Source organism: Nyctibius grandis, chromosome 4 (assembly GCF_013368605.1).
Source record: "Nyctibius grandis isolate bNycGra1 chromosome 4, bNycGra1.pri, whole genome shotgun sequence".
Classification (NCBI taxonomy): Eukaryota; Metazoa; Chordata; class Aves; order Nyctibiiformes; family Nyctibiidae; genus Nyctibius; species Nyctibius grandis.
In genome coordinates this window covers 34,175,223-34,751,938 of record NC_090661.1, presented here as the reverse complement: position 1 = coordinate 34,751,938, position 576,716 = coordinate 34,175,223, and the positions used below count along the sequence as shown (strand labels likewise).

Genomic DNA, 576,716 nt, shown 5'->3' with positions numbered 1-576,716 from the left:
GGCAGCAGACTTCCCTGTGAGTTGGGTCTGGCCTGCATATGGGGCCCTCCGTTCCCCTTAGCAGGGAGTCGCCTATAACAATTACTTTTCTCCTTTTTGGAGCTGGTTGCAACCCTCTTACTTGGTTGCTTCTGTTTACGTAGCCCCGTAGAAGGTCTTTCACCTAGATTCGTGTCTTCCTGACGCTCAGGAAGACGCTCAGGCTCCAGCACCTCATACCTATTTTTCAGGGGGACGTGGGGAGGGGAGGAAGGTCGGGATGGGATTTGCCTGCCACCCCAAGCAGGGACCTGCCTCCATTCCCCCGCATCCCCTCGGTCTCCTCCTGCTCCTTGTGGAGGAGGAAGAGGATCCTCCACTACCCGGGGAGCATTAGGCCCGTCCGTTTTCCCCAGGACAGGCAGGGAACAGCACTGCCCGCCATCCTCTTCCTGGGATGCTCAAAGTTATTGTCCTTTAAGATCCAGAAACAGTTAGAGATTCTTGGTGTCCCATGCTATTGTGTGGTCCAGACATGACCTCAGTGTTCTCTTATTAACGTTCTGAACTCCATAGCTCTCCCCATTCCAGTGAAAACAAATAGGATGCCTTACAGAGACCCTTAGTGACATTCCAGCACTGCCACCATCCCATCCATTATGAAACTAAACCAGTGAGCCTGATATTGTTTCTTGTCTGAAATTCTCAAGCTTCTGCTTTCATTTCTAGAATCTAATTTTGCCTCTTGTTGATAGAATAAAAAGATTTCTACTAACAGAACATTTTTCCCACTTGTGTTTGCAAGGTGCAATTTGATTAAAAATCAACATTTTTTGATAAATCAGAATTTCTTCCATCTTTGACTGCAATAGCTGCCTCTAGACCTTGCCCACTATTGAAGCTCCTTCCGAATACCACCTTTCTCCTCCAAAATGCAGAAACTTCATCTACATTCCACCTGAGCATGCTGGCCTGGGGAAGTGACTTGAAACCCAGAGTATTCCAAAGACCTGATGCCTGACCTCCCCACTACACTTGGTCTGAGTAAGTTTAGACAGCTTACCAATCTATTTTGCCCTTGAAATAGGTGATAATTAGTTAAATGTAAAATGTAACTCAAATGGCAAAGTATTTTTTGTGTAAAATTCTAATGAGCTATTTCCATTTAGAACTAAGTTACTTAGCAACATATAAGAATACCTCATTCCTCATGTTATAAAGACCGCAGGGCAAAGCCTTTACTAGAGCTGAAACAGAAGCCCTGCTGTAGATGTAGCTCCTTCCTTCCACCAACTGAGAATGGAAGAGACTAAGAACTATCCATACTGGGAAACAGCTGCTCTTTTATAATGAGGACATCTGACAAGAGAGAACTATGCTAAAGGATTGCTGAAGTCTGGGAAAAGTCCCTTCCCAAGAAGCAGCACATGCCAAGTCAGAGATGGGCTACATAATGGTTTTGCAGAGCAATCTATTTGCTAGGAAGCCAGAGAAATACTGTGACCAGACTCTGGCATTACAATTTAGGGACTCAACACTAACATAAGGAAGTCCTTTAAGGACATTGACCAGTGTCCTATAACGAAGAGACAAGAGCTACTGAGGCTGAATAGATGCCTTTTCAGAAAAGAGAAAGGAAGGAGAGGATCTTGCACTGAGTGAGGCATCACTTTACAGCTGATCTGAAGGCAACTGAGAGGCTAATATGTAACGGAGACATAATCTGTACCTTTGAAAGATACATTAAAGAGTCCTTCCAACTCATGAAAGCTACAGGTCTCCCTGTAGAAAATATCTTTACCTGTTTTGCTAGCTGTGTCTCCAATCTGTTGATCAGATCTTCCTTTCCTTGCACTATGCCCATCAGCTCTTGGTATTTCCTGTGCAGAGTGCTGTCTGATTCACCAGTCTTCAGGTGGGCTAGTTTTATCTTCTCTTCCATAACTCTGACCTGTAACGACAATCAGAGGGAGATAAAAAAACAAAACAACACAAATGAAAGAGCTGCTTGTCTAGTGGTAAGACCCTAACTGAGAGTATTTCAGGTTTTCATATTTTTGAAGTCAGGAAACGAAGAAAAAAAAAAAAACAAAAACAAAACCCAAAAACCACACAAAACCTTCAACTCACACTTAGTTTATATCCACATATCTGAAAAGAACATTGTACATTCATTTGTAATGCTGAAGAAGTAACAGATGCAAACTGAACCATGAACAGATAAACACATTGTGGATTGTGAAATATTTGCACACTATCGGTCAAAGAGACCATACAGGCACTATAGTCTACATAGACATAGGGGCAAGGCACACCATATCTTCCTCCTTTGCAACACTGTGGTCAGCTTTTTACCCCCATTCACTACTAAGGTATACACCACAAAACCCTGGCCATTTGCTTCAGATCAAGATTTCTATAGAGAAATGTACTATGGAGTTCCTTCCTCCTCCTATCCCCAGCTTATACAATGTTTTGGCAATTTCTGGCTTTCTGACAAGTGTTGTCTCCTGCTAAGGAGTTACCATGTTAGATATTTCAGAAGCTTTGCCTATCTTTGAGCTCCTGCCAGTGCCAACACTTGTTCATCTCAGCAGAAGCAGCACCAATGTAACGTTCCTTCACTACAAAGTTTCAATGCACTAAAATCTAGCTGCTGATGAAGCCTTTCAGGTTTTTAGCAAATTTTTAAAACCTCTTTGCTTTCTTCAAAACCTATGTCTCTTGATATGCCAGTCCATTTTATTCCAACCTCATCCTATTTCAATGTATTATAGAATTTCATTTTTAAAGGTGAATAGAATTCCATCAACTTAACTCAAACCTGCTAATTGCAGCATTTGATGATGGGAAAATATCTGGCTCCAACACATCCCAGAGACTAAATCTGCAAAGAAACCAACTCCAGATGCCATTAATTTTTCATGAGTTTGGAATCAGGAAGGCAGAATGCAGGCAATGATCTGAGCACTTCACAGAGTCTGTGCAAGAGAATTATTCATGCTCTGATCATCCTACACTTCATACTTGCAGAAGCTGTGTTTTGTCCTCCTGTCTGCCTGCATTAGGCAGAGAAGTAAACTGCCTCTTCCTCATACTGAATTAGAAAGGTAGGCACCCAACATCCGAGCCAGAAAACTAAGCCTGCTGAGTCGGATGTGTTTTCATTAGAGTTTAGGGTGATTATAGTAAAAAGAAATGGCCGCCCCTTTCTGTCTGATGCCTAAATGCTGACTCTCTACTAGAGGCTCAGAGAGGGGACTGCAAACATGTGATTTCCTTAATTGAGGCTGGCAGCTACATAGGGCCCATTGAATTAACAAATCCAAGCCCCCAGACTCCTGGAGAGAAAGATAACAAGGGATTTTACACTTGATGTGGAGCCCTCTCATTTGTCAGCTGCTTCTCATTCATGGTGAATATACTTGTTAGTGGAATAGAATGGTCCTGCTCCTTACGCTGTCACTTCTTCAGGCTGTCAGGCAGCAATGAAGTATTTCTCTAGGAACACTTATCTCTGGATGTGGATAAGGCTGCTGGAAAGGCAGACCCTACAACTTTGAGGGTTGCTAGTCTTCAGGACCTGCTAACACATGGTTGCAGAACTTCTGGTGGTAGGTGAGTGAAAGCAACCCTTGTTTCTCCTACACCTTCCCAGACAAGTTGTACCTTTCTTGCCCATTCTCAGACCTGGATTTGACTCTTTCTCCATCTGTTCCCTCGCTGTGATTGCATCTTACCATATCACGGACACTCTACTCCTCTCATTGAGGTATCTGCTAGTATGAAACCTCCTTCATTGGCCTGTGGCAATAACTATATTTCCTGATGGTGCTGTCACAGTGACAATGTTACCTTTGCCTGTCTTGGTTGGATGTGGACTTACCGATACCACTCTCAAAAACAACTCTTGATCTTCGTTGGCAATTGCTGATCTAGCATAGAGGCCAACAGCATGGTGACTAGACATAGCATCTTTTCTATATTTAAGCTAGTCAGAAAAAAAAATCTTGACACCAATATAAAACTGGCATGGAATAGTACATTCTGCAGACAGAATACATTACCAGGTGCTTTAAGTTCTTGATTCCTAGGCAATATGTTTCCCAGTGCTTATAACACTGCCTATTCAGTTCTTCACTACTGAAGTCCTCTTTCACAGCCATTCTTGGCCATCTTGAATGGCTCTCAGTTCTGCACTTTAATCTGACTCAGTGCTCCCTCCTGCAGCTCTTGTCCAGCTGGAGGGAGCTGATTCACTTCTTCCCTTCAGCAGTAGTCTGCAGTGATGCAGGAGCTCAGACCATCTGGCCCTTCATGGCTCTTTTGTTTTTATAATACTCCTTAGAGCGCAGACTGTACAACAGTCTGCTTCCCAAACGTCCGTTATTCTTTATAGCCTGTTCACAAGCTGAAGTCTCTCTCTTTCCCCCCTTCTCCATTATTCAAGAAGCATAGAAGGACTAGCTTAGACAATATACCTAATTTTTAGATTGTTATAGTAATATGCAATGAATCCAGCTCTTACTGCTTTTCTCCATGGGCTCTCAAGCCAGAGCAATAACTACTAAAAAGAAAGTCCAAAACAACTGATAGATTCTTGCAGACACACCCTTACTTCTTTTGCAAAACCTTCTCTACTTGTAGACAAGTCCTTACCAGTACTCCTACGTATTTGTTTTCTGAGGACCTGCCAGGCAGCTCTATTACTGCATTTTAATCCTGAGGTACAACATCCCCTTTCCTTTTCCGTAAGCAAGCACGCCTATCATGGATGAAGGGGCAAAGGCTGTGAAGCTGAGATGCAGATATAAGGTGCTGATTTTCACTTCGGATTGAACCTATTCACGCACCTGTTCATAGCTCAGGCTCAAAGACTGGGAAGTAGGCCAGAAAATCCGTTCACCACTGTAAATCAATGTCTCCCTAGCAGAGCACAGCACTGTAGAGTGCTGTATGTATGCTAGACTGGAGGGAATTTAGAGTAAGTTCCTGCTTGGCTTGTACCAGAGCAACCATAAGAGAATCTCTTACCTGTTTCTCTGCATCCTCAGCTCTTTGCTCTGCTTCTATCACTCTCTGTTCCAATTCCTGCATCTTCAGAGCCAGAGGAGAAGGAGGGAAGAGGGGGAAAGAAAGAAAAGAAATTAACATCAACTGGAAATTCACCTATTTTACCCAGGAATTCCACTTCTTGTGCAGGTCTACAGATCTTTGGCATCCTTGGGGTTAACTGGACAGCTTTGATCAGGGAAAAAAAGCCTTTGACCTTTTCCAGTCTTCTGCCTTACTTTGAATTTACCGGAACTGTTTTCTCATTAGTGAGCTTCATCATTCATTACATGGGTCAAGGGAATAGTCCCAAAGTTTTGACCTTGTCTCTACAATTTACACACCATGGGCTGTCCCTGCAAGAAGCCTGTCTCCAGCGTGCCATTCTTTCCTGTTTTTATTTCAGCTAGGATCCATTCACAATGGTAAATAAAAGTGAATACATCTTGGAAAGCTCACAGCAGGTTCTCTGCAATGCCCTGTTATAACCAATGAATACTTTGCTTTGGCTTCAAAAGCATCACAGGCTCATAACTGACAAGATAAACAAGGATCTTAATTTTCCTATGCTTCTTTTCATTTTAAAGAGCTTTGCAAACTGACAGTTCTATGATTCTTTATCTGAGCATTACTGCTACAGAAGTCAAAGGACACTGAACAGAATTTTATTCTAAATGTATATAAATCACTTCATTCTCAGTGAAATGCAGATGTACCTGAGGTTCCTCTAACAACTTACAGCTAGAGCCCAACCTTTTTTTTTTTTTTTTTTTTAATAGCAACTTAGGATCTCATTCAGTGCTTCCAAGGTCCTCTTCCACCACCTGCCCTGCTTCGATGGGTCTCAGATTTAAGCCTGGTAATATGAAGTCAGTGACACTAAGTTTCATCCACTAAGCTGCAAAATTTGAGGAATGTTTCACAGAGTTTCCAGCATTTCCTTGTGTTTTACTAATGAAGGAATGACACAGAAGCAGCTTCAGAAGATTAAAAGAATTATGCTTCAAGCAGAAAAAAAACTATAAGGGGAACTGAGCTCCTTTTCTCTCCAATGCATTTTATGATTCTTGGTAAAGCATTGGCATCAAGTATTCAGGTTGGTCACTATGAGGATCAAACCAATACTTCTGAAAATGGGAGTTACTCCTCTTGGGTTGATCACCCAGAATGCAGTTGTCAGCATTCCCGTGTTTCCATTTCCTTCAGATGGCAGCAAGACAACTCTCCTTGTCATATATACACATTGGTCATAAAGGCAGACTGACACCTATTGACAAATATATCAGAAAGGTACATATATGTAGACACCTCAATGGTCATATAACTAAAAAAGCCATGCCATAACAAATTCAAACCACAACGATGAGAAAGTGCCACATTTAGCATGATACCTCTCAGGTTTGCTTTTTCAGTAGAGCAATTAAGGACATCACAGTTTACAGAGCTTAATAACCAAATCAAGGATATTTCTTCGGCAGAGGAACAGAGAGATGCCACAGAAGATTGCACAGACAGCCAAATGTCTTCTGACCAAACACCCAGTCTCTGAGAGTCTTGGTGGAGATTGAGCTCAAGGCAATCTAACACTGACAGCAGTGGTCTGAGTTACAACATGGGTCTGTGTCCATTAGGAACAGTGATCTACCCATGCATTTATCTGTTAGTCTCTGGACAGGCATCACCACAGATGGGTAGCAGCAAAATATATTGGTGAAAGACAGATGCTAACTGGAGACATAATATACCTTATGAAACAAAGACTGATGTTGACTTCAGAGTCAACATCCTCTGCTAGTTTTCTGATGAACTGACAGGGTCTATGGTCACAGCACAGACTTTAGATGAATCTCTGAGCCTTTTCCCAAAGGCTATCCTCTTAGACTAATATTCAATCCTCCACAAGGTGGGCAATCTCCAAGAAAGACTCAGGTTATTTTAAGAAGACAGTACTGTTCTGACTAAAAAAACTCCTTGTTGTCTCAGCCTCATGACAGTTTGCTTTGCATTGCTAGTAGTCCTGGTTCCTGCTCAGGAACATACAAAGAATGTATGTTGTGACCATTCCTGATCACTAAAGAGTTATGAAACTTCTTGTGCAAGCAGGGTGACTTGGCTAAGTTCCAGTCAAATCAATTACTTTTGTCATCCTAATTCCCTCCATAGCCTTAAATGAACTTGTACTTTTCTTAACTTCCTGTACTACATTGTTGGGTTGTCCTACTATGAACTGTTAAATAACTGCTGTGTTTCTCATGTACACAAAATGATTACTTCACCCATCCCCCGTGTCAGCTGTCTCACTGGAGTGCATTCAGATTTAATACATCCATGCTTGTAAGTCTCTTTCAAATCCCTCAATGAATTGATAATAATGCTTGGTATTTACATGGGTCCTTTCATTCAAAATGCTTTCTAATTTGACAAATGCTACTAAGCAACTTGACCCAGGTCACATAAAAAACTTAGTGACCAAGCCAAATTGGAGTAACTCTTCTCCCAAACATTAGCCCAGACATCTTCTATGGAGAGAAACAGGCCCAGTTGTATAGCCATGCTTGCATGAGACAAAAGAAGCTTTTTCCAAATGTTCATTGTTTATTGAAGTAAGACAGAAGCAGGTTAAAAGCTACCCAGATGGCCCTTCTAAAAGCTGCAAAAGATGCTCCTATCAACCATTCACACAGGCTTTCTCTCTCCTGATGGCTCAGGACACATTAAATAAAACTGAGTGAAAAAAGTTCCTGCATGTCTTAGCCTCATTTTCCTCCTGTTGTTCTCTTCCAGAGCTCACTCCTAACCAGGTCATCTTGCTGCCAAGGCAACGGCCTGATATGTCCCTCACCAACAGAGGACTATTCCTTTCTTTGTGTGTGTACAAGAAAGTCAGAGTGGCAACAACTGCCTGTTTCCAGAGAGACCAGATCCCTGCTGATGTTTACAGCAAGGCAGGACCCAGGGGTCTCCTGCTCTGTAGGGTCCAGCAAGATGGCAGAGCATTGTCTTGGAGGCCATGGGCTGGGGTTCCTCTGCCACGCTGAGCCACAGCCAGGCTCTGTGCAGCTTGGGCAGCGCTGCTCAATAGCTGAGACCAGGCTACCAATGTGGGAGTTCACACCATGTGAACTAGGGCACTGCCAGTTAAACTGTTGGGTTTTTAAATTCCTCGTGTTCTGAACAGCGATCTAGATTATTCAATCTAAGCGGATTTTAAAATTCTGAAGTATTTAAACTGTTAGCGCACATTGTACTACCATTGCCAGGCATGAGTGGTTGGGGTTTTTTTGTGAGTTAAAATAGTAAAATCTGCCTTAAAATCATAAAATTGGTTATAAAGATTGATTTAAAGTGTGGGGGGATCAGATTTTCAAGCCTTTCAATCAGTAGCTTCCAGATGCCTGAGACAACCTAGCTGGTGAGCAAGTATCACACTGTTAACACTATTCTTCACTTTCACTAGCAGAACCACTTTTTTTTTTTTGAATTAATTTTCCTGTTGCTGCAAATCAGATCAGAGGATCTCAGGGGCAATGCTCACCACAGGTTGGCAACACAGCTTCAAACTGTGCCTACTTCACATTTTTCAAGATCTTCTCCCCTGCCCCCCCCTGCCCCAAAAAAAGCCTTTTTGAAAATGCAGTACTCTCTCAAATAAGTTTGAATCTCTTCATTCTCACAGATGGAGCTGTAAGAAAAAAAAAAACATTTAAAAAAAATAATCACAGTTGCTATAAAATACATGATAAAAATCCCTGGAGGTGGCATCACTATGCATAAAGCATGCGCCTCCTTTGGTTCTGCATCGCTACCCATCTGAGGGGGAGAAGGATGCAGCATGGACAGGAGCCCCAGTTGCTGTGACTGCTAGGGAGCCCTGTAGTAACTGAGGAGGAGGGAAGGAGGGTCTCTGAGCAAGTCATTGCAGAGTTGTCAGGAACCTGAGGCACAGGACGCTTCCCAACAGCAGTGTTCAGCATGAGCCTTGTGTGCTGAGCATCTGCTCTGGTGCCTCAAGTCCACCTGCGTCAGGAGAACCTGCCAGAGCTGCGCCACAGTCCCTGAGGCTCTCCCCTTCCCACATGACATTCAGAGTAGGGAACTGCAAACCTGCTAGCTCTTTGACCCTTCAAGTAAGCCTATGAGGGTGCTGTACAAGTAGTTACAGAGTAACCTGATCACTGAACCAAGCTGCTCCTTAATCTTAACAAAGGGAACATCGCTTTGACTGAAAGGCTGGATTAATAGCAGTCAGGCCCTTTCCTTGAGGAGCCCCCTGAAGCAGATGAAAATTTCATTCTCTGCCATGGCCCACAAACCTCCCTACAGAGGGAGTCAAAAGATCTCTGGCAAGTCAGTTCTCCAAAAGGAAGTTCGATAGGCGGGTTTGTTTTGTGTGGGTGCAGTCAGGAAGTTTCTCAAAGCAGGAATTAATAAAGCACGACGCCACAGATTCCATAATGCAGCAGAGTATCGCACATGAGTACTGGTTGTCTTTACCCAACCTGCGCCACATCTATACATGATTTTTTTAATGTGCCTTTATCTAAATGGACTTTATGACCACTTTCAATGTTCTCCAAGGTAAGTAGTCATTAAGCTCCATTTCAGAAGCTACCTTGAAAAGATGAATAGGGCGCTCAGAATTGTATAATTTCTTAAAACATGAGGAGTAGAATGAATGTCTCATGCAGTATACAGCATTAGTAGAAACATAATTACAGTGAAAGCAAGAATGAAAATTGCTCCACTCTGAAGTAGATGTCATTTGGATGTAAAAACATTCAAAACCAACAAACAAGAATATACACATAAAAGTTACATAATGCAAAATGGAGCAAAAGCGAGTTTAGAACACATCTGTCATCAGGTACTGCTTAAAAGCATTTGGAGTAAACTGCAGTCAGTTGTAAAGATTTCAACTTCACTAGCAAACTGTGACTGAAAGAACTGTTCTCACTTTCCAGCAGTAATTGAATATCTGAGCAATCTTGGACTGGACTGTGATAATGTAAGCCACATTTTGAAACAAAGAAGGAAGCCCACAGCAACCTACAAACTTGGATTTTATGCAAATTAGAGGTTAGTGAAAAAGCTTTAATTCAAATCGAAAAATAACTCAATTTACAGTAAAGAAAAAACACCAGAAATCCACATCATGATGGAAACAAAAAAGCCAACCCCAACAAAACACTCAAATCTTTGTCAGTCCTCTCCCCTAGGGTTGCAAATGAGTTCACTTAGTGCACTTGAAAGAGATTAGTAAGAGATGTCTCTAAAACCAGAGATGTCATGCAAGTTTCTAACATCCAGATCTCAGTCCTGCTCTTCAGTATCCCCAGAACATTTTGACTGGATATGCGACCTTATCCTAACACTACGGCAGTACATGTAGCCTTGTCCAGCCTTTTAACATTACAGCATAATTTGCACTCCTGTAAGCTTTTCTATTGCCAGCCAAGTCCTCATCCGGCTGTTCTTATCCAAAATACCCATCTTTGCTCTGCAGCTGCCTCAGCCACTTTAGATATCCAGAATCTTGCTGGTACAATGTTTTCCAGTAGAGTCTGAATACCTGATGATTTTCTAGTAAACAAGGCCAAATTCTTATTTTCACTAATGCCACTTTACACCACTGTGACAGGCACATCTCTGTGTCTCAAGTGATAAGCTGAGTGCAATGGCATACTGTAATCAAGGAAGAGATCTCCACTGCAATTAACAGTTTTATTGGATAGCTCAGTGTTTAGCGACATTTTTCCTTTCATGCCATAACTCAGTGCAAAGTAGAAGCAGCCACCACTGCCTCACCTTCTCTGCTAACAGCTCTCGGATCTTGCTTGCCTGCAAGCGGAATTTGAAGAGCTGGGACTCCAATGCAAGGCATCGCTTTTGCCAGTCCATACAGCTGCCATTCTCCACTTTGAGTTCTGCCATTGTGAAGTTAATCATCCACTTGGGATGTCATCTGAGGTGCTCTAAAATTCCTACAGAAGAGAAGGGGAAAAAAAACAAACCATATTTTAGACGGGCAAACTTTTTGCCCCTTGTGCCTAGTCTTCCTCGGTCCCTCTTACAGGACTGGTAACAAAGGCCATTTCTTCTGCAAGCAGATGAAATGGTACTATCCCAAGTTATTGATACTGCCCTCTGCCAGAGGTCACTCTTTTAATGGACAACAGATAAATATTCAAATAAACTTTTATCTTTGAGTAAATAATTTACTAATGCATCATACATTCCACAAACAGCCTTATTGCTATTTTTACAGCCTTGCTCATCATCTACCTATAGACTAAGAATGTTTTTACTCCTGCCTCCTTTGTACCAGTATGGCTGTAAACTCTCAAGTCACTAAAATCTCTTAAACGTAACTCAGGTCACACACCCATTATTAACTTGGGGCATCAGTGCCTTATCTCATACAGACTGTGTTATGAGGATGTGACGTATGAACCAACAGTATTCCCAATCCTTAACTACTTGACACAGTCAGTCCACAAGAATAGTGGAAGAGTAGCTATACCACAGCACCTAAACAATCGCTCTGTGAAAACATAGAGATCCCAGCCAGGAATAAGCTAGGGCTGAAGACAAAACATGCAGGTCTGCTTAAGTCCTTGTAGGCATCACAAGATACACATAACTCGACAAAGTGGAAAAAGCTGTGGTTTTTGAAGTTGTTTTATTTTCTTACTCAGTAACTGTTTAGACATTTCAGATACTTTGTGCTCATTGTAAAAGACGTGGAAAATGTAGGTAAGAAGTGTCCTTAATCAAATTCAGGCATTTGTCAGCACTCACAAAAAGGTTTATAGTATCAACTCAGTGCATGCAGTCCAGCAGCCAGATGTATAACCCTACAGTAACAAATGTTTACAAAGCCAGAACAGTTATTAGTTCATTAGCTTCATCAAAACACTGAAATCCATACTTATTAAAGGAACTTCTCAGGCGCTCAGAGGCAAACTGGGTGCTTTCCTGAACTGGAGCCAAAGTAACAGGTAGAGACCAGTGAAGTCACTCAGCCTCTTGCCTTTAGATCTGCCTTTGCAGGGTGGGAAAGCTTAAGATGTCCCTCTAGATGTATCTACTCACCAAGACACCTGGCTCATATTTTGCATGTAAGAGACCTGAGATTCAAGTTACCCTAAGTATACATAATAGTGTAAAGTATACAAAACACAGCAAGACACTCTGTCCAGCTATATGAGGGCAACTGTACGAGCTTCAACAAGGCTAAGTGTTGGGTCCTGCACTTGGGACACAACAACCCCATGCACCGCTACAGGCTTGGGGAAGAGTGGCTGGAAAGCTGCCTGGCAGAAAACGACCTGGGGGTGTTGGTCAGTGGCTGGCTGAATATGAGCCAGCTGTGTGCCCAGGTGGCCAAGAAGGTCAACAGCATCCTGGCTTATATCAGAAATAGTGTGGCCAGCAGGACTAGGGAAGTGATCGTCCCCCTGTACTCAGCACTGGTGAGGCTGCACCTTGAAAACTGTTCAGTTCTGGGCCCCTCACTATAAGAAAGACATGGAGGTGCTGGTGCGAGACCAAAGAAGGGCAATGAAGCTGGTGAAGGGTCTAGAGCACAAGTCTTATGATGAGCAGCTGAGGGAACTGGGGTTGTTCAGTCTGAAGAAAAGGAGCCTCAGGGGAGACCTTATCGCTCTCTACAGCTACCTGAAAGGAGGTTGTATTGAGGCAGGTGTCAGTCTCTTCTCCCAAGTAAGAAGGGATAGGACGAGAGGAAACGGCCTCAAATTGCACTGGGGAGGTTTAGATTGGATATTAGGAAAAATTTCTTCACTGAAAGGGTTATCAAGCATTGGAACGGCTGCCCAGGGAAGTGGTGGAGTCACCATCCCTGGAGGTATTTAAAAGACGTGTAGACGAGGTGCTTAGGGACATGATTTAGCGGTGGCCTTGGCAGTGCTGGGTTAACGGTTGAACTTGATGATCTTAAAGGTCCTTTCCAACCAAAACAATTCTAGGATTCTATACCCCTGCTGTTCTGAGTTAAGGATGATACATTTCATACCCTTTAGCTACAAACATTACCTGTAACTTGTATATACAGGTTGCTTTGTTCAGTAATAGAAAGTTTTCCAGTCAGCAAGTTGCCTGCCTCTCCAACGATTTGGGAAGTCCTATTCCAGGTCAGAAGGTAGGTTTAAGTAAAACTAGGAAAAGGCACACTTGTGTTAGATACTGCATCACTGAAAACGCTCTGCAATAGGAAGGAAGACCAGTATTCTCTACAAGCAGCACGCCTCCAGCTTTAAAGAAATACAGAGGCTTTTCCACAGCACATCAATCTAATCTCTAGCCCAAGCTCCTTGCCAGGCATTTATCCAGGCTACTTTTGCCACACTTCACAACATTGTAGGGTGTCCCTCTAAGGTACTGCTATCAGTCCTTCTCAAGCCAAAAGAGTGCACTAAATCATGGAAGGATCCTACAACACCGTAAGTTTGTTTACAGCTAACTCTGTTCTGGACATAATAATTCAGCTCTCAAATGAAATTCTGTTCTCTTTCATAGAGGTATAAAGAGATCTTAGTTTTCATTCATAGAGTTTAAGTCCAAAGAGGACATATGAATGAATGGGATAAACTCTAATGGCACAAAGTAAAATGAATCTGATTTACCACACAGCTTATGCCAGAGCAAAAGTAATTTCCTCAGATAGTCCATAACTTCTGGTTAAACTAAAATACCCCGTTCTCAATAGGAAGCCTAAGACTGGGATAGATGTCCTGAATCATTAAGTCTCATTCCTTCTCACTGCAGACAACTGCATCATAAATGAACGCAGCCCTTCCCTAGAACTGTGCAGACAGTTTTGCTCCCACTATTCCTGTTGTTCTAGAACCTCACCCCTCTAATAAGCCACCTTCTAATTACCAGCATAAATGTAGTCATAACCAGCTTGTATCTGTTCATTCTTGTAGAACATTGCCCTTCAGCTTAGCTAGTTTTTTTCCTCCCTCATATTTACCCTTTGGTATATTTATAGATATCAAAAGCTTCTTAAAGACCTCATTTTGCAAGACTAGAGATAAGGTGCTCTTTTAGTCTCATAAGAAAAGCTCACCACTCTCCCTCTGCACCTGTTGCAGCTTTTAGTGCACATCACATAAGAGTTGGGTTTTATCTTTCTCACTCCCCTTCATAGACATGGATGACTACAATTGGCATTCAGTACTTTTCACTCTCCTAGGGAACACCTCAGCTGATTGGATTTGCCTTTTTTTTTTTTTTTTAACAACCACATTACACTGGTGATCGACCTGCACAGACAATTCAACACAACTGGAGCAGAGGAATCTCAGCTGGCTTTGCCTTTGCAAGTGCCAGACGTGGGAGTGGAGGGGGCCCATTACAATGATACTGGAACAGATTAATAAAGCACAGGTCTGTGCCAGATCCGCACAAGACCAAGGATCTCTGTACTACAGCCCATTGCAAAACTTAACAGGCCCATGGTTATCCTGTGATGATTAGTATATCCAGATCTCCTCCTCCTCCTCTTCTGCTGCTCTAAATGGTGATCTCCCAGGTTTTGTGCCCACTTTATTACTACTTCTAATGTGCGATTTTACTTTGTGTCATTAGAGTTTATCCCATCCTTACTAACCCTCTGGGTCAGTCAACTCTTCCAGTAAAATACCTACCTTCTAACAGCCCCCCTTCAGCACCGTGTTGCCACATTCTCTTTTGTCATTTCTTTGTCTATCATCTACCTTATTCTTCTATTGAAGAAACCTTACCCTTTTTCAGAGAAGGGTATTGTATCACAATGTCTCATATTTACCCCTAAATTACAACTTTATTTACAACTTCAAATTTATTCTGAATTATCACTTACTGTTAAATGAATCATTCTTTCTCCTCCATTCTCCTAAACATAAGCAGTTCATCTGTACTTTATGAATTACAATATCAACTTTATTTTGACAGACTAAGTCCTTGCTACTGGACCTGCCATTTCATATGTCCTTTTTTTGTAATTCTTAACCATCTTAATCCACTAAGTTCTTTGATTCCCCCAACACGCCCCCCCCCCCCCCCCCGGTACTTTTCATATCAGCTAAATAATTTATATCATTATATAAACCATAATTCTATGGTTATATAAAACTGCTCTGTTTTTTTCCCCCCTTTGGCATATGAAAAAGTTGGGAATCGGATACTTTCAGTTGCAGTATTCTTACTTTAGGAACTTGGAAAATAGGAGGCAGCCACTTTGTTCAAACACGCTGAGATTTTCCAAACTTCATTCCTAAATGCATACAGACACTTCTTAAAGAGCAGCTTCCTTTTCAGTGTTAAGTATCAAACAATGGGACCTACAAAGTCCTTCGAACATAGTGGCAGAAAAATGACCAAACCAATTGCTAAATGCAGACATGAGACTCCTAGTTTTGACTATATCTGTAAGTTTTGATTGACATCAGAGACAGTTCAGACAGTAAATGCCATATCCAAAATAAATATTAATATATTTAATTGGAGTGCCCATATCCAGTTGTAATTCTGATGCAGAGAAAATATCAGAACGTCATGTTTGGTGGGTTTTTTTGTTGGTTTGGTTTTTTTTTGGTTTTTTTTTTTTTAGACAAGAGTCAGCTGATGTCCCAGACTTCGATGGATCCAGACTACAATTCAAAACACTTCAGAGACTTTGTATATTTCCACCTGAAAAGCCTTCTGAGAATAAAAAGCAATTAATCAACATGAAGACTTTCAGGTGCAGATATAAATGCCTATAAAGTCTTTGCAGCTTTGTTCATTCAGTGTAAAAACAATGCAGACAAGTGAAACAGTATTTCCGTATTTCAAACGCGAGTGCCTCCTCAGCTCAGGAATCAGTTTACCCAGGCTGTTAGAGGGGATTCAGTCAGTGCAGGAGTGCAGGTCTTAGCACCTGCCAGTAAAACGCACCAGACCCTGCCTGAACACCAGAGCTGAATGCTGGTCGGACTTTCAGCTACCATCTTACTACAAAAGGAATAAGTAGAAATGTGATAAATGCAACACTTGAAGGGAGAGAGATTTCCTCCCACGTCACTGCATCAACACCACGAAGGTCAGCAGTATGGACGATGGTCAAAAGTCAGTGTGGAAACCCTGTACTACGAATCCACTCCCTGCCCCCAGTCACCTCATTTTCCACTTCACAACCAATTTCACCCGCTGGCTTTTTAACCCTGAGGCCATTGGAATTGTTCAGCCACACGGTCATTTCCCATTCACGAGTGCGGCCTGGGATGTGCAGAGCACGGGGAAAAAATAACCTGACAAGCTGTGGGAACAGCAAGGTTTGGTGAGGGCCAGGAGAAGGAAAAGAAGAAAATTTCCCTGCAGATCAATGCAGGTGGCTTGACCAGCAAAAGTGCCAGAAGGCAGGAATAAGGCTCCCGGTTCTGCCATTCTGCCTCCCGAGCTCTCACCCTGCACACCGAGACTTACCAGGAGCACACAGGAGACCGCAGGACTCACATGTATTCACTCTTGGGCTGCATTTTTCCCCTCCTGTCGCCGTTCCTCCCCCCATCTCCTCCATGCAGCTTAAGGGACCAAAGTCCCAGACCCGAAGGCGAGCCTACTTATTTCAAGCAGCAGACCTCAGCTAACAAGAGATCACACAACATCACCCCCAGAACGCTCCCATCAGTCCCCTGACCGTCACCTTGAAGAAAGATAAAAGGGGGTAGAAAGGCTACGACCGCACAGACCAGCCCCCCAAAGCCCCCGCCCGCCCTCTCCCCACACGAGGGCTCCCGGCCGGCGGACGCCTCCCCCGGCAGCGAGGAGAGGGCCCGGGCTGCCGGCCGCCACCCCGCCCGCGCTCACCTTGGCTGGCGCGGGGGTCTGGCCCGGCGGAGCAGGGCAGTGACAGCCGCAGCCGGCGGCGTCCGGAGGCTCCTGACCTCCGCGCGGCCGCGGGGAGCGCGGCGGTGCCGGCCCTGGCCGAGGGCGGCTGCGCGGCGCCGGGCTGCAGGCAGGTGCCCGGCGCGGCTTCTGTCCCATTCAGCACTTTCCCATTCTCTCTCCGTTCTCCTTCGAGCGGGAGGGCCCGGCTCAAATATCAGAGCCGGCCCTCCCGAGGAGCGCAGGAACTGACATCACCCGCCCCGGGCTTTTAACCCCTTCTCGAGCTCGGCGGCGAGGCAGGTGGGGCGGGCAGCGCCCTGCCCCCGGGTGCCGGGGCGGCCCGCGAGGAGAAGAGCCACAGCTGCGCTCTGCCTCTAGCGGAGACATCCCCCTCTCCGCCCACACCGGACTCTCAGGGGCTTCCACCGAGGCCGGGGGTGTGGAGAACGGGCCGGTGCTGACGGGACATCCCGGGCCGGGCTCCCCGCAGCCGCCCGGAGCGCCGGCACGCCGCCCCTCAAGCGGGAGCGCTCCGGCTGCCCCTGCGCCCAGCAGCCATCTTGTTCTGCCAAGCGCCTTTGGGCAAAAGCCGAACGGCGCTGGAGGCCCCCCTGGGCAGAGCTCCCGGCGGCCGCAGGCTTCTTCCTTGGGCCTGTCAAACGGGCACGCGTTGGTGTCAGGCCCTTGTCTCCTGAGATCCTGCTTGCAGTCATCTCCCAGCCTTCAGAGCTGATGGTTCCCAAACCGTCCCTGGCCCTGAGGCGCAGTGGTGTTTCCTGTGGAGCAGCCAGGTGGGGAGCTGGCATCCACACCGCCATGCTGCCCTCACCTCCCACCGCAGCCCTGAGGGGCCAGTGGAGCGTCCCAGGCTCCAGCTGGAGCACCGTGCACAGGTTGTAGGCAGCCTCAGGGCATGGGGTTGGTGCCAGGATAGAGATGAAAACCCAGTCAGTGTAATGATGGCTCTCCTGACCAGAGGACACCATCCTGCCCCACATACTTGGGCCATCTCTCACACAAAATGGCTCAAACAAACTGGTCTGGGGCTCCAAGCATTTGTAATGATAGCTGCCAGCACACAAAATATTTTATTCAGGGATAGGACCACCACTTACCGAGCTACTTTACATGCAGCAATCCCTTATATGGATATATATTGACTTGTATGAATATATATTACCTGTGTGACTCAAACAGAGCTGGCAATCTCGCTTCCAAGGAAGGCTGGCTGCTGGGAGCGAGTGTGGGCACACAGCCTTGTGCTGCTGCCTGCTGCTGTGGCCCTCAGCCACAGGCCGGTCACTGCCACCCCCGGGCTGGAGGAGCCGCGCTGCATCTCTTCACACTGAGCAGACCAGGGTGGGCACATGGAAGCAAAAGGGACTGGACACAGACGGGGGCTGCAGGACCAAATGCCCCGAGGGCTTTCAGCCTTAGACCAGCGTGTTTCAAAGCGAAAGTTCTTTCATTCTGGTTCAGGTTTAGCAACACTTGTTACTTACTCCGTCATCAGGCACATTACTTCCTTCAAAGATACTAAAAAAATTTCTCTATGAGGCTCTTCTCAGTGGGGTAACGACAGTCATGAGGACATGTATCTCTCTGGCTAATTTGCATGTGCCTTTCACACTACCTGCTTTGCCACCATGAAAGGTGGTCTCATCTCCTTGAGAAAGTGAGTGTGGCTTGTTGAGGAAGGACTGCACCAGAAGGATGATGTCTTGAGTGATATTGAGAGATCCATGCATGCTCTGAAACTGTGCTTTGGCTCTCGTTGAGACTACCCACGCAAAACAGGGCAGTCTGAAATAAACAGGCTTGCAGCAATCTGTGGAGGAAGCAGGCAGGAGAACTGAAAAAATTATCTCCTAGTACTGTAAGCAACACTATTCACAGATCTTAAACAAGATCTTAAGTGTGGTTACCTGGCTTGCAGATATTGCCTGGTCCAAGATCTGCTGTTTATTAAGTTTTTGTTGTAAACTCTTTCCTCACATTGATAGTGTGCTTTCACTGGTGCCTCAGCAGAGAAACAATGGGTAGCAAATCACTTACTATGCACAAATAAAAAGACTGATGGGATTAAGTGGTTAAAATATAGAAATATAACTAAAAACATAAGGTCAAGATTTAGACACTGGAGTGACTAAAGGCAGACTCTGAAATCTATACCTCATTATCCAAATAAGTAGTCAGTTTTCCAAAGACTCTCTGGACCTTGCAGTTCCCTAAAGATTGTTTCGCTTTAGATTTATCATCCGTTTCCAGTTTCATGGGAATTTGCCTGAATAAAGCTGCCTGTTCCCTTCTAGCTAAAAGACAAAGCATGCATTACGGAGCTGGTTCAGGCAGAGAGCAGGATAGCACTATACAGAGATGGCCAGAGAGCCAAGTGGAGGCAGGTGAAGAACTGGAAAGAAACAGGCATCTGACGAGGAGCTCTCCCATTCAGCCAGCTGAGCACGGACAGGCAGGAATACAGGCAGAGACGGAACTGGCTGTTGGACAGTGTCACCCAAAGACATTTCTCCAGCAATTCCCAGTGGAAGGGACTCCAGTTGCCTACAATCTGTATGTTGTGTGTGAGCCTGTATTAATCATTACTCCCAATGATCAAGGAATTGTAATAAATAACCATTTGTGGCTCCCTGTAGGTATTTCAGAGGGCAAAAGGTAGCTTCATGCTTTACAGAGTCCCCTCCTTAACTGAGGCTGGCCAAACACAAAATGGGAAAAGGAACTATTCCCTTCATGCTCCCCATCCTGCTCCGGACTCCTTTCAGTCACAGCATGCAACCACAATATTTCTTAATCTGAATTTTATGAGGTATTTTTATTCTTCCTTTAAAGGCACTGGTCAAGTTCTCTCATTTGCACCAGCAAAGCCAACAGGATTGTATCACTAACTGAAACGTCAATCTGGCCTTGTGTTTTTCCCAGGCAATGAAGCTTGACTGCCAGGACATTCCTCAGCCACTGAACTTCATACAAAGTACCTTCCCAAGAATTGCCTGCACACACCTTGCTTTAACCCCTGGAGGCCCAGAACCACACCAGCACTCACACAGCTATGTGCTGCCTTTTCTTTAATGCAATTATTCTACAAAGCTGTGCCTTCTTGTGCCTTCTGTATCTTCCGTTAAATTATTTAACAAAATTATTATTTAAAAAATTTAATTAAAAATGTGACTTCCATTAAATAATGCAAATAGAAAAATAGTTTTGACTTCAGAGGGAGAAGGTTGTGAGAAAAGCCCGTAGTATCTCACAGTTCCCAAGTGATTTTCCTTGGCAGTTATCTTTAATATGTCTGCTCAAACACCTATGTCAGGTCTTTAGAATTTGCAGACAAATCATTTGGCAAAAAATAAAATTTACTATAAACAGCAAATATCTTATTGACAAAACAAACTCTCTGGCAGACCCAAGAGAACTAGCTTGGCACTGTTAGACTATCATTATCAGAACACAAGCACAGGCTGCTTTGTTAAGAGCACCATATCCAAGACACCTAAATAGAAGGACAAAAAGATAAATGAGAACAAGGTGTCAGAAGATGAGAGCAGAAGAAACTCTTTCTCTGGTAAGCAAAGTTGTTATAGTTCTGCAGGCGGGAGAGAGCACTATGTTCCAGACATAGTGCTGCTGAAAACTTACCAAGGGGCAAGGACACCAGCCAGACCAAGTCCATGTGCCAGAGCCCCACTGAAGGCTCAATCCTGTATGGGAAAAAGCTTGCACAAAACCAAGACAGTACCTTGAAACACCTGCTTGAGGTACTTTCTCTCCACAGGGAACTTAGGCTTCATATCGTAGTTCTCTAAATTCCACCTATGTTAGAGGCTTAAAGATGTTGTGCCTAGTTCCCTTACTCTATTTCTCCCGGGCTTGCAGCGTGCCGACAGACAGAACACAGACCCGCAAACCCCTGCCTTGCTTCTCTTCTAATCAGCAATGACAAGTTCGTGCAGCAGAAAATAAGAGACTGGCAGCTGTGGATCACCTCACTGCATAAACCAGTCGCTCGTGGGAGGACCCAGTGGGAGGGCCAGGAAACCATTGCCCTCCAGTACTTTGTCACCTGGTTTTGATTGTGTTATGGTCATCTCGTCACACTTCACACACAGGACATAAAGACACTCGTGTGTACTATTCAAGCCAGAACTTGAGCGAGAGCATACGTTTTGTATAATCAGTCTTGACTGGCACAGAGCAAAACAATGGAGAATTCCCATTTTCCTTAAGGAGTCATCCCAGGCATAGCTCCAGTGTTATTCTCAGTATTAATAGCTCACGCCTTGTTTCGTCTCTGGTTTTCTCCAGTTTCAGGCTCCAAGTACCAGATTGTTTTAGCTCTTTTTCTGCTGGATTAAGAAGCTATCGACTACCTTTAAAGTAGTCTGTGACAAAAAACTTAACCTTCTCTTCTATAAAATACACAGATTTAACATCTCTCACAATAATTAATGTTTTTTAGTGCTTGTATTCTCATAGATTTGTCTAGATCATAGATTAGACAACTGGAGCTTAAAAAGTAAGTTTGGGGTTGTTATTAGCATGCCTGTGTCTGCCTGTTAAACTCCTGTTCCAGAGGGGAGAAGAAAGGAGGACAGCATGTGGGAGTCCTGAGGCTGAGGAGAAGGAAAACAGTCCTTGCAAGTGTATTTGTTTTGTGTGGTCTTTCCGTGTCTGGCATTGGCTGGTATGCAGCCCATAAGGTTCCCACATACCACAGCATGCTTTGAATCTTTTTCTGAGTCCACAGGCTACAGCGGTGACTGCTATGCAGGTGATGCCATACATGATGTATCTCACAGGTAAACTGTATCGAGGTCAGATGCTGCAACTATGCAGACAGAGCTGGCTCAACAGCACTTGTAAAATCAATCAATCAGGTTGGAAGAGACCCCTGAGGATGAAGGGCCTGGCTGCTCCTGCGGAGGAAAAGGAGGCACAGAAAGAGGCAAGGTGGAGCTGGGACGAGGTGCTGGAAGGAATCAGGGAGAGCCCTGGAGAGTTGGACCTGCTGCTCCTGCAGCCCCTGTGATGTGAGGGATGGCCACAGTTCTGATGCTGCAAGGGAGAGTCCATATCCCGTGGCCCCTCCTTGAACGGCAGCAGCAGGTCTGGCCTCCCAGGAGTGTAGTTCAGGCAAAGTAGGCAGCAGCCTCTGGTCATTTTGCTTCCCCAGGTTTCCTGTGAAATGCCAGGCAAATACCTACTTACAGAGCTGGTTCTGGAAGCACAGTGCAAAAAGCTGCACCAGGGAAAGAGACCCAAACCATGTGGGGAGCAGGGAACAGATTACAGATTATTGGTTTGAATTCAAGCCAAGTAACAGAAATAAAACCTGCTACCCGCTGACAAACGGCAGCAGTGACAGCTATATGGACAGACTGGTCATCTCAGCCCAGTTCTTAAACATCAGCTGTCTGAGGGACATGTTCACTAGGAGTGAGCACTGAGAAGGCAACACTGTGCTGGAGGTTGCCAGAGGAACTCCACGGTATAGCATAGACCTCTGTTACTGCTATTGTTGATTGTAGTTCTGCATCCACCCATTACTGCAAACAGCTTCTCAGCAAAAAAACTCAGACCTCAAGGGACCATGGGGCGTGAACTCATGTCTGATCCCCACTAGAGCTGTGAAAATAGTTGTTGGATGGGAGAGGTTTGAGTAGGCCAGGAGAAGGGGTTGTCCTTGTCCCTGCTGTACCCCTATGGCAGAGCTGGGGGAAATTTCATTTCCAAATTGTTAAATCAATACTTTCAGTAAAGAGTAAAGTAGGTCCCAGCTTGCCCTCTGTTTAGGTGCTGATCTGAGAACTTCGGCATGGGCACCTGGGGCAGCTCTGTGGTCAGAGCAGGAGAGGCTGCCCAAAACACCATGCAGTGATGGAGGATCCCTGCCTCTCAGCAACCAGTAGGGTAGCCTGTACTGGATGGGAGTGGGGGAGAGAAGACACTAGTAAGAGATGGGGCTAGTCTGTGGGAAGGGTTTTGGCTGCCTTCCCAGTCTTGCACTGAAGTCATGCCTACAGCTGCCAGATGTCAGGATGGGGTGTGGAGAAGAACACGGATCCCTGCTGTAGGACTCCCATTTGCAGAGCCTCTGTTGCTGGAAGCAGCAGGCAGGCTGTCCTCCATGGGAGTGCAGGAGGGAAGTTGTCCTCCATGGGAATGCAGGAGGGAGGCTACGTTAGCTGGAGAGGTTTTTGGCTCCTTTCCTGGTCTCACACCGGAGCCAGGCACACAGCTCCCAGATGTTTGTGATCTCTGCTCTGGGATCTTTCAGTCTTGTCAAGGCGTTGCATGAGGGGAGGAATTATTTCACTTCCACGTGGGGGGTGGAAATGTTGAGAGCCCCCATGGAGATCCCTCTGCCTGCTTCTCCCAGGAGGGGTCACCTGCAGGTGAGCAGCCTTGGAGAGGGCTCTATCTCTCCGCAGGCGAGATCCCCAAAGCACTCTGAGAACAGTGGTTGCTGAGCTGCCCTGGCATGGCTCTGTTCCTGCCAGTTTCCATGGTGATCCACAAAAACAGCAGAAAAGCACGGATCTCTTTTGGAAGACAAATAATAGGATGTGATAGTGTCTGTGGCTGGGGAGGGGGGCACAACTCCACTTTTATACTGTTACCTGAGTTCTGGGGTCAGTCCTTGGGCTTGCCCCCCCGAGTTGGCAAGGAAAGCATTGCTGTACCATTCCCAAAGGGCTAATAGCAGCTCAAAGCCAAAACTCCCGCTTGTAGGTGTTAAAGCTGCCACAAGGAGGTTCAAATTTTATTGTAAATTGGTTTTAATGGACAACACTGGCAAATGATGTAAGCAGGCAGCATAAGCAAGCGGTGTCTGATAGTACTTTGACTGGATGGGGTTAGTGTGAAGCACTGATGAGGAGCACAGGAGGTGCCTCCACATGGCCCAGCATGCAAGCACACACACAGAGATATGGCACACAGAGAAAACGTGCACACTGCCCTCTCTTCTGAAAAGCAGGTCATGTCTGAAAGCACATGGACAAAATCTCAAACCTTTCATCTTGGTCATAGAGGGAAACTATCCATGTGCAAGGAACAAATTCACAGTCTTACCACCACAGTATCACGTCACCAAGACTTCACCCACTGCCCTGAAGGTCTCACCCTGTCCTCTTCTCCATTACAAAAGTGGCAAGTGTTATTCTGCACACTCTTCCTTGTGCCGTTTGGAGGTTCCTGCCTGCCTGATACCCACCCACCCCCTTGCATGCAGCAACAATTGCCAAACAGCACAGCTGCCAGGATGAAAGAACATGGAGGGAATGGGTGGAGGGGTGGCTTTTCTGATCTGCTTCATTTTTGTGATGCAGTTTAAGATTTCCAGAAAATTCTGGAGGAGGGGAGGGGTAAAACTGATAAAGGAAAAGAAGGCTTTCAAACACAGCCAACAAGTATCTTAAAAAGGAAACCTAATTTTGTGTGCCTCCACCTTTGGGCAAAATGTTCTTGGCTTGGTTTCAAAGGTACTGGGAAATTCAAGGGTTAGGTATCTCTGAAAACCAGTCTCAGGGTGCCTGCATCAAGGTGACCAGCAAAAGGTGCCAATTTTGAAAATGTCATCTTAATTTTTTTTTTATGTTGTGATCTCCTATCAATGAGCACTCCCTGGGAGGCTCACAGATTGATCTAGAACTTGTCTTTCACTCTACGCACTGCCTGAGGCAAAAATCCTTGCAAGAGAAAACTGCCACCTTGGCTGTAGATTTCAATGGCACTTGGATTTCATTGTGCTGACTGGTGCCGTACAAGAGATTCCCACCCATTCCCTCACGCTGTGCTCCCTTGCCCAGAGTCCTGTGAGCTCGCAAAGGAGCTTGTGAAGCTGAGGTCAGTGATTACCTCCCCTGCCCTAGGGCAGCCCTGGGACCTCAGTGCTGGTGTGGAGATGTACTGTGTCTCCTTGCACCCTCAGAAACCCATGCCAGGATGCAGAACAGCACTAGACAGACAGCTAATTAGAATGGCTAGAGCAGCTCCAACACAAAACTGAGTTAGGACCTTCTGCAAAGGATGTCATGGGGTAATTTTTAATTATTTGTTTAATTAGTGTTAATTGTGCACAATAGGAGGCCAGAACTCAGCCTGCTCAGTCGTCTGTGAAGCACAAGTTCTCTAGCTGTTCTGAAAATCCCGGCTGAGAAGCAGGAGAAGGAGGGAGATTTGCACTTGGCATCACGATGGTGGGGACAGCAGGAGAATGAAACTCCGGGGATTTTTTCTGGAGCAGAGGGAGGAGGAGGACAAGAAGGATGGGAAGCTTGGCTGGGGAGCCACCGAGGGGGTGAGCGAGCGCCCCGGGGCCCCCTCTGCGCTGCAGAGACATCAGCACACCTTCCTGGCTGCACAGGCGCTCCCTAGGCAGTCATGTCCCCCCAGCAAGGGCTCTCTCTGGACATTTAAGTTGGGGTGTTTCGGTTCAACCTTTCCCTTTGGGGTTTTCTTTTGGTCCGAAGTGTCTTTACATTTGTAGTTATTATAAAATTTACTGATAATATTATATATTTATGTATGCATATATATGTAATAATGTACCTACCCATGCATACATATACATATCATCCGTATAACTGCATAACGTCTAATATGTTATAGCAATAAACGTATCATATAAAACCACAGCACTACGAAAGCACGCGGCGAGGCCCCGCCGCCGGCGGCCGTTGGTGCTCTGGCGCCACCTGGCGGCGCGGCGGGCGGGTTTCTCCTGAGGGTGTTTTGTTCGGGGCTTTGCGCTGCCGAGGAAACCCACCGAAAGCGGGTGTGGTGTTCTGGGAACGGGCGGTGCTTCTGTCCGCTTTAACCTTTCTGTGTGTACATTTCCCGAGGGGAAATTGGGCTGTGTGTAGGGACGACTGGGTGCAGAGTCTTCTGGCGGGGCGGTTGCCAGGCTCGGCCGTGCGTACCTGCGCCCGTAAACCGCTGTCATTCTTCTAAAACATAACATCACCAACTCACACTCTTTTAAATTGGTTTTCAAACTCCTACAAGCATGAAAGATTTATCTGGTAGTATTTTCAGGAAGATTTCACAGCATGAAGCTCTATGGAGGCCTCATTTTAACCAGAAAAGTTCCACTACACAAATTTAATTGCATCCAACAGAGCGTCCTCATAAGCCAGGAAACCCGAGGGGTCTTACAAAGGGAGGGATACACGAGGTGAGCCCTTGTGCTTCCTTGGCATTGCGTTCGGCCATGGGCCTGAAACACTCGGCAGCTCTCAATTTCTCTCTTTATAGTTCAGCAAGTTCTGCCTTACCAGGGAAACAAACCTCCCATTGGGAAAGTCAGTCATTGCCCTCTGGCAGGCACAAACACAACTGAGCATCTGCGTGTTTTAGGCTCTCTGCTAATTACAGCTAATAGAGATCTTTCTTCAGCTGAAATAAGCAGAAACCTTGGATCAGACAAATATGAGCTACTCCCATGCTGGGAGCATCCTGGTGGTACAGCTCTGAGGAGTCAGAGGACAAAGGGACTATGAATGGAGATAGATAGATTTGTTACGGGCTGTCTGTTGGAGGGGTGCTAACACTCAGCTCCAAAACATCTCTGAGACACAGGATGCACATGCTATCATATAATCCTGACTCAAGGGGCATCTGGGCAATTATTCCTAAAAAGGAGATAAACATTGGATTGTTTTACCAGAAAAACCACATGGGACTGTGCAGGGGAATAGGAAATGGTGTTCTTAGGCCAATGGTTGCATACCTTAGCTGTGTTCAGTTCAGGCATTAGTTCAAACCACCAGTTTTCTCTTTGTTGCAAATCCACTAAGCACCTTAAAACTTTTTTCTAATTTTGTTAAAGCTGGACCCACTCCCACCCTTACAACAGGTCAAAATTCAAGCCTGATGTTTCCGTACAAGATACTTGTCTCCTCTCAGCCTTGATTTTTTCTCATAAGGACAAATTAACATTAGAGTCATTATCATTTATGTTTGCCCCCAAATTATGTTGCTTCTCAGAAGACATCATAGAAATCAAAAGCCTTATATAAAACCTTTTAAAAATTAAAATTTTGACAAAATATTTTTCTGCTGGATCAAAATTATAATGTGATTCTTCTAATGAGCAAAAGTAATGCCACCATTACCGCAAGAAAGGGTTGCTCTTGCTTTTAAATCTAGGAGAGCTTTTGAGCCTGTACTGCTAGTTTTACATTCCCTCTGCAAAGCACTCTGCAGCCGTACAGAAAGGCAGAACACTGATTCCAGATTTCTGTAGTCTTGTCTGAAATCAGTGCCCATAGTTTACTATCTGGTCTCGGATTGACTAGATTTATATTTAAGGTAAGCCTGCTGTCATAAAAAATACTCTGTGAATTGTAGGCATGTAGGCATAAAAGGATAGAAGATTCAGGACATCTTCCGCCAATTTTCCTGTACAGGATCAGGCAAAATTCCCCTGCTTGCAAGCAGTGATGCTCACATGGGTTTGTGACTGGGTCATGTCTTTCAGCCTCTGCAGAAGAGACAGCAGGTTTTGGGTAGCAGCAGCTGAGCTACTCCTGCAAGCTCATATTCATTCCTCTCAGAGACCAAAATCTCTGGGAACTGCCCTGAATTTCCAGTAGCTGTTTACTCCATTATCACAAAATCGATCACAGAAGGTTGGAAAAAATAATCTCTTGGTTTATATCCTGAGCACATTTGATCTGGACTGACTGAGTGGAATCGTGACAGCCCGTCATCTTATCATTAGTATAGAAACACTTTCCTGACTGCAGCTAACGTTTGGGCAAGGATGAACATTTTCCTTTAAATAGCAAACTTCAGCCTTAAATAGTTGCACTTTGCCCTTGCTGTTTGGCTCTGTTGCATACCAAAGACTTAGCTCTTAGCAACATGAAATCCCACCCTAATTAGCTTCTGTTTAACAATACCACTTTGTACCAATCTCAGAATGCCAAACTCTTTCTATTCTGGGGCTATAGAGGAGGGGAACATTTAATATCAAGCCCAGTGCAGTTCAAGACTCTTTCTATGAAATGTGATTTTTGTTTTGAAGAGTAAACTAGTCTTATATGTTAAACCTGAGCCACTCTATATGAGTATAAGTCACACTTGAGAAATTAAAGACTATTAACCAAACATAGCCCAGCGTAAGCACACAAAACTAAGAAGTTCTGGAAAATTCATCAGTGACAGAAATTCAACATAAATGGTGCATGCTAGACATAAAACTTGGGTACAAGTGGTCAGGTGGTATAATTCATTCCAATTTGACACTCAGCTGGAGAGAAAAATGTGTATCATTTACTCACTGGGGAGTCAGTGAGCACGTGTGAAATAGAGCAATTCTCACACATACAAATAAGCCATCTTCTGCATTTGCATCAACACTTCCAAAACCTCCCAAAACTTCCAGGACCAAAAGTAGCTCTGTTTAAGACTATACAACTCTTCAAAAAGAAGTAAGATCTTGGTATACCCAACTCCATATCTCAAATAGCTGCAGTTTCATGTCTCATGGCAACATTAGTGTATTTTCTGATGATAAAACTTTCACCACCAGTTATAGGACTGCTTATTTGATCCATTGTTAGGAACTGTTCATGAACATACAGCCAGATGTGGGATTGGACTGGGCTGCTGGCGGCCCTGACCTTGAAGGAATTTAGCAAGAAAACAGGATGTGAGAAAAACAAGATACGGAGTGATATTCCAGCTGCCAACTATGGACTCGTGGCCAGCGCATGATGGCCAATCAGCGGTTGTGGTCAGGCGCGTGAACAGCGAGTGCAACCAATCATAAATCTAGCCAGCTAGAGGAGGGAAGATATAAAAAATGGAGTAAAATAAACACAGGCGCTCTTTTGCTCTTGCTCTTGCTTTGCTGCCTGCTTGAAACTATCATTCTGTCTCCTGTTTTTATTTGACCGCCGTGACAAATATAACGACAAATGGTGCCCCGTGTGAGGCACGACGGGGGTGTGTGAGGCACGACCGGGGCGTGTGAGGAACTGCTGGAGCATTTAGAGGTGCTAATTGACCGCAGACGACTAGCAGTGACGGCGGTGCCCAACAACGTATCTGAGACAGGCGGAGTTGAGCCTGAGGTCTGGACCACTGTAACAGACACCTGAAGAGGTGAGCCGTTGGGGACTAATTAACATGGGTGCTAAACTTTCAGCCCAGGAAAATTCCATACTAACGATACTGATAAGCATACTTGAAAGGAGGGGCATCAAATATGAGGAGAATGCCCTGAGAACATTGCTGGTGTGGTGTAAAAAGAATAATTTGCCAGCTACGCCGCAGGCTGCTTTCGAAGTTAGTACGTGGCAAAGTGCTGGAACTTCTCTCTTTGAGGCTGCCTCAAGGGGGGACAAGATTGCCACTGCGTCGTTGACGACGTGGAGATTAGTTATAAACTCACTGGAGCAAATGAAGGCGGACAGAGAGGCAAAGGCAGTGGCTGAGGCGGCTACAGCTCCTTTCACAGTGACTTTGTCCTCCGCGCTGCCAGAGCCCCCCCCCACACCGCCCTCCGCGCCGTCAAAGCCCCCCCCACTGCCCAGAGAACAGCAGCGAAACATTGATCCTTCTACCGTCCCGTTACCTGAATCTGAGACTGAGCCACGCTTAATAGACCTTTCTGAAGAGATGGAAGCGGGACATAGCTGCTGCAGAGCCCGAGGGTCGGGAAAGTTAGGCGGTAGCGTGGAGGAGTTATTCACGCTGCAGCCAGTCCAGGTTACTCTGTCTGGCCTCGACCCAGCCAGGTTCTGGAGAAAATTAAGAGAGCACGCACTTGTGGACAGTGATTTCGGGGCCACAGCTGCTGTGGGTGGCGGGCTATTAGCTTGCCCGGTATATCGAGGGGACGGGAACGGCCCACCCGAGTGGGAGCCATTTAATTGGGAAGTGATTAAGGATTTAAGAGCTACATGTATGCAACATGGTCTGGGCTCGCCCTATGCTCAATCGTTATTGCATAGTATTTTTATGGGAGACTTGACAGCCCACAACTGCCGTGCAATTGCTCAAGTGATACTGACCCCTATGCAAATGTTGCTTTTTGAGGCAAACTGGAGGCGATTGGCTAACGAACAGGCATTGGTGAATTTGGAATATCCACAAGATGATCCCCGTTTTGGGGCCGGGATACCGCAGTTGATGGGAGAACCTCCGATGAATTCTCCCCAATAGCAAGCTCGCTTGCATCCTTTAATCCTGCAACAGGGAAAAGAACTGGCCTTCCAGGCCCTGTTGCAGGTCCCAGATAACGGTGCTCCTCAACAATCTTGGACCACAATAAAACAAGGTCCAGGTGAGGGATACGTGTCGTTTTTAGATAGGTTGAGTGATGCCTTAGAAAAACAAATACTAAACGGGGCTGCTAAAGAAGCGTTGTTGTTACAGTTAGCGAAGGACAATGCAAATGAGGACTGCAGGAAAATTATTGCAGGGATGGCAAACAGTAACCCCACCTTAACCGAGCTAATGGATGCTTGCGGGAAAGTAGAAACCACCACATTTCAGATGGAGCATTTAGCAAAAACATTTGCGGCAGCAGTTAAGGTAGCTCATCGTTGTTATACATGTGGGCAAGAAGGTCACTTTAAGAAAAAGTGCCCTAAGAAGTCGAAGCTGAGTAGGGGAGGTAACTCTGTTGTGATGTGTCATCGCTGTGGGAAGCTGGGGCATTTTGTGAAGCTGTGCAGGTCTAAGTATAATGCTCAAGGTCAGCTGATAACAACCAGCTGCAGAGTGCAGGGAAACTGGAGAAAGAACGTGGGGGAGAACTGCGTGCTGACACAAAGGAAAAGGAGGGGAAAGAAAACCTACTTGAACTACCTGAAAGTAATTTTACATGTGAAGTGTTGAAAGACCTTGTTAATTTTATGCCCAGAAGGGGCCAGATGACAACTGAGATACTCTGAGAGGTTCACCAATTGCCAGAGAAGAAGTCCCTCAGGAAGAGATCAGCTGAGCAGTTTGTTCCTTAGGCCAGCCATAGAGCACAGAGTAAGAAGGAGAGACAGAGGGAGATCAGCCCCTTGCCCAGTTGTGGGTGTGAGCTCATGCTGATTCTGCTGGCAGTCGCAGTCTCTTCCACCTGGAAATATTAGCCATATTGCCTGGATTGATAACTTTGTTCATATCGTCATGTTCTTTTCACCTGGATGGAAGATCTAGTTCTCATGCAGTTTTGAGTCAACTTCGTGTTCCTTATTGTGCAGCTTGCAGTAAGAAAAGGAGAAGGTCAGGATTTTGCGAAGGGATGGGAAAAGGAGATTTCTGCCTTTCAATCAATGCAGTTAAAAACACTCAAACACTGTCTTTGTGCACTGCTTGCAACTCCCCACAGCATCTATACCACAGAGCACTCCAAGCTTTGGCATGATAAGTGAGAGTAAATACTGCAGTAATTCACATACAACCCCCAGGTTGAAAGTCCTGGGCACCAAGGAGGTGTTGGTGAGGCGACACGACAGGGTGTGAGGAAAGCCTGGGAAAGGGACACAAATCTGAATTTATGCACAAGCCATCCCGTGATTCCTGGGGTGAATATCCTGTTATGAGAAAACTCTGCTTGGAGCTTAGCTCTTCTCAATCTGAATTACAGCTAATGGAGAAACTAAGCAAGGAATTCATCAGCACTTATGCTCATCACAGAGAGCATTTTCCCAGCCAGTTCCAGGCCTATGCAGTCAACTCGCAGCCCGAACCACAGGGAGTGCCGGACTGGATGTTACCACAGCAACCGCGATCACAACAGAGAATAGCAGAGTGCATAAGGTTCCACTGAATGCCGTGGGACCCATTGGAAATGGGTTAAGTGCACTATTACTCGGACGTTCCAGTGTAACCTTGCAAGGTCTATTTGTTTTACCAGGAGTTATTGATGCAGAGTATATGGGTCAAATTTGTGCGATGGTATGGACCCCTACCCGCCCCGTGTCAATTTATGAAGGTAGCCGGATCGCGCAGTTGGTTCCTTTCCGAGCGCAAGTCACTTGTAAACAGGATAAGATCAGAGGGGAGCGGGGGTTCGGTTCGACAGGAACACCGCAGATCTTTTGGGCTCAGAGCATACAGAATACCCGCCCAACTTTAATTTGTATAATCACCTTCGCCAAAGGTACCCCCTCGACAATACAGGTGACCGGGATGATTGATACGGGAGCAGATGTGACTATCATATCTGCATGTATATGGCCTCGATCCTGGCCCACCTGCTCAGCTGGCTCCATGCTGGCAGGAGTAGGTGGTGCGACACAGAGTGTCCAGAGCTGATTTATGGTGCAAGTTCAGAGCCCTGAGGGTCAGATGGCAACAGTGCGACCCTACGTGATTGATGTTCCCTTGAATTTGTGGGAACGGGATGTTCTGGGACAATGGGGAGTGGTCATTGGTACACAAAAGGATTTTTAATAGGGGCCACTGTTGTGGAGGGTGCGCAGAGACCAACTCTGCCTCTAACTTGGCTAACAAACACCCCCATTTGGGTGGAGCAGTGGCCCCTTCCTGAAGAAAAGTGTGTAGCCCTCTGACAATTAGTGGAAGAACAAGTAGCACAAGGTCACTTAGAACCTTCCCATAGCCCCTGGAACATCCCTGTGTTTGTGATTAAGAAAATATCAGGTGAATGGTGACTACTGCAGGATCTGCAGAAAGTAAATGATGTGATGGAGGGGATGGGAGCCTTACAACCAGGCATGCCCTCTCCGACTATGATTCCATGAAACTGGGACATTTTGGTTATTGATCTGAAAGATTGTTTTTTCACCATCCCTTTACATGCTACTGACAAATGCTAATTTGCTTTTTCAATACCTAGTAGGAACAACATGGCGCCTTGTCAACGATATCAGTGGATGGTATTACCGCAAGGCATGAAAAACAGTCCCACAATATGTCAATGGTATGTAGCAAAGGCGTTGACACCAGTACGGGAGCAATTTCCACAGGTATACTGTTATCATTACATGGACGATATTCTTGTGTCAGCTGCAGTTAAAGCAGAACTTCAACAAGTATATCCAGTTCTGCAGCAATCATTGGCCACTTTCGGGCTGTGTATAGCACTGGAAAAAGTTCAGCAGCAGGCCCCATGGAAGTACTTGGGAGTTAAGGTCTTGGATCAGACAATTGAGCCACAATCCATCCAATTCCGAGTAAATGTAAAAACCCCGAATGATGTGCAAAAATTATTAGGGACCATCAATTGGGTAAGGCCGTACTTGGGTCTCCCGACTGCTCAATTGAAGCCGCTCTTTGACCTGTTGAAAGGAGACACTGATTTGATGTCTCCCCGATCATTGACAGTGGAAGCCACCTTGACTTTAGAGGAAGTAGCCAATGGTATGTGACAGAAAAAGATACATCGTGTGGATTTAGAGATACCAGTAAGTTTATATGTAGCCATTGCTAACTATCATCCCATGGGATTACTGGGCCAGTAGAATGAGCACTGGCAGGATCTGCTACACGTTCTAGAGTGGCTGTTTTTATCCGTTCAACCATGAAAAACAGTGAGCACTCAGATCGAGCTGATATCGAAAACAATCACAAAAGGATGCACACGATGCGTTCAACTCACAGGCCGAGACCCCGGTCAAGTGATAATTCCCATTGAACGCGATTATGTAAGCTGGTATATGGCAAACAGTTTACCGTTTCAATTGGCCCTGGAAGGATTTGAAGGGCAGGTATCTTATCATCTTCCCAGTCACAAATTATTACAAGCTCATTCAGAGTTACAAGTGATTCAAAAGCTGCTGGCAGCAGATAGCCCAGTACAAGGCCCCACGGTCTTTACTGACGGCTCTAGAAAATCAGGAAAAGCAGTAGTTACCTGGTATGATGGAAGGCAATGGCAGAAATTGGTGCATTTAGTACAGGGATCACCTCAATTGGTTGAACTTAGTGCTGCCATTGTTGCTTTTAAAACATTTTCGCATTGTGCTGTAAACATTGTTACGGACTCTGCTTATGTAGCAGATATTGCGCAGCGTGTTGATCGTGTGCTGCTCAAAGAGGTAAGCTCAGAACAATTATTTTCGTTGCTAAAAATGCTATGGACTGTAGTGAACCGACACATGCATAGGTATTATATCTTGCATATTCGCAGCCACACCGGTCTGCCAGGATTCATATGTGAAGGGAACGCGCGTGCCAACGCTCTCACAGCCCCCGCTTGGACCCCTCCAGTGCCAGACCTAGTTCATCAAGCGTTTCTGTCTCACCAGTTTTTTCACCAAGAGGCTCGGGCATTAGTCCATCAATTCAAGATCTCTTTTGCAGACGCAAAATCTATCACTGCCGCTTGTCCTGAGTGTCAACGCCTAGGACCCGGACTGGTGTTTCCACGTGGGGTTAACCTGCGCGGCTGCCAAGCCTTGGACCTGTGGCAAATGGACATAACACATATTCCCTCTTTTGGTCGCCTACAATATGTTCATGTCTCTGTGGATACTTTTTCTAAGGTCGTGTGGGCATCAGCCCATGCCGGCGAGAAAGCAATCGACGCCATCTCACATCTTCGTCAAGCCTGGGCTGCCCTTGGGATTCCGAAACGTATTAAGACGGACAACGGGCCGGTGTATGTATCTGCACGCATGGCCCGATTTCTCGCCTCTTGGGGGGTGGAACATGTTACTGGCATTCCTCATTCCCCGACCGGCCAGGCCATTGCGGAACGAGTGCACCACACTCTGAAGCAACTTCTCAAAAAACAAAAAGGGGGAATGAACTCTGAGACCCCGCATGCTCGCCTATGGAAGGCTGTGTACACATTGAATCATTTAACTGTGCCAGCCGGGAAAGAGTGTCCTGTAATTATCTCTCATTTTTTGTCTTTGCAAGGAGGCGATCCTCTTGTCAGGGCAAAGGTTTTAGCACGAGACCTGCAAATGGGAAAGTGGACAGGCCCATGGGATTTAATTACCTGGGGATGTGGGTATGCTTGTGTCTCCACAGATGCAGGGCCATGGTGGTTTCCCACCAGGTGTGTTAAGCCTGCTTTGGATCCTGGAGCTGACAAGAGGACATCAGCCGATAGTCCTTCTGCTGACACCTTGGGAGGGGAGTCACAATGTTTGGGTGACTCTGATGCGGAGCCTGAACCAGACACAGTTTTGTGCCTCCTTATCTCAGCCTGAACAACCCTTTCATATGTGTCTAGTGGGGGTCCCCTTAAACGGATCTGAAAGCAAAAATTACCAAAGGGTTTATTCCTAATTTGTGGGGATAGGGCTTGGCCAAGGTTGCCCAGTAAGAAGGTGGGAGGTCCGTGTACCATAATCAAATTAAGTCTACTAATGCCTATGCGAAAAGTCATACTAACCATACTAACCTACATAAGGCCAGGTAAAAAAGAAGTGTCACTAACGTAGGGATAGAATGTAACGATGCTGCCCAAGGGTTGACGCAACTGTCAAATTTAGCTTGCTGGGTTGCAAAAAGAGCTAACCACACTTCTAGAGTTTTAGAAGCATTAGCCAATGATGTAGATAGTATCCGACATGCTACCTTGCAAAATAGAGCTGCTACAGATTTTTAATATTAGCGCATGGTCATGGGTCATGGGTTCTTAGATGCCTGGCTGGATCACCTAGGATTTGGGGGATGGCTGACAGGATTGATAAAGATGGGACTTATGGGATTGTTTGTAGTTTGTATCATCATGCTCGTGTTACCGTGTTTGTTTTCTTGTTTGCAAAGGGCCCTGCAACGGATGATAAACACGGCCTTTTTGGTTGAACAACAAAAAGGGAGAATTGTGGGATTGGACTGGGCTGCTGGCGGCCCTGACCTTGAAGGAATTTAGCAAGAAAACAGGATGTGAGAAAAACAAGATACGGAGTGATATTCCAGCTGCCAACTATGGACTCGTGGCCAGCGCATGATGGCCAATCAGCGGTTGTGGTCGGGCGCGTGAACAGCGAGTGCAACCAATCATAAATCTAGCCAGCTAGAGGGGGGAAGATATAAAAAATGGAGTAAAATAAACGCAGGCGCTCTTTTGCTCTTGCTCTTGCTTTGCTGCCTGCTTGAAACTATCATTCTGTCTCCTGTTTTTATTTGACCGCCGTGACAAATATAACAACAGACAGACACACAAACGTCGAAGAGGGAGTAATAAGAGACCTTACACTGAAACGTTAAAAGCATTGGCATAACAGTGTGACCATCCAAATGCATGGGGCTGGCTTTTTTTTGTTATTTTAATGTGGGCTTGGAGAATCAGTTGCATAAAGCACCAAGACCCATGTACCTCCCTGGAATAAAAAATAAACAAGGTGACACATGCATCTCTGCCAACCAGAAACTCCAATGGCTAATGATGATCATTCATACATGTGGTTTTGCATTTGGTCCTTTTTTTTATGCTACTATAAATATTTTCCTCACCTTACAGGAAAGTCCCTGGATTTAAGGAAAGTTTCTTATCTGAAGCCGTCTGAAGATACATAGAGTGACAAGGCTAAGCTATTTTTCTTTTCAGCCTTTCAAGAAAACTTTTTACAATCTGTTCACTTACTATCCTTGAAACTTTGACCTAATTTATATCCCACAAATCTACTCCCCTAGACAACATCATTCACAATAATGAAGACTGTATGATGACCCCAAATAGGTCTATTTTCTTTGAGTTCCTGTGTTTTGTGATTATATACAATTCAATCATTTTCTGTACATTGTGAAGTTGTGCAAGCAACAGGTTCACTTTCTTTAAAAGAAGTCTTCGTATCTTTTAAAGTGAACAAAAGAACCCCTTCTTGAAATGAGTTTGGTGCCTATTTTAAAGGAAAAACTCCACTATTATATGACACATTCCAACCATTGTAGGTAAGTATAAAGCAACCTGAAAAAAAAAATTTGCTCAAAAAGCTTTGCTGAGATAAACCTAAGGCTGCAAGTTTGACTGGATAGTTGAGCCACTGTAAATTGGATTGGTCTTGGTCCTGAAATGTAATATCCAGCAAAGCTTCATTTTTCAGATCCCAGTGCCCATAAAGCCCTGGAGACAGGGAGATAATTCCAGTGTGTTTTGGTCTTTCACACTCAATGGCATACAGGGTGCAGGTTTGAAGCATACATCAGTGCATCCCGTGACCTCCTGCTCTGTGTGGATGACAGACAGCTCTGCATTTGCCTCAGATGATAGAGCTAAAAGACCATGTGCTTAGCCAGCTCTGGGGTCTGAATAAGGGCTAGCTGGTGGAGTTGCTTCCAGATAAGATTGTTCGAAATTATTCAGTGTCACAGGGAAACCTGTATTAGCTCCTGTCAGCGACAGAGTTTGTATTTGTAACTCAGCCTGGTAACCTGTACTTTTTCTCAAATTATTACCTTTGGATAGCCAGAGATCAGCATGGACAAGAGTCACACTGTTAAGAACTTTCTGCAAATTATTTTCTCTCCCTCTGTCATCCAGCAGGTGGGAGGAGTTCAACACAAACAGTGAAATTTAGGGCTAGTGGGTGGATTGTTCCCCGGGGATGCCTGATTTGCTTGTGCACAGCTCCTCAGGGCATATCCAGTTGCCCTGATTTTCATACAACTCTCCACCAGTCTCAGGGAACACGACAGCACCATTTTTTACTCTCTTGGAAAGAGAGGAGTTGGGTGTCACAGTGTCAATATTCATGGATCACAACAAAGGGACACAAGAGCTGCCCTGGAATGTCTGCACCTAGGAATTGCCAGCTGGGCTTACAGGATTGCTGTCAGCAGGTGGGCTCAGCATGGACATCTACTCACCTGCCTGCATCTTTTCACTAGTTGTTTGTGCATCGGTTTTAGACATTTCTAAACATATCTTCTTGGGACATCCAGAAGATGTTGTTCTGCTATGCCAAAAATGCCTAAAAAAAGATTATTAGCACAAGCCTAGTGAAGTTCCTCTGCCAGAAAGTGTTAACTTGACTGCTGAGCTGCCCACCTGGTAAAGAACATTGGTCATTTTTCCTTATACTGATCATGAGGCAAGGGCACTGAGAATGCAGGGAACGTAAAAACTGGGAGAGAGGGAAAGGTAATGGACCTGTTGTAGTGTAAGGGAGAAGTGAGGGACAACACAGCCTGACCATGGAAGCAGGCCTCTGAATTCCTAGTTTATCTGAGTTTTGTTTGTGCCGCAGTGATATTTGCGGGTAAGTAGCAGATAAATGTTCACAATTATGAGCACATAAATGTTTTACAGTCAGTGCAATATAGTTAGCAGTGGTGGTTCATGTCTGGCATCATGCTAGAGAAACAGCTTGTCTGGGGAAGATGTACTATTTCTTTGTCCTCTGGTCTTATTAGGGGGTTGAGAAGAACATCAATTGATGATTAAGTCTGTACCTCTGAGACTGGCTAATAAAGAACCCTTAATTTCTTGTATTAGTATAGATATCCCTTAAGAAAAAAGCCTGCTGAAAATGTAGCTGACTCCAAAGGGATTTTATAAGCTGATATCATCTTTGGCTCTGTTAAACCATGATAGAATATTTCTCCCTAATAGCATGCCCAATGTTACAACAAAATTTAAAATGGCTTTGAATCAGAAAGCAACTATGGCTTTTTTTCTGAAGAAGCAAAATTCAGTACTGGCACTTTTACTCTCAAATTCCCCTTCTATTGACTTGTATTTTTCCTTTGGAAGGATATAAAAGAGGGAATTTAGTTCCCATTTGCAAAGACAACTATGAAAAAAACTTCTGAAAGCATTTGATGGCATAGGTGTGATAGAGGTCAAATTATGAAAGAAGTGAGATTTACTTATGCATCAGAGCATAATTTGGGCTTCTTTATGACTCTTATTTGATCATTTACAGAATCACAGAATTGTCTTGGTTGGAAAGGACCTTTAAGATCATCAAATCCAACCATTAACCTAACACTACCTAGTCAACCACTAAACAATATCCCTAAGCACCACATCTACTCGTCTTGTCAATACCTCCAGGGATGGCGACTCCACCACTTCCCTGGGTAGCCTGTTCCAATGCTTGATACCCTTTCTGTGAAGAAATTTTTCCTAATATCCAATCTAAACCTCCCCTGGCGCAACTTGAGGCCGTTTCCTCTCGTTCTATCACTTATTACCTGGGAGAAGAGACTAACACCTGCCTTGCTACAACCTCCTTTCAGGCAGTTGTAGACAGTGATAAGGTCTCCCCTGAGCCTCCTTTTCTTCAGACTGAACAACCCCAGTTCCCTCAGCCGCTCATCATAAGACTTGTTCTCCAGACCCTTCACCAGCTTCGTTGCCCTTCTTTGGACTCGCTCCAGCACCTCAATGTCTTTCTTGTAGTGAGGGGCCCAGAACTGAACACAGTTTTCAAGGTGCAGCCTCACCAGTGCCGAGTACAAGGGGACGATCACTTCCTTAGTCCTGCTGGCCACACTATTTCTGATACAAGCCAGGATGCTGTTGGCCTTCTTGGCCACCTGGGCACACAGCTGGCTCATATTCAGCCAGCCACTGACGAACACCCCCAGGTCCTTTTCTGCCAGGCAGCTTTCCAGCCACTCTTCCCCAAGCCTGTAGCGGTGCATGGGGTTGTTGTGCCCCAAGTGCAGGACCCGACACTTAGCCTTGTTGAATCTCATACAGCTGGCCTCAGCCCATCGATCCAACCTGTCGAGATCCCTCTGCAGAGCCTTCCTACCCTCCAGGAGATCAACATTCCCGCCCAACTTACTGTCATCTGCAAACTTACTGAGGGTGCACTCGATCCCCTCATCCAGATCATTGATAAAGATGTTAAAGAGAACTGGCCCCAACACTGACCGCTGGGTAACACCGCTTGTGACCAGCCGCCAACTGGATTTAACTCCATTCACCACAACTCTTTGGGCCTGGCCATCCAGCCAATTTTTCACCCACCGAAGTTTAGGATCTGTCTCATGTAGTTAGTCAGGGTGTTATGAAACAGAAAGTACCTAGTTTGACCATCAGTCTAGTATTATTTTGCCTGACTTCAGCTTCCCAGAAGTCAAGAAACATGCCTGAACTATTCATCTGACTTCATCTATCATCAGTGGAGACAGAGGAACTTGTTCCATCTCCTTAGGATGGAGTGCATCATCATCCAGAAGTGTCCACCTCTCACGACTGAGTAAATAGGGAATTATGGCAGATGGAAAGCAAAGGATCACAATATTCTTGTAGGCAGAGAATGGATAACACAGAATGAAGTTACTGGGATGTAGATGTAAGTATATCACAATAAGAAATCAGGACAACCCTCCATGTTTGCAGCACTGTTAAGAACTGGATCAGTCCATAGATGAAGAGTTGCAACTAATTGTGCACATGACTTTCACAGCTGGGGAGCTGAAATGTGCATCAGGACTTTTGCTCAGGTTCCAGCCCACTTGATCTATTTTTGTGCTTTTATTTCTGAGGTTGATTTCTCATTACCAGCATTAGTTATATTAGTTGTAACTGGACGTTTTGCAGGATGACTGGGATTATTTGGTATCTGGAGCATCATTTTTGGTCTCCTCTAGAAAATAAAGTCCTATAAACTATGGTTTTAAAGTTCACTGGGCTGGATATTGCTAAGCTGCCATTTGTAGTCAGTGTAAAATATCTGATAAATATAGAATACAATATGAAAGAAAGTCTCATTTCTTTTGGACATGTCATGAACTAAATATTCTTCAGGGCTATGTACTTAATCCCATGAAATTATTTACAAAAAAGTCTCCTTAATAACTTTCCAAAATGAAAATTTACTCTTTAGACAATATCACGGCCATCCCTATACAGTCTGTGCTGGGGTGATGCCTACTGATGGGGAGCTTTGCTGTATAAGGTATAGATGAATATTTGATGAGGTAGTTATTTATTTAGCGTATCTGCAGAGACAGACAGTCTTTTTCATGTGACTCTTCTTAGTCATCAAAAAGGTTTGGGACCATTTGGCTCCTTCCCCACCTGACCTGCTGACATTTGTTGGGATCATGTGTTTGTTGTGGGACTTCTACCAGGACAGTGACAAGGTCCAAAAGGAAAGGAAGGAAAGGCAAAGGCTACTTTTTAAAAAAGTGCAGTGATCTCCTTGTGTATCACTTTGATGTGTTCTTCATCATATGCATGTAAATGGCAGCTGAAATAGATTATGAGGTTAGGTGGCTACTCGTCCAGGCTTCTGGATATTCTCTTCAGTCATAGAGTCACAGAATCATAGAATGGTTTTGGTTGGAAGGGACTGTAAAGATCAGCTAGTTCCAACCCCCCTGCCACAGGCAGGGACACCTTTCCACTAGACCACGTTGCTCAAAGCCTCATCCAACCTGGCCTTAAACACTGCCAGGGAGGGGGCATCCACATCTTCTCTGGGCAACCTGTGCCAGTGTCTCACTACCCTCACAGGAAAGAATTTCTTCGTGTGTGATGAACTTCAGACAAACTACTCTGTGCCTGAGGCTATCTGCTTGAATGAGAAAAATATTCACATGTAATGCAATCTGAAAGTGACATAACAAAAATAAGGTAACAGTGAAATATTAGCGAAGATATTCAATGAACAATACAAAAGGACCCTATTCTAGTGGAACTGTTGTGTAACTCAGCCTTGTGGACAAACTGAACCAATGTCACGAAGATCAAAGAAAGGAGGAATTCTTCAGCTGTTTATATACTGCTGCTAAGAGTGGAGGTAGCAGCACAAAATCAGAGATATTCATTGTTAAGAAGAAAATTAACTTAACTTAACCAGCATTCTGAAACCTCCTGCAATAATTTATACAGTAAAATCTCTTGTTTTAGTTTGCCTCCAACGAGACAGTGAGTAAAAGAGGACTACGAAGAGAGACAGTGTAAGGAGGATATGCTCGCTCTTAAGGACAACCACTGAGTATTTTGGAATTATTAGTAACTCAGATCCACAGGTGCTTTAATGCATAATGGCTCAATGTACTAAATAATAGCAAAGCATAAGATACCATTGGGGAAGAAGAGTCTCTCAGAGACCGCTGAATCAGATTAGAGAACAGGGCAAAACACGGCAAAGCTGAGGAAGAGAATCTCAGACAGAAAAATGTGGAAGATAACCAGAAGCTGTTTAAGAGTCATTGGATTAAAAAAAAAGTCTCAGTTTCATAAGCAAATAGAGAACAATTTTGCTTAAAATGCCATCCTGGGTCAATGTATGAAATGAAGGTATAGTTAGAAAATAAAAAGCCTACATAGCAAATGGATAAAATGGGAAATATATAGCAATCAATATAAATTAGAAGTTATATAATATAAAAATAGACAAAAAAAGACAACAGAAGAAAATCGCTTGGCTGCAAGCCTTCAGACAATAAAAAGAGTTAAGAGTATATTAAGAACAACAAAAGTCTTAACAAGGTACATGCTGCTGCTTGATGCAGATGCTGAAATGATAATGTTGCAGAAAAGAAAAATATTCAATAAATATTTCTGTTCTGCATTTAGAAAGAAGAAAGATGATGCACTTATATCACATGGGCTGATGAAAAATTTTCCACTCCATCAGTGAGCAGGAGGAATGTAAAGAATGTACTGGGGGTAACTATTTTAAAATCAGCAGGTCTGGATAGCTAACATGGGAATACTAATAGAGCTTATTTAACTGATCTCTAGCCTGCTGATACTGCTATTTCATAAATCCTGTAATAGTGAGGAAATACCAGAATACTAGAGAAGTGTCTGTTCTATGCCAATATTAAAAAATGGCAAAGTCAATAATCCCAATGGATGTGCACCAGCAAGGCTAACTGCAGTTCAGGGAAAAAAATATTAACTGTTAGAGAATCCTCTGACAAAGGATAAGAAAATGTAGGGATGTATTTTCCAGCATCAAAATAATCTTGGAAAGAAAAATGTCAAGAATAATTTAAGCATCCCTGCCATGAGCAGGAAGATGACCAGAGATGCTCTTGAAGTACTTTCTAGCGTTACCTTCTGTGGTTCCAGGAAGAGATAACATGGTTACCAACAGAGAGCCCTCACTGGACAGGAGTGAATATATGCACGGGATGTGAATTCTGCTTGACTTTTTTTCTTAAATTGTTTTCTCACTGAATGCTTCTTTGTGTATAGCATTCAGATCAGAGGCAGTGCTGGACCTTTGTACCTGGATGACTCCCATTCACTGAGAGAAATATAGGGGACAGAATGGTTGAAGATTAGGGAAAACTGTCCAGCCAAGTTTGTCTGCTGGACATAAAGCAGGACAGAAAAAAGCCATGACACCTGCGATTTGCAAAAGCCATGGAAGTAGTATTAGGAAGAATTTTGGATTCAGTGCTATTCAACATTTTCATCATTGCCCTAGAAGTAAATATAAACTCACTGCTGATAAAATACTCAAGTATTAGGAAGCCTGGTGGAATGGCAACGATGAGGGGAAAGCTTTTATATAGGGTAGGCTGGATCACCTAGCACATCAGACATGTTGAAGTAAAAAGCCTTTTAGTACAGCCAAATGCAAAGTTATGCATGTGGGAACCAGATAGGAGGTTAGGAGATGTCTAATCAGAAACTCTACCCTGGAAAATGGCACTCGGAAAAGGATCAGGGTCGTCAGAGTACGGAGCAGTTTCACTCCAGTGAGACACTGTGGCAAAAAGGGTGAAATCAATCCTTGAATGCATAAACATGGGAATAGTGAGTAGAAGTACCAGGTTGCTTTGTGGTACTCATGAGACTAATCATGTGCAGGATATTTATTTTCAAAGGTTGTTGAAAAGCTGGGGAAGGTGCAAAAGAAGCTGGATAATTATTCAAGATCTAAAGAAAATGCCTTATTGTAGAAGACTTACAGTGCTCAACCTGTCTGACTCACTGAAAAGGAGATGACTTGATTTATGGCTTGATTAATGAATTGTACTGTTGGAGGCATAAAACACTAGCAGGAAAGGGCTCTGAGCAGACTAAGTTGTACTGAGGACTGACTGCGGGAATTATAAAGCCAGACAAATTCAAGTGAAGAATGCGACACAGAAAATGATTAACCACTAGAACAAGCTAATGTGGGGAAATCTTCATCTCTTTATGTCTTCATGTCAAGACTAGACATTTTTCTTATCAGTCTACAGCCAACTACAAATTGTCAAGCATGAGTTATAGCATTTAATACTGGAATATATCAATGAAAATTAATGGTCTATAATATCTAAGAAGTCATTCTAGGTGATAGTGATCTCTGAGATCCATTGTGCTGTAGGAGAAAGATATTTATTAATTATTATGATTATGTCAATAAGCGGTAACTAAACATGCAACTTTCCCTCTGTTCTGCACTTTAAGTGCTGCCATTTAATGATAACAAGATGAATTAAGGTTGTCCAGATAACTAATGAAAGAAACTGGAGGACTGTAAAAGTACACGATTGATATTCTCTCTCCAGATATTCCAGTAGATGGTCATTTTACCAGTTGGACTGGCATAATACATGGGAAATATAAGTTGATGGGTGATTTCCTTTCCCCTTCTTTGTTCCTCTGTCTAGAAACTTCTTTCTTTGGCTGTGACACGCACCTACGGTAAGTAACCTGGCCTCATGCGCACATCGTATTAACAAAAACAGCTGAAGTATTTTTGGAAGACATGAATGGAAGTGGAGATGCCAAAACCAGGTTCTTACCCAGACAAGTAAAAAAAAACCCATAACGTTGCCATAGCAGGCAATGTTTGTAACATTATTTCGACGCTTGAATACGGGAACCTCCTTTGCCAAAGTGATACATGATGTTTGGATCACCAAAATGAATAGGCATGAATTGCTGCTAATTTGATTTTAAGAATCCCTGTAGTAGCAACCGGCACAGGTGGGTGCCTAAATGCTTTTAAGAATTGGGCCTGTGAGAACTTTCATCCTGTATAATCCCAAAGAACTTTGGAGGCCTCCATGGCATAGCTCTAGGACAAAGCATGTGCTACTGATAGTGCACAGCTTTTCAAAATAACAGTTTAAGAAATAAACTGAAGAATCTCATCACTAATGCAACTTCAGGGGAAATTCAGGGAATGAAGAATGGAGGAGGGCAAGGGTAGATAGCTTGTATTTATAGTAGGCAGCTTATCTGACAGATTTAGCCACTTCTCTTGCTGCTTCAGCACTGTTTGTGAATAGCTTTTGTTCCTCTCAGATATTTTTGTTATTCAAAAAGCTCTTGGCCTGTGGAATGTTCTCCAGCAGCTCATTGTGAATATTTGATACATGGAACTAGGGAGTCAAACCGTGATTTTTAGCTCTGAATAGCTTTTATGTATTCCTTTGACTCATCCACTTTCCACATAATTTCAAATCTCAGAGGAACACTTTTTCAATTTCATTCATACTATTTAATTGCTCCCAACCTTCTTAATTTATCTTTTTTTATATTGTAACCCTTGTCTTTTCCATCATTTCCCCTCATACATTCTCCTGCTAACTCCTGCCTCAGTCCCTTTGTGAATCAAGCACTTTGTCAGGAGTGATGAATATGGCATTAGTGTCTGAAACCGTAAGAAGAACCCAAGTGTATTTTGATAGAGCCTATACAGGGGAAAAAAAAGCCCCTGCTACAAGCAAAAGAAAAAAGAGAGGAACCCCTCAAACCATGGCATCTCCTCCAGCTTGAAGGAATCATGTTTGAAAATTTCCTTCACGTTTTCTTCAATAAACTCACTGAATGAGTGAAGGCAGTGAAAATCCATGGCTTGTATTTTTTCTACCCTCACGAAAAAGAGACAAAGGAAGCAATTTCCATGTTATTGCACAAAGACCCATGCAAGCTGATCTGAGACAGCATGTGATTCTTCAAAATGCACTTCCTACTTCAGGGATTTGAAGAACATTTGTCACCACAGTGACTGGGGGCCCCCTCAGAAAAAAAAAGAAATCAGTTCCTTCTTGTATTTCTTTGCAAGCTTCAGGATCGCTCTTTGTTCCTCAGTTTCCTGACAGAGAAGCCCATGTTTTGGATGTACATTTGTGAAGAGTTTATCAAATAAACACAGAGCATCTCCTCTCTATTCTATACACCCAGGGAGTTGAAATTCCCAATTCCAAGTTGCAGGACCTTCTCAGGCAAACAGTAGAGAAAAAGCCAAACCTCCTCAAGGAGGGGAAAACCCTGATTTGGGCTTGAGAGGTTTTAAAAAATTATGATCAATTTTTCCATGATAGGTGTCTCCTTCAATGCACTAGCTGGCTGGAGTCAGACTGAACCAGGGCTGGGTAGAGAACGGGGAGTGTTATAAGGTGAGATTCCCATTTCATTTGTCGCAGAATCCGTTAGCATGTAGAGAGTGTGGCAGGAAATTAGGGTAAGTGTGATTTAATGAGCCAGGTGGTTAAACCTTGCTTTGGAAAGCTGGATCCCAGTTCCTCATTGGCTCCTAAGCAATGTCAGACAAGTAACTTGGACTAAACTGGTAAGACTAATGGAGGTTCCTGATTTTCCAGGTGCTCTTTTTTTCTAGACTGGGGCTAGATTTACAGAAGAAATGAGCATCCACAACTGGAATGTAAATGAAAGGAGCCATATAAAACTAAATGCTCTGGGGAAAAAGAGATGCTACAAATCTCAAATTTATGATTCCTTTTGTCTGTAACATGTCTGAGCTTCAAACCCCAGCCTGCAGAGTGAGATCTTACCTCACTGGGAACGACTACACTGGCAGCAATATTTGTGATGCACTCAGATACCACTGTAATTACCACATTAAAGAGTTCCTGAAGAAATAAGTCATTCTTTTTTCAGTCTAACAATTGTGTCATAAATAAAACACATATTACGGTGAGGGAATAAGCTCTGCCAGACACAAGATGGATGAGTGAGGAACCAGCTTGGGTATTGCTGTGCTGCAATACACACTCTTTAGTGTGCCTAGATGCAAGTGTGTAGTAGCAAGCAAATATGATTATGTTCCCTTCCAAGATGTTTCCATACAGTCAGGTGTGATGCTGCACTCAAATGAATAAATCCTTCCAGAACCAGACAGGATGGTGCAGAAACATCTGAGCTAGCTTTGGGCACACGTATAGAGGCACTAGACCAGGTGTTACATATGACCTGTGTTATTCCATATAAAGGCAACACACACAGGATTATGAGATCATTAATAAGATCAGCTGCACCTTCTGTGCTTGTTTACAAGTGGCTGCAGTGGGGCTAGAGCATACTTAGGTCACTGAAAACTCTTTTCATCTTGGAGCCAGCTTCCTGCATACTAGCCTAGATGCTCTGCAGAGAAGGGTGTTTGCTCCCAGCACCAGGCCTTAGAGAGCTCAAGCCTCCTGGTGAATGCCTGGCAACAGGGCAGTCCTAGAAATCCTCTCTCCTTTATCCCCTAGGTTCATCCTACTCCCACTTTCACCATATTATAATCTGAACTCTATTGTTTTTTTCTCTTCCATTACTAGCTCAGGCTGGAAGAAACACGGCTGTACAGAGAAATAACAGCCTTTCTGGACAAGCTAATGCAGCTGGGGACAAGCTCTCAGGTGTACAGCACCACCAGGTGCTCACTCTGACATTTCTCCCTCCTGCCTGTCCCCTCAGTGGAGTACAGCGTTTGTCTTCATTCCCCTCACCCCTGCCTCACTGCTTCCTCCTTCTCATTCTGGGAGCCCTCTCCTGTCTCCTCACCTCCTCCTTCCTCTCTCTGCTTGCTGTGACTAGGGAGGAGAATACAGATTTATGTATTCCCTACGTGTGCTTCTCATTTTTTCCAGTCCGTCTCTGGCTGTTGATTTCTCCTATTTGTAGGTGAGTATCTCTTAGCTCTCTTCTTCCTTTCTCTTTGACCTTTCCTCTGCTCCTTGTAAGGCATTCTCTCCTCTCATGCTGTGAAATGTTCATGCTGCCTCATACTGTGAAATGATCTCTCTCACGCTCTCTCTCGAGCATGTCTCTAGCACGGTCCTTAGTGCTTTCTAAAGGATGCTATTTCACAATAAATACATAAGCACTGCATCAGACTGCTGTCCTCTGTAGCTGCCTCATCAGATATGGTATTTTAAAGGTGCTTCTTAGAACATCAAAGATGCCTTAGCTATCTTAGCATTTTCCTTCTCAGCTCTGTTGAAATGTATATAAACCAATTTTTTTTTTTCATCCAGCTTGAGGTCACCAGCACATGCAGCACTGTCCTAGCTTGCACAGCTCGGTTGCTGAGGTAGGGCTCACTGTGCATTATTCTCCATTTCCCCTTTAAAGTGCTCCATCTTTCTGATACTCCAGCTCTTGCAGTGAGATTGTGCAATCAGGTGACTCGGTGACAGGCTGGTTTGCTGCATTGTGGCATCCTTGGAGCTGCCACAGCGGTTTGTACACAGAGCTCCCCAGGTGAACGCTGATGGGAACACCAGCCAGTAACCCGGGCACTCCTGGGTTATGCAGAGCTGTGCAAAGCCACAGCGCTTTTCGAGTGTGCAGCATCTGCTGGCCCTGCAGTTTTGGGGCTGAAGGAACCATCTCTCAAGAGAATACCTGCCTTTGAGAGAGTCACTGTGGCCAGACATCTTGAGAATCCTTCCTTATAATTGCCTCGGGGCCTGCACAGATCCGATGTTGTCTCATCATTGGGACCACTGATTATTGATATCAGAAATGCTGAGTCATTAAACAGAGGTCATAAAAACATCCTTATCCTGATAAAAACATTAGCTCATCATTTCTGGTACTACAGAAGGCAGGAGAGACCAGTAAACCTGGTGCCTGTGAGAAAGAAAATGTGGACTGCATCAGAGGCCCGGGAAGACGGGAGAAGAGCCCAAAGTCGGTAGCTAATTAGGAAAGGCAGGGTGTTACTTAAACACAGGTCTCTGTGCTCAAGATCAGTCACCACTTCAGAGTTTGTGTCACTTGAGGTTACCATTTTACCCCACAGTACTTTGATTTCTCTCTCTGTAAAGGAACAAAACTAAAAATCTCCCTCACTTCTGTCTGAAGACTGTAAGGAAGGATAGTCTTCAGAGGCATTAATTAGCTAATCCTCACTGCAGAGAGCTGCTGTTACTTCCATTTTTCAGAGGGAAGCCAGAGGTACAGAGGGGTCATTTGTTTGCTCGTGAACTCTGGTTCAGGATTGCAAACTCCTGATTTCTAATCCTAGAGAAAAGCATTTCTTCCTGTGTTCTCATGCTGCTGAAGAGTTAATGCAGAAAGAGAAACGATTTTAATTGATTTTACTACCTATGCTTGAAATTTACTTTCTTACTCCTCTTCCTCAGGTAATTTTCTGAATCTGAAGAGGTCCTTTTGGGTGGAAAAACACTTCTTGTAGAGATTATGTTTCACTGTTTTAACAGTGAAGCTGCAGACAAATATTTCCTTTGATAGTTGTGTTTGATTTCCTGCACTGCAGGGACGTCCTGTCAGCGTCCAGGTTTAACAACAGGCGCATGGTGGTTACATCCCTCAGCTGCTCGGGTTTTTTATTTGTTTTTGTTGTGCATTTCTTTAGCAGACTAAATATGAAGAGCCCGTACCGCGGGCTCACCAGCCGAGAAGCCTTGCCACATCGTGCGCCCCGCCAGAGCGAACACTCCAGGCTTTTCGGGACCTTTTTGAGCAGGGTGTTCCCGCCACACACCTCAGCGCACACCCAGTGGGACACCGGCAGGGCCCAGTTCTCCGGGAGGGCCACGGGCCCTCCCATGGGCTCCCCCCCGCCGGGTTTGGGCTCTTTCTCTCCCCCGCGCGGGTCCCGGCAAGGCCTCCGGGGGACCCACCCGGCCGGGACCCCCCGGCTGCGGACCGAGCAAACCGGCTGCACCTCCGCGGGAGGGCACGGGGCCGGCGCCCTGGGGGGAGGCTGGCGGGGGCTCGGCCGCTGCCGCCGCCGCCTCCCCGTCGCTGGGGAGGCAGTGCGGGGCAGTAGGGAAAGAGTTAAGGGAAGGTGGCGGGGCAAGCCGGCTGTCGGAAGCGAGCATGTGCAGATTGCAACCGCATCCATACCACGGGCCAGTGTCACTGGCACACTTCACCTCCCGCCGCCGCCGGCCGCAGGGCACCCATGGACCCCGGTGAGGCGATGAGTCGCGGCGCGGCCGGGAGGGCGGGAGGGAGACGAGCCGCGGCACCGGCACCTGCCCGCGGCTCGCCGCCGCCCCCACACCCGCCCCGCCGGTAGGTGCGCGGCGCCCGCGGCGGCCTCCCCGCAAGCCGAGCGGTGGCAGGGGATGCGCTGCCCGGGGCGGAAGGCGCGGGCTGGCTCCCGGCGCCGATGGTTTCGCTTTCTGGCGGCAGGAGGGCCGTGCCGCCTCCGCCGGGCTGCGGCCGCGCTTCCCGCCGGCCGGGCATCACGCGGGGAAGCCGGGCGGGCGCGGGCCTCAGCGAGACAAAGGCGGCGGGGAGGGCGGCGGAGCGCCAGCCTCCCCGCCCGCCGGCGGGCCCCACTGGGGGCCCCGGGGAGGCGCGCCGGGGCTCGGGCCCGGGGTGTCGCCCCCTCCCGGGGAGCGGGCCGGGACGTGCGGCGCGGCCTGAGGGAGCGGCGTCCCCCGGGGCGCCGCCCGCACCGCCCCCCGCCGGCTGGGCCCCGCAGGGCCTCGCAGCCCCTCGGGGGAAGCGCCGGGGCGGGGGCGCGGGGGGTGTCGCGGGGGTTTTGCTCGGGAGCCCTCGGCCCGGGTGGAAGGTGCTCGGGGCTCTGGGGGAGCAGGGTAGCAGAGTTGTTGAAATTGGAACTGCTTTTCACTGAGAAGTGCTCCCTTTTTGGCAAAAACGAAGTGTTTTGAAACATTTTTTTGTATTAATTTAAGTAAAACTTTATTCCAGGAAAGGAAGAATAGATCTGAGGCAGCCCAGCGTTTGCAGAGCAGAAGTGGGAGGCGGGGGCTGGCTGTGGTCCTTTCAGTGACTTTTCTGCATCCGTGTGAATTACTGATATGTGTAAAGCCTAGAGGTCAGGGACCTGGATATTCTAATCAACTAAAAATGAGAGGTTTTTCTTTTTTTTTTTTTTTTTTAAAATTTAAATTAGTCTCAAGATGTTTGCGCTTGTTCCATTCTTGGTATGGAAAAATATTCAGAATAGCTGAATTTTGGCAAAATGGAAAATCTGATTCCTTCTGTCCCCCATCCTTTGCGCTAGGGTTTTAAAAATTGTCTCTAGGATTCTTAGGAGCAGGGATGCTGGTAGGCTGGCCCGTCCCTCTCATCTTCAGTTGGAGTGTTACGCTGGGACTTCCTAGAGAGCGTTTGCCATTGCTGGTCCAAAGCTACCAGGGAAGTACAAACTTGTTAAGACTCCTAATTACGTATCAGAAGCAGTAAAACTCTGTCAGATGAAATCTTTAGTATTGTTCTCTAACATCATTTATTTGACAGGTTTGTCCTGTTTCCCTCTTAATTCTGAGGAAAAAGCAGTCCATGCAGGAGCTGAAATTTTTTTGCGGGCAAGGTGGTAACAGCTCCCTGACTGCCAGAGCTGTGTGTGTTGCAGATTTGCAAGAACAGATAGCCCAAAGGGTTCTGTTCTGTGGTTTCCAGGAATGCAAATACATTAATATATGTACAGCATCAGTTAGAGATGGGGCTAGCTACTGTTTGGTGGTAAGTAGGAAGTCCTGAAAAGAAAAATTACTGTAAAATTATTAGGAAACAGAAAAGGAAGACTTATGACATGGAGTTGTTAATGCCTGTAGCCACTTTCGGCCAGCACTTAGGAAAGCCCTGTAGGAAGTCTGTAAGACGCTCTGATGTCCACGGCACATCCTGAAGGTCCTTCCTGCATCCCAGCACCTAGTCTTAGTGAGAAGGTGTGACCTCTTCCATGCAGGGATGTCAGTTTTTCTGTGTGTAGTGACAACAGCTCGCTACTGTGGGTAAACTAAGATTGTTCACTTTATTTGAAAGTAGGTATTTCCTTCCTGAGAAGCTTTGTGCATATGTCTGCAAATTTCATATTTCTGTGTTGAGGCTGCCACTGAAGAACATGGATGTCCCCCTGTTTGTAGAAGGCGAAACTGAGGCACAGAAAGGTGGCATTTCACAGGTAGATGTCAACTTGAACACAAGAGTTAACTCCAAATCATTTGGTTTCGCTAGTAGCAGCTTCCTAAACAAAGGTCAGCAGAAGTATTACAAGCAACTTATTCAGTGTCTGTGAAACATTTTGAGATCTGATCACAAGCATATCGAAAAAGGCAGTAGTATAGTCCGGTGGAAGGGAAATGGAGGAACAAGCAGGTGTTGAAGTAGTACTGCTTGCGACTGCATGACATCTTACTGAGGCTCTGGCAGCACATCCGTAGCCTTGGTCAGGCTTGCTGTTCCCACTCCACTGCGAGGTGACGGTGGAGGCAGAAAACCAGCTGCTTTGTCGGGAGAGTTCAGACCTTGGCATTCTTGTGGCAAGATCCCATGGCAGGTTACAGAAATGGTCAAGGGGGGCTAAAACAAGAGTTGTGCATAGCTTATAGACGTGTGGGTTGAGAGTAACCTGGATCTCTGCATACATATGGAAATGATAGCTGATAGTGGGGACTCTGTGGTTTTGGTGACAATGTCATAACGTGATGTGGTGCCAAGCAAAGCGAATTTAACCTTGAAGGGAGTTGCAGGTTCCTGACTTTGATTGTGAGACAGGAAGAGGTTTTTGGGTAAGGTGGTGGACTTGACAGCGTTTGAATTGAGATATCTTTTTACAATCTATGCTTTAATTCAGCATCTTGAAGAAGTCCTAAGGAGTGAAGATGTAGGGATCCCTTTGGCCTTGTAATTTGTGGATCTACTTATTCCCGCACATCAAGAGCTCTGGAGAGGAGGAGTTGTTTTGCAGTGTCCAAAATGTGCTTGTAATACCTGTCCATTGGGTTAGGACAATGACTGTACTCAGCTCACATGCTTCAGGGCTACTGGCAGTCACTGCATTGTGTACAGGAAGGGTATTTCCGCTCATGGCGTAGTTAGCCAGATGAATTTAGTTTTTGCCTTCCTCTGAAGCATTAGAAATGAGCCACAATCAGGGACTGAGCATGCCAGGAAGGAGGAGGTCTGTGGGGAGTGGGGGAGAGGGAGAGGAGGCTGTGCACTCTTCCCGGGGCGGGGGGAAACATCTTTTTGCTGTCATCACGTGTTTTGATTGCAAGTCTTGTTTGTATCCTCAGAATCGTATTTACTACAGAGTCTGGGGCCAGACTTTGTAGGTTTTCTCTTTCCTCTGCAGCATGGGATCGGTCACTAAGCGTCATCTGTGGGAGACTCGTTTGAACAGTCCTTTGCCAGTTTTGGAGTTGCCATGCTGGCTGTGGCGTGGTTTCTTGTGCTCTTTGCTCATGGTATGCAAATCCAATCTCCTTAGACTAAAGGACTTCTGTCCTTATCCAAGTTACTGAGCTCTGTTGCAAGAAACTTCATGAAATGCAGGAGGTTTGACTAGATTTTAGGCAAAGAGTCCTTTCTGTTCTTAAACTCCCTGACAGTGGGAAAGAAGTTTTTCCTCATGGAAGATGAAGGGAAAGTATCCTGAAAAAGCTCGAAAAAAAGATAAGCCTAATATGTTGAGGAGGCTTAAAGGGTAGTGGCGTGAAGGAGACCTGCTTGTTCTGATGATGAAATCGTAGAAGTAATGGGAAATTTTATTGTTGCCAATTGTACCTTAGGGTTCTTTGTTTCTGGATTGCCTTTAATAAATGCCATGTTTAAGAAAATGAAATCAAGTTATTGTGTTGTTTTGTGTCTTTTTTTTCAGTCTCGGGCAGCCTGCTATTACATGATAAGAGAAGAGAGGTAACAACATGACTAATTAAAGGGCAACAGTGCTTCATTCCCTAGGGCTAATTATTCTGTAGAAAATGGGTCAATTAGTTAGAGAAATTGTTTGCCGGCAGGAGAATAATCTCTTCCCACTCCTCCCCTTCCTTTTGTGGGAAGCACAGCCCACCTTCATAGGCAGTTGCAATACCTTGGTAAGCTTTCAGATGCCAGAGCCATGTCCTGCAGATGGGGAAATGGCACCTGAGCAAACATATATGTGGTCCCTTCTGTCCTGTGTGTTCCTATGTAGATGCAAATGAAGCAGAGTCCCAACAAAGGTGTTCATGTCTTTCACTCCAATCCAACCCAGGAAGTTGAACAATACAAGTGGGAGTTCTCTTTCAAAGTAAAATCTGCCTGTTGTGAAAGGTGAAGGATGGTATTTTTCCTTACTTGTTCTGAAAGAAGATTGATCGTCTACGTAGCTAATGGTTTCCGAAATAAAAGGTAGTATCTGCTTGTGGCTTGCTTGGTATGGGTTTGTAAATGATCCCCTTTTACTTCTCAGATCTGCTTCCTGTATGTATTTTAGTATTCTCTGGTGACTTTTATCACCTGATCGTGTTGCTTGCTCTTAGCTCTGTAGGGTCAGTACAGACTGGGTGGGGGAGCGGAGGGCTGGTTTGCCTCGTACGTCAGAAATAAACTGGTCTGCTTTTCACGTTTCAGTGACGGTATGTGAGGCAGGAGTATCCAGATGGTTTCTGAGCTCCTAGGTAAGGTGGTTGTGCAGGCAACCAGAAAGAGTCCTGAAAGAAAGCCAGACTGGGCAAAGGCTTTGGCTCTGCAGGAGCAGATTACCAACATCTGTGCCAATTGGGAACAATGTGCGCTTTCTGGTTAGTCAGAGCACTACATTCCTGGTTGTAAATGATACACCCAATAATTTCTAGTGTGAGCCAGAGCCTATGCACCTCACAGTCCAGCTAAAACAAGTGTAAAAGACATGTATTTGCAGGTGTGCGCTGCTCTTTAACATGTCCTTAGAGGCTAAATAAAAGCTAGACTGCTTTAGAGATTTGTTTGTAGGCATATGTGAATGAGAATACCTATTGGTTACTAGTTCAGAGGTGTCTAATCATTGTATAAAAGAGAGAAGCATTTTTTGTTACGCTTTCTTTTGTTCTGGATTTTTTTAGTGTCAGTGCACAAGAGTTCAGCACAGCCTTATTTCAAAGCTCCCCCGCCTTCACAGGCTTCTGTCAAAGCTGGATTAGATGACTGAGGGAGTCTTCCCTACCACAGATGCTTGCTGTCTTGCTTTCATTGCATAAGATACAAGCATTAGTAGTCATTAGATAAGTGTTGATAGCATAGAGTGGTGAAGCTGCTGTTTGACTCCTTCCTTGCTGCATCTTTGCTCTCAGATGCACTGTATATTGAAGGTAGCCTGTATGAAGGACTTCTGCAAAGCACCTTTCTGTCCCATTCTCCTTGACTCTGCCAGGAGCATGAAGGAGATAATGAAGTATTTCTGAAGGAGGAAGCTTTCTCTTTAGCATGGGTAGCTATGGCATAGTGCTGTGTGTGCTGCTAAGTGCCTCTGGGGATGGGGAGTCCGTTTCGTTTGGTGTTTTTTTCACCCTGAAGACAGTCAAACTTGTTCAGCTCCTCCAGCCTAATCTGGGCTGAGAAATCTTGGCCAGGGCTGTGTCTATACAGAATTCTAGGTAGAGTGGTTTCTCGCTGCTTACGACAGAGGGCCTGATGATAGTGGTATATGTGGCTGTTTCCTCTCCTGCTAACCCACCTAGTGAAGTCGGGCTTGCTTAATCCACGGGGCACTCTTTGGCCCACGTATTTTCTTTGTATTTTGTGTCAGTGGAGGTTTATGGTAAGGCTGCTTCCAGTAAGTTCTAGAGGAAGAGTTCTTTCTTTTTGTGATTTCTGGTGTTTTCAAGATGTGTATATAGTTTCCCCTAGTGGCATGATAGATGCCATGTGATTTGGTTTATTTTGATCCAGCAGTTCTTTCCAAGGCAGATCTTGCAGTTAAGCTTTTAATTGGAAGTGGACTTGCACAGGAGCTGCAGGATGTAGGGCACAGTTTATAAAAATGCTCTAATGTCTGCCAGGAAGAGAGGAGCTGCTGTGAAGGTAATGTCATGATTCCTTAGCAATATAGGGCTTGGCTATTGTTGCTTTCGGTTTTCCTTTTCTGGTTAATGCTTTACCATGGAGATGAGATACTGAGTTTTCAAAACATCAGGTTCAGTCACTTCAGCTGACAGAGGCTAGCATGGTATCAGGAGCGCCCCGGGCAGCTGAGCCGTTCCCATTCTGTGCAATGGAAAGTTCAGGTGCATATATAAAGTAGGCAGTTTATTTTATTTATTATATTATATTGGCATATAACTTGTGGACGTGCAAAAAGTCAACTTCTAGAATCTGAGTCTTCCTGTTAGAAAATTACATCCTTTTGGAAACAGTGCCTCAGTTTGGTGCTTGTATTGTGAGGTGTTACTGCTCACCGTAAAGGCAACTAAATGCTTAATTCTTTCATAGATTAGCTAGAGTGTAATTAGTCTTTCAAAGATCAGATCAATAAGCAGAGCATGTTGATTTCTAAAAATGTCATGTATGCACATGTTCTGATTCACCTCTGATTTTCATGGTACGAGCTCCAAGAGCTGCCATAAATCTTAGTGCTCCAATTTCAAGTTGGGGTACGCTACCTTGTGTGTGGGGTGCATGGGGGTTGTTTTTTTTTTTATTTTCTTTTTTCTTTTCCCAGCTACGTATTGGACATAGAAGACAGGAAAGTGTTGCATTCTGATGGCAGAAATGTAGTTTTTGTGGTTTGAGAAACAAGGACGGGACAATGTCATGATAATGATTAAAATTTGCTACACTTTGGACCAGAGCTTAGCAACATTTGGAGTACTAAAAAGCTGTAAGTGCTAACACCAGCACTTCACTGCATCTTTCATCTGACAATCTCTCTATTCCTAATAAATGTTCAGAGTGTCTCTGTGAGGCTGGTATTATTAGTGTCATTTTGCAGACAAGTAGATAAAATAAAATGCTTGTATAAGCACATTCAGCAAGCCAGAAAAAGGCAGGAATAAAATTTAGGAATACTAATGTTTCAACCTGTTCTTGAGCTACTATCTTGTACTTTTTCTTTTGCCAGAAAAGAGACTAAAGGCATTAATTTTGGTAGCTTTCCCCCCCCACTTTTTTTTCCCAATTGGGCTAGGCACATAAAAGTGAGACATTATTATGCAACATATCTAAGTGTGCATGTGATACTTGAAAAAATGGTAATCAGATAAGTTGCTAGGCAACAGTACCCTGCTTCAGTTACCAAAAAGCCAGAGAGTTTGCTTTCATGATGTAACATGTGTTCTGTACTTCTTTAGAAAGCAAGTGTAGGTGGAGTTTTGTAAGAGTTGCTCCTTTTTAACTCACCTCCTGCTTAACCTGCCATATTGCAAGGTCAGATTTAACCCCAGTTTTAGAGAAAAGTATTCACAGAACCCGAAATCAACAGAAAAAATGTTAGAGGAGCTCTTAAAGATAACAAAGCATATGTAAGTGTATATAGGTAAATAACTATTCCCTCCCATGGATGTGTTGGTCTTTGATGGTTCAACAGCTTATGGAAAGTAGTCCGTAGCTCATCCTTGGGACCATGAAAAATGGGTGAGAGATTTATGTTAAAAGGTAGATGGCAGGGATGTGTGGCAAGCTATGAGAAGTCTTAAAACACTCACAGTGGCACATTGGCTCAAAAATGTTGAGAGCTGCGGTAAGGCATGAAAGCCTGAATGTAAACCCAGCTGGTTCATTTTCATTGCCTTAGCAGGAACAGAATGGAAGGAACATAAGCAGGCATGAGTGTACACAGAGGAAGAAGTAAGTGAGAGTCTAATAATTTAAGACAGATCTAGCAGCAAGAGGGAATTTGCTTGTGTGTTTGTTTGAAACCCGAGTTTCATTTTTTTTTTTTTCTTTAAAGACAGATTGTAGGATAACAACAACAAAAAATAAAGCCTCTTGACAGTTATTCTAAATGCATTTCTGCTTTTGGTGATAAATAGCCACAGAAGCAATTGCAGATACTGTAGTTGTGTGGGGGTGCGGGCATCTGCCCAAGCCTCTTGAGCTATTGGGTGGCGGCGTGGCTTTTAAAAGAAATCTGAAACTCTGGATGTCTAATGTGCTTCTCAAGGCTTTGCCAGAAGTTTTCAATAGAAACAGGGGACCCATCTGGAGGTATCTGGAGAAGAATGCACCTAACCATGGAAATCACTTGTTTTCCTCAGATAACTGCAAGTTGTTGCTTTACAGAGTTGTTTTTCCAATTATTTTGTTGTTGTTGTTCCAGAAGGGAGGCATTTCCTTTTCAGGCGGTGGGGACCGTGTAGCAGTGCATGCCCTGGGTATCTCTCTGAGGTAATTCAGTCCTTTTGGGAAGGAAATTCAGCCAAAAGTACCATGTTTTGTGCTTTGTCTTCCAGTTAGGTTCAGAGATGTTCAGATCCTCGCTGGTCTGTGTGTAGGTTCAAAAGCCCTCATCAAAAGGCATGTTGGGACTTCAGATGAAAGTGAAATCTGCATTGCCCGCTGTGTAAGTCCTGTCAGAGCAGGGTGAATTTTTGAGAAGACAGATGCTTGCCTTCTATTTCCAAATTTGGCACTTTCTTCCCAGGAGAATCCCAGATAAGTCATGGAGCAGTGTTGTGACTTGGTTTCTCTGTTGGTAGGACAGCGTATCACCAGGTAATTGCATAGACCTGAGCTTTCTTTTTTGGAATACTTAAGAAATAATGAAGAAGTGTAAATACTAAAATATACAGTTGAAGGAACGTGCAAGTAACCACTTCCCAGTCAGGAATTTGCTTTCCTTTTTGTTGCTTGTATTCTCATTTGATGAGCACTACTGCTAAATTATGCTAATGTGCAGTCCCCAACCTGCTGACACCAGGAATGTTGGTGTTTGTGTCAGAGGAACAGGCACAGCTTGGGCAAGTGCTGTTTTGGGAAGCCTGAGTCTGGCCTAGTAGTGGATTTTAGATTCTAACTATTTCTGTATATGCAATCGAATGGTCACACCACTGTTGTTGGTTTTTTGTTTGTTTTTTTCCCCACTACGAACATTACACATTTTTAATCATTAGTGTTTCAACACAGAAAGTTCATTTATATCCAAAAGAAGAAACAAATGCCCTTTTCTGAACAGCTTAAGCACTGCATTAATCACGTGAGCTTTAAGGTCGAACCTTTATCTTCAGCTCTGCCTCTTTGCTTGTGTGTGTTATGACATAGTCTTTTCTAATGAAGAGTTTCTTCAATGATTGTTGTATTTCAAGTGCAGATACATGTGTAACTGAAGGTATGGTTTCTCCAGCACTTTTGAGTTCATAGAAAAGAAGTTTTTTGTGAAAAAGGAACTTCTTCCTGCTGGACCATGGCCTGTGACCCAGTTCTGAGAGGTGGTACAGCTGAGAACTAACATGCATGAGGGTAGCACTCACATGGCTGATGAGTTCCTTGATCTGGCTCCCAGTGAAGCCGCATGGGTGGCCTGAGTGCTGGTGCCAGGGAAGGGGCTGAATTGAGCAGGACTGTGTTGTCCTAAAGTTAGGTTGGCTTGAAGCCTTTTGTAATTTTCATATTTCTGCATTGAAGGAGTTGGGAGTGTGTTGCAGTTGCTTATTTTGTATGATTTTGTTCCTCACTCTTTTACAAATCGAATTATAGACAAATAGATATGACTATGTAAAAAGCATTCTCAGTGTTCTTGTGATTCTAGGGAAACACTTTTTAAAAATTTGTTTGCATGTGTCTGATAAATAGTTTAGTAGAAACCTATATCTGACTGTGACAAAATGCGTATTATGAAAATATAATATGTGCAAATAATTTTTAGGAGCATCAACTTTAGAACAATTTATACCAGAGCTAGCTAACAACCAAGTTCTTTCCCAATTTGATGTACAAATACCTAGCTGTTAAAATAGCAGCTATTTCTCACTATAAGAGAGATGCCAAAGTAGATGCAAGCCTCAGTGCATAGGCAGAAGGTGCTAAATGTGTCTCTATAATACCCATGTTACATTAATTTAGTTAGTGGTTTTATGCTATTAATCACTCTGTTAATCTTGGTGGGAAGGTTTTGTTGGGGGACGATTAGTTATTTAATCTGCATTTTTAATTGGAGTGTTTTTGTAGTTCAGTGTTACTTAAATAAAAACAGTGTAGGTTTTTGTTTTGTTGTTGTTTTGTGGGTTTTTTTTTTTTAAGGAAAACGTTTCTCTTTAGTTCCTGTTGGACTTTGGTGCTCAGAAACTCTGAGATTCATTAGGATGACATGAAGATCCCATTTGTTACACAGTCTGACACATAAATGTCCTTGCTCTAACTTCTTCACATGCAATTAATCCATAAAAATGCTATGTATAGATAAGCCCTTGGAGTGTAAAATCTGTGAGGCTGACGTGAGTACAACGTTAGATACTTGTGTGTTGGAGCTGACACCTTGAGGCGTAACTTCTGTGAAAATAGGAGCGTGGCATCCTAAATGTCAGCGCTTGGAGAGAAGAAGTACAGCCCCAGCTCATGGGCTCCGCCTGCTTGGATCATGCAGCCATGCTACCTGAGCCCAACACAGAAGTGAAAGGCAGTTGGTTCACCAGAGCGGGAGAAGAGGCAATGCCGATGCCCCCAGGAACAGGCTGGGGTGGCGGGTGGGTGGCAGTGGCAAGAGCCTGCCTACATGAAGGCCACGCTCTGTCCTGGAGCGGGGAAAGGAGAAGAAGAGAAATGTGATGATTAGAGAAGTGAGGAGGAGAGAAGTGGGTGAGATAAGGAGGCAATGTTAGGAGAGGGAGGATGGGGATGAAAAGGAGGTAGCAGTGAGGCTTGCTCCAAAAATTAGGGGATCAGCCAGGAAAATAGAGATAAAGCACTTTCTGGTAGACCCTTCAAGGGTTAACCAAGACCTTGGCTGAGGTGGTAGCAGTGAGGAACCTTCGGTCACTGGCTCCAATGAAGTTGCTCCATGTGTTTGCTGTGGCTGGGATCCAGAAGGACAGTGGAGAGTCGAAAGGCTCGGCCTCACCAGAGAAGAGGCAGCTGCCAGGGAGCTGCCCTGGGTGAGGGGCAGGTACAGGTGCCCGCCTGGGGCTCTGAAGAAGTCCGGTCTTCCAGGGCCCAGTGTACTGGAGCTAAGCTATCCACACACATAGCTCTTCCAGTGTTTAAAGCCTCTCTTGCACTGTGCTTCGTTAAGATTAAACTGTACTTCTTTGGTTTAGGAAGGCTGTCTGGTTGGTGTATTAGCTGTTGGTCACACGCACCTGGTCCAAAAACGGCTGGCATCTGAAACAGCTTGGACTTGCTGGAGGCAACCTGGTCGACCTGCGGATGCTGTGAACCAGGAGCTGACCAAACAGTGGGAGAGTTCAAGGATTCTTCCCCGGAAAAGGTAAGGGCCGGAGGATAAAACCGGTGGGAGTGCACTCATAGACCAGAAAACCAGATCAGTTCTCTGAGTACAGAGATGACTGCGTTGTAGATGGGACCTTTGAAATTTAAATATATAGAGTGCATAAAGGATGGTCAAGACATGAATTTATTTCCATCAGTTCAAACTGCAGGTTGCTTTCTGGAAGTGTAAGGAAGCACTGTTTGCACACATCACCCTTAATTTCTGTCTGCTTTGAGTCACATCATTCTGATTGCTCGTAATTTATATTGCCAAACTTATTCCAGTGCTATTGTCTCTTTAAAACCTCACACTTGGATAGCCTTAGGCAGTTAAAACAATCAGGACAGTGGAGCAGTGTCTCTGAGCTAAACCAGAACAGTAGGTAAAGAGAAGAGGGTTGCTCTCTCTGGAGGTAAAAGCACAGGTGTGAGTCAGATGATGAGGAATCTATTCCTGGCCCTAACAAGCCATGCAGTCTCTGCACCTGATTCACCAGTGTGTTACTCTACTAATCTTTTTAGGCTCATCTTGCCACTCTCCTGTATCTATGGCAGTCTGTTACACTTGCACAGAGTGGATGTAAAATGCTATCAAATTGGAAGGGTGATTCATATCCCGGAGCATAACTTCTATATTGATCCTGGTAGATGGGCTGGACATTGTGGGACCAGAACAACAATCTCCAGACCCTGCAGCATTTTCAGAGCACTCTGTGTGTCTGCAGTGTGCAGTGTGGTGCCCTAACAGTAGGTTAAGTGCAGGTGGTGTGGTACAGCTTGCAGCAGTTCAGGCTACAGTATTGTTTTCGCTGTTGTGGATGAGGTTTCATGGGTAGGTCGTGCACAGTACTTTATCTCTAACTGGGAACTTGCTTTGAATATGTAGGTGCTACATATATAAAACTCAGATTCATGTAGCACTTTCTTCCCTCAGCCTGTCCTGTCTCAGGGGTCTCATTACCCTCTCTAAGTGGTAGTGCCTAAGAGATCCTATGCTAGGGTATCTTTTTGTCCCACTGTTGTAGGTATTTTTGCTCTGATAGACCTCTGTCCCTCTCTGAGACTGGGGAGCAGACGCAGTCAGCTGCTGAAGAAAAGCAGTAGGCTTAATTGTGGCAATGCTAACACTGTGGATAAGCAGGGTCAGCTGCTGCGTCAGGCTCTGACTGCCCCGTGTGTATCTGAATACCAGCCTTCAGTTGGTCAAAAAGGGTCGTCTAGTGAGCAGTAAAGTCCAGACCAGTGCTGCAACGTTATAACAAAGCAAGTGTCAGGAGCTTCCTGGGAAGGCTGCTGGTGATGGACCGAGCCTTGGAATGAGTCCAGCCGTTTTGTCAATGATGCAGCGATGAGTACTTCTGAAGAAAGCTGTGTCTGGCAAGCGCTCTGGTGTATGGTACTATTGCTGTGAGTAGAGCAAATGCTGCTTATTGCCTGCCCTCAAGAACCATCAAAGGAAGCGCAGACGTCTCCTATTACTGTTAAAACAAAAACTGAGTGCCGTATGGGCACAAGAAAACATAGATCCATTGGCAGCAGAACAAGACTATGAATTATTCATTCCTTCAATGCCTCCTGTATGTTCCATCCACTCAGGCTGTTCAGGATGCTGTCTGCTGGAGATGCAGACAGATCTGCTTCCAAAGCCGCAGGGACACGACCCTGCAGACTGTGATCACCACTCTGCTCAGCTTGTCCTCCATGAAACTGGTTTGTGTGTTGTTGTGACATCCTTGAGGACACGGAAGTAACCTTTGATCATCCTGTGGGCAGTTGGTGGGAACTCTTGTAATACCAACGAAACTGGGATGCGTCTGGTAATGCCAGCCTGGAATTGGCTGTGAGGTGAGGGCAATGAGTTAGGACCAAGATGGAAGCACTAACTGCTCTGGCCCATTTTGCAAAAGGGAGGTGGGGGACTGCATCTTTTGTGTAGTATTGGTTTGTTTTTTTGTAAGAGAACTTGTACTATGTCAGTTTGTTCCTAGCTCTGTCATGCAGAGAAGCCAAAGTGTCATCTGCTAAAAGTTCCCTGAGCACAGGCAAGATTTTTCTGCCCATGCAGAGTGCTTTAATGGAGGGAAGTGTATTTAAATGGCTGTTTGGGAACATCTGTGAAATAAGTAGTTTTTCTCAACTCATTTACTAGTGGGCATTTGTTTATATAATGGTTGTCAATTGGCAGCTGAAGTTGAGAGGCACTGGGGACTTATGGTGCTGCAGAGACTAAATTCTCCTCTGATTCTTCCATGAACTTCTCTGAGCTCAGGTAGGAGGTGCCCAGTGTGAGAGAAGGTGTTGCTGAAGGTTTATTCAGAGGCTGTTTCTCAGCATAAAATACTCATACTCAGATGTGGAGGGGTTTTTACTCCTTTTTTGCTTTTTCCCTCCTGCTGGTTGGTATGAAGATTCCTTCAGCCATTTCACATGCCCAGGCTGCACCATGAATGCCATATTGCAGACTTTTGAGCATTTTTCCCCATTTTCCTTCTGCATCTTCCAGAATTGCTTCTGGCTATTAGACTTTTGCTGAGAGATATTCAGATTTTTAGTGCAGGAAAAGCTACCTGTAACTAGCAACTGCTGTAGAAATGATGGGCTTCTTAAAGCAAAAGTTTAACCCTTGTATTTACAGCTGTCTTGTAATGTGCCCTACCCCATTTTGAGAGCACTTCAAATGTTCTTAAAGAGCTTTGAGGAAAGGAAGTGAATGATACTTCAGTCAAAACAAGAAACTATAACTTGTGTCCAGCACAGTTTTCAGCTTCTCATTATGCCAGCTAGCTGGATTTGCCCTAGAGTGAGACACCTTTGGAGTTGTCCTAGTCCAGAAGCTGAGGGAAGCTGTGGAGGCTAAGATAAAATCCCAGACTACGTTTGAAGAGTCCTCACTGGAAGAAGTGGTGGAAGCATCCTGGGGGAAAGATTGCCCAGCTGGGTTGAGAGGTGGGGTAGGTTTCACAAAGAGGGCTCTCAAGGAAGAAAGGGTTGGTCCTGAAGCAGGCAAAACGTGTTTTTCCTCCTGTGGTCTTGACAGAAGTGAGAAGAAGATAGACTGGAAGAATACATTACTCTCTTTTTTTTTTTTTTTTTAAATCAGCGAAAGAAGTAGACAAACAGAGCAGGCGGTGGGTTTGTGGTTTCCATAGTGATGTAGCTGTGGAAGATTTTGTACGCCTGAGCTTCGCCCTCACTGCAATCACACTTGAAGGCTATGAGTATTCAGTTTTCCTGCCAGGAAAATATACATCAAATATGGAAATTGCTGAAAATGCAACTGCATGTTCATAATTTGTTGTTTGCTATGTCACCTGAATATGTGGATGTTGGGAAGCTCAGCTCCATCGTGGCTTATTTCTCCTTTATCTGTTGTCCTGCACTGAAACAGTGCATCAGACTGTCGTAATACCACAGTTCTTGCTGCACCAGGCAGTGATATGTTGACCTGTATCCTTTGCTTTCTCTCATCCTTACGTACACACACATCCCACAACACTGATGCCTGTGACTCTCTGCTCACCCACACTGATTTCAAACATGGACTGATCAAGAAACTTATTCCTAGCTCTTTCAGTGCATGCTAACTGCTCAGAGCACCACCCTGTGAAACTTGGAGAGGTGTACTTCATGCTGTTCGTAGCCATCACCTCACTTGCTCTTCTGGGCCACAGAAATGGGCTGCATACGATATTAAATCATGGTTTAATTTAATGGGCATTTTGAGAGCATTTTTAATAGTCAAAACATGTGACCTTCGGGGAATTTTTGCATAAGGAGGGAGCTGTTTGTGACTGTGAATGATTGAATTCGAGAGCCTTTAAACCTGGCTTTCAAAATAAGTTGCAGTGTGGAATTTTTCAGCATCTCAAGTGATGGATTATCAGTGGGTCATAGAGGTAGAGGAAAGAAAATGCTCAATGTGAATGCTGGATGCACACATCAGACAGTTAAGCACATCCCAGTCCTACACACTCACCTGCACAGTCCAGTCTTTGTGAGTCACGAGCATTTGTGCCCTGTCTTCTTCCTTTTTACTTGTACTGCTGCTGGATGCTTCTCTTGCTGGCTCCCTGAACAAATCTCCCTTACCTTTGTCATGTTTTGCTTGTTTGATGGATGTAATGGGTCATCTGTTCCTTTTATAGAAAGGAATGTTAATTATTTTCAGTAGGCTAATTAGGTTGCTAATGAGAAGCTCTACTGCAGTAATATTTCCTTTAATTACTCACTTTTAAGTGCTGTACAGAGAAGCTTATTGAATATGCTGTTAAATACAAATGCTTGTATCTGGCTCAGAGATGCACCTTCAGGCTCCCTGAAATAAATGCTTTGGTAAACTTGGGAATCCAAGTGATACAGATGACTGAGCAAATGAGACTGGTGCTGAGAACCGCCTAGTCGTGCAGCCTTTTGGACTCCATGTGAATTTGCTGCTTCTGCAAGTGACTGGCTGCGGTTGCTCTCTGTATTCCAGTTTTTCTTGACGGCTTTTGGCATTATCGGTAACCAATTGTGCTACCTGCCAAACTAATCTGTAGCTGGATGCAGCCTTCACACCTAATAGTTTAGTCTAATTAGCCAGATGTCAGCCAGGGGCACAGAGAAGTGGAGTGACTCATCCAAGGTCGTGTCGCAGATCATGGCAGACCTAGTAATAAAGCAGAGGTTTCATCAATCCTGTGTTAGTGCGCTGCACTGTTTGGCCCCTTGTGCCTCTCTTAGGGCCAGTGTAGTTCACTACAAGACTTGCACCAGTTTGCATGTTGCTTCGTGAGACAGCACAGCTGCTCAACAGCCCCATCCATGTATCCACCTTGGCACTGACTTAGGAAGGTCCTTTTGCTTCTCCATCTGAGTCCTGGCTGCTACTTGGTTCTCTCCTTTTTTCACCCTTTGTTGTAGAAATCTCAATGCCTTTTAGAATTGCTCTGAGAGCTACTGTATTCTAGGTGATATTTTAGTTTTAGTACTCCCAGAATGAGAGGTGTTGGGGTGGATCTCCAGCATCTTCTGCTTTTTAAGTGCTGAGCCTTCATGCAGCTCTGTAAAAGAGCTTCACTTTTTGGCAGCACCTTCTGATGTCCAGTCCAATTCCTGAGTCTGCTCATAGCCAGACTCCTGGAATTTTTTATACACCATAGCTCTACCAGAGAAGATGATGAGGGAAGGCTGCTGAATGGGGGCCACTTCCATGCATCAGAAGATGCTCCCTATGCTTATATACTGATCATCACAGACCCAACTGGAGAAGGAAGGAAGATATGTCAGGGTTTTGGATGCAGTGCAAAACTTTGTACGTTGTTCTGTGCTGTCAAAGTATCTAAGTGCAGGTGACTCCGAAGAGTGACTTAGGCATAAAGTGAGAAACACTCAAGAAAACTATTATCAGCATGAAATAGCAAAAGTCACCCTCCAGTTCTTTTCAGGAACAGATGTGCACTGCTAGAAGAACTTGTATCTGTGCTTCACCCAGGCCCGACTGCCTTGGCTGAGGCACATTCATTTAAAAGTTGACTTTGCATATCTTTACAGCTGTGGGAACTCTGAGAGACAATGAAGATACAGAGAAGCAAGTTGGGTTAGCTGCAGTGTACATATAGGTTCTAAGTTAGTACAAGCCTATGCATAAAGAGCACACTTGAAAAGTGTCAAGATACCTATTTTGAACACCTTGGCATTGCTATGAAATGTTGAGCAAAGTAGTGGAAATAGAGCTGTTTAACTTTACCTTTGCTGAGTGCCTGAAATTCATTAATGAATTGGGGCACGTGTGTGAAATGTTTATATGAAATTCAAAAGCTAGTGAAACTGTGTCATGCAAATAATTAATTTGTTAGAGTGGTATCATGTTGCAGTAATAGTGTAAGGCTGGAGGCTGAATCTCAAAGCACAAGTCTCTGTCAGAGGTGCGTTTCAGTCAATGAGAGCTCAGTGACCACACAAAGGACAGGTCAGCTCCTCACTGCTTAACTAACAGCTGTGCCTCCTAAAATAACGAGCAGTTGTTTAGAGTATATCTTTAAACTTTTATCCTCAGGAGATGGCAAAATAAAAGCTGAAAACATAAGTTGGGAGTTAAGGGCACCACAAATGAAGAGCTGGGCAGAAAGTCCCTAGCAGAAAATAGTGTGACCCTGGGAAAGCCCTGAGCTGTTTGGGAGCTCTGTGGCCAGTCATTAACAGGGCAGGACACTTGTCACCCCTGGCCAAGGCCATTCTGTCTAAATACAAAAGGACAGTTACGTGATAGCTGGGTAAAGTGTAAAAGGTTACCGTTCAATGGAAAGAAGCCAGTTCAATTGCCCTTTCATCAAAAGGCCTCTACTGCTGCGCGAGACTCCAGGTTGGCAGGCTTGCCTCTGTGCTGCAGAGGATGGCACAGCCGCGGTTGTTTTATTTTCTGGTTGTGCTTGCCAGGCCCCATGGAGAAACTGAGTCCTTCCGACCAGGTGCAGAGTGCAATAAGCTTCCTCTGACAAGTTGACAGAAATTAGTGGAGGCTTGGTACTTGACAGAAAGAGAAACTAATTACAGGAGGTGTTAAGAACAAACTGAACTTCATGGATGGGAAGTCATGGTCTTCCTACTTCCTCTTACATGTTCCTGTCTGGTGTAAATGGCTCTGTAGCAAATAGGCTGGTAGAGAGCATCTCTTCCAGTGTTGCAGCTGAGTGTCCTGCATTTCATAGGATTTGGCCACTAGACTGCCGTGAGACTTCAAAAATAAGCCTCTTCTGGGAACCAGGTGAAGTATGTTCAGCTCAATATTTCCTTCTCTTCAAAGATTAAGTGCAATATGGTTTTCTAAGGAGAGGTAATATGTTTTGCTGGGTCAGCTGATATTGCGGAGGCGTGGGGGGTGGTGCAATAAGTCTCAGATACTCAGGCCACCTTTGGGCTTGAAGCTGTTTGTTTGACGTTGAATATCAGGTTTCTGTCTCTAATCTGACCAAAGCAGTAAGATCAAGGTTACTCAAAACATAGTCTGGGTCTGCAGTAGCTAATTCTCCCTGGCGTGAGCATTTTGCTTGTGGAGCCCAGCAGTGGGGAAAGACCCTGTGCACATCACAACGCCAGCTAGACAGAACCACTGGGCCACAAACTCCTCCTTTGCACTTGTGTCCCCACATATTCCTGAGGCCCCTGTATGACCGTCAGAAACACTTTTGTACAGGGAATTCAGAGTTGGTGAAAGGTACTGTCCAGCGGGACATCTGTGCTTTTGTAAATGAAAGAGAAGCTCTGACAGTGAGAACATGAACTTCCTGTCTTGTGCATCAACGTGAGTTATCTGTTCTGGAAAGAGCAGCTTCCCGAGGCAAGTAAAAGAATCCAGAGTCAACTCGTGTCTGGTCTCTCTTCTGAGATGGCCAAGAATCTGGGCCGATTAGTGCCTCTGTTTGAATTATGAGGATGTTTTGTCAATCATTGGGAATTGAATGAGTATATAGGAGAAAAAACAAGAGCTATGTGTGTTCTGGAACATTTTCTTTTTGAAGCCTGAAGAACAGAATAAATAGGATTCTGGTTTCTAGATCTTACTTCTGTAGCAGCAGCAAATAAGAAAGATGACATGGTATGACACGTTCTTTGAGGCACAGGCTGTTTTTCCATGTGTATTTGTACAGACCTATGGTACCTTGATTTACTGACAGCAGGGCACTCCTGGTAGTAATATTAAGGGAATTATATGTCTTACTGTGAGGTATTCTGACACAGATGAAGATGCAAGAAATTCAGTTGTCTTAAACTTCTACTTTAGAAAGGTAGAATGTTCAGTTTCGTCTATAGTGTTACCATTTGGGACAGACGGATGCATTTGGAGCCTTCAGCTGGTGACATGTGCTGCTAGCCCAGGCCTGAGACTGCTGGAGATGATACACAAGAGCCTGTTCCTGCTGATGATCATTCTGTCCGGGTGCTAGTCAAATGATAGCCATGCCCCACTGCAGTGCCACATGAGTGGAGACAGGTTTTAAAATAGTTGTCTTCCCTTTTTGTAAGGGTAAAACAGGTTGGTGCAGATAGTCTGGCTATATGCAGTCATTTTCCCTTCTTTTTGCATGCAGCAGCTGCTTGGCTTCGGACAGAAGGGAGTGCTGAACTAGAGAAGCACAATGAACTTCCTGCCTGTAGAGCAGAGTAGAATTTACTTTTAGTAAAACAAAAATTGTGTTTTCTATCAAGGGAAGCTGTTACTAATGTAGCCTTCTAAGCAGAGTCATCTGAGACAAGAGACTGGTAGAGAAGCAGTCTTGATTTACCTTGGCATCTTTTACTGTTGGGGTTTTGTCAGCTGTCTGACAGCATACGCAGTCCAGAGTCATAATCTTAACTTTTCTCCCAGTGCTCTCAAGATTATTTTTCATACCAGAGCAGCCTTTTCATCCATATCCCACCGTCTTCCTCTCCCTCTCCCCATTCTTCTGTATTCCAGGAACTCAGCTTCCATGCAAGACTCGCAAAGAGCACGTCTCTCCTAAGCCAAGCACGGATCTGTACTGCCAGGTTAAGTTTGCCACTGAGCAAAACTCTGATTCTTTGTTCCAGCTGCACTGATTCTACAAGTGCTGGTGCGGGAAGATGATGTGGCTAAACTGCTCATAAGTCTTTTATCTGTGGCCCTGCTTGGCCACTGAGGGACTTTTTACGTGCCTTCCCCACGTCTTCTGACTTAGATGTCTTGTCCATACCTGAATGCTGCCTCTTCTCAGCGATTGCTCAGCAGCTCAACAATGAGAGGAAAACAGCCTCACTTTTCCAGGCCATTTTCCATCCCCATTAAGGTTCCCAGCCATGCTGGTTTGAAGGATACTGTTAACTTGGGGTTGGTAGTCAGAAGTAGGATGGAACATGTATCCAAATTTTATCTTGTCACTGTAGTAGCTGTGAAAATCTATGGATCTTCATTATTCTCTGCTTAGGTGAAGTTAATGATTAGGAAATGGTGATGAGTTTACTTCCGTGACATCTGCCCCCTGCAAAGCTTCAGCTACTAATACACTTACAGTTTTACTTGTGCGCTCTTCCTTGTGTCCTTCTATTCTACAAATACCCCAGGGCCTTTCCGTTCTAATTCTTTTAGATCCATCTTCTGTTCTCAAGGAAAGGTTCTTGCGAGGCTTTCCTCAAATAGATTCTTACCAGCTTTTCCTCTCTTTCTGTGCTTTGGCTCACTGGGTCCTAGAGGAGACAACACAAATACGGTAGTAATTTTAAGAACGAAGCAAGAAAATTTCTCTGCCTTCTACTGTGGCAGCTGTGTGCATCGACTCAAATTCAAGTCTCCTTTTGTCATTGTGCTTTGACCTTCTGCGACTGTGACATCTTTCTCCAGCTGAGAGTAGAAAATGTCTTCTGTGCAGATTGCCAGCTGATAGGAGTGAAGAGGTGAGTAGTATTTTTACTTCCTTGCTGAGTTTAGGATTAGAGTTAAGAGTTGTTAAGGATTTTCTTTTCTAAGGTGGAAGCTTAATTCCTTTTTCAGGTGTTTAGCAAGCAGGTGGTATGAACATGATGCAGTTAAATTCCATGAGTCCTGAAGCAGAGGCATGTTAGCTGCTATCCACAAGAGATGGTTTAGAATTTTTCAGAAGGCTGGATAGGTACAGTGGTTCTGGGAAAAGGGAAGAATGTGAGTAAGGTCTCAGCATGTACCACAGCCACAAACTGTGAGATCTGTAAAGCAGTCTGAAGCTGTGGTATTGCTTTGCTTCATGATCTGGGCTACCAAGTGCTATGAAAGGTGAATTCCTGGACTCTAGGCATTCAGAAGCATCTGAAGCACATACATATCCCTGTGCACATACATATAGACTCTTCTGTCTCAAGGAACTTAAGATCTTACACTTACGTTGACTAATAAATGTAGGCAAGTTTTGAAAATGCTTTTTTATATTGGAGCAATAAATCTGTTCATTGGTTTTATTGGGGAGACTGTTCAATAGAGCATGGTCATTTGGATGCGCTGCAGTCACAAAAGGAAACGTGGAAGAAAGGTACAGACATAATATTAAAAGGATCTGCTTTCAGTGGGTCTGTGTAAAGGCTGGAACTGAGCATGCCCTCTGGAGCTATGATAAATGATTGGCAGGCTGCAGGTAGGAATCCTGAATCCAATAGTAGTGTTTGTAAAAGGTCACCTCAACATCAAAATGAACACAGTCAGAAGCAGCAATTATAGGGAAAAAAGTCCATCCCCTTCAGGCTGGGGGGAAGAGGGGACAAATAAGCAAAACAATAAGGACAACGTATATAGGTGTCTATCTATCTTTATCTATCTACGGATCTGTAGACAGAATTAAAAATTATGTAGGCATAGTGGATTGATTTGCCTTTGTTAAAGCAGATCTCTCTGGTCCAGTCCAAATTAGAGCATGAGAGAACAGTCCAGTTCTGTGATTTGGGAGAGAGGCAGTAAGAAGCTCAAAAAGAGTTGGAAAAGAATGGAGGTGACATCAGCTGTAGTCAGAGGAGATGCAGGGCATCCTTACGACCCAGCTCCCTGGCTCTGATTTTCTTCATAGAAGCTAGTGTGGGGCTGTGTTTTGGATTTGTGCTGGAAACAGTGTTGATAGCACAGAGATGTTTTCATTATCGCTGAGCCGTGCTTACACAGAGTCAAGGCCTTTTCTGCTTCTCACACCACCCCACCAGTGAGGAGGCTGGGGGTGCACAAGAAGCTGGGAGGGGACACAGCTGGGACAGCTGACCCCAACTGACCAAAGGGATATTCCACACCATATGGTGTCATGCTCAGCATATAAAGGTGGGGGAAGAAGAAGGAAGGGGGGGACATTCAGAGTGATGGCGTTTGTCTTCCCAAGTAACTGTTAAGCATGATGGAGCCCTGCTGTCCTGGGGATGGCTGAACACCTGCCTGCCCATGGGAAGTAGTGAAGGAATTCCTTGTTTTGCTTTGCTCGTGTGTGCAGCTTTTGCTTTACCTGTTAAGCTGTCTTTATCTCAAGCCACGAGTTTTCTCACTTTTACTCTACCAGTTCTCTCCCCCATCCCACTGTGGGGGAGTAAGCGAGTGGCTGTGTGGGGCTTAGCTGCTGGCTGGGATTAAACTACGACGCAGTTGGAAGAACGATGCTGGGAAACATCCCTGGGACTGTACCTTCATAAGCTGACTGATTGGAAAAGGAGGGAGCTGTGGGGGACAGCAGTAAAAGCTTACGGACCAATGCTGAGTTAAGAAATTGATGTCTGAAGAGATAAGAGCCTTCCTTGAATGGCAGGCAGAAATAGCCTGGCAAATACCCAGTTTTGCATGGGGCAGAAATGTTGAGTTATTGCTGTATTTAAAAGAGCTCATGACTGTTCAGCTTACCACCTTCCAGGAGGCTGAAAGTTTCAGTCACGTTCCCCTGTGGGAAAGCTCTGGTGCTGCCTTCTTGGGACACACAGCACATAATCAGGTGAATGAGTCTGACTTGGCGGGGAGTCATAAACCGCTAAACATTAGAGGTTTACGGTGGATCTGATGCTTCAGGTTTACAAAAGAGAAAAATGTCAGGCGTGCATAAAACATGAAGATGGTGTGTTTGTAGTTGTAACCCGAAGGCTAAGCTTCCTGATACCTTGAGAAAGTAACCACTAAAAATGTAAGCCTTCTTTTGCAAAGATGTTAATAGTAACAAAGTATCCAACACAGTGGAGAAGTATGTCTGCTGTGTAGGAACTAGGCCCTAAAACCTAAGGTTTTGTTGACTTGTTATTCAGGACAGAGAAATTTGACTGGTCTACAAAGACAGATTTACCTGAGTGATGCGCTTACAGGCTACTTGTCGTTTTTTCTGAATTGAAATAAACCTGAACAGCAGAGTACAAAACTCACCACTAATTTATTTGCCCATATAATATATTTCCACTGCTGATTACGTACTTTGCAAGCCAGCTATGGCATGATTAATCCCCATGGAACGCTAATTGGTGGGCATTAGTGGGAGAAACTCTGTGAAACTGCTCAGAGGAGCTGCTTTTCCCCGCTGTGGGCATGGTTGCCTACTTGAGGATCTTATCAGACATGGTGAGGTGGTCAGGAAGATTCTGAAATTTATCCTCTACTACCCTTCCTTTCCAGGATGTTTGTACCTCTGAGGACCTGTGTGAACTTGAAATTAAGAAGATGAGGTAGCCACCATCTTGGAGGCTCCACAAGGATTCATTTGGTGAAAGAGAATAATTTGGCGATCTGAGACTGCTCAAGTTTTCTCCTTCAGGGGTGTTAGGAGGAAACAAGGAATCGCAGCCTGGCCGATAGCAGATAGCGCTTGGAAGACCTGGTTCTTTCACATCTCAGAAGTATTTAATGTCAGGATGGAAAATATACAGAGAGGAAGAAAAATGATTTTCTGTAGAATTGCCATCAAGAGACTTCTAAAAGGAGGAAGAGAGAAGAAAACTTATGCCAGTCTTGGGCTGTGTTTCTGAAGGTGCTTAGAAGTGTGCTCCCTCCTGTTTCATCTGTCTTTATGCAGTGCCTTCTGCTTGCAAGGTTTAAACCTAACTCAGCTTAGACCAAGATGCTAGGTTTCTTTATGTTCTGCAGCAGTTCTGTTCTTCCTAGATGAAGAGTGACTGTAGTTGCTAGCTGCAGGTGTTTACACTGTCCAGTTACCTACTATCAGTTGAATGCTGAGAATTTATAAAGGTTTGTGCACTGGTGAAGAGTGAAGGAGAGGGAAATATTTCTTTACAGCTGTGTATATGCAGCACGAATTTCCAGTAAAAGAAGCAGCTAACTTTCTGAAATGCTGCTTTGAGCTTTACCTGCAGCAAACTAGGAGAGACTGCCTTGGACCTGTCAACACTTCGAGTTTTTTTTTGTCTTTTTACACACATTGCTGTTCTTCACAGATTTCAGTGACTTGGATTGTGTCAGGGTATTAGCAGGCTAGGATTTTAGATACTCTTACTTCACGGCCTTGATCATAATATTCTTCTCTGCCAAGCTTCATTTTAAGTTTGAAATGTGTTTGGATTTTTTGTCATTTTTTTTTTTGCCAAACTTGTCTTTCCTCCATTGCATGCTGATTCTGGCTTGTTACTGCAGATTGTTCAGAAGAGCTGGGTTAAGCATATTTATTTGTTACTGTTACTGATATTATCCTCTGAGAGTTGTCCAAATCAATTTATTATTGTAGTGTTGGAGTGGACTGGTGTATTTGCTTTTCATTTTGCTTTGGAAAGAAGAGGGGGGCATTTGCTAAGAAGAAAAAGAAAAAAACCTTCTCAAAAAAGAACTGTCTGGATTTCCAAACAGCTTTAAGAAACCATGAAAGATGGGTGACACATAATGTCTTGACCTTCATGTTGTCTCTTCTTTACATCTGTTGGCTCTCTAGTGACAGTGGAAAGGATATTGGCTATGGCAAAATCTTGTAAACTCTCAGCATGTTCTCAGGATAAATTATCTCCATTCATCACTCTGTTTTGGGTTGCTTTTTCCTGGCAAGCCATGATGTGCATTCTGTTCTTTGGATGTCAGATTTGCTTCAGTCAGCTAATACAACATGTTAAGCTCAAGCTTTCAAAGACAGACATGGATTTTGGTTGCCACTGTACTCGAATGCACAGTTTGAAATGAAGGGACCCAGCCCCTGGGAGCTTACGAGTCAGGCAGTGAGTGCTCAGACGTAGGCCTGAAGTCATGGGCTGTAAACTTGTGGCAGCTTTTGAAAAATGGGTTCTAGGAACTCAATTCTGCTCTCGCTGCAGAGAATAAAGTCAACCTGGACTTACTGTCCAGGTTAAGATAATGGTGAATCTAGCAACTGAGCATGCAACACTGGAGGATGGGTGATATGGGTCCTCAGGACAGGTTGTGTCCCCCCAGACATGCCATCTCCTTGAGGGCAGACCCTCCATAGTGCTGGCCCCCTCCTCTGCAGTGTAAGTGGGAAGTTCTGCCTGCTCCTACAGCAGCGTCCTGGCTTCAAAGTCTTTGCTTGCTTGTTAGAGAGCTGTTGTGTCAGCAAATGCTGAGGACTCAGCAGGGCAGCTTTTCCAAACAGGGGAGGGCAGGAGTCTTCTAGCCACAGGCTTGGAGGACATCTCTTTCTTACCTGAAAGAGATGCTGGGGAGATTCAGGGATGATACTTCTATATGCCGAGTTTGGACTCAGTCATTTTTCACGGATTTGTCTTGCAAGTCTTCTGCTTCTTGACTCTTGAGGGGTCTTAACTCTTGAGGGGAACATAGGAAGCGTCCCTCTTGGTCCCTAAGTAAAGAGATGCTGCCTTAATTTGTTCTCAGATTGCAGTGGTCACTGTGGGCTAAGGTGTGTTCAAATAACATGATCCCATGCCGGAGGCAGGGCATGGGAAGTCAGGTTTCTGCACTGCTGCTGCCATTCATGAGATTGCATTAGTCAGAAACCTATTCTTTAAACTAACAATGTCTTCATGTTTTCTCTTTGTTCTCTGAAAAGCCCCCCCTCTACACTCCCTCCCAAGAAAACCCTACCTTTCTCCTTCCCATTGTGAAATGGTGCCTTCTGGGCAGCCCACACACAGGCATTACTTCTCCATCCCTTTGGCTTAGTCTGGTAATTGGATTCATTTAATCTCCTTTTGTCGTCATGCTTTTTTACTGTATCCCAATTCTCTTTGGAACAGATTTGAAAGACAGGCAGGGATCAGAGGCTGCCAGCAGGTACAGAGTGAACCAGGCAAGGGAACAAGGAGCGGCAGGGAAATGATGCACCTTGTAAGGGAAGGGAGCTAGAGACGAAAATGAGGGGAAGATGCAGATTGGAAATGGGCTGTGCTTTCTTACTCGCAATGCATGGCAGTATGGGTTGAACTCAGAGGAAGGGAGACAGCATGCATCCTGATGGAGGTGGAGTCCAGAGAGAGAAGCAGCAAGAACAGATGATTAATACATTCAGAACTGACCAAAATCCCAGGGCTCCAGATCCATCCTGAAAGCGCTCAGAGTAAGGAATGGACATCAAGTCTGTATTTGGAGACATCTGTCTGTGGCATGCTTTTAGCTTCATTGCAGGGCTTGATTAATCGATCTGCTGGAACTATTCCACACTTCAGTGCAGTCGAAATTCTATTTTCTGAGCCACAGTTAATTGAGGCTCTCAGTTACCTGAAGGATGAATATCTCCTCAGAGTTATGACTGGGAGAGACTTAGCACGTAAGTACCGCTAAGACTTTACTGCATAAATCTTTAAACACTGATGAAGTCATGTCTTGGGGCCAAATCCAGCACCAGTGTTCTGTAAATCTTTATTCCTAATGGTTTGTGTGAGATTATACATGAAAATGTTGAAGCCAGATTTGCAGCACATTCATACTGAATGTTGTCCGTGGTTGCAAAGGCATGCTCATTTGGTGTTTACTCACAGGGAAAATGCAAATAAGAGAAGAATTATTACATTTAAAAAGGTATTGCCCAAAAATGCATGTCGATTTTCATCGACACATCCTTGTATCTACTCTACTCTTAGTTAAAGCAGAAAAGCAGATACATGTCTGATTCTCCCAGTCTTAAGGAAGAACACATTAGCTACAATGATGTGCCAATGAAGTAATTCAAAAAGCCATGAAGGACAGTTGCTTTTACATAAGTATCGTTTGAGTAACAAGGGTCTGAGGAAGGAGAGTATCATAAGCAGTAGAGGTTACGGTCAGGGAGTGGCAGGTGCTCTCTACTTCAGAGCTGTCTGCTGCCCACAGTCCTGTTGTTTGGGGGGGCTGAAGTATCTTACTACATATGTGCCTCCTCTGTCTGCAGTTACTCTTTCAAATTAAAAAGTAATTATGACGTGTAACATAGGGTTATAGATGTATCTAAGGCATTTCTTAGAAATATGAACACACATGTTATAAAACTAGATCTTATTAGTAAATACTTCAAATATGAATTTGTAAAGTAACACTGTGCCCTAATTTTTTAACTGGCGGAAACAACTGGGCACTAAGAATAAGGAACTTCCTGCAGTATTTCAAGTTCATCTGCGGTGAATCAAGTAGCTGACAGAATTTATAGCCTCAGGCTATCACTAATCAGGGGAATTGTCTCATGGAAGTTTTTTTGTTTGTGTTTTTCTTTTGTTAGCACTTCAGAGTTAATTCAGAGTATCTTGATGAGGTCTCATTATACCTGTCCGGAGGCTGTGAATCTAAATAATTCTGCTGGAGTAGACAGAATAGAGACAATCTGGGAGAGACTTTTTGAAGCACGATTTGGCTTGGTAGCAGGGAAACAGGCAGAAAGCCACGGCAGAGGAGAGCTTTGGAAAAAACGAACCAGGCAGTGCTCAAGAACTTAATCAGGCACGGATACGACACGCACCGATGTCTCCCTTGCAGTGCTTGTGTGTGCCAAATCTGCATTATTTCTTGGTCTCCCATCAACCCATTTTTTGATCACTTGCCTCTTGCCTGCCTGGGCTGTGTCACCTGCAAAACCGAATGTGAGTATGAAAGTGCTCCTCTTGCGCAGAGGGGTCTCGCCTGTGAAGTGGGACAGTCTGGGATTTATGTCCTTTCTCCTTACTTGGCCTGGTGCATCAGGTTTATCTGTATCTTACCTCAACCTAGGGGATGATTAATATCCATTTCAGAGTTGATATTCTAAAATACAAAAGTATAATCTTTGTGTTGTTACAATATTATGTTCTTGCAGCCCTAAGCCAGAGTCCTGCCCCGATCCTCTGAACCAGATTTCTGTAGAGAAACACAACCCTTTGTACTCTCCCCCCTGTTAGGCCTGTGCTTGTTCGCTGTAGGTGGAGGGGCTCTTGGCCCCTGCGTTGTCAGCAGCGTTATCCGCACAGACAGGGCGGTCGGGGAAAGGACTGCGTGCTCCTCCGAGGTCCGTGTGTGGTTTCCATAGACTTGCCTTTTTTCTTCTATCAGCAAGCTGGAAAAAAAGGTCCTACTGAAGAAAGAGGGAAGACTTCTGTGCTGGCTTAGCACAGGCTTCCTAATAACATTGTATTAGAGGAACTATTTCTACTTTAGTTTCTTGAAACGTAATTTGCTGATGATGGAAAGCATTTTCATATCTTTGAATTCAGAAGCTCCCTGTTTTCCACAAAACAACACAGTGTGAGCAGCCTCAGTATGAGCATGGATATCCATGTGCAGCCTCCAGGACTTGTTTGCTGTCTGCTGAGACAATTGCATAGGTGGCAGCTGTGTTTCTGGTTTTCGGGAAGCTGCTGCCCATCCCACTGTAACTACCTCAGTGATGAATGTCATTTGTTTTCCTCAGGAGACTGAACAGCTATCGTACATTCAGAGCTTTTTGATCTGTATTACTATTACTCCATTAAAAGTCTTGCATCACCAAGTTCAATTATCTACTTGAGGCTTTTCACAAAGCTGCATCTCTTACTGAATCCAGTCTTTGCCTTCTGTTTGGATGCTTCTCCCACTAATGTCCTGCAACTACTTTTCAGCTTGATCCTTTTGTCATGAATTGCTGCCTGATAAAACAACACTTTTCTCCTTCATTTCCGTCTTGAGACCTTCTTGTGCTGTACTGCCTAGCAGGCACCAGCCAGTTCGGTATGGCTGGGAAATAAGATGCTTGGGAACAGCTGCAATTTTAATTGTTTTGTAAATGCTCAAGTGACTTGTAACCATTCCATTGTGCAGTCCCCAACTTGTGCAATGATGCACTGTAGCTTGTTGTAGTCTCCCTAGGTATCCTCCATTTCCTTCTGTGTCTTACTGTGTACTTTTTATTTTGAATGAAATATTTCACAGGAGGAGCTGTGATTTATGGATTTGCTTAGTGCCTAGGACAATGGAACCAGTGTCACGGTTTAAAGCTGGGCCAGTTATTAAACCTGTGGCAGATGCCCTCTGTTACCCCCCCCCTCCCCCCAAAGGGAAAGGGAAAGGGAAAAGGGAGAGAGACTTCCGGGTTGGAAAGTTAAAACAGTTTTAATAAACTATAATAATGAAAAAGAGTATAATAATAATAATAGAAATAATCAAATATATACAAATATATATACAAAACCAAGATTGAGCTCCCCTGAAGTCAGCCACGTCACCACCGGCACTGCAGGGCAGGCTCCGGGAAGGCCCAGGCTGGGCCTAGCAACGGTCGAGAGCTGTATTCAGGGATGCACGGATCGGGATCGGGGGCAGCAGGAAAACAGACGGAGTCCTCCTTGGACACCGGCCATAGCAGAAAAAAGCGAGACCCTCGTGATCCCCCCCCTTTATACCGAGAATGACGTGTGTGGGATGGAATACCCTCGTTGGTCAATTTTGGGTCACCTGCCCTGTCTGCTCCCCACTGCAGCTGCAACCCCCCTTCGGCTCTTCACTCGTAAGCAGTGAGGAATTCAGCAGTGACCTTGGTTTCTCTAAGAATAAGTACAGCAAGAGCCTTACTGCACAACATCCCTACCGGTGCCTCAGCGATAACTACAAACTTCGGGCGTTATCAGTCCTGGAGGCAGACACTGTCTGCAAACATGCAGTTAGTTTCAGAAAGTGCAGTTACTTAGAGGAGACTTAGCTGAAAGCAAAAATCGCTGAAAGGAAAATCGGCCTGGTTTAGGCCAAACCAGGACATTCCACCCCTTATTCCATACCATTCACGTCATACTCAGATCACCACTAACTTTTCATTTTAAAATATATACAGATAACATTAGTTTATGATTCATCTCTATACAGAAAAAAAAGTTTCTCAAGTTCATTTAGTTCAGGATTGTGGGTTTCCATCTGGCTAGGAGTCTCCCAGGGTAGGAAAGATGGTATGAGCTTTGTCACAGTTCGTGCCCATGGATTGCAGGTTAAAGATGTCAGTCTCGAGGAGGTTACTGGACGCCACTTGCAGCTAGCTCCGGTCTCATCACCACTGCTTCAACCTGAAAGACACTTATGAACACTGTTAGTATTATGCAGCAATTAACATCATGCAGTTCAGAATTAAGTATTCTCACCCAAGATCAGATCACCTTCAGGGACACATCGGACTCCACCATCCTGCAGCATCACCCACCAAGTACATCCAGGTCCTTGAGCAAAAGCAATCCCATGAATGGATTTACCTTTGCCCGTAGCAGGAAGAACCCAGACAGTTTTTCCCAACAGATTCCTTTCATGCACCACAGGGACTTTATCCCCTTCTACTGTATGTAAAAGGTCTGACTGAGCAGGGCCAGCTCGGTTGATAGATCCTCTGGTGTTGACTAGCCAGGTAGCTTGTGCCAAATGCTTATCCCAGTTTTTAAAGGTTCCACCCCCCATTGCTTTTAGGGTAGTTTTTAACAGCCCATTATACCGTTCAACTTTCCCAGATGCTGGTGCATGATAGGGGATGTGATATACCCATTCGATGCCATGCTCTTTGGCCCAGTTATCTATGAGACTGTTTTTGAAATGAGTCCCATTGTCCGACTCAATTCTCTCTGGCGTGCCGTGTCGCCACAAGATTTGTTTTTCAAGGCCCAGAATAGTGTTCCGGGCAGTGGCATGGGGCACAGAGTATGTTTCCAACCATCCGGTGGTCGCCTCCACCATGGTAAGCACATAACGTTTACCCTGGCGGGTTTGAGGGAGTGTGATGTAGTCAATTTGCCAGGCCTCCCCATATTTATATTTCAACCACCGTCCCCCATACCACAAAGGTTTTAACCGTTTGGCTTGCTTAATTGCGGCGCATGTTTCACAATCGTGGATAACCTGTGCAATAGAGTCCATGGTTAAGTCCACCCCTCGGTCACGAGCCCATCTGTATGTTGCATCTCTCCCTTGATGACCTGAAGTGTCATGAGCCCACCGAGCTAAAAATAGTTCACCTTTATGTTCCCAGTCCAAATCTATTTGGAACACTTTAGCAGCCTGATCTGCTTGTTGGTTGTTTTGATGTTCCTCAGTTGCCCGACTTTTAGGTACGTGAGCATCTACATGACGTACCTTCACGACTAGTTTCTCTAGCCGAGCAGCAATATCTTGCCACAGTTCAACAGCCCAAATAGGTTTACCTTTACACTGCCAGTTGCTTCGCTTCCACTGTTTTAACCACCCCCACAAGGCATTTGCCACCATCCATGAGTCAGTATAAAGATACAGCCTTGGCCACTTTTCTCGTTCAGCAATGTCTAAAGCCAGCTGGATGGCTTTTACCTCTGCGAATTGACTTGATTCACCTTGTCCTTCTGTGGCTTCTGTGACTTGTCGTATGGGACTCCATACAGCAGCTTTCCACTTCCGATGCTTTCCTACAAGACGGCAGGATCCATCGGTGAACAGGGCATACTGCTTCTCATCCTCTGGTAGTTCATTATATGGTGGGGCTTCTTCAGCACGTGTCACCTCCTTTTCTGGTGGCATTCCGAAGTCTTTGCCTTCTGGCCAGTCCATAATCACTTCTAAGATTCCTGGGCGATTAGGGTTTCCTATTCGAGCCCTCTGTGTAATTAATGCAATCCATTTACTCCATGTAGCATCAGTTGCATGATGAGTAGTAGGAACCTTACCCTTGAACATCCAGCCTAGTACTGGTAATCGGGGTGCCAGGAGAAGCTGTGCTTCAGTACCAATTACCTCTGAGGCAGCTCTATTGACAATGTATGGGTATGTGTTGGTGGAGCACTCTTCACAACCTTCCGGAACATGGATCGGTTGCATTCCACTTCATCAGGATTTACAGGATCTACAATGTCCTGAGGGTGTTTATAAATGATCTCTTGCACAGCCAGTTCTCTAAGGTAGTTAATACCTTTTTCTATAGTGGTCCATTTGCTTAGGTGGCTCATAACATCATCTTTATAGGGATACCTGCTCTTTACAGCTGACAAGAGTCGCCTCCAGAGACTGATACTGTTCGACCTTCTTGGAAGCATCTTATCAATACCACCATCTCTGGACAGGGATCCCAACTGTCTGGCTTCTCTACCATCCAATTCTATGCTATCTGCCCCATTATCCCAGCATCGGAGCAACCAGGTAATAATTGGCTCACCGTCATAACGACTAAAATCTTTTCTTATATTTCGCAGTTCTTTCAGGGATAAGGAGTGGTAGGTTATTTCTACTTCCGAGTCCGAGTCCTCCTGTGATTGTTCTGCTTTAGAAGGACCTTTCTTGTCCTTCTTGTGTAATGGGTCTGCTTTAAAAAGACGATCAAGGAAACCCCGCTCTGTGTCAGGCCCTGACTCTGACTGAGAAGGGCCCTCACCTGGGTCCTGTGCTGGCTCTGCCTTAGAAGGCTCTGAGTCATCATCCTTCACTTTACTAGCTGATTTCTTTCGGTGTTTTCTCCTGGTTACAGGGGCAGCATGATACCTCCCGCTGTTGCTGCACTGACATCTAATCACATACCACACCAGAAACACATTCAGGACAAACGAAAATAAAACCATGCCACCTAGACAGCACCATCCGAATTTCGCAAAATCTAGTGGAATCACCTTGGCAGAAAAGGAGAAGGTACTATTTCCCAAAGTAAAATTGGAAGTATAATCATTAACAGAATCAGCTAAAGGACTCCCAGAGTGCGCAGATAAAATCTCTGCTACCGAGGTCAGAGCAGTAACAACCCAGTTTATCACGACATAAATCCGTACGAAACGCCATAACAAAACAATGCATGTTGACCAGTACCCAGCAATGATAAACTGCACATAAACACTAACAAACAACGGCAAGTAAGGTATTATTACACTTAACTCTGTAAAAGGCTTAATAAAGAGACGAGATAGCACAGTGATCAAAAATGACATTACCATCTTCGCTATCTGTTTTAATTTCCAACCCCTCGTAAATCTCAAAGGAAGAACTCCGATACTCTCTCAGCTGAGCTCTCCGGGTCTCCTCCCACTGGAGCTGGGATTCGACTTATCAGAGCAACCTGTCGGAGCTTCTTTCGAGCCCCACGTTGGGCGCCAATAAATCTGTCACGGTTTAAAGCTGGGCCAGTTATTAAACCTGTGGCAGATGCCCTCTGTTACCCCTCCCCTCCCCCCAAAGGGAAAGGGAAAGGGAAAAGGGAGAGAGACTTCCGGGTTGGAAAGTTAAAACAGTTTTAATAAACTATAATAATGAAAAAGAGTATAATAATAATAATAGAAATAATCAAATATATACAAATATATATACAAAACCAAGATTGAGCTCCCCTGAAGTCAGCCACGTCACCACCGGCACTGCAGGGCAGGCTCCGGGAAGGCCCAGGCTGGGCCTAGCAACGGTCGAGAGCTGTATTCAGGGATGCACGGATCGGGATCGGGGGCAGCAGGAAAACAGACGGAGTCCTCCTTGGACACCGGCCATAGCAGAAAAAAGCGAGACCCTCGTGATCCCCCCCCTTTATACCGAGAATGACGTGTGTGGGATGGAATACCCTCGTTGGTCAATTTTGGGTCACCTGCCCTGTCTGCTCCCCACTGCAGCTGCAACCCCCCTTCGGCTCTTCACTTGTAAGCAGTGAGGAATTCAGCAGTGACCTTGGTTTCTCTAAGAATAAGTACAGCAAGAGCCTTACTGCACAACATCCCTACCGGTGCCTCAGCGATAACTACAAACTTCGGGCGTTATCAGTCCTGGAGGCAGACACTGTCTGCAAACATGCAGTTAGTTTCAGAAAGTGCAGTTACTTAGAGGAGACTTAGCTGAAAGCAAAAATCGCTGAAAGCAAAAATCACTGAAAGGAAAATCGGCCTGGTTTAGGCCAAACCAGGACAACCAGTTTGTGTTTGGGCTACCACAGTTTGGCATCTGCCCTGTCTTGGCATGCTCTTAATCAGCAGGCAGCCTCTGAGGACTCTTTCAAGCACATCCTAAGAAGGAAGTTCCCATCAAGGCTTGGCTGACTGGGCACATGACAGGAGAAGGCAAATATTGAGACTGTGTCAGCCTATTGATGTTTGCCCCCTTCCAGTTGTGGTGAAAAGGTTCAGGATTCAGAAGAAGTCAACAGCAGTCTTTGCGATGGGTTAACTTGTATTGTAGATGTTCTCCCAGACCTGATCTAGATTCAGTTATTAGACTTCCCGTGTAGTGATGAGATATTTTGCGAAGTGTAAAAAAGAAATAGAGAATAAATAGACAATTATTAAGTATGTGGTATAGAACCAGGAGAGGGAAATCTTCATTGCACAGAGGAAATAGTGTGGGGTAGAACAGGATGTGACTTGTTGGATATATTTCTGTGAGTCTTTAGCCTTGGTGGGCAGGTGTGAATGGGAATAATTGGTGAGGGATCCTTGGAATCAGAAGGGAGAAACTGAGAGGGAAGGACCTTCTGTGCATTTGCTCCAACTTTATGAAGAGATTTTCAAAATTACAAGGAAAACCTTGCAGATGGTACTGCATGCTGTGGATGCTCTCAGCTAACAGTTCAAACACATTTCATGTAAAGCTGTAGAGGGAAGTAGAAGGACTAAGGACCACAAGTGGAAAAGCTTAGAAAGGATTATTGAAAAGAGAGGAAAACCATACAATCCCTTGACAGCTTAGCAAAAACTTTACAATAACTTTCTTCCCTGGAGAATGTTGTTCTATATTTCCTCAGTGCCTTACCTAGCAGTAGGTATGACTTCTAAGGCCTCTGCATCTTTTGATGTCTGTCTCCTCAGATGTAAAAATACTTCTCCCTTCCTGCTGCAGCCCTATGTCCCCATTCTGACAAGATACCTGCAGTCAATTTCCTTCTTACTGCTTTCCCTTACTCCTGTAGCTCTGAGTATTGATTTGTTCTTGAAATTAATGTGAGAATGGAGGAACGATAGGAGGATTTGAACTCCTAAGCTTATCAACTGTGCTGGAAAACTAACCAAGTAACATTATGTTGACAAACTCTCATTCTCCTTAGAGAGAAAGTTTGTGGTGCCCTTATACACCAGCTTCTTGTGGACTGTGTGGAGATACACCCCATGCATATTTCTCATGTGCCACCTCGACTGCTGTCTTGCAGGGTCTCTTGGGACTGAACTGTTAAGAGATGTGAAGGAATTCCTAGCAACTCCTTAGTCTTTCGTTCACAAGTTCACAAGGTGCTGTTGGCCCAGATCTGTAGCATCTGGTGATAGTTCAGTGTCCTGTGTAAAATGGATTGTGCTATTAGGAAATGTCTCTTTGTTCAAGCACCCACATCATATGAACTGCCAAGACTGGTTGGTTGAGTGTCCATTTAAGAGAGGAGTGAATAGGTCATGGATACAGCTCTGTCCCACTTTCAGTATTCCCCTGTGAATATTCTGCATTATCTTCTTTGTGTTCATTATTATAGTTCCTTTTTCCTTATAAACTTTTATCTTCTCTCATCTGCTATCAGAATTTCAGTCATACTGCATGTTAATACTTTGTTCAGAGAGGCACCATGTTTACAGGGCAGGGCAGGAACAGTCTCTTTCCAGATGGCATTGGAATGACTGCACGTAGCATTAGCGTGGTCCTTTCCTAGCACCTTGTGCCACAGAGCTGACAAGTGCAGAACAAAGAAGTTAAATAGTGCCTGATGAAGGGTCAAGAGAAACCCAACTTGAAAGAGTAAGTTTCTAAGAGCGAAAGGTCAAATTCACCGTGTGGTGTAATTCTGTAGGGTTCAGTAAAATTGTGCTTAAAACAGCTTGGCCCAGTGACTGTAGGGTGGCAGAGCAAGGCTTAGGACCTTGTAAATCTCTACAAAAAGTGCAAAAACTAATTGTGCTGAAACAGTTCAGTGATAAGCAAATTGTGCCCTTTCAAAACCTCTTCACCAAGTTTCTTCCTGTAGAAACAATTAGCGTTTGTTCTCATTTCCTATTTATCATGACTAACCACCTCTCTCTATGCTCAGCTGTTCCTTTTTATGCTCCTCCTTTGTGTTTTGCTGTCCTGAAGCCAAATCTGAATGGATTTCAATGGCTCTCTTGTGCTTTTTGACTTGGTATCAGGCAGTCTGACAATGTAAGAAAATTATTTTCCAAATCCTAGCTGTACAATGCATGAGTTCTTTCACAGAAGAAATAACAGTTCAGCTGAACAATGGGTGCAAGGTGTGGTATCTGAAAGTGTAAAACCTCTGAAACTTTCTCTTCCAGTTCCCTTTCTGTAGCTCCCATCAAAGCTCAGTTTTTCACTACAGTAAACATTTGGGGTATAGAGACTGTAGGTGACAGCTGGAAGGGCCAAGCTTTTCAATGCTGTGTTCATCTAATCTATTCCATATTAGAATCAGAAAAGTAGGGGGGACGGTGCTGTTTCTTGAGAAGAGCAAAAAGGAGATGTGCGCTCCTTGTGAGATGACTGTATTTTTCTACTGACTTGCAACCAGGAAGTTCTTTGGCAGCCTCACCCCTTGCGAAGCCCGTGTACCTGTCAGCTCCCTCCTTATCACCAGTGCAATACCAGCTGCATCCCACAGCTCAGGCAGAGCAGTATATGTTGCCTGGGCCCATGCGGAGGCTCAGAGCCCAGTAAGGTGCCACCTTTCCCCAGGACTTAAAATTTGCTGCGGTAAAAATGAGATGATTTAAAATTCACTTCTTTCTCAGATTTGTGCTTTGTGGAATTTACTAGTTTGTGTGTGTTGCCATCTGGGGGGTAAGGACTTGTGCCATCCTCGTTGACTCCTCTCTCTCTCTCTTCATTTCAGAGTGCCTGCTGGGGTGTGTGCAGAATGGCTGCGGCAGAACCTCTGACCGCTTTCTCCCGATGGTACCTCTACGCCATTCATGGCTATTTCTGTGAGGTGATGTTCACAGCTGCCTGGGAGTTTGTGGTCAACTTTAACTGGAAGTTTCCAGGTGTTACCAGTGTGTGGGCACTCTTCATCTATGGCACCTCCATCCTCATTGTGGAGAAGATGTATCTATATCTCAAAGACAAGTGTAACATTTTAGTGCGCTGCTTCATTTACACACTTTGGACATACCTCTGGGAGTTCACCACTGGCCTTATTCTACGCCAGTTCAATGCCTGCCCGTGGGACTATTCCCAGTTTGATTTTGACTTCATGGGCCTGATCACCCTGGAGTATGCCATCCCATGGTTTTGTGCTTCTTTCATTATGGAGCAGCTGGTGATCAGAAACACCCTGCGCTTACGATTTGATGAGACTGCCGAGCCGGGCGCCCCCACTGTCCCCGTTGCCTTGGCCAATGGCCATGTGAAGACTGATTGAGCAGTGACTCAGAACCATACTTAGCAATTTGAGAGAGCCCAGACCTCGACCACAGACTGTCAGCTCTGGCTCTGAGGTACTGCTCCTTGCTGTATGATAAGATTTGTAAACCCCATTTTTCTAATGGGGGTGTGCATGGGATATACCAGAAAAAAAATGGAACCAATAGATTTTCTATGGATTTTGCTCTTTGGGCTCCAAGGACCGGTATCAGTTACTTGTTAGTTAGGTCATTTCTGATTTTAACTTATTACGGATGAAAGCAGTCCTTTTGCTTACACTTTTATGTGGAGAAAGAAGAAAAAGAAATGCTACGGTGGAAATGCATACAAAAAGAAAAAAAACTAATTAGCAGATGGACATGGACACACCAGCTAAGTTAGTGATTGGCTTACTCCATTAGGCAATATTCAGGTGCTTGCTTGCAACCAATACCTCCCGTGGGACCTGAGATGCTGCAGGAACAAGGGAAATCCATCTGCTGTTGAGAAGAACATAAGACTGGTAGTCTGCTGGGGAGGTAGATGGTGTTCCCCTCGCGAGGTCCCATTGGCCTCTTCCCAGGTTCTTTGTTGCACCACAAAATAATCTGGTGCTGGACATCTTGCTGAATTTATACAGATCTTGTACTTTTTGAAATCTCAGTCCCGATACTCACTAGAAATTTTTTCTTTTTTTTTTCTTTTTTGTTTTTTTTAATAAAGGCCTTTTTTGCCAAGTGAATTTTACCATAATCTGTGCAATCTGAATCTTGGCAAAAGGCACACGAAATAGCGTAAGTCTTCCCATCTCCTCTGTCTGCCCAAAGCAGACCTTGCCCGAGGGTCTGCTGCAGATTACAGCTCCCATCTCAGCTGTGCAAACCTTGCAGAGACCGTACAGGCCACAAGAGTTTTCTGCCTTCCTTCCCAGAGATTCCTCTGTTTCTGGTGATGCTGATGACTTAATCTGACTGTAACCCATTGTATCTGAAGGTCAAAACCTTCATGTGGCTAATATGATACCCAGGATTTGATACTCTGCCACTGACTCTCACCTTCCTTCAGCACTGGCAGGTCTTGGCTCACTTCTGCCCAGTGTTCTCCTTAGTGTATCAAGAGGATTTGCTTTTCCTTCCCAAATTCTGCTTTAAGTAACCACAGCCATATTGTCATGAAAATAATTGGAGGCAGCAAGAGATAGGCCATGCTGCCTGATACATTATTAACAAAAAAACCCCACAAAAGCAAAAATCCCTCTCTGAAGAGCACTTCCTCATGCTCTGTCTGAGTGAGGCTTCGAGTTAGGGTGCAAGAGCAGCAGGAGAGAGATGGAGCAGGAGGGAGTTCTGCGGCTCCATTGTAGAACTACCTGCACCGGGGACAGTTTGAAATTTAACCTATTGGGGACATTCAAGGAGTACAGGGAAAGTTGTAGTGCAGGCACAGTGCTTGATAGTGGCAGCCACAGGTTCATAATTCATTCTGGCAAGTCTTGGCTTTTGAAGTTAGCAACAAACATGGAGCTTCCTGCTCTAAGATGTATCTCACTTCTAACTGTTTTATGGGAGAGGTTTGCTGCAGTTGCCCTGCAGGGCCAGATTAATTTTAGGTGTTCTTCCACCATAGTCAACAGAGCTGCACCAGGGATCAATTTGGCTTGAATTGCAAACGTGTTGGTGTGGTTGTGGGATTCCACTCTTGTATTGGAAATAGCCAGGCTATTTCTGTGTGGATCACATGTCTCTGGTAGGGAGTCCTCAGCTGTGAACCTGCTCCTTGCCTTGGGGCATCCATTCCTGAGGACAAAAGCACTCCTGGCCCTGTGAGGAGGATTGCTTCTGCTCTTATGATGGCAGTGTTAATCCTTTTTGTATCACACAGAGTACAATTATTTTATTCCTTCCCCACTGCTCCTTCTCACATGTCATCCGTTGCTGGCAATGGACACATGAAAACACTAGTGGCAAGGAGTTAATCAAATCTGTGCTGGGGTATGCAGTGTCTCCTGAAGCACTCAGAATACTTAGGTGGGTATTTAGAGTTCCCTTTTTATAGTTCATTAAATTAAAAGAGAACAAACACTAAATAGATTTTTTTTTCCATGCTGTGATGCCAGTATCATGAAATCAGAGGAACAGTGTGTAGTTTATCAGCCTTGATGGTCTTGGGTGTGTAGACCCAGGCAAAATAGTCACCTGACACTGTATATGGGGAAAAAAAGAGATGAGATTTGTATGTGGGATAACGTAGATGAGCTTTACTGGACCAGAACAAGAATAGCATGGTGCAGTTGAGAGTTGGGATCTCCTCATTTTGGCCCTGGTTCTGTCAGGGTCACTAAACACAGCATCTAAAGCTGGGTCGTCCTCTCACAGCATAGCTTAAGTGTGGTGTCGTGCTACCTCCTACACCACCCCTGCATCGTCTGAAACCCTCAGCTTCAGAGAAACATCTTTAGCATCCCTGCTTTCGCCTTAGCTGTTAAAAACTCTTTGGAAAGGTTAAAAGGAGTTAGCAACATGGTTTGGTGGCTCCCAGCTGCAGCTGGGACTGGGGGAGGAGGGGGAGTGGCTGTCCACAGAGCTAACTTGGTGCACAATGGCAGTCATGTGTCTTGACTTAAGAAGGTCCCCACTAAATGACACTGGTTTTTCTCAGTGATGTAATATTTACATACTCAGACTATAGAGGGGTTTCCCAGCAGCACCTAGTATCTTCTTCCATTTTGCTTACTGCCTGTGCCATTGTAACAGCTATTGTAGACTGCTTTCCACTGACGTCTGACACATACCACCCAGCTATTGCATCCTCATAGAGTGGTAATTTACACCCAGAAGTGCACTTTACTTGCAGCTTGCACACCAGAAACACAAAGGGACCCGGCAAATTCTTAATTAAAATAGTTCTACATAATACCATGTACCTAATGCAGCAGGATTAGCCAGACTTTTCCTTTCTGAGCAACATGGCTACAGTCAGAGCTTTGTCTTTTCTGCGAAATCTCCCTTTTGAATACATGTGACGCTTCTTATAACGTCTTACAGAAGTGCCCAGAGCACATTCCTGGGGTCTCAGTGGCAGCTCAGCAGGAGCTCGGGAGCTGGACTGAAGTTGTAGAGACATTTACATTAAGAAGAAAAAAAACGCACAAGGCCTAACATTTGTTTGTATGTGTATCTTCCTCAGTAGATTAAAGTTGCCTGTTTTGAGTTCACCAGCAATAAAAAAACCTTGTGATTTATCTGCCTTGTCCTAACTGCAGCAAGGAGAGAGTGGCCCATAACTGCTTTTCTTTTCTGGGGGGTGGTGGGATATGGACTCCAATTACCCCGAGGTTCCAGTTTTGCCTCCCTTCTCTTGCTTATCTCTTGTATGGGCCACCCTAAAGCATCTCAGAGTACCTGATGAAATACAGAGTCTGGTGTCCTGCGCACAAGAGGCAGTTCAAGCATTACTGCGATGTCTGTTCGTACTCCGAAGATCTTGCCAGAGGGAAATGGTTGATTTACGGCAGGACCCGCCTGCCTTTTGGTCTTTGGTGTTATAATTGAGAGAAATGTGTACATATGTACCAGGTACTATTGCGCCTTTGGTCTGAGTGCATTTTGGAATTAAAGCAGAATAATCCAATCAAGGTTTTGCTTGACTAGTCCTGTGACTATAAAAGGTAAAAAAAGACTGCAGGGCTTTAACTGCTTTGAGAATTAGGAAGCGGGTGACTGAAGTCCTCCTGAGTTCAATAGCATTGCTCTGCTGCTGACTGGTTTTTGGAAACCTGCACAGAAAGAAAGGGGATTTCTTCGTTCATGGGAACTTCTGCCCTTTCTGTACTATGAATAAAACATGAGCCACCACTAAGTGTGAACTGAAACCAAATGTTTTTCTATTTTAGTGTTTCCTGGGCTCTGAATACATGCAATATGCCCTGTATTCAAGGGGGAGGCTTGCAGACCTGAGTTCATTGCTTCAGTTCTTCTGCTTGCCTTCCACCTGAGAAGGAAACTATTCTTTTCCTCTTCCTTCCTGCACATCAGCAGCTACCAAATCCCTCCGTGATCCATCCTGTTGTACAAGGAAATCTCTCTTCTAGTGCAGCCCCTACTAAACCAGAAGCTGTTCCCACTGTGCGTCCCCTCGCCCAGCTGCTTTGGCACCCAATGACCAGGTAGGGTCACAGGGCTGGTGAGACCTCAGGAGCATTGTCTTTGTTTGGCAAATGGCCTCCATTTGCACCTGTCTTCCCTTACTTCCCTTGAAGTGTCCTGAGCCAGCCCCTGGGGAAGGGACCTTCCCTTCCTTCCACCTGCCGCCCCAGGGAATGGAGCAAGCTCTGTTGCTGCCCCACGGCCTCAGCACCACTCAAGGTTTTAAGCTAACAGAGGTTGGTCTTGACGTGGGCAGGGGAACTTTGATTTTAGTAACTGGAAGGCTCTGGGCTTCAGCCTCATTATTAGCAAGTCATCCAGAGGCGTGATAGTGAATTTGTACCATGTGGCATGGCTTATTTCTTCCAGGATGGCAAGGGTTTGCTCCATTAAGGGTTTGGCCACTTGGTTCAGTGTTTTGTGAACAAGAGGGAAGTTACAGAAGCAGGTGGTGCTCCCAGTAGCTGTTCTGTTTTTGGCCCCTGGGCAGCTAGCACAGATGCCAAAGGAAAAAGTGCTGTCTTCACAGAAGTCCTAGGGAGGGTCTGGGGATGCACTGGTTAATTTGTGTCCAAAGGCACCACTGCTTCAAATACAAAGCTGCACCTTCCCGATGAGATCTTTACTACCTGCAGAAATGCAAAAGTTGTCCGCTTGCCCCAAAGTATATGATTGCCTGAACTTACTCTGAAGTAAAAGGGGTGTTCAAAATCTCTAGTCCTCTTTTTCTCTAGGTGATTCCTGACTTACATGTTTGTGGAAAAATACATCACCTAGAGATACGCAAGCTAGTGCTCATTAAGCGAGTATAGGTACTAAAAGGCATACAGTGCTGTGCTCCATCCTGCTGAGTTAATCATGCCAAGAAGCAGAATACCTTGGCCCACAGAGTGTGCTGCTATGTGCCTATACCACTTCCAGCACCTGAATTAGTACAAATGCCTACTCAGGAATGCATTTTGCCTTATAAAATTACTGTTAATTCCATGGGTTCCAGTGGAAATGTTTGTCAGGTTAAAGAGGGAGAAAGACTGAAATACTATATAAGCTTCATCACTGCTTATGATCTCACTTGAGAGCATCTTGGTTAAACTTTCAGCTACTTAACTGAGACCCTAGAGACCAAATGTGGAAGGTGACTTGTCCCAGCCTTGAAGAAGGTCACTAGCATCACGCAACTGCAGTCTGCATTGCACGTGGGGTGTGCTGTGCAGCTCCATGTACAGCCAGGGTGAGCTTCCACCATACAAGGACTGTGATGAGTAGAGAGGATGATATGAGCGCTGCTGGTAATGGTGGCAGAACAAAGACTGGTGGAGACATCTACATTCCCAAATCTTCAAGAGTTGGATGGGTTGGAAGCAGCTCTTACATGTTGTTCGTGTTTGGGACTTCTTGAAAATCTGGCAAGTTTTTCACTGAGAGAAGCAGACCCTTTCCTTGACTTCTTTACTCTGGAGTCTGGGCTGCTCACTCCTCCTTCTGTAGCAGCTGGATTTGCTGATGTGAATGGCCTTCTCAGAAAACAGAGATTTTTAAATGGTAATCCCAAATGCTTGACGTCAGTTTGTATTTATGCTTTAGTCAATTTAGGAGCTAAAGACCCTTAAGTATCTGGTGATGCTGTTTATACTGTTGTGTCATGCTGTCCTGCTTTGATGCTATAATGAAGAAGAAAGAGAAGGAAATACAAGCAATTTGCTCTTTAATAAAAATAAGCAAACATATGCAGTAGAGACAATATTTATTAAATATGTGAGTTGAGATACGCATAGTGCTTGTAGATCTCTGGCCTTTCAAACATGGAACACTTGCCAATGCAGAATTTCTCGCTCTTTTGTGGTTAACCCCCTTTGCAATGTATCTACATTGCTACTTCAGTATGGTTCTCTACCTAGTTTTTTTTGGGATGAGAATAACAGTATTTGCCTTTCTTTTTCAGTTTTCACTGAAGGATCTCTAAGTGCTTTTCACAAACCAATTTCTCACTTCAGGCCTTGAAGTAGTAGGTCAGGATTAACCCCAAATAGCACTGATGAGGAGCTGATGGAAATGTCCTGATGGCTCCCAGAAGGCCGTTTCAGACCTGGGAAAACAAGTTTAACATTTTACCTGTTCACCAAGTTTCCAGATTTGAGGAGTGAGTTAATAAAGTTCCAAGAAAGTTGGGGAACTGGAAAGTGCTACCCGGTTTCCACCATCTGAAGCTGTCCTAGAAACGGTTTTGTACATCACCACATTGCTCCGTCTGCCTGAGTCAAAGTCAGCACATGAAGGGACTGTCAGAGCTGATAGCATGGTTCTGTCTTGTACAAAATACGACTGATTTCCCTCTGCTACATAATCCCATTTCCATCAGTAGAGTACTTTTGGGTAAATATTGCTAGGGGCAACAAGCCATGTTAGAGGCTAAACTGAGGTGACCATCTGCTCTATCAGCTCGTGTTGCAATTACTGCAGAGCTTATCATCTATGTCACTGTTTCTGTTGTCATACCACTCATTTGATACTACAGCTCTTCCTATTGCTCCTGATTCTCCATCAGCTCCTTTGGCAACCTCTCCCTTTCTGTACCTTACCTCCACTGCAAGTCCATGCTGCAATCAGAGGTACCCTAAGCCTCCTGTCTGAACCCCACCTTTGGCAATTTAACACAGATGGGCTGATTGCTGATGATCTGTAGCTTCCATTAAAGCCCGCAGTAGCTGCAGTTGTCAGTGCTTTGGAAGGCAGAAAACATTTTACACACTTGCCTTCAGGCACAAGTATAGCAGCAAGTTTGCAATTATTGTTCAGTGCCTTTACTGTAACATCCACACAATGGTACATAATAGGCTTTCAGGGCTAAATTCAGCAAAAAGCTTCGCTGGTCAATCTCTTTGAATTTCAATGTATGTGGAATAATACATAACTTCTACTGATCCCTCATATAAATGCATATGCACATAGTGAGTGTGTGTGTTTAGATGCATAAACATAGCTGATGGCCTCCATGCTGCACCACTGACTGCATCGTAACTTCTACTGGCAAAGAGCCATCACCTGCTTAGCTGCCAACAACAGTGTGGGCCCACTCACTGCTACTTTCTTAAGCATATGAGATCCAGAGAAGATCCAAAATGAAGCTCTGCGTACAGATGAAGCAGGTTAAGATCTGAGTTGACTGCTCCTGACCTTGCAAGCTGCAGGTCTGCATGCTTTGTTACATGGGAAGGCCTCAGTTTGATCTGGCAGGGGGTTAAAGCCTCTTATCAATGAGCGCTCAGCTCAGAAGGGGGTTAGTCCCATGTTTTTCAAACATGTTTTACATAAGGTCTTAAAATCAGATTAATGTCTAAGGCAAACATGCCACACTATCCTGCTCCATCTTTTAAAAAAAGGGGAGTTATCACCGTAGGGACTTTCTGATGTCTTTGCTAGGGTTTGTCTTCCCCTCTGTGTTCACCCTCTTATTGCTACAAAGAGCAGTGTGTACCCAGCCTGAGTCAGACCCATCCACTCCTCTTCCTCAGCTAAGACATTGACCAAAAGTACTCCCTCCCACCCAGGCTGCCCTGCCCATCCCAGGCATCCTTCTGTTCTTCTGCTGCTCCATCTATTGGCCACTGTGCCTCTCTGCCATTTCTAATCTCAGTCACATTGCAAATTCTCCAGGCCAGGACTTGTCTTTTTGTTGTAACATTGATGTGAGCCTGACCCCAACAGGATCTGTAAGTGCTATGATATCATAGTAAGCATTAAAAAAAGTCTCTTGAAGTCTTTAAGGGTAAGAGTAAACATCCCAGCTCTGTTCTACTAATAAACCAGCTTGGCCAAAATGTCCATGAAGCACCTCTGTTGGCCCTTTCCATCCAGCCTTGTCTCACAGTGTCACGCGGGAAGGCAAATCCCTGCCAATGACCCGAATGTGCCAGTGGTGCCAGCGGAGGGGAGCGCAGCTGGTGGCACACAAGGAGCCTCCTCCCTGGGACTCCTCTGCAGATGACACATGGGTGTCCACATTAGCCAGATGCTGGCATGCTCTAGCAAGTCAGATTTTTAACATTATTGGACAGTCATCTGGCTCTTCAGCAGAGGCTGTTTGGAGTTAGCATGGTAATTATTTCCTGGTAGCATGGTAATTATTTCCTGACCTCGGTGCCAGGCAAGGTGATGGAACAGATTATCCTGAGTGCCATTACACGGCACATGCAGGACAATCGGGGCATCCGGGCCAGCCAACATGGATTCATGAAAGGCAGGTCCTGCTTGACCAACTTGATCTCCTTCTATGACCAAGTGACCTGCTTAGTAGATGAGGGCAGGGCTGTGGATGTAGTCTATCTAGACTTCAGTAAGGCATTCGACACTGTCTGCCACAGCATCTTCCTAGACAAACTGGCTGCCCGGGGCTTGGATGGGTGGACTCTTCGATGGGTTAAAAACTGGCTGGATGGCCGAGCCCAGAGAATGGTGGTGAATGGGGCAAAGTCCAACTGGTGGCCGGTCACTAGCGGTGTTCCCCAGGGCTCAGTTCTGGGGCCGGTGCTGTTCAATATCTTTATAGATGATCTAGATATAGGGATTGAGTGCACCCTCAGTAAATGTGCAGATGACACCAAGCTGGGTCAGAGTGTCGATCTGCTGGAGGGTAGGCAGGCCCTACAGAGGGATTTGGACAGGTTAGATAGATGGGCCGAGACCAACGGCATGAGGTTCAACAAGAACAAGTGCCGGGTCTTACACTTCGGCCACAACAACCCCATGCAGCGCTACAGGCTGGGGGAAGAGTGGTTAGAAAGCGGCCCGGTGGAAAGAGACCTGGGGGTGCTGATCGACAGCCGGCTAAACATGAGCCAGCAGTGTGGCCAGGTGGCCAAGAAGGCCAATGGCATCCTGGCCTCTATTAGGAATAGTGTAGCCAGCCAGTCTAGGGGAGTGATCGTCCCCCTGTACTCAGCACTGGTGAGGCCACACCTTGAATACTGTGTCCAGTTCTGGGCCCCGCACTTCAAGAAAGATGTAGAGGTGTTGGAGCGAGTCCAGAGGAGGGCGACCAAGCTGGTGAAGGGTCTGGAGGGTCTGACCTACAAGGAACGGCTGAGGGAACTGGGGTTGTTTAGCCTGGAGAAGAGGAGGCTCAGAGGTGACCTTATTGCAGTCTACAACTACCTGAAGGGAGGTTGTAGTGAAGTGGGAGTCGGCCTCTTCTCCCAGGCAACTAGTGATAGGACAAGAGGACATAGCCTCAAGCTTCGCCGGGGAGGTTCAGGTTGGACATTAGGAAGAATTTCTTCTCAGAAAGGGTCATTAGCCATTGGAATGGGCTGCCCAGGGAGGTGGTGGAGTCACCATCTCTGGATGTGTTTAAGAAAAGACTGGACACGGCACTCAGTGCCATGGTCTAGTTGACATGGTGGTGTCAGGGCAATGGTTGGACTTGATGATCCCAGAGGTCTCTTCCAACCTGATTGATTCTGTGATTCTGTGATTCTGTGATTCTGTAATTATAATTGTATTTTGGTTGACAAATGTGCTGACAAAGCACAGCTCCCCTTTGATCTTGCAGTAAAGGCAGCATGGCCCCTGGCAGCATGCTTATGGTGGGGCTTTGCGCTGCACGACTGCTGAAAGCAGCACGAACATCTCCAAATGCCCAGCATTGGCTACAGTTGTCCTGGCCACTGGTCTCTGGGCAAGAGGCAGGCGTGCACCAAGCATGGTGCTGGTGGTGAAGGTGGTGTTGCCATTAAACCCCATTTCTCTGCTTTATTTTCCATCGCCTTGGTCCTGCCCTTCCTCTCCACCTCACCAACTGCCTGCTGGCAAGGTGTTATTGAATGTTAGGGCTTTGGTGTTAGTCTCAGCTTCCTGGTTTGGATCTGGTGACTTAATCCTTGCCACTTGACAACTTTTCCTTGGCCAGGGCCTCACAGCACTGTCCTCTCCAGCTCTTCATTGTCACCTTCTCACGGCCTCTCTGTTGTCCCTCCTTCTCCTTGGGAATCCCTCCTCAGCCCAGCTGTCCCCCCTGTCTGGGTACTCCCATCCGGTTGCACAGCTTTTACTACCATCTCCTCCTCACGTCTCAGACCTCTGCCTCCTTCCTAGCTTGCCACTGTCTCTCCACACCTGCATTTTGCTCAGCTCCTCTGGCATCTCTTCCCGGATGACTTACCAGCAACTCAAACAGCCAGTAGCCAGAGCAGACTGCTGCTCCTTTTTGCTTCTCATGTCCCCTCATGTTATGTGACCTTTCTCCCTGGTGGACACGTAACAAATGGGAGAGGCAGAGACATCTTTGACCTTGTCTTCTGCGCTTCCTTATTTGCCTGGCCTTTATGTCTTACCTTCTCGTCCTCATCCCCTGAGGTCTCCCTGCTGGGCTGGTGTCACGGTTTAAGACTGGGCTGGCTATTAAACCGGTGGCAGACGCTCTCTATTAACCCCCCTCCCCGCTGTCCCAGAAGGGGAAGGGAAAGGGAAAAGGGAGAAAAGCTTATGGGTTGTAAAGTTAAAACAGTTTTAATGAACTATAATAATGAAAAAGAGTATAATAATAATAATGGAAATAATTAAATATATACAAATATATACAAAACCAAGATCGAGCTCCCCCGATGTTGGTCACATCGCCACCGGCACTGCAGGACAGGCTCCGGGAAGGCCCAGACTGGGCCCAGCAACGGACGGGAACTGTATTCAGGGATACATGGGTCGGGATCGGGGGCAGCAGGAAAACAGACAGAGTTCTCTTTGGACACTGGCCATAGCAGAAGGGGGTGAGACCCTCGTGATCCCCCCGCTTTATACTGACAATGATGTGTATGGGATGGAACACCTCGATGGTCAGTTTTGGGTCACCTCTCCTGCCTGCTGCTCCCTGGAGGTGCGACCCCCCTGCGGCTCTTCACTCGTAATCAGTGAGGAATTTAGCAGTGACCTTGGTTTCTCTAAGAACAAGTACAGCAAGAGCCTTTCTGCATAACATCCCTACCGGTGCCTCAGTGATAACTACAAACTTCGAGCATTATCAGCCCTAGAAGCAGACACTGTCTGCAAAACATGCAGTTAGTTTCAGAAAGTGCAGTTACTTAGAAGAGACTTAGCTGAAAGTAAAAATCACTGAAAGGAAAACTGGTGTGTTTTCGGCCAAACCAGAACAGCTGGTGTTGGTGTCCCATATGTCTGTTTCCCATTACTCATCCCATACACAAGATGTTTTCTTCAGCTGACCTGCTAGAACATACCCTTCTCCCCATGCCAGTCTGTCTCACCAGCCCTACAAAACCCAGCAAATTAAATCATCTGTGTATCTGTTTCACATATTTATGAGCTAGATACTAATCCCTGCATAGTGAAAAGGTCCTATGTACCAAAGGGCAAACGAGGACACCAGCACGAAAAGGGAAGTGGGGGAAGGGGAGATGGAGTGCAAGGGCAGATGTCAAGGAGGTGAGTTTACAGTGTTGAAAAAAATGCAGAAAACTGAAACAACAGCAGACCAGAGCATCACTGACAAGCCACATCAATGCTCTTTCCTTGCTAGTCCTGCTTTTAAGCTCTCACCTTATCCTGCTCCCTGCAGCTATGTCTTCAGAGCAGAGACCAATCCCTGCACCTGGCTCAAAAAAATGTATAGAGAAATAAAACAACCCAGCAGACACCCCTCTTCTCTGTGCCTTCTGTGATAACCCTTTCACCCCAGTGGGAAAGCTGATCTGTCAGACTGATCCATTTGCGAAGGCAGCCCTCCCAGGCCTCCTCGCTGAATGCTCTGTCTGATCTTCTGCCCCTGTGAGAGCAGGAAAGCTCTTTTCAGCTTCCTCAGCACAGCTCACATGCCATGCAGGTCCCAGTGGGTGATGGATTTGCATGTGATGCTGTTACAGTGACCTCCCGAAACTTGTCTCCGTTTCCCATCTGTTGTGTGCTATTACTTTCCCAGGACACAATAGCAGGTGAAATGTCTGTTGGATGCCACAGAAACCTCTCAGGGTGCAGCAGTGGTAAAATAACCCTCCTCAAAGCAATACAGAGAGATCCTTTTGTGTGCAAGAGCTCCTTTCAGATTGGGTCGGGTTTTTTATTGTCCTTTAAAGGATTCTGCAATGAGTGACCTGGAGATTTGACAGTTGCATCCCAGTCATATTTTAACACAATGCAGACAGCAGATGCTTCAAGAAGATTATATTTCTTCATGTACATTGGGTCTCCACGGAGATTACACATTCGGGGTCAAGGGCTGGCTCTATGGCCCTGCAGGATTGTTCTGTTTCCAGCAAAAAATATCTGTAAAGCACAGGGCGTTCTGCCAAGTCATCTATATGGAGTCGGCAGGAAATGCTGCTCCCAAGCGAGATTTTACCTACGGCTCTATCAGGGATAGCTTTTATTATAATAATAGCAGTTGATCAAATAGCCCTCAGTGCTGCAACACCTTGCAGCCTGAGTATTGCGGCTGAGCCTGAGCAGAGGAGCAGCGCTTACTCATTGGACTCTAAAAACGTTGTTCATGTGGGAGAAAACTGTCTGCCTCTGTAAAGGCAGGCAGACATGGGCACTTTGTAACAGCACCGTGTTTTTGAAATGCACGTATCTTGGCCAAGGCAATCATCAGCTGGCCAGCACAGAAGATCTTGCAAGGGAGAGAATTATGTCCAAAGACACAACAGAAGCCCTCAGGGGGTCCCCACTGAACACACTGACAAGCCAGAGATTATCTAAGTTTTAAAGAGGTTTTACAAAGAAGCTGCTTCCTCCTACCTCAGTCCTGTACAACAGTTAATTTATCTGCTTTGGATACTGAACGATTAAGACTGCGCAAGTGCTGCTAGGATGGGAATTTCCGATTCCACAAGACTTAGGAATCCAAACCTTGACACTAGTCCCTCTAAAGTCCACTCCTGAGAATATCAGTAACTATCAGTAAAATTCAAGTACAGATACAGGTGCTCCAGGGTGCCAGCACCTGGAGCACTCAGAAGCCATTGGAGCCCTCTCTAGCACCAGCCTGGCCCAGTGCAGGTGAGTGCTGCTCTCCCAGGCTCTGGTGGGTGGTGAGGCTGGACTATCCCAACAGGGAGCCCACCTGCTTGCAAGGCAAAAGCACACACCAGCACAGACGTGGGCCTTCCCATGCCAGTTCCTGAAAAAAAGGAAAAGGTAGCGTCCTTGGTCTGGACTAATTTCTCTGTTGTTTTGTGTCTCATGCAGTCACTCATAGCTTGCAGGCTCAGTGTAAAATGCTGCTAAATCACAAAGGGAATGTTTTATGCTCGCTGGGTGCGAGCATAAAGTAACAGCACCAGGGCGAACACAGACTTCAGTTATTAGTAAATCCTACCTCAGACAAAGCTGCTTCTGATTTCCATGAGTGTTTTCCTAAGGAAGGAGCAAACAGTAACAAAGGAAACCAGGATTTACCCTAAGTGCTGAAATCTGCACAAGAGAAAGGAGCTGTTTTTAGCAGGTGCTCTCCAAAGCCTGAAGAGCCATATGGGGCATCGGTTTGGCTTTGCACTGCAGCTGGCCTTCAAAAATGAACTACCCCACCATGTTCCCCCCACCCTCATGCAGAGGGTGTAATGGTGCCAGAAATGGTAAATGTCAGGAAGTGTTTCTGCAGTGGAATGCAGAAACTATGGTTAGATAAAGCAGTGATGACAAGAGAGGCTGCGTATATACTAAAGAGCCCTTAAATAGATGTCACAAATAGCCCTGATTTCTCTCTTCACCCTGCAAACAGCTGCCATGTGCTATAGTCCCTTTTTGGGGGAGTAAATTTAGCAATGAGAAAAGGATGGTTCAAGATGTCTGTCAGAATGTGCTTTCCTGGCACCCGGCCCACCTCCTTGCTAGAGATCAGCAGCACTGCAGTAGCCAGCCTCGGGGAATCGGGTGGTCAGGACATCCCTGTGACATCTCCTAGAGGAACAAGGAGCCTGTGGTCTTTCTGTGAGCTCCCCCAGTCAGCAAACCAGACAGAAACGCCACCTTTGGCCATGACGTTTGGATCCAGATCTAACCTTTTTCAGGCTTGGGAGTAAATGAGTTTCTGAGGGGTATGCCTGGAGCAGAGTTATTCAGAAGCAATGCGATAATAAATTTCATTTGACTCAAGTCATCGGTCCTCCCGCCTTGGTGTATATGAACAATGTCTTGCTCTTCTTGGATTCCTTCAATATCCATAATTTTGTGGCTGAAGTGGTAGCAGCAATTTCATTTTTTTCTCCACATTTGGAACAGGCAGAAGGAGGAACTGAGGCACTGGTAAGCAGGGGAAGTTAGCAGTGGGGAGGAGAGACTGAGGGAATTCATGCCCATCCCAACCTATTTTTTCAATTTCTTTAAAAGCATGTAGTTTTGATGTTATGTGTTGACTTCGGTTGTTGACAGACTGCATGAAAAGAGTCAATGTGTTACTCTAAGCATTTCTGGCAGATATGTAGGACAGCTATCCAGTTAAGATCAGCAGCTAACCCACAACAAAGCTTAATCTCCAGCCAAAAGCTTAATCCAACAGAAACCAAACATCTGCCCTCCTCAGGCACTCTGGGATGGAGACAGAGGTCTTGGCTTCTGGGCTGGCTCCAGAATTATTCTTCATCTTCTGACTCCTCCCAGCCAGCAAGGCAGGGCATGCGCACTCGCTCTGTGGTTTAGGTAAGAGACTGCAGTGTGGGGTGGCAGATGCCAGGCTCTCAGAATTACAGCTGCAAAACCTCAGACTGAACCATACGTAGTTCTAGTACAAATAACAGTATCCCTCCCTTGCCCTGTAAAACCTTCTGCTATTTCTGGCCTTTCTCTCCCAGCGTCTCTTTTCATACACAGCAGATTAAAACCATTATCCCTGGAATAAGAATGTGCACGCTGCTTTTTTTCACTGTATCTCGTTCCTGACCTCTGCTGCTTTTTTTTTTGCTATTCTGGTCCTGGTTTATAATAGGAATTGAAAGCCCAAAGATTTTCTTCACATCTGACATTAATTCATCCTCCGAGCTTCTTTATTTCCCTGTCAGATTAAAGGCAGAGAGAAAGAAACAGCCAAAACTGTGTGTTCATGGTCCATATTTTTAATACCCCAAAATCTGATTCTGTTCTTAGTCTTACTTTGTGTAACTTTATTCATTTCACCAACCTTATTCTGGATCCTCAGCAATGTAAGAAGGAAGTTAGCTGATATATTTGAAGAGTACTTGTTTTAAACATAACATTGAGAGTTAAGACAAACAAGTCTCATGCTCATCTGCCCATTTCCCAGCCGTGATGACTTGTCCACATTCCTGATCTTATCATTCAAGCCCAGATATTTGAAAAGTGACCACAGATTTAGAGTGACTCAAGTTTTACCAGTTTGAGACATCTCTATCCTGATTTTCTTCAGATGGCTCCAGTTAAAAGTATGGCAGCTGTGTGCCCCTGGGGCTGAAAGCATTTCAAGCTGGAAGCCCTAAAATCAAGCCAGCTCAAATCAGAGGCTTTTAAAAATCATTTGGCCTTCATATGTGAGTTGGTGAATCCCTGCTGAGAGGTGATGGAAACACACAGCTCCCAGTGGAAGCTGAATGAGAGCCAGTTGAATTAAATGTTTGGTACCATAAGGCTGTTGAGTCACAAAGCCCAGGAGACACCTGTTCCCACCGTTGCTACAACAGAACAGCTATCATGGAAGTCAAGTGACGAATGCAGGATGGCACCATCTTCTGTCAACTCAGAGGCACCTTTCCTTATGGTGCACTTTATTTGGCAAGGCTGGGAGTGTTCTCATTTCATGCCCTTTCCATTTTGGGTATGAAAACTCCTGAGGTTTGGGAAAAATATGCCTTCAATGACTGGATTGGATTGAATTGAACTGTGATGCTTCCTGCAGATTTATAAGCCTATATCCTAAAGACCACTGAAACAAAAGTTCAGTTATCAGGCAATTAATAGGACCCTGGTTCAGCAAAACAGCAGATCATGCATTCAGCTTCTTGCTGTACAAATGTCCTATTTTACTTCAATTAAGTATAGGCTTAATTTGCTGAATAGTTCATTTAATATAATATGCTGTAGTGATTTAAAAAATAGCTATGACTCTGTGAAATCAATTTGTCCTGGGTAGTCAATGTAGGGTGAGGATAATGTGATCATAGCTATGGCATCATGCCTGAAGAGTGAATGGCAGACATGCTTGCCTGGCTACTCTTTGTAGTAATTGAGTTTGTGGTTCTGGAGTCCTGGGGTGATATTTGAATATATTATTGCTGCGTGCTCATCCCAGTAAAATGGGTAAGAAACACATGCTTCAAGGTAAAAAATAATCACCACAGAATTAATTTGATGTCTTCTTTCCTCTGTGGGTAAATTCTTCTGTAACTATCCACTAAGAGATCTCTTGCATCTGTTCGCCAACGCTGCTAAGACACAGGACACTGCGTCTCTGGTCTGATCTTGTTTGAGGCTGTCAAGTTCCTTGTCGGTGGTGTGTGAGAGTAATGTTCAATTGCAGGGCATGAAGATGTCTCATTCTTTCAGGGCCAGGCAGAAAACTGTAAAGCACAAAGACTCTGGCAGTGGAGACCTTCCTCTGCTTTCTCTGCCCAGGTTTGGTGGTTTCTTCTCTTTTCCATGCCACTCAGCCACCCATGGAAACAGTTCAGCAACATCTTCTGGGGAGGATGGTGAGGATGTCTGGAGCAGTTTCCTTTGTAGTCTCAGCCATAGGGATCTCACTCATCATTTCAAAAAGAAGTAGAATGAGAAGCATGCAAGAGCCAAAGGCCTCAGACTGAAACGATTCATGGAATGAAATGTTCCAGGCTCTGTTTGCTTGCTGGTTTTTGTGTTTGTTGTTTGAAATAAGAGCTATTGGGCTCAGTACAGCTGCTGGGTTATCAGAGCAATTAATTTGTAATATCACAAAGTGAAGACTTCTTTTCCAAAAACCAAGGCACTTTCACTGCCATTACTGATTTGGAACGTGCTCGGGTGGTGAGCTGAACAAAAATAGTCACATCAGGGTTTTTTTTTGACATTTTAAGTGAATGAGTCTGTCTTTTTTCAAGGGCACCCCCATTTCTGGCAACTGCACCGAGATGAGTGTCTGGGATCTACCCTCCTCTGTTGGTGTTGTCCAAGTAAAAAAGCTCATCTCTCGGTAAAGTCCACTGGCTCCTGTTGTCTCTTTTCTCCACTGAAGAACTCTGCAGATGGAGTGGGGGCTGTACCTGAAAGCAACAGGTGTCATAATGTAGTCACTAAAACCAGGCACCATCAGTACCAATTTCACTGGTGTCTGACTGGTGTGTGATGACAAGGGGCACACAGTGCACTTTCTCAACTGGTCACTGCGAGGTGCTTGGATTTTTCCAGTCTAACTGCAGCTTCTCAATAGAGGCTGGCTGCTGTGAAGGATCACAGGGTGACATGCTGGATGTGCACATCCCCAGAGAACTGGGCTGATCAAAGGGGAACCACTGAACTACTGTGTTTGCTTCTATGGCTGGTCACAGTGAAACAGATCTTCTTCACAGGACAAAAGTCTACATATAGCTCGTTTCTGAGTAATAGGGTATGTTGCAGTTTTTCCATGCTTTAGCAACAATAAAGCTGCAGTGAGGACCTAAGGATTACATTAGTCAGATATGACCGATCTGCTTTGTGTAATACTCCTAAAGGCCTACTGCTGTGACATTTGTCATTTCTTGGTCTACCTCAGCATCCCCGGTAAAGCTGCAGGAAATTCTGTGTCAAGAGTGGCAAGGCCTGCTGATTGCAGACATCACTACTGGGATAACCCAGCATCTCAGTAAAGAGAAACTCAAGACAAGGCAGTAAAAAAGGCAGGAGGTCAGATTGGTTTTATGTAGGGTAAATTGGGTTTAGCATGTATGGGTAAAGATCTGCTCTGGTAACAACTCCACATTGATTACCGTGCTGCCGCTCTACCAGTTCACGGCCTTCTCAGCTAACAGAAACTTAACAGGGAAATATAAAAAACCCAAAGACTTGACCAACTCCTGCTGTCCCTTTAACCACAAAAAGCTAAATGAAGTAGGAAGCTGATCTTGGAGGGCAATCTGCTTAGATGAGTACAGGCTAAAAGTGGAATAATCCCTGAGGTCTCTCATTTTGTTTGCTACAATTTGGGCAGAAAGCAAATGCAGCTGAATTTGTCAAAGCTGTAATGTGCAGGTGGGTCTGTCCTTCTGCCTGCAATAGCAGCGAAGGTGGCCAGTCTGCTTTTCTGTAAAAAGGGTAGGAGGTACAGATGCTCTCTTTCAAAAACTCTACATTGCTGCTGAATATTTCTGAAATGGTTTTGGGGATGATGGGTAATTCTGAATCCACAGTGGCATGTGTGAAGAGGCAGAAAACAGAGAAATGCCTTCTGCCTGTCCTGAGAAAAAAGCTTATTTTTCCTGGGTGTAAATGTGTGTGGTCAGACAGGTCCTCACTAATACCTGAGCAGGATTCATTATAATTGGGTTTAATCCTTCCTGAGCAGGAGGAAAAAGGTTAATTGCCTGGGGAGAAGCATTTATCTGGTCCACAGACTGTTCAGAGGACCGGGGGAGGGAGACAGTCAGAATGAGAAGATGGGCTAATATTTCTCTGTCTGTTGTTCTTTATCTGTTTATTATAGCCAGTGGTAACAGTGGGGTTGTGCTGAGCAGCTTGTAGAAACAACAGAAAGATGGTTTCTTTTCCCTCTACTCCACCCCTGGAGCAGATGCAGCTGGGAAAGTCTCAAGTGAAGTGGCTTTGCTAAAGCTGTGCTGGTATGGGCAGCATGGAAAATAAAGCATTTTTAACCAGGGTGCAGGCCTCCTTGTGAGAGCCTTTAAATTCCCTTTTTGAGATGGGAGGAACCTCAAAGGGTTGGAAGTAAATCTCCATCTCCTTTGAGGATACAGCAACAGAGAGAATATTTCACTGGAGGTTCCATTGTATACTGTTATTGAGCAACCTCTTGGGACCTTAATCCCAGGAAAGCATGAGCTGGTCTATAATTGCTTTCCAGTCTCAGGAGCACATAGGTGTTTTTTTTTGAAGAATGTGGTAGGCATCAAGTAGATAACCCCAAGGAATAAGAATATACTAGATTAATTAGACGCTGGTCAGCAAGCATAAGGTGGGGAATTACTCTGAATATCTGGATTACCCTTGTGAGTCAGAGTTGTTGCTGTGTTCTCACAGAGTGAACTTTTTTGGGAAGACATGTTCCTTTCAGAGGGGTAGGGGAACACTGCTAATTTTAAGGCAAGAATTGATAGTTGGAAAATAGTAATAAACCTGAGGACTGTAGTCAGTATCAGTGAGCTGATGCTGTGTTAGTAATTAAGTGAATGATCTGAAATGTTCCAGAATGTGAAACTGTTATCTGAAGATGCTCACAAAAGGCTGTCTTGGGTTTGAGGGAGAAACTTTTCTGTGGATTCTGTTCCAGAAAGGAAGAATTTTGCCATTACCTTTTCAGTTCTGGAGGCTTGCAGAATTACTTAATTGCTAAGTATTTATTTGGATAAGAACTGGTAAGTATTTCATCCTGTGCCCTTCAAATCAGACTTGGTCCCTATTGGCTTGCCCCTGAGCAAGCTAATAACCATTCCCTTTTTTAATTGGTGTGTTTGATGTTAGAGCACTCTGCTTCTATGAGACTTCATTTGTTGTTGCTGTTATGCTTCGCCTTTTTGCAAGTTTTGTTCCAGTGTTGCCAGTTTAAAGGACCTTCTTAAATTAATGTGGTGAAGCTCAGTTCTTATAAAGTAATAATCTCTTAGCTTTATTAATCCCTTCTTATTATGAGTTTCAGGGGAAGCTAAAGGTTTAGACTAGAGCAGCTCTGCTGTGTCATGCCCAACACATAAATCTATTCATCCGACCCTGCTTACTCTGTTTACAGTCTAAATAGGTAAAACCAAAACTGAGAAGGAAAACAGATACCCTATCATTAAGGGGCTTGACTGAGGTCACAGAGCAGAGCTGTTCGCAGAGTGCCCTGATTCCCTAGTGACTACAGTCCTGGTCAAACATATGGAAGCTGTGGAGCTGCCTGCCGTGTTGCTGCTTGAGAATGTTGATGGTGACTAGTCGTATGGGAACACTTCTCTGATTATCCTCTGGATGTATAATATTAACTTTCTCAAGTTACAGGGAGAAGATGATGCATGATTATTTGCCAGTAGGTTTAAAGGTGTACCTGTGTATCTGAGAAGTAGTGAGTGGAACAGTCATGACTCCACTGAGAAATGAGATGCACAGAACTTGCAGGGGAGGCACCAGGTATATTGGTTTTGCTCACAAATCTTCTAAACTACCTGGCTGGTAAGAGTTGCTTGCCTCACTCAACATCCCAAAGCAGTTCTCTACTTTAATACAGGTATTCTGTTTTTGTAGAAGATGAGAAGGAAGCCTGTTGGCCTGGAGGTGAAGGGGAAGCCCTGCTGCATCTGTGGGAGGGAAAAAGTCATCAAGGCAATGTTACTTTTTCCTGCGCCTCTGGTGGGAAGGTAGAGCTCCTGCTACCCCTGTACCGAGCAGGAGATAGTAGTCCATGACAGAGTTATACTAGGGTCATACCCTGCTGTTTCCCCTGAAACTAAACTGCAGCAAGAGACATCTTTTCCCTTCCCTTAGATAGCTTTTCTCAATTGTGACTTACATTTTTCAAGTCAACTTTTAAAGGCCAACTACACTAGGAGGAGCTCTTCCTCCATTTCACCTCTTCTCTCCCTGTTCAGCTAGCTCTTCATTAAAGCTCTGAGTTGCTTTTGTATGGGTTGCTTACTCCCTGTCCAGCTTTTTCAATCCTCTGGACTTCTTTGGGCATGTAAGCTCCCTTCAGGGTATGAACGAAACACTAATTCCACTGACCCTTTTTGATACTACAGTTGTTGGGCATTTCATGATAGTCAGCTTCTTGCTATGTTTCTCCTGTTTGCCAGTTTGGAACAGTGGCTGAAGTGTTCTGTATTTTGCAGCTTCACTGTAGTGTTTCTTTTTCAGTACAGACAAAAACCCAGCCATGCAGTTCCCACTGCACTGGTCTTCAGTAAACATCCCAGGTAATATTGGTCCATTTTTTTTCTTCAATTAGGTTAATTTCTAGACCTGTAAAGATTATGCAGACAACATCTATACAATACTAACTTCAGTACTTTCTAGTATAAGCTAGAGTGAGTTGTAAAACTCACCCTACAGACATTAGTAAAGCCATGCCAGTCATGTTTGATGACTGATTCTCCCTGTTACATTCACATTACAGGGTAATAGCTTCTTCAGTCAGAAGGCATTTCTGCCAGAGCTGGCAGCAAACCAAACATTTGTAAGGCCTGAAGTTGAAGACAAGAATCAGCATTCCAATATTCTTTACTAACACATGAACGTATACACAGCACTCTTCATGCTTGAAGACTTTCAAGTTTTGTAGATGCTTTATGTGCAGAGGACGGTAGGAATTTCTAGGGCAAAGCATGGAAGCACTGTGAAAGGCAACCCCCGAGGCTGCCCACATCGAGGTTTCCGTGCCTGGAGCATACCTACTCCACCTCAACAGCCTAGCGCGGTGGCTCCCACCTCCGGGGAGGCACTCACGTTCACCATAAACACCGAGCACCCCCTTGGCCTCTCCTTCCCCGCAAAGCTGCGTCTCTTCTGATAGAGCAGGTGCAGGACGGGCGCTGCCCCGGGAGGCACACCGGCGGCGGAGGCGGCCGCAGGACCCTCACTAGACCGCAGACCCGGGCCCGAGCACAGCCACAGCCGCCGCCATCACAAGCCGCAAGGCGGCGCGCGCTCCCGCCTTCCCGCCTGTCCCCGGGAACCACCGCTACCGGCATGCCCTGCGCGCCGCCGGCGTCCAGGGGTGCGGGGGGATTGGTGGGAGCGGAGCCAATGGCGAGCGCAGGCCTTGCCCGGCGGGCCCGCCCCCTCGCGCCCGCCGCCGGGAGCCTTTGAAAAAGCTCTGAGGTGCGCGGGGCCTCTGCCCGCCCCTCCCTTGCCCGGGCGCGGCCCAGCGGGACACACCGGAGCCGCGGGGGCCAGGCTGGTGTGCGGCGGGAGCGAATCTTCGGGTGCTTGCGGCGCTGCCGGGGGCGAAGGGAGGCCAGGCCAGGCCAGGCCGGGCCGGGCCGGGCCACGCAGCCCCGGGTCCCGCAGCGATGGGGCGGGCGCGCGCCTGAGTCAGCTGGGTTGGGCGGCGGGAGGGGAGCCCCGCGCCGCCACTGCTCCCCTCCCGGTGCTGGGGTCGTAAGTTCATTTTCTCCTTGCAGGTGAGGCGGTACCGTCAGGCTCTCCCGCAGCACCTGTGTCACCGGGTGTAAGTCCGGGACGGTGTGCGTGTGTGTCTCCCCCTCGCAGGCGTCCTTACCCCCCTGCCCGCCCCACAGGGCACCGCCGAGAGGGCACAGGCCGCGCTCCTGCGGGCACCCGCTCTCAGCGCTTCAGTCGCAACGTCAGTCACTGGCGGCTGTGCCCGGGCTCGTGTTCAGCTGCGGCGATACGTGGTGTGTGGGCAAAACCAGAAACCACCGTAAAGCTTCAGGCAGAGTGTGCAGTTTTGTGTGGTCAATGGTTATTAATGCAGCTGGTAACTTGAAGGACACTGAGCTCTTCAAACGTGTGATTTTCCTCCTGTCGAAAGAGGATTTTGTAGAGGGGACAATAACGTTTCCATCTCGTGAAGATGTGGAGGCCTGTGCATCTGCAAAAGCTGTAGTGATTTCGCATTAGTTAAGAACCTTTTTATTTTGCGTAAACTTATGGCTAAAAAAATACTAGGAATATTGCCTAAATAATATGTGTGAAACAGCTCTGTGCTCGAACATACGTATAGGTTAGGAAAACACCTGTGCTTTAGGTTGTACTGAGCTGAGTACCATCCTGTGGAGTTTTGTTCAGTAGAATGGAGTGACAAAAAAAGAAAAGGGACAAATGCAAATAGCTGAGGGCTAAGGGCGGGAGGATTCGTAGTGGCAGCGTAATCTTATCTGCTACGTAAAATAGTCTTAAGGCTTATCCGAAATAATCGGATACTCTTTAAGCAGGAATCTCAATAAATACAATTTGCTTAAGTGACTGAATATGCCACAATTGTTGCTGCCTTGGTCCAATGGTTTTTTGTTCGTGTTTAGAATAAAATAATATTTACATTGTAGTTCTTGTCTTCATATGCTTAACTTTGGCCTCTGGTTTCTTTTACGCTGTTGGCTAAATTAAAGAACTCTTTCTTAACTGTGTATGTTTCATAAATTGTTACGTAGAACATTATGAGATGGGTTTGACTATTTTGGCCAGCTTGAGTCTTGCATGCTAAAGTATGTTTCCAGCCCTGCAGTCTTTCTGGTGTCTCCTTTCTGGGTCCTTCCTGTTTTTTTCAACATCTGTCACGAGTCCTGGGGTCACCAGAACTGAGTGTTGTGTTCTAACAGTATATGTTCTAGGGCTAAATGGTTACTGTGATTACTCTACTATTCGTGTTTAGGCATCCAAAGATAACCTTATTTCTTTCCAGTGCAGTATAGCATGAGGAGTTCTTGTTCAGTTCACCACTGAGTGATTTCCGGCTTTCTTATGTCCCAGAAACACCTGTCCTATAAACGTTGCTGACTTTTCTGTTCTGACTGGCATGATCTCATACATGGTCAAATATAAGGAGACATAATTTAACATAACCGCTTCAGAGCGGTAGTATCATTTAATGTGACATAGACTTATATGGTAAGTCTATATCACATTAAATTTTATATATATATATACACACACACATGTGCGCACACTTTCCTGTTCTTTGGCAAGGAGTGGGTGTAATTGTCCACACAGTCATATTCGAAGCATATTTCAATTTTTTTTTTGTTTGCTCTGTAGATTGGGGAGCATGGCTGCTAAGAAACTAAGAAGAGCAAGATTGTCTGAGGAGCTGTGTGAAAGGCTGAGTCGCCATCAGATCACTACCTGTCAGGTGAAAGGGTTGTTTTGTGCTTGTGGGGGTGTTTTTTCGGGGTTGCTTTTTGTTTATTTTTTTTTTGGAAGGTATATTTTAATGCATGTACTGCTTACTTTTTTGTAGTTTAATTTACAGGGAGCTTTACTTTCTATAAAATAGGGGGCATTTCAGCCTCCATCTGGCCTGCTCCTTTGTAAAAATACAGCTTTCAAATGATAGATGCCTAACTAAAACATCTAAACTTGTATGTACTTACTACCTTCACTTCTGAAGACCTGAAGATGCTTTATTTTAGCAGGGCTGTGCAGCTACTACTTGTATGGAGCAAGACATCCATTTGTGAATACTTCACAAAAACACGTGTACTACATAATCTAGTGTGTGAACGTGCTGTGATGTTACACTATCAGTTATGGGTTGATTCAGCGGTACATTCTGAAGTTGTTCTTATGAGTGTTCGCCTACAGAGGGCCAAGAGCCCATATATATTTCAGTAGTATGCATTGTAAATATGGGATCTAGCCCTAGGACTGCAGTCTAGAAGACATGATGTGTTTTGAATGTTTTTCAGGTAGATGGAGACGTTTGTGGGCAAAAAAAGATGCTATCTTGTTACAGTTCCATCACACAGTTCTTAAATGTTTGGCCCTTTGACTCCATGTCATTTAAAATATAAATGCAATTTCTTTTAGTATACTGGTATCAGAGAAAGGTAGGAGAGGTACAGCATAGTAGTATATAACATGGCACAGTTGGTAAACCTGTGGAATGTGTACTAGTTGTGTATAAATTGCATCAGTTTAGTCCCCAGTCTTGATTTCTAGGATGAGCTCTCTGAACTGTTCTATCATCTTTCAGGACTTCTTATGTCTTTCCCTCTTGGAGCTAATGAAAGTGACGGGACAGAGCTACTATGGTGTGCAGAAACTTCTTTGTAAAGTCAGCCGAGCTTGTGCTCCCAAAATGCAGACAGTAAGTATGCTTGTCTTGATTCTGGTTTTGATACAGTATCTGGGAAAAGCTAAACAGTGTCACTCATCTTTTTACCTGGGAGGTTTGTGATGGTTTATTATTATTGGTTTGATTGCACAATGAAATAATACTTTTATTTTTAAATTTAGATCTCTGAGGCACTTTAGTTTGATGCAGTGACTTTTATTAGGCATTATAGCCTCAAGAGATTGCTCAGGCTTGCAGAATCAGTTCTGAGTGCAATAGGAAAATATGGCATTCTCTCTCTTACAGTCCATCATATAAAAATGGCTTCTAGTTTGGACTCTGCAACTAAAAAAAAGCAAAGAATAAGAATTTCAGTATAAATTGGTTTTAGACGTAAAATTGCTGCCAAGAGGTGAAGTGATCCTGCAAATAACTCCTTTGAGGATTTGTTTTCCGTCCATGCAAATGACCTGTAGTGGTTTAGGCTACAGGTAGCCTAACTGGGGAGAGTGCAAGAGGGAAACAGATGTTAGCTGCAATGCAGTGGCTGGATTTTGTTTTCTTTTTTGAATTCAGGTGAAAAGATGTCAAAAATGGTGTCTTTTTAGAACAGAGAGGACATGGACAGTTCTGACCTGTGTCAATGCAGCCTGCTTTTTTTCCTGAAAAAAAAAAAGCCATGTTAAAGTTTATTATGTGTAATTGGCATAGTAATTGTAGCAGTAACTGTGAAACTTTAAGTTCACAAACATACTGCATTAAAGGTAGTGATATGCAGAATTAATATGACTTATACTAAATGGATTACAAGCTAGCTAATTACTAGCTTTCCATCAATAACTGTTAATAATAAATTGAAGACAGATGGAAGTTTTAAGTAAGAGTTCTAGAATTTGCTTTTGCCTGTCATCCACACATCACTATTCAATCAAATTTCTTTGCCGAGAAGCTTGGCAGATACTGAAGTTTGTCAGACAGCAGTTGTCAAGGACTGTTAATACAGAGCCAGCTGATAGATGATGAGCTATGTAAGTGCATACAATACAGAGCTGCGCTTCCAGAAACAGAGGATGATAGCTATTTTTAAGGGATGTGGATTGAATCTTTGCAAACACAGGATTTCAAATGGACTTCTGGTCAGTGACTGATATACCATTATGACTGATGTAGCAAGAAGGTTTCACGATATCTTTGAGTAAAAAAAATAAATAAATTAGATCATAGGAGTTATAAATAAGGGGAAAATACTCTCCAGATATAACATTGGAAGCACTGGCAGCAAAACTTGAGAGTATGCCAAGATATACAGTAAAACTCTAATTTCTGGAAAGTTTACTCGCAGTATGAAGTACAGAGTGAAGCCTACTGAGCTCCAGAGACTAAGTTAAGGAGTGACTTGATCACATTATATGCTGAGTAGAAGAAGATAATTATATTAGAGGTCTCTAGAGTCTAGCTGGACAAAAAGCTGAATAAGATCCAGTGGCTGGAAGATAAATTAAAAAATAAATCCCTGAAAAGGGAAGTTATAAGAAAATCTTTAGAAACTAACGTAAGTTACGATTGGAAAAGGTTGTCTAAGGATGTGGTAATTTTTCATTTACTTGGACTCCTGATTTAACAATTGAATTATTTTTTTTTTTTTTTTTTTTACTGAAAGATAGTCTGATTCAACCCTAATTTTGTGAGTTAAATACAGACATCACTGGGTAAAATTTAGAGTCCATGTTAGGCAGGAAACTAGACTAGAATAGTGTTTCCATGGTCTAGACGGTTTGTTTCCAGTCTGCAGGGTTTAAGTCCTGTCAGAGGTTAAAAAAAAATGATTAAATTAAAATACATTGCAAATCCTTCAACAGTACACGTATTCATTCCTAAAGTGAATCTGTGCATAAACTCTCATCCTATTTGAGTGAGGTAAAATTAATTGTTTTTTGTATTGGCCTGTTATGTGTCTTGAAAGTTAGTTTTTGTGTATTTCTCCTCAATAGAACTGAAGAACAGAGAAGGTCTGAATGAATTTCAAATATTATTCTAATATGCTACCTGTCATAACGTAGAGAAGAACTATAGCATAAAAAAAGGAAGGTACAAGCTGTCTTATCTTAGCCTGCTGTTGGAACTAGCTGGAAATTTTTCTGGTCAACTTCGGCAAAAAATGCTCACTTGTTGGCCCAACAAGTATGGACTAGAACATCTAGGATTCAATGGTGTGTGGTTATTTACTTAGTTATCGATGATTACTGTGGAGGTTCTTCCATAGTATGCCATATTCCCAGCAGACTGTCTTAAGACTGGGATAAATCTGATGCCTGCATTTCTCTCAGGCATAGAGAAATCAGGTTTTCTGGAGTGGTCAATCATGGCAGGCTATGGCGGTATGCTGAGACAGGGCTTTGTGAATCTCTGTTGTTGGGCCAGGAGTCTGAAACCTCTGGGAACTCTTAACTATAACTACAGCAAGAACTTCTGGATCTTGGACTGTTCCTTTTAAAAATCAGACTTCTGATGTTCAAGATGTTCAGTGGTTGAGGAATGTGTCAGTTTGAGCAGGTGTCTGCAAGGTGTGAGCAAGACCTGTTTCTTTTGGAAACACCACGTTTTGGTGTTTCCAGATCAGCATTTCTATTTTGTTATTTCTTCTTTAGTTTAAATTGATTCCCCAAATGAAAAAAAATTCTTACGAACTAGAATTCTGATCTTGGGCCAGTTCCTCTGGTCAGTGAAGGAACTAGGAATTCAACTATGTTCGGTTCTGTACCTGTCCTGTCTTCTTGACTAGTCTTCCTCACAAAAGTGGAAAATTATGAATGGCTACAGGATCAGCCCAAGCTTGTTCAAAGACTTGGGAATCGTTAGCAAACCTTTCCTTCAACCCAAGTAGCTTCAAATTGGTAAGGAACGTTGACCAAGGAGTTCTTGGTTTTAGGTTTCGTGTGAATGCTCTGCATTGGTCACTAACCATACATATAGCGTTCCATTATTTAAAAGCTGGAGTTTTATGGGTTAAAAGCAAGCCTTGTTGAGTAGGAGCAGAGACGACCTTTGACACATCATTATTAGAAACTTATTATTTAATATTGTGGTGAGGAAGATACAACCAACTTTTAAATTTGCTCTGTGAGCTATAAATGGGATATAAATGCGAGGAAGGGTGATGAGCTAAGAGAGAACTATAGCTGAAGATGGGAATAGTTGCTCATTGGCAAGTGTTAAGTCATTCCAGGCTGATGAAAGGAAATGCGAGAAGTTTTGCTATTTCCATTATTAAAAAAAAAAAGGCATTTTCTGATTTGTGTGTTTTCTTTTGCTTTTTTCCCCTCCTTTTGTAGGCTTATGAAATGAAACTGAGGAAGTCTGGCCATCCCTCTTCAGCCTTTTTATCCACCACACTGCATAGTTTGGATAAAGTCTTGCATGGTGGAGTGCCATGTGGATCCCTCACAGAGGTAACTTGTTTAATATATTTTACTGCAGTTGACATCACACGTAGAAGTCAAAAGTCAGAGATAGGTTAGACTGTCTTGTGTCAGGTGCTTTAAACACAAAATACACAAAAATTTTGGATGAGAAGTGCTTTTTGTTTAATTCGTAGAGGCTGCACTTTTTTTTTGGTGGTATGGTTTTTTTTCCCCCCAGCATGTCAGGTAAGTAAGAAAATGAAGGAATTAAAAAATTTGATGACCCTATTTTCCTTTAAAAAAGTGAAAATTTTCCCAGGAAATTCGGGAGAATTGTTGGCTGGATTTTACAGTGGGAGTGTTGCAGTGTGGTTTCGTGGTCAGAGCACAAAGTGCTGAATCAGGAGCCTGTCCTTTTAATACTGACTCACTCTGACTTTACCAAGTCATTAGTTTTTATGAAGGTACAATAAGCAATTAGGACAAAAGTGTGAAGCATATAGGCATGGGAATGACTTTACAGAGCTTTTATATGTAGATGTAACTAATTTATGCAATAAATATGTAATGCTTTCTTTTTAAAAAAGACAGAATTAAGGCCTGTATTATATGTGCATATATTGCAATACTACAAATTACATATCTATCTGTCACTCTCTGGACTTTGGATGCAATGCTATTTTTTTTTTTTTTTGCTTAGAATCTTCTTCTTTTAAGAACAAGGGAGCACTTCATCTTCTAGTACCTGGATTTCTCTATGGCCTTGCAGAAAGTGGTAATAACTTGCATAGTTTCTGTAATCTGGAAAGACAGGATTTGTGTAGATGCTCACAGGAGTCATTGAGTATTATAAAAATACAAAGATGCTATCTGTGGCTTAGGAATTTGCTAAGCTACAAATGGAGATGGAGAAACATATATATTGGAGGGAGTATCAATATATGTGTGCCCTGTGCTTATGTTACTCCCCTAGCCATCTGTTGTAGGCCCTTGGTAGAGACAGAATCCAGAGCTAGATCGACATTGGTTTTATGCAGTGTGGCCATACTTGCCACCTTAAAGTTCTGAACTCAGCTGTGCACTTGAAATAAGTGGAAAAATATGTATTGTGTGCCTCATGCTCTGAATTTAAGACAGATTGAAACAATTCTTTTCCTTAAACACTTTAACAGTCCTTACCAAGTGCTTTTCTTTGCTTACTGTGGCAAATTGCCACAGTAGAGGAGTAGAAGTAAGAAGTTATGAAAATCTTATTATGAGGAAAATACACTTTTTCCACACCTTATAATCAGACTATATTGGTTTTGATCTCAGATAGAAATCACTTGTGAAATCGGATAGTGACTTAAGACATACTAGTGTTCAAGCAACACTGAGTTTAGACTATAACAGTATAACAGTTTCTGCTCTAGTAAACTCATGTAATAAAGGCATATTACTTTTTAAAGATTCTGAGTATTTCTTTTTATATATGATGTACACCATTCAGGTCTTCATAAAAATGTTCAAGAACGCATCTATGAACTTAAATTGATCTGTCAGAATTAATGTTTTCTTCATATTTAGGCCTAGCTTTGTTACCAATTTACTGAAAGAAAATTGGATTGGAATAACTTAAGGTGAATACTGAAAGTCTTTAAATTCTGGGAGAAAAAATTTGCTAAATTCTGTTTCATTGAAGAAGAAAGAGCTGTTCTTAGAAGTAACAATGGGATATGCAGGGTTCTGAGATTGTAACTATGCTGCTGTTGAGAATAGTGCCTTCAGCAGGAGATGAGTTTTTGGTTCCTAAAAATATTTTTGTCAGCAAAGCGGTGGCCACACTAGGTGTAGCTTGACTCCTTTTATTTTGGATTATTGTTCATGCAGTCAGCTGATGAAATAGCACAGCCTGTGTTTGAAAAGAAATGATGCTTGCTTGTGGCTAGGATCTAGCTTTCTAGGATTTCTGTCTGGTTGACTGACTTTTCCTCGGTGGAGGCAGAGAATGGCTGTTCACGTGCTTATGCTGCTTAAACTTCTGAATTGTGCGTCTTTAGTTGAAACGTAGAGCCAGTGCTGCACAGGTATGAGAAAGAAGTGGAACAGAGATGTGTCTTTTCTGTGATATGCTGACTTGTCCTTGAGCCTGTGACTGGCTCATGAGTGGCACCCAAAACAAGGATGTTGCCCTTCTATAGGTCAACCCAGATAACCCAGTCTGTCTGGCCCTCCTTCCTGTGGCTTGGCAGTTTTGAGTAAAAGATGGCCAGAATATAAAAGTTTGCATTAAAGGATCCCATAATATTTTATTCCTAGTTGAAAAAATAAGTGAATGTGATCATTTTGGGTAGGAAGAGACAGGCATTTAATTTACAAGGCTGCTGATAACAATGTCGTGAATATTTGTCCTTTTTCTTAATCCTAAGCGTAGCTATCATTCAGCTATCAGTGCAGTCTATCTGACATGTTCTTGCCTGAACATCAGGTAGAATGGCTCTGGAGCACTGATAGACTTTAAGGTTGCTGGTTGCCATGTTCTTGGCGTTAGTCCAGAGGTAGATCCGGGAAAAGCAGTGGTTTGCATGCTGGGAGTTTTACTGGAGTTTAGCTAACCTTTGACGTCTTAAGTTTTGGTTGGTTGTTTTTTTTTTTTATGTGGTTTTTTAGCTTTTTTTTTTATTTGAAAGTTCTGCAAGCAGTTGATCTCAAAACATTGATGTTAAATATCACTTTTCTCAGATGGTATAAAATAATGCTCTTCAGGAAGTAAATGCAAATGCTGAATTTTCCAGAGCTATGTATTTTGTAATACTTCTCAGCTTGGTTGATTATCACAATACTCAATTTAAAAAATTTTTTTTTTCAGTGTTTCCCTAAAACATTGATCTCGTTAGATATGATGAAATCTGAGAAACTGCTGCTAAACTCTGTTTTAAGAATGATCATACTCTGTATGTGTCGATGTATTTAAAGGTAGTTGGGGGGAATGAATATGTTCAAAGATAGGCTGAACTTTTATCTGTTTGTAAATGAAAGGAAAGGTGTTGTATTTTAAGTTTTCTTCTGAAAAAAACTTTTGAATGTTAAGTTTTTTGTATTCTAACATATTTTGGTTGAAAATAGAGAGACCTGCCTAGTGCAGTTGTCTTCAATAGGTGATCTCATGAGGTGACTGAGATGTTGACGTATGTACAAGACATCTGGTGGATGAGACCAGAACTGCAAGCACTACATCTTTTCCCACAGCAGCTTGGTCTTGGTTGCACACTCGTGCCAGGTTGACAATACGGATGCATAATAACTATTTAGTCAGAAATATTATAGAGAGAACTAGGTAAACTCCAGAAATTATATGTCTAACTTAAGAGATTAGAGGTGTCTAAAAAAAAGTGTATTCCTTTTTAGCTGTCTTTTAGGTATTAAATGTAGAAAGTGATTAAGGGGCATAGTAGGGGTTTCTCAGCAAACAAAGGCAGAGAACTGTGCAGAAACTGAGTTTCTCATTTAAAGCCTGGTTGGGGATTTTTTTAAAAGCATTTCTGCAAGAGTCATGAGATCTGAAGTAATTTCAAAGGTTGGCAGCACTGCAAGTGTTCTTCAGCAAGATTGTTAGATGAAATTTTAGTAGAAAGCTATCAAGTGTCTGCTGCTGCTGCTTTGATGCTGTACTGCAGCTTGTGAACACTTTCAGGTCATGTTCTTTTTGGATTCAAGTGATTTTGGAACTTAATAATTTTAATTTGCTCTTTTGCAATTTACTGGAGCATAGCTGACCAGCAGATTGCCCTTCAGTATTTTTGTTATCAGGCAGATATTCTAAATCTGAGAGAAGTTCTCTTCGAAAGTATGTTGTGTGCAGCTTTTACTTCCTGACTGGTGTGGCTAAATCGTTGTCTTCCTGTTACTTTACCCAGCAGTGAGGGTGGTTGGAAACTTGGAATTTGAGTACATGAGCCACAGGGTTAAGATTTGCGGTGGTATCTTCTACAGCCAAAGCTGCTTGCTTTTTGAGTGCCAGAGGGATTTGATTTGCATTACAGTGTCTCGGACTATTTTTTTCCAAACCACTATTAGGTTTTAAGTTGGACATTAAATCATAGCTGAAATTTTGTGGTTAAATGTCAGAGCTTTTGGCCAACTCCTCTGAGGAAAAATTAAAGTAATGACTTTGTGAATATTGAAGAGTTTAATCCTCTGGTAGCTGAAGAATTAGTTCGTTGTGACTTCATCCAAACCCTACAGATGTGCCAGAGAAAATAATATATAGGTTATTGAAAAATAAAAGTATATTTTATTAGGCAGAGATAAGTTAAAAACTGTTGTGGTCTTCACATTTCTATCTGGGTGGACTTGTTTTTTTTTCAGAGCAAATTTAGAGTAAAACTAAGCAAACTTTTTGGAGACATGCGATTTAAATTATATTAGAGGAATTCTAGGTTTTTTTTTTACAGTAAGATTGTATTGTTCAAAACACTTGCTGAACCAGTGGTAACCACAATAAAATGTGGTAGTTCTTTAAAATTGTTCACTGTGGATTATTTAAAATCCCATTTTAATGCCCTTCAAAGGGATGCTGATAAAAGATGAAGTATTGTTGTCTTTGGGAAATAGAAATTCTCTCTTGCTGCAATGGCTTGCTTCCTTGTAATAGCTTATACTGCAAGATTCCGTGCCTTTCTCTGATATGATGCTCATATCCTCAGACATTTTTACAGCAGCTCTACTGAATTAGCTCCTACATCAGCCACTGAAATAGATGTTGATTCCAATGCACCTCCCAGGCAAGGCTGAAACTCCAAATGTTTTTATGAGGTCTCCTTGCAGTTGTCCAAACATTTTAATTTAACAACTGGATTGATGCCCTCCCCTCATTCATTTCAAGTCTTCTTTTTAACTAGAAACAGCTGGTGAGATTCCTTGGCTATCACAGTCTAAGGAATGTGTATTGCCTCTGCAATTTTTATATATACTTCGGGTTCATATTAAAATGTGGCAGCTATTGTTGAGAAGATAATTTGTAATTTAAGTACACTGGAGGGAGGACAGATAATTGCATAAATGTGACTGATTCCTGATCTGTATTTCACTAAATGCAGTGTGTGCTTCTGAACAAAAATCATCTAATGTTTCTCTTGCCTTAAAGCTTCAAGTAGATTGACTGATATGGCATGATTTTCAGGCCTTGTTTAAAGACAAAAGTGATTAAAGGGATTTTAACCAACTGTTAACAGTAGCTAATGTATAACTGTAGCTAAATGCTATCCCTCCGTGTTTCCCTGTAAATTTTCTGTGCTTCAAGTCATGCTGCTGCTGCTTAAAACAAAAGCATAGCAGTACTGTAGTATCTTGTGGTGAAAGGGTGTTTGTACTAAAACTATTGTGCATTTAGACTCAAAAATCAGTTTGATTTTGAGTGTCTGTGTAAGGTTTCTTTTTTTAGATTAAAACAACAGCTCTGTATTTAAGCCTTTGTTTTGGCAGTACCACTGGTGTTTTGAGGGGGGTATGCTTCGTTTTGCAGTGTAACTTCCCTGGAGGGGCTTGCTTTTATCTTGCATTATTATTTAGTCCCTACCAACATCAGAATGAACCCATCACTCTCTGTTTTTAGTGCCTGAAGTCATTTCAACTTTGTATTTGCTGTTTTTCAGCTCTCTTAGTATTTGAGATGTCATCATCTCCCTTCCCAGAAGCAGTGACAGTGTGATATTGTATTTAAAGACCCACTGTAGTAGTAATGAACATATGATTATCTGAACACAGAGCCCAGCATTCATTTACAATCTCTGCAAGATCTGCAGTGGATAAAGAACAGCATACTGCCATCTCTAGTAGAAAAATCTTGCTCTCAGAAACTGGGGATCTCATCAAACAATGTATTCTTTTGATCCTTGTGGTTTTTCTCTTGGATCAAAATCATACTGGAACCATTTCACACAAGTTGAGTGTGCTCTTTTTGAATACTGCTTAACCGCAGTAGGCTTTCAGTAAATGCAGGTGAAAGCTTAAAATTGGCAAGCTGCTCTGGATCATTAAATGGTGTTCATGTTGAAATATGGTAATAGGGAGTTAACATCAATGACAAAACACACTCTGCATAGCAGAGTGTAGTCTCTGGGGCAGATAAAGTCTGTCTTATGTATGTATGTGGTTCATATTGAACATTCAGTCTTTACAGGACATAAGCGATTATCCTTGTGATTTCCAAGGGAGACCTGGTTGTAACGAAGGAGATGATGATTCCTAAGCAGTCATTTATATCTGTGAACTCATTAGCTCTGGACTTTGTTTTCAGCTCTAAAGGCCATTGATGTCATGTGAATGTCAACTGTGAATCTTCTAATTATGCTCTACTTTAGAAGGTAGCACAGAGAAGGAGGTGGAAGAGAACTAGGTGTGGCTCTAGGGAAGATCTTGTAAGAGGAGAGGGAGAGTAGGGGACCTCAAATATGAGAGCTAATAAAGGGTGTCAAAGAAATAAATTACAAGCATAATACTGTGTCTGAAGAAGACCTGTTTATTCTTAAGTGGATGAGTTTGCAAGGCATAGATCCAAAAGTAACTGCAAGTTGCTTTTTGTGGGCTGCATTCTATCTTTTTGTGGCCGTCTCCCCCTTTGGTAACTGTAAAAGCAGAATTTGAGTTCTGGCTGATGGATCTTAATTAAAAGTAGAATTAGGGGGAAATGAATGTGACAACTTCTGTTAATGTTACTAATCTTTTTTCTTCCAGATAACTAGTCCACCAGGTTGTGGCAAAACTCAATTTTGTATTATGATGAGTGTTCTGGCTACACTGCCTGTAAGCATGGGAGGAGCAGATGGGGCTGTTATATACATTGACACAGAGTCTGCGTTCAGTGCTGAAAGGTAAGATGCAAAATTCTAAAATACACACTTGCAATTTCTTTAGCACCTTTTATCTTGCAGCCTTCAATTATTTTCTGAGCAATAATATAAAGTAAATACCTATGGTAGTTATTAAGCATTCATCTGATATATGGAGTTATTCCATAGATGATGAAATTAATTTAATAGAGTGGTTTTCTCACCTTCCTAATTTGTATGATGTTGCAGATTCCAGTTGTGGTATGACGAGGTGGATGGTGCACTCTCTGATTTATAAATGGTCTTAACAGTCCTGTACTGGAAATCTTTCTTTGCAGTTTAGTTTGTGAAGTTAGCTGGAAGGTTTTGAGGATGTAAAGGCCCAACATTTTGAGTACAAAGGAAATGGAGGTTTTTCTGTGAACGGTAGGACTGACATAGCCAGTTTTCCTTCAGATTTCTGTCCTTTTTCTGCTGAGCGGGGCCCCCTGCCCTTCTTTTGCACTTCCAATTTCCTTCTGCAGTAACTTCGCATCTCTCCTATATCCTTGGTGGCCATGCAGTAATATATTCCCTTGCCTCTATAACATCTCTGGTTCTTCTAGTATCTCCTGCTTTGCCCATGTGACGGAAACTGCTGGGCTATGCACTTACGATATCTTCCAACTGCTGAATGGACAGGAGACACTGTATGCTGTATCTGCTTGAGACTTACAGATGTATGCATGTGTTGGTTACCACTCTTCCAATGTTAACTGACTGATTAACTGTTGAAATAATTCTGCAGTATTTCGTTAAAGGTAGCTCTAATTTACATGACTTGGCTACCAACTTGTCTAAACCATGAGGATCTGATGTTTATTGAGGTATCTATTCCTTTGTCACTGTTGTTTGGAATTAGTGTGTTCAAGAAAGTTAAGGGTCTGGGGAAGGAGAAGTAGTACAGTAGTCTCATCCTTGTTTGTGTAGAAAAATGGGCAGAAAAAGGTTCATTGAAATAATGTATATATTTCAGATGACTTACTAGTTATACCCATGGCCTGAGTCTGGAGTATCAAAGCAAATGTATTTGCATTTTTCAATCATTTGAAGTTGTCATGGCTGAGAAGATGGGGTTTCTAACCCTGGTTTTTTACAAGTTAATTTCACAAAAGTTTGAATTACCAGAACTGTAATATATCAAAAAAAAAAAAAGCTTCAAGCAATGGCTCTGCAAAGTATGGTACTCCCTTGTTACGTACCACTTGATTTTTATTTCAGGTCCCTGAAATGTAGGTAGTAAAAAAGGGTAGGACCTAACAGATGAGTTAAGACTTGTTGGTTAGAAGTGAATGCTGAAGAAAAGGAAAGCAGGTGAATGTGAAAATGAAACTGCTGAAAATAGGCTAAGATGTAGAAAAGAAATGTGGTAAAAATAGCATTAATACTAAGGATGAGAATATTTTTGTATTAAATCATATTTAGTGTTGCTCAGTTTGAAATGATAGCTAAACACGATTTCAGCACACAAGCTGTATTCTATACTTTCTGTGTTGCAATCTCTAAGGAGCAGCACCAGCAGAGTGAGGGAAGTGCTTATCCCCTTCTACGTGGTACCTGTTAGACTACATCTAGATCCTGTGTCCAGTTTTGGGCTCTCAGTATGAGAAAGACATGACAAACTGCAGGGAGTTCAGCACAGGACTACCAGGATGGTTAGCGGCTGGAGCCCTTGCCCTTTGTGGAGAGACTGAGGGCTTGCTCAGTCTAGAGGAGAGAAGGCTTTGGGGGGGATCTAACAGCAGCCTTCCCCTACCAGTGAAGAGGCCATCAAGAAGATGGCACAGTGGTGCACGGCAGGGAGACAGCAGGCATACATTGAAATCCATCTCTGTGCTGGTGGAGAAGCTTTTTCACCATAAGGACAGTCAGGAATTGGAAAAGGTTGCCCAGAGGGGTTGTGCTGCCTCCATCCTTGGAGGCTTCAAAATGCAACTAGGTAAAGCCTCAAGTAACTTGTTCTGACTTTGTAGGTGGCACGACTTTGAACAGGATGTTGGCCTGGAGATCTTCTGACTTCTCTTTCTAACCTGAGTTATGATTCTGTAATCCTGTGTTATTAATAGATGGCAAATAGAAGAGATTTTGGTTTTGTTGTTGTCTTAAACACTTCAGATAAGAGGGCAAATATTCATTTAATAGCAACTTATTTTAAAGGGGTTAATGGAGACATTTAGCTGGCATTCTTTTTATTTAAAACTCAAAAGTCTCTACAGAAAGCTTGAGAAGAGTGTTTGTATCCCGGCCGCTTTTTAGCGCTGAGAGCTGCTAAGTTGTAGCTGTCATACTGGCTGTAATGCTGTGCTGCTTTTAGAAAGATACTGCATAAAAGCTGACTAATTTTATTTCTTTTGCTGAAGGGCACCTCTCTTTTGTCATTCTGCCTGGCAGGTCTTACTTCAGGGCAGGGAGGTTTTTGTTTCCACAAACTTTCATAGTCTTATTACTTATTCTCTAACATGACAGTTTAGTTCAATCTAATAGCAATGCTGAGAAGAGTGATCAGAATTGAGGCTAAGATATACCACTGGTTTCTGTAATTTAGGTATTTTTCTCTCGTGTAAGAGAAAGCTGTAACAGTGCAGATGGTGTCCGTCATTCAGCTTTGTCAGAACACGGACGCTGGGACAGGGAGATGGAATGGCAGTAGTAAATCTGGAAATCAAGATTGTTGTCAGCTTTGTAGCAATTCAATTCAACTCTAGCCAACTATCAACGGAAAACATACCAGACTAATATAGAAAGTCTGAAAACAATTTGTTTGGTTTGCTTTTCTTTCTAGCCATACTTACTGCTTGTGAAACATGCTAGATACAAATTTCTGTAAACCAAAGCTGAGAACAAAGAGAATTTCTACCCTATGGGCCTCTGCCCTGATAGCAGAGAACATGTTCTCTGCAGTTTTTGGTCTCATCATGACAAACAGGATTTAGATCTTAAAGAACTTTGAACCTGCATGGAGCTCTGTGAATAGTACTGCGATCTCAGCAAGATTTTGGCGTGTCATTTTAAGCCAGTCTGTGTAATGATGTTCTTTGCGATATGCGTGTCCGTTAGGAAGCGTACTGAAATCGCATTTCATGCAGACCATTGAGTGACAGATCACTATTGCCCAAATGGTCTGCATGATTAATTGTGCAAATGGAAAGACAAGATTCTGTCCCTGGAAGTTCTGCAGGACAAATTTAGATGTAATAAGTAATGTCTCTAATGAATGAGATTCAGGCTACTGTAATGAAATTGCTTGCTCAGGATAGGCATATTGACATGCAAGCTTAGTGTTTCTATTTTTCAACCAAACAAAACTGCTTTAAAATAATTTTTCTAAAATAGCTTTAACATTTTGGGTTTTCATGAAAGGGACCTAAATAAAAAGCATCAAGATAACCAGCAAGTTGTACCCACAGGTATCATCCACTAGATGCCACTCTTCTCAAGCTATAGGTGGTGGCATATTCTGCTTAAACTGCAAACAATTAAGTATTTGCTGTTATTAAAAAATAAAATCTTCATCGTGGAAAAAAATTTGCAGTGCTCAGATTGTAACTATGACTTTCTAAGTTAAATTCTTGGATCATTTATTTAAGAACCTAGATAAAATTGCCCTGTGTTCAGAGGGGTGGAACTTCTTTCCACTGACCTCCGAAGAGTTTGCAGGCAGTCAGCATTTCTAAAACGTATGCGATTTAGTGTCCTCAATGATTTTATGTATAAAATCTCATTTAACTGTAAATGTTGGCCTCTCATCAGTAAATTGTCCTATTTTACATCTGTGTGAGAGGTATTTTCAAAGCATAGTTTCTGAATATAAAAGTATTGTGACAACAAATAATAAATATCCAACTTCCTCTGACTTCTTTTGGTGTTATCACCAGTTATCTGATATGCTTCCTTAGTCTACTCTGATAATAAACAATTAACAATTGTAATTCAAGGTTTTGAAGGGTCATGAATTTGCTAGTAAGGTAATGGAGAACATTTAGTCATGGAAGCCCACAGTCAGTTCTGTCAGTGAAGCAGCCACTTAAATTGTTTGGTCATTTCATTATATCAGGTTGTGCCAGTTGTATCTGTGCTATCTGAATAGATGGATGTTCAGTTATAGCCACCTGGCAGCTGGACCCTCAGTCACTTTGTGAAACAGTGCTGATTTTTTTTTTTTTTGCTGTGTTCTAAAAAGTATATTTTCTTAAGATTTTATAAGCCCTTTTTGCAAAGAGGTAACTGGCACAATGGAAATAGTTTCAGTCAAAAAGTCTCCCATCCAAATGACCTTGTTCTTGTTTTTAAGGAGAGATTATCTGTGAAAAGATTTTCACGTTGGCAGGCGTACTTTCCATACATGTACTGCTTGCATAAGGACTTGCAGTCGAACTGGGCTCTGTTCTTTGCAGTCCTGCTTCCATGTTGGCCGGATCTTGTAATGAACCTTCTGTTTATTATCAGTTTGTTAAATTTCTGTGGTGACACAGGGTCCACTTATGATTTCACTGCAAAATAAAGGTAGAAGGGAAGATGGTATGAGTTGGAGAGTACGTTTGTTTAAATGCAAATAATATTTAGATATAATAATTAAAATAGGAGAATGCTTGGCCATTGAGTGGAACCTCTTACACAAAACTCCAAGAACTTTGCATTCAGTAACTATAAACTTTGCAGTTTCCTTCTACAGGAGATATGCTGTTTCTTTGTGTACAGACACATTATGTCTTTCCCTAGTGTAACCACTGACTCTAGCATCACTGGGAAGAGAACCTAACTCTTTCGACTTCTAGTATTTCAGTCTGACTGTTAAAGTATGCTTCTCCTTTGAAAAAGATTTCCAGTATTACTTGGTGTCTGCTTATCATTCAGAGGTTTGCTTTTTGCTTTGTGAATACTTAGTGCCTTATTATCCCATATTATTCCTTTTTCTGTTTTTTTTTTTTTGATAGGTTGATTGAGATAGCAGGAAGCAGATTCCCTACTTATTTTGACTCGGATGAAAAGCTGTTCTGCATGACCCGTAGCGTTCACCTGTATCGAGAGCTGACCTGTGGCAGTGTACTGAAGAGGTATTCTTTTCCAGAGTTTAAAAACAAAAAGACCATTTTGACTGGATTGTATGTAACAGTATTTATTTTATGTCAAAGTTTTATGAAGAGTAATTCATTTATTTGAGGCCTTTTCGTGTTGATAACAGCATGGTCTCAGCAAATTAAAATTGCTGCAGAAAGACTGACGTTGCTCTTCTCATTTCATAGCATGTGACTAATCCAGTTGACTTTTCTAATTTCTGATAGACAATTTCTATATGATCTGATCCCTGTAAGCCTTTAAAGGGGAGTGTTCATGTGACAGGTCTTGTCTTGGACTGTGGAAAAATCACAGTGTAAGGGTTATATTTTCCATGAAATAGGAGTTTGCTCCTCCAAAGTACAGTTTACTTCCAGGAGGACTGGGACTCCTACAGCAGTGGCAGGGAGGAATCGTTTAACAGTCATCAGCCTGAATGCTGTTGTTGGCAGTGTTGTATTGTCATGTTGTTACCTTATGTTAATTTGTGAACACATTTTGCAATGAAAATGAATTAAGTTATATTTTAATGTCATCTTGTGTATTTTATGTTAGTGGGACAATTATTCTAAGAATAGTTTCTTCTTCTAGTGCAGCTTTATCAGAGAACAGCTAGTAGCATATTATCAATGGATTAGGTTTGGCATGCTGTCTTTGGAGATATATGGAAACGGATTTGGCCATCTGCATATATAGACACCAAGGATTCTGGTGTTAGCAATGGGGTCTGGCTACTGTGGGCCAAAAGGCCTAGTTTCAATGTCCGCTTGACTTGCTGTCTGCCATTCAGGGGCTGTACAGATAGTGTTGCTAGCTAGAGGTTCTTCCAAACCTCTTGTTTAGAGAGGTCCTCCCTTGGGTTATGAGGCCCACTGGAGCCTCAGATTCCTTTCCAAATCTCTTCAATACATGCAGATGTTAGTGGAGGTAGTGTGTGAGGGGCAAAAAGAGGGGCTGACTTTCAGGTTATTAAAGTAAACCTTTTATTTAAACAATTTCAGGGTTATAAAATGGTTCTATTGTGTAAATAATGTTATCAATGACTGGGTTTTTTGTTGTTTTATCTTTATTTTAGAATTATGTCTTTGGAAGAAGAAATTATTGTGTAAATAATGTTATTAATGACTGGGTTTTTTTGTTGTTTTATCTTTATTTTAGAATTATGTCTTTGGAAGAAGAAATTATTTCAAAGAAAGTTAAACTCATAATAATTGACTCTGTTGCTTCAGTTGTCAGAAAGGAGTTTGACACAAAACTCCAAGGCAACCTGGCAGAGAGAAGTAACTTTTTGGCTAGAGGAGCATCAGTGTTGAAGTATTTGGCAGAGGAGTTCTCGATACCAGTAAGTTCTTTCTCCTTTCTTAACTTTTTGCCTTACAATATCAAGTAATAAAATATGAAAAGAATGAAAATGACAGGAAGATGAAAACCAGAAAAAGCTGCTAGCAGGAATCTTCAAGCAGGTACCAGTTGGAAAATAGCTGGGGAATGGGGGAACAGTAACTGTTCCGCTTGGTGTATTTTGTTGTTGTTTTTTTAATTTTTTTTTTTAATTTAGGGCTTCAAATAAGGGTTTACAAGATTCTCCAGCTATGTTTCAGTGCTTTGCTTTCTGTGTTTTGTTTTTTTTTTTTTCTTAAATCTTACCTTTTATTTTGCTGCCACTAAATATTGCTTACCCTGATGGTTCTCTTCTAATGCAATGCTTACTCTAACTCATGTGTAGTCTGACTAGATGAAGATCTCTTTCTGCCTCTGTCCCTTCTACTTAAGTTTATAGAATCTCAAAAGGCCTTATGCTCTGGAGCAGCGTAAATTCCTTTTGTGACTAGTAATGTATGCTAATTAAAGCAGAAAGGAAGGTAACAGCTCAGCAAAACCTTGTCTATGGATTTGCCCATAAAATACAAAGGAAGACACGGACACTCAGTGCAGGGACTGGGTGGAACTGATCAAAAAGTGCTTTAGAAGATGTAAGCTGCATAAGTGTGTGTATGTGTTCCTTCATTATGTGATCGACTGAGGATCATATAAACTCAAAAGATTGTCATTGTGATTCACTCTTGGAAGTATTTCCTAGTATGGGGCAATCTACTTGTCACTCTAGTGTAAGGGAGAAACTGGGGCAAGAACTTGAGTAAGTCATCAGAGGCCTTTTCCCTCTGCTCCGGAGGTCACAGCAACTATCATACCAGAAATATACACGTCAGAGGTACCGAACTGGCTAACAAGTTAAGAGGAATGGATTTCCTTCTGCTGTGTAATTTCTAAAGACTTTTGATGGAGAAGATTTGTCACGGTTTAAAGCTGGGCCAGCTATTAAACCTGCGGCAGATGCTCTCTGTTAACCCTCCCCCCCCAACCCAAAGGGAAAGGGAAAAGGGAGAGAGACTTACGGGTTGGAAAGTTAAAACAGTTTTAATAAACCTATAATAATGAAAAAGAGTATAATAATAATATTGGAATAATCAAATATATACAAATATATATACAAAACCAAGATCGAGCTCCCCCGATGTCGGCAACGTCACCACCGGCACTGCAGGGCAGGCTCCGGGAAGGCCCAGGCTGGGCCTAGCGACAGTCGAGAGCTGTATTCAGGGATGCACGGATCGGGATCGGGGGCAGCAGGAAAACAGACGGAGTCCTCCTTGGACACCGGCCATAGCAGAAAGAGACCGAGACCCTCGTGATCCCCCCGCTTTATACAGAGAATGACGTGTATGGGATGGAATACCCTCGTTGGTCAATTTTGGGTCACCTGCCCTGTCTGCTCCCCCCTGCAGCTGCGACCCCCCTTCGGCTCTTCACTCGTAAGCAGTGAGGAATTCAGCAGTGACCTTGGTTTCTCTAAGACTAAGTACAGCAAGAGCCTTACTGCACAACATCCCTACCGGTGCCTCAGCGATAACTACAAACTTCGGGCGTTATCAGTCCTGGAAGCGGACACTGTCTGCAAAACATGTAGTTAGTTTCAGAAAGTGCAGTTACTTAGAGGAGACTTAGCTGAAAGTAAAAATCACTGAAAGGAAAATCGGCCTGGTTTGGGCCAAACCAGGACAAGATTAAACCCTGCATAAACGCCTTTAAGGTTCGGGTACAAAAGATAGCATCCTAGTTAGTGCACCCAATAATGTTTATGGTGCTTTAAAAAGCCAGGAAAGAATTGTGTGTAAGTATGTACACTCTTGTATTTTGGGAAAATATTATGTAGTTCTTTGCAAAAGGGGAGAAGTTTTATGGAAAGATACTATTTTTCTCTATTTCTCTGTTTTCTTCTCCTTTAGACAGCCCCTGCTCCCCCCTCCACCTTCATTAAAGTGATGAAGCTCAGCTGGACTGGAGCCTCTGACAGTTCAGGCTGCTGCCCTGCTTACAGTTAGAGTGACAGTGTTGATATTCACAAAAGTCTTAGAGTTGGACAATATGAAGTAGCCTAAGATTGTGATCCTAATTCACCCTACCTAAGAAGAAAATAAAACTCCAATGTTTAAAGGTTTCCATTACGTTAAAACTAATGTTTTTGTTTTGAGGCATTTGCGATACCTGATGTGCTGGTCTGTCCTTGTTTATCACTGCAAACACTTTGGTAAGGAGTTCTGGGATTTTGGGCAGGAACTTGTGCTCTGGTCACAGCTCTGTCTTTTTTGACTTGATCCATGAGATATCTTACTTTTTAAATAAAATCTTTAAAGATGCATGTAATTACATGGAAATACACAGATTGAAAGTTTCTATATTTTAAAGCACATGTTGGTTAGGTTTATCAATTTATTCAATGGAAATCCAACTGTATTTTTATTTGTCATCTTTAGCACACGTTCCTTGTGGGCTGGTTCTGGAGTATTTTAAAGATTTGTTAAAATTTTATGTTACAAAATAAACTGTAGTAACTCTTATTAGTTAAGAATTTTAGGAGGGCCTTGGCTAGAGATGTGAATTCTTGCAAACATGGATTCCTAGGCAAGGCTGTGTCTGAGTAACCTGCAAAATCCAACATCAGAGTGTGTTATGCATCTGCAAGTGTTGGTGCATACTAGAGATAAGTGTTCTGTTGCATACATTGCATTAACCTCTGCCACTTGAGGTTATAGAGTATCCAAGGTTCTCGTTGTAAATAGCTGTTGGAATTATTTCAGATGTTTTTACTTACCTAGAAAATCATAAATATAAATTTGGGACTAAAAGAATATTAGTAAGGCTGCAAAGTGATTTAGATCACTAGTAAATTGGACACATGAAACAATGTGTAACACTTATTTCATGGCAGAATCAGTGCAACTAAATACTGAGTTGGGCAACAAGTAGGACTCAGTCTGAGACTCTGAAAAAGATTTGGAGTTGAACTTGAAGTCAGTCCTTTTGACTGTAGCTAAAAGGTCTGGTGAAAAACTTCGAGCAGTTGAGGAAGGGAATTGGAAATAAGGAGGTTGTGTATTATCTATTTAGCTATAACTTACTGGAGCAGTACATCTGGTGTTAACAGTCCAGGCAGGATGGTGAAAAATCAGCTTCCAGAGAATAGCCTTGAAAATGACTGGGAGAAGGGGAGAGCAGTCTCAGTAATTAAGACATAAGGTGCTTACTTTGTTTAACTTAGCTAAGGAAATGTTAAGGGTTTCTTCATTAGTCAGTAGGTACCTACTTGAGGAAGAGGTATTTGATAAGAGCAACCTTCTCTTCATCTGACAAAGGTATACCAGAGTTCTGTGGTTGGAAGCTGAATTAAGCAAGTTCAGACTTCAAATAAGGGGTGTGTTCTTACTGGACTAATTAATCATTGGAATGTGTTACTAAACATAAATAGCTTCTTGTCACTGAATATTTTTAAATGGGCTTTTTTTCCCTCCACTTGCGAAAAAGGAAATGGGTTCAAATAGGATTAAATTTGGGGAAACCCTGTATTACTATGTTATGCTGCAGTTCAAGTGAGTTTAATGCAGTTCTTTCTGTTGGCATTATAAACTCTCTACCTGTTTATAATTGTGTGTTCGTGGCGTCAGGATATTGAGTTTGATGTGCAAAAGTGTGACTAGCATTCATAGCTTTTCTGAACTCAAGGTGAGCTGTTCCAAACCCAAGTAGCTTTATATGGTACAAAGTATTTGGAAAAAAGCTGACCTTAACTGCCTCAAAACTGATGGTCGTTGTTCAGTAACCTCTCTACACCTCTATTTTCAGTTTGTAAAATGGGAGTAACAGAGTTGTTGTGAGGGTGCTGTGAGGATAGGATCGTTACTGTTCAGAAAGCACTCATACTGTGTGTATGAACAATGTATAGATGCTCATTGGAAAGTAACACTTGCCATCCTCAGTGTCAAATTTAAATAACTTGTAGTAAATGAAACCTTAATCCATCTTTTGAGATGAGAAAAAAATATTAAACATCTTAATTGAATGGCACCATCTTAGCCACTGAATGACACAAGTCTTGTGTGATTGTAAATTTTTGCTTGACTTAATGGTTTTTGAATTTTTTTTTTTGTAAAGTACAAAGCAGCACAAAGCTTTATTTTCTTATGTGTGGATGTTAGTAAAGTGTAAGTTGTTTCTCAAGAAGTGAAATATGACGCCTGATTTCCTTTTTTGATCCTTTCTTCCACCTAACTTAGCAGTAAGCCTGGTTCCACCCTAGGTTCTTTAAATGATGCCAGGGCAAGAGTCAGCACAAGGTTTGGATCGCTTCTTGTCTATTGACAGGCCACCTGGCAGCCGTACTGATGACTGAACAGCCACTGAAGCTTTTTCCTCCATGGGACACTATGTAACAGGGTTCCTTTTTCCCCTTACCTGCTCACAGCCATGACCAAAACCTACTTTTTTTTCTGCCGGGTTTGGTTGAAACTAGCCAGTCAGATCAAAAGCGATTGCTAGAAACTGAGAAGGACAGTTTGACGATAAATCGAAAAAAAAAAAAAAAAAAAGCCCTTTATTTTGAAATCCGGTGAATATGTAAAGCTATATGAAAAGTTTACGTTACATTTATCTGTTTTAGAGCATGCTATACTTGAGAGCATTTGGATCTGAATGTTTTCTGTTACAGTGTGTGTTGATGCTATCAGATTACATATTTAAGCAGCAGTAGTCGGTCCTATGTGTTTCCTGTCTAGTTTCCTGACATGCGTAGCCTTCTTAAAAAGAATAGAAAACAAAATGCGCTTTGGATTTTCTTCTCTTCTTCTGTAATAGGAAACTATTTATTATTAGTAAGTGGTATTCAGTAAAAGTAGTTTAGTGTTCATACTGGTTGCAAGAGAAATGATGTCTCCCTTTCAGTGAAGAGCTAAAACTAAAACACAATATGACTAGAATTGTTCTGAGATTTAACTGTTTAGCTTATAAAAATAGCTATTTATAGAACCTGGCCTTCTAGTAATTAGTACTTGAGAAAATGTGTGAGGCTGGCTAGACATCTCCATGGAAAAGCACTCTAAAATGTCAAATTGAGACTGAAGATGAAACTTACTTTGTAAATCCCTAAGGCTAATCAAATTACAACACTGTCTGTCCTTCATACTTTTGTCTGGGTAGTGTTCTTAGATCTGTTAAATGAACCTTTATTATTTATGATTAGCACATTGGTTATCATTACTACCAGCAAATGTATAATAGTATCTATCTTTCTTTTTTTTAAATTGTTCTTTGAGAACATGAAATAGCTTAGGAGGACAGGCTTTCTTCTGTCGCTTGTGATTTATAGTGCAAATGAAAGACAAACCTTATTTAACTATTCTCTAATGCTTTTATTTGCTATGCTAAATAATTTAACAGTAGTCAAGAAGCCCATAATTTCCACAGGTAATATTTTTTCCCCTTTAGATGCCACATGCTCCATTTAAAAACTAAAAGTTGACTTTATCAGTATTGATAATATGAAAGCAATTAAAGCTGTCATAGTCAATTTTCTTTTCACACTCTTAGTTCTCACGTTTTTCATTTCAGTGCTTCACACTTACTTATGCTTCTGCTCTGTAAACTTTATACGCAAGATTTTCATTGCTTTGGAAAGCCAAATGTTTAGTTAAATATGTATTTGTTTTTAGGTTGTTTAAGTTTTTTCTTTGCAAAATCAATGTATATGCGCAAATTACTTGACATCTGCAGTCCCTCTTCTGCTGTTTTTGGTTAAGTGTGTTTAATTGTATCATCTCAGCTTCCTGCAGTAAAGTGTCTCAAGACTGAAGTGCCTCTGTTGGCAAAGATAGAATATTCAAACTGTTAATTTTCTCTTTCTTTATAAACAAGTATTTCCATTTGGCCTCATCCTTGATTCTGTTCTATTCAGTTTCCACATAGATGGTTGCTTGTCAGCTCCTCTGCACCTTTGCTGTTACTGTTCTGGTTTTTGAAAATATTAGTTTATGGAGAGCTAAACAAATTCCAAAGTGGAAGATTTATGAAGAAAAGTTGTTTAAATGCCGGTTCCCTTTGAATTGGTAACAAATATGTTAATGTGTATAAATACATGAGGGCTGGGTGTCGAGAGGAAAGGCACAACCTCTTTTCACTTGTGCCCTGCGATAGGACAAGGGACAATGGATGCAAGCTAGAGCACAGGAAGTTCAGCCTCAACATCAGGAAGAACTTCTTTACTATAAGGGTTACAGAGCACTGGAAAAAGCTCCCCAGAGAGGTTGTGGAGTCTCCTTCTCTGGAGACTTTCAAGACCCCTCTGGATGCGTTCCTGTGTAACCTGCCCTAGATTGGTCCTGCTCTGGCAGGGGGGTTGGACTCGATGATTTCCAGAGGTCCCTTCCAACCCCTAACATTCTGTGATTCTATGTAGAAAGTTTGGAAAAAATGGGTAGTTGATTTGTTGTTCCAGTATGTAATAACACTGTATGCTGACTTTTCCAAAACTATGGAGATACAGACAAATTCACCTGGAAGTCTAATGTATCTGGGCTGTGAGCTGCTGAAATGCAAACTTTGTTTTTATACTTTGCTATTAAAAAGTATTTTTAATACCAGTGTTAGAGAAACAGTAATTGAATTATCTTTGCAAGTTTATTAAACCTAGAATAAGAAAAACTTTTCTCTACTTCCAAAACTTAGAGAACTGGTTCCATTTTGAAGTTTTCTAAAAAGAGAAATATCTTGTATGTTATACCACATTGATGCATATGTTTCTTTAATGAGGAGCTAACCTTAGAAGAAGAAAACATTTTGGAACTGAGTTACCAGAATTTTACTAGCCATATTTAGACCAGATGTGGTTCAAACAGTTTCTAGTGGTGAGAATTCAGTGGAAAGTATGTGTCCTTTTCTGTTGAGCTGCTGATACCATGTAAAGTGTCTTGTCGCTCAAATTTCAAGCATATTTTGTGTTTGTATATGTATATGAACTTGAATACCCTTCCCAACTGCTAATAGAAGGATCTTTATATTTCTGCATAATCACACTGAACTCCTGGCCATCTGCTTGCAGCAAAAGGTCGAGGTTTACCTAATAATGTAATTCTCCTTTCAGTGTGGGGCTGCTACTTGCTTTGTTTCTCTCTCTCTCACCCTTTTAACTTCCATATGAGTAGCTTTGCTGCTTTTTTCATGGTCTGTATATTTCTCTAGCAGCATGAAAGTTAAAACAATTTGTGACTGTTTGCTTAGAAGACTCAGAATAGTGCTTCTGAACCTGCAGAATTTTATTAAGATAATTCACCAACTTTGTGGAGAAACTGAGTAGTCCTTCTATGAACTCAACAGGATGAAAAGATACTGGTGTCTTATGCTAATAATATTGTGAACGTTATCCACAAAAGCATAAATATTTAGAGTAATGTAGATATTGCAGAATTTGCTGACTTTTATTATTCTGTATGAATTAAAGAAACATTAGGTAGCCCTAACTTTGTTTTGAGCCATGGAAAACAGTAGTTAATTTGTTTCCTAAATCAGGAAAATTACTTCCAGAACTAACTTTCTTCTAGTAAAGAACAATTCTTGGTATCTTCAAGATGTTCCACTCCCCCTGCACCAAAATTCAAGTTGGTGTTCATGTCCTCATTAAATGGTGAACTGAGCAGCATCAGAAAACTGTGTTCATGCTACCTGTATCAGAACTTTTGGTTTCAAACTTACTCTCTTTTGGTGCAAAGAGGAATACCTAACCTTGTGCAGTGTGCTTCATCAGTTTAAGTAACAGTTCGTGAAACAAACAAAACATTTTATGTTAAGATTTCCTCCCATGTTATACTTAGCAGTATTTTGGTTCCCAGAGCTGAGTCTATAGCTTTGTTTTTTTAAATTAAATATTCTAGTGTTACCCTTTGTTTTCTTACAAAAACCTGCTTAAAAAAACAAGTATCAGAATTTCACAATACGTGAACGCTGCTGTTTATAAAGTGTGGTTTGGAATGAATTTTAATTTGTGTTATTGTTTAATTACGAAACCAAAGTGGTTAAAGGGGACTTATTAACCAGAGTTCGTTCTTTGCCCTTGCTAAAAACTTTATAAACCCCATTTTTGTTGGCAGATTGCTTATGTTTCAATTCTCCCTCTGCTCCACAGTACTGAGCAAAAAATAGTTTTGATAAAGGAAGTTAATCCAACTGCTAAGTGTTGTTACAACGGCAAAGTTAGGTGGTTTTGTCTTCTCGTGTGGCTGTTAAAAATTATCTTTGGAAGGCACAACTTTCTTTTAGTTTAAAAAGAGTGATTAAAATGTAATTATAACTATCTCAGTACTGCTGCCATCTGTGTACTTTTTTATATGTGTCTGGAGAATATATGTTTCTGCAGTTTATGGCCCAACACAGTGTTCCTTTTGGACTGTCTGTGCTCATAAAATCGTTAATACTGCTGAGGAAAAGGAATGAGAAATGGTAGAGCGATGTTTCCTGTTTTCATGTGGTGGTGAAGTATAGAAAAGGAGGTAGTTTAAAGTTATATGATACTGGAATTCAGTTTTCTTTTTCTGTTAAAGTATTCCCTCCGTTGCTTTTTCCATTTTACAGTGCAAGTGACTTTGCCAAAAGCTATCATTCTGCACAATTGCACATATGAAATTATGCAGAGGGAAGGCACCAGTATTAATGTGTAGGAAAGGGAGTTGAGACGAATGAGGTTTTATTACCAGATTTGTTTTTGATCTGCTATATGATCATGGACAACGCTTGCTATAAAGGAAGGCAGACACTTTCCCTGAGATCTGCCTTGACTTGGATTTCTGAAAGACTTTATCCAAAATAAATTTGTGGTTTCTTGCGTCTTCTAACCTTCATCTCATTACACTTCTCTGGGTTTCCTTCAGCTGATTTACATCATCTTGAAAGTGAGGTGCCCCAAACAGAGATGGTATTCCACATGAATCTCTACCAATGTTTAGGTATGGAGAAGGATTTCTTCTCATGTAGGACATCCTCTTGTTTATGCATCGTAGTACACTGTTGCTTTCTTTGCAACAGCCTGATGTCGTTTACTTACCGTTCATTAAAACCCTGGATCTGCATCTGCTGACTGTTACTTAGCAAGTTGCTCCTCCTTCTAATGTGTTATTTTTCCTGGCTTGTCAAGATAGTTTTGAATTCTAATCTTATATTCTAGTGTACTTGCAGTCTTCTCCCTGTTTTCTTGTTTTTGCAAGGAAAATGATGATTCTTTCTATTACAGATTCTTTGTGTAACTATTGGATAGAACCAGACTTCAAGCAGACTACACCGTTTTGTTCAATAAGAGACCTTTAAACACTGGTAACTGCTATGTGTTGTTTTCCAATGAAGCTTGCATCTACCCTATAATAGATTCATCTAGGTTATATTTCTCTAGTTTAAGTAACGTACCTATATAAGATGTTTTACTGCTAAAATAAAAATACAGTATTTTCTTTTTCTGCCCTGTCATGTTGTTACTCTGTATGTGCTGTAGAAAACAACAGTCGTTGTACTAAAGGGCTTTTATGCCTTTTATTGTGAGTTCAGGGTTTGGCAAGATGTACTGTTTTGACTATGTGAAAACTTGCCTGAATCTTTATGCCAATAATCTATTTGTGCCTCTGTAGAGAAATACTTGTGTTTTGAGTATTCCATTATTTTCACATGTTTTCTTGTGCCTCCTTCTTGTCCTTTGATTTTATTTAAAGTGTAGGTTCTCTAGGAATATTTCTGCATTTGCATAATGGGTAACTGAAAGTGATTCTAGTCTCTAGACGGGATAGTAATACAAAGAATAGCTGATCAGATTACAAGTTGTTGGAAAAATCTTACTTATATGAGCTCAGTATAGACTAATTAGTGGTTTGATTTCCAGATTCTCTAGTTCGTTTGCTTTATAGTTACTCAGCTCCAGGGCTTCTGGGAATAAAGGAGACCTGCTCTGCAATTGTTACTCCTAAGTAATATTGTACCAGCACCTTGAGGTGTAAAGGGATATGGGTATAAGAGGAAATGAAGATTGGGCAATGCATATGTCTGTTACAATACAAATGAGCCCAGAGATCAAAAGTAAAATCTTATTTGCTTGGAAACTGGTAGTAGTAGAGACAATTGTATCACTTCCCTCTTTGTGGGTACAGGACTGCTTTGTGAGAGTATTCTGTTTGTGTGGAATTGGGTGCACTGCTGGGGCTGCATTTTCATGAAGTATGATCTGGAAACTTCATGATGCAGTCTGCTAGCTGCTGTTAACTAGAGAACCTGCCTTTTTCAGTCTGCAGAATTTCCTCTCCTTCCACACGTGGTTGGATGGTAATAACAGACAACCATTCCAAACTATTGCAGCTAGATGGTTGATGATCCTGTGCTGCCTTGAAAACAGGAGTATCTAGGTTTACAAGACAGGCTTTTCAGTCTGCGTATTCTTCTACTATTGAGGCTCTTGTGCATTAGAAGAGTTGTGGATTTTGTTCTGGTTTCCCTCCTCTGTTTTGCTTGGAATTGGAATCTATAAGCTGCAACGTAAGGTCTCCTGAGTAACTTCATTCTGATTTTTCTACAAGAGGGCTACATCTTCTTTATTGAGAACATGTATGTTTTGTATCATTGTTCATTGAAGTTGCAGCTATCTCTGTTGATTTATTCACGACAATTTTCTATTTAAAAAAGGAAACCCATCTATTTAACAGCAAGCGTTTTAATCATTTGACAGAAGTTCAGTATAATCAAACTGACGGAGACTCATTCCAAATATGAATTCTGTTGAGAAACCACATGATTTTGGTAACCTCATCAAAACTGTCATCTTTGCGTCTCGCTAAAACGCATAGCTATATCTCATTTGAGAATACAGTAGTTCCGTTGTAATATTCTAGGTAAACAAAATTAGATTTAGAGGTTTTTATTAAATAAGACTGAGCAGTCATCTGCAGAATTTTAATTAGACAGGAATGAATGAGATGCTGTTCTTTGGTGAGACTGCACCTGAATTTCGGTAAGACAGTATCTCTCCCCGTTCAATACTTTGTTAACATTTTTGATACTCTGATTTGGACAAGCTGCATTGCCCACACCAGAATACAAATGATTTTCTTTGGCTTTAGATTCCAGTATTTTCCATATTTTATTTTTATATTTATCATATCTCATACTTTTGACCCAGGGCAGAGAGTGCTTTGTTCTTCAGTGATATCTGAGGTCTTGACTGGATTCTTGGCAGACTGTGGTATTAACATTTTTCATGATGTGCTGGTTAGCAAAATCATCTCTAATACATGAACTAAACACTTTTTCATGCAACTGAAACCCTTAGTTCTTGTAGAGGAAAGTTGCTTTAAAAGTGCTTTTAAAAGTACATCACCAAATGTATGTTAAGTCTTTTTTTTCTTCCAGTAGTTGTGAGAGAAGATGCAGTGAAAGGTAAGCTAGGTATGAAATACTAATATGACTTTTAAAATTCAGACGCTTGCCTTCTGTTATCTTCTGTGATTTCCTTAAACAATGTTTTATTCTAACAAACCTCAGGTCTGCCCAGAAAGGTTTGGAACGATATCTAAGAACTGTTTCCTTATGTCTTTAGCAAATTCTCTCAATTCTTCAGGAGCCTCCTTTCTCACCTTTTTAGTGCTATGTCCTTTTCCATATAATTTTCTAGCTAGATAATGAAGAGCTTGTTTGGAAGAGGAGTTGCCTGATAAAACATTCAAAGTTTGCTTGTGTCAAAAATTGTTTGTGGGGAAAATTCTTAACCTGAAAAATCTTCTGAATATGCACTGTCATAGGATTTCCTGGGAGGTATATACAACCAGCTGCCTAAGGCTGGCATGTGTTGGGCTTGTATAACTTTGGTTGCATGGAAGGGCTCCATGTCACGGCCCTTCCTGGCATTGTAATGGAAACAGTCAGGCCTGGGCAGTGAGCACAAAGTTTCTGAGGAGACCTGGGTACAGAGTGTATGCACCGAACTAGTATTCTGTGTATGAGAACAGATATGCTCTACTCTGCTTCTGTGATGCCCCTAAAATGGAGCTACTAGAAGCAAGAGAGATGCTGCTGAAACAATTTGTGATACCTGCTCCTGCTTGTCATATTTTCAAGGAGCAGATTGGCAATAGTAAATGAGATTGTTATTGGCTAGAGATACTGTTTTGAGGTTGCCAGCAATGCTTACTGCTGTGCTTCCTTTTTCAGTTGGCTTAAGCGAGCCACAGAAGAGAGGAACTAGCAAAGTGGTGAAACTGCTGTCTGGAAATCCACTGACCTGCAGCCCATTCTGAAATTGTCCCTAGGAAACAAGGCTGCCAAATACAAGCTGCAAGCAGAATAAATTATCTGTGCAAATCACAAGTGGCACGTGGGTAGCAGGTTAATTGAGCCTGCGTTACAGAAAATTTGAGTAGTCCAAAATCAAGAGGTGGTCAACCAGTGTCAGGGATAAAAAGGCAACAAGAGGACAATATATGCTTTTTTTTTTTCCTTCCTATGTGCGTTGTAATTCATTTCAGTATAGAGTTTGCAACTGGTTCATACTTGCTGATGAGCCCGAACAAGGATGTAAACCAGCTGAAAAGCAACCCAGGAAAAAAAAATGTAGTGGGCAAGTGTTGTTCAGCTGAACAGGCACTAATGTAGGCAGAAAGGAGGGGCAGGAATGTGTGGTTTCTGGCAGCAGCAGAGATTTTGAATGTAAAACTGCATCTTCAGTAAAAAGGGTAAGTATGAGTAAAAATGCTTGCCAGGTTATTACTCAGAAAAAGCAAAGAAAAAGTGCTAAGTGCTTGGAACATCCTTTTAACAGTTCTAGGAAGGATTTTGTTACATACCATTATTACGATGCTTTGTACTTGGACTAAAGGTGAACAAACGCCTGGCTGCATGCAGCCTATCCGTACATTGCTGTGGGCTTTTGTGCATCATTAGGTCAGTGTCCTGGTTTTAGTCTGCATGTTGTGGTTTTAAAATGCATCATAATATGCTGTATTTGGAGTTGTAATATATCCATGCATAATGAATTATAGCTGAGGTCAGAAACTATGCTGAATAGTAGATTTTTCAAACCACAGTATTTCTTCCTATGCTAAAATTCAGAATGAAATGTATAACAATCCATAAAGTAGCTGGTACAGTTCATAACATGCTTGCATTCCTTCATTATTAATAGTTCCATATCCATCTGTCAGCATGTTATGGCTAAACCATTAGCCAAGTTTTTGCAGCTGCTGCTTTACAAGTCTGTAGAATGTAGTTATCTCCAGCTCCTGTTTTTTGTCTACTAGTAGAGGAAATTTTACAGAGAACTTACTAAATTGTCCAAGGCTATAAGTTCAGTTCTAGGTGAAAGTCTATGATCTTGATTTAACTTACTTGGCCTGTGGTACTTTTCCTATTATTTCTTTTGTTCGAACTACATTGGTCGCAGCAGTTTCAAATAACAGAGGTTTGTTTAATCTCATTAGAAGTTCTGCACATAGTTGTTGTAGTCCTGTATTTTTGTAGTTCTATTTTTAAGAACATTTTGTGCAAATTTTAGTTGCTGATTTATTCTGAAGACAGAGCCTGTAGAGAGGTCTGTTTTGAGGTGAATGGATCTATGGGTAGTATGTGTGTGGGTTTTTGTTTTGACTCCCTCCATTAAAATGTGAATGAAGATGAATGTTGTTTGCAGCAAAGGTAGCTGTCTGTGTAGAAAGTGGTATGTCTGTAGACTGCCAAACTACTTTGTGCATGATACTGAACAGTTGCTGGAGAATAACAGTAAAGATTATTGCGAAGTAGAAGTAGTTTCATACTAGTTACTTGGAGGCGCAAGGTTTCTAGAAGTATTTGTGTGGTCCAATACCTCTGTGTGTGCATGAGTGCTTTTTTTAATTCCAATAATGTCAAATTTGAAAGGCCACAATTTGTAAATCACAATAGATACCTGTTTTCTCTCCCATTTTTGATGCCAGATAAAATCTGTTAACATAAATATGAAATTTGTAAATGATAAAATATTTGTGTATATTTACAAGGTTCTGTCTCCTAGAATAACATTATTTATGCTGATAGGATGTAATGAAATCTTTGCCATCTTACAAAACCTAGTGCTAGGGAATAAATCACATTTTTCATTCTTGACTTTCACCTGCATTCAGTCCAGTCATTCACCTCTGACTGGACCACTAAAATGTCAAATTTCTCACCTGTTTAATACAGTGGCTGTTGAAATACATACCAACAAGTTATATTTCCATTCATTTCCAAAGCCTTAAACTTGTTATTTTCATGCCAAAAGCCCACTATTACCAGACATTATTATAGAGTGGTAGTAGACCAGTCTGTTACTAGACTTGTATTTCACTTGCCTTAATGTCTTGTTTGCTTGTTTTTTTCTGATGTTGGAGTGTTCCACAATGGGGTTAGTTTGAAAGAATATCTGTCTTCTATTTGGTTATTTTAATACTCATTTTTACTTCAAGTGGTCTGTTTGCCCTTAAACACTGCTATTTTTGATATTGTTTGAAGCTGGCTTTGCAGTTCCTTCTGGAGGAATAATTGTCTAGCAATAATAGTGATGTGTTTCTCCTCTCTGCATAAATTGTTTGTGCTTGAAGCCTGTACTGTTTCTTCCTGGTTGCTGCAATTGAGTCCTTTGGATGCTAGAGGTAAGGTTTGCATACTGGTGAATGTGTTGTGAATTGTTGGTACAATAACCTAACTGCTGCTTTTTTTCATAGAGCCTCCCAAATGTAAGGAGATACTAAATAGAGGAGATCTGTGAACAGCCAGGAAATGAGAGCTTGTGTAGCAGTACCATTTACACAACTTGATTTGCTGTTACTGGAGTACAGTAAACTACTGGGTCTCTGTAAATGTCACCAACTTGTTTGGAATTAATGATGCAGCCTGAATGCTAGTTGCTGCTTAAAAATGTGCACTTAAAAGCCAACTGTACCGTTGTAGAACCTTTTGGAGTTTTGAGCAGAAAACATAAGAATTTGTAGCCAGGCCCGAAGTATATGCATGTCATGCAGACACTGTAATTAATTCTATTGAATATAACTTTAGTATTTATGTAAGTTTGTGTTTTTGTAACTGTAATGTTCCTCAGATACTGAGAACGTCCAAAGAAATACTAGGTAATGAAAAACAACGTCATATTACCCCAGTTCACGTGAAGGATAGACAACATTGACACTCTTGGCATAACAAACTGCCTTCTTTCTAGTAGTTGAATACCCGATGCTTAAGATTCTGTTGTTTAAGAAATCATGTAAGTCATCGGTGCTTTTTAGGCAAAATATGATTTAGATTTGGTCCATAAATTTTGCTATTTGTGAAGAGAAACTAAAGTAAAATAAAATTTCTGTGGTACCAGGCAAAGTTGGTTGATGCTGTGGCATCAGTGGTAAAAGTCATATATGTTGTATTCCTGAGCTGTAAAAACAAACACAAACTCAGTTACTGTCACGTGCTTCTGTCAGAAACTATAGATGGAATTACAGTGTTATGGTTTTTACCAGTGCTGAAGTTTTTCAGTAATCCAGGTACTGACACACTCTTTGACCTCAGAATATTTTAATTACTACAGCTTTTTTCTCAGCTTCAGTAAACTGCTTCCTAGTTTAGAGTTGTAGCTGATGAGGTAAGGATAAAGTGAAGAAAGATTGATAGAGAGTGGTGTGAAAGTTTATTAACTTAGTTGATACAGTCAGGAAAAGGGAGAGCTTTTCACTAGAAACCTGAAGAGAGGCTTGGGAAAACCCGCTTGTCAGTTGGTCCAATAAAGGAGAATATTTCTGCCTGTAAACTTTCCGTCTTCTAGTTTAAAGTCTGTAGAGTTACTGATGAGCAGAGACATTAAGCTTTCCTAGCTTCTCTATTAAGTGTCACTTAACCTGAAAATTTCTTTTATGTTTAAATTGCAGTTTTGTAATATACTGTAAGAGACCAAATGCTTGTGGTCGTTTGCATCTCTTTGTACGTGAGTGATCTGGTAAAGTACACAGTGCTGTTATGCTTAATCATTTGGCATTAATGATTTTTTTTTTGGGGATTCACTCTCCTAGTGTAGGCATGTGGAAGTTCTAACAGAAGAATAAAGACAACAGAATTTTTTGTTAAATAGAAATACTTGTAAGACATTCTGCAGAGTGGACAGCTTATAGTTTGTTTTGATGGTACTGAAATGGAAGCAGAAAGCTGATACTCCTCCCCTTCCCTGCACCAAATTTTAAAGCAGTTGGAAGTGAAAACTGATACTGTTCAAATCCCTCTTGAGTTTTTGCCATCATCATGGTTCATATGTATCCTTGGTGTTTCATTTATTGTATGAAGCAGCTGAGAACATCTGTCTTGCTCCTAAAGGTTTTCTTTTTCCTTTGCTTCAGTATGTACCTCAGAGAGATATCTCCAAATAGCATCCTCTTTTGCAGGTGATTATTATTTCTTCCTTCATTGGTTTGTTTCTTTCTCTTATCCCTCTAAAGAGGTGATAAGAATATAGTTTAAAGACACCTTAAAATCTTAGCATCTTGTTATATCAGTTACAATATTAAATCTAATTTCAACATCAGGACTGAGTTTTCCTTGGAAATGCTGAAGAAAGTGGCAGCATAAATTAAAGTTACACCCTTTTGTGTCAATTTTTCGCTAGTCTTTTTTCCACTCTCCTTTTTTATATCCTTCATTTTATTTGTTCAAGGCTAAAGAGATGTTATCCTCATTCTTTACAACAGCATTCAATTCACAGTGCCTGTTTAGTCACTGTTGAATTTCTTGGATTCTATATGTTTTCTGAAACAGAAAGCATGTTGTCTTGGTCAGTTGGGATGAAAAGGTGAGTGGCTGACAAATTCAGACTGTACTCATCAGACAGACTCAGTAATATTTTATAGTTGTGATTGAAGGTGAAATTTCACTACTTCACTTTCACACTGAAAGTCACACTTTCTGACAGTGCTGTGGGCTTTTATATGTATGTGTATATATATATATATTTATACACACATAAATATACACCTTATGTTACCTTTTTTGTTCTCACAGAAGCATTTGTGCAGCCATATAGTGAACGGAGTGGGGAACTGATCCAGTTGAAAAGTTGTCTTTCAGGTTTCTTTCTGAATAACTTTTCACCTAAATGCAATATCCTTGCATCTTGACTTGTTCGTTTGTGTTCCACTATTGCCCCCACATCCTTTTGTAAAGAACACCTGTGTTGCTAACCGGTTTTTATTTTTAAACTTAGTTATCCTGGTAGCAGCTTGTACTTGTGCTTTCTTGAATTGCATACCCCCCAACTCCCTTTTGGTGTTTGTTTTCGTTTTTTGGTTTTTTTTTTGCAAGTATTTCTTTAGTCTTTTGAGACCTTTTTGAAGGCTAATCCTGTCCTGTCATAGTCTGTTCCTTCCATTTATGGTGTTGATGCACAAGCATTTTGCTGGAACGGTCCAGGGAACTTTACCGTGGTGGGAATGAACAGTTGAGAAGGTTTAGAAGAAGGAGGCAGTGCTGTTTGAGCATGTCTGGTAGTGCTGCTACTGAACATCATGCTGTGGTTTATCTGTTCCTCTCACTAGAATGTATTAGTTGGACAACAGATATGTTTTGCAGCTGTATGGGTTCAGACTAAACTTAAATGTACTAATTCTTCTCAGGTTTATTTTCTGTATTAATATTATGAAATATATGGATGGCAGATGATTTGCAAGCAAATAATTTCATCCAGGGTCTCTAGTTATACTGAAACTACAGGCACCGACTTTAGAGTCATCAGAACTTGAAGACAGAATTAATTCCCTGTACTATAAGTCATTGCTATCCAATTTTTCTTCATAATTTCAGACATTGAAATATTAGTATTTACATAAAAATACTAACTATAGAAACATTTTCAAGAACTGCAAGCAGATTTTATATTCTTGTGGGTTTTTTGGTTGCTCATTCTGTGTAAATTGCATAAACACTCTGGCAATGTTGGTGGAATATGGAGATGATATATAAAGGAGTCAACTAGCTTTTAAAAGAGGAATCACAGGCATTTTCTGCTTTCTATGCTTTCCGAATACTGAGTATATAGATATTCTGAAGTGTATTCTGTTATTCATTTTGTATTCCATCAGCCCATTTTCATCAATTTTGTGTTCTGTCAATCACTTTTCAGAATGTGTTTACAGTCCTTTGATAGGAGGACATATTGTCTAGTAGCTAGACATTGAACTAGAAGTTGTTTGGATTATGTTCTTAGCTGTGTTGTCCAGTATCTCCCCTGGCACAAGTTTAACATGCAAAGAAAAAAGAATCTTTAATGAAAAGGCCTGTGGATGAAGGATTCTATTTGTGACAAATATTGTTTGCTCACCAGCTGAAGTAAGTACAATGTTCTTATTCTAACTTCCAACATACTGTCCTATAGCAATTTTGGGTATTTTATTTCAGACAAAGGTAGTGGCTATGTATTTTACACAGTGCCTGATTAAATTTGCTTTTGACTGTGACTGCTATTTGGCTGTTGCTTATGGAAAAATGATACAATTTCTATGTGCAAATCAATTATGTTAATTTAGATCCTTGCAATAATTGTCTAATCAGTGCTTGTTGGAGAATCAATAAATACAGGTGGGATGGTGGAGAGGCTTCCTGTTGCATGTTACAAGTTAAATTCCTTCCCTTGCTAAGATTTTGCCTAGTTAGTTTAGCTTAAGAATTTCAGTATTCACTTTGAGATTAAATATAACAAAGCCTTAATTACCCACTTTAATTAGGCAGAATGCTCTGTTAGTTGGAACATGCTCTGATATTTTTTATTTAGTAGTAATTTGTTCATTATACAAACCTTCGATGCTCCCGTTGACAGAACTGGGAATTGGCTGTACTGGAATTTTTTCCGCCAGTTGGTGCAGCCTTTCTCTCAGAGCAACACCCACAAGGTGGCACCTTTTCATCACCCAAAAGGGAAAGGAACTTTGCTTTACAAAGTTCATGTTGGCTTTTGGCCTGTTGCTTGGCAAAAATGTGTAGCTCAGATACTGAGGTGACAGTATCCTTTTTACCCTGAATATAAAGTGAACACTACCGTTCTCTGTTCTTTCCAGCCTTCATGGTTGGAAACTGACTGTGATGCTCAGAAGTTCAGAACCAGAAGAGAAAGGTAGTGGCTTGGAAATCAAAATTGAGCCGTGTTGGCAGAATCATGAAAAGATTGGCCCTGGAACACCGAAGTTGTGCAGGCCGGGGAGGATGTATACTGCCAGACCATCTTGTGAAATCAGGCCTAGAACTGCAACAACTTTTACGTGTCAGGCTCAGACCGCCTTGGTGGAACTACACAGGAGCCTGAATGTGGGAGAATGTGACGTGCTTTAGGCAAGTGCTGTGCAGTTTGGGGGTGGGTGGAGAGGAACTGGAATAGCATTGACAAGTCTCTTCTAGTTACATCATAGTTTGTCTTGGGAAGGTGAATTCAGTTGAAGATGAGGCAGTGGGAAAACGTTCTGAAATATTACCCTCTATTGCAGAATAAGACCTGAGAACGTAAGTATTATAAAGAGTTTTTCACATGACCTATATGTAATTCCCAGCTGTGAACCCTCTGGCAATGAGCATGAAATCCAAAACGCAGCTGATAGGGGAAAGGGCTGTTGTCAGCTCAGACCGAACACTTGAGTATTCATAGCGTGGTGCTTTTACAAACAGACGTTGGAGTACATCAGAATAATTTGGTTTTGAGATTTGTGCAGGAACCTCCTACTAGCTGTGTGCGTTTTCACATATAGTGGCAATCAGTGCTGAAGGAGAACCAGATGTGTGCTGTATTGTACTAGTTTTCCTCCAGAATAGCAAGCCTCGCCTCCCCACACCCCTTATACCTCTCTGCTGAATTTCCTGCTGTAAATTGGTCTTATGTATGCCTGTATGTACCTTGTGACCCCTTCAGAATATTTGTGGTATTTTAAACCCTGCATTGTGTGTGTGACACAGTGTTTAGTTTGGAAACAAAGTTTAACTTAATCACACATGCTGATTGTGGTGTTTATTTTGGAACCAATAAGTAGGAGGCAACCTTTTCTATTTTATTAGTCTGGATGAATTCTCCCTGTTACTTGATAACAGTGTATAAGCTTGAATTAAAAAATCGAGTGCAGAAACATGAATGGCACTTGAATACGGCCTCTCATCCACTCTGGTCTTGGATTCTATTGGACATGCAGGCTCTTTGGGTTTGTGTTTCACTGTGGTGATAGCAATAGAGCGACTATTTTGTTTTTTAAGGATTGTGTATCATTCCTCTTTATGTGCCAGTGGAGCTGGAGAGGGAGCCATTTTGGAAAGAGCAACATTCACTTTAGAGGAGAGGCTTTTCCTGTTTGTTTCTTTCATCTATTACAAATGAAGGGAGCTATGTTTGCAGAGGGGGCTTGTACCTCTGTGGCTCTGGCCTTGTTTTGTTTGCTTCCTACATGTCTGCATTTACAGCAGAATAAGTGTGTGTTAGAAGCTGATTTGCTGCTCCCCACAAACTGCTCCCTACCCCTAACAATCCCAGAAAAACTGCTCCCATGGTCTGCAGTTAATAATGCATGTGGTGGTAATTCTGGCCCCAAATCTTATCTTTCTCTGAGTGCTGAGGGACTTGGGGAGAAAAAGGGCGTGAGTTTCCGTGAGCCCTCTTTAATAGAATGGGATGGAAAAAGATATAACAGAGCTGAAAGGAATCCACCAGCAAACTTTGATGCAGCATAGCAAAGATACTTGTCTCCAGTATTTTGACTGCTGAAGTGAAGCAATTTTGATGCAAAGTTCTGTATGTCACGAAATAGCAGATACTCTATGGGATAGTTAAAGCTCTGTGTTAAAGAGAGTAACTCCAAACTGTATTTTTCCTGTAATATTCTACTTGTATTCTTCTATAAGAAGCTTTCCTTCAAGAGAAGTGTTGGAACTCTCCCTAATAAAGCAGCGCACTTAAAAAGCAAGATTTGATAATCCAGGGATTCTTGAGATACTATGTGTTTTCTTTTCCAAACTGCTGTGTCGCAAAATGGGGTGTTATTTCTATGACACTTACTGGTGGCTCTTGGCAAATGCTGTCTTTCTCGTGTTTGCTGTAAGTTTTTTTCCATATCTGATTTCCCTGATCTTGTGAAAGAAAAAGGATGTTATAAGAGTATAATCAAGATGAGAGAAAAAAGCAGGCTAATTCTTTGTTGTGGTTTGTTTTGTGTTTTTTAATTTAATTGAAAATTGGAAGATCTGCTTTAGATCGTTATATTAACTTGGATTCCATACCTCAAAGGTGACTGTCTAGTCTTCTGAGCATAGCATGTGTGTTAATCTGCATGGAGGACAGTACTTGAAGGTATGGAATCAAATTTGGCATAGAATTGATAAGTTATTTCTGTATGATGTTTTTGGCACTATCTTCTATTTGTTGTCTATAGAAATACTGCAGTTGAGTGCAGACACAGTAGATGGCACTTGAGTCATTAATTTTATGATACAGGAAAGAAAGCCAAACTCAGTTATGGAGTTAGCTCTTTGTAGCAGTGAGCACATTTTATTGAAAGAGCAACTTTGAAAGATTTTGCTTTCAATTAAATAGTCCTAGAAGAAAGTAAAACATGCACAAATTCTTTTTCAGTACAAGCAGGCCCTCTCTGAGTCTTTGTTGAATTTTTAAAGAGACAAATGGGCAGGACATGATCAGTCTGAATCATTAACATGTAATGCCAGATTCCCTTTAAACACGCTGCCAGTGTTTGGTTTTGTAATCTGTTGTTTACAGCATATTCTCTAATATAGTTTCTTCATTTATTTTTTTCTAATCTTGGTTACTCCATTGGACCATTTGTGATGTGACCTCTGATAGCAGGTGAAGGGTAAAAATCTGCTAACAAAGTGGATTTCTAACAATATCATCTTATTATCAGAACAGTTTGAATACTACGTTACTTACTGTGGCTAAGTCTGACAACCAAGGGTAAGAGTATGCTGGTAGTTTTGCTAATCAAAATGTAAACCCATGATTTAGGGTATTCCAAAGTGGTTACCTTATGCTATGCTTGGTGTTGTACCCGTGGGCAGTACTGTTTGGTCATTTGTTTATTCTCAACCTTTTCAATACTAGCATTAGGTAGTGGATTGAAAGTCCTGAAAGCTGAAGTGGCAATACAGACTTCCTCAATAATATCTTGTCACTATGATTCAGCACTAATGTTTATTGCTGAGTTAAGAAGATGTAGTCAGGCTTAGTTCACGATTCATTATTTGGCTTTTCTGCTGATGCTCTTATAATACTTATTTTAATGAGGATGCTGTTGGACTTGAACCCAGGAACTAGCTTCATTTATGTTCTTCTTCCTGTATTGTTTTATCACTCTGCCGGTTCCAGGTTTTAGGGTTCATAAAAATGATTGAGGGCGAAAAAAGGATGTTTATTTACTAGAGGACAGTTCTGACTGTATCTTTCATTTTAACAGATGGTTAAAATAGGTAGAGATATTTATGTATGCTTTATTAATGTTTATGTGATTGTTACTACATTTGGAAAAAAATGCTGCATGTTAAACAGGTGTTTACCTGGCACTGAGTTTGACCAGTGTGGCTTTGCAGGGAGCTTACTCGTTGGTTTGTTTTGCTTTGAGTATTTGCCAGTGAGTTTCATCTCTCAGTACAGCTCTTTCTGACTAGTTATATGGAAGTGTACTGGACAGAAACATATAAAAGCTAAGAGAAAAGTGTAGGGAACTTTATTTGAAGGTGTAAATTATTATAGCTGCCTACTAGCATGGTCTCTTCATCTCATAATTAGGACAAGTCCTCTGATGTTGTAGCTGCATCTGTCCATAATTCAAGATGCTCCATTCAGGTTAGAGAGAAATTAATCCTTTTAGCAGCTAGTTAGTTTTGTAAATGTTTTTTCCTTCCAAAAAGCCAACTTTTTCCTCTTTGACTGAGACTCCCCAGCAGGAGGTACCTTTTTGCTTTGCCAGTTGGAGAAAGCCCATGTCCTCTTACAAAGACTATACTGGAACTCACAGGCATTTCATTTTAATTCCAGGCAACCATCCCTTTGCTGCTGCCTTTGGAACATCTCAGCTGTGGAAGAAGTGAGCTAATCTGGAAATTTGAAAGTGAAGTACTTAGTGAAGCCCTGGGGTTTGCAGTTGGAGTAATTAAGGAGAGGAATTGCACACCCTGTACTTGATTTTTGTTTTCACTAGTCTTCCTTTGATGTAGTCTCTTAATTTAAATTTTAAGATTTGAATCAACAACCTGCCACAGTATATTGCTTAACTCCTCCCCTTCTCAGCCTGTAGAGAAGATCTAGAGTATTGTTTATGCTTTTTGTTTTGTATTTTGTTGGGGAAGGCTTTGGCTGTCACTCCTGCTTTCTATTTCCTACTGGGATTCTTTCCATCTCTCCCATCCTCTCTTTACTTCCATTCTCCCTTCTCCCCTCCCAATCTACTTTCTTTATCCTCAAACATCTCTACCAACTTTCCATTTGCTTTAGGATGTAGTTGAGAATTGTTGTAACTTTTACAAAGATGCCTGAGGCAGATTTCTAGATTGTCTTGTTCACTATGAATCAGTCCCACTACTTCCACGTGACTTCTCATTTATTGGAAGAGCTGTCTTTGTCGCTGTTGCCAATTGGAATAGACTTCCTGCACTTCTCTGCCTTGCTGGATGAGCCAGCTAATTTTAGCTCTTATTGGAAAAATCCTTCTTTTTTTTATTTCTACTTTGGCGTCTGAATTCCCCTTTCCTATGTTAATACGTTTGATGTCTCGGTTTATCACCATGTTGCTTTCGTGGTACACAAGGGTATTTTCACATGCACTGTATCTGCAACGTGGATGTTGAAACATGCTGAAGTCTACTGTGATTGGATTAATGATTAATATTCTTTATTTTTCTAGCAGGTTTTGATAAGTATTGTCTATTGTTGTTGTGCAGGTCCTCTTTGATGGAAAGAAACTACCAGCTTTAGAAAGAGAATGGCAATTTAAGTCAGAGGCATCAGGCCAACCATGATTTCTTGAAGAAAAGTCATGAAAACATTAATATCAACGTAAATCAAATAAGACTTCAGTTTTTGAAGTCTTATCCAAAAAATTTTCCTGCCAAAAAGCTGCTGGGGCAAATACGGTAAATGGCATAGGAACTTGGTCTATCTGCTTTGGAAAAATAAAGCTTTATATTGACATTACCAAGATTTGAACTTTGCTTCTAGGAGTTGGATATTTTAGAATTAATCTAAACTATGTTACTGTTAAACTTTTATTACCTCTGAGTGGACGTGTGCCCTTTTATATTTTATAAATAGTCAGAAAAAGTTTGGAGCTTCTGATACAGTTCAGTGCACAAAAATGCTTATAGATACATGCTGTAGTTGTGATTTCTTTTTGGCAAACAGTCTTTTTTTTCTTTCTTTTTTTTTTTTTTTCTCCTTCAAGTGAAGGAGACTGTGCTACTGATTTTTCCATGATAATTTACCTGGTCAACAATACAGCTACCTATTTGTTTTCTTCCTACTGCAATGTATATATTCCTATTAGCTTTTAAATGTTCCCTCCTTTGTGTTTCCTGTTTTGTTACAGTCCCTGAGAATCAACAATGCAGCTGCCCTATGGCCAGTGGAACTGCTAGTAGGTGGATGGAAGGCGACCTCATCTAGTGCTTTGCCTTATTTGTGAATTTTAGCTAGCTGCTATTTACTTTAAGAGCAGTGTTACAAGGTTAAAATTAGTTTTGTGGGTTTCTTTAAAGTAGTTTGATTATGTAGTTACATCTGTTGCATTTTGAATAACAAAATAGGAAGGAATTGCGTGGGAATTCTCGAATGTAGTGGAATCTAACTTTCATAATTTGTGTTTACTCTCTGATATTATGCATCTCAGCTTTGATAATTACAATGAAAAGCCTCATCAGTTCTAGTCTTATGTGTTTTCATGGAGTAGCAGGATGTTACGTTGAAATAGGTATATTTTTCTCATTCAAATGATGAAACTTCAAGTTTTTATAGCCCTTAAGCAAGCAAACAAAACCTAATGAAGATGTACCTGAGAAGCAAGTGGGGAGAACCAAGTATCCGGTATTTTAAAAATATGAGTATGCACCTTAAATAGTATAACCTTTTTATGCTTCTTGTCTTTGACTTAAGGTTGGGGTTTTGGTGGTGGTTTTTTTTTTTTTTGAGAGATATTTTTTCTTGTCATAGGTTGGACAGAGTTTCCAGTGGTAAAACTGATCTTTCTTGAGATTTTGAAGAGCAGCAATGAAATAGGTGATAATTACCAAGAATACCAGCTTGGCATTTTTAGATTTCCTACCCTGTTGTATTTTTCACAAATGCTAGGCCACATTGGGTTTTCCATTAAACTGTTGTTTGTGTTGTCTACTAAACAGAATATATGCATTTATTTCAACAGTTCTGATGATTACTTTTAACTCCTTCATCTGGGATTTGTCATTCATATTGAAGCTATTCTTATGGTAGTGGCTCCCAACAGTTGACTCTGAGGTAAAATTTTTGAATGTGGTTCTAAATCATATAAAATCATATTTAAAAATCTCTAAGATTAGTGTAAAATTACATCTTTCCACATCTTGCATATGGAAATGATGGTTGGTTTATCACAGAATATTTCACTGTTGCTTGCTCAGGGAATCTCATAATCCATACCTAGTAATGCAAGTGACGCTTTGCTGCTGCTTTTAATGAATTTCAGTCCCGCAGGTTGTAGGAGAACTTGGAGGCAAGTAGCTAAATCTTATTCGGCTTTCCCAGAATCTCTGGTAATTTAAAATACAGATGAAGGTGTGAGTAGTTGGTCATATATGATAGTGTCCAAGAATTGAGTGGGGTGAGGCTTAAGACAGGAGGAAGATAAAGGTGGCAGTCCTCCCAGTTTTTCGTGGTGCAAAAAATTTCTACTCTGCCTTGCCTTGTATCTTATCTTTTGAATAAAAGCTGATTAGATGAAATATAGGTATGACAGCCTTTCTCAGAAAACTGAGTAGAAATGCATCCGCTTGGGCCAGAGATCTTTGAACACCCTGCTGAAGAAGGGGATAAAATATGAAATCAAGAAGTAAAGATAATAGACTCAAATGAGCAGGTTCAGCCCTGATAAAGGAATAAATATTTTGTACTGTTGTCCATTCCATCGCAGTAGGAACTTAGAAAATAAAAAAAAGCCTCCATCAGGAAGGTTGTTTTCCAGTTACTCACCAATCCATTGATTCTGCTCTTGATTATCACAGTTAGCCATCCCTGTAGTAATGTGAGTTTATTAGGCATATTACTACAAAGTTTTGTACTCTATATGAATTCTATTCGCAGTTTCTCTTTTAATCTTGCAGTCTGCCATAGGTTTGACCTCAAGGTCTTGAAGGACCTACACTTTCTTTGAGTGTGGTTTTGACTGTCTTACAAGCTTTCTAGAAAGAAGCAATGAGATAAGAGGCTTGCAAGCACAATGTGGGGACTAGAAAGGAGATTCACCAAGCGCTTTCATTTCTGGGAGAAATAAGAATGGTTGAACAATTATTTTCACAAAGATGCAAATACAAAATTCATTTTGACTGTTTGGCTTTTGTAAGGTGTTTATTACATACACAGTTCCGTATTGTAAGCATTAAAAGAGAAACAAAACCCCTGCGATCCTGCAAATAAAATTAGTTATTCTAGCTCATTGCAAATGGAGAAAGCAAGAAAAATTTTCTGCTGTTTTAGACCTGAGGAGGTTAATGAAGTACTGTATTGTGAATTGCACAACATTATCTTGATTACTTGGGGTTTTTTTAGAAGACGTGCAGGATAGTATTTTTCTGGTAATAACCTTTAAATAAAAGTTCCTAGTATTGCAACACTGAGTGAGTAGTTTTCATTCTAGGTTTTGAAATAGCAAGGATGAGGAGCAGTTGCATTGTTATTTTGTTTTGCCTTGAAGAGAAATTACTTTAATATAACACAGAAGTCTGAACTGGATTCCGAGTGATTATGGAGATTTACCAAAAATACCAAAAATTGAGATTTTCCAAAATACAGGGAAGTCTCAGATTGTTTGGATAAAGTGATCCATTTCTCTCATGCATGGCATATATAAATTTCTATATTCTATCTGTTGTATCCACTGTGGAATAATAGAAGGAAATAAGAAAATGTAAACTAATTATTTTAAGTAATAATCTGTTTCCCCAGTAATCTGTCTATTTTTGTCTAATCTGGGAGAGCTATTAATTTGTTTCATGAATATGTTGCAGTATAGGATTCCATGGTCAAGAACAACTTGAGAAAAAGACATTGGAGTTTTTTAATAACATGATATGGAATTTTGAAGATTGTATTAGGAAAACAATATCCTTTTTTAAAAATCATTTGAAGGCAGAGCGCCTTGGTTTTCTGTCTGGCTGAGAACAATACCCATATGTTACTTTTCATGTGAGATCAACAGCTTTTAGAGCATTCTGTTTTGGAATCAATGACTGACTTAGTTTAGCTTTCATAGCTTTTCTTTGCTCAGTGCAAATTAAGTGCAAAGCTTGTTTAACTAATGGAGGACACAGTAGTGCATATGGAGGGATGGAGGGAGGAGATCATTGTGAATTGAGAGGAGTAAAACTTTAAACAGAGATTTAAACCCATTTAAGTTGAATAATTTTCAGATTGAGGGGATGGAAACAAGACCTTCTTTAGCAGAGATTTTGGCAGAGTTGATGTGAGGAAGTAGGAATTGCCCAATGGTTCTTTTTCATGGCAGCAAAGCCACAGTGTATGGTGTGGGTGTTTTTTTTATTTTGTTCTTTGTTTTGTTTGTTTTTTCTTCCTTGTGCTCTTTCTGAGCCCTGGTTCTGTCTGATAGCTTATGCTATTAGCACACCTTCCCATCCTTTGCTTTTGCTGGGTCTGGCCACTCTGGAATGAATCCTGTGCTATTCAACAAAATTTATTAGCTTAGATTCTGCAATGCACTTTACCTTTGTAAGGTGGTATGTGTCACTAATGAAGTTGTTTTGATGGGGAAAACTAGTTGTCTGTGAGTTTTTAGAAGCTTAGCATTTATGGAAAGGGAGTCCTGTTTTTTCCCTTTAACAAGTGCATAGTGTCTTTGAATGGATTTGCGTTGTGCTACAACCGTAGAAATACTGGCTGTGTCAAATAGATCATACTTATTTCTGTCATGCTGGCTTTATCAAGCCCAGCATAGGTACGTTGGTATGTGTCCTTAAAGGAGGAAATTTTCTGCTAATGAAAGATGCTATCGAGTAGGTGCTTGTCTGCACTAGGTTATGAATGTTATTAACTTGTTGAAGTTAATTGGCAAAAATAAGTGGATTTTCTTCACACATTTGATCTTGGCTACAAATACATGGGACAGCTCATACACATACTGTACAGTTACAGTAGTGCAGTCATATGTCTAAAATGAGACAGCAGTCAAATAACGTGCGCAGAAATATGACCAATGATTTTGCCACATCTGTTGTTTTCATTAGAAATGCCATGAGGTTGTTGTCCAGTCAGTAGAGGAAACTTAAGTGTTTAAAGTCTCATCTGAAAGATCTTCAGATCGTAAATTGAATTAAACTCTACTTTTTTTTTTTGTCTGCATCCTGCTGCAGATTGAAGCTGTGGTTCCGGAGAGTCTAACTATTTGAAACCTGAGGCAGAGAGATGCAGGACATTCCCTGTGGCATTTAATGGAATGACAACATTTTGCTTATAAATCTAGTTAGGTATCAGCTAGTAAATGGAGAAGGAATGAAAGACAATGGAAATGCAGTTTTCATTTTGAAGTATCATATATTATTCTTGTTTTGAAATGCAAATACTGAAGGGAAATTTAAGAATAATAACAAAAAGGCACTATGTTTTCCCTCTCCCCTGTCCCCTTTTTGCACTACAAAGCAGGTCTTTTAGTATTTTGTCAAATGCCCTGAGCCTTTAATATTCAAGCCGTAAAGACTAACTGGAAAGTTTGGGAGGGATAGATAAAGGGGTGGGAAACAAACGGGGGCTGTGTATTTCCTTGTTGAAGATGTGGAATTTACAGATATTAAAGCAAAATTGGCCAAGGATTAAAACCCAAAGGAATGTACAAGAAGTTGTAGTGCTTTGGGTAGATGCTGTTTTCCCTGTAGGCATTTGAATCTGAATGAGTTTTGTTTTTGTATAGCCGAAGATGATTTATGATTTCATCATGCCCAGTGGGCTAAGCCCTGAAAATGTTTCATAACAAAGACAACCAGAATAAATGGTATATGGATTCTGTATTCATTTGAAGGTGAACCTCAAAGTAAACATCACTGGTTTCCTGAATGTTTAAGTGGTACTTTGCTATGTTTGACTAATGAGTGTTGCGAGTTTGAGAATTTCAAATAGCAGGATGGTTTTCTCAGGAATAACACTGAGTGAAACAGTGGTCTGTCCAGCAAGATTTCTTTTAACATAACTTTATCTTGGCTGTGTAAGTTACAAAAGGGTTGGAAGTGCTCATCATGCAAGAAAATCAAGTCTCTCTAATGTTTAAAATGTGTGTTTGGATGCCTTAGCATCAGTGTTTAATCTCTTAAAAATTTTGTTCTGTTGGAGAGATAGCCCACACAGGTGGTTGTTGCTTCTTTTTTTTTTAAATATAAAATAATTTGAAGATTGTAGGAATGGGAAAAAAATGTACAAGACAAATGAGTGGCCTTGATGTTATATAAAGGTAGGATATTCAGAAATAAAATTACTGTTGAATGGCGTTTGGAATGGGGGGAGGGCTTAAGTATTGTGAACTGCCCTGAAATTACAGGGCAATATAATTTCTCTTCAACTCTGAGTACAATTTGCACCTTTTAGCAGCAAAGCAAAAGAGGAAAAATATTAAGATTTTTCTGTAGATGTTACCAGATCCTTTAACTTATCATTTGATTGTTGAAAATGATTTATCTTCCTTTGCTAAAATAGCATCACCTGATAACTTGACCCTGAAGCTTAGGTTGTAGTGATTGTGCTTTACATTGAAATACTTGTTTGATCGTAATCCGTTTGAGGCTTTTATTTATTGCAACAACCATATATTCAACTACCATTGGTATATTTTATGCATGCTGAAGTAATGGAAGACTATTTTTAAACTCATAAATCTAATGTGGGTAGTCTGATTACAAGGTACACATCAGCTTTGAGATTATAAAGATAACAAATGTCTTGTTGACCCCTCAGCACCTTAGAGTCAAGTCCTGACAGTATTGCAAGTAAGCTCCAAACATTACTTACTTCTGATCCATCTGTGAAAGTGTTGTAATTATGCCTGTGAATCTTTTTTCAAAATGTTTCTCTTACCTTTAAAAAAAAAATAAGTCAGCCTGTCAGCTAGAACAACAGTATCATAGAGAACCCTTCTGTTATGATAGGGTTTTGGTTGACCTGGGTTGTGCTGAATTTTGCTGGTCCGGATACCATTCCTTGTTTTAATCTCCACTGAAGTGTGGTTATGATGAGTTGGTTGTCTCCTTTCATCCTTCTATGACTGTATGCACTGCATATAGTTTATGAAAGAGACTGGGATAGTTCTTTCGTGTCAGGGACTCAGTGGGACTACTGAAGTTTCAAATTAGAATAAGGTGCCTGGTGGAGAATTAGAAACATGAATCCCTTTTACATTCTTTATGATGAAATCTTAAAGCAGCCCAGGCAACCAAAGAAGTAGGATGGCAGGACCAGAAGGATGGTGTGAGTAGTTTACTGCATGCTTAGTTTGCTGGAACTTTACTTTTAATTGTATGGCTCTTAAAGCAAACTTTGCATGCACTTATGCACATGCTTCTGCTACAACAGAGAACTTACCAGCTCCACAGAACCTGCTGGGCTTGTTTAGGGCTCGAAGAAACAAAATGATTGTGTGGTGCTGTGCAGCACTGTTAACCCTTGTGCATTTTTGTGCGTACACTGTGCTGTGTAGGGTGTGATATGCTATATGTACCAATAGTTGTATGTACCTGTATTTGAGGAACGGTGTTTCCTTGATTCCGAAGTCTGTCTGATTTTTACTTGGAGATACCATTGGCTTGGTGTGCTGTGTGTTAGTGAAACAGGTGTATCAGTGCTAATAGGAAATGTACCTTAGTCTTCTCTAGCTGGGGATAAACAGATCTGTACAATACAATCTGCCTCACTATGGTGCTAAGGTTTTTCTCATGACTGTTCTGTGCAAAATACAAATATGCAAACCAATTACTGCAATTTTCATCACAGAATATGAACTTTACAAACCATGAATTTGGCTCCTAGTTCCTACCTCAGCAGACTGCTGTCATCCCATTTCATACAGATGACTGCATACAATGTTAAATATATTTCAGGGGATTTGTAGAGATGTTGGTTGACCAGGAACTCCCTCTGATTTTTATTTATCTGTGCTCAGTACCCATAGACATGAGGACTAAAGTAAGTCGGTGAATGCCTTGGATTAAATTAGCAAGATGAAAGTTAATGATGTGTAGTAAATGCATCCATAAACATTTAGATAGATGAGGCTAGCAACAGCAGAGGTCCCAGTTATAATTAAGATGTTGAGCAGCAGCAGTTCTCCAGTTTGTAGTCTGTTTATTTCTCTACAGACTGTAAATAGAAGTGGAAAGCTGTCAAGTAGTGCTAGAGTAACATGGACAGGTAACATCAGGCCAGTTTGGCAGTGAAAGATTCTGACTTCTGTTTCTTGCTAGTATACTGTCCTCTAAGCTTCCATCAAATGAGAAAAGTCCTTCCACCTCTGATATGTTATTTGCTGTCAAGACACTGTCTTTATTTCTTTATTATGCATTAAGGTCATCTAAGTCATTACTTGACTACTTTCTATTGCATTGAAATGTGTATTCCTGTAAAAGAGTCTGAAATGGTATACAAGGTACCAGTAGTTTTATTTCTCAGAATAATGACATTAACATAGTTGGAAACTGTAATGTAATTTGAGAAAGTGCTTAATTTTCAAATATTAACAGCAGCTCACCAACTTAGCAGTACTTTTGTATAAACTACTTCTGCATAAGAAATTGTGATAAAGGAGCGAAACACATGCCTGCTGAAAGATGTAAAAGGCAGAACCTGGCTTCTTGAATTTAGCAACAGCAAAGAGCCTTCTAAGTCAATATCTACACCAAGTCAGTACCTTTTGATGGAAATTTCGAAGAATATCTACTCCTGTACAGATGTCTCTTGCTCCAAATTGCTCCTTCAGTTTTACTTAACTATTGTGTCTCTCTCCTTTATTATTCAGTGCTATGAAGTCAGGAGCTACTACAAGATTTATACTTGTTTGCTGCAAGTACAAGGTCACCCTGACTGGCTTGCTTTCACTTACGATTGTTAAATTTTGTCTTTCAAGTTTTATTCTTATATAAAACCTTTTCACTTTTGTCTCAAGGCTTTCAGCATCATTTGTTTGCATCTAACTTTTCTTTTCTTGGATTTGTTTTCACAGAAAGAAAATTAAAGTTCAGGTAACAAATGTTTTGATGGTGCTAGGGGGACCTGGGAGGCTGATGTTATTTCACTCTGCACTGTCAGAAATATTTTTGTCTTTCTTTTTCCTCTCTCTCTGCCCCCCATGCTCCCTACAATTCTGTTGTAGCCTTTACTGCGGTTTATACACACCGCCCCCCGAACTATTCCTTTACCACTCTATAACATGGTAATAACTAGAAATGGATGCAAGATAACCTTTTTGATTAAACTAGTTGTGGCCCATTTAAACCAATAGGTTGTCTTATCTATTTCAGAATATATAACACAGATGAATGCAGTGCCATGAAAATTGGCATTAGTTATATTGCTGTTCAGCATTAGTTCACATTGATGTTCTGGCATCTGCATGCTAAATCCACGGTATGTACATGAAAGCGTGCTTTGGAGAAACATGATCAAGACAGGGTTTGGAGTTTGCTATTAATATCTTAACAACTAATGAGTTTAATATTCCGTATTTCCATATATGTCTAAAAATAAGCATGTTACATTTTTACTGGTGTTCTAATGAAAGTGTTGCCCATTTGTTGCATGTTTTGCAATGTGATGGTGGTGTTTGTTTTTCTGATTTGTTTTTGTTTGTTTGGTTTGTTTTAAGCTCTATTCCATAGCATGAATGTTGAGCAAACACTTTTAAGAAAGCACCACAAGCAGTATCTTTCTGGACAGTTATGCTTTGTCTGTAAGACTGGCATAAGCTGCTTGCTGAAGCGGGTGAGGGGGAATGTGTGTAGTATGGATGGAGTTGAAATGGGCACGATGCTATTGGCAACCAGACATGATAAATATAACGAAAGTGTGTCTGCAGTTCTAAAGCATAAATCCTAAATTTAAAGAAACTTCTTGTAAGAAATCAATTACTAACCAGCTGAATGCTGTGTATGGGTGAAGAATGCTCGCATTTCTCAAGTATTATACTGAAAAAGGAGCTGCATCTTGGCCTGCTGCTGCACTGTTATTCAGCCTGTTCCGATTGTGGTGTAAACATATTTGTTTGGGTGCTTATTTTTCCTGTAGCTACCAGCCTCATGTCCATTTAGAGGGAGATATTTCTTAACACTCTCTCTGTTTTGGCAGAGAAGTTGTCTACCTTAATTTTGTGTTTTGTGGAAAGCTTGCTGTGTTTTGTTCTTTTGGTAGATCACAGGCATGTTGAATGCTCTGTTTTTATTAAACAAGTACGTATGACTGGATATCTGTAACCAAGCAGGTTTCCAGCTTCTTTGGTAAGAAATGTAATAAAATATGTTTCTATTTGTCTCAGCTGGTGTGGGAACTTAAATACATTTGGTTTTTGGCCTTGGTGACCCTAAGTGCATCAAACTAATGGTTCAGAAGTTACTATTGTCCTTTTTATTGCTATAAAACCTCATACAGGCTAGAACTGCATCTTTTTGTAGTTACTCAACCAGATTGTATAGGTAACTAGATGATCATGACCTGGTAAAAGGAAAACATTACAGACCAGTAGATGAAGCATTTAAAACCACCTTTGTTAAAAAGCCTTCAGGTAAATGAAGTGTATGTAATATTAAACTCTTACAGATGTGCACTTTCTCTGTGATCACAAATAAGGATGAACTTAGACCCCAGAGGAAATCTGGGAGCTGTATTTTATTGTCTCAGTGAGGAGCAATGCCATATGAAATGATTTATTCCAGAAATGTTCCCTCCAGTAAGTTTTCAGGACTGGCTCTAAGCCTGTAGCTTAGGAAGCAGAAAGTGTCAGAGGGTCCCAGAGCAGTACAGGTATTAAATAATGAGCAGTTCATGTGGTGTGATCCCTACAGTGCTGCAGAGTTATGCTTGTAACTCTGCAGTTTGGCAAAAGTAGACGGGTATGGAATATGTGTCTATATTTTAAATAGATGAGGAGTCCAGCAGGCCTTATATCTTTGCATGGTTCAACATCTTAATATGGGTAAACAAAAAACTGTTTTAATTAACCATCATTTTAGAAATGAACACATTCCAGTTTGGGGTTCTCATAGCTCACAATTTTGACTAACTTTTGAAAGTTTTGTAATTTTATATTCTTGAACTGCATATGATACTAAGCAGGTTTTTTTCCTGGAAAACACACACAGAGACACACATATATATATGGCCAGGTTATGATTTCTGCTGTGTTAATAACTTGAAGTTTTTTGGGGTTTGATGTAGTCTTTAGTCACTTTCCTTAGGTAATGAGTAGTAGCTCTTTTGAATATTCCCTACTAAAAGTGGTTACTTTATTGGTGAATACAAAGCTCCTCCCAGTTGTTTAGAGATTCTGATAGAAGACATATATAAAAATCATGAATTTAATGTTATTTTCTTAGGTAGATCATCTGTTTAACTTCTGAGAAAAATAAAGACAGCTGTCAAAATCTTTACTGAAGAGCAAAAGCTCCAAGGAAGGAAAAATAAAAGATGCCTTGTGCTTCTTGCCTGGATTATTTGGTGTACTTAAAACCTGAACTGTTAAACAGACAAATGTCTGGCTTTGGTGGCCTATACATGCCTCAGGTGCCACTTTGCAAAAACTGCGCTATCGTCATATTAAACCAGAATTTAAAATATATATTCTGTTGCTCTTTCCATTAGGAGCTGTTTTTCTGGGGTAGATGCATTTTGGTCACCTGGTCACCCCTTGTTAAGGGGATGCAGTCAAGATACAGATCATGGTTGTTGATCTCTGGTCTGGCTGAGTTGTGGAATAGCTTAGGCAGGCACACCTCACCTCACTGGTGAGGCATTGGTTATATACAATAGGGTTTAGAATTTGTATCCATTGCAAAAAGAGGATAAGATCCCAGAACATGGCAGCAGAGAATTATTTATATGAGGTGCAATTTTAAGTAATGGCTTTTCTTCATGTTCAGTTTCCTTTTAGACGTGGAGGACAACTAATGAGTCAATGCAGATATTTTGTAATAATTCACAGTCCGTATTAGTTTTTCAAATCAAAGCCATAAGACTATACGTACCAAAAAAGAATCATTCACTTTCCATTGAAATGGAACTGAAGAAGCAAAAAAATTTGGAAATGAGACAGGAGTTTAAAATATATGTCAGTTTTTCAATGACCCATACATCTTTGTCAGACCAGCTCAGCATCATCTGATCATGTTTTGAAGATATGGTGCTATTTGTTATGCTCAAGTGTGCTGGGAATTTACTTGAGATTTATGTTGGTTTGAAAATTCTTTTGGTGATGCCCTGCCAGTGGATGTATTAATCTAAGCACAATGCCAAATCAGTAACAGAAACCACAATCTTTTTATCAAAAGGCATCCAAACTTTTCAGACTTAGGGTTAGCAGAAATGTTGATAAATCTGTTAGGTTTTGGAGCTGGAATAGCCCTGGTTGTCATATCTTCTTATAATATCAGGTATCTCAGAAATGGGAGATTCTTTTCAAGAATTATTTTGATCTTGGCTGCTATGTTATATTTAAATATAAATCAGAAAGGTTACCAAAAAGATGCAGAACTTAATATCTGCCTACAGTTTCAGAAAAATGCTTGGTATTTACAAAGTAGAATTGAGATACAAGATTCCTGTTCTAGAAGTTACTAAAAAGAAGAGACACCTGTCAGGTAGTGATGTGCTTTGTTTAGAGGATATAGAAGCAGCTCTGAAAGAATTTGAGTTTTTAGAGACCAGGGAGGGTCTAATGAGGGAAAAATAATGAGTAAACTTTAACAAACAGGTTAATAAAACCTCCTTTTTGTAGATGTTCCTTTACCCGACCACTGTCTCAAGCAAGGTATGGTTATTTTCATCTGAGTCTGAAGTTAAACGCTGTAGTGGTTTCATGTATTTCAACCTAAATAAAAAACAATGGTTAAATATAGTAAATACATTCGTTGGATTTTCTTGGGAAAAATGGTTTAATTATTTGGCAAAAATGCAGCATGATAGAGTTGTAAGAAAGTAAAAATGGATACTTCTAGTGCTTTGGGTTTTCATGCAGCCAGGAAAGATTTTTGGTGCATTTATCTTTTCGGTTACTTAGGAGTGTTTGTTAGCTTGGACTTGGTGCCGTGTTGTGATCAGCTTGGGTTGTGGATAGAACAAGCCCCATGTCTGTTAAAGGCACAGCCTTGTCATCTGCCGGCAAAAGGCTATATAGACATACGTTGTTTCGGTCCAATACAGCTTGCTTATTCTGTTTCATGCTAGCAGCCTGCCTGAAAGATATTCTTTGTCCTAAAATAGTATTCCAAGTTCACTGAGATTCAAGTATTACCTCACAAGTGCTAGGGCTGTTTCAGGAAATGATGAGACTCTTGGATACCCTGCCACATTGGATAACCTAACGTGTGAGGAAGATGTTTGCAAGTCCTTAATCCGTGAAATGTGTAAAGAACCCTGCTTAATACATCTGCTAACTTCCCAAAAGAAGAAGGTGAGCTCATTCTCTCAGATGTTTAGTGCCAACAAAATCATGGAATAAAATGCTGTTTGCAGTAAAAGCTGGGAGACAGTTTAGGGGAAAGGCTCCCCTTTAAGGAGGTCCTCTGCAATGTCTGCTTTGTCTTGCCCCTCTGATCTTTATGGCTTTAAGGAATTAATCCAATTAAAATATATTTATACAAGCATAAGATGAGATACCTGCCTGGGCTCTTACTGCCTTGTTACTCATGGTTAGCTTCTTGAGTCAGTGTCACTGTGTGTTACCTTCTGCAGTCATCAGTGAGTATGTCCTTCTTCACCCTTTTCACCTCAGGTAAGGGAGGTGGGAAAGATGCTGGCTCTGACAGCAGAACTCCCTTAGGTGTTTTCCACCTTGAGAATATATCTTTAATGATAAGCTCCAGGTGTCTCAAATACAGAAATGGAATTTCTGAGAAACAAATCTTCTCCTCTTAAGCAAAACTTTGTTCACCTGGGGTTTTACATGTCCTTGCTGAAGGCTTGTTCTGTTCTTTTTCTTGTAAATGGCTGAATAATTAACATCACTGTCTTGGCTTGTCACAGGTGGAGAGAAGGCTCTGGTAATCTCTCACCTAAGGCTTTCTGAACCAGCCTGTGATGGCATAAGTGTGAATTAAGACATAGCCATGTTGCATGTATCTGTTCCTTTTAAGGTGCTTCCTCCTCTGCCTCCCTCCCCTGCCTGCACACAAAGTTCAAACACTGGCAATATCCTGAACATCTGTAACACCGCTGTCTGGAACATCTTGCATCCTCCCAAGGTGACATTATGCAATTTCTGGGGCCTCCAGAAAATGCTTTCAGTTTATTCTTTTGAGACTTTTTATGTCCAATTCCAAATGAGGTGGTGGCTACCTTAGAGCTTCTTACAGGGGTGTGTTTGACACAGACAGTAACTTGGAGGAGAAAATGACATGCATCTCAGTTGCTGGAGTTCTTTGAGTTATGCTGCCATGTATCCAGACCTGAGTGTAATCTCTTTTCTGCCTAGCTGTGTATAGAGGGTGGTAGCTGAGCAGAAACCTATGTCCTCTCTCTCATCATACAGACAGACAAGGCGTATGCACATCATTTGGATACCTCAGTCCAAAAACAAATCCTGGCACTTCTGTGAACAAATTGCCTGTTTGTGAATGACTTTGTGGTGAGCTTCTTACCATTCGAAATAGCACCTAGAAAATCTTTTTAAGCAACAGTAAATTGACCTGAGAGTACCTAATGTGATGAATGGCATTGCATGGTCAGAGTCAGCATTCAGCACATATTGGAATGTCTGTAATTGGCTCCATTAAAACCACCTTATAGCAGAGCTCTGGTCTTGCCCTTTTGAATGATACAATGCAGTTTGCTGTAATATTCCCCTCTGTCTTTTTGGCTGCTTCTTATTTTTTCTGGACTGTTTAAGAGTTCTGTGCTTTAATGCTCTTATGTGTGGGTTGTTTTGTTGTTTTGTTTGTTTTTTTTTTAATGGATGTAAACCAAGTTGGAAAAGGAATCACTGGCATCTCCTAATTCCTGTGACTGGAAAGAGTAATTAAGTTCTCTTAAAAACAGTGATTTAGGGTGAAGCTTCTTCTTTAGGACTCTAGATTTCCTTGACAGTTGTCAGTTTGTTTCACAGCCTTAACATCAATTAAATATAGCTTGTTTGATATTGAAGCTGCATTTTTAATAAAGAGGAGGAAAAAAGGTATGAGAGGTCTTTAAAATACTCCTTGTACTCAGGAAATGAAATGGTTTTGCTTCTTAAATAAATAAGATGTTTGGCCATTTATGTAACAAAAAAATAGCAGTTGCTATTTGCCAGATAGTCGGAAAGGGCTCGGAAGGAAAATATTCAGTCCCCAAGAAGCTGGTTAATCTGTGTATATCTCACATCTTGGATGCTGGCCCATCGTAATGGATCTGAAAGCTTGTTGGGGGCACAGCACTTGGTCTAGCGCATTGTGCTGTGGTTCCTATTCCTGAATTGCACTCATGTCTTTTCCCTTGGGATCCTGCCTTCTCTATATATCCCCAAGTGTTCCATAAGAAAACCACATGAATTGGGGATGGGAAGATGGCTTGGATCAGTCATTTCTAAAATTGAAGAAATCCTGGAGTGACTCTTAGTAGATAGAAGTAAATGACAGAGGGAAAGGAGATTGTTAGCAAAGTACTAGTGGTGACCTGGGAATGCTGGAAAGTTAGCTCTTAGTGCAGAAAAAAAGTCTTAATATGTACTAGAAAAAGAAGAAAGGGCCCTTAGTCTGCAGAATGGGGGAAAGGAGTGATGGATGGATTTGGTGCACTTGTTAAGACGGAGGTGAGGATTTGAGTGTGCTACGTTTACCTACTTCAGTCTGGATAGAAACAGTATCTTGAATTTGTTTGTCACTAGGTTTTGTGGACTACAGAAAAATCTCAGTGTAAAAGTAATTTGCAAGGTGTAGCAATAGGCTTATTTTTTATTTCAAAGCTGTCTGCTTTATTAACAAGAACACTTGTAAAATGTGATGTTTTGCAAGTAGTATCCAGATGGTGTGGTTTTTTGGGGGTCTTTTTTTTTTTTTTTTTTGGTGGCTGTTCATAGTTCCACTGAAATCTCTGCAGGAGTTCAGGGATGATACTTTTGGACAACAGACTATGTCTCCACATCCTTTAACTTGCCTTCTTTAACCCAGTAATTTTAGCACTTTTCCAGGGGGATTACTCTTGACTTTCTGTTCTCTGTTAAGTCTTGCTCCTATGTGGATTGGCTAGTTGTCAGCGTCCATTCCAAATACTGATGCATTTAAGTGTTGTTTGTCAAATTATTTGTGTTCTTACTAGAGTAATGATCTATAAAGTACATATTTCTGTTAATTTGAGAAGCAATTTCTAGATTGCAGATAGGTAGCAGTACCTGACCTTGTCTGAGAGTAGATTAAATCCTTGTAAAACAGGGAGTTAGAATAAGTGTGCAAATTTAGTTTAAATTTAACTTTACAGATGCAAAAAAAATATTTTTTAGCCAGAAGCATGGATGCTTGCAGACTAATAACACGAGGTGAAACTGAGAGAGACCTATTTTTTTGATGTTTACCTGCTTATTTATGAGTGGTGTACCAAGTTTTTCTTGTCTCAGTGCCAGCAGAATCAGACAGACAAATAGTTTCTTTGCTAATATTTTGGAGCTACTGTCAGTCAATTCTTAACCCAAAAATTTTTTCTCCAACAGTTTCAGACTCTCTCTGAAATGTCCTTTTCTATTTATTGCTATTTGCTGTCTTCTTCCATGTGAGTACATATACATACCTGTGCAAAACAACTATCAGCAAATCATTTGAATTCCTTCCTGAATTCTCCTAAAACTTGAGTTTTGAGCAGCGTTTATAAGCCTTTGATCGGTTTTAGACTTCCTTTGCGTAAAACCTAACGGTATCTTTATAATAGCTTAAACACAGAATGTAATGCCAAACTTGAATGACAGTTGATTAATTGATTACAATTAAACTAATATTTCACAATTATTTTTAGTGATTGTGGGGGCAGATGTGTTGGCTGAGGAAGTTGAAGAATTTTTTTTTTTCCTCAAAGTAGTGCTGTAGACTCTGAATAGACAACGAGTTTTCATTTCCTCTCACCTTGTGGTAACAGTCTACCTTCAGAAAGCAGATCAAGGGATTCACATGTTGATGTGCAAACTAGAATATTGTCTGTGACACTTTTCCAAAACCAACTGACTGCAACGGCAGTGTTTAAAAGAATACCTTTGTGACAGGATGATTTGCAGGCAAAAATAACAGATCTTCATCATTTTACTAAAAAGTCAGATGTGAAACAGGGTTTGTGTTTTTTTTTACTTTGAACAGTTACAAAAATGAATAGCTTTTAAATGCTATATCAGGAAAAATTTGCAATTGAAATAACCCTATGAGCAGGGTCCCTTTTGACATCTGTATTGTTCAGAATTTACATTCTGCTTTGATAGTTCTCTGGGAAAGCAGGGAAAGTGTTGTAAAAAATTTGCATAGAAAATGCAAACAAGTTAAACTCTGCATAAAACTAATACTTTTTTTGTTGTTGTGAGTATGCAATGCAAACCAAAAGTTCTCTCTGCACATGGACTTCTGTTCTGTGAACTTGTGAGGGTAGTGAAACACTGGAACAGGTTGCCCAGAGAAGTTGTGGCTGCCCCCTCCCTGGCAGTGTTTAAGGCCAGGTTGGATGAGGCTTTGAGCAACCTGGTCTAGAGGAAAGGTGTCCCTGCCTGTGGCAGTGGGGTTGGAACTAGATGATCTTGAAGGTCCCTTCCAACCCAAACCATTCTATGATTCTATGAACTTCAGGTTCTAGAGGACCTGGTGTATAATCTGTTGATATTTCCATTTAGCTGAACCAGCTTGGGTCAAGTTTGGAAGCAATACAATGAGGGCAGTAGTCTGTCTTTGTATGTGAGTAACTATTCAGTGTCTCCAAAAAGAGCAAGAAGTCTTGTTTCTTAGTCTTGTAAGGTCAGTTGAAGGCAAAATGTGGTATTTCTCAGGCACTGATATACCAATAAAATGTCTTTTGGCGCCTTTTCCTGATGCAATTCTGTGGTGGGTTGACCCAGCCAAGCAGCTAAGTACCCACCAGCTGCTTACTTTCTTCCCCTCAGTAGGGTGGGGGAGAGAACTGGAAGAGCAAAAATGAGAAGAACTCACGGGTCGAGGTGAAGACAGTTTAATAAGTGAAGGGAGAAGGAAAAAAGAAAAAAATATGCTGCAAAAGCAGTCACTCACCACCTCCCATTAGCAGACCACTGTCCAGCCAGCATCTATGCAACAGCCAGACCCGATACACACCATGAAGCTCCGAATTACCTTACTGGGGTGTTAGGAAGGATACCTCGCTTCTCTGGTAGTACTGTGTGCTAACAATGAGAGCTAAGATCAGTCAGACTGAGAAAGTGGTGTTTGAGGCAGTTTGATGTTTTAACAGTATTACTGTACTGTCATGCTTTAATTTTTATCTGTGTGGGACTTTGGAGGAAGAGTATCAGGACAGGACTCTACTGCCAAACTTGAAAGGGTGAAGTAGAGAGGGATTGACCTGTAGGCCGTTAATTTAAAAACAGATGTGATAGGTAGAAAGATGAATGTGTTTTGCTATTTAAGTGTTGAGTCATTATAATATTTTGGTTGTTTCAGACTAGTTTGTGGTTAGCATTCACACCACAGAGAAGTTTCTCAGCTTACATTAAGAGGAAAACTTGTTGATTCACTGAAGCAAAGTTGACTGACTTTGGGCATTTTAGGTTTCATCTGAGGTATGTTAGTGGGATACCTATCTGAAGTATGTGTTTTGCTTTTGCAAAACACTATTTGGGAGTGTCAGTCTTGAATTTAAAAGCACTTTAAGACTGTAATTTTCAAATCTAAATATTTAAGGTCAATTGTTGAATTAAGAGACTGAGTGCATGACTTAAAGTTTGTGTGTTCTCTGCTCAGAAAATCAGGATGCTGATATTTATGTACCTACTCCTGGTTTGGTTTTTTTTTTTTTTTGGTAACCTGACTTTTAACATGGATGTATGAAAATACTAGCCAGTTTTCACAGAGACTTCAAGGGAGTGAGGTGCTGTGTTTTTGCTAAACTGTTGTTTTGCTCCATAAAATATTTTGTAAAGTAAAGTAACACTCTAACAGTAATTTCTGTTTTGCTAAAATATTTTATCTTGGGATCTCAAAATGTTTTACAAATGCTGATGAATAAAACCTTTCACTTCTGTGCAGCACATGGTGGTATTCCCATTTAATGTATGGAATGGAACCCAGATGTATTAACTTACAATCCTGTGCCATAAGCAGCAAATCATCTCCTCCCCTCTGTTTCTACACGAATCGTCTCTGCTTTCTAACTCTTCACTTTATGAGACTTAAGTGCACAGTGCAGTGATTTACTGTTTATCACTTTTCTAGCATTTTATTCTAAACGAAACAGCCCTACAGGTTATGAGTTGCCAAATGACAGAAAACAGGAGCTCCCCCAAGTTCAAGCTGTTTTAAGGTATAAAGATTTACAATAAAGAAAATAATTAAGTGAATGGTGTCAGAGAGGCCTGGGTTTTACTGTAGAGCTGTCACTGACTCAGCTGTTAACGTCTTTGTATTGACAAGTTTGTGGTTGCTCTTTTTTTTAAAAAAAAAAAAACAAAACAACAAAACAACCCAAACTGTACTCCATCACTGTTGAACTTGAAACTACCATGAAGGCCTGTCCTTTTTAGTTTTGTTTGGTATCTTTTTCTTCAGTGGGAACGCTTAGTGTTGTGGCCATTTTGTGTCTGATAGTTGTAGCATTGTTTCAGAACTGCTGACTCCATAGGTTTGAATAAACTCAGCACATCTGTGATGTCCTTTAAAGCTATAAGTAGGAGACAGATATCTGTTGCTGCAATTGTTGTTGTTATTGTGTGCTAAAGACATTTTAAAAAAATGCATCAGAGATTGAGGTAATTGCTGTACTCCATCAAAGGTTCTTGTGGAAAGGTCTTTTACTGGTGACACTGTGCTGAGCCCCTGCTTGTCTGGAGTTTGGAGAGGTGCCGGTGTTTTGGGAGATTCATCCTTGATCTGCAGAAAAACACAGATGTACATGGATGTAATTTAATGAGTTGATCTCTGTCTAGTGCCTCACTTCTCTAATGAAATTACATAGCATATACAGTTTTGCAAAATTTTGAAACAGTAGTTTGGAAGCCCTTAGCACTGGGGTATTGGAAGTTGTAGATGCATCATCAAGCACAAATTCCATTGAATCCTGTTAGTGTACTCTCAAGATACCTCAGCTAGCTTAAGCTGACACCAAAAGGAGACCAAGAGCTGTCTTTCTCAGGTATATAGACTTTCTTCTTCCAAGGAATGGATCTTCAAATGAATCTTTTCACTCAATGAGCATATGCGAGGCTGGAGTGGAGAATTACTTCCGCAAAGCATTGGTTAAATCTGATACTGCTATATAAAGGCCTTCCCTCCTCCCCAACACTATCAAGCAACTGTACTTTTTCCAGAATAAAGAATCAGGAAGAACATGGAAAACACACACTTTTTTTTTTTTAAATCTCCATGTAGATGAATGACTGCAAGTGTTGGTCAGTGGGTTTTTGTGCAGAAAGCATGAGAGAAGAAAAGCTAAAAGGTAAGTAAGGGAGTGAAAAGCAAAACTTTTCTGTGAAGACAACACTTGAGAAAAGACAGGGCACTTATTTGTGCATTTGCTCTGGAAACAAGTCTGATAACAACTTGGAACAACTGTTTCTCTATAGCAGAGATTATCTTCAAAGTTTTCAAACTTGTTTGCTCCTAGAACAGCAGATCCATGGTACTAAAATTAATGTGTTGTCAGGAGTTTTGTGCACCAGGAAGTCTCTCACTGGTCTGAGTAGAAGCCCTGAAGATTAGGATGCTTACCTGAATGCTCGTGTCAGAATTGCGAGCTTCACATTTTCATGGTGGTATTGATATGACTGCTGTTGAACGTTGCTATGTGTGTGCCAGTATAAAAGGATAATTTTAAAATAAGGGGGAGTGAGTGAATATTTGCTAGTAACTTGTAGTTTTTTAGCAGAAAAGCCTCTAATTTTTGTTTCTTGAGAAGAGTTGGAAGAAAGAAATAAAGTATCAGAGAAATTGATAATTAAAAACTATTTTAACTTTATCTGCACAAGTATGATAGGTCATTCTGTCTTAAGTTTTCTTGACAGTTCTTTAAGACATGTTTAAAGATAAACTATGCCACCAATGTTGCGTATACAATTTAAATTGATTCCTCTAGATTTTTGCTGATTCCTTTTCTGAAAACAACGTGTTAAAGTGACTTACTTGGTGATGAAAATATTCTATAAACATTGGCTGTATTTGAAGGAAGACCTTATGCAGTTTCAGTAGGCTTTGTATCTACGACTTCCTTGCCTGGCACATTAATAATACAGTGTGGTGATGACAGCATTGAGGCTCTTTTGTAAATTAAATTATAAATTTTATAGCTGATCACGTATATGGATTATCTGGTTCTTAGTAAACTTGTCCATCAACAGTTTCAGCTTGGAGACTTTTCTCACCTAGACAGGGTTCATGTTCCTTATCTCTCTTGATTTGCATGGGTGACCTAAGGGCAGGCAGTTCTTCACACTCCCCAGCTCATCTTAACTTCCTTAATTCAAGATTCAAATTTTAATCTGAGAGTTTCTGTAGTCTACTCTAGTTTGTTTGGTTAACAATTGCTAACTATCTAAAACCTGTTGTTCTTTTTCACCCTTGGTTTTTAAACTCTCCAGTTGTTTCTTATTCAAATGTCCTTGTCTTCTTGAGGGTTAGTTTTGGCTGTATCATAGGAAGACTTGCGATTTCCTTGTCTTGGGCTACATGACTCTTCAAACGAACTGAGACTTCAGTTTCACTGGGCTTTCGTCGGGCCTTTGGCACTTGATATCGAGGATTGTCCCTCCTGTTGAGAGCTATGCCAATCAAGCATGGGCAAAACATATGAAGCTACTGCTCATGGGGATCTTAAGCTGCTGGGATATGTTGTGTTTGTAAATTGCTGAGTTCCTGATGAGGAAAGGCTAGTCGTTTTGCTAATTGTAGAGGCAAAACTATGTCTTTACTGCTTTTCACTTTTTCTTTTATCCTAGTAGACACTAGACAAACTACAAAATCTGAACTAGATAATGTTAGATTGTTACAACTCTGAGGATAACAGCCAAGCTTTGCAGGTTTGGGCTTAGCTCCAAGGAAAATGTGTGTCCTCACAGAATCAAAAAGTTATGCAATTGTCAGGAAGCTTGAATACAGTAAAGCACGGCTGAGGAACAGGTATGGCCCATGTGCAAAATCATTAGTGGTAAGACATTTGAAATCTGAATATGTTCGAGAACAACTCACTTTTGCTTTAAAAGAAACACAATGAACAGTAGATTTAACTGTTGTGGTCAACAGCACTTGCTCAGAGTATGCAAGTAATGTGAAAATGTAAAATACAGTAATAATATATAAATATGCTAATTATATGCTACAAAATTACCTCATTTTGAAAAAGGGAAGAGAGAAATTTGTGAGATAGAATATTTAAAAATACTAACTGCTCCTAAAAGACAGACTTCTGTAATTTTTTAATTTAAGGAGAAAGACAGGTGGTATGTTGGGAGAAAAGCTGTATTGATGGGCTGACACATTAGTGTTGTGTGCATGCAAGAGTGTTGTGTGCATAAAAGGGGAAAATACTAACAGGAATGAAAATTACCCAGAAGGTCTTAAACTCCAGCAGCTCCAGAGCTAAACTATCCAGTTTGTACAATTTCATGGGCTGCCAATTCTGAGGAAAACCATCCATTATAGATAATGATGAACATGCCAAAGCACAGTCATTGTGATAGAAGGTATCTTAATTCATGGTCACAGAAGTGTCAAGGGGAATGATCCATGGGTGAGCAGTTACATAGCACTTGCTTCCTGTTTACCATAGATGACTTTGTAAATAAGGCTTCCTTTTTCTTGGAATCATTTGTCTTAATACTCCTTTGCACTTGAATATTTAAATCCTCAAATACTTCTAGGCCTCAATTTTAATGTGCTCTTTCACTTCTTTTCCTCCCCCTTGGAAGCAGGATCTAGCCATTCAAATTCTATGCCTGCTTGCAGAAAATTCGTGGTTATGTATAATGGGCCTTGACCCTGCTAACAGATGGGGGAAGTAAAACTGAAATAAAAAAAAAAAGTTAAAAAAAAAAAGTAAAAAACCTGTAGTGATCTGAAGTAAAACTCAGGTGAGTTGAGTTAGAGGAAATGTGTTTAAAGTAATGATTGTTTTGCAGTTTGGCTGTAGACAAGCCAACCTATGGTCCGTCCATGTTTTCAGAGTCATGTTTACCCTTATAGCTTATTCAAAATAAATAGAAGGGGAAATTACTATCTTTATGTTGAATCAAAGATTAGCTTAGAAAGATGAGATACTGATAACAGTTGTGTCTTAGCAGAGTCATTCTAGATTCGGGGTTTGGATGTGTGTCGAAACTGTTTTAACCTATAGAGGACCTCAGAAGACTGCTCCAAATTTCCCCTTTAAGTTGTACCAGATGTTTGTTATTTTACTCAACATGGTTACCTTGTTCCAGTGTCAGTGATGGATGTCTCCTTTGGTGCTTTGGAATGTTGCATAAATTCTGTCATGAAAAACCTTTGACACTATCTCCAGCTTTGGAGCAGAACACAGCGACAGAGTGGCTTCCTTCTGATCATCTTAGTCAGACTGGCTCTGTAAACTGACCTGTCACATATGGGAAGAACTCATCAGAAATCTTGTTGGGATGTGTACTTTTTCTTCTGATGTTTATAAACATGGGCCAATGTGACACTGAAGAGCTAGTGTGACTTGTAAGGGAAAGGCAACATGACGACTTCAAAGACAGAATATCCTTGCAGCTGTCTAACAGCAATAGTTGCACATCTGTTTTTTACCAGATTTGAAATTTTTAAGGATGCACAAAACTGGAAGTACAAAAGAGAGATCTTTGTCCTAAAGATCCCAGCCTCATGTATTTTTAAACTGTGTATTCCTCAGAGAGAGTCTTTAGATCACGTGGCTCTTAATGACCATATGATCAGTCACATTTCACAGAATCACAGAATCACACAGAATCACAGAATCACAGAATGTTAGGGATTGGAAGGGACCTCGAAAGATCATCTAGTCCAGTCCCCCTGCCGGGGCAGGATTGCCTAGACCATATCACACAGGAACGCGTCCAGGCGGGTTTTGAATGTCTCCAGAGAAGGAGACTCCACAACCTCTCTGGGCAGCCTGTTCCAGTGTTCAGTCACCCTTACAGTAAAGAAGTTTTTCCTCAAATTTATGTGGAACCTCCTGTGCTCCAGCTTGCACCCATTGCCCCTTGTCCTATCAAGGGATGTCACTGAGAAGAGCCTGGCTCCATCCTCTTGACACTTGCCCTTTACATATTTATAAACATTAATGAGGTCACCCCTCAGTCTCCTCTTCTCTAAGCTAAAGAGACCCAGCTCCCTCAGCCTCTCCTCATAAGGGAGATGTTCCACTCCCTTAATCATCTTTGTGGCTCTGCGCTGGACTCTCTCTAGCAGTTCCCTGTCCTTCTTGAACTGAGGAGCCCAGAACTGGACACAATACTCCAGATGCGGCCTCACCAGGGCAGAGTAGAGGGGGAGGAGAACCTCTCTCGACCTGCTGACCACACCCCTTCTAATACACCCCAGGATGCCATTGGCCTTGGCCACAAGGGCACACTGCTGGCTCATGGTCATCCTGTTGTCCACTAGGACCCCCAGGTCCCTTTCCCCTACGCTGGTCTCCAACAGCTCTGTCCCCAACTTGTACTGGTACATGGGGTTGTTCTTGCCCAGATGCAGGACTCTACACTTGCCCTTGTTATATTTCATTAAATTTCTCCCCGCCCAACTCTCCAGCCTGTCCAGGTCTCTCTGAATGGCTGCGCAGCCTTCCGGTGTGTCAGCCACTCCTCCCAGTTTTGTGTCATCAGCGAACTTGCTGACAGCGCACTCTAATCCCTCATCCAAGTCATTAATGAATATATTGAATAGAACTGGTCCCAGTACCGACCCTTGAGGGACTCCGCTAGACACAGACCTCCAACTGGACTCTGTCCCGCTGACCACTACTCTCTGGCTTCTTTCCTTCAGCCAGTTTACAATCCACCTCACTACCCGATCATCCAGACCACACTTCCCCAGTTTAGCTGCAAGGATGCTGTGGGAGACCGTGTCAAAAGCTTTACTGAAATCGAGATAGACCACATCCACAGCTTTACCATCATCTATCCACCGGGTAACATCCTCATAAAAGGCTATCAAGTTGGTTGAGCAAGACTTCCCCTTGGTGAAGCCATGCTGAGTGCCCCTAATGATCCCCCTATCCTTGATGTGCCTAGAGACAGCACCAAGGACAAGTTGCTCCATCACCTTTCCGGGGATGGAGGTGAGGCTGACCGGTCTATAGTTACCCGGGTCCTCCTTCCTGCCCTTTTTGAAGACTGGAGTGACATTCGCTTTCCTCCAGTCCTCAAGCACCTCTCCCGTTGCCCATGACTTAGCAAAGATGATGGAGAGTGGCCTAGCAATGACTTCCGCCAGCTCCCTCAGCACCCGCTTGTGCATCCCATCAGGGCCCATGGATTTATGGACATCCAGGTTGCTTAATTGGTCCCTGACCCAGCCCTCATCAACCAAGACAGATTCCTCCTCTATCTTGACTTCTTCTGAGGCCGCAGGGGTCCAGGGCTCCTCAGGACAGCCTCCAGCAGTATAGACAGAGGCAAAGAAGGCATTCAGTAACTCCGCCTTCTTTTTATCCTCTGTCTCCAGGACCCCCACCTCATTCATCAGTGGGCCTACATTGCCTCTAGTGTTGGCTTTACCTGCAATGTATTTGAAGAAGCCCTTTCTGTTGTCCTTGACCTCTCTTGCAAGGTTTAATTCCAAGGAGGCCTTAGCTTTCCTAGTTGCCTCCCTACATCCTCTGACAACAGACTTATATTCCTCCCAAGTGGCCAGCCCCTCCTTCCACGATCTGTACACCTTCTTCTTCCACTTGAGTTTGCCCAGCAGTTCCCTGTTCAACCATGCAGGTCTCTTGGTCCCCTTCCTTGACTTCCTACTTGTTGGGATGCTCTGATCTTGAGCTCGGAAGAAGCAGTCCTTGAACGCTAACCAACTATCTTGGGCCCCCTTACCTTCTAGTACCCTGTCCCATGGGATTTCCCCTAGCAATTGCTTGAAAAGGCCAAAGTTGGCCCTCCTGAAGTTCAGGGTTGTGATTCTGCTAGCTATTCTGTTCCTGCCACATGAGATCCTGAACTCTACCATCTCATGGTCGCTACAACCAAGGCTGCCCTCAACCTTCACCGCTTCAACCAGACCCTCCTTGTTAGTGAGGATAAGATCCAGCAGCGCTCCTCTCCTAGTTGGCTCATCCACCATTTGCATCAGAAAGTTATCATCAATGCACTGGAGGAACCTCCTGGACTGAGGATGGCTGGCTGAGTAGGCCTCCCAGCAAATATCAGGGTAGTTGAAATCCCCCACAACAACCAGGCCCTGTAATTGAGAGACTGCTCTCAGCTGCCTGTAGAAGGCCTCATCACCCTCCTCATCCTGATCTGGTGGCCTGTAATAGACACCCACAACAGTATCACCCCTGCCAGCCTGCCCCTTAATTCGCACCCACAAACTCTCAACTCGCTCGTGATCTGCCTCTGGACAGAACTCAATACATTCTAGCTGCTCACTCACATAAAGAGCAACTCCACCACCTCTCCTTAGTGGCCTGTCTTTCCTGAACAGGACATAGCCATCCATGACCACATTCCAGTCATGCGAGGCGTCCCACCAAGTCTCTGTAATTGCCACTAGATCATAGCCCCCCGACCGAACACGGATTTCTAACTCCTCCTGCTTATTCCCCATGCTGCGTGCATTGGTGTACAGGCATTTCAGGGAGCGAGCTGGGCACACCGATTTCATCCCAGATTCACCCCCTGACTTCACCCCAGGGGCATGGGGAGCCTCCTGGTCTACCTCAACACTAGAGCATTGCCCCAGTGGTGCAAGCCCAGCTACCACCCCATCCCCCTTCGAATCTAGTTTAAAGCTCTCCGAATGAGCCCTGCTAATTCCTGTCCCAGAACCCTTTTGCCCCTACGACATAAACCTTTCCCATGTATCACTGTCACGCCTGTTGCCTTATAAAACCAGCCATTATCAAAGAACCCAAAGCCCTGCCTGTAGCACCAGTCTCGTAGCCAGGCGTTAATAGAGAGAATCCTACTGTTCCATCCCACGTCATCACCTGAAAATGGAAGGAGGGAGGAGAAAACAACTTGTGCCCCAGACTCTTTCACCAACCGTCCTAGGGCCTTGTAGTCTTTCTTCATCCCCCTCAGACTACGGGATGCAGCTTCTTCCCCACCTGTGTGGAAGATCAGCAGGGGGTAGTAGTCTGTGGCCTTCACCAGGTTGGGGAGTTGCCTGGTGATATCCCCGATTCGGGCTCCAGGCAGGCTGCAGACCTCCCTGTGATGGGGGTCAGCTCTGCATATTGGGCCCTCAGATCCCTTTAGAAAGGAGTCTCCAACCACTAAAACTCTTCTCTTCTTCCTTGTGGAGGAGGTAGCTATACGCCCGTCAGGTTTTTCTGACTGTGGTGGGACCTCTGATATAGGTTGCCTCTCCACCACATCCCCATTGGACCGGCTGTATTCCACTAGGGCTTCATATCTATTGCTCAGAGGCACCTGTGGAGGCAAGGTAGGCAAGGAGGGCACTCGCCTTTTGCCACGGCCATAGACTTGTCTCCACTCACTCTTCTCCTCTAGGTTATTGTTTTCCACCTGAGAGGCGCAGAGTACAGGGGTCCCTCGATCCTGGGAGCTCTCCGGCAGGTGCTCCCATTTTTGTTGCAGGGAGGGCAGAGCCTGGCTCCACCAGTCTATCTCCATTTCAGCCTCCCGAATACTCCTAAGCCTTTCTACTTCGGCTTGAAGCCTTTCAACCTGGCTTTGCAGCTGTGCCGCTCGGCCAAGCAGATCATCTACTTGCTCACAGCGCACACAGCCCCCTGACACCACAGAGACGCTGTAGCATTCCCTGCAGCCGGCAACCTGCACCATCACCTCCTTCCGTGGGAGCTCTGTCTGGGTTCCCACATCCATTTTGGTCTTCTTCCACTGGGTAGATACCATTGTTCTTTCACTGAACTGGGAAATACCTGTTGGTGCCACCCCTGGTTCACAGCTCCTTGGCACCTTCCTCGCCTTGTGCACTGGGAGGGAGTCAGCACCCTCCCCAACGAGCTGCAAACAACTGCAGCCTCTCCCGCCCTGGGACACACCCAGTCACTGCTGACTCACCCAGGCACTGCTGAGTCTCTCCCCTCTGGGCAGGGACTAGTCCCTGTCCTCCAGGGGGCTCTTTATCAACGATAACAGGGGGTGGAGCGTTTAAATCGCCCAAGGAACTGGCAAATTTCAAGGAACTTGCCCCTTGCTAAGATGCTGCAGTTGTTCCCTCTGTCATTCAATATATTGTCTTAATTTTGGAGTGCATCATAAAGATGTTGTTCTGGAAGAAAGATTTGTCTCTTGGTGAAATAGAGTACAAAGGAGGAGTGCTTCCTTGACAGGAGCACCTTCTGCAAAGAATGGACAAGTGGCTTCAGGAAAACTGGGAAGAATGTAAAATAGGGAGAGCATAAAATCTAGTTATAAATGCTTACTAGGAATTGGGAAACCTCAGTCTGAGGTGTGATGGGGAGCTGCGTGCGTATGCTTTAGGGAGAAGTGGGGCAAGGAAGCTAAAGACAGTATCAGAAAAGCAGGTTTGAAAAGGATGCACCATTCAAGACAGCGAAACAGTAAAAATGGTCTACAAGAATATACTGCAGGACTCTCAATATTTCATATCCCTCTGATCTACATTTACAGGGAAAACTGTAAATAAATGCCTTCAGTGTTTTTTAAAAAGTTACTTTCATTGTCCAACCAGTAGTACTTAATTGCTAATACTCAGTCATTGAGAATGCACATTAAATGGATCAGGCTGTTGGCTGGGAGTTGGACTAGATTTGTAGTTCTGCCACTGGTCTGGTGTGACTTCAGAGGTCATAGCAGATGACCTTATAATGCAGATATGTCATTCCACCTCTTGCACCAGCCCTATCCCTTACCTTTTCTATCTGTTTAATTTCAGCATTGGGGTTAGTAGGAGGGTTACTGTTTTTACTTGGCTAGGCGCTAATTAAGAATATGGTAGGCCCAAGGCTTTCTTCTGCTTCTATGTAGTACTGAAATGCACATTGTTAGTTGTTTGTTTTTTTTTTTTTAAAGTAGAATGCTTAGTACAATTTTTTTCCACAAAGATGAAGCTTCCTGTTGCTAAGAATAATATCCTGTGTTTACAGCCTTTGGGTATTCCTCAGGGACGGATGGTATCACAGATGAGGTCAGTTTTCAGCAATATAGTTTGTGCCAGCAGAGAGCTTGGTGATGCCGCTGTCAATCAGAAACCTTTTAAAGTCCCTGTTAAAAATGTTAAAAGTTCTTGCCAATCAGAGGATGCCTTTTCGTATGTGTTTATTCAGGGATTTGAAGAAAAAAAGCCTTGAAAGCATTTTTCCTTATGGATCGTATAAACTTCAATTTTTAATCCCAGATCCTGGTAAATTCCAGGTGTTTCAATATTTTTTACCAGCTTGTTCATCATTCTAGTTGATGTGAAATAATGTGATGTAGAGAGCAAACAATAACCCAGAGTACACTCCCATGCACCTGCCCTGTATCTAATTAGCCTGTAACAACCAAGTAGAACTAACTGAACAAATGATACAGGCCTCAAGCAAAAGTACCTTCCTAAAAAGTTAAGAAATTCTTACAGGCAAGTTTGTTCCCCTCCTTTTTTTGAAAGATGGGGTGGAGGTTGCAGGCAATGAGAAATGCGAGTAACAGAAAGTGAAGCCTCTGAAATAATCTGAAGGAATTTGCTGAAAAAACATCCTTTATAAAGATGTTTGTGTACTATGACTATGTAGTATATTCCAGTAAAGTTACAGTAATTACCTCAAGTTTTGCTGAAAGCATCTTAAATGTGCCTCACCCACCGTGAGCCCAATTAGCTGGCCGTAAATGAGGGGAAGTATATTTCTCCTGAGATTGGGAAGCCTGAACTGCAGCTGTTGTCTGTGCTGTGTGTGTGAGTAAAGGCAAGCAACCTCCTCTGCCCTTGTGCTTACACAGTCTTAAGTCAGAGGAAAGCAGTATACTTGATTGTACTTCTTTTGATGGTTAACTTCAGTATTTATGCTTTTTTTTTTTGTACCAAGTCCAATTAAAACAATTGGGCTCTTAACCAGCTTCTATCTTGATTAAGAAATGTATTTATATGGGGTAGCGTATGGAAGCACAACCTGTTAACAGCTGCAAATTTTGTTGATTAAACTAGGTGCAGACAAATTTACAAGAGAAACTGTTCCGTGAAAAATTCCAGTTCACTGACATACAAAGGTATCCGGACTATTTTGTTACCAGTTTCTGCAGTTTCTTGCCAAGAATAATACCAGGTTTCTTGCAAAGTGTTGACACTGGAGTTTGAATGCTAAATGTTTTATCAATCATTTTGAGTTGTCTTGAATCTCAGTAAACAAACATATATATCTGTGCAGACACCTGGAGATACTCTAAGCCCTTGAAGACCACAATCTTTTCAGGCAAACTTTCAGATCCTCATGTGGCCACAGCAAAGTTTGTTTGTATCATCTGCTGAGAGGCACCACAAGGTAATGGAAGTTCCAGGACAGTGTGGCCTGATTTTTGTTCCTTTCAGAGTTCAGTGAAATTTAGGGATAATAATACTTGAAACTCATTTGGACAGGAAGACTGTATGAGTCCTGACCTTGTCACGCAAGACTTTAAACATTCTGAAAGCTTAAGATATTTTGTTCTTAGAGTCTTAAAGCACATTCCAAATAAACATTCCTCTAAAAATCTGTTTGATATAAAATAAATTATTCTACGGATAGGTAACTGAAGCACAGAGAGCATAAATGACTACTTCAAAGATTACTAAGTGAGTCAGTGGCAGACCCAGCATTGATGAAATAGTAAGGAATGTCCAAAGATTTGAATCTCAGGTTAGTAGTGAGAGCAAATGCAATATGAAGTGATAGCGTCGAATATGTAATGTTTAAAATGAGACCAGCTTTTCCATTTGTGCATAAACATCCATACTCATCTGTCATTACTTCTTTTTTGGTTTAAAGACAAATACATAAGTTTCTTGAATTGCTGCTAGGAGCTTCATAATCTGCTTTAATGGCCTGAAGTGTGTTTGCTGTGCTCGTGAGTGAGTGAATTCAACTGCTGCATTTGCTGCTTTGGACTTATAAATCAGTCTACAGGAAAAATCTCTGTTGAAGTACAGTGGTACAAATGGAAACAAAAATTTTTATGGATTGAAGTTTCTAATTCTCAAGGTGTGATTTTATATATATATATATATATATATATATATAAGCTTAAAAAACGCTATACTTTCAAGAATCTGCTGAAGTATTTGGAACTAATTAAAGTAATTATGTCCACACGTATAAAGAACAAGGCTAAACTGGAGCCGAAGTAATAAAATTTTGAGTTAAATGTCAAACAAATGTAGTTCTTACATAAATATTCTTTATTGTGAATTACAGATGGAATTTCTGTTATTTTGTGTGTCAGAAAGCAATACACTCCAGTATTACAGAAGAAAAAAGTGTGCTTCATGAGGAACACATTATTTCCTTTTCTGCTTGTGTTTTTATCCGATATCTTGCAGCAGATGTGTATACATCTTTTTCTTTTGTTCCAAGACAGTAACTTTAGATAGCAAAAAGGCTTTTTTTTTTTTCTTTTAAAGTAGAGAATAATCTAAGTGGTACAAAACATATTTGTTGATTGACAGATAAAGCAGTATTCTGATTGCTGGTTAAGGAATATTGAGCTTTTCACCTGAAAGTCAGCTATTCATACCTAAACCATGAGCTCAAATGAATCAGAATAATGGATAATCTGTAATAATTTCACTAGAACCCTTGTGAAAACAAGTATAAAACTGTGTTTAAAAATATCAAAACATTATTGAGGGGAGTATGACGGCGAGTCAAGAATTAGAGAACTGGAGATTAAATTTTTCTATGCAACCATAATTTTGATATCTTGAAATAATCTAATCTCATTTTTGTGTATTTTACATGATATCTCTGCCTCAGTCTGTTCAGGGAATGGGTCTGTTTGCAGTGAAGGAAACTTTGCAAGATCATTGCCTCATTGGTTGCAAAAGTTGATTTTCTGAAGTGAATAAGACCTAATCAAGACAGCTGAATTATTCTCTAGAGGATCAGATATGCCTTTGGTTATATAAACATGTATAAGTATACTTAAGGATGACTATATCATTATAAGCAGATTTTTCACAGCTGATCATTAATAGTACATCTCATTTTCTGGATGCTTGGTTTGTGAGATTAAAAGTGCTCCCTTCTAGAACTACATTCAGTAGAGGCTGTTCTTTTAAAAAATTAGATGTTACAACGTATATTAAACTGAACAATCAAGTCCTGAGTGGCTCAAAGCAGGCAGCCAAAACCCTTTACATTAATCTGTCTGTGGCTCCATTCCCTATCTGTAAATGAGATTAATCTGTTTCTCAGGACAGAGGTATTCTGAAGGCAAAGTAGCTGTGAAGCACTTAACATAGGTTCCAGTTGCTAAAGAAAAGAGTAGTTTGGTGTTCAGCACAGAACTTCAGCAGTGTGCAGTAAGTGAGGGCTTGGATTGCAAGCTTCAGGATGAAGAGAAAACAAAATGAGTAATTTCTTGTTGAGAGCCATCCTGCACACATGTAATTGTCTTTTTATAGCCGTGTTTTAAGTCTGATCCTGGAAAATTAAAACAAAATAGGTTAAGTTCAATAACGTTCTACGGGACTGAAAATGAATTATAATGGCAAGTGCTAGACAGTAAAGGGGGCTGACACCCCCACCTGTGATAACTTACAGATATAGGATCCTAATACATATTGTCACTGAGAGAGCATTTTCCTAAGTGGAAACCTTGTGGCATAAAGCAGCCTTGTAATTCTGGCATCTTGCTTGAGTGCCAAAAAAAGGAATTAAAGTAAGCTTCCCTCTTTCTGGAAGTTTTATGCATATAATGAACTTTGTGACAGAAGGTGGTTAGAACTGTTTCTTTTTTTTTATCAGCCTCCCATTGCATCGAGTGTAAACTGATGGTATTTTCTGGTAGCCGGTAGTGTTAGGTTGAGGTTTGTAGGTAGAGTTAGCAACTTCTATTAAACCATCTAAGATGGACAAAGCATTGTAATGTTGGGGGCAGGAGAACTTGATTTAGATGAAAATTCTAGTGAAATGCAGCTTAAATGACTATATCTCTGCCTTCTGCAGCACATAGGGTAAACTGTATTTAGGATTGTAAAAGAAATTAATATGCTACTTAACATCTCTTCTGAGTAGTCTTGTATTTTTTCAGTTCTTCTGCTCTGTGCTGCTTGTGAAGCCTGGTGTTGAGACCATTTTGATTCTCTTGTGCTTAAATCCTTAAAAGATTTTTAAAATGCTCACAATTCCCCAGAGTTTCTGATTCTCTTTTGTTTAGGAGGTGGAGGGAGACATCATAATGTGAACAGAAATGGAGATTAGGAACTATGCAAGTTGTGACTTTGCCTTGGGAATAAGAGAGAGATGGAACAGAGTTGTTCTTGCCTCTAGAGATAATGCTGCCACCTGTGGAACTTTGCATGTCCCTTGGCAAGAATTTTTCCTTTTATAGGTTATGTCACAGGTGATTCATTACCTCAGAGTGAAGATTAAAAAATAAAAATAATCCCACAATAATTTTGTCTTCTATTATCCATTGTTAACCCTCAGGGGAAAAAAACATGGGAGAGACTTCTTAAAACAGATTTCTGTGGTTTGTGGATTGTTTTGTTTTTTTTTTTGTTACTTTGTTCTCTTTTGGAACACAGAAGCTTTTAATTTTGCTGATAATTGTGCAGTATGAAAGAAATATCCTTTTTGAGAGCATCTCACCAGTCACATAATGTAACTTAAAGCTGAGGCTTGCCAGTGTATTTAAAGCAAGAATTTTGCTTCCGTATATATGAGAATTGGAGTGCATGTCTTTTAGGACAAAATATTTTTTGCAATAGAAGTTGGTTTATTGCAGGCTTTTACAAATTACTTATTTTCTCCAGGTGATAGTGATATTAAAATAATGTAGGCACTTCTCGTTAAAATTCTTTGAAATAATTTGAAAATGTTGTAAATTATGCTGCCGTTGACCTAAATTTATTGCTGAATTTGTCTACATTTTATGATTTATCCTAAACTCATCCTGATGTATCCTTCACTGCACATATTGGTACCTGCATTAGCCAAGGCCAAATGCAGTGGCAGCCTAACTCCTGGGCTTATTTCAGGTTTGACAAGAGGATTTTGGGGAGAACTCCTCAAGTTTTTAGGTCTGAATTGTTCTGTGAATTGTTTTGCAGTATAATGGGAAAACATTCCAGACCATTCTGAGCTTTGCATAGAACTTCACCAATCTGTGAAGTTTGTAAATGAAAATATTTTGAGTGAGGTGTGTGCTCACTTCTGACTGTGCTTGCTCTTCTGGTTAGCATAGTAAATCATACATGCTAGAGCGTACGCACATAGTAAACCTCAGAACAATGACTTGAATCCTCTCTTCTTTCTGAAATAATTCTTCTAGAAAGTTGAGGATCCAGGATAGGAGATGTAATAGAATATTTTGTAATGGTTTGTTGTCTTGAGATGCTGGTGGTGTGCAGACTGTACGTATACATTTTAGTGTAGTGGAAGTAGATTCAAGTTTCAATAGCAATGGTATTCCTGTAGGGATAGATCTGATAGATCTCACACACTGAGTGGTGGCATCACATCTTACAGATACTGGATGACTGGAAATTTCTTATGTTTGGAGATGTCATCTATCATGGAGCTGCCCAAAGAGCTTGCTCTGGTTTGTTGTTTTTTTTTTTTTTTTTCCCCCATGTCAGGTTGGTACAAATAAAACCAGGGCCATACAAAAGCGGCATTTCTAGGCCATCTGGAATCCAGCTACTCCCAGCTGCTGCAGGTCAGAGACTTAACTGGTCTTGTGTTGGCAGGTTAAATGTAATGTAATGGTCTGAGAGGAAATCATTGCTTTCGTTTGATTTTCCTGTACTTGTTTCACAAGCTTTCATATACCACTTGCTAATCAAGAACACAGTTAAGTGCTGAGAGAAAGGAAGTAGTCCAGCTGCTATTGCGGTAATCGAAGTACACTAGGAATTCATAATCAGCTGTATAAATAGACTTCACAATAAAACCAATCAGTGTAGTGTCACAGGAAGTGGCATCATATACCATCTGTGTTCTTGTTCTTCTTTCCCTCTGAGTGCATAGGGTAGTGTTACGTTGTTAAATCTATTTGAGCACCTTTGCACCATAGAAGTGTGAGCTATGTGGAGGGAAGTCCACCTGATTGTAGGTGCTGGGATGTGCTGCCTTCTGTCCATCGGTCTTAAGTACCTGCTAGAACAGTTAATTTTGATCCTGTTGATCTAACTCAGTCTGTTTTGCAGAATACTTGGCAATTCATCTACTCCTCTTTTCTCTCTTCTTCTCCATTCTACTTTAACACATCAGGGGGTCACTTGTGCTGAAAGGCATTTTGTGTGTTCTCTAGCAAGTTGCACTCCTTGTCCCCCTCCTCGACTTGTTGTTCCAGAGAAGAAATGTCAAGCAATGGAAGATCATGTTTTGCTCTAAAGGAAGGAAAACTTAATGTTCTGTATCACAGCAGAGGCAAAAGTTGCAGATTTTTCCCCTGTGTACATCTATGTTCTGCCTCTATGTTGTTTCTTAACCGATTCTGAAGTTACTAGGCTACCGAAGGGAGTTCTAATTACTTTGGTTATTGTGTTATAATTAAGTTTACTATCTATTAAGATCCTCGGGGTAATAGGGTTGGGTGATTAGGACATGATCTGTGGATCTTTTGTTTTGGTGATCATGTCGTTTTAGGCAGTCATGGCATTGAAAGATTTCAACTTGCCTAACTTTCTAAACTGGAAGAGGTTGAAACTTGTGTTAGTCCTCTGACAAAATGCCTCTCTACTTGTGACTGGCCTATTAACAAAATTAAGGTGTGAAATTCTGCTAGCTAGGAAAACATTAACTTGGTGACAATTTTTATTTTACGTCAGCCTGTTTTTTCTTTTTTTTTTTTTTTTTTCTTACAGCTGCTTCTTTCTGTTCTTAGGCATTTTCTCAGATACCTTCATGAGATACTACAGCTAATTACTAAACTATGTCTCCCTTCTATAATCTGGAATATGAATGAGGTGCCATTTCTTATAATTATGTGCAATTTGCTCTGCAATGGACTTTTTACCAAAATTCACAGCTTTTAGTTTTTTCTTTTTTTTAAACTGAACTATGGTCTTAAGGCCAATTGTTTATTTCAAATACCATTCATGAGTTCTTTTCCGCTATTACTTTTCATCTTGATCTTAATCCTGCTGGTGCTCATGGAGCTGCTATAACCTGCTAATAATAGTTAATATAGTATTTTCTTCTGAACAGCTACTCTTTCTAACCCAACCAATATCTTTGCTAGGAATGTGAATCGTACAGTTGTACTGTGTTATCCACCAAACTGTATGGCTTTGACTTCACTAGGTGTACTTCTTGATAGAGCTGGTTGTTTCCTTGGTGACAGTGTTACAGGCTGTGTTCTGGACATTGTTGATGGTGCTTATGATCTGTTTACGCTTTGAAGTTACACTCATAGAGGAAAACTAAAAAAAAAAATACTGGTGTATTTAGAGCCTCATTCACGGTATTATATTTTTTTATTTATGTGTACACTTTTTCAGCCAGTCTAAGAGGTCTTCTAGGAAACATTTCAGATTGCAACTCAGTCTCATAACTTCGTATCCGAACAGCTTTCAGTGTTTCATTTGAAGCCTGTATAGGAAACAGGTTCCTTTGCTGGGTAAATGTTAATAATCTTGATGTCAGTACAGGCTTCAAATCTTTCAACTTCTGTCTTTTGTCCTCCGTACAAGAGAAGGTTTGCTCTCTGTGGGGTGCTTCACTTGCAGATCTGGCTCTCAAGTTGTAGAGAGACTTCTGAGAGAAGGTAAAGTGGAGGTTTTATACTACGTATAAAACCTCACAGCCTCCATGTGTATTTGGGTTTGCTCAATTCTTAGAAATGGTCTAGCCCAATTTAGGTAGGCCTTGTAGGCAGCGTGTCCTCTTGCAGCCACCTTGTCTCTGTCCTCAAGAAACAACTCTGTGTTTCATAATCGTATCTGAAAAAAAGGAATGAATCAATTGGTACCAGTTGTCTCTCTGCTTGTGACAAGGATTCTAGTATGTGTAAATTGAAGGCTACGGCTTTTGCTTTCCTTATAGCAAAAGCTTTTCTTTGTTCGGCGGTCTGTATAGCTTAGTATCAAAATCAGTTATCTGGAGGTTTTTGATCTCATTCTTGTCCTTCCATGCTCTGTATTTTCCTTCTACTTTATTTTCTTTTGGTTCTCTTTTTCCACTTAGATATATGCGTATTTTATATTTGCATGTAGACCATTTATAAATACTTAATACTCAGTGAATTAATGGCTTAAGGGTAGCATCTTTCAATGCATGCATGAAAAGGGTTTCTCCTTTCTGCTTTGATAAATGAAATATGTATATCTGCATTCATAATGTATTATTCTGCTTTTCGTAATATAAATGTAGAATATTTGGGTCTTTCACGGCGCCCTACATCTTTGCTCGAGTGGGGTGTGGGTCTCGGTGTTTTTTTTTTTGTCTCTGGGTTTTAAGCTTATCCTCTTTATTCCCTCCATGCTTATCCCATCCATGTTTATTTTTACTTAACTATGCTTTTTTGCAGTGTTTGTTCTCTTGTCTGAGGCTTTTGTTTGTGTTTGCATTTACTTATGCCCTGCTGGTTGGCATATGAATGCCTTTGTAATCGTATGGTGTGCATTGCTGAATATTTGTTCACCTATCTTTTTGTTAGTATTCAAGTTAATAGTATAATCAGATTCACTGGAATCTGGTTCTGTATCTAGAATATACTTCTCCTAGGAATGTAACAATAGCCAAGTTTTTCTTTATTAATTCAAAGCTCTTATTCTCTTTTCTCCCCAGTAACATGGAACACATTGCACTTGCATTGGACTTAAGCACTACCTATCACCAACTGCAGGGCAAATTTTTTATACCCTGTTTTTACTTGTCTCTGTGCAACCTGCTTAAAGTTTTAAATTGCTACTTGAACTTTTTCCAAATGGAACTGGCAGATCTATTTGTTGTAATTGGAAAAGCCTCACAATGTGCATATTCCTTTTACTTTTTACCCTGTTTGTAGGCAGGTAATTTAGTAGTTGCTCTCCTGGGTTTACATGTAATCTGTGGCTTGCCTTCTGATGCTATCTATGTTTCAATGATTACTTAAACTGTCCTAAAATTTGTGTCAGTAATGATGCAAAGTTATGGGAATACAATGCTGACTCTTTTATAATCTATAAACCAGACCAGGCTGTGGTATTTTTTTTTAGTAGTCTATGAAGCAGGTTCTTGCCACTCTGAGTGACAGTCAAAAGAGAGAGTGAGTGCCTTTAAAGTTGGATCTCTTAATGTTAGCATGTGGGTCTCAAGTTTATACCACGCAGTTCAGTCAAACAAGCCTGTTAGAGTCAGCAATAGTCGGCACCTTGATTGATAGCTTCTGGAGATCAGAAAATATGTAAAAATATATTTCACTACAGAATCTGAACACTTTTGTTTCTTTTACTCTGTAAAGATGGTTCTCTTGGGCAATGTGGAGACAGGGAGGGCAACGTTGAGTAGCTTTAATTAAAATTGCCTCTGTATGTACAAATTCATCTCCAGGAATGTCAGGCAACTGAATTGTCTCTTACTAAAAAAAAAAAATGTTCAACTGAAAACTTTGTGTGATCTTTCTAATGTAGTCCTAGCAGTGGATCTGACACATCATAAGGGTGGTAAAAATGTAGTGTAAAAAAGTACAAAATACCTAAGGAAATCGTGGGAATAATGTAAAGCAAGTCTTCCTTGGGTCACATTTTTAAAATTTTAATTCAATTTAGTAATTTTTTTCATAAATAATGCAAACAGCTGTAAAAAAAAAAAAGAGGAGAGCAGATATAGTTTCCATCTTTTGAAATAGGCAATTGTTCTTGACACATGGAGTCTTGACAGAAGTTCTGACTCCTCCTAACACGGTGATCATGGTCAGTCACCACTAACATACCATCAGAGGTTGTGTCCATCATAGGTTTACAGTGCAAAATTGTGTTACTGCAATAGAGCAGTGGTCGGAAAGGGCAAGAACTTGATGCGTGCTGGTCACTGCTGATGCTCAGAGCTGCAAAACGCTAACGGGAGCGAGCAATAGGCTGAAATCAGAGGGAAGTTATTTTGTTTTATGCTCGTGCTTACCCGCTTGGACACTATCACCTTGACATAGAATTAGGGTGGGAATTTGTTCGTAATCGAACTTATGAACATCTTTTATCTTTTCATTTTCTGTACGTTTTCATATGGAAAAAAGATCTTAAGGTATCCATAGGTAGATATTTTTGTTAGATTTGTTTGAATGTTTTAATGAAAATAAGACATATCATAGAATCATAGAATGGTTTCATTGTAAGGGACCTTAAAGATCTACTAGTTCCAACCCCTCTGCCACAGGCAGGGACATCTTTCACTAGACCAAGTTGCTCAAAGCCTCATCCAATCTGGCCTTAAACACTGCCAGGGAGGGCCATCCACAACTTCTCTGACAACCTGTTCCTGTGTCTCACCACCCTCACAGTAAAGAATTTCTTCCTAATATCTAATCTAAATTTGCCCTCTTTCAGTTTAAAACCAACATATGTTGGTTTTGATTACGTCGGTTCTCATTTTTTCCAGAAAACAGTAGTCTGTTTGGATGATGCATTTTTATATAACTGGTTGTCATAGAAATATAATTATAGACTGTGTTTCTGAAGTTTATTTGTTATGTCTATTTCAAAGAGCATCCTGGATTTTAAATACAAAGAATCACCTCTGATTTTAGGTGTTTCAATTTTGAGTTGCTTCTTCTGTGATGCTTAAGCAGACAAGAATGTATTATATTGAGTATCTTCAAATGTTTTTGTGCATCAGGTTGTCTCCATGATTGTGTCACTGCCTCATCGTGTTGTCCCTCCTTTTTTTTTTCTTCTCTTTCCTCTCTACTGCTTTTTACATTTAAACAGTAGAGCTTTTGCAGAGTAGGGCTGGTCTCTCTAGAGTGGCTAAGAAAATTGTATTTTAGTAGGGTAAACCACACATTTTTAAGAATACAACCATCTGCATGCCTGCCTTTGTTTCATCTTGCTTTTAAATTGTCTTGAGTAATGAAAATAAACTGACCTGTTTCAGTTTTTTCTGTAGTCAAATTCTTTTAACTTTGCTTTGTTATGCCTTTCTCTGCTGTTGTATATAAGGTCACAAAATTAAAACCAAGCATTTAAGTTAAAAATAATAAAGGCTTCCTTCTATTCATACTTCTCACAGGAGAGATTTTGACCATATTGCACACTATTTTTAACTGAAATAAACTTGAGCTTTGAAGTCCTTCCATCTTGCTCCTATTGCAAATGTATTTTAAATGGTTTCCTATGAATCTAATATTATCAAACTATGGTGTGTTATTCAGTCTTGTTTATTCATGCTTTTATATGTAAAAAAAAACCTCATCAATTTAGGTAATCCTATAGGCAATGTCTTGACTTGCTTGTTTGTTATTTTGTAGTTTTGGTTATCCCTGGAAATTTATAATTAGAAATTAATATTTTCCAGAAATACTGTGGAGCATTTGAAAAAGTACTTGATCATCTTTAATTTCTGTTGGGAATATTCTAATATAAATGATCATTTTAATACAAAATTGTGTGCCAATATCATGTAGCTAATAATTGGCATGACTGCATTAATTCTTAAGATAAAAAGTTTTTATATACTTATGTAATTTTTTTTTTTTTTATCTAAAGATGCTGAATAAGAAGGAAATTTGTACTCCTGGGAGAGCAAGACTGAATGTTAGGGTAAATTTTGGGTATATTGAGAAGAGTACGACTGGTTTCACATCCCACTGCCACTTCTTTAAGGACATAATTCAGGTTGTAAATATAAGTTATAATATTATAAATATGTTATTATATTATAATTTATAAACTCATACAGTCTCGTTGTAGTGATTGACAGATATCTCTGTTCCGGGATGATGTGCAGAATGGGTTTACTCATTTTGTAAATGAGAAAACAGCACACAGCTGTGCAAATTCAGTTTGTTAAAAGATTACTTTTCAGACATTGACTGGAAAAGTGACTAGATTGTGTGTAATCCTTTAACTGACATTATCTTGTCTCACGGAAACAATTTTCTGTTTTGGAAGTGCTGTGAATGTGTCATATACCTTTCAAAAGCACATAATCTGTAAGTGTCAAAAGTGAGTTTTGTTTTTCAAATAGGGCAGCTGAAAGCTAGGCTGACACAATCAGCCATCTTGACACCTCCTGTGGAAAACAGCTTAGTTTGCAGAACTTGCATTAATCCGTGGGTGGTTGTTTCTTTTTTCAAAATGATTAGTAGCCAGTAGTATGTAGGCATTGGATTTTTCTCTCCCACACCTTTTATATTGCTATCTTTTATTCCTGTGACTGAAGCAATCTATTGTGCTGAGTATAAAAAAGTAAACTGTGTGTGGCAAGGTAAAAGATACTGTAGAACTCATGCATACTGTAATATTCTAAAAACTAATAAATCTATTAATGTATATTTATGCAAAATCAATTATATGTAACATTCTAAGGTACCTGGACACATGCTTTGTTCATTGTCATATGAACCCATGGCTAGTGAATTACACAGTAGGGTAAAAATCATAACAGTGAGTTAAATTATATACAGTTGACTTCTTTATGTTAACACAACCTTTTTCGTCAGCATGCATAAGCAGGTGATATTCTTTAGAGGTCGGTGTTGCATAAAACCTAAAGACATTTTAGTCTAGTTTGTTTTTAAAGAATGAGGGTCATTCAAATTCCAGTTTAATTTATTTTATCGTCTGTGGTTGTATACATGTGCCTATACAGATTTTCCTCTTGATCTGACATCTCTTTTCATGAGAGCACTGCTTTACTTTATGAATTGAGTAAACATTTTAATAAGCATGACTTTATTCTGCTCTTGGGGAAACTCAGACTTATCAACATGGGTCTGTTGAGAAAGGTGAGCAAAGGTCCTCTGGGCGTGCCAAGTCAGCAGCCTGTGCATGCTGGGGCCAAGAAATGCATTGAGGAGACTGAAAGCTTAACAAGTCAGAATGTTTTTACTGTTTCCATATTTATCAAACATGTCAAGGAATGTGACCACAAGGCCTTCTAGGGATTAACTGCTCTAGTATTTTGATTGTTTTTTTTTTTTTAAAAAAAAAAACTGTGACAAAAGCCAAGTTTTCAATGTGCATCAGTGCTTTCATATCTATGAATGTAAAGAATGACTAGCTGATCTTGGAGATCTACTCTGAATGGCAGGCAGCCTTCTCTAAACATTTAATCACACTCTGCAACTGATGGGGACTTATGCTTTGGGAAACAACTAGTATTTTGGCATGTTTCCTGTGACCAAAAGCCTGGAAGGAATTTTCTGTAGTGTCTGTAAATATACTTCTGTAGATCAACCAGCCAATAATACTTCAAAACATGCATGTGATCTGAGCAGTGAATTTAATCTCTTTAGGTTTGCAAGTGTTATCAAAGCATTGTGAATACACTGGCTTAGCAGTGAGCACAAGACTTTGAAAATTGGAATAGACAGGTTCTTTTCCTACCAATACTGAGAGCTAACCAGAAAAGGAGAACAAGAAATGAGGGAACCCAACCACATGAGACACACACCTGTAGATAGAGGTCTGTTTGCAAAATGGGTTTGATTTCATGACTAGCTTGCTGAAACCTGGCTCTAGGGGTTAGTCAGTAGATTGATCTATCCCACTTACTGGTGCTGCGTACTCTTGTTTTGTCAAAATTATGAACAGGATGATTGTAAATGAAGTGAAAGTTGTATATCAAGTATCTAAAGGTGAAAAGTATACATAAGGATTGGAATGGGTGGAAGGGTTTTCACTATTTTTGATATCTTTTGTTTTCCAAGAGTTACATTCCCCAAACTTCAACTTCATAGTTTGAACTCATGTTCCTGTAATCAAAGACACAGGATCACATGCATATGTGTGCATGTGCTCGTGAAAACGCGTGCAGAATTGCGTTTAAATTTCTGGCCAGTTTCACAGAAGATTAAAAAAAAATTTCTTACAAATGTGGTGAAAGTAGATGACCAGCTTAAGAAAGTGAAGAAAAACTGTAGCTGCCCCTAAACCATGAGAGAAGATTCCACAGGTCCTCAAAGTTCTTAAACTATTGCAAACAAACAAGCAAAGTACTCTGAGTGTAGTATAGCCTTTTCTGGCTTTAAAACCTTTGGAAGAATGATGATGAATTCTATTTGAAGAATTGATTTTATGCTCCAGGAAAAAAACTGTGGAATAGTTTAGGTGAATTGAAGAAGGTATCTTGCCTCCTACAACAGATCTGCATGTGATGTTCCCTGCTCCATGTCTAGGGCCAAGCATCATCCAGTCTAGCGTCATCACACCTGGCTTTTGCCAGGCTGCCAACAGCCCATATGCGAGCGCTGGCCTCTGCTGTCTGAGATGAAATGTCTTTCATGAGATGTCTTTCAGATCTTCCTCACAGTTAAGCTGAACCAGAGGTTATGCTTTTCCTCGTATGTCTGCGCTTGTCAATACAACAAATTCTGTGGTTGTATTTATACTGAAGGGACTGTAATAGAAACAAAAGGCTGGTTTCTGTGACTCTGAGGCTGCTGCATCACTTGTTGCTTTGGAGTTCCTGTGGGGAAGTATAGGTTTGGCTCAGCTGTACCTGAGTTGCCTTCTCTTCCAATTTCTGAGCTAGAAAGGGACACATTTCTGTGACCAGGATGGAGAGATTGATACAAATACTTGGCTAATGAACATCTGTCAGATAAGAGAAATGAATTCTAACTTCCCTGTTAATGAAAGTTGTGCTTGGAAGGACTCTGTAATGCTAAACACAGGATCAGGAGAGAAAACAGCTGAATTAATTTTCCTATTGCTACAAACCTCCTGTGATTTTTGGGCAGGGCAGCTGAACCATGCCCTCCATCATATCGTGTCGTCCTCCTTATCAGTAAAATAAGGATAAAACTGTTAGTTCTGGCTATTTGGATGGCAAGGTGGCTGGCAGAGCGTGTTCCCCTGACTGTGTGTGCCAGGCGTGCCAAGCAGAATAGCCACCTCCTCTTATCTGTTGACCAGCTCCAGGGAACTGTGTATTAACACGTTGTGCCCCACAGCCTGAGAACAGCAGCCATGTCCCTCAGCAAACAACTCCAAAAGGGCCTGACAGTTAAATAATTGTCTCTGCTGCTTGGCTTTTAAGAAATGAAGTGAAACTTAAATGGGAGTTCTGCGAAGTTTGATAGCCCTTCCATTCCACTGGCATCATTCATGGTGGGCATTCAAGATTCCAGCCTAATGGGGATTTGTGAGAAGACATCAACTCAGAAAAAGTGTCAACAGCACCACAGGTCAGACAAGAACGTATTATTATGCACCTTTGAAAACAGCCAGACTTCACATCTCAGCCCAGCATGCAGCAATCATTAGTCACCCTGCATAATGCTCTTGACTTATTTTTTTTTTCTCCTTTCACAGTGGTCACATTTGAAAATACTGTCTGGAGCTAGCTGAGCTCACACAAAGTTGTTAATTAGGAGCTGTGTAGCTAAGGGGTAACACAGAGGCAAAGTTCAACTCAGTGTGCTCAGTGCCTGGGCTGCAATGTTGAGCATTCCCAGGGAGGTGATGGCCAGGAGGCCTTGTGTCACCAGTATGCACAGGGACTTGATTCCTGTTGCTTCCAAAGGGGCTGGGCACCTGGGTGCTTTGGTTTATCTGGAATTAAGGATTTGACAGGTTCTGGCCCAGAAGAAGAGTTTGAATGTGAGAAGCGCTAAGGGCATTTACATACAGGAGGAGGAAAACACGAGTTGGAACAATGGACCAGCCAGCAAAAGACTGTCTGCATTTCTCTGTCCCAGAGAGCTGGTGAGCATGGCCTTTGTCATTAGGGGATTTTTAAAGGCGTTGCCACCCTGGTTGCTTCCCCCTAAGGCTGATGCAAAAGATGTGCAAAGCAGCTGAGTTCATGGGCCCTGTGCACTCTGAGGCTGTCACTCACCATCACCTTACAGTAGGCTGCTTTCAGTGATCCTGGAGAGACAAGTGTAGGATGGCCCTACACAGGTGGCGAGGTGTGGAAATGATCTGCAAACTTGGTAGAGGCTTGTTACTTCTGAAAGTTTTATTATGCATACCATGTATCTGTTAAATTCCTGGAGGTGGCAGCCACAGGTAAGTAGATGAAGGAATTAGCATAAAAACTATGTACGATACTTAGTCCATTATTATACTATCAAAATGCTTCATAGGCTCTAATGAATTCATGTCACAGCTTCACTGGGAGCTAGAAAATTGTTATTCATCCCAAGCTTGAAGATGATAAATTGAGCTGTTCAGTGCTAAGGCCCGGGTAAGTGGCAGAGTCAGACTGGTTTCCAGAAGAGCCAGGTGACTACATACCATTGAAGTCATGGAAGATGTCCATCACCAAGTGGGAACCTGTACCTATGTCTTAGCTGGTGCCCTGTCTGCTGGCCCAGCTTTTATATCTGAGCATATATAACATTTAGCAGTACTTTTGTGCATGTAGGTGGAATTGGATACTAAATTTCACAGGCTAATAATTTTCCAGAATGCTCTTCCTTATTGCTCTGTCTGCAGAGCCCGCCCAAATGAAAGGCAGAGGGCAAAGCAGGGCTCACTTGCCTCAACTGGGGAAAAGATCAAAGCTCTGGTTGTGATGGTGCTGAAGGCATATGCTTTCTTGCTTACCTACACTAGTTTATGAAGCTACTAGACTAGCAAGAATAGTAGGTGTCAAATCTACTTGATAAAAACAGCCAAGGGTGGCATTATAAGTTTGCTGCACCCTTGTACAAACAGGCATGTTTTACTCAATTACGTCAGGCTGTATTCTGCTAGAAGGAGCTAGTGTTGGAAATCTTGCCTCTCCCTATCATATCAGCCTTCCTGCCTTTTCCTGGTGTCTCAAGGGCCAGAAGTGTATGTGCTGTTACCCTCCAATCCCTGCAGACATCTATAAAAATTTGCAAGGCTTCATTTGGAGCTGATGGTCATGAAGTGTGGGACCTACACTGCCATACAGAGGTGGTCAGAAGTTGCTTCTCTCTCACTGTAAGGTTGCCTGCTTGTTGTCAGGAGTGGTGCATTCAGTGTATTTGAGGGATGGTGCAGGTAGGATCTACTTGGTTCTTGCTCTTTGTGAAGCTGTTTCCTTGTCTGTTTTTGACCTGCTGTGACAGGACTGGTCTGTGTCAGCCTGCCCTGCCTATTTCTAGCTTCATTAAATCCCTGGGTACCGAGTGCTACTGTGTGTGCTCTTTTGCTATTCATTTCTGTAAGGATTTAGGGCAGAAGTGCTTTATGCTGCTGTCATCATCTTGTAAGGAGCAAAGAAGAAATGCAGTGTATTCCCTAGATGCCAGGATAATTGCATCTTGACAGCATACTAATTAATCACCTCGTAATCAGGTAATTATTTCCCATGTAGCTGTCTAATTACCATTTAGTACCTCAGACTTCAGCCTACGAGTAAGTAATATTTTCAAGCGAGGGTTTCAAGGAGGCAAACACAGTGGGCCATGACTCCTGGTGTCACTCCTCTGTCGTCCTTGAATTACTCCTGGGATTAATTTGGTCCGCCAGTTCTTTTAGTCTATTGAACCATGCAGCAGCCCTAATTATTGCCATATTGGCGAAAGAAAAGAATACAACCAACTCCATTGCTCAGCGTAATGGACTTAGCTGCTAAACTACAGCTGTTAATGTGCTTGGAAGTACATCCATGTGTTGGCTCCCTATGAACTCTTAGTAACCTAGCAGATTATAAACTAATGAGCTTGAGCCATGCTTTTGGGATCAATACACAAAACGCTCTTAAAAGGTGAGGTTATATATTAGAGCGTGCTGAGTGTCTCCATGGTAGAGGAGAGATTTACTTGTAAGCCAGGGAAGACTGCAAAGATAAAAATTACAATCTACAGTCAAAGCTTACTTAACATTCATACCTGAGAGTGTTTTCACCTCTACCTCCAGCTGATACACTTCTGTTTTATTTAGGTTTCCCAATGTTTGTGATGTGTCGTATGTGTGTGTGCATGCATCTGTGAGTCCCGCTTCCATCCATCCAAAAATTTAGACTCATTCAAAAGTTTTAACCACATTTGGAAGAGAGGCAGGAACCTCAACAATATTAAACTCTTATGTTTCATAAAAATAGGCTTTTGTATGGGTATAGTTAAAGCAAGAAAGGCCTTCATTCATGTGACTTTACCAGTGTAAAAAAAAATGTTTTAATATATTGACACTATTCCCATATGTGAAAGAAATCAATGTAGGCTGATATAAGCCACTTTCCCACCTGCGGAGCTGCCTCTTGGGCTGTAACATTGTTTAGGTGCATGTGTTTTGGGTTGTTGTTAGCTATGTCCCAAGATATCTTTGTCAAAGTTATAAAAATAATCCTTAAGACATCAGACTCCAGCTCAAACAGCATACGTACACCTACCACGATGTTGGCCATGGACACACTTATGGGTTAATATCTCCGATTTTTTAAAGCTGTGTGACCCTAACAAAGAGGTAAATTCATATCTTGGTGTGAGATTTACCCCAGATGAATTACAGCAATTTTCTTGTGCTTTTTAGTGCTCAGTTATACCCAGCTGCCTCTGTATGTATTTGCTGCATGATGACTCCTTCGGTTTTGCATCTCTATTCGTGTGTCCAGATCATCAGACCTTTGCCCAATCCATCCTCAGGATGGCCTTGCAAACACTCTGAGGAACTGGAGTGTGTTTGATTTTCCTTGGCTTGTTTTCTTTACATTATCTGTCTTCATGGTGATAAAGACTGCTGTTGCTGTTGTTGACCTCAGAAGTGCTCTGACAGGCTTTGCTGTGTGGAGGACACAAAAGGAGGAATGATGTGCAAGCTCTGCTCTCAATAGCTGGCCTCATGGAGCTTCTCCCCAGACAAGCTAAGAGGAGGGAAATGGAGACCACAGAAATAGGAGGGACTCCCCAAGAACATGTGCTGAAAGAAAAGCAGCTAAAAATAGTCTCTAAGGCTAAATGTGAATTATCTGGAGAGTAACTAGCAAAAGTTTCTGCGAGAAAATCCTGAAAGAAGGAAGGCGTGTTTTCAGAAGCAATCATGCAAGCTGGAAGCAAATAAAGTCTTCCTATGAAAAACTGCCACCTCCAATATGTGCTATTGGGGAAACTTCATATCCTTCCCCGGGTCAGCCTTCTGCAGTTATGCTGGGGCTCAATCTCATTCTTACTGGTGCAGTTTACAGTTAAGTCTCTCTCAGGATGGGATTTTCTTCCAGATTTTGTTCACCCAGAACGCTGATATTGTCCGACAGAAAAGTAACCAGCACCATCTCAATGTTACCAGGAAGTTCATTCAGTGTTGATCAACAGCTGGTGGTAACTTTATTTCAACAGGAATGTAGCCTAGAAAAAAATTGGAGAAAGCCAAAAGGTAGGAGGTTCTACATTCCCCAGGTGAACAACTCCAACACATATTTAGCTACTTTAATAAATAATTAGAAACAAAGTGATAATAAATAATTAATACATAATTAGGAATCATTAATAAATAATTACAACCAACTACTTTCCCTGGGACAGGCCCCACAGGCAGACAGGGCACATGACAAAGGGGATTCCCTGGCCTCCCTCCACATGGTTGAACAGAGGGACTTCAGGGATAAGAGCAATGGCAGCAAGTTCCTGCCTGGCACAGCAGGTGCGTCTCCTCTGGGACTGCCCCACCTTCCCAGCTGCCCTTGCATAACAGGTATGAGGCTCTGCAAGGGGACCAGAACAGGAATGAGGAGGATGCTTCGGCTAGCTCCAAGGTGTCGACAAGGTTAAGTTGACCTAAGCCCTGTGCCAGGGACCATTATGGAGCAGATCATCTTGAGTGCCATCATGGGACATGTACAGGACAACCAGGCGATGAGGCCCAGTCAGCATGGGTTTATGAAAGGCAGGTCCAGTTTGACTACCCTGATCTCATTCTATGACAAGGTGACCCGCTACTGGATGAGGGAAAGGCCATGGATGTTCTGTACCTAGACTTTAATAGAGCCTTTGACACAGTTTACCACAGCATTCTCCTGGAGAAACTGAGTGCTCATGGCTTGAATGTGCGTATGCTTCGCTGGGTAAAAAACTGGCTGGATGGCTGGGCCCAAAGAATTGTGGTAAATGGAATTAAATCCAGTTGGCAGACAGTCACAAGTGGTGTTCCCCAGGGCTCAGTACTGGGGCCAGTTCTCTTTAATATCTTTATCAATGATCTGGACCAGGGGATCGAGCACACCCTCAGTAAGTTTGCAGACGACACCAAGTTGGGCGGGAGTGTTGCTCTGCTTGAGGGTAGGAAGGCTCTGCAGAGGTATCTTGACAGGCTGGATCGATGGGCCGAGGCCAACTGTACAAGGTTCAACAAGGCCAAGTGTTGGGTCCTGCACTTGGGTTACAACAACCCCAGGCAACGCTACAGGCTTGGGGAAGAGCAGCTGGAAAGCTGCGTGGTGGGAAAGGACCTGGGGGTGTTGGTTGATAGCCGGCTGAATATGAGCCAGCAGTGTGCCCAGGTGACCAGAAAGCCATCCTGGCTTGTATCAGAAATAGTGTGGCCAGCAGGACTAGCGAGGTGATTGTCTCCCTGTACTCAGCACTGGTGAGGCTGCACCTTGAAAACTGTGTTCAGTTTTGGGTCCCTCACTGCAAGGAAGACATTGAGGTGCTGGAGCGAGTCCAAAGAAGGGCAACGAAGCTGGTGAAGGGTCTGGAGCACAAGTCTTATGATGAGCAGCTGAGGGAACTGGAGTTGTTTAGTTTGGAGAAAAGGAGGCTCAGTGGAGACCTTATTGCTCTCTGCAACTACCTGAAAGGAGGTTGTAGCAAGGAGGGTGTTAGTCTCTTCTCCCAGGTAGCAAGTGACTGGATGAGAGGAAATGGCCTCAAGTTGTACCGGGGAGGTTTAGTTTGGGTATCAGGAAAAATTCTTCACTGAAAGGGTTGTCAAGCAGTGGAGCAGGCTGCCCAGGGAAGTGGTTGAGTCACCATCCCTGGAGGTATTTAAAAGTAGATGTGGTGCTTAGGGACATGGTTTAGTGGTGGACTTGGTAATGTTAGGTTAACAGTTGGACTCAATGATCTTAAAGGTCCTTTCTAACCAAAATGATTCTATGATTCTGTAACTGGAGCCTTTCCAATTAATGTAGGCATATTGATCAAATATAGAAAGAGACCATAAAAGAGTCCTTTTGATGTTAGTGAGTCTAGAAAATTGTTGCATCTTGTTTTCATTCACAGTGATTAAAAAATCAGTCATGTTTTTTTGCCATAGGTTTATTGTGATTAAATAGAGATTTGATGCAAGCTGTTATTTGTTTTGGGTACAGTGCCTTACTTTTTTCTTTTTTCCTTGTCATCTTTTTCTTGTTATTTTGGCATTTTGAGGGGTGGGGTTTTTTTCTTCAAACACTTGCATTTATGCATTTATGTGTTCCAGCTGGTAGTTCATGGGCTAGATCCATGGGACACTTTGTATCCTGCTGTCTTTTCCTTGAGGAAGAATGGACCACATATGAAGGCTGTACTTGCAACCCATGCTGATTCCTGCATGTGGGCAGCAGTTGTAGCCTGAGTCACCTGCATGTCGGTGTATAAGAATAAGGTGGAGGTGAACCTTCTGGTCATGCATTTGGCTTTGCTTTTTCAGCTGCTTGCTTCTGCTGCAAGGTTGGGCAAGCTTAACTAGAGAGAGAGGTATTTCATGTTTAAGTTATTGTCTAGAAAGCTGTATAACAACATGTGCGAACAGTGAGTGTTAAAATACTGTTTGGATGCTTCTTGGTAAAGATCAAGGGGTTTTTTTGTAGCAGTTTAGGAAGAGAACAAATTTGGTCATTGTTGGTCAGAACTCTGACTATTAATGAAATCATCAAATATGATTTAATATTTATTAATGTCCTGAAGGCGCTAATGTAGCTTTCCAAGTTAAGGTAGGAAAGAGAACTTACGCATGTTATAGATTGCTCTAGGTTAGCTCATCTGTTGATAGGATTGATTTAAAAAAATAACATATACAGGGAAGCCGGTCCGCACTGGCTAAGTATTTTAGCTTTTTGTGAGCCCAACCTGTAGCTATGTATGGTTCTTGCTGAGACAGATCTCTAGTATATACAGAGAATGAGGGTGAAAGAAATATTTACTGTTAAAATTTGCTAGAGAAATGAAAATAGAAATAATGCTATTTCGCTATTATGTAGCACCTTTCATCTAAACATTTCAAACAAAACCACTTTAATACCATTTAATTAAGCTTTGAAATGTCCCTCTGTCATAGATTGATTATATTCCTTGTTTACAGATGGGAGAACTAAGTCTAGTACAAAACATTGCAAAGGGAGCTCTTAATAAAAGCCAGGAATAAAACCCCAGGAATCTTAAATCCCAGTTTTCTGCCTTAGGCTTAGATCCAGCAAACACTTCTGCAGGTGTTCTAATTCCTGCACTGCTCACATGCTTAAAGTTAAATACCTGAATAAATAGTTGTAGGAATGGGGACATAACAATTGGGAGTCTTGCCTTTTTCAATCTGAGAAACATAAAATGCCAAACATATTTCAGGCTGGTGTTGGGCTTTGCACTCTAAAATATATATTAATAAATAATTCTATAGGAAATTATTCTAAATAGGTGATTTTTTTTCCCTTTTAAAAATAATCAACTTATTAGCTCCTACAGACTAAAATGCAGAAATTTTAGATATATCATAAAGATGCAGTTCTGTAAAAGCTGGGCTTGGAGTGGCTGAAGGATTCAGTACTGTGGAAGTTCCTCCTTTTGTGTTGTCAGACATCCACAGAGAGGGGGAATGAAGTGTGCTGAAGGAGCTGAATGCCCTCGAAGACCGGCTCAATAGAAAATGTCATTGAACAGCGTCGTAAATAGTGCAAGGTCATGCACTTATGTCCTAATAACAAAAGTTTATTTTGTATAGTGGTGGTAGGTCACCGTTTGGAAACAGGGAAAATAGTGTTGTGTAGGCTAGTCTGTTGGAGAGGACTGAGACATCCCTGGGTAAAATGAAAAGAAGTGCATCTTGCAGACAAAGGGAGCTCTGAATGCCATCTCATGAGGCACTCTTGAGACTTTGTGTAGAACTTGGTGGGAAATCAACAGTGTTTAAAAGATATCAAGAACAAATTAGTTTAAAGAAGAGCTACAACTATTGTCAGGGGTACCAAGCCTCTCCTTTGAGAGGAGACTGAAATACCTGTGCTTGTTTACTATACCAAGTTAACGATACGAAGGGATAGGAATGCAGGGGTTTTACCTGTGCAGGAGAGGTGAAGTGTAAGCTGAACTCCTCTGATGGTGCGAAAAATACTAGCTAAGGTGAAAAGTAACTTATGCTTATTGTGGAAATTAAAATTGTTTGTGTCATCAGTTAGCAGTGTAGTTGTAAATCTGCCCACAGTAGTGACTTTTAAATGGGCTTTGGTCAGCCAGTGGAAAGTACTATATTTTGTTGCAGCTCCGATAGCAGGAGACTAGACTTGATGTCTTCAGAAGCCTCGTTATTGTGCATTAATTCTGTAAATACAATATAAATGTTCCATAAATACTGAAGAAACTTTGGGAACAATGTAGTACCATAAGGCTAAGTTCTGATACAGCATCACTGCCTTTTCAAATTCTTCCATCTATTTAATTTCTGCCATGTATTCACCTTGCCCCAGTAGCCTTAACGTATGTTTTCAGAGAGCTGAGAAGCACTAGCAGTGGGATTTTCTGGGACTGTGCAAGAAAGGTCTTTCAGCCCTTGCTGTGCTTCCTGGGTCCTCACTGAGCTGCTGCCTGGTGTGTTTCAGAGCTGCAGGAGGGCTGTTGGAACAAGCTTCCATTTGCTCTGTGGGTTTATTTTAGCAGCTGGCTTTGCCATTCTGTGTTGCAGTGTAGTAATGTGATGGAGAAGGAGCAGGCAAGGGGCCTCTGTCATAGAAGATCCCTCTGATATGAGAAAATTTTTCAGTGGCAGTAATACCCACAGACAGGGCAGCTTGACCACGATGGAGGTACTAAGCTGTTGCAGAAACATTTTAAAAAATAGAAAAAGTAATCAGTTGTCTTCCACTTAGTCTACTTGTCACAACAATGCCAGCTGATTTGAACACAGTGAACTGTTTCTATTTTAACTGTAGCTAGTGTTAAATTAGTGAAATAGCAACTAAAATATAGGTTATATGTCAGCGAAGTGCTTTGCAAGTGATGCACCTTTTAATTGTCTGAATATTAATGTGAAAACAGACACTTTAATGACCTTTTTTCCATTTTTTTCAGTTGCAGAAAAGTTGTATACTTTTTAAAAGGAGGAAAGACTTGTTTGAAAAATTTTGTTAAGTTTACAAAACAGCAAGAGTTTATTGTGTAATTATTTAACCATTGTCTATTTGGTGATAATAATACAACTAGTTTATTCCCAGTTGAGCTGATAATTAAAAACGCAGGAAAGATGAATGTTTTTGTTTGGTATTGCAGCAGTGAAGAATGACAGGCTCCCTTGTGTTCAGCAAAACAGGTGCTATAGTCATGAGAGAACTAATGCAAAATTATTTACAACCCATTCATGTTTCTTAAGTAATTTTTCTGCTTTTGGTACTGCATATAGGCATTCAGACACAGCAGTGTATATGATGCTGCTTGTAAGCTAAAAGCATACAAGTCTGCCGCCTTGTTATTTTGTGAGATCACAGAATCAATCAGGTTGGAAGAGACCTCTGGGATCATCGAGTCCAACCATTGCCCTGACACCACCATGTCAACTAGACCATGGCACTAAGTGCCATGTCCAGTCTTTTTTTAAACACATCCAGAGATGGTGACTCCACCACCTCCCTGGGCAGCCCATTCCAATGTCTAATGACCCTTTCTGAAAAGAAATTCTTCCTAATGTCCAACCTGAACCTCCCCTGGCGAAGCCTGAGGCTATGTCCTCTTGTCCTATCACTAGTTGCCTGGGAGAAGAGGCCGACTCCCACTCCACTACAACCTCCCTTCAGGTAGTTGTAGACTGCACTAAGGTCACCTCTGAGCCTCCTCTTCTCCAGGCTAAACAACCCCAGCTCCCTCAGCCATTCCTCATAGGTCAGACCCTCCAGACCCTTCACCAGCTTGGTCGCCCTCCTCTGGACTCGCTCCAACACCTCAACATCTTTCTTACAGTGCGGGGCCCAGAACTGGACACAGTACTCAAGGTGCGGCCTCACCAGTGCCGAGTACAGAGGGACGATCACTCCCCTAGACTGGCTGGCTACACTATTCCTAATAGAGGCCAGGATGCCATTGGCCTTCTTGGCCACCTGGGCACACTGCTGGCTCATGTTTAGCCAGCTGTCAATCAGCACCCCCAAGTCTCTTTCCTCCAGGCCGCTTTCTAACCACTCTGCCCCCAGCCTGTAGCACTGCATGGGGTTGTTGTGGCCGAAGTGTAAGACCCAGCACTTGTTCTTGTTGAACCTCATGCCGTTGGTCTCGGCCCATCTATCTAACCTGTCCAGATCCCTCTGTAGGGCCTTCCTACCCTCCAGCAGATCGACACTCCCACCCAGCTTGGTGTCATCTGCAAATTTGCTGAGGGTGCACTCAATCCCTATGTCTAGATCATCTATAAAGATATTGAACAGCATTGGCCCCAGAACTGAGCCCTAGGGAACACCGCTAGTGACCGGCCGCCAGTTGGACTTTGCCCCATTCACCACCACTCTCTGGGCTCAGCCATCCAGCCAGTTTTTAACCCATCGAAGAGTCCACCCATCCAAGCCCCGGGCAGCCAGTTTGTCTAGGAGGATGCTGTGGGAGACAGTGTCAAATGCCTTACTGAAGTCTAGATAGACTACATCCACAGTCCTGCCCTCATCTACTAAGCGGGTCACTTGGTCACAGAAGGAGATCAGGTTGGTCAAGCAGGACCTGCCTTTCATGAATCCATGTTGGCTGGCCCCAATGCCCCGATTGTCCTGCATGTGCCGTGTAATGGCACTCAGGATGATCTGTTCCATCACCAGGTGATGTGAGATGTCAGGTAAGAAAATATATTTTTGACAAAACATTAGTTTTCTTCTGCTACTAGTAACCACTTATGAACAGTGAAATATTGTTTAATTATTTAAAACAATTTTATCTGCATAGTACTTTCTTGCATTCTTCTCAACATCATCAATGGAAGCATGTTGGCAATTTTTAATAGGTTTTATTTTCAGACTAATACACAGAAACATCTGTGATGTTTGGATTGCTCATACTGCAGGGTTAAACTTTGCTCATACATCATGTGCATTACACAGAAGTGCTATATTCTACTTTTGCCCTTTGGCTAGGATCTCAGGTGCCTGATAAGATGGCAAAGACAGAAGCTGAGAAGGAAGAGTCTTCAAAACACTTGGTGCCTCTTAACTGCGGGATCCAGGAAGACAGTACGTAACACACAGTACATGACTTTTGCTTACGTCTTGCTAGCATGGGTAGGTACTACCAGAACTACCGTCACACTAACGCGATGCTCAGCCACCTAAGTAGTCAGGGAAATAATAAGGCCACCAGAGCACTCCATGTCCCTCACTGCCACACAACTATACTAGGAGTGAGTGCACCTTATTATTTCTTCTTCCTCTTTCATGCTTCTCCTCTTAGCTCCTCTGCCCAATGAGTTACACGCCATTTATTCATGCACATAACTTTAAATACTCAGGTATAGTCACTACTCAATGTCAGATGTATTTTCAACTCCTTATTTCTCCCATTTGTTGTCGTCAGTTTAAAAGTGAGGGACTAGTGAATTTGCATCGCTTCAGTAAATTTGGGGATGTGCCTCTGATATTTGGAGGTTGTGATGAGTTGAGGACAGAAGCTGAATCTTGTGGTATGACAGGACAGAAAGAGAATGTAGCTGATGGAGTAGGGTGCAGGCATACCAAGTAGGGCCCCAGAGGTGCACCAAACTTTTCAAATTTACTTTAACACCCCTGTTCCCATTTTGTGTCCTTTCTGTAGAGAAAATTCCATGCAGATTCCCACATTTAATTTTAATTTTCTTTGGCTGTAACTGGTTCCTGCCACATATTCTGAGAAATTCAGAGAATAAAGTACTGTCTCGCTAATACCTGTGTTTGAAAGAAATACTGATTGCCTCATCACTGGTGAGAAATATACCACATGGAGTTATGCTGTAGTGGGCAGGTGTGCGTGCAGGGTTTTTTATAAAAGCTGTTCTTAGTTTTTTTGCTGTTTAAAAAAAAAAAATAAAAAAGAAACAATAATGAGGACAATTATTAATCTTGCCAAACCTATGCTCTGAGCCAAAATTGACTTTATTAAGCTATAATAGGACCAACAATTTGAATAACAGCAGCATTCTCCTCACTATGTGACTTGGTGAGAAAACATGGATGTAGTTCAAACAAGGGAACGAGAGACCACAGAGTCTAGCAGGGGAGGGAAAAATTATGTATTTTCCCCTTGGATTGTATCCAACAAAAAAAAAAAAATTAATTTCCTTTTTCTTCTCCGAGTTAACATGATGGGAAACAGAAGGAATAGAAGTAAGGACAAGTATAGAGAAGAAAGGTACAAAGACAATTAGCTGGTTTGACCATGTGTTGTGTAGTTATTTGTGCAATCAAGTCAGTCACAGGTTCCCTTGCCTCACCCCTTTCACTTGCTGATGGAGACAGATTTCTTTGTTGCTTTGAGAGTTTTTTGCAGCAGCAGCACCTCCCTGATTCTGTGGGAGATCATCTTCTGGGAAGGTGACAACAGATCTGTTTACCAGCAGCAACTGGGGACAGAGTAAATCGAAGCAAGATTTTTTTTTTCTTTTGTCCGAAGGAGTGAATGAAGTGTTGAGATGGGACATCATCCAGAGGAAATTGTAAACCATATGACTTTGTCTTGGTCGTGCTGTATTAAAAGTTGTGCTGTTTTCTTACTTAAGATAGTGTGTTTTGTATTATTTCAAATGATGTGTGTGTTTGAAAATAATTTGGGTTTAAAAAAACTCAGTCATGCCAAGTAGACCGACTATACTTAGTTGTATATTTAAATTTCTTTGTTCCAGGAGTATGTAGGATGGTAGAATGTGGCTAAGGCTGGGAACCCATTAGGCTAACGTGTGTACAGTACATAGGCACAAGATGAGGTGGTTTGGGCCACAGAATGCTTAGAGTCACAATGAACATTGAATGTGGGCTTGTTTTGAAATCCCAGTTCATACAGAGAAGGAAAAAAATACTTGGTTAAAAATAGTCAGGATCAGAACGTAGAAAACCTTAACAGATGGGTGTATGTGTTTCAGGACACGCGTTCTTAACTTTCATTTCTTTAACAAGAGATTCACATGCTGAATTGATTACTCCATAGTGGTTTCCTGCATAATTTCTTACGTATTTGGCTGAAACATCCTGTACCATCCATTGTAGAGACAGGACACTAGACTCTGTTGGAGAGCATAGCTGGGTTTAGCAAGTCTCTCTTCTCCTGTTTGTGGTCTATTGGAATCCCTCCTCCGGGCTGGCTCATGACTTACAGCATGGGAGGTGTAACCCCCATAGCGCTTCAAACTGCCTATTCTCAGTCTCCATTTTACTTCAGCCCATCTTGCCCAGTCCCTGTCCCAAGGTCAAGCTTTCTGTCTGATCTGAGAGTCCTCTTAATGTTTTGCAAATATTCAGAAAATGAATGTAGGGCTTCTACATGAAGTAGTATTTACAGCTACCTCATTAGTAAAGCTTTCTAGAATATTTTAGTCAATCTTAAGATTAGATTTAATTTCTTAGGCATTTTTTTTTTTCGGACAAACCTAAAGCAGTGCTGGCAACAATTATATGGTGATAGAGGTGGGAGACAGTTTAAAAATAAATCTCTTAAGTTTCCATTTGAATGGAAACCCAACTGGGAAAAAAGTTTCACTATATGTTCAGTGATTACAAAAAGGCCTTTAGAATATTAACCTTGTCTATAGATGTTTCACATACCACTTCATTAACATTGCATCCCCATGAGTCTTTCTATTTGTGACTTCCAGAGCTGGAATTTCTAGGGATGAGGCAGCAGCTATCAAAAATACAATTAGATCTAATTGTTGTGAAATAAGTATTTTATTGGCACAGATGACAAGAGTTGAGAAATACACACTATCTTTCATCTGTGCATTTCAAATCACTTTCCAGATGAGCTAATTAGGCCTTCGAGATAATTAGATGTAACTTATAAATAAATAATGGGAAGTGACTTGCCTAGTATCACATAGCAAATCAAAAGCTGCCTAAAATGAAACCTGGGAGACCTGGCTCCAAATTTCCTGCCATCAGCACGCAGTCAGTCCCAATGTTGCATCTAAGTAAGATGTATTTGCACAACACCATGAAAAGTTGAGGGCTTGAATTTTCAGATCTCTGCTGCAGCTCGTACTTCATTGTACAGTATTTCACAGGGTTGTTGTGGAAGAAGAGCAGAGCTCCTTCTTTGCTGAATGAAGTAATGCTAATTTAGGAAGGCAGGCTATGGCACAAGTGTGGGGAACGTCAGGATGTTCCTGTAACAAGGTGGAAGCTTTGACTTTGTTAAATTGAGTCCTGCTTTGGGAACAGTCTCTAGGTTAAAAAAACAGTAGTTTGATGTTCCCTTAACACAAAGGATTGCTTTACTTGAGGCACTGCATGTGCCTGAATGTGTTTGTTTGATTTTTGGTTTGGTTTTTGGGTGGGGGTGGGCGTTGTTGGTGTTTGTGTTTTGTTTTTTTTTAAACTGAAGATCACATTGATCCTGAAATTTTAGTGTTTGTTTTTCCTGCCAGTGTTGGTAACGTAATTTATTTATCTTGGTGAAAGAATGGACTGGTATTTTGTCAGTAGTTGACCCCCTTTTGGTTGCTCTGAACATCCTCTTATGAACTCAAGTCTAAACTATTATTCTTGGAGTACTGATGATATTGATAACCTTCTGTTTTTGCTGGTTTTAGTGAGGAATGATGTACCCCTTTGGAACTGTATGCATACAATTTGGAAACTTAAGGAGGGCTCAAGTGCTTCATGTGTAATGGATTAGGGTGCCTGTAGCTCTTGCCTCAGAGCTTCCAGTGTGAAAAGCATGCTACTGACTGTACAAAACTCACTGGTGTACTGGAGTGTGTGGTGACAGTCAAAAGCAGTAGGTGTTACTGTAATTTATTTGCTTATATTTGAAATGAACCTTTTAAAAACTTAAAAGTTTTTTGCCCAACTCCTTAGTCATTTGCTTTGATGCATGTTGCTTGTGGGACTCTCTAGCAGTACCCACATAGAGTGAGCAGGGCGAACATGCTGTATCGAGCCGCCCTGGAAACGGGAGGTGTTTGGAGTTCAGAAAGAGACTTCCAGCTTGTGAAAATTTATCCATTTTCTCTGAAGTTTTCGGGAGAAGGTTCAGGAAATAGAGTACCCTTCTGTTCAGAAGTCAGGGAGTTTAGATCCTTATGGAAGGACAGAATTCATGTTTTCATGTTACAGGGATCACAAAAAATTTTAAGATGGTATTTTTCATATGACAAAACTAAGAACTTCATAATGTTCATGTTTGTGAGGATAATATTTTGGCATAATCTGATCTTGTTATGCAAGGAATAACCGTATAAGTTCTCTCTCTGAATAACAATACACCTTTTTGGTATGTTTTTTTTTCCTTTCCCCGAAATTAAATAATAGCATGAGAAACACTCTTTCATATCATACTGCAGCATTGATAACTTTTTTAATTAATAGGAGTTATGTGTTTTGCATACATAAGCATAAACGTTACTTGGCAAGAATTGCTTCTTACCACATTGTTCTTAAGGTACAAGTGGAAAGGCAAATCAGTTTCTCATGGGAAAAGTGATGTTGATGAAAGTATGTAGCAAATCAGGGTATTAATTTAAATAATGTGTTGTTCGTCAAACTGAGTGACGTGGCAACATGAACCATGATGAACAATGATAAATTAGTTTATCCTGAAGACAAATTCATTGTAATTGAGTTGCAGACACTGTAATGGCACTCAAAATAGCTACAGAGTACCAAGCAGCTCTGCCTTGTGTGCATTCTCCATATGGAGACACTATGATTCTATGATTCTGTGACTTCCGTAGGCAAGATTAAATAGCAATTGTATTACAGAGAGGTGATTGTTGAATCCACATTTTATAGTGAGACCAGATTCTACTACCTTTCCGTAAAACAATACCATGTTCTGAAAACAGTTCTATCAGCTTCACTGGTGCTACTTGCAGAAAAAAAATTACTACTTAACATGAGTAAGGATTGCAGATAGCAAATAAAACGGCATACTTCTTACACTGACAGCACCAATACAGTTGCAGAAAATCTAAGACATTGTAAGAATCTCTAGCTGTGTTCTGGTATAGGATGAAATCCTTTTAGGTAATAAAATACATTAATAACTTAATAACTCATTATGAAAATTACATTCTGCTTTCTGATGTTCATGAGAGATTAAAGATCAGATTTGAAGAGACAGCCAAGTCAAATTGGCATTTTGGTGCTGCTGGGAGTACTCCTGCTTCTTTTTCCTCCCTCGCTTGTTCTGATGTTCATCAGATCCCTTGGTACGTTGATCAAGGTTACCAACTTGCAGAACGCTCGTTATGGATAGATTAGTTTTCTGCCAGTGAATTGACTCACTGAAGGATCACATGAATATCAAAGCTGATGCAAGGAAAGCATCAGGAATGTGTGGTTGGAAAGGGGGAGGCTAAGAGGAGGAAGGAGTACGGGACCTGTTTTCAGCAGCAGTTGATCTGTTACATCAGCTGAGTTCCTCTTACTGAACCTTAGCATCTGACTGCTTTAAATTGGTCTAGTTTTCAAAATGCCAGTCTGTAAAATACTCAGCCCCACCTCTCTGAATATACTACCCCAGAAAAGTAATGACTAGGAAATAATTCAGTCTTACCAACAATGAATTACACTGTCAGCTGGCAATAATGGACTTTCTGCTGGCATGGTGCATAACATTGACTTTTTGAAAGAAGTCTTGTTAGTAAACAGGAGAAACCTATTACTTTCAAAGCTTGTATTTATCATTTGCTGGTATTCTACCATTCTGTTAAATTAGTTCATTTATTTCAATCAGTGATATTGTAGATATCGTGTTGCAGCACAAAACCAACGTATGTGCTGGGGCGCTGGTCCTCGCAGAGTCATTCATGCTGCTGTCCTTCCTGGTCTGGGATAAATAGCAAAGTTCTACTACATGTGCTGTAACTGTACCAAAGAAATACGCAATGTTTGTCTCCTTAGGCGATCCAGAATTCTTTCATTATCTACAGGCACAGACTTTTTATGCTTTCAGAAAAAATATATATGCTTAGAATAATTTAAAATATACTATTGAGTACACTGTGTTTATCCTAAAGCTCTTGAGCTGGAAGTAAAAAGTGCAGAAAACCTCAGAGGCTTGCTGTTCTTTAGTGCATCTGAATAACAGGTGTTCCAGTGCTATTGATTGCCTTTGCAGCATGCCAGAAGAGTACTTGAGCTCATGCTGCCAGGCTTAGTTTTTTCTTTTTATTCCAAGGCAGGATACAAAAGGATCAAGAGAGTCTGCCTTTTACTGACCTTCTAATTGTCTGTGGAAAGGCAAGAAGTTGCATGTTTCCCTTTTAAGGTTGCAAAAATATCCTTGTTGACTATCTTAAGCCAGGATTTTAACATATTCCTCTGCCTTTGTAGTTCAAGCAGCATGCCTGCATTATACAGTATTGTAGCCTTGCTGCTGTGACCCTGTCTTTTCGTTACCACATTACTGGTTTTCTTGTATGTTCAAGTATAGAGAACTTCTGTACTACGGTTATGTGCTTCTCAGTAAGCATTTACATAAATGAGAAGGAATGATATGTAGTCTTTTGGGATGAGTATTTAAACTTACTAGGTTTATGTATGTGATTATAAACATAAGCATCTGAAATTAGCCTTTGTGTATGATTTCTATCAAAAGCTTCCTTCCAAAAGCCCAAACAAGTCACAGGTTTGTTAAAGTACCACAGAACAGGATGAAGAATGAGCAATAGTGTTAATCGTGCATGTCAGCAGTGCAACATTACCTCTTCCTGCAGTGGCTGTCCTGTTGATAGCCAGTTAGGGATGATGCTTCCTTGCTTTTTATTGGAGAAACTGTGTAGTTTGCTAAAGCTTTTCTGTAAGACTATTCATGTTTCCTGGCTACACATGTCCTACAAACAATTAAATATCCACCTTGTGAAGTCTCTCTCAGTTCCTTGAATCTTTGATTAGAGGTAAATTTAGGTATCGTCTCAGAACAACAATTTTGGGGGGATTCCACAGGTAATAGCCATATTTATAGTGAGTAGAGGTAGCTTTAGGGTGACAGCCTAAGAGTAGAATTCACGAGGTCTGAAATCTGTTCCTGCCTTTGTCCTAGACTTAGTTCTTAATATAGACAAGTCACAGCATGTCTCTGCTGTGAAACAGGGATTATACCTGCCTACTTAACAACAGTGTAAGTTTGCTACCCTTTGTAAAGAAAGAAGATTGTAAGAGAAGTGCAAAGTGCCACTTCGGCTCTGCATTTCATTTCAAACTCTGGATTTCCAGGGTGAAGGAAAATGAGTATTGTTTCCTTAGTGTGTGATATTGCAGCAATCTTCGGCCTCTACCCAAAAGGTGATTGTGGTGCTCAGAGATCGTCCTTCCACTTCACTGACAATAGAATTCATCTCCCTTCAGCTTCCCCTTGAGCATCAGAAGGCATTAACACCCTGATGGTAAAGTGTCTCACAGCCAGATTGCCACTACTTTCCTGTATGGCAGCATTTTTCCAGGTGACTGCTGCTTTGGTGAAATTACCAGTTATAATTCACCCTTGTCCCCTGAGCCTGTGCCTTCTGTTTCTTGTCAGCTACTTCTGTGGCAGAGAAGGAAGAGTGAGGATCTGAAATTAATTCCGTCTCTTCCTATACATAAACACTCAGCCCTTGTCCTGATGTCTTTGGAGGCATTGGCATTACTCTCATTAACTCTTCAATTATAATGATACTAAATACTTGTAGATTGTTCTTTAAGCTATAAGATCGTTAATGCAGGTTCATTTTCATGAGATGTCACCTCTCCATTTTGTCTACAACGTATAACAGTTACTTCATCACTTGGAATATTCAGCTGACAGACTCTGTTACCTTGAGAGGCTTGTGGCAATGTTTGCTGTCAACTGTCTTTGGAGCAATACTTTGGTTTACATTGAGAACTAAGTTCATGAGACTAACAGATGTAGTGGGCATGGCAAGCACTTTTTTCCCCAACATTTTCCCACAGAGCCCTGAGAAACCTTCTCCCTGGTTGTTAAAAGGCTTCAGTTTGTAGTGGTTCTTCCTCTGGCAGAAACTTAAATGTATTTGGTCTAACGAGGGGAATTGGTAGAAAGAGAAGTGCTCAGTCTACTGCAACTCTGTCAAGTTAGGCTTTACAGTGTTGCCAGCAGGAGCCATATACTGGTCATCTAACAGCATTGCCTTTAGATTGCACTGCTGTGGTGTTTTGAATGTGTATTGATATAATACTGTGCATAACCCAGAAGTGTATATTTTTGAGATAATCTCATTTGTACTTGCTGTGTGTTAGAACATGTTCAATGACAGAATAATATTTTGCCCAGTGAAAGACAGCTGATCAGTTTTGCTACATCAGGACTCTTCTATCCTCCCAGTGTTATCTGCAGTCAGCTTTTCTTTTTTAGGATAAATCTTGTGGATGTTAGTGCCACTTACCAAATTATTTTAGGCAGCACTATTTCCTTCTGCCATTTTGTGCTCCATGTAAAGCTACCAAGCTGTAACCTGTGCCAGCAGCGCTGTATGTCATCTGTCAACTTCTGTGCTCAGTATTCTAGTTTTCCCTCCCAATTAAGTTGTTCCCCTGTTACTGACTCTGTTGCTTACTGACAAGCCTAGAGGAGGACTCTGTGGTCAGACTGTCCAGTGGGAGGCTGGGAAAGAATTGGGATTGAAGCTTCTTGCAGAGCGGATGTATAGACCCAGCTGTGTGTTAGCATTGTGCATGGCACTGTCCTAGTTGAAGGTGGGACTTGTAGAACCGCAGTTCTGCTTCATTACTTATAAAGGTACTTGTCCACCAGGACATCCATGTTAGTAGTAGCCTTTGCGTATTCTTTTCAGGAGAGGAAGTACCTTTGAAGGCTAAATTGTATGCTTCCTGTACTATTTTCGTGGGTTGACCCCAGCTGGCAGCTTGCTCACTTCCTCTGCAGAGGGATAGGGGAGAGAATTGAAAGGGCAAAAGCAAGGGGAAAAGTGTGGGTCAAGATAGAGACAGTTTAAGTGAAGGAGGGGACACCACAACAAACACACCCCCACACCCTCCCCCCCAACAAGTGATGCAAGGGCAGTCACCACCAGCAGACAGATGCCTAGCCAGTATCCGAGCAATGGCTGCTTTGAAAAAACTTACCCCCCCTGCCCTCCCCACCAGACCCCTACCCCCCCTGCCCTCCCCACCAGACCCCCACCCCATTTGATGGCTGAGCGTGATGTTAGATGGTGTGGAATAGCTCTTTGGTTGATTCAAGTCAGCTGCCCCATCTGTGTCCCCTCCCAGCCTAACAAGGGTGGTGGAGCGAGAAACAGAGAAAGCCTTGATGTTGTGTAAGCAGTGTTCAGTAGTGCCTAAAACACTGGTGTGTCGTCACCAGTCTAAAACACAGCACTATATGGGCTGCTCTGAAGAAAACTAATTCCATCCTGGCCAAACCCAATACAACTGTGTACTGGTACTGACCATGAGGCTGCTTTATTTTAGAATTTCCCCTGTAACAGGTGCATGAGTACATGTTGCTGGTCAGTAAAGGTTCAAGCATTGCTCAGACGTTGTAGTGTATTCAATCCAGTAGCTGAAATCAGACCAAATTCTTGGATTATGCTGAGATTAACTTCTAGCATAGTCTATGCAGTAGCAAGGATCTGAAAACTAAAATTCTTAAGTTCAGTGTTTTGCTTGTAGTTTAGTCATTATTCAAACCTCACTGAAAGATTTATCCTTTTAGTTTAAGTATTCTCAACTATGAAATGATAATGCTGATAACACTGACTGAATTCTTAAGTGTGTAGTAGTAGAAAGGTAGTAATGCTAAAGGTAGGAGTGTTTGTAAGGATCCTTTATTTTTTAGGAATACCAATAATTTAAAAAAAAAAAAAGCACTGTGTTGTTATTATTATTGGATTTTTTTTTTTGGAATAATAAAACATTCTTGGGAGACCTCCATGAATTCGCAAGTTTGTCTTCATCTTGAGGCACTTGACAGCAACGCCAAACAACACTGGAGCTATTGTTAGAAGGGAACCTGATATTGTTATTGTTCCACTTAAATGGAGTTGTGCGAGGAAATGCCAGCTCTCCTATTGAGGGAACTCAATCAACTGGAAGAATTTTTGGTTTCTTGCATTACTAGCTGCCAAACAAAGGAGGAGAACTGATTTAATCCAAGTATGACAGCTTACTCAACAAGCATCTGAAGGAGTGAAATGTAAATGAATTGTCCTTTGCAGGGGGGATTTCTGGAATGTAAATCACAAGAGGGAAGCATTGGTTTTGAGCTGGTAGATTTTGTATACGTAGACAAAAGCCTATATCTTCTAAAAGATGATTAAATTAATGTAGCCTGAGGCAATACAACATTTCACTTAGAGTATTAAGAAAGAGGAGAAGCAGTTAGTTTGGATCAACAGCATTTAATGGAATTCAAAAGAAATTTTATTCTAGTCCAGAAACTTCCCACTGTTCCATTTACCAGATCTTTTACTCGCACATATGCTGGGTAGATAGCATATGGCTTAATTCACTGACAAAATCAGAGGAATTAGCAACTTCGATTGACTTGAGTGACAAAATACCTTGATATCGAACTGCTTTTTAAAATTTGGGTTTCTTAGAACTGTTAGCTTGACTTGTGTCATTCAGTTACTTTAATTGAATTTAATTTTTGGGCCAGGGACTTAAAGCAAAACAAAAAAAGGAAATGGTGTTGATGAAAACTGGGGGGTGGAGAATCACTGCTTAAATTTAGGTGGTAGAAATTCACATAGACAGACCAGAACACAGGTTTTGAAGATTCACTGCAGTTGGGTAACATTAAATGCCTCCTGTTTAAGTCATAATAGCACAAGTTTGAGACATGTTGCTGTTTACTTCTATGGCAGGTGTGAGATATTTACCATTTAAAAGTAAATAAAGAACCTGGGAATATTTATGTAAAATCAGCAGGGTTTAAAATCTTGGTACCTTGTACAGGTTTTAGCTCTTCAAATTTCCTCTTCAGCTTAATTAGGTGTAATATGAAACTCCATATCCTAAAGTACAGGGTAAAGCTTCTTGTAAACAAAGAGCTTTGTGAGGCATTGGTATGAAAAATATTATAGAATTAAAGGTAGTGTTGTTTGGTTTAGATTGTTAATAAACAAATGCTTGGCTGATGTTGAATACAGCTAAAAGTGAGTTTCACTACTTGCATGCTAGCTAGACATAGTGTAGAAAGTGCAACAAAACAATCTAAATCGGTCATTAATTTTGTAACAGCATTCACTTGACTGTAGCAAATTTCCTGAGGATTAAGGACCAGATGGAGTTAATTGGCTCCTCCCAGTCAGTTACTGTCTTCAGGGAGTTGGTTTCAGTGCTTATCCTTAGTTTCATAGGATTTGGTGAATTTGTATTCTGTGTAGAAGGAGGAAGGATTAACACAATCTTGGCAAAGCTTCAGTGATGTCAGTGATTATCTCCAAATATCTGTGCTCCAATATCAACAACTAATAAAGCAAACTCTGCTGTATACCTTTCTCCCATAGTAGTGAATTGCATGTTGTGGTGTGGCTGTTTTTCTCTGCAGACACATTCTCTCTCACAGAGGGAAAGTGGTTCCTGCCTCTGGCTATTATAATTTATCATTAAAAAAAAATAATAAAAACTTACCATGTTACATTCAGAAATGTTAACTGTGGATTTCGCTGTGTGCCCTTTTTTGCTGCTGGCACTACAGAACAGATTCCTCACCCAACCTGTCTCAAATTAGAATGAACTGGGCAAGGCTTCCAGATTACCTTCCATCACATGCTCATTGGAGAACCAGTTCATTAAAACTGGTGCAAGTGTTCCATTAAAACTGAAACAAGTCCCAGAAACACAAGCCAATGACATCAGCTGAATAACTCCATGCAATTTTCAGTTGGTATTTATAAGGTCAAGAAGTGTAGAAGTTCCAGTATTTCTTGCCAGGTCCCACTTAAAGGGCAGCTTCTATTTCTGTGTGAATGTAAGTTCTGGTAGATCAGCAATCTTTAGTAGTAGACAGTGGGAGCTTCGGGCCAGCTGTGTTCCTTTGATAAACTGGTTGGAAGGAGGGAATTTCATCCAAGGGAAACTTGGTTTTATGGCTTCTTCATAATCCTAACTGTGGTCATCTTTAAAACAGATAATTTATATGGTGGTGGTACCCAAAATGTACTAAGTGTTTTGAAGTCCTTACTATGTAAAAGAACTCAGGAGGGGGGGTGGGGGAAGTAAAAAAAAAAAACCACCAAACAAAAACCCCCAGCTTGATAAGTAGGTAATTGCATGAGGTGAAGTGGGTTTTTTATGGGTTTTTTTGCGTTTGGGGTTTTGATTGCGTTTTTTTTGTATATGAGAATGGCCAGATTGGGGAGAAACATCAGGTATATCAATGGAAGAAAAAGGAGTTTTAAATGAGGCTAGAAGTGATAGAAATGAAGAAGAGAGTTTGAGGGAAGAGGACTGCATGAATGGCTGATTCTGTAAGGAGGGCTGGCAGAGGAAATGTGCTTGGTTGGTTTGTCATCACTTTCCCTCCCTTTTCCTCTTCCTTTTTTAGTCAGCAGTCATATTCTTTCAATCTTGTTGATCACTCTCAGTGCCTGGAAAGATGCCAGTCAATAGTCAATGCTTACTTTTTGCCTGGCAGTTGTCTGTAGCACTGAGCTTTTCTGGGCTCCCAATAAGGATGCTGTTGTTGTCCAACCAAGAACCAGGGCTTGGCAGGCTCCAGAGCTGTCATGGAAGATTCCTGGCAGGAGGGGAGTGCAGGGAGGGTGTTAATATCTTCAGGATTTCTGGCCCCAGAAGCTGCTTATTTTATGGAAGTAATTCTTCTAAAGCTTTTCCTCTTTCCTTTGTGGGCAGTATTTGCAAGTGACTTGACATATTGTGAGATATTTCATTTTTCAGACAAAACAGGAACTGTTTTATCTCTAGGTAATATCACTGTTGACATCAGAGATGAGCTTCATTGCTGGTATAAGCAGGTGCAACTGTATTGACTTGAGAGAAGTTACACACATATTTGCCAGAGGTGAACGTCTCCTATTTCCAGCCACGTAACAGTTGGGTAAATAATGATGCACACAGTTCTCATAAGGGGATTATAGCAAAGCCACAACGGAGTTTATTCAGTTTTGATAGAATCAAGTGACTTCACTTTGTAGGCTGATAACGTGATTTACTACCATACCAAGGATTCAGGTCTGAACCAGATACAACTTGTTTCACTTGTGCATACAAAGCATTTAACTGAGTTTGAGATACGTGTTTTCTGTCAGCTCATTTATGACTTATTTAGTGCAGGCATGTTTAGGATCAACCATCCAAGGTCCTCTTGTGTCTAAAAGGGACTAAATTAAGAGCTTGTGATGCAGCAGTTTTTACTGGCATGGAATATATACAGGGGTGAAAATAAAATAATAAACTTTTCTGCAAGCATGTCTTAAGTCATATTGGTGTGTTTATTTGGCACTTAGTATGAGGGGGTAGGCAGGGGGGCTTGTCTTTCCCAGGCTCTGTACACACTTCATTAGGGTTACTTTATTTATATTACAAGGTCAAATGTGATCTTGGTGCACAGGCCTCCGACTTAAACAGAAATTCCCCTGATTGTTAGTGAGATTTTTTTTTTCCTTCCCAAATCACTTTCTGACGTCTGGCCTGATTGAAAACAGGCAGAAACTGGCACAGAACAATATTATGTCATCCTTTGCTTATATTTCCTACCCACTCATGCTTTATTTTAATGTTATATGAGGTCTTCAGCGGAGTGTGACATATTGTTATAATTACATCATTTGGAAATGTGTTTATCGCCAAGAGTTGTAATTTGATTTAGGAACTGTTTTCCCTGCTTTCAGTCTGTTATTCATAGCATGGCATGACCATCAGGGTTCTGCAGCAGGACTTGACACACCACTTTAAATATTTGCAAACCAAAACACAAGAGTCCATTGATGCATGTTGGGAGGAAAGAAGGAAGGGGACATGATTTAAGATTTGATAAAATTCTTGCAGGTTGAATAAATTCTAATATTATTGTGCTAGTTGCTGTATAGAGTATTAATTCATTCATATCTCTTTGCCATATAAGCAAATGCATTTTTATGAGTGTTTTTATCTGTTTCTGTAGGGTGCTTGTAATGGAACTGCATGTCTGGCCCTTGGCCTTGTGCAATAAGAAGCAATAGCTCTTGAGCATGTTTCTTAAGAAAATTACTGTGACTTTTAGCTATGATTTTTGATGCCTACAGGAAAACATATTTAATTAGAACACAGGCATTAAGGAAACTTCAGAGCAGTGTTCTAAAACATTTCAAGATCTGCCTTATGAATTGAACAGCTGTGTAAATGTGGGAAACTGCCGTTTTTATGGTGATAAGAAATAGAGTCCCATGATGTTCATCAGGTGTGGAAGAGCTGCCACCGGAGGTATCAAGACCCTCCAGAGATGTGAAGTTCAGACTTAGTCCATGTTTTTGAGGCTTGCTGTTACACAAAATTTATGTATCATGAGACTATATCCAAAAGCCCAGAAAAAAAGTATGAGGTGTGCCTTTAGAAAGAGTAAATTAGAGCTGTTTATGCAGCATTATTTTGCTGTCTCTGGTGAGCGTTAAGGATCATTAAACTGTTTGCTTTTAGACTTCCTGCTTAATAAATAGTTGTTGTTTTTTATATTTATATATACAAAATGAGAGAGAGAACATCAAAACAAATAAATGAATTAAGACCCACTAATCTCATCTTTTGTAACTAGTTTAAGGTTACTCATGTGAAAGGAACTTTGTAGAGCCATACACAGGACTGTGTTTTGTTTTGTACCAGATTATTAGAGCATTACATATATATATATATATATATCTCACTTATGTTCTCCTTCAAGGAAGAAACATTTACCACATTTCAATCAAAACCTAGAGTCCATGCATGGAAGAAAGGAGTATGGCTTAACTTTTGCTGCACTTGATTCTTAACTGTGCCCGAATACACTTGTCTCAGTACTGAGCCTGGGCAGATTGCGAGTGGCAACTCCTGACATCCTGTTTTTCAAAGACACTCAGCCTGATGTGAAGAAAAGTCACCTAGGGACTCTGCAGAGTGTTCTTAAGACACATACATCCTTTGTGGGGAATTTCGGCTGCTCTGCTGGCCTGTCAGCCTGCGCAAATGTCGGTGAGAGTCCATCTCTGTTCACAAAAATGTATTCCTTAGGTCTAAGAGTGAGAATTGTTGCTTTATGCAAAAGGCCATGTTATGACCATTTGCTTCCCTTGTCCCGTTATCCTCAGGGAACAATAGTCTTCATTGGGGTCTAAAGAATGGGCCCCTTGGAGAGAAATAAAGGTCACATTCATGCTTTAGATCTGCATTTCCTCTTCTGAGTGCTAATTTTAGTCATGGACTTGGGTGTTGAAGGGAATGCAGCTGCTTTGGTGTACTTGCACCCTCCTTTCCAGCTCCCCTGCTGCCTTGTGTTCAGAATTGGGGAGTGAGGGAGACTCGCTTCAGCAGACCTTGCTGTTGCAGTCTGAACTGCTGAATCCAGTGAGCATAAAAGCATGCACCTTGGAGAACTTTAGGTCAATAATCTTAGTTTCTGACATTTTGCAGTCTTTTAAGCTATTAACAAATTATATAAATGTATTTTTTTTTTTATATTCTGCTTAACAGGCACTTTGAATTTGTTTGGTGGTCTGAATTGCTGGATTCTTCATCAGCTCAGGCACACATTGAACTTCCTCTTACACTATGTCAAGCTCCTTTTAGTAGAGTATGGTTTTGCAGCTTGGATTTGTTTTATGTCTAAGCATAGGAAACAAGTTCAGGGACTTTTATTATCTCATTTGTTTTTCAGTGTACTCTTGCGCACACTGCTTTTGCAGTGGGTTTCAGAATTTTGCTGGAGATACTTGTTCACAAGATTTCCAAGTCATAAACGGATTCACTGAAGAACTTTGTCCCATATCTGCATGGAGAAACCCCACACAGAATCATGTTTTTCTTCTGTCAGAGCCTTGCAGTCCAGGTGCACATTTATGAATGGGCTTTGCTTTTGTATTTCTTGAAAAATGTACAAAAGGTGTTAGGGTAATAATTTTGGTTTTATCGTACTGATTGCTTGTAGGCACTTTCTGCGTTGTGGAAAAAAATCCTCTTGCCCTGTATTCTTATGTTTCTCCTCTGGCCTTTATCTGTTCTTCACTGTCAGTTCAAACTGGTGCTGTAAATTACCTCTCTTTCTTAAACTAGCATTTTGCTTTTTTATTTGTCACTTGGGAGACTGGTGTGAAAAAGGTGACCGGTTTCAAACTAAAGTTTGATATGCTTATATTAAATCTTGACTCTATCTCTAAAGCCGGAGAAAATTAGTTGTTCACAGTCATTCTCACAGCGAGAACTTGATTTTGAGAGTTACATAAGAATGAAGTGCAGCACAGCTGCGGGAAAAGAGCTGGCTGGAGGCTGGATTTAATAACGCAGATGTCATGCTGGGTGGGAACAAGTGTGATACTTAATCAAGAAGTCTGTTTTGACACTGTGGAATAACATCAGTGGATATGAATGTTAAAGAGAAATTGTCAAAATTAAGTGTAGGGATATTGAAATAAGTTTGTTTTTTTTTTTTTTTTACAACGGCAAATAATTAAATTGAAAATTAACATCAGTATTATCGAAACTAACAGAATCCTACTATATTTGAATTTCTTATGTGAAAAAGAAACCTTTTTGTAAAGAACTCCCTGCTCCTCCCAAACTCTTAAATAGGTTTTCTCCTCTGGCTTTGTAACCCCACTTATTTTAAAAGGGTGAATGGTCAGGATTAGTGTGGTGATTTTTTTAGCTGTTCTGATGTTTAAAAGAGATATCTCAGTGTATTGATTGTTTGATTAATGACTGACTGCCACATGAAAATTATAGTAGCTCAGATCCTTGAACCTTAAACTCTCCCTCCAAAAAGTTTTGTTTATAGGCTCAGAGACCATGACTGAAACAGTTTCTTTGAGGCTTGCTTTTGTCCTGGGTAAAATGGGACACTGGTGTCCTCTTTAAAAAACCTGACGCTATTAAATAGCTATTAGCTAAATGTACTCTGTAATGCAATAGTGCATTTGCTATGAGATCATCAAACTTGTCTTGCTCCTTTGCATATCAATGTGAAGTTAATTCTCACATCTTAAATCTGCCAAAAATGTGTTTCATTTCAAAATATTTTTTCTAAATTATTTTCTTCTATGAAGGGGTGGTTTATATTAACATAAGTAGAATTTGTCATTGTCACCTCATTTCTGCTGTGCTTACTTGTGACAGAGTATTTAAAAACTGCTTGCTGGGGATGTTTAATGGATTTCATGGTCAGAGTGGCTCAATGAAGTGTGGGGTTTTTTTGGTGTGTTTTTTTTTTTTTTTCTTGTCTGTGGTTTCTGGAGTTAGATTCATGTTTATAGGTGGTAAAGTTGTAGCAAGTAATGCTAGATGAGATATGGTTACAGGAAAAGATGATGAAGAATGTGAAGAAATGTTCAAGTCATAGAATGAGTTACAGATCTCACTTCTTCCTTTTGAGATAGGTGCAGATATGCTTTTGCCATAGTCAGCTTGTATGTATTGACCAAAGTCATCTCTTGTGAAACAGTTCACTAAAATAAGTTGGGGTTGCATGAAACTTAATTTGATCTCCTGAGTCTAGTTGATAAATGCATATCTCTGAGCAGAAAGATTGCATAAAATTAACAAACTTGCTCAGTTTTTTTTTAAGTATTTTAAAGTAAACCTTTGTATTTGTCCACCTCAACGTATTTTCTGTGTTTTGTATTAAGGCAGTGTATTTATTAGGTAGCAAAAGGGGAGGATGTTAGCTGCTTTCTGTTCATAATTTAGTCAAGAAACCTGTAGTTTCTAAAGGTAAAACAACTAGTAGCCACTAGAAACTGAATTTCAGTGCCTTTCAAAATTAAGCCTAAGACTCCCTTCAGCTTCAGATTATCACTTTTCATGTACATACCTACTTCACATTGAAGTGTTCTGGTATTTGCAAAGTTTTTTTTGAGGACAGTATTTCGAAAGCACTGAGGGAGAGCAAAGCATTAATGTTGTTCCTGAGATGTTTACCTCATGGAAGAATGCACTGAACTAACAAATGTTGAAGAGGAATCTGTCCAAAACCCCAAGCTTTTCAGCCTTGTGTTTATTGTCATCCTCAGGCTCTTGGCTAATTTCTAATTGTGTGTAATGTCTCAAACCCAGGGCTCTAATTCAGAGGTAATTATCATATGATCAAGCTGTAGCTGTTATTTTAGTGCAGATTTGGGAAATAAAAGCTGACAGCTGTGTTCCAGCTGCATTTCAGCTGCACTGCATTAAAAACAGACTGGAGAAGCAGCAGCTTTGCAGTTTTTTCCATCATTGCTGAGCCTGGTGAATTTACCTTATCTGCTTGCCCTGTGAAATATTTGCCATGTGTCTCTGGAGCCTAAATAAATAAAACAGGAAAAGAACGTTCAGTAAATAGATGGAAAGGTTGTTAGTAGACTGAACACGCAAACACATGTATGTGCATTTGGTTCTGCTGAATACATAAGAGATCAGCCATTAATTCCTGCTAGACTTTTGTGTAGGCTGGATCAGAGGTTACTAGAGAGGTCAGTTCCCTTAAATAAACCAAGTTCAAGATAGATTCAGTGTAATCCCTGTCAAGTCTTATTAAAAACTGTCATATATGTGATATATAGAAAACAGATTTAACACTTTTACTTAGGCCGTGATTTTTCTAAAATGACAGTATCAGTTGGGTCATTAATTGCTAAAGCCAGAAATGCCATTGCTTAGGCATGAATGAAGTTCTTCAATAAATATGTTTGATACACATGAATGCACATTTATATACCCTTAATACAGAGTCCTGAGAGAAACAGATCCTGTGAAAAGGAAAAGCAAAGCTGAAAGTTGGAGCTGTAACTGATTGCTCTGTAAAAATGCAGAATGCACAAGCTTTGCAGATGAAAGCTGAAATACACTGACGGACAATTAGGGCTTCCATTATAAAATTTAACTTCTCCTTCCATTGAGAAGTATTTGAGCATCATAGGGATAACATTTTTCAAAAGCTGCCAACTGATTCAGGAGGTACTGATGTTAAAGCAATTTCCTGTAGACTAGTTATTTTTGATGTAAAGTTTTCTAATGTTCTCTGGTTTGGTTTGCTGAATTTTTATTTAGGTTGCTTAAAGATCTCTCAGCATGCATTTGTGTTTTAATTGAGCAAAAAACCCTCCAGTGGTCATGCCCTCCCACCTGAGACAGAGTAATGCCAGGCACAAGTATAAATTGGGAGAGGAGTGGCTGGAGAGCAGCCCTGCAGGAAGGGATCTGGGGGTGCTGGTCGACAGCAGGCTCAGGAGGAGTCAGCAGGGTGCCCTGGCAGCCCAGAGGGCAAACTGCATCCTGGGGTGCATCAAACACAGCATAACCAGCAGGTCAAAAGAGGTGATTATCTGGCCATATTCAGCATTGGTGCGGCCTCACCTTGAGTACCGTGGGCAGTTCTGGTCCCCACAATTTAAGAAGGATGTAAAGGTCCTTGAATGCATCCAATGGAGAGCAACAAAGCTGGTGAGAGGGCTGGAAGGCATGTCCTGTGAGGAGCAGCTGAGGTCTTTGGGCTTGTCTAGCTTGGAGAGAAGGAGGCTGAGGGGTGATGTCATGGCTCTCTACAGCTTCCTGAGAAGGGGACGTGGAGTGGGAGGTACTGATCTCTTCTCCCTGGTATCCAGTGATAGGACATGTGGGAATGGTTCAAAGCTGTGCCAGGGGAGGTTTAGACTGGACATTAGGAAGCATTTCTTTACTGAGAGGGTGGTCAAACACTGGAACAGCCTTCCTAGAGAGGTAGTTGATGCCCCAAGCCTGTCAGTGTTTAAGAGGCATTTGGACGATGCCCTTAACAACACGCTTGAACTTGGTCAGCCCTGAACTGGTCAGGCAGTTGGACTAGATGATCAGTGTAGGTCCCTTCCAACTGAAATAGTCTGTTCTATTCTGGTCTATTCTCTATATGGTTGACACTTGAGCAACTTTGAGCTTTGTGTGAGGTTGAGGAATAATGTCCACAAGTAGCATGTACAATTATAGCATGACTGGGGTTCTTGGTGACTGAATGACTGCCTCTGTGTCTTTTTTTGCTGGAGGTTGCAAGATGCATCTGCGGTTGTGCTAATGGGTGAAAAAAAGTGGTGTAGCTTGTTACCCCTTTCATTTCCTCATTAAGCACTCCTCACTCACGCCTGTTAACACAGAAAAATGTGGCACCTTTAAAACTTGCATGGTTTAATAACACAATAATTTATTGAACCGAAGACACTTTTCACGAAATTTAAACTGACTGGTTCCACAGTATCTGAAGCTTTCATCCCTTTTTTGAGAATTGTTGCATCTTTTTTCATAATTTGTAGCTTGAATTGCTGTAATGAATCTTAGGGGACTCACTTAGAATTGGCTTTTTTTCCATGTAAATTCTAGAGCTCTTCTGTAACATGTGTTTCATATTTAGTAAGTTGTAACTGTATTTTTCTGATCAACATCTCTAGTCTCAAGCAAGAGAAGCATTGGGGCGATCCCACCTTCTGAGTTAGATTTGTGATTGACCTATTTGTATTTATGCTCATTATTTCCTGCCTAAAAGACTAATTAACTTATTGTAGACGACATCATGCTGAATTCTAGTTTATTTATTTCAACAAAATTGAGATTTAACTCTGTATTGACAAATATTTTACTGAGGGATTTTTTAATTTATTTATATATGTTTTAGGAACAGCTATTTTACTGCAAGAGAATAGCATTGGTTTGTGTCTGGGAGCAATGCCATGCCTGTTCTTCTCTATAAACTGTCTTTTGAATGCCACCCAGAGGACAGAGAGTTAGTGATTAGAAAATTGACAGGGAGGGTATTGTGCCTATCAAACTGAAGAATTAAAGAGCATACACATGGCATTCTGTACAGTGTACATATACCAGCATGACAGAGTTTGTACTTCCATAAAATCGTGTGAAAATGTAGACTCTAGAGATGGAAAAAGGCTATAAGGCTTCATTCAGTTCTACTTTTTGCCTTTCCTATTCCAGTCAGTCCAAGGCTCCTCCCAAAGTTGTGCTGCAAACCAAAATATCATCAGATGTTTATACGGATTGTAATGGAATCCTGTCTAAAGTTGTAGCCGTTTTGGAAAACTTTCAACAAAAGATAGATTTGAGAAGTGAGACAAAATGGTTGTAGTTGAAAGCTTAGAGCCAGCTAGACTCAGTGCATTTGGGTGGAGGCAAAATGCATCCTTAGATGGGAGACTCCCTGCATGCTGTGGAAAAATACCAAAAGGGATATCTGCAGATTTCTTAGGGTAATTGAATGCTCTGGTTTTTGACAGCATGGCCTAGATAGAATTTTCAAAAGTAATTCAGGTCAGAAACCCCAAATCCTTTAAGTCAGCGAGATGTTGCAAATTAAATACCTCAGCTGCTTTTTAAGAGAGTTGAATTCTTCAACCATTTACAGCCTTGTGTTGCTGAGTAGAGCAATGTCTGTAACCTCAAGGAAGTCTGTACTGAAAAGCCTGGCAACTTAGGCTAAGTCTATCAAGTACAGAATCCAGTCTTATGACAGTCCATTAGTGACAAACTAACACTGGAGCTCTCGTACAGCCCTCAAACTCCAGACTGAAGTTCATAGTTGATGGATGCTATGTTTCTTTGAACCTTTCATCATCTACGGCGGTTTCTCCTTTTGAAGGCTTGTGCATATTTCATGGTAGATTAGCTGAAAAGCGGGAGCAGCCTGTCTGACCTGAAAGAACACATCTTGTTGTGTTGTGATTTTAATGAATATGTTGCAGAACATTCTTCAGCTGTTGCCCTTGAGAGGAGAATTACCAGGGTCTGTTAAGAAGGCAGAATTATTTTCTAAACCACCAAACTATGTGTTCTGATACCAAGTAGATAAGTAAACAGCTTATGTGTGAAGCTTAACAGAAACAATTACAGTATGACAGATTTGCAATCAGAAGGTGGAAAATTCCTTAGATTTGTTTAGATCTGACGTGACAGGACAGCTCTTGTGGAGTAGAAGGATACAGTTTCTTATGTCTTTTGTGAAATTTGTCATGATTTCACTGCAGCTTTGGGGAAAGTGTGTGATGATCAAGTCAGTCAATATAAGTGTTGGCAATATTTTTGGCTGATCATTGGGTACTGCGGTTCTTCTGTGGGTAAAATCCTTGATGCACAATCTAAGGAATCATCCATGTAGTCCTGTCAATATTACTAAAGCAGCTGCTTTTGCTCATAAAAAGCCTTGTCGTGTTGGAGTTTTTACCGGGATATAGCTGATATTGCTGCTATTGTTGGAGAGTTAAGACGAGGTCTAAAGTTGTCTGTTTGCGTAGCTTAATTCTTTGGTCCGGTGCCGATTCGGTTTAAAAGATAATTAAAATATTTATGTGTGGGTGAGTGGACATTGATAGCTAATGGAGATTATTTGGTGTCAGCAATATTAGGCAATTTTTAAAGTCAATACAGCCAAAATTCCGAAGTTGTCAAAGAGATTGGTGGTGGGCTGGAGCGTTTTCGACACAGTAATGTGAAGACTGAGACTAGAATTAAGGAATATTTCAGCCTTGTGTGCAGAACCAACATGTGAGACACTGTTCTGTAGAAAATATGTATGTGAGCATAGGGCTGAACAGTACAAGATGATCCATGACTTGGTTTAAAAGCAGAGATGAGCTTAGCAAATGTTTGAAGCCAGCATATGGAGGAGCAAGCTAGGTTATAGGTCAGCTCTAGAGCATTTTTTCAGGGCATTAATTTAGGAGAAGGAATTCTTGAGTCCAGTTTGATAGAGCTAGGAAGAAAAAAAGGTTCAGAAGAGAGAAATAGATACACATAATTCTCCATCTACTATAGTCTTTTTCATACCTTATGTATTCCATCCTTCCATTGCTGTTTAAAAACATCAAAGAAGCCCAAATAATCTCCACAAAAATTATTTGTGGAGAGCTTTTTTCTTCCAATATTCACCAGCTAGATGACATAGTATCCTAGAGACAGCAGTGATTTTTCTTTAGGTGCAAATGAATCATAGTAATTAAAAGGAAAGATTATTTTCAAAAAACCTGCTTTAAGCTCCAGTATGTCAAATAGCTAGTGGAGAATTAAGAAGATTTCAGTCAAGGTAATGTTTTCCATTTCACTGGCTTTCTTAACATCTTTTTACAATGTGAGAGACTCCGTTATCACAGGAATTGAAATGAGAATTGTGAATGCTTTGGGTAGCAGATGAGATAAGATGAGTTACTTTGTAAATTTGCTATAAAGCTTTATTAAACCTTGAAAAGTTATGAGAGCAGTGGATATATAACTAAGGAAGAGTAGCTTAAGCTTTCTGTGCGTGTTGCTTAGCTTAATCTGCAATAATACTGCACTTATAGGAGAGGAACCAGATACACACCACCACCCCCCCAGGCAGGGAAAAAGGTGGTTTTATCAGGTAGCGTCCAGGTTTGCTCATGTTGCAAACATTGCACATAGTCAACAGAACTTTTTACCCTGCTGAAAAGTACTGAGGAGGGAAACTGGAGTGGTTGCACTAGAAATCTTTGGTCATCTTTTTACTTTAAAGCTCTCAGAACACTGTACAACAATGGATAATAAAGTATGATGAACTGAATACCAAAACGACTTCATAGAAGTAGACTGGATTTCTGCATGGTTTGGGCAGTGGTCTAGCCACGCTTTGTGGAGATGGTTCAGAGCAGGAGAGTCCCCCTGGCTGCTCCTCCTTTATGTAGTCCGTGAGTAGCTCTCCACTTGCCTGCTTTTCTGAGGAGCTGAGTTGGAAGGGACTCTAGATCTCCTGTTTTTATGTTTTTTGAAAGTATTATCTCAAAGGTTTGGGTGCAAGTTGTTGTTACCCAGATCTCATCCTGTGAAGCATTGTGGCTTTACTCAGTCACTGTATTTCCTTTTTCTTCTATTTATTTCTGTGAGATCCTGATGGCATGGGCAGACCGTTGCTGCATATTTAGCTGGAACAGTGCAAGAAATTACCCCTGGTGTTGCTTGTTATTATCAGCAAGTTAGCAAACAGATTGCAAAAATACCCTTTAGACCATTCAGCAGAAGGTCATCTGGGTTGGCTTAAATGTCTAATACATGTGAGTTTGCACTGGAGTAGATGCAGAGCACTTACATCACCTGATCTGTTAAATCAGCTGTAGAGGTGTAATAGCCACTGGCAGGGGTTAAACTGCTTTCCTTTTTCCAAAAGGGAGGATTTGTCTTTATCCTAATCCAACACTGACCTATGCTTCCTCAGCTATTTCTGACTTGTGAACAGAGTGTAGAATAGCACAGTAAAAACTAATTCTACTATTACTCATTTCTCTGTACCCTGTTGGAGTGTGCCCGTCTTATAAAGAGGACCATTTTTTTTCACAGAATCACGGAATGTTAGGGATTGGAAGGGACCTCGAAAGATCATCTAGTCCAATCCCCCTGCCGGGGCAGGATTGCCTAGACCATATCACACAGGAACGCGTCCAGGCGGGTTTTGAATGTCTCCAGAGAAGGAGACTCCACAACCTCTCTGGGCAGCCTGTTCCAGTGTTCGGTCACCCTCACCGTAAAGAAGTTTTTCCTCATATTTATGTGGAACCTCCTGTGTTCCCGCTTGCACCCATTGCCCCTTGTCCTGTCAAGGGATGTCACTGAGAAGAGCCTGGCTCCATCCTCATGACACTTGCCCTTTACATATTTATAAACATTAATGAGGTCACCCCTCAGTCTCCTCTTCTCCAAGCTAAAGAGACCCAGCTCCCTCAGCCTCTCCTCATAAGGGAGATGTTCCACCCCCTTAATCATCTTCGTGGCTCTGCGCTGGACTCTCTCTAGCAGTTCCCTGTCCTTCTTGAACTGAGGGGCCCAGAACTGGACACAATATTCCAGATGCGGCCTCACCAGGGCAGAGTAGAGGGGGAGGAGAACCTCTCTTGACCTGCTGACCACACCCCTTCTAATCCACCCCAGGATGCCATTGGCCTTCTTGGCCACAAGGGCACACTGCTGGCTCATGGTCATCCTGCTGTCCACTAGGACCCCCAGGTCCCTTTCCCCTATGCTGCTCTCCAACAGGTCTGCCCCCAACTTGTACTGGTACATGGGGTTGTTCTTGCCCAGATGCAGGACTCTACTCTTGCCGTTATATTTCATTAAATTTCTCCCCGCTCAACTCTCCAGCCTGTCCAGGTCTCTCTGAATGGCTGCGCAGCCTTCCGGCGTGTCAGCCACTCCTCCCAGTTTTGTGTCATCCGCGAACTTGCTGACAGTGCACTCTAATCCCTCATCCAAGTCATTAATGAATATATTGAATAGAACCGGTCCCAGTATCGACCCTTGAGGGACTCCGCTAGACACAGGCCTCCAACTGGACTCTGTCCCATTGACCACCACTCTCTGGCTTCTTTCCTTCAGCCAGTTCACAATCCACCTCACTACCCGATCATCCAGACCACACTTCCTCAGTTTAGCTGCGAGGATGCTGTGGGAGACCGTGTCAAACGCTTTACTGAAATCGAGATAGACCACATCCACAGCTTTACCATCATCTATCCACTGGGTTACATCCTCATAAAAGGCTATCAAGTTGGTTAAGCATGACTTCCCGTTGGTGAAGCCATGCTGAGTGCCCCTAATGATCCCCCTATCCTTGATGTGTCTAGAGACAGCACCAAGGACAAGTTGTTCCATCACCATTCCAGGGATGGAGGTGAGGCTGACCGGTCTATAGTTACCCGGGTCCTCCTTCTTGCCCTTTTTGAAGACTGGAGTGACATTCGCTTTCCTCCAGTCCTCAAGCACCTCTCCCATTGCCCACGACTTAGCAAAGATGATGGAGAGTGGCCTAGCAATGACTTCCGCCAGCTCCCTCAGCACCCGCGGGTGCATCCCATCAGGACCCATGGATTTATGGACGTCCAGATTGCTTAATTGGTCCCTGACCCAGCCCTCATCAACCAAGACAGATTCCTCCTCTATCCTGACTTCTTCTGGGGCCTCAGGGGTCCAGGGCTCCTCAGGACAGCCTCCAACAGTATAGACAGAGGCAAAGAAGGCATTCAGTAACTCCGCCTTCTTTTTATCCTCTGTCTCCAGGGCCCCCACCTCATTCATCAGTGGGCCTACATTGCCTCTAGTGTTGGCTTTACCTGCAATGTATTTGAAGAAGCCCTTTCTGTTGTCCTTGACCTCTCTTGCAGGTTTAATTCCAAGGAGGCCTTAGCTTTCCTAGTTGCCTCCCTACATCCTCTGACAACAGACTTATATTCCTCCCAAGTGGCCAGCCCCTCCTTCCACGATCTGTACACCCTCTTCTTCCACTTGAGTTTGCCCAGCAGTTCCCTGTTTAACCATGCAGGTCTCCTGGTACCCTTCCTTGACTTCCTACTTGTTGGGATGCTCTGGTCTTGAGCTCGGAAGAAGCAGTCCTTGAATGCTAACCAACTATCTTGGGCCCCCTTACCTTCTAGTACCCTGTCCCATGGGATATCCCCTAGCAATTGCTTGAAAAGGCCAAAGTTGGCCCTCCTGAAGTCCAGGGTTGCGATTCTGCTAGCTATTCTGTTCCTGCCACATGAGATCCTGAACTCTACCATCTCATGGTCACTACAACCAAGGCTGCCCTCAACTTTTACCTCTTCAACCAGACCCTCCTTGTTAGTGAGGATAAGATCCAGCAGCGCTCCTCTCCTAGTTGGCTCATCCACCATTTGCATCAGAAAGTTATCGTCAATGCACTGGAGGAACCTCCTGGACTGAGGATGGCTGGCTGAGTAGGCCTCCCAGCAAATATCAGGGTAGTTGAAATCCCCCACAACAACCAGACCCTGTAATTGCGAGACTGCTCTCAGCTGCCTGTAGAAGGCCTCATCACCCTCCTCATCCTGATCCGGTGGCCTGTAATAGCCACCCACAACAGTATCACCCCTGCCAGCCTGCCTCTTAATTCGCACCCACAAACTCTCAACTCGCTCCTGATCCGCCCCTGGACAGAATTCAATACATTCTAGCTGCTCACTCACATAAAGAGCAACTCCACCACCTCTCCTTAGCGTCCTGTCTTTCCTGAACAGGACATAGCCATCCATGACCACATTCCAGTCATGCGAGGCGTCCCACCAAGTCTCTGTAATTGCCACTAGATCATAGCCCCCCGACCGAACACGGATTTCCAACTCCTCCTGTTTATTCCCCATGCTGCGCGCATTGGTGTACAGGCATTTCAGGGAGCGAGCTGAGCACACCGATTTCACCCCAGGGGGATGGGAGGCCTCCTGGTCTACCTCAACACTAGAGCGTTGCCCCAGTGGTGCAAGCCCAGCTACTACCCCATCTCCCTTCGAATCTAGTTTAAAGCTCTCCGAATGAGCCCTGCTAATTCCTGTCCCAGAACCCTTTTGCCCCTACGACATCAGCCTTTCCCATGTTTTACCGTCACACCTGTTGTCTTATAAAACCAGCCAGTTTTTCCCAGTTGTAAGACAACTCATATAATAAAATAACATAGAAATAATTCCCAGATAGGAGTTTATCCTGAGTATTGAAAGCCATGTTATATTTTTAACTGCAGACAGTATTTTTATGGATCACTAGTATTTAAGAGGCACAGCTTATTTGGTTTTAGGTATCCGGAAGAAGTATTATTGCTTTTGCAGGTGAAGTTACACAGCGCTGCTGCTGTGTTTGGAGTATTCACACAGTGTCTTCCATCCCATTTAACAGATGGATTTGACAACCTGTAGGAAAATAAAAGGATTATTTTTTTATTGCCTCTTGCTTTGTTCTTTGATACATTGTATTGTACAGTGTGTTTTCTCAAATTAATGGTGAGGCTATATGTTACTGTATAATTTGGTAGCAAGATTTTTTCCTTTGACTATTTGTTCTGAAGTGCAAAATGAAAATAAAATTGCATTTAAAGAATTCAAATTATTTTCCACACTTGTGTGCCTAACAGCGGCTCAGCAATAGTAGCACCTTATTACTGGTTTTCCCCTTTTCATCTTTTTTTTTTTTGTCAGCCATCCTTTCTCATGCTGAAAGGATAGCCAACTGATGATTAGCTTGCAAAATTCATTTCACTTGGAAGAAAGGATGCAATGAAAAGCACAGTGGTCATTTCTTAGCTGGTAAAAAAAAATTCTGTTAGAGCTTATGATACAAGGAAAGTACAATTTGAGGAATTTTGAGCACTCAGTCTTAACTTTGTGTTAACTTACAAATACGCTTCCTTCAATATATTAAAAAGACACTTGAATTGAATGTTACTGTTATGGGCAGCACGGACCATCCACATGAGATGTGCTGCAGAGCTCTTCCAAGAACTTTTCTCCCTCGTTAGTACTTGTTAAAAATGTTCTCCTTTCACATTTAGATTGCTGTATTTTGTAGCAGTGGATTTGAAAGGTTTAGCGTAGGGGAAAGGGACCTGGGGGTCCTAGTGGACAGCAGGATGACCATGAGCCAGCAGTGTCCCCTTGTGGCCAAGAAGGCCAATGGCATCCTGGGGTGTATTAGAAGGGGTGTGGTTAGCAGGTCAAGAGAGGTTCTCCTCCCCCTCTACTCTGCCCTGGTGAGGCCGCATCTGGAATATTGTGTCCAGTTCTGGGCCCCTCAGTTCAAGAAGGACAGGGAACTGCTAGAGAGAGTCCAGCGCAGAGCCACGAAGATGATTAAGGGGGTGGAACATCTCCCTTATGAGGAGAGGCTGAGGGAGCTGGGTCTCTTTAGCTTGGAGAAGAGGAGACTGAGGGGTGACCTCATTAATGTTTATAAATATGTAAAGGGCAAGTGTCATGAGGATGGAGCCAGGCTCTTCTCACTGACATCCCTTGACAGGACAAGGGGCAATGGGTGCAAGCGGGAACACAGGAGGTTCCACATAAATATGAGGAAAAACTTCTTTACGGTGAGGGTAACCGAACACTGGACCAGGCTGCCCAGAGAGGTTGTGGAGTCTCCTTCTCTGGAGACATTCAAAACCCGCCTGGACGCGTTCCTGTGTGATATGGTCTAGGTAATTCTGCTCCGGCAGGGGGATTGGAGTAGATGATCTTTCGAGGTCCCTTCCAATCCCTAACATTCTGTGATTCTGTGATTCTGTGGTTCATTCTGTATTTTTTTAGTTTTTCCTTGGCGTGTTACCCTTGGTTCTACCTTCCTGTGTTATGTAATCATGTCCTTCAAGGCTCTACCCTTTACACTGTCCGTTTTATGGTCCTGTGATGTCTTCCTCTTTGAATTTAACTGCTGTCTCAAGGCTGACAGCTTTTATGTCTGTCATGTGCTATTTTATCTTGAATCTGAAACCGTTCCTGGACCTTGTACCACAACTCAGACTCAGCTCAGTGTTGAAATCCTTGAGAATCTTGACCTGGCTCCTTCCCAGCATTACAGCTGTGCTGATGTGACATCTCTAAGGGACCTGAATGAACCTGGGAAACCAAATAGCTACAAAAGAGTTAACTTTTGTCATTTTTTTATCTGAAGTCCAGGGCTGCAGAGCTGGTCTAACCAGTATGTCTGGACAACCCCCTGCTCTTGAATGTGATGTTGCTCTTGGTTGCCTTTAGCTGCTTCTTCCCCTATGAAATTCAACACACATTTCATTCCTAGAGGGGTTTACTCCCAAACAGAAACATATTTTTCTGAAAGACATGCTAAAATAAAATATAGTTCAGACCTGTACTTACAGTTATGTGTTGCTCCTGAAAAGGCCCATGTTGTTGTCCAGTTTGATTTGCAACAGTGCAACGATTTGTGTGTCAGAAAGTGATTCACAAGCATTTTGTCAGGGAACCTTCAAAAACTGTTTTCTTTGTTTCTTTCCTTTCAAGAGTCAGGGAAAAATTGACATAATAATTACCTGCTGGCCATGTCTAGGCTTCCTGTACTCTTTTCCAGAAGCCTTCCCTTGGGACTATTATATTATAGTTTTGGCTTTTAATAGCAGAACATTATAACTGTGTTCCCCTGTCAACTGGTATGGTTGTTTATACTATGAAATACATGTACATGACAGGTTTTGGTGAAATTTTTAGGCTAAGTGTATGATCTTAGCTCTCAGTAATTTTATATCTGTGATTCAGTTACTATTTTATACATTCCTCTCCTACTTCCATGCATGTCCACTTTAGAAGTTGTACTTTCAAGTAGACGTTTTATGTGCATGCATCAGTAATCCCTGTTTTGCTAGGACTGTTCTGAATCCACTTTTTTCCCCCCTTGTTTTGCTTAATTCTACTTTATTTTACTTATTATTGTGACCCATTTCTGCTTTGTTAGTATCATTCTAAACCACTGCAAAGGTTGTATGGCTCCAACTCTGAGGTTTATGAATTCTGGCAGGATTTAAGTATTGCATTTTCCTAAGGTCTCGGTCAGGGAGTGCAGAAATGTATGGGGAAAAACAGCCAGAGGCTGAACCTTGAATTATCATTAACCATGCGATGGAGTAAGAAGAACTTGCACACAGCTATATTCTTTTCACTTTTTACCCAGACTGTTGTGTGCTGTTACTGTGAGCTACAGAATATCTTCTGTGTTTAACTCCAGAGGTATTTAAGCATGTGTTTTCAGATCATTGGACATGAAAGGCATGGTAGAAATGAAAGTTGCTGTTCTTACTTTCACCCTCTGTATAATTAATTTCTCTTTAGGGAAGGAGAGCAAGATAGGAATATAATTTGACCTCAGAAGAATTGAGGCACAGGAACATATGTCCCACTGGTCCGCGTTACCCCAAACACAAATATTTCAAGGTGGAGGGAGCAGAGCAATAGCAAATGAACTGTGTGCCATTCTGTCCTCTGCTTGAGAGCAAGCTGTGTGTTTATTGAAGGAAATGGTTCTGTTGAACTAGTCCTGATGCTGTTCCAAGCCAATCGGTGATTACCTTTTCCATGGGGATAGAAATGAATGTGTTATATTTTAAAATAAGCTTTTTAACTGCTGCTGCTCTTCAGAATTTCTGTCTGTTAGTTGTTTGTTCAGCTGGACTAGACAGCTTCTGCCTTAGCTGTGCAGAGAGGCACTAGCTCAGCTTTAGTTTGGCTTAGGTTCCCCTCCTCTTTTTCCCCTCGCATTAGTATGCTTGTTTTCTTTCTGATCTTCAGAACTGTAATGTTACGATGAAGGATGTCTATAAATACATCTTCTTCTTGTGGCCAAGAAGGCCAATGGCATCCTGGGGTGTATTAGAAGGGGTGTGGTCAGCAGGTCGAGAGAGGTTCTCCTCCCCCTCTACTCTGCCCTGGTGAGGCCGCATCTGGAATATTGTGTCCAGTTCTGGGCCCCTCAGTTCAAGAAGAACAGGGAACTGCTAGAGAGAGTCCAGCGCAGAGCCACGAAGATGATTAAGGGGGTGGAACATCTCCCTTATGAGGAGAGGCTGAGGGAGCTGGGTCTCTTTAGCTTGGAGAAGAGGATACTGAGGGGTGACCTCATTAATGTTTATAAATATGTAAAGGGCAAGTGTCATGAGGATGGAGCCAGGGTCTTCTCAGTGACATCCCTTGACAGGACAAGGGGCAATGGGCGCAAGCTGGAACACAGGAGGTTCCACATAAATATGAGGAGAAACTTCTTTACGGTGAGGGTAACTGAACACTGGACCAGGCTGCCCAGAGATGTTGTGGAGTGTCCTTCTCTGGAGACATTCAAAACCCGCCTGGATGCGTTCCTGTGTGACATGATCTAGGTAATCCTGCTCTGGCAGGGGGATTGGACTAGATGATCTTTCGAGGTCTCTTCCAATCCCTAACATTCTGTGATTCTGTGAAATACCAAACTTAAGTATAAAGTGAATTGACATTTATTCTGTGATTCTGTAAAAGAAATAATGCACTGATTTATTGTGATCTGGGAAGTTCTTCTGAATTTCTGACTATTTAGCCCCATCATCAAAAAAGTTCCTGGGCTGGAGCAAACTAGTGTGTAATCTGGGGAGGAGAGGAGAGGAAGGGAGAAAAATGGAGAAGATCAAAAAGGTGAAGTCATATTTCTTGAATGTTACTTCATAGAATCATAGAATCATTTTGATTGGAAAGGACCTTTAAGATCATCCAGTCCAACCGTTAACCCAGCACTACCAAAGCCACTACTAAACCATGTCCTTAAGTGCCACATTTACACATCTTTTAAATACCTCCAGGCATGGTGACTCCACCACTTCCCCGGGCAGCCTGTTCCAATGCTTGACAACCCTTTCAGTGAAGAATTTTTTCCTGATATCCAATCTAAACCTCCCCTGGCACAACTTGAGGCCGTTTCCTCTTGTCCTATCACTTGCTACCTGGGAGAAGAGACTAACACCGCCTCACTATAACCTCCTTTCAGGTAGCTGTAGAGAGCAATAAGGTCTCCCCTCAGCTTTGTTTTCTCCAGACTAAACAACCCCAGTTCCCTCAGCTGCTCCTCAGAAGACTTGTGCTCGAGACCCTTCACCAGCTTCGTTGCCCTTCTTTGGACTAGCTCCAGCACCTCAATGTCTTCCTTGTAGTGAGGGACCCAGAACTGAACACAGTATTCAAGGTGCGGCCTCACCAGTGCCGAGTACAGAGGGACAATTACTTCCTTAGTCCTGCTGGCCACACTATTTCTGATACAAGCCAGGATGCTGTTGGCCTTCTTGGCCACCTGGGCACACTGCTGGCTCATATTCAGCCAGCCAGTGATCAACACGCCCAGGCTCTTTTCTGCCAGGCAGCTTTCCAGCCACTCTTCCCCAATCCTGTAGCAGTGCATGGGGTTGTTGGGCAGGACCTGACACTTGGCCTTGTTGAACCTCACAGGTGGCCTCGGCCCATCAGTCCAACCTGTCGACATCCCTCTGCAGAGCCTTCCTACCCTCAAGCAGATCAACACTCTCGCCCAACTTGGTGTCCTCTGCGAACTTACTGAGGGTGCACTCGATCCCCTTGTCCAGATCATTGATAAAGACTGTTAAAGAGAACTGGCCCCAGTACTGAGCCCTGGGGAACACCACTTGTGACTGTCTGCCAACTGGATTTAACTCCATTTACCACAACTGTTTGGGCTCGGCCATCCAGCCAGTTTTTTACCCAGCGAAGCGTATGCTCGTCCAAGCCGTGAGCATGGGCATACATGTCATCTACAAGGTCGAAATCGCCCAAGTTGGATATGGAATCTGATCAAAATCTGAGTTTCCTCAAACTAGAGGGGAAATGGTGACCTCAGATTCCCTTTCAAGTGAAGGCTTGGACTTTTGAAGGAGAGTTGTAAGGTTCAAATCTGAAATCAGAAATACACGTTAAATATTGGGAAACTAACTTATACATTTTGTTCATGTGTATCTCTTCATTATCAATTAGTGCAGCAGGATAGTAATAATCAATGCTAACATCCACTCTGTCTTCCAGATTGTTTGAGCTGTGCTGAGGTGGGCTATGAATACAGGTAATTTTGTCAAAGAACTGCATATATAAGTATATGTCATGTTTTCCTCGTGCTCCATGCACGAAAAATTGCTGTCCACAGTGATGAGTAAAGTGCTGTCAGTTGTTTAATTGAAGTTGTCTCTGTGTACCCAGGATTATTTTCTTTGTTTTTCTGACTGGTTAATCATCGCTATTTGTAAGGGAATGGACAACCTTTGTGGAAATTTTTGATTAGGTGGTAGATCGTTTCTTTTACCGTATGTAATCAATTCATTCTGATGTGTCCTTGTTGAAGCTTAGACATAAATGTTGTTTTCATTTCCATAATCTAGGCAACAAAACAGACCTCTGGCTGGGTGTGTAAAACAATGTTTAAGAAGTACTGCCGTGGTTAATTGTTTTTTCGGTAAGTATTTTTGGTTTGAGTGTTCTGGTAGCTGAGGCATCGAAACCGATAATGAATGATGCTGTAGGCAGGGCTTTAAGTATTCAGCCAGTATGTTTCTTGTAGCTTCCTGTCACTCTGGTCTGGTTTCAGACAAAGGATACGATTCTGTAGTGACTGTTTATGATGAATAAGTCATTTGATGGAAGGATGGAGAAGGTCTGAAGTGTACACAAACTAATTCTAGTTGCAGTTTAAAATAAATTTGTAACTCTCAAAATTCCCAGTGTAAACAAAGTAAGGCAGATACAGTGTGAATTGTTGCTTTCTGAACATACAGCAGAGAAGACAACCAGCTAATCAAAATTCTGATTAAAGAAATGTTACATTGTAAGTGTCTCATTATAATATGGTCTTGGGTACTGTGTTGAGGATATGTTTCTGAAGGAAGTAATGAATGAGAATCTCATTGCTGCTAGACTCTTAGTAGATGATCATGGTCATGTTTTTTTTCCAGACCTAAAGATTTGAGCTTCTAATAAATGTACATCTTTTATCAAAGTGCATAAATTGGTACTATTAGGAACAACAGAAGAGTAGGAATTCCTTCACTTTATAATGTATACATTAGATTCCTTAGCGGATGGCTTTCTCAGGTAGGGTTGCATTTCAGAGGTGAATCAGAGTTGATGAAGCTTATGTATTGAGGTGTGAACAAATGGGCTCTGCCATGGTGAGGCCGCATCTGGAATATTGTGTCCAGTTCTGGGCCCCTCAGTTCAAGAAGGACAGGGAACTGCTAGAGAGAGTCCAGCGCAGAGCCACGAAGATGATTAAGGGAGTGGAACATCTCCCTTATGAGGAGAGGCTGAGGGAGCTGGGTCTCTTTAGCTTAGAGAAGAGGAGACTGAGGGGTGACCTCATTAATGTTTATAAATATGTAAAGGGTAAGTGTCATGAGGATGGAGCCAGGCTCTTCTCAGTGACATCCCTTGACAGGACAAGGGGCAATGGGTGCAAGCTGGAACACAGGAGGTTCCACATAAATATGAGGAAAAACTTCTTTACGGTGAGGGTAACCGAACACTGGACCAGGCTGCCCAGAGAGGTTGTGGAGTCTCCTTCTCTGGAGACATTCAAAACCCGCCTGGACGCGTTCCTGTGTGATATGGTCTAGGCAATCCTGCTCCGGCAGAGGGATTGAACTCGGTGATCTTTCGAGGTCCCTTCCAATCCCTAGCATTCTGTGATTCTGTGACTCTTAAGTTTTATGAATCATACAGTAGTTTCTTGTTTTTTTGTGTACTGTGGTAGGGTCTAAGAGTCCTAAGCACTAAGAACTGACTATTGGTAGGTCGTTACACCCCAGAATTTTTCCCTGTTTAATTAAAACCTAACACAACATATCTTAGACACAATGTTAAAAATTATGATAAAATTCATAAGTTACTATAAAAGTAACGACAGCATTGTCTGTGCAAACTCAACTCGGCTTCTTTAATAGTTGTAATAAATATATACACATCTTCATGTTTATCTGTCATTTTTCTGCCAGAATAGTTTCACTTACCTGACATATAAAGTAGTGACTGAATTAACATCATAGTTCACTGTATGGATATACTTTCTGAATGTGTGACTGACAGGGGTATCATTAGCGCTCAGGAGTTACTCCCAGTTTTGTTAAATTGCATCCTTTACACATCGTAGAATGAGTTATTCAAAAAGCCTCAGATCTTAGTTTCTCTCTGTATGTAGTCCATATCTGCCTCCTTTTGTGATTAATGTGTTATTCTGCATCCCTGCTTCATGTATATAAACTGATTCTTCTCTGCCATTTCCTGTGCATCAAGCCTGAGCCCTGTGTGAGCAGGAAGAGGCTAGCCTGGGAGCTAGCTGCCTTGGTCTTGCAGGATTTTTAGGTCATTGGCCAGCAGGTTTGTGGCAAAAGCTTTTGTGTGTCTTTTTTTTAAAATGTGCCAAGGAGCAATACCAGTGTGATCTGGAGGGAAGAATATGTTCCAGTGAGTGTGGCAAAGCATCAGTACTAATATATTAAATAGTACCACATACGATAAAGTATATAGTATGGAAAATACTGACCTTTCTGCATGCTTATGTGGTGGCAGTGATGGTGACTGTGTTTTAAAACAATTAAACAGTGCCTTGGGATAACACCTTTTATAAACTGAAATAGATAAAAATCCACTTACCAGTAAGGTGCTGCATATTCCCTCACTTTAGTTACGTGCTGTACAGCCAGACATTTATTCTGGATAGGTGAGGCTGATGAAAGCATTAAGGCATAGTCACAAGACTAGTTCGATTTCCTGTTGTTTTTCAGCGTTAGAGATTTATTCTTCAGTGTTCTAGTCTGGATGGCTGTGAAAATTGACTTGCATATAAGTTACAGTATGTGGAAAAAATGCTAGTAACAGAACAGGACTTTAAACGGATTTACATTTTTTGTTATTGAAGTGCCATTAAATGTAACAAAACAATATAAAAAAGCATTAAAGGTATCAAATTTAGTATTGACCTTGCATCTTAAATCTGACATGAGTGAGTTGATAGTGATTAGTCTTTGTAAATTTCTTACTAGGCTTGTATTCTATAAGGAAATACGCAGATGTTCTGGACTTTACTAATGTTACTCATGTGAATAGTTAGAAATGTGCATTACAGTGTAAGGGACTGGGGCCTTCTCATCACAGCAAATGTAGCAGCAAAGTCAATTTTGTTTGCTGCTGCTACGCAGCCAGTTGCTGGAGGCAGTAAAGCTGCCATTTAAGAGAGCAGAGCAGCACTGCCTAAGCCCGTGAGATATCTAACGTCAAATATCCCTCATAGAGTTAAAGCTTCACAAGAGTTTGAGATAAGCTGCGGTCAAATATCCCTGGAATTTAACACAAACAGTGGCAACACTTTTGTTCCTGCCAGAAGTTCATGAAAGTCTTTGTGGACAGTGATATATTGTTTTCATTTGTCTCCCACACATTGGCTTGCAAAAGGGTATGTGTTTAAGCACCAGTACTGTTTTCGTCAGCATCACAAACCTAAATTTACTGGAAATTCGTGGCCACAGATAGCTTCCATCATCCCTGATGGCTGCAGTACAAAGCTCTGTGCGTAGTGGTATGGGAACCTGGAGCATACCTTTGTGGAGGGCAGTTCAGGACCTTTCGTTCACGTAGGGGCACTTGCCCTGCAGAGTTCAATTAAATTTAGTTTGAGCAGCACAAAGGAGTGTAACGGTAGAACTGTCCAGAAGGTAACAGATCGCTGACACCTCTGAGCCTTCTGTTTTATGTAGGTAAAGCAGTTCTTACCCTTAGTAGTTAAAGTAATTAAGGTGAAGAAGAAAAAAGTCTGGCTCCCTAGATGTCTTTCTGAACTGCTAGAATAGAACTTGCTTTCTATTAACACAAGTCTGGCAGACCTTAAGCACATAATGCAAAATGATAGCTCTTATATTTAATTGTTCTTCTGTCTGATGTGCTAACTGGCAAAATAGGAACCATTTACAGTTTCTACATTCATAGTATTTTGGTTGGAATAAGCATACTTCCTTTAGGAAACAAGTGCTGCTCCACCTAAGATTCTGGAGATACAACTATATGCAGGAGTATAAAATAAAGATGATAGCAATTTTTAGTAGTAAAGACTGGACTTCTTTTTTAAAAAAAAACCCCAAAAAACAAAAAAGCGTCTCTATCTGATTTCATAAGAAAAGTTCTGTTAAGAGGAAATGACATGCAGCTAAAGCAGTACTTTTCAGTGTATTTCACTCTTCATGGACTTTAAAAGGCTTTTTTAGTAGAAAGAGAGTATAATAAAAACCAAAAGCATTTAAGTCTCAATCATGTGACAGATGAACAAAGATTGTAAGTGATGATGGTAGTACTTAGAAGATATGTATTGTACCATATGTGCCTCAATATTTAAGAGTTAAGATCTTCCCCGAGTATTTGGACTATGTAACTGCAATTCATGTTAAGTACCTTACTGGGAGAGAGGAATTTGTCAGACCTGCTCTACAGACATTGATTTGGTAGTTCACACATTTCTGGCATTTTCATTTTGTAAAAAGTTGGCTGATGGATGCTGTATTGTTCCTCTGTCTTCATAGTAGTCCTCCATGTTATCATGCAGCAAAGGCCCCTGGGTTGGAAGCAAAGACTGAGGTTGGGATTTGTCAGTAAGTTTATGTTGATTCTGTACCCCAAATTGGAGTCTGCACTGTCTTGGCATCCTGCTCCCTTCCTCTGCACAGCTGGTCTCCATTCCTTCCAGTTCTGCTGGAGGTATTTGCAGGTTCATGTCTGTGAGTCAGTATTTATCCCACACTTACTACGTTCCTCTAAACTTCTGAGAGATGCAGTTACAGCTCTTGCTTACTGATGATCATCTGGCTGTAACAGTATCACTTGCTGGGTCTTAGTGGTGTTCAGAGGTTGTCACTATATTCTGTCCTTTCAGACGGATGCTGCAAAATTCCATAATATAGATGTAGGTCCTGTTGCTTTTTGGCCTAGTTGAGCAAAACTAGTGCAGAGTTATCTTACCTAAGGGATAAGGGACCATAACATGATTAAGGTAAAGATACCTGGCATTAAAAAGAAGACAGTTCAAAAGAAAACAGGAAATCTAAAGGGAAGCTGATGACTCTCCAAAAACCTGCAAATTGAAAGACATTGACAAAGACCAAGTGGACTTTTGGGAGTAGTGAGGAGATTAGAGTGATTTGTACACAAACCTTTGCTAGGTTTCCATTCAGCAGCTTTCAATGCCTGTGTTCGCTACTGATGGCCAAGTACTCCCCTTTTTGCTTGCCTTCCAGGAAATGTAATTTTGCAGAACTGCCATGTCGTGGTCACACAGGTAGAGATTGCATAAACTCAACTGATAACTTTACAAAAATATGGTTATTCTGTCCTTCACTTATTTTTACAGTTAAGGAAATGAAGATGGAGAGAACAGTCTTTGTTTAGAGCGTATGCTGACTGAGAACCAAAATTAGAGAAATATAACAACTGATGAATGTGTTGCCAGTAAGAGAATTCGTTCTGACTGGAAAATAGTGATTTACAATAATAAGTGCGTAACAGTTTTTGGTGCAATTCTTTAACCTACATATATCTGTTATAAATAATTTTGTCAATAAGGCTTTTTTTTTTCCCCAAATTAGCCCTCTGCTCTATAGAGGATACAGTATAGGTGTTTGATATTTTTTTTGTGCTTTGCATGTTACTAGTTGTAGTAGGCTTCTGCCAGCAAAGAAAAGAACAAAGTAAAGAAAGCTGGTTTAAATTTTTGGCATAGCAGTCCTGTCTGTATGGATGTTCTTGTGTATGTAGAGCCGAGCTGATTAATTTCAAATTCCTTCCCCATTGATGACAAAATAACAATCTCTGTTGAGTTATCTTTAAGAAAGTTTTCTTCTTTGTGGTGTGGTGCTTCTTAATGAGAACTTGAAGTAGCTCTATATGAAGTAGCGTCAGGAACTGGTCTGTGTTATAGTGCAAACATTCCCATACATTTTATCTAATACTGGCTTTTTTCTTTGCACTAGGAATTCCCTGCCCTAGTAGTGTGATAACATGGTATTAATGAAGATGTTTAATAAATGCATTAATAAAGCAAAAAGGAAAGTGTTTTTTTTTTTCTTCTGTGTATTGAGTCTGAACCCTTTCTTCTTTTTTTGTAGTCTTCAGTCTGGTATCATTATGATGTTTTTTATTTTGAGCCTCACTTTCAAATAAACCCACTTGGATACTGCTGGTTGTATAACAGGGTTGAATGGGTGTGTTGGGTTTATGTGGCAAGGTTTTGGTAGCTGGGATGTGCTGCAGAGGTAGCCTTTCTGAGTAGAGACCAGGAGCTGCCCATGTGTCAGATAATTAATAAGGTAGTTGCATACATGGAACTTGAAAGAGAGTCCAAAACACTTCTACTTTGCTGTGAGTAGATACACTTTGCAAAATGGTTCCTTGGGTGTCATTTACATGCTTTCATGCTGTCCACATACAGGATAACATCTACCACTACTGTAGTGTTCTGGTTTTTCATCAGTGTTCAGGGTGTAGCTCCATACTTTATTTCCTGCAAACAATGTGATGCCTGCTCTGAAGATTCTTCATGTCTTCATGGGATTTTACTCAAGACTATAGGATCTGGATGTTTCACAATAGTTGGCTTTTCATGGTATCTCAATGGGAATGGAATATTTTTGCCAGCGTTTTAGAAAAAGAAACAGATGAGACACTTGTAAGGCAGGTAAGACATACAAATTTTGGAAAATTTGTGCACCCTGTTTTGAAACACCTTTGACCTGTTTGATTTGATTTGGTGTGGAGTGTGTTGCACTTCTGACAAACTGAACTGTGGGGTCTTGAGTCAAGCAGTTAGCTGAATGAGGAATAATAATTAGCAGATACTCAAAGTTTGGTCCAAACAACTTTCAACAACAGATCTGAAGAACAAAAATAGTAATTTCTCATTTACTAGGAACTAAGTCAGAAATTCAAGTTAAATTCTTCTTGGTTTTTCATTTTACTCAGCTGGTCTGCAGGTGTAGAGGATTTTGGCCAAGGTTTCAGTACTTGAAGACTACAGTCATTACTAAAACTCCTGGGCACACATTTCTGTTGGAATGCAGCTGATGTCATGGAAAAACAGGACCTTTGTGGTAACCCCTAACAACGAGAAGTATAGCAAACAGTAAATGTTACCTCCACCAAGATACTCAGTTTTAAAGAGACTTGTTAGGATGGTGCATGTGTGCCAAGAAATATAAACTTTTACTGGTTTAACTACAGTTTTCCTAAAAGCACCAGCCTACTGCTGGCGTTTAGCCATGATTTTGATATGCCTAATAAAACCAGAAATAGTTCTGTTTAAATCTTCAAATACCCAGAATTTACTGTTCTTTCCACCACCTAACAGTTCTTTCACATTAGAAATCAGTGATGGTATGTTAGTTACAAGGGAAACAGCACTGTAATTTTCATGATTTGCAAAACACGGTTTCTTTCCAAGGTATATTTTCCCTCTAATTAAATGAGTGAACTGATTTTTTCTTTCTTGTAGAGTTGTGCAGAAATGTAGAACTGTACAACTCAGGGGTTTTTTTGTTTTGTTTTTGTTTTTGAAAAGTCCGTTCTCAGCTTCAAGCTGTGCATACTGTTTTGCTTCCATAGGGTTACTTATGACTTCCAAGACGATTTAGAGGTTTGTCGGCGAAGGGGCATTCATTCCTTTATGTGATTTGTATGGTTTTATTTTTTTTCTCTGTTGATAGAAATACAGATACAACACCTCTGAAAGCCCCACCAGTTTGACCTTGCAATATAAAGCTTTAGTTTCCTTTGTAAGCAGACAGTAATGTGGAGAGAAGGTTGAACAGCCTAACACACAGCGACACATTGTCTTTTTGAGAGCACCAATATAGGTCCTGGTATACTTTTTATGACCGAATTGACCATTAGGTATTGTATATGTTTGGTATTCTTTGGCTTACATTTTGAGGCGGTTGTCAGTTGCTTTGTGCTTCTAAAGGGGACATACCTATCAAAAATAATGTTGTCTTTTAAAGACACTTTTGGCAGGACAGAACTAATGCTTTTTTGCTGGTGTCTCCTTAAGCCATGCTTTCCTTGGGCTTAGATGAGGACCTAAAACAACTTGCTGTATAATAACAGTGGTATAAGACAAGCTTTGTTACTGCATGCTTCAAAACTTAATTTACCATAGACTTGACATCCCCTAAGAAAACTGCAAATTGGACTTTAGAAGTAGGAACAGTAGGCAAAAAAAAACCCCAAAAGGTAGCTGAAACATTTGGAAAATACATAGCTATTGTACATAAGGCTTGAACATGTCTGTGGAGTATTAGGAGAACTTAGGGTTTTCTTCTGTGATTCCCTGTGAGTTTCTTGATTTCCACTCAGGTGTCCAGCTTTTTTTTTTTTTTTTTTTGAGAGGTAGCATAAATTGAGGTGTTATTGTGCATCCACTGGTATCTTAAGCTGACTCACAAAATTGGTCATTATGTTTACCACATTTATCCAGCAAAATCACAGGAGTTGATCAGTGGTCTGTGATGAAGTCAAAATACTCTTGATTTAGTGATCTGATACCTTGAGTCTACCCACCATATTGAAAGAAAATGTTCTACATTCCACTGCAGAGCTGCGAGCCTCCTTTTTTTGTTAGAACTAAAATATTTGTTTCCAGTTGTGACTAATTAAAATGTCTGTTTCTAGCTGTTGTGACTTATCAGAACATGAAGGAATCCGTTCTGTAACTTCTGGGGGTTTTTGTCACTACTGGGTGTTCTCATACCTTCTAAGTTATAAGAACATAGTTCCCCCTGCTTACCTTGTTGGAATTTAAAGTATAACAATTTTTGAAATTAAGAAAATATTAACATTTATAGGCAGGGAAAGGAGAATGGAGGAACCATTTTTGGCAGATTTGACTTGTTTTAAACAGTAGCTGTTCAGGTTGTTTAGAAGTTAGAAATATTAGAACCAGGCCTAATATTTTGAGCAGACTACAAGCAGGACAGTGAAATCCTATAAATAAATGCAAAACCACATGAGTTTCAAATAGCAGTGTTTATTTGCATGATTAAAAAATTGAAATGAATGGCCATTCTTTTCTTTAATCGTGTAGACTCCACAGCGTGCTGACCTTCCCCACGTGCCTGGGTCTGAGCTGCAGCATCATGTTCAGTTTTGGATCAGAGACAAATATTAAGTCTACCTTATGACCTAGAAGAGAGAGAGAAACATAGTTTAGATCTTCTTGTCATCTTAAAAACTTTCTTCTGTTAAATGGCTGGAGGGATCAGAGTAGGGAGTCCAGGAGAAAGCCTGAGAGTCAGCTTGACTTTACCATTTTTGCTTACTTACGTACCTGTAAAGGACTATGTGTTCATCTGTATAGTATTGAAACTGGTTACCAATGACTATAAAACTTGTAAAAGCCCCTAAAACTCTTGATTTAGAGATGTAGGAGCTGTACCAAAGGCACTTCTCTTAACTATGAAAAGTTTGAAAATGCCTGCAAGTGAACAGCAGTTATAGCAGTGCTAGTGAAAATAATTGCCTCGGCTCTCCTGACCAGGTCTTGCCAAAGCCTCTGTACAAATAAATTGTTTCATTCAGTGAAATTCATTCAGTAAAATTTGGAGTGCGGAAGGGGCGTGTCATGTGGATGTGCTGGGGTTATTTTCTGCCAGGGCACCGTTTCCCCGAATTAGTCTTTTCTGACCAGGGAGTGACTCCTCTGTGGAATCTGTCCAGCCTGATCACCTACTGGAAAGCACACACGTTTTAAAGGTTACTGAAAAGAGATGCATAGACAGATCTAGAAGGACCATCAGCTCCAGTACAATTCCCTTATCACCTTCCCAAAAACTAATTGCTGACAAAATGTCTGTTTTCCGTGTTAAGAGCATGGATCCCTCCTCCCCACCCCCCCAACTTCAGACAAAGCTGAGCTGGTTCTAAAGTACAACTTTAAAGACTTAAATTTGTTTGCTGTGCAGAACCAAAGTATGGCAGAAGCCTCGGAAGAATATTTCACATATGTGTTTCTCATTTCCTTCTCATTCTACCAAATCTGTAATATTTGCTTTTGTCCATTTGTAAGGAGCTGAGGGACCACTGCTGACAAAGAATGGGAGCTTTTTCAGACAAACAGTATCCAGAGGCAAAATAAACTGGAGTGAGTCAGAAGTTTGAGCAGTTTATGCTTTCCTTTATTGTTGTCTTGCTCAATAGAGAGTACTCCTTAAAGATAATAAATTGCTGTGGGTTTTGGAAACTGTTCTGTCCTCAATAGTGAGAATAACTATTGGTTATATTAAAAATTAGGTCAGTTGCTTCCTGTTGATCTAGTATTTTCTCGAAATTGGGAGCTTCTCTGGATATCACTATGCCCAGAGCAGGATCCTGTGCTTTATGGATAATAAACTGTTGTATCCCGGATATGATAGCTTAAAACAAACAAAGCCTGTTGCTTGCACACTTGTGAAAATTTCTCTTATTTAAGCAATTTACAGAGATTCTGACAAGAAAATTCCCAAAATAAAATATTTAAAAGCTCTACTAAATCAGTCCTTGGAAGGATGGTACAGCACTGTCTGTGATTGCCAGTTGCTTTCTCCAGTATTAAATAAGCCAAATAATGGACTTCATGGTTGTGGACTAATGGTGGTGCGGTTTTACTTGGCACTACATTTACATTGCCCTTCACTGTAAATCTTCTCTTAGGTCTTTGCTATACTTCTAAGTAGCACACGATTGCAAACCTTAAGCATTCAGAAGCTGAGGCACAAACCTTAAAAAGTAATAACTGCTTAAAAACAATTTTAAAAACTCTATTTTATTCTCAGGTTTTTTATATTACCACTTTTATTGTGGGTTTTTAGGTATTCATATTTTCCATCTTGTGCATTTGAGGTAAAAAATGCTGAAAATTATAGTCTTTGTGTTATTAGTGTTATGATTCAAACAGGATTCAAATATGAAGAAAAGTGCCAAGCATCAAAGGTTCAACATTAAATGAGAAGAACTGGAAGGATGATTTATAAGCTAAATGATTTCTTTCCTTAACGACACCATATTCCAGTTGCTTACACGTGTTTATATATGACCATACTTTGATGATATTTTCTAATAAATGTTTAGCATTTCTATTTTCTCTTCTTCCAGCACCATTTTTCACCACTCCTTTCTGAAATCTTTGACTTTTTTTCCCCACTTAGAGTTTGACATACTCACTAAACAAAAATTTTCTGTATTAATTCTGCTGGTCACTGCTTTTTGCTCTGTGGTCTTGCTGCATAGACACTAGCAAGTTGTACTGGCTTTATCTTCTCCAATCACACTTTTAAAAAAGGAATTAATAGATTGTGTAAATCATGGGAGAAGAGCAAAATTAAAACATACAGTTTTCCAATTTGAGATTTTCAGTTACTTCCCGGCCAGACAATGTATTTGGAACTAGGTCTGACAGCAATTATCCTGAATTTTCCTCCTACTCCCTTTTATGCAGAAGAATTGCTCTGTGCTTCCTAAATATTATCTGAAATGATCATTGTTTTAGAAAATGGTAGGGCTAGAAAATACAGAAAATAAGGTCATGTGCATTTTCTTATGGTGGATTTTGAATAAAATGCAGGTATTTAGTATTTAGTAGTCAAAATATTTGTTTATTAACACCCAGTGCAAAAAACCCCCAAATGTCACCAAGGAAGTGACAGCTCACGTCTCCTTCAGAAACAGAAGAGCTCGTAAAATTGGAGTTCAGCTAAGAGCTCTTATGGAAAAGTGGTAAGTAGAAGAGAGGTCCGTTTATTCTCTCATGATTGTGTGTTCGTTCTTCAGTCTAAATATTTTAACAATTCTGATTATGAAGATAACAGGGAATGTGACTAAATGAAGAAGGTGCTGTTTGGTCATTTTTCAGCATGTTAACTGTGCATACTGTATAGTTACATGCCATACCATTTTGTCTTATACTACTTGCTAAATTCAAGTAAAATGTAAAAAGAATAAATGTTAGTTTACTTTCAGTGCTGTTTTCCTGGATTTCTTTTGTTTTCTCTGTTCAGAACATCATCATCATTAGTGTTTTTGCTAATAACCCAAGGCGAAGTAGCTCTGATCTACTCTGTCTCTCTAGTTCAAGCTATCTGTAACCAGGAAAAATCATATGGATTATCTTAATATAATGGAGCTTCAAATGAAATTATGCCTTTAAATTTTATTCAGTACAAGATCTAAGGCTATAGATGACTACATAAAGAAACAGAGAAATTTTAAACAAATACTCATTGGTTAATGTATTGGCATGCAAGTGAAGACCAGGCAAAATCTTCTGTTGAAGATAATTAAGAAAAACTTAGATGTTTTACTAAGATTTGTGTTTTAAAATATATTCAAATATGATCAAATTGTTGCACATTTCCTCCTGTTTTTCAGGTTTGTCTCAGAGAATAACTTTCCTAATGAAGTTAGATCCAAGAGACAGGGAGTTTAGAGTTCAAGGTGGCTTGACGTGTCTGAATGAGAAGGGGAGATGTTTTCACAGTCTTTTCTGCTCTCCTGGTCTCTTTTGGCTGAAGTTTATCCATGAAGAAATTAACACTTCTGCAGAATTTTAGCTTAGATTTCTGGCAGTGGATATGTAACCAGTAGTTTTCCTATTGCTTCCTGAAGTGTTTCTTTTCTGATTCCAGTGTAGGTCCCTTCCATCTTTGCCCTGTTCTTACCTGTAAGTGTAGTTGCCAAAATCTCAGTACTTCATTTCCATTTTCTGAAATGTTAGTTGCTTTCAGCTGAAATGATTGAGCACCTTTTGAAGTCTTGTCCTTTCTGGACTTTTGTATTTCTGGCCTCTTGTAGCTGTCCTTTTACCTCTTTATGCTTTTTCTTTTAGCATGTCACTTGGAGTATTTTTCTCCTTACTCTCTCTAGCATTTTGTGAAAAGTGCTGATAGCTTGATCATTGATTCCTTTCCCTTCTCTGGATGATCTTTCTTCAGTTTCTGTTTCTATACAGATAATGGCAAGATCTTCCACTTTTCGTAAGATTTATCCTCTTTGTCCAGACTAAAGTCTCAGCCTTTCTTGCTGATATTTTGCAGGCTAATCTCTGGGTTAAAAAGTTCAAAAGACTCCTTATCTTCTTCATCTTTAGTCATCCATCCATCTTTAGCTGCTGTGGACAAAACCATGGTTCTTGTCGTTTGGGCCTAGCTGCACCTTTGTTAGAGACTTTTTCACAGATCCTCATATTTTGGACACATGTGAGTCTCTCAGTTACTTTTTCTGCACAATGCATCATAAACACTGCCAGGAAAAACCCTTCTTGCCTAAAGAGCTCCTTTGCTATGACAGCTGTTAATTGCATAGTACAGTCTGACTGTAGACAGATTATGTTTTGACCATGTCTCTGCTGCTTTCTTAGTGATCTCCTGTCTTCTGCTTAAGAATTGAAGCATTTTTGGGGTAGACCTGGCTTTGTTGTGTGTTCATGTAGCACTTAACACAGTGATATCCTGGACCATGAATAGGAGTTCTTGCTATTGTAGTGATAAAACCAATAGATAAGAGTAAGTAAATGTAAGGCACGAAAGACTAGAGTTGGGGCAGGATACAAGACGCCTCTAGTATAGTCCACATGCATGGTCTGCAGAGGCAAAAAAAAGGGGGAAGGGGGGTGGTTCCCTGTAGCATTTTCCTTACAGATCAGTGGAATACCCATTAAAACTATCAGTAACTTCACAAACAGTAGATGGATAATGGATAAATGATGCCTAAATGGAGGACACAACTGATACTACCTCTTGCAGTGGTGATACTGACTTTATCAGTAGTGAGTGATCTGAACACTTCTCACATTATATGCTTTTAGCACAGAAGAAAATTGGACCATGCGGCATCTCTTAATCAGGTAGTATAAAATGAGAGATAAGGTCAAGTCGTGAGATTCTGCATGAGATCCAAATTTCAAACATCCCAAGAGTCAGCGAGGTTATGGTCCTATCATTTTAGGCTGAATACACTTTTGGATGTATGTTTTGCAATCCAAATTGTGCATCCTGAGGACAATCTGAAGGTGACAGTAGTGGCTGGACACAGGTTTGCAGTGGTATTAAGAACAGGTTTCTGATGTGGTAGTTAAATTGTTTGCAGATCTGCTAAGTATCTTCCAGCCAGTGGAATTTTGTTACTGGTAAATACTGACCAAAAGTCCCATGTTCATTTGTCAGAATTATGGCTGTTTCCATGTTACCAATAAATAAAATATAACATTTCTTTAGATTTCCTTGCCCAGAGTCAGACACAATATTTCAGACACCTCATGTATTTCTCTTAGGTAAATCAGATGAAATGAACAAAACTGGTAGATCAGCTTCGTAAACGCACTGGTTAATTGTTACCTTTTGGCATTTAGATTAATACTGCAAAACCTGAATGAGTTACGTGTCATGTTAAACAATTTCTATAAGGTAAACTTTTTATTTGTTGGTTTAGGATGCTTCTCAAGTTCTTCCAGCACTTTGGGTCACAGCTTTCTGGGGAATTTTTGGAGCAAAATGATTATTTGAAAAGTACCACCAGCATTTAGGGAGAGTGTGTGTGTACGTGAGCTGACAGATTTTAAAATGCAGGTGAAAATTTTCATCTTGCTCTTTGGCACTTCTATCCAAGTGTTATCACTGTAGGGACCACCTCTGGGTGAAACAGTCATGAGGCTGCTATTGCAGTCATCAGCTTTTGCCAAGACTGAGTGTATGTACTCCTCTTACCTTGTAGGAAATAGCTTCTGTATATCAGGTGTATAACCTGTAGCAACTTATGAAAAAGACTGGTCAGACTGAAATTGTTTCTGGTCACAAAAATTCTACAGTGTATTTTGTGGAGATAATTCATCTCTCACAACAGGAAGATCATACCAGCACCATGAGGAAGAGCAATCAGTGTTTTTCAGGGTGGGTTAGAGCTAAAAGGTACTTTCAAGTCTGCCTCAAGTCAAAAGCCAAAGCTGGTTTCGTAAACATGGGGATGACAGTGATATGTACAAATGAGAAATGGTACTGTGTCTTCGTTTACACTGATAATAGTTCCAAATTCCTGAACAGTTGGCGACTTCTGCTAGAATGGTCATTATTAATATGTCTTTAAGGTAGTGCAGCATCAAAGTTAATATCTGTAACTAAAGTAAGAATTTGCTTCCCAGAACATAATATCCAAAACATCTCACTTGCTCTTCAAGTCAAACATTATAAGTCCTCTTCCAACAACACAGTGTACACTTCTAAATAGAAGTCAACAATTATCAAGCAGATCTCCTGTAATCCAAAGCGTGTAGAAAGCCGATGCTCTAGCTGGCTGTACTGCCCCTGTTCTGCCCCCAGCATCCCTGAGAGTGAACGCGTGTATGTGTGTGGTGTTAGGGGGCTGCTGTAAAGCACACTGCAAATAAAGGTAGTGCCCCACCCCATTCTGAGTTTTCCTGACTCAAGCAGGTGCCTTCCACATTCTCTTGTAAAGTCTTTGATATCACTTTGATTATCACTAGGATGTTTCTCTTAAATTTATGTTAGGTCAGACAGAGGTCGAAGTGCCCTGTCAGAAAACTTGGTTTGCGCACCTCTGGCGATTTAACGAAAGACTCGCGTTGTCACGGGAAGGTTTGCTCTTGCAGCGTTATGTGACAGGCCAGGTAAGACTGAAATGCATACTTGTTCTGTCACTTGAAATAACTTCTGTGCACAATGGTTCTGAGTAGATGTGTTGTTCCTCCCATTTATTCCTGAGGCTATTTATATGTTTTGCTTACTGGCAGTCCGCATATTATTAATGATAGCTGTGAACATTACTACAGGCAGAACCACTGCTTCAGTACCTCTCATAAAACTGAGTAACTGATACGGGATTGTTTTGGACTTCCAACACTGTAAGTTCTCCAAAATGATGTTTTCTGAGTTTAGAATGAATGAACGAGTGTTCTTGTATCTGGCTTAAATATCTAGTGGGATTTTATCTGAAGAGTATTGGGTAGTTCTAGGAACACATATGGAAATATCACTAAATCTGTATCATGGTGACTGAAGGGAATTTATGCCTCAAATCTCAAGAGAAGGCAGAAGGCCAGTGCTTAAGATGTGTACCAGTATCTTCTGAAAGGTTATGACCAAAACCATGTAAGATCTTGTAACTAAGGAATTAATGTAGTCCACTGCTGGTCAAAATGCCTGATTTACACTGACTACCTGTAGCAGAGTGGTTTAAATGAGAATATTATGTTGTGTTCTTTGGGGAAGGGAGCAATGGCCTAATTCTTCATTTGACTGCTATGGGTCCTAAAAAAGGAATGAAGATAACCGTGTGACAACTCTCATCCCCTGGCAGGTTGCAAAGTACTGAGCATAGGGCTGCCAAACTACTTGTCTGTGCATACAACACTGCGTAAAGAGGCTGTAGGTCACTGCGAACTTTCTTGTCCTTCCTGTGAACGTTCAGGTATTGGTCATCGCTAGAAGCAAGATCACAGATTAGGTGGTCAGTGGCCTGGGTTATCCTGTTTCTGTGGCAATGAGGGTCATGAAGAAATATTAGTCAGTCAAGAAAGCCAAAAGTTGTCACTGCTTTACAGGTCAAATTTTGGTTTGCATCTGGTTTTGTTTGACTTCCTGAGCATCTGTGCTGTCTTCCGCATGCGATTTGGAAGCTGGAATTTAGATGATGCAAGGCAGCAGTTTTTAATTTCTCATGGTTTTTGCTTCTCTTTAAAACCCAGAACAAGCATATGTCAAGTTTAGATTCCCTTTCCTAGGTTGTTTGCTGGGGACTGGATGAAACATCACTACATAGCAGCAGAGGAATTCACATCAAACAACATTCATTTTCAGACTCTTCACACAGAATTGTTTAGACTGGAAAGGACTGCTTGAGATCATGTAGTCCAACCCCAAACTTACTCCATCATCCAAATGTTAACCTATAAATAGACTGATGTGGGCCAAATCTCTTATCAGTCAGTGCTGTATGCTTTTTCTTTACCCAGTCTTTACACCAGGCTTTTCAACAGAGATACAATAAAAGAAGCTATAATTGTAATAATCACAGGAGTTTTTAGAAATAAGGCGGGGGGGGGTTGAGGTGAGTCATGCCCGCTTGAGGAGTCTTTTAATTCGGGTACTTAGATTTACTTAACAAAAACAAGATAGGCAGTGTGTCTGTGGCAGGTGGTTAGTACAAAGCATTTTGTACAGTCAATTTGATGTTCACAAGGTCAGGTTTTCCTGCTAAATTGTGACAGTATATTGGAGTTTACAGGTGAAAAAAATCCCTCATATTTCAGTCCTGGGTTCTTCACTCTGCTGGTGAGCCTCAGTCTATTTCTGCTTACAATACTGGTCTAAGACACACTTTAGGAGAACAGTGTAATAACTTGGCTATAAGTTTGATATAAATATTCACGTTTCCAGCACCTGTTTATCTGTGCTGACTCCTTGCTTGTAGATTTGAAATTCTCAATAGCAGTCTTAGGATCTGCCCACTTGAGTATATGCATCATTAATTCTTTTTCTGCAGCATAGTGAGGTATTATTAGACGCATCACTTTTGGCTTGTGTGCAGTCTTAGGTACAGTCTTTGGTCATCAGGTTAAGTACAGATCTTTGGAATTGAAGCCTTTTACTGGAGAGAATTTTTCAGTCTACCATTTGCTGTAGTGGCATTATTTTAATCCACATCACTGGTCAGCTACCTGGCAGCTGACAGAAAGGAGGACCTGGTAATGCAAAGGGCAAGGGAAGCCCAGGGGTGCTCCTTTTGGCCATAGTGTGGTCTGGTCAGCTTAGACCAACTTAGAAACTACAACCGAACAAAAGAGAGAGAGTTGGGGCTCTTCAGCCTGGAGAAGAGAGGGCTCCGGGGAGACCTCATAGCAGCCTTCCAGGACCTGAAGGGGGCTTCCAGGAAAGAGGGAGAGGGGCTTTTTACAAGGGCAAGTAGTAACAGGACGAGGGGTAACAGTTTTAAACTGAAAGAGGGTAGATTTAGATTAGATATTAGGAAGAAATTCTTTACTATGAGGGTGGTGAGACACTGGAACAGGTTGTCCAGAGAAGTTGTGGATGTCCCCCTCCCTGGCAGTGTTTAAGGCCAGGTTGGATGAGGCTTTGAGCAACCTGGTCTAGTGGAAAGGTGTCCCTGGCCATGGCAGGGGGGTTGGAACTAGTTGATCTTTAAGGTCCCTTCCAACTCAAACCATTCTATGATTCTATGAAAAACACTTGCAGTCAAACAAAAAGCTGCTTCTGTGGAAATAAAGGCAAAAGTACATGGATGTGACTTAAACACTAGAGTGTTCTCTCCCACTCCCTGACTACATAATTTGTCACTGGTGAAAGATACAGGCTTTTGGTTTGAGCTGTAGGCTTTTCTCTGGTACCTTTTGGTAGGTGGACAGAGTTTATACAGTGTGCAGTACTTTCACCCTTGCATTTAGGCTAACTAGAACTATCTGCTGGAGATTTGTTGCTTTATTGTGGACAGTGCCTAAGATCGCAGACATGATTCCTGGTCAGTTGGGAAAGAATAAATTAGAGAATATTTAGTTTACATGTGAGGAGTGGTCATTCACCAGCTGGACTGGCGACTCCGGCTGCAACGTTGTTAGTAGTCAGTATAGGCAATAAAATTGCAATAAAGCATGTAAAGGAAAGAAGTCTACGTTGTAGTCAGGCAGCTTTTAAGGTAGCATTACAGCTAATGTTCAAAGATTAACCACAGACTTTGTGTGCCAGCAGTGGATCACTTCCTGTGATAGTTTATGTTTTAAAATGTATTAAACAATACCAAAAGCAGTGGTTTCCACCACAAGAACACTGTGGACTCTCACATTTTCTTACAGGCCACACAAAAGAAACAAATTTGGCATTTTCTCTTAATGGTGGTTCCTGGCACTGCTTGCCAAATGCTGCCGATTTCCAGACCATGGTTTGGGAATCAGCGCTACAGAGAGTGATTGGAAAAATGTTGGAAAGATAGTGAGCCTAAATCTGTGATGTGGAAATAAGAAAACAAATACAGTCCTCAGAGCATTTGACCTAAAGAGGGATTCCATGTCGTTGAAGATCATAGGTGTTACTAGATGGCCAGATGCATCAGCCCTCAGCTGCTCTGCTGACCTGGATGCTGCCCGTCTTGCGAATTTGACAGCTGTAAGACTATACTATATAATTAGCAACTTCCCTATATGCAAATGAGCTGATCTGTTTCTCCAAGCCCAAGGAGGGCTCTGAAATACCCATTGCATTTGTTCTCTTGAATCTTGAAAACTTGAATCCTTTAGCAGAAACCCAGTGCAAGTGTCAAAAATGGTCACCTCCTGTGCTGCCATCGGTGGATGCTCTTGGGGCTTCTTTTTCTGCAGGCTGTGAATCTGATACCAGAAGCTTTTTCTTCCCGCTTGCCTGGCCTGTTTCTCTCTCAGCCTCTTGTAGGAAATGCCTGGCGCTTTGCAGGATGGCTTGGCTTTGCACCTCAAACCTTCCTGTTCCTCGTTACGTGCTCTCAAAAAGGTGGATGAAAAGGAGAGAGGGTGAGCAAAATTACATGTATGTTCATACCTACCCTTTTGTAGAGCCAGCCTCAGGCTAAGAGGAAGGGCTTGGGAGGTTTGAGACCTCGTGGACGCTTCCTGGATTCTTTTCCCTCTGTGTCATTTCCTTTCAGCGGGGTCTGGTCCTTCAAGCTCACCTGGGTGTGTTCACAAGTAGCCAGACCTGTATTGTGAAAGAGAAATGAGACACTTAACCTTGGCAATAGTTAAATCCCATAGCCTTGTTTGCTACCTCTTTGTCATGCATTTGTTGTCCTTTGTTGCTCACTTCTAAGGAAATTCTTCTTGGCATTTTGTCAGGTTTTTATGAATCTGAGCAAGTAAAGAATTAAATCATGAGACTCAGGCACAGAGGAAGGATTTCTTTCTTTCTTTCCTTGGCAGTTCATCTATATAAACATGTATCGGGGATGGGTGGAACTCAGCAGCAACGGTAGCAGCGTGGAAACATAATAAACAGGTTTCGCGTAGTGTTTCTTGCTAAGAGCCTGCTTGAGAAACCCCTAATCGTGTCTTCCAGACCAATAATCTTCTTGTCCTCAGCAGGGTGAGGAAGACTGGGTGAATTGCTCTGCTCTTTGTGTAATCTGTGCTGAGCCCTGCAAAAAGGTAACTGGAATCTCTCCCCTTGCCAATACCGACACGTCAGGGCAAATAACCACAAGAATGATAAGCCTGGCTATTTAACTGTTGTGCTCCCTAACAGAAACTGGTGAAAGCCATCATCGTGAATGTGTGAATGCTCTCAGTTATTTTAAGCCTTATTAAAAGGAGTGTCTTTTCCAAGGTGGCTTTTTAACTCGGGCCTCTTGCTTTATATGTCTTTTCTGTGTACACATACACACAATGCTTTGCAAATCATTAGTGTCTGCTAGCAAAGCATTGCTTGCCAGCTAATAAAAAGGAACAGTTCACAGCTATTGAGGGATACTTACTTAAGCATATGGGAGTGAGGCTTGATCTTTGTGATTTTAAAAAAAATATTATTTATTTTTAAGTGGAATGTCATGTATGTCTAGTTCTTTTGTGTAGACAACAATACTTTTTTTGTCTATTTTGCCTCAGGGACTATATTAGAAGCCAGACTTGGGTCTACGTTGAAGCACTCCAAATTGACTTTCCTATACAATCAAGTTCTCCTTATCTACTGTTTGCTCTAGTTTCTGTGTTCACTGTACCCAGCAAAAAAAAAAAATAATCCCTGGACAGTTTTCTCATCTTCTTCTTTGCACTGGCTTCAGTGCTCATTTGGTCTTCTGCTGAGCCATTATATGCACTATCGCAGAAGCAAGTACATGCAACAAAACAAGTGGTTGCCTTTCTGTAGAGTTAGCATGCTGAAATGGCTCAGTGCAGGTTTCGGTCAACAGAGACGTTAATGTGAGCAAAGGGAAACACTTGAGTAGGGATCACGGGATGAGGTTCAGTATTTAGAGTGCCCTGAAAGTTGAAATTTGTTCTCAGTGTGCCTGTTGATAATGCTGTCAAAGATGCTATTTTGAGATTTCATTTTCCTGTGTGATTCTGTGTGACTTAATGAAACTGCAGTCCAGCAGCCCTATCCTACTCCAGATGGTTTCTTATTGATGCCTTGCATAATACTATTTTAATTTCATTGTTGCTGCCATTTTTCAGATACTGTCAGAGAATATGAATGACTTGTAGCAGTAACTGTCAAAATGAATAAATCTACCTAACTTATTCTGCTGAAGAGAATACTGATGTGATTTTAGTCCATCTAGTTATCTTTTTTTGCCTCTGTACTTGTCTTAGTATTACCTCATACTTGGGTCTCCTTGCACTTTATGTTATGTTCCCCAACAAATGGGTTATTTTCCTTCTGAAAGTCCTGAAATGAATCCTGAATGAAATTGGAGACTCACATTCTTGGTGTAGATTTGAGATGGTAGCAGGTGATCTGACTGGAACATCTGTCGGTACAGTACATACAGTAGGATTCTTACAATAACGATCATTGGACTAATTGAATCATTCCATACTAACGGTTGGACTTGATGATCTTTAAGGTCCTTTCCAACCAAAATGATTCTATGATTCTATGATGTTTTCTCCTTACTGACATTATCACAGGAGAAGTGATTTTGGAGCTTTAAAATATTTTTCTTATTATAGAAGTCAGATTAATTTTTTTCAAAATTTTGTTTTCTTCCTTTATTCTCATCCTCTACCTGTAAAGAGGGAATGTTGTTCTTAAAAAGAATATAAATTTGAGTTAACTGAAGAAGGGCTGGCCAGAAAGGCTTTTTGGTTTTGTACTAACTACACCAGTTGGTCTAATGAAACCAGAACTGCTGCTTTTTATGAACTTCTCTTACTTAAAGTATTGGTGAAAGGTGGACATTTTCTTTTATTCATGCATTTGATTTAACATGTTTAGAGGTGAATATAGCTTTTGATTCAGGGTTTAAAAATAAATCAAAAAAGCAAACTGCCTCAAAATGCATCTAAACTGTGAACTTAGAAGTAGATCACTGACTTTAATGTATCTATTTAAGCTTCTTGCTAAACTGCAGTCATGAGATGTATCTACAGGTAGTTCTGGTATTTGTTGTGGAGCCAATTAAAAAGGTGGATATTAGCTCCCTTCCCTGTGCTGTGCTTCACAGCCCTTCAATGCCAGCCTAAGGGTTTATGGTGTCATGCAGTAAAATAGTTTACTGAAATAATCCAGGCTAAAAATAACCTTCTGAAAAAAAATGTGGCATGAGACGATAATGAGTAGCTGAAGGTAAGCAAGGTTGGCAATTTTTCAAGCCTGCTTTGCTGCTGAAACAGAAGGACCATGTGACTGCCCCCACAGTGATCATTCCCATCCCTGAGTAATGCCGAAATGGCTGTGGCAGGCTTTGTGGCATAGTCACCCAGTGCTTACTGGTGTCCTCTAAAAGGTCACTTCTGTGGTGCACTTCTCCCCTTCAGTTGGGTTGGTACTACTCTTTCGGAGGCCACCTGTGAGCTGGGTCAAGACACATAAATGAATTTTTAAAACCTATATAAAAAGGAAAAAATGTGAGGTTAGTTTAAATTTTGACCAGTTCCCTAGCTTGACATGTGATGCTGCAGAAATAGTACTGATGTGAGCTGCTCAGGTTGTCAGCACTGCACAGGGAAACATCTGTGGAAGCACTGCCTGAGCTGGCGGCAGTGTTTGATAAATGAGAAGGTCCTAAATTGCTGGAAGCATATGTTAAAACTTTCAAATATTAAAAGCATACATGTAAAAAGTGGCATATTTGACTGTATTTCTGCCATTTACTGCATATAATATATAAAAGATTTTCTGGCAGCCAAAATGCTGTACACCCAGTTTTACTTACGAGCTGGGAGTCTAGCATAAGCTCTCTGTTTAGTGTTTAAGCATGATGATGTGGACACACAGAGTAACTGCAAAGTGTCCAACAAACCACCTCTAATCTGTAGTGTGCAGCTCAAGCTCTAATGTTGTACATGCCCATTCAATATGGACATTCACTTCACTTCAGACTTTGCATGTACTGGACACAGGAAAAACAAGCAGTGAACTTTACAGATCAGAAATGAAAAGACAGCCAACAAGTGTAGTAAAGTAATTTAGGTATTTCAATTGTTAGGGTGGAAAAACAGATTTTCACTTAATACTCTTCTTTCACATCTGAAAAGTAATTATTTCTAAATGATTTTTTAGTAAAAAAATCATGTTTTCCGAAGTGCTGTAATTAATCTGTGTCCAAATTCTGCACTCAACAAAAGTAACTTCCCATGAGAATGGGTGAGAATTCTCTCATATCCATGTCTCAGTGTGCATTGCTTGCTGCATTTTCTCAGAGTTTCACGTGTTCGTAGCATTCTTGATTTCTGCCCCAAACTGTGCTGCGCTGTTTGTGACTGTAAATATGCAGTGCCTCGACTTCCACTTTGTTTCATGGCTGTTTCTATGGATTTATGTTTGTTTAAAATAATAAAGATTGACTCAACATATTACTCTGAAAGTTATTAATGGTTTGTCTGTAGGCCATTACATCATGAAGAAACCGAAGTATGCTTTGAGAGCATTTGCTTTTTTCTCTCAGGATTGCTGACATACAAAATACAGCTGTTCAGAAGTGCACATAATATTCACTAGCAGTACCAGATAAAAACAGTACAGGAGAAATACAGTATTGAGAAAAGCTTCAATTTTCTTTTTAATAGAAAAAGAGCTATTCATATCTCTGAATACAGATTTTAGTAAATATTAATAGTCTTAGAATGGGATAAAGCTGTGCATCAGAATTTTGTGAACTGCTCATAACCTGTCAGTATTGCTGTTTTCTTGTGTTTTCCATGTAATAATTATTAATATTTGTGTGCGTCTGATTCTTGAGTCACTGTATGTTACCAAATACCTATACTTAATACTTCATTTATATATCTGAATGTGCAGTGCCCAGTTGATGCACACAGGATGCATAAAATGGAAGTGTTGATTTGATAGTAACTGCACATTGTATTGCTTTTTCCATTGCTTTCCACTCCCACATCAGCTCCTTCTGCATCAAGGTTAGATAAGCACATGGTGGGATGGTGAATGTAGGACCTTCTTTTGCAGCTGGTATCTCGCATGCCTCTTTGGGAGTAAATATAGAAACCAAAATTGCTTTTATCCAGATTAATTTTTAGAGACGTCTACGAATAAGTAAATGGCAAATGATGTCCTTTAATTGAAATAATAATTAAAAATAACCTTAAGCCACCAGAAGCTGAGCTTTTTTGAGAGGACTGCCTTTATTACTATTCCAGGTCCAGTTGAATCAGCTGTGCTGTGCATTTGTTCTGAGTAATTGGCTGTTGTAGAGGAAGGTCTATTAAGGTTAGAAATTAAATTCTTCTCTACTACACTAAAGGAATTGCTGCTTTGTGCTTGCCAGAGGCACTGCTTCAAAAAAAAACCAAACCAACCCACAGAGAGTTAAAATATTTTTGTCCTAAGTCGTCATGTCTGGCTGCAGAGTGACCTCAGCCTTCTCCTGCTCTGAATCATGGTTGAGATACCCACGTGCTCTAAATAGACTGAGGTAGGTTTCAGTGCCAGAAACTGTTTGTCTTTTCATGTGTTGTGGCTAAACGAGTGCAACCTTGACATTGTTAGAAAGGGCGCAGCTACACCCAGTTACTGTAGGTGTAGCAGCAGATTAACCACTCTGACTGCTTTCATGTGTATAATCTTTCCAATCTTGATCAGGTGGCCATGTTGCTTTTCTCCTGTGGCACGTAGGCAGAGCTGGACTGTGGTTTTAATCCTGAAGCTGTTTTAGCAGTGGTAGGTGCAGACAAAAAAAAAATATGTCAAGGACTTGAAGTGTCGCATACAGTGTTACGTTGAGAAGGTTAGGCTGCATTTATGTGAAAACCCCCGAACAATATATTTGAATTAAAGAAAATTATTAAAGTGATCCTTCAAGAAATGTTTGAGAGCAGTGCTTTTCATACTTACCCGAATTCTGTAAATTCACGTTAATGTAAGACATGATGTAGTCAATCTGACAAAACCAGCACATGGTTTCTGGCAGTAGTCAAATTAATACTTCAGAGGGAGAAGAGATGCTGGAAGCAAAGAAATTCTTTCCTGACTGTTGTATTCTTGCATTTATGATCAAAATCAATAAGCTGCACAATTACAAAACTTACTGCTGAAAAAGCTGTTCACGCCTTCCCTTACTGTCACGCATTCGGGTATGAATGAGCACTTGCTTTCTTTTAAAAGCAGAAGGGAGAGCTGGTCTCTCCTCTAATACTTGTGGATTACAGTGATTCTAGTTAGGCTCATTCAGCTTTGCAAGGCGTGTGTATTTTGTGTTTTACTAGTTTTGTTTTCTGTTTTGGCAGCAACGAAGAAGAACTTAAAAAATTCATTGGTACCGTCTTAGTAGCTTCCAGCTTTTTGTTTGTGATACTCTTGCAAAAGTTTCATTATCACTGAAAGGGAAGAACAGTTACTTGAACAGCTTTGTTTTCTTTAGATAGCTTTCCTGAGCTTATGATTTCTTGTAATGGGGCTGTACTCTACTCTCCCTCACTTAGTACTTTCACTCATTTCATGACCTCAATCCAAAACATATCCAGGACCTCTAAGATACCATCTAGCCAGCAGTGCCAAGGTCTAGTGAAGGAGTATGTTGTAGTATAATATGAATATATTAACCTTCAATTTAGAAAATAACACTAAGATCAAATACAGTAGCATTTGCCTTTCGAGCTGCATCCATAAGCTGCTTCTGTTGTGTGGAACAGCTACCTTATTATGCTCTTCTGCTTTATAAAGGTCCATGTAATTTTTTTTAATCCTTGTGATATCTGAGCATTAAATACTGTTAATGTCAGAAAGCTATTAAGTGCTGTTACTAACACCTGTTTCACGTGACTTATTCCCTTCCATATGTCATGCACAAAGATGTGTTTTCCAGTAGACATCATCTATCTGGAAGTAATCTAATATGCTGTTTGTATTAGCTGATGTCTAGGAGATACTCCTTATACATATTTGAGTGTAAGACATTCCTTAGCCTGAAATAGTAGAAGAAATTTCCACAAGAGCTGTAACCATACTGTGGCTCTTGTGTCTCACGTCCCTGTCACTTCTGCAATAAAATGGACAGTAAGGAACGATGAGAGAGATGTGGAAAAACATCAGGATAGAGGTATCACTGTATCAGCATACCTTTTTGCTCAGCAGGGCCTGAGAAACCACAGTGCTGGCCAGCCAAACAGCTGTGGTACAGTGCTGGTGCAGAAGCTCCTAACACTCTCTGATACAGTCCAGTGGCATAATATATATGCAGTGCAGAGTGGGTATTTCTGGAAAGGGAATCTGCATTAAAGTGCAGTAATGTGGGTTATAAGAAGTTTTCATTGAGTCCCTTGTAACCAAATCAAACACAGCATTCAGTGTCAGAGATAGTAAAGATAAAAGCTTTATGCGTATTAGTAAAAGATCTGGCTTTGTCTTGTGCTTTTTGGAAGGTAATCATTGTGATTAGCATTTAAAAACATTGTACTGTACATTTAGTCTGTTAAATAAGAGAGTACTGGGAGCAGAGGGGCTGGAGCAGGCCGATAGGTGAAATTCTGTCTGTTTTCCTTCTCAAACAGCAGATCTCTTAATGCAGTCCATGTGTTCGGCCTTGCATGCCTTAAGGTGGTAGTTTTCCTACTGGGGGAGGTAATAATTTGCAAATAACTATTACTTTGCAATTCAGTACGAAGATGTATGTGTAGAGTTAGCTAGAAAAGACTCCTTGCCTTTACACAGGGAATAGAAACCTCTGTGTAATTTGGGGGGTTACTATTTGGTTTGATTTCAGTGCTCTTATTCACTCAACAACACAAACACCCTCTTTGTATATACAATGCATGAATGGAACCGTGAATAGGACCAAAAGCAGGTGTTTGTGTTACAGAGGGGAACATTACAACAATATTTATAGGCTATTCATTTATTATTGAAGTTATTTGAAGTTGTTGCATAAGATAGAAGTTGAAACAGAAAACAACAAAGTCCAGTTTTATCTAGAGGGCTGGTCTCAGCCCTGCTGCAAAGCTGCACAATTAAATAAATGTTCATAGGAGATGAATTATTTCTTCCTCACCTATTAATTTTTAGCTTTTTTGGAGTCTGATTCTACCCCTTCCATAGTGCCTTATTCAAGTGTTAAAACTAACTATGGGTATTCTCCATAAGCTTATGTGTAATGGAACTGGTCAGCATGCAAAATATTCCTCAGGATTGTGGAACTGGGTCCTTTGGTGTTGTAAAAGGGGAATCATACAGATCACAGACTTCTGCCTGTAAATGTTAGCAATGGATGAGCATGGCTAGCCAGTAAATGGGTTTGATGTCTTTGCTTGTCCTGTACTAACTGTCCTGTATGGACATACCTGGGGTGGATGGCACTTCAGTTTGTTCTTTGTTGTTTGTAACACTCCTTCAGCTTGTTTAGTGAATGTATGTGCTAGAGTGAACGTTTTCAGCTGGAAGGATGCTGATGATAATGTGGGAAATAGAAGAGTAAGATTTTAACAGATATGTATGGGTACAACATGGATAGGAACTTTGTTAGAAACACTTAATGCTAGTCTTTCTCAACTAACACCATCAATTCCTTTTTTCTTTTTTTTTCCCCTTATTTTCCAAAGTGTTGGTTTGGTCAGAAAATTGACTAAAATTGATACTAGTTTATAAATTGTTTTGGAAATCAGATATGCTCATTTTACTTACAGAAATAAGTTTTCTTGTAGGAGGGCATGCACAACTTTAAGCAAACAATAAGGCCAGACTGTGTTCTCTTTCATGAATTAATGTTTAAGTTTCAAGTGAAAAAATGTTTCGTTACTGGTGTGATGTCAGAGACATGGCTCCATGTAGAATTTACAGCCTGGTAGTATTTAGAAAGGCCACTCGACTGCATGGACTTGTAAACTGAGTATGTTAGGCAGGAACTGCCAAGGAAAAAAAAGCTATGGAGCCTCCTTATGTCACTTATCCATTTGGTTTTCCGGTAGAAACAGCAGTTTTAAGATACAGGTAGGTTCAAGAGGGGAAGAATTAGCCATCTTTCCCAAGAAGTAGCTTTTAAATTCTGAGAAGCACACCTACTTTACTTAAAGATGTGAAGAGAGGATTTATTATAATTTTATACATTTAATATAACTGCTCAGTATAAAATTACTTTTAAGGGGTTGTTTGGAAAGCTGGTTAGCAGTGCAGCATGTAATTTTTTAAAACCCTGTTCCTATGTGCTCTGATTTCCATACACCATTCTTTAGGGACAGCACATTTGTTATATGAGGCTGAATTGTTTCCTTTCGCAAAGCCTTACAGGCTCTGAATCTCCCACTGGCTGCTGTCCAGAAAGAAAGATTTGTAGGTTCTGCCCAGTGTCTGCAAATGTGTGGTGATATTTATATCCATTGAGTTGTTTTCACTGTAGCTAGATCTGGTAAAACACTTCTGGCTTTACCACAAGTAAAAGACTTGTGGTAAAGACTGAGAACTTTGAAATCAAATTCTGTGCTCGAAGACGTGTTCTGACTTCCATCACATCCCTGGTTACTGAGTGGGAAGGAGGATCATCCTAGCTGCACATCAGCCCTCTCAGAGGGGAGGAAAGTCAGCAGACCTTTAAAGAAAGAAGTAAAGCTTCAGTTTTTGAAAGCATAATACTGTTTAAGCGTGGACAAAAAGCAGAATATTGGCAAGTTAAGGGCTAAACTGAGACTTCAAAGGTGATTCACAATACTTTTTATTGGTAGAGTCCTTAAAACCCAGTTAATTCTGCACAGCTGTGCAGTTGTGTTGAGTCAAAACTCTTTCACAGATGGGACTTCTAAAAGAAAAAGCTGCCTTTTACGTATTCTGTTTTTCTAAACTGGTAACAACAAAGAGAAGGGCAGGCATTTCACTTCCATGTGCACTTTCGTGTCTTCTTTGTCTTTTTCCTCTTCAAGAAGCTTCCACTAAGAAGGAGAAACAATATGGCCAGTAACAAAACCACCTTGTTTTGAGAAGCATTTCCAAGCATGAAAACAGTACCAGTGTAATGCTTTTGTAGACCAATTTTTGCTTAAATTGACAATGATTCACTTGATATTCATCTGAAATGTCTTCAAGCTATTTACCACTTCCTCTAGATATGGTTCAATAAAATGGTGTTCTCAGATTTTTCCATATGGTGTTCCATTTTTTAAAAAGGGGGTAGAGTTTTGGCTCCAGAAAGAAAGGATGGTCGTGGCCCCTTGAAACCTGTTTGCCACCTTTGAGCTTTAAAATCCACAGTCTAGTTGGTAGATTGGGGTACTGTGCAGGTTTGGTCCTGTTCCTGGCTTTGCTCTGTTTTTTTTTTTATATGTAGTCTTAAGTAGTGGCAGTGGTCAGTCTACCTGCACGTTTCCTAATCTCCAAAACAAGACTTACAGCTACCTTAAAATGGAAATCAGGAGATATTTTATTGAAGTCAATAAAGACTGACTTAGAGATCCTTAGAAATATGTTTGTACAGGGAAATAATTTTTCTTGAATATACATTCTCTTCTAACCTATGCTTTTCAAATGGCTTTATGGCATTAGATCTAGAAAAAATTTGTATTGGATGAAACATGCATAGTATAAAACCTTTTGGCTTAGTTCTGTATGTGTGACTGTAACTGGCTGAAGATCCAAGTACCAGTGAAAGGATGTGGTAAATTTTCTTTGGAGCTGGCAAAAGTTCCCGTATTTGGAACTTTTAAAGCCAAACTAGATTGGTATACTGGAAAATATACTGCTGAGAAGACAGTGCTTTATTTGTAGGAAAATAGGCTGGGTATTCCTATAGGCCTCTCTGTGTACAGCTAATGAAGTTGTAAATGATAGTTATTTTAATTTGCCTTTGTTTTCCCAGTTTTGCTGGATGTGGCCTACAGCATGACTGAAGCCCTCAGTCTCACACCACTGAAAATGGCCATCGACATTTCCTTGTTTAGTTTCTCGTGTTAAGTGCAGGGTGAAACTTCAAGGGTGTAGCTAAGAAAATATTGATTTTTTTTTTTTTTTTTTTTTTCTTCCTTCCAGATGAAAACTTGCAGGCATTTGCCCAGCAGGGTGGAGTAGAAAAGTTGTCGTGATTGTGTAACTCCATTCTTTGGCTCTGCAGCCCTGCGAACACTTGAGCAATAGACAACTGCCATTTGCCGTTGGCTAGATAATGTTGTTGTTTCTAGGCTGTGGACTGTAGACTGACTTTCACACAAGCCAATGGCATGGGGCTTTCCCACATTTGCAACATCACTGGTTTTCCAGCAGTATGACACATCTTGTGTACAGAAGTTAAATTTCAACTGAAACGCCTTCTGCTCAGGCCAGCCATCATTTGGGCAAAGCTGTGCTCCTTACCCAAGTCAGCAGCGTCTGTCAGTGCAAGTGTGCATTGTACAACAAAATCATTTTGAAATACTAGACCACAGGCTTATGGCTGTTACTTTCTTTTAGCTGCAGGTTCATAACCTGCTCCTCTTCAGCTTGAGTTTCTGGGATGTCCTTCTGCAGCAGGTGTGGCTGAGGTGGCATCCAGTTGCTAGAGGAACTGGGAGCTTGACCTAGTCTGCAGAAAGGATTTCAGTGGGCTTGGGTTAGACGCATGAAAACGATCAGGCATATGTGTGCAGATGGACACAGTTGTGCTTAACTCAGGGTGTTATCTGGAATATATGGGTGTCTGTGCTTTAAGACCCTTGACCTGAGAGTTTGCTGAGGGGCCTGCTCCAGAGGTCTGTGGGTACACACGTGGTGTTTGCAGTGAGGTGTTTGGAGCCTGTGGTTTTGTTTGACTCTGAAGCTAGAGAGCTTTTCTCTTCATTTGCAGTCTCTCACCCTTAGAAATGGCAGATACAAGTCTTGAGGCTTTGATGATGTAGAAATTTATTTAATCCAATTAAATCTCCTAGGAAGTTTGTCCTGTGGTTAAAACTACTTTCTTTTGCTTGATAGCATGAAATTAAGTGCTTTGGAAGGAAAGGAATTTAAAGTTGGATCTGTTGACCACTGAAGTTTTCTGTTGTGCTGGCCTAGGAAAACATTTCCAATGCAATAGCTGAGATTTTAAGTCTCAGTCGAGTTTTGTATTTTTGAGGGTTTTATGCAAGAATAAATGTTCAAAAAAGTGTTTCTACTTTTGTCAAACTCATGTAATACAGGATCAGCTCATATTACTAATATTTGTTTTGACCTGTGAGGAAGTAGGCAAGCAAAATGGATAGTAGAATAATTCACAACTATTTTCTTAACGTAACTTGCTGGTATTTGGAGTTGCTGGGAGGCTGTAGGTCTCACTGCAGTCTGTGCTCTACCAGAAACAAAGGTGAAGCTGATTGAACACTTTCATTATTATTTGAAGTAGCATGAATTAAAATTGAGTTAAGTAGAGTGAATTTATAATACATGTGCCTGTCTAGGTATGGTTACAAAGGGCTAGAAGATAAAGGAAAAAGTATTACGAGTTGATGTTTTCAGCACTGAGGCAGGGACAGAACTGTGCCCCCACGAAGGGTGGTTTGTCTCTGTTGTACTTCTCTCCTGCTGTTGTCATAGTGCTGTCTCACTAAGTTCCAGCTCTCCAAACCTCACTGCATGTAAATAATGCCTTTTGGGTAGTGATTGCTTTATGTCAAGTTCTGTATGGCCATCCTGCCAAGGAATCAGAAAGTTTACTGGTCCTTTTTTACCTGTAGCTTTGGAAAACATCCTGGTGTCACAGAAGGCAATAATGTTGCTCTTTCATGTTTCTACTAGCTGCTTTTCCTTTTTAATAATCAGAGCAGGAGAAAATGTGTTGAATTAGCTGCATGACAGAAGCAGAGGAATTCGTTAAAGAAAGTAAAATAAATTCTACTCAAGTTTCAGGCTTCTGGGTTGGAGTCACAAAGTGGTAATCATCTTCTAGTTTTTAATTATTTCTTTTGTGGCACTTTCCTTGTCCATGAAACCAATATTTACTGTTAGTGTGCGTGAGTCTGAGAAAATGAGCAATGTCATTGAGGCTTTGAGCAGTGTAAGCATTAACCAGTACCTTTCTGTTGTATTCTCTGATGTGTTTGTCAAGACCAAGGGGGAGAGAGCAGATGAATCAAGATGTTACATTGGGACTATGCAGTCTTCACCTGTAGTTTACCATTTCAAATACAACCCAGCTTGGTAGCGACTGGAGTACTTTACCAAGTGATGGCGGTTTTGTATTGTAGGTGATGTAAATGAGTAAATGTTTGACTTCATGCAAGGCTTTAGAGAGACTCCATGAGTCTTAGAGCAACATTAAGCTGTGGGCCCCTTCTTTCATCTGATTAAATGTTATAGCAGGACACTGCATCTGTGTCTACAGACCATGGCATCACACAGTCTATCTCGTCTATGGCTGATTTACCTGTCAGCTTGAGGTCTGTGTGGCACATCCTTTTTATGTCAAACTTTATATGCACTGCACAGTGCATACATACACATTAGCCCCTGAGTTCTCTGTTTCCCCCCAAAAATAATGCTCGTTTACATCTATTTCTCCATAACTCTAAAGGAATCCTGAGAAGGGAAGGATTCCAAACCTATGCTGTTCACTTAACTACTTAGGTGAGTTGAATCTGAGCCTTACCGTCCCCATGTTTTGGTCCCTATCTGCCAAGGGGTAGTAATGTTTTATGACTATACAGGAATGGATGGTTTATTACTTAAGCTGGGTGGCATTTATGTGGCTGTTCTTTAACACAATATGTGTGTACTTAAGGTTGATGAATAATGGACCTGGCTTGAAAAGGCAGATGTGCAAAAATGTGAACATTTGTTAGCTGGGCATATCAAACATGCATTTGAGCCATGGATTCACCAGGATGACTGATGGAACTACAGACCCCTTATTACTGTTGTATAGTGTGGTGTCCATAGTCTGGGTCACTGATGTGGAGACAGTACACTATATATTAAAGTCTGCGTGTCTACACAGTGTTTTGGGTTTTTGTTTCTCCTCTGGAAATAATGACACTTTGTTACATAGATCCATTTCTGGTTTTATTGAATTAAACAAGTCCCAAAGTCTGGGGGTGTTGGTTGATAGCTGGCTGAATATGAGCCAGCAGTGTGCCCAGGTGGCCAAGAAGGCCAACAGCATCCTGGCTTGTATCAGAAATAGTGTGGCCAGCAGGACTAGGGAAGCGATCGTCGCCCTGTACTCGACACTGGTGAGGCCACACCTCGAATACTGTGTTCAGTTTTGGGCCACTCACTACAAGAAAGACATTGAGGTTCTGGAATGAGTCCAAAGAAGGGCAGTGAAGCTGGTGAAGGGTCTATAGAACAAGGAGCGGCTTATGAGGAGCGGCTGAGGGAATTGGGGTTGTTTAGTTTGGAGAAAAGGAGGCTCAGTGGAGACCTTATTGCTCTCTACAGCTACCTGAAAGAAGGTTGTGGTGTCTGTCTCTTCTCCCAAGTAAGAAGCAATAGGATGAGAGGAAACGGCCTCAGGTTGCACCAGGGGAGGTTTAGATTGGATATCAGGAAAAATTTCTTCACCAAAAGGGTTGTCAAGCAGTGGAGCAGGCTGCCCAGGGAAGTGGTGGAGTCACCATCCCTGGAGGTATTTAAAAGACATGTAGACGTGGCACTTAGGGACATGGTTTAGTGGTGGCCTTGGCAGTACTAGGTTAATGGTTGGACCCAATGATCTTAAAGGTTGCTTCCAACCAAACCGATTCTCTGATTCTATTCTATGTAGCAGCTGAGCCTTAGGGCCGAGTTGTCCCATATCAGCTTTTTTGGCTTTGCTATATTCATCCTGGCATCCATCTCTGTAAGAACTTCAGTGACTTAAGGAATGCCTTAAATCTAGTGTTCATTAGCTCCTTTATCTTATTACAGATGAAGTTTCTACACGCAAGTCTGTGGTAAACTAAAGAATTGGACAGTTGGTGTCTTACCCGAGAGTAGCTTGGAAATCTGCAAATAGAGGAGTCTACAAGTAGAGGAAGACTTGTGTTACTGATGGCTGAAAAGTGTGTTTCTGTTAATTCCAGAAGTAACAGTCAGAAGAATTTTAAAAGCATGTTTTTCTTTCTGTTACTGAAAATGAAAAAAGCCTAACAGGACTAGAGGACATAGCTTCAAGCTGCACCAGGGGAGGTTCAGGTTAGACATTAGGAAAAATTTCTTCACAGAAAGGGTTATTAGGCATTGGAACAGGCTACCCAGGGAGGTGGTGGAGTCACCATCCCTGGAAGTGTTTAAGAAAAGACTAGATGCGGCACTTAGTGCCATGGTCTAGTTGACACAGTGGTGTTAGGCCAAAGGTTGGACTCAATGATCCTAGAGGTCTCTTTCAGCCTCATTGATTCTGTGATTCATCCAGAAGTCAGGTGGTGCAAATGAGATGAGGCAATTTCATTAACACATGCCATAAACAGGTTCTAAAGGGAATAGCTAGAGGTATGCCCTCTAACTTCCCTAATTTAATGCCTGTACTTGCTAAGGAGGTTCAAGAGGAATAGCGTAGCCACTTTCTAAGGTATGATATGCTCTCCTGTTGTCAGGGACCAGGTACGGGATTAGGTAAACCATTTATCTGACCCAGCTGTGCAGAATGACTACTTCCATATCCACTACATGCAGCAGACACAACTGCATTGGAGCTATCTGCATAATTGTTCACTGAAGGGCTTTTGGAGCAGGATAGTTGGGTTTAGTGTGGTGTCAGTATATTCATTTGTGGTTATACAGTACGCTCTTGATCTGTGAAGAGCGTTTATGGATGCTAATGTAATGCAAATAATAATGGTGGTCTACAGATGTAGATACTGGTCTCCTGTAAGAGCCAGTGTGGCAGGAGCAGGACCTGCTGCAGGCAGAAGGCACAGTTCTTGAGACCTGGGAGAGAACAGTGAAGAGTCTGATTTTAATCCATTAGAGTATTGTTTTGAAGTAACAGTCCTAGATCCTGCTCAGAGTGGTATTCTGTGCAAATGGACATTTTTGTAATTGTTGTCTATATATAAGATGGTGCTTGGGCAAGAGGAGTACTGTCCTGACTGTATTATAGAGTCAGGATTCATTTTTATGTAGTCTTCAGCACTAAGAATTTTCCCTGTTTGTTTTTTTGCTCTGCAGAGGCCAAAGATGAACAGAAGGGCATAGAGAGTCTGGATTTCATCTTAAGTCGTAGTTTGACTAGGAGGATGTTTTCTTTTTGAAGTGAGAGTTGTGAGTTTGAATCCACCTAATATATGCAGATGCTTGTTACCAGCTTCTGGGACAGACATCTGCCTTTGAGGCCATACACATGGATTGGTACCCGCTGCTGGATTGGGATTATTTGACTAAAATCCACAGGGGTTTAGCAGCCTGAACATTGATCTATAAACCACTGTCTCTCATTCTGCATACTGTTCTTGTGTTAGATTTGATCACAGTGTTGTTGCTACGTTTGTGTATTATACAAGCAGCTATTAGAAAATTGTAATTGAATCATATATTGTGTTATAAGACAGCTATGGATATTAACTTGAAATATTGCTACATAGGTGATCTTTCCCAAAGTTTTCCTGAAGGCAGCAGTGATTCTGCAGATTTGACAGTTCTGATAGCAGTTGGTTTTAACAGTTCCTGTAGCTGTACCAGAAAAATGCTTTATATTTGATACCAGTCACCTCCTAGCGATCAAAGAGGCTTTCCTTGCAGTTGATGTTGAACTCCAGCAATATCTTAAGCATGAAGGGTGTTTGTTACAATTTACATGAACTAGATGCCGAGAAAGTTTTCTCTTTCAAAGTGGAAAGATCTATGAGCAACTACCAATATTTTTTCTTTAATGTCCTCTCAGAAAATGTGATGAAAAAGTGACAAGGAAAACATTTCAACTGCTGCTAAATATTTCTTCTCCCTATTAGCTTCCAAAATTCCAGTCAAGCTTTTTTATAACCTGATATAATTTGCTGTTAAGAAGGGTATGTCAGCATGTCCAGTATAGAGTTACCAGTAGAGAGAGAATGCCGATGTGGTCTATGCATTACGTTTTAAATCCTGTTTATCTAGAACCATAAACTCAAATCCTGGCAGGGTTGACTTAACCCTCTGTCCTTCCATAGCAGGTCTGAGTTGTCCAGTGCTCTGAACATCTGCTGGTCTTCCTCCACTGTTTGTTTTTCTTCAGTGCTTTTCTTTGCCTTGATACTCCATTACTGTGAGGTTTTGTTTGTTTTTTTTTTTTAATAAAAAGTCATCTGGTAAACTTCATTCAGGCAAAGAGAATGCATTTTGGTTTTGGGCAGTTTTCTCTGAGGTAAGTATAAATGATGAACTAAATCCCCTCCAAAGTTCAATTCATTGTAGAAGAATAAATAATTTCTCTAATGGTGGTTTTTACATACTGTCTAATGTTCCTCCTCCTATGCCTTGAGCTGTTATTTAAAGAAGCTCTGCATTTACTTCTTTAAATCTTTCCTTAGTCTCTTCAGTGATTAAAACTCACTTTTTCCTGACTAGTTGTCACTAACTTTTTCAGAACTGACTGGGACAGGGTGTGCTGTCTGTTTTAAATCAGCTTTCTTTGTGCTGCAGTCAGTCTGAAGTGATGGCATTGCTGGGTATCAGGTTATGAGTTTGCCAAATAGCCCAGGAGAGGGAGAATGAGGCTGGGACAGTGTTTGGAAGAGCAGTCTCCACATAAACACTTCGTATGTAGGACATCCCTATCATGGTGGGACGGTGGATCTTGGAATATAGTTTTGGCAAATCCTGAATGGTTTAAAGGCAGCTTTTATGAAGGAGTATGAAGCCAAGGCCCAGACTAGTTGCTATGATTAAAGTATTTTAGTTTTTCATACAAATTGTTACTACTACGTTGGTGTTATCGTTAAGTTGCTGAATTTTCCTTGCTTATATTGTCCTTGCTATAAAAATTATGGTTTTTTTGCTTTTGTGATGAACAGTTGGGTAACACGTGTGCTATTGAAAAGCAGCTTTCTTCTGACCCCAGGTGTCTCTACACTTCAATGACATGAGAGAACTTATGTTTAAACAGAGGAGTCATCCTATAACATCCAGGTGTTAAAAATTATAAAATGTCTATTTATTTTGCACACTTTTTTGAGGTTGTAATTCCATAATGTCTTTAAGTGGACAGTGTTACTGGAAAAATCAGTGCCATTCTCTCTTTCTACAAGCTGCTTATGTTCTGTTTGCCTCTCTCTCCATTCAAGGGTGTAGAATACAGATTAACATGGGAATCTTCCATTTGGCATCAGTGTCACATTATACTCATGTAAAATTTTAGTGGAAACCCAACTGTCTCACGAGAGCAGAGTAGACGGGGAGAATCACCACCCTCAACCTGCTGGCCACACTGGTTTTGATGCAGCCCAGGATACGGTTGGCTTTCTGGGCTGCAAGCGCACATTGACAGCTCATGTTGAGCTTCTCATCAACCATCACCCCCAAGTCGTTCTCCTCAGGGCTGCTCTCAATCCATTCTCTATCCAGCCTGTATTTGTGCTTGGGATTGCCCCGACCCACATGCAGGACCTTGCACTTGGCCTTGTTGAACTTCATGCAGTTCGCACAGACCCACCTCTCAAGCCTGTCAAGGTCCCTCTGGATGTTGACTGCACCACAGAGCTTGGTGTCGTCAGCAAACTTGCTGAGGGCACCCTCAATCCCACTGGTTGTATGTGCTGTAACAAATTGGGTTCTATAGTATTTCATTATAAATTTTGTTATTTATTTTTAAAAATATTTTGACTCACGTTGACCAATCAGTCATGAAACAGTATAAAAAGGATATGAAGATACTAGAGAGTGTCCAGAGGAGAGCCACAAAGATGGTGAAGGGTTTAGAGGGGAAGCTGTATGAGGAGTGGCTGAAGTCACTAGGTCTGTTCATCTTGGAGAAGACTGAGGGGGGAGACCTCAGTGGGGTCTGCAACTTCCTCACAAGGGGAAGTGGAGGAGTAGGCGCTGACCTCTTCACCCTGGTGACCAGTGACAGAACTCGAGGGAAGGGCAGGAAGATAAGCCAGGGGAGGTTTAGGCTGGATATTAGGAAAAGGTTCTTCACACAGAGAGTGGTGGAGCATTGGAACTGGCTCCCCAGGGAAGCAGTCATGGCGCCAAGCCTGACAGCATTCAAGAAGCATTTGGACAATGCCCTCAGACACATAGTGTGAATTCTGGGGCTGTCCTATGCTGGGACAGGAGTTGGACTCGATGATCCTTGTGGGTCGCTTCCAACTCAGGACATTCTGTGATTCTATGAAATCTTCTAATCTTGTCCAATGAGATTTGGAGAAATTATTTTTGTAAGTAGGAAAAAACATCATGCAAATGTGAATGCTGTTTTTCCTTTATTGAATTCAGATAAATGTATTATCTCTCAGGACATTCGCAATGTATTTTTCATCTCTCCTTTAGAATTAATACCTTCAAAGAAAGAACTGCTGCTTTTGAAATACGTGACCCTAACAGATTGATTTAATGATCAATACACAGATGGTATGTCTATAATACTGCTGCAGGCATAGTTGCAGCGTGTATAGGCACACCTGAACCAGCAACCCACGTAAGTACCCAGTGTTCCCCCTAAACCTGAGCAGCGTGCCCTCCAGCCTCTGCCACTCTCACACTTCTCTGCTGTTGTTGGAGTAAAGCGAGCACCAGCGTGCCTGCTTGTGCTGCAATCCGATTGCAGTGAAGATACAGCTTTAGAATTGTTTAACGATGTATTCCTGTGTTTGTTATTCCTTGTTTTTGTTTGGGAGGTTCGTTTCTAAAAAGGACTTGGGGGGAAATGAAAGCAAGTTAGGGTCGTCTTGCTGATGGTCAGGCCTAGACAGGTTTTGACCAGCTTTGCCAGGGCTTCTAGTTGTCTGCTATTGCTAGACTAACATGTGTTAAAAATACGTATTATTAAAATGTCAACATATTTTAAGCACCTAGAAATACAGCCTGTCCTCTGAAAGGCTTCATCATTGATGCATATCATCAGAAGGATGAAAGAGGTTTCTTGTTGATTCAAGACTGTATACTGCTATGTCGAAACAAAAGAAAGCATAGCTAAGCAAACCACAGTAATTTTACCTTAACGCATCATTGCCTTTGCTAATTTTTCATTGAAAGATAGTGAAGTGTGTGTTTGTACATTACATTTCTGTGTAGATTTAACCGTTCTGCTGTGCTAGTAACTTTTCTTTCTTATAACATCTAGAACTCTTCAGTACACATTTACTGTGATGATTTTAAATATGTGGTTATATACTGAAAAGCGATCACAAAAACTCATGATCTCCCATACACATGACCTTCTGTGTCAAATATGTGTAGTCAGCAAGTCTGAAAACGCCCTTTTTTTCTTGCTGGTATTACAAGCTCCCCCTGGGATCCTGAAAAGCCAGGTGTATCCCTGAAAACTGGGGAAGTGGAGAGGGACCATAAACAAAATCCTAACTTTGATCTGTAAATGTTTATTCCACAGTTATTGCAAATAATGTCTAAGATTAAAATGTTAGAAATTATAGAAAAAATGTTTTTATTTTATTAATCTTACAGATTTAGTCAGATTAGTATATTTGTCTGGATCCTTAAGACAACGTTTCCACGTTAAGTTTTGGTTTGTGAAAAGAAAGCTGTTGAGAATTCACAAGATTATTTGTTTAAATCCTTTATTTCAAAATTATAAGCTACTAAGAAAATCCTTAAAAATAAATAAATATTGTTTAAAATTTAATTCCCTGATGCTGGAAATGGAGTACAATCCGGTTTGCCTTTTTGTGGCTGCTTTGATGCTATTTGAGTGGACAGGAGTTAGGGTTTGCTTTTGTTGTTCAGCCACGGCTGAAGTGTGATTTGAAGTTGCTCAGTGAGTTGGTATATCGAATTAAAAATATCCAGTGGTGCCATTTCACACTATTGCCATATGCTAAATGAGTGTTCTTCTTTGAAATAAAAGCAATGTTGTACATATCCAGTCCTGAACCCTTTTTAACTTGAAGTTCAGAATGAAAGCATTCCAAGTTGTTAAAGAAAAGCAAGTCTGCCGTTACCATATGGTTTCCTTTAAAGGTATTTGTGCTTGAAAAGTCTGCATTTTATTAAATTTAAAACAACGTAAATGCTGTAGTATTTGGCTCTTTTTCAGCAGGATAACCTTTGAAACATAATTCCGTAATGTAGAAAACCTGCTGTTAAGCATTGTTTTTCATCTATAAATAAAGTTTTATAAAAGAGCTTTCACTTTCCGCAGCTGTTATTAAAACAAATTTAAGGCTGGGAACAATGCCCCAGCTTGTGTCCTGCATGTAGCTGTTTACCCATCCCTCTGTTGAGCCTGTTGTGCTAAGACAAAAAATTTTGATTTTTTTTCCAGATAATAACCTTATATAATGTCAGATTAAGATTTTAGGATCAGATCTACCCAGTAAAAGAGATCAGAGCTGTAAATTTCATGTGCCTTTCATGGTTCCAAAGTTGATATTCATTGAAGAGTGAATTATCAGAGCAGGGAAAGTAAAGTAACTGGTTATCCTAAGGGCTGAAATCTCTGCTTTCCTTTTCCCAAACAGAATGACAGAGACAGAGACATTGCAAACTTTCCCTTTCTTATACAAGCTTGCTTTTATCTCTTTCTGAAATTGTGACCAGTTCTGTAGGAGGGAAGGGTTTAGTCTTCAGTTTTGTTTGGTCCTTCGCCTGTTGAAAACCGCTAACAAGAGCAGCGGTTGGTGCCAATTGCAATGTTTTGTTATGTTTTTCCGTGATCCCAAAAAATGTCTAGTACAAACTGGACCATGACCACCCACTTGTTTCACATGAGCCACAGATCACTTGCCAGATGGCAAAGACTAAGGAACACAAGATTTACTACAGCGGATCTGTCTGTCTGCCTTCTGCATTCTGTTTAGCTCAGAATAAGGCACCACCTCCTCTCCTGCCTTACTCACCCTGTCCTTGCAATGGAGTGGTGAGTGAGGAAATACTCCGATGACGACTGTAGCAATTGCTTATATTCTGAGGTATGAGATTTTGTTGTCCTTATCTGAGTTTGCATAAATACAGTGTTGGTTTTGGTTATAGTTAATCAGCTCTTTTCCTAAGGGAACATTGCATTATAATTTTGTCCCAAGCTGAGTTCTAGCAAATAAAAATCCCCAAGAACTCCCCCAAAAACCTTTGCAGGCCTTGAGTGAAGAGAACTATTTCCGTTGCTGTATAAAAACTCAGTTGCAAAAGGTGGTTTTGAGTAATGCACCTTGACAGTTTGCCACACAAATACCACTTTATTAGTGATAATGTATGAAGGTGAACTGACTAGAAATACATACAAATTAATCGAAGTACAGCTGTCCACTCTGCTTCTGTCCAAGCTGAATGAAATGCCTAAAGTAAGGCTGAAATAAGTTCAAATGGAAACCTTAATATGCTGGATAAGATCTTTTCAGTAGACCACAATGCTAATCCAAGAAGACTCACACTTTGAATTCAGTCAGCCTTAACATGTTGTCAGAGTCTATGCTTTAGGTCTTTTTAAATCATGCTTTCTGGCAAGATGCTGGTATTTTTGCTTCACATCTAGAAAACGTAGAGAAACAAGAGTTAACGCAAAACTGGTATGCTATAAACTTTATACATATCAAACACCCAAATTTTTGCAGTTCAGGTTGATAGGGAAGAGTTGAGTATGTGTTTCTAATCTCCTTATACTTGCCAAAAATATACAAAAAAGAAAAAAAGGGAAATTTTGAAATTATTCCAAAGAATTGTATTTTCTACTATTTTGTCTTAACTATTGTAAATGAAGGATTTTAGTTTGTTGGAAGAATGAAAAGAGAGAGCAGTGTGTGTGATAAACTCACACTGACCTGAGATTTGTATCCAGAGACTCCCTGCAGAGAATAGTGTGTCCTTTTTCCTTACCTATATTGCAGCTCCATCATTTGTAACACTCTGGGGATGCCTGTGTCTCAGTGATCATGTAGAGTATTATGGACTTAAAGCGAAGCTTTGAAATGAGGAGGAAGTGGAGTGTGTGGCACATTCAGGTGGTGAGTTTTTGCTAGTCTCACCTACAGAATTTTGCTAGTCTCACCTACCTTACAAACAGGCCATTTGATAATTATAGTTGCTGTATGAATCTCATCTTCACTTCTAAATAGAAGGAACTTGAGTGATGTCCCCTGGAGCTGTTTAAAATGCAGATAAAAAATGGAACATTTTTGCCTGATAGGAATAGTTACAGTAAAAATTGCCTTTAATCAGTTGAGAGCAATATTGCAGTTGATAAACCTGGAACTGGTGTTGAATCCAGCCAAGCTTGAAAGCAATCCTCTACAATGAGAGGGAAAGAACCCTCAGTAAACGGGGAAATCAGCCTTTTGGCTAGCTGTTTCTTCTTGTGCGTGTTGCCTTTGTTACGATCAGCTATCCAGATCTAAAGCTGGCTTTCCTTTGTGTCTGGGAGGATTGCATGATACTAAGCAGAAGACGCAAGGCACCTTGCAGCTTCTCCTATTGTTCCTGTGTGTATTCATAGAAAATAAGACTGGAAGGGACCACAGGGAGTCATATCACCCTTCTCTCCCAAATACAGGATATAATTCACGTATGTGTGTACTTGGATACAAACACTAACAGGGAGAAGAGATGGGATTGTGCTTTACTGACTTTAAAGCCATCTTGGAAGAGGAATTGCCCACTGTGGTTCTGTGTGAGCAGCCTGCAAGGGAAGCAGGAGCCAATAAGGCAGTGCAGAATTCATCCTTCTAGATCCTCAGCACTGATCGAAATCACTTCATCATTTGAGGTGATGAAAACTGCCAGGAGCTCTTACGTTATAAATTCAGCCTTCCTTAAAGTCTCTAAGGAGACTCTTTCATCAAAGTCAGCTGTTCAAGAGAAGGATAAAGGCCCAGTTTAAGCAAAATCATCACCACTGTTTTTTTACTCATTTTTTTCCCACTGGTAGGTGGCTTGATAGTCACAGAATCACAGAATCAATCAGGTTGGAAGAGACCTCTGGGATCATCAAGTCCAACCATTGCCCTGACACCACCATGTCAACTAGACCATGGCACTAAGTGCCATGTCCAGTCTTTTCTTAAACACATCCAGAGATGGTGACTCCACCACCTCCCCGGGCAGCCTGTTCCAATGTCTAATGACCCTTTCTGAAAAGAAATTCTTCCTAATGTCCAACCTGAACCTCCCCTGGCGAAGCTTGAGGCTATGTCCTCTTGTCCTATCACTAGTTGCCTGGGAGAAGAGGCCGACTCCCACTCCACTACAACCTCCCTTCAGGTAGTTGTAGACTGCACTAGGGTCACCTCTGAGCCTCCTCCAGGTTAAACAACCTCAGCTCCCTCAGCCGTTCATCATAGGTCATACCCTCCAGACCCTTCACCAGCTTGGTCGCCCTCCTCTGGACTCGCTCCAACACCTCAACATCTTTCTTACAGTGCGGGGCCCACAACCAGACACAGTATTCAAGGTGCGGCCTCACCAGTGCAGAGTACAGAGGGACGATCACTCCCCTAGACCGGCTGGTTACACTCTTCTTAATAGAGGCCAGGATGCCATTGGCCTTCTTGGCCACCTGGGCACACTGCTGGCTCATGTTTAGCCGGCTGTCGATCAGCACCCCCAAGTCTCTTTCCACCGGGCCGCTTTCTAACCACTCTTCCCCCAGCCTGTAGCGCTGCATGGGGTTGTTGTGGCCAAAGTGTAAGACCCGGCACTTGTTCTTGTTGAATATCATGCTGTTGGTCTCGGCCCATCTATCTAACCTGTCCAGATCCCTCTGTAGGGCCTTCCTACCCTCCAGCAGATCGACACTCCCACCCAGCTTGGTGTCGTCTGCAAATTTACCAAGGATGCACTCAATCCCTGTATCTAGATCATCTATAAAGATATTGAACAGCACCTACGCTGGTCTCCAACAGGTCTGTCCCCAACTTGTACTCATACATGGGGTTATTCTTGCCCAGATGCAGGACTCTACACTTGCCGTTATATTTCATTAAATTTCTCCCCGCCCAACTCTCCAGCCTGTCCAGGTCTCTCTGAATGGCTGCGCAGCCTTCCGGTGTGTCAGCCACTCCTCCCAGTCTGGTGTCATCAGCGAACTTGCTGACGGTGCACTCTAATCCCTCATCCAAGTCATTAATGAATATATTGAATAGAACCGGTCCCAGTATCGACCCTTGAGGGACTCCGCTAGACACAGGCCTCCAACTGGACTCTGTCCCATTGACCACCACTCTCTGGCTTCTTTCCTTCAGCCAGTTCACAATCCACCTCACTACCTGATCATCCAGACCACACTTCCTCAGTTTAGCTGCGAGGATGCTGTGGGAGACAGTGTCAAACGCTTTACTGAAATCGAGATAGACCACATCCACAGCTTTACCATCATCTATCCACCGGGTTACATCCTCATAAAAGGCTATCAAGTTGGTTAAGCATGACTTCCCCTTGGTGAATCCATGCTGAGTGCCCCTAATGATCCCCCTATCCTTGATGTGCCTAGAGACAGCATCAAGAACAAGTTGTTCCATCACCTTTCCGGGGATGGAGGTGAGGCTGACCGGTCTATAGTTCCCCGGGTCCTCCTTCTTGCCCTTTTTGAAGACTGGAGTGACATTTGCTTTCCTCTAGTCCTCAGGCACCTCTCCCGTTGCCCACGACTTAGCAAAGATGATGGAGAGTGGCCTAGCAATGACTTCTGCCAGCTCCCTCAGCACCTGCTTGTGCATCCCATCAGGACCCATGGATTTATGCACGTCCAGATTGCTTAATTGGTCCCTGACCCAGCCCTCATCTACCAAGACAGATTCCTCCTCTATCCTGACTTCTTCTGAGGCCTCAGGGGTCCGGGGCTCCTCAGGACAGCCTCCAGCAGTATAGACAGAGGCAAAGAAGGCATTCAGTAACTCCGCCTTCTTTTTATCCTCTGTCTCCAGGGCCCCCACCTCATTCATCACTGGGCCTACATTGCCTCTAGTGTTGGCTTTACCTGCAATGTATTTGAAGAAGCCCTTTCTGTTGTCCTTGACCTCTCTTGCAAGGTTTAATTCCAAGGAGGCCTTAGCTTTACTAATTGCCTCCCTACATCCTCTGACAACAGACTTATATTCCTCCCAAGTGGCCAGCCCCTCCTTCCATGATCTGTACACCCTCTTCTTCCACTTGAGTTTGCCCAGCAGTTCCCTGTTTAACCATGCAGGTCTCCTGGTACCCTTCCTTGACTTCCTACTTGTTGGGATGTTCTGATCTTGAGCTCGGAAGAAGCAGTCCTTGAATGCTAACCAACTATCTTGGGCCCCCTTACCTTCTAGTACCCTGTCCCATGGGATTTCCCCTAGCAATTGCTTGAAAAGGCCGAAGTTGGCCCTCCTGAAGTCCAGGGTTGCGATTCTGCTAGCTATTCTGTTCCTGCCACATGAGATCCTGAACTCTACCATCTCATGGTCACTACAACCAAGGCTGCCCTCAACCTTCACCTCTTCAACCAGACCCTCCTTGTTAGTGAGGATCAGATCCAGCAGTGCTCCTCTCCTAGTTGGCTCATCCACCATTTGCATCAGAAAGTTATCATCAATGCACTGGAGGAACCTCCTGGACTGAGGATGGCTGGCTGAGTAGGCCTCCCAGCAAATATCAGGGTAGTTGAAATCCCCCATGACAACCAGACCCTGTAATTGAGAGACTGCTCTCAGCTGCCTGTAGAAGGCCTCATCACCCTCCTTATCCTGATCTGGTGGCCTGTAATAGACACCCACAACAGTATCACCCCTGCCAGCCTGCCCCTTAATTCGCACCCACAAACTCTCAACTCGCTCCTGATCTGCCTCTGGACAGAACTCAATACATTCTAGCTGCTCACTCACATAAAGAGCAACTCCACCACCTCTCCTTAGCGGCCTGTCTTTCCTGAACAAGACATAGCCATCCATGACCACATTCCAGTCACGTGAGGCGTCCCACCAAGTCTCTGTGATAAGAGGGAGAAAGAGAGAGAGGGAGAGGAAAACATTTCGTTTTCCTAAGTTTAAATCAAGAGTGTAATCTTATCAGTGACTCTTCACTCAGCCAAAACATAGTAAACTATGCTCTTCTGGATCATTGGTTATTGCCAGGTGATAGGTGCCCAGAAATTACTGTCATCTAGTTGTTCTTTTATATTCACGTGAAATGAATTGGAGATCTCAGGCCTTACTAACTTGGCAGAAGTTACAAATGCTGTCATTTATTCAGGACTTGAAGATCTAATATTTATAGACAAGGAACTTGGCCAGAGGTAGTGAAGCAGCTCTGTGATAAGGTAGCATGGAAAAGATTTTTTTGCCCTGTCCCTGCTGTAATTTATCTCTGTAATTAAGCTCTCGTTGTCTAAGGCTGTAACAATGGCAGCATTTGGAAATAATAGATTTCCTTAAAAACTGGAAGGAATTCCTTATACAAATGATATACATGTGAATACATATATAAATGTTTTTTAACATTAACATGCACATTACAAAATAGATAAATATGCAACAGATAAAATGAGGGGAATTTTAAGTAAGAGCTCTCACCACTGCAAACATATTATTGTAGCAAAGGAAACGTTTTTAATTGAGGGACAGCAAATACTTTTGAGCTGTATTTACTTGTGCCTAGGTCTCTTGCTTTCTTTCATCCTTGTTTTCACAGTAGAGTAGCTGAATGCTAGCCCTCAAAACTATTGACTTTGCCTCTTCCCTTTGAATAACACAATGCTCCATAGCACCTTTGCTGTTTAGGACACAGAAACTAACAGTGAAATCTACCATCCTTTCAGTGCCAGGCCTCTCTTAGAGCATGAATGCTTGTAATACGGCTGTGTGATTTGCATGGATGAGCACTAGAATGTTGACTAGCATCCTTTTTTTCTGATTTGGGCGAAGTCTGTGCTTTCATTACCTTGAGGCTCCAGAAGGCACAGGAGTCAGGTACAAGCACCTTCCATAGCTTATTGTATTTCTTCTCAGCTGGGCAATGGAGGCTGCTGCAGGGTACCTCTTTATTGTAGCAAAAGTAAACCTGTCTCATTTACTTCATTTACATGCTGTTTTCCTCCATACATGTCAGTATCAACTGTGTCTCACAGGTAGATGTGGATTTGCTTTGCTTCTGCTTTGCACCCTGACAAGGTGTGCTGTTTGTTAGCTTGGTCTTGGCATGGCACTAACATGTTTTCCATTCTGCTTGGACCACAGGCACAGCAAGATTGTATTTGCCTTCAAAAGGTCATATAGCTGTACGCTGTAGATGTCTCAGACTGAATGTAGCATCAAAGACAAATAGCCATTGTCTGTCTGTCTACTGCTCTATTACACAATGTTGAGAGAGAAACAGCAAAGCATCCCAGTGCTGTCAGTCTGTGGAAAGCCCCGACTTTCTGAATGCTGCAATCCTTGCTTTACAGAGGCTTTACTTAGAGCAGTTTTTTTGCAGCTTTTAAACCTCTTCACGTTGATTAATCATTTTCATGTTCTGACTCATTCAATCTTAAGGAAATAGCTTCAGGTCCTGGCCGCATTGCACTATAGATCAGGCAAGCTGGATAATAAATAGGCTTCTTGTTGATGTGTAGAGGAATGGAAGCAGTGCCAGAAGTGTCTAAACATGCTGGGCTGAGATGTTGGCAGACTGTTGCCAGGGGCTGCTGTGGATCAGCCATGTATTCAAAACAGGATGTTAATTGAAAAGCCTTTTTATATGTATTATGAAATGTTTGTTTTCACATTTTTCAGGCCCTGCAAGATGTATTCATTAATAGGTTACCCCATTTACTCTTTCTTTAATGAAAGGTACATAATGTACAAGTTACATAGTTACACCACTTCAGGCTGTGATTTTTGTCCCAGTTCACAGCTTAAGTATGGTTGAGTCTGGTTTAGTAAATGGTGGCAACCCTGCAAAGGGTGGGGGTGTGTGTAACAAACCTGTGCTCCTGGAGCTGTTGTTGGCAGTTTGGTTAGAGGTGATCTTCCCTCTGGTCAGGTCTGAGCCTGTGTCCTGGAGTAAAAGAGTATGTGATCAATGAGATGCAACCCAATGGTTTCAACATCTTGTGCTCACCAAAGCACTCCGTGTTTTTTGCATGGAGATCTAGGTGTTCCAGATAAACGACAAAAGAGCATCTCTGTTTTCTTCCCTAAAAGAAACTTGGTTGAAGGATTTTTTGCTTTCCCCTTCATATCTATTGCACTGTATTGTAGTTTAACAACTCAGTCACAGTGATGCATGCAGTTCAGCAGCGGTATAAATAATTTATTGACAGTGTATAGTAGTTGATACAGCATAATGCAATTTGTCAGTATATGAGAAATTATATAATAGATTTGATATGGTCTTTGGATACTTTTGAATGCACTGGACATTAGCATTTCTGCTACTGCATCTTCTTTCAGATCTCTTAGTGTACATATAAAAAAATGAGTGAGCTAATGATGGATAAGAGATCTTAAGAGAAGCGTTTCTTCTGGACTTATAAGTTGGAAGCTCCATCATGGTGAAATCAAAGGGGACGTGGGGGAATCACTATTTTCTTCCCAATGTGGCTGTGTTACAGATTGTTTTACTGAACTCAGAAGTGGAGAGTTGGATTGGATTTCCTTTTGATTTGCTTCTGGCGGTCTTTTGTTAATACTCAGTTGAAATGAGGACTGTGTCAAAAATGCCTTTGCTCTTATAAGAGTCTGTCATGTGTCACTTCTGTCACTATCAAATGCAAGATAATTAACATTTTAAATCACTGGGGCGGGGGAGGGCAGTCCGGCCACAATACAGCTCTGAGATGTCATCTGCTTGACCTCTCTTTTTATGCACTGTGCAGGTGTGTTTCCTTTAAAAATTGAAAGTCCTCAGTGTGATTAAAAACAGGTCAGAGAACAAATTAATCAAATCATAGGGTGTGGCCTTGGTAGTACATCTTGTTTTATCAATAGATGATCTGGCTTCAGGGGAAAAGTATCTAATTATCTGCCTTGTTGAAAGGGGCAAGAATTATATGAACAGGACACTGCAAGGAATAACATTCCTTATGGGAATTCCTATGGGAAAATACCTTATGGGGGAAAACCCCCAAATTTATCATGTTAGAATGCAACAAGGCAGGCTGGAAGAAATGCTAGTTGCCTTCCCCCTGTTGCACAGACAAGGAAGTTAGCTTACTGTAAAAGCTAAAATATCTGCATAAATTCTTAAGGTAACAACTGCATATACACATGCAGCAAAGGATAACAAAATTCAGGAGCAGAAAAAATATTGAGTTTGTACAGGATGACCTTCCATTTTAGTACAGAAAACAGAACTCTGAAACCAGATCTAGTAAAAACACCTTTTTAAAAAATTGATTTTTATGCATGCATGTGCTTTTTGGCAGGTTTATTTAGTATTGATTACAAAGGAAAGACAGGCCAAGATCTGTATTAGGATCCAGCTCTGCTATAGATTTTCTTTGCCTGTCTTTTAATCACTTTTGCTATTCTGCTTCAAAATGTAGGGCTAATAATACTTAGCACATATCAATTATTTGGTACAGATGGAGGTCAAAAATCGATGGGTACATATAAATGCCTCAATCTCTAGTTAAAATCTCCTTGCCATGGTATGTAAATTAGAAATAGCCTTTAATTTTGAAATGAAAAGTGGTAATTAATGTTGCAGGTCTGCTCACTGGGCTCAGCAATGAGACCAATCTACTAGAAATCAAGGAAGCAAGAGGCAAAAATACTGCTGAGCTCATCTAACTTGGCTAAGTCCTTCCCCCCTCTCCCACTGTAGCAGAGCGAGCGCTGCTATGTGGGGCTCCCTGCAGTGGGTGCGATGCGCTTTCATTCGGGGAGCTGCTGGAGCACTGCCTTGAGAAGCACCAGCGGTGGGGTGCAGAGCCCTTGTCTTGGGAACTAATCTCTGTACTTAACCAAGGGGGAAAACAAAAATTGCTAGGAGGCTTCATTTGAAAGAGTGTGAAGCTGCCGTGCATGTGCCACTTGGCAAAAACGGGGTGTACGCCTGTCTAATGTGTAACAGGGAGCAGGATATCAAAGGGCTGAAGAGCCTGAAGGAAGGACTGAATATTCATTCTAAATGGCAGTAGGCAGCTGCCAAACTTTGCAAGGTGGGACAAGCTTTTAGCAGTGCTCTAAATGAAGAGTAAACTGAATACGTCTGTTTAATGCAAAGAGCGGTTAACCATGCTGTCTTGTCTTGTGATCCCCCTCCGGTCTCGTGAGCTAGGCAAGTTTAGTCCAATACTGTTTGGATGAGAGGCCGCCCATGGCTCTCTTGGCCTGTTAGTGTGAGGAAGCATTTGTAGGACAGGGTAGGGGATGGAGCAGACTGTTTCATGCATGTTCATTTTGTGGAGTCAGGGTTTCCTTCTCTTGGAAGAGCTTTTTCTGTCCTGTAGTTGGGGTAACATTTAGAACGGTATTTCTCATGAATTACAATAATTAAAAATCTGAAGGCATTTTTCAACTGAGTGGATCATCTTTCAGCAAGCCACTCTCCTGCCCCCAACTTCCCTCTGCGGTTTTACTGGGCATCCCTTTCTTTTTCAGTCTTTTGCCTAAACTCTTCTGATATTACTGCTGCCTGCCGATGCTGGAGACAAACGTTTAAGAGTGTGCAGAGCAATGAGCAGCATGAGGACACCATATGATGTAACCACACTAGCTGTGGTTCTGTGAGAAGGTGGTGCATGGCCTGAGATGAGGGGGTGGCACTTGTCATTGCTGTCCTGAAAATCAGCGGTGGGTGCTGACACGGACTGCAGCAGCAAGGTTGGGGTGTCCACCTTATTGTCACTGGCTTTTTGTATAAGGACTTGTCAAATTTGCTAAATCCTCAGCTGTATTGCTGCTAGAACTGAAGGTGTGAGAGGAATTACCTTTTCAATACCACTTGCTTTGTCTTTCTTCCACTCAGTGAATGTAGACTGGTGAATTTCAGTATTTCTTTTAACCTGTTCTTTTTTTAAATTGTTTTGATGCTGTAATCCAGCAGTGTTTGGGTTCACAATTTTCAGACTAAAAGGCTTTTAGACATTTTTTCCTGTGTGAATTTTAGAAGATTCATGAAAATACTTTAGCTTATGAGGTTTTGTAATTTTTTTTTTAAACTACCAGGCTTTTCTGTTGCATCAAGCTCCTCTTCTCATCCCCGTCCCGCTCTACCTTTGCGTTAAGCATCTTTTCGGTCACACACTTGAGAAATCAACAAGAGAAAAGGATTGTAATACATTAGTGGTTTATAGTTATTAACAGGATTTTTTTCTCCAATAAGGAAGTACCCCCCTTTTTTATTAGGATCTTTTTTTAATTGAAAAGATTTGCATTAAAATATCTAGTATATCCATAAAAGCAACAGCAGGTGGCAGAATAACTTCACTAGAAGTTGGTTTCTTGGTATGCTCAACTTTTTTCAATGAACTTGGAGAGAAAACCAGATATATCTATGTGAGATGTGACCAATTGATACTCTAGGTAGTTGTCTTAACAGAGAATGTAACAGGCAATTCTCAAACACATGCTAGAAGGTTTTCTTCAGTTTTTCATGTGATTGTTTGCTTTTCACTTCTGTGGAATAGTTAAATGCTTATTAAGAAGGTTTCTGAAGAGTTTGTACATGGTGCCTTAGTGTTGCAGAACAGGCATGTCGTAAATGGTATTTTTAGAGGAAGTATATCTGTGTAAATACTACATACATATATATAATCCTTTGCTTTTAGAGAAGAGCATTTATGTAACCATATTGCCATGAACTGTATTGTTCTGCAGAGCAGTTTTGCTGTCATCTTTGAAGAAATAAGTTCCCTGGGAAATTACTAGTAAATTGTGGCTAGGATTCTTCAACAATCAAAGACTAAAGACTGCATGAAAGATGTATCTTGCGGGTTGGGAAATGGGGAAGGTGCAGCTGTGAATTGCATTTGATGTCTCATGGTCTGTTTAGCAACTCCTTGGCTTTCTCCTCTGTGTCTCCCTGGGAAAAGTTATAGTGTTCAAAATCATGAAGACCTCCAAACAATACCCTTTAAAATAAATAGGACCAATAGGCAACCTGTTAGGTAATGGCTTCCTTCACCTTTCTCAAAAAGTGGGATAGTTTGAGGTATATGTTGGGCTATAGCCAGTTCTTCAGTCATGGCTGGCTGATCTAAAACTTTGAGAACTACCAGGACCAGAAACAAGGATGTAATGCAGTGGTATTTTCCCTCATTGTAGCAATGGAAAAGAGCCTGACATGAGGGCAATTAAAATTTTTTTTCTCCTTTAAAGGTCTGAGATCATAGTAGTTGTGGGATATTATGCTTTTAGTTTTGGTCCTGACATGACCTCTTTTATCCTGTAATTCTGCAAACATTGCACATGCAGTAACACAGCATGGCTGCTGAAAAGAGTCATACCATCCTCCCTTCATCCAGACTGGGAAACTGCATCAGTTCTTTAGTCCAGTTCAGTTTATGACCACACAAAGGTTTTCCTGCATGGAATGTGCAGCAGTTCAGGGATGAGAATGAGAGACGGGAGAGGGCAGGATAGCTTCTTCTCGTTCCAGTGTCATATTGTGCCATTTAAAACATGTGTGAAACTACAGTCTCATATAGTGATCTGTGTAGAAAAGATGCTAGAAGTAAAGAAGATTAGTGTTGTGGGTTTTTTTTCCCATAATAGATACCTATAAAGATGTTCCCAGGGAAACACAGGAACACTAGTTGTGCCAATAGTGTGTTTTCTTACTTTTGAAACGTGTCTAAAATGGTTTTATGGAAAAATTACTTCCTATTGAGATTGCATTTGATATTATCTGCAGTGGCTGGAAATGGCCTAAATACACAAATGGCAAAACCTCAAAGTCTAATACAGCTACCTCAGACTTACACAAATGATCTTTATAATACTGTGTGTGTATTTAAATGTAAGATAATACGCTATACAAATTGACATTCTGAAGGAGAAGGAAAACAGTTAACTCCCATATACCTGGGATCTGATCTCTAGGCCTGAATGACATCGCACTGTACATTTGGTGCGTCAGACGGTGAGTTTGTGGAGTTCTAGCGAGGCCTGAGAATAGGGGAGTTGCAGACGGGTGTTTTATGCCAATGCATGGGAAGGAATTTTGTTTTGTGCTATGAAAAACAGTAATGGTACAAAGAGTAAGTGTACAGATGGGCAAAAATATGGTGCCTGTATAGAGAAGAGGAACTTGGGTGTGTTTGTGTGTGGTGTGATGCAGCTGGTTTTCAGTGGATTTTTAAGGAGTTCATCCACTTGAATGTGAGCTTTGCCAGAAGTGCTAGGTGTGTTCCGGACAATCCTGTTGATACATTTCTCTTTAACTTGCCACTTCAGTATCATTCTGATCCCCTCAGTCCTACAATGCCTCATCTCTGTTATTTGAAAATAGCTGTGGGATCAGGATAAGTATTTGTGTAAGTTTTTTCATTGAGAACTTATTTAACATAATCATATTGTTTCTCTAAGTGGTCCTTATCCCCTTTCTCTTTTTTCTTCCCAGCAGATTCATTGTTTACTTGCTTTAGGCATGCTTCAGGAATTTGTTTGGTTTTATGTCTTTGTTTATTTGCTTTTCCAATTCCATCATAGCTCTCTAGATTTCATTCTTATATATTGACTGTTGTAGTTTATTTTCCTCTCCATCAGCTGTTTAGTGTACAGATCATGGAAGGAGAGGCTGGCCACTTGGGAGGAATATAAGTCTGTTGTCAGAGGATGTAGGGAGGCAACTAGGAAAGCTAAGGCCTCCTTGGAATTAAACCTTGCAAGAGAGGTCAAGGACAACAGAAAGGGCTTCTTCAAATACATTGCAGGTAAAGCCAACACTAGAGGCAATGTAGGCCCAGTGATGAATGAGGTGGGGGCCCTGGAGACAGAGGATAAAAAGAAGGCGGAGTTACTGAATGCCTTCTTTGCCTCTGTCTATACTGCTGGAGGCTGTCCTGAGGAGCCCCGGACCCCTGAGGCACCAATGGAAGTCAGGATAGAGGAGGAATCTGTCTTGGTTGATGAGGGCTGGGCCAGGGACCAATTAAGCAATCTGGACGTCTATAAATCCATGGGCCCTGATGGGATGCACAAGCGGGTGCTGAGGGAGCTGGCGGAAGTCATTGCTAGGCACTCTCCATAATCTTTGCTAAGTCGTGGGCAACGGGAGAGGTGCTTGAGGACTGGAGGAAAGCAAATGTCACTCCAGTCTTCAAAAAGGGCAAGAAGGAGGACCCGGGTAACTATAGACCGGTCAGCCTCACCTCCATCCCCGGAAAGGTGATGGAACAACTTGTCCTTGGTGCTGTCTCTAGGCATATCAAGGATAGGGGGATCATTAGGGGCACTCAGCATGGCTTCACCAAGGGGAAGTCATGCTTAACCAACTTGATAGCCTTTTATGAGGATGTAACCCGGTGGATAGATGATGGTAAAGCTGTGGATGTGGTCTATCTCGATTTCAGTAAAGCGTTTGACACAGCATCCTCGCAGCTAAACTGAGGAAGTGTGGTCTGGATGATCGGGTAGTGAGGTGGATTGTGAACTGGCTGAAGGAAAGAAGCCAGAGAGTGGTGGTCAATGGGACAGAGTCCAGTTGGAGGCCTGTGTCTAGTGGAGTTCCTCAAGGGTCGGTACTGGGACCAGTACCATTCAATATATTCATTAATGACTTGGATGAGGGAATAGAGTGCACTGTCAGCAAGTTCGCTGATGACACCAGACTGGGAGGAGTGGCTGACACACCAGAAGGCTGTGCTGCCATTCAGAGAGACCTAGAGAGGCTGGAGAGTTGGGCGGGGAGAAATTTAATAAAATATAACAACGGCAAGTGTAGAGTCCTGCATCTGGGCAAGAACAACCCCATGTATGAGTACAAGTTGGGGGCAGACCTGTTGGAGACCAGCGTAGGGGAAAGGGACCTGGGGGTCCTAGTGGACAACAGGATGACCATGAGCCAGCAATGTGCCCTTGTGGCCAAGAAGGCCAATGGCATCCTGGGGTGTATTAGAAGGGGTGTGGTTAGTAGGTCAAGAGAGGTTCTCCTCCCCCTCTACTCTGCCCTGGTGAGGCCGCATCTGGAATATTGTGTCCAGTTCTGGGCCCCTCAGTTCAAGAAGGACAGGGAACTGCTAGAGAGAGTCCAGTGCAGAGCCACGAAGATGATTAAGGGGGTGGAACATCTCCCTTATGAGGAGAGGCTGAGGGAGCTGGGTCTCTTTAGCTTAGAGAAGAGGAGACTGAGGGGTGACCTCATTAATGTTTATAAATATGTAAAGGGCAAGTGTCATGAGGATGGAGCCAGGCTCTTCTCAGTGACATCCCTTGACAGGACAAGGGGCAACGGGTGCAAGCTGGAACGCAGGAGGTTCCACATAAATATGAGGAAAAACTTCTTTACGGTGAGGGTAACTGAACACTGGAACAGGCTGCCCAGAGAGGTTGTGGAGTGTCCTTCTCTGGAGACATTCAAAACCCGCCTGGATGCGTTCATGTGTGATATGGTCTAGGCAATCCTGCTCCGGCAGGGGGATTGGACTAGGTGATCTTTCGAGGTCCCTTCCAATCCCTAACATTCTGTGATTCTGTTATTAGTCTCAATGTTCATTTTCTAAGGTCTAGTTGTGTATTGAAAATGATGTTTAAATCTTTCACTCTGTTTTCAGGGCTGTCTGTGTTTTCTGAGATGTAGGCCTTCTGTAAAAACTGGAGGCTGTTAAGTTTACTTTTGAGCTGAAGTGCTTTTAACTTCATCTCTCTTTTCGGAATTTAGGATCCCTAGGCTAGCTTCTGAAGTTTTCAAACTGTGGGCACTAGTATCAGATAGTTACTCACTTGTGGTAGTTTCTGGATATGCCAGGTATTTCTCAAATGCTCAGTGTTGACCCTTGATTACAATTTGTAAATAAAGCAATTAATAATCTTAATAGACTGAATTACCTTTATTATTAGTAGTAGTATTGGTATTATTAGTCTCAACTTTGTATGCTCAGTGTCCTTTTGCTGAAGTGTTGAAGAGAAATGCAGCTCTACTTGTAACCTTGTTATATTCTAATGGCTTGGGTTTGTATTCATGAAGATTCAACAGTATAGTACATTCTCTACTATTCTTTCAGTATAACATTACTTTGATTTACCCAAAACCTAGTTCCTCCTCTGTGGCCAGATACTGATTTTTGTTCAATAACCTTTTTTTAGCATATCTAGTTTGCCTAAATCCTGTTCTGTTGCAACATCCTCTAGTTTGACACCATTTCCTTTAAGGTCTTAATATTGGTTATGGTACATTTATATTTGTTTTTGAAAATGTGCATATTTAAAATATTTGCTTGCCTGAAACTTGCTTGAAAACACGTTGTTTCTGTGATCTCAACCTGTCCATCTTCCCGTTCAGCCATAATCTCTTTTCCCCTTGAAGTACTAATTTTTATGACTACGTGCAATTCTGTGGCCTAGTAGCCAGGCTAGTTGCAACTTACGCTTACAAAAACATGCAGCCTCTGCCTCATACAGCATTTTGTCTTTTAATAACCCTTTTGCATTGCAATATTGAGTAGAATGCTATGAATACTGCCAATTTTTTTCCATTAACATCTAATTAAATTATTTGGTCTCAAATCAGGAAAGCACTTAAACGTATTTTAATTAGTGTTTAAAGTATATACTTAAAATTGAGTGCATGCTTAAGAGCTGCCTTGAGTAGGAATAGTTTTTCAGATTGTTCTTTGGTTTTGTCTGTCTTCCTTCTGATGTGTCATTTTCCACAAATACTTGTGAATGCTGTACTAATAACTCTTTCTGGGCCTGAAATTTTTTACCATCTCCAATGAACTGAGAAGGGATTTTAAAGTTTGTTACTAGACACTTTCTTTACAGTCTTCTGATGCTTTTGGTGAACATCATAACCTCCTTTATTAAAACTGAAAGACTCTCTTGTTGTTTCTGAAGGGAGATGGTCTTTCTCTGATTATTGTTTACAGTTATATGCAAATAGTTCACTGACTTACCAGTTCTAAGTAAGCCTGTGTTAAAAGAATGCTTCCAGTCTTGGTTGTGTTCTGAAATATTTTGCCTTTGTTTCAATAATGTTTCTGAAAGTAGATGTAGTCAGAAGAATGATAGGAAACAAAGTCCCTAAGGGCTAAAATGACAGCAGCAGCAATTATGCATGCCAAGCTGTGATGTTCAACTGGGAGGAGGAGAAGGAAAGGAAGACAAATACATCCCTTTTGGATTATAGTTCTTGGAGCCTTTATTGCTATTCCCTGATCAATTGGTTATCCTGGCAGTGTATAAGTTAAACTTGGTTTGATCCAAAGATACATAAATACTTATGAGAATTAGAATAATGTTCTAATTTTGCCTATCAACTTATTCCAGTATCTTCAGTGTCCAGTCTGAGGCAGGTGAAATGCAGTTGGGAGTGGAAATGTGCAAAATTTCTGCAGGATGTGTTTTATCTGAGTTTTCCCCAACATGTCCTCTTTTTCTGACTTGAAAACCTCTTAACTCTGAGGGGAAGAGAGAAATTGGGATATGCAGGATGTCTTAGTTGCCTAACTTCCAGATAAATAGACACTGCATATGCCAGACTTTGTATTACATGCCCAATGTCCTAGACATGTCATATTTGCTGTTTATATGCTGTGTAGCACATATTGATGCTTTTTGCCTATTGAGGATGTTTTGTAGGTCCATTGTCTGGTGGTATTGCTTCCTCTCTGTTCAGCCCCATATCTGCTGTTTTCCTTGGGCAGCAGAAAGTGTTAAGACAGACCTGTGCTACTGTAATCTCAAGGTATCTATAATGTATTTCCATGGTATTAATACCCTGTTTATTACCCATTTGGGTTGTATGAATTGCCTCTCAGTGTTCCTTTAGTTGCAATAATAAGGGGGAAAAAATGTGACTCAGAACCTGCCTAACTTCGTGAAACAATGATGTAGACTGTAATGGTATATATAACCCTGCTTGTTTTTTTGCCAGTCTGCAGTTGCTTTTTTAAAGCTGCTTGACACTGAGCATTGTTGCATGGCCTGTAATAGAGAATTATTTCAGAGATTGCTCAGCTACAGAAGTTCCATGTAAGCTATCGTTATCTTTGAGTGATGGACACACCAAATCATAAAAGCGCAGAAGTCTTTTGTCATATATATATGTCTGTGCATGTGTTTGTCGTGTGTTTCGTATAGATAGCTATAGATATGTGTATGATTTGAATAACTGCTTGCATGAATATATAGATTACATTTAATTATTACCATCCTGCATTACTCAAGGGTATTAGGATGTTAATTGAGTACTTGTTCAGTCTGAAGGTATTTTCTGTTTCAATTAATACTTTCTCCATTTTTTGCACAGGCAGTTTTAGATATAGGCAAAGAAAGCTGCTGTCCAGAAGGCAGAGTGACAGGGTTAGCAAAACACTGCCAGTAAATAACACACACAACTCTCCTCCATCCTTCTGCCTGTGTCTGAATGTCGTGTCCCTGGCTTGAGGGGGAAGATGGAAAGAACAGTTGTGCTAGCATGGAGCTGAGTTGGATTGCCCTTATCCAGGCTAAACTGGCACACTGCAAGGCAGGTTTTTTGAGTTCTGCCTTGGCCTGGGACAGAGGAGGTGGGAAGGGAGTGATCTGAAGTAGCTTGCCTGGACAAGCCTTCTGACATGATCTGGACCTGAGGCAAAGAGCACTGAGACCATACATACTGCATGTACATGTGTATGTATAGGATTATGGTCATAGACTTCAAAATTGAACTGTGTGGTGGCTAGACTTCTTGGCAAATTGGATTTGTAGTGTAAACAGACCCATCATCATCAGTTAATTTTTTTCCTACTTGGTATTACAAGTTGTCAATCTCACGGTAGTGCTTGGTTGAGGTCGTTCATGTGCTCCTGCTAGTAGAATTATTTCAGTGTTATAGTAGCTTAAGAAAAAAACTTCAATCTCCAAGACTGGGGAGAATCTGAATGTTTATGACACAAACCAGAAAGCAAATAAGAGTATAGTCCTATCTAATATCTTTTTAACTCTTTCTTTATATCCTTAAAGTGCTATGAGTTCTAAGGATAACAAACAGTGGACATTGTCTGGCCTTGCTCATTCGCCTAAAGCATCTTTCTGGTTTTCTGGTCCCCAAAAGTTAATGCTGCACACCAGCAAGGTGGGATTGGCAACTATCTGTATCTATATTTTCTTTTAATCACCTGCATCCGATGACATCCCCATAGAACATTAGAAAAAGCTTGTAACTTAGTAATATCTGTGGAATTTGGGCTACTGTGACCTCTTCAGGTTCTATTGAGTAGATGGGCTTGAATCGTAAAGTTCGTATCCAGCCTTTTCCCAAATTGAGGAGCGTTTGGATCTCTGGGTTTGCAGTGGATCTCCATTTGTTCTTGAGGCTGGCTCTTGCTGTTTGTAATCAAAATAGAAACTGTGACAAAACGATGGTGGTTCTTTCTGGTAGTGGTCATTGCAGATATGCTTAACGGTTTGTACTGCCAGGAGACATGGCTTGTTGCACAGTGAGAACAACTCTTTCTATTTATGGCCTTGTTCCTTGGAGTATAATGAACCTTGAAGCACTTTCTTTGCCTTCAAAGCAGCAGTTTTCAGGGCTCCATGCCCTTTCATGATCCCGACATGCCAATTGTGTTGCTCCCATTTATATTTGCTGTTCATATTCAAAGCAGTTTGCATTCCCGCAGAAAATTTTGTGTTCATTATTCGTAAATCATACCTTCTCCCTAGTTATTTGTGCCTCTTCCCCTTTCTGTTTGAAACTCCAGTGCAAGGTCAGCTCTTGGTGAAGCCATTGCAGGTGGCAGTTCCCTCAGTAACAATTCCTTTCTTGCTCGGAAGCCTAAAGAGCTGTCAAGATGGAGTTTGGACTGAAATCTAGGTAATCTCTGGTGTTTGCTCCGGCCTGTTAAAAAGGTCAGCTTTTTACATCTGAGATGGAGTTTCTTATTTCAGCGCTCACCTGCTTGTGGGGATGTGTGTGTGTCTCTCTCTCACCCTGTGCTTTTGCAGAGGAAAGTGGAATATTTTTCCATGCTGCTTATACCAATGTGTCTGGCTCCTTATTGAGCTTCATATTTTAAAAGTAGTGCGAGATCTGCATCTGTTAGTCTTACAACACCCTGAAGAGTAGCTGTTATTTGCCTTTTACTGGCACAAGAAAGATCTGAGTTATCCAGTTCACAAAATAAGTTAGTACAGGCCTGATCTGAAGCTATGCTGCATTCCTATTATTTTGTTGTCCTCACTGCTCTGGAACTATTCACTACTCCCTGCTTTATAAAAAAGTTCTTTAAAACACCCTCACTAAGATCAAGAGAGACCAAAAGTTCACTAGGACACAGTTCCAGCTAACATTTAAATAATAAGATGGCATCTGTTTGTTTGTTTCCTTCTGTTTTAAATACAGTGCTAAGACTTTACAGTGTAAAGTTGTACAACATACCAAAAATTGAGCCACAAGTAATTTTTCAGATTTACCTGTCCTGTTTGCGGTGCAAACCAGTGATACTTTCAGTTCATTACCTGACTCAAGCAAAGGGGAAGGATTTAAAAAAAATGCAAAAAGAAAAAGGCCTATGGGTTTTTGTGGGGGGAGATTCAGGGGTTTTGTTATAAAACCTCCAATCCCATATATATAAAATGTATAGTGGTCACCTATTACTGCTAAATTGTTATCTAGACATTGCCCAGCTGTACCACTAGAAGACTCTGAGAACACTTGGTGATTTTAATCACCCTTCATGCAGTGAGTTCAAAGCAGTAGGAAAGCAAAATACTGAATCCCACAACACACTTACGGGGTAAGCATTATGCCTGCTCTGAAAACGGGGCACAAAGAATTTATTATATCAGTAAGCAGTTGCAGCTACTTAGCATCAGAACTGGGATTAGAAAACATGCGACTGGACTTCTGCTCCCTCCTGTTCCCTCTTGAGAATGAATTGAGGTGAAGAGTTAATGGTAAAATAAAAACTCTGAATCCTTTGTTTTTCTGCAAATGTATTTAGGGACAAAAGGATGAAAGTGGAAAGAGAGAAGTCTATGATCATGTTTCACTTTGGTGTAACTCCTTTAGGGTCAATAAAACCAGACCTGCATTAAATCAGTCTGGAATAAAAACTGAGTAATATTAATAAAATTTAAAATGAGAACTTAGCTTGTCAGGCTAGTTTCTGCACTGAAGGGATATCTAATGTTCTGGAGGAGGAGGAGGAGACAAGTCTAAGAAGTAGCTGGAGTATAAGCAATCCATACTCATGATACTCATTTCATATATGGAATTTTAAGGCTTGGTACAACAGATAAGGGTTATTATTATTTTTTTTTTTAAAAGTAACTTTTTTGATAAGCAATTTATTGTAAAACAAGCCATAGTCAGTTATCCTTAATTAGACCCAAGGAATAGCCAATAGCAAAAGAATTTTGTTGAATTAATATCGCTACTGCTGAAAACAACTTTCTGGTTGATACATGTTTTGATGACTGCAGGAAATCAGACAACATAACTAAAGGGGTATATGCCGTAACTGCCATTCTGCCCGCAGAAGCTGTACATCTCCACGCCACACAGGGCATTTTGCAAATTAGCATCCGTCTAAACAGGGAAAGTTTTTACCAAGATTCGGGTATAATTGAGCAATTATGTTCATCCTGTCACACACACTGCTCTGCTACTGCACCTTGCTTTGAAGACCAAGCATCTTGCTCTGAATTATTTTTATCTTTATTTTAGGAAATCTACAAATACATCCCGTTCTTCCCTGAGAAGTCTCTGCCAGGTCACTCTTCCACCTGCAGCACGTCAATCCTGGCGTGTAGCATCCAATAGCTCCTACCCTTCTGAAGGGTAGATCTGAAGATGCACTTCCAGCCTGACCTGAATCAGCTTATTGCTTTTTTGCTGCTGATTTCCCACAATGTTTGCTCATACACTTCAATCCTATCCAGAAACACTTTTCTAAGCTAGGCCTGGTTTCCCATATGTTTGCCCATCTATCTCAGTCCTCACTGGAAGAAGCTATTCCAGTCATGGGGCTGCCGAAAGCCTACTGGCACACATCTGTTCTCTCGACTAAAGCATAATTTGCTCCTCTTCAGTTTTTCTCCAAATTAAATTAGTGAAATTCATTCCTAGCATTACTATCTTTACAATTTATGACTGAACTCCACAGTGGAGACTCGGTTGTTGTTTCTTGAGAAAGACTTTGGACGAAGCAGTTGTGATGGAGTCCAAGGAAAATGCATGATCCTGTGAATTTTAATAGCAAGTCTAGGAGACGATATAAAAAAATTGCTAGCTGCAGTGAACAATTAATCTAGAGCTGCTGCAAAATTTCAGTTGGTTGTCCAGAAAACCTTAGCTGTTTTTCTCTGCTGCCTGTATATGTAGTTTGTAGGATGTGCAGCAGATCTCAGAAGATTTAACCCAACTGTGTTCACTTCAGTTAATTTCAATGAGGTGCAAAAATTATTTAGCCCTGTTAAATTTAATTCTTAAAGAGCAGATGCTTTCTAATTGTGAAATATCTGAAATCTTGTACTATTCCCAAGGTTTTCCTAAAGTTTAGTATCACTGAAGGTGCCACAGCCTGTTTTTATTCACCTGAAATCAACTCTAAACATTTCTGCAGTTCTAGTAACAGCTGTAAATATAATGGTGTGCCCAAATAGCTGAATAAATAACTTTTTTTTTAATGTTTACAAATATTTACATAAAAACTGAGGCACCAGCAACAAAGAACAGTAATGCTGATAGACCCAATGTCATTTCCAGTGGAACCAGTGGAGCTATCTTCAGTGATCACCAACTTCCCAAACAAATTGATACCAAATTTTAAAAATAAAAGGAAGATCTTTGGGTTTGAATTGATTTGCTTTTGCAGGAATTTCACTGTTACCAGTCTCTTAGTTTGATTTGTCTTCGTATTGGGAAAAGGTTTGCCAAAACAACCCTGCAGGACTGATCCTCCCTGCAACACGGAAGAGATAACATGCTTCTACTGTGCTGCCTTGTGCACATATTTAAGCAGGGACCTTGAGGAGTGGGTTGTTATCCTAAGAGGTGAGAAATTAGCTTGAGTATAGTTTCATGGGTCCATGATTTTGTTTGGACAATCTCAAATATTGTTTTTCTGTATTGGGCAAAGTGAAAGGGGCATGTGTCATGCTGCGGTCTCAGCACAAAAATGACTCCTTGCATTTTTTCGAGTTCATTTTCCATCTTGAGTCCTAACTTTCAAAGAGGTTTCTAATGATTCATATTTCCAAGGAAAGTACACTCCAATTTAAGTGAGTTAGGTAGGTAAATAGAAACTTGTCATTTTAAAATGTGACAAAAATGCCAATTTTATTGGGGAAATACTGACTAACTGTATTTCCTAATGAAAGAATTTAGAAGAAACAGGATACAGAGGCTGAGACAATGCCACTGAAATTCCAGAATATCTTGAGCCACAAGGTTATTTATTTTTTCCCCAAAATATTGAAGAGAAGAAACTTGGCTGATTTATGTCCCCTCCTGTCTCTTTCCTCTGGGTAATACCAGATCAGACATGTTTGAAAAACAATCATGCGAGCACATGTTTGGTTTTTTTTTTTTTCTCTATTTTATTATGGAGTATTTATCTGTAACTTGTAGACAATTTTTTTAATGTGCTTTTCAAAGGAAGAAGCACTTAGGATAACCTAACTATTTCCTAAAAAGCCATAGCAGTTTTCAAAAAGTGCTAATAAAATTTCATAGTACAGTGCACCATCGTGCATTTTGTATAGGTTGCATTCTTTTTAGGAAAAATTGCTTCAGAATATCCTAGTTTATAAAAATGTATTGAACATTATAAGTGGAAGGGTGTTAAACTTTAAGGGTCTTAGTGTCTAACTTTGCAGGTTTAGAAGACAGATGAAATATACCGAAGAAGTTTTTCTTTGCATAAAAATATTGCCCTGTATTAGAGGTATGTTGATATATTACAAATCTCAAAAGCTAGATGGTAAAAATTCCACTTTCAGTCCGATCAGACTAAAAGATATTGACTATGAAAACAGTCACTGGTACAGCAGAAGAATACTATGTAGCGTTCAGACTTGTGTGCTTGGCTGTACCTGGTTTATTTTTTGTGCTTGTTGTATTTTAAGGGAGGCTGAAGCTACTGATGGTTTTGAAATATTATAATATTTCTGGTAGAAATAGATTACTGGCTAAATTGCAGGTTAGGCTGAAAAGGGTGCAAATGCAATTCCGTATATGAAAATGTCTAAAATATAATGGTAATATATACCTACAGCTTGTAGTACATGTAATTTACAGCTGTTCATTCTCACTTGTTCTTTCATACATTTCTGAGCCCTGGGTCACACAGAAGTGAAACTGATGGTGACTTGAGAGGCTGTTTGTTTCAGCAGCTGGGTGTTTTGTTTTCTGGATGATTTCTACTCTTTTTTATAGCCATTGCAGGTATAGAGGATGATAACTGAATTTTGTTCATGAGAACACTTTGAGATCACCAGGAGCATGGTGTTCACTAAACAGGCCTTAGTTGTGCTAAATAATGCTGTCAGTGCCTAGTTTGTTCCTCCTTTCTTAACAGCCTTCTCGTCATTTTGTAAAAATTATTGGTATATTGGTTTGATTGTCAGGCTTCTGTGCAATATCAGTTACTACCCTAGTACTCCACAGACCTGTTAAATTGCCTTGGGCAAATTGGGGGATGGAGGTGTATATCCAAATTCCCTGTTACCCTGTACTCAAAATCTACCGACTGTTATATACACTGAAACAAAGCTACATGATTATCTAAGGATAGCCATTATAGATAAGTAGAAAAATCCCATCCATGTCTGAAAGGTAGCAGCAGCTACCATAACGCAGCACGAAAATAAAACTTCTGTAACAAGCATTGTGTAAAGCATGCTGTGATCTCTAACATCACTGTAGGCTAGAAAAGATCTGCTCCGCTTCTGTGATGCTGATAGAGTATATTGAGTATAAACCAACATCAGCCATGCGATGCCGTCTGGTGGTGGTGTTAGTAGTTACCTGCCTGTAAAAGTTAAATGAATAGACAAGGGGGAGCAAATATTCCTGTAGTCCTCTCTTGCCTGCCTAAAAAGTAAACAGAAAGGCTCCAGTGCTGCCAGGCAGGCAAGGAGGTATGGTTTGCAGGGGAGTGGAACAGCGAAGCGTTGAGGGGACTTCTAGCACATCCTAAAATTGCTTTCTGCTGCTTCCACGAGACACTGAGGAGCAGTCTGAACTAACACTGTCCTCCCTCTAAAAATGTTGGCACAGGGTCACGATGTGGGATAAGGTGGAGCTAGGGAGAGTGTTTTAAAAACTGTTCAGCAAAGCTGTAAATTACAGTAGCCCATTGAGCTGTTCCAGTTTGCATCCGGAACCCAGCAAGTCTCCTGTGACCCACTGCCTTGAAGGCTTGAAGGAATTAGTTGGAAGGAATCTGAGGAATTAATGGAATTAATGACACTGAGATTGAGTTGTGCCTTATATGCTATACCTCTCCATACCTGCATGTGTATATTATTATCAACAGCCTTTCTGATGGGCTTGTCAAAACATCAAAATAAAATAAAAATGCTGGTACACTAATTATCAGCTTGAAAAAGACCATGAGGCCTAAATAGGCCTTTGTTAGGAGTATTTCATTAGTTTAGTTCATATTCCTTTTTAGTTGTTAGGAAAAAACTAAATGTAGACAGGTGCAGAAAACCTAAATAAAATAAACCCCAAATATAGAAAGAATTATAAATATATAATTTGCTGGATAGATATTAGATTGTCCTGAGGTGTCGTAGAGCGCTCAGGTGAGTATGAGCCCTTCCAACTCTCTTCTTGAAGTCAGGGTTTAGGAGTGGTAGTAAAGATTTATGGTACCTTTAGTCAGTTTGCTTAGGGTCTGGGCATCTTTCTCTACAATAGGGGTAACAATACATTTATTCCATCAGAAGGCAGTGAGATTTAATGTCACAGAATTTGTGTAGGTCTGGGTAAATTTGAAGTGCTGGACAAAGCAGGGTAGGAGCATGGCAGAAGGTCTGTACTCAGCGAGTGAAAGGAAAGGAGCCTTCAGTCTGCTTTCTGATCTGCTAATGAAACCTAATGAGCACCAATAAACTAAACTAGGTTTTTCATTGAGAAAAAAATAAGCATAAATTTTTACTTCCTTGCAGTCCTATTAAAGAGTAGGAGACGTACCCAGCTCCCCTCTCAGCCTGGAGCACGCTGGAGCCCAACTGAAGTTCTGTACTACTTTGCTGATGTTCCAGACAACCCAGTTTCTTTCCCATCCTTCAAAAACAAACAAATTAAACCAACCAAAAGCCCTGTTGCAGAGATCAGCGCGCGATCTAAGAGCGAACTGTGAATTCATAATTTTATTTTATTTGTTCTTTTACAAGACAGTTTGGCATTCATCAGAAAACTCCCTTTTAAGCAGTGGTGTTTGTCGCTTTGAGAGTGCAGAAGGTCTTGGCTGTAAAAGTTGCCTGTGGATTACTGTGATTTCCTGCGAGGTACTCGCGTTGGCTCAGCTGGTATCCGACCAGCCTCTCACTGGAGTGCGTAGCTAGCTACGCACAGGAGTAAGGGCAATTCAGGAGGCCATCGTTATGCAGAGGCTGCAGGGGAGAGTGAAGGAGAGGGAGGGTCTGCTGGAAACCAACCCGGGGAGCTTGGGGCGACTGGTAGGGTATGAAGGCAGGGGGCAATCCCTCTGGGAGGGGGGATCTTACGCACGTCTCTGCAGACAGGTCTGTGCAGGCTGCTGGATGTGAAGGCCTTCCAGGCACACAAACCTTTCTCACCGAGCAGCACAGCACGCGGGTGCTGCGGCGTGGGTTTTGAAGGTTAGGTTTGTGTTGGCTGCGTTCCTTATTCACAGAGGAGGAAAGGCTAAAGACCTCAGGCTATCGCTGGGTGGTAGCTATTTCAACTTGAAGACGTGTAGCTGCCTGAGAACAGCATGCTTTTGGTTTTTGTTTTGTTTCGTTTTTTTCTTCCGGTAGAAGTTTTATTAATTCATTGTGATTATTTTTAAGCAGTTGGCAGAGATGTGAATAGACGCTTTACTTCTCCAGAAGGCTTATGGAATGGAATTGCATAACTTTGTTCTTTTCCTATGCAAAGCAGAATAAATTGGATGTAAATACAGTGGCCAGTCTCTGAAAGATTCCTTGGTTTCTTCCGACTCCTGTTTATACCCAGTGAAAATCCAGTGACTATAAAATTACTTCTGCTGCTATGAATTGCCTCACTGAGGGAGGAAAGAGGAGGAGCATGGGTAGAGGTACCATGACAAAGCAGGAGCTGGAAGTCCTGTCCTAGGAGCTCTAGTAAGGTTGCAGCTAGCAGCAATGTGTCCTGAGCAATAGGTCTCTAATCTTTTAAAAGTTGCTTGTGAGCCTTCCAGAGAATCATTACTTTCTTGTTTCTAAGCTGTCAAACTGTTTAATTGCCTTTTTTTTTTCCTGGATGTGATGAAAATAGGTACAGCTGAAAATAGGTACAGCTGAAATTCCTCTGAGGCAAGGCCAACACTTGCTGCTAGATTGCTTGTAGGATTAGGAAGTGTTTCTCAATAGATTTCCAGTGGTTTGTGTGTATATATTTGTTATTCAGGGAATTATGCCAAATTCTGGTGACATTGGTTGATATGTGAATTCTAACAGCTCTCGGCACAGAGGCCTCTTCTTTACCTTCAGCCAGGGTAGCTGCTATGCCTGTGTGTCTGAAAACATCCATCTATTTCCCTCTAACGTGAGCATCACCATTACAGCCTATGCCTCTGTCATGTATAAATAAGATGGCTCTAATGGGTACTTTTTCTTTCAACTGATTTGGATTAGCAACAGTTGTTAAATGTGGGCACTTTATTGCTTATGCTTGCAGTGAAGGAACTTTATGCTTTCTTTGTTAGCTACAACCATTTTAGTGCCACATGTAAAATTCCTTTTGAGTATCTTTGTTACTTAGGCCTTGATTAAGCACCGGAAGTGGTGTTTGACTTTGAACATGGGAATTTCATTTATTATAAGGCTTTTTGCTTGTGATGGCTGGACTCTGTACAGTACTTGACATTATTTTCATTCTTCCCCACAGAAACCTGAGATGCTGGGGCCAGTGGCCACGCAGCTTGGGAGTACGGGATACCTACTGGGATGAGTACTGGGTGGGTGTGGTGATTTGCTTGGATTTGAGATGATAAACAGTTGGGTTTTCTCTTCTGTATTTGGTTTGTATGAGCCAAATAGTTTACATTTTCTAAGAATGAAGACACATGTATATGTTTAATCTCCTATCGTATAATAGTTGTGATATAAATGTGTCACAGTTTAAAGCTGGGCTGGCTATTAAACCTGCGGCAGATGCTCTCTGTTATCCCCCCCCCTCCCCCCAGAGGGAAAGGGAAAAGGGAGAGAGACTTCTGGGTTGGAAAATTAAAACAGTTTTAATAAACTATAATAATGAAAAAGAGTATAATAACAATAATAGAAATAATCAAATATATACAAATATATATACAAAACCAAGATTGAGCTCCCCTGAAGTCAGCCACGTCACCACCGGCACTGCAGGGCAGGCTCCGGGAAGGCCCAGCCTGGGCCTAGTGACGGTCGAGAGCTGGATTCAGGAACGCACGGATCGGGATCGGGGGCAGCAGGAAAACAGACGGAGTCCTCCTTGGACACCGGCCATAGCAGAAAGAGAGCGAGACCCTTGTGATCCCCCCGCTTTATACTGAGAATGATGTGTATGGGATGGAATACCCTCGTTGGTCAATTTTGGGTCACCTGCCCTGGTCCGCTCCCCTCTGCAGCTGCGACCCCCCTTCAGCTCTTCACTCGTAAGCAGTGAGGAATTCAGCAGTGACCTTGGTTTCTCTCAAGACCAAGTACAGCAAGAGCCTTTCTGCACAACATCCCTACCGGTGCCTCAGCGATAACTACAAACTTCGAGCGTTATCAGTCCTGGAAGCAGACACTGTCTGCAAAAACATGCAGTTAGTTTCAGAAAGTGCAGTTACTTAGAGGAGACTTAGCTGAAAGTAAAAATCACTGAAAGGAAAATCGGTCTGGTTTAGGCCAAACCAGGACAAAATGTTTGGTTTGGTCTTGGAGCCCAGAACTGTCTCGATTGTGCAGAGGCTTTTCACTGGAGAAGCCCACTCTCCTGCAAGGTGAGCCCCTGCAAAGCATCGCTGCAGTAGCCAGCTTCAAGTGCCCAGTAGCTGTGGGCACTTGAAATTCTCTCTTTAAAACTCTTATTTTGTTTAGGATCTCTCAGTATTGCAGTTCAGACTTTTCCTTTTTCTGTCTGTAACTCCCTGATTTCACTGAAAATGCTCAGTTTAAAGGAAGTTTTCTTGCTTGTGACTATTAGGTACAAGTCCTGCTGATGATATTGACAACTTTTGACAGCTTTTGTGGCAAATGGCTACTGATGCTGAAGAAAATCTCCCTGAATGAACAGGAGTTGAAGAAAAAGCTAATTCAATGTGTAGCTTAGATGAACATCACAAATATCCTATTACTATGACAGATGGTGGTAATTTAGGGTTCTTCCTTGAGCAGAATGATGCCAGTCTTGAGGAGCTGTAACAGGTTCCCAAGGAGAAGGCTGCGGTTCTCACAGCTGTTTGAAGCATGCTTCTTCACCCCAGTTTTCTCACTGTTCCCTTTTTCTGTTTCCAGGATTGTTGCCTACCCCATCTGGCTTTGTGGTATTGCTTGGTGCACTTTTCTTTTGCTAGTGCCTTGACAATAGTCACCATTGTTTCGACCCGTTACTGACTGCTTGAATGCCTCATTAAAAGCTCTGTGCTTCAGGGAAAGGGAGAGGTGCCTTCTCAGGGACTGCTATGAAGAATGGCTGGGGATCAGTAAAGCTTCTTTTCCTTCTCCTTCAGCATTCTGAGTCAGCATCCCAGCCCTGCTGACTGTCACTTGTGCTTGGTGCTGTCTAGTGACATTGCTTGAGTACAGTGAAAACCACAAAATAGGTGGACTAGTAAGGGTGAAGTAATTTGGGATTATTGCAAGTGTCTTTGTGCTTGCTCTCCCAGCTCAATAGGAAACCTTTAATAAGAGTTTTCCTAAGTAGCGTTGCATGTGAAATGGGGAATTCTGCTCTGTTCTTTTAACAAACAGCCATTTCATGAGAGAGTGGGTTTTTTTCACCACTTGGTACATTCCAGAAGACTTTATACCTTTGCTGGTTACTGATTGATAGTTCTGTGCTGAGCTCCCTTTAATTTTGCAATAAACTAACAAGGAGGCTGAGACCACAAGTTTACAGAAAATGACTTATTTACTCAACTGCATTTACAAGGATGACAAAGTCAGATTTAGTAGTTTCAGTGTGGTCCTAGGAAGGGCAGGAGGAGTACTTGAAAAATTGTACTGTATAAATAACCAAGCAAAAAATAGTTTGCTTATTCTTCTGTGTAAAGCAGTCATATTTCAGTTCTTAGGCCAACTCTCTCCCAGGACCTGCAGGGGCTTTCCACATATGCAGGAACTGTGGTATTCCCAGAAAATGGGGGTATTGGGAGTTTAGACACCTTAAATAAGTTTTTTACTTTTCTAATGTGCTTCCAGAAAACTGGCATCTGCTGAAGTCACAGCAGTGGAAGGAGATTCTATTTTCACAACAACATGTAAAGATTTCAGAGAATATAAACAGTGGTGTTGACTTCTGGGGTAATCTTAGAAGTAGCAATGACCTGTCTAGAACATGAACACTATTTTCCGCGAGAATTTCTTGTTTCCATTTTTTTCCAGGTATCAGCACCTATAAAAATTGGGGAAGTGATCAGAAAAGCAAGCATTTTTTTAAGGTGTCTAAAATTAGGAACTTGAAAATGTGTTCCCACTGTCTCCTTGTTTTTATCTCCAGGTTTTCTAACTGTAATGAAAAGGATTCTTCTCGCTGTCGTAACACTTCTGATGGCTAGAAGGGGTTATTTTACAATCTAAGGTTGCTATGCTGAAGTAAAAATCTTCATAAGATTGGGAAATTGTGTGGTCAGTCAATTGTGTGGTATTTTAAGTAGTAGACTCTTTCCCAGAAGTGATTTTGAAATTTGAATCTGAGTGAATTTCTACAGTGTTTGTAATTCTGTCAGAATTGGAAGGCTGGGGATGGTAAATTTTCACTTGTTAAATAGCTAGCTTAACCAGTTGCAAGTGAATAGGCTGAAAGGTTAAAAGCAATCGTTCCTTGAACTCCATAGGAGACTGCGTGGGTCAAGTTTCCAGTATTAGCTGACCTTTTTGTTGTCTTTTTCTCTTGTTTTAGCAGTGGAGGATGTTTTCTGTTCATGCACAGTTACTGGCTGAAGAAGCCCTACACTCTTCAGTCACCACAAGGTAGACACAGAAAGCAATAACAGCCTCCTTACCTGTTGCGCATGTCAGGACACAGTTGTGTGTGGAGAGGTGTAATGTGTTTTGTGACTCTTAGTGCCTTAGTGGTCATGAAAGTACCTCTGGTAATGGAAATATTTTTTTCCCTTAGTTGATAGTGTAAATAGGAGCTCCTCTTAAAATACTGGGTATTTTATAAAATACGATGTATTATAAAATCCTATGTGTTTTAATATGACAACATTAAAATATCATGTAGCAACATTCTCACTGTTGAGTGTTCTGCTGGAAGATAATAAACTCCTGATTGGCATTGAACCTCTTAAGTGGAAGCTGTGCTTGGCTGGTAATGATGTCCAGTAGCTGACAAAAGGAACCACAACAGAGGCAACTTTTCCTTACCTGCTTAGACTGAGGACTTGGCAGGGCTCCTGTACTAAACACGGTAAATCTAATCTGTACTTTAATGGCAAATCTCCAATGAAAAGCTGAGGAAGAGCTATTGCTAATTCAGTGCAAGGCACTCTTTCTAATAAGTCTGCTTGGACTTGTGACCCCAAACTGTTTCCAGGTGCTGTTTAGCAGTGAGAGGTCGTTTCTTTCAAGTGTGGCACCTAGCATACCAAAGGGAAATGCTCTAACCACCTTCTTCATAATGTTGGTGATTTGTAACTTATGGGATCATTAATATCAGGACTAGCATTATATTCTGTGCACATCTTTGAATCGATGTGTGAGACTCATCTGATTCTGTCCATGCACAAATGCAATTACTCATCAGAAAGTAACACAGCTGTTTCACTCAATACCTCCTTTGTCTACCTGTATATCACACTCAGGCTTAACTGTTCCCTCAGACACCTAATTGCAACTCTCTGAATACATTGAACCATATCAAAGGATAGCAGAATGGAGTGTAAGCATGTCTTTAGGGTTGGTGAAGGAGACTTTAGGGAGAAGTTAATACATTCTTTAGATGTGACACTGGAATTGAGTGGTATCAACATTCAGAGCTTCAAGTTGAATGTCTGGAGGATTAGGGATTGCTGAAAATACAGGGTCTTGTTGGAATGGCACTATTCACTGCCAAAGTATTTGTGACCAAAGTTTTACTCCGGGAAAAATAAATCGTAGCACTTTCCAGCAAGGGCTTGTGATTGAAGTTTTGAAGATACATATGTGTATTCAGAGGAGTTCTCTAAATCTGAGTGCCTTAACTTTTTTCTTGAGAACTGGAGCTGAGTAAGGGCCAGCTTTTTCCCTTTTGTTAGCAACTCGTAGCTTGTTTGAGCCAGTGAGATTTGGGAGCACTCTGCACACCTGCAGAGTGAGATTCAAACTGTATTGTGGTAGTTGCACAAAGATGCGTATTGCTTGGTTGATAATAGGAATACCTATAACTGATGGAAGAATTTTGCAGTAAGCGAAGCTCCAGAAGTGTGACAGGGAATTTGATGACAAATTTAGTGCTTGGCTAACAGCCTCTTGGCTTCTACTTCTGGGAGAACCGAATCTCTGTGTTGGCTCTGCAGGCTTGCAGAAATTAAGAATAATTTTCAGTTAATTCCAAAATAAGCATTCTGCACATGCATATGGCTTCATCTCAGAGGAAGTGTGCTTGTTCAAGATACATGTATTTAAGCAAATGTTTAACTATCAGTGAAGTCATGGAACTAAGAATACACTTAATTCCCATCCTCAGAGCAAGGCAGAGAGGAACATTTACTTGGTTAGGATTCTGCGTTTTTAAACTGACTTTTTAAGCAGTATAACAGGGTGTCTAGGATATTGTTAGTATTGAACAGTTATTGAAGAACACATCAGAAATTGAAATCTAAGTTCAGAGGTGTAGCTTGAGTTAAACATAAATGTTGAAGAAGATTTACAGTCCTACAGTGGGCAGTGCTGTGGAGTTCCTGGTTAAAGAGGAGGCCAGAAAAGCTGAATGATTAAAAAAATGCAGTTGCGTTATTCTTGTTCATTTTTCTTTTGATTTTTGAAGCCTTTAAAGTCAGTTTCCTTTGAAGGAGAGCAATATGAAACATGGTGTGCCTAGGTCTTTTTTTAATTTATAAAAGATCCTCAAGCACGGTAGCTTTTCTTTAAAATGTGGTGTATAAATAATAAAATACGTGATGGCACAGTACAAAGATTATCTTGGCACAGGTCTGGGATGACTGCATTGCTTACAGAGCATTTGACACTTGTGAATAATGTGATCATTGCAAAAGTGTGCCAGTTAAAACTTCATACCCCACCAGTATGTGTGTGTAAGTTTGTTAAGTGTGTTCTGTTTCAGCACATTTTCTAGTACTGGATTGAGGAAAAGCTTCAGTGTTGTGCCATATTGTTGGTGTATCTTATGTCTGGTTGCCAGAAGAGCCTCAAAGGACAAGTGAGGTTGTGGGTTTTGTGACACAGTGAAAACGAAGTGAAAACAGTGTTAAGAAGGAAAGGTCTCGCATCCTGTTCCTTATCCCTCCTGACTCTTGGCTGCTCACCCCTTTCATTTGCCTTGAACCAGTTTTGCTGTTCATCCTATCACAAGGATGAACTCGCTTACTAAAATGGAAGATAAGTACCCTGGCAAGAAGAAAGGAAAAAGTGACTTTTTTCTTCTTCATTATTAAATTGAATCTTACCTTGTATTCTGATGAACAGTGGCTGTAAGGGGTTCTGTGTACCAGGCCCTTTCCTATCTGCTTTTGGGTGCTTATAGGTGCACACAGCAGCTCTGAGGGAAACAGCGGAGGAGTATGATGCGTTTCTTGTGTGTTTGCTGTTGGCAGTATTGCAACTCGTACCTTAAGAACCTTAGCCTAGGTGTAACGCCAAACAAGGCTGTTACCTATGACATCTGTGTTCACTGCAGCCGTCGTAAGTGCCCAGTCCCAAAAGGTGCAGCCTATGGTTAAGCTGGGCAGGGTGGTGGTAGCCAGCTGAAGTTTGTCCAGAGCTTGCAGTCAGTAGCAGAAGAGCATGAGGGACATCACTATGGGGCTCTGAAGGTCTTGAACTCCTGTTGAGTAGATGAAGAATTGATTTACAAACTTTTCAATTTAGTCCTGTTGATACAGACCATAAAGCTCTCAGGCACCACCGTGCCTGTTTACAATCACAGAGTTGGGTGGGCTAACGCGAGCGGGGAGGAAGAGTTGTGGTCTTGGTAAAGGTTGCAGACTCCATCACATTGTTGGTAGCTCACATCATGCTGTCCGAAGAAGACACAATGCCCTGCACCACCACCACTGCGGTTGCAACTGTGATCTGATATGGCTTCTGTGAGATCTTGAAATAGAAAAAGAAAATGGAGAGAGTGTCATATCATACTACTGAAAGTTTTAGAAAGCAGGAGGAAGCCATGATCAGAGGGAGGGCGGAGCAGTGGAGGGAAGAGCAGAGAAATTCTTCTTCTTTTAGCAATGGCAAGCTGTTAATTTGTTCCAGTAGCATCATGAAACCACATCCACCAAGTACTGTGTAGGATTCCTTTCTCCCTTCCTCTTGTGTCAAAAACAGCTGAAGACAGGCCATTAATTTCAAAGAGAGTTTGTTTGGTGTGGAGTCTGTTCTCAGTGCAAGTAGAAGGATCATTTTGGTTCTTAAAAAAAAAAAAAAAAGTAATTTCTGAAGTTTTTGTCAGTCTGTGGAGTGGAGACCAATTGTAATTGCGGAAACTGCAGCAGCTTAGAGATCCAAAGCATTATGAGATAACTATGTTTATACCTGTGCTCTTCTCTCTATGGTGTTTGCAGTGATTGCTTTAATGCTTTCTGTTACTAGGAAAAAGTACATGTTCAAAGGTGCAAGAAACTTCATCTCTTGCAAGACCATTGCTCGTGCTGTCAGAGGAGAGCACTGTGTGGGTACTACAGTCTGTTGTTTATCAGAATCTTGTGATCCCGAAAAACACTGAAAAATCCTCTTGTATAGAGATAGCTCTGTGAAATTTAGTACTTTAGTTCTTCAGATCAGTGGGGATGTATCCCTGTAGGACCTTTCTCTGTGGTACTGTGTTTCAGCCAGAGGAAGGAAATGTGTAAGTTGTGTGGAAATTACTAGGAAAATAGATTTTCTATTTGCCTATGAAGAAAATCATGCTTTTTGTAAGAAGCATCAAATTGTTCATTGAAGAAGGAAGATCTTCAAAACAGTAGTTTCATTTTAGGGGGCTGTATCAACGTACTGTTGTTTAGTATTTCATCTTTTTAACAGTATCCCTTTTCCTGCACTTTTTGCAATTACCTCTTTCAGTTTGTGCAGGTAGTTCAAAATTTTCTGAGTATTGAATTTTCTGAAGGTCAGAATAGAGGGTTGCCTGGATGCACGCCTGGAGGATTCCAGTCCTCACCTGGGCTGCTCTCTGCCTTCCAGGAGCTATAAAAATTCATTTCCCTTCCCCCTCTCCCTGTCTGTTTGCAGGTTATCTTGACGAATCAGATTACCACATCGCTGAGCAATGGCCTTGCAATCCAGGCAGACCTGGTGACTCCAGCTGATGATTTGTCCCTGTCTGAAGGTAAGATATCCCTTCTATAAGAACTGAAACTCTACACTGACACAAATCCACATTGTAACTTGCAGTCTTCTGTTGATATACAGGGGGCTGCGAGAGTTGAGTTACCAAGTCTAACATAAACCAGTCTGGGAATAAAATTATTTTTCAGTTTCTCTGAAAATCCATTTATAAATAATAATAAAAAAAAAAAGTAGGTCTATTAGGATCTGACACTCTCTAAGGGCTGGGAATGAATTTTTGAGCCATGTCAGTTCTATTAACATGTTCCTCAGCCTTGTACTTTCATTCACGTGCATTTAGAGCATTATTTTCTCAGTCTTCTGAAGCTGCTGCTAGAGTTAATACATGGGCTAGGCTACAAATTTGATCTTATCTAATGCTTATCAGTGTTTCCAAAGAGAAAGAGCAGGTCGAAAATGAAGGAGAGCAAATACTCAGTCCTGTCCCTTGCATTATGCTTGTCTGGTTTTCAAGTACAGTGCCTCAAACTGCAGCTCTCAATATTGTGTGAATGTAATATGAGGTTTTGAGCGATGCCGCTTGTAGACTTCCTACTTTGTATCATATAGGTATTTCCCCTCTTTCTCTCCTTGTTGCACTTTCTGGTGCTTCTGGTCAGCTTATCTTTGTTCTGATTGATCACAAGCATCCCCCTCAAGCTTGTTTGACTTAATACAAGAACAGCTTGGTGACAAAACCAACTAAGCAGTGGTTAAAACTGACATTATTTCTGCAACTCATTTCAATGGACAAGAGAATGAGGTTGAAGATAGATTAAACGATGTCAAAGAGTAGCAATAACTTCAGTGTAATGCCTTAACACTGATTGATGTGTTTACTTCACAATTTTGTCAATAGGAGCTTGGACAAAGCACAGCCCGTTAAATAATTTTGGAATTGTGCTTGTGGCTTTTGTTGGCTCTGTCCATTGCCAAAGTATCTCTGAAGTTCATTGCTTGAATATTGCTCCCTACATCTGTCAGAAAGAGTTGAAATTTGGTAACTAGATTTGGAAGAGGAAGGCATCATTTTTCATCTTTATGATTTCCTTCTTGGCAAGAAGTTGTTGCACATTGTCTCATTAAATGCTCTTGATCGCAGTAGTTGTACTTTTCTTTGTCCTTTGGAATTGCTCTGTATGAGCTTCCTCTGAAAAGAAAGGCATAGCTGACTGAAGTGGAAGTAATAACAAAATATGTTCTCGGTAAATCATATTTTGTTCTTGTGGTTAAAATATTTGAAGAGTCTTTGGAAAAAAGCATGGAATAGTTGTAATCTTTCTAAATTTTCCTGTAAATATGAAACATTCTCAGTGCTGTGTATGAGCCATTGTTCAATAGTATTCTGAAATCAGGACTATGTAAGAGATGGTATGATGATTTTTGTAGCAGTTACAGCTTATTAATGAAGCTATCATGTTGTGTCTAAACTCTCTACCACCATTATTTTTCACCTTTTAACTCAAGAATGTGTTAAGATGTGTTGGTGCTCTGTGTATGTGTTGTTTTCCTTTGTTCCTCTCAATCCTTGTTTTTAATTAAGGGTCTGAAGTGGTAAAATGTGCCAACATGACACTTGTTGAAAATGGAAACCTTTGTTTAGCCTCCAAAAAAGAACAGCACAGACAGCAGCAGTGCAGGCTCCTTCGGTAATTCAAGTTTTATCAAGGGATGCAGGGGTGATAAACTTCTTTCTTTCTCTCCCTTTCTTCCCTCTTCTGTCGACTAACATTGACATGGCATTTATGTGCTGTGTTGTGTAATGGGAGAGAACAGTGTGTCTCCACACTACGTGGTTTTCTCCTTCCGTCTTTCTTGTCCATAATATGGCTGCTTCTGGATTTCCAGTTTGCTTCAGTTTTATCCCATGCTGTCTACTTGTGAGAAAAAGTGGAATTTCAGGTCTGTTCAGCATTTGATTTCCATGTTTATCTTGATATCAAAAGATATAGATGTGGCCAATGTTTTTCTTTTTTAACATTGCGGTGTTGACCTGTCCTGAGAAAGTCCTCCCTGATTTATACCATGTTAGCTATTGAACAGCCTGGAAGTAGCAATACTTTAATCTTCTGACAATCTTGGGTAATCCTTAATTTATTAGTCTTCTAGGATTAATGCAATACTCATACTACTTACTGCTATTTTACTACTGTAGAATTTGCAGAAAGGAGTAGTTAGGTGAGTAGCCCAAGTGCACAAAGTGGATATGTTGCAGAGGCAGGAATAGAGGCCAGATTCATGACTGGGTTCTTACCTCATTCTTCCTTTTCACTCATCATCGTCTAAAGCTGAATTTGAACCAGTGACCTAGATGTGAAAGGACCCATAACACATTATTAGTCCTATAAGCAACTCAGACCCCTTGGTTTGTATATGTCTAATATGTTGTTTTAATCCTATCTGAAATCAGAGTCCCGTCACTGTAAATAGTTTGCTAAAAGGGTAATCTTTCTTAGAGGCAGAAATGAGAATTTCAAACTGAATGTGTTATTAGAAAGAAATGGAATGTTACAGTGGCTTTTGTTTTTGCTTCTGATTGTGCTTTCTAAGGGAATTGCTTGGGTTATGTGTTAGATTAGGCAAGAAAGCAAGGAAGCTGTTCCTCTGACGTGTGACAGAAAGTTAATCTGATGAACAAGCTGAAAGGATATTGTCAAGCTGTTTCAGGCTCAAAGCTTGTCTTCTGTAAAACTGTAATCTAGTGCATGAAAACTTGTGTCCTAAAAATGTTAGATTTTATAAAAGCAGCGCTGACTGTAAAATCCCACCACTTACGCAGCAATGTAAGAACAGTTGAACTGTGTTTGTTGGTGGTACTTGTAGGAAACGGTTATGTCCGGCTAAATTCCCGGCTCTATGCATGCTTCTGCTTCAAGACAGAAAACAAAACACTTAGTTTGCCACAAAATAAAGTGCTGAATAAAATACAAAAGTTTCTGTACCTGTGGGCTGAGTCCTTGCATTCATTTGGCCTTTGCATACTTGCCAGATTATCATGAAGTCAGTAAGACTAATAAAGTTTTTCTGCAGCTCTAAAATTCTTAGGTACATAAGGGTGTCACTTCTTCCCTAGGAAGCAAACCCACTTTTTATTTCTAGCCATACCGTTCTTATGTAGTCTTCTCGCAAACCCTGCCATTGTAGGGGGTAAACCGGAGCATGTTATAAATACTGCTATTTCACGTTCGTCCTTGCTCTATGAAATAGCCTCTGTTTAGCTCTTCCAGTCAAAGACAACTTTGAGAAGCCTTAAAGTTATTTTAGATTGCAGAGATGGTCAGGTGAGCCCAGGACTATCACTGGGCTTCAAAATGTGGCCTGAAGAATTAATGCTTTATTATTTAAACATGTAAAAAGTAGCCCATAACCCAATTAAAATAATTTTTTAATAATTAAAAAAATAGATTTAAGCTGCATTAGGCTAAGTGAACGATAGAAATGGAGTGCAAATGTCCACAACAAAATATTTTGTGTGATTGTTAATTGAGGTTTTTAAACAAGTTACCTGTGGCTATGACTGTACTGTTTTTGTTATTTTTGCAAAGTTTACGTGACTGGATGTCACCTAATGTAGAGGGTAGTTAGAAATTAGTTCTAAGCCTATGTATTTGAACGCTAGCTGGACGGTGAAATTTGCGTGTTTCATTTGTGTGCTGCAAAAAGATAGGACAGTATGACCTACTTGAGGTCCCTTCTAGTCCACCAGTGCCTGTCCTGTTAATATATCTGCCAGTTGCAAGCTCTAACTTCCTCTCGCAACCATCAAAGCCAAACTCCATCTTTCTTGGAAAAAGCTCAGGGGCGTGTTAACAGCATCCCCTTCCCAGCGTGCACAAAGTGTCAGGCAAAAAAATGAATGCTGTCTTGGGCTTCTTCAGTCTCAGCTAGCACTTTCAAATATTTGTTTGGAAAAGTCAGAATTATTTTGTGTTTAAATTTGTCTGTAAACTTGCACTAGCTCTGGGGAGGCCAGCATTCAATCTTTTGCCATTTGTGTTCATCAAGCAATTTGTTATAGCGTTGTATATTTTTAGTGCACGGTGTGAGCAGTGAGTTTAGTCTGACCTTTTCATCTTTGTTGCTGTGATCTCAAATTCTTTTAAGCTGTTGAGCAGAAGTAGGCTTTTGTGTTGTGGAGACTGGAGAGAACTAAGCTACCATGATATCTCCCACCCACAGGATTTTCCTACTTTAGCTTAGGGGCAGAAGATTTGAAGCTGGTATCTTTAGCTTCTCTTCTTTGCTTTGTCCTTGATCTCCTGTCAGATTGTGGTTAAATAATTTTATTCTTCAAGCCTTAGTTTACTGTTTTGTTTTTTTTTAATGTGGGGATATATTTTTATTTTGCAACTTTTTTTCCTTAATATTTCAAGGTATTCCTATGGGGAAAATAACGAGTTGACCTGTTCTTCACCCCAGAGTAAGACCAGTTCTGTAGTTTATGACTTCTCTCCCTTCAAATCCCTTTTTTCAGTCCTGGTGCCGAATGGAGAGGAAACACTGAGGGAATTACCAAGAGAACTGAGGGGCCCCCAGAGATCAGAGGCTGTTGGTTGGTTTTAGTTTGTTTATTTATTGATTTCTGTGTATACTTATGCTTAAGGTTGGACCTGCAGGTGACTTTAGAAAAATAAAAAAGAATATTCTGTGAGAACACAAACATACCTGTTTTGCAGGAACTGTGAACTTAAAAATGAAGCAGCTGTTAAACAAGTTTCTAAAACACTTCCTCCTTGTACTTTTAAAGCTAATGCAGAATAATGCATGTCCTAGTGAAGTGCTCCAGCACGATAGGAATTGAAATAGATTAGAAAGTATCATAACACTTTGGCATGTTTTAGGCCTTTAGAATTTTAGCTGAATGCTCTGTAAACCTATTGCAGGCTGGTTTACACAATTTTGCTTGAAAGAGGAGATAGTTTGTCTTGCATCATTGAAACAGTGGTGTTAATTAATTATAACAGTTTTTTAAATAGGACAATTCATAAATTAAGAGCATGTCTTTTTAATATGAATCCACTCTGAGTTCCTGAGACCTGGATATTTGGGAATAGTTGCTAAAACCCTTTTTTTGGTTACCATTGTGATATAATCTGCATGGAGATTACTAGGCCTGTTTATGAAACTCAAGAACCATGTGGCGTTGTGTAAGAAGGATCTTTTGACTGTGACCCCTTATGTAGACCCTGTGAAGGTTAGTGAATTTTAGATGTGCAAAAAGGCACTAGTGGTATTGCTAGATTATTTGGAAGGTGAATTCCAACAATTAGTCCATGTCTATGCATACTGAGGAGTAAATTTCCCAACTGAGACTGGTGTGCAGGTGTGAACCCTGAAGACTAAAACACATCACTGAAAAGGTAATGGTGTTCTCTTCTTGTTTTATGGCTTATCAAGATAGTGAAGTGCTACAATATATCTTTTGCTCTCTACAGTCATGATGATACAGGGAAGCGTAGTGAGATTTGCCTGTTTTTACTTTTATATGAATTGCTACTTCTCACTTGATAGTTTGGTTGCCACTCAAGGCCCAAGGCCATCTACCCTCCCAGGATGGAATAGGAGAGCTCGGTGAGTCCATCAGCCCCAGGATTGTGCCTCCAGGTCTGAGCCCTTGGTATCTCTGCCTTCAGTGTAGGAGTTGACAGAGTTACTCAGCTCACTGGTTCCCATTCACGTGAGCTGTAATGGAGCAGCTGGAGTTATTTCTAATTCTTTATTTTGCTGCTGGACTTCATGTCTCAGCTGTCTTTTAAGAAACTACCCCAGCATAGACCCTGAAGTCCCCTTCATCAGCCAACAGTGCTGGGGAAGCCTCCTGTTCCTTCAGTCTGTTCTGTCTTTGAGTTAATTCTCCAGCTTCAGACCCTTCATGAAAAAGGTTGTTAGGCCCACATACACTGAAAGGTGAGCAAGGATCTCATCTTCCTTAACCTGCTAGAAGTCAGGATAGCATGTAGCACATGTACTTCAGGATAGATAAGCAGTGGGCACCAAAAAAAAGGAGTGACCTTTATATAAGGCATTAATGTGTGTTGGAGGGAAAAATGAGCCTCCTCAATATAGGATTTCATTCTTGTGCTTGCACTGTGTTATTGTTTCTGGTAACTCTGTGCTCCTAGCAGTAGTGGAGTCTGCACCCCAATGCTTCGGTGGAAGGAAAAAGCCCTTCTGGCTGTTGAGAACACCTGAAGGAAGTGCACCATCATTACAGGGCCTGAAAGAAATTATATTAACCATTAGGGGAAATGATATTGTGATTGTTTCTGCATGATGCAGGGTTGCGGTGGTGTATGGAGCAGTTAGATTTCATGATAACAGTGGTCATGTCAGCCTGTACTAATTTTGATGCTGTATTTCAACAAGTGAGAAGTAGTGACATAATAACATCCAGCCAAATTTTAACGTCTTTTTAATCAAAAGATAAATCTCTCAGTAAGACAGTGTTACAGAGACTGTACATGTCTATGGAAGTTTCAAGCTGAATGACATATGCATTATCACTTGATCTAGACTACGAAAGGGTTGAAAACTGTCAGCAGGAGCATTCAAAGGCCTCTATATATCAGTTTAAGAGAATCTCCACTCCTCATTTCCTAATTGCTGCGATGATAGAATACAAAGTTTTACTGCCTTGTTGTGGTTTCTTTCTGAAGACGTGATATGACTTACAATCATTAATCAACAATTTGTAATCCAAAAACCCTTCAGGTACATTTGCTGGGAATCGCTCATCGATGTAACCAGAGTCATGATAACAGAAGTGCTTACAGTCATAGTTGAGTGGTTAGGAGTTACCACCTCTCAGCTGCTAAGTAACTTACCTCAGCTGAGACAAAGTGCGACCAAGTACGTTTTGCACCTTCCAATGCAAAGTAAAATGGGTTTGCATGAATCCTACTACCCACACTAGTTTATTCCTGTTTTCCTTTAACTGCAGGAAGCTGAGAGCATGCATGGGTCAGTCACTGAGTTTCAGTTGATGGCATATAGCTGTAAAGCATTGTAACAAGATTGCAATTGGTCATCTCCTTATGCCCTAGAAATGTTTAAAAATAAGATTAACTCATATTTCAGTGTGGGTGAATATAGAAACTATGTTCTTTTATATGTTGGAATTTAGACTTTTGTTTATACCATAAAGGTAGCATTAAGAGACCTGGTTATTTTATGGGAGTAATTCCTTCTCCTTCTCCTTTGCCTTTTCTTACTATCCTGTGCAGAATAGAAAAGATCGACCAGCATTTTTACTGTGGTCCTGCAAATCAGTGGCTTAAATCAGAAACACGAGACATGGTTTGTCTCTAAATTCCTCTGCAGCACTACATTTACACCAGTGTTAGTGGAACTGTTCCAAACTAACTTATCTTTCAAATTACATTGTGAAAAATGGATTCAAGGGTAGGAAAGAGCTAAACACCAGTTGTCCCTGTGCACAATGACCAATTAAATTCTGTCTTAACTTACTGTGAGTTATCCTTAAATCTGTACTAGCAGAGGCTGAGGAAAAAAATATTAATTGATTCTTCATCATTCAGTAGCATTTAGACCCATTTCTTAGGGAGTTTTATAGTGTCAGCAGTGGATGTCTCGTCTGGTGGAACTGGGAGGGATCAGAAGGATTTCTATACATGAGAAAACATCAATGTAGGAGTTATATTTGTCTTGTGGCATTACATGAAGCATATGGCTCACCTGCAGAACTTGAATCAGTTAGGAGTGACCCTGGGTGCAGGTGTTAGGCCAAAAGAGAAGGCGAGGATGAGGGGACAGAGGATGATTTCGGAGTCTGATGCCTATGTTCTAGTTGCAGTTCCAGCTGGGTTTCCTCTGGATTTACTGCAGGATGTTTGAAAAAGTGGCTCCTTGTTAATCTCAGGCAGCCTCTATGATTGATGATTCCCCTTAATCGTAGAAAGAGCACACTGGTGCTTCTGCTTAATTTGTGTGTATTTCCTGCTTTATTAATGTAATAATGATTTATTGTCTTAAATGATGGAAGTTTTATAACCTATTAGCCTTTTTTGGAGGTTGAAGCTGGGTGCTCTGGCATGTGAATGAACTTCTTCCCAATGACAGTCTGCTCCTAAAACGTTACATTAAACCCAAACATAACATGATAATAAAAAGACAGTATATGGTTCGTGTGTTATCTCTTAATTTAATGAAAATAGGCAGCTTGAGTATAAACAGATTTTGCATGCTCCACATGGGCAATACTCATCTAATCTGGATTCTGCTTGTCTTGTCATAATATCAGTTATACTAAAAAATAAAAATAAAGGAGCATTCAGAGAAGAGCAACCCAAGTGGTCACAGTGCTGTACAGAAAGATGGGTGAAGAAATGGTAGAAAGAGGAAATGTCTAGTGCTTAACTAGAGGAAGGCTTTGTTCACACTAATTTCTACTCTCCTGAAATGTCCTGCTGTTGCTCCAGTCTCCCAGACAAGCTGCAGTCTACAGAAGATTCCTGCCTGAGCTGGTGCTTCACTAGGTACATCTCTCTTCTGAGGAAGGGTAGAAAAGACAGTGGCTCAAGTATGAATAGATCCACTATTAACAATGGAAAATTTGTCAGGAAAAAGCAAACCCAAAGCAGACGCTACTACTGGGTAAACAGCCATGATTGGGAGTAATTTGAGCCGTTTTCATACCTGGCAGGGGAGCTATTGTTTCAGGCTGGCACATGGATGTGTAAGGGAGTAGTCTGGGCACATTTTAGCTGAATATCAAGAAGTTGTTTCTGAGCGTGAAATCTGTTAGACCAGCTGTTCCCAAATGGTTTCTGTTTGTGGCTCTGTTTCTGGTGGTGAACTCACCCCAGCTGAGCTTGTGACCCTAAATACTAACATAAGCAATCGCATCTCTGTCAGGCTTGCAACTGCACTCTGTGGGGATGTGACTCTGCTGGAGGTGACGACCCCTGGTTTGGGAATCGTTGGGATAGACTGTCAGATCGTCCTGCTGGGGAAGCACTGATGTGCCCCATCCAACCCAGGATCATCACAACAAATGCCTTCAGATCTCACAGTAATTTGTAGGCCCCTGCCACCAGTTGGAGAGTGCAGCCTATTAGAGCTGACATGTCGCTTTGGTACATCAGGAACATCTCAGAGATCAAAAGGTCATAGTCCTCCCACGCTACTGCAGCCTTTCTTCATGGGCTTGCCTCTTCATCTTACTTCCCTGTCAGTTGGCTGGCAGCAAGCCCCAGCTCCTTCGTGGCGCAGCCGATTTGGCCATGACTACTGGATGTGTACCAGCTGTAACTTCTGCCCCACCATCTCTCTGTCTTGCTGCTTCTGCCAAGCCACCCTTTCCAAAACGGTTCTTCCTGAATACTCCTTGCCCTAATGCAGGGATTGATGACTGTCTCTCTCTGCTGAAATAATTAAAAGTTATATTCAAAGTAATTAAAAGCTATATAGGGCAATGTTAGTGGAGGTGGGCTAGGTCTTCCCCTATATTTTGTAAAACTAATTCTATTGTTCGTATACCTGTATGTATGAGCACAGTCTTACAGATGTGGGATGCTGATGGAGAAATAAACAGAAAGCGGCTTTATGTGGTTGCTGCTGTGGCCTGCAAAGCCTAGGGTCTTTGATAAGCCATGCAGACAGCCTTTTTAATGTAAAACACCGTTACAGATGTCCTGATTAGAGATCTGATTTTTAAGCTTTGTTCTGCCCCAATCTTAAATGGAGATTATAAACAACAACAAAAATAGATTTCAAATCTCTTTTTGATAGCATTCATTACCATAATGTAATATAGTAACATTTTAATAGCTAACTGACTTGATAGTCCAAGGCCATTGACTTTATAATTTACAGTCATGGAAGTTTGACTGTGGCATCACTGCATGAATCCGACAAGGGGAGGAGCCTGCACCAGATAATTTATTTTTACTTATTTTTTTGCCAATAGATCCTGGAACCTAATAATGGCAGGAATGAGAGAGGAGGAGATGGTGCAGAAAAATATGACAATTGCTTATCATTTGGATAAAAAACTGTATTGCATCGAATTAGCCTGAATTCAGTCTGTGCAAGCCTTGTTTCAGAGCTCTATATGGAGCACTTTGTTTAGAGATCTTGCTGGACTGGTTTTCTGTCAGGCAGGTGCGTGAAGAGCATTCAACTGAAAATGAGAACAGCGCAGTCAAGTTGTGGAGTGTGTAAGCCATGCAAGAAAATAAAGTCAGAAAATCTTATGTTATAGGCTGGTTACTGTACACATCACTCCCAAATGAAAAAATTGTTCGAAACTTTGCATCTGTAACTTGATCATCCCTTCACCACTGATTACCTGTCAGAAAATGGAGCATGAAGTCTCCTCCATCTGTCCAGGTTGGATATGGTGCACAGAGGAGCATATCCGATTCATAGTACCTATTAGGTAATCAGATTAATATCTTCCGAACTGAATTTACCCTTTTGATACTGAGTCTTCCATATGTCGTGTTTCACATATCACGTTCTGTTGAAGCTCTGTGGCTTTTCAGTAATTTCCTTGAAATCTATATGTGGTATGTCTGCACTCTTTTAAGCTGTTCTTGGGACATGCATCAATTAAATATGTTTCTGGCACTCTCTTAATGGCATAGTTTTCCTGGAGTCAAAAACCGCTCCAAAAACTGAGATCATTTGTTTAATTTAAGAGCAAAAGGGTATGGAACTAAAATTTCAGGCTTCAACAGCTATGCCCCTGTAGCTTTGAAGGAAGGGAAAAAAATCTTGATGTCTTACACACAAAATAAATAAATTCTTGAGTTCTTAAAATATCTGATTTCATCCATTTTTTTGCTTCCCTTGCTTATCTTTTAATTTTAATTCCTTTTTTTATATGGTAGATTTTCAACTTCTTATTGAATTTCATTGTTTGTTGGTTTTGCTTAGCGAACCAGTGGGCTGGATTTTGTCATCTGGATCTAAGGAAGAACTGTAAATGATGCAGGATGGTTCTTAATTAAAATTACTGATAACCAATCTGAATCCAGAAGTCGTTGAAGCTTTTGTCTCTAGGTTATTCTGGGAATATACCCTGTATAGGAGTTGACTGCTGTTTTTTCAAATACATTGAGAGTAGAGGTACATAAATTCCCATGTTCTACCAGATCCCTCCAGTAAGATTCATTCTGTGCCTCAAATATCTCTTAGCCTGCATCTGCAGTGGTGTTTTCATTGAGATCAGTAGCATGGTTTTGAAGCAAGTCCTCAATGATCTTTGCTTGCTGCATGTTTGTTCATTATGTGGAGTGGTTTTGATGTGCACCAACTAGAGAACTTTTGTAGGAAATTAAACCAGAAGTTCCCCTCCATGTTAGCCAGTTGTGCTCAAAACCATCATGGAGGCAGAACGATTTAAGCCAATGGCTGGCCCTCAAGCCACAGCCAGAGCAGGGATGTTCTCACCAGGGAACCAGAGCAGGTGAGTCTGGAACAGAACAATGATGCACATACGGGGTAGCCATAGGGGGATCAACACCAACTCTTTTGTCCGGCTGACACTGTTGTGCCAAATTATTTGCTAATGTGGACTTGCTTCTCAAACAAACTTATGAAATGTTTTTCTTGCATGTTTTTATGTAAGTCAGTCAATACCGACCACTTCCAAAGAGCAGTAGGAGGGGTCAGTAATAAGCTGTAATCCCATAGCCTGACTGTGGTAACTTGTGGTTACAGAGCTCAGGTAATACTTGATCACAAGAAACAACAGTATGCATTTCAGCAGGATACCAGCTCAAATCCTAGCTGGTAGGATTTGACAAGCTCATTTGTGCTGTCATGTCTTTCATTTACTGTTTTTTGTGCTATGAAATATGACATTCTGCTTGCCCTTGGCCTATAGTCACGTTTCAGCTGCAGGGAGCATATGCCCTGAGTACTAAATTCCTGGGTCAAATCATTCTCAGCGTCTGCTGCTGAGTGATCTTCCATAAGTCCTATCCGGCTACCTTTTTCCTTGCTGTTCCCCCTGTTTTTAACTTCAAACTGATAATGTTGATGTTCTGTTTTAAGAGTTGAAACAGTGGCTGTCATGTTTGAGAGTTAGTTAATGTTGTTGGATCGCTACCCGCTGAAAACTACTACCTGCTGAAAGAAAAGTGACTAAGAAGATGGGCCTACAATTTTTTTTAAGCTTTAGAAGTCTGTAAACCTTTTCCTGTTAGTGTTTGGTAGGAATGAAGTTTAGGATAAACTTCAGTGCCTTCAAGCTAATATAGTGCCTGTCAGTGATTGTATCTGAATCTCAAGAGGAAAAGTTTATGGTGGATTCAGGTTAAATGCCAAAAACCTCATGATCGTTGGAGCCTCTGGTTTGTTTTGTTGACTGTTCAACCAGAATAATGCAAACTAGCAAAGACTGGTCACATTATTTTCCTCCAGGATAGCATGAGGTAACTCTGGACAGCATGGGATCAACATGTCAAGTGCTTTATGTCCTTAGAGTTCATTGTCTTGGCTTATGATCAACAGCTGCCCAGTTCTCCTTTTCCTGAGGGTGCATCTGCTGCTTAGTCACCGCTGTGCCGGTCGTGTGAGTTAGAGTGAAATGAGCTGTTGGAATCCAGAGGGTTCCAGCAGATGAGTCACAGAGGCAGAGAGGTCAGCACAGGCTAATCTTTCTAGTATTTACTGTGCATGGTGTAGATAGATCCTGAGACGAACCTGCCTTCTGTTAAAATGAAATGTCTTTTGTCTGGATGGGAAGATCCTATGGATGAGACGAGGCTGTATCAACTTCATGCCATTCTGACTGTGTAAAGGACTTGGAAAATTTATTTTAATGAGCTGTGGCTTTCCCTTAGGTAGGTATACCTCGCTTTCCACACTTCTTATAACAAGGTATTTGTGTCCAGCAGGCTGAATAGTAATAGTGAGCAAGTCAAATGGCAGCCCGTGCAATTTAGGGCAATTTTGAGTTTATTATAGTGTCAGCCCGGGATTTGGTGGTTGTTCTTTTGCATCAGTATTTAAGGTGGTAGAAATTCACCTGCAGTTTGGTGTAGTGCAGTTTGAATCATATGCATTTCAAACAAACAAATAAATAAATGAATACAACTTGCTGTGTCTGTAAAACAGTGGGTTCGCAGTGGACTTCAACATAATAAAGTATTTCTTACTTTGATTGTGCTGAAAATTTTTGTGACAACTGTGGTTTGAATGAAAAAAGTGTTTTATCAGAAGTGACGTGTTCTGTGGAGATATGTTTCTGCTGATAAAATAAAAATCTTGAAGACAAGAGAGGAGACGAGGCTGAGGATCTTGATCAGAACTAGAGACATGCTACACAAAATAATATCTGAGTTATTGTCTGTGCGGTGTTTTTTTTCCTCTCTCTCCTCATTCTTGCACCCTCCCACCCAAAAAGTGTTGTTTTGCAAGGTCTTGCTTTTGCTAAACCAGTGAAGAATAAAACAAAAATAAAAATATTTACCAGTCGGACATACTTTTTAGCTCCATTATGTGGTGTTTGTCTTGCATTTTGCACAGGTACCTGTGGTAGTGGTGTGCCATAATCTAATTGCTCTGATAAACAATTGTCTGCCAGTGGTAGCCTTGCACATAGTGGTGAGGAATCCCTGCACTCAATGGTGCCATTGAAAATGTTTGAGAGCTCGCTGCCCAGTTTCAGCAGTTTAATTGCTAATGATGTGTTATTGCTTCAGAATTTAATAGCTGTTTCTGGTTATGATAAAGTTGGTTTAAACCTGCAAGCTTTTTAAAACTGAATTTGTCGCTTCCTCTTTGCAGCGTGGTTTCCTCCTTTGCTACCTTCAAAACATTGTGGTCCAGGGTGTTGGGTGAGGTGAGATGTCCTATTTACACTTGATTGGAAAAGACTGCGTCACGGACACTTGAAGCTCTGTGAGGTTTTCTTAGTTCAGACGCTCAGATGTGGCTTCCTGTCGTCACCTGATTATTTACTTTGAATGCTAAAATGATCTTGTTAACTTCGGTATTGTTGTCTTAAACTTAAGAAGACAGGCATAGATTTTAATGTTAGCTCTGTGTGCTGCCTGTTGTGGAGTGAGCACAGTGATGAGCCTCTTATTTGTCTCCTTGGCTGCTTCTACTGCCTTTCCAGCCTTCTCTTCATCTCCAGGGCCACAATTCCATATTGACTGAATCATCGAGGCAATCACGCTCTTCTTGACACAGGCCTTTCAGATATTAAATCAAGGCCTAGTGATACCAACCCATGTCAATAAAAAAAGGCAGGAGGGCACGAAAGGAAAAATCTTTTTTATCCCTTAGTCTTGTAGAATCATGTGGTGCCCTGACTGGTGGTGGTCTGTATAAACTCTTTAAGCTAGGGACTTGTGCCTTCGATGTCTAAGCTTTTATAGCCCTGTGTGTCCTGTTACTATTGGCTAATAAACCAAATGATAATTTTGTTTGTCCATTTTTATCTTCGTTTGTCTCGCTTGACCATGTAGTGGCAACAGAGTGGATATTAATACCATATCCTTCTTCTGCCCTGACTCCGACAAAGTCCTGTGTTTGCAGGTTCTGCGATCAGAAGGGTCGTAAGAGAACAAATAGGCCAGGAAACAAAACTTAAAATGTTTATCCAAATCTCTTAATCCACCAGCCACTAAAAATGCCCCTGCCATGCTTTCCTGCCATTTCCCAAATCCTTGCAAAGGAAAGCATTAAAGCAGCCATATGGTAGATGTGTTTAGTTGAGGAGCTCCCAGTCAGCTTCTTATCTGATGGAACTACAGAGTTCAGCACACAAAATAGTGTAATTCATTGTTCATCCTCAAAATCTTAGCAGAAATGTGTCAAACGCTTCTCAACAGGCTCGGCTGCAGCCTACCTGTTTGAAAGTAGCTGATCACTTTTATTTCCTCAGGTTCTGGAGTCTGTGTTGAGATGGCTTAAAGGCCATAAAGGTTTTCTGTTTTGTTTCAGTTTTGGGTTGTTTTTTTGTTTTACAAAATCAAGACTTTAAGAATCAGACCCTTCACATTAGGCTCGTGAATAACTGAAGTACTAAAAAATGTTTTCCTGAACTTTCTTTCTTCTTTTAAAAAGAACTTTATTTTCTTCCCTTATCCTTTCTTTTTCTTTCTGTGACAGTCATTAATATCACTTCCAAGTACTTTTATGTTTCCTTCTGCATTTTTCTGTCTGCCTGTATCTTTCTTTTCGTCTACACTCTAAACACTGCAGGTTGCCCAGAGCAGTTGTGCTGTCTATATCATTGGTGGTTTTCAAAACCTGGCTGGATAAAGACCTGAGTAACCTGGTCTGACTTTATAGCTGTCCCAGCTTTGGACAGGAGGTAGGACTAGAGACCTCCTGAGGTCCCTTCCACCTTGACATGTCCTGTGAGCCTATGATGCTACTTTTTTGTCTGTTTTGTACTTTTTCTTTCTTACTATCATTTTCTATATATACTTAGTTATGCCACACACAAGGTTACACATTTTGATGAATCTCTAATATGTACTTACTCTATTAACTGTCTTTCAAAAGACAGGGATCTTACTCTCTGAATAGTTAATTCTTAATTATAAATCTGCTTACTTTGTTGCTGTTAAATGTGCTGATGGTTTGAAGGTTGTCTTCTTTGCCAGCTTAGGTTGGTAAATACTTAATAAATTTTGAGATGGAGTAGTCCTGCCTGAAGGCAGGAGGAGAAAAATATTTTCTCTTCTGGAGGCCTCTGGCTGATTTTAGATTGTTTTGAACAGAACTTGAGGAAACTGCTTTTTCCCAAAATCTGAACTCTGCAGATAGGGATAATTCTGTTCCTCTTGAAATGAACAATGACTTTTTTAATTAAAGAACTACTTTTGTTGATATGCCTCAGATAGTGATTAATAGCATACATACAGACCTAGGACATCCCAAATTTTGGCCTAATGAGAACACTGGCCTGCCAAATCTCTTGCAGTACACATCCCCTCGTAACTCACAGCCCACTTCTCTCATATTAATCCCAGGATAACATTAAACTACCAGTAAGTCATAGCCCTCAAATGTTGACATTCCTTGAAAAAGTATCTGGATGTAACGTCAGTGATGAACTTACTGTAACTGACCAGATGTAACCAAGGTGTGTTTAAAGAGAGTGTTTTAAATCCCACCTCATGGTCAACATTAACGTTTTCCTAACACCTAATATAGGCTAGATTAAAAGAATTTTGGTGCTTTCAGGGTATTGACACAAACAACTGTGCCTTCTACTTACATCTGTAGTTAGGAAAATATTTGCTATAAACAGACTGTACTTTTTAATAGATTTTAGTGTTACTATAAGGCACCAAGCTGAGAGCTCTTCAAACCATAGTCTCTTTCCTCTTGTCCTTCAACCATCAAACACAAGTGGTAGTGACACAAGCTGTTCTACTGGCTTATTGTATTTCAGCTTTGATCTGGAGACTCCACATCCAGTCAATCAGCATGGAAGCTCAGGCTCCCATTTAGTCCTTTGCTGAGTTTCTAAAGCTGTTGTGAAGGTCATCTGTGATGTAGATACTACAGTATGTAGTGAAACTAGTAAGTTAGCAAATTCATCTTGCATCAAAATGTAAACAACTGTCTGATGGTGATGACATTCAGCTACTACTGACCTGTACTGGATCCAAACCAGTGACCTAAAGGTGAAACATAATTTCTCCTACAGCCAGTTTCTTGACTTGGGCCAAACCAGTGACCCAGCAGTGAAAACTGTATCTTATTGCATGGCCAAAGACTGAGTCAGAGACTCCAGGTAACTATGGTCAATAGACCTTAGTTTTTGGAGCTTTAATGTGCTTGGGCAGAAAATACTTGAAGAAGTTGCAGCCAAAAACTGGCAGATAGGCCTGATTTTCTGACCATCTCTTACTAGCAGTTCCCACCTGCAGGTTCCTTGTGGTTCTAGACTTAAGGCTCTGTGCATGATACGTGTACATATATGTGCGTGGATGTGTTTATACCAAGCTATTTCATTACATATATTAGCTTGAGTTATTTCCTTGTTAGTTAAGAAAGAATGTGTGTGTAAACAAAGGCTTTTGCTGTCTGTCCAGACTGTACTCCCAGCAGCCTTACTGACAGGGTAATCCAGTGTCTGTGAAATCAGTCAGTGATGATGCTGGGGAACCTGCTTCTGCCCTCTGAATAAATCTTGGAGCAGACAGGTCACTGATAAGGGAGAATCGTGCTGTTTACGCTGTCGTGCTTGTACAACTGGCATTGCAAAAGGAAACAAGTAAAAGATAATGTAACATAGTTTTTAAAGTATTTTTGTCCTTTGGCCTTTACAGATAAATATCTGAGGGACCATAGGTGGACAGGGTAAGTCCATGTGTTACACTCTTCCTGACTGTGTTTTCATTTCCAAGATACCATCTGTTCCCCTAAAATGAAAGTTCCAATCTGCACTGAACATGACTGTAAATGCTTGTGACTGAAAACAATTAATAAAATGGGTGTGTATATTCCCCAAAATGTCCAAATTAGTTAAACTATTAGTGCATACAAGAATGGTGGGATACTAGGCTGAAGGGACACTTTCCTTCTAAATACCAGCAGCAAGTAGTAGCTTTTTCGAAGATTAATTTTCACTTGTGAATTAAATTCTGTGGAATAGTGCCAGATCTGTTCCATCGATGTGATGGTTTCCCAGGCAATTCCCAAGATGGACAGTGGGACTGAAGATTTTCCCCTTTTTGACTCAGCAGCATACTTGCACACAACTTTTATGGGCCATCTCATGGCTTAATGGGTTATTCCATATATCTCCTTGTCTGGTTTTTAACTCCTTTTTAAAGATTAGCCATACTTCTGTGTAGTTCTATTACAGCCAAATAAAGGCAATGTAAATGAGAGGAAAGAATGCAAGTTTGTGCATACAGCGTAAGAAACAGACTTAAACCGTAATCCAGAGATTATCCTGGGGTGGGAAAGTAGTTGAAACTTCCTCAGCAGAAGCTGTCTTGCTGATCAGCTCTGGCAAAGAGCCTCTCGATGGGATCCTGATATGCTTTAGCAGGATTGCCAAGTAGAATGGAGGAATGCTGTTTATTACTGTACCCAGGACTGGTAAACTTCTGCTGGAATTTGTGTCCAATTCTGATTCTCAGAGTTTGGGGAGGGTATGGAAATACTGGAGGAGAGTTCAGAAGAGGACCACAAAACCCAGTCCCTGTTGTAGAAAGGCTTTTCCATGCCAGGCTGCAGGAGTTTGGTTAGAATGTGGTACTTACGCTTGCAATTGCTATTTGACAGTCTTCTCAGCTGTGTGGGCGAATGTGTAAGAGTGTGCAGTGACTGAAAGGAGAAGTGGTAATCTTCAGCCTTAGAAGATATAGATTACTAGCAGTATGCATGACAACTTTGGGGCAGCTCATCTGTGAAGCTGGTACTCTAGTTATCGATATATTTAAGACCACGTGAGACATCTGTATAGAAACAATCTTTAACCCAGCTTCTTGGGGTGCAGACCAGGGTAGATGCTCACAGGAAACCCTTCTGGCTGTGTGTACTGCCATGATTTTACTGTAACGGAAAATGAGACTGGAAAATGGAAGGCTGGCTAAATGCAGTCCATTTGATATGTTTTATAGATGAAGGCACAAAACTTTTTTTGCACTGTAATCATTGGGTTTCTGAACAGTCTTGTCAGAACCTGGCGAAGAAGTGCATCTGTTGAAGAAATTAAAATCTGAAGTCGTCCTAAGGCATGAGAGAAAGTGCATACTTATAACTCTGTGCTTCACTAACTATTTATATGAGTTTTTCTAGAAGTTTTCTTGGAAAATTCTTCTTTCATTTTTCTAGGCATTATGCCTAAGGAATAACTTGTTCACGGTCACTCATAGCATATGTGTATACTGTTAGTTTCTGCATGCAGTGACATCATGTAAGCTTGGTGAGGTGCACAAAACAACCTGGTGTATCTATGCTTTCTTTTGAAACGTGCCCTCATGGAACTTCTGGGATTTTGAGAACAGGGATGGATGGATGCAAATTACAGTTTCCAAATATATAAAGCAGAATTCTCATAGAAATGGTTTTGTACTGTGTTGTGGAAGAGCTTACCTTCCCTTTTTAGTGACTCTACAAGCAGAAGTTTTCATAGCCTCTCACTGGATACAGCTTTTCCTGGCCACATGCTGCTCAGTCCTTTGCGTTTGTAGTGGAGATCAAAAGCATAGAAAAGCTCCTTTGAGCTGTGGCCATTAATATTAAAAAAAAAACCAAAACAATCAGTCACTGAGATTCTGGATGGCTCAGGAAGCTCTGCATGTTTGCCAGTGTGCTGGAGGCACAGGGCTCAGATGAAGAATACAGGTCAGATTTGAAAGATGTGGGGTAAGGTGTGCCTGCTGCTTGGTTCTTATGGGGAATATTCAAATTGGTGATTGCTGTTGGTGTCGTTATGCAAGTTGTTCACTTGTGATTTATAGGAATCAAAAATATGTCCAAAATAATACCTGCTTCCAACCAAGTGGGATTTCTGAGTTGTACTGAGGCCATCAATGGCTTCCACAGCAATCAGTAAACATGTTAACCATTGCTCTCTGGTTCTGTATAGTTCAGTGGACAGTGGAATAGTTAGAACATTGGTGTGAAAAGCACTGATCCAGTACAGAACAAGATCCTGATGAGATTAGGCACTTATATAAACTGGGATCTTATTCCTTTCTGGTTATACGACTATCAACGCATTATAAAAAGTCACTTTTTTTTTCAGTTATCTTTTAAACAGAGGTAGAGTTGAGATGGATTAAACCTTTGAAACAGTGAAAGTAGGATGGCACTGTCTTCAAAATCATTAAATGCTGACACTGTAAATTGACTATTTGTGACTGTCTTGCTATATCCTGCTGAGGAGGGAATGTGAGGAAGAGAAGCCGTTGTAGTATTATAATAGATTGAAATTACTTGATCCTGGGGAAGTGCTGAGATACGAGTGAAGCTTCTTAAACCTCAGGCTTTTATAGTTTTATTTTCAAACTTGGAAGTTTTGAGAATGTAAGTATGTGGAGGTCTCTGAATGGCACACAGAGGTGGCGTTCCAGGATGCTGCATGCCCTTCATCATAAGTTCAGGGTTTTTGAAGAACATGACGATAGAACAGCGCGTTCAGTGAACAGAAGAACTTAGTCCTTTATGCTACTGATTGGCCAAAGAGATCCTACAGGACACATTTGTCAGCATCATGAGCAGGATGCTGTTACATATGTTATAATACGTCAGTAAATATTATGTGAATAAGGAGCATGGGCCAGCATCTCTCATCAGTCTCAAGAGCCTGATCAGTTACAGGAGGAGGAGGACAAAGAATGGGTGGTCTGTTTTTCCCTATAGAAGGCTTCAGATTTTTCTCCTTTGTAGAAATGGTGACCACTGTGAATACCTTGACAATAAAAGCAGTGGTGAAAACTGCTGCTGTAACCATGGCTCTTGAAATATTTACCAATGTGTGAGTCCCCGATGCCCTAGTGCTGTTGATTGGCAGCCTGGAACCAGCAGGACTGGGCTGGCAGCCTGGATTCAAGGGAAGAAGAGGGATTCGTCTTTAACAGTGAAGTAGCATCCAGTTTATAATGGACAGAGGATAGAATGAAAGCATGTTGATGGAGACAGGAAGAGTGGTTTGTGGAAATGCCTGTGTACGCCAGTCTCTCTCAGAGCAACTACCTGTAAACTGGTAGTATTAAGAAGTGACAGTAGGTGAGGCAGTATGTGCTCAAAAGGCAGTAGGTTCCCAGCTTGTTAAGGTTATGAGCTTTAGGACTACATGAAGACCTTCTAGTCAAAGAACGTGGTCCCAGTGCACAAGCATCTTTCAGAACAGGTAAACTGTTTTACGGCTATAGATGAACAAGTTGTGATACAATTCACAAATTGGCATATTCCTTGAAATCTCCATTTAGGAGTTGGCTCTGGTTATTTGAAAGGAGAATTTTAGGTTGGTTTGTAGATGGAGACGTTTGACAGAATTTGGAGGTGTATAATAGAAATACGTGTATTCTCCCATATTATGTCATGTCTTGTTAGGACAAAGGATGTTTTTACCGTGGAACTTGCATTGAAGGCAAGAGAAATGAGCCTTGCATTCTTCTTGCCATCTGAAGAAGTACTCAGGATCTCACTTGGCAGTCTGTGGCTTGTATAAAGACTTTTGGTAAGATTATTTACTTAAGTGGAACTTTTTCAAATGAAGCAGTGAAGTAATTCAATCAAAAGATGGCAAGCATAAACCACAGGAGAGACCCTCTGGGTTTATCTTTCCCTTGGGTGACCAATTTTCATGTGTTTTGGATTAATGAGATGAAGCCTAAGGGAAGGTACTAAAAGAGAGAGGAAAGTTTTGACGTTACTTCACCCAGTTCACTCTGAGAAAGCACAGCGCAGTCCTTATGGTCTCTGTACTAGTGTTCATACATTCTGACTTGTGTAAGAACAGCTTTCTGCTTGAGTGTTTTTTTACTTTCTGAATCAAAATTAAATACCAGCTACAATGTTGTTAACCTTTAAAATGTTCTGTTCTGTGAATGAAGATTTTTTTATTTGGAGGGGGGCAAGATTCTTATTCACCAAGCATTATTGTATTGTGGGTTTTTTTCAGTAAGTACCTCATAACAAAAGACAGATCAAGGTTATTCAGCAGGAGGAAGTGAAGGATCACAAATGAGAAGAGGTGAAGGGATTCTCCTCTGTCCACTCAAGAAGAACTGGGTACTTCTTTCTCAACACTTCTTTCCCAACATAGAATCATAGAATTGTTTTGGTTGGAAAGGACCTTTAAGATCATCGAGTCCAACTGTTAACCTAACACTACCAAGTCCACCACTAAACCATGTCCCTAAGCACCACATCTACTCATCTTTTCAATACCTCCAGGGATGATGACTCCACCACTTCTCTGGGCAGACTGTTCCGATGTTTGACAACCCTTTCCGTGAAGAAATTTTTCCTGATATTCAATCTAAACCTCCCCTGGCGCAACTTGAGGCCGTTTCCTCTTGTCTTACCGCTTGCTACCTGGGAGAAGAGACTGACACCCCCTTTGCTACAACCTCCTTTCAGGTAGTTGTAGAGAGTGATAAGGTCTCCCCTCAGCCTCCTTTTCTCTAGATTCAACAACCCCAGTTCTCTCAGCCGCTTCTCATAAGACTTGTTCTCTAGACCCTTCACCAGTTCATTGCCCTTCTTTGAACTTGCTCCAGCACCTCAATGTCTTTGTTGTAGTAAGGGGCCTAAAACTGAACACAGTATTCAAGGTTCAGCCTCACCAGTGCCAAGTACAGAGGGACGATCACTTCCCTAGTCCTGCTGGCCATGCTATTTTTGATATAATCCAGGATGCTGTTGGCCTTCTTGGTTACCTGGGCACACTGCTGGCTCATATTCAGCCGGCCATAGATCAACACTCGCAGGTCCTTTTCTGCCAGGCAGCTTTCCAGCCACTCTTCCCCAAGTCTGTAGCGTTGCATGGGGTTGTTGTGCCCCAAGTGCAGGACCCGACACTTAGCCTTGTTGAACCTCATACAGTTGGCCTCGGCCCATCAATCCAACCTGTTGAGATCCCTCTGCCATCCGGTCCCTTAGACTTCTGCATGTCTAAGTGGCATAGCAGTTTGCTAACTGTTTCCCCTTGGATTTATGGGGCCTTCATTCTGCTCCCCGTCCCTGTTCTCCAGCTCAGGGGCTGGGTACCCAGAGAATAACTCGTCTTACTGCCTAAAGACTGAGGGAAAGAAGGCATTGAGAACCTCAGCCTTTTCCTCATCCTTTGTCACTATGTTTCCTTCCACATCCAATAAAGGATGGAGATTCTCCTTGACCCTCCTCTTCTTGCTAATGTATTTATAGAAATATTTTTTATTGCCTTTTATGGCAGTGGCCAGATTAAGTCCTAGCTGGGCTTTGGCCCTTCTAACTTTTTCCCTGCATAGCCTCACGACATCCTTGTAGGCCTCCTGAGTGGCCTGCCCCTTCTTCCAAAGGTTGTAACCTCTCCTTTTTTCCCCCCGAGTTCCAGCCAAAGCTCTCTGTTCAGCCAGGCTGGTCTTCTTCCCCACTGGCTTGTCTTTCCGCACATGGGGACAGCCTGCTCCTGTGCCTTTAAGATTTCCTTCCTGAAAAGTGTCCAGCCTTCCAGGACTCCTTTGCCCTTCAGGACTGCCTCCCAAGGGACCCTGTCAACCAGGATCCTAAACAGGCCAAAGCCTGCCCTCTGGAAATCCAAGGTAGCAGTTCTGCTGACCCGTTTCCTTACTTCTCCAAGAATCGAAAACTCTTATCATGTCGTGATCGCTATGCCCAAGATGGCCTCCAACCATCACATCACTGACAAGTCCTCCCCTGTTTGCAAATAAGAGGTCTAGTGGGGCACCTTCCCTAGTTGGCTCATTCATCAGCTGTGTCAGGAAGTTACCTCCCACACATTCCAGGAACCTCCGAGACTGTTTCCTCTCTGCTGTATTATATTTCCAGCAGACATCTGGTAAGTTGAAGTCCCCCACGAGAACAAGGGCTACCGATCGCGAGACTTCTCCCAGCTGCTCATAGAATATTTCATCTACCTCTTCATCCTGGTTGGGTTGTCTATAACAGACTCCCACCATGATATCTGCCTTCTTGGCCTTCCCCCTGATCCTTACCCATAAACACTCAAGCCTACCATCACCATCCTCAAGCTCTAGACAGGCAAAACACTCCCTAACATACAGGGCCACCCCACTGCCTCTCCTACCTTGCCTATCCCTTCTGAAGAGTTTATAACCATCCATTACAGTGCTCCAGTTGTGTGAGTCATCCCACCATGTTTCTGTGATGGCAACTATGTCATAGTTTTCCTGCCGCCCAAGGGTTTCCAGCTTCTCCTATTTGTTGCCCATGCTGCGTGCATTGGTGTAGATGCACTTCAGCTGGGCTATTGATCCTGCCACCTTTGTGGGGGAAGAAGCCCTAATTCCTGCATGACCATTCTTAGTCACTTCCGCAGTTTCTAACCCATCACTAACCCTTGCTTCCCTGCTGCCACGTGGCTCTCCATCCCCTGCCTCCACTGAGGTGGCAGACCAAAGGATGTCACTAGCACACCATCACTCAAACACTGGCGTGCTGCCCCCAGGCTTGTCTCTAGGAAGTCTGGTTTACCTTCCCCCTTCTGTACTAGTTTAAAGCCCTTTTGATGAGCCCTGCTAACTGCTCCGCAAAGATCTTTTTTCCCCTTCAAGACAGGTGTACCCCATCTGTTGCCAGCAGATCTGGTGTCATGTAGATCAACCCATGATCGAAGAACCCAAAGTGGTGCCGGTGACACCAGTCTCGGAGACAGGTATTGATCTCGTGGCTCTTCCTGTTTCTTCCTTCATCATTCCCTGCAACTGGAGGGATAGAGGAGAACAGTACTTGTGCCCCTGATCCCTTAACCGGTTGACCCAAGGCCCTGAAGTCTTCCTTAATTGTCCTCTGACTTGTTGTAGCCACTTCCTCGCTGCCAACATGAAAAATCCATAATGGATAATAATCTGAGGGCCTTACCAGGGTGGGAAGTTTCCTGTTCACATCTTTAGCCCAGGTTCCATGGAGGCAGCAGGCTTCCCTGTGAAGTGGGTCTGGTCTGCATATGGGGCCTTCTGTTCCATTCAGGACAGAGTCTCCGATGACAATGACCCATCTTTTTTTTCTTTATGGATGCTGTTTTGACACAGGGCTTAGGTCGACTTAACCCCATTGACACCTTGGAGCTAGCCGAAGCATCCTCCTCATTCCTGTCCTGGTCCCCTTGCAGAGCCTCATACCTGTTATGCAAGGGCATCTGGGAAGGTGGGGCAGTCCCAGAGGAGACGCACCTGCTGTGCCAGGCAGGAACTTGCTGCCATTGCTCTTATCCCTGAAGTCCCTCTGTTCAGCCATGCGGAGGGAGGCCAGGGAATCCCCTTTGTCATGTGCCCTGTCTGCCTGTGGGGCCTGTCCCAGGGAAAGTAGTTGGTTGTAATTATTTATTAATGATTCCTAATTATGTATTAATTATTTATTATCACGTTGTTTCTAATTATTTATTAAAGTAGCTAAATATGTGTTGGAGTTGTGCACCTGAGGAATGTAGAACCTCCTACCTTTTGGCTTTCTCCAGTTTTTTCTAGGCTACATTCCTGTTGAAAAAAAATTACCACCAGCTGTTGATCAACACTGAATGAACTTCCTGGTAACATTGAGATGGTGCTGGTTACTTTTCTGTCAGACAATATCAGCGTTCAGGGTGATGTGCCTCTTCTGATCCCTGTCTTGAGAAGGGGAAAGTAATGCAGTTGCTGTCAACATTAGAACTGGGACCCTAGCGTCTCGGTTGGCCCTAGAGTCCATTCCAGAGGCTGTTTTTCAGGGGTTGTTTGTTTGTGGAGCCGTTGACAGTTAGGTAGGGAGGCAGCTCTAGATCAGGTTCTAGCTAGCTTGTTGGTTCTAGATCAGCCTGTGGTTCTAAATCACGATCTAGATCACTCAATGGTCCTAGAAAACGTTCTAGCTCGCTTGTTGGCTCTGGACTACGTTCTAGCTCAATGTTGGTTCTAGGTCATTCTGTGGCTTGCCTGTTGGGTCTATATCAGGATCCAATTTGCTTGCTGGTCTAGTTTGTTTGTTGGTTCAGGACTGCTAGTTGGTTCAGGATTGCCTCTTTTTGTTCTGGATCATGTTCTAGCTTGCTTGATGGTTCTAGACCATGTGCTGGAGTGAGTTCTGGCTCGCTTGTGGGTTCTAGCTCATGTTCTAGCTCGCTTGCTGGTTCTAGATTGGGTTCCAAACCATTGCGTTGTTCTAGAGCAGGGGAGGCAGGGCGTACTCCTGTTTTGTCAGCACACAAAGATTTGTGGTACTTGCTGAGTTTTTTCCTTTCTTATTTTCTTGCCTGCTTTTTTGCTTCTCTGTGACTCTTTTGAGCTGAAGGCCCATAGGATGGGGATCCTGTCATCCCATATAGTGCAGCTCTCTCAAGTTTCTAGCGTGCTCACTCACACTGCCTTTGTGCCCGTTCTTTTCTCTGGAGACAAAACTGGAAACTGGACACGTAGCAAGCTCCTACTTGCCCGTATCCTTCACAGCAACTGGTTGGATGATTCTTGCCAGACTGTCCAAGAGTCTTGTCTAACACTTGGTAAATTGGCTTTGGGACTCACTCTGGTACCCAGAAGCACATCAGACAGGGCAGGTGTGTCCATGCAGCTCGGAAAGGGCTCAACTAAAGTACACTTGAGTACTTGCATTCGCAGTTCTGAACGTCATGCTAACCTGAACGCTGAAGAAGAAACAACTCAATCTCACCGGCAAGACTGAAATCTGCTGCATCGCTTGCCCGCTCACTGCTCATGCACAAGGATGTCACAATAACCACTGTGGCTGCTGCCAGAGCTGTTCTCCAGCCTTGCCTCAAGTACCAGGGTTTGAAAGGCATGAAGATGAGATTACCCGGTCTCCTTTTTGCTGGACTCCAGCGAGAAGTTTGTGATAGCTATAAGTAGTTGAAGCACTCTAAGCAATTACTGGGCTGACACTGCTACTTTTGTACTACAATGTCAAAGCCTTAATATCGAGCAATACTAATAATTTTCTGGTCCTCTTCTTTAAGTTGTACTCAGGGCTGGCTTGCCAGTGCAGACATACAGAGAGGTCTTGGAAACACCTGTGTCGTTCTCTATTTGCTTTCAAGCAAATTTATAAAAATCCAGTCCAAAAGAAATTGAAACTCTCCACTCTCAAAGATATCAAAATGAGATCCTCTGAAATTTAGATGTAATTGCCTTTCTTCTGAGCCAAGATGTTGTCAAAATCTAACATTTCAATTTTGATGGGAAACAGCTTTACCATTGGACTTGGCACTCTATCCAGTGTCTCAGCGAGAAATGCCATCACAGGAAAGAGTAGTTGAAAGATACCCAGAGAAAAATCACACATGCCTAAGCCCTGCTATGTCTGGAAACGGGATTCAGAATAAAAGTGATCTTTCCCTGTGATTTTTGTGCCTTTGTTAGACGAAAGGCACAAATGAAAGACGTTATCTGTCTTGCAAATGGCATGTTCTTACTACCTCTGTCAAGAAGGCGGGAGAGTCAGCAAACAGTGGCTATTGCTGTGTCTCACTGTGAGTTAGCATCTTATTTTTGGATTTGGTTTCCTGTTATCTGTCAAAACTCTCTTGTGTAACTTCAGTTCCTCCAGAAATAACGGTCTCTCCTGAGTATCTCATGGTGAAGTGGTGGTTTCAACTTCCTTTTGACTGAGTTCCAACTTAAAGGATAATGGGTCTTTCTGTTTTCTTTGGTTGCTGTTCTCCCTGCTCATCTTCATAATCTTTTTATTACTTAAATTGCAGAGAGTGGGTTATTTCCCAATGCATGCACTGGTCTCCTCCATCTCAGGCAGGATAGTTTTAAATGTTCAGTTACTAGCTTGACTGTGTTACAGACTGCGTTCAATGCAAGTGCGGTCCAGCTCTATTATTATTTTATCATTGTTTATACATGATGGTATTATAAACAATTGTTTATAGAAACACATCATCATCCTTGTCCTGAGGGATCTTGTCAGGAAGTCAAGCAGGTGAAGTTGCAGAGGACAAAGCCATGCATAAAGAAGGCCCAGATGTCAGACTAGTCTGAAAGGATTGAGTGAGCGTTGACAGACTAGTGCTGAGCGCAGAAGGAGACCTGGCTTCTCTGTTGTCAGTGTGCCGCTGGCAGCCGTGAGTACATCAGTGTCAGAATGAGAAGGAAGCTTTCTTTCTAATAGCTTACCTGGGGCTGATGTATGAACACACTTACTGGATCGTTATAACTCCATGCAGTGTGATGACCTCTACAATAATGAGCTAACATTTGATTTCTGTGTGAAGTATTTGTTGCTGGCATTGGCTGATAGTGGTCTAACTAACATGGCACTGATCAGTGGATGTCTTGGGATTGTTATACAGATCCTGCAAACTTTTTACGAAATAAATGTGAATTAGATGAAACTAAAGGCAAATACTGAGAAAAATAAGAATTCTAGTGACATGAAAATGTTTTCTTTCTCCCCATGAGGGTTTAGGAAGCATTTCTTCTCAGAAAGGGTCATTAGACATTGGAACAGGCTGCCCAGGGAGGTGGTGGAGTCACCATCTCTGGATGTGTTTAAGAAAAGACTGGACATGGCACTTAGTGCCGTGATCTAGTTGACATGGTGGTGTCAGGGCAATGGTTGGACTCGATGATCCCAGAGGTCTCTTCCAACCTGGTTGATTCTGTGATTCTATGATTCTGTAATTCAGAATGCTGTATGTATATACTGTCAAAGAACATGCTTGGTATAGGTAGTTTCTCCAAAACCAATTTTTTTTGTGTCCTGGGCTGTGGAAGAATGAAGAAAAAAAAAAAAAAATCAAGGAAGTTATTTAGTAAAATTAAAGCAAACTCCCAGCTTATATTTGTAAAGCCCATTTACTTAGCTGTTACAGCTGATCTAAAACCATTTTAAATCCGATTTCCATACTTGCTTAAGTTAGGTTTCTTCAAAGGACAAAAGTATCAAATTCTAATGCACCATTTCCTTTCAGAAGACATATTCTCTGGGAGATGAATGTATGAAACAGCTGTTAACTTTCACATTCCACCTCTCTCTCCTAAATAAACATAAAGATGATTCAGTATAGAATAGAAGAGATAGATATCTATGTGCCTGTGCATATGTGTATACATGTAGATGGATTTATTGATAACCACATACTTGGAAGTCTTTTACAGTTGTTCTGTCAGGGCAACTGGGATGAATCGTCATTTCCTTTATGTTTTTATTTGGAGTTGTTATGATTATCAGGTCTTTTTTCATCTAATAGTGAAATACTTTGGGAAATTGCAGACTAGTGTTTAGTCAACCGTTCATTAAAGAATTGATCAAAAAACCCAAAACAAAACAAAACAAAAAAACCTGCTTTTCAAAGCCCAAAGCTGAGTACCAGTAGCTTTAGATGCATTTGACCAGGTTAGAATTTGAAGATGGAGACACTAGTCATAGTTCTGAGAGAATATGGGTAAAAAATTTTGCATATGTAAGTGTTGGCAACATGGAAATTTCAGGCATTATTAATTGCTGTTTAGCTGAACACATCAGCCAGTTGACGTGTTGCCTCTTGTGGTATTTGCAGTCCTAGCATTAAAACATAAAGCTTTTTAATGAGATAGTAAAAAATCTTCCTAGGCCAATGAGTCCTGTGTCATGGTCTCAAAAACCCTGATGACTTTAAAATTTCTTTTTATGGATTAAATGTCAGAAACAGCATCCTTCTAAGACACAACACAGTAACAAATTGGGGTTCAGGCTGGTGGTAAATTACATGTGGTAAATGTTGCTGAAGGAGTGACTTGTATATCCTAAAGAATATGACAGCAATGGATAATTTTCCTTATTGAATGAAGCCTAGGGGGGAATCTTTAAAAGAGAAATAATATTAGAGGATAGACCAATCAAAATAACCCTCCTAAAGGAACTTTCTAATGTGATTAGGTCTGTTTTTACTAGCCTGTGTAGTATCAGGACTAGTAACAAAGCTAGTATAACATCAGCACATAACTTTTAGAGTACAAGATATAAAGCTGCATCACATACAAACGTTTATCACTGTAACAGAATTAATCCTTTGTACATGCAGGCTATTGTTTTGCTTTGTTGGATTATAAATGTTGGTAATGATAGCCCTTCTGCTACTTTGCAGTGCATAGTGTTTGCATACACGTTAGCTTGTATAAGCATCCCTCTTTTCTTCCCGGATATGCCATTTTAATCTTTTTTTTTTTTTTTCCTGCCTGCTTTTTGTTTAATTTTGTATCCTTAAAGTTGTTCATTACAGAGAGTATTTTAATACAGATTGTTTCTATTTAAACACGATGGTCTGAAACCATAGACCTCAGATGATGGAGAAAATTTTTGTTCTTTACTGGTATAACAGACTCAAGGTGTCCAGTCACAAAAAACACCATATCATCTTCAAATAGATAATTCATCTGTTCTTTTCAGGCGCTGATTCAGCATTGAATGTTAGCAGTGTTTAAAAACAGTGTCTCTGCTGAAAAGACAAACCAACAAAAGCAACTAACCTTTAGGGACTGAAACTCTAGTTTCAAAATAAGTCAATATCATGTTGTGCAAAATGGGTGGAAGTTTTCTGTTGAACTTAGACTGGTATTGTGTCTTTATGAGAGGTGATGAGGTCAAACCTCCAAATAATAATGGTTGCAATATGTCTTCATAGGTATATTTGTCAGGGTACTAAGAAGTCAGAGGATAAAAATGTTATAGTTCATAAATCCAGGTTTTGCTAGCACTGGCATTATATTTCTCTCTGTAAAACACTTCTCTCTGACTCTGCTTGGCATCTCATCAAACACAAAATCAGGCCTCATATTACATTAATCCTAAGAAAGAAAAACCCAAAGAATCCTCCATAGTGGAGTTATTACTCATTATCTTTTTCTTTATTCCTTGCAGTTTAAGATTTTCAAATTATCTAATAAGTTAGTCAAAATTCTAGAGTTCATCTTCTGAAAACATAAAGGATAATTTAAAATGCTGACAGTCAGATGCTGGTGATGATTCTGGCACTGCTTGCGATCAACCCATCATGATGACTGCAGATTCTGTATCTCAGCTGGAGTTGTTGTGTGAGGGGAAAAATGAGACAAAGCCCATTAAGGTCTCAAAAAGTTAAAAAAGTGACTTCTTTAATATATGTGGTCTTCTGAGCACAAAGGGCAGAAAAGTCAGCAGAAAAGAATATATATATTGTGAACTGGAAAGAAATTGGTGCCTTTGAAATTGTATCCCTTGCTTTGCCCTAAATCTGACTGCAGCTTTTAGCTTCCACCACATGTTTACGTTGGAAATCTCTCTTTGTGCATATAGAGTTTGTTCTCTTATGAAATTATGTCTCAGGGGAAAGATAATTTAAAGCTGTTTCAGTTTGTTATGTCTGTGCTGAACTAGGCTATTAGGGGCCATTAATGCTGGATAAACTCAAAACCTACAAACCTACAACTACCTTCACCTGTGGATTATAGAAGCTGTCCAACAAATTGCATGCTAATATTACCAGAATAAGGAACTATGGGCAGTTTCATGTCATAGCCAGCACTGGGATCATTTTATAGTGTAGCCAACATCAGGCTTGTGCTGGTAATCACACATGTGCATCTGACTTCACTTTAGGAAGACTGAGTTTTTAAAGTGAAGTCTGCTGATAGCCAATGTAATTTTAGGTTTCTAGGTTAGGAGATCTTGCTGGACAGCCCTTGAGAAAACGTGGATTGTGTTTTTTGTAATTCTAGACTTAGCATCATTTTATTTTGCGTACTTGTAAGTTCAAGCCAGCCATAAGCAGGGGACATGTTATAAGCAGTGCTTGAGGAGTAGCCACAGATAACGCTGAAAGTTAGAGGCACATCACTAAGCCTAAGTTTTTCTTTCTTCTATGCTTTGGCAAGAGAATGATCATGTAACAGTGTAATATTGGCTTATTTTAGCTATGAATTATCATTCCTTCATTGCTTCAGACAATAGCTTAATGAATTGTATGGCTGGGAGCCAAAAATCAACCCATTCGTCTTTACCTGTTCCTCATTCACTCTCTGACCAACAGCTTCTATTGTAGTTGTAAGCCTGATTGACCGTGCTTATGCTGGGATCCAAGACGCAGGGGCTGGTGGTAACCTGCTTGATAGACACTCGTTCCTGTCTGTGGTCGTGTAATCCCAGCCAGTTGTACCATTTTTCTTATCGAGACTGATAAGTTTAGATACCATTTATCTGCCATTTATAATTACAGGATACATTCAGAAGATTTATAGATTTGTTGCAGGTGAATGCATTTGTAAGTGGAAGCTTGTCTTAATCTCATATCTAAAATATTAGGCTGCAAATGTCATAAGAACTTGTTTTCTGGAGAAAGTCTTTAGCGTTTCTTTTTGCTTTCTTTGACTTGGAGATGGAAAAAAACCCACTCCTGCAGTATGTCTCAGATGACTCCAGTTGCACAGATGCATAAAGGTGAAAAAGAACAGAACAAAGTTATAATTCACAGACAGTATAAAATCTGTATTGCTTAAAATTTCCCTGCCACATTCATACCCTAATTTTCTTAAAGCAATGGTTTTGCATCCACTAGATTTCTGACTGTCCTAAGATGCCTTGAAAGTTTTGCTTCATTATGAATAACGAGGACTAAAAGAAATGAAATAGCTTTCACCGCGGTTATTTATGGAAGTTTTAGAAGCTTGCATTGTTTTTAAGGTGTTCTGATTTTAGCTTATCCAAATAGAGGTCAGAAGGTGGTTGACTCATTCACAGAGATTACCTGTGAGTAAAGCATGTAAAATGTGGTCTTTTTGTGATTCTGGAAATATCCTGTATGTGAAATATGGTAGGATGGAAGAAGGGAGTGCTAGTTTCATGTGTATAACAAGTGTTTTGTCAGAGTGGTGGGGAAAAATAAATCTACCAATTTCCAATCAGTGCTAAGCCAGCGATTACCACTGATAATGGAGAACTGATTTTTGTCTGCCAGGTATGGCTGTTGATTCTTTACTAAATGCTATTTGTGATACGCATTGGCTATGTTGTTTGCTGCGGGGTGCTCTTTCACCTCAGACAACTCTATCCTGACCTTCACCTGAATGTCCACAAGAGAAAGGGGGAGCTGCTCACAAAGTCAGCGTGGCGGCAGTGGGGCTGCTGCAGGGCTTCACAGTGAGCAAGGGTATGAAGAGAACGAGGAAGCATAAATTTAGGTACTTCTCTAGCTGTCAGCCACAAACATTTGATGAGAGAAAGTAGTGAGTGAAGTCACGTATGTCCCCATCAGAACAAGGAGAAAACTAGTTGGGAACTGTGATCATGAGTCTCAGGTTCTTCAGCTGCTCAATGGGAAAAATTACTATGCCCTGTGCAGATATTATCTAGGCCTTCATGTCATGAGGTGGATGCTTTTGTTTAAAATATCTGTAAATTCTTCCAACTCCTGTACTTCATATTCATTCTGTGCTTTAATCCTTCCAATTTTGAGCATATCCTTTGAATAATGCTCAGAGGAGGGCTGACTTGTTATCTCAGCTATGCTACATTTGTTTTTCTTGTTTGTAGGTGTTAGTTTACCAACATTTTGTGCAAAATTCTTGAAGAATTTGCATCCTAGTCATTGTGAAAGAATAACTAGCAATCAAATGGGAAACTGTTTGCTTTTGTGTTGTTTTTTTAATTGGATTTCTGCTGATTACTTTCCTTTACTTTTATAATTACAGCATGATTAAATTTACCTCATATTGTTTGAATTGAGAATGTTGAATTGAATTTCTGCCTTTTTCGAAGGTAAAGGCAATTTTGACAGTAAAATTTGATGTTGACTCCACTGAGGTCCAGTCAGGGGCCAGTCATGCATTCCTCATACTACATCAACAACAATTGCAACATTTACTTCCACAGAAATGGGGTTCTTTTGATTATATGGGAATCCTATATTAAACCTTTTTGAGTTGGATTATATGAAGTATAGAAATCAGTATCAACTGTGATGTTTTCCTATAAAAGACAGTTGAAAACCTCAGGAAAGGCAGGGATTTAAAATTAAATAGAAAATGTACATAAAGTTCAGCTGGAACGGAATATTTAGTCCAGTTGCCTTACTCATTACTGGTCATTTCTAAGTTTTGAAAACAATTACATATTGAACTCCTGAAAGTGTGTCTTTTTAGGAACCAAAACTACAAATATATAAAGAACACTCTGTTCTTAGATTCTTTTCTTTAGAGTCATTGTTTTCATTTGCTGTTTTTTTAATCAGTCCAATACAAATAGTGTGGTATGTCTGTATAAACTTACACACTTAACTTTTGGCGTTCCTCTGTGTAATGAACTGTGTTTGCCGAGAAGGATAACCTAGATTATGGAACCCAGGGACTGCTGTTTGTATGAGGATGCTGTGTGCAATTTTGAACTCGTGTTCAAGGTGAAAGACTCAAGTTGTTAATGAAAAGGGAATTAATCATCCCTCATACTCACTGGATAGAGATCAGAGACTTCAGGTTCTGAGGAGACAGAATAAAAAAGATCTTTGCTGCCAGTGGCCATAAGGCTGAAATGCTTTTATTCTCTAGAGAGGCAGAACTCATCTGCAGCTTCCCCTCATTTAAACTCAAGACACTTCAGTTTCCTGTTTAGTTTGTATCTAAGTGGATTTTCTTTTAGATCGTAGATAGTTGTTTGTGTATTCTTTGCTAAGGGTTATTATTTTTTCCTTTAGCTGCTGGCTTGGGAATTGCCTGAACAGTGTTGCTTTATTGAAAAGGATTATGTGCTACCTTGGCTTGGGAATCCCAGAGGAAGCAGATACCATATAAAATCAAAACACAGTGTCTCCAGGTTGCCACTCGCTGAGTCTTATAGCAGTGATCTACTTGAAGTAACCTTATGTGAAAACAAATTTTTAGTGGTTCTTAATGTCTGCAGCACCACTCGCAATGACAGAACGTGGAGAATCTGTCTTCCGTTTAGTGGGACAATCATAGTGAATCTTTGAGCCTGGCACCCAGCTGGTGATGGTGATGCTATTTTTTTTTTTTTTTTTAATTGGCTGGATTGATCTCCATCAGTCTGTAGACCAGCTCAAGTGAGTGTTTACATTCCCTTTGTGACCTTCATCAGCTTTTTCTTACTTCAGTGAAGCATCTGTGAGATTATTAAAATTTTTCTGAAGACATAAGTCTTCAAATTTGCCCTGGAATTCCTGGTGTAACCAGGAAGACACCATTAACTAAACCTGCTCATGTTACCTGGCTGCAAGCAAAGAGACTGTGCTCCCTTCAAATGAAGTTAAAGCCTCCCATGCCTGCTGCTGGGTCACTTCGAGTGGATTTTTCTAGTGTATTAGTTATTTTAAGCTCTGTGTTTCTTTTCTAGAAGAGAAAAAACGTCCCAGTAGAACCCTGTTTTCATAGCTCACTTCTTATGGAAGCTTTGTGGACAGGAATGGCAAAGATTGCAAAGTATATTGTAAATGTTTCTTTCCAAAAAGGAAAGAAGCCAAAGGAATGGCTCAGAGGTTCGTGTTTCAAAATACAAGTAAGTATACTGTCATTACTAGGCTATGATTAGGAAGAAGAAGAACTAGGCAGTCGCTTCTCATTGAGATCCACGTTTTTGCCTTTTCAAGGCTAGAGCTGCAGCGTTTAAACTCACCTGCTCCTCCTGTGCTAGCTGATTCACATACCAGTGCAAGAACACAGAAATCTTGGCCAGTATACGTTTCAGTTCGACTCCTTACAAGGCACACCGTTGATATTTCAGTGTTTAATTCAATTCTAGAGAAATGAGCAACTAGTCTTGTTCTTGTGACAAACTAACATTTGCATGTATTATTATACCTTACACACCTTGTAATTGTCAGCAACAGCTCCAAGCAGGCCAGCAGTAGCGGAAGGGCCTCTATAAAGCTAAAGTGAAATATGGAGAGAAGCTCACACAATCTATTTAACCTCTGAGCAAGTTCTATCATAAGTGTTCATACTGGAAAATGCCGCTCTATTTATGAGTGAGGTACTCTGTTGCTTGGAAAAAATGTTCATCCTCTCTTGGATTGCCTAACTTTGTTTTATAGTAGATCTGAACTAACGTTTTATTGTGTTCCTGCATATGCACTGGGGAAAAAAAGAAAGAGGATGTAGGCACATGAGGCAAAAAATGTAGGAGAGAGAAGAAAGATAACTGACCTGGGCCCTTGTGAGAGTTGACAGTTTACTGCTGAGCCCAGTATATTGACCCAGGATGGAGAGAGCTACAGACTATAAACCTGGTTTCTCAAAAAGCATTGCTCTCTAATCCCCTGGATCCGCTGAGAGCCTCTTAGTATTGTTGTAAAAGGTCTGTTTTCCAGAGTGGTTTGATTCCCATAGCCATGGGCAAAGGCACCCCAGCAGCTCTTGTTTGATTAAAAAGCTGAATTGTTTACTGGTGACTGTAAACACAAACAGCTGCTTTCTGAAACCACAGAAAAATGAGAGCCAGATTGGTACTTCTGCTGCAGGACAGAGTTTTAAACAACTCACTAGCTATCTGGGAATATTTTCTTTGGGAAAATAATTGAGATGGATTTAATAAATGCAGACTAAAATGTGTGTGGATTTAGCTCACTTTCACTCTGCCCTGATTATTTTTGATGCAGGCTGATCCTCCAGTCTTAGAGCAGAACAAAAGCAACTTAGCTTGCTTCAGGTAGTAATATTTACAGGGACTTGAAAATACAACCAAAAAGAACCTTGCAGGATCAGTCAACGCTGCCTATTTTCTGTTTGACAGTGACCTTGTTTGCATTTGTGCAGGGAAAGAGAGAATGCGTGGTGCTGGGGACCCTGTGCTGACCCTACTGCACCTTAGAGTGGTTTTGTTGATTTTTATGACTGTACTTTTCTACCCACAGAGTATGTGAGCAGCATATACCTGTGCTCAGGATGTGGTCTCCTGGGTTTCAATGTTTATATTTAATCTATTGTATTGTTCTTTGCAACTAGGTATTCTGAAGGTTATGGACTGCCTTTCCCATGCCACTGCCTAGCTACTGTCCTTAGCAAATATTATTTCATAGGCTGTGCAATCATTTTAATTACCTTTGTCATGTGTAGGTGCTTATTGAAAGGACCATCAACAAGATAAATAGGAAACATTAGACAATCCCCTACCTGAGACTACTAAACCCAAAGGTTGTGAACAATCCTGTTTACTAGTTTACTACTTTCTGTTATTGTGGTTTGTTTTCATTTCACTCTGAATGGAGAGTGAAAACCAGTTGTGTAATTATTGTTTGCCAAGAACAGGGAACATGAAAAGCAGTACATAAAGCCAAGTTTTATTATAGAAGTTTAACTTGCCATTTCTCAGACGCTAACTCAAACCTCTTTACCATGATTAGGTTCCCAAGCTTTCAGATACAGTCCATGTACGTAGTGACATGCATTTATTATATATAGATATTGCTTACGTATGCACACAAGCCCTTTCCAGAAGGATTCTGAAATTACAAGACTAGGCATCTGGAGACCTGGCTTCTGTACATGGCTTTACCATCAACTTCCTGAAGGACTTAAGCAAAGTTGGGAAGTTTTTTGCACAAATCACATTGGACAGTACATAATCCTGTTCTGGGGAATAACAAATGTTGGTACAAATCTGTGCTGCATTGTGGATTCTGCTCTCCCCTCATGGTTTGTAAGAGGTAGGGCTGTTGAGGGCTCTTCCAGCTTTTTACCTTCCTTGTTCACAGAATCACAGAATCAACCAGGTTGGAAGAGACCTCAGGGATCATCAAGTCCAACCGTTGCCCTGACACCACCCTGTCAACTAGACCATGTCACTAAGTGCCATGTCCAGTCTTTTCTTGACTCTGTGTCCTGGGAAGCATTTTACTACTTTTAATTCAAGTTTTGTTGACTTGAATGTGTTTAGCCCTTGACCAGCTATAAAGGCGGCGCTTCTCTCCCCATCTCCATTTTTCACTTTGCAGTGTAACTTGTGGGTTATAACTACCCCAAAGCTGTCTTTCTGCTGATTCCCCTTTTATGTACACTGGAGATAATGCGGCTTTTTTAGACAGACCACAAGGCTTGATTCATTGATGTTGTAAGAACTGTCAAAATCTTGTGACAGAAGCGGAAAATTTTGTTGACATTGGAAAGAGAGGTGGCTAGAGCTGTAGCCTAGGTTCCAGCTGTTCCAGGGGTATTTCTATTAACTAAAAAGGGATTAAGAACTTTATACTGAGTGTTTTTATGAACTTAAATAATTGAGAACAGTTTTTGTTTAGCTCTGGGTGTTTCCTGAATGTGTTTGCAAGTCAGACAGTGTAGTGCTGGGCTTAAAAGCCTGGCTCCAGCTTGAGATGCATTAAACAAAATAACCAAAGAGAATTTATCATGGAAAGGTATATTAACTTTTGCAAATGTTCATGTTACATTAGTGTGGCTGTTAGTAACACAGCTATATAATTTTTAATTAAAAATGTCACATATTTTAGAGTCGTCTAAGGAAAACAAACCCTTACTCCGCATATGCAATTATCTCCATGCACTGCCAAAGTGTCTGAGCATCTCCTAAATATTTAAATACAGAAATAATGATAGTGATAGTACTTTCTTCTTTTTCAGCCTGTAAAGAAGATAGTTAGTTCAGAGGTTGTTTACTGCATGAACTTTCTGGTGTCATGGTTAGAGGTTTTGAAGAAATTCAGGGAAGGCTAAGTTGAATGTCGCCTATAGTTTTGAACATAGTTATACCCACACTATTCTGTTTTGGTCCAGGAGGGACCTCCTTTCCTGGTGCAGCCAGGAGCATCCTCTTTAGCTGTGGCAGCCCGGTCTGACTGTAGGCACTGCAGAGAGTTGATTACTCACGTAGTGTTGACTGATCTCCAAATGTCAACACAGAAATCTTGAAACAGATGCTGAGTGGAAAACACAGTTTTGTGTTAATGAGTTAAGAAAAATTTATATTCCTGAACCAATGGACTTCACAAAAATTCTAGACTTCGCTTCTTGGTAGAATGCGTAATTTAGCCTGGAGGTAACTAATACCAGTCTTGCTCTCTAGAGCAGTGCTGAATATCATAGAGGATAGTCTTCTATTTAGGTGAAGAAGACTAAAGATTGATCAAATGACTGGAAGAAGGTTATGAGGAACAATCAAAAAGGAAGAGAAGACCAGCAAGAATAAAAGAGGGTGTTTTATATTCAAAGTAGTTCAGCGGGCTCTGGGAAATGCATGTGTTTGGGTGCTGTTTAACTCACTTTTGTTCCTCCCAGCATCTCTTGTAACCAGAAACTCAGTAATGGACATGGGATAAGCATCAGCTATAGACACTTTTTCCTTTGTGTGCTACACCCATCCTTCTTTCCCTTCCTTTTCCTCAGTGCTTCATTTACTTCTTGTTGGTTTCTCTGTTGTTTGATCCCTGTCTACCCTTCTTCCAAGCAAAGCAGGATTTTTTTGTTCCTTATTGGTATGAAAAAATACAAATCAAAAGCAGGAGGTCTGGAGCACACCTTCAACCATCAAGCTTGAGTAAGCAGCTGGGCAGCCAGGTGGGAAAGCCCCTTGTGCTGGTGGGGAAGGGTGTCTTGCTCTCTCCGCTGAGATTCCAGTTTTGTTGCCAACTGGGCTGCAGCAGGAGCTGGGGGCATGAGAAACACCTCCGTGCTGTGCGGAGGGATGGTGCAGTGGGGATGCTGTCAGAAGACGGGACAGGGAGGACGCTGGCCCTCCCAAAAAACCGCTTCCCCCTCCCCTGTCCTTTTCTTTTGCAGTTGCATGCAGCGCTGTGGCCTGGAGGTCATTTGTTTCCCACAGCTTCACAGAACACTGTAGCAAAAGGGAGACAATGGTCCCTTACAAGGGGCGATGTGAGGCCTTCTTTCATCTCTAATAAGCCCCTTCACTTGCACTGTGAAGCCTGTTGTGTGTGTGTGCGTGCACAGTTCCAGTGTGAACCACTCTGCAGCTTCCCTTGATGTAAAGCATCCAGGTTTTTTGTTTTGTGTTTCAAATGGGCAACTCTTGGCATGTTCCAGCCTGAGGTGGGTTTTCTGTTCAGCGCAAGCACATCAGGAGACATCCGTTCTCCTTTTCACATAGCTGTTAAAATCTAGGGCCCATCTGGTCAACGTCAGTCAGCAGAAAGACTGAACTCGGAAAGCAAGGAGAGGAGGGGGGCAACGATCTTTAGCTCCCTTCTGCCGAGCACATGCTCTGCCTGTTGCTCTGCTTGGGCGTGTTTGCTGACTGAGTGTGTCGGGAGAGCTCTGTGAGAACAACCACCCTGGCAAAGCAACCAACTGTCCTGTCACAGAATTTGCAAGCTGAGGTGCAATTCAAAAACTTTCTCTTCTCCATTACTCTTCTATAATGAGCAGGAAAGGGAATAAACAGTATGATGAAATTTTAAGGTGCAGGAATTCGGAGCAGGTGTCAGTCTAGTCTGGGATACCATTTTTACCAGTGTCTTCTTCCTGATCCTTTGAAATCCCACCCCTTGGGCCACCCTCTAAGTCTGGAGATCTTTCCTTCCTACGTGAAACAGGAAATTTTATCTGCCTTCTGTGCAGCAGTGAGTTTATGCTCTGAGGTAGGAAACGGGATCTCTCCTGTCTTGGTAGGCTCAGAGTAAGAACGTAGGTTGCTGCGGTCATGAAGTTTTTCCTGCTCTCTGCCCCCTTTCAAAGCCCATGTTTAGCCTGGATTGCCTCTTGCTACAGTTGATGTGAATGTCTCTCTGTGAGGCCCCCTTCAAGCTCAGTGCAGGCTTATCTTAGGAAATGGCTTTGGTAGTCCAGGTCCACTAAGGCTTTGTGTCTTTCTCCCTCATCACTGTATCCGCTTCCTCTCGTACACAGTACTACTTCAGCAAGGGAAAAAAAAAAATCCATCTTTGCACTTGTTTGGATGGCTGTTGCTGTTCTTGGCTACTTAGCATCGTGCAGCCCCATGTTCCACTCTAGCATCTCAGGATGTTGTAGTGGTCCTAGAATGAACCCTCTGCTTAACCTTGAGACCTGACCTGGTGTTCCTTAGCTGGCATTCCTTAAACACATTATCTGTTTAACATACAACAGCCTGGAAAAGACATCAAAGTACGTTAAGAAATGGTTATGCAAAATCGACAGACTCAGATTTCAGCTATAATCTACTGTATGTTTTTCAACCTAGAATAAGTATTATTCTGCCTGTTGGGAATGTTATATTGGGCATTTCACTGACTCCGCCTCTGAATGAGCACTTTTGAGCAAAGGTAGGAAACCATTTTCTCAACAACATGAGACTGTGAAAGAAACTGAGCAGTTTCTTGGCTTGTTTCAGATTGAATCAGATTATTCCAGGCAATGCAACTGGTCAGTTAGAGATTTCTTGGCATTTATAAATTCACCTGCTGAGGGGCCAGTGTACAAACTCATTTTCTAGCACTATCCAGGTGGGAATGAACCACTTTTTTGAACATTCCAGTTCAAAACACTTCCAAGCAAGTGTTAAATTGCCCTCGGAACAATGTTTAGTTCACTTGATCAGCCTGTGCATTGCTTTGGCAGCTGGGAATTTTAGGGAAAAATACAGCTTAAATTTCACTGAAAAGGAAGAAAGGGACAGTCTTTGGGGAAAGTGTGTCTTCCTGCCATCTTGGAAAAATGAGTGTCCATTATTAGTTACTTTCAGACAGGTACAGGACACTGATGGATAGATGAAGGTAGCATGCATAAGTATAAATATGTTTGCATGTCTTCTGTTTTGGTGGATGTGGGATGAGAGATGATGTGCAACAGCTGAATGTGTTTGAGCTGGAGGAGGGGTCCTGTCTTTAAGACAAATGACATTTTTCTGAGCTCTCCAAACATATTTTCAGCTGCCCTGGACTTGCCACAATAATTGGATTGTAACTTGTTGTCTAGTCTCACTGTGATACCTGTAAATATCTCCCTTTCCTCTGCTCAAATGCTGTTGCATAACTTCTTGCAGCAAGTATTGTCTCATGGAACATATCACTTGACCTTTTTGCTTGCCTGAGCAGCAGAACACCAAACGTGCTTTTTTTCAGATGATGGAAATACAGAAGCTTCATTAAGTGATGCTGCTATGGCAGGCTTCTGGTTATTTCACAACTAAACTGCTTATGAACTTGAAGCGTGTACCTCTTTAACAGAAGGAAAAAGAAGAAAAAAAGGGCAATAAACACCCAGTCTTTCAAGTCTACTGATAGCTGGGTTTGCAGAGCTCAGCTAATACAGATTTCAAATTGCTATGGCTATACCATCTTTCTTCTAATGTAGAAGACCCAGCAAGTCTTGTGCAGGTTGAGCATGGACTACTTCTCCAGCAGTCCATGGAGAAGGCCTGTCAGCCTGACCTGTCTGTATGTTTGCAAAACACAAAGAGTAGTTAACTAGATTTATTATGGCCTCTAAAATGTGGAATAATACTAAAAAAAAAATCCCAGTAATAATGAGTTTTAGATTCAGTAAATCAGTAAAAGGTAACTAATTTGTTGCGTCAGACCCTGCCTGAACTTTCTAAAGTTTCTAATGTAGCCTCCATTAAGTAGGAATCTAAATGGGTCTTATCTTGGTTTTGGCAGTTACTGATCTCTTCCATGGCCTTGTTTGAATGAAACAGAGCCATTGGTAGAACAGCATTTTATAGCCATGAACTTGTTTAAAAAGGCAATTCTCAGGGCTTGGTTATTAAATCACCATTTTAGCTGTTCTGTGGCTTATTAAAAGTATGTAAGAAGATGATTAATAAAATCAGGGTCTACGCAGACCTCAGACAGCCTCCAGCTGTAACATTTTACTTGCAAGAGCACTGGGACAAAAAAAAACAGGTTTCTTCTGAGTGCTGGAGGGCTCTTTTTGGCATGTATGGAGAGCTGTACGCTGGATTCGTTGGCCTTCTCTGGTGGCCAGGCTGAGTCCTTGGGTGTACAGGTGAAGTCCATATACTGAAAGTTTGAGGTGCTTCTGTGAACTAGCAAGCCAGAATATCTAGAAGTGGGGAAAGATTAATTGTATTTTGTTTTCAAATTCTAATAGGTGAACTAGACCTGTGGAAAGGTTTTTAATCATTTTACCAGAAAAACAAGCATTCTGTCCGAGAAGATAGATTGTCATTTGCTTTTTAGGTGGAGTGAGGAAGTAGTCTTGAAACTGGAGGATGTCCTGTGAGAACATTTGTCTTTATGGAGAGGTATTTAGCAACGATATACTAGGGCTTCCAATTGATCTTCACAGCCCTGTTAAAGCACAAAAAGATCCTTCTCCAGTATTCGGAGCTGATAAAGGAGGAGTACAAAAACCTCCACAGAGGATTGTACAGAACATGATCAACATAGTGTAATAAATAATTATCAGAAACTTATAAAAAGCTAGTTTATGGAGTACAGGTGCAGTACATAAACATGTAACTGTTCTTTGCTGTATGAAGTTTCAAGGGGATTTTACCTGTTGTGATTTTCAGCTGGCATGCTAGCATCTTTTCCCCAGAAAGAAACCGTAAGAGTTGCTTAGAGCTGTCTATGAATAGTGCAGTCTCACCTGAGAGACCTTTGGACTTTTATTTGAGAAGATGAGAGGTGATGCCTTGTGGATCAGCACTCAGTTCATTTTTGCAGTATTATTATTCTATCCCAGTCCAGTTTTCAAATATTTAAAATACGCTGTTTTAGTGATGCTATGAAGTCTATCCTATGGCTTCCTCGCACGACCCAGAGCGCAGCGTGCTCACTGCTTCATGCTGTCCTATCCCCTTCTCATGATGCTTTGCCAGCTCCAGCCAGTTTGCCATTCCCTGCTGTCGCAGAGCTCAGCTCTCCCCACCCCACTCCGCTTCCTGCCGCTGACGCTGTTTCAGTCTTGGCTCCCCTCTCCAATTTTTTTTTCTCTCCTCCCCTCCCTTGCCATTGGCCTATCTTCTTCCTTAAGCCATCCAAAAATAAAGTGGATGTTTGTGCAAAATATGCATTCCTAGGTAGTAACTGGCTATTAGCTATACTGTGGAAAGCAATGAGATGTTCACAGTGCAAAGATAAATGGTAATCTGAATACTTTAAAAACTGGATTACAAAGGGGAAAAAAAATGAACCTGTTTTTAGTGAGAGGGCTTGAGACATACTTGGGGCAACAACTTAATCACAGAGCAGCAACTTGTTTTCTTTTTTCTCTTTATGCGTTGGGCTGGCATCTACAGACAAACAAAATCCTTCAGTTATGGTGTTTTCCATCTAATCCATCCAACAGTTCCCTTCACTGAGGACATGTTTATTCTGAGCAGGGTGCATGATTCATCACCCTTGGGAGATGAGGCAAGGTTTGGTGCTGATCTCAGACAATTTATTTCCCCCTTGCCCCCCACCCCCGACGAATGTGTGAAGTAGTTTTGTGCTAGGAAATTACATCACTGATGAAATCTTTTAAGGGGAACATCCACCACGGTATGGCACGGAAAGTAATAAGAGAATTTTCGCTGTTGGGTAATGGTGAAGTCAATTTATTAAAAGCTATTTGGGACAAGGCAGCAGGCACAATAGACACTGAGAAGCATTACTTTGGTGTGGAACCTCACTAAAGCTAATAAAAAGTAGTCTTGTGCTGGGTTGGAGTGGGAGAGCTGCAGAAGAAAAGTGAAGGTACTACTACAAGTGTCTGAAAATTCAGAGTCACACTTCAGATCCCTTGAGGCTACAGTTTCTTTACCTTCGGGAACTAGCTACATAAGAAGAATCTAAACTTGTCATTTTTGAAAGAAACATAGCTCTTTACCTTGCAGAGAGAGTGGGATGTAATTTTCTGCTGGGAAAATTAACACACGCAACAGATTTCCCTACTGTACTGAAGCAGGTGGGACTTACAAGTCCCACACATGTAGGTTTGATGTGACGTTAATCAATTAAATGAGGCGTATAAAAATAATTAATAGTCAAGTCATTAACATTCCATAACAGCACTGTCTGGTATGAAAGGGAAATAGTTATAGCTGAGTTGTTAAATATTTATTTCAGCGATACTTATTTCAATGGTTTACTCAAATGCAGAACATGTGCATCCCAAGCAACACATTCTCCCGAGCCAATGCTGAAATGGTGCAAGTCCTCCACAGTGAGCCACTGCTTTTAGATATGCCAGCTTTAAGACGGAAAGCAGAACTGAGATACAAGAGCCTTTAAAACCTTTTAAGAATTCCTGCTAGCAAAAGAAAAGCAGCATGTTAATTCCATTAGTGTGGCAAAACTCCCTTATGGGTGATAGCCAGGACTGTGTGATGTATTTGCCAGAAAACCTAAAAGGTACACAGAATTTATTTTTGTGTTAGAATTCATTGCAAACTCAGTTAATCTGAGGCCTCATTACAGTGTACTTAGAGCAGTCTCTGATTTTATGGCTTTATTTGTTTGTGATTCTATTTAGATGAAACTCTGTATTTTTCAAAAGAACTTTGGTTTAGGTTTTCCAGGATGTTTTTGCATCTGTTACTTTGAAAGATAAATCCAGAAACATCAGCAATGTAGCACAAGTGCCTGCCTTGTAGTTACACACTTAAAAAAGAAAAGAGAAAAACCCCCAAAAAACCCAAACGCCAAAAAACCCCAAACCAAACCCACCCCCCAAACCCTCCAAGCTTCTGACTATTACAACAGATGGCTAATAATCACACTATATTGTTGTAAGTGTCTTGGCATAACCAAGTTTATGCTGGTTTTTAGAGTAGGTACTCAATGTATTAACAAGTCACCCTTGGGACAGAGTTCACTGGGTTGTTCTGCATGTATATATTCTGTTTTTTCTTCTAGGTAGATATGAGTCATTGAATACAGTTTGATTTGCTTCTTACCCCAAGCTGCTAAACAGTACAGCTGTAGAGCTGCTGAGCAGGTATTGCATTCTGGCCTCAAGGTACAGCAACCAAAGGAAGTGAATTGTGTGCTATAGAGAGTGTGTAAAGGAACTCTATGCATGAGCTATTAGAGTAGATATGGTCAGTTTTGCTATATGTTCATCATTCTTACTTTCAAATAAACTTTGGGTCAGAGTACATAAAATCTGAAATATTTATTTGCTTACAGATGAGATTAAAGATGGAGCTGTGAAAGAAATTGATTAAAAAAATCATAAAATTTAAAGCAGTAAAGCATTAACACAGTTACAGAGAATCACAGTTATTAGCTGATTGGTTTTAGGAAGTAATTACTAAGGTTCAAGAACACTGATGTGAGTACCAGTGGTATGTTGTGGGAGAAAACAAGATTTGATATTTTCCATTGATGTATCTCATTTATGTAGACTAGAATAGAATAGTCTATTTCAGTTGGAAGGGACCTACAACAGTCGTCTAGTCCAACTGCCTGACCAGTTCAGGGCTGACCAAGTTCAAGCGTGTTGTTAAGAGCATTGTCCAAATGCCTCTTAAACTCTGACAGGCTTGGGGCATCGACCACCTCTCTAGGAAGCCAGTTCCAGTGTTTGACCACCCTCTCAGTAAAGAAATGCTTCCTAACGTCCAGTCTAAACCTCCCCTGGCACAGCTTTGAACCATTCCCACGTGTCCTGTCATTGGATACCAGGGAGAAGAGCTCAGCACCTCCTGCTCCACTTCCCCTCCTGAGGAAGCTGTAGAGACTAATGAGGTCACCCCTCAGCCCCCTTTTCTCCAAGCTAGACAAGCCCAAAGTCCTCAGTTGCTCCTCATAGGACATGCCTTCCACCCCTCTCACCAGCTTTGTTGCTCTCCTCTGGATGCATTCAAGGACCTTTACGTCCTTCTTAAATTGTGGGGCCCAGAACTGCACACAGTACTCAAGGTGAGGCCGCACCAACACTGAATATGGCCAGATAATCACCTCTTTTGACCTGCTGGTTATGCTGTGTTTGATGCACCCCAGGATGCAGTTTGCCCTCTGGGCTGCCAGGGCACCCTGCTGACTCCTCCTGAGCCTGCTGTCGACGAGCACCGCCAGATCCCTTCCTGCAGGGCTGCTCTCCAGCCACTGCTCTCCCAATTTATGCTTGTGCCCAGTGTTACTCCTTCCCAGGTGCAGGATCCAGCATTCAGACTTGTTAAATTTAGCCCCATTAATCATTGCTCCAATCTATCTAGATCCCTCTGTAAGGTCTTCTGTCCCTCAAGAGAGTCAACAGCACCTCCCAGTTTGGTGTCATCAGCAAACTTGCTAATGGTGCATTCAACTCCTGCATCCAGATCATAGATAAATACATTGAACAGCACTGGCCCTAGAATTGAACTCTGAGGAGCACCACTGGTGACCGGTCACCAGCCAGATGTAGCCCCATCACTACAACCTCAAGAGAGTCAACAGCACCTCCCAGTTTGGTGTCATCAGCAAACTTGCTAATGGTGCATTCAACTCCTGCATCCAGATCATAGATAAATACATTGAACAGCACTGGCCCTAGAATTGAACTCTGAGGAGCACCACTGGTGACCGGTCACCAGCCAGATGTAGCCCCATCACTACAACCCTTTGAGCCCTGCTGTTCAGCCAGCTCTTCACCGAGTGCACCATGAACCCACTCATCCCACAGTTGGACAACTTATCCAGAAGGATGCTGTGGGGGATAGTATCAAAAACCTTACTAAAATCCAGAAAAACTGCATCCACCACCTTCCCTTCATCCACTAAGCGGGTGACCTTATCATAGAAAGACATAAATTAGTTAAACAGGACTTTCCTTTTGTGAAACCATGTTGACTGTGCCTGATAACGTGCATGGTGTTAAAGCTGACACCAAGTTTAGGATGGAAACGAACTGAATTCTTCCGTTCTGAAGTCATTATCCACATTGATATAAATATTAACGCTAGCTATTTGATGTGTTTTGCGTTTGATATGTTGCTGTGCTTGGCCCAGAAAGCACTCATTTTTACAAGAGAACGATTACGTTTCTTTATATATCTCACTGCAGATTTCTGTGCAGTAAATGAACTCGTATTTCTCCTTACTTGTTACTGAAGGTGGTGACTTCACAATTGTAGACAATGAAACAACGGCCTGAGCACACTGGGGTTCTGCTAGAAATAGTCTGGCTATTTGATTCCTTTCTTTTTTCCATGGATTTTTTTTCTCTGAGGAAGAAAAAGTCAGGCAGTATAACGGCTAGAATAAGAACAATTTGGCTCTTTTGCAGCCAATGCATACCTTAGTCTCTAACATTATATTCCAAATTGATTCATACACTACATGTATTTTGCTTTGGATATGACAACACGTTTGTGGTCTGACAAAGTCCTTTACAGTGCCTTATTTACTCTTCCCTCTCTGTTTGAACTGAGAAAATACCATACAGCTACGTTAACCAAACTCAGTGCTATTGCTATATGTTGTCAACGGGAAGACTGAAGTTGGTGTATTTTGCACTGATGGCCATGTCCTCGTACAAGGCTGCATCAGCTACCTGCCTTTACACTAGCATGTAGGAGATGCAGATGAGCACTGACCATGGCTTTCATACTAGTCTCCATTCTGTAAACAAGAGTCTAATGGCAACTGCGCACTTATAAACTCAGAGCAAAATATGTTATATTATTGTAGGTTTAACGCCACAGGAATGCCTTTGGATACCATACCAATACAATTAAATGTATTACTGTCATTTGAAAACTGTTTCTGTAACTTCTGTAATTTCATCAAAGTTGCAATGGTTATTGCTTAAATAAGTCACTACATCTGAAGCGAAGATCTAGAGAAGCCAATGGAGAATGACTAATTTCAATTTTTCATGAGTGTGTTCTTGTTATAGTTAGCTATGAGTGTTAATTGACGAACAACCATGGTGCCTCTGGCTCTAATCTTGCCATATCTTGTAAATAAAGTAGGATTTGGCTGAAACCAGCATGATAAACTTTTGTTGGGTACAGAATAGTGTTGGTTGTTCAATAAGCGTCGTATTTCCTGATAGGTTAGCACTGAGACAGTCACTGGGAGTGACATAAAGAGGCACTGTTTTTGTTTAAATACCATCTTTCATGTGAAGCATGAGTCGTATTTTCACCGTTTGAACTCATTGAAATTCCTGTGGCACTTCTCACAAGAGATAGGATATAACACAACTTGACTAAATTCAAGAACCTGATGATACAGGCCCAGTCTCTATTTCAGCATAGGTCAAGTAATCTATTTTTCTTTGACAGAGCTTGCCTTTAAAATAAGGATTCTATTAACCTTGCCTGGCAAGATCACAGGAGAAGCTCTAGATGTGGTAAAGTTTGTTGGTATCCCTATGGAATTTGGGCAGCTCTTCCTAGGCATTATGTTGTCTTTGCCACCATAACCTTTGAATGGCAACGGATGTGTCTGAGGCATAGCTATCCCTATATTGCACATACAAAATATGTCTACATTTAGGGTCCAGTAGCATGGGAATTTTAGTAGGTCCCACTTCTTTATAAGGTTACTCTAGAGGTATGTTCTGTCTGTGCATAAGCAAAGGTAAGGGTTGACAAATTTGTCAGAGATGCAATACCGCCATTGTCCAACTTCTGTCAGACCCTTAATAATGTAAATTTGTCTTGCAAATTGCCTCTTCCTTCTTGAAAGTCATTTGGTTATAGTATTAGAGAACGTTCTGCACTGTTCCCGCCAACGATGATCAGATGTTAGAGGAGAGACTGGTCAGATGACCTGGAAGACAGTTCTGTGATAGTTTCCCAAACTAAAAGTTATGGCATGACTCCAGGTGAGAATGAAAATTTCACAGAGGGGAGAAGGGAGGGAAAAGGGAAGTGCAATTGAGAGGCAGTTGATCGGCTTTCCAGTAAAGGATTAGGCCTGCGGTTCTTTGTAATGGAAGCGGCTGGTAAATTACATTTCTGTTGTGCAATAATTCCTGAGTTTTCAGAAAATCTTTCTAATTGGAGTGGAAAGACAAAAATTTAAGTGTCTGCTCAGAGTTGCAACATATTGTTGGAAAAAATGTGAACGTGGGTACCCTCCCCTGTTCTTATGTCTCCTAAGCTGTTCCCTTGGAAGTGCTGGGTCCTCGGTCCGAAGCCATCCTTTGGGCAGGCTGCCCAAGGGTGGGCTGCAAAGCAGCAGGGTTCTGCAGGAAATCTGCTTGGCAGGTATCAATGTGGCCTGTGGCTGTCAGAAGATTTACTGGCATGTACATGTTTTCACAAAACGCTGAGTCTTTACAAGGTTTATTTATTTATTTTTAAAATCAGGTTTGTTTGGTTTTTTTTTTTAACTAGCTTTAGTTGGGAACTATTATCAGCATAGCCAGTGTTGGAGTGTAGAGTATACAAGTCTATTTGATTCAGTGGGTATGTCTGTAGGTTAGCCGTGGCTGCAAGCTGTTGATACACTTCTGTTCACCAGAAACAGCTGGAAAGTACACATGTAAAACTGTTTAAGCGACTAGACCCAAATCTGCTACCAAAGATGTCCCTATAAATCCTACTGCCTGCTGGAACAGCTGGATGCATGTACCTATCCACAGGTGGAAATTAGAAAGGTGTAATACAAGTCTGCAGTTAGCAGCAAAGCTTTGAATCCAAATACCCCACTTTTGTAAAGGGAGCTAGTACAAGAGAGTGCTTTCATTTTCTGGCTTTTGGTGCATGAGCTGTTACTTTAACAACAAATTGTATTTAATTAAGTCGGAACGGTGAATTTCTTGAGCTCTTAACAAGTTCTACTGTGTGTTTCCATAGTAGCTTGATGGTTTTGACTCTGTAACTTGAGAAGTGCATGATGAAATAGTTACATGGCCTCATTTTTGAGCTGACCGCATATTATCAGATAATTAAATGACGAATGGTGTTTAATTTAGAATTATAGTAGATGTATATGTCTAGAGCATATTTATTTATGTGTAGAGCACACTCACTTCATATCTGAATGAATCAAACCAGCCTTCTTAAACCATCACTAACCTGAGATCCAGCATCTATAAAATGTTCACAGGCATCGCCTTTAGGAAAGATGCTTGTTTTCTTCAGTGTTGTTATTTCAGAAACTCCACACAGTGTCACTGCTACTAGACTCTGTGCTTTCTGGGTGTCCTGTGGCTTGATGGCACGTTAGTCATCTTCACCCGGCATCCTCAAAGAGCAATTCTATGTATGCTTTTGTATTTTTCTCCTGGGTTGAAAGCGTGCAGATAAATTAATATCTCTTTCCACTTCCCCAGACCCTGTTTTACAGGGGAAATTAATCTTTCCACATTGTTCGGGCCTTCAGCTTTTTGTTGACACTTTACTTCATGCATGAGATTGGATGTAAGCTTCTGTGAGATGGCTCTGTGCTATTGTGGGTTAGCTCTGAATCTCACATTCAGTTCACCTAGGCCACCTGTCTGCCTTTAAATTACAGAAACTTTCTACCAATGTAGAGCTTTTCTGAAAGCTTATGTAAGGGCAGAATTTGCAGTTGATTTCGCAAGGAAGAAAATCAAGTTGTTTGGCCACATTCACTAAGACGCTACTTAGTCCGTATTTAGTATTTTCTTATGTATGTCAAGTTGATATTATCTTTAATCATACTGTTATTTGATAACGAAGTTAGTATCATAATTGTCCTACTTTTTAATCAGAGTTCTTCATTTTCTTTTCAAAGTCAAGGGCTCAGATCCATAGTTCAAACTCTGCTCGAGAAGCATACGTGGAATTCCTCAGGGATTGTACTCCATCATAGCACTCAAGTTATTTGTTTTACATACTCCTAACCTGGGTGTGAAGAAATTTGAATTGTTTAAAAGCGTAATGTAATCAAATCTTAGAGTTCATGCCTAAGGTAGGATAGGTAGCTCCAGAAGAGGTGGAAAAGCAGCAGTTACCTGTTTTTGCAATGTGAGATAGATGGTCTTCCCATTGTATTTCTCTTTTGTCACATCAGGCAGAACAAACTTGGCCATGGTGTTGTTTTCCAGAACCAGAAGTCAGTTGGCTTCATTGCTGCCAAGACAGACAGTGAAGTCACAGTGCTGCTTTTTGGAGAGGATGAGTTAAATGTATGTACGAAGTAGGAATGCCTGGACTTACATCATGGGTCAATGACTAAACTTGCTTTACTTTCTGACGATTACGTTATGCTGGAAAACTGCCACGTGCTTTAGACCATTGGATGTGCAGCTTAGCAGGTCACCTCTATTTCTGTTGTTGAATCTTAAGAAGTTCCAGTGCAACACTAGTATAGAAAGGATAAAGATATGTCATGACCTAGGGAACAGTCCTTGCAGGGTGCTACTGGCATAGTCATCAGCCAAGTAGCCATTCTCCTGGTGAAAATAAGAGAGTAAAACAGTATATTGCTTTTTGCATGTGTCACATAGTACTATTTATCACCAAGTTAGGACAGTGTGACATAGTACTTTCTGCAGATCTTTCTCACTGTCTTTCATTTACATGAACACAGCTACTTTTCAACCCAAGTTGCAACTTTCCAAGATTTTGTGTGACGCTTATTGTAGGACCAGACAAGCTTCTGGTTGTGTGTTACGTAATGTTTGTCGTCTTCAACTTACTCTTTCTTCCCTTTTTCCACAAAAGAACAACTGTCTGTACAACATGGAGTCTACCTATGGTGAGGTTTTGATGTTATTGTACATACTGTTGGCTACCTACGTTAAAAAGTATTTCTGTCCAAAGCAATGTTCTTTGCATTTGGCCTAGAAGGTGGTGAAACTGTAAAGTCCAAGGGTTAATTTTGCAGCCTCAAAGTCAAGAAGGATGAAGTTGCACAGATGAACTTTAGTGTAGGAGGCTACAGTTTACCTCTGGAGTGGGGCAGTTCACCAGTGTCTTCATTCTGGATCTCAGAAGGTGTTTCAGACACACTGGATTATGGATAAAGGCCTCCTTGAAAATAAGGACAAAGAACATGAATGTTCACGGGAAAGTCAGTGCAGGGAGTGGGGAAGCTGTCAGTAGGCTACGCTGCTGGGGAGGAGTGCTGCAGGACTATGTGTGTCCAGTGACTTGACGCCCAGCTATACTGAATTGCTGCCAGCTGGGCAGAAGTGGCAAAGACAAGTATTGCGATCTCTTGGGGAACTGAGCTCAGCAGAAATGATGGAAGTAATATATGTGGAGCCTGTTCTTGGAGGCTAAGCATCGGTGAAATCTAAATGTATTCCTGATCTGAGGATAGCACAAAGGGAAGCACAAATTCTGCTTGGTAAAGTTAGGACAGAAACACTGTAGACAAATGTGCCGTCAATGCCTCCAGCTTAGAACTGTGTGATCATTCAAGCTTCTGTCATATAATTAATTTAGCAAAGTCTTTCTCAGTCTGCAAAGAACTGGAGGGGCAAACTGCCATGTTTGTGGAGGTGGGATTTCAACTCCAGTATTCAGTTTAGTGGAGCACTGGCATTAACATCTATATTGGGGAACATGCTCTGTTAGTGGCAGGACTTGCTGACTTCTGTCCCGTCCTCTCTGGAGTCGAGTGTATCTCTCAAAGACCCCTGCTGCTGCCCTGTAGACGCTGGCTCTAGAAGTGGGCAATGAGAATGCCATTGAAACTCCGGAGGATATTATCTAAGTCCTTAAAATAATATTTTAGACTGAGAGTGCTATCCTTTTACTAGGAAAAGCCATTCTCCTCTATGTTGTTCTGAGTGATGGTGTGAAGTCTTAATCCTTTTTGCTCACTGCCTACGTTGTCCAGTTTTTTATGTGGGGTTGGAAAATTCAAAATAATTGCTACAGCTTTGGGCTACTGTGACTCTCCTCTCCATGCTGTTTTTTAAAAGGAGAGGCCTCTAGTGAAATGTAGGAGATTCAGAGCATTGCAAACCATATTATTAGGTATAAGCTGAAAGTCTAAATCTTCACCAAAACATCATATGCAGTTTGTCACATCATTTGTCACATCTGCCAGTGCCAGGAACTGACTAAGCATGAAAACTCAATCCCATCACAGCTCCTGAATGTCTTCAGAGGCTACAGAATCTTTGGCAGGATGAGTAGAAGGAAACCAGCATCAGAGCTGTCTGCTTAACATCTGGGCCTGTGTATAAAAAGTATGTAGTATCTCAAGCAGAGCCAATTTTCTGGCACATGAGAGCGCACAAATTCGCACACCTGATCATTGCTCTCAATCTTGCTATGCTTCCCAATTTTTTTTTTAAATGTACATTATTCACAGAGAAAGGGATGAATAAGGTTACACAGTTAGTTCCCATGGCAAATCCATGAATACATAAAGAGGATTGCGGAAGGAGAATAAGCATGTGGTTTTCTCCTGTGACTGTATGGACAGTCAGTTGAATCCCCCAATCTTTATCTACCCAGTCATCCTAAACACCCTCATGATATTCTTAGTTTTGGAGCTTATTCATAACAAGCTGTTAAATTTTCTTCTTGGTTTTTTGTTTTTTTTTTAAATTCCTATATTTACAGCTTGCTATTTTACTTCCAAACATTGCCAATTTGTGCTTGAAAGGTAGGGGATTGACATTATTTAGTTAAGCATCTATCAAACCTATCAGCATTTTAAACAGATGTTTAAGTTTAGCTGAAGTGTAGGTGGGTTTTTTTCTTTCATTCTGTGATAAGACACCAAAACTACATAATTCTTTTGGAATTAATACTGGGATAGGTAACCTCATTTAAGGTTTCCAGGCACATGAAGGTAAGAAGGTGATTGGAAACAGCCAGCCTGGATTTACCAAAGGCAAATTGCACCTCACCAGTCTGATTGTCTTGTATGATGGGATGATTGGCCTGGTGGATGTGGGCAGAGCAGCTGATGTGGTTTAATCTTCCATTTAGCAAGTCTTTTTGACATGGTCCACTGTAGTGTCCTTGTATTGAAAGTAGAAAGAAGTAGACTGGAAGGATGAACTACAAGGTAGTGGAAAATTAGCAGGAACTCTCAGCTCAGAGAGTAGCCATCAGTCATTCAAATTCCGTCTGGCAGCTGGTGGCCTTCCTCGATGGTCACTACTGGGGCCAATGCTATTTAACGTTTTCATTAAAGATCTGGGTGAAGGGACAAAGTGTCAGAGTAAGGTGGTTGAAAGTACTGTAGACCCCAGAGCAAACCATCTTATATGAATAATAATCTGCTTGTATGCTAAAAAAAATGGGAGAAATGATCCTTAATATTTGTAGATGCCATTTGTCTTTCCAGAGAGGGTGTCAGGAAGGAACTTAGTAAAGTTAGTACATGAGATGGTGTCTGCCTTCAGTTTTGAGAAACCATACAGGAACGAAAAATTGTAAGAGCGTTGGCAGCTCATTCTGGAGTTGCAGGAGTTGGAGAATTGATATCTTTGCCATTTTTACAGCTGCTTATTGACTTACTTCTACAATACAATAATATATTTTAAAAATCCTGTAAGTTTCTAGCATGGGGAATAAGACACAGCATGGAGTGCTCTGTCCAGAGTTATCTGCGGCCTTACCTGGTCTCAGCTGAAACCTACAGAAAACACAAGACTTACAGAAATTCATTGCAGATAAAGATAATTTTTCTATCTGTTGTGCTGCAGCTAGACAGATTCAAAATGCATAACAACCTCAGATAACTACTTACAGTCAAATGATAATTCATGCAACTTTCATATCATATATTTTGAATTGAAATCACAAAATAAGTTTGACAAATCTAGTACCTGAAGTTGCTATAACTACATCAATATTGCCACACTTGAATATTAGGATTGGCCTTCCTCATTAGGCTCAGAAAACTGAGTTTTAAAAGATATATATTTGAGAGACTTTTTATTTGCGCCTTGACTCCTAAACTTTGGGGATGCAATCACAACTGTTTTCAAGCCACTCTCAAACTTGTCATGACAGAGAAATGGGTATATGCTGGGTGCAAGAGAGGGGAGAAGGCTGCATAGGAAACCGTGGGGTTTTTCCATGATTACTTGACTCCAGAAATTGACGTTTTAAAAACACCGAATATTGCAAGGTGTGGTTGAGTAATGACAGTGTGTGATGTTTTGAAGTATATTTGTACAGCTTGGGTATTTTCTCATATAGTTTCTTTGGCAAGTTTTGGAGATTGTCAGGACTGCTGAGCAAATCTGAGAGGCAGACCCTGCCCGATTCCTTCTCCATCTCCCCCCGCTGTTCAGATTCCAGTTGAACACTCTTGATGTTGCTATGGGATCATCAGTGACTTCAAAATATTTTCTTTTATCTCTTATGAAATAACATCACCGTGGCAGCATCATGCAAAGAAACAGGATCAAACCTAGTTTTCTGAGGAAAGACTGTCCCTTGCTTAGTAACTGCTGTTGCTCTCTGCACCACAGAGTTTGCTGTGGAAGTGAAAACTAACTGATGGAACAAGGAAGAGCTAATGAAACCCTAGCCAGAGGGTGATACCATCCAAAAGTTTGTGAGGGAATCCAGCTGATCTCTCGGTATCAGAAACGACTTACTGGTGCCAGGCGAATTCCCCTTGCTCTGAAGCCAGCTTGACCTTACCTGTGAAGCACTGTGCTGTTTATTAGAGTATCGCAGGTTTCCAGTAATCATGTAATTGCATACAAGTGCCTTCTGCCCAAGTGTTCGTTAGACTGCCTGAAGCACTTACAGTGTAGAGAGATCCCCAAAATTAAGTTTTTGTGTAGACTGCAGAGAGAGCAGGGCAGTTTGAGGGGCTAGCATATGCCTCTGAAGCTTTTCTGTTTGTGTAAAGTCATCCTCTGACATACTGGAATATAGTCCAGGCTTTTTTTTTGGAATCTGGAGAGAACAAGGTCCAAAAGGATATTTTCTCTCCTGTAATACCAGTGCAAATATATTAACCTTTACTTGATTTTTTTTCTTTAGAAGTATTCAGTATAGTTTAAAAGTTTAGAAAGTGTATTCACAAGTACAAGGTCTTGTTAGCAGGCATTTCATTGAAGTCCACTGTATGAGTTTCTTTGAATGTGCTGAATTTTCTTCTGAAATTATCCCCTTGGCTGTTGAAATTCTTTCCACAACAAAAATGAAAAATGAATCTTTGTACGTAATTGCAAGTAATTTTTATTCTAACTTCTCAGTGATCTTTCAGTCTTTAGCAGCCTCCTGCTTTGCACAGTTAAGCATGCTAACATCTGTGCTTCAGAATTGTTTTTAGGAAGGTAGGATTTGCAGGTCAAGTGAAACTCCCACAATTCTCATCTCTCGGGCTCCCACTGTGGCTCCCGCTGATGCACCTCAGTGTGACTGTCCCTCTTTCCTCTCTCTTGTCTTCCCACTTCTCGCTATGGTACTAGGATGTCGGAGGCTTCTTGGAGTTTATGGTGAGAGGCACCGAGTTTTGCACTATTAAAATGAAAGGTAAAATCCTCCTCTTCCACGGGTCAGTTCCACTTACTATATATCCAGTTGTGTTTTCAGTGAAGGTGTCTACATCCTCATTCATATCCAGCATCGTGTTGCCATTATGCACCGATGAGATACTGTGCCTTGCAGTCGGCGTTGGTTTAGGGCTGGACAAAGGGCGTTTGTTTTTTATTAAATTAATTGAGGCAAGTTTGCTTAAATGCCTAAGTTTCAGTCCTGGCCCCGTGGGAAGTACCAAGGCATTTGCTGTATGTTCTAGTCTGAACATGGTCACACAGTGGCATCATTTTCCCTGAGGCATAGACTTGGGTCTGTCACATATAGAGATCCCCTATAACGTTTCTCTGTAGCTCAGAATAGAAGGTTTCTTTTTCATTTAAAAAAACAAACAAACCAACAAATAAAACAGAGTGCATTTGTTTATATTGCGTAGCTATGGAGATCATGTTTGTACTGCTAATATCTCATATGATGAGGTGTCAGCTCTCCTAGCTGAAGTGTGTTGTCATGCTGGCAAAGTACTTGAAGGAATGCCGTTATGTTGTTGGAAATGACATTGGCCATGCAGCAGGGGACAGTCTCCTGTCACAGTCCGTAGTAACAAGCCAGTATCCAGTGGAGCTGCAGTGCTGGTAAAGCAAGATATGCCGGCTTCTGCACCGAGTTGCAAACCAGATTCCCAGCTGCTGGTAGTTGGTGCCATCTCAGAACACTTTCAGCGAGAGCAGAAATGCTAACCCTTGCCACCTATCCCAATTACAGCCCAGGCAGATGTTTTCTGCCTCCTAATCGTAGCTGAGTAGTTGAGATGCAGTTAGTGCTTTTAATTTCCTGGTCTCAGATCTTTTCCAGTGGCTCTGTTTCATCACTGAGAATTATTTACAGTCATATGTTTTTAAAGTACATCTGATCAGGTTCATTCTTGTAGTGAAAAAAAAAAAAAATTAAAAGCATTGAGTGTTTCCCTACCTGCTGTAGGCCAACACTGAACACTTCTAAAAATCTCACCTAGATTGTTTGTATGTACGTGGGAGATGTTTTGATTTTTTTTTTAAAGCATATAGAGTGCTTTGTATGGTCAGAAAATGTGTAAATCACCTTCATTCTTTAATTTTTAAAATTTTCCATAGATCAGCAGACACTGTAAAAAAAAAAAAAGCACATCCACACTCAGCTTTATCATCTGGGCTATTACAGCTGTCATAAGTTAATTCTCAAGTTATCTTCTCTGCAAGAATTTTTAATAACTATATAGTATAACGAATGAAGGTTGAGCTCTTTTTTGAGATTTATCATCTCGTTGAAATGGCAGAGAGCTTGTGTGGCATAAAAGGTCAGTTACTCCGTTATATATAACTTGTTTTCATCTCTTACTGTTCTTGCAGGGAACTAAAAATGTTTTAGACAACAGATGTGGAACACTTAAAATATTTGGAATGTGTGGGAATATGCTGAGGGACCACCTGTCCTGCAACACGAAAGACAGAATGGGTTTGTGAGCGCTGTTCGTTATGCTGGCAGTGAACAGGAGGAGTTGTACACTAGAAGTAAAGCCGAATGAAAACTATGGGGTGACTATACCAGGTTGACTTTACTCAAGGAAACATAGGGAAGAAAGATGAATCAACAAGTTCAATGCTCATTAATACTTAGCCAATAATCCACATTGGAGATTCCCTTAATAAGTGTAGCCTGGAGCAGTTACTCAGTCTCAGGAAGCTCATGGTTAAGAAGAAAAGAAATGGATTTTATCTGATTTAGCCTAAATAAGGTATTTTATTTATTGTTTGACTACTTTTACTAGTCAGATCCTATCTATTTAGTTACAAATTAACAATTACAGCTAGTAATGACTACATTGGCTGTTCTTTGTGAAAACAAAACAAATAAAACCCCAAACCATTTACATATTGTAAAAACCAAGGTTTTGCTAATAATTTGGATTCCTTTAGAGCCTGAAGATTTCAAGGTGATTTGTTGCTGTTGTCTGTTTTTTCTACACGTTTACTATTTACTGGCTAAAGTTAACAAATGCTGTTTCACAGATGAAGGAACAAAGGTGCAGATAGGATCAGTATGTAGCATTTGCATTTCTTCATTTGGAGTTCTGGCATGTGAACACCCACAGTTCTTTATTATCTTTTTCCTTCAATGATTTTTAAAAAGGAGGATATTAAAACTGGGATCATAGCTACTTCCCTGCCTCAGGGAAGAATTGTGAAGATAGTTAATGTTTACACCAGTTGCCTCCAACTGTTGTATAAAACTACCATTGCTCTGGTCCGGGTTACGGTGCAAAGGGAAGGTATCGCTCAGTGCTTCTGCCAATAGGCAAGTGTGGGCTGGGAAACAGCGCATCAGGCTAAAAAATGAAAATGGTGCATAAATCAAAAAAAAAAAAGCAGAAACTCGGATTCATGCCTCGCTCTATGGACTTTGGAAACATTTAATGGCTTTGGTCTCTCTCTCTAGATTTTGGGTATGGATGTGAAGCTGCTCTTCAAAACTGAAATCTCTGTCTGACAGTACATGCCCAGAGTCGGTGAATGAAACAGCTGTCGGTGCACTCTCTTGGGTAGGAATGATAGAAAAAGTCAGGACACACATTAGCAGTATTTCCCACAGCGAATACAATTCTCCCTGCCCTCGGATATAATGGCTCGCTGCAGTATACTATGCAAACAAATTACTCGTACTGTGGGAGCCACAACTTTAAATTTCTCAACCTTTTTGCATGCAAAAATCCAGCATTAATGATGCTTTTTTACATTTAGAGTTCCACTTCGGTAGCTGGAGGGGGGTCTTTGTGATTAAAGGAAGCAGGTTTCATTGAGCCAGACAAGCTCTGCTCTGTCCTCTTTTTCACCTCCCCTCAGGGCAAAGACCAACAGCTTGAGGGTGACCCCTTCAAGAAGTTTCACTGAAAAGGAAGATGAGAAAGGCTGGACAGGCTCTTTCTAATGCTCTGTGCTGGAGCCAGGAAAAGGCAGCTGTTTCTAGCCTTTCTGTTTTTTTTCCTTCCCCCCGCCCCGCTCCCTTTCCTGGTGGCTGAGATCTGGGCTTGCTGCCGTATCTGTTTGTCTGTCTGTCTCATGTTGTTTTTCTCAGAGAGCTTCAGAGGCCAGTTGCCCATAGTCAGTTGCTGGGAACAGAGGTTGTTCCTTGTATCGTCTTAACTCTCCATGCCAGAGTGTTCATGCTTGAATAGGAAACAGCAAGATCTGTCAAAATAGCCCTTTTCTTTAGGGCTTTGAGGCTGCATTCTCCACGGCCATCTGTTCCCTTTCACCCTTTTGGACAATGTTGCTATTTGAAACCAACCACTCTTTGCTCTCTCCCTTTCCCCTTGCCCTCCCCCTGCCCCCCCAAATCTGGGAAAAAGGGAAAAAAGGTTGTTTCTGGCCCCGACTGGCCTCTAGAGGATTCAACTGTTTTGTAGGCCAAGGATTAAAAACAATATTTTGCAATTTTTTATTTTTCACTGACTTTAAAATTGTAATATATCTCAGGAGAGAAGAGTCACTGCAGTCAAAAGATCATTTTGGATTTCTGCATTGCTCTCCCCAGAGAACTTTGGTGTCCTGTCGCTGCCTGATGCAGACTATAGTGAAAACTTGGCACATCTTGGAATATTTTGCATTATAGCAGGAACGGAAGGAACCTCCTATAGTTAAGGCTGTATAACTGTTTCCCTTCTAACCCTCTGTCTTCAGTCAGAAAAGCTTATCGGGATGAAATTTTTCAGTCTTGGTTGTTGTCCAAAATTGAATTTATTTGCTTAGTTTGAGATAAAGTGAGTCATTCCTTTCTGAGAATAAGATGAAGAAAAAAAGCATAAACCTCCTCTGCTCCAAGATGGGCGACTGCGCCATGAAGAGGGGGACTGACTTGCTGAGAACCTCCTGGAAAGTCTGTGTCAGTCAGGGAGTGAAGCCAGACCCCTATAATCCTCGGTCATTTTAATATCCTCCATGTGATATACTGCCTCTGTGTGTGTATCTAAGTACATAAACATATATGTTCTGAACAGTGAGCCACTGTGGTCTCTGCATGTACTAAAATATTTTGTCATTCATCTTACAATGAGAGGGAAGGCATCTTATATACATGGGTATATTGGCTGTGCAATAAAAAAAAATGTGAAAGTGCCCAATTGACATATGTCATGAAGGTACTCCGGGCACTCAGATGCATCTGCTTGGTGTGTGTGCACGGTTTGCCAGGCCAGCCCAAAAGGCACTTCTTCAGAGAAGAGAAGTGGATGGGCCACCGTCACAACCTTCAGCTTGTGTCACGGGCCCCTCTGTGCTGAGAAATAGATGCAGCCAGTGAGACCTATATTGGCAAATGCAGATTTGTGGTTAAATACCAGTTAAGAAATGACACAGTTAACCCTGATGATATTCGTTGTGTGAAATGAGTCCCTTGTCCTGCGTTTGATAGGCAGAGTTGAAGTCACACGTAGCATTTTTTACATTTAATGTTTCCTAACTTTTATGTTCCTAATCATACAAGCAAAACATTCTTTCAGTTTAGTTTTTGTGATGGATAGTATTAAGAGATTGGCCAAATCTGAACTCCAGATGTGAACAGCTGTAATTTGCAAACAGTCATCTGTAGCCCTCAAATGTTTGGCTGACCTCTGTTTCCATGTTGCAGGCTGAAAGAGAATTGTTTCATCCTGGAATTTCAGTTTTGATAACTCTGGCTCATGATCCAAGCTTTACAGCTCTAAGATTGTTGTTTTTATTTACACCTAGAGGGAATTGTTGTAACTGTTAACTATGGGACCAGCATTAGGAACACTGAAGGCTACATTTTCAAAGAAATGACGGTCATCATGCAAAGTAAAACAGTTTGCTTAGTTTGCATACCAAAAAATCTCAACTTGAAGGACAATTTAACATTGATTATTAAACATAGTCCTTGTGTTTAACAGCCCCACCCTGGACTCTTTAATTTTTGCATATTTCAACCCTCTGTATCAAGAAATTGTCAGTCACTAAATATGAAAATGATCCGAAAAGAGGACCACTGCTGAAATACTCCTGTGCTTAGGCATGAAAAGGACAGATAACTTAATTCACTAGTTCAAATCCATTGAACTAGGTTGTGATCAGAAATTGTTATTTGTTAAGGCTTTTTATGCTGAATATATTGAGAAAGGTACACTGCGGTGTAGGCTGAATGTCAGTGCTAGTGTTAATTGAGCAAACTCAGGTGCTGGCAGTGATCTGGCTGTAGCAGCACAAACCTGATCTCCTTCTATGACAAAGTGACCTGCTTAGTAGATGAGGGCAGGACTGTGGATGTAGTCTATCTAGACTTCAGTAAGGCATTCGACACTGTCTCCCACAGCATCCTCCTAGACAAACTGGCTGCCCGGGGCTTGGATGGGTGGACTCTTCAATGGGTTAAAAACTGGCTGGATGGCCGAGCCCAGAGAGTGGTGGTGAATGGGGCAAAGTCCAACTGGCGGCCGGTCACTAGCAGTGTCCCCCAGGGCTCAGTTCTGGGGCCGGTGCTGTTCAATATCTTTATAGATGATCTAGACATAGGGATTGAGTGCAACCTCAGCAAATGTGCAGATGACACCAAGCTGTGGGGGAGTGTCGATCTGCTGGAGGGTAGGAAGGCCCTACAGAGGGATCTGGACAGGTTAGATAGATGGGCCGAGACCGACGGCATGAGGTTCAACAAGAACAAGTGCCGGGTCTTACACTTCGGCCACAACAACCCCATGCAGCTCTACAGGCTGGGGGAAGAGTGGTTAGAAAGCGGCCCAGTGGAAAGAGACCTGGGGGTGCTGATCGACAGCTGGCTAAACATGAGCCAGCAGTGTGCCCGGGTGGCCAAGAAGGCCAATGGCATCCTGGCCTCTATTAAGAATAGTGTAGCCAACCGGTCTAGGGAAGTGATCGTCCCTCTGTACTCGGCACTGGTGAGGCCGCACCTTGAATACTGTGTCTGGTTGTGGGCCCCGCACTGTAAGAAAGATGTTGAGGTGTTGGAGCGAGTCCAGAGGAGGGCGACCAAGCTGGTGAAGGGTCTGGAGGGTATGACCTACGAGGAATGGCTGAGGGAGTTGGGGTTGTTTAGCCTGGAGAAGAGGAGGCTCAGAGGTGACCTTAGTGCGGTCTACAACTACCTGAAGGGAGGTTGTAGTGGAGTGGGAGTCGGCCTCTTCTCCCAGGCAACTAGCAATAGGACAAGAGGACACAGCCTCAAGCTTTGCCAGGGGAGGTTCAGGTTGGACATTAGGAAGTATTTCTTCTCAGAAAGGGTCATTAGACATTGGAATGGGCTGCCCAGGGAGGTGGTGGAGTCACCATCTCTGGATGTGTTTAAAAAAAGACTGGACACGGCACTTAGTGCCATGGTCTAGTTGACATGGTGGTGTCAGGGCAATGGTTGGACTCGATGATCCAGAGGTCTCTTCCAACCTGATTGATTCTGTGATTCTGTGAAAGTTCTTTCTGGCTTCTTAGCAGAATATATTTACCAAGGCAGACCTTAGTGCTTATTTAAAACTAGCTTGCATATACCTACTGTCCTTTTCCATCTGCCATGTAGGCATACCATCAGCCTACTCACCAGGAAATGGACAGCCGTGTCAGAAACACCCTGGGTACGTTAGCACTAATTGGTGCTTTTATTGGCCACTTCAATGGAGAACTGAATGTGCGGCAGAAACTTGACTCTCACCCTCCTACCCCCGTCAGCCTTCCCTGACTCTCAAATGTAATTTAAGGCTCATTTGCAGACGGGCTCCTACCTTGCCTGGACTGCTGCTGCTTTTGCCTGCACTGTGTCAGTTTTCTGGGTATGAGAGCTAAGCTGCCAAGACACTGTTTCTTACCAGAACATATTTTATGGAAAAAAAATGTTGACTATGGGAATACAGTCTGTGTCTCGGACCGCAGCATCCTAACATGACCATAATGCTGTGAGCTGCAGTCTGAAACTCACTGCAGTTTCAGAGCTACATCTCCCTCTCCTCCCCACTCATGTATTAGTTTTTGTTCTGCCTTTCTGGGATTCAGCCATTTAGGCTTCCAGACTTCAGACTGTTATGTTGGGGTTTTTTTTTGTCCCTGTCAAGGAGGAGTGTGACAGCTGGCTTATTTGGTTCTAGCCTGGAAAGTTCGGAAGTGACAAATCCAGATGATGGGTAAACACTAGCAGAGACTGATGAAGTTTAGCAGCTGAGATTAACCATCCTGGGAAAATCAGATACAATAATGCAATGACTGTGTAGGTCAGAGGGCTGAGGCTTGCAGCATGCAAGGCTTCGGTTGCTCTGACAGCAGGATTCTAAATCTCGGTTCTTTGTTCAAGCCTTAAGGGACCTACACACGTGTAATTCTAGCATTCTGCCCTCTCCCTCCTACATGCCTTCTGATTAATATCATGATCTGTTTAATTCCCTGAGGGAACTTAACCAAAAAAATACAGCAATAATTTGCAGCATGATTGGTGAGGTGATAATTAAAAGCATTTTCTGGTTCACAGGGCCCTAGCATTGCCAGATGCCATGATTGGGCAAGCTTTGTTTTTCAACCTATACATCCTTTATATGTGCAGGCAGGCAAAATTCCAGATCTGGGTTGTTTGGGGTTTCTTTTCCTCCCTTAGGTCAATGGTTTGGGATTTTATTTTCTAGTTTTGGAGAGACAGGAAGAAGTGACTGCATAGGAGAGGTTAGATGGAAGAAGCTGCTTGAAGTTTTAGTGGTGAGCAACATGGGAAAGAACTCTGGATACTGAGTGGTATAATGTAGTACAGTTCTAGATTTTAGAAAAAGAGGGAATTTCTCAAAAAGCGACATTAGAAAGGGAAGGAGGGTGAGCAGAGGGGTAAAGAATTTATCCTTGCTTACAGAAAGGAATGGACTTAACCACTGTCTTCTACTTGGTCTTCACCACCCCCTCCCACCAAAGCACTACTCATTCGATCACACGCACTAGCAATGCAGCAATGACAGAGTGCCGGAAACTCATCACTTTGTGGTGTGTTGTCAGGCCACAGAGGCAGAAGATTTACACCAGTAAAAAGAAAGTATCTGTTCCCAAGGATCTCGACTCCACAATTCCCTGATTTGGGCCCTGTTTCGGGCCCTGTTTCAGGTGCTGTAAACCACCAGCTGTCTTCCCACCTCCACAGATCTCCCGAGACCTGACCATTTTGGTCATGGCTGGTAGATTGTCTGGCAACAAATCAGACCAGCTGGATTTTCTCATTTCTTAATGTCAATTCCTTTTTTAGGTCAGCAGACAGGAGTCTCAGTACTAGCATGTGTGTGCTTCTCTGTCTGCCTGTCTCTCTCTCTTTCTCAGCTCAAAACAGAATCAACATGAATTTACCGTCGTCAAGGAACGAGATCCTCCGGTGCAAAACACACTGGTAACAGTGGGCATGCTGATGTGGGATTAAAAACAAACAGAATCTGTCCAGTACTCTGGAGGACCCTTCCTATGTCTTGACCTGGATAGAGGTCCCAGCTGATTTTTTGAGGGTAGAATAATGGTTAATAGTACTTATTCGAAAAAGCTTCTAATGTTTCATGGAGAATACTGAAAGTCCTTAAAGTCCTTATTTATATACAGTTTTCCTGGCCTGTCACATCTTTTGGTTTATTTTCCCTCATCCCTTAGGGAAGATTCCTTGTAAGTGGGGAATAATCAGCAGCAGCTAAGAGACTCTTAAACTGCATTTCTCATAAAAAGAAGGTCTTTAGGTCAGGAACTATCTTTTTGTTCTCTGTTTGTATAGTGGTTTGCATATTGCAGATGAGAGCTCTAGGAGTTGTCACAATAGAAATAATGAATGGCAGGAAAAGAGACAGCAGAAGGGACCTTATTTCTTGATCTAATACCACATTGACACTGTAAAAATCACCCAGAATGTGTACACAGATACGCATAAATATAATGATAAACAAAAAAGTGTGAAAACTCACCTGTTTGGGGCATATGAGATAAATAAATCATCTTGTCCAAAATGAGAAGGGAGCTTATTCCCTTTCTGTCACATTTGCTGCTGTCTCCATCAGAACTTTGCAGCTGGAGTCTATAAGTGGCGATTTTCGGTCTCTTGATGATGACAACTGAATTGGAACAGCCTTTTCAGTGTAATCTCTAGTAGGTCCTTCAGTGCTGCAGCAGCAGCATAGCTCCGAACTAGGGATGGTCAGAAAAATTTCCGTTGAAACTCGTTTTTTTAACTGGGGATTAGTAGAGGTTTGCACTTAATTGTTTCGTTTACTAAGTATATTCTGATGACTATACTATTAAAGAAAAAAAGGAAAACTAAATTACACATCATTGATTACTAAACCATTCCAGCTTTCAGCTACAATATTTTTACTTATTTTTAATTAAAATCCAAAGTAAACTGGAATAAACTGGGGGTGAGGGTTCTGATTGCACAGATTTAGAACTAGGTGTTTTTTGGGAGTAAAGTTGCCTGATTCCCTCTCTTAATAAAAGGAGGAGAATGAGCATTTTAAAAGTTAGAATTTTTACATGGCTAGTTTTGTGGCCAAGCTTGATTTCTTACAGCAGCAACTGGTTTTCCTGCCATATGTCCTAAATTATAAAAGACTGTATGAAGGCAATACTGTGCTCTAGGAAGTAAGTTTTGATTTTTCTCCTAAGATGAACCAGACTCCGCTGTTGATATGCCTGCATAACACATTAACTGACACAGATCTGTACAGTTGGAGCAGGGAGCAACATATGCTTTAGTGTCTCTTTGTACAAATGAGTAATCTGTGTTTGGTAATTACCTAGGTGTATGTATATGTGCGTTTTGATCTGTGCTTTGTCTCAAGCAGGCGATATCAAATGGTGGTCTAAGTAACTGTCTACTGCTAGGGCCATGGCTTTAACGTAAAGGACCATTTTTTTTCAGCCTCACTCATTTTCTGTTAGTTTTGTGAAGGTGGAGTATGTGACAGGAGGAGTTTGGGACGTACCTTGGCTGACCAGTGCAGAGAGTGAGATGGTCACCACTGGAGAGTAGGAGAATCAGAGTCACCTTTTGCTTAAAGAAAAAGCTGTGGAGAAGGACTGAAAATGGCAGAAGTCAGCACGTGGGCGTTTGAAGGGCGCTGTGGTTAGTTACTTCACAGATGAATTTGTCCTGTGGGTTGTTTTTTGCTGTGTGATGGGTTTTTCCACCATTGGGTATTTTTATACTTGTACTTTCTGAGTAGGTGAAGATGGAAAAATAGATTGGGGGTTGAGGTTTTTTCTGTTCTTTTTTTTTCTCCCTTCTGGTGTCATTGTTGGAGATCTGCACCAAAAATACAGACTAAATGCAATTCAGGCGAAAAGCAGTGATCTTTATGAGCTCTGCCAGTGAACCAGAAAGCTGCACAGCCTGAGCAAGAGGGAAAGTACTTTCATTCTTATTGCATGGTGGGCCATTTTTGTTGAGCTCAGTAGTTTAATTCTTTATAAATATTTTTTCTGTACTTTTGGAGAGTTTTTTTTCTCCTTTTTGATAAATCAAGCTTTTATCAAGATGATTTGATGTTAAGATTTGAAAGATTTGGGGACTGGTTGCTTCTCTATTTTGTTATTTCACTGTCGTATTGTGCATTGATCCCTTTTTTGCATTTGATGAGAAGAGATTTTTGAATTCCCAAATTGCTAGAGATTGCAAAGGAGCCCAGTGGTGGGGATGAACCTGCCAGGCAATGACTCTTTCATCTGGAAAGACAAAAATCTATATGAGAGTGTGGAAAGGGTAGAATTCATTGCTCTGTGCAGTTATACCAACAGGTTATTTTTTTTTCATCAAGAGTATAATCACATTCTGCCTGCAAGGACTCCTTGCATTTAAAAATGCTGTTTTAAGAAGTCTGTTTTATTTGAATCAAGACACTGGTCTAATTATCCTAATTTTCATAGGATGAAAATTTCATTTCACTAATGAAACTGAAGTTCCTTTATGATCAAATCCCCTTCAACCATATTTGCAACAACTGGGACTTGGTTACGTGAGGATTTAGTCTTTAACGTGCTACCTCCTTATATGTAGAGGACAAGGTCTTTGAGACCATGTCTGTACTTGTAATTCTCTAGTTGGACATAACAGAATAATCCCAAAATCAGTATTGAGCTGAATAGCTTTAATCCTACTGTTGCCTCCAGTGAAAAATGGAAGGTGAAATAAACCCACTTTCCCCATCCTGTCTATATGTGGCATTCAGCTCAGGGATAATGAAGGTACTTACAGAAGGTTTGTTTTAATTGCATTGATGAGCGGAAACAAACAAAACTAATCTAGCTCTTGCATATCAGTAGGGCCAAGTGTTGTTGCCCAATTCCACTGACAACTCCTTCCAGGGCAGTGGAGCCCAGTGTGAGCCTCCTCTTCTGCTTGGAAGGAGCACTGTGGGCCTCAGTTGAAGAATCACTCTTTCTTCTTTGGTTTGTTTTTCCCCTGGTTGTGGAGAGGCATTTACTTTGCATTTGACTCATACCACAAGAAGCTTTATTTTCACTTGTGACAGCTGTTCAGCGAGAGTGAAGCAGCCAGTTCCTCCTTTATGCTTGTGATCCAGAACTGATACGGTCTTTGCTGGTGTCTCTGCTGGTGCCCCAAAGAGCTCAATTTTACAGCAGACGGTAGAACAGGTACCTCGTGCAGTCCTTGGCCTGTCTGTTGATGTGCCCTTTGAAGGTCGGTTTAATGCTACTTCTTTTTGTGTGAGGAAGGAAGGAGTGTTTAAAGGAATGGAAATCACCATTTTACTTGAGCTGGATCTGAATACATAAAGCAGGGGGCTGTTTAGAGGTCTTGTCTCACCCTTCTAGCATTCTCCCACCTTCACCTTCCCATGCTAGGATCCCATCCCTGTGCTTCTGGACACCCACTCTGTTATCCCACATACTGCACCCATAAACTGAGATCTGCCACCTTTCCCTCATCTGCCTGTCAGCCCTGTTTTCTTCCTCTCCCTAGTCTCTGTGCTCCCTGTATCACCCATGTCCTGAGCAGAGCCCATCATGCCAGCAGTGACTGGAGTGCGAGCTGTGCTCTAAGGAGGTTGGAGAGATGGAAGCTGCTGCCTGTCAGCTGATTGCACATTGCTGGCTCTGTGGAAGCATCCACCCCACGACATGGATAAGCGTCTTCATGTCACAGCTGGGAGCTGTTACTCCATACCGCTCTGAAGTGGTTCAGATTGGACAGTTGGGGGACCTCTGAGCAGAGACCAAAGTCCCTTATGAGCCTGTTTTTTTCTTGGGACAAGGTTGGTCTGATACTCCCATCTCTAAGTATGAAAATATTAGGGCTTGGAAGAACAAGGCAATGTGTGCTGAAAAATATCACACTCTCTCTTTGAACAGTATTATTTATCCACTTCCTTTGTCCAGTTCATTAGTGACTAAATAGCGGTTGAAATAACAGCGAAGATAAGTCTGGGGTTTTTTAAAGGCCATGTTTAAATATAAATCTGTTTTCTTAACATACCCTCTTTCCTTCCTCTGAGACATTTACTATCTTTTTGTGTTTAGAGCAGGGAGAAGGAATGAAGCATATGCTGTCACTGCCCTTGAACTTCTTTGCAAAGCTGGCCCTGCTTCCCGCTCGGTTTCCTTCACATCTTGTTGGTTTGCCTCTCTGTCTGCCTACTGCATCAGCTTGCAAGAGGATCCCTTATAAAATGGAAACCTTTCCTGTGAGGCATTCCTTTCCACCCTGTAAAAAGTCTCCACTGTAAATTTGCTCCAGGCTTACTAACCATTTTGCACCAGAGTCGTAAATTTGAATAACTTCGCAGAAGAGGATTTGCCTGAAAGTGGGTTGCACAAACAGCCCTCTTCAGACAGGGGCTGACACAGTATGGTACAGTAGGCTTTCTCCTGTATAATAAAATAAAATAAATGACAGCAATTAGCTTGCTTGTTCTGCCACAAGCCTTACACCTCTAGCACTTCTATTCACTTTGGGACAGGTCTTAGGCCTGGAAGGAATGCAGAATTAGGAATTGCTATGGAGTGATATCTCTCTAATATCATCAGGCTCCAGACATTTAACTGCTTAAATGCCCAGCTCAGGATTGCAACAGCAAGATATTACTCCTTCTGTCAGCTAATAGGAGAGACACATAATTTGAGAGAAGTTTGGATGTGAATTTTGCGGCTTTTTTATGCCAACAGTAGCTACTTCTGGAATGTCTGGGCTTTTTGTCTGTAATCAGAGGTCCCCAGGCAGCCATGGGTGAGTTGCTTCTTGGTGGTGTGAAGCGGTGGCTTCTAGCTGCACACAGGGGTGCAGTTACCCCAGCTATGAGGGGAACACCTCCACAACCCACCAGAACCCACACTTAGGTGCCTCACTTGAATTTTGTGATTCCTACACATTTCTAGCAGGTGGGAAAGAAGGACAATGTTGACTGCAGGAGGAATTTGCAGCTTATTCCAAAATAAAACTTTAAAGCTGCTTCACTGTCTTTTATTCTCCCTTAGCCTGTTTGTACAATAATGGCATTTTACTTTTGTGGTGGTAGTACAAAAACAAAAGTTTGTAGAACTTAATGAACTTAATTAAGTAACTTGGTTTAAGTCATGTTAAGGCAATGGAATACAGACCTCCCAGCACCCTGCTTTAACACTTGAACCTGTTCTCTCCTCCAGCTGGCAAATTAAATCCGAAACATAGATGAAGAGAAATTATTATTGTCAGCACATCCACCTTCCCAATAGAGATGGGTTAGATTAATTAACAGCATCGCATTCCTAATCCTGAAACTTCCAGTTAGGTGCTTCTGTGGTGAGTTATGCAGGTGGAAGGCTGATACTTATCAAGATATTAATACCTTTGTTTTGAGGAAAGAAAAGCAGCCATCCTTGCTGAATGGCACAACTGTAGCCTTTTTTCAGACTGGAACGGATGTTGTTTTGGAGAAGCGAGTATTGTCCATGTCTCAGTGAGTTCCCATGGTGTGGGAAGTAATTCAGACAAGTACAGAGTCCAGACTCTTGTCAAACTATTGGCTTGAACCAAGTGCTTCAGTCATTTCTTTTGTAGACCTTAAACATTTAAAGACCTAATCCAAATCCAGCTGATGTTAATTGAACATTGTATTACTTGGGAGGGGGGAGGTTTGAGGTCTTCATCTGAGTTCTGTAGTGCACTGCAATCATTCCAGGGCCGCCTCTCCAGCCTGCTGCTCTCCTCTACCTAATGCAGTCTAATATAGTGTCCCTCTCATTGCTTGCAAGCTACTGGCAGTGATACAAATAATGATTATTACTGCATGCCAACACTTTTGGTCTTACCCTTTACTGGATATTTCTCCAAAATAAAAGCTTTAGTGAATGAAGAAATTATGTTTCTGCTCTGAATGGTTGGGGGGAAAAAGTAACAAAACCTACAACCTTGCAAATGTAAAAGCAATGAAGGGTTTTAAACCTGAATCTTCCAGAAGCTCCGCTGGGCCATGAGATGACTTTGTCGTGTCAGTACAGTATTGCTTCCAAAACCTAGTACTTTATAATTTAAGTTTCAGCATTAGCTGGTGCATTACTGATCATTTTGACAGAAACATGAGGCTGCTCTGAAGTTTATATCGCAGAGTAAGTGTCTGATCTAACTTTAATTGACTTAGTTGACAAGGATTTCATGACTGTCCTGGGGAAGCGATTTTGTTTGTTGCCTGATAGGTGACAGGAAGTTTCCCGACTTTAAACCTAATTTTCTTTCATTCAACTTTAGGCCAACACTCATAGCTTTTTAACAGTATGGACTGTCTGTATCAAACAGGTCAATTTTCAACTTGCATGTGATCATTTATACCCACATAACAATTGGGATTTTGTTTCTGAATTTCTTTGGTTTGTCTGCCTTGCTCTGTTCTTGAAGTGTCATTTGAAGTACAAACAAGTCACCCGTCTATCTGTTCATCTTACACAGAACTTGTGGTGAGCAAAGATGAAGGTGTCGAGCACCTACCTGCCTGCATATGTGTACGTGTGTGTATATGGGTCTCTGGTTTCAATATGAGAACGCTCAGGTGCAGTGGCAGTTCAGCAAGCTGGATCATGTGGCATTATTGGAAATACCTCTTTATGTTGTCATTGCTGATTGCAGCAAAGTGCATTTTCCTTCAGGGCTGTATAAAGTTCATATGATTTCAGAGACACCAGAATGGTATTTACAGCTAAGGGGCTCCCTTCTTTGCAAATCTTAGAAAATGTGTGGGGTGCTGATGGCATGAAGCCCCGTTCTGACTTTTAGACTGGGGTATTGTGGACAACATTCTGCTCCTTTAGGTTCTCTTTTTGTTATGTCATCATATGCTGTCACTCTGTTGGCTTGCTTCCCTCTCCTCTGTGCCCATAGAAAGCTGGTTTGCTTGGGGATAGAATATCTAAAGAGGAAAAGGCAAGTGTCCCCCATGCATGGTGCACATCCAGATATTTAGAAAATGTACCGGTTTCTCCAAGAAAGTAGGTATTACTTTGCAATGTATTCTTGATTCTTGGCACTTTGTCTAGATACCAGAGGGTAAGATGAAGAACTGACACTGTAGTTGTATAAATAAATCAGAAAGGTAGGAAATTCATGCGATAGTGCCATCTATTAAGTACTGATTGTGATTACCTAGCTTAGGGAATGATATGAGATGACTGATTAGAGTTTCCATGCCAAACCATTCTCTGTGGCACAGTCCTGATGCAGTTTCTTTCATATTTACCTTCAGGAGCTTCTGGAAGTGGGAAGAGGGAATCTGGTTGTGTGACAGCAGCCCTGGGCAACACATGGAGCCACAGCGTCAACACCAGGCTCATACTACAATATCATGACTTGCCAACAAGACAGGTGAGAACTTAACAACAAGGAGAATTTAAATAAAACTACACCAGCAATGCTCAGTCAGATGGGCTGTGTCCTTCAGCCCCTGTGGTTATGCCACAAGGGTTGAGAACCTGGCACTCTACAGCCAATTGCTTATTTGGAGTGGGGGCCAGTCAGTGTCTTGCTTTCCAGGGATGGCTGGTCCTCCAGTGCCTCCCTGTGTTAGAATGGGCTTATCCGAGTCACAGGCCCTAGCACTGGCCTGTTGGCACAGGCGTACAAGCTCCTTGAGCATTTTGTGTTGTGGAGATGAAGGGTAATCCTTAAAGTGCTTTCCTGCACTTGGATTTTTGGAGCAGGAGTAAGAGGCTGGTCCTTTCACTGCCATGATTGTTTTGCTGTCATCCTTTTCACTCTTTGTGCCAAATTTCAGCTGTGACTGTGTCTTCATTTAGCCCGCACCTGGGGCTAAACAATAGCAGTTTTACTCTCACCCAATGTCCCTTCCCCAACCAAGGAAGGAAATTGGGAAAAAGAGGGGGACTCATGGGTTAAAATTAAACAGATTTAATAAAATAAAGAAACCAATATAAATGATAACACAAAACACACAAAAGTATACTTAGCTACAGAGTTGCAGCAGGTTGTCCGGAATAGCAATTGTCAGCAATGAGAAAAAGAGACGCCAGAAAAAAGGAGAGCAAAAACAGTCCCACCTCTCTCTAGCAAGCCCTGTCTTTTATAGTGAACTTGATTGTTAATGCTATAGAATACACCTGTGGGCCAGCCTGGGTCAGCTGCCCTGCATTTAACTGCTAATGGCCCTGATCACAGTGACTGGCCACAAACTGAAACAAAATCCCAGTGAAACGAGGATAGACTGTTAGGACAGAGAGTGCTCTATCTTCTGTAGCTACTGTTTGTGAGTGGAAGCTTGTTGCCTGTACCCTCAAGCTTGACTTTGAGCAGTAAGTATGGTACCAATTTTCCAGAAGTATGCCTGCTAAAAGGAGAATGCTTACCCTTTTCACTAAGAGACTTTGTGCTTTTGAGTGAAATATAGTAGCATTTTTGACTGCAATCTTCACCTCCTAATTTAAAAAAAATGAAAAACTAGGAGGCAAGACATTTGGGGTTTGATTGAGGGAATAACTATTTTTTTTGTTTTTGAAAACTTCATAACCCATGATGTGTCCCTTGGGATATCTGCGGTTATAATCTCTTTTGGCTTTGTCTCTTCTGGTTGTGCATTGATGTAACTATTTCCAAAGGCTGTGACCCTCAGTCTTAATGTTATTGATTTTCTGCCCATTATAGTAGAGAGCTGTAAGAAAAATTGCTATGCAAAATTTGTACCATCTTACTTCTATGGCATTACTACCCACATGCATTCAAATTGGTGCTCCTGGTTTTACTGCCACAGCACAAGGTTTCTCACTTTTAGGTTGTAGTCTCTAGAGCCAGAGGAGAGGAAGCCATCCTGTTTTATTCCACTCATTAGAAGTAAAATTGTAATGATGGTGCTTCTGTTTCTGTGAGCAGTAGGCACTGTGAAGCAGCGGTAGTCCTCTGGACTATCAGGCAGCAGGTTAAGTGTGTCAAATGCCATTAGAAAAGGCATCTTCTGGACTTGCTTTTGAAGACCGTGCACAGTTGTATAGAAACATAGTCTTGCTGCTGATCTTAGAAGTTCTCTGTGTTCTGCTTCTTATTCCGGTCTGTAATGAGTTCTCCTTTTCTATATGTGTATGCAAAATACAAAGCTGTTCACAAATTTCCTGGATTGCTTTGGAGGTACGTGAGAGGTGGAGTTCGCAAAGGCAAAAGGGCAGAAACTGGGCTCTGTGCTACTTCACGGTGCACGAAGTTGGCTAAAAAGGACTAAGAACATTTCTCCAGTGGTGGAAGGAGGGAGCAGTTTTCCTAAAGAACATTCGGATATTAAATGTCGATTTTGTTTGAGAAGTAATAGATCGCAAGTGTATGAAATGTTGTTTTCAAGCCTTTAAAATTATATTATAAAAAATTTATTATGAACCACTTAAAAAAAAAAAGCAGAGTTTTACTCTGTTCCTAACTGGGTTTATCAGGTGCACCACCTTCCTTGCATGTGAAGCCATGGGCTCATTCTGGTTTAGTTAAGCAGAAGGACTAAATCTACAGTGAGGAAAAACAGCCTTAAAGTAAACATTAGTATGTATTATTAAAAGCAAAGTAATTTGGAACAGAAGCATGATATAAATAGTGATAGGTCTGTGAAGTCCATGAATGAAATGGGATATGACTCTGATGTCCTGTAAGTATTTTCCTGTTGCTGATAGCTGTGTCCTTTTTTTATATAAATTATCTTTTCTTAAAATCATAGAAATCTTTCAGCTAGACATGCAGTTTCCAGTTAGAGGAAGGCATCTAGAATTACCCTACCTGTAGCAGCACTGTATTGATTAAATTACTATAGTTTTACACACATATGTTCTTTCATATTTGCTTTATACCCACTTTCAGAAATGAATTGTGAATAAAGGTGCCTCAGTTCTTGAGATACCATTTCAGTCATCGTAAGGTGGTTCTGCCAGGAGGTATTGGATATCAGCATTTTGAAAATCAGAACTTTTTAAGGAAGCTTAACTTGGAGGTGCAAAAATTCTCAAGTCAGTAATCACTTTTACAAATTCTCATGTTACTGTATCTAAAAAAAAAAAAAGTCTGTGTTTATCTGTGTAGTCTTGGTTTTAAAGTGAAATTCTGCTCAAGGAAATTACTGAAAGCACACAGTTTTTCTGGAGGTTCAGGTGAAAAGTAGTACAAAAACAAGTTTTGCCTGCTTTTCACAATTTGTAACCCTGCAGAATCAATACTGTTCAAGGAATAACCTGTCTTTTGTTCTGACTTACACAGCAGACACAAATTTTTCTTTCAAAAGCTAGAATTCGTTCTTTCTTCACTCAGTTGACCTCCTGAAGGTGATCTTCCTGGCTCTACTTTCTCTCCTTTTCCTGGAGGAGCTGGGGAAGTGGTGACAGTTTGAGGGATCTTCCCTTACATCCGACTTCAGTGGTAGTAGAGCCAGTGTGCTAATCCTCACTGGGAAATCCTACCCATCAAGAGAGAAAGCACCTCTTGAGATGAGCTGGGCCACGAGGCCCAAAGGTGGTATTCTTCAAAATGCGATGTGATAATGTGATCATTAAGGAGGATTCACGCAAGCAGTTTTGCAGAACCATACTGTCTTCTGGACAGGACAGGTCACTGGGCTGCTAGGTGCTTCTTCTTCGTCATGCAGTATTCATTTCTGGGAAAGGTCGGGGACATGGTCCCTGTTTCTGAAACTTTGGGGAATGCCAGGGCAGCAGGTGGCAGAACAAGTATGTAACAAACCTAGGGAAATTAAGCGTAGAATTCCTACACAGGATTTTTTTTGATATATTAAGTAAAAGATTCCTTCATTTTGTTTGTCCAGCAGACATTTTTTCAGCCTACTATCCCTTTTTCCACCCCACCCTCCATATGTCTGGTGAACATTAGTAAGACAGCAGCCAATTCAGCAAAGTAATGAAATTTCTGGGACATCCTGCCTGCCTTAAAATCAATTAGGTGTGCTTTATTGCTTGGATAGGAACAGGTTTCTGAACAAACAGATGAACTTTCTTCTTTTGCCCCCTTCTAGAAGCCAGTGTTCTGGTTTTGGTTTCCTCCAGGACACAAGTAACACCACTGGGGGAGGGCAGAAGGAGGTTTCCAGTCTGCATTTAAATTCATTATGCCACCAAAACCCACAAGCGTGGACTACGGTGTAGGAGTCTTTTAACTGCTGGGGTGGAACTGAGGTGCATGACTTCCACAGTGGCACAAGAGCTTGGAAGAGCGCTGGAAAAGTTAATTGTTTCGCACAAATGGTTTCATGAAGGGAATTTGCTGTTATCTTTATGGATACCAATACTTGGTTCTCCCTAAGCACTCTTCTAAGTAGTTAACCCTGACATTTGTTTTCCTGAAATCCATACATAAACATGCAGACCCTTTGAGTTTGGGCCAAAACCAATGGGGCTGCACTAGAAACTGTCAGACTCCTCAGTTACCCCTATGTGTATAATTATCCTTCTTTCCTGAACTGGAGTCAGCAGGCTCCAAGGTTACTGTTTTCGTGTGTGCTCAGCTGTCTTTGGGGGACAGCATGGTAGGGTTTAATACATTGACATGCTATATTTAACATTTTATTCTTGCCTGTTGGAGACAGGGTGCTGGATTAAGTGAGACGCTGGCCAGATCTGATATGGCAACTTCTACAGGCCTGGTTTATTTTATAATTTTCAAGGCATTTGTGAGACTCAGTGTTCTGTTAATGTCTGTAACGTGTTTTGAAATTCTCAGATGGAAAGTGTACATAGAAGTGTTATTTTGTAACAAATCAGTGTTTGCCTGTGGTATTTTCAAGAGCGAGCATTTAGGATTGAGATATGGGCTGGAGCTTTCAGGCCGTGCCAGGTGAGCTGTTGTGCAGCAATTTTCCTGCTTCAGGTAAAGTGTTTCAAATGCATAACTATATGGTGACTCATTCTTAAAAAACAAAACAAACAAAAAACCCTTCTCTCATTCAGACTAATGCCAGACATAACTTTTATTGTGTCCTTGGTTACAGACCAGCTGTTTTGTCTTGCTCTGCTTACTATCATATGAATAAGCCCTGAATAAGCATTCCAACATTGCAATGGTGAAGTAACCATGGTACTCGCTGGCGTGGGGAAGGCCTGGGAGAGGGCCGAGGGGAGTGGGGATGAAATTTTACATTTATGTGACTTGCTAAGGCCAAATGCTATGATTCTTTACCTTAAATTTGTTCTAATTTTAGTGAAGCAGTTCTTTCATGTTGTACAGATGTTTGGCTGTAACTTTGCCAGTCATTGAGAAAATATATTAAAAATAGAAATAATGTAACTTGTTGCAGTCATGATGATTTCAGTGCGTAAGTGAGACCAGATTTATCTCTCCCTGTAAAACATTGAAGGTAGTTGTTGTGTGGACTCTGTAGCTATTGGATAGCTGTCCCGTTTTAAAGATAACACAAGGTGAGGTTTTCATCCATAAAAAAGGGAAGCAAATAAACCACAGAAAATAAAACAATTTCAAGCAAAGCAAGTAGGCTGTGGGGAAGAAACATACACCAAGTACTACTATCTGGGGTTAACACTTTCTAAATTTTGCCTTAATAATCTGAAGGATAACAAGTACAATAATGAAGTTTGGAAATGGCATCCAACTTTTATGTGTCAAAACATAATGGAAGATTGTAACCTCATACTATAGAAGCTTCTAATTACTTTGGTGAGATGATAATATTGGCTGGAAAAGAGGAGGCAATGAAATGTAATCAGACAGAACATGTACTGAAATCACTCTGAGATGGAAGGAATGAGGGTCTAATACAAATAAAATACAAACAGCATTGGTGTGTTTCCTCTATTAACTTTGTAGGAGTTACAGCTACCTACTAAAGCAAATGGAGAAGAAGAAAACACAAAGAAAAAATCTTTTTAATAGTCTTAAACATAGTTTTGGAGTCAGATGAGGAGGATGGAGATGGCCGCTAGTGTTGAGAAATGCAGACAGAAAGCTTTTCACCTACTTCAGTGCGAGCAGAGGAGAAGTTAGTTTAGTCTTTGACACGGTGGGGCAAGAAAGAGTCCATAGAGAACTGGGCAGTGAAATCAGTGTTTGGCCAAAGGAGGTGACTGAGAGTAGGTGAAGGTTGCCCATCGTTATGTGTGAGGCAAGAAGTATTGCTCTTTACATTGTCTTCTGCTGAGCTAGAATTTGGGGAGATAAAAAAAGAAGTCCTAGACCCTAAACACAGAAGAAAGCTCTGTGTGTGGGTTTTTAGCAGAAGTATTAAGACAAATGAAGTGCCATTCATCAGCTGCAATCCATGTTGGGAAAACCTCTCTCTATATGCTACATGAATCATGCGCATTGTCCAGTAATGCAGATTACGTACATAGTACAATAGTTTTTTTTCAAGTGTTTCGATGTGAGAAAATCTGCAGATGGCAGTGGATAATGAGGTCCAGTAAGCAGTGATAGAAAAGGGATGTAGCTATTGGGATGTTTTAAAATTGAAGTGGTGTAAAGTGTGTATCTGTTCCAAGCCATCATCTTACATAATGTGCTTATCATATGGAAAATCAGCTTTGTGAAAACACAAAGAGAGAAGTTTTTTAACGTTGGGGTTTTTTTAAGGTAAGAATGATGGTATGGAGTCATGCAAGGGATAGGAAAATTTGCAGGAAAGTAGGTTTTTTTCAGGCGAGATTAATTTTTTATGGTTTTCCTTCACAGACTATGCTGCTTTTAAAAAATAGCATGGAAAGACTTCAGGAGCAAGGAATTGAATTCTGTTGTTTGCAGACAAACCCTTCCATTTAAAGAAATGTTTTTTTCTAGGATACACAGTTTACTTCAGAGACTTCTGCCTCACCTCTGCTATCATTTGAGTATTTTGAATCAAGATAAAATGAAAGGTTGTTATGGCCTCAAATTTACATGCATGTGTACAAACCACATCCTTTAAAATACATAAATAAGTAGCTTATGGGTTTTTTCTGATTAAAAAGGCTCTAGACTGATAACCCTTATGACAGAAATCTTTGCTTATCCATAGATCATATACAAGCATAAGCAGCAATATGAACTTGAGTTGCGTGTGAACAGGATGAAACTGGACACAATGCACAACTGTAGCATAAACAGATGATTATTGACACAGTATGATACTGACTTAATCCAACAAAAGTGCCGAATGAAAGGATACCATAAAAACAGAGAATGTTCATTAAGAAGTATTTGGAGCTCAGGCATCACTAGGCAACTTACTTTCCAGACTTGTGTGTTTGTTCATGTCTCTGTTTGCAGTAAGCTTCCTTCTTAATGGACTCGTGGGGGAGGGTCATACAATATAAACATCACCATAGCCCTGTCTACATTAAATGGGACTGGATTTATGGCCCTCTCCTCTTAACAGGACACTTTTATATAGAGAAAAATGTTTCCATTGTTCTTGGAACAAGAATTCATTTACTCAGGTGCTTATGTAACACTAATCAATTTGTTATCTAAGAATAGAAATGAAAAGACCCTAGATAAAATGGAAAAGAACGGAAGAAAACCTTTAAATAATTAGTCTTTTTCTCTGTCCTTTTTTTAATAATCATTGCACGTTTTCTTAATGAATATTATTCTAATGTCAGATCGACAAAATATAGCAGCAGCTGTGCAAACTTCAAACTCATAGATCTGTAGTTCAAAGTATCCTAAACAGACAAGCAAGAACATCTCTGAGGCCGAGAGGCGAACTCAGTCATTAGGTTATACTGAGTCTTCCTACTGAGGCTGGTGGCAAAGGTGGGTACTTTCTGTTAAGAGATCTTTGACCAATAGGCCAGTCAGCTCTCAGAGGAGACTTCTCTTTGGTTGCTGCTAACCTACACCGGTTACGAGTTAACCATCTCATAGGATGTTACATTTTCAAATTACTTTGCAAGCATTTGCTGACTGATCTCTGCAATGCCCATGTCAGGTGCTCATAACCAAGGAAACTCAGTCATAAGTAACTGGCCAGAGTAAATCCTTTGTAGCTGGGAGCAGAGCTGGAATCTCTTCACTGCTACTTATGTGCCACTAAGCATGATCTTGCTCAACCTTTAGTGCCTCTGTTTCAGGCAGTTAAGAAGTTCTTATACCTACTTGTAGTATGTAGTTCCTCAGCTATGAAGGTACTCCTCCTACTTTGCTCTCCCATTTTCTCCGTAGATTAACTCACCCGCTGAGCTGATTTAACTGTGGTCACTGACTTCTCTCCTGAGTCTTTCTCCTTAGCATGCCATGAACTTTTCTTCATTAATGTTCACTGTTAATAAAAAGTTAATGAAACTGAGACTGCGGATGAGCTTTATGGCAAAACTCACTCTGCTTCCTTGTTTCCAGTTTCTGTTGATACCATAGCTGATTTTTCTAAGCCTCAGCTCTACAAGTCACCTTGCATTCCTATGTCTCTCCTCTTTACAGACATCAAAACTGTTCCAAGTTGCAAGTTCCCAACCAAGTGAGTAGCTAGCACTTACATTTTTAGACTATTAAAATGCCTGTCCAAACTTTTATCTTCCATATTGGTTAATGCAACATTGTAATTTCTAGTATTATCAACCCCATAATTTTTTTCCTCTTCCAAACATATCACAGAAAATAAATTGTTACCTTAGTGAGACCTACTTAGTCACAGTGACATTATTGTTTTAATTTTTATGTATTTTCTCATTCCGTAACTGAGAAAATGACCTTTTGCATTAGTCTAATTGATAATTGTGCACCTTCTTGTTAATCAGATAGCAAATTCTCAGAAATCAGGGCTATGTCTCCTGTTCTTCATTGGGAGCTACTTAAAGGTCAGGATAGGAGGGGTAAGATTACTATAACAAAGTCTGTTCTGAATATAAACAGACAACTTCAGTCTGTGACGCTGTTAATCCAACGCCCTTTACAAACACTGTATTTACAGTTCACTAAAACAGCATAAAAATGGGAGAGAGAAAGAACCAGATGTGACTTTCAGGCTCTGGTCTGAATTGTCTGAAGAATGCTCTGTTTGTAAGCTTAAGCCCCTTTGCAGAGAGGGAATGAACACAAATTCCCATCCTGTTTATACAGCATCACTTTTCTGATTTTGATTGGACTTCAGTGTGAGTTCTCCCCTCAAAACAGAGTGGAATTAACCAAGGGCATATTCTCTCATCAATATCTGAAGTGTCATTGCTCCTATCATCAGAGTGGCAATGACCACAGTTGTTTATCCTTGGAATGCCCTAGCGAATCCCCCTGCCTCATGTCTTCTACCAGATCCTCTTTTTTTTTTTTTTTTTTAATTGAAAACAAGCAAACTAAAATGTCTAACTCAAATTTAAGCGTTTATTATTCAGAAAAGCTCTGCTAAGTCTGTCTTGGAATATAGTATACTTCAAGCTTGGAGGCATTCTTAATAGTGAAAAAGATCAGACTATCATTATGAAGGAACTGGACAACCTTAAGTAGTAAAAATATAGTGGAATGTAAGATCGATAATAGAAATAATCTGTAAAATAATATTGGGCATTACAAAGGAGTTTCTGCTTTACATAAGGAGCATACAATCTTGAAGTGAAGCTAATACTGGAGTGGTTTAGTTTATCACAGAAAAACTAATTCAACAGTGTAATGCAATCGTGAAAAGCATCTGTGCTATCCTAGAATAGATCAGGTAAGGTATTTTCAAAGGAAAAAGAAAAGTGTTTGTACCATTGTGGATAGGCACTAGGGACATCTCTGGAATACTGTATATGGCCTGGACATTTGTGTTCAAGCTACTTTCTTCTTTCTTCTCTTTCTACTTACTTTCTTCCCAGGTAACGTCTGTGCTAGATAGAATATATTTATTGACGTAGCAACAAGTTTGAGCTGTCATTGGTAAAAAAATAAACCTCAGATAAAGTTTTAAAACCACACAAACCTTGACATATTGACTTCAGTGGGCAAAATGCATCTTCTGTGAAAAGGTAGCAATGAGATATGATCTCCATGTTCAGGCATTACAACTTTTATGATGCTCTAAACATAATAAGGGAGAATCATCTTAGGAGTCTGTATATCTAGGATATTATACTTTGAACTTGAATTTTTTCTTGTTTTATGAATCTGATGTCATTGAACTGTTCTAGACTGACAACACAGGAGAATGATAGCCAGTGAGTGGCATTCAAAATCTGCTGTACAGAAAACAGTGTTTCTTTGGTTCAGCCTTATCAGTATATCTACCCTGGGTAGGATCGATTAATCTAGAGGGGTTTGCTCTACATAGACTTTTTGATCTTTGTAATTCCTTTCTATGGTATCAGTGCCTTTAGCTGTCATCTAAAAACAGGCTGAAAAAGAAGAAACCCTCTTAACTGCTTAGAAACTGAATACAGACTACTGAGCCACTGTAAGGAATAAAAACAATTTTGACATACCACTGCCTGAGATGGGCTGCACTTTAAAATGGAGGGGTTTTTATGGTCTCCAGTGTTGGTGACCTGTTCGGAGCTTCCTGGCCAACTTTATCATGTCTACCCATCTTATTGCATCAAGAAGATAATAAAATATATAATTTTCACGATATTACCTTCCCCTGGACTGATTGTTGTAACTGTTGGAAAAATACCATGGGGATTTTGGGACATCTGCTCAATCAGAAATGGAAAGGATGTGTCCAAGGAGATGGTAGTGTGTTATACCCACATTGTGGAAACATTGGAAGATACTTGTGACTAAAAGGTAAAAGGCAATATAAATAGCTACCTGAGCCATCATGCTTCCAGCTCTCACATATAGTACTTATGCTGTACTTTGATCAGGGAGAGGTGTGTCCTCTGGATACATATTAACAGAAAACAGTAAATTCCTCAATCCATGTTGAAGTTCAGTGTTTCTGACAGTCTTGTGATAACTTCAACTTTTGGGATACTGGTAGGAAGTAGCTTAAAGTGCAGCTCGGTTAATGAATGGCTTCTTCCTTGAGTATTTGTATTGAAGCAACACTAAACTGGAAATAACTAACCAGGTCACTTGTCAATAAATGCCCCTGTCTCATCAAAAAAAGTGACAGGCCTGGGTTGCAATGTAGTGTGTGAGGCACTACTGAGGTGGTTCTCCACTGGGAAGAGCTCATTTGATGAGTGAACAATCAACCTTGTCTTTTTCTGCCATTTGATTTAATTTGGCTGTGCAGATATCTCTGCGGTTCAGAGCGTTAATGTGCTCTACGGCACTGAACTGGAAGCGGTGGAGTTTAGGTTGCAAAGACACCTGAGTTGGCCTTGTAGAGATCTCACAGTGGTCCAGGAGGTTTGGCTTGGAGTCTGAGCCTTATCAGGCCTGAGCCAGCTCTACCGTTTTACTCAGCAAATTGATGTTTCTGGTCCAAATTGTGTGTGTGTTCTTCACTGTATGTCAGTGAAGTTCTTTCTCTTATTGTCACTATTTGTTTATCTGTCTAATAATAATATAAAACTCTGTACCCATAGTCATATCAAACTACAGATAGAAAGTCACCTAATTCCATCTTAACTTGTGTTGATGTTTCCAGCTGGATGTGGTACATCTCGTATCAAAAACAAGAGGAAACTACTTTTTTCTCCTTTTTTCATCCATTTTGTCTTTCTTCTCACTTGTGACTTATAATGGCCGTCTCAGTCTTTGTTTGAAATAACTGAGCAGGCAGAAAAGAGAATATAAAAGTATAGATTAGCATGAAAAAATTCAAGGAGTTTCTTACTCATCTACATTAATTGGTATTAAATACAGAAAAAAAAAAAAAAGCCAATCAACTTCCTGTAAGAAATGTAATAAAGGTTGCCATTACTCTTCTCCCAAGTAACAAATGATAGGACGAGAGGAAAAGGCCTCAAGTTGTGCCAGGGGAGGTTTAGATTGAATATCAGGAAAAATTTCTTCACCGAAAGGGTTATCAAACATTGGAACAGACTGGCCAGGGAGGTGGTGGAGTCACCATCCCTGCAGGTATTTAAAAGATGTGTAGATGTGGTACTTAGGGACAGGGTTTAGTGGTGAACTTGGCAGTGCTGGGTTTATGGTTGGACTTGATGATCTTAAAGGTCCTTTCCAACCGGAACAATTCTATGATTTGGGTGCTGTTGCAGTAAAGAGGAGGTTGACAAATTTTTTCCTCATTTTTTTTCCTACAGTTGTGCATTTTCTTTGCTAGGGCTACGTTTTTGTCCTTTGAACATAACAGAATAAGTTTTCAAAAGTTCACACGAAGTTAAGATCCCTAACACACATAGAGCAATCTGAATTTCTTAAGCATAATCCCCATGCAAGAGAGTATTAAGAGCATGTCCTGGTTTGGCCCAAACCAGGCCAATTAGTCTTAAAGAAACCAAGGTCACTGCTAAATTCCTCACTGCTTACGAGTGAAGAGCCGAAGGGGGGGTCGCACCTGCAGGGAGGAGCAGACAGGGCAGGTGACCCAAGATTGACCAACGAGGTATTCCATCCCATACACATCATTCTCACTTTCCTATTTATCACTAACCCACTGCCTCCTGGAGGTGAGGCCCAGGAGGGAGGGGCCCTCCTGTCTCCCACTGATTGGTACCAGCTTTGCCAATTCTCCAGTTAAAAGCCTGCAGGTGTGATGGCAGGGGGAGCTACTGCATTTTCCCCTCTGCCCGTGCTGGGGGGAGCAACCCTGCCTGAGGAGGATTTCCAAGCTCTCGATCTTGGTTTTGTATATATTTGATTATTTGTATTATTCTTATTATACTCTTTTTCATTACTATAGTTTATTAAAACTGTTTTAACTTTCCAACCCATAAGTCTCTCTCCCTTTTCCCTTTCCCTTTCCCTTCGGGTGGGGGAAGGAGGGTTAACAGAGAGCGTCTACCACAGGTTTAATAGCCGGCCCAGCTTTAAACCGTGACAGATTTATTGGTGCCCAACGTGGGGCTCAAGAGAAGCTCCAACAGGTTGCTCTGATAAGTTGAATCCTGGCTCTGGCAGGAGGAGACCCAGAGAGCTCAGCTGAGAGAGTACCAGATTTCTTCCTTTTTTGAATTTTTGAATGCTGTGTTATCTCGTCTTTTTATAGAGTTTCTTTCACAGTTGAGTATTGCAATGATGCCTTACCTGCCGTGGGCACTGTGTTATTGCTTGCTTCTTATGAATGTTTACATGCAGTTTAGCAGTGGGCGCTGGTCAAAATGTATTGGTTTGGTATGGGGTTTGATACTGATTTATGCTGTGATAAACTGGGCAGTTAATATTCCGATCTCTTATCTCTATGACACAATGATGGGCAGCTTTAATCGCGAATCAGTAGCAGCAACTTCATTTGCATGCTCCAGGCATCCTTTAGCTGATTCTGTTAATGATTACACTTCCAGTTTTACTTCGGGAAATAGTACCTTCTCCTTTTCTGCCAAGCTGATTCCACTAGATTTTGCGAAATTAGGATGGTGCTGTCTAGGTGGCATGTTTTTATTTTTGGTTGTCCTGAATGTGTTTCTGATGTGGGATAAGATTAAATATCGGTGCAGGGACAGTTGTAGGTGTTATGCAGCCACCTCAGATCCTACAGCGCGTGCTGCCGCTACGGCCCCTAAATCCACTGAAACCTTGGCAGCCTGTACCACAGCTGCTACACCCCCCAAGATGGCCACTGCAGCTACTCAGACTCTAACGAGTCTCAGCACTCCCACGACAGCCACTGCATCTACTCAGACCCCAGCATCTATCGAATCTGTACCAATTGCTCCTGTAACCAGGAAGAAATACCGGAAGAAATCAGCTCGTGAAGAGAAGGATGATGACTCAGAGCCTTCTAAGGCAGAGCCATCATATGACCCAGGTGAGGGCCCTTCTCAGGCAGAGTTAGGGCCTGACACAGATGGGGGTTTCCTCGATCGTCCTTTTAAAGCAGACCCATCACAGAAGAAAGGTCCTTCTAAAGCAGAACTATCACAAGAGGAGGACTCGGACGTAGAGATAACCTACAACTCCTTATCCCTGAAGGACCTGAGAAATATAAGGAAAGACTTCAGCCGTTATGACGGTGAACCTATTATTACCTGGTTGCTCCGATGCTGGGATAATGGGGCAGATAGCATGCAATTAGATGGCAGAGAAGCCAGACAGTTGGGATCCCTGTCCAGAGATGGTGGTATTGATAAGGCGCTCGCAAGAAAGTCAAACACTATCAGTCTCAGGAGGCGACTCTTGTCAGCTGTAAAGAGCAGGTATCCCTATAAAGATGATGTTATGAGCCACCTAAGCAAATGGACCACTATAGAAAAAGGTATTAACTACCTTAGAGAACTGGCTGTGCAAGAGATCATTTATAGACACCCACGGGAAGTTGTAGATCCTATAGATCCTGATGAAGTGGAATGCAACCGATCCATGTTCCGGAAGGTTGTGAAGAATGCTCCACCGACATATACCCATACATTGTCAATATTAGTATGGGGAGAAGATGATATGGCACGTTCTACTGTGGGTAAAATGGCTAACTGTATGCGACAGTATGAAGATAGTATTTCTTCCCCACTGCAGGCACGCATCTCGGCTGTGGAAAAACTGACTAAGGAAAATAAGGACTCATTTAAACAACTGTCAGACAAACTGTCCAGGATCGAGAATAAACTTGACTCTCTACCTACACAGGCGCGCGTTGCAGCTGTTAGGAGAAAACGCTCTCCTACAGGACCAGCTCAGAGGAAACGGAACACATCACGAGGTATCCTGTGGTTTGCCCTGCGTGGTTATGGGGAAGACATGAACAGATGGCATGGACAACCTACCAGTACCCTACAGGCACGAGTACGTGAGTTGCAAGCTAAAAGAAATACCAGAGAGAATTTTTCTAGGAGGATGGCTGCTCCAGTTACCAGTGAGCAGGACCCCAGTCAGGGTAGATGGACCTCAAATTCCTTTTTCCCAAGTGTGAATAGGAGAAATGAAGGTCCAGTCCCTGTGAGCAGCATGAATCCATTTCTTAATTAGGGGGGCCCTGCCTCCAGCCAGGTGGAGGAAAGGGACAACAGAGTTTATTGGACTGTGTGGATTCGATGGCCTGGCACATCAAAACCACAAAGGTATCGAGCCTTGGTAGACACTGGTGCACAGTGCACCCTAATACCATCGGATCATAAAGGGGCAGAATCTATCAGTATTTCAGGAGTAACAGGAGGATCTCAAGTGTTATCTGTATTGGAAGCCGAAGTGAGCCTAACTAAAAATGAATGGAAAAAGCACCCCATTGGGACTGGCCCAGATGCTCCATGCATCCTTGGCATAGACTACCTCAAGAGAGGGTATTTTAAGGACCCAAAAGGGTATAGATGGGCCTTTGGTATAGCAGCTGTAGAGACTGAGGACATTAAACAGCTGTCTACCTTGCCTGGCCTCTCAGAAGATCCTTCTGTTGTGGGGTTGCTGAAGGTTGAAGAACAACAGGTGCCAATTGCTACTGCCACGGTGCACCGACGATAATATCGCACCAATCGAGACTCCCTGATCCCCATTCATAAACTGATTAGAAAATCAAGGAGTGATTGGCAAGACTCGCTCACCCTTTAATAGTCCTATATGGCCAGTGCGAAAGTCTGATGGAGAATGAAGATTAACTGTGGACTATCGTGGCCTAAATGAAGTTACGCCACTGCTGAGTGCTACTGTACCAGACATGCTAGAACTTCAATAAGAACTGGAGTTAAAGGCAGACAAGTGGTATGCCACCCTAGACATAGCTAATGCATTTTTCTCTATTCCTTTGGCACCAAAGTGCAGGCCACAGTTTGCTTTTACCTGGAGAGGTATCCAGTACACCTGGAATCGACTGCCCCAGGGGTGGAAACACAGTCCTACTATTTGCCATGGACTGATCCAGACTGCACTAGAAAAGGGTGGAGCTCCAGAACATTTGCAATACATTGATGACATCATTGTGTGGGGAGATACAGCAGCAGAAGTTTTTGACAAAGGGGAGAAAATAATCCAAATTCTTCTGAAAGCTGGTTTTGCCATAAAAAGAGGCAAGGTCAAGGGACCTGCCCGGGAGATCCAGTTTTTAGGGATTAAATGGCAAGATGGGCGTCGCCAGATCCCGATAGAGATGATCAACAAAATAACAGCCATGTCCCCACCAACTAACAAAAAGGAAACACAAGCCTCCTTAGGTGTTCTGGGTTTCTGGAGAATGCATATTTCAGATTACAGCCAGATTGTACGCCCTCTTTATCAAGTGACCAGAAAGAAGAATGATTTTCAGTGGGGTCCTGAACAATGACAGGCTTTTGAACAGATTAAACAAGAGATTGTGCATGCAGTAGCCCTTGGACCAGTGCGTACGGGACAAGATGTTAAAAATGTGCTCTACACCTCAGCTGGGGACAATGGTCCTACCTGGAGCCTCTGGCAGAAAGTACCAGGGGAGACTCGAGGTCGACCCCTAGGATTTTGGAGTTGAGGATACAAGGGCTTCGAGGCCAATTACACTCCAACTGAAAAAGAGATACTGGCAGCATATGAAGGAGTTAGAGCTGCTTCAGAGGTAATTGGTACTGAAGCACAACTTCTCCTGACACCTCAATTACCAGTACTAGGCTGGATGTTCAAGGGTAAGGTTCCCACTACCCATCATGCAACTGATGCTACATGGAGTAAATGGATTGCATTAATTACGCAGAGGGCTCGAATAGGAAACCCTAATTGCCCAGGAATCTTAGAAGTGATCATGGACTGGCCAGAAGGCAAAGACTTCGGAATGCCGCCGGAAAAGGAGGTGACACGTGCTGAAGAAGCCCCACCATATAATGAACTACCAGAGGATGAGAAGCAGTATGCCCTGTTCACCGATGGATCCTGCCGTCTTGTAGGAAAGCATCGGAAGTGGAAAGCTGCTGTATGGAGTCCCATACGACAAGTCACAGAAGCCACAGAAGGACAAGGTGAATCAAGTCAATTTGCAGAGGTAAAAGCCATCCAGCTGGCTCTAGACATTGCTGAACGAGAAAAGTGGCCAAGGCTGTATCTTTATACTGACTCATGGATGGTGGCAAATGCCTTGTGGGGGTGGTTAAAACAGTGGAAGCGAAGCAACTGGCAGCGCAAAGGGAAACCTATTTGGGCTGCTGAATTGTGGGAAGATATTGCTGCTCGGCTAGAGAAACTAGTCGTGAAGGTACGTCATGTAGATGCTCACGTACCTAAAAGTCGGGCAACTGAGGAACATCGAAACAGCCAACAAGCGGATCAGGCTGCTAAAGTGTTCCAAATAGATTTGGACTGGGAACATAAAGGTGAACTATTTTTAGCTCGGTGGGCTCATGACACTTCAGGTCATCAAGGGAGAGATGCAACATACAGATGGGCTCGTGACCGAGGGGAGGACTTAACCATGGACTCTATTGCACAGGTTATCCATGATTGTGAAACATGCGCCGCAATTAAGCAAGCCAAACGGTTAAAACCTTTGTGGTATGGGGGGCGGTGGTTGAAATATAAATATGGGGAGGCCTGGCAAATTGACTATATCACACTCCCTCAAACCCGCCAGGGTAAATGTTATGTGCTTACCATGGTGGAGGCGACCACCGGATGGTTGGAAACATACGCTGTGCCCCATGCCACTGCCCGGAACACTATTCTGGGCCTTGAAAAACAAATCTTGTGGCGACACGGCACGCCAGAGAGAATTGAGTCGGACAATGGGACTCATTTCAAAAACAGTCTCATAGACAACTGGGCCAAAGAACATGGGATCGAATGGGTATATCACATCCCCTATCATGCACCAGCCTCTGGGAAAATAGAACGGTATAATGGGCTGTTAAAAACTACCCTGAAAGCAATGGGGGGTGGAACCTTTAAAAACTGGGATAAGCATCTGACACAAGCTACCTGGTTAGTTAACACCAGGGGATCTATCAATCGAGCTGGCCCTGCTCAATCAGACCTTCTACATACAGTAGAAGGGGATAAAGTCCCTGTGGTGCATGAAAGGAATCTGTTGGGAAAAACTGTCTGGATTCTTCCTGCAACGGGCAAAGGTAAACCCATTCATGGGATTGCTTTTGCTCAGGGACCTGGATGTACTTGGTGGGTGATGTTGCAAGATGGTGAAGTCCGATGTGTCCCTGAAGGTGATCTGATTCTGGGTGAGACTACTTAATTCTGAACTGTATGTTGTTGCTGCATAAGTGTCTTTCAGGTTAAGACAGTGGTGACGAGACCGGAGCTAGCTGCAAGTGGCATCCAGTAACCTCCTCGAGACTGACATTTTGAACCTGCAACCCGTGGGCATGAACCGTGACAAAACTCATACCATGTCTCCTGCCCTGAGAGACTGCTAGCCAGATGGAAACCCACAATCCTGAACTAAATGAACTTGATGAACTTTTTGCATAAAGATGAATCATAAACTAGTGATATGTGTATATATATTTGAAAATGAAAAGGTAGTGGTGATCTGAGTATGATGTGAATGGTATGGAATAAGGGGTGGAATGTCCTGGTTTGGCCCAAACCAGGCCAATTAGTCTTAAAGAAACCAAGGTCACTGCTAAATTCCTCATTGCTTACGAGTGAAGAGCCGAAGGGGGGGTCGCACCTGCAGGGAGGAGCAGACAGGGCAGGTGACCCAAGATTGACCAACGAGGTATTCCATCCCATACACATCATTCTCACTTTCCTATTTATCACTAACCCACTGCCTCCTGGAGGTGGGGCCCAGGAGGGAGGGGCCCTCCTGTCTCCCACTGATTGGTACCAGCTTTGCCAATTCTCCAGTTAAAAGCCTGCAGGTGTGATGGCAGGGGGAGCTACTGCATTTTCCCCTCTGCCCGTGCTGGGGGGAGCAACTCTGCCTGAGGAGGATTTCCAAGCTCTCGATCTTGGTTTTGTATATATTTGTATATATTTGATTATTTCTATTATTCTTATTATACTCTTTTTCATTACTATAGTTTATTAAAACTGTTTTAACTTTCCAACCCGTAAGTCTCTCTCCCCTTTCCCTTCGGGTGGGGGAAGGAGGGTTAACAGAGAGCGTCTACCACAGGTTTAATAGCCGGCCCAGCTTTAAACCGTGACAGAGCTGTAAATGCTACTCCCAGTAGTTTTGTGAAAAGAATGACTGTTAAGTCTGATCTTTGCTTCTGTTTCTTCTCCAACATAAAAAGGTTTATTAACCTGCTGATTGTTATTTGGGGCATGTTGTCATCAAAAATTTCAGATCCGATGGGTTATAAAGCAATGTTTTAGGTCCTAAAGGGCTGTCCAACCTTTAGTGTATCTGTGCCATGCACTGGAGCAAGCATGTTTGCCTTTACCTGGTGAGGATCCACTACCTTCTAGAAATGTTAATCAAGTCTCCTGAAGCATTTCATGTTTGTTAGGGAAAAGTTTTTCTAGGACTCTGTTATTCAACAGTTGGACATTCAGCAATACAGATGATGTTTATAAGGCCATCAAGCTTTCCTTGAACACACTGTTTTCCACTTCCTTGGTAAAATCTCTCCCAATAATGTTCTTGCTAGAGAAAATCTGAGTCTTGTAGAAAGACTGAAATTAAATTTTAAATTAAATCTATCACCTTTTCTCAACACCTGTAAAGCATGACAATACTCCAAAAGCACACACGTTGCATCTGTATGTATTAGCTCACAGATCTGTTAGCTTTTTTTTTTTCTTGTCCTTGTTATGTGATGCCCAGTGGACTCTAAAATATACTCTACTGAGGCTTTATGTAATACAAGAGACAGCAATATTATATGTGAATTTAGCAGTGTTGTGTTTGCTTGTCTCCAGAGGCTTTACTTTTAGGAACAGAACAAAGTGAACACACAAAAAAAGTTGAGAAGGGCTTTTGTTTGTTTCATGTCAAAAGCATTTTGCAGCCACTAGTGTGGGTGAAAAATATTTATGCTGTGGTCTAGGACTTGACTGAATCCCAATCTTCTTGGCCCAAGTCTGGGAATTTAGGATTATGCCTTTACATTAAGGAAGCATGAAGGACAGTGTTGTTTTTTACTGATGTCCAAAACCAATGAATTCAGGATGAGGGCAGCACACTTGTGATGCTCTTTTACAATGGATTAAAGTTTTTTCATCATTTAGAAAGCCAAAAGAAAGTGAAAGAAGGAATGAGTATGGGCTAAATAAAGATTTGAGACACATTAGAAACAGGCATCAGGGTTGAATTTGCTATGGATACTTTATCTGTAGAAGATAAATGTGTTGCTAAAACTATCATAAAGAAGATTCACAGAGATCTGAAGAATAATAAAAATAATAAATCATGATGGCAATGCATATGCTAATTACACACTTAAGAATGTATTTTCCTTGTGTTGTGCTAGTGAATTACACTGAGCTGATCTATCTGTGATGAGGGCTGGATGCTGTTTGGATTCCTATCCCTGCAGACATATGGGCAGAGGAGCCAGCAGCATCTCCATCTGAGCTTGTGGTTGTGTGGAGGAGAAAGTGCGCAGCTACTGGGCTTCCGTGCTGTCCTTCCTGCTGGTCCTGTCTCTTCCAGGCCAATCTGGCAGGCTGGGTGGAAGCAGCCATGTATTCTGAGAACTGCTCTGGTGCTATTGTACTGGTACTCCCTTAGGAGTCCTTCCCGATTTGGGATGCATGATCCAGAGGATAAGGCAGTGTTCCAATATGTGTTGTAAATAAGAATTGTGTCCTTCAGCCCTTTTCTTATTTCCGGAACCAAAGTCAAACGGAACAGTATGGAAGGCTCTGAAAAGCCGCATTTTCTGTTCTTCTCAGTACCAGCATGCCATAAGTCTGATGAGTGACCACAAGCTGCCACACAGGAGAATTCCCCTAGGAGGATGTGTTTATGCTACCCAACTACTTTATCCAGACACAGCACCATCCCAGATCCCTTTTCTCGGTACTGTTCCATTGTGGTAACCAGGACATGCTGGCTGGCTGCTTTCCTGCTTAGTAAAAGCTACAAGCATTTTCTCCTGAATTACCCTTCACATTGGACAATTACCAGGGCTTTGCGCCTCAAAAGTATTATAGCATAGGAAATCATCATGGCCAAGCTCTTGTAAAGTTTCCTGGCCTGTAGAGGACTCTCCACTGGGAAAATTAGGAGAGACTCGGAAACAGAAAAGACGACAAAATTCAGTTTACGAAGTAGGGAATAAGGCACGTGGCAGGGAGACAGAAGGCGCTTCTGGGAAGAGGAATTTCACAGAATCTGGTGTTACATGAGCAGAAGGGAGCTGACTGATCCTGTATACCCTGTATATCATGCTGGGGAACTTGCAGGAGAAGTCTGGCTTAAGTGGAAGTATACTGGAGGCAGCCTGTTTTTGTGCAGATCCTTGGCCAGGTTGTTGCAGTTCAGACACAATTTGGATAAACATCTGGGATTGCATTTTCTTTTCCAATTAAAACTTGAAATCGCCCAATGTTTGCCTGGGCAGTGGAGCTCACTGCCACTGAAGTTACTGTTAAGTTAAGTGCATCAGGCAGGAAAAGGCACTCCAAGTTAGAGGGTTGAGAGGTCTGCTTGCAGTCTGGGAGAGGACAGCTGAGCAAAAGAACCGTTTTGTTAGATCTGGCCTATTGCATTCAGGACAGTTGTTGCTCTGGAGCACATCAGGGCGGTTCACCTTGAAAAGTTTTGCTTTTGTTGTCTGTGATTGTCTTTGGTACTCATTTGAGGTTTTGATGGTTTTCTTCCATTGAGGTTACTGAGTCCAAGCATATTCACAGAATCACAGAATCACAGAATGTTAGGGATTGGAAGGGACCTCGAAAGATCATCTAGTCCAATCCCCCTGCCGGAGCAGGATTGCCTAGACCATATCACACAGGAATGCGTCCAGGCGGGTTTTGAATGTCTCCAGAGAAGGAGACTCCACAACCTCTCTGGGCAGCCTGTTCCAGTGTTCGGTCACCCTCACCGTAAAGAAGTTTTTTCTCATATTTATGCGGAACCTTCTGTGTTCCAGCTTGCACCCATTGCCCCTTGTCCTGTCAATGGGTGTCACTGAGAAGAGCCTGGCTCCATCCTCATGACACTTGCCCTTTACATATTTAGAAACATTAATGAGGTCACCCCTCAGTCTCCTCTTCTCCAAGCTAAAGAGACCCAGCTCCCTCAGCCTCTCCTCATAAGGGAGATGTTCCACCCCTTTAATCATCTTCGTGGCTCTGCGCTGGACTCTCTCTAGCAGTTCCCTGTCCTTCTTGAACTGAGGGGCCCAGAACTGGACACAATATTCCAGATGCGGCCTCACCAGGGCAGAGTAGAGGGGGAGGAGAACCTCTCTCGACCTGCTAACCACACCCCTTCTAATCCACCCCAGGATGCCATTGGCCTTCTTGGCCACAAGGGCACACTGCTGGCTCATGGTCATCCTGCTGTCCACTAGGACCCCCAGAGCTCCTGATATTCAGAGCTCCTCATTATAGTTTTATAGCTCCTTATGAAGCTAAAACCATGTCCAAATGGTGGCACATATTACATGCTGCGCTCTCAAATGAAATCCAATGTTTGGCACACTACAAGGACTGGAACAATTTGCAGACTGGTCATCTGTTGCTAGCAACTGCCTGGATAGGCACAGCCAAAACACGTGCCTTTGTTCTAGTTTTATGAGGGGAAGGAATTGACCCCACTGAATTTTGGAGAAAGCAGATAGCAGAGCTGTTGCTTATTGATCCTTCTGCTGTACCCTCTGGGTAGGGGAAAGCAGGGTATCTGTGGAGCTGTGCCTACCTGGCAGAAAATTCATACAGTGAAGTTGCTACAGATGTCTATCTCCATGCCTGATTTTGGGCTGAAGCAAAGGAATACTACATGATTTTCATATAATTACTCAATAAAGCAGTGGCCAAGTTAGTCAGAAAACTCAGGAATCCTGATTCCCAGGTTCTGGCATTATGCACTCTGAAAAAGTCCTTTATATATATATATTGGTCTTTAGAAGCAAGATCTGAAGCTAGCCAGGTATAGCAGGGCTTGAGATTCAGAGAGTGTCCTCTTTCCTGGACTTCTCCACTTCCCTGTTTCTCCTGTATTCTTAAAAGATTCTTGGTTTTCATTTCTATCTCCTCCTTTTGTTTGTTTTCCTTCCATTTCTTTCCTTTGCAAGTATTGAATGTCTCCTGTGGGAGTAAGCCTAGCCACATGTGCGTGCAATGATGGTTTATTTTTATTGGAGTCATTGCCTGTGACTGTTATTCATTACTATAGGAAGAACTGCACTAACAAACTCCTTTGAGAGCTTTTCTTTTTTTTTCCTGTTGTAAAAAGTCCTGTTTTGTCCATAGCCGTCGAGAGTATCTACTGCCATCATTAAGCCATTGAGAGTTTGGAGCTCGGACACTGGTACTGCCTCCTGAATGTCCTGTTGTGTGGTGTTGCAAAGCAGAATGTCAGCTTCTCTCAGCTTCCTTGTATGTTGTCTCTTTAGGTCAGCTTTTCAACCATCTGTCCACCTCACGGCTACCTAAACAACTCAGTTGGCCTGTGCTTGGGGAAGAATTTGTGGTTACACAAAGCTAATGCAGTCCCTAACTACTGTTATGGCCTCCTATGATAATAAAGGGTACAGCCAGAACACCACCAAACAAGGCCTGCCAGGAAAGAAATGGCTGATTCAGAAAAGGCAAGTCAAAAGTAGTGTAACATACTTTTATCTCACTTGCATTTCTAGTCTTGATGCTGGATAAGTAATCAGCAGTCCTATTTCCTTAGTTTTATTCTCCAGTTATCACACATTTCTGTGTCACCGTGGGCAAGACCACCATCTCCCATCTTTAAGGTCATGTAAGGAATTCCTGGTACTTCTTTAAGATGAATAATGAAATTATTGGTAGTTAAATTAGGAGCATATGCTTAGCATAAATGTAAGAGCTTAGAGATGTAAGCAGCCTAAATAATTTCACATAAGAAATACAGTGATGTAAAATCAATTAATATTAATTAACCACTTCTGACAGCAGAGTGGAGCACAGTGAGGAAAGGTGAGTGACCTGCCTAGGCTTACCCAAAAGAACATAGGACCTTACCCTAAAAGTTAATGCTAGGATAAAACAAAGAGGCAAGAAGTGATTTATCTGAAATTTAGCTAATATCACATAGGTTCGTGATTTCTAGAGATTTGTTTTAAATGTTTCAGAATCTCTGCTTCCCACTAGCACTGACTCTTAAAATAAAAGGTAATCTGTCAGAATTTGGCTGAGAAGGTTTGATCTCTTTGATATTGGTTTACATTTGTTAATATAAGTGTCATGCTGATATTTCAGGATTGAGATTTCTTTGACGTCTTTATCCCATGCTGAATCCATCTCATGTTTCCCTCGGGCTTTTGAAGGCTTTCCCTTCATTAATTTTTTTACTCAAATCAGTGTCCACTGTTACTCTTTCCCCTGCGAAACTGTTTTAAATGCATCTGCATTTCTCCCTCCTTCCCTTTTTCTTAAGATGAGAGTCAGGGACTTCTTGGCTTTGCAACCTTAGCAATGTTTTTTAATATATGGAATTTATATGCATTGCATGAAAAGAAAATAAACAGATGTGCTGCTACATTTTGGGGGTGTGAGACCAGAGCAGGATGGTCAGGTGTCTTTTGAGTCTGTTCTTTTTGCTGCTGTTTCCAGATGTGTGCTAATGGACATTTTTAGGATGTACACACCAACTCTGCTTGCCTACTTTTCTTCACTAATTGGTTTGAATTTATGGAATGCCTCTCATAAAGTGTCTCTAGCTGCCATTGTTGCTTTTCTATAAAATTGGTAGAAAGGAAACCCATTCCTAAACAGTTTCTTCTGGACAGGACTTTCTTGTGGGGGAAGGAGAGAGACAGTCCATTTAAATTGCTCTATAAAGAGTTTTATTGAGTTGTGGCCCATTAACCCGGCCTTGATGAAAACCTTTTCAAACAACTGGACTTCGGGGAACCACATCTCTCAGGTGCTATGCATGGCACAAATGAAATTATAGTTTCCTAAGAAATCATTTTAATTAAAATTGTGATATTTTATAATTTTTTCTTTTACATGTACAAAAGTGGTAGGGACTCCGCATCTGCTCCCAGTACTAGGGCATGTTTGTAGCCTCATCTCTCGTTGTTTGCTCTCTAGTGCTCAAAACATCTTAAGCTTTCCCTGTGTCAATCCACCAAGTTTGTTTTTACCAGGGAGAATATACGTGTGGAGTCTAGATGATTAGGAAGGCTGAAGGATGACTGCATATATCTCCTTTCCCTCAGCCTGTCCCTTCTTCCTCTTTATTCCCAATGATGGCACAGCCTGCCCAGTCTGTAGCCTTTTCTACTGACAAGCAGCATCCAGGTGCAGACAGTATTGCTGGGATGGCTGAGCTTTCTTCTGCTTGAAAGGGGAAAATCTGTGCGTAGAGAGCTTTTCCTTGCAACGGGATTTGGAGGAAGATACAAAGCAGGGGATAATCATTTCCATAAGAAAACACAAGTCCCTGATAAAATCAAACAAACTCTACAGTGATTTGCTTGTGAAGGCGATGTGATTTGACAACGTCTTGTTCAGATTTTGGTACTGATGTCAGCTATACAATCTTTAGGAATGGATTTCATTTCTGAACTTCAATTTACCCAAATGCATAATGCGGATATTTTTTCCCCACTCTTGTAAAGCCTTTTTAAATTCTACAGATTAAGTACCATATACAAGCAAAGTGTTGTTATCCCAAGAATCATTTGCAGTGGGAGATCAGTAAATTGTTTATGGGTATATACTGTGAGCTTAGTAAATGTTTGCAGGATACCTAAGCTACGTTTTTTTCACCAAAACATTGGAAACGTATTAGGGTCACTTTTTGTTTCTGCAACAAGGAGCAGTTATCTCCCAAGGTAAATGAGAACCCGTTGTGAGACTGAAGCCACAAAGAGCTCCAAGGTCTAACAAGCACTAGTGTTTGGTGAGGCTTGGCACAAGCATTTTTTCTCCCACACTGTAAAAAGCCATCCCGTTGTCCTGAAGGATACTTCTACATGAAGAGGGAGCAGGGAACAACTGGTATGCTGCTGTGTGAAGCCTTGATGCCAGTGTGGCATTAGTGCCTGTTAGGGAACTCTTGGTTCTCTCGGGCACCTTTCTGGTGGGCTGGAGGCAGCATGACCTGTGGGACTGGGAATGAGAGCTGGCCCTGGGAACTGGGTCGCAGCTTCTGCTCAAAAGTAAATGATCTGCAGAATAAGGACTGCTTGCTTTTGTTTCTAGAATATATCAAATTCCTGCACATAGGGCTCAAGAAGTACCAGAAGGGAGGGCAGAAAAAACAGATATGAGGTCTGCTGGGATATCTGATGCAAAATCAACTTTGTTGTTTTCCTTACTGGCTTTTTCCTGGGCTCTGTTGCAGCTGAAAAAACAACCCTTCTAATCTACAATAAGAAGGGAAATTCTGGCATGAAGATTGTCCACCCATACATTTGGCACAACTAGGAGAAAGATTTGTTTAGTTTAGCACTGATTTTATTAGTATGTGAGTCTAACTGAACCTTGAGAGATAGTCTTTTCCCTGTTGAATGACACTGTCGATGTGTAGGTTTCCTTCTCAGTTCTCATCTATGCTCTTCTGAGCTAATGTGGTGTAACTGAAGAGTTCTGAAATGCACCATTAGCAATGATTGTTTACTACAATAGGACAACAATATGAATTAGCAAAAAATCCCAGCAAGCCAGCATTGTTTCAGTAAGGGCAGTGCGCGTAGTGAAAGCCAGACTCCTTTCACAGATCTCACGTATTTGGTAATTCCTTAGTAGATCTGAATTCCAAAATATGTATTGGCTGTAAATATGGTTTTGTTATTTATTTGGTCCTTCGTGCACGTATACTTATTTTGTCAGTACAAAAGATAAGGTAAATCTAGCTGAAAAAGGAAATCTAAGGAAAAAGTTAACAGAGAACAAAATAAAAAGAGAAGAATCTGTTCACTGATAAGAAGAAGCTGACATGCTTTAAAAGAAGCTTCAAATTGTTTCTTTCATGTTCCTCAGTCATTGCTAAGAACCAATTCTTGTAATAGTCTCAGTAAAAAATTGGGGAAGAAATTGGAGTCTTTCCAGTCTAAACAAATCATATTAAATGTTAATACAGCTGATTTTCTCAAATATTTCATTAAAATATCTTAATCCATTACTTTTGTTAAAATCATTAGTTTTCCGTTATAAAATAGTATTTTTTTTACCATGTGAGAGCTCATAGCTCAGTCAAAATAATCTTATTTCAGCACTTGGTAGTTTATCATCCTGGCATCATGATACCTAATTTGATATAAGACTCCGTCTCCATCTTCTTTTCTTTTTTTTTGGCAGGACACTGGCTTGATTTCTGGTTATCACACTACTTCTGAAAGTCCATCCAATACATTTTCCAATCATCGCTTTCTTTGCTATTGACAGAGGATGTTGTCCCAATAATTAGCATTTTCGTCCGGGCTTCTGCAATCAATGTCTGTGACTCATCTCTTCCATAAAGCTTATAAACAATAAACTATATTAATAAAAATGCTTTCCCTAATTAAAAAACAAACTTTAATGTACAATTTTTCTGCTGTCATCATCAATTCTCTCTAAGCCTTTTGTTTCCCAACTGCTCTGCCTGTCTCTCATTTATCTTCCTTTATCTAATCTAATGGCATCTGTCCAGTTTCTATTCACTTTTCATCAAGGTGATATATTTCCTCTTCCATCGTACCTTTGTGTTCTTAACGTGCCTCATGGCAGAAATAATTTTTCAGTTGTTTAATGTTTATTCTACATTGTTGTCAAATAATAAATAATTATTACAAACCTCCTGACAGGCAAATGTGGTGCTAGAAAGGAAAGAAAGGAAACTAAGATTTGATCATTTTGTAAAGTTAGGACTTTGCAAAACTTAAAATAGCTTTGCTTTTTATTTCTCTCATCCATCTCTATCATTCTCACTTTAGCAGGACAGCAGCATAAGAATAACTGCATCTGGATTTCATATTCCATTCCAGAAGCTCATGGATAGCTCATGGATAGCATTCTCGAAGCATGATGGATAGCATGAATTAGAAAGACTCAGGACCGTTTCATCATTTTTCTGTCTATTTCCTGTTCATTTCACCATTTGAAAAATCATTTTTGTAATCTGAATGCCTGTTAACTTCTTTAGACTATTATTTAGCACTACTGTTTACTCATCTCAGAGTGTGTACTTTTGGTGCAACTTTGACTGCACTGAAGTGTCAATAGGAAAAAATTTCTGGTGAGGCCTGGATTTCATCTTTGATTCCTTGATTTTGGTAATCCTTGTTTTATACTTCCACATCTTGGCTTCCAAAACATCATTTTCTTTGCTTGATCTGTATTTCCTTCTATGTTTTCTAAGGCCCTTGGGTATGCATAAGATCCTGCTCTGTGTTGGCTATTCCATACAGAGGATAGTTTGCAGTGACATTTACAGCTTTTTCTCTTTGGTTGAAACACAAATTTAAATACGTATTTACTTTTTTTCAATTAATGTAGTTACAAAAAATAATTCTGTGTACTCTATCTGGTTGTGAAATATGCAATCATACTTTAAAGGTTATTTTTTTCTGTAAGCAAACATTTGAAATAAAGCAATACCTTTGAATATTATGAGCTGTTCCCATTTCACTAAAAAGGAAGCTAATTCTGAACCTCAGATGTAACTGCAGCAGCAGCCTTTCAGAGGGACCCCATGATGTGCTGCTTGAAAGGATGTGATTTATTGTATTTTTTCATTGCTATACTTAGTTATACACATATTGTAACTGCATAAAAATGCAGTAACAGAATGTACATAGGGTTATTGGAATGTCTGTCCATTTGCACGTACAACTGTGCCTAGTGCACATGCATATATAGGCTAGTATTTATGTGCATAGTAGTGCACAGAATGACAAAAATTTGACCTTAGACATCAGATTTGTAACTGTTTCACTTCGGGCCTTTCCGATTAAACATCCAGCTGTTGTGGGAGACTGTAACTGAGCGTTTGCACAGTTTTGCCACCCCATCCTCTCCCTCATGTTCTCAGAGCTGAGGGAGTGTGCGAAGCTCCAGGAGGCACTCTGCTTTCCTCCTGGCAGGGTCCCCCTCCTGCCGCGTCGGGGAAGGGCTGGCGCTGGAGATAACGACGGGCAAGGGAATTCGGGTTTGGTCAAGGTGCGTCATGGGCGTGGGATGTGACATGCCCCTCCTTTCTCCAGAAGTAATTAACGTGGAAGAGGGGAAAGTGCTAGCACAGCAGTTTTCCTACTTGGAGTAGTTCACAAAGGTTGTATTGCATCCTGAGGTGGTTTCGCCAGCTTCATATGACTGAAAGGAAAACATTGACATTTGGACTAGTCTAATGTTCTCTGGCTGTATTTGTGGTCTTTATGTGCCTGCCTTTATTTTTTACTGTCTGAAGAAGGGAGACTATGTTTGGTTTAAATTCTCAAAACCATAAAAATGTTAGCTAACTGTGGGCAATAATGGTTGTGTTTGAAGAACCAGATATGAGGATTTTGTTTCTTCAGCCTCTATCAGAATCAGATGAGAAAGAGTTGCAAGACATTTAAGCATGGTCCTGTCTGCAGACTACATACAAATACCAATGAAACCTACCTACTATACAGACACCTTTAGCATTTGAAGTGCTATGGGAAAGTCACACGAGCCTTGATTCTGCAGGAGAAAGTGCTGCCAAATCCTCGGGTTACATAAGGACACTGCAGAGCTCAAACTTCTGGTGCTTGATATTGTTAATCTTACCCTTAGTAATAAATGTCCCTGTATATCTATGAAGTGATTCAATACTGTCTGACTTTTCAGAGAAATGTGAGCAGTTTTGGTGAGCATGAAGACCTTCCTAGTTTTCTGTAGTCTCTTTTGGCTTTTATAACACCTGCTCACCATTTCCCTGCTGATCATTAGGCACCACCAACCGAAATTAATCTGCAGTGACCCTTATGAGTGTTTGAATGTTTGGCAGAATTAAGGCATGACCTTTGGAAATAATGAGGTTTTTTTACTCCATTTGAAATCAGCAGGATCTGTTGGGGCCCCACGCCTTTAAAAATAAGAGTGTTACTGTCTGTAGTTCTGAGAAACCTGTATTTGGATGTATGTGACAGAGGGCTGCCTCTCTTGGGCTGAGAGGGTGTAGTGTCTGACAGGGCTTTGGAAATTTAGGCACCGAGGTGTGTGATGGTTCCCCAGCACGCTGCTAGGCAGGCCTCACAGGCGGGTTAGATGAAACCAGTGCATGGAAGGAGGAAGCTGGTGGCCCTGCTCCATGTCCTGAGCGGTCACCGCTTGGGCTCCGCAACATTGCTCTGTTTGGAGCAGATCCCTGCAGAGGATCAGCATGGGCTGAGGGGAACCCCCTGCCCAAAGTGTGCCCCAGGGGCCGGCAAGGCAGGAAGGCCCTTCTAGGGTGCGTGGCCACTGCCAGGAGGGCTGGTTACCAGTTGCCGGCCTTTTCTAGCTGATGAAGAGGTGAGCAGGGAAACGTTTTGGCTTCGTTCAGCAGCTCTGTGCTGGAGGCAGAGCAGCAGCATGCTCTCCACTTCAGCCACTGCTGGCAGTGTCTTCTGCAGGGCCCACGTGGGGATCATTAGATCGGAGTTTGTGATGATCGCACTCTGGGCAGAGCTTATTAAATTTATCATTAAAATGTTGCTTTCATGTAGGTGACAGAATGGGGGTTATTTCGAGGCAAGCTGTGAGGGAGCAGTCCTCAGCAATCAGTAAAAAACTGAGCAGACAAACAATAAAGCCTGGCACGTTTGTGTGAGTTTGGTGCTGCAGGTCCCGCATCCCCTGCCCCACCAACAAGCCCCTTTCTTAGTCTCCAGTGCTCTGCTGCAGCTCACCTTCCACGGAGGACGGTTCCTCTGTAGTGGAGCCAGAGAGCTGGGGATATTTCTGGCCTGACCATGGAGGGCCAGCACACCCAAATGCCGAGCTCAATTCAGTTGCACTGTACACCCCGAGGGAATTCCAGTTCCTGTTTTGAAACTCCAAGGACAGGGTCTTTGAATAAAACTTGACTTGGTCATTACCCCTTTTGCAAAAGAGGACATCCAGATAATTGCAATGACGTGTTACTGTCCCCAGTGTGGTGACCGATGGATGGACCACACTGCTTCCAGGGGCAGGAGGAAGATGGCAGGTGGAGTTCTTGGAGAAGCCAAGGGGATGCATCTGTGGAACGGATAATGGCGATTAAAATTGCATTACACAGTGGCAGTTGCAGCTTTTGCCCAAAATTGTCTCCTATCTGAGTGCAACTGCCTGAGCCAGCAGGAGTGATTAGGCTTAACAGGATGCCAATAAGACAAGCAAAACTTGCTTCTGTCATGACAGTCGTTTTTTAGGACCTGTGAATCCTTTTAAAATTGCAGCACGATCTATACATGTGTACGAGCAGACTTCAACTACTTAGAAGTGACAGGGCTAGATCAATAACTACCTTGTTATTTCTGCAGTATGCTTTACTACTTCTGGAATTTAAATCCAGTGAGATTATTCTATAGATTTGAGCTCTTATCAGTATGTTATGAAGATGTGTATTTATATATTACTTGTTTGTTTTGCAGCTCCTGGTTGCTAAATCCCCTGTTGCTCCATTCTCCGCTTTTTTCTATAGCATTGAGAAATCAGGCTTGGTTCTTCAAGGTAAGACCAGAGCATTGATTGTTTTGCCTTTACAGTTAGTATTTTAAGCAGGCTGAAAGTAAATAACAGTGACTATTGTTGAAAGTGGTGCTGTTTATACCTAATTAAAAACCCACACATTTAAACAGTCTAGTTGACAAGGGCAGCCCTCTGCTGTGTTCACTGTTTTGTCTTGGATTATACTGAATTAGTTGTTGCATATTGCCATGGATCTAAGAATGGGCCCCAAAATTATTAATTAGGGCTCCCTGTTTTCCTTCAAGGTAAAGTAGAATGGTTCTGGCAACATTGCTCCTCTGGGACAGGTTTCTTCAGGAGAAACATACCAACCTATCATTAATAGCATGCTCTAATAAATTAGTTCTTCTCTAGCAAATGGCTTGACATCAATAAAAATACAGGAAATTAATATCTGTTCTTTATTTTTGTGATCATTTTAATGCTAATGCCTCATGGTCTTAAATAATCCTCAGATTCTCTAGGGTATGAGGTAGTGTACTGAAAAGCTGGATATTACTACCATAATGGCAGGGAACTAGAGTTCCTTGTGGCTGTGTCCTAAATCACATACTTTCAGACCATAGCAAAAAGGGAAGTTCAGCTCTTCCCTTCAGTTCAGCTTTTCCCCATTAATCCCAATAAATCTTCATTTAATGTCCTTATTTTTTGATAGACATTCATAGATCAATTTTGTTGAGTTGCTGTCTGTTGATATGCAGCCTGGCCCCTGATTGCTGCATGAGTTTAGCAGACTAAATAAAACTGGTCAGTGCCTATCACTTTTTGTTCAGAGGATACACTCTGATATGCAGCCATGGCATTAAGAAAAGTGAGTATTGCTGTTTCTCAGGTTCCAGTGATTGAGAATCAGTGATCCCATAAAGCACTACGAACGTTTGACATATTTGCATTTACTAATGACTAAATACGCTTCCATCTCTGGTGATACATAATGTAGGAAAACAAAAGAAATGAAAACTCTTTTTGGTGCGTTTTTGCTTCCATTAGATACATCTACATAATGATAATGTGGGCATCCACCCAGTGTTTCCAAAGCCTTTGGATACTATACCCAGTGTATTCTTTGACGGCGTTCTGGGAATTTGATCTGCTTTATTTTGTACCAGGAATTTTAAACAGGCTACAGGAACTAGAAACAATTTTTATTAGTTTAGGCTGAGATGGCTTGCAAGAGTTGGTCTAGACATGTTTTGATTCAGTATAGGGTAGAAGACAGGCTACTTTTCTATCTCAAATATCTTCTGAGTTGCAGAGATATTTCTGGTCATTACAAAAAAAAAAGGCAATTTCCTGCTGTGTCCTCAGGCACTAATGTAGTGAAACTTTGTGAAAGAAAGATTTCCCATTTCAGAAACAGGAAGCATTTGTTCAGAGAGGATCTTTATTTGTTTCAGTTCTTTTCTTTGAGCCAGGAATAAAGCTTTCCAAGGACTGAACCCGACCTTTAAGGAACAAATGGGCCTGGTAACATGTAATGATGATGAAGCAGGACTCTCTGGTAGAAGGATAGTACTGTATTAAGAGTATGGCAGTTGCTCTTTTCCCTGTTTCTGGGGTGAACATTTAAAACATCATTTACCATTTTTCTAAAAACAGGTGAGATACAGCTTTGGATTTCTTTAAGTAAGTGCTGTCTCAGTATCAGGCATTCTTTGTACATTTTGGAAGGCAGCTTGAAGCTCTTCTTTGTGTAAGCCTTTTCTTACTTTCTGACTATACCATTATGTTTCCATTTTAAATATTTTTCTCCAAGATGGGTAGTAACCAAGGGCATGGTTCCCTTGATGGTGTGCCCCAGACTATTTTAGAGAGACTTGTAAGCACTTACACATGAGCCATCTCACTGAGTTGTGCAAAGTAAATATTGCATGTTCTCATCCCATATTTCAGTGATCATTATTTCTTTGGAAAGAGGAAGTGAGCAAATCACCTGGAAATGGCTGTTTCGGATAAGATGCAGAAAATGGCAGCAGGCTGCCTCATGCAACAGAGGCTAGAGTTTTTATGAGAGTTGTAGCTGGTGCTTCTTTCCAAAGGGAAGCTGGATGCAAGGTAAGATGTCAGTAGGGCAACTGGCTGCGGGTCAGCCAGTGAGGGAGTGTCCCTGCATTGCTGCTTTGAGGGACATTGGGTAGTGCTAACAAGGGGAATCTGTCCTGCAGCCTGATTGCAAAGGCAGCTTTCCCATTCAGGCTTTGTCGTTTAATTCAGTTGGTGTCAGGAGGTGAGCACATTCAGGGCTGCTGATGGGAACAAGTGGATGGGTGTGGGAACTGGCGAGAAGCAGTAGCTGTCTGAAATGCCCAGGATTCTTTGGTCTTACTCAGGGGGTCCCATCCTGGGACCATTAACCAATAGGCCATAAACAAATTGATATCTGAAAATGTGGCTGGAAACTCCTTGATTAGCGAGGGTGAATGGGGAATGAAAGACAAAGTGAAAGTGTGATTTAACAGTTCCACAAGCAATTTCCATTGCCACCTCTGAGGGATTAGGATGTGTGGAATAGGCTAAAAATGAGGAGGAGCCCCCCCAGCCTTTTGTTCTGTGGGCCAGAGGATAATAAAACGGCAGGAGAGGCAGTGTGGCTAGTTAGGGATTTCACAGGCTGCTATTTGATGCAGTTTAAGGAGCCCTTCTGCTATTGTTGCAGTTAAAATGGGAAGCGGAACTGTTCTCCATTCGCAAAAAATCTCCAGCGTCCTCAGGAAGAGAGCTGAGAGCAAAAGGCTATTAAGATGGTAATGCTGCCCCATTTGGAGGAGTGTATCAAAATCCTCTTTGTCAATGTAAATCGCTGCTCTGTTTCCCTGGTATCTTTGCATCTCATGGCCTCAGTGCAAGCACAGAAGTGTTGGAGGAGACCCTAGTGAAGGCAGAACTGCTTCTCTTATGTTGTCAGAGGAGAGCTCCAGGCTGCCCAAGGGCACCACGGAGAAAACTTCTTTGCTTTTATGAACTTGAAGTGTTCAGGGATGAAAAGAATCCAGTTATTCACTCATTCTTTTATTTCCACTTGCAGACTAGAGAAATGAGATTTGATGATTGGAAAGAAAGATTGGCCAGTCAAACATTTAGCAAGGAAAGTCAGCGTTCAGTCTCCTCCTTTCATTGCTTCAGTATGCTCTGTGCTGTGGAGGGGGTAGAGTGCAAACCCAAAAAAAGCCTCAGCTGCCTTTACATTACAATACAATATCGTGTAATGTACTGCCACGCTGTACAGTGTGACTCTGTGATGAACCTGAATTGTGATTGCAAAATCCAGTCTGACAGCAGATCTCTATTTTGTAGCGATTTTAAACAGAGAGGCAGAAGCCTCAATCCAATCTAAGCACTGCAAAATATTTGAAGTTTTACTGTCTGCTTGTGTATTCTGTTAAAGGACTTGCTGTTGCTTCCCTAATTCAATATACTAGTTAAAGTGAATTAAGTGATACTGTTAAGAAGAAGAATAACAGTAAAAAGCTCCAGATCTATATGATTAAGTGTGCAAGTCACAAGATGATTCTTCTCATTGGCAGTGATATAATTTCTGTTTTGGATTGGAAATTATTAGCTGGTAATTCTGTTCTTGGTGTATCAGACAGAACAGATTCTGGACTGTTCTTGCCTAGTTGTAGTTTTATTGAAGCTGAATGTAGCACATACTGGGTTAGGTCAGCTGAACTAGAAGATCCCACTTAGCCCTGCACATACGTATGCAAAAAGAAGATAGGCTGAATAAGCTGATGTCAGTTTCAAGCTGGATTCTGTGGGCAATCGTCTGAGTCTAGCTTTAGAAGCAGCAGCATTCTGGGACACAAATACAAGCTAGCAACAGAGCCTACCTATTAGCAACTGATAGCTCTGCTGTTTGTGGAAGTAAGTCTCATTCCATCTCACCTAGGTAAATGCACTCTGTTACCAAGAGGATGGTGCTGCAAAAGAAGACAGGGAACATGGTGGCTGGTTGCCAACTGGAGAGTCTGTTGGGACTTCTTGATGAATGCTTTAACCAAGTTATTAAAATTGCTCTTCACTGAAAGAGCTCAGAAGCACTGAAAACATAAGGCAAATAATACCAGTGAGATAGGACTTGCTTATGAGTAATCATTTATTTTCAGTTTCATAGGGTTTAAAGGTGGATGGAATCAGCAGTTCATGCAAACTGACCTCTCATATATCATACGTGTTTCCTTCAGGTACCTGGTAACTTAATCATGTCTTCTAACTTACACTGAATCATGTCTAGAAAGGCATTCACTTCTGTTTGAAGACACGAAGAAATGTGAGTTTCTGGTTTGCCTTGACAGTGTTTTCAAGTTTTAGGTACCTTGCTGCTAAGTACTTGTTCTGTATTTCAGATTAGAATTTGTCTACCTTCAGCTTTTGGCGTTAGTTCTTGTTATGACCTTCAGTGCCAAATAAAGCACTGCTGCCGTTAAATGGTTGCCATTTTGCATGAGTGTACTTCACGTTAAGAGTTCTTCTGCTATGTTTTATTCTTCCTTTTGAAAGAAAGTTATAACTGTCTGCAATTTTAACCTCAAAACTTTTGTGTCTCATGCTGACTGGCTCTCCTCACTACTCAAAGGACAGAATACTTTGTATTGCTAAAGGGAAGAGTTTGATTTTTGTGCCAGCAGGACTGGGTGATTAGTTAGTTGATTAATCCACCCATTCTTCTGCCCTCTTTTCCACTGCACATGTGTCTGTGTGCGCACAACCACGCTCTCCTTGCCTTTAATGTCTTAATGAGGCAGGTAGCTGCTGATAAGTAGAAACAAAAGATACGTGGCACTCAGAAGAGAGTGTTTTAGGGTTTAAGTTTCACAGTACTAAGAGGAAAAAGATCTAGGAACGGCTAAATCTAGGGAAACCTCGGTACATTATGTTTCATTTGTCACTAATGTAATGAAAGAGGCTCATTTTGATCTCAAAATAGCGTAGGGTCTGGGTTTGTAGTGCAGCATGACAAACCATTTCCAGAGTGCTATAACTAATTCATATGGCCAAAGCAAGTGAAAAGTGCCTCATTTTATTTTGTAAAGAAATGCTTTGGTAATGAGTAGTGAGGTAGAAAGGGAATTCTGAAAGAAAGGGCAGCATTATTTATATTGTATTGTGTGAGTTTGAACAGTGAGAGACAATGATTTACTGCATCAAAAGCTTTTATTCGATTGAAGAGCTGTAACTATAAAGTGACCTTTGTCTGGAGCAACATGGATATAATCTGTAAAATGAAGCAGGGTTGTACTTGATGTGTGAATGGATGGAAGACAGATTAATGGGAATAAAGTTGTGCATCGCTATTGAGATGGTAACAGATTTGCAGTGCCACTGGTGATTTCTGGCCTTATTGGAGGGATAAAGATGAACTGATCATTGTTAGGACCTCTGTGGGGTGGAACCATTTTTCTGTATTCCCCACAGGACACTGAAAGCCTCATGCTATTTCTGAAAGCCTCATGCTATTTCTAACAGGTTTGTAATAATGAGAGCAGAAAAGCATGATCAGGTTGTAGGCTAGGTTTATCCTGGCAGTAAGGAGTGTGAAAAAAATAAGACTCCCATCATCCCAATGCCAGCAAAATGACCCGTACAGATGTAGCTGACATCAAGGAAAATGTCCTTTTGTTCAGGCAGTTCATGGCATTTTGGGGAATGGGTTACTAAACCTGACCCAGGAATGGCGTTCGCGCAGGTGAGGGCATCCTCACTAGGTGGCTTTGTGGGAATCGCTCTACTGCTCTGCAGCAGCATTGGCAAAGCCTGGCTGGAGTAGCCGAACTCCGTTGCTGTCAAACGAAGGAGTCCAGAGGAACAAAGCACAGATGCAAAACCAACTAAAAATGGTAATGAAGAGAGGTGGAGGGAAAATATTTTAATTGTGAAGGAAGGCTAGAGGCATCTTGGGGTTAGATCCAGTAAAAACAAAATAAACTCTGTCATTTCAATAAAATTAAATGTTTCTCTCTGCAAACATGATATTTCTAGTGGCATAGTAGATAGACAACAGATGGTAGAGTTTCTGGCCATACTTTTTGCTGTGAGCTTAACTTGTGGGAGTGTATTTTGCTGGATAAATCCAGTGTAGCACAAAGTATTGAGTCACCTGCTTATTTCTGAACATGTATGTAAAGACACTGAAGATACAGTACTGCTTTTTTTCACTGAAAGTCAAACATGTCCCCAAATACTTCGCTAGATTTCAACAGAAGTGCTAGCATTTATTTTTTTCTTAAGTTTTACTAAATGTAATATGAAAAAAACTTAGTGCAAGCAGCGTGCCAAATCTGTTCTCATTTACACAAGTGTGAATCAAAAATATTTTTTTTAATCCAGTGTCATTAAAACAATGAGCTGAAGAGTATGGGTCTGTATTTGCAAAGACGTTCCCCTCTTTTCACGCTGACATAGGCTTCCTGGGACAAAATTGTCTCACTTCAGAGAAATCTTCTCCTTGCCAGTCTCTCTGTAATGAATTCCTGATCAAAGTGGGCTGCTCCCCTGTGTTTTCAGCACAGTGCTAAAGCAAATGGCCTTTTTTCCAAAAGGCTTTTAACATAAGGAGTGAAGTTGTCTGTTGATTAGAGGCAGTATCTGTGATTTGTGACAGTATATTGTTCTGGGAACTGAACGTTGTTGTAGAAGACCAAGACTCTACTAGTAATTGCCTGGATTTAACGTAGAAGTTGTTACATCTTTCAAGCTACAGATTTGTAGAATAAGGTCAAATGTACCTAAAATGGACTTAATGTTCTTCAGCGAACACATTCATGAGTAGGAAGATAAAAACTGTCTGTCCAAAACCATGTTTTTCAGCCGGAGTAGAGTCTCATGCTTTTGTGTGCAGCTGATGAAAGTAAAAGGCAGTTAAGTCTCGCTGTGATTTATCCCTTTCTCACATAGGCACAACTAGATTTCTTTTGCTATCCTCAAAGGTTACGTCTGTTCTGTCTTTACCGCTAGAATGTTTGGTGAAGCCATCACTACTGTCATTTTATCTTGTAAGACGATAGTTAGCAATAGAGGACTGTGATCCAAATGACTTAACGTTGGTAGTACATGCAACTTTTCTTCAGCTGTAGGACTTTATGTATTCTCCATGTTAAAATCTTGTAAAATCTCTGAGCGTACAGCCTGGCTGCCAAAGGGGAATGCTGGATGCTTTATTGTTCCCTGTGCTGGGGAGGAGAGAGCCATGCGGAGATCCAAAAGTTAGCTACCCAAAAGTCTCCAGAGTGCAATCCTGTGTAGACAGGCACATTTGAATAGCACTTCATCTAAACTAGAAAACTTTGCCTGAGGGGGGCTTATTAGCACAGGGATAACGCTTTGCAAATAGGGTTCCCGCTGCTTTGGCCTCAGTGCTGTTTTTCTTTGAAACTTTCTCTATGTTTCCAGAATTAACACACCTAGAACAACCTCAGGTATCTCTGCATCTGATGTGTAGACTTGCCCTGTCTTTAAAACTGGATTAACCACAAATTTAAATGATCTTATCATGTAAGCTTAAATCTGTCTTGATAAGATGGAACAGGAATATATAGCATTTTCATAGAAACAGACGCACACCTGATAAACCTTCCCAACAAACAGGTTTTTACTTCAAAAGGTTTTTCTCATTACAGTCATTCCCTAAAGTTAATAACATTGGGCTGTTACTGCAAAGTATTTTCTGTAATGTTTATTTGATCTTTTAACGTAGTGTTAATGATTGTTTTAATGCTGCTTCTCATTGCTTATGTTGTAATGAAACTCGAATCTGTTCCTTTGTCGTTCATTCTGTGAAGACCTCTGAAAAATGTGTGAGATTAAATTTCAGGGCCAGATTGAGTTAACCAAGGGTTACAGAAATGAGAGAGGCAATAAGTTTAGTCAGCAGTTAGTCAGAGCATGGTGTATCAGCCCTGACTGTTCCATGGTTTGCCACCTGAATAACCCTAGAGGGTCTGCCTTAGAGCTCAAGTGAGGCAAGGCAGTGCATGCATGACTGCATGGGTGAAGAGGAAGCAGAGGCAGATGATGCTACAATTAACAGTTCAGCAAGAGGTGTTGTTGCTGAAAAGATCTTACTTTATTGTCCACTGAATCTCATTTTCATTTAAACTTCCTAGCTTTTCCATTACAGAAACAATCTCCCATATAATCCAGCCCCCTGTGAAGGTACGCTCTCGGGAAGCAGCAGCAGAGATGTGAAGAGTGACGTTTCTAGAAAATGTTGTGGGACTATAAGAGTGCTGTCAAGCAGTCTGCAATAGCGTGATTTCTCAGAGTGCTGTGTGCTGTTGTGGAGACCTCAGCTGGGATGTGCCTTACTACTGAGTGAATAAGCTTAGAATAAGCAGGCTGATGACCTGAGTCGTGGACACCAAGCATTGCACTCCTGAAGGTGTTCTGAGTGAGTTTAAGGATGAGACTCTTTTTCTTAGTAGAATATAGAAAACATCACTTTCCTCCTTCAGGCTGTGTGTGTTTGATGAAGGACTTCAGTCTTGAGGCATGTCAGGTGGGAACTGCATGCTACACCTTTTACGTTCTTCATGCCGTATTTGTGCTGCAAGTGAATTACCCAGAACAAGGTATTGGGCAGTCAGGCACATACATTGCAGCTGCATGTTTGTAGACTGTATCCTGTCTGCTGTGGCCATTTGATGAAGTTCACAGAGGAGCAGAACATCCTGTTTGCTTAGTTTTCTTTTGTCTGCCCCATACCAGCACAGGGAGCATATTGCTATATATCTTTTCTTTTCTGCTCTGAAATTGGATCACAGTACTCATGATTGTGTTCAATAGCTGGAAATGCTGAGGATATCCGATTGCTGAGGTCTCTTATTTTAAACACCACATGCCAAGAAAAGTATGTAGGAACCCACCAGCTTAGCACTGGAGGGTGCAGGATGCATCAACAGGAAAACCAAACAAAACATGAAGTGAAATTCATTTGAAAAGGGAAGGGACTCATATACCACCCATCAGCAGTGTTTAAACTCTTCGTATCCACACAATAGGCCTTTTATTTTCCCTCGTTCTTCTCAATATTCAAACTATCCTAAATTGATTTTTAGACCTGCAGCTGGCACTAAAGTCAGTGGGAGCTGTAGGTGCTTGTTACCTTTGAAAATCAAGCCAATGTATTCTGATGTGGTAGCAAAAGCCAAAACCACTCAATTAGAGCGGTTAAAGCATAGCTGATAGTTCTGTAATGTGATCCAAGCCACCTTCATATTTGATACAGAGGCAGGGCCTCATGCTGTGCACACCAGAGCTCAAAGGTATGTTGTTTCTTCTTTGCCTTTCAGCCCTCCTTCCCCTACAACTTTGTGGCCTTGCTTCATCACTACAGTCCTTCCAGCTGAGTAATACTGAATAGGACTCTATTGGAGTTTAACAGAGCTCATTTTTATTCATCCAGAATACTTTATTTTCCTTGAGAAACAGGTGTGCTTCCCCTTTTTCTCTTGAATGTGCATTAGGCTGAACTGGGGAATGAGTGGTCACGCAGTGAGGATGAGCAGCCACCCAAGGCACTTTGATTTTCATTTGGAAGATTTGTCTTGCCCTAGGAAAGGTTCTTAAGCAGTGGCCAGAAGTCAGAGCAAGTCCATATTTCTCCAGTGCAGAATGAACTAAATTCCACTATCACGTCTAAACATGAGGAGAGAAAGGTGTCCCTCCAGCTGATCTCAGCTGTCTGGGCTCAGGAAGGACACCACTTTCTGCTGTTTCACTTAAGGGCACAGGAAACTTCAGCACACAAATTGAATGTGCAAACTCGAGTCCTCTTCTGGAAGAGGGGTAAATGAACTGGCCCACCTGAGGGCTGCAGCTGACAGCATAGTGCTAATTGAGGCCAGCTTGCCTCACGCTCAGTTCAAGAGTGTGTCTTTTGTGGACAGATCTTTGCAGAAAAAGATCCTTGGCTGAGGATGAAGCTGTCTGCCTGCCTTTGCTCCACTTCCCAGTCACCACTGAATCAACTGTGTCCACCAACATCTGTTTTCAGTGTCGCTTCTTGACTATGCCTGGGTTGATGGTCCAGAGAGGATGGCACAGTTGTCATTAAATTTCTTCCCCTGTCCTTCCCATAGTGTGAAAAGTGAGTGATAATTTAGTAACTTGTCCAAAACAATTACTTGTCCAAGCAGAGTAAAAGTCTGCAGGAATGCACAAGTGATTAGTCTGTGGTAAATTGGGTTTGCCACCTGTCTGTTACGGATCAGAGGGTATGGATTTTGTTGAATGACTAAAGGCCTTTTTGTCTATAAAGTAGGAGATGTGACAGGGAGGGGTCTGCCGCTGATGTTGGCTTCAGGAAGTGTGATGAGATGCCTGGATGTTTTCAAATAAAGTATATTCCAAGCCTAAACTGTGTTCCTCACGTGCACTTCCTTCAATAGTTGCCAAGGATTAAGTTGTTTTGGCTTTCTTTGGGTTTGGTTTTGTTTTTTTTTTCCTAATGCTCAGAATCAATAGCTTAACTGGTTCAGAGAAAGCTTGTTTAAATGGCCTTCTCTTATTGCTTGCCTCTTAGACTGGCAGTTGTCTCAGTTCATTGGTTCTGTGTCTTTTTTTTTTTTTTTCTCATAGTGCCACATATTGTTGATAAAATAAGGACACTTAAAAATAGATGAAGTAGAGGTAATGTCGATCTTGAAAGACCAGCAATTGAAAGGACCATTCACAGTTTCCTTCAAAACAAAACCAAGTGGTAAGATAATGCTAACCAGGGCTGGATGCCCAGGAGAGCATCATAAGGAAGCATCCACTGTTATTGTTCAACTCAGTGTTTGTTCTTCATGTGAACAAAAGGAAGGAAGAACTCTGCTATCAGGCTAGAGAGGAAGGAGTCTTTGTTGCCCTTGGCTACCTTAACTTTAAATGTGAGGAAGCACAGGGTGCTGCAACATAACCTTTCTGCAGTATTACACGGGAAAATTGATAGTTCAGAAGGTTAAGGGCAGACACACTGTTTACCTAAAGAGTAGGCTTCCCTTGCATGACAGCCCCAAATCAGGTATGTCAGTGCTAGTGTTTATTTAGGTCATGTGAGGTTTTAAAACCCTAGTTTTAAACCCTGGTTCCTCTGCTTTGCTGCTTCCCTGCCATTTGATTCCTCTGCATTGTTGCTCACCATCAGGAACATTAAGAGATGCCGTTTCCTTATTGAGTGTGACAGGCACCGGGTGTCCTGAGTGTACAGTTCAGTCATGTTGCTGAAGCATCAGGAATGTATCTGCTGGGGACTGAGTCAGGCTTACTGTACTTTTCTGCTCCTGCCCCACCCATAGAGTTGTCTGCTGAAGTGGCAGAATCCCTGCTGTCCCTCTCCCCATCCTTCAAGTCATGAGGCTGACACACTGTCAGATTAATGACAAAGTTTACCATGCTCAGAGCCATTGTTCCAGATTTTCAGATGACTCAGGCAATGGTTGTGTCATCAGCTAATCTCAGGTTATGATTTAAAGATACTCCTTGCAATCATGAAAGTTTTCTTAGCCTGCCTGTGCATTAGTCTTCCTCTGGCTTTGTCTAGTCCATGTACCATCTCTACGTATCAACAGACACCAGAGAAACAGATTTACACCCCATTAGAGGCAATGCTATGTTGCTGGGGTGTTTGAAAAAGGTGGGTGCATATTTTGATTCTGATATAAAGAGTTCATTCCTTGTATGTGATGTTTCGAAATTTCTGGACACAAAATGAAAGCAGCCCACAAATACTTATCACCTTTGTCTTCACGTTCAGGGTGCACCCCTGCATTGATTCCTTGTTAATTCACAGGTTACTGTGGTACTTGATGTACAAAATGACACTTTCACACATTTATGACGGAGTCTATTTCCATAATTCCGGAATCTAATTGTGCTCACAACTCTATTCTACTGGTTAGCTCAGATAAGGGATTTGCTTACTCCAGCATGTAAGACATGAGTTTCAGAAGACTGCTTGCAAACTTTTTGTAATACAGTGGCTTCATAGATCATATGTTTTGTGAAGTCTCTACCAACATTACTGTAGACAGAGCAAAAACCTTAATTAGAGAAAATAGCCTTGTTTTGTTTAATGTGAGTGTTCTGAGGGCATGTTGATTTGGCAGAGTGAAAGCATTTGATAAGAATACAAAGAGAATGGGGAGAATACCATGAAGCTAATGAGAGGGTCAAGTGCAAGGAATATTCTTCAAGGGGTCGTAGTATGTCAGCTATATACAAAACTGATGAAGGCAGGAGAGTTCGGGCCAAGCTCAAATTAGATATGCTTCTTGTGGTTCTGGAGGTGATCAGCTCGTGTGTAAAACCATGGTGGATACAGGAGGAAATAAAACAAATAATCCATATTATGTTATTGGTATTGTGGCTCTGTAAAACCACTATGTTCAACACAGAAAACAGAAAGAAAGCTCTGAATGTCCTGGAAAATAAAATTAAGAAATGGAATGAACTCAGACCACCCACCAAAGTAGCCTTCTGGAAACAGACTGATTTTTACTTCGTGTAGTAGATGCGAAAGCGCAGTAAAAGGCTGAAAACTCAGATGGAGTAGTGGGGGAATGACTCTGCTCATGTTTAGGTTTTTTATGTTACTAGCATCTTAAAGTGTGGTTGTTCTTTGAAGAAAAAAATCCAAGATTACGTTTAGCACATCTTAGTCAAGCCACAGCAAGTATACTCAGTTTACAAATACAAATGTTTTGGGTTTGTTTTTTTTTTCCTAATTGCTAACCCTAGAAATTACTTGTTTCCTAAAAGCTAAAAGAGGTTCTGCATGTGATCAGTGGTTTTAATGGAATAAATTGTGTCTTCTGTGCCAGCTACAACAGTTGTCTTCAGTTATGCCAGTCATGGAGGTTTACCTATGCAGTTACAGTTTTTGTATTTGGGTGTTAAAATAAAACTGAAGAGGCACAGAAGAAATAGAATTTACTTTTTTGGTGGCCTATTTGCTGAACAGAACTAGCAAGGCTGATTGTGTAACTAACATTCATTAGTGCAATTGAAGACAATAGATGAGCTTCTGAGTACTGTCAGGGAACAATTATCTTGAATAAAAGTAGGTGCTGGTTTGATGCATCTGTAATTAGAGCTGCCTAGCACGGTGGAAGGGGTTTCCTTTGCATCCCAGGGCTAGAGGGCTTGGCAAAACACCTCCTTTGGGATGAACTTCAGAGTGTTTCTCTGAAGACTTCTTGGGGAAATGACAACCCTATGACTTTCTTTATAGAAACTGTTTTTATGACCATCTGTATCTATCTATCTATCTATCTATCTATCTATCTATCTGTCATTATTTCAACTTACAGAGGATGTGAAAGACCATGTAGCAGATACCAGAGGACTGGAAGTCTGGTATCAAAGCCATGCCTAATGGAATTGCTTCTCGTTGGTGGAGTATCTGTGACAGACTTGAGCAGACGTTTTAACTGAGAGTGAGGGTCACACTATAATAGATATGAGGAGTGGGAGTGGATATGGCCATGGTCTAACAGGAAAGAAGAGAGGGAGAATCATGGGGAGCACAGCCGTGTGTTGTGCTGCAAAAGCACATGCCTTGTGGGCCATTAGTGGATGGGGGTAGGCTAAGCCCTTGCAGCATTCCTCTTCCCACTGCCTCACCTTTCCACCTGCTTGGAAGGGGAAGTCTATTTCAATACCATTTTACAATACAAACCAAAAGACATCTCTTTGATATAATGAAATTGGGTGTGATTTACTCCTTTTCCCTGGATAGAGGCTTACTGGAGCTCACAGGGAGCTACCCAGGACACGGGGAGAGAGATGCAGTCTTCATGTGGCTCCTCTAATGGGGTTTCTGATCAAGGGACTGAACTTGGTAACAGAATGTTTTGCTGTGAGAGATAGCTGAAACCTGCCTGCAGACAAGTTGAAGCCTTTTATAAAGGAATCCTAGTAAAAAGGCTAAACTTGTTACCACGAGGAAACTTTTTTAAGTGAACTGAACAAAAGAAACAAGGATAAATGAAGCATTGTTACTGCAAAGCAGTGTTTCTTAAACAAGCAAAATGGCTTTGTTTCCAGAAGCTAGCAAGAAGGATATTGGTTGCTACAGCAGGAGTCTAATGGCATCAGATTCACCAGCCTGGTTATTTACTCATAGGGACACATTCACTGAACGTTTCAAGCACTCCAGGAAGAAAGGAGAGACTGAGGACTTCACTATTTTTCATTAGCATTCTCCTTCCAACACAAATCATGCTGAAGAAGACAACAAATAAATCCTGATTTCACTTTATTATTAGTTGTTGAGATATGCATTTATTACAAGAAATGGGAAACAGATTACACCAGCAAACACATCTGGCCTCGGACTGGCCTTCAAGTCATCCAAAAAGAAGCACGAAATATGGCGTTGTTTACAGCCAAGCACTTACAATCCCACACAGCTGCAGGGGTGAGAAGCAGCAGAATAAACTCTCAAGACAAGCTGACAACAGCTCCACTGCTGGGGTGCCCCTTTTGCAGACGAGACAACAACAGATGAAGAAATCTTGAGAATGACCCAGAGCAGTGCTCATTAGTGAATGAAGCGCAGGCAGGAAGTGGGACAAGATTCCTTTTGTCATAGTTTTTCACCCAGCTGTCCGCCTGTCCCACAGCCACCCACATGCAATCAAATATAGTCATAGTCAAACTCCAGAAAAGTTATACAAATAAAACCTCCAGTGATTTTATACAGACAGACCCCTTCCAAGCTACATTTGCCCCATTAGCAAGGAATGAAAAGTTGCTGGGTTTAATCCAGGCACTTTTATCATTGCAATTGAGACTTATTATGAGGGGTTGTATTCAGGTAAAGCTGATAGGATCATGTAATTTCTCTTACTCGTGTCTGTCTGTCCATCTGTTCCTGCATATCTACTGTTTATTATTGATTACTAGCACTTTTACTACATCTGTTGTATTTCCTTCTTATGGCAAAGCTGTGATTTTTACTTTATGCAGGTATATACTGTCTTTGTTAGTGTAAAACAGATGCGTGCGATTCCCAAAATGACAACATTAGCAAGCAGAGAAAAATGTTTCTGGACTTCTGAAATGGATCCTCTGAGGAATCAAATGCTATTTTGAGAGTTTTAAGTTATCATAATGACATCAAGACTCCAGCTTCTTGGGATCTTTTGTTTGTGAGTACAGCTCACTTAAAAACTTGCTCAGAGGTTATTAAAAACTTTTTTTTTCCTTGTGGATTGAAAACAGTTTTTTACCTATATTCTTCAGCAGAAGTTAGAGAACAAAAGTCTGTTACAGATAATTCTGTGAAGAGCTCTCCTTCTTCCAAATGGCTGCCACCCTGCTGCTCTCCACCAGAACTGTGACTGCAGGGTGCTGTGAGTAGTTATACTCTACTCACTTGCTGTTCATAGTCCCTTCATGTTTGGCTTTTCTCCTCAGTGGCAGTGCCATTTTTAAATAGAGCAGTTGTATATGAGCTGTTCATGAGATTCCTCTAAAGGGGAACTCTCAGTGCATCAGTACTGAGATTGAGCATCAAGAAAAATGAGTCACATTTACAGCTTATTGCAATTATTTTAAAAAACATGGATTCCCGCAGTCTTGAGCCATCCAGTGTCCTATGAATGTGTGTAGAGTGACATAAAGCAGCCAGAGAATTCAAGCTGGCATAAAAAAAACAAAAAGCCAAGCCCCTTCCCACACAAAATTAAAATAATTTAAGATTGGTGTTCCAAATTTTCTGATCCTTAGCAGTATCATATGATAGCATTCTCTAAGTGTTTAAATGTGTTATTTAAAAAAAAAAACAGCACACAAGGAAATTAATAAAGAAAACTGATGCTGGGAGATCTGGGGCTGAGAGCACATAACATTAGTTTAGGGTGAAGTACGCTAAAAACACACTGTACTAAGAAGTGAACAGGAGTAAGTCTAGGTAGTTCAGAAAGCTGATGAAGAGATTGCCCTTTCTGAGATGGAGGAGAATTACGGCATTCAGCTCTCCTTCCTTCTGTGTGACAGGAGGAGAAGAAACAAAGATGTCTCCATGGAGTGGTTTGATACCAATAAAACGGAAGTGTTTTGACCATTATCATGTTAGTACTGGTGTATAGCAGTACTGACAGCCTTGTTGACAGTCATCTACAACTGCGATCATGAGAAACAGCACTACAGGGAAGTGATTTTCTTCTGTCATCCTTTACCGTGGTGAGAAGATTGTTGTGTTAAAGCCTCTGAGCTGTTGTATCATACCAAAAATAATTCTTCCGTTTACCTTTTGTAGCAGACTAGTTTGCCTTTTCTTTTTCATACTTGTTAGAGCTAATCTAGAGTAGGTTTTCTGGACAAAAGGAGAAATAATTTTGCATTACGTTGGCATGTGCTTTGTTTCTTCTTTCACTTGCCCTGAGGAACCCAGAACTGCTTGTTTAGAGGACAACATACCCATACACCTTCTTTATTGCGTGTTCTCCCAAAGTACCTCAGCACTGATCTGAAGCAACTCTTTCTAGGTTCAGCTCCCATTTTTAGTGATGAGACCCGCCTTGATTCAGTCCATGTGGGTATCATGACATTCTTTTATACTCTGTGTACAAGGAGCTAGTATAAGACCAACTTATTCCACCTTGGCTACTAAAGAGACATGAGATACAAAGAGGTCATAGTTGCTAATAAATGTGATTTTAAGTTTAATTGGGAAGGGGTGCTGCAAATGATCAGAACAGTCTTTGAGGCATCTGGTTTGCTGCTTTTGGAGTTTCATTAATATCTGTTCTGTGTTGTTACAATGGTAATGGTAGCTATCAGACATTACTGCATCTCCTCTTACCAGTGTGTCTGAGTGCAGTATCACTAGAGCTTTTAGTTGTGTATTTTTCCCCCCACAACTTTCATTTCTCATCTTTATTTGAATCACAGGCTTGTTCAGCAGGTCAGCTAATGGAGAGCAGATTTTTTACTCATTCTGGTTCTTTTTTTCCCTTTTCCCTCTATTTATATAGCACACAATTTGTAATCTTTTTAAAACCAAAGAGAGAAGTCTTGAGTTCATCTAGATTAAAATCAGCTGCAGCCTATTAATGGACTCAGCCCAAGACTGAGACTTTAGGAAATAAAAACACTGAACTAAATTAGAGTGAACTGCCCTCTGTCTCCTGGTGAGGGGCTTCATATAGTGAAAGGAAAGGGGAAAAGGGGGGTAAAGGGAGAGGATCTCCATGTGCTTTTAATTCATTTTGATTCTCTTCCTGAAGCTAATTTACCCAACACAAAGGCTCTGTAGTGGGCAGCCAGCTTTTTATAAGTTTGACTTTCACTGATAAACAACTAAATTCCTGTTCTGAAGGTCTGAGATAGCTCAGACCTGTGTGTAATCAGCTGGGGTTTAATGTGAGTATTTTGGTACAGGGTATTTCAATTACATATTAGAGTCCTTTCATCATCTGTCAGAGTGTATCCTGAAGACTCTCGGATAATTGATCTTACTCCTCCATTCATTCTCTCCACAGAAACAGACAGTGAATTGTTTCATTGAAGAACCAGATTAGCAGACACAGAATCACAGAAGGGTTAAGGGTTGGAAGGGACCTCTGGAGATCATCTAGTCCAACCCCCTGCCAAAGCAGGTTCCCCTAGAGCATGTTGCACAGGGTTGCGTCCAGGCGGGTCTTGAATATCTCCAGAGAAGGAGACTCTCTGCCCTCCCTGGGCAGCCTGTTCCAGTGCTCTGCCACCCTCAGAGTAAAGAAGTTCCTCCTCATATTCAGATGGAACTTCCCATGTTTCAGCTTGTACGCATTGCCCCTTGTCCTGTCACTGGGCACCGCTGAGAAGAGTCTGGTCCCCTCCTCTTGACACCCACCCCTAAGGTATTTGTAAGTGTTGATAAGATCCCCTCTCAGTCTTCTCTTCTCCAAGCTGAACAGACCCAGCTCTCAGCCTCTCCTCATAAGAGAGATGCTCTAGTCTTTTGATCATCTTTGTAGCCCTTCGCTGTACTCTCTCCAGTAATTCCTTATCTTTCTTGAACTGAGGGGCCCAAAACTGGACACAGTACTCCAGATGTGGCCTCACCAGGGCTGTGTAAAGCGGCAGGATAACCTCCCTTGACCACACTCTTCCTAATGCACCCCAGGATACCATTGGCCTTCCTGGCCACAAGGGCACATTGCTGGCTCATGGTGAACTTGCTGTCCACCAGAACACCCAGGTCCTTCTCTGCAGAGCTGCTCTCCAGTAGATCAGCCCCCAACCTGTACCGGTGCATGGGGTTATTCCTCCCAAGGTGCAGGGACTCTACACTTGCCTTTGTTGAACTTCATGAGGTTCCCCTCCGCCCAGCTCTCCAGCCTGTCCAGGTCTCGCTGAATGGCAGCACAGCCTTCTGGTGTATCAGCCACCCCTCCCAGTTTTGTGTCATCAGCAAATTTGCTGAGTGTACACTCTGTTCCTTCATCCAGGTCATTGATGAATAAGTTAAAGAGGACCGGGCCCAGTACTGACCCCTGGGGAACACCACTAGCCACAGGCCTCCAACTAGACTGAGCACCGCTGATCACAACCCTCTGGGCTCTGTCGTTCAGCCAGTTCTCGATCCACCTCACTGTGCACTCATCTAAGCCACACTTCTTGAGCTTTCCTATGAGGATGTTATGGGAGACAGTGTCAAAAGCCTTGCTGAAGTCAAGGTAGATAACTTCCACTGCTCTCCCCTCATCAACCCAGCCAGTCATGTCGTCATAGAAGGCTATCAGATTGGTCAAGCATGATTTCCCCTTGGTGAATCCATGTTGACTACTTCTGATGACCTTCTCCACATGCTTAGAGGTGGCATCCAGAATGAGCTGCTCCATCACCTTTCCAGGGATGGAGGTGAGGCTGACCGGCCTGTAGTTGCCTGGGTCCTCCTTCTTACCCTTTTTAAAGACTGGAGTGACATTGGCCTTCCTCCAATCCTTAGGAACCTCTCCTGTTCTCCATGACCTTTCAAAGATGAGAGAGAGTGGCTGGGCAATAACATCTGCCAGTTCCCTCAACGCTCGTGGGTGCATCCCGTCAGGGCCCATAGATTTGTGGGTGTCCAGTTTGTCTAAATGATCTCTAACTTGATCCTCCTCAACCAAGGGAAAGTCTTCCTTTCTCCAGACTTTTCTCTTGTACCGCCAGGGTCTGGGATTCTTGATGGCTGTCCTTAGTAGTAAAGACTGTGGCAAAGAAGGCATTCAGTAACTCCACCTTCTCTGCATCCTTTGTCACCAGGGCACCCTCCTCATTCAGCAGTGGGCCCACGTTTTCCCTAGTCTTCCTTTTGCTGCTGATGTACTTGAAGAAGCCCTTCTTGTTGTCTTTGATGTCCCTTGCCAGATTTAATTCCAAGCGGGCCTTGGCCTTCCTTGTCACCTCCCTGCATACTCTGACAACCTTCCTGTATTCCTCCCAAGTAGCCTGTCCCTTTTTTCCACATTCCGTAGACTTCCTTCTTTCATTTCAGTTTTGTCAGAAGCTCTTTGCTCATCTATGCAGGTCTCCTGCCCCCTTTGCTTGATTTCTTACTCATAGGGATGCACCGATCTTGAGCTTGGAGGAAGTGATGTCTGAATATTGACCAGTTCTCATGGACCCCCCTGCCCTCTAGAGCCCTAACCCATGGGATGCCCCCAAGGAGGTCCTTGAAGAAGCCAAAGTCAGCTCTCCTGACGTCCAGGGTTGTGGTCCTACTTATTGCCCTGCTTCCTCCACACAGAATCCTGAACTCCACCATCTCGTGGTCGCTACAACCCAGGCTACCCCCAACTTTCACATCTCCAAACAGACCTTCGTTATTTGTTAACACAAGGTCTAGCAGAGCACCTCTCCACGTTGGCTCCTCCACCACCTGTGTCAAAAAGTTATCGTCAATGCTCTGTAGGAACCTCCTGGACTGTGGGTGCCTAGCTATGTTGTCTTTCCAGCAGATATCGGGGTGATTGAAGTCTCCCATGAGAACTAGGGCCTGCGATAGCGAGGCTACTTCCAGCTGTCTGTAGAAGGCCTCATCTACTTCCTCTTCCTGATCAGGTGGCCTGTAGTAAACCCCCACAGTGTCACCAGTGTTAGCCTGCCCCTTAATTCTTACCCATAGGCTCTCTACTCGTTCTTCATCCTTCCCTAGGCTCAGCTGGATACATTACAGTTGCTCTCTCACATAAAGGCCAACTCCACCTCCTTGCCTTGCTGACCTGTCCTTCTTAAAAAGTATGTACCCATCCATGACAGCATTCCAGTCATGAGAGCTATCCCACCATGTCTCTGTAATTGCAATGAGATCATGGCCCTACGACCTCACATAGATCTCCAGTTCGACACATGGGCATGTCGAGCCAAAAGTGCTTCCACTGGCATGGTACCCTCAGAAGGCAGTTCTTAGCTTCTTCTGGGCATAGAAGCCTTTGCCACCGAAGTAGCAACATACTGATTTCTGCTGAAAGGAAAATACTCAAATGTTCTATTCATCCCCTGTGCCATTAAATCCTTTTTATTGCATTCTTAGCCCCATTGGTGTGTGTAGTCCTCTAGCAACACGCAAGAAATTATGTCTTTGCCCTAAAGAAGTCAGACAGTGGGTGGGGAAGTGAAGCAAACACTAAATCATTAGCTGGAAATTATTTGAGTGATTATGTTAGGCACAGACAGTCTTTGGTTATGGTTTTCATGTACTTAGTGACGGTAACTCATAATCTGAGCAAAACTAAAAGGCAAAGGGGGAGATTAATGGAGGGACTGAGATGGAGGAGGGAGTGGAACCAGGCCTTGAAAGGAAGGGTTGACTGAGACAATATCTGTGGGTATATGGTTTCCCAGTGCTTCAATCCCATGTACAAATACTCATTACGGTAAATGAGTATATGCAGGGTACATATCAATCGCTGACTGGCTAATGAGCCACAGCAATCAGTATCAGTTGTTCACTGCACTTTTACGTGTGCCCTAGGAATGAGTAATATCAAAGGAAATATGGTTTTGAGATTGAGGTCTGAAGGTAACTGGCTTCAGCTGATAATTCTTGCCAGTTTTGTGTAATAGTGGATGAAGAAATTTCTCCATGTCCTGTTTTCCATCTTCTTTTCTAATTTACAGAGACACTGAAATGTTCAGCATTATATGTAGGATGCTCCATTTCTACAGTGTTAAAGGCCATATATACATACACATACAGATAATCCAGGTATTGCACAGTTATCCAGAAAGCTTTGTATAACCTTATCTGGGCATATTTTTCCAAAGTGAATTTTGCATTTTCATGGCTTTCCCGCTTTATGAGTCAATTCAAGCAAAGGTTTAAATACACGTGTAATCCCGTATACGTTGCTTGACTTAAATAACTTATCACATTTATAACAGGTCATCTGGAGACTAGGTTGGGCAGGACATGGTTCTTCCATGGGATTCTCATGTAGTCCTTCCTTCTCCTGACCACATGCTGTACCTCCCCCTCAGCACTCAGTCCACCTCCTGTGTGCCACAGTGCTCTGAAAACAGGCCAGAGATGCTGCAGAGCTTTTGGGAATTAGACTGTTTTTTTAAGGCTAAATTAAGTTTGATTTGATGTACTGGTACTGTGAGAAGGACTATTTGAATATAAAGGTGAAGAACTGGAAATCTTAGCATTTCCTGCCCATATTTCTTCTTGCCAAAACTTAGGGCATGATACAGCCGAAATAAAGTGACCCAAAGGCTTTTGGATACTGTTAGGTGTCCCACTTTCTTCTAGGCTTTCCTCAAATGCTGCTAGAAGCAAACTGGTCTACTCTCCTTTTCACTTACTTTGTTTTTTTCTTTTGCTTATATTCTGCCAGTAAGTCTATTCTTTGTATAACACTCAGACAGATCACTTTCTCGTCTCTCCCCAACATGTGTTAGATACTGATGACTCCAACAGAGGTGGTAAAAACCATATTCACAAATAACTGGAAGTAATTAGCCATCTAGGACTTGGCCAAGGATAAGGTGTGGTTAAAGGATGAAACTGAAGTCCTTTTCACTTGCTTTAATGGGTTTCAGAGATGTGTTTTAGGCACAGAGTAACCTGTCAGTATTTTGAGAGAGTAAACTCATTTCAGATGGCTTTGGATGGCTTTCTTTAAGAAGAAACCTGTTCTTGGTATTCTTTACCCCCCAAAAAAAATATAGGCAGTTTTGTGCTTTTACTATTCCACATGCTTTGAGTGACAGCTAGCAAAATACCAAAGAAATAATTACAGTAGTTTAATGTAGTAAAAATTATATACTTAACATTGGCTTACAGCAAGACTCACATGTTAAGATCTGCTTCATATGTTGACAAAGATACCATAATCATCCCCAACACCTTTAGGAGCAGAGCTACACTACTCATTGCCTTAATCTCCACGTTTGAGGCATCTGTTCCCATGATTCCCTTTGTCTTGTGAGGTCCAGACCTTGTGAAGCCTGTGTTTTTTTGCAGTGTTTTGTTTTTAGCAATTACTAAACAAAGAGGTATTTAACTGTAGCCTTATTTAGCTTAAAAGGAAATGTAGTGCTAGATCTACCAGTTTCAATAGGTTTTAACCCCAGACATAATAAAAAGCCACAGTCTTTTTCTTCCATTGATTCAAACCTGAAGAAAAGAGATATGTTCAAACAAAAAACTCTGGGGAGAAGGGTGGGGTTCAGACAGTCATTTCAAGGTATCAAGCTATGATGTGGAAGTTATTTTCGAGAAACCCATTTTAGTGTGTTTGCAAACCTGGGCAACTTACTATATTGCTTACTCTCAGTTCACAATGTAAAAGTTGTCTTCACAACCATAAAGCTAGAAATATGCTTTTGAAAAGGAGATAAAAGATTTAAGAGCATAATATTCAGTTACCATGAAAAAAGTTTTATCTTGATTTTCTACCCTGACCCTGTCCAATTTCATCCTTCCATGTCATACAAGATGGTGCAGTGGTAAGGTCTTGATCCTGGAGATTCCCAGGGATGTGACACAGCAGAGGTGATGATGTGTTACCTCTGAGTATCTCTACCAGGCTGAGCTCTAGTTACCCATGCGCTATTAAGGGCCTGCAACACTTGCTCACGTTTTACCTGTAGAGAGGAAAAAGCTCACAATTTTTCAGTTTTCAACTACATAAAGTTCTCTGCAGAGAGGAAGAAAATTGAGAGAGAGACATCCTGCTTTCATGTTCTTCTCATCGTCCTATAGCTGGCCGCACAAGAGCGTGTGTGGCCACATGTGCCTAGGCACCCAGAGCTCAGTGCTCTTGAGCACACGTACATTTACGTGACTCAGAGTAAGTTCCACTCCTCTGGTCTGGTGGCTGTTAACAGAACAGGAAGCAGGGCCTGTTGGGAGGATTTATTTTAAGAAGTTGTTGTACAATTTTGGTCCTTTCGGCTGCAGTGTTCGTTGTCAGCATATGGCTGCTCTCTTGGGGATGCTCTGAGTGATCTGTACAGCTGTCATTGTTGTTTCTCATTTGCCTTGCTGTGCTCCAAACTGAGCTGGCTTTGGAGTGCTCTGCTGATCTATCTGGTCAAGCTCCTTGGGTGCCACTTCTCAGATGGTAACCAGCAGTAATGCGCCCTGGCTGCTGTCAGACCTGTTCAACTTTCTTTAAAACTATTCCTGATAGATTTTTACAGAAATGTCATTAGGAGGATCTTCATAGTCATTGCAATACTTTACCTATGATGCTTCTTAATACTTTCTGAAGTGAGATGGCTTTATTATTTAGGGAGCTCCAAGTAGTAAAATTGTCCTTAGCCTGGGAGTTTTGCTGCTGGTCTCTCTAGCAGCTGCTGGGGAACAGGCCATGAGTTCTTCCTTATCACCACTGCCTGGTGGGTGAACAATGCCTTTGGAGTTATTTCGGTTTGCTTTTAGCCTGTTGGTGAACATTGGCATAGAGTCTGAAGCAAAACGGTGGAGGAAGAATGAAGTTATTGGCTTCAGTCATCAGCAATTTTCAAGGAAACTAAGATGGCTCACTCTGGTGCATTTTCCAGGAGTTGGACATATTGTGCATTGGTCTCAAGATTTTCATGCTGGGCAGCACTTGCTTTGTGGATTTTATGTATCCACAGGCTTCCGAGCAATATGGGCTTCCCAGCGTAAGTCAAATTCACTTACACTTTCTGTCTTCTTGCTTGCAGCACTTTTCACGAGAGCGTCCTAATATTATCATGTTATTTGTTTCTCTTCCTTAATTACTAGTTCAAAAAAGTCTGTCTCATACCATTCAGAGAGAAACATGCTAGTCAATAAGGGCAGAAATTGAAGAACAGTTGGCTGTGTTAGTAGAGCTCTGAGAATCCAGTCATGCTGGTTTTCTGAGTGTACTTAGCGTTTCGCTTTGATGCTGTGAGTCCTGTACAGTGAAGGGTGAATACAAAAGTAGAAAGTCGGTACTAGCCCAAAACTTCACATGTTTATCATTCGTTATCTGAATTTCACATACCTGCAAAACTGGGCTTGAGGTTCCACAAGAGAAGTTTTCTTTTGAGGTTTTTGCTTTGATTTGGGTTGGATCTATGCGGAGAATGTCTTGTGGCATGTTATTTGAATTTTTGCAGTTTTTTCTCCATCAGGAAATAAAGTCCCTGAAGTTCTGAGCCAGCAGAAGAAAGTAAAATAAGATAGAAGATTCTCATGTAGACAATTTCACACATGTTCAGAGGTTTAGTCTTCAGATTTTTGCCAAGTTTTATATAAAAGTTTGGTATGGCTCTGATGTCATGCAAAGTGATTCATCTGCTTCTCACTGTCTCCCAAATGGGTGAATCATGCTGTATATCTCCAAGATGCACTGACAACATACAAAGACAAAGGTACACTAGAAAACATACTGTCTTGAGGTCAAACCCTTTCCACGTAAGTGACAACTAGCAGATACATGGAAATATCCTTTCCTGGTCTTCTAGATAGTCCATTTTTGATTCCTTCTGCCTAGAAAAAGGTGAGGCTGAGAAGGAGGCAAGCTTGCCTGTCAGAAGAATAAGTTTCTTTCCTGATATCGAGCACCATAGTTGGGAAGATTATTTTCTCCTTCCTGCTCAGTCCCCTGGCACTTCTGTTTTTTTCCTCAAATATTGCTTGGCAGTATCCACTGGAAGAGACGGTCCTGTTTGGGACAAAACCTTATTTCATTCCCCGCTGTCCCCACTTTTTTTTTTTTTTTTTGCACTAGACAAGAAAACTGCATCGTTTGAGGGATAAAAATCAAGTTTCTATTTCTACATCTGCTTTTCTCCCCAACCTTCTATCTGTTGATTTGACTGATTTGCAGCCCTTCCTTCCCCCCTTGCTGTTAACTAATGGACTTGGTATTAAGCCAGCCTTTCAGTGCACACACCACCATGCCAAGGAGAGTGTGTGCAGCTATTCTGTCTGCTTTGGAAGGCTACAGATGCAGCCAGAGTTAGAACAATTCCTGTATTGATCCCGCAGTTGTCAGTTAACCCATCATAAGGCCTGGGAATCCTAGCCCCTTCCACATCTGCCTGCATAACTGCAGGGGGAAAACCAATTCTCTGAAGCTCTCACCAGGGAACAAGAAAACGAAGAGAAATGGGAGCTTGCTAGGAGAGAGGGCTGTAAGCTGCTGGGCTGGAGGGCCGTGAGATCGCCTACCTGCTCCACCCTTTCTCCCCGGCTCCTTTTCATCCTCCTGCAGGTCAGCGGGATCAGGTTTATGTTAACGAACCATGAAGCTTATCAAATAAATGCTGCAGCAGCAGGTGTTTGGCTATCTCCACAGGCCAAGTCTAACAAGGTTGGTATTGTGTCTGTGGCCAAAGTAATGCAGTAATTACTTTTCTGGGCTTGGAACCCACAAGAGGTTTCTGGGAACCAGTCAGAAAAACAAACCTTGCTAAGAGCAGGGGATTTTTAAAAAGGAACAGTGGTGTTCTCTGTGCCAGAAGGAGAGGACAGGCATTTTGAGTGCAGCATCCAGTGTGGTACCCCTTCCCCCTGCAGGTTGTTCGCATTACAGGGGCCCAGGACAGAGGCAAAGTGCTTGAGTCTGGTCACTCGTATCAGGATGGGCAGCTTATTTTGACCCATGGTGGCATGTGGAAAGGCAGCTGCCTGTTTTAAAGACGTTAATGTGGTACTGCAAGAAGAGCAAACGCCAGGTAAAGGGGGCGCTTGCAATTCCATCTGTATAATTCAAATTGACTTACAGATCAGGAGTTGCATAGCTGTCTGATTCTTGCTTTTGAGCATTTCTCTTCCAAGCTATGAGCACACAAACTGAGTTACAGACCATGATGCAGACTAATTACACCAAAGGAACAATGAGATCTCAGAGTACAGCTCAGCTGTGCCATGTCCCTTTATCTCAGGTACTCCATTCCAGATGGAGGGGAAAGTTAAAACAGGTCTGTACAGTGATGGCATTTTGAGGCAGCAATCTTCATCGTTCTTTTTGAAAGGATATTGATCATTTAGGCCAACGCTTTTTCCCTGTAGCTGATTATTACACATGATAATGCGTGTTATCGTAAGGTCATTTCAATCGGGTTTAGTAATTGCAGAAATGTCCTGAACTACTGGAAATTTCTTCTGGTTCTGTGTGGTTGTCCAGGAGACCAGAATTTGAAAGTGAGAAGAGGAAGAAAACAAAACTCATTAGGCATTCAGAGGATTGCACATTAGATTTGAACCTGGTATGTTTAAAAAAATATTTCTATAAAGAACTTATAAAATTCTTATTACTTATAAGGAATTCTTTAGGCATCCTTCTCTGCTGTTGAATCAAGCTACAAAGCAATGGCTTTGTAGTGATGAATGAATTTTCCCAAGCTAGGAAAGTTAGCATTTCATTAATGTCTGGCAACACTTTTGCATTCCTACTGTTTATGTTAAGTTCTATTTTTTCATATTACCTTGTATTATGAAGACCTGGTGTTTTGGTGATGGTCCGAAGATACCATGCCATTCGCTCAGTATTCTTCAGTGTTTCTTGCTAAAGTATTTTGTTCTCGGTATGTTGTTATGCTGAACATACTGTAACTGAGTGTGCTGTAAAGCCCTGCTGTGAATGCCACGGCATGCTAGTCCCCAGTGTTTAATTTTGTGCTAGGAATACTGTGCACTTGGAGGCGAGTGCTAAGGGTAGGTCAGACACTTGCTTCTTCAAGGTACTCAGTGACTTTCCATAAACACTGCCTGAGTGTAGCAAGTAGTGAAGAACTGCTGCACTAGAACTGCTGGGAGGGAAGGTACTGTATTTACCTCAGCATTGTTGCTGTAAAGTCTAACATTAGTCTGCTCTTGAAAAATGATGCTAGGGTTGCTGCCGCAGCAATTTTCCCATGCTATAAACACAATACAGATCAGCCAAAAATCAGGTAGGGTATGTACATCCTAAGATGGCCAAGATGGTGCTTATAGAGCTCACTACTTTAATTTGGGATACAGTTGCACAATATAGACAGTTTTGTTTAACTTGGTACTTTAATTTGATTTTTTATATATAGTTGAACCACTTGTGCAACATTTAGAAGGACACACAAAACAGCTTCACTAGGACAGATTTTTTCATCATGTATTTTGCAAATATTTAGGAATGACGTCTGAAAGTTATCATTTGGAGGGAGCATTGCTGCAGAATTTGGCATAATTGCCTATCTGTACTGAAGTCTCAGATTCTGGGGGGAGATGAAGTCCCATATATTTATTTCTCTGTAAAAAGAGAACTACAATAAATCATGTCTGTTATTAACAGTGTAGAGGAGTGGATCAGCAAGAAGCCGTTCAGGACTGAGCTGTATGACAATGTTAAAAGGAGACTGAGGCATGTTAGGATTGGTGTTGCAGCAGCAGAGCTGTGTTTGAGAACCTCACACATGACTTATCAGTGCTCACCTGGGTGTAACCAGACATGAACCAGAATATATTTGCTATTAATATTGCAGCTGTGATTTTTTTTTTTTTAAAACTTTTGCGATTAGAAGAATGTGTCAGCTTGTGTGCGTGTGTGTGTTCTGGCAGTAAAAGGATGAAAGTGCTTACAGTTTCCATATGAAAGCAAGAGCATGCCTTCTCTAGGCCCAAAACAGTTACAAAAGTACCTCATAAAGCTCGAGAAATAATGGCAGAGGAAAACAAGTGGCAGTGGGTTAGACCAAGGTATTTTATGTACTGTGATATTTTGTGTAGTCATCTGGAAAGAAACAGAAGAGACCTTTTGAAGATCATTGATTGGAAACAATCTTTATTACTGATCAAGTTCACCTTTGTCAAAAAGATGATTATTTCAATATTAGGCATCTTTTACTGCCATGGCACAAAACTGATTCAAAGACTTGACCTGATAGATCAACTGTTAAATGGCTCATTAGATTAGATAAGGGAGTTAGAATGTATTTGATGTTAATATTACATCCCTACATACCGTATGAAATCTCTCTTCATCTACCGTGTAATGAAACACATTACCGAGTATAGGATGTCATCTGCATGTTGTATAGAGTCTTCTGAAGGTTGGGGAATGGCCTGGGTATTACTTTGGCTTTTACTATTTTTTATCCTCAGTAGAAAAAAATGTTGGTATTGGCTAGAAAGAAATGAAAATATGTTGAAGTTTTCAGGAATTGGTAATGGACAACAAGTTCTCACCTAATAGTCAGTTTACATTTAAATTGGGGCTATATCAGAAAGAAGGTAAAGGGACTCTGCTAACCAGCCTGAAGAGAGTGGATTGCATCCCATGCTTTAATGGAGTAAATTATTCCTGGCCTTTTAACATAGAAATTGCCAGCATGAATGGAGTTACATGGAGCCCTGCAAAGACTCTCCTCTAATATAAAATATCTAATATTGTCATTTCTCGTCAGATTCCCAAAACAAGGTAATAGTGTGTTCTACTTGGCAGGATGATAAAAGCACACCTATAACTTTAACTCATTCTTTTTTCCATGATTAAGAAGTTCTATTACTCCATGGCCCAGATTCATCAAACTTATTTTTTCTGTAGTCCATTTCCATTTGTGGCTTATAGTAAAAACAGGAGCTTAAATCTCGAATTAATCTTAAGCCCTTAATACACTATGTGATTTCTGACCCAGCGAAGACTTGGATCTCACAGTAACATATCCAGCAAGAAAGTGATCTCAGCCTTTCCATTTCTTGTCTGAACCTGCTGAAAGCTGCTATGGAAAGGCACCAGAGCAATAGTGATGCAGTTGCGGGAGATGCCATCAGTGTTTCCAATGGGACTCCTCAAAAACCAAAACAAAACAAAGCCTTCTTTCTTGAACTGTTGATAAATTGACCATGAGAGTTAACACGTTTTAGATGTAATTTAGCTTTTCATGATATTTTCTAAGCCTGTGATGAGTAACAATAGCCATTGATCAGTTATTAGCATGGTATATGCACATATTTTGTATTTGGGAGCCAGTCCTGATGTGACTGTGAGGTATGCGTATGTATTGCCTAAGCAGAGTTTCTCTTCTTCTGGACAGCATTATGTATTGAGCTTTTAGGCATCATTTGAACACTCAGTGTTGCTTGAATGACTTGTCATATCCCTCCCAAATGCTTTTGCATTCTCAACATGGACAAATTTTGTTTTAGTGACCTGCTTTCAATTAAAAAGTAACAAAATGAGCCGTTGACAAGTTTATCATGAACTAATTTCAAGTGCTCATATATTCCAAAAAGTGAGTCTGAGGCAATGGTTGGAGGCTCTTACTAAAACATGCAGATACAAACTCTTAGAAGAATTCAGTGGGGAGCCTTTCTTGAACAACTGCTCGTGCAGAATTGCTTCTTGTCATCCCCAAGACAACTGGTTACCAGTATGATTTAAAATCTCTTGAGATAATGAGACAATTTTTAGGAAACACATTCAGCAGAAAATAAACAGTACTCAGGCCTTTACGTAGGTTAGTCTGATTAGCCTTGGGAACGCACGCAAAACTATACAGTGCTTGCTGTGAAGAGTGCGAGACTCTGTCTGACTTTGAGTTTAAAAAATTCAAATAAAATTTCAGGAAGTTCTAGCTGGAATGCTGAAAATCTCCCTGTTGACTTTCTAGAGTGTGAACCATCTTATAAATGGCTCATGCTGTTAATGCTAAATAAGTAGGAGTTCTGATGTCCTTTGCACGGGAAACATATGAAGTCTGTAGTATCAGAAGGAAGACCAGTGTGTCTGGAAATCACAGACGCCAATTTTCCTTGTTAAGCTGTTGAATTTGTCTATTTCCCTGTCTCTCTGAAGTTGTCTTGCTCAAAAGTCCCACTTCAGTCCTTTTTTCTTACATGTATCTTTTCTGTGCCAGTTTTTGAGGAAGTGGCGAGAGTAATATATGTATCAATATCTCTCTCTCTCTCTCTGTATTAGTAAGACATCTGTAAATTAAAAATTCCATATGTTATTTGGAGTAGTGATCTTAGGCCGCTGTTAAGATTCCTGTTTCCCAATCATTTAATAAATTGGAAGTTTAATCAAGGGGTATCAAAGGATATACCGTTGGCCAGGGGAAAGTAGTTTAGCAAACAAAAGGTAGGAATGGTAGAGATAGGAGGTCTTTTAATATGTTTCCATAAGACAGGATAGAAAGAAAGCAAATGCGAAAGAAGACTAAAGGAAAGAAATGAGCCATAAGGGAGAAAAAATTTAAGGACAGTACCCAAACTGAAAAGCCATTGGGGAGAGAGAATCATCTGAGAAACTCCAAAGCGTGGGGAATGGAAAACTGGAATTAGGAGGGGATCTTAAAAAAAGTCAAGCCTAAAGCTTCATCCATGCTGCCAAAAAATCTATTTTGCTCAATTTTGGCTAAGCAAGATAAACATTTTTTCTGGCATGTATAGGTGGTGGCCCAAATTTGTTTGTTAAAAGTAGGTTGAAAAAAACCTTCTAAAAATGCTTTTGCCTAGTCTGGTGAATTATGCTAAATCATATTTTTACTTTGAGTCAAACAAATTTGGCCCCACAGAGGCCGGCCAAACACCGAGGCAGATCAGACACTGTTGGATTTCACAGCTGGTTTTAAATTCTGTGCTTTTAGCTGTGTGGATGTGGCTTAACTGCAACATCCCGCCGGAGCTCCCAGGGAAGGAGCACCCCAAAGTAGCATTCTCCAGCTCTGCCAAACATCAGGAACAGCATAAGCAATGGAGATTCAGCACTCAATGGTCTTGATGTCTGTAGTGTGAAATCATGACAAAAGTGCCTGCAGCAGACTGTAACACAAAGAAACCAAGGACACAGACAATTAGTGTGAGTGTGCTTGGTCTACAACAGCATGCTGTGTGTTTGGCTCTGTTTTGTACAACTGCAGTGGGTCTGGGGCCCGAGGTGGATCAGAGACCTGCTTGGAGAGGGGAGAAAAGTGGCTGAATATTGGCTTTGTCTTTGTCTGGTTTCACAAAGGTTTGTTACTAATTTGGAGTTGGCCTAAATGGCGCTGCCTGGTGTGTCTTCCCAAGGAGCCATTCTGCTGGGTGAGGATCACCAGGTGCAGACGTTTGACTGTGGCCACATAAGACCATAGCCAGGTTTCAGGTTGCAGTGATGCTGATCTCTTAACTCATGGTCACCAGCAGGTGGCCAACCAAAGGCCAACTTCTGCATCAGTTCTGGTGCTCATCAAACCCCTCTGTGAGTTGTCTGAGGGAGCTCAGAAATCTGTTCACTTTATACTTGTGGGTTAGCCTTTTGCCACTTTTGCTCCCTGAACTGACTTCTTGCGGAGTAATATGAGCACTAGCTCAAGGGAAGCAGCAGGGCGAGATGGAGGACAGCACTGGACCATGTCTTTTGTTAGCCATTCATAGTTACAGCAGTCTGGCTACAGTGTCAAACCATGTGGGACAGTGAAGTGAAGCTACTTGTTTCAGTATAACATATGCTTAGTTGCAAGTGGTGCAGTGGTGGAAAAGACTGGTAGCACAATCCCAAAAAAAAAGCTGTATGTTCCCACTTTTTCCTGTGAAACAGACAACTTCAAGTTTTTTTGGAAGCTCTGACAAACCTGTAAGTCTAGTAAATTAATAAAATGTGGCTTGGTACAGATCTGTACCTTGTGGTTGGTTGACTGTATCTACAAGTTTTTCCTGCAGTTGGCATACTTAGAAGTCTTCTTTGTGGATTTAATGGAGTCTAATAATGGGTAACTTAATAAGCCAGCCAGGGACATTTACAGGAGCTCTGTCCTCTACTTGGTCATCTCTTTTCACTGAATTTCTGTAACCTCACATCTGTTTGAGAACCCCTATCCTTTGTCAGACTTGATTGAAAAAATTATACATTGGGATACAGAATGGGATTGCAAAAGTGTTGTCTGTGTAGAAAACCAGACTAAAAAAGAACTCGATAAACAGTATTAGGAAGAAAATGACACAACTGTATTGTTTGACTTTAGTGATTGAAAACATGATTTTAACATTTCTTCCTTGAAGCAATGTCTAATGTCCTACTGCTTCTATTCAAGTGAATAGAACCTGGTTGTTTTAGTTGAGCTGAGAAAAGACTGGACTCGTAAATGCTAGGCTAACTGCTTTTATGTCAGTTCCAGAGCATGTGGCAAAGCTAGTAAGGACCTATTAAACTGATTCTGGCCATTAGAAATGTGGTCTATATCCGTGGTCCTTAGACAGCTTTTGAGGCTCACAGTGCTCCATGGGATTTGGGGTGCTAGTTTTGGGCAGCTAGCTAAAGGCATCTTTGTCTTATTCAGCACAATTTTCTCTGGCATGCCTCCATCGAGAGATAATTGGAAGAACAATGGTGAGTTGAGCCACTCAGCCTGATTTTTCTGACAGTCTGAGTACCTAAAGATCCTTGTGCTGTTACTGGTTGTTTTGTGATGGCATCTGTGACCCCTATTCAGTATCCAGAGCTCCACAATGCAAGGCACTGTGTACACGCAAAGAATAAAAAGATGGCCCTTGCCCTTGCTGACTTCAGATATGATTTATTGTTCATCCAGCAACTCAATATGTCAAACTGAACACCAAAACTCATGGCCAACAAAATCATAAAACATTTGAAAACAAACTCAGCTTAAAAAGACCACATGAATCACCATGTAAATGTTGTCCTGTTGTACACTGGAAACATTTCTAACTTCTGATTAGCATGTTGATAAATTCCTGCAACCAACATCATGTGACAAAAGGGCTAACCCAACATCCAGCATTTCCTAAGTGGTCATAAATGGGATCACACTTCTTTATGAGCTCTCAGAAAGGGAAAATATATTTTTAAATTGCTGTATTGGCAAATAGGAAGAGCAGATGGGGAAAACCAAGAACAACATATTTAGTTGCAGTAAGTGCCCAAAACCATAGACCGAATACCAGTGCTTTTGAGCAGTCCATTTTTCTCACAGAATTACCTAGCCATAAGCTGAACAGTAGATGAACAGTGCCCACCAGTCTTTGCCAGCCAAAGAGAAAAGGGGAAAAAAACTTTGCAGTGAAGTTGCTGTGGTCCTTTTTGGACTTGCAGTAGTTTTGCAAAACAGTGTTCAGAGCCATTCATTCTGTTTTCAGCAGTGTCCTTGACCATACCCCCTGCTAGTAACAGGACCTTTGAGTCCCAGAGAGAGAGAGAAACAACTTTTTCTTTTTTTTTTTTTTTTTTTAACCAACTAGCAGAGGATGTGCTGAGCCAAAATAGAAATAGCAAGGTCAGGTCAGGGCAAGGCCCTGCATTTCATTAGCCAGGCCTGACTAGGAGTGATTAAACATGTACAAGAGGCTTTGAATAGATCCAGGGAGGAGGGATGATGTTGTGGAATACAGAAAAATCATTCTTTGGTGCTGTCAACTGACTAAATACAGGATGGCACTTAATTAGAGAGATAAAAGGAATTTATTTTAATTATTTTAATTTTGTAGAAGAGGGGGGATTTTTTTAAATTTTTTGTTGAGTGTTTTGTAAGGGCAGGGAGAGGAGGGTCTGGACAAAAAGCGTGAGCCTGGCTTAACAGAATCCAGATAGCCTCGAGGTACATGTTGACCTAGTCTGCAGTTCTCATGAGTATAACTTGCTGAAGACCCAGTAAAAAGGACAAAATTATATTGGCAATGGAATCAAGGCCCTGTTAAATTTTGGAGGCACTCTGATTAGAAACTGATGACCTTCTGAGCACACTGTACTGTTGGTTTCATTAGACATGTTAGAGAGAGAATTTGAAAAGAATGGAGCTTTGAAGCCAAATAAAGTCCTGTGTCAAGTGGTGCTTTGGCTGCCCAGCTTGAATTTGCTATTGGGGCTGCCTGACTTAACTGACATTTTATAGCTGTATTGTAATTTTTGTACGACAATCGCATTGTTGCATAGGCACCTAGGCACTGAATGCCCATGGTTTGTAGTCCTTTTCCATAGAAACTACCAGCCCAGCTCGTTGAAACACTAGAATACATTTACATTTGTCCAGAGCACCAACAATGATGTCTGCAAAATTTCTAAGGGCTATTTTCTTAAACCAGCCCATAGGAATCTGGATATCAACTTCCTATCTCTTCTGAAAGATGATTCCTACAGTGGTATACAGTGGTATACTGTCATGTTGGAAGGTGGATTCAGAATCAGCTGGGGATTTCTGTATACTCGTTTTTGCATGAATCTAACTAAACATTGTGAAAGCCTAGACGTAGTTACAGTAGTGCAATCTCTGTGTCTAGACACTAGTGTATTTACACTAGTATAAAGATATTTGTATCATACTGGTTCTTGTTACCTAAATACTGTATTTTTCCTTATGGTCCAGTATGTCTCGACTACCTAAGAATTGTTTTCTTGGACAGTGTCATATCTTCTTTGTTCTATTACAGTAAATATAAAGCGTATAAAAAAATCTTTTGCTGTTCTGAAAGTCATTTCACAGTGGAGCTGACATTAATGGTCTGTTCACTGGCTGAGGAATACAGTTTGATTTATATGTTTTCTTGCTAAGATGTCAGATTGACAGCCCTGGGAACAGAAATACTCAGCTAATTGCCCGAACATGCAGCATATTGCAAACTTTGCCAACCTTTCACAGCGATAGTATCTTGATCCTTGAGCGTGAGAGCACGTCTAAGCCTTCAGAGGGCATTCAGTGCTGAACCCGATAGGGCCTAAGAAGTACTTTTTGTTAGATCTCTTCATGATTCACTAAGGTAAACAATGACCGTGAGTTTCTTTTGTGTAAAGCAATTGAACAGCCAGCCTGGCCATAACAGCTCTGAGTCGGAATTAAGAAGAGCTAAGTTTCAAGCTACGGTAACTTTACCCTGAAAGGTTGCAGATCCCACTTTCCATCCCATGAGTGAGCACTTGCTCCTGGTCATTTTATCTCTCCCTGCTGTTCCACTACCAGGAATGACCAGTTGTGGGACTGCAAGTTTAGATCACACATTCTTCGAGATTTCTAAACTAGCACTAGTGTAAATTTAGTCTCTCAGGCTTGGTCACAAGCAGTATTTGTCAATAGGTGGTTGCTGAATCAACACTGCTGTTCTCGTGTACCCATCACAGCAAGTCCTAACTGCTGTCCGATTGTGAAACTTCTCGTTCTTTCCCTGACCCTTCCCACATCTGCTCTTCTCCTCCCTTTCAAGTTTCCCCCCTCCCATTTCTCTCATCCATGCCCTTCCCCATTTCCCTTCACCTTCTCTCCATCCACTCCTTTTCCATTTTTTTCTCCCTGCTCTTGTCAATTCCAGGCCTCCTGCGTGTCCCCATTCCTGCTGCTCTCCCTTTCTTGCATTACATTTTTTTCTTCATCTGTCCCCACATTTTTTTCATTTATTGATCTTCCTACTGCTTCCTGTCATCCTCCTTTCATTGTTACATGGAATAAGCAGGGGCATTATGAAGAGGGGGCTGCTATTAGCAGCATTGTATTAATCTATCTTGCATCATTCCTCTGTCTTGTCCTCATAGTTTCTTGTTACCAGTTACCTTACAGGTGATGTAGTTAATCTATCAAATTTTATTCTTTTCCTTCCTTTTCATTAGAAATCTAGGAGAAGGAGAGGAGGTGATAGGGATGTACTTATTTGTCCTTTTCTACTCCCATGAAGCCAGGACGGTTTGACTGTCACCTTTTTCTGTGCATAAGAAGGGGTAGAGGCCCTGCCTTGAAAAACTTGGCTTTTTCTTCCCTTGAGGTTTTCTTCCAGGACCTTTTTTAAGTGCATGGAGAGGAGTGATTTTCTTGTATTGCTGGCATTCTTTTCTTTCCCTCCTCCCCTCCACACAGTCACGTCCCTAATTAATTGAATTCCCTACTAGACCTTTTGTGAGTCATTTCAATTACCCATTAGTGAAGCAGCCTGGGATTTCTGCTGTGTTTTCACTCATCTTCCTGGAATTTCTCTTCTCCTCCCTCCCCCCCTTCCCCTTTTAGTCACTCTGGTCTGTGAAAAGCATTAGATGGACTTCAGCGCCGAGTGCCTATATTGTTTGCAGGCCCAGCTGCATACTTCCACACTCTGCCTTGTGCGTCACAGCTATTCATCTTGTTTTGTACTTGGCTCTGCTGCAGATGCTGTAAATATGGTAATTTTAGATTCCCTGATTGGAAGGAGTTGCAGGGTGGGTCTAAGTGGTAACAGCACTGTTTGATTTACGCTAGTTCATTCTAGTTTCACAGAGTTTGGGGTTTTAAGGATACAGCTGAAATGAAACATGGTTTTAAGGGCAGTTTCTTTTTTAGGGTTAGGAGAGCGATAAATGTGAGGTTAGCTTTGTGTACTGACATGCAAAAGTGCTACCCTGGAAACTCTAGGGAGACTGGAAAGAAATAAAACATGAGCAGGAGGTACCTGCTCAGGTTATTACGTAGGATGCCTTCACACACAGATAGCTGGAAAATGTGGATGGATCTGAAAACTGCAAAAATGGAAAAGGTCCAAGACAGAGAACTGTGAAAGGCAAATCTGTAATTTGACAGAAACGCCATCAGTACTGAAGTACTGTAGACTTATGGCAATCTGAAGAAAAAAAACAACAAGCAGCTTATTTCTAGAAAATTTTGGAAATACTGGGTAGGACTGTAAGAGGTAATGTGCATTATATTTCTGAGGAGAATAGGGCAGTGATAAAGCCAGCTTGCTAAAATTATGATGGATGCAGTGAGTTCCTGAAATCCGATGTCTGGAGAATCACATTTCTATTCTGACATTGAATTTGTACAGCATATGAATCTTTCAGGCTCAGGGTAATTCTCAAGCGATACAGAGAACATCACTGGGAACCAACCTGCCGGAAATGTGCCCCACACGTCCCAAGTTACAAAAGTAATTTACAGTGCAAAAGCTATTATGATACTTTCATATTATTACAATACTTGTCCCTGTGAGGTTAGAGTATTTGATGAGAACTGACTTTTGATAATCAGGCTGTTGTGAGACGGCTCTCTCTCATGGCTTCCCTGGGGGGGACTCATTTGTTGGACTGACAGGAAGTGAATTTATGAGGGTTCCCTGCACATCGGTATTCATAGGTACTTTTTTTTATCTCCTAGCTCTTTATCCAATCAAAGGAGAGAGGAAGGGAACAGTGTGAAAATACCACTTGGTACAGACACATTAAGATGTTTGTAGAGACCTACTGGGAATTATTTTACCTTTTTTGTCTTGAAATCTTGGCCCCCTGGTAAGCAGCAGTGGATTTCAGAGGTTCATTAGATGACCCTGGAGTTCTGCTACTTCGCAAGGTGACGTTATTCAAGTCGAAACTGAGACACTGTGAAAGAGAGAAAGGAGCTAGTGAAGAGTTGCATTCATGAGGCCCCTTTTTCTTCATGGGGCATGCAGCAGCAGGGCCCGTATCGTTTTATCTGAAGTTATCAGGTCATGGCAACAGCTTTTTTTAGCTGTCTCTGGGATTGCTCTGTTTTCTTGTACACATACCATTGCTAGTGTCATGTTACAAGGTTTTATGATTTCACAGGTCTCACACCTTTTTATTTCTTACATATCCTCTTAGGTTAAGTCTTCCACTGCAGAGTTAGCCTGGTGAGGACTGCTACACAGCTTCTGGGCTGAGTTGCAGCAGCATCTGTAATGGAGCCTTGGTCCTGCTGTCACTTCACCTGGTAAGCTGTCCAGCATGTGCCAGAGGATGCCAGCTGTGCCAGGCGTACTGACTGAATTGGCCAAGCTCTGGGCAGCTTTCTGCGCCTTTCCATAGTAACTCTTTTGTTTTCCTGAGAGTACCCAGCGGGACAGAGGACTTCTCCTGCACTAGACCGAGAAAAGAAGCCATTTGTCACAGCACAGAGCTGGTTCCTTGTTGCACTAGGAGCACAGCACATATACTATAGGTGAAAATCCTGTTAGCCCTTCCATGCCAAAATGTATCTGTAGTTCATTTACCTTACGTGGGACCTGAATTCTCCTCCTGTAATGTTATTAGATTTCTTTCTGTGGTTTTTGCCACTACATAACACTGCTTGGTTCGTACAAAGTACTGCTGTGTTTTATTCCAGAGCTGTAGTAGATAAAAATGTGACACTAACTTGAATAATGTAGTTAGTTCAGTTGGTTAGTAAAGGAGCTACAGAAATTTAAGTTTATTGTATTCCTAACCTCTCTTGGAGTTTTCAGATAGGTCTGTGTGTATAAATAAATCCATAACTTCTGAAAAATATGGTCCATTGTGGAGCTATTTTGGGCTTCGGGATTCTGGGCTGTAAAATGGCCTAGAGATTGATAGGTTCCCAATTACAGGCTATTTTCATTACTGTATCTTATCTGAGAGAGCAGCAAGAAAAACGTTGATTTCTCGAACAACTGAACAGTGGTGGAGTTTTCTATTTTTACTTCTGTTTTCATACACAAAGACTAGATGTAGAATATGTCTGCTAAATCCCTCTACACTGCAAAAAGCAAATGATAAAGATGATTTTAATTCCTCTTGTCTCAGGACGATCCAAGGGACTGGCTCAATCTCTGCACACATAACACATGCTAGTGGTTGCTCCAGAGTATGCCCATTTATAGCAGTTCTCTAACAGCACCTTCTCCCTTGACTATCTATCACTGCCTGGGCTCTAGATGAGGTGCGCTGTTGGGAAAGGGAGTATAACATGTGTGACATGAGACTCACAGTGTGCCAACATAGTTTTCAAGGAGCTTTAGTGATTATCGAAGTTATGGCTATCTAATATTTTGGTTATGGAAGCGCACCCATAAGATGTAAATAGATAATTAATCATCGTCTACCCAATCTTTTCCATTGTGTGCTGGCAGATTACTTGCTGGTTTTGAGGCAGAAATGGTCCTTCGGATGGGATTTGACAGGAGAAAGGCAAGGGTACCGTGTGTGCAGCCATAAGGTTTGTAATTTATCTGTGCTCTATGCAAGTGGTTGGTTACTTCTCAGAGCTGTAGAGCTGAGGATAGGATAGCCCCGTGGTGAGTGAGTAAGTATGGAGGGAAAAGATGTATAGAGTTAGCAAAGGATGTAAGCGAGATCAAGGAGAAAAGGAAGAATAAGAAGGGGACATTTTGGGAAGGAGATTACAGTGTAATGATGGGGAAGATAAGACCTTAGTAGCTGTATTATTTTTGGAAGAAGAAGAAGGGATCAGATTAGAATAATCAGAGAGATCAGCGAGGAAGAGACGGTTCCTAAGGACCAAGCATTTAAGCATGACTCTTCAGGTGATCTGTTGCCAGGTTTGAAGTCAAATGAGGCTGGATATATTATCAATTTAAGTAAGGACATGCATGTAAAATACGTGTTCAAAAATACTTTGCAGAGCTGGACTCAATACTGTGTAGTGCAAAGAATTCTCAACTCTTCCTGGCCTCCCTAGCACCTTTCAGGAACTGCTCAATACTTTGTTTTGTTCCCAAATTCATTTTGCTTGAGCACTACCCTCAGCCCCACTGGCAGCTCTATCCAGCCTCGAGTTGCTTAGTACACATGGCAGGTTTCAGGGGTTCAGGCTTCATTCATAGACCACTTGGAAGTAGCCTGGCACGTAACTTCACAGGATGAGCCCATTGCCAACTTTTGTCCTTGCCCGACCTGTTGCCGCATTGCCATTTAATGCATGAGAATGATGTTGAAAAGTGTATCTTACCCAGCGTCCTTAACTGGGTTAGTATTTGAGCGTGGGCTAATATTTGAGCCAGTTTAATCCAGAATTTCCTAGGTCCCAGTTCTGTATCTAATTCTTCTACAGAACAGGTGTCTAATCTAGTCCAGTCCATCTGTTGGGTTGCAAATGGCAGGTTAAATCGCATACATGAAACAGTGCGTTTAACAGGGCATGCAGTTTACAGGGCGAAGATGGGGGAAAATCTCCTTTGAATTTATTCCCTTCCTCACAAATAACTTGTAAACAAATTATTTCTTTAAAAAAAATAAAGTATTAATCACGCCACCTTTTTTTAATCTAAGCAGCTTGATGGCAAAGGTATGGCCTAGTCATCTGTTTCTACCTGGGGTTTGTATTTGATTTTGCAAACACTCGACACTTGGAGAGGGTCAGTTTGCATTCCTCTCTCTCTCCGTTATGTTGTGTGCTTTAGAGGGCCTTGTGCGGGCTATCACGCTCGGCTCCCATGAGATCTCACATCTGGTAAAGGATAGAATGTATGACCCCACTCCCAGCCTCTTCCTTACCTCCAGCCTCTCCCCCATCATCTGAGAAGGTTAAACTAAAAGCAACATCTATGATGGCAAAGGTCCAAGCTTGAAATGTGTCCATTGTATGTGTTCAGTTCAAAAACAACATATCAAGGTGAGTGCAGTCCTTACAAGTAGCACCCCTGGGCCTTCTTTTATTCCAAAGCAGAGATATTTACCCAAGGAAAAGAGGGAAGTGACAGGGTAACAGAGTACACATGTTGTGAAAATATGCAGGCAGAGACTGAAGAAAAAATAACATTCTGCCACAAGTAGCTGCCTTGTTCCTCAAATTTTTTTTCCCTTCAGATTAGAACCAGCCATTTCGTGTGCTCTTTCAAGCACCTTCTGTGGTTTCCTGACAGCTGGCTGGAGAGGATTGAAATCTGGCTCGAAAAATGGGCCATGGGTCATGTTATTTGCAAGAGAGGAGAAGCAAAAATTCCCCTAATGGTCAAAATTCACAGGCTTGGGTTTTGGTGGGTTGTTTTTTTTTTTTTTAGAAAATCAGTGGTGGGTATTTTAATCTGTAACTTCAGTTTAAAATTATTAATAAAGAACAACTACAGAATCAGCTCTTCACTTCTCCTCCCTCTGATTGAATTATAATGGCAAGCAATATTTTGTGTGGAGTTGCAGCCTGTCCTTTTACTCTGGAGTGTGAGAGGGAAATGTTCAACTCGTAAAAGAGTATGCTGGGGTTTTCTGGAAGTATTTTGTTGGGTTTTTTAATGATGTGATAACACTTCTCTTACAAAAGCTGTTTCATTAACAGAAAGATAAGTCTGAGCAACAGCCTGCAGGCTGGTATTCTTGCTCCTGGCTCTCTTGAATCTGAATTGAAAATACCAATACATTCCCAGCTTTATGTTCAAGCAGATGTTTTCTGTTAGGAGTTATAAACCTTTCTGGTCTTCTGTTCCTTGATGAACAAGTTCTCTTTTAAAAATATTTTTAAAAGACAATACTTAGTTCACAGAAGCGCTAACTTATTTGTCCTGCATTTTAGGGCATGAGGCTTCCTCTTGGGAACAGGGTTCACTACCCCTGCCGCCAAAGGGCACAGCCTAGAAAGGTAGTGCTGTCAACTGGGTTTAAGGAAAGAAAAGAAACAAAGCAGGAGGAGGGTGAGAGGTACAAGAGAAAAATATCAGCAGTAGGCAGCAAGTAGAGAAATTCAACTATCATGCACTGCTATATGGAGGGAGCCAAGAAGCCCTACTGTCTGTGGAGCATGAGGAAGGTGAAAGTGTTGATTGACTTGACTTTTGAACAGATGGACGAACAAACAACCCCAGGCAGTAGCAGAACACACTTGGGGCAGGTACAGCAGCCCTAGGAGTGGAGGGTGTGCAAGAGTGGAGAACTGGGACTACATCACCTGACCAGGGCATACACTGGATCAGCAACTCTGTATCCTCCAGGATGTCTCCCAGAACATATTTCTTCTCTTTGCTTTAATAATGAGTTACAGTCCCTTCTGTAGAAGAACTAGAATGGGGTCAAAGGAGAGTATTGTCAGTATGGTCCAGTCCATCCATAACACTTCTAGAGACTCATTTAATGGCCATTTTAATAAGGGTGTTTTTTGAAATATGAACAGACATTCTCTAAGAATTGTAATGGAAGCCCATTCCATACAATTCAGTGAATAGAGGGGGTTTTAATGGGTAACTCAGATAAAAATAGTCATCTACGCTTACTCACAGTTAAGTCCTTTAGAATGAGAATAAGCAACACAGTCCAATGAGTAGAAGATGTTGGAGGAAACTAGGAGCTCCCTAGTTCTAATGTTCGCTCAGCTCTAGACTTGTTGAGCAACAATGGATAACATGGGTAAACACCTTCAGCTAGTAGTTAATAATATTGAACTACTGTGTGAAAATGTGTGGGATAATTAGTTAGCATCTGCAAAATGTTTGGAAGATATCAATTTCCATATTTCTGCTAATTATTTGTGACAGTGCATCATACTGTGTGGTGTAAAAGAGATCTGTTAATTTAACTAAACAGATGAATGTGTGTCTTCGGATCCCCTCATGTCCATGCTACAAATTATAAAAGCTCACTGATAAAAGATTAAACTGATTAAATCAAATTTTCTCATCACATCATGGAGTTGCACTGATTTATATGAAGCTATGCCCTTCATTAATGATTTGGCTTACTATGTCCAATGTATTTATAAACAAAATTTATAAATACAAAATTTATCAAGTGAGAGGGTCTGCTGTCATAACCTGTGTCTATTTTCATTAGGGATTTCTGCACCAGAGGTACAAAAATCATTGTGACAGTGTATGTTTTATAGTCTTCAGCTGTAGAATGAGCCCTTTCAGTGGTATTAACTCTCCCACATTCACACCAGAAAGTTGACTTGGCTTCTGCAAGTAATATTGAGTGCCAAAACAGATTACTCCTACTGTGTAACCAGTTTTCATCTGTTTTTGTGTACGAAGGCATTAATGAAAGAATACTTCTTGGAATGGTTTAATGGGTAGAGGAAGGTAGTGCAATTCAAGGCTTTGCTAGGCAGTAGATTAGGTATACTCAGGGATTGTTTGCAAACCACAGCAAACCACTTTATCTCTAAAGCACCTTCCCTGTCAGAAAAATGGGTATAAGACTATTACCACTTTGCAGGCTTTGTTTCTCGTAAGCTGTTTGCAGAGACTTAATGCTCTGAATCACTAGCTATTCTTATTGCAGTATGATTTTTTTTAAAGTCTCCTTTTTTCTAGTTTTGGTATGATTTGCTATCATAGCAATAGCCCTGTTTTTCATGTGACATGCTATACTTACTATTGTTTGAAATCGCCATTAGAACACTTGACAATAACGTTTTCTTTCTGAACTGGCTTGTATTTTTTCCAGCACTGATTTTTTTTTTTCCCTTTCCTGTTTATCTAAAGTAGCTGAAGGAAAAGGACACATTGCGTCAAGGCTGATAGGACAAGAATTAGACCTACTGTATGTGCTGGTTGTATTCAGGCCTATGAGCACTTCCTTTCTCCTTCCCCATACCCAAAGCCAACTCTGCTCCATTCTTTGGGACGGGCAGGATGTTGAGATTTACAAGATCTCTACCCTTTGAAGCACTGGGAGACAGAGGTTCTTGCACATTTCTTTACAAAGCCTGAGGAAAATAGGTACAGGGATTGTGAGGATGGAAAGCTTCATATTCCCCACATTTCAGGTAGTGTTTGCTGTGGGAATAACAGTAAAGGAATATGAGGTTTGCTGTTATTTGGTGCTTGGGATTGGTTACAATTTAAAACTTGGTCTGGACGTAGTGCAGAGCCAAATTCTGAAGTGACTTAGTTCTGCCGCATACATGTTTACTCCTGCATGGGTATGGACATAATGGGAGAATTTGCCATTGCAAAGGATTTGTTAACACATGGAAATCCCACCAGTTTAGTTTAAATCAGTTTAACAGATTTACTGAAACTTGTGCCACACCCGTGTTCCTCATCTGTTTAAGCTACAAGTGCTTACACGAGGGTTTGCAATAGTTTAAGTAAATTGGATATAAACTGTACATTTACTTAAAGCAGTGTAATTTTCCTATGTAAACAAGAACGTAGTCAAAACCTATGGACAAGCCCCTTCCTCTGGACCCAGCTGGAAGGCATCACTGAGCCCAGTTGCTTACCACAGTCCTCTGTCGGCCACCTCCAACCGCTCAGGCATGGACGGGGTTTGTGTGTACGCTCCCTAATGTTTCGGGGTGAGGGGTAAAGGTGCATGAGCTCCATCCACTCATTTAAAGTGATGTGACAAATGCTGCCTGAAGTGTATTAAGGAGCACTCACACCGGCAGCTCTGCTGGCTGCTGGGGAGACAGCAGCCCTGAGCAGGGTGGCAGTCAGAAGCAGCTGGAGAGCAGCAATATCTCAGACTGGGAGAGCTGTTTGCAGAGCAAGCGTCTGCCCATCGCCTAACTTGCACACAAGCCAGGTTCCCTTCAACCAGCTTATTCACACTTTAGCCCTTACTAAAGAATTCAAAGTTGATTTAATTTACAAGTCAAGGAGCATCAACTTCTATCCACTACCGTGGCAATATTCAATCTGTCATACATCAGGAGGTTTGTCTACTGTAAATCATTCCATTTCCCAGTTAGTGCAAAATATTCAAGAGAGTGGGTTTCAGTTCAAAATCCAAAGGGACTCCACTTGCCTTTTCTCTTCAAGGTAGTTTACTGTCTATAGTACCTTTGCACAGCTACTTTTCAGTTTCATTCTTCCTTTGGTTTTGCTTTGTTTGCCGTTGCTGACCAAAAGCAGCCTGTTTTCTTTCTACTGCCTTCAGTGGAAGTAAGTGGGGCAGGGTCCAGTTGCCTTTGTCGTAACCAGGGAAGATCTTTTATAAATATCTGAAAAAGCGCTTTAGCATTAAGGAGTGAAAATGTAGGAGCTCATGGGCTACGTTCAGTAGCGATTGACAAGTGGATCAAATAGTTTCTTTTTGCATTTTCTCAGGGTTCAGCTCCGTAGCAGTTTAAACTGCTCAGTCTGCTGTGCTCCTGCTTATGCAGCTCCCAGCTGTGTGTTCCCCTCTCCTTCTCTTGCACTGGCACCGGCGCTTTCCTGACCTGAATAGCAGCATGAACTGGCTTAAACTGGCTGAAAAACAATCCTGGGGGATTTTTTTAGGCCACTCAGCTGAAACTGGTTGAAGGTGCTGTGGAACTGCATCTTTAGATAATCGTTCATCCGTACTTCTAAGCTTTCCTGTTGCATAAGGGAGTGCTGGCTGGTGCTGTTTCCAGGACAGTTTCTGAATCTGGTGGCCTGTGTTTCATAGCTGACTCACAAATGCAATTCTCCATGCATCTAGGACCTTCCATAAAGATGACACAGTATACATTCTTAAAACCACTTTAAAGAGTGTCCTAAGTTAATTGCTGTATAGGCTGTTTAACATCATGATGGGTTCGATTTCAGTGGGACAGTACGAGTCTGCAGACTTATATTAGGCATTTTGCTCTGTACGATTGGGCCTACTTTGTCTCTAACAGTTACTAACAGTAAACTAACAGTTTGAAGGCATTTGCCTTTCAGAAGAAGTCTGTAGCAAGAGCAGGGGTTAGAGCTCTGTTTGCTGTAGCCTGTTTCTTTCCCCTCCCAGCAGAGAGCTGTTGATCACCTCGATTGCTTCTCCATAAGGGATCCTCACTCCATGTTGATATACAGGACTGCAGAGCAGTGTACAGATCCAGGATGGGACCTAGAACTTTACTCCTGCTTCTCATCTTTAGTCTTTCTGATAAGAGTCAGTGGTCCTCCTTGCACTTAACTAGGGAAAGACCATGGTCAGGCCTGGAAGCTTTGTTATTGGTGTCAGCAGAGAAGTCCCGGACTGAATGGTCACAGCCCGTACACCATTCCTGTCCTTAGCCTTCCTCTGCCTGATTCAGTGGCCATGCACTGGCAGACCAAGGGGAAGCTTGTGCTGCCGCTCATGTCATGTGTGTTTTATAGTTAGAGAGCTCCAGATCCCAACATTCTTAGGGCTTTTTATTTTTTAGCAACACTAAACTAATTTTCAGGCAGAACAGAATAAGAAAGCTTTGATCAGGCAATCCTGGTTTGGTTTCACTGTTTTCTCCATCTCTTGTGTAATCCTTGGTAAAAGGAGGGTGATAAGGAGTTAGTGGATGGCTGTGCTTGTAAGCACAGAAACACATATTGCTACAGCTACAATACCAGAAAGCATTTACAATAAAGGCATTGTAGACACATGAAAGCCCAGGCAGTGATCTCCAAAGGAAGCCCACAGGTCAAGACCAGTGCAGGTATAGGCTTGGAATTGCCCCTGTTATCCAGGGAGCAGGGAGCATCTGGGTATATCGATGTGTCCTAAGTGATCTGTTGAGGAGTTTAGGGTTCCTTTGGATGTGTTTGGTCATTCGGGCATTTGGAATTGCTGTCACCTCATCGCTGATGGACAGGCAGAGCTAGTCATACCATGATTGTTGCAGTTGTCTTATACCTTCTGTTATAAAATCTTGTTTCCATCTAATTATACCATAGCATTTGAGCCACAAGTGCTTATATAAGGGACTTGTTTCTGGATGGTTTTGTTGGAAAGTTTCTTCAAAAAGTTTGTATTGAGTTAGGAAAAAAGTAGTTGTCTTATAAGTGATTGAAAGCAACTCTTCTTTTCTTAAGAAGCTCTATGGCCTCAGTTTTTGAGTACAGATTGCACATTATTGATGGATGAATGGAATGTTAGGAGAAAAAAAGGGGAAGGATTTTTATTTTCACATGAAAATTTACGCAGATAGTGGTACTCTAAGCGTGCTCCAGCACAAGTTTGAGTCCGTTTTCTTCTGAAATTCCTTTTTCTAGCCTTTAGGAACTGTTGGGTCACTGGAAGGCAGTACTAGGGATTGGGGAAGTTAAGCTGTATCCCCCAGTTCACAGTACTCCTCCGGGCATCTTGAAGGAACAAGAATGGGAAGCAGCAAGTAGTAGAACCACGACAGTGATGAGCTAGGAAACCTGAAGCACAAGAGAGTGGGAGTGAGAGCTGCAATGAGGTTTAAGATTGGGGTGGAATAAGAAGAAGATCCATGTAGGGAGATATAGCTTAAAGGTACTCATCTCCAGACCTTAAATGTACGCTGAGGTTTTCAAATCTCACTATTTCACTGTTACGTACCAATTGGCTGACAAGATACTTGCTTCATTCCCTTCTTGCCTTTAGAAAGAACAGTGTGGTTCCTATTCATGCAACCAGTTAAAAGTATGCATCTTAGATCTGAAGCTATCTGAACCCTAAAAATGCCAGCATTTTTCTGTGATGGAATGTTGGGGGGTAATGCAATTTGACATTTTACATTAGTAAGTATTTGACAACAATAAGCTAAAACCTGGTATTTTGACTTTAGGATTTTCCATCTAATACACCTGGAACTCAGTAAATTTTGCAAAAAAATGCCATGTATGGCAACAAGTCCAAATCCTGATGTCTTTTCACTGATGGGCACATTCTGTGAAAAAATTAAGGGCGTCTCATTTATGAATCGACTGAAAAAAACAGTGCAGTAGTTCAATCCAGAGCAAGAAGGACTTTTGGTGAACTAAGGCAAGAATTCTATCTAAATAACAATTTAAATTTTAAAAGATCCCTTTGGTAAAATTGTATCTGCTTCTTCAGTACAAATGAGTTCATGGTAAGAGCATCTTTTTACTTTGGTAATAACTACATTTCTTTCTTTCCCTAAGTGTCTTTAAACTTTTAGAGTACTCGTATATGTAATTTGAGTTTGACCTATTTCTAGCAATCACAGAACTTCCTTCAAACTCTGGCTATTCTGAAATGCTCTGTTTTGATATTGGCAGCATTTAAACCCTTCTCGTCTTCCCTCCAAAACTGGAAACTGTCTCTTGATTTATGAGGGGTAAGGAGTAGCCCGAAATGATAAGATCATCTCAGGAGACTGTAAAATTTATCATGAGACTGAGGTAAAATTTTCTTTGGCTTGATTGCATCTCAAAGTTTACCAGAACATATACAAATAGTTTCTAGTTCTAAGAAGTGTGCAGGCCTCAGTTTTGCATATGGCTGTCTCTCCAAACCACGAGTCACTAAAGAATGTCAGTGTGATGTTTGGCTGGTTAAAGGAGGGCAGCACTCCTAAAGCAGGCTTGTGGTTTTATCCCTGCAGTAAGAAGACTCAAACGTTAGAAAGATTATTTTCTTTCACATGTATTATAATTCTTTTTTCCACAGTCTGAAGTAGCAGCACCTGTGTAACCTTATTTAACTGCCTTCACACGTTTTCTTTCCCTCAGCTAATATTCTGCCAATGTGACAAACTTTCCTCTCTTTGAACTGCAGAACACCGTGAAAGCTGGTATTTCTCAGCCTTGTCCAATAATGTGAATGTCTTCTATGCACTGTTCATTGCGAGCTGTCATTTTACTAACACTTTAAGAACATGACTACTATCAAACAGAATAAATTTTACAGGGAAACTGTTACAACGTGTTTAAAAAAAGGTCGATACATATAAGGATCTGTTGTTTGCTTAGCCCTGAGCCTTTCCCAAGCATGGATCATTACCGATAATTTGCTGCTGCTCTTTGATTAAGAATTTTTCTCCAGTAGAGGCTGTGAGGAAGGTATATCCATAGACTTGAATTCAGTGTTAACAAGAGGAGAACGCAGTTATGTTTCCTTTATGCAGACAAATGTGAAAAATAGTATGTTTTATAACTTTTAAGTCCTTTTCCATCCTCTGAGGCCCTGAGGGATGTTCATTCAGTTTTTGGCTTCTCAGCTCATTCTGCTAATGAGAATGTGAGTTAGGATGGTGTATTTGAAACCTCCATATAAGTTCACCAGGGATTACAGAGGACTGAGACTGGTCACATATTTAATTTCTGTTCACTGGGACACTAAAGAAAAATTACAATAATCACAGTGTGCGCCCAACCAAGGAATCTTGTCTCTGTTCCAGTTTATTTTCCACTCACAAAAATATATCCTTTTCTACCTCTATAGTGATGGTAGTTCACAGCAAATGCTCTGCCATGTGGGTAAGTGGCATTCAGTTCCTCACTTGCTGCTCTCTGCCATCTGGTGCAATTGCTTTGCTATCTGTTCCTTCTTATCCAACCTAACAGAGCTGCCTGTCCCTGGAATGGCCCAGCATTGATTTCAAAGAAATGCAGGTCTGTGAAAAGATAGGTGCAAGTTCCTAGCAAGAGGAGGCAATTCATAGCTGAATTCAGTCTTCTTTTGCATCCAAAATATCTGCCTTCCAGTGACCAGAAAGTCTTATTTTTACAGTGAACAGACCTTTTGTTAGAGCTCTTAGTAACATAGTGAAGGGAATTCATTAAAATACTAATTTTATTTCCACACTATCACTTTAAACATGAGCCAACTCTGTTTTCCTGAGAACCAATGAGGCTTGAGATTTTTTTTTTTAATTAAAAACCAGCAAAGGTGGGGTTTGTATTTCCTTTCCCATAGAATGCATTTGAAGCACCTCCGTCTCCAGCTGGCTATGGGAGCAGAGCCAGCCCGTAATGGTTTCAAGCCCAAGAGTGTGCATAGGGAAAAGGGTTTTCACCTGATTGATGACTCTGAAAGCATTTGCAGCACAGAGTGCCGAGGCTGGTAGCACTGAAGTTGTTTAGAAGAGAAGAGAGAGGAGGTGGATATTTTTTCCAAAACCTGGCAATTCTTCCCTGTCTAGTGCAGTAAATGGTGCATGAAGGGTCTCATTTCATCTGCTTGTGGGCACTCTGCTCCATGAAACGGTTTGAAGTGGTTGCCAGAGGATATAGCTGAGATTGGTCGAACTTCCTCAGAGTCCTTTTCCCTGGCCCTACAGCCATTCTTTCAGCTGGGATGTCAGAATTTTTGTTATTGGGGCTATCCATTAGGACTTTGTAGGAGTAGGACTGAAAATTAATTCTTCCCCCTGATATTGCTTAAGAATGCAAAGCAGCGTGACACTGAAACATCTACCACAATCTTGGTATCCTTTCCAATTTTACATAACATTTACTGCTTCTTGGGCATCATATTGCTCCAGTTTCAATCTGGATATCTTGGGAAATTCATAGTGTCTCTACCTGATCTGCTACACAATGGCCCCATTGTAATTTCCTTAGGTATGATAACAACGTTATTGTCCAGACTGACTTAATCTTTGCTGTAGGGTCTTGTGATCTTGTAGTCATCTCTATAGCACCTCACTAATGGGAATGCTTCCAGCATTATGCTGGAGAGGGGAAAAGGAAACATCTTTCTTTGTAAAGGAGTCTGCTCTCAATCATCACGTGTGGGTAGGGGTGAGGAGGTGTATTATGTTCAAGGTTCACAGGTTCAAGGAGCAGGAAATAGAACAGGGTGTTAAGCAGAATGTGAAACGGCCCCCAGGATTGCACTTTGGAGTTGCCTTCTCTTTGAGTGGGGAGGAGAAGACATCCTCAGGAGCACTTCGAAGTATGAAAAAGGTAGAAGAAATATGAAAGAGGGGAAGGATACTTAGGAAAGAGCAAAGGGCAAGGTAGCGCAGACCTTACTTTTTGAGATGTGTATCCATATAAATGGGGCTGGATATCTGAAAATGTGCTTTTCTGCAGGCTTTCAGGTTTGTGCTTCTCACCACCTCAGAAGCTGTATGCGTGGCCTGTTTCATGATAGATTAGTGTTTCCATGTGGAACCGTAAAGCGCAGACATGCTTGAAGATGGGCAGGTGGCAAGAGAAATTATCTGAGCTTTATCAAAAGCCAAAAATTCAGGCAGACAGACGTTTGGTTTCAGTTCTGGGCAGATGCTCAGGTCAAGTCTTATTTTGTCCAAACCACTTACCCTACCCTTAGGCGTGATATTTTCAGACTGAAAGGACAGGCAAAGCCCGGGGAGATTCCAGAGCATGGCTTGTTTTGCAGCTGGCTGGACACGGAATCCATCAGCGACAGAGCAAGACTCGCTCTTCTCCTGCGGATATAAGTGAGAGCTCAGACTTGTGCACACACACTGAAGCATGCACATGCGTGCACACACGCACACCAGAACAAACCAGTTCTCTCCTGTCTGCTGGGGAGGCTTCAGCTGCAGTATCTGAAGCCAGAGATTTCATTTAAGCCATTCGGACTCTGAGCGCTGTAGCCCTGCCTGCCTCCTTCCTCTCTCAGCACCCAGCCAGAAAAATCCTCCCCCTCACCTCCCTCCGTTTCCATCACGCACAACACAAAAAGCAAAAACCAACCCAAGCTTGCCTTTGCAGCTGGGACTTATCAGCCAGAACACACACATGTAGGTCATCCATGGGAACTCGGCAAAGTGTTGGATCAACGAGAGCACTGGTGGGGTTGCAGGGCAGTGGGAGGAGCAGGGCCAGATTCTTTTTTTATCGTTATTATTATTATTGTCTGCTCTTTTAGAAAGGAAAAGGAAGAAAGATTACAGCAGCTTTTCTATTAAATTAAAAGATTAGCATGCCGTGGATGCTTTGCTGGGGCGTGATGAGATTTGCAGCAGATGAGTTGGTTGCTAGGCAGTGCTAATGAAAAGCAGCCTTTCAAAACTTCTGTGCTGTGTGGGCCCAAGAGTTGTCTAGCCTCCCTCCTGCAGCCCCCCTCCCGCCACTGCATGCAACCTCCCAAATATTTATAAAATCCTCACCAGGAACAAGAAAGCCAGACACTGGGCTGGGCTTTTGACAGCTCGGTCTTCCTGAGCTGCCTGGGAGACACACAGGCACATGCACGCACACATGCACGCACATACACACACGCTCAAAATTCCTTGCTGATTTTCTTTTCCTCCTTATAAAGGAGGAGGTAATTGAAAACAAACCAACAAACTTTAGAAAAAAGTTAAAATAAAAAGGAGAAGAAGAAGAAAAGTGAGCAGTGGCTTTCAAACCAGCTTGGTCGCCCGTTTCAGAGTTCAGTCAGGGTTTAGGGCTTGTATATGTGTGCGTGTGCATGTTGGGGGTAGGTACGTGTTTGTTTTTGATTTCTCTCCATGCGTTTTCAAGCTGGGCTCTAGCTCTTCCCCTCCTCCCGTCCCGCCGCAAGCCTCCTTTCCCTTTCAAGGCCTTCCGACACAATGAGCTTATTTTCCCATGCTCCCTGTGAAAGCCGGGGTATGTGCGTGAAAGCTGAAGCCTCGGAGGACTCTTTTAAATACAAAAATTGAACGTTGCTGAAGTTACAGACAGGGTTTCTGCTATTTTTACAAATGACCCATGTCTCACTCCCCTTCTCAGAAGTATCAGCATTTTTAGATATCTTACCACCTGCCTCTATTGTTTTTTTAAGTGAATTTAATGTTGATGTGACAGCCTTGAAGGCTGATGGTTGCTACTTGCTCCATATTCTCCTTATTGCTCTGGCTAGCCTGCCTCAATCCTAAAGAAAAGTCTTTTCATATCAGCAAAAAAAGATATTTTCATGGTCAGTTCTTGGCTAGAACTGCCAAAGAGGCAGCATTTAACAAAGTCTAATTCAAAATAATTCAATCGAGTCGTATAGCCCTGTCATGAAAAAGCAACACTTTGAAGTTACTGAGCTACCTTGGGCCTCTAGGTTGGGCAGGGTAAGCAGCAGAAGCAGTGCCTCACTGCACTGCCCTCTTTGCGTTTCACCCATCCCCTGCCTCAGTATATCCCATTGGATGTGAAGGGCATATTCTCCCTTTAATGCCAGTGTGTATTTTTCATGAATGCTTTTGGGGAGGTAAGCAGTTAGCATGAATTGGAAACAGAATTTAAAATTACTGTGAAGAGCGAATATGGCTCTCATACGGTGGTCCCATAAAGGTAGTCCAAGTTTGACCATTAACAGTCTTGGTTGAGGTCTGCAGAAGCCACTGGCACTTCGCTTAAAGGAAACAAGAGCCTTTGGGGGTTTTGTGGGATTTTTTGTTTTATTTTAAAACGTGGTGGGGCAGCTCTGTTTTTCCTGGACTCTTTCTCACTGATGCTAGTGTGAATTGTTAATCAACAAGAAATTCCTCGGGCAGACAGATTTTGTGGGGTTACTACAGTGACCTCTTTATACTGTATTTCAGATGGCAGAGGCCTATATGTTCTTTTTTTCCCTTTTCTCCTTTTTTTCTACCCTCAGCACTGTTCTAGTCAGTACTACGTGGATAGATGAGTTATTAAACCAAGATCCTGATCATGTGTGGTCATTAAAAATCGCAAGGCATACCCTCCAGAAGTTAATCTTTCAGTTATCAGTTAGGGGGATTCAATTTTGCTTCCATAAATTCTCCTGCTGTTTCAATTAAATAGGGATGGCCAATTTCTAAATGCCTGGGAATACAGCCAGCTGCTGTGTGCAGACTATGGGATGACTATTCAGGTAACACTCCATTATTTGAAGTAAGAATTTTGGTCCTGCAGGACACGTTACAGGACGTGTTAGGGAGTATGGTAAGGGCAAAGCAACCACGTGCCCTCCCTTCTCTCCTTTGTCAGGCCAAGCAAAATGCCTGGAGGGCTCCACATTTCTGAAGCCTGGCTCCAGGCACTCCAAGGCTGCACAGACATGCCTGCAAGGTATTGTTGACTATTATAAAAGGAAACTTATTTTTCACCTTTTTCCTAAGCTGTTGCGTCGTACTCTCTGGGGTGGCCAACTGCTGCCCCCGGCTCCATTTCAGTTGTGGATACAGGCATTCCTTTGTGTAGCTTGGTCTCCTTTACTTTGATATTTTCTAGAATAAAAAGTAATGGACAAATGCAAAATAGGGGCATCTCTGGAAATTAGCATTATCTGATGTTCTATATTCTGAATTCAAAACCCAGCATGTGCCTTTCCCACATGGCTTTGCTCCCACCAGAGTGGTGTCCCAAAAGCCTTGCATGCACAGGCCTATTTGGGTTGCTCCTTGTACTGCATGTCTTTGCAAGCAACCAGTCAAAGCACTACAAAAATACTTTGTTTTGTGATGTTAACAGAATTAGGTGATGAATGTAAAACATGGCCAGTTTTCATTCACATGCCACTGGATTTTTCACTTTAATACTAGCAACTACTGAATTCTGAGCAGTCAGGTCTTACCAGCATGATGGCTCATAGGAAACCCATTTGATGATCACCTCTGTGACCTCTGTGCATGCTGTATCTTGTATTCACATATACAAGAATTCATAAAGGAAGTGCTAACTGCTCCAGGAAAAAGGAGCCAGACCATGTGATTTATCTATATTTATTTGTGGGAGATAAAGTTGGGATAAATCTGGTGAAACATATTATATTGTAGGCTTCGAGGTGTTTGATTTGTTTAAAAAGTGGCTGACACATACCAAGTGTGCAACTGAAAGCATTTCTGAGAGCAAACTTTACTTCATATAAGGCTTGCCTGTGTGCCCACCGGAGTCAGCGGACTTAGTAGGGAGTAAAACGGGGTGCATAAAGATTTGGGGGTAAATACTAGCAGATCTACACAAGCAGAGCGGTATTTGCTGATCAATAGATAGCAAAACATTTATTTTTTCCCTATAAGAAATGCTGTGTAACTGAAATTTGCTTTGCTGGATTTCTGGTTCCACAACTGCTACTACCGTCCCTACTGATTGTTTGGAGAAGATCCTCTGCAGATTCACACACACTCAATTGATCGTGAATGAAGCTAAGAGCAGTTATTAATCTTACTGCCTGGTTGCACTCTAAACCCCCTTCTAATCCTGCCTCTGTTCTCTTAAACAATGCATGAAGTGAGATGAAGACAGGATCAATGCCAGCATGGAGCTGCCCTTTTTAGTAGTTGTCGTGGCAGGGTTTTATACATCAGCAGCAGTGAGTGGTTCTCAGTGTACTGGGGGGAGAAGGGAGTGAAGATGAATTAAAAGGGTCAGACGTTGTGCTCCTGAAGGGATGGCAGAGTCTCATCCTGACTCATGGTCTCTGGTGAATTTTTGGGTTCCTTGTATTTAATGACTGACCTAATGAGACATTACAGCCCTGCTGCCCTTTGGAGATCCATGAAGAGCTCAACATAAGCTAAGAAAGGGTGCATTGTGTCTTTGATCCACTGGGCAGTATTTCACAGGCTGGCAGATTTAACAAAATCTCAGAGGAACCTCAGCTCATTTTTAAGAGGCTTAACATTGAGTTAAAAGTTCCCTTTACTCCTGCATTGTTGGAGACCATTCCCTTCTTGTGTGCTGCCAGAGGACCTGCAGGGAATTGGGGCTTCATGAGCCCAGACTGGATGTAGGCAGCTGGTTGAGACTGGTTAGAAACCTGCAGGAGGAATAGCGGGACGCAAGAAGCTTCCTAAGCCTTTTTGTGTTTCTCAGTCTTTGAAGTCATCTGGTGCCTCACGTGCAGTGTGAAAACTTTGCTCCACACCTGAAAGGAAAATCAAGCTACTGACCCTTTGGTCACTCATTTTGAGCTGCATGACATGAAAAAGCTATGTCTAGTACCACTACTTCTAGTAATGTTATTTGTACCACTCGTTGTAACCTCAACATTAAGTAAGGATAACTGACTCCACAACTAGAAACATGAACAAGTTCACTGTCAAGAAGTCCTCCCCTAATACAGTGTTTATAGAGATAGCCAGAAAGCAGGTATGAAGGTGGAGAAGATCTTAGAAAGATTGATAAATGGATCCTTGGAGCTTCAGATAGTACCACAGTTTCTTGTTCAAAGCTGCTAATCTAATGAAAAAAGCAAAAGGGTGGGGAAGAAAAGCAGAGAGCCAGGCAGGCTTCAAGAGAGCCACTCGAGCAGCAAGCTTTCTTTGATGTTCGGTGCTGAGGACTGGGAGCATTTGGGCCAGGAAGCAAATCACTGTGTGCCATTTTGGAGTGCAGACCTAGAGCAGGTCAAAATCTGAAAACTGATGAATACTGAAAACTGCAGAGTTTGTTTTTGAACATCTGATCACTTTAACCACTACTCTGCTCCCTTCTGTTATTGTAATGGAGGTGCTGGTTGTGGACTGCATGGATAATTTCACAGCAAGAGTTCCAATCTAAGCCATATGTTGACCCCTCAGTCTAACTTCATATAGAAAAACTATTACTAGGAAAATGTTAGTGATTAACTTGAGAGGGGGGAAGGATTATTTTGCTTAGATTTTCACAACTGCAGGGTAAATACTTTTGAAATCCCAAGCACTCAAATATTACCCTTTTTTTAAGAAATGAAATACAGTTCTTATGGTATTTCAGTCACCACTAACGCTAAAATAGAATCCTTTATAAACTCAGAAATTCACTGCTAGGTTGCTGCCCACTCCCGTGGATGATGCAGGCTGCTGGACTTTTGGATTTGAAATGAAAATGGCATCTTCACCCAAGGACTTTTCATTGTCATTGATTGAAGTTTGGCTTTCTTGGTGGATAAAGGTTTAGATACTTTAAGAAGCTTTAACATGAGCAATTAGTCAAAACTGGCACCTGAAATGACAGGAGATGGGGAAGGGAAGGCTCCAAACCCTGCTTTGTAAGAACTTTTGCCAATTTATACTTCTCTTGTAATACAGCAGCTTAGGCCTCCCTTTCATTGATCCTTGTAAGCTCCAGCAGAACCATGCTCCCTTCCTGGCAGATGCAGACCCTGTAGAGATGTACAAAATACAACCTCCACAGATATTTTTAAGATAACTCCTTTCTTGAGAGAAGAAAGCAGAGGGGAACGAATGCTTTCAGGAAGAAAAAATTGCTGTTTGGAACTGATATGTATAGGGGCACTGTTGAATATCAAGAGAAAACAAAGAAAATTAAATGAACTATCACAAAGGAAAAGGCAGTCATGTAAAAGGCAAAGATGATTTGTGAGATTTTGCAATAGCCTCTCGAGGGGAGTGAGGCCTTTTGCTTGAGACATTTAAAATTAGACTGGACAAGGCAATGGAAATTCAGCGTACAGGCCCCCTTGGGACAGAGTGGATAAGCCACTAGGTCTCCCTTTGCATGTTCCCTTACTCTTTTGTAACTCTTCCTGAATACCTCCATTGCAAATAAACATTTGTCTTCCCCGGACGCCCATCCTGGCTCTCTGTTCCTCCCCTTTTCCCCTTTAAGAAAGGAGCCGGGTTTGATTCATGGTGTCAGTTATCTTCCAAGATCCACGCCGATCCCAGGGGTAGGAGCTCATGGGGCTGAGTGATCAACTGCAGGCTTTCCTGTTGCTGAGCTTGCTGCAGGCCTGACCGTTTTTAAGACTTCAACAGATGTTTCTGCTTAGAAACTATTGGCATCTTTATGGACTGTTTTTTCCATTCTTCCCTCCCAGCCTGTGTCCCAGCAGCAATGAATTATGTAAGACTACATTCTAGCCTTTTCTTTATTAATATTTCTGTAGACGCGTGTCTAAGAAGTACATCTACAGTTCTGTCTCATAGTTTTAGGTGCATCGGCTTTCTCTTTGACCAAAACACCCACCTACCCTTAAAAACACTTCTTTGCCTTTTCATCCTCTTACAGATACAGATGCCAAAAATACAAACACTAAAATCCTGGCTCCTGGCTTCAGATTCAAGTCATCTCTCACTGTTCATACTGTGGTCTTAATCGATATGCCTTGTGCTTAAAGGTTAACCCCTTGCCATGGGGCTGCCTTTATTTGTCTCTTACAGCTGGTGCTTAACAAACAGTAATTAATAGTAAGTAATGGAAGGAGATTTAGAAACTGTTGCTATAGCTCAAAATGACTCCAACAAGCATCATCCCCACCTGGCTTGGTGGTTTGGCTGACAGTTATTAGAAATGAACAAGTTTCAAACAATCTTGAGTGGAATAAATGCACTGGGCTGGTTTATTTGCACTGTTGATAAGCACTTGTAATCCCACAAAATACGCAGTGTAATGCGTGCAGGGCACCTGATGCAGTCTGGGTAGACTTAACCCTTTTCCATTGTACAGCAAAACTTCAAAGCTCAAAACTGGCTGGATTAAGTTTCTTAAAAAGATGATGTAATTAATATGTGCAAGACCACATGCAGATTACTTTAACTTGGGAGACAGGGAAACTTTCTGCATTGGAAAATTTGGCATGGCACCACCAGACTACTACTTGGTTTCAGACGTACTGTAGTAGCAGAAACAAGCTGTTTCCTTCTTTGGGAACACGTTACTAGAATGATGCAGAGTAGTCTTAGCCAGTGTGCCACAGACAAATGTGGGATTTTCATGCAGGCCGATGTCTAGTTATTACAGCAAAGGGTTGCTGTAAATCCTCTTGATGCACTTAGCAACTGAATTCCCACTGGAAGAAAAGCACATCTTTGCCAATATAATACTCTCATTGTTCACTACCTCAAACTCTTTTTGTGACTGTGCTGCTCCGACAAGGCACAATGTCATTTCAAGTGGTCCTCTTGGCATTTTACCCTTTCATGGATTTAGTGCTGGTATAAAGTTGCTGAGTAGGTGACTTCCTTTTATTTATAGCGTACATATAGCTCTCCAGTAACAGCCAAGCAAGTTTACATTGTCCGTCCTACCCAGGTGTCTCTGCACTGGTTTTGCGGGACCATGAGGGTTGGAGAAAAGCTCAGTCCTTTCTTGGCACCTTGTCTGAGACTACCCAGCAAGAGAGGCAGTGGTACTGGTGGGTGTGATGTGGCTTTGGATCCCTGAGGAGACAAGCTGGACTGGTGATCCGGCCACTGGAGTCTCCCTCCGAAGAGAGCAGAGTGTGATATTGCCACTGCAGGCACACGATGCAGCTGAGCTGGCCTGGGTGGCCTGAATTCTCAAGAGGGTTCAGCCCCCACTGAAGTCCCCTGCATTTTCCCTCCTGGAAGTAGGGTGGTGAATCTCTTCCGGTGAGAGCTGAAACATATATATGGTAGGAGAATATGAGTTAAACTTTACTTGTCCCAGCCTTTTTCTGTCTTTCAGCAGAAAACCATACTAAAAGGATTGCCAGCTCAGCCAGTCTAGCCTTTTTTGTCAGTAATTGCATTTGTGAGAGAACTGCATACAGTAGGCACTATGGTAGACAGGGATTTTTTAAGGCTTTTTAGTTTTTATTTACTGGATGATAAGGTATTGCTGATGTGAGCAGGTATTTCCCCTGTTTTGAACAGGGAGTGCCATTGCAGTTGTCAACATTTTGTTGACTGATGTAGAGAAGAGACAAGCTCTGTGCCCTAATGTCTTCAGAGAGCTTGACACTGCACAACCATCTTTGATGTACATCCTCACTGCTGCCTGGTTTTGCTGTTACTGTTCTTTTTAAGACCTAGTGCTCTTCTAATGAAGAGAGTCACATAGCAAAATGGAGAGACAAGATCTGAACTCACGAATCCCTGTGCTTGCTCCTTTAGACCGTGCTGTTTTCCTTAGGAGAGTTTAATTCACTTCAGGATCCAGAAGAGCTACAAGCCAAGCTATGAGCCATTATCCACTAACAAAAATCTGCAATAATAGCAAATGGAGCATGTAAGCTGCCTTGCCAAGGAACTTGATGCTCTCTTTTTTCAGAGGTCTCTGTGCTGAAGGTCTCCCCAGATCTCTCCCTGTTAAATATGAAATCTTGTAGCTCCCTGGGACCCATGACTGCCCCCCTGGCTAATGGCTTTTTGCCAGTCCTGTTTTGTATGGTTATATTGTTGGCTGACACTGCATTTTTACCGTTTGGTTTTGCTTCTCGTAGTCTTAGAAGTGACCATTTTCATTGTCAATAAGTACATCTCTTTGCCCAGTACACAGTATTCTCCTGGCAGCTTGGTGCTCACAGACTATAGGGAGCTGTAAACAACGCTGTTTATACTTTCTGCTGATACCAGAACATTAGCATATAAATAGGGGAGAGATTTAAACAGGCTAAAACAACCCCAGCCTGGCCTATTGGGAAGGGCGGACAAGCTGCTTTTCACTCTCCTTGCCAAGGATGTCAACTTTTCTGTGGGACTATTGCAAGAATGAAGGGCTTAAAGAGATGGGAAGCTTTTATCTGACAAAAGAAAGGTCGATGAGCCTTAGAAATGCAGAAATGGACTGAATAACAGTCTGCCTGTTGGGATTTCCTTGTGAGCCCTGTTGGTGTTAGTGTGGGGATGTGGAGGGAAGGAAATTACTTACTTAAAAATCGCCACTGAGCTGTAGGATAAGAGCTTCCTTTAAAGTGTGACTTACAGTAAAGTGTTAAAAATATTACAGTTGCACCTGCAGTGAGCATATCACTTTAGAAAAAGTTATTTCATTTACCTAAAGAAACGTGTCAGTTGACCTTTAGCATTTTTTTAGCTGCACAGTATTTCAGAAACATGGTACAGCCAAATACTAAATCAAATAATCTCCTATCTTATCTATGTATTGAATTACTAAAATTCCTCTCACCTTTGGCACCAGTGAGAGATAGGCACTAATGCTGCAGTTACTGTCAAATAGCTTGAGTCCTTTTTTCATGCAGCTGAAGTTTTATTTTTTGTAATAGAATATGAAAAGCAGGGTTAACCGAAGTGTAGAGGCAAGGGAGAAAAGAGGTTCTCGGTTAACAGTCCTTTGGAAATCAGAGACCAAGACAAGGAGAAAGAAAAGCGAGAGATGATGTTTCCAGGTGAGAAAGAGGAACTGTGGGACTTTAAAGAAAGCTTTCACAAGAAGAGTGGGGGTGAAGCTGTGAAACAGAGCTTACCTGTGCTTGGGATTTGTTGTGTGCTTTGCAGATGGGCCTCAGCAGGGCCTTCCCATAGACTGTTGGAGATAGATACTTCCATTTCAGGGCGGTAGAGCTCTGGGTGCAGCAGCCACTTGCCCCATTCTCCTTCCCTCTTCTGGGAGAGGGAATGTTTGCAATGTTGGTCTTCCTCTTCAGAAGCAATGACATTTTGTGCCAAACCAAGAAATTTCCATGATTGTTTTGTACCATCACCTTTCTGCTGTGGAAAAGACTGGTTTCAAAGTTACGTCCCCAAAACTGGAACAGACATTATGATTTGCACAGTGTTTACTACACAAAGGTTTCTACAGGACCGTCTTACATTCCAGCATAAGTATGGCAGTGAGAGGGGCACATAAAAAGAGGAGGAGATGGAAATTGAGCAGGTTTTTACTCTAGGCCTCTTCCTAGATCTCTTCATTTGCCACATCTGTTTGGTCCTCCCAATGCCTTGGCTCATGGGCCAAAACGAAGCTTGAGTCCTGGAGTAACTGGCAGTGGTGGTAAAACACAAGTCAAAAGGCACTTTCAAAAACAAGCCATGGTGCGCATGCAGTCTTGTGCCTCTGCGGTCAGGAGCTAGTGCAAGCAGGAGACAAACCTGTTCTTTGCTTTGGGGTGCAGGTTGCCAGCAGATAAGCCACTGCCTTTGTAAGGGTAGGAACGTCCGATTGCGCGCTGCTGGGGCAGCTCAGTGAGAAAAGGAGATATTTCTGCTTTGGGAGGCAGTGGCTGTCCTAGAAGGGGAGAGGTATTAGGGATCGAGGGCTGCAGAAGAATCCTGTATTTCAGAGAAGAGCTTGATCACAGAGCCACCATGTTCTCCCACAGGATTAGTTGCCCTTAGATTAACCTCATTAGCAGTAATTATAAAGTCTGACACATTTCCCTGTCATTATCTCCTGTATATCATGCCGTAGGACGTCTTCCTCATGCTTCTGTCTTTTTAGCTATCTGGTAGATTAGAGACCAGAGTTTTTTCATTATGTTATCTCTCAAGCTTTTTTCCTCCAACGTAAACTGGCCAGTTTTAGCCCAGGATTCATTGCAGTGATTCATTGCAGTGATTCATTGCAGTTCAGTATCTCACTTTTGTTGGGCAAATATGAGACAAAAAGGACAGCTAGTTATTGTTCATATGGCAACCTTAATGCCACCGGGGATAAAACTGGGCTTTGTCTTTGGGTTGGAATTCCAGTCCCATGGGCTTTTCCTAGTCTTTAGTGAGCGTGGGCATGGCAAAATGCTCTCCATCTTGTGGAATTCCTGGGCCTCCATTGGGAAGGAGATGGCTAGAGCACCCCTGTCCTGGTGGCTTGAGGGAAAGGTTAATAAAGTACCAAGGGGCCCGTGTCCAAGGCAGGATGGTCAACAAAAGACTGAGCAGGAGAGAGGAGCTAGGAAGTGCATATACAGCTGTCAAAGTTAGTTTATTTAAAGGTGCCCAAAAGACAGAGGAAGAATTCCTTTCAAACCTAGCAAATGTGGAAACTAACCTGAGATGCTCTTTGCTAGTGTGGATCTCTAGCACTGGAACAAGGGTGAAAACGAACCAGGGATTGTGGTAGTGGGACTAAGAGAGCTGCTTGGCCATGCAGTCTTCATGCTGGATTTAAACATCCTCTGTATCGCAGTGGACATTCTTTCTTTTTGTGCCCAAAGATCAAGAAGCAGAGGTAAACCAGAGCAACACTGTAGGCATTAAAAGCCCAGAATGGAGAGATGATATCTGGAGGTCAGCTATATTAAATGCTCCCTCCTGCTCCATATACTCAGTTTATGTTATATGCAACAAGATTAACTGGAAGTTTGCCCTTCCTCAGTTTGGTTGCCACTTGTAACCTAGGCAGGTCCCATTTGGTCTCCCTCAAAAAAAAATGTTGATAGTCCCTGTTGTATATACTCCTCTCACCAGAGGGCAATGAAGTCAAGTCTTTTAGTATACAACCATCCGGTATCACAGAAGCGATGCTCCCTGTGTGCTGAAACCCAAAGAACACCACCTGACTCCGCAACGGTATTTGAATAGAAAGGTGGCACTGGGTCAGGGTGACTCCAGCACAATAGGTGGCACACAGATAAGCAGGCTGCCCCAATTGTCCACAAAACAGCATGGGATACCAGTGGGAGGACTTGGCAACAGTCACTGCAGAAGGAACTGGCATTCACACCTACTTTGTGGCAGATAAACTTATCTGCATCTCAGTAAATCTGCTTCCAAAGTGCCTTTAATAGCCTGCATTAATAAGCCAGATGCATTGGAAAAATAATGGGGTTTGGAGGCAAGACATTGCAGTTCAAAGCAATTGAAGTCAACCTGCAGCACAGCTCCAGTGCAGAAAAGCTGTGATGGACAGAAGACCTGCAGGAAGCGAAACGGGAAGAGTTGAGTCCTTGCAGGATTTTAAAGAGGGATGATCTGAATTGACTGAATCAAAAGTGAATGGTAGAGGCTAACTGATGCAAAGAACTGCATTTGTAATGTCTTCATTTTTCTGTTACCTTTCCTTATTCTCTCCAGAGCGCTGCTATTGTATCTCACAGCAATAAGCAGCTCAGCCAAGGACTGTCATTTGGTATTCCAGTCTGACCCAGTATTTTGCAGGGTGCCAAACAGCCACCGTGTAGATGCTTCAACCCTCCCCCCAACCCCAACACACAGAGAAGCATCTATGCAAAGCCTTACAAAGCCTTTCAAATGCCCTGCAAGTGGGACAAAGATAGGAGGAAATGAGATCTCTTCTCAGATTTCAAGAGTCCATTTAAAAATTATACTGTGTGGGTGAACTGGGGTTCTCACCAGCAGGCTTTGGGAAATGAGACTTTTGCTTTTGGGTACTAGCTTGACTTTGATCCAGGAGGCCCATCACAGCTACTGTTTAACATTTGACTCAGGAACTGTTGGAGGAGAATGTGTTTGGAGGGTGTTTCAAGGGACAATGACTTTCTGTGAAGCCTCGTGGCCACGTTGCAGCCAAATCCCAGCTTGTTCAAATAGGTAGTCCCATTTCTGATCAGAAAGGGCTGAGGGCAGGATAGGCTGTGGAGGGTTAGCTCCCACTCCCTCCTGGAGCAACTGAGCGATGTGCCACCTCGCCACCCTTGCTTGTTCCTGTGCTGTGGTAAAGGGTTTCAGACTTGGGAGACATCGGTCCATCACCTTGTGTGAACACAAAATGTGTATTTGCTACAAGAGCACTGGCCTGGGAAGATGGCAGCAGGGCCAGGCTGAGCTCGGGTGCACCTGCTGTGCCTTCCTTCCCTCCCTCCCTCGCCACTTGATAAATACCCTGCTCCTTCCCCCACCCTCCTGCCCATTTTCCACAGAGGAGAGCAGACACAAGGGGACCCTTTCATCTTGGCACATCCCCTTGCTGATTAATGTGATGCAATGTTCCCACAACACCACCACTATGCTGGCCATGTAATTAGGCAGGAGATAATGAATGCTTCAGAGACTATTCAGGCAGCAGTGCCCGCCTCCCCGCCGAACAAGCTCCTTTCTCAGCAGTGAAGCCAAGTGGAAGGAGAGGCAGCAGAAATGCCATTGGTGCTGTGCTTAATTGTGCAGGAATCGGGGGCTCTCTCAGTAGAAAAGAGCGTAAGGGCCGGTGTGGGAGAGATGGGCAAGTGGGGCTACTCTGGTATCTCGGGGCCAAACTTTTTGTTGTGTCTTTTCACGTGTTTGACCTTGTGGCAGGAGAAGCCTTAAATGCGCACATCTCTGGCTTTGTATGTGTGTGCCTTTTTTGTTTCAAATCATTAGGGAAAGCCATCATTTAATAAGCATAAGAGTCTGTCTTCTCAGTAACCCAGAGGCAAAGATGCTGGTGCTACTTAGTGGCCTTTGAAATGTGGGAAACACGCTGGGGACACAATAGGCTTATTCTCTTTTAGGGGGCTTTACAGTTAAGCTGCCATTGTCTGGCTAACATTAGCAAGAAAGATACTCCCCTTTCTCCCCGACCCCTATGCAGACTTTGAGAAAACAATCAATTGGTTTAAAATGCACTATCCAAATGCCTTCAGATCACACGAGAATAAAGCCAGCAAGGAGCTGAAAGTCTGTCTGATCAGCTGGAAGCCAGTGAATCTACTGTCAAAGGTCTTAGCAGAAATTCATTCCTCTGCTCAGATTGCTTTCTGGAGCTTTTTATCATTTGTTTGTTGATGCAAAATCTTTTTTGCATCAAACCCAACCATACCACATAATAAATGTAGGCAGTGCAGCCTGGTGTAAGCAACTGGTAAAACTCATCATAAACTGACTTCAGTAGTTATAAAAATAAAAAGGTAACTGAAGTTTTGCGTTAGGTGCAAATAAGCAGAAAACAGCTGTTGGTGACAGCAATGAAGTAGGGAAGCTCAATTTGTGTGTGGATTAGGTTAATTTCTGAGCAAAAGGTCACTGGAGGGTGGAGTATATCAGAGAGCAGCTTACAAGTTATAAAATAGATCGATTCATATGCACACTCATATTTAAGCCTGCTTCACTCCAACAAGCTCTAAAGCCATAATGTGCCCTTTTGTAAATAAGTGCGTTCCCAGGCAGACCCACTGATCACCCTGTTGAGTTGAGTGACTGACTCTTTTGTGCATCCCTTCTTGAATGGGAAATGGATGCAAGTTATATTATTCTTTTGCTTAAACCCATTTCCTAATCAATTTAGTATATAATGTGCACTGCGTATCACTGTTGCACGTTTTGACTCCACATCAGATGGTACATAGAAAATTCTTAAGCTTTCCTAGTATCTACAGTGTCAAAAAAACAGATTTCACTGAGAATCTTTTTGTGTTGCAAAGTAATAGTAGAGTTGCGACTGAAAAAAAAATTCTGGCAAGGGAGAACAGCTTTTACAAAAGAAAAGCAGTTCCACTGACATCTTCACAGAGCTACCCAGTGGTATGTATAGTCATGTGCCTCCGTATCATACAAACACACTGCATTCATTTGTGCCATACCATTGCGTCCCAAAGCAGATGCACGTAGTCTCACTGTAACCCTCAGATCATGTGTCATCTATTTCCCCTCCCTCTCTCACATGCACAAACATGGCCTACAGGCTCCACGTGTGAAACAGAGAAGGGAAATACATGACACGTGATGTGAGGATTGTAGTGCTTCTAAAATTGATGGTTAGCATTTTATTGATGTCAGGGACTCAAAGGTTAAGAGGCAGAAGAAGTGGTATTGGAACTAAGGAGCCCAGTTGTTGCTGCCCAAAACTGAGAAAGAACTCTATCCTGAAAGGAGATTCAAATGTTTTCCTTCTGTCTGTGCTGTTTGCTGGCACGGAATGCTCTAGCATGAACTTAAGTTAGTACTTCTCTCAGCAGCATGATGTCCTCCAGAGGAATGTAAAGTCAGTGTCAGCACTGATTCTCATTTGTAAACTGTATCTATATTGATGAGTGCTGTTCCTATAAACCAACCCGGCTGAGGTAAAGGTATTTGATTGTCTTACTGACAGCTTGAGGCAGCATCCTGTAACAGCAAACATGTTCAACAGGTTTCAAGAGGAATGAGCACAAGCACAAGTCATGCAGGATCTATGAGACCAGCTTGCTATTATAAAGTGGGATATCTCCTTGTGATCTCTTTTTGCCTTCTGCCTAATCTGATGGCAAAGCAAGTTGCATCAAACAACTCCCTTTGGAGTGGAACATCTCCCTTATGAGGAGAGGCTGAGGGAGCTGGGTCTCTTTAGCTTAGAGAAGAGGAGACTGAGGGGTGACCTCATTAATGTTTCTAAATATGTAAAGGGCAAGTGTCATGAGGATGGAGCCAGGCTCTTCTCACTGACATCCCTTGACAGGACAAAGGGCAACGGGTGCAAGCCGGAACACAGGAGGTTCCACATAAATATGAGGAAAAACTTCTTTACGGTGAGGGTGACCGAACACTGGACCAGGCTGCCCAGAGAGGTTGTGGAGTCTCCTTCTCTGGAGACATTCAAAACCCGCCTGGACGCGTTCCTGTGTGATATGGTCTAGGCAATCCTGCTCCGGCAGAGGGATTGGACTAGATGATCTTTCGAGGTCCCTTCCAATCCCTAACATTCTGTGATTCTGTGATTCTGTGAAACTCCAGCATGCAGCGCACGTCTGGGAGTGGATTTTCCAGTACAAAAGCCATTCAGTCACCAAGAGTTCAGTGACATGACCTTTCTCAGGGCAACCCACAAAGAGATTGGCTTTTCTAGAATTATGTGATGTTGACAACATCTGGAGTTCAGTTGTCTCCGGTAAAGAAACAGATGTTTTGCTTCTGCTGGTCACAAAATTTTCTCCATGTTCACCATTCTAATTTTTGTTTAAAATTGGATTCAGCCAAGAAATGAACATATATTTGCTTGGAAACTGTCCCAAAGAATCTGCTATCTGAACTTCAGAATGTTTTGCTGCTTTACTTGCTTTTGACAGGCTCTGAAACCCATCCAGTTCTCTAGTTGGGATGGAATTTTTTTTGCATTTTTTTTCTATTGGCCCAAGTGATGTGAGGACCATCCCAGTGAAACACTGATACTGTAGTAGCAAGGAACAAGGTAAGGGAAGAGGCTGTCTTTGTGCCCCTTGCTGCTACTGTAACAAGGGAAGGGTAATGCAGCCACCTACACTCCCAGATTATGCTAAACCTGGACCATATTTTGGTCTCTTGTGGCTGTTGCAGAATAAACCAAAGGAAAAGTTAGGTAAGAATAATGGTGCTAAGTAGCACCAAGATCATGGAGCCCTTGCTGACCAGTTGACTTGTTTTTTTGTAACTCGTGCTGCAGCTTGTGTAGACTGATAAGGCTCCTGCAGACAGAATACAGTGTTAAGAAGTCAATAGGGTAACAGTTCATATTCACTTTTCATTTGCTGTGCAAGCCCTTTACTCTCAGCTGTTCTGACAGAGCAAAAGGGGTCGACAAACCATTTCTGAACTGTTTCCGGGTTGAGGAATCCCAAGACTGGCACAAGAAATCTAACCAGGAGAAGGAGGCATGGCCAAAGTACTTCTGTTCTCCAGCAAACCTCAGCAGCTAGGACAGTCTTTCCACACAGCTCCGAGCAGGTGTGGGAACATGTGCCATTTGTCCCGGAGTGCCGTGGCTGTAGGATGACAAGTTTGCTGGGAAATGGGAGAGAGAAGGGGGGCAGCAGGAGGGCTGGCACAATGCTGAGCTCAGTCCTGACTCTGCACACCAGCTCTGGCATCAGTGTAGTCCTGGCTCTGTGCTCTCTGCCCTCCCATGCCCAGCGCAATACCAGCCACATGTGAAACTTCTGCTGACTCATGCCCATGGCCTGGAATGGCCTTGGCTTTGCCTGTGTTTAGTTCTCTGTGCAGCACAGCATGGTCATATTCTTGTACAAAATCCTCTCCACTAAGTGTTGCTGTCTATCGCTGTCCTGGCTTTGCATGCATGCCCATTCCCCAGCTGCAAAAAATATTTCTGGCCCACCTACTACTACCTTCTTCCCTGTATAAAACTTCTCAGTATAAAACTTCCTCACTTTAAAAACGAGTTGGAGTACCCTGGACCAGGAAGAGCCCTGTGGGAAAACAGCACAATGGCTTTAGATAAGCAACCAAGTCACTAGCTCTAGGGGAGGGTACAAAAGGGGGGTGAAAGCAAGCCTATAGCCTGGTTCTGCGCTTGCCAGCCACAACAGGCAGCTGTTTTGCCACTGCTGAGAGCTCAGAAATAAGAGAACACCAAAGAGTTAAATAAGTTTTCAGGGAAGGCGGGCTGGTGAGAGAAAGGGGTGAAGAGGAGGAGCAATCCTCTTGTGCACAGACTTTCCAGAGCCTCCAGAGATCAGTAAGCCCCAGGGAACCACAGGCCTATGTATAGGATGCTTATTTTTTTAAGGTCTGTTTTCATTTAAGTGTTTGGGATCTAAATAGATAATGATTTACCCTAAAATTTATGTATGGTGACAGGATATAACTTGTCATAGCAAACAGAACTGCAAGGAATGACCGAAATTCAACCCTCAGATTCAGCCTAAAATTCAGCCTGATAGCAAGGGAATCTGACAGTCATATTCGGAGACAAGCAGTTGTTTGCTGTGAGTCATTAAAAGATTTGAGGTCTGAGAAGGTACCAAAACAGCTCAGACATGCACCTATATGTGTCACACTTACCCACATCTTACTGGTCCCTGGTCCCCGGCCTTTCTCCAGTTTAATTTCATCTCATTACCTAAAGATACGCCCCTTGTGCATTTATTTTATTAATGAAATGCTGGCTTTATTGGAGTATCAACTTTGTAGAGATTGCCAGGACATATAAAAAAGAACAGCCATAAACTATGTTCATTATTATTGCAGTGTAATGCCAGGTCTAGTACTGCTTCCAGAAAGCAGGAGAAGGAGAACAGAACATAACATGTCCCTGACCTGTCCAGAGGGACAAAACAGAGAGCTTTTATTTTATTTGTTTCTACAGTGACTCAGTCTGTAGTAACTGGGTTAAAGTCCATTTAGAAACGAATAGAACAAAAGGCCTCCTGTTAGTGCTGGACATTTTCCCTCTTCAGATATCACCAGAAGGATTTTAAAAAAAATAGAAAAGCCCTCCAGCAGAATGCAGGAAACCACAAGCTTATGGGAATGTAGCAGCACTTTGGAAAGGAAAACACTGCTCCAGACTTTCATCTGCAGGGCTTGCATTTTTTTTTTCTCCATTTTTTCCTTACCTTCTTTTCATCTCCTTACAGCTAGAAGCATTCACCAGGTCAACATAGAGCCTGGAGAAAAGGCTGGTGGGGAGAGCAATTAGGTTGCAGGAGGTCATTGCCAGATCCCAGACAGAGAGAAAAAAAATCGACTTCGGCAGATCACTGTGGTCTGCAAGGGGGCTCCAGCACAGAGAGAGCGAGCTTCAGTGCAGCTGGAGCTTGCAACTTCAAGTCCCGTAGTTGCTTGCCAGACGGAGAGTCTTACCTGGGTCAGAACCCTGGGCCCTACAGGCAGTACTACAGGGGAAAAAAAAGGGCATTTTCATAATTTTTATTTGATATGTCTAGTCTTTTTTTTTTTTTTTTGTAGCTTAATGACATCTAAGTAACAAATTACATAACGTTCTCTAAGATATAAAAAGTACACGAAATGCTTTCTGCCTTCCATTCCAAGCATTGTTATGGCATGCCTGTGTTTTTGTTATAAAGCAAACATTTTCCAGCAAGCATTCACTGAATTTCATTAATTTTCACTTCAGCTTTTTCCGAAGGATGTGAACTGACAGTAACAGAAAAAGCATGTTCAAATTATATTTTGCATATAAGAATGAGTTTTATTGAATTTTCCAAAACTTCCCTTTCCCTTCTCAAAAAAAAAAAAAAAGCAACTCCAAACCTGAGGAAAATTGCAGCTATCTAAAATGAAATGGAAAAGTGGTGTTAAATGTTACTTCTTACCTATAGCTTTAGCTGTTATTGTGATCCTGGTGTGTAGAAAAGGATATGTTACTTTTTGTTAGGTGAGCTTTACATTGACCTAGATCGGGGAAACAGCTTGGTGAATGGTGTGATGAGCAATGTGTTGGGTGTAAGGGAGGAATGGGAATGCTTAGCCAGAGCTGGACCACATAAGCCAACTGTTAGTTTAATTTAGACTGCTGCAGAACCATAATCTCAAGTGGTAAGCTTTTGAGTGACTTGACCAAGACCGCATAGCACATAAGTAGTTACTGTATTTAGTTAGATGACTGATTCCATATTGAGTTATAGAAGTTTGTCTTTTGTGTGTTCAAAATACATAGGTAAACAGACTCGATCTTGCCATGCCAATGTCTCTGAGAACGGATGACACCATGCAGAAAATTCCTGCTTTAAAAGAAATTTCCATCCCTAATAGTAAGTGAATTAGTTGCTTAGTACTTGGTACTGTGATATATACAGTGTCTCCTCTCTAGGTCATTGGGGCCGGTTTCCATTTCAGATAATGATGAGAATCAAAAATCAAATGACTGTTTTTTGCTCATGTGAAGTGAGTTATTCCAGATCCTAGTAGACAAATTATCTTCTGTAAAACCTCTAAATTTGGCTTCTTTATCAGCATTTTCATTAAAATAATCAAGTTCAAATATTCTGTCGTCTTATACAAAGTCTTCTGCCTTAGCCTTCTCTAGGCTGAAGAATTTGAGTTCTCCCAGCCTCTGTGTGTATGTCACCTGCTCCAGCCCCTAACCATTTTAGGGTCCTTTCACTGGGCTTCACTTCAGCTTGTCAATGTCTTCCTTGCACTGCATGCTTTAAGACTGGAAACAATATTCCAGTATTTGTTAACTAATGCATGGTTAAAGGCTATTTTCTTCCTAGTGTGATCACAGCTAGTCACAGTTGCAAGCATGTTTTAAAACCCTGTCCAGAGCTAGAAAATTAAGCCTGACTAGCCAGGATGTTTTAAAACCCAGTTGGGACTACTTACATTGAAAAATTCCAGTATCTTACAACACATGCTAACTAACACACTGTTCAGCACTCAGAGTAGATAAGAAGGGTGACTGTTCCTACCTGAATAGTTATAAGTCCAGGTTATAACTTAGGAGTTACCTGTTTTCAGACATAATTTTAAATGTAACAGTTAAATTTAGCATCATCCCAGTAAGCAGATGTTCTAACACAAAACCATCTTCTAGTGTAAATGTGCTGACTTGGAGCATGTTTGGTAGCCAGTGCAGTTTATTACTTGATGCACTTTGATCTCGTCCTTACGCATCAACTGTCCAGATGGAAATGGAAACGTGCTGCTGGTTCATAAGGGAGAAGGCTTGCACAGCTCTGGCTACTGGGGGGTAACTGGAGCATGTCAGTCTCTGCCGTGTCACTGTAAAAGTATTGCATCGCCACATACAGAAAGGCACATTCATTGCTTTTTAAGGTCCAAACCGTCCTTGACAACCAGCACTGGCAATACCAGTGTCCACAGGGAACAGGGAATGGAGAACATTCCCTGAAATTTGTTTCACGTTCAGAGCTTTTAACTCCACCTTCCTGAGCCTTGAGAGAGAAGTGTTTTTCCTCTGCTCCATCTGGTACGGCGCTCCGGAAAACTTCAGCTTGGCCCACGCCCTCCTCAGCCCCTGAACTTTGTAATTTTTCAGCTGCCAGAATCGCTAACTGCCCAGTTTTATGTAACTCCAAATATCTGCAGTGGAGCTGGAGAATACACACATGGAGGAAGTTTTGTGGCTTTTAAGCTATGCCCAGAAGTTTGCCTTATTTTTTTTTTTTTGTGGGAGGGGGAAGAGGAGGAATGCAGTGGGGGTATACACAGGACTTTTCAAAATAGAACGGAAATTCTGTCTGCTGCGAGGATAGGTGTAGGTTTGCTTTGAAATCCCCCTCTTTTTGGAAGGGACCCCGAAACACATTTCGGGGGCGGGGCGGGGGGGATGTTGCTGTTATATTTGATAAGTGTAAATGCATCAATAATAATTTTGAGAGGTTTTCAATTCTTTATGTTTGTTGCCTGTTGCTCTAGGGGGCCAAATCTAACTTGTAACAGCTATGGCCAATGTCTGTGTAGCCAAAAGGGACCAGTGGTTTTCCCCAACCCCAGCTAACAGCTTCCCAGATGAATATGCTGTGTCTGTGCTTCTGCAGCCAAGCAAAGCAAACAAACGCACAGCTTTTGCGGCACTTGAAGCTTTATACTCCAGTACCACAGAAAAAATGGCAAACAGAGAAGTCAGGCAAAGCAGGGAGGCTGGCATTTCCAGGGCTTATAACCCCCTTTTCCCTCAGTCCCTTTCAAATTGTTTGCAAAGCCCAAGTCAATGTTTGTGTTTGCCATTTCAAAATAAATATGTTGTGGTGGTGTGTGTGTGTGTGAAAGAGAGCAAACTGGAAGAATGAGGCTTAAGCACTGTAATAACAAAACAGCAAACAGCCTATCAAGCCAGGGACAACCTTGCAATAAACTGGCGTATCCAGACCTGTAATCACAAGTGACCTAGCAATAACAAATCAGTGCATGCCTATGGGTGTGGGAGAGAGATGAGCAGAAGTGAAAGAGATACATTCCCAGAAGAGCAGAGAAAGAGAACAGAAAAATTAAGGTGTGGAGGGGATAAACAGGAGGAGCATGCACTTTGAGTGTGATGTTTGTGCATGTACATCCTAAGCAGTTGAAGTTAAAACTTTCTTCCTGTTTCCTATAACATGCAGAATTCCATGCTTCTGCCAAATGTTGAAACAGGAGCAAAAATCAGCATCAGTTCCTCTTGAAACAAAATTAAAACTGCATGAAAACAGCAAACTGCTAACACAGCATCCATGTCAGAGTTGTTATCTGCAGGCCAGTTGTGCTAGTGGTCTGTAGCCAGGGGAGCCAGAGGTAGGAGCGACCGCAGTCATAGCGGGATGAAACTAAATGAATAGCAAAATGGAAGCTTACAGAAGTAAGCTGTCAGTAAGGTTAGTTTTAAAGGGATGTGGTTAAAGATAAATATCAAAGTGTGCATAGCAGAGCTATGTTAATGGATTGCAGTCTTTCCAGTGACAGAATCAGAGCCCTTACTCAAGTCAGATTGCAGATTTGGAGGTATGATGCTCCTGCCATATAACTGAAAGGTGTCAGTCTTCTTCCAGGTTGCAAGACTACCTTCTTGGATGTGAATAAAGTGGAACTTTTAGTTAGGACAGTTGTCTCTCCCAGGGATGAGGAGTGACTGAAACAGCAAGAGGAGCGGACGTGCTTACAAATGCAGTAATTCGTGACCGTGTGTATCCTCTGTCCATGGGAGAAACAAATATGTCAGTGTGGACAGAATTACTGCTTCACAGTCCTTAGTGAGATTTTTTTTCTGCAACTTCTTTGGGGACCCTGTTGATGCACAGCCTGTGTGCTGCAGGCTGAATTGGTTCCTGAGTGCACTTAGTATTTAAAGACATTAATAATTTAGGGATGTCTGCCACAGCTTCATTTGGTATGACTGGAGCTTCTGACGCCTCCAGGCTCCAATTCCCAAAAAGCAAGGGACTGGGGCACAGGCACAGAGAGCATCCAGCGGGGGAACACCCTTCACATCGGGGTATGACTATGGACTCCAGGGAGAGCCTTCCAGAGGGACTGAGATTAATGCCTGGCAAGGACAGCAGTTATTTTACCAAAGTCCCACTTTTTTATCAGATGTCTTCACCATGTTGATATTATGGAGCCAGAGAGGTTAGGGGTCGGAACAAACAGTGTTGTTACTGCAGCAGTCCTGCTTGATTCCCATATCTTCTCCTGGCTTTAAGGGAGATGAGTTTTTGGGTCTCTGGCATGTAACCAGAGCCTCTCACACAATACTTTTTGGTGCGTCCTTAGCCAGTGCCAGGCTCAGAGGGCAACAGACCAGACTAAGGAGGCTCTAATGGAGGTAACGACAATACTGGAATTTACAGCCAAGGTCAGGGACAAGACAGCAGCCCATCTTTGGAGGATGCCATAAATGATTGTCAAGTTCAGCTTGGGGAAACCAGCAAGTGGATGTGTCTGGTTTTTTCTTTTCTTCCAGGGCTGACTTGGGAGGCTGAGTGACTGAAGTCTGATCATACACTGAACCTTGCACATTCCAGCCAGGGCACTGATCAAAGCTGGCCAGAGACATTGGTTGTGTGCAAATGGGAGGTGGTGCCGTGTGTGTGTTGTCACGTTGCAGGCTTTTTTCTCTCGAACCAAATTTGGGCAGTGCATTGGCATAGGACTCCTTCCCTCTCCACACTGCCCAGGCCAGTCGGCTCAAGGCTCTAGAGCTTGGCAGATATGTTTTGGGCTGGGTACATATCAGCAGTGTCCTCCCTCTCTTGAAATTCTTAGTTTTACTTGTACTGCTGTTGAAAGAGCAGAGTTATTTGTGCAGAGGATGAGGAGAACTGAAAAGAAAGAGGAGGTCAAGAAGTGCTGCTTTGAGCACTGCATCCAGAGCTACTCCATGGCGGGTGGCTGGAATGACAGAAATGACAAGAGTGGCGGGCTTGTCTCATGTTGGTGCCAAGGGGCAGAGGGCCAGAGTCCTTACCTCTCCCTGAAACTGCACAGGAGAGAAGAGCCCAGGATCCTTCTTCTCCTCCAGTGTGGGATGGCTGTGCGAGGATGGAGAAGTGGGTCCCGGTGAGGCACATCATTACCCTATACTTTTGAGGCCGAAGTTGCCCCATGTCCCCTGTGGCCAGGGGGAGGTGTCTGCAGTGATTCCTTCCAGCATGGCGGAGGGCACTCCGTGCACCATCGCAGCCTGCACCCAAAGGCTCCTGGTTTTCACTAACTGCCAAGTGGAGGGAGCCAAAATCGGCTTTGCTTTATGTTGCCAGGCCCCAGCTCAGAGGATGTGCATATATTTTTCTAAGCTACACAAATTGACACAGCAAATAGTCCCAGCATGGGAGGAAAGGTAAAACAACTGTGACCTCATTTCAACAAAAAACCTCATCCGTCATGTGGAGAAGTAATTAAAAAGCATGGCGATTAAATACATGCCAGGAAATATCTTCAAATTCTAAGTCACTCGTGCCCAAAATAAGCAGTGCCTGTGCACTTTCAGAGGAAAAGGTAGTGCTTCGTGTTTTCCTCTTTCAGCCTGTGCAGCCTCTGAGTCCTGTGCAGCCAAATTGCTTCTTTGGGCTTCCTTGTCAGAGGCAAAGGGTTAATTTCAGGAACAAGGAGAAATTCTCTCTTTCTGGATGATAAAAATGATAAGAAAAATACACAGTGTGCTTGGCTGTATTGGGAATGAAGTTGTTGTGTCCCCAGCTTTGCATCCTGGGAATTAGCACTTTCATAACCAGGTCCTGTAGTATCTTAAGGTGGAGAGGTGATATTCCCAAAACTGCAGATAGCACATTCTTATGAGATTTAGCAGCTGCCATTGGAAGGTGTTCTGTAAATTTCCTTTTTTATTCCCTTCTCCTTATTTTTATTTGGTTTCCGTTTCTCTTTCTGCTAATGATGAAACAACAGATTCAGAGCTCTAACTTTTGACAGAGTCAGGCATGTATCCAGATTTTTAATTGGATTCATGTAGCATAATAATGGGTTAAATCAAAACATACATGAAACCAAACATCCCTGTGTTATAAGAAAGATTGGTTCCAGATCCAAACATCGTATCTACATTAAATTCTTGTTTCCCCGCTACTAGCCAAAAACCATGGTGAGATAAGTGAGATCAGATGGGGAAAAAAAAGGATGCTCAAATTTATGGCAGAAAAGTTCTCAATGTAACAGTGTATCTTTGGCTGCCCTGTCAAGGAAGGAAAGAGAGGAATATTTCTGTTTACTCCCACTTTACAACTGGCTAGGTACACTAACTTTTTTTTCTTTCTTCTGAATGAGTTGGCTTTTGCTGGAAGCAGAGTACTGGCATAATCTGGTACAAGAAGCCTATGTTCCCATCTGCCTGGCCTCTCTTACTGGGCAGATCAAACATGGCTTTCAGGTAGAATGCTGCCTGCCTGCTCTGTCTTGTGCTCCATCACTAGCAATGATGGGCTCGTGTAGGAGCTGTTGTGAAGGCCTTGAGTCTCACCGTGACCAAAGTCTCACACAATTGTGGGAAGCGGACTGTATGACAGGGTGTACGACAAGGCCAAACAACGGGCCTGATGGAAGGAGTAGATGGCAGGGGAGAGGGAGGATGAATCTTCTATGTGCTTGGCCTGTGCACAATCATGTAATCACAGCCAGGAAAGTTCAATTCCAGAGTTATTTGTGTTTAAGTGAAAAGAAAAGGAAGGAGAAAAGCCAATGGCAGAGAGGGGAAAGTGCCACATGTCAGACTGGAGTTGAAAGGAATATGCAGGAGGCCTTGGTATGCATATGGAGTGTTACAAATCCCTCTGGCCCCCCAGTTCCCCCAGCGCCTGCTCAGGGTCACAGCAAGCCTGAAGGAGGGCCAGGAGTGCACCTGCAGCCCAAGTGGACGTATGTGGTGGTCTTTATCCCCATTACAGGAACAGCAAGACCGAGACCTTGAGTCTGGTTGTCTCTTGTGCCTGTTGTACAGACGTGTGACTCCATTAAGTGCAAAAGATCTGCTGTGACTTGTGACTATGTGTAAAAGAGGAATTAAGCTGAGTAAGTCTACGGCAGAGTGGTGAGTAAGTCTACGGCAGAGTGGAGCACACAGCTGAGGACTTGTGATGGCGTGGCACAACTTTGTGTTGTGGCTTTGCATTGTTTCTTTCATCTGTATTAGAAAACGTGCACACATGCATTACAGTGAGCAAAAACTTGGCAGTGTTTTCACTTCCCTTGCACTGCTTCAGCTGGTATCTCCTCTCGCTTTATCTGAGTGCAGCTTCTCCTTGCACAAGAAACCACAAGCGTGTTGAGGCTGTGCTGTCGCAAGCAGAACAACTCACGGTCACATCGGCGGGTTTGAAGCACAGAGCCCTCTCCTCCCCCTGCTCCCGCTCCCAGGACAGACGCTGTCAGCTCTCCATTACTCCAGGTTACCGTGAGCCTTGTCCCTGGGTCTCCCAAAGTGCATCTTAAGTTTCTGGCAGGAGGGCTTGGGGGACCCAGAAACAGACCTTCTGCCTGCTCCAGCAGCTCCACATCGTGCTGGCCTGGCGCTGACCTTCCCTGCCCTTCGGCCTCTGCCCTTTCCTCCCAGCCTTGTGGGATTATTCCTGCTGTGCCTTGTCCAGGAGAAGGCCCCTCAGCTGCAGCTTTAGTGTCGAGGGTGACCATGAGAGGAAAGAAGAAAATCCCCCTCCGATGACTTGCTTTTGTGGAGGGCAGTAATCAATACCCTGGGCACCCTGCTGAAGTGCCAGAGGAAAAGCACATTAACCCTCTGTGCACTAACCTCCCCCAGGCCACCATTTTCCCCCCACAGCACACTCAGCTGCCCTCATTTCCAGGCAGGAGGCCCCTTCTCTGTCCTTAAGATACCAAATCATGCCTGTCCTGCCCTATTTCTAGTTTTGGCCTGAATGACAAGATCGAAGGTGAGATTTTTGCTGGCATTTATCCTTGCCCTATCCTCGTCTGCTTGAAAGGTTGGCTAAGGGTAATGGGAAGAGCCGCTTCCTTGGTTACTGCACCACAGGCCATGGGTGCTGGAAAGGGGAAGCGGGGGGGATTTTTTATTTGTTTGTTTGCTTTTCCCTGAACTGTGAAGCTCTGGGCAGTGCTGAAAGCAGGATACCAGACATGACGGACAGGATCTGGTTCTGCACATTCTCCCTCCCCTCTCCTGGAGGAGCGGGGCTTGTGGCCCCAGCAGCCTTTCAGGCTCTGCCAGCAGGGGAGTGAGAAACTAGGCCCACAGATTGCATCAGGGCTCTTTTTCTGGTCATGCTGGTTGGTTATAATGAGAAAATACTCCAAATTCCTAGTGAAAAATCCTTTCTTCCTTTCATTATTATTGGGCCAGACAAGCTAAGCTAGCACCGGAGCACTGAATGGCGGCTGGCTAGCAGTGCGTGCAGTGGTGCCAGACTGGGAGGCAGGACTCCTGAATCCTCACCCCATCTTTGCTCTGTGGTATTTTATATAAACCTCAAAAAATCACTTAACTTACCGTATATTCTGTCTCAATGAACATATCTGGGCATGAAACAGGATCAGTGATACAATCCCAAATGTTGTTTAAAAGCTCAGTTAGCTAATGTGAGTAAAATTATCTTTCAGTGAAAGATACTGAAATGCAAAGTGGTGGGACTGTCTCAGACTTGATTTCTAAGCAAAGCTGCTTTCAGATGCAGCAGCAGGTACCTTAAAAATGTGCTTATTTTTTGGCTTCCTGTTCCTCATCTTTTGCAGAAATTTAACATCTGTTCTGTGCAGTAGGTTGGATCCAAAACAGAAGACTTCCAGTTGAAGGTGCCTTGCCTCATCACTGAGGCATTAGCAGCAAGGTTGGACTGGAGGTAGTCAGCAATGCAAGTTGTTGTGGAGAAATGTATCAGCTAAAGCTTATTCGTGGACTGTGAAGCATAATGAATTAATATTTATAAAATATTTTACAGTTTCTCAGTAGCAAACCCCAGTACATGTTGAATGGTTAACAGACTAGTGATTGAGGCATGGAGACACCCTGTAAAGTCTTCACAGTCTCTGAGTTAGGAAGATTTGTCTTGAGTTATGTCTGAGTTGACTTCTCTTTGCTTCTTTCTCAGGGCTATTTTTCCTTCATTTTGTGATTTGGATCATTGTGTTGATTCCTGGGAACTCTGAGAAGCATGTTTTCTCTTTCTTGGGAGTATGGACACAAATTTTGTACAGTAATTTATTTGATCAGTATGAAATCAACAGGGAAACTAAAGCCACTCCTATTCTCGGTATAGGTGCACTCCATCTGTGGGAGTTTTTACTTAAAGCAGAATGAAGGTTAGGATGAAGTTTGAGGATCCACATTTGTGTAGATCCTGTATCTTAGTCTCTGTCCTGTTACATGGAGATAACCTTCAATTCCTTCTCTGTATGTTTTCCATTTATTTTCATTTGTGTTTCAAATCACCATTTCCCCCATGCTTGTTCTTTAGCCTTCTTTAAATATTTAGAAAATATTCATTAGGCCTCATAGTAGTCCTTCTAGGTAAGTAAATTGTCTTTTACAATAAAATCAGTTACAGGTAGGAAAACCGAGGTACAGAGTATGAAATAATATAATTGCTTAATGAATTGAAAAATATTTCAAAACTTTTAAGTACCTTTCCTTGTCAGCCTATATTTTATGCTTTAATGTCAGAGAAACTTCTTTGAGCATTCTTTAAATGAAAAACCTTAACTATGTGATGGTGGGCAACGAGCAGATAGGGAATGTAGTCATTTTAGAGGAAATCCTTGGGAATTCCAAGTACCCATCATATCTCCAGGTGACCTGGAGGCCATGTGTTATGTTGCAGTATTTCCACTGGTTTTTGAAATAGTTTTGAGACATTTCCAGATGTCTTGATTGGAGAAGGTGCTGCTAAAGGTTGAAGCCCAGATGACCCTTATAAAGGTATAAGAATCCCATGGAAAAAATTCCTACCCTTTTTTCTTTTGGTGCTTATGTAGCCCCTATCAGCATAGTATCTGAACATCTTGTATGTGTTTAAAAATAGAAATAACAATAACAGACCCTCTGTCTCTCTCTTCCTTCCCAGCCTGTAAAGTGAAATAGCTTGATTTGTTCAAAGGACTTTTTCCTTGTGGGTTCTAAATATTTAGCTGTGGTTTTGCACAGTTTATCTACTGTTCCATTACTCCACTGAGAGGGGAAAAAAAAAGATGCCATTTCCATTATTTCGTAGAACTTAAAAAGCCACAGTGTTACGTGTTTCCTCTACTGATTCCCATGTAGAGCTTAACCAGCACCATTCCCAGAGCTGTGCATTCATTACTTTGTTGATGCACTACCAGGGATGTTTTGGCAGGATTCAGTGTTGTATAAGCCACATGTGATTTTAAAGGAAAGCTGCTATGTATGTTAATTGCAGCCATTCACAGGATGGGTGTGGAGATTTAATATTTACTTGTAGAATATGTTTGAGAAATTATTATATTCCTTTATTAAGACCCTGTGTACTTGATAAAATAGCATTATGTTAAGCAAGTGTCATTTTTCTCTGTTTTGTCTATCTTTCTGGCCTCAATAAAAAGCACACTGATTGTTTTAATAATCAGTTTGATTTCTCATTCAAATTTCTTCTTTCTCCTTTGAGATAGCAGTGTGTACAGTTCCATGTTTTCCACATTAATTATTGTTTAAAAAGCACTGTACAAGATTGCAAAGGAGTTTCCTGAAGACACTGAAATTTATGGCCACAGTTAGCCCTTTTCCTAAGGGAGTTCTGAAGATTCGTCCCTTTCAGTTTTCAAATTTCTTATATTTATCTCCCTGAAAAGATCTGAAGTCCTTAAACTGAACCAGGTAATCTGTACAGTCATGTGTGCTGGGGGAAATGGCTTGTTATTTACTAAGCAAGACGCTGCATGGAAAGTGAACTCAAACCTCTTCAAATCATCCCAAATGCAGCGACTACCAAAAGTAAAGCTTGAGGCCATAAAGATGCAGATCACACTGTGGTCCCAGTCCTCAGAGCTGGATGCTCATGTGTCCATGGCCTCGGACATCAGAATGGCACCATGTTCCTTAAGAGTCACCATCTAGAACAACGCTTTTTTGGCCATCATTGTTGTTTGCGTATCCTACATCAGGGAGGCATGCAGACAGACCTTGACACTCCGTGCCACTGTGACAGCAGTCTGTTCTTTTGATACAGCACGGTAATTGCTAGCGTGTCTAAAATTTTGCCTCTTCTGCCAGCATCACCGGTATTTTTTTGTGTTTGACTAAGCAGCAGGATTTTTCTTTGGCTTTTATTTGAGCTGAGGAATTCAGATGGCTGGGAAAGAGTGCTATCAGTTTGTGAAGTGAAGGCAGTATATAGTTAGGCATCATAAATGCTCTCCTGGCATCCAAGGGTGCTGTGTCTCACACATTTATATGTGTCTAATGGTATGGGGAAGATAACTGAGCCATGTGGGCCTCTGCAGTTGTAGAACTGTCTGTGTGTATCATGACCCTTTGGGAGGAGAAGGAATGTGAGATGAGTCTTGGTCTTTTACATTCACATGTAGCAGTGTTACACTGAGGCAGCAGCATTTTGTGATCATTAGAGCTAAAGACTGCTGAGAAATGCTATCATCTGAGTCCCTCCTCCCCCTTTTCTCATAGTACAAAATACATTTCCATAATAGAAAATATTTCTCTTTCAGAAGTGTCACATTATTTCCAAGTTACACAATCTAACAGTAGGAAAAAGTAATTAAGAATAATACACAGTTCCAGAAACAGGACGCAGATATTTGTCTGAATGTATCATCTGCAGTACGATTTATGAAACATCTGACTTTCCCGTAAGAACCTCTGTGATGCTTCCAGTTCCTTTACACCATTAGAAACGTAACATTTTTTTCTGTCATCCAAAGAAGGATCTCACAGCTAATAATAGTTTTAAAAAGCTATCAGTGTTCAAGTGGAAACTTCAAAAAGTGCTTTCCTTTTTTAAGTTAGTTCTGCCAATAAGTCAAATTTTCTGTCATTCTTTACTGAAAATACCATTAGTTTGGAAACAGGATATGTGCTGCTTCTTGTCTGTGATTTTTGGTTAACCTGCTTGTGGTATCTAATCGTGCATCTGGTTTGGGAAATTATTCTCCTTCTTTACAAACTCAAGCACGTACAAGTATTCCAGCAAGAGTCTGCCTGCTCATGTGTACAAAAATGCAGAACTACTCCCATTGCTGTGTCCTCTGTGTACATCCATCTGTTTTGGGACCTATTTTGAAATCACTCTTACTGTGGTAAGAATCTCTGAGTGACTTATGGAGGCTTAGTTCAGTGGCTTGGTTTGCCTTTATTCCAGCCCACTCCTCACTCATCTAGCACCAGCCTTCTTTGCCTGTGTGTACTCTTTTCCACCGTTGCAATAACCTTCCCCTTCCTTCACCTTCCTTTCTCTCTGTCCATCTGATTCCAGACACCAGCCCCAAACAATTCCTGTCTACCTACGAGTCAAACCCTGCTTTGTTAAGTACTTGGAGTATGGGAGTAGGAACCTCATGAATTCTAATGCTACCTCTGACACTCAAATGTTGGGCAAGACACTGTAACTTTCATCTCCTGATTGTTTCTCTGGGTGGCTAAGCAGGAAAATAATTCCCAGTTAAATGCTTCGCAGAGGTTCTGTGAGCTTAATTAGATGTTGGTCTATGAGCTACCAACATTAAAAATACAGGCAACAGTATGGGTGCTGAGGATTTTTTTTAACCACAAACATCTCTTTCAGTGTCTCTCTTATTCTTTTAACTTAATTAACAGAAGTTAATCTTTTAACTTGATAACTTAATAGTCCTGCAGCTTAGAATTTATGAAAGGCACCACAGCAGATCTGAAAATTTAATTGTGTAGTATTATAGTTATGGCTAAGAAATTTACTTTGTGCATTAGCAGAACAGGAAAGTAAGAATACTTTACTGTTCTCAACTACTTGGCACTAAAGCACCCAAACCCCTGCAATTTTAGGCCTTGGTCCTGCACCCATCTGTATGCCTCACATCGTACGAATGAGAGGTCCTTTTGCCTGAATGCATAGGGCATTGCCTGATTATAGACAACACGTTTTAGCTGTAGGTCTCAAAGAACTTCACCAAGAAGGGCACGTATGATTATCCTCATTTTACAGTAGAAACCTGTAATACAGTACAAGGTAGAATGTGGCATTAGCCAACGGGGGTCCTGGCTCCCTTCTCCCTGGGCTAACAAGTGGGGGCTGTAACAGCAGCCTCTGCGTCCTTCATTTTATGCTCTGGAGAGAGAATGATAGTGGTCCTTTAAACAAGCCTCTTTATACTCAGTGCTTACATCAGGGGAGATGCAGAAAACTATAGCATGAGTAAGGAATGAATTAATTTTCTAGTTGTTTTATGCATAATTACTTCTGCTGTTCCTCGCAACATAGATAAGAGTACTTTCAATGTATACATCCATATCCAGTTGCCCTCAGCACATGCTCAGCCTTTCGTGACTGAAGTTACATGCATGTACAAGACGGCAGAAATGAAACCACTGTGAGTCTCTTTAAAATTTATAAATAGTGGAGGACTGAAAGGGTTAAGAAAAACCCTCTGAGTATACCTGGTATATAAAACTGTCATGTAATCAAATGAGAGGAATGCACTCCAGTGTGTACATTAGCAAACACTCCATGCAAGCTGGCTGGCAGAGTCTCAGGGTTTTCAGTGCTGCCTTGCACTACAAAGCCCTTCTTTGTTCTCTCAGCTCTGTTTTAAATACCTGATGACTATTCCACACCATGTCAGTGCCAAATCCCCAGCTTCACTGCAAACTCTTTACAACAGCACATTGTGGGCAGATCGGATGGGGATGGGCTGGTAGAGTGTGAGTATCTCCCCTTTCTTTGCTTCTCAGGCAGGTCCTCTCACCAACTCTGCCATCTCCTGAAGTTTCTGTAGCCCCTTGTGCAGCCACCTGGATAGTTTTCAAAGCCAGAAGGAGTAACTTGGGAGTGTAGAAATTGAACTTGGATCCTGACATGGCAGTGGCACTCCACAAGTGTGCATCAGGATGGGTGTAGTCAAGGTTCAGCCAAGGAAGGGCAAATGAATCAAAGAGTGTTCTTGCAACAAATATTTTTGTTGAAACTTGTTGTGCCTATACTGTTGTTGGCTGGATCTTGCCTGAGCTTGCTAGCCAAGTGGGATTGGGCTTTGAAAAAAATCAGATGAAAGATTTCCTATGAACATACACACAGAAAGGCAGGAAGTGATGCTGATGACTCAGGAGATGGTGATGTTCCTTCTTGATTTGGAATTAAAGTACTTCCCTGGAAGGATATTAACACAGCAGCACACATCCAAGCTTCTGTCAGATGAGATGTTAAACCAGGGTCTTATCTCCTCATGCTCTTTAAGGATGTTTTTTCATATGACTTCTATGTGTAGTTTAGTTAGAAAGGTGATGTTCTAGCTTTCTGTATGAGACACTTATGTGGTATTGCCTTAACTGCTACATTGATGCTCATTCTGCACAAGAGATGTTTCTTCATTCCAGGAGAAAATGGAATGTTGCTTGAGTACATGAAGACGTACAATAATAATAATAATGCCTCTTCTTTTTGGTCCTAAACCTACTAATTCTGTTCATGAAGAATACTTCTGTTTTTCTGGATAAATATAGTTAATGTTGTTTCCTACAATATTTTGGGATTTCTGTGCGTAGACACTGGGGTAGGAAATAAACAGTAAGCTTTCTGAGTTAAGAAAAGATTTTATACAATATTATTTCAGTGGTGCTGCACGCTTTTGGCAATTAATGTGAAAAGAAACTAAGCTGCTCAGTTTCCTGTTCTGTTTCTTGTTTCCCTTCCTGAAGATCCTTGGCATCCAGTACTGGTGTGCTGGAAACTCAGCCATGCAGTGGGTGGCTGCAGTGCCTTCTAAAATAAACAAACCTGTTTTCGTTCAAATTTCTTCATTTCACATGCAAATATTTCTTGGTAGACTCAGTAAAAAAACCTTTCTAAAGTAAAACCTATTTATTAAGGGCCACTTGAAGGTGCATTGTAACACTTTTGCTTAATCATTTAAAATCCATGAAAGCTAAAATCATTGAAAGCAAGGTTTACAACACTGCAGAAGCTTGTGCAAGGCCATATTTGCCACTAAAGCTCTTTGGCTTGAATAATCGCATTCAGTGAACACTCTGTATAATTTATTGCGTATCAGAATACTTCAGGAGACTTGCAATGGCTGCTTAGGCTATGCAAGTGCAGGCACTCTTGTCTTTGCCATGTTTGGTTCCCTGGTACAGGACTGAGTACAAATAGGAATGAATTTCTCTATGATAAAGTGTTAATACATGGTGAAGAGGTGGTATTGTCATTTTAGTCAGAAGGGATATAGCGAAGGAGTTAAAAGGACTCTTTTAGTGGTATATAGAAGTCTGTACCAGAGTCAAAAATTGAATCCACATGTTGTATGATCCAGTCTAATGCCTTATTCGTTAAGCTATTGGCTGTCATTTTGTGTAGTACCTCCCATCACATAGAGAGTCCCAGGCAAGTTCACAAACAAGACCCTGTCCCATTAGGCAGAGAGTGACCAGCCACTGAGTGTCTCACTTTTTGACACTGTAGCAGGGGCTATGAACAGTGTACAGGTCACTTTTAAAAAAGAAGAAAAAAACATGGGGCATTTTTGATGTTGTCCCAAAGTTTGGTGGAAACCAGTTTAATGACTAGTATTTTCCTAAAGGCGAATCAGCTAGCCTTTTTGCGATACTTTCAAGAGATTCCTGCTTCTTTTCCTTGCCCTGGCCTCTTTGCTGTCATCCCGCAGAGACAGTCCTTGGGCAGAGTGTGACCATCCAGTTGGTCTTCATCAGTTCACCACAGATGAATGAGCAAGAGCTCCAAAAGGGCTTGACACTAGAGAAATCTTTCCCTTTGTGCACCAGATTCTTTTTTTCAGGATTTTCCAGACCTTTTTGTCCTTCTTTCCCCATCTTTACACGTCACTGCTTCCTCTCAGCCTCCTGCTTCAAAGCCCTTGCATATACGTAGTGCCCACCTAGCTGTTTGCATAGTGGTGCTCTAACAGAGGGAGACACACTTCTGGCAGGGAGGTAAGAACTCCCTCATTTACTGTTGTTTGTTTTTTTAAGTCCATTATCAGTGTATTTACGTGGCAACTTTGACCATCTTAGCACAGTGAGATAGTTATCTTATTCTTGCAGGTTTATCGTTCACTGGGAAAGTCAGGTTTTTGAGAGACAAAGCTAAGACCAGTACCTTGCTTTGCAGGTGGGTGCCTGTATCCTTTTGTGCAGGCTGCCAGGGAAAAGGTAAAGTCAGAACTGGAAGGACTCAGGAAATGCTCCAGCTGTAAAATGCTCCAAATGTAAAATTATTCGTTTCTCATAAGCAAGTTGCTCTCCAAGGAAAGACTGCAGCTGGCATAAACCAAGGGAATCACAATGATCTGCACCAAAAAAAAAAAGCAGTTAGACTAAGTAAAAAGAAGGCTGTGCGTAAAAGAGCTAACTATATTTTGTTAGGAATGACTGAAGTAAGCTCTTTTCCTGGCAGTCATTGTTTGGTGGAGCTGAAAGAATGAGACAGGTAATATGCCATTACTTTGAGATGGGACATCTGGGAGAAATTAAATAGATTTGCTCACTCCCAAAATACTTCTGAGCCTTAACTCACGAGTAGGGAGTTCAGCAATGAATGCAGAGCCAGGGCAACCAGGAAGATCAAGAGGGAATCGTGATTCAAGGTGATTCGAGCTGAGCAAGGGGTGATCACTTCACACAGAAGTTCTCTTTTTACTGCCGGTGAGGACTCTGTGCTCCTGTGTCCAACAGCAAGTGTGCAGGTCCCGTTTTCTGTCAGGCAGGTTTAATGTCCTGTGGGTTTTGCTTCCCTCTCTGATTCGGTTGTGTCTGCAAATAGCTTCTTGTTGCCATTCATAGGAAGATGCAATCCTGATGAAATCCAGCTGTATCTGTCCTGCTGCCATGCTGATCATATAGTGTCATCTGCTTCCTTCCAAACCAGAACCTCCCTCTTTGCTATCAGACTTTACCGGTCACAGTGGCAGACGCTCTTCTAACTACACATCACAGTTTCCAAACTTCCTGGTACCAAACTTCTTTGGCTTTCCTGTGAGCTACCGAATCTTTGGGCCCAGTCCTTCAGTCCCATGAGTTCCCACGTAAGTCAGTTATTGCATAGCATGGGCACAGCCAGGCTCTCTCTCACCTTTTCTCCAAACACCGACTGAGTGCAGATCTTTTATAGTAGAAGTTGAACTGTGGATTGGAAGAAAAGCAAATGAATAAAAAATTCCCAATATGTACGTGTAATGGAAGGGCACCTCAATGCAATCCCAACAAAGAGTCACAGCTGACTGCAGAAGAAAAAAATCACTGGACTATTTAAAGCGATAAGATCTTTCCCTTCTATCCAGTGTAAAATACATGTGGATGGTGTTGGGGAGATGTACTGTGTGAAGATTTGTTTTCTTTGAGAGTATGACCATACCGCCCTGAGGAAGAAAAAGATTTCTAGTGGCCTTTCTCCACTTTGTTGGCAAGTCAGCCACTATATCTCCCAGGATAAGAGGAGTGCCTGATACACTGAGCAGATGAGCCTTGAAGGATGTGAGGAAAGCTACTATACTGGGATCAATAGCATACTTTTTCCTTCTGTAGCATGTAAACATTTGACCCGATAACTACTAGAACTTCCTCGTCTGCTTCTTCCTTTTTACTTGTCTTTAAAGAACATCTAAATCTCCATATCTATACATGCTTATGGAGAAGTCCATCTGTGTGTGTGTCCTTGGGAAGTCCCATCTGTATTTGCTTGGGAAGTCAGAGAGAAATTTTGGTATGAGAGTGTTGGTGGAAGTTTTACATTGAGTCCGTTTACATTTAGCTGAAATAAATTGAATTTTATTACCTATCGCAGTCAGAAGAAAGAGAGTTTTACCTGTACCAGTGACATGTGAGTTACAGTCTGTTCTAGGCTGCGCTGAGGGGACCTCAGCTCATTAACAGAATATTTTTAATGTGTTTTTAGTGTTTTGAGGGGCTCTTACAGAATAACACTTCCACCAACAATCTCTGTTGAAATGTTTTGCTCTCTGAGGTGTACATGTTCACAAAGAGAGTGAGTGGGGGAATGTTTCTTATTTTAAACAGGAATGCTTTTAATTTGATCAAAATTGGAAGGAAGCATCACTAGACAAATGAATCTCTAAGGCTGCTCTTTTTCAGAAGCGCTAATGTTTTGTTCCTGAGACATACTCTGAGTATGTACTTCTCATGCAGTGCTGAGTCAAACAGCAGCCATCTGTAGCAGCGGCAGAGCTGAAGGTCAAGAAACAGACTCTGCAGGTGTCTTCTTCCAGGGAACTTTTCATACCTGCTGTTTGGTGCAACCTAACCTATTACGTAAGTGAGAGATTTGCTCTTCTGATGAATGTTAATGATCCTCAAGGATCATATCATGTTGGCAAGGATGATTTAGAAGGATTCAGAGCGAATGTGAGAGGCAAAAGGCAGCCGCCTTCTACTGCCATATGTTGGATGGTGCTGTTTGACTATGAAGGTGTCTGATCCTTCTCCAATACTGGAGAGTGATACAACTGCTCTCCAGTATTAATAGATAAATCAGCAGGGGGTATATATTTTCTTTTCCCTTTTGTGCCTGTTTTTAAATAGATTTGAACCTGATAAAAAGTACTGGAGTGACAGCCCTGGTGATTTCACTCTTCTCTTCCAAAACCAAGATGAGTACAAACCATGGGAATGCAGACTGCACTGACATGGGGGGAAGGACATGCTTTTTCAGATGGCTGTTGCCCACTGAGACATGGTCTGGAGCAGACCTGGCTTATGCTTTGTTTTTCTGTCACTGGGAACAAGAGGAGGAAGGGAAAGACTGTGCTGTTGTACTTGGCAGCGGGACAGCACACCAGCCTTTGAAGAACTGACTGCAGTTACAAAAAAGAACTACATAGGATGGTTGTATGATACCTTTTTTCATCTCCCAGTAATGCTAAAGAATCAAAACACACAGTAACTGAAGTCCAATACTAGCTTGGAATGATTTGGACACATGAGGGCTCCTGGTATTGAAAGAATAATTGCACTCTGTTGCAGGGACAAATTCATTGTAGGGAGCTGCCTGAAATGCATGGAGTTTCAGCCAGGACTAATTTGACCTTTGCCTTTGAGTCAGCTCGTACAGTCGCACAGTCTATGACATATTTAGAAAACTTTTTGCTCTACCAGAGATGCCTCAGGATCTGTCAATGAGTATTTCTAACGTCTGCTCTACCTGTTCCTGCTAGGAACAAAGCACTACACTGCTGGCAACTCAGTACATCCCATACACAGTATTATTTTCAACCTTTTTTTTTTGCTGTTGCTGAAATAGCATCATACAGAACCCAGCTTTCTGGAGTAGAGAGGTAGTGCTGACCTTCTGAGCCAGAAACCCACCCCAGTCTTACAATACAGTCTATAAAAGGGTGCCGTAGACGGCCCCAGAGTGAACACAAGGCATTAATTCACTGGAGCAGTTGTGCTGACATCCTGGACCATGAGAGTGTAGCTGGGGCAGTTTAAGAACAGCAGTCAGGTTCCAAGAGGGAAGCCAGGCTTTTATTATTCACACTACAGTCACCTATTGTTTTGCTTCTTGTTTTTCTCAAGATATTTAGACATGTCTGGTGGGCAGGAAAGTGAAAGACTGGGAGTGCCAGCTCTAGGCAGCTGCAGCACTCCCAGGTACTCTGCAAACTTCCTCCTCGCAGCTCTATTTCTGCCATTTCGCAACGAAGCTGTAGCTCCTGCCTGCGCATTTGGTCCTGAATCTCACAACCAAAGCACCTCCAGCCCGGCCTGCACACGTTCAGCTAATTTCAATGTGTAATCCCACATAATGCTGCCAAATCATCTCAAGTTTAGTCAAGAGTGGCCAGGCCAGGATGTGTTTTAAAATGAAACTGTAGATAGGGCTTAATTAAACAATGTTCTGTAATGATTTTATGATAGCAGCTGAAGGCTGGCATGATCCTTTTGACTTTCATTTCAGCTGGGATCTTGGACAGAAGTGAACACATTAGTGGAGTCTCACTCATTAAATGACTTTTTATATCTTCAAAAGGATATTATTAATGAAGCCAGAATACTTAATATTTGTTAGCTGAATAAACCCCAACAATTCTGATTCTCTGGTCTATTAAGCCTTGTGAAAGTATTAAATGGCTTTAGAGCAGTCAGCTACCCAGTAAAGAATTCCTCCTGCTTAGGGTTTCATTCATGAGAACAACTAGCTTCCCATTCCTTCCCTTGTAGATGTGTGTAAGAAAACAATTTACAATAAATCTGGGTGTACTTTATCTTCTGCTGGATTAATTCTTTGGAGTAGTCCTGTTACAAATGAGAGCTTGGCACCTCAGGGCCAAAAAGCTGCAACTAGCTTCTCTCCCTGTGCCCTAATGTCTCCTCCAAGCCACTGTCAGAGAGAGTGGAGAAACAATTTTACTGTATTAAAAACATTTGAATCATTTCTGTTATCGCAGAACTCATGACAGTTCCAACGAGATCCAGATGCTGATGTTATGCTATCATAGAAGTCTTGGGACCCCCTTCTTCGCTGGTATAATCCAGAGGGAGGAATTTGGGCTGTAGCATGGATTGTGTTTTAGAGAATCTGATCACTGTCTGCATTCATGTGCCAAAAATTCCTTTATAGCACTGAGTGACACCTTTCTTCCAGGTTCCAGACTGCCCAGAGCAGATTGCATAGGGTTAAACATGTGCACTCAGTTTCCCATGCTAAATAAAGGTAATCTAATGGTAAATAATAAACCTGCCTGAGGATGGAGGTGGGGGTTATCTCGTGTTTACATAGGGGATACAGACGAAGAAAGTTTCGGTTTTCCTTTTTAGAAGTATTCTAGATTGATATCTCCAGCTTTCTGAATATAACCTGCAGTCAGAGGCTCCTCTGCAACCTCACGAAGTCCAGGCCCCTAGTTGTACCTTGCGTCTTCTTATGCAAAACCACTGTGATACATTTTTATTTGGGAATTTACTGAGAAGCTGGAGTGATTCACGCAAACTGCTCGGTGCAACATCATGTGTAAATGTGTTTCTTCTTTCTGCTGCTAGTTGTGATCTTCCCCTCCATGAAATAGAACTCTTTGGGGCTGGTAGTGACCAGCGGAGTCACAGTACAGTAAAAAAATGTCTTATCTCTGCAAGGATAAAAATACTTTCTTTTTTTATGCATCCACACCTTCTCCATATTAGGAAAATTGCTCGCTGCTGCTGGTGGAGAGTAGCAAGGGGTGTAGAGGAGCCACTGGTGAAAAGGGTTTCCGTTCAAGGGCAGATTGGGACCAGCAGTGTTCAGTACTACTCAGAAACCAGACGCAGAAATCTGCAAGGCTGCAGCAAAATTGCCTCTGGTGCCAGCACGTGCTGTTGGCATTCCATAACAATAGCAGGTATGCTTGTTAGTGTGCAGAACGTCTCAGCTATGCCAAAGCAAGTGTGCTCCAGTCCTGCTTTTCTGCTATGCACTATCAATACTATAAATAGATGCTTTGAGAGTTTGTTTCTGGGAATATTTTGCAGTTAGAAAGTGCCACATTAATAAAACTGGGGATTAAAGTTTGTAGCCACAGGCTAAGGTCAAGATTTTGGGATACATTTTCATCAGTGGAAAGTTACTGCTGTCTTACCTACTCCTCTGCCTGTGCATGTTGCTGTGTAAGCTGTGACTGTACATCTGTGTGATCGTGGTGTGAGCCACATCAGGGAACAATAGGGTTTGGGATGGTTTTTGTCTACTGAAACTACCCCTAAATCAGTTTGTTTCCTTTATTCAGCTCACGCCACAGCTGTGCAGGGAGTTGTGCTGCACTGAGGGTGGGGAGGTGCACCATGCATGAATGTATCAATTTTGATTAAAAAAAAAAAGCATATAAAAGAATGAATGTAAAAAATCTACTCATGTTTCATCCCCTCTATCATGAGTGCTAGTTGCAAAGGTGTATTTCTGGTTTGAAAAATTAATAACATGCCAGTGCTAATACACTGGAGATTCATGGTCAATGTGTTGAATTCCCAGGACAGCGGGTGCTGGCTCTTAGCAAAACCAGTGGGAGTTTTTAGGTATAGTGAGTATACCTGATATTATAGCAATAGTTATAAGTAATTGTGGTTATTATTGCATTTTTGGAGAATCGTGAACAAGGAAACAACCAAATGCTCTTTACCAAAGATAATTGTTTTAAAATGTGTGAGTTCACTTTGTACTCACTTCTTTCTATTCTTTTAACATCATTGCTGGTTTACAAGGGTACTCCCCATGGATGAGGGATGCTTTTAGCTTCCCGCATGCCAGTATCTCTGTCATGAATTTAGGAGACATATTGATGGAGCACATTACATTTTTATTCCTAGCTAAATAATACCAAATCTGAAAGTGGATATCTAATCTGTTGGTATTACCTTGCTAATAAAGAGCCTGCAGGAGTTAGATGAGTTGAGCTGTAAATGTTTTACCTCCATTTTTCTCTACGTACAGGTTGTAGTCAGTGCCTGGATAAGCTGATCCTGCAGTGTTTTGGCCAGTTCAGGCTTACGTGCCCAAAGCAACAGGTTTTTTGCCTTTTCCTCTGCAAAGAGTTTATGCTTTTTGAGCTCTTGCTGTGCATACTGTCTGTGGGAAGTGTCTGCTCACACCTGGGGGAAATACACAAAGCAAAGTGCCTTTAATTGCTTCTGGAACAGTACAGAGAATTGTTTAGACTAGATTTACTTCTCTGATTTGTGCTTAGAGACAGAGCTGACCTCTGCCAGAACTACAAAGAGCACCCAACTGAGGCTGTTAACATCTCTTAGGAAACAGTTCAGGAATGAGCCTAGCTCACTGCCCAGTGCTGTAGTTCTTACAGTAAATCCTCATCTTCTTCTGACTTCAGCGGGGTGTTTGCAGACAGCAGTTCTGATTCGAATGAGACCTCAGAGCCCAAAGAATGTAAAACACGTATCAAAATCTACTTGGTCATAATAGCAGTTTTCTTTAGCAGCTTTCATATATATGAAACTTGAACTGATATATTTTACCTTGAAAACACAACATGTGTGAGTGCTCTGCTTGAGAGGAGTACGAGGAAGAAACAGCTCCATTTTGCTGTCGCCTTTAATGATAGCAGCTGCGTCTTCTTGTCTTTTGTCTTAGGCACTGTAATCTCACCTAGTGGGACAAGTCAGATCCCACCGCAGAGCTCTGCTCCTATCTCTGTTCATTGTTTTAAATTACACACATTTATTGTATTACTGGTGAAGAGCATGTGAGCACACTGCAAAATGGGTTACCTCAGTTACAGCTCTGCAGCTTCTGTGGGTAGGTTTGGTCTTGCTCCAGTTCCTATACATGTGTATCACAAATGCTGGTATGTTAATTGGCAGACTCTAGCCTAGAAACTACGTATTTAATACAACGAGGAATAAGATCTCTCCTTTTACCCGTAGGGACAGCCCTGTAGGACATATGAGTAATACAGCTGTCTAATACATAGAGAGCCAGTGAGAGTGCATCTCAAAAGCAGCCTTTACCTATACATGAGGCACATGAGAGCACTAAATCAAAGAAAGCCACAACCTGAAGTTTACAAATAAGAGGATATACAAGTTCCTACAAATGTTAGCTGATCTTGAAGCCAGATGGAAAATGGCTGCTGGTTTTTTACTTCTTCCCAAACTGCCTGTTTCAGAAAGACATCTTTTTTTTGTCTGTTATTTGTAAATACAAGCAAAGTAAAGACTGATGGCTAAAGCAGCTGAACGTTACAAGCACTCCCTGCTTCTTCTCAAAATGGCTGCTGCTCTCGTCTGTGCTTCGAAGGCAACAGGCTGCTCTTTGCCTGGCACTGCAGGCAGGACCCTGCTTCTCCTCTCAACTCACAGGCCCCATATCTCTGCTGTCTTTCACCAAGTTTAGGGACTTCATGCCTGTGCAGAGGTAACACTTTCTGCTCACTGTTTTAAATCTCTTGGCAGCATACTGCTGCCTAGAAGCTGAAAGCTAGATTAATTTGAACGCCAGAAAATACTTTGGCATTTATGGATATGACTGTCTTTCTACTGTTTTGTCAGTAATACTGTTTACTTTCATCTTAGTTAAACAGCATCAGTGTGCCTGAGATCAGTGCCTCAGCTTTAATGAAAATAGGTTTCGTTTGTTATTTGAGATGTCCTTTAAAGTGCTGAAGATGAAGGCTCTGGGATCCTGGGATCTCAAGTCTGAGAAACTGCCTGGAAACAAGAGTGACACTGAAGAGCTGATGAAGTGTTAAATCAAGTGAAGGGCAGAACAAAACCGGGGTAAGCGATGGAAGGGGAACTTGATTGTTCGATACCTTGTTTTTATAATGGCAGTAAGGAATTTAGAAAGTGTTACACCATTTTCATTTTGAATGTACCACATCTATAAAAGGTAGCCTTCTACTTGGTGCTTGTTCTGTTTACAAGTAGGTGTAGGAGAATGCACAGTAACCTACACATGCTTTGCAAAGAGTTCGTAACGTGTTCATAACCGAGTACAGTTACACCATGGAGTACCCTTGAAGATGCAGTTACCTTATGGAAAAAAGTTTCCCATGCCTAACTAAGGAACATATTTAGGCCATTTTAGCCGCATAAAGGAAATTAATATGCAGCAGAGGTCAATGCCCTAACTGTTCTGTGCCAGAAATTCTTTGAGGTGGTATTTATACTGAAGTATGCATTATCCATAGCATGTTTATAAATATGTCTGCTAACTCTATACAGCATTTCTGCTTGTAGAAGCTCTTATAATAACATATACCCTAGGGTTTCATTTATCCTTCTCGCAGCCTGATTATTCTTTTTTCTTTATAATTCATTTAATTACCTAACACTGGCAACTTAAGTTTTGTTCTTTTTTCTTGCTCTTTTTTGTTCCTTTCTTTCCTCTCCCCCCCACCCTCCAAATTATTGCAAGTCATTGTGCACTAAATATAGTACTGCTTTCTGCTTTCCAGATGCTGAGAGTTTGGCTTACATCCTTATAGCATTCCAGCCTAATTCTCTCTCTCTCTCTCTCTCTCTCTCTCTCTCTCTCTCTCTCTCTCTCTATCTCTGTCACACAAACACAACTATTCAAAGCAAATTTATTGAGTCCAATGCATCAAGAAAATCTTGATAGTTCTCTTTGTAGAATGGAGATAAAGTTTTGGTAAAACTTACTCATGTTAAATTTTTGCAGGCTTTATACTCAGTTGCTGTAGCCTGTGTTCATTGTTGTGATGGCCCAATAGAGGGTTCTTGCTGACTTACATCTTTCATAAAAGATTTCATCTCTGCACACATCTCACTGCGCATTTTAATTATTTAGGTCTCAAGCTTTACAGTCTGATCTAGCCAGGCAAATTTCACTTCTGGTGCAACTGGAGTACACTGGAGTATCAGGGACAGTTTCAGGGATGCTTCATCTCAAAATGTGGAAGTTCCACAGCAAAAGTCAGTAGAGTGGAAAAGTATATACATGGTTGAGCCACAGCTGCAGAGTCAGTTTGGACATGATTAGAAACTTATTACAGCTATCCAAAGCAACACTAATTTTCAGGAAGATTAAGTTTCTGCTCTATTACTTTTGTTAGCTGGTGCTGGTATCCTCATGAGAGCTGCCCACCAGGCAAGGGACTGTTTTGGTAATGATCATGCAGTTCCTATATAGAGTATGTAATATTCCTAGCTTATAAAGCAATTTGGACTTGCAAAAGACACACAACAAATCTGTAGTTTTGATTTTATTAACAATTAGTAGTGCCTCAGACCAGTGCAGTATTTTTTTAATTGGAAGGATCCCAATTTAAGATCCATATTTACACTGATATTTACTAGAACCAATGTATTTGCATCCTTTATCCACTATTAAAATGCAGCGGTGGTGCAACATGGCAGCTGTTTAGGGCAGGAAGCAAGGAAAATGTTGTGTCTAATCAACATTGCAGTGGGAATTGATTGGCAGAACATATTTACCCTGAAGATGGGGCTGTACCGCCATACACAGTGGGTAATTCTGACTGGGGCTTTGGCATGCTACTTTAATACAAATGCAAAGAACTATTAGAGACTTGGCTAATGCACCAGGATTAAATTTTTCTGCAGTCTTTTATAAACTGCCTCAAGTCTGTGTTGGCCATGGCCTCTTCTCCCTCTGGACAGCACTCTGTTCCCCCTCAGAATATTGCCTGGGAGAAGACCAAGCCCTGTCCCACCACTAACCCCCTCCCTGCAGCATCTGCTCCTGAGAATTGCAACAGCCTAGGTAGCTGTGAGATGGGCTGGGAAAAACAGAGGGCCCTGGCTCTGTGCCATTGCTTAATTTTCATAATGCTTACTTAATGTCATAAATGTACAAAGCCTATAAAACATCAGCAAAGTTGTGAGGCCACATAAAATCTGATTCCTGGGACTGATCTCTGCAATGCTTGGAGTGCTTGTTGGGGCTGAGGAGAAGCAGCTTCCCGGGAGGTTTCCATCCCTTGGAATTCCAGAGGAACCATGGTCCCCAGGTTGCTGCTTCTGGGGCTGCCCCGTAGCAGCTTGCACATAAATATCAGTATCAGCCCGTGGCTTGCTGTGCATCCACTTCCGAAGAGGCTGCAGCAGGCCCCACCCAAAGTCTCTCACAACACAAGGAGCATGTCATTCAAAACAGAAAATAGCTGTAGTTCAGCACAGGGCTGGTGGGAAAAAGATCACGCAGGGCATGTTACAGAAGTCCTCCTGGCATCCCGCTGTCCTGAAGGCTGGCTGGGAAGGAAGCAGGGGTGGGGCTGAAGGCAATGGCCGTTCTCAAAGCCTAACAAGGGGCCGCATTGTTCCTGGGCCTATCACTCGGTTTCTGATTCACCCGCAGCCAACATGCCATGATCAGATCACAGCTGGCCCAAGGATACGCTTTCCAGTGCATTTAGTGCTTGGAAGAGCCCCAGGTTTCGAGAACACATGGTGAGGAGGAGGGGACAGCTGTGAGACAGAGAAGGGAGCTGATTTTTGCCTTCTCTCAAGATGAGCTTTTCTTTCATAATTTGACTGTGTTAGCAGCATTCCAGGTTGTAAAATTAATTTGGAGCGTATCTAGATCTGAGCGAAGGGCAGACAGAGGCAAAGGAAGGTGGAAGAGGCAGTGGGTGCTTGCATGGCTGCATGCCCCCCGCCGGCAGTTCCCTCTCTTGCCAGTCAGCTGTGCAAGTGCTCATGACAGATCATAGATGGATCCTGAGTACTCAGCCTGTGCCCTCTTTCAGCTCAGAGCTTTAAGGTAGCTTTGTTTGTCTCTAACTTGGGGGTTGTGTAGCAGCTACATCCCAGTGGGTTGTATCTGGCAGTAGCTGAGCTTCCTTGTATGTGAGCAGTGACTGGCTTCGTGGCAAGAGAGGCAAATGTCCTGAGTGTGACTGGGGACTGAGCTGGACTTCAGTTCCAGGCAGACCTTTCTTTTATCTTTGCAGCACAGTGCTTCTGAGTGATTCCTGACTTTTTTGTTCCAATTTCCTGTTAAACAATAACACACCATTCCTCACCTCCTATCCTAGCTGCCCTGTGTTTTGTAAACGGTTTTGCTGTTTTGCCTAGGGGTGGCTGCAGTTGAGGGAGGAATTAAGGGGTGCCTGTCTGTTTGCAGGTCCTTAAAGAAAATCTGGAATCTCCTTTCATCTCCCAAGTACTTCACTTCCCATTTTCATCTCTCCTTCCCTTTCTTCCAGAGCTGATCTGAGCAAGGCAGCTGCGAGTGGCATGTGCTGCCATCGGCTTCTCTGCTCCACTGCAGAACGTCAGTAATAAACTACGGCTTGTCAGGGAAATCTGCAGTTCCCTACCTACAGCCTATGCTTTGTAGGCTTATAAAGTACTTCAATGCTTGAGAAAGCTGGTCTGTTAATCAACAAACGTAACAAGCCAACTTTTTTCTCTTTCCCCTTACAGGGCCCCAATTCTATGAGGAGTCATGGAAGTTAAATATTGAAAAAGACCTGCAGTGTAATTGAGTCTATCTCCTAGTAGTGTGGGGTTGTTCTCTATTACAGATTTTTATTGTTATGTCAGCCTGGTTTTAAACAATCTCTGCAGCATGATTTACACATTCTCTTGAAATACTATGCTCAGCCTAACACATCCCAACATCTTGAAGATTTTCCTGATACAATTATCTAAATGGTTCCTCTAAAAAATGTTCCAGTTTCTCTCAGTTAAACCTTTCCTCTTCTGCAACATGGTCCATTCTACTGAAAAAACAATTCCCTTTTCCTTTAAAGAGGCTAGTGGGACAGCCAGTCTGCTATTTGGCCCAGCTGCAATCAGATCTCATTTCTCAACCCCACCCTTCCCCTTCTCTGAGGAGGAGGAGCAGTCTTCATATTTTCCCTTTAAGCTGAGCTATGAAAAATAACTGTTTGCCAAAATCTTTCACCTTGGCCGTATATCCTCACAGATGTCTTCTACAGCATAAACAAAGCAGCAAAGAATGTCGGGGCATGGAGGAGGCGTGGTAGTTGGGACGGGGGAGAGATCAGGCTGGAGAATTACAGCTCCAGCCGCTCGGCTGTAGTCTGCCTTTCAGAAATGCACAAGAGCTGCTCCCACTGCTCAAGGAGCAGAGCCAGCTGTAAAATCATCCACAGCTTGATATAACATGAGCATTCAGCCATGCAGTCTAAGCATATGTAATGCACACGTCACCGTAGCATGTGTGCAAATTAAGAATAGTGATAAATCTGGCTGGTAAGACCAAGTCCTCAGCTGTTCTTCAGCCGTCTTCCTGCTCAAAGAGAGATGGTGCCAGTCACTGCAATTGGGAGAATAGGAGGAACTGTGGGAAGAATTGTATTGTATGTTATGCCCTCCAAATGGCAAAATCTGGCTTCACGCTCCAGGGCTGAAGTTGTCCTGTTAGCCTTAACTCTTAGGACTTAAGAGTTTTATCATGGGCTTTGCCAGCTCCAAGTGTCTATTGACTACAGTTATGTCAATGAATCGGAGTATAGGTCTTGAGTATCGCAACCTCATGGCATAAGAGAATTTGCTGGAGCAAGTGAAACATCCTGCGTTTTCCTGGGGCACAATGTCACTGTCTATTCTACTACATTTTGGACCAAATAAAATGTCCAGATGACTGTGAAGTACGTTCCAGCTGCTGATTTTGAAGGGAAACAATTTGGAGGAGAGGAAGGCAGGAACCATTGGGACTGACAACTGATGTGAAAAGAAGGAGATGCTCTTCATAAAACAAGTATTTCTGACTTGCTGCTGATTGAATGCAAGGCGTAGCCATGAGTCCAATAAAGGTCCTGATGAGATTCTGACAGCAGGAGATAGTGGCAGTGATGTGGTTGTTCACCTAAGCCTCTGTGTTGTCTTAGAATACTGCTTTGGGCCAGTGGTAAAAAATAGTAAAACAAAGTCTTTGTTTTACTGTAAACAAAGTCAGTTCTTGTTTAGGAGCCTTGAAAGGAAATTCATAATGACCAGTGTAAACCACCTGGTGCAGATGAAAGGGGTCAGGGATCTGGGCAATATTTAAGCAATTTGAGGCTTGGGAGGGAACCTCAAAATCTCTCCTATTGTCACATACGAATCACAAAGAACGTATTGGTCGTGTTTGAGTATATCCCAGAGGATCCGTTTGTGAGCCCTCCTGCATATGCTGGTGGGTTGAGAGGTATCGAAACAAAGGGCACCATGGTTGGAAAGATTTGCATATTAAGGAAAAGAATGTGGAATGTATGTATTATGTGTAGTAAAAGTGTGGAACTAATGGCTTATGACAGGGATACAACTATGGAATCAATGTGATTTGGCAGCCAGGCATTAATATGGAATGGACAATTTTGGAGGAAGCAGAACAGGAGCACATAAGACTGTAGTTGAAGCTAGTCCCTTGCATAGGAGCTGTGTTGAAAGAAGGTTTCTTACACACATATATGCAAGACTGAACAGAGTTTATACTTATGTCATTATTAGGAAGTAGATAAAGATCTTTGTATTTGTAGGGTGTGAGAAGCTTTTGCTGTCTATTGAGTTGACATGAAGAATCCTTTTGAGCATACATCCTGCTGTTTTGTGTGGTTATGATTTATCTGCCATCATAGTTTCATTGTTTAAGGCTCCATTAAATATATTTAGGCTTCTCTATGGAGAAAACAGAGATGAATATATTTATGGCTATCAAACATATGTTGTTGGAGATAAATATTATGACGATGTGTAGCAGAGCACAAGATCTACTGCCCTAAATACTCTCAAACATCCTTGCCATCTTAGAGCATGATGAAGTTGGTTCGTGAGGGTCCCAGGAAACATTGGTAGCCCTGGTACTAGGGTTGTGTCAGAAAAAAGTTCCTGAGAAACAGCCTCTCTTAAAAACATCACAGCATTTTCCAAAATTATCTCATTCTTTAAATATTTTTCTGTGCCTACGTAAGGTCTTATGTTAAGATTCAGACCAAAGCATTCTCAGCTGCTCAATATTTATTCAAGCTAATAAACAAGAGAAAGTAACCTCTGAAATGTTATTTGTAGTCGTTTGGAATACCATATCAGTACATGTCACACTGACGTACACCATGGTTAGGGCTTTGTTCAAGGAAAAGATTTTCTATAGCACATTGGTAGCTCCAAGTGACATGCTGTGGTCATTAGATTGAGCTCCATTTGTTCACTGTGAGTTGAGCCATACTCCTGGCAGTTTTTAGAGAACATAATTTGTTCAGAGACATGTTCACATTTCATCTTGCGTTTGCTAATGGAGGAGTTCTCACCTGGGGCCAGCACTCTCCTGGCTCTCCCTATATCTAATTAATACATGCACTTCTCAGGTCTTGTCATCTCTGCTTGACATCTCTGTGCTGAAAGAGGGATTAAAGGAATGGCAGAGATGAGGGTGTTGCAGCAGTGTGCAAGCTGGCTCTGAATGGGAGGGAGAAACCGGTGTGCCAGCAAAGAGCTATGGATTAATGAAGTGTGTCAGAATTGTGCAAAGGGTGTGTTTGTGGAAAGGATTTGTCTGTTCTGTGCATATTTCTACTATGTCTGTCAGCCTAAATAGAAGTGTCCCCATTGAACTATCAGCTTTTGCATAACTCCAGCATGTTCCTCCAGCCAGTCCAGTCTGGTATCTGTCTTTCTATATGGTGGCAAGAATGCAGTCTCTTCTGGTCCCTTTAATGCGGGAAGCAGCTAAATATAATTGTCTTAAAACCAGGAAACAAAAAGTTAAGGTATATGCCAGCCTGTAACTCGGCCATAAGCCTGCCCTATTTGAGCAACGCCTCGGCACACCAGTAACAAACACTAGCACATTGCTCTCACCACTGCTACAAAAGAGTGTCACAAGAGCACTGGAGGAAGCTAACACCTTTTCTTTGCTGAAGCCTTGGTTGAGTAAGGGAATTGAGCAGTATCACCGTTCCATAAATACTGCTACCTCATAAGCATTATTCCACAATATCTCTGCCATTCAGTCTCTGTTCAAGAGGAGGCGTTACACGTAGGTATGGAAGGCCTTCACTCAGACACTTAATTTGCTCCAAATAAACCATTCCAACCATTGCAGGCTTGGTAGATGTTACCAGCCATGGCCTCTCACCCTAGAGTCCTTCCAAAACATGGCTTGTCAGCTCAACTCCAGGGTCCAAGAGACACATAGCATCATAGAAATGTTGGTTAGAAGGGACCTCTGGAGGTCTCTAGTCCAACATCCTACTCAAAGCAGAACTGTTGCCAGCACTTAACATGTCAGCTGTGGCTTTGTCTAGGAGATTTCACAGCCTCTCTGGGTAACCTGTTCTTGTACTGTACTACTCTCCCAATGAAAAATTTTTTCTGATGTTCAATGCAAACCTTAATAGGAGATCCTACATGCTTATACCGACATATCTGAAAGACCCAGAGGTGGAATGAGGCATACCTGATCCTCTCAAGTTCACATCCATCTCTCACCGTCACAGCTCTGCCATGTTGCTTCTGTGGTTGCTTCCACCAGTCATTACAGCTATGTGTCACATAGCAAACAGAGCTGAGCCACAGGCAACTAAAAGCTGGAGCTGAAAGCTGATGAGCACTATCCAGATAGTAGCTTGTTCACTTGGACATTTTTGGCATCTCCTCATTGTAGAGTCACATTATCCAAAAGACCCACTGCAGAACCAAGGATGACCTGTGCAACACAGACCACAGGCTCTTCTCTGGTTACTCTGCTTTAAGCGTGATGTCTTATACTTGACAAGGGAATTCCCACGAAGCTGTGATTTGAAGATGTCAAGAAATGATATGAGAGTACTTTCCCATTGCATTACTTTAACTTTCTGAGGAGCCAGATGCAGTGTTGAGACGGTACAGAACTGAGATTGCTTGTGGCTGCTGTGAACCTTAGCTTGTAATTTTATGGCTTTGGGGGAAGGGTGTTAAACTTCAGCCACTCCTCACAGTACGGAATGGCACAAAGCAGCACTGCGTAGCCTTAGGGGTATACTACTAAAGGTTTGCAGTATCTAATCCAAAACCCAGCAATGAGTCTTTTTCATTCCTCTGATTGCATGTGCAGATGTTGATTAAAGTCACTCCTGTGCTGTCTTTTTGTGTGCCGGAAGCTGTGCTGAAATGTCAAAATTCTTTCCCTTACAGCTCTAGTTTCTTATTAGAAGGATAGATTGTCTTGAGAGCTGATAATAGCAACTGGAAGTGTTTTTGCCTTGTCACCTGTCCCACTCCACTGCTAGACACTGTAAACTGTCGTCATAAAACTTGAATGATGAATGAATCAGTTGCTTCTCTACTTCCTAAATAAAGCCTCCTTCCCACTTTCCTTTTTCTATCAGAAAGTTTTTCCTTTTTGTACTCTTAGAAATAAGGTCACTTTCCTTTCACGTCCAAAACTTATTTCTGAAGAAACAACTTAAGAAATGATTTCAAGATGATCCTTGGCTGAATCATCAGCACCACTTCCTGCTTCACCCTCCACCCTCCTTGGAGTTCTCTCTGTCACATACCTGACCTGAACCTAATTAGTCTGTGAGAGCTAGAAAGTTTGCCGCCTGTGGTGTGGCTGTGGGCCAGGCAGGCAGAGTTCTCTGTGCCTGGTACTGTAATTGTTGTGAAATCTTGCTTGATGGACAGGTTATTCTGTTGTTTGGGATTTTTTTTTCAATGGGATTTTTTTTTTCAGCAAATATCCTGAAAATGTGCAGGAGAATATTTTGGAGCTCAGAGAGCTGACTTCTCAGAGGCCGTGGTGCCAGAAAGAGCCCCATATCCTTAACACTGCTGAGAACCAGAGGATCAAGAGCACTTTCATTTTGAAGAATATTTTTAAAAAACCTTAACACATTTTGTCCTACTTTTACAAAAGTCCTTATTATTTTATAAGGTCTGTTTATGACTCTTGTTACACAGCGGAGCCTTTATTAGGCCCTCAGGTGTAGTGTCTATATTGTTAGAACAATAGGCCTTGTTACTGTGCTTCTCTCTACCAAAATAAAGGGCTGGTTTTGCAACATCAGTTCTTATTAACAGTCCTGCTGAACCGTCCTATTGACTTCTTCAAGGCTGCTTGTGTCCACAAGGATTATGGCATTGACTGCTGCTCCTTATACAGCCCAAGGAATCAAGCGTGGTAGGGAAGAATCCTCTTGCCATCATAGGAGGCATGGAGTGGGCTACCAGTCTTTCCTATGCTGTGACACCGTTTTGCACAGCAGAGGAATAAAGCACAGTCTGGTGGTGTAGGCCACTTCATTTGTATCTTACTTAACTGTGCATTTTTCTTCCCCTCTTCTAATGGCCCTGTAAATTTTCCAAGGAACATACTACTCAACAGTAAATGTGTCTGCTTGTTTGCATGGATATCGTGGTGGTATAATCTTCTCTCCTTCCTGAATCATCAGTCTCAATATCCTTCTACGTATTTGTTGGAGCAATGCAGCATTCTGAAAGCGAGGGCCTAACAGGCATGTAAGAGCGAGGCATTGTGTGGACAGGGTTTGTGCAGCGTCCATGGTGTAATTCCACCAGTTCATCTCAGACCTAGCTAGTCTCACTCTTACAGTCTCAGGTTCTCAGCTCTGCTATTAATGTACCCTGGTCCCAACTTGCAGTATACGTGTTTTTCCAGTCCTTGTGCTCTATCAAGCTGGTACCCAGTCCACACTCTCTCCTGAATCTACAGATGGCTAGTCCTTGTTTCTAGTCCTAAAAATCTGTCAGAATCTCCATGCAATTTACTCTGCCAGGTTGTCAAATCTTTCATCAGTCAGCCCCTTACCCGAGGCTCTAAAAATATCCCATGAATTTTGCAATGACTTGTTCTGACTACTGGTCTGGAAGTTCTGCTTTGGAAATCGACTCTTTAAAGAATTGAAGCTGAAAGCAGCTTTTTGTAGGTCGTCCCCATAAGTTTTTAACAAACATTGCCCACAGATAGCTGTAGTTAGAGCACATCCATTCCAGCCAACCTAAATCAGGGCTGCTATTGCCCAGCCATGCTCCTGTGTTTCTTCAGCACAAGCAATAGTGTGTATCTGACCCTGGAATAGCATAATTTGGGGAGCTAAACTGGCTGGAAATCAACACTACAAAACAATTAGTTTTCACTGTCCCCTGGACCAATTTATTATAAGGCCAGATGAGCACCAGTGCAGGCACAAGGAAGGAGATGGGGGATTGTGATCAGGGGCTGTTGGAGGCAGAGCTGATGCAGCCACAGTTTAGGTCAGTTTATACTGTTGTGGAATCACAGCCTTTGTCACTGGCTTTTACCCATGTCTGTTCTCAATGTAAGAAGCACTAAAAGTGCATCACAATCTGGGTGTAGGGAAGTAATCCGATAACCAGATTATTTGATTTTCTGATAAGAAATCTCAAACACAACCAGAATTAGAAATTATACTTGAGGTGCATGTATGCCATGATTGAATTTTCAAGATTAAGAGTTCAGTGCTGATCCGAGTCTTTAATCCAGCCTACTAGTAAAATTAAAATCCAGAAGAAATTAGCATAATTTCCAGGGCACCAGTGGGAGTTATTTCCACTACTGAGCTAAATGTAGTCCTAAAGGTTTTCTGGACTTTAGGAAAGCTAACAAATAATTTTGGTTATATTTGGTTAAATCCTAGTTCTGTTTTCAGCATAAAAGAGTGTGAATAACTAACATTAAAACCACTGTATCAGTGATTTTCATCCCATTGTCCATGAATCCATCAGGGCCCACTGACTTCTAAGGAGTCTGCAAGAGATAACTTAAAGCAACAAAAACATTGTTGGGAGACTTAAATTCACAACATAGTGGTCAGGCACTCTTTTGGAAAATGGCCTCCGTTACAGGTAATTTTTGCAAATGAGTGGAGACCTGAACAGCACAGGAGAAATAATCAAGTGCAGATCACTATTGTGTGTCCAACCTCAGACTGTTAGGGGTGTATGGGAATCATTCCCATCTGATAGCAATTTAGGCACTGTTATAAATGAGTTGTTTCTGTTAAGGTCCTTGAGAATGGATGGCTGCATCACAAAAACCAGCTTTACATTTTGGATTAAATGGATTGATGATGGTAATCCCAACAGAAAAAAAAATAAGAGGAGAACTGTAATGGGAGTTCAGCAAGCCTCTCAGCTCTGGAATTGATCCATTGGTTGTGAGAGTGGTGGGAGAGGTTTGAACTGGTCTTGAGCTTTCTGTATAAAGAGTATTCTACTTAACTTTTTGTCAACATTTAGTTTATTCAAAAATTAAGGCTTCAAAAGTTAGTTGCTTTAAAAGGTCTCCAGTTCTAGAAATGTGCTCCTACCTTTTCTCTTATCTTTGCAAATTACTGTTTATCCAGCATAAAAATTAATGGACAAATTCTGCCTTCGAGATCTAGAAGCCTGATCAGTGCTTTAAAACCCCTGGAAGCAACAGCTTTGTTTATCTCCAGAAGTCCAAGAATAAGCTGATTTTGCTATTTTTAATCTATCCGGAAATATGCAAAGAAGAGAGCTTAATTGCAAACAGGCCAAACCTTATATAGGAAATGGGTATATCCCTTGGGGGCACCTAAAAACTCAATGTCTGAAATTAAATTAATATACTCTTCTCCCTTGCTCCCTGAAGCACGTACTCTTGCAATGAAAGGGAAGGCTGTGGGCTAGCATAATAACCCAGTAGTTTCTATCCATTATAACACTCTGGCTATCTTAATATTCAATTAACAGATGTTTCTCAGCATGTATGAGCTTGAGGTGACCAGTTGTATGTGTTTGTAATGAAACCATTAAAGGGAACAGAGAAAAACTAGAAAAATAATGGCTCCATTGCTAGGATCTTAATTTGGTTACCAGAGGAAAAATGAAGCAGGAGTATTGTGATTCCAAAATTTCACCCACACTTTTCTCAAGAGAGTGCTACCACACCCAGCCAACAAACTACGGTGAAAGTTTGCCTTATGAAAGTGGTTCCCGTCACCTGCCCAGTGATTCTGAAATCAGGATTGTCTTTTGCTCAGCTCCCAATATTACACCCTGTAATGGGTAACATATATCCTAAGGTGGACCAGATGCTTGTAGCTTCACCAAAATTCTCCCCTCCCAGGAAAAAAGGGAATGACATTGTTTTTGTGTAGGCACAGCATCAGACTCTGACTGTCAGTGCCATTTTACTGGTAGCTCCTCCACTAGTCATTGAATGACCATTGAGCAAATCACACGTTATTCTCTCTGTACGTGTCCTACACTGCCTCATGGACCTTAGGCAGACCACTGGCCCAAACTGTGTGTTCCTGCAAGTTTAGAAGCAAGCTCATCCCAAAGCTTCTCGGGCATCTGCACTGATGCACACCCATCAGTCGAGCATGTTTTGCTGTACTCCCACAAACGGTGATGGCACGGCTGGGCTCCCTCGGTTATCCCACAGTCTTGAAACGGCAGCCCTTGCCCCACTTCACCAGGCAATGCTGCATGCCAGGAGCAATTGCTGCTAACTTCCATGCTAACTCTCCGGCCACCTGAAGAGTATACCACGCTGCTCCTGTGTGGTGCCTATTTGCCTTCAGTGCAGAAAACTTTGCTATGCCCCGTGCTATCAGTAGCCTCTGCCGTGCTCTTTGGGCCACAGCGTTTCTTGAATCTGAATCCTAACCTCCATGTTCTGTGGTCTAATAGCCGAAACGGTCTGGGTAACATCCTAAATGCTGAGTGGCCTGCCAGCAAGAGTGCACACAGGGGACCCAAGATCTGTAGATTTATTGCTTGTAAACCAAAAAGTATATTAAAAAAAGAAGAGATAAAAATAGATTGGGAGCTTGGGGACCGGAAAGGCAGCCAGTGGAGATTAGATGCACTGCTGGTTGACTCATCCAGCTTGTTTTATTGTAGCACAGTTCCAATAACGGCTGTATTATTTCAGCTTTTGTGCAGTGAGCAGACATTTGTTTTGCATCGAAGCTTTTTCACATAAATGTGCTCCATTTTTCATTTCTTCTTACGTTTCCCAGTGTTTCAGCTGGCAATTACAAATGGGAGAGGTGGTGGCTCCTAAAGAATATTAGCCAACTTCTCAGCTGGTGTAAATCAGCAACACCTCCTGGTATTTAATAGAGCTATGCAGCTTTATACCAGTTGAATCTGCACCAACTGTTCTTTTAAAACGTGTCCCACCTTATAAAGAGCTTCAGTGGGGGATTCTGAAATTAATGAGAAGTATTGGACCGACTGCCTCACAGAGTGTGTGCAGTGCACATCATGGCAGGATCCGCTTCCTAACGTGTGGCTCTGTTCAATCTGAGGGACTTCTTGGTGGGGACCACGAAAAAAGAACAGCCCATCATGTCCTGTCTGACGGACCTGGGCTGTGATCTGCTGCCTTGCAGAAGGCCTGCACACAGGGCCTGCACTGCCTGCTAGCTCAGTGCCTCGCAGTGCTTTTAGCCCCTGCCTCACTGCAATTCATTAAAACCCTTCTGTGCCAGCACGTAAGCGGCTATGAGGAACAGTTATAGTGAAAATATGTGGAATGTGTGTCAGGCTTTGTTAGCTGTTCGCAGCTTGCTTCACAGCTTGGAAAGCACTGCCCTGCCAACTTGGGCTGCTTTCAGAGGCAGAGCAGTTCTGTAGAAATGGGTTTGGAAAAAACACAGGGAAGGAAGAGAAGAACTATTTACCTTAAATGAGATGATCTCAAGTGGATCTACATGTGCAGTGGAGGCTGTGCGTTTGTTACAGGACGGTGGTGTTTTGCAGCTCCTAGAGTGTGTGCGGATAGAAGGGACACTTTGGGTTCTATGCAGCTTTTCACAAAAGACCATTTAAAGGTGACTTAATGAGGCAGAACCCAGTGATCGGGTGGGTCACTTCCCACCCATGTTCCTATGCCTCTTACTGTCAGCCCTTGAGCAAGCCAGCCTCTGCTGTGTTGACAAGTGAGGACTAGATAGCTGTATATTTTTACTGGGATTTTTCTGTGGTTTTAGTTGAGATGTTTATTTGCATGTTGCCTTCATCAGTTTCTCTACACAAATTACACTGACTAAGTGCTATGGACTGTGTAGCTGTGCTGACCAGAAAAAATGCCTTCTGTTTTTTTCTTAGCAGCATGGAAGTGGGAGGGAGAATCTGCCAAAATGTGACTTCGTTTCATCAGAATCTGCTCCCTTATTGTGGAAACTGTATGATAACAGGCTTTTCATGGACAGCTTGTGAGTATTGTGTGTAGCTTGCAGCCCACCCCTGCCATGGACATACACAGATACTTTAAAAGATCGCAATTGAAATCCCAATTTTGAGACTCGGGGATCTGTATAACGAAAAAGAAGGCCCAAGGTGATCCACAATCAATTTCTATAAGCACATATGAATAAAGTTACTTTATAAGTACCTGTGTTATCAACTATTTTCTACAACACAAAAAATAGCGCTTTTTCTTTTTTTTTCCTAAACTTTTCAAGGTCGTGAATTTCTGATGACAGTCACTTACAGGAATAAATGATGAGGTAACAGCAGCTTTGTGTAGGATTGAGATAAATTTGGGTCCAAAATAAATGAAGACCTCCGTAAGAGGTAGAGTTAGGAAATAAGTGTGTGGGAAAATTGGAGTGAGTGAGAAGGCAGCAGGGAAAAGGAAGCCACAGTACAAATTAAAGATTGCAAGTAACAGGGCTGTGTGCCAAGAGTCTCAGAAAAGAAAAGAAAAAAATCCTTGATTAGCTAAACTGTTTGCTTTACTATATAAAAACTGACCTCCTTGAGGAGCACTGAGCCCTGGCCTTCTGGGAGTCTGAGTACGTGCAGGCGAGCTGCTGCCCTGCTGATGGCAACACAAATGCTCCAGCACCAATCTTCTGCCCCATGGATTTCCAGGTGCAAATGCTTCATCTGGCAGGAGCTCTGCCCACAACAAGCCGACAGTGCCTTAATGTCTTACCCAGCCTGGCAACATATATTTTCCTTCTTTTCCAAATCGCTACAATAATCCCAGTTCCATTAGCTACATGTGAACGTGTGTGTTGAAGGGAACTGCTGTGTTTCTGAGCAGCTATAATGTGTAGGCCAAGCGTGACTTTCGAGGGGACAGATGAAGGACAGAGCTGGTGCGACAAGCCCATGCCTCCAGCCAAGCTCAGACCCTAGTTCTGGTTACAGCAGCCAGTGGGGCTCCCCAGCAGCCCACAGCCCTCCTGGGCAGAGCGCACTGTCTGATGTACGTTGCCCTCATCGTGAGTCCCCAGTCCCCAAGGAATATCACCATCCTCCTGCCTCAAGGCCTCTGCCCTGCACAGGAGATGCTCTAGCGTAGAAATTCTCATGGAAAACCACCGACCAGACCTGACGCATGCCGTCTTAATGCAAATACTCATTAATTTGCATTACCTGCTGTTATTGATATTGATATTATTGTCTTTCTTCCCCTGATTCATTCACAATGCTGTCATCAAGTTTAATTGTTGTGGCAAAGGGGGAAATTCAAGAGCTACAGGGCATGTGCTTGAGCACCTAACACTTGTGTGGGTGTGCTTTTAATGCCAGCTGATACTTTTTGAATGAGAGTTGTTCTGTCCTGGACACATGAAAGAGGAGCTGTCACAGACGGAGCTGCTCCAAGAGCACAGACCGGGAGAGTTATATATGGAAACCTTTTGTCAGCAATTCCCTCACTTTTACTCGCAAAATTGTAACTTGCTGTCTAAACGGTCATCTTTCTCCAATCTGTAACTGCAAAAAGCCATAAGGGAGGTTAGCTCATGAAACTACCTTGTACAATTTAATTAAGTAATACGAAGACTGCAAGAGAGGAGCTCATTTTTAACAGCAGAGGATGGAAGAATTTCAGGGCTTATTTGTAATGGAACGAGATCAAAACAACTGATATTTAACATTTGTAAAAAATTCTAGAAATTAACTTTGCTGAACCCCTCTGTTATAGGAGAGTATTATAATCCCAGTTTTACAGATGGAGAAACAAAGATGATGTATTCACAAGGCCTCTAGAAGGCACATAGACACAGAGCTCTGTTCCTGGAGCGGAAATCTGTATCCAGGCTTGGGACTGTACCTCACTATCAAGAGCTCAGAAGTTACGTTTTTTCTTGTAAAACTGCAATCACATGGGCATCTGGTTGCAGGTTTTTTCTATAAACCGAAGCTTCTCATCTATGCAAAATCATTTGCTGTGGCAGAGAATGCTCTGTCTGGCCTTCAAAATGCACTGGGCTGCAGGGCGTGCAGAACATGCATCTATTAAACTATTCTCGCTTTCCTTGTTTGAGTATATTAAGAAAGTTGAGGAAGGTCAGGTGGAAGCAGTTTGCAGGGGCGTTTGAGTGCAAAGTTTCTGGACATGTGAGATTTGCTGTGCTTAAAGGTGTATTCCAGCATCCTCTCTGAGGAAGGAAACAAAGATTTTAAGCCCAAGTGAAATCAAATCCCTCAAGCAAGCTTAACTCAGGAATGTGAGAGCACAATACCAACAGCAGAAGGATGTCACTAAAAAAGGAAGAGACAATATCAGCTAGTTTCTGTTCATACTATACTGTTCATCCAAGAATCTTCAAAGTCTACAGAAATGTCAATGAACTCTCAGTATGCCCTGCTGGATGGCTGAGTGCTTCTGTCTGCATGTTACAGGTGAAGAAACAAAGGCACAGGAGGCCGTGTGGCCCTTGTGTAACACAGTGGTGTTAGATTTTGAGTGAAGCTGTCTTGCACAGTCAGCAGATGCCTAATTTAGACCTCACCTGACATCTAGTTTCAGTAATATTGCCCAGGACAAAGGCAGTCCAGGGCTTCTGATCTCATTATTTAACTACTAGGTAACACACTCCTTTCGGTTCTTTTTGCAGGGTTCAACAAAAGGGGAGGGCAAATCACCAAATTGTTCTAGAATTTGAAACTGTTGATATATAGGTTTGTTGTTTCTGCTGATGAGGTGAGATGTTTCAGAATCAGGAGAGCATCAGAGTAGAAAGTGAAGACAGCTGGGAGCCCGCAGCAAGGCGACTGTCATGCAACAGAACACAGTGCCTAGGACATGCTACTAATGGATAAAGTACACCCAGAATTCAAAACCATATTAATGCCATCAAGTTACCGGTAGCCACTTATTAACCAGATAGAAATGGAACGTGAACAGTTTCTGAGCATGAGCAGGCTGCATGCACGGGAACAATTTCCATCACAAGTTTTTTTTATTCTGCTGGCTTTTTTGAATGTAGTGGACTGCTGTTCCAGCACAGAGTGAAGAGATTTGGAATCACAGTATGATTAACATAGCAAAACCAAGAAAACAAGAACAGGAAGTGAGAGTTTGTCACATAAGTAGAATGAATTAAACAGATTCTGTGTAGTGTTTTCATCCCAAAGTGCTTGAGAAGTTTGTTTATAAATAGATTACTTCCTTATGGCTCAAATGCAGCCACTTCTGGGTTGAAATGCAGTTGTCTTCATTGTGCATCTAGTGCTTAGGCTGCTTGTGAAAGATTTGCTTTCTTATGCATCTGGTTTCATCTGGCTATTCATAATAAAATGAGAACTTTGCAGCACCTCATTCATATTCACAGACTGGAAAGGGGAGTTGTTAATGCCAGAGGTCCTAAAGTCACTGAGTTTTCCAAGACAAAATTCAGAGAAGTTGTGCTAATATGCAATTGCAAATAGTTACAACCAACATCACATAAACTGTGCTCAGTGAATCCCAAGGACAGGGCAGTGTTGCTTACATCTCTGAAACTGGAACATCACAGCTACAATTGTCTGGGTGGCAGGTCATGTTGTTCTGAGGTTTTTGTGTCTTGACACTGTTTCTTTACTCTTCTTCAAGACCCCATGACTCTGATGACACTCTTGGAGATGGCAGGGAATTGAAAGACTGCAAGAATGAAAATAATTTAATTTTGTCAGCAAAATGTCAGTAGTTGACTTACTTCCTTCATGGTTCCACCTTGATATAACAGACCTAAAACAAGATCACAGCCTAATTCCACACTTTTTCTGAGTAGTTACCAGTTTATTTTGCCACTATTTCCTACCAACTTGTTGATTAGGAGTAATGCAACTAGAGTGGTAGAACTAAATCTATATTTTACTGAAGACAACTTACACTTATTCATGCTACATTGTCAGACCTTGTTTACCTTAGCAGGTACAGAATGTGTAGTAATGATAAGCTTGATACACCCTGCCACCTGTTTAGTTGTACTACCTTATAGTAAGCTTACCTCAGGGGAGTAGAAATAACAATCAAGAGAGGTTATATCATTTTTTGTAGCCAGGATACACTATTCATACTTCACCAGAAGTCAGCAACAAGGCTGAGAATATTTTCAGTGATAAGCTTTCCACTGGGTCTTGTCCCCAACATAAGCAAATTTTTTAAGCAAATCATCACATACAAAATCTAACTCTGAACTTTGCATCATTGCTTTTTCATCAAATGCTCTAGGGATTAAGTTTGAACCTGCCAAATCCCTCCCAATCTGCAAATCATAAATTCATAACTGAAAAAAAAATCCATGTATTCATGAGGAGAGAGGGCTTTGCCAGGCCATTTTGGCAATCCCAGTAAGTGGGTTATGGTCAGTTTTCTAACATAGGCTTCTCATTAAAAAAAAAAGACAGGAAACTTTTTACATTCATGGACAAATGCCAAATCCTTCCTCTCTATCTGAACGCACTGACACTCAGCTTTTGTTAGCATTCATTGCGCAGAAATTACTGAACTCCAGTTTTGACCATATAGCTGCAAGAGTATTAGGCCAGTTCTCTTCTGGGGACAACTCTGTCTCATGTGTAGTGTTAAGATATTTATAAATATGTTAAGGGCAAGTGTCATGAGGGTGGAGCCAGGCTCTTCTCAGTGACATCCATTGACAGGACAAAGGGCAATGGGTGCAAGCTGGAACACAGGAGGTTCCACACAAATATGAGGAAAAACTTCTTTACGGTGAGGGTAACTGAACACTGGAACAGGCTGCCCAGAGAGGTTGTGGAGTCTCCTTCTCTGGAGACATTCAAAACCTGCCTGGACGCGTTCCTGTGTGACATGATCTGGGTAATCCTGCTCCGGCGGGGGGATTGGACTAGATGATCTTTCGAGGTCCCTTCCAATCCCTAACATTCTGTGATTCTGTGATATTTCAGGGCCACATCCTCTTTAATGACTTTCTTCAGCCTCTGGAATTGTTAAGCTTTGTAGTCAAAGTCTACTGCCTGTCTTTTTACAGTGGTGCCCTGGGGTTGGCAGGTCACACAGCCAGATTACACACACAGAGCTCCCATTCCAATGAGTCCTTGTGCCCAGCTCTTCTGCACCCAGTCCAGCTCCTCTGTAACCTTGCTGTATAGCTTGCTATGATAATATCTCTCCCCAGCATTTTATAGCTGTTGCAAGAAATTAACATTTTTGTCTGTCTAGCCCAGCTTAGGTTTTTTTTCAGGACAGCTCTGAAGCCTTTTACTGTATTATTCTGTTATTTTTTTTCTGCTGGTCTTAACATCATCTGATCTGTGTAAATGCTGAAAACTTGGTACATCATCAAACATCTGCTGTATTTTTGGAGAAACATCTCAAGTTTGGTGAAGCAATCCAAATCACCAGAAGTTGTGATTCTCAATTTGCACAAAATGCGTGCTCTGTTTTTTAAGGGCTTCTGCCAGACCCTGCTGACACATGAAGCATAAGAAAATATTTGGCATCAGCCACTTCCCCAGAGATTTTTCCTCTTGTAGGTAGTGGAAAATGATCCCTCTGTACACATGTATTCAATTCTTTTAGGTCGATTCATAAGGAAAGGTTTCATCTCTTTTTTTAGCATACCCATTCTGATGGTTCCTCTGTGCAGTTTATGGTAATGAATATATTCACCTCCTTTTTTAGCCTCTGCTACAGGGCACAGGGAACCATGCCAGCGTTGTAGATTGTGGAGCAGCCCTCAAAATCTTTTTCAATGACTTGATCCTCCCACTTTCCAAAGAGAAGGGCCTCTTGAAAAGGCTGAAGACTGGCTCCCACTTCTCTTAGATTATGATTTTTGAGGCTATTGTTTACCTGTCTGGCTGAGTTTCTAACCCCCTTGCAGGAATAAACCCAGCACTATTAGCCCGGAGTTTTACCTGTTCCCTCCGTGGCACGGCTGGTGCTGGCACTGCTGCTAGCAGCACACAGGCTCCTGCACCAGTGCCCACCTTCAGGCCAGTAAATGTCATGTTTGCTTTATCGAGCAAATAATAGTCTTGGGAGCCCTTCACAGCTCAGACACCTCCGTTAGCCCACTGTGCCCCTCCACAGGGCTGAGTACTGCTGTTCTTCAGGGTATGCATCTCCTGTTGATGCCCTCCAAAGGATGACAAGACCCTGCTTGTTTAGATACTCTATACAGCCAACACCCCCCCTCCCCCCCTTGTTACTGAGAGGTAACTTGCGGTTTCATTGCACTGAATTACAGGGGTAAGGGCCTGCCACGAAGCTTGGATGTATGTTTCCTCTTCCCGTTCAGGGGAGGTTCAGGTCCTGGCCTATCTGCTGTTACCTAGGAAGCTCAACAAAGGAGACTTACAAAGGAGGCCAAATGCAAACAACATTTAAAGCTCCATGGCCCCTTACTAATGGGACTATGCTGTGTCAAACCTCAATAGCTTACACTTAACAGCCACGTCATTATGGAGTATGGGCATACAACTGCTGTTAAAAAGAGAGAGAGCAAGGAAAAATCATTTTAAAAGACAAAATGCAAGAGGCTTAGGAGGCCCCTGGTTTCCTTAATGGAATTAGTCCTTCCTTTATGAATTCCAGGGTTTGATGCTGTAAATGTGATTCGCATACTCCCTCCCTCACCAAAGCAGAAAGATCTGCTAGACACATGTTCAGAGTGGAGCGGGGGAAGATATGACGTGACTCAAGAGCCTGGAAGGCTAAAAGGAGTAGATGGGGGAGAGCTCTGCAGCCCTTGATCTTTGTAAGATTTACTGCCTTTGCCTCTTGCAAAAATCTTTTTTTTTCCTGGAAAATTGCTAGCTTCTAGCAATTTAAAAAAAAAAAAAAGTTGGCTGGGGCAGTAAACAAGATCTTTGAAGGGGGAAGGAAGCCAAGAGAAAGTCGGGCCCGTTAGTCACGCAGCTGCATTTCCTGTCACAAAGGACCCCAGTTGAGTAATCACTCAAAATATGCTTGTTATTTTTTCCTATTTTATTTCAACTTTCAGCCTGCCAATATCTACTGTAAGAAAAAATTAAAACAAGAAAAATAAGTCTTTTAGCCTCAGAGGGGAAAACAATGTAGAATCAGACATTGATTTACATTATTTTTCCTTTTCTTTCATTTTCGTAGCCTAAGAACACTTCAGTCATATGAGAGGAATGTTGGTAATGCAAAGTGGGTCTGAGACAGTCCTGGTGTTTTTAGGGCATATAATTTTAGCAGGAGTGTGGGTGTCAAAGTTCCTAGGCTACACTTCCAGCTGCTACCATTAATTCACTGTGCAACCTTGATCAAGTCATGTATTAATTTATCTGTGATTTATTATGAAAAGTAAAGATGATAATAGCTTCTGCATAATTGTTTTGTCAGGCTTCATTAATGGTGCTTATGACTAATGTTGAGTCTTCTGATGAAAGTTTTGAAGAAGTATTTGTCTAAAGGAAAATACAGTCAAGACTGAAAAGAAACTTGTAATTTAAAGCAGAATATTCTTATGAATAGATTTTTAAAGAACTTATATAAAAAGAGGTGAAAATAGGAGGAAGACTGTGAAATAGAAGAAGGAAAATCTTGCTGATACTCTCTCTCTTGAGACACTTCAGAAGAAGAAAAATACAGCAAACCTATCATAGGGAACAACCCCCTTTGTAATGTTGGACGAGACCGTATGACCGATTGACGTATATACCACCTCCCTGCTTCTAGATCTTGGATTATAAGATGCTGGCTCTGGTCGATCTGGTACCAACTTCAAAAAGAAGCCACAGATAGATGACAAAAGTAAAGCTGAAAAACCTCTGTTTTCCAGATTGCTGCAAAAAAAATACTTCTTTTATCAACAAACACAACTCCAAAATACAAAACCCCACCTTTTATTTACTCAAAAGTCATGAGTATGGTGACCAGGCCACCTATAAAGAATGGCCATAAGCATGCTTCAGGGCACATAACAGTTTGTAACTTACATTCCTGATTGGGGTACCCAACTATATGGCTATGTGAAAATGATTGCAAAAGGATTGCAAATCCCTGTTTGGATTGCTATCTAAATAGAGAGTAGATTACTGTAGTTTATGCTACATAATAACATGACTTCAAATACTGCACAAAAAATGAAGTTTACATTTGCATGTAAGTGACTGGTAATGTCATATAATTCTCTTATATGCACACATTTGATACCACAGATGTGCAATGTTTTCAAACCACAGCTTATGAGCAGATGTGATTTACACAGCAATGTGAATCACAGCTTTCTAAAGCTAGTTAAAGGGTGTAAACTCAAACAAATGTGAGCTTTACCCCAGTTTGGTTTAAAAGAGACTTTGAAAATCTGTTTACATATATTTTTAAAAGCAATCAGAATGATTGTTTATGTATATTTACACTGAATGGAAAAGTAAGAATCTTGTGAGTTGTGACTCAAATATGAAAAATTCCACTCCAGATTATCTTTATAAATTATGTTCATCCTTTGTCTTTCCAAATGGCAGGCAAAGCAAGCTGTGCTCCTCAATGGGCACACAAGTGTATGCTCCCTGGTTTGTGGTCAGAGCTAGCACTAGGTCATAGGGACTCTCTGCTACTCTCACACCAGGTGACTTTCACTGCTACATGTCCCAGTCTACTGGATCCCCACATATGACATTCTATGCAATAGCAATAGTTTTATGTCCTTAAGACTAGCTCTGCTGTGATATGGGTTTATAAAGGCCATTTCCAATGATAATTGATATCTACACAGTTTTGAAATCATATACTGGTATGTATGAATGAATGGAAATTATTTGTTTACAAGAGCAATGTAAACTTTGTACATTTCCTTCTATGAGTACCACAGTATGTGACAGTATTTCCTATACTAGCGTTGTAGGGATGTATTAGTATAAATCACACCAGTATCTAATACATCAGACTGTATAATAAATCATAACCACCTATAGAATGAGTTATACCTGACCAGTTTTTGGGTAGCAACTGATATTTCTCTATTTACCTACCTGTTTATCTTAGGAATTTGTATGGCTCTGTAGCCATGGTATCTGAGTATCTCCAGACCTCTGAGCCTTTGATGTACCTGTTCTCTCCACGTAGGTCTGATGCATATTAGTACAATTAACCCTGCATAGGTGTGCCACTGAAGTCCTAAGATGAATGACTAACCCAGAATAACCTCAGAAGTCTATGACCTCTTGATTCACCTGCTGGCTGTGAAGAATTATTCTCTGTCTTGCATAGATGGGAAGCTGAGTCATAAAGAACTAAAGTTACGTGCCCATAAGCACATTGATAGCAACAGAGATGGAATCAACTCATGGTGTACAGATCCTCAGTCCCTGGCTGGGTGCAGTGTTACTCTCTCCTGTCTTCAGTGATCATATTTGGTAAAATAGCTGGCAGTTGTTGCTCTTTGCAGTGCAGTGCTTCTGTGATGTGTGTGAAGGGGACTTAGCAAAGAATTGCTTATCAAAAAGCTAAATTATGTGGGGAACAGGGCAGTTGCTTAGTACATTGACAACTGAACGTACCAGCCCTTCTACTAAACTGCCGCATAAGTTTAGGCAATTACTTCACATCCACATGCCGCCATTTTTCTAATCTAATATAGGGATAATAACACACTTGGAGGTCCAGGCACAAAAATCACCATATAGTGCTGCTCCACTTCTTATTTAAGACAATGGAATGAGAGCAGAAAGGGAAGGAACAGGGAGAATAGTAAGTTTTCCCATTTAGTTGAATAAAGTTTCTATGATACAACTCAAAAATCTCACTCTTGAAACAAGAGTGGCTGGTAAGAACATTTTAGTTTTAAGTTTTACATTGCCAGCAGACACATTGATGCAGGGCTATTGTGTTAGGGAGGGTGTAGACTTTGCAGCTGTGGTTTAGGGGTTCTGCACCCCTTGCCAATCAGCACTGGATGGAGCCCTCTGGGTCTGTCTCAGAGCTGGCTTTCCTTTCCTCCAATTACAATGTAGGACTGTGGAATTGGGCTTATGTAGTAGACATATAACTTCTCTTTCAGAGCAAAACTGACTATGAAAGGGTTAAACCGACTAATGGCAACACTTCAGTAAAATGGAGGGAGGGGGAACTTAAGACCCAAGCCTTAATAAAATGCAGGTGTTTTATTGTTAGGTTAGAAGCTCCTTGTCTTAAGACTCCAGCAAGCATTTGAAAACAAGGAAAAAATGTGCTGTTGAATAAGAAATTTGGAAAGGCAACAACAGGCCGTGCAAGGCATTTACAGAGAATGCAACATTCACTGGCTAAGGCCTACATTAAAGTTCAGGTAGGGAAAACAAAACATAAATATTAGATGAACGACACCTATCACAACATGCATCTGGCCTCCGAGGTATTACACCTGGGATTAACTTTTGACATTCTCCTTTCCACCATCATGACTTTGCTGTCTTATCAGCTCCCTGCAGAGTATTTATACTCTCATTTTTCAACCTTTCCATCTTCTTGTTTCCTGGTCTATTTGGGGACTCGACATGGTGACAGGCAGTGTGAACACTGCAGTCGCAGTACACAGATAGCTCCGCCACACTTGCAGCTGCTATTCTGTCAGGGATGGGACTTTTGTTTTTAAAAAAAACACTACTTTAGAACTATCAAGTAAAAAGAAGTCACAAAGAAATCATTAATTACTGTTTTCTCCTCTTTCACTTCCCTTCCTTATCCCAAGGAAATGGAAAATTTGGGGGAGCATTTTTCAGTAAATTGCACTGAGTTTGGGTCACAGAGTTAAGGGATTGCTCTGAACTTTGAGCTTTAGCTTCAAGTTCCTCATGTATTTGGAGAATAAAAGTAGTTATGACTTACTAAAGGGAAGTGGAACATGAAGAATCAGAGACGTCTGAATGTACTTATGGTGGTCCAAGGCCTAAGATTACTGCACTGTCATCTCCATGGGCCTTAATTAGTGTTGCGGAGATGGGCTGGGTATTTCTGGTACCTGTATAGTGAAAATAGTTAACTAACTGCTGTCCATAAAATCTCATCCCGCTGGGAGAAACTCAGGCATCAATTTCCCTGGCCTTAGCTGTGGTCATATAAATCAGCTGTTACTTCGAGAGGAAAAGGACAGAAATAGTCCCTGGAGTACCTGATTGGTAGGATGGAAGCAAAAGAGTAACTGTTGGGTTTTGATGCAAGAGTTTCACAACTGCAACTTAGTAAGAGGCAGAGAAGTGACAATGAAGATGGTCCATTTGCCAGTCATTTAATTTAGAAGACTGACAGGTGAGATACAAACAATACTAGGCAAAAAAATGTAAATGATATGCAGAAAAGTCTAAGGCAATGAATAAAACCGATGGAGCTGTTGAGCTTATAAAGATGAGTATATGCTACCCCTTGTTCACGTGGAGCAGAGTGATCACGACAGCGTGAGTAAATAATTCAGAAAACCAAAGAACAAAAATCAAAACCCTCCATAAGCAGGAAACCCAAGCAAGCCCAAGCTGTGTGCCCTCTGTGCACCATTGCACTGTGTCCTTGTTACAGTCGCTGTACTGGGCCATCCAAACTGATGGGCTGGAATACAGGCATCAGGCAGACATGGCAGAGATGGAGGAGGAGGGTGAAGTGTAGATCGACGCTCTTCTTCACACATCTCTGAGAATAACCATTCTTGACTCCCAGCCATCACCAAAACATGTATTTTTAAGAAGCACCTTATGAAGATGCAGTGGAAATGAAGACTGCAGATTAAGAGAGGGGCAAAGAACAGAAATCTTCATTAAGAGTATCTCAAAAATCCTTGTAGGAATCTTTATATTGGCCTGAATGTGGCCCTTGAGGAATGATAAAGCCCTTGAGGAAAATCAAACAGAAGTCTCAGTCAGCATTTGCTAGCTGCTCCCAATTTTAGATCTTCCGTGGCCTTCTCTGTCCCACCTTAGCTTTGTAAGACTGCTTTTCATCCCACTCCTACTGTCCTTTTCAGCTGCCAGTTCCTGTTACTAGTGTCAGCAGTTCTCAGTCTTCTCAGACAACCCTGCTGTCATTTGTGCTTTGCTACGTGAGGGAAACAACCCATGCTTTCTGTTCCCTCCTGTGAAAAGTCACTGCGGCTCAAGCTCCAGCAAAGCTAGGCCAGCCCCTGCTCAGTGCAACCCCTGCCCAAATCCCACATGTCAGGCTGCGAAAAATGGCAATGCCTCTGGTCTCAGTGCAGGGAAATAGCCAAGATCAAAGTTAGAAGCATGGTTTCCTTATTCTCTCATCAAACTGGCCTTTATTTCTTCTTTCCAGTCTTATAGTTATTCTTATCTTTTCTCGTGTATGTTATCTCTGGGAGTCACTGAGAACTAGTGGATGGATTTGCAATAAAATATATACAGCTAGGCCAAAGTGTTTTCAAATTAGCTTGTGTGAACTTTGAAATAATAACTATGGCAGTCATTGAAAAACTCAAGACAAGTACTTTGTACTAGTACTAAGTATTAGCAATAATCACTGGTATTAGTCCTCGTGGTTATCCTTGCAGATACTTTTATCTCTTCCATATCACACAAGAGAGGGAAAGATTCTTCCTCTGAACAAACTCACTACTTTCTGTGCTGTAAAATTGTCTTGTATTTGACTTAAAGAACTGACTGATAACCTTTGCATCCTGTTTCTTATTCCTCCATCTTTGCATGATGAAAGTTCCTCTTCCAAATTTCATTTCCCTCATGTATATTTATTTTAAATGCCTGAAATGAAAACAAAAATCCTTTGCAGTTTTCTTCTGTACATATGAAATGATGTACTTAACTACTTGTAAAAGAAGCAAAGATCCCCATTTAAAAGAATAAATAGGTAACTCATAGCAGAGGGTGGCACCAAGACTGAGATTGTGCCAATGGCACAGAGAACAGAAAAGATTGATTTCAGAATATTGAAGAAGATCAAAACCTTTGCTTTTATGATACTCTCCCTATAGCATCTTAGTGTATTTTAAGAAATGGTTAAGGATATTTTTAACCTTATTCTCCAATTTTTATAAGTGGAGTAAAGAACGTCTACCCTAATTTATTTTTTATTTCTTCTAGCCTAGCCTAAAAGGTTTCAGTGTTGTACCTTTCACAGGTCATCTGTAGCTTTTTTTAATGGGAGCGAAATGCCTGAAGTGCTGACATGCAGAGCAGCAGGACCCAATGGCCTTCATTTCACAATAGGTTAGAAATGAACTTAAAGGGCAGTGGTGCAGATGCCTCCACCCAGCCCAGGGCTGAGAAGGGATAGGTACAAGTGAATACAAAACTGTTTGCTTTCCCTTTCCCTTGCATTACTGTGGGATACTTGCAAACATTTAATTAAAGCTATTGTATGCATGCTTAACTTGGAGATATTTGTGGTTCCTTGAAAACATTACACAGGAGCACCAAAGAAAACACAAGGGAGTCACTGAAGGAAAATACAAATGAATTAGAAAAGCATAGCAACCGGAGAACACATTTCCCATAATACAACAGTCAAAGGTCATGAGATCACAGATGCTCAGTTGCTCATGCATATCTTCTCTATTCTCTCCACTTGCATGCTTACTCTGGAGAGGGCAAAGTTTTAATGAGAATGGGGCTAGCTTTAGCAGTTCTCACCCTTCCTCACACCCTACATCTGAAAGAACATTGAAAGCCTCTTTGAAGTTGGAATAGACACACATTGAACTGTCCCAGTGCACACATACAATCTGGGGTTTTCTCATCAGGTACAAAAATAAAAGGTGACTGTTCTCTTCCGGCTGCCCTGGATGTGAACAAAGTTGTTGAATCAAAGGCTTCTTGAATTTAGAGGTGGAAAGAAGTTTCTCCATTGCATCTGTCTTTTCAACCTGCAGTAGCGGCCCTTCTCAGAGTCTCACAGTTTCTATTAGTTCATTTTTCCTAGCTCCTCAAGAAGAAATTCTGTTGAGACGAAACCGCGCTATTTACAGGAAGCTTGGCAGGGTCAAAAAGTGACTGTAAAACCAATCCCTTGTTAAAACACATACAGTATCTGCTCTGTTGTAGATACTATTAGAACTCAGCAATCTCTGATTTGCTATCAAGGCCTTGAAGGTGATTTCAGAGTCAGATTTGTTAAACTTGGTGACATTGTAAGTGTTATCACTTGTCATTAGCAGGGCTAACTTAGTTGCTCCAAGTCCCACTTAATCTATCCAGCTCACTACCCACAGGTTCTGACCTGCTTAGTCACTTCCTGTCTTTGATTTTCACCTTAAAGCCTCTTTTCTATGTTGGCCTGCGACTGCCATTTAATCTTAATCAAACTTCCTTGGACTTCCATTACTGTCAAGTACAACTCCTCTCACCATAATACCACCCTTCTGAGTGCAAGAAAACTGATTTACAGCCAACAGTCTGCCTCTTCTCTTATGCTCTAAGTTCATCTTTGCTTTGTTTTTCTTCCTGTATGAGTCACTCCTTCCCCGTCTCTGAGACATCGTGCTACGCTCTCTGTTCCCCTCGGTCTGTCAGTGGCTGAGAAGCTGCCATGCACGCTTTTACTGCAGAGATCTGGTGAGTATTATCGCATGTGCCCAGCTACTGTGTGCAGATTCGGAAAAAGCTGAACACGAAGAAATTGAGTTGGCCACAGGCTGCTACAGAAAGTCAGCTAGTTTAATATGCTTTTGCCTCTGACCAGAAATTATGAACTACTCTGTTCCCTTACGCCTTTCTTAAGAGCTACTTACGCAAAACACAGCTGTTTAGTCTACACCTCCCAGACCTAGCATCTCCCCTGCTACTTCAGGGCACCTGTTAACTATACAGATGCTGTAAGGTGGGTACCAGCTTACGGACTTTCCCAGTTTTCACTGGTTCACTCATGCTACAGTAACATGCCTTTGAAATAGACTTCTTCAGCCGGTTTCCTTCTATGACCAGAATCCAATTTAAAGACATTAATCCAGTACCACAGTCACTTTTGCCTGTACAGGGGCACTTCTGATCTGGCGAGGTCTGTTCTTTTTCGAGCTTCTTTCACCAGCACAGAGAAGTTCAAAGATGTGGCCCTATGCTCTTTGTCAGATACAAAACATTTGATGGCAATGGCAGCTGTGTGTAACACGTAGGAGAGATTTGTTCAGTCTCTCCTTACACATATGCTCTCTCCCGGCTCTTTTTTCAATATACCCTGTTCTGCTTTTCTCTCTTCCTCCTACTTCTGTGCTCATCAGCAGTCATACCCTTTTGGGTTTTGTTGTTGTTGTTAATGTATGGAGGTTATATGATCCATCACTGAGTGCAGCCTTGTCCTCTTACTAAGCAGAAAATAACCATACGTTTTGGAAGGAGGAATTAGCTACAGGCCATTCTCATTAAGTCTCTCCTTCAACTTATCTCAGCTTAAATTGTATTTTTGAACTGCAGTCACTATGCAGCATTGTAAGTTGAAAACAACAACTTGAGCCCTTTCCAGCAAGGCTTTGAGTGGCCCTGATACTAGGCATGGAGGAGAGATAAGCAGTGCATTGAAGCTGTAGTATCACTGTAGCTGAGGGCAAGGAGTGAATGGAAACATACCCTCCCTCTGGCACTGCCTGGCTCTGGACAAGGGGAGAGGAACAGGCTGAGCAGCTCGGGTTTATTCACACGGCGAGAGCCAGCGGCCTCTCAGCTGATGACAGATTAGACTCAGGGCCTGGTTAGCGGGAAGACTGTGATTAGACCTCAGCAGCATCTGTCTCTAGCACTAAAGGAATTACTGCTGCAGGCTGCGATTTTCTCAGCAAGCTGTAATTATACCAGGAACCTCATTCCTGCTGTTTTTCTCAACAACTTAAGTGCAAAAAAAATGTGAGTGAGGGTGCAGGGAAGCAGAAACTATGAAAGGAGCAGAAAGACACCCCTGTTTATTTTTGTTCAGCTCATTCCAATTATTTTCTCTCGGTTTCTTAGATTCATATGAATCACAGACTGGTTTTTCCCAAAGGTCAGTGCCAAGGTTTAACTCCCTGAAGCTGTCCTGCCATCCACCTGAAGCTGATAGGACACATCCTCTCCGTGCCCTTGTGCCCCCTGGTGTCTTAGATGAGTGTGGTGGCACTTGCAGAAGGTGTCACACCAAGCTCTGCCCTGGCAGTGCCCCCTCTCTCCTCCCATGGGAGCAGTGGTGCAGGGTGCTGGACTCTGATCACGACTGTTCTCAGGAAACCCCCAGGAAGGTATGGCCTGGGCAGAAGTGTGGGATGTCAGAGACTGGGCAAAGTGTTTGAACCTGACTCCCAAAGGCCCTGTCTAGACTAGGATTTAAGAGTTTGAACTTAAGAAGTGTTAGGTTCTATATAGTAACTCTCTGTTTTAAAAGATGTAGAAAAGGCAGTGTAAGTTTGAACTCCCAATAACACCTGGTAAGTTTTGCCAAAATAACAATGTCAAAAAAGAGTAAGGTTTCTTTGCAAGATTTCTCTACCAGAAAAAAACTTTCTGTTTTTGCAGTTGTAACTCCATAGAAACCCATTTGCCATTAGTGTTTTCTTTGCTCAGAATATAAGAAGAAACAGATTTTTTTTTCAATTTAAATCCAGGAGGGGTGGAGAAATATCCAAGAGCAGAGTTTGCCAACATAGCTTTACCATCTAATGCTTAAAATGTAGACAAGGTCAAAATTATTCAAACTAATCTATGTGCCCCTTCCTTAACTTTCCTCAGGGCTTTAATGTGACTGTTTAGTATACTTTGAAGGCAAGAGTGTATTGTCTATGTTAAACAATTTTACATCAGTGCTGTACTCATCTAGAAGAAAGCAGAACTGTTCCTTACCAGTACTTCTGCCCTCCATCCCGCAGCATGTCTGGCAGCACAGCCAGGGATGAGAGTGTGGCAGCACGAACTCAACCCTTGGGGCTGAAAGCACCAGGAGGCAGCATGTTGGCAAGCAGATCCCATCCCTGTCTCCAGAGCCAAGTCTCTGCAGATACTGGTGGGAAAGACACACATCTGGAGTTGTCTGGAATTGGCACAAATTGCTGTGGACAAAGAGGAGAGAAAGGAAGGGTTAGAAGGAAAGTGGAAAGAACGCTTCTTACACATTTCGCTTTCTTTTCCATCTGCTTGTGTGATGTTGCTGTGAGCTATTAAGCAGCTGCAGTGCTCTGCCCCAGAAGGGACTGTGTTTCAGTAGAGACGGAGAATGATTGCTACAGCTAAGCTCTTTGGGAGGCCCCTAGAATGAAAGGGGCAATAGGAATAATGTTTCTCTGATGGACTATTATGCTAAATACACTTGGGACTGCAGCACCTGGGGCAGTAGCCAGAGATGCTCTTCTGGCTCCTCAGACCTGAAGCCCCTGGCAGGCAGTGAGTACTGCTGGGTACTTCTGACTCATCCTTTGCGAAGTAGGTGAGTCCCTCTTGTCTTTTGCCTTCCAGGCAGAACCTCCCAACTCTCCCATGCTGGTTCCAAAATTCAAGGAGAACAGATTACTCAAGCAAAAGGTGTTTGCATACTGTGAGACTTTGTAGCTTGGGAAGATATGGGTGGGGAAGGAGGACCAGGAGGAGGAGCGGACATATTGCGACTGCCAAGGACTGAGCAGAAGAACATTTTTTTGCGTCCATTTAGATGCTCAGCTATTTCCTGCGTTGGTCCTGCAGTCAGCATGCTCCACCTGCTTTTACTTAACCATTTCCTGTTTATGGCTTCCAAAAACTTTCTGGTGAAATCACTAATCTACCACTAGATCAGTCTTTGCAGTCGCTTTTGGACAGGCCTCACTGATATTTTTTCTCTCTCCTTGGTACACAGACCTTTCAGATTGAGGAGCTGTGTGCCGTGTGTGCATGTCTGCATGCATGTGTGTGTGCATGCAGTCAGTAGTTACATCAGGAAAGTATGTGCTCGCTCAGTAGTTCTTTCCGTCTCCATACGCCCCTTTTTTTCTTCTCTTAGTGCTTGCTGCTTTTTGCAAACTAGAGTGAAGAAACAAGCAGTAGCACTGAAGGCAGGTTCCCCTTTCTGTAGAATAGAGGGCTCCAGATGTTTAGAGGAAAGACCCTGCCCATTACTTTCAAGCATCTAAGACATCTCCCACAAACAAGGGATTTGTTCCCTCTATAGCTTGCCCAATCTTCCAATTATTTTCTAGTTTTGAAAACAGAGAAGCAATTTCTTCTAGTCTGCTGTGCAGTTTCTCAAATGTGGAAGGCAAGGTGTGAGAAGCAGGAAGGACCAATGAAAGAAAAATAGATCTCTTTCTTATAGTGTAGATGGCTCCCACAAGTCCTCATCTCACACTTAGTCACACTAAGTGTAGAAATCACTAGAAAAGCATGCACGCTTCAAGTCTACTTCCCTTAGCCATGCTATAGGTAACACGGCAGCCACCACTAAAATCAAATTTATTTGTCGCTGCTTTTGCTGTTTGTTTACTTTTCGTATTTCTCTTTTCGAGCAGTGAAAATAGAGTCTTCAGTTTCCTCTCTGGTTCTCATGCTCTTGCACAGCACTGCAATGTTTGGGTTGCGGTGAGCACTGCAGGGGAATGTTCCCTTCTTAAAATAAATCATGGAAACATTTCTGTTGGAATCAGGGCTTGTAGAAGTTTATTTTTTTTTTTAATAAGAAGAATGTCGAGCCAACTTCGACCTGACACCGTATCCCTTTAAAGGGAGCAGGCTTGTGATGCATGTCAGCGTATATATATACTGACATGTATACATGTATGTGTGTATATATGTATGTGTGCGTGTATATATACATGCACACACACCAGTATACATGCCAGTTATAGTGGTATAACTGAGCACTGAAATCATCCTCTAAGAATGCTGGACATGTTGGCCCTGTCTCCATCAGACAGATCTGCAAATTCCTCAACTAGCCCTGCTGCAAGTTAGCGTAAGCCAGGGTGCTTCGTCTGCTGACTTAGGCGTAGAAGGCGTAGGTCTGTAAGCAAGCACCGACATTGTCACTGAGACATTGTCACTGAGACATTGTCACTGAGCTGTTTCACACCTCTGTAATTATGTTGATGGGCTCACACTCACACACGTTTCTGAATATTTTAAGAAGAACACTAGACCCTCCATTTTAACTGTAGCATAAATGTGTACAGGTAGCACTTCTGTATGGGACAGGAGGTATGGTCTGGGCTTCGCTGATGCCTACAGCTGTCTGCTGTAGGCATAGCACAACCCCACTTAGATCAGAGTTTGCTGAAGTATCCTTCAAGCTGTTTGTGAGAAGCTTTTGGACTTTCTTTTTAATCAGGAAAAGGAAGCAGTTGTTTTCTGCACAGAAGTGCCTTTCAGATTGGCCCAAGTACGTAAAATGGTTACTTTGGTTCCCTCCAGCCCAATTCATTCAATAGTTTGTGTCAGGGTACTTGTCATCAGTGGCATTTGCCCAGGGTGAGTCACACCCACCCAGGCAATGATCTGAGAGCGCCTTCAAATCTTTTTCATCTTCATTTTACAGGGTACAGCCCTCGTAAATTCATGACTGTATTGTACCACACAGCTCTTCCTACAGCAGCTCCTTTTCTTCTAACCAGCTTTCAGCCCAAGAGGCATCTCCTTCCAAAAGAGACTCTCTGGTTCAGTGCCTGTCTTTGTTTTCCAGATGTTTCTTTCACCACGCCGCTTTCTGGTTACAGTGCAAATTTGGGTGCGCTCAAGATATTTTTGCCTCCCTTCTCCACCCCAAAAATGAAGAAAAGCTGAACTATATGAAAACACGCAAGAATGAGACCCTCAGGGAAAATGGCAGGGAGGTGTAGAGGACCGTGCAGGACTCTTTCCAGGAAATGGGTAGAAGGTTCATCACATGAGTCACTGAAACCTTAGATGACTAAATTCTTGAAGAATAAACTGTCAGGAATATGATACCGGACAGGACAGTTGCGGGGGGAGAAGAAAACTTGTTAAATAGCTCTTGTTTGTTTTTTTGTTTATGATTCATTCCTGAGGAAATTGCTGCGTCTCTGGCCAGGGACGAGGGCAGTGTGCAGGCAGTGCCAGCCCTCCTACGCAGAGGCAGCAGGCAAGGCGTGCTGGGGTGCACAGCGCCACCGCTCCAGGCCCCAGCGCTCCTGCCAGAGGGGCTGAGAGGGCATTGGGAGCACTCCATGGCCGTCCTGCCCAAGTGAATAAAGTAAGACAGGGTCACTAGTGCACATATGCCATCTGAATCAATTCCCCTCTTTTTTTGTATACCAGCAGGTGTGAGGACAAGAGGAAATGAAGGTATTAAAACTCTAATTCTAAGGTTCTTTAAAAATTTTTCTTCCTCTACCTGCTCCAACCAGTAAACCAAGTTGTATCAATAAAATTGGCCCAAAGCTCTGAATTTGGATTTCAGAGAAGGCCTTAAGATTTTAAGTGCCAATAACAACAGAAGCAGTGAGACTCCCTCCACAGCTGCCTCCAGAGGAGCTGAACCAGCATTAGCAGCAGCAGGAAATGTTTGCAGTAGTATCTGACTGTGGAGAAACCCCAATGTTCCAGCATGCCGCTGCCAGTTCCCATTTTGATGAGTTTGACCCAGAGCATTTAACGTTTCAGCATTAGTTCTGTGTCTCATAATGCCCTTTACGTAATGATCGCTCATTTGGTTCCCATTAAAATCATAGTATTTCTTCTGCAAACCACTGCTTGTAACAATCAAGCCACCCAGTTTTTCATTAGATTGTAATACAGGAAATAAATAGTCTGTCTGTAGGATGTACACTGTAATTCTCAAACAGAGAACAGGGGGCTTTTTTCCCCCTCTTGGACATACAAAGTTCAGATCTCAGAAGTAGGAACATGAAAGATCTGTTAAGGGTTGCTGAATCTATCGTCTCCTGCAAAAGCACAACGCAGTTACTCCCCGGTAGCTGTTCCTCAGATACTATATTGATAAAAAGAGTCTACAGCTCTTCGTAGACAGAGCGGCAAGAATCCTCTTAAAATTGTAGAAATGGTGGGCGTAGCTCTCGCAGGTCGTCCCAGTGCCGCTACCTTTCGAGGCAGCACAGAAAGGTTCCTTGTATTATATATACCAGCACTTTGAAGAATTCAGTTTCAAATGTCTCAAACAATGGGGGTTTCACCGCTTCCTGTGGGAGCCTGCTCTGCAGCCTAACTCGTTTCACCATCTGGAGCATTTTCCTGAGTGTCTGCCTGCTTTTAACTTTCTTTTAATTGTGCACCCACTATTTCTCCTTAAAGGTGGCTCGCCAGAAGTTTCTGTTGTGTGAAATTCACGTTACTTGGTGCTTTTTTATTTTTTATGAGGATCAAGAAAACGCTGAAAGATTAATGGCTTCTTCTCTTTTCTTTTTCTTCCTCAGAAATAATAATAAGTAATTAATAATGTATTACTGCTTTTCTAGCCATTCATCTGAGCGATTTACAAAGAAGGTCAACATTGTTGTGCTCTTTTTACAGATGGGAAAAACTGAAGCACAGGGCAGGAAACAACTTGCCCAGGATCATTCAATGAGCCCATGGCAAGACTTGGATTTTTAACCAGGTCTTCACAATAGTGCGCTACTTCTTTTTTCACTCCTTTTTTTTTTTTTCTTTTTTTCGGTCCAGTCCAGTTCCCTTTGGTTTTGTTGGAGTACCTAGGAAGGACAAGCTTTCCATGAACTTTATTCAGAATTGTCATATTGTAACTGAAAGGTCAGCTTGTTGAATATTTAACAGTTACTATCTTTCCAATGCGTGGGTTAAGCATCCTAATTAAGTAGTGATAAATAAAACCAACAAAGCATTTTAACAGACTAAATCAGTCCCTAGGGCCTCCAAGCTGAATTTCCTTCAGCTAGCCTATGTTTTCCCGGTTGAGGATTGTCCAGATTGAACACAGTATATATCAAGCACACTCTTATCAGTGCACTGCAGGGAGATTTCCTTCCTCCTCGGTGCCACCATGCATACTTCACCTGTCGTATTTCCCTTAGCTGTGGTTTTTGGTAAGCATGTTTCTCAGAATCTGGATAGTTGCTGAATTATAAATCTTCCTATTTTGAACAATAACACCACAATCTGTACAGCACAATGCACTGGGTAGAGAGTGATACCCAGCCTAGCACTGAACAGGCTCACCTGGTTATCAGAAGCAGCCTGGCCTTAGCAGCACAGAGCTCTCTGTGGGTTGCTAGCAGGCAGGGTGTTTCTCCTACCTGCCTTAAAGCTTCTGCCTGTCCAGCCAGTGAATATCTTTACTGGGACTTGATCCACCTGAGCACACAGTAGGACAAGTTTTATTCCTCACCTCCCCATGGGAATGGCCGGGGAAAGCAGCCACAGCCATGTGCTCGCAGTCCGATCTGCAGGGGTCTCGTAACTGCCCCACGCTGATTGGACACTGAACTGACAGCACCCATCATGTGCGAGGTGCAGCACTCTGTATGGATTGAGAAATGTAAAATTGGAGCTCTGGGAAGGCCAGAGTTATATCTGAGGGATAGCACATAGGTCTTCCTGGCTGCTGACCACTTTCAAACAGTGCCAGTAAGTGAAGCCCTTACCATCTCAGTTATTCCCCCACTGCTCCTTCAGGTCTCCTTTATTCCAGATACCATTGAGCCAGCATCTGAGGATTTACCGAAAGCTGTAGGTCACCAAGCACGTTGTCTTTGCTTTCAGATTGAGTTTGAGAAATTACCAGCAGTGTCATGCTTACGCCTCCTGGCCATGTGAATAGAGGAAGCTAAGAAGCAACAATAGATTACATAAAGCAGGGAAATCCCCCTCAAACTTCTCCCAGACTATCTGAAACTGAAGTTGATTTGCATACATACACTACAAATAACTTTGCAATGGCTTCTAGGGCCATGAAAGGGTTACATGTGCTTGCCTATAATCGTTTAGGACAGTTCCACTAGCTGAATCACTCAGAGAAAATAAAAAAGACTGGATCAGAGCCTGTATAGAAATCTAAGCAGGTTTACGTAGCATCAGCCTACTTCAGGTAAGGATACAACTGGGTAATGCTATTCCACGCAAAATCAATGGGAAATATTCAATACCTATTAGTGACTAGCAGTTATTCTAGAAAAGCAGTGCTAAAAAGCTATGTTGAGCTTTATAATTTGTGATTATGAATGGGTGGTATCATTCTTCAGCTAAACTTGCAACTAAGCTTCCTATAAAAACCCTGTTTCGTGGAAAATGGACCTCACTGAAAACCAGAGAAAAGCTGTAGTATCCTGTAGTTGAAACCTATGGCCAACTGCTTTACAAAATCTGAGACTCATTAGGCCTGGAATTCCTGAGCAATGCTGTTCAAAAAGCAGTGGTGTTAAACAGACTTCCAAAATTCCTGTGATTTTTTTAAACGTCATGGCTTAACAGAAACAAACAAGTGAGCAAAAAAGAGACAGCATATTGAAAATGCGTATTTACTGAGTTATCTCAGGCTCAAAGATGTAGTTGGCTAACATGACACTACAAAAATCTTTTCCGTTATCTTTGATGCACTAAGAATGGCAATGTTTATAAGCCTACTAAGTCATGACTACAGAATGCCTAAATTGTTCTGGAAGACGGACAGTATTTTCTGTTCCCTTGCTGAGAGAGTGGGCTTTTGGGGTTTGGGGGGTTGGTTTGTTTGTTTGTTTTAATAGGATAAGAATATGAAGTTCCCAAAGGCTTGTGAAGAGCTGTTTCTCTGGAAAGAATTTGCTCACCTACTTCCCTTGCCTAGCTTTCTATTGAAACAAGTTCTCAGATACATTTCCTGCCAGCCCTCTCCCAAAGCCAGAGTATAGACAACTGCACTGATTCTTTAGGCTCTGCCAGTAAATTCACAGAAGGACTTTCTGTACGTTTTCTGGGTTGTCAAGCCAGCTCTGCATTAAAATTAAGTATAGCTGGGTAGGGATATAATTTTAAACAATACTATAAGTGCCTTGCAGTAAATACCAAAGCTGTTTTACACAGTCTTAGAGGTGCTTTTGTCAGTATAGCATATTTCCCCTGAGGAATTCGTCAAAGATGTATTGGCAAAAGAGGGGTTTGTTCTACCTGCATTAGGGTTATCGTCACTGTCAGTATAGTTAAACCAGGACAGCTGTATGAGCAACTCTTTTCTAGTGTGGCTGCTTTTTGTATCATTAACAAACAGGGCTAGAGAGGAGGAGGAAAACTGAGATACAGCTTCCTTTGGCAACCTGTGTAAGCCTTGTGTTTCTTCTACAGTATCACCTCTGTTAATATTAATAATGTCATGGCCTGTTGCAGTGGAATACCTTGCCTTTCACCCTTCTCTTTTCACCTTTATTGACTTTCTTCAAAGCTTTGATACAGAACAATAGGAATCGGCCCAGGTATGAACTGGCTGTTCTGCAGAGTCCTTCAGGCAGCTGAGGTCTCCCTGTGCAACAATGGAGCTTGTATCAATGGGTCAGCTGTAGAGATCGGAAGAGAAGTACATATTTGAATAGGCTTGGGACACCTTGCAACACAGTTAATAGCAGCAAACATGAGGACATGACATGAACTGACTGATTATGTCAGTCATTAGTACCTTGGGTATTTTGGTCCTGATAACTTTGTGTGTTTCTTCAGTTTGTGTTCTTTTCATCAGGTTGATCAGGAAGGCTTTAATTTTGCTTTTTTAATATCTCCTCTCACAAACAACAGTCCATTTTGTACATAAGGTGTCTAATCACAGGAATATAATACCCTATATTTACATAGAAAACTTCATCCCAAAGCACTTTACAGCCTGTCACTGACATGGGACTAAGATTAGAAGAGGAGCAGCTCATACTGGTTAGGAAGCAGGCTCTGCTCTCAGCCTAGGTATTAGTAAAGCATATAGGGTTTACTAATATTTTAATTATAATATTTTATATATTTTCTCTGCATCCAAGGCAATTTGGTAATAGTTGGAAAATATATTGGTATAAGCTGTGCTCTCTTTAACTCTAGGAAATGTGTTTGAACTGTAGAAAATAAGCTGTGGTAGAAAATGTCAGTCCTCTTGCACATCCCATTCTCTGTTCATAGGCACTGGCTACCAAAAAACAGTTTTATTGGAAAATTAGGGTGATGCAAAGGTCCTCAGCAAGTGTACGCTGGCCATTGGAGAGCTCTGCCAAAGGATAGTAGAGGGGCCTGGACTAGTCTAAGGTCTGGCTCCAGAGCACAAGAGTAGCATCAGAAACTTTGCCAGCCAGAATGAGGAGGGTCTGGACACTGGTAGGCAGGCAGCAGAAGGAGGATTGTTACATCTAAGTCAATCTATTTACAGCAGGTCTGTGAAATTAGTTCATACTGAACTAATTACCTGGATTTGTTTTGTGGATTAAACGGGTTTCCAAGTGGTTGTTCACTGAAGGAAACGGTAACTTTGTGATCTCATTCTGACACACTGGCATTGCCGTGGCTGTTTTTATTGTGTGTTTCAGATGGAAAGGATCAAACAAATTTAACCATGGAAGGAACCAATCCTGCCCTGCAGACCATACGAGTGAGGAACACTGCTGTGAAAGATACTTTACTTGATGCTGCTTTACCCAGCATGACTGGTGAGACTCCGAGCAATACATCCAATCTATAGAAAGGACAAATGAAGCTTCCACTAAGAAATTAATGAATGACAACATTGGTTTTCAAAAATCCAGTGAAGCAGATAGTGAGCATTCTTCTTCTTTTGTCCCTTTAAAGACTAACTTTAAAACCACGTGCTGTTCTTTCTGTGCGTGGGGCCACAGTTAACTCTGAACTTATGAAAATCCTGTATTTTGTTCAGGTTAATTTAAGTGACATAGTAATAAAAGCCTCTGAGCAACACGCATAGGCCACACCTGCCTTCCTAATTCACCCTGTCACCTCACCAATCTGGAGGAACTGACAGTCAAACACACAAGAGTGCTTGGTGTCCACAGCCCATAACATAGTGAAATGTTCACTTCTGCTTTTTAAGAGAGATGATAAACCCACTCATTGGCTTGATTAAGAAGCAATAGTTCAGTGAGCTCTTATTCCCGTAACTCACTTGAAAATCATCAGAGATAATGTAACAGAATTGCTAATAGCCAGGCTCTGACAGTTCAGAATGGAAGGAGAACAGGTAGCAACCCAAAAGGTGGGAAGATCGGTGTATATTACAGCTGCTTAGCTTCCTCTGTCTTCAAAGCACTTCTAAAATATTCACAACGTGACTGCAAACCACAGAACTATTTATTCACCTTACAGACTTAGAGGACGTATGACTTGCTCAAGGCCGCTGAAGGCATCACTGGCTGCGCTGTGATCAGGATCAGGTTGTTCCTGGCTCTTAAGCCTCACATCCCTAAGGGAAAGCCACGGGTTCAGTTAGTGCTAGCTGCCGATGCGTAGTCACCATTGGCCTGAGAGGCTGGTTCTGTCCTCTGCAGTCACAGGGAAAGCCTCCCTGAGCAACCTCTTGAAAAGCAGAGTAACCTGTACGGAAATATGGGAGGGCTGGAGTACTGCCGATGTGGCTGTAGGTAACCCAGCAAAGAAATCAGCTGCGTGGGACCACCTGTGGTCGTGAGGTGAGCAGGTAGCCATCTGCTGTTTGCTAGGCAGTCTTTGGGTGACAAGAGAGTTCCTGGGAAGCACATGGCCCCTATTAAAAAGTACTGCACACCCTTACCATGGCAGTGCAAGAGACTGAGGAGCTGATGAGATGTGGAAGCTGATGTCGTGTAACTCCCAGCCACCAAACAGGATGGCATGGAGAAGGCTACTCTGCAGCGATCTACGTACGTGCCCACTCATGCAGCTTTGGGCTCTCCTTTAACAAGGAAGTTTCCATCACAACAAGGATGCTACTCCATTTCAATAAGCTACTTTTAAAAGCTAATACGTTTCACCTTGGGGAAGAGCAATTCTCCAGCTTCAGTGTTACCAGTTTTGTGCTTTGAAGAGACCTTTGTAAAATTTAATTTTAATTTTGTTTTAACTAAAGTTTAGATTTTCTTTTGACAGTGCTGCACTACTGGCCATTCAGTCAAACCCTGCTGAACTTGCTTGTAGCCATTTTATCTGGGTATCTTGTAAATATTTGGTAGAGCACTCAGACACAGAAGTGTTTTTTGCTCTTACAGTCACATGCCTGGTTCCAGGACCTTTCAGAAGCACAAAAGGCTGAAGGCAGGGAAAATTCCACTGAGATGCATTCAAGTCTCCAGGGAGCAACTGCACTCTTTTTAAACTAAAATTTCTCATTGCTGCCTCTCCTTTTTTTTAAAAAACATGGAAGGATAGAGAGGGGAAGCTGGAGGGTAGGGTTTTTTGTTATTATAAACACCGAAATGCAAGCAGCGTTTCACTCATTTCTCTCATATTGCAGGACCATCTGCAGCTGGAGAGGGAGATAAGCTTTTTAATGGTCTCTGTACTACCTGGGAAATTTCCATCCAAGTCCTAAAATGTTTTACAAACATTAATGAATTAAAGCTTAATCCCTTTCTTCTCAGCCCCATGAAGCAAGTACTAAATACAGTTTAAAGAGAGGGCTAATGAGACTACAAAAGTTGTGCCTGGCCTGAAGTCACATGGGCAGCGTGGCAAGAGGACTTGGGTCTTTGAGTCCCAGCTTCCTACCTTACACCACAGACAGCACACATTCCCTCCCTTTCCAAGGCTTACTGTGCTTCCCCTTCTGGGATATAGTGAAAACATGCTGGCATCACACCTTGAGATAACTTTGGTTTTCCCCCCTTGGAACTGAGAGACTACTCACAGCTGCTGTCCCATGGGATTAAGATGTTGAAAAGATCAGAGAGGAATGTGAGGGGGATAAAAAAAAAAAAGCAAGTCACTGCTCTCTCTGCCTTGGGCGTGTTCTGCCTCCAGCACTGCCAGTGGAGTTGGTGTACTATCGGGAGCAACCTCAAACATTTTTGTGTGTGCTTCCATATAATATTCAGGCAGGACTGTGGTAAAAATGCCATAATCAAAGAGGGAACTTGGCTGACAAGAAAATTGGACAGATGAGCCAGTAAGTCACTCCTGTATTGAATATATGTGGTTTCATTATCCTTCTGTATGTGATCTGCATTTCTTACTGCTTCTTATTATCAGTATCCCGTAACTACTAATGCAGCCATCCTCTTTCACCTCTTCAGAAGAGAGGGATAATCCATCAGCCAGTTCCTCTCCAGTGGTATGAGTCATGTTTTTACCAGGGGGATTAAAGGGCAATTGAAGAGAGTTGTTCCCAACAGGGCTGAGCAAAAAGCAATGTGCATGTAAGCCATAAAGTGGAAGGGAAGGAAACAAATCTATAGATTTAAAGGTTTACGTTATTTCTTTTCCTTTAGTTTCCCTTGTCCACAGCGATCAATAACCAGACATGCAGAAGCTGGAAATGTGTTGACAGTGGCTGGCGTAAGCGAGACTGGGAGCTTCTCCCACTGTGCAAACAAACCTTAAGTCAGTCAGCCCCCAAAACCAGATCAGTGTGTACCAGCTATTCCAGCCCTTGTAGGTGAGAAACGCTGGGAGAAAAATCAGATCACAGTGCAGCAGCCTCCTCTTGTCTCTCCTGTGACCCTGCAGTGTACCCTGGCACTGGTGCCTTTGGCCTCCTCATGCTGTTACCTTCGGTGAGAAGACCCCAGCACTGGTCCTTGTGTACGCTGCTTCTGTAGCACCCTTCCATGTAGAGGATCCAGACTCACTGCAAATGCTGTGCACAGTGCTCATTTCATTCCCCACTGAAAGGCAGCCAGGCCTGAGGTGGAACATGGCAAGCGCTTCACCGTGCCTGGCAACTCCACACAGCTGCTGAAAACAAGCGGGGAAGAAAGCAGTGTACAAACGCAGGGGAATTTTCACATAGGCAGGATGTAATTAGCAGAGCTGGAATTTGGCCAGGATGCTGGGATTAAAACACTGGCTTGCAGGTAACACACTGGGATCTTTCATAATTCAAATGCTCAGGATCTCCTGTTTCCACCTTACCTGGAACATGTCAGAAGACCATTCCCTATTTAATGTTCCTGGGCAGTTCTCGAACATCTGACACAAAGGAAAAAGTGTCTAATGGTGCTGCACCTGCAGTGCTCCTCCACCAGCAGCTGCCCACTGTGAACAGCAGCTGAAAGGATCACATCCTGACAGGGCTACAGCTGCATCGCGGTAAAACATGCCACAACTGCCTCCATGCCTTTGGGTTCACTTCACCCTTAACTCTCAGTACTCAGTTTTCAGGCCGCAAATCCCCACCAAACAGAAAGAAAAGATTATTTGAAAGAAGAGAAAATTAGGGCAGCCCCTCACACATAAAAAACAAGAGAGAGAATATTACTATTAGGTGCTGCTTCAACCTTTTTCTCTGCCACTTGAAATAGTACCAAATTGGTATCGGACAACAGAGAATTAGATGAAGCACTTCTCCCCAGTGCGGAGCTTTTCCAACTGGCCTTGCTGGTAATACACAGAGCGTTAAGAGCTTGTTCCTCTTCCTTCCTTCCAGCAGAGAAATCACATTCAAAGCAGCAAAACACTTTTTTCCCCTTCATGATCTCACTTTCCCTATAAGCAATCTTTGTGTTTACTATGAGGATGTTGAATGTCCACAAAAGGTCAGGGAAGTCATTCATGAACCTCACGTGTGGAAAGTCCGCACGACCTTTCTACCACGATGTGGCCCGCAGTCTGAAATATAAATAATTGCAAACCTTTAACCCCTTGTCTGTCAGACCCTCAGACCATGTGCAGCTCGAAGAGCTGACTTTCTCCCTGTGGTGCAGTGCGTGCAAGCAAAACAAGAGGTGTTCCTGCTATCCGAGAAAGCATAATCTCTGCATCAGTAAGTCATAAAAAAGGGATGCCTCCTATGCCTGTGAGGGCTTCCTGTATTGGCTTTTGGTTTGTTTGGGTTTTTTGTATGCCCAGGCTGCCATGCAAGTCCCCCTCTTTGTCAAGTGTTGCTTAATACAACCACCGACCAAACTTGCTGAGAGCACCTCAGTCAGTGGGAGAACAAACCTACAGACTGACTCCAACGGCAAAGTGAGCTGGAGAGAGTAAAGTACGGGCAGCTGCAGGCAACAGGAAATCCAGCACTAATAAATAAAATGTTCTTATAGCCAGAAAGAGGAAATAAACAGCAGCAGCACAAACTGAGAGGACAGAAGAGAGGAACACAGCATAACTGTGGTGCGGGAATCACTGCATTACAGTGAGCTTATTTTTACAGAATGTTGCCCTGGTTTGTTATGTGTTCAGACTGCAAAAAAAAGTGGGGGAGTGGGAGGACTGCTCAAAGAGAGGGGCTCTATCAGAAGAAGTTGTCAACAAGCCCTGTAATTAAGGAAGCAGCCAGAGCACACACAACCTGAGCTACCGCCAAAGTGAAATGAAAGCATTTTTTGTTTGCAGCCGTAGCCCTGAAGGATAATAAAAGATGGTTCCACCGTGCCAAGTGAGGAGCTGCAGGGACACCATTTCTAGATGGCAAATGCCCTGCTCCCATCTTTCCAAAATTACACGCTGTGGGGAGGCAGCAAATTACTCTTCCTACGTGCGCTTTCGAAGCACATGCCCGCACACCCCGTCTGACTGCAGCGGCCGCCTCAGGAGGCCAGCCACCAGGCAGGTGAGCCCCCAGCCATCATGGTAACGATGGAGGTGGCACCGCCTGAGCTTTGCCCGCCAGCCGATGGGCTGTTCTTGCGCTGCTTGGTCCAGATTGCCAAATCAGCAACCTTTAATTTTTCCCCCTCACACTCAGCCGTGGGTGTGCCATGGCCCCACAGCATTGCCACCACCAGTGGGAGCTGCCACATTCGGAAGAGTTGCACCTGGCTCTCCTCCCAAGGGCGGCTGTGTTTAGGAGGCTCACTGGTGCCTTGGCAAGGAGCTTCTTGCACGGCATGCCGAAACAGTACTCTTCTTGCTGCTGGTAGCATCTTTCACCTGGAAGGGCTGCGTGGCCTGCGCCTGTGTGGCGGCGGGTGCTGGGGAGCGGCTGGTGGGCTGGCAGAGCCGAGGGCGTCAGCACAGACTTTCTCAGCCATGGGACAGTATGGTGATGCTTTCATCAGTGGCTGTAGAAACTCGTGTGCAGGTTCAGTGAAGGGAAAGAAGTCATTCACAAATTGCATGCATATTTCTGAATTCATTCATTGAGTAGCGTTTGCCTTTCATCCTCCCCCTGAGCCCTGTGCGCATTGCTGGCATTCTCTCTCAATCCCATATAATAATTCCCAGGTCTCCGCAAGCCACTGCCTGCCAATGGAGCCCACGGTCACTGGACCGCCAGCCCAGTCACATGAAAAGTTACATGCAAAGGTTTAACGCTTTTTCCTGACCCCAGCCCCCATTCCCGTGAATCCCCTGCAGTGTTTTCCTAATCAGGTGCCAGGGAAGCTTTGCACCGGGCAGGGTGCTAAGAAGTCGGCTATTTAGCTTCAGCATTTCCAGAGTCTTTGAGCTCTCTCCTAAGCCATAAATGCAAGCTGGGGAGCCAGGTGAATGTCTGACAAGGCTGCCTTTTAGACCTGAAGAAAAAAAGAACTGCTGCTTTCCAACCAAACGCATATTGCTGTTGCCCCACTTTCTCTAGCCCAACTACTGTATTAATGGTTAATTGCTTCAGCAGGATATGGAAATCACTCTTAAAGCCTGTACTCAGGGTATACGGCTGTGATCCAGTATAAGTTTAACCTTCACTGGACACTGGCAAAATCTTTGTTACTAGGGAATCAAAAAGAAAATAATAGTCCTTTCCCTAAAGCCTTCCATTACCAAATTCTAGATGATAGTGCAGGTTTTAATACATCACACAACCTGTGAAGGTGAGAAAATATTTTCTTTTGCATCCCTCCTACCTGTGAGACATCAGAGAAAACACATGCTTTTGGAGAATCTCAAATGGAAGCAATTTTTTATTAAATATAGATGAAAAGCAGAAATGTTCAAAAGCTGTGATATATAGGCAGTGGGAGTCAGTTCCTTGCTATCGCTGTAACATGAAGGAGTGCAGGGATCTCCTGCAGAAAGAGTTCTTGTTCTCCAGCTGATGCTACTGCGTCAGATTTCACGCATATGACGGTGTACGATTCATGAATTGCAGCTCGGCTTTGGAAAGCATGGGAATTGTGCCTGGCTGTCAGGGCCCAGCATTCAGCTGGGTTTCACATGGCCCACAGAAAGACGTGCCAGTTGCACCTCCGAGGCAAACAGTTGGATAATCAAACTGAGCATTTGGTTTCAGTTTTGGTTCTTTAGTTTGGAGGGAAGGGGGCAGGCTGCTTATGAACTCCAACTATACATGTATTTTCATGGTTTTAAGTGAAAAGACCATGGCACAGTTTTAAGTTACAGTCTATTTATATTGTTCTGTTTTAAGGTCCATCATTACCAACATAACTTTGAAAAATAAACAAACAAACAAAAACCTGACATTATTGTTCAAATTCTCTACTTTTCTCATGCATTCAAAAGTGTAAGCCTGTTCTGCTTGACTGGCTGGCTGTTTGATTGTTGCTTTATATTTTATTAAATTGTTTAATTCTTAATTGTAAGCCTCCAAAATCATAAAATCTGAGTTTTAGTCTCAGTCTTTACACTCAAATGTAACTACTGAAAAGTGGCTTGTCTAACTCTTTAGTATATATGGTGTTTAACATACTTTTTGCTTAAATTGAATATTTCCAACTCAATCCAAACAGGATACTTGAGGAATCCTGCTTCTCCCAGATGAGAGCATACCTCAGTAATACAGGAATGACTTTCTCACTGAAAAGCATTAACAAAATGCATGCATAAATACTGGAGTTTAATCAGCCGGTGCTGTCTGTTTATTTAAATGAAAAACTTATTTAACCCTTCAGGAGGGATTCAAACTACTGGTGAGAAAGGAGATAGGTCTGAGCATCCAAATGGTAACATGTTTGTAGAAGAAAATACGAGTGGGTGATGTCTGTGCCTGTGATCTGCTGGCATTGCCCACCCTGCCACATGATGGCCAGGAGATCAGCGAGGAGGATTTTCCATTTCTGGAAAGTGCAGTGAAATGGGGAAGACCGGTGATCACAGAATTGTCTTTCCGTCTACGAAGTATTGTCTTCAAGATACTGCTTGACACTCATGCAGTCAAATATTTTGACAATTTGAACAAACAAGCAGAAATGGTTTTGATTTTTGGCCCCAGTGGGCTGTCTGTGAAGAAGAACAAGTAGCGTAGCATGTGCCATGTCTCTTAAATACCCTCCCTTGCCAGAAACAGATGTGGCATATTTCCCAGCCTGTGGAAAGGGTTATCATTTCCAGTCCACCAAGTCACCCTTCTCTCTCCACACACGCCTCACCATCCCCAACCCCCCATCGGCCTGGGGTGAAAGGAGATATCACTCTGAATTACTGTACTATTACCTGTCTGGGAGAAGAGGGTGCACGTGCACGTAGCGCATTGTTTGGTGCACGTGTCTGAGAAGTATTGTATTTGCCATCACTTTGCAGTGGCACAACAGGGAAGTAGCAAGCCGAGGTGGTGCATACGCAGGCATATAAGAGCCAAACCTGCACGTGTCCTTGCCGTGCTCGGCAGAGCCATGCCAGTTTGTGCTAGCGTGCTGCCGCAGCCTACCTTCGGAGGAGCCTTGGCCCAGGGCACTGCACAGCTTGGGGACGTGCCAGAGGAGCTTTTGTCTGCGCTTTCACTGCGGGTTTAAGAGGGGCGATTAGCATTTGGGTCAGAGCACATGGAGCAGCCCCGGCTGGGGTGGGAGAAGTCACACTGCGAGGCCACACTTGAACGTGGCCACTTTACTGTACCGCCCCGGGTACAAAGCCTACTTGTGTGGGGCACGTCCCATCGTGCGTCACGCTTTGATTGTCAGCGACAGTCATGGGTTCCTGGGGGGTGACGCAATAACCTCTTTATGCTTAAGAGAATAGTGGGGGGAATTGCAGGAGGCCATTGGAAACGTAGCGGTGAAGAAGTGGTTTGGCTTTTGTGTGTCCCTCAAGGTAAGGTGCCCACGCAGTCGCTGAACTGCCTCTGATGTGCTGGGAGGAGCTTGCGCATAAAGCAGCAGCGAAGGTGAATGCAGGACTTTGGGTATCTGGATGGGAGAGGAGTTAGGGGAAACACCCAAGGAAGACCCCATGTTACCTCTGTGGTAACAACATGATAAAACCGCTTTTTTAGGGTAGAGTTTTAGAGCAGCTCACTTTGAAGTCTGGGCTGCCAGAGTCTTGTCTCCCCCACTGCGTTCAACACCAGTGCAGCCACACAGGGAGTCAGCTCAAGAGCTGATCTGGCTGGAAATTAAACCACTTTTTTTTTTTTTAAGGAAAAAAAAAAAAGGTTTGCTTTACTAGAAAGTCTCACAGTTTCATTCAAAGAGAACTGGACGAATAAAAATATTAGCAACTGAAGAGGGCCAAAACAGAAAAACAGGTAGAACTTTGAAAAAAATACCAATACCGACTATTTTAAAATAAAAGCTAATGAAATCTTTCTTATTGTATTCATCACTGTCTCCTTTGCCAGCCCCTCAGCCATCCACTCCACAAAGCAGTAAGCCTAAACAGTTCAGATATACTAAGTAAAGCTACTCTGAATATGGCTTCTAGCCTAGTAAGTCAGAGCCTTATCCAGTTCCCATGAAAAGCATCAGGAAAGTTTCCTCCAACACTAATAGACGTAAGATTGGATTGTAGAATAACCACGTAACTTTTGACCAAAATGTGAAGTTTTTCTAAAGCACTGATAAAAGATTCATGCAGGAGAGCATGGGAACTCTGACTGGAGTGGTTGCATTGCTAAATGTGTTTCAAGTGAGCATAATAATTTCTGGAGCCGCACTCGTTCCCACTAGTGATGTGTGCTTTAAGGGGAAAATACAGACCAAACATTTTTTTAAAGGAAAAAAGCATTTACAATTTCTTTATTATGGATGTGCAAAAAGACTCCCCCTCTGCCGCTGGGAGAAACAGTTCCTGCTCCATAAGCATTAAAGCACATCCTAATTTTTAGATAGTATTTGTTAGGCAAAACAGGTTATTTTTTACAATGCTTTCTTTTTTTGCAATTGGAGTCTTTCTGTTGATGCCAGCTGCTTTAGTTGTAGGTATCTTCTGGGAGGTGGTGTCTGTCAGTAAGTCCCATGTGGGTGTCCCCTTGGCTATCTCTCATAGCCGCCCTTCTATAAATCACAGCATATTAAAAAAAAGGGGGATAACACTGACATGTGAACTAATCCCCACATCAAAGAGAGCAACTCTCCCTCCTCTAAACCCCCGCCCCCCTCTTTTGCTGGGAAAAGTCTAATGCCTAGAAGGTGATTTACACAAAACTTCATCCCGGTTGTTAGGAAACTTGCAGTGCCGCTTACTCGCCAGCTGCAGAAGAAACCTGGGAATCAGGGTAACCACAATAGCTAGCCTGCGGCTTCCAGCATTTGGCAATTCAGGAAAGAAAAAAAAACAATTGGCTTGTTGCGGCAAAGTTGTGTGTATGTTGATTGCATGGCAGGATAGGCATGTATATAGACAGATGTACACGTGACTAGTAATGTGGGTCTGTATGGGCACATATATATATATATATATGCATGTGTCTACAAGTACTTGTATAGGCACTGGAGTACCTGTCCTAATATATACACGAACACACACAGATGCACACAGAAATACCTCTCTATCTGCTAGGAGCAAGGAGGGACAACAGGAAATATATATGAAAAGCATAAGTACCTATGGGCATACAACTGTGCATCAGGTGTCCTAGACATGGAGAGGGCTAGCTATCTGTAGCGTATGCTCTCTTAAAGTATTCATTCCTGCCACAGGCCTGTTTTTGAGCTAATGGTTCAAATGCTAAGAATATATGGATAAGACAAATACATCTGTATAAGACAGGATCAAAACATAAACTCACTCCTGCCCTTGCCTTTGCAAATGCTCCCTGTGCACTGACATGAGAGACTTCCAAATAATTGACTGTCTCTGGAATGCAACTGAAGGGAGGAAAAAATACCTCTGTCTGGCTAGATAACTCTCTTTTTCCAAATCAGCGCCGAGTCTGTGCCTGGCACACTCCTTCAGACGTACCAACAAAGCGTATGTAGCATGGACAAAAATTATACTGGTAGTTCTGTATTCAGAGTCAATAAGCAAAAATACCCACCCTGTGTGAAATGAGCTGTATTAAATTGCATTTCTGTGAGTGTATAAATGCATGTAAACTAGATACCTCCACCAGCATCACTGCTTCTGGTTGACGAATTCAGCTGTGCTTTCTCCTCTCCTCTCCCACCACCCAAACCGGGACCAGGGGTGCCCTGGGGCCAGCATGGCCCCCACCCCACCTCCAGGTCATCCCTTGCCCCAGGCCAGAGGGCCATGAACACCAGCCTGCATAAGCCACTGCCCAAAGAAGCACGTGAGGATCACTCCCAGCGCAAGAGAGTGAACTGGAGTGGAGAAGAGAGCTGGGTTTAAAACAAGCATCCTTTTTGTAGTCGTTGGTTGGTGTCGTCCAGCTGCGTTCACCGATACACTGCAGTGCGATTGCACAGGAGCTGAGGGGTGGAAGCAAGTAGCCGGGGCCAGTGAGACACTAAGGCAGCTCCCTTTGGTGGCAAGTGCTGGCTTAAAGCATTCACGTTAAGTACAGCTTGGGGGGGAGAGTGCCAGGAGTGCTGCATCTCCCACTCCGCGGACACGGAGGGCACAGCAGGCGGGGGGAGGGGGGGGGGGGGGGCGGGGCGGGGAAGGCAGAGACCAAAGTTTTTGTTGTTCCAGTTACACGCTCCCTTCACTCAGATGTGCAGCTCTGTGTGTGCCTGTGCCTGTCCCCTGCCCTGTGTCAAGTGGAGAGGATGTGAAAGAAACCCCAGCACGGTTGCACCTTCACCTCCAGTACCTGGAAAAACAAACACAGCCATTCTCTTGTTTGTTGATTTAGTGCAGGGTGCTCCTTCCATTACAAAACCATTTCCCTGCAGGCAACAGGCTAAAACCTATTTGCTTATTATTCTGCAAAAGAAAATGAGGGTTTCAAGATGGGTGCAATCTTGAAGCATCTCTTCTGTTGACAGAGAGATTGAAGGGAGAGAGCCCTCCCAGCTACCTCTCAGCAAATGTGCCATGCTTCCTTGTTGTGCATAACTTTTCATGTTTTCTAGCTCAGAAGCACATGCCACATGGATCTCTCTTTGTCCTTCTCTTGAAATACAAATCTTAGTATGGGAGAGCTTTGTGCTTAGTAAGTTAAGCATGTGCTTCATCACTGGTAGTTATATAGAGAAGGCTCTGACCCCTGGAAGCTGCATCCAGAGCCGCAATTCACAGACCACACCCTGCCCCCGTATCTATAGTTTTCAGAGCCAAAACCCCAGCCATGAACGCTTCTGATCACAGGGGAGTTTTCCTCCTGCTGCTCAGGTTGATGGCTGCCCCAGCTCTCAGTTAGGACAGTGTAAACACCGAGACGACTTTTAGAACTGGCACAGCAAAGTTGGACCCGGTGTGAGATACATCCTTGTTTGAAGCAAACACCATACCACAGGGCTCTCCCAGCCTGTTCTGATTTATGAGGTGCACCCGGTGGCAGTTCCTGGTGCTGACTGGGACAAGTCTGGATGAAAACTGCAAGGAGAACAGCAAAGTTTATCTAGAGCTGGCACCGTTTTTGGGACTCGGCTGAATGAGCTGTTTCTCCTGAGTCCAGAGCTCTTTGTTTGTACCACCACCACACACATCCCCCAAACAATCAAACTACTCTCAACACTTTTGTCAGTTAAAATCACCTCTCCCCCAGCTGGTCTTTTAGATGGCAACTCTCCTGGCTGACCTTTTAGGTGGCTGGCACTTTACCCTCCTCCCAAATCCAAACCAACTGCATTAAAAAGAAATGAATTTACTTTGCGGGGGCAGGGGGGGTGGGGGTACCCCAGACAATGTCAAAGGAAAAGCAGGTCAAAAAGAGCTGCTAGTATTGGATAGGTGGCCTGTCCTTTCAGCTGCTTTGGGCAATGGCCTTTCAGCACAAGAAAAGCTCAAAAGAATTCGGTTAATCTGTTGTTAAACAGAGAGTCTGTGGTGGGAGACAGGTCTGTCATTGTCTCGGCAGGGAACTGGGCCTGTCTGTAATGGCTGCGAGCTCCTTCGCCCTTTCCCAGCATTTCATATCCTTAGCAGCAGTGAGTTCACGGCCGTGCACCTTGCTGGCCTGGCACTCAGCCCTGTGACGCCAGGACCTCTTCCCTCTGCCTGCTCTCAGGAGAGGCAGCAGCACACAGCATGGGCGCTGCCATAGCACAGCACACCCGAAGGCTGCCATAACCCTCCTGTGCGAGGTGGTTCCGACAAGCACGGCAGTGCCCCGCAGGGCACTGGTGGTGGCCAACCTGCTGCTGGCAGGTGATTTCAAAGAGGTAGGAGGTCAACCTGAGTTCTGAAGCAAGAGTTTCAGCATGACGTCCAGTTTTAAGTCTGAATATAGACATATAAGAGCAGCCTGACCCACACTATGGTGTGGGGCCCCCGTGACTTCCCACAGACATGCTTTCCACAGCCTCACTGCTCAGCGCGACAGGACAGCTCTGAATATTGCATAGAAATGGCAGGTAGCCCATAGGCCTGCTAGCCGAGATGCCACAACATCAGAAACAGCTACAGCAGGTTGAGAGGTTAACAGGAAAAATAAGCCTATAGATTGTAGGAAATGAAGGAGTGGTTTAATTTAGCAAAATGTAGTTACGCAGGTTTGAACAAAGCCAAAAGGTAAGGAATAACTCTCTGCGTTGGGCAGATGTTTTAGTGGTGGACTTGTCAGTGTTAGGTTAACGGCTGGACTCACAGAATCAATCAGGTTGGAAGAGACCTCTGGGATCATCGAGTCCAACCATTGCCCTGACACCACCATGTCAACTAGACCATGGCACTAAGTGCCATGTCCAGTCTTTTCTTAAACACATCCAGAGATGGTGACTCCACCACCTCCCTGGGCAGCCCATTCCAATGTCTAATGACCCTTTCTGAAAAGAAATTCTTCCTAATGTCCAACCTGAACCTCCCCTGGCGAAGCTTGAGGCTATGTCCTCTTGTCCTATCACTAGTTGCCTGGGAGAAGAGGCCAACTCCCACTTCACTACAACCTCCCTTCAGGTAGTTGTAGACTGCAATAAGGCCACCTCTGAGCCTCCTCTTCTCCAGGCTAAACAACCCCAGCTCCCTCAGCCGTTCCTCGTAGTTCATACCCTCCAGACCCTTCACCAGCTTGGTCGCCCTCCTCTGGACTCGCTCCAACACCTCAACATCTTTCTTGCAGTGCGGGGCCCACAACCGGACACAGTATTCAAGGTGTGGCCTCACCAGTGCCGAGTACAGAGGGACGATCACTTCCCTAGACCGGCTGGCTACACTCTTCTTAATAGAGGCCAGGATGCCATTGGCCTTCTTGGCCACCTGGGCACACTGCTGGTTCATGTTTAGCCGGCTGTCGATCAGCACCCCCAAGTCTCTTTGCGCTGGGCCGCTTTCTAACCACTCTGCCCCCAGCCTGTAGCGCTGCATGGGGTTGTTGTGGCCGAACTGTAAGACCCGGCACTTGTTCTTGTTGAACCTCCTGCCATTGGTCTCGGCCCATCTATCTAACCTGTCCAGATCCCTCTGTAGGGCCTTCCTACCCTCCAGCAGATTGACACTCCCACCCAGCTTGGTGTCATCTGCAAATTTACTGAGGGTGCACTCCATCCCTACGTCTAGATCATCTATAAAGATATTGAACAGCACCAGCCCCAGAACTGAGCCCTGGGGAACACCGCTAGTGACCGGCCGCCAGTTGGACTTTGCCCCATTCACCACCACTCTCTGGGCTCGGCCATCCAGCCAGTTTTTAACCCATCGAAGAGTCCACCCATCCAAGCCCCGGGCAGCCAGTTTGTCTAGGAGGATGCTGTGGGAGACAGTGTCGAATGCCTTACTGAAGTCTAGACAGACTACATCCACAGCCCTGCCCTCATCTACTAAGCGGGTCACTTGGTCATAGAAGGAGACCAGGTTGGTCAAGCAGGACCTGCCTTTCATGAATCCATGTTGGCTGGCCCCAATGCCCTGATTGTCCTGCATGTGCCGTGTAATGGCACTCAGGATGATCTGTTCCATCACCTTGCCTGGCACCGAGGTCAGGCTGACAGGCCTATAGTTCCCTGGATCATCCTTCCCACCCTTCTTGTAGATGGGCGTTACATTTGCTAATTTCCAGTCAGCTGGAACTTCTCCAGTTAACCAGGACTGCTGGTAGATAATAGAGAGTGGTTTGGCAAGTTCATTTGCCAGTTCCTTCATTACTCTGGGGTGAATCCCATCCGGGCCCTTAGCCTTGTGGGTGTCCAACTGGCACAGCAGGTCACTAACCATCTCCTCCTGGATTACGGGGGGTTCACACAGCCCCCCATCCCTAACTTCAGGCTCTGGGGGCCGAGTCTCCTGAGGACAACCGGTCTTAACATTAAAGACTGAGGCAAAGAAGGCATTGAGCACCTCTGCCTTTTCCTCATCCCCTGACACTACACTACCCTCCTCATTCAGCAAGTGGTGGAGGCTCTCCTTGACCCTCCTTTTGCTGTTGATGTATTTGTAGAAGCTTTTTTTGTTATCTTTGACTATAGCAGCCAAATCAAGCTCTAATTGAGCTTGGGCCCTTCTAATCTTCTCCCTACATGAGCTGGCAACATCCGTATAGACCTTCCAAGTTACCCGACCCTTCTTCCAGAGCAAGTAGGCTCTCTTTTTTTCCTTAAGTTCTAGCCTAAGTTCTCTGTTTAACCAGGCTGGTCTTTTTCCCCGACGGCTTGTCTTCCTACACACCGGGACAGCCTGTTCCTGAATATTTAGCAATTCCTTTTTAAAGCATGTCCAGCCTTCCTGGACTCCTTTGCCCTTCAGGACCGACTCCCAAGGGACTCTGTCCACCAACCTCCTAAACAGGCTAAAGTCTGCCCGGCGGAAATCTAAGGCAGAAGTTCTGCTCTTGCCCCTCCTTACTTCCCCCACTATCGAAAACTCTTAACATTTTGTGGTTGCTATTCCCAAGACGGCCACCGACCCTCACATCTCCCACTAGTCCTTCTCTGTTCACAAACAATGTTTTGTGAAGACTCGATGGTCTTGAAGGTTTTTTCCAACCAAAACATTCTATGATTCTATGAATTGTGAGGACCTCAGATGGATGCAACATGACAACTCCCATCAGAGCCATTCCTCCCCTCTCTGAATCAGCTGTAGACATTAGTACTAGCAGGGAGGGATTACAGCCACCAGAGCACCATAGTGTGCTCAGGGGGTTGGGGTTTTTTGAAGGTCTCCCACCTAATCTTTTTTCCTACATTGTGTTCTACTATGAACATGACGTCTTGCTTAGGATTGTGTGGCACATGCTTTGATTGCAACAGATAACTGTTTCTTTCTTTGGCCGTAGAGGGTGTGCATGTATATATATGTATATATGTGTGTATATGTATGTATATATTTCTAATTTATAAAAAAGACATCTTTACCCAATGAAAATTTCCAATTCTGTAAATTTTTATTTCATCGCCTTCCTTCTCCACTGCCTTTTAGCTTAGCACACTGGCAGCGTGCTCTAAGTAACGGGTTAATTGCCCTCTCCGTGACTCATTTCTAAGGTCTCCCAGGCAGGATTCAGTACAACGGTGTCAGCGGCTACCGCAAGAGCTGTTTAAATGTCTCCACATGTACCAGGGAGCAAAGTGCTGATTCCGGGCAGCGGCACTAGGAATGTCAGGGTTTGTTTAACATTCACTGGGGATCTTCCTAAAAAGTCAATGTGCCTCCCTACGGTTTTGTGAACTGGCTGAGCATTACCGTGCAGTTGGTTCAGCTTTTATTTTAGTGCATGAGGAGCATTGTCCTGTGAAAGGGAACCTTCTGCTTTTGGTTTAATGGCAGACTGTGTCACTGTAATTTGATTTTAAATTGTCTACTGTCGAGCCGTTCACAAGTGAATCCAACACATATGCATTTTCTCCATAACAAATTTGACTGTCTGGAGAAACAAAGGTTGATAATTAAGCTCACAGCAGTTTATCAGGATGGGGCCTAGGCATGGCCTAAAACCTCAACAAGTTAGTGCCTTAATTTCTGGATACTTACCAGAAACACACCTTCAACTTGGTGCAGCTTGCCTGTTCTGGATAATCTGGCTCTTTGAGTCCCCAGGTAGGCTGATGGGCTCTGCTGCGGGAAGTCGGCAAGGGAGGAATGCTGAACGAGCAGACACCACCCCGGGGTAATCAGCCACGCCAAGTCAATTGCATAATTCAGCAAGATTATGGTTAAATCTGGGAGATACATTTCTCTCTAGCCAATGCATGAGATCCCAGCGCCTTTTGTACTTCGAAATAACGTTAATTAATATTTATCAGATGTAAAATGCAACACTAGCTACTTTGTATAGCATGCCTTTAAGCATTGTTTTACTGTTCCTTTTTAAGCACATGCTACAGCCAGGGAGACTGAGGCAGGTGATTACAAGTGTCCCTGACAGCAAACACCCCTCAGCCAGAGGCCGGCTTTTAAAATCCACCCAGGCTTTAAGATGGCCTGTCCACAGTGCAAGGCAAGCCCAGTTAGCAGGAGGCCAGGGACAGTCACTTACCCATGGCTGCTTACACACTCATGTGGTTTAAGAAACAAAAATAGTCACGTAGTGTTTTTTTCTGATGGCATCTTTGCTCCTAACTTGCATGGGAGTTTGGAAAGCACCAGTGCTCATCCCCCTCCACCATGACCTGCTTTCGTGCTAGTGCTCAGCCACCCATGAGGAGGTGTGCTGGGGCAGGCGAGCTGTGCCATGCCTGGGGAGCATGGGCACCCTCGCTCCTCACTGCTGGGGTGCGCGTGGAGCACCCCCGCCGACCCCCAACTGCACTCGCTCTGCCACTGAGAGGCAAATCGGTTTGACCCCCCGCTGTGGGCGCGGTGGGGGGTAAGTCCAATGTGTTTGACAGCACCGGTACCTTGAGACCACCACAGCGGGGGCTTCCCAGCGGTTTGGCTCCTGAGGCCGCAGCCTCTGGATAACTTCCACCCCAAATGTATGTCACATTTACTTCCAGCGAAAACAAAATATTTATGCTAAGCCAGGGTCACCCGGCGGCCACTCCACTATCGCAAGCTGGAAGCGGCTGCGGTACTGTAAACCGAGGGGGCACGAGGGCAGAGGGGATTAGCGCGGGCCTCCAGAATAAACGATGCGTCTGGCTGGCAGCTGCTGCTGGGAGTGGTGTGCACTGGGGAGGTGGGTGCTGGATGTGTGCCCTCATGGCAGGATGACGACAGGCTGGCAGCAGGGCTGGCAGCTGCCTGGCCAGTCCAGGAGACCGGGCCAGGGTGGTCATGGCAGAGCAGAACTGGTGCTGGGGGCGAGGGAAGGCAGATTTGCAGAGCCCGTACAGACATCTGGCATCCCCACCAGCCACCCTTCCCACCAGTCCCCACGCAGCCCCAGGCACAGTCGTTACCCGAGGCTATGGCCACACCAACCTCAGTTCTTTACCTGCCTTCAAGGAGCTGTTGGAAATACTTCTGTTCTGCAGGAGTGTTTTGAGTAGAGTTAAACCGTCCTGGAAGTTGCTGGGCTAGACTTGCCCTATGAAAATGCACTGAATTCAGAGATTTAAGCCCGTAAGCTTGAACTACAGGACTCTCAGCCCCTGCATTCCCAGACAACCAAGAGAGAAAGGGTGGCAGTTTCCCACTGTGGTAGCTTGCACATAAAGATCTTCCTCTGAGACAGCTCTTCCCACCTCCTCACAGCCTGAATCTCTCCCATATGCTGCCAAAATTTTCTTCTTTATCCCATATTGCACTGCTGATCAGCACCTGAAACCTCTGCTGCATACTGCAACACATGCATATGAGTCACCAGATAAAGTGGCTGGCAACTCCTGGTCACCTACCTATCAGATACCACCGACTTCTCCTCAGCTCCCTCTGTCCCTCTCCCTTCCATCCATTTGCCCAAAGTGGTGACCCACGGCTGGATTTCACGTGTCACCATGGAGTGTGGATGCTGGAAAGGCTCCATCAGGTGGTAAGCAAAATGGTGCTCGTTTTGTATGCCTTGAACTCACTGCAGGGACACGAGGACACTGAGGCTGCCCACGCCTTGCCTGCTTCAGAAAGCCTCCACTCACCTGCCGAGGTAGACACGAACGTCAGGCGTGAGCCACAGTGGAGATGGTTCCATCTCTAGCCCTTCTGATCAAATGAGACCCTAAGGAGCAGCAGGTGGGTTTGAACGATCCCACATCCTCTTCTGCTTTTGTTAGGCTGCTGCCACTCTCTCAGCAAGGTCTGTTTGAAAGTGTGTGGAGTAACTGAAATATTAACAGGCCATTCCAGTTACTCTTGGCTGTCTAAGGGAGAAGCAACTGCACTTTTTGCATCCAGTCATTTTCCACTGGCACTTCTCATAGTGCTTATCACGGCGTCAATATCCAAGATGTCAGTATGGGGCCAAAGCTGAAGAGGGTGTCGTTTGGCCACTCTCTACCACTTGGGATGTATGGTTTTCCCCAGCTCTGCAGAGAAGTCACTTTATGCTGATTACTAAGCTATTAGGTATGCAAAGCATAACTATAGCAGAAGGGGATTTCTGTGTGGGAGGAACAGTATGATTCAGACTGTCTCATCAGCCTTGCGAAACAAAATGTCCAGTCAACAGAATACACTTCTGTGATGTAGCCACTCATTTCTCTGCCTTTATTTTGCACACTTAGCCATAACCCTGGTGCACTGGGCCCTGGGAATCAGCCTGGCAAGCTACAGGAGGATCGGTCAAGAAAAGGGGAGTTCACAGAAACACTGAGATGGCCTAATACTCTAATAGCGTTTTCCTCATTGGGAGAGGTGTCCGGAGCATGGCGAGGGGAAGGAGGGAGCAGGAGCTCTCCTTAAGCACCTGATTACCGCCTCTTGTAACAGCTCCTTGAGACAGCTGGCATGGGAAAGTGGTAACAGGAATGCTATTCCAGCTTTGGAGACTTGCCTGCTTCACAACCAACCCCGTATCTGGAGCACAGACATGTGGCTGAATATTGCTCACATAAGCACCTACTGCATTGCTCTGCTTGTTTAAAGGAGTTCATTAATGCAGCTGAGGTAAGCAGCTGGCCATTGCTGGATGATTATTTTAGAGCAGCCTTCAGGACTGTACCACCTCACATTTTCTGGGGTTGCGAAGGAGGATGGTAAGGGTAGAGGAAAAGCAGTGATTTCAAGGAAAGAGATTCTAAGTCAAAGAGCTACCTGAGAGTGTCAATCGCTGTCTTACAGGTAAAAATGATTCTTGGAACACTGCACTTATGCATTAAAAATAAAATTATATCAGGGCCCGTTTCCTCCCCAGAAAACTCAAATTTAAGGTAAAACAAAATAATTCCTGATGTTTTAAGGTATGGAAGTTCACAGTGTAGGTATCAGCCTGCCCTTTCCAATGATGCCCCTGGGAAAAATCCAAGCCATCTGCAACAGACAGTTCCATCTTATCAGGGACCATAACAAGAAGAATGCCTTAATCTCACTCATATGAGGACAGGGCCAACTCCAGCCATCACTACGAGTATACAGCGATTTGTTTTTAGCACATTCCTGACAAGACAAATGGCGCACAGGAGGCGAGCGCTCTTCAGCCATCTTCTTAAAGGCTGGCTCAGAAAGCCAGAAGCTTGCGCACTACCATGTGGTGTGCCAGCCTCGTATCTCAGTATCATTAAACACAGAACTAGTATGAGTCTTTGCATACTTTTCTAGGCTTCACACATTCTTTTCATGTGTGTTACTAAGGTAAAAATTACTATATGTTTCTGTGAAGCCAGCTAAAAGGCAGTGTGCACGCGTCATATTTTCAGTACTTTAGCCACCCTCAAGAAAGGAGAGGGGAAGAGGGCAGGCTGCAGCTTGCTTTCTTAATAACATGCAAAACCTTTAAAGCTCAGGTTACAGTAAGTATTTTGGCTCTAAGCTCCAGCTATGAAGCAAATAGCCGAAAGACTTGCCCTAGAACTGTACTGGCAAACTCTGATAATGTCTGAAGTGCAATGATGAGGGGCATCTGTGCCAAAAGAACCTGCTGGCTATAAGATACCAAAAATAATGCTTTTTAAATGATGAATTTTAAGATCTCCTATCTCAAAATCAATGTCACCAGCAGCTATCACCTCACCTCCTTCTGGAAGTGCCTTGGGGCTGAGACTTCCCCCATTCCCTCTGTTCTACCTGATCGTGGCTTTTGTGCTGTCCTCTCACGCATGCTGGCTCTGTGTAACAGGCTGGCTCTAGTACGAGCTAGGCCTTTGGCAAATCTTCTGCCAGCCCCTGCAGGCCAAGGGGTGCTTTATGGAAGATCCGACTAACCAGTTCTGGGGTCTGACCCAGCATGGTATGAGAAAGCTCTTCTAATGTCTTAGCAAAGGGGCCTGAACTCTTGCAAAAGACCATGAAAAATGTAACTCCCAAGGAAAGAAAAGAACATATGATACATTATAAACCTCAAAAAACAAGTCTGAAGGTGTCAAGGGTTTTTCTGCCGAGTTTCGTGTAAGGGAGTGCAATTAGGCCTTATATAGGCTGTCCTTGGCCATGTTGCAAGTGGTTTAATGTGACAATATCTAGTAAATAGAGAAATTAAGCATGAAGGGGCCATCCTCTTCAGAGCCCCTAAACTCTCCTCCAAATGGCAGCACTTCCTTTTTCCAGATCTATACACAACATGATGGTTCAGGGCCTTCCAAGAAATGAAAAGGGCCATTCTTCCTCACCTTCCTCTTTCAGTGAAAACATATATGATGAGAAACCATAGGCACACGCACGTGG

At 42.0% G+C, this 576,716-nt stretch overlaps 3 protein-coding genes and 1 pseudogene across 16 annotated transcripts in view; 3 read left to right on the top strand and 1 right to left on the bottom strand.

Annotated features, from left to right (window-relative positions):
• The window catches only part of PLEKHH1 (pleckstrin homology, MyTH4 and FERM domain containing H1), a 50,839-nt gene extending 39,877 nt beyond the window's left edge, over positions 1 to 10,962 (bottom strand). Inside the window, 3 exon segments of the mRNA XM_068397319.1 lie at positions 1,781 to 1,930; positions 5,014 to 5,076; positions 10,837 to 10,962. Coding sequence (XP_068253420.1) covers positions 1,781 to 1,930; positions 5,014 to 5,076; positions 10,837 to 10,962 — 339 coding nt within the window.
• Positions 10,963 to 86,643: 75,681 nt separating this feature from the next.
• On the top strand, positions 86,644 to 87,147 carry TMEM229B (transmembrane protein 229B). Its single transcript, XM_068399932.1, has one exon. It carries the CDS (start codon positions 86,644 to 86,646, stop codon positions 87,145 to 87,147), a length of 504 nt encoding a protein of 167 aa, XP_068256033.1.
• A 22,040-nt stretch (positions 87,148 to 109,187) lies between these two features.
• On the top strand, positions 109,188 to 556,692 carry RAD51B (RAD51 paralog B). Of its 14 annotated transcripts, none has more exons than XM_068398402.1 (12): positions 109,188 to 109,210; positions 109,513 to 109,559; positions 111,107 to 111,200; positions 112,044 to 112,157; positions 115,457 to 115,573; positions 122,240 to 122,376; positions 127,308 to 127,427; positions 128,587 to 128,770; positions 317,498 to 317,594; positions 390,126 to 390,244; positions 421,402 to 421,480; positions 555,290 to 556,692. In XM_068398402.1, exons 3-12 carry the CDS (start codon positions 111,117 to 111,119, stop codon positions 555,439 to 555,441), a joined length of 1,203 nt encoding a protein of 400 aa, XP_068254503.1. In that variant the 5' UTR covers positions 109,188 to 109,210; positions 109,513 to 109,559; positions 111,107 to 111,116; the 3' UTR covers positions 555,442 to 556,692. The 14 variants fall into 14 exon arrangements, 13 of the variants coding, with proteins under 13 accessions (XP_068254503.1, XP_068254506.1, XP_068254515.1 ...); XM_068398401.1 differs by lacking the exon at positions 109,188 to 109,210 and adding an exon at positions 109,252 to 109,289; XR_011047977.1 differs by lacking the exon at positions 109,188 to 109,210 and adding an exon at positions 529,842 to 529,948 and having other exon boundaries at positions 109,476 to 109,559; positions 555,290 to 555,365.
• On the top strand, positions 315,249 to 316,360 carry LOC137662672 (large ribosomal subunit protein eL15-like; annotated as a pseudogene).
• Positions 556,693 to 576,716: the final 20,024 nt, after the last annotated feature.

What these genes read in the sequence shown, in the direction of transcription:
- RAD51B (XM_068398402.1), top strand. Translation starts at nt 111,117, where the DNA reads ATGGCTGCTAAGAAACTAAGAAGAGCAAGATTGTCTGAGGAGCTGTGT. An exon ending in ATCAGATCACTACCTGTCAG is followed by an intron (nt 111,201 to 112,043) that starts GTGAAAGGGTTG and finishes ATCATCTTTCAG; the next exon opens with GACTTCTTATGTCTTTCCCT. An exon ending in TGTGGCAGTGTACTGAAGAG is followed by an intron (nt 127,428 to 128,586) that starts GTATTCTTTTCC and finishes TCTTTATTTTAG; the next exon opens with AATTATGTCTTTGGAAGAAG.
- TMEM229B (XM_068399932.1), top strand. Translation starts at nt 86,644, where the DNA reads ATGGCTGCGGCAGAACCTCTGACCGCTTTCTCCCGATGGTACCTCTAC.